At 45.4% G+C, this 565332-nt stretch overlaps 6 protein-coding genes across 10 annotated transcripts; 2 read left to right on the forward strand and 4 right to left on the reverse strand.

Annotated features, from left to right (window-relative positions):
* Positions 1-111248: 111248 nt before the first annotated feature.
* On the reverse strand, positions 111249-117627 carry CRYBB2 (crystallin beta B2). The gene is made up of 5 exons (XM_036741400.1): positions 117574-117627; positions 116287-116405; positions 112870-113002; positions 111855-111997; positions 111249-111417 (listed from the first exon to the last, which is right to left on the reverse strand). Exons 1-5 carry the CDS (start codon positions 117625-117627, stop codon positions 111249-111251), a joined length of 618 nt encoding a protein of 205 aa, XP_036597295.1.
* A 14518-nt stretch (positions 117628-132145) lies between these two features.
* On the reverse strand, positions 132146-137436 carry CRYBB3 (crystallin beta B3). Its single transcript, XM_036741401.1, has 5 exons — positions 137362-137436; positions 136446-136564; positions 135252-135384; positions 133175-133317; positions 132146-132311 (listed from the first exon to the last, which is right to left on the reverse strand). Exons 1-5 carry the CDS (start codon positions 137434-137436, stop codon positions 132146-132148), a joined length of 636 nt encoding a protein of 211 aa, XP_036597296.1.
* Positions 137437-145553: 8117 nt separating this feature from the next.
* On the reverse strand, positions 145554-369710 carry KIAA1671 (KIAA1671 ortholog). Of its 4 annotated transcripts, XM_036758501.1 has the most exons (13): positions 369677-369710; positions 306229-306343; positions 295602-297281; positions 292128-292221; positions 286486-289422; positions 281301-281432; positions 169460-169578; positions 159086-159338; positions 157834-158008; positions 155995-156119; positions 154849-154979; positions 152667-152749; positions 145554-151256 (listed from the first exon to the last, which is right to left on the reverse strand). In XM_036758501.1, the coding sequence occupies exons 3-12, from the start codon at positions 297224-297226 to the stop codon at positions 152671-152673; spliced, it is 5670 nt and encodes a 1889-aa protein (XP_036614396.1). In that variant the 5' UTR covers positions 297227-297281; positions 306229-306343; positions 369677-369710; the 3' UTR covers positions 145554-151256; positions 152667-152670. The 4 variants fall into 4 exon arrangements, with proteins under 4 accessions (XP_036614396.1, XP_036614404.1, XP_036614418.1 ...); XM_036758509.1 differs by lacking the exons at positions 306229-306343; positions 369677-369710 and adding an exon at positions 303849-303895; XM_036758523.1 differs by lacking the exons at positions 281301-281432; positions 286486-289422; positions 292128-292221; ... (1 more) ...; positions 306229-306343; positions 369677-369710 and adding an exon at positions 247289-247349.
* Positions 369711-384231: 14521 nt separating this feature from the next.
* Positions 384232-389276, forward strand: TMEM211 (transmembrane protein 211). Of its 2 annotated transcripts, none has more exons than XM_036740978.1 (4): positions 384232-384365; positions 385550-385886; positions 387899-388037; positions 388672-389276. In XM_036740978.1, the coding sequence occupies exons 2-4, from the start codon at positions 385677-385679 to the stop codon at positions 388929-388931; spliced, it is 609 nt and encodes a 202-aa protein (XP_036596873.1). In that variant the 5' UTR covers positions 384232-384365; positions 385550-385676; the 3' UTR covers positions 388932-389276. The 2 variants fall into 2 exon arrangements, with proteins under 2 accessions (XP_036596873.1, XP_036596874.1); XM_036740979.1 differs by lacking the exon at positions 384232-384365 and adding an exon at positions 384518-384794.
* Positions 389277-407356: 18080 nt separating this feature from the next.
* Positions 407357-462363, reverse strand: SGSM1 (small G protein signaling modulator 1). The gene is made up of 23 exons (XM_036741038.1): positions 462294-462363; positions 456114-456276; positions 454682-454834; positions 453556-453623; positions 452946-453091; positions 452681-452812; positions 449655-449779; positions 441892-441959; positions 440341-440501; positions 439967-440096; positions 434994-435132; positions 431672-431736; positions 428943-429088; positions 425768-425896; positions 424202-424384; positions 422790-422861; positions 421395-421982; positions 416679-416803; positions 413927-414009; positions 410912-411021; positions 409840-409936; positions 409042-409209; positions 407357-408325 (listed from the first exon to the last, which is right to left on the reverse strand). The coding sequence occupies exons 1-23, from the start codon at positions 462355-462357 to the stop codon at positions 408237-408239; spliced, it is 3204 nt and encodes a 1067-aa protein (XP_036596933.1). The 5' UTR covers positions 462358-462363; the 3' UTR covers positions 407357-408236.
* A 64614-nt stretch (positions 462364-526977) lies between these two features.
* Positions 526978-560178, forward strand: LOC118851246 (sodium-dependent serotonin transporter-like). Its single transcript, XM_036760747.1, has 13 exons — positions 526978-527191; positions 535864-535998; positions 536525-536744; positions 539560-539698; positions 540947-541081; positions 546518-546621; positions 547885-548012; positions 549337-549449; positions 551890-552021; positions 554604-554703; positions 555828-555928; positions 557810-557977; positions 560095-560178. The coding sequence occupies exons 1-13, from the start codon at positions 526978-526980 to the stop codon at positions 560176-560178; spliced, it is 1773 nt and encodes a 590-aa protein (XP_036616642.1).
* Positions 560179-565332: the final 5154 nt, after the last annotated feature.

The following is a 565332-nucleotide window of genomic DNA, read 5'->3' on the forward strand; positions in this document are numbered from 1 at the left end:
GCGTCTCCCGCCGCCGCCGCCGTCGCGCTGCGCTCGCCCCTCGAGCCCGCCCGGGGGCGCCCCTCCCTCCCTCCCTCTCTCCCTCCCTCCCCCGCCCGCCCGCTAACGGTCGCAGGGCTCGCGCCCCGCCCGCCCTGAGCCCCAGGCGCTGCTGCTGCGGATGCCGCTACCACTGCGGGTGATGCCGGTGCTGATGCAGCCGCCGCCCCCGGCCAATGCCAGGCCCGGCGGCGGTCCCCGACCCCTTCTGCTGCACGGACCCCACACACACACCCCGGGCTGGGAGGGGTCCCGGGGCTCCACACCGGGAGAACAGACTGACCCAAGCTCTAAAGCTAGAAGGGGGCCATCGAGACTGTGTGCCAAGGAGAGAGGGGCAAAGCCTGGCCCAAGGTCATGGAAGGAACCTCCCTCTTTCGGCAGATGTGTAAACTGAGGCCCAGAAGGGTTCAATGATTTGCCCCCGCGGGCATCTAGCTAATAAGGGTGCAAAATGAGCCTAAGATCTAATCAACACGCATTTATTAAGCACCTGTTTTGTGCCAGGCACTGTGCAAGGCCATAGAGATACAAGGAAAGGCCAAACAGTCCCTGCCCCCAAAGCTCTCCCAGTCTCGGGGGAAGACCAGTATGGACATACGTACAAAGCAAATGAAGGGAGATTCTAGCAGCTGGAGGGAAGATAGAGGAAAATCTTCTTGCAGGAGAGAATTGGACTGAGTCTTGAAGAAAGTCAGGGAAGTTGAGGCAGAAGTGAGGAGGGACAACATTCCAGGCATGGGGAAAAGCCCGTGCTAAATCTAGAGATACACTTAAGAGGGATCGGTTTTGTGGAGGGGAAAGACCAGAAATTGCAGACTTGAAGCTAATGGGGACTTTAAGAGATACTGGCCCTCCGAGACCAACATGTTCCTTGTACAAAAGGGGAGTCACAGGCCCAAAGGGAGAGCAAAAATTTAGCTCCGAAAGGGATCTTGGAAGCCGTCAAGTCCAAAAGCCCCTGATTTACCATAAGCTGCCAGCCAGAACCCCACACATCCTGCAGGATAAGGTCATCACCTGAATTATCATCATCTTGGAAAGTGATTCAGCTGTGATAACATCTCAGCACCCTCACTTTCTCTCCTATCTACTTGGAGGACTGGAGGGCAGAACCGTGAGCTCCTCCCAAGGCCTCCCTTTTATGGAGAGCCCAGACTTTCCAGCTATCTACATTTACCATCAGCTGCTCTGCTTGATTTCCACTCCATCCTGCCCCTGACAGGGTACCTTCCGGCAGACCCCTTGACTCTCTCTTGACTGACATAGAACTAGAAAATCCTAAAGACCATCAGACTAAAAGCCCCCTTGGCTGAGAAAGCTATCCCCTCATCCCAGACAAAGCACTTTGGATTTGGAGAGGGGTTACAGAAATTGCTTAGAGCTCTCCAAATAAATCTAAACAAATTGGGGCACGTCACTATTATTTGAATCAAACCTCTTTTAAATAAAGGCCGAGCATGACTTGCTTATATCAGGTGAGGTAGCTGCACAGTGAAGGTGTGTCCAGCCACTGAGATTTGTCCCAGTTTCAGTGACATTAATCTAGGTTTGTTTGGTTTTGTTGGTAGGAGTGTCCTTTGGTTGCTACCACTGGAGTTTTCTGATCCTAGTAAAGGTAAAATTGTAATTCCAGTAGAAAAAAAGGAGGAAAGGGTAAATTTCAGAGTATCTCAATGACCGCCTGAAAAAAGCCTGATGGTTATCTCAGAATCCAACTCTTCATTCTTTGTCTACAATTCTCAGTTCAGTCGGCTTATTTTTCAGCTCATATATGAACAAATTCTTTGACATCAACTGCAGGTACACTAACCAATTAAGATCTATGTTTGTCCAGTGCAAGCATGTAAGTCTCTATAAACTATAACCAATCTGGGTTTTAGAGGAACAAAATCATTCCTCCAGAATTTTTTATTTGCATAGAATCTCCAAGTATTTAGTGCGCAGTTATCTTTCTTCTAACAACTTAGCTATTTTAAAGAGAAGAGCAAATTCACCAGAAATCAAAAAGGCCTCAGGTTCGAATTTTAGAGGTTTCGTCTCATGACATAGCATTGTATATAGATGAAGCAGGATGAATCAGTAAGAGCCTAGGTCTGGCTTTGCTCTGTGCCTCGTCAATTTTGGCCTCTCCCCACTATCAGAATCACCATTGGCTGGTTTTATCGACTATTGCTTAAGCTCTAGAGGTGGTTTTGTGTGGATGGGGAGCAGAAAGGGGTGTGGAAAGTAGGAGTGCTAGATTTGGCTGGGTAGGAATACATTGGAATGAAAAACATGGGGAGAGAGAGGGGGAGGGAGGGAGGATGAGGAAAAAAGGAGAGAGAGGGGATGAGAGAAAGAGGAGAGAGGATGAAAGAACGAGGGGAAAGAGAATGAGAAAATAAGGGAGAAAGAGGAAAAGAATGAGAAAAAGAGAAAGGAGCAGGGGAGAGAATGAGAGAAGAGATAGGAAATGAGAGGGGGAAGGGAACAAGATACAGAGACAGAAAATGAGAGGAGAGATAGATGAGAAAATGAGAGGGAGGAAGGGAAACAGAGAAAGAGAGAATGAGAACAAAGACAGCAAACAGGAGAGAGTACAAGAGAAGAGGAGAAAGGGAAGAGAAAATGAGAGAGGGAGAAGGGATAAAAGGAGAGAATGGGAGATGGGAAGAAAAGGGAGAGATAAGGTGGGGAGAGGAGAAAGAGGAGAGAGAGACACAGAGAAAGGCCAATAACACATCTTCATTGCCCATCTACTTTTTTGCATAGGTATAAGAACAGATATGAGACAGATTATCAAGGCCTTGAAGACACAACTATTCCCAGCAAAGCAGTATTGAGACCTCATTTTATTTTAGCACTTTATGTATGAGGGAGTTAAGTGGTGCAATGGATAGAGTCCTGAGCCTGGAAGACCCAAGTTCAAATCTAGCCTCAGACACTATCTGTGTATTTTTGGACAAAATCCTTTAACCTGCTTGCCTCAGTTTCCTCAACTGTAAACTAGGGATAATAATATTACCTAACTCATGGGGTTGTTGTGAGGATCAAATGAGATGTTTCTAATGCACTTAGCCCAGTGCCTGGGATATACTAGTCACTATGCAAATATTATTACTATTACAAAGTACTTTCATATACATTCTATCATTTAACAAAGCAAGCGTTTGAGGCAAAGAACAACATTGCTATTCCCTTTAGGATAGGATAGCTAGTTAAGTGATAGACTCCTGTTTTCCGGATTCTTTTTATGATATCATGTTAATAATACATTTTTCTCACTACGTCTTATGATTTTTTCTCTCCTTACACTGTGAATCCACCAGACCAGATTATCTAATAAATGCATGTCTCTGCTTCCCACAAGCCTGAGAAGCAGCACCCCTCAGCTAAGAAGATTAATCATTTTCCTCCCTTTTCCCATTTCTTGGTTCAAATTTTTCTACTTTGTTTCTTTGCATTCTTGTGTTTCAGACAGTCAATAAGTATTTATTAAGCAAGTACTGTGTACCAGGCTGAGGATAGGAAGGCAATAGACCAGGGGTGGGGGAACCTTTGTGGCCCTCTAGGTCCTCAAGTGAAGCCCTTTGACTGAATCCAAATTTTTCAGTGAAGTTTGAATTCAAAGGGCTGCACTTGAGGACTTAAAGAGCCAGATATGGCCCCAAGGCCACAGGTTCTCCACCCCTGCAATAGACAATTCCTGACCCCCAAGAGCTCACAGTCTAATGGGTCAAGACATATATTGACCAAGCCAGCATTTCCCAAACTGGTATGATCATGGAATACTTGGATACTTGAAATACCAGTATATTTATGGACAGAATCTATAAATGCTGACCAAGAATAAAATTATGATAATTTTGAAATCATAAAAAGATGAAGTTAACTCTATTCCATGCCAAATTTTTGTGGTAATAATAGGTATTTTGACACATAAGTAATTTCTGATATAATATTGTAAAGAGTTAAAAATATCAGTCGCTTGTTTGTGGCATGGCACAGAGTTCATTGATTGTGAAATGCTGGACCATCACTCATTAGTCATTCTTCAAGATTAAAAACCTCTTCCCCAAAACAAGAGATTGTTATTATTAGAAACCAGGGCTGACAAAGAGATTGAAAGTTATAAATAACAGCAATTGCCCTTAGAAGAGAGGGAACAATTAGTCCAACATTTTGTCCTTCACCCTTTAAATGAAATCTCCCCACCCTGTAAATCAGATTACACCATTCATTACCCATGAGTACATGGACCAAAATCTCCCAGGAAGGGAAGGACTTAGGGGTTGTAATCTGCATGGTTGCAGGGAGCATGCATTTGATGAGATCACAGGTATATTGTAGTGGTCTGCTTGGAGTTCCTGTGCACTCTCCAACCCCCTCCTTTCTCTCTCCTGAGTCTCCATTACCAAACTGCATTTTGTGCTTCCCCTCTGATACACAGTTGAACAAAAGAACACAGTAACAGCTATGAAGTCATAGCAAACTGCTTGCTGCCCATGTACACACACCCTCACCCCACCCCTATGGAATCATCTCAAAGAAACAAATAGTAAATGGTTGGCATTTACCTAATTATACCTCCTTTAAAATAATTAACTTTGAGTGAATGTAAAAGACTTCAGAATTGTGCTGCTTATAATAATCCCTGAAGTTGTTGTGCTTAAAGTGTCATGAAAAGAACATCACAGGGGTGGGGGTGCAGCTAGATGGCACAGTGGATAGAGTGTTAGGCCTGGAATCAGGAAGACCTGAGTTCAAATCCTGCCTCAGATTTTACTAGCTGTGTAAGCCTGGGCAAGTCACTTAACCCTCTTTGCCTCAGTTTCCTCATCTGTAAAGTGATCTGGAGAAGGAAATGGCAAACCACTCTAGTATCTTTGCCAAGGAAACCCCACATGGGGTCATGAGTCAGATACAACTGAAATGACTAAACAACACAATGGTGTAGTAGATAGAATGCTGACCTGGATTCAAATCCCATTCTTGCAGCTATCAGCTTTGTGACTCTAGGCAAATCACTTAACCTCTCTGTATCCCATGCAGGTCTCTAAGGCTATAAATTGACAAACAGTTGCCAAAGCTCATTGGTGGAGGGATTTTTCTGACCAAGGAATTCCCTTCACAGATGAAATCATAGGTCTGGGTGAAAAGAGGGGGAAAAAAATCTATTCACCATTATCATCTGGATATTTCTAAAAGTATATGCTTTCAGGAGAGTTTTATACAAAGATCGATGCAAAATTACATTTGACAATAGCTGAAAGTTAAAAACTTGCTAAAGTACTTACCTTACTTAAGATTCTGGGCTGTGTTTGTTGCCTTCTCTTAATAGCCTAGAACAGCTCAAGAATAAAAGCCAGAAATGTCTTAGGAGCTTTGTTCAATCATTTTTTTAAAAAATCAATGTGAAGACTCTGAAGTAAATCCTTGGTGCTAAAATACCAGGAAACACAGCAGCCAGATATCTGTAAGTTAATATCATACCATTTGAATTAGTCCCTTAGAAAGGAAATTTGATTTTTCTCTTAATAGTGCCATAGCTAGGTCGTAGAAATATTTTAATTTCTTTACATTTTACTCTTCTATTTCTTGATATAATTTTCTTTCTGTGGAAAACTCTATATTTATATGTATTTTTCTTAGCAATGGATATCACCTTCAAAGGTGATCTGATTTTACCTTGGTTTTTAATTATACTGACTGTTATTTAAATCAGAGAAATAGTCTTTCTGTCCTTTTACCAGAGAAACTTTTAATTGCAATCATATTGGAGTCAGGAAGACCTGAGTTCAAATCCTGCTTCAGATACTTACTAGCTGTGTGACCCTGAACAAGTCACTTAACCCTCTTTGCCTCAGTTTCCTCATCTGTAAAATGATCTGGAGAAGGAAATGGCAAACCACTCTAGTATCTTTGCCAAGGAAATCCCAAATGGAGTTACAAAGAGTCAGACACAACTGAAATGACTAAAACAAAATGGTGTAGTGGATAGAATGCTGACCTGGGTAACTATGTTTTCAACTGTAATATGTATGTATAATGATTCCAAGTACTTTATAAATTTAAAATTTTTTAATTACTAAATTGCCTTTCTAAAAGTTGTGGACCAAGAGAATATGAACGAGAAGTTCTTAAAAGAAATCACAATTAATGACCATATGAAAGATTGCTTCAAATAACTATTAATAAGAAATTTGCAAAGCAAAATACCTCTGAGGTTCCACCTCAAGCTTAGCAAATGAACAAAGATGACAAAAGGTAGGAATAGTCAATGTTGGAGATGCTGCTGGAAAGACAGACAGGCCCACACCCTCGATGAAGCTTTGAATTGGTCCAGTCATTCTGGAAAGAATGTTGGAATTATGCTAGGAATGGGACCAAAATGTTCCTATACTTTTAATCCAGAAATCATGCTGTTAAGCATACATCCCACAAAGGTCAAAGATGGAAAGAAAGGTCCAGTACATATATGCCAAAACAGTATGTCAGGACCTTTTGTAGTAACAAAGAGAATTGCAAACAAAGAAGATGTACCCAACAGTTGGGGAAGGGCTAAAACGTGTTGTGGTACATGATTGGAGTGGAATATTGTTGCAATGCGAGGAAAACAGGATGAATAAAGAGAAGCATATAAAGACTCATATGAACTGATACAAAGTATACAGAACCAGAAACACAATATACACGATGATTCCAATGATGTAAATCAAAAGAACAACAGCATAAGGAACTGAATGCTATTTAGTAAATTTGACCAACCTTCTTCTAGAATACTCCACCAACCCCCACCCCCTTTTTGAGCATGAGTTTCCCTAACTCACACAGGCAGGAAGTACAGAGGCCATTCAGGGACCAGATCCCAATGTAGATCATCATGGAAACTTTGACCTGCTCCCTTTTTCTGACCTGGGCTGGTCCATCCCTCCTTTGACAGCCTGGTCACCCCCCACTCCTGTGGGTTCACCATATTCTGTAACATTGCATACGCTCTCAGACTCTAATGTTTAGGTACTGATTTTGCTGAATTGCTTTCTTCCCACCCCCACCCCCATCTTTTCTATTCTTTGTAACAAGGGAACAGAATAAGCATTTATAGAAGTACCTGCTATGTGTCAGGCGCTGTTCAAAGTGCTTTAAATATTATCTCATTTGATCTTCAAAGCAACCCCAGTACGAGAGGGCTATTATTTTCCCCATTTGACAGTTGAGGAACCTGAGGCAAACAGAGGTTAAGTGACTTACCCAGGGTCACACAGCCAGTAAGTATCTGAGGCTGGATTAGATCTCAGGTTTCCTGACTTCAGGCCCCACGCTCTCTCCATCATATCACCTAGTTGTCTGGGGATAGTTCTCTGAGTGAGGGTGGAATATATATTTGTAAATGAAGGTGGTGTTAGAAGATATAAATAACTTTTTTAAAAAGTTAAGGAGATGTTCATAAGTTGGGAAATGACTTAATAAATTATTGCATATGAATGTAATGGAATTCTATTCTACTGTAAGAAAAGAAACGAACAGCTAAGTGGCACAGTGGATAGAGCACTGGAACTGGAGTCAGGAAGATGCATCTTCCTGAGTTCAAATCTGGCCTCAGACACTCCCTAGCTATGTGACCCTGCGCAAGTCCCTTAATCCTGTTTGCCTCTGTTTCCTCATCTGTAAAATGAGCTGTAGAAGGAAATGGCAAACCATGACAGTATCTCCACCAAGAAAACCTCAATTGGGGTCATGAAGAGTCGAAAACAACTGAAAAACAACTGAATAACAAATAAAAAAAAAGATGCAAGGGACAGTTCCAGAAAAACCTGAGAAGTTTAGTATGAAGTGATGCAAGGTGAAGTGAGCCAAACCAGGAAAATAATTTATATTATGAATACAACGATGTCAAAATGAAGAATTTTGAAAGACTCAAAAACTCTTATCAACACAATTCCAGAGGACCAGCGATTAATATTAAATGCCTCCAGATAGAGAGGGTATAGTCTAAGCATGCAAAATGAGGCATACATTTTTGGCCCTGGACACTGGAGAAATTTGTGTTGTTTAAATATGTTTCTAGAGTTTTTATTGGGGGGTGGAGGTCTGGCAGAGGCGGTAAGGGAAAAAATTAAAAGTTATTAGTAGTTGTTAAAGCTATTTTAAAAAAATGTAAATAAAAATTGTCAACGAGTCTTGTAATTTGGTCACAATATAAGTCCACCTTCCTTCATTTAGTATATGGGTCCAGTCATGCATATAAAACAAATTTTTACCAATTGAACCCTTAAAAAGAAATTCAGTTAACTGTGTCAAGCACATATGTGACACTATGGTCAGTTGAATAATGCTAAAGATTGCTGCTCTTTAAAGTGGTGCAAATATTACAAAATATGGTAAAAAAAAAAAAAAAAAGATCTGTCAGAACAGGAGACCTGAGCCCTAGTCTGAGCTCTGCCTCTATTTGGGCCATTAGGTAACCTTGGAGAACTTACTGAATCCCTCTGGGCCTTAGTTGCCCCTTCTGTAAAATGAAGAAGATGCAAGTAACTCCTCACCTCTCTCCACTTGCCCCACTTAGCAAAATCTGCTCCCCAAAGGGATCTAGTATCAGTCATTTGTCTTACATAGGTTCCCAAAGTAGGCAGTACTGCCCCCTTGGGGGCACTGGAATGATCCAGGGGGCAGTAGTAACCTCCCGTGCGGGCAGTGAATAAAAATGGGGGGGGGGGGGGTAGAAGCATAAGGAAAGAAGAGAAGAAAGTTTTGAAAAACCATTTGTACATGTTTCATCTGTTGTGTAACAGAGTTAAAGTTGTAGTGGTGACATTATTTTCTAAATAAACACACAAAATGCAAGTTATAACCAATCAGTGGTCAAGTCCACTGACAGGTCTTAACAAGCAAGTGTTGGCAGGCAAGCCTATAGAGCATTGTCAGGAAGTCCAGCATGCATCAGCAGGAATATGTGCATGTAATGACTTATTTATAATATGGTTACATGACGCATTACATCATCAAAATTTCAATGCAGGAAAAAACCCACAAATTTACAATAAATTATTAAATTTAAGATGTGTCATTTTTAAAAATTATTTTATATTTTTTTGAAACGAAACAATTTTTTTTAAAAAAAAACCGTTAGAGGGTTAAAGAAAGTAGATTTCCAGGGGGACACTAAGTAATTTTTTTAAAGGAGACAGTAGACCAAATAAGTTTGTTTGGTTGTTTTGTCTTTTGTTTTTTAATGTGGCACTTTAAAACTTTTCTCTAATTGTGTTCTGAAAGGTTTTGCTCTTGTTAAAGGAGCTTCAGACATTAGGGAACAGATAAAAGTTTTGTTTGGTTTTGTTTTAAGAGAGTAGACTAGGAGGAAACTTCTCAAACCCAGACATCTCACCATCCAGACCTTATTCCACCTCCTCAAGAACATGGTTCTGTTTGGGGGACAAGGAAGGGATTTTTGTAAAGTTTTAGTTGGGCCTTGCTTATCTATTGACATAATACCAGATTAATCATATATACAGGGCTGCGGGTGCTCGTGCACGTGCACATGCGTGTGCACATACACACACACACACACACACACACCCTGCACTTCCTGTATTTCGCATCCTGGCAGGATAGCAGATGGGATTTGGCAGGAGGCCACAAGTGTCCGGGAATCCTGGCTACTGTCTGGTCTAGAATGCTCTTCTTCGGTTAATCTAGTCCCCAGGGCCAATTTTAAAGCATTTAAAACTTAATTATGCATTGGCTCCATTTTAGAGTGGCTGACACCCTTTTTCACATTATTGGAGTGGACACTTCAAATTTCATGAAGCTTCATAGGATCTGGAGGTCTCCACTGGGCCTCTACCTCACAGAGAATTTAACCACTGCACTGTACATTAAATAGCCAGAGTGCTTGGTGCTGAGAAAATGCCCCATCTCCCTGTTCATTCATCCAACATTCAACAAACATTTATTTAGCCACCCTCAGAGCACTATGGAAGGTGTTTAGGGAAATACAGAGAATAAATAAAACAGTCTCCCTTGCCTTAAGGGAGTTTACAGTTTAGCAGAGGGATAAGATACAAACACAGATAACTGTAACAGACAAAGAGAATAGCAGTGCATACTATGTATGAACTGCAATGTGGAGTGGGAATTCTATATAGGACAGACCTGGGGTCAGTTCTTCCCATACTTCTACCCATCATGGGACTTTGGCCATATTTCTTCACAACTCTAGCCTCAATTTCCTCAGCTACAAAATACAAATAATAATAACTGTAGTATCCACTGTGAGAGAAGGGGCATGTTAAGAATATCAAATGAAATCGTGTGTTTAAAAGCACATTTGAAACCTTACCAAAGTGTCATATGTAAGTGCTAGCCGTTATCTGTCTTACATCTATCATCCATCCATCCATCTTCCTATCGAGCCAGCTATTTATCCATCTTTCCATCTATCCATCCATTTATCCATCTATCCAACTATCTAGCTATCCAGCTATCTATCCATCCATCCATCCATCCCTCCATCTATCTATCTATCCATCTATCCATCCATCTGTCCAGCTATCTATCTTTCTAACTATCCATCATTCATCCATCTATCCAACTATCTAGCTATCCAGCTGTCTTTCTATCTATCCATCCATCTATCCATCTCTCCATCTAGCAAGCTACACAGCTGTCTATGCATCCATCATTAATCCATCTACTTATATATATATATATATATATATATATATATATGTATCTCTATGTCTCTATATTCATCCATCTATGCATATGTTCTGTCTGTCATACTATCTATCCATCTATCTATCTCATGCAGTGCCCAGAGATGGAGAGAAGGCACTCAGCAGGTCTTACCTCTTCTTCCCATGACCCACATCATCTTGGCCAAGTCACTTCCCCTCCCTGATCCAGTTTCTTCATCTCTAAGATGAAGCTTGAGCTTCATGGATCCTGGCATTCCTTCCAGCTCTAGACCTATGCTCCTATGAGCCTGATTGAGGAGTGGGCGTCCCTGGTAGTGAATTTGAGGTAGGCTGTAGACAGAGTCACCCCAGATATCTGAAAAAGAATCCCCAATAGAACATGCCCAATAAGTGGTCATCCAGCCTCTGTTTGAGTACCTCCAATGAGGGAGGATCCACTATCTCCCCCAGGCAGCCCTATACACATAGGGATACTTCAAGTCCTAAGGAAATTTTCCTTGACATCAAGATTAAAGTTGCCTCTTTGCAGCTTCCAACTAGGTGGTGCAGTGGATAGAGCACTAAGTCCGGAATTCAAATCTGACCAGTTACCAATTTGTATCCCTGGCCAGTTACCAGTTTGTATCCCTGGCCAGTTACCAGTTTGTATCCCTGGCCAAGACCCTGTTTGTATCCCTGGCCAAGACCCTGTTTGCCTCATCTTCCTCAATTATAAAAACAGGGTAGTAATAGCACCTCCCTCAAAGATTGTTGTGAGGATCAAATGAGAAAATATTTGTAGAAAAAAAAAGTACTTAGCACGGTGCCTGGCACACAGTAGGTACTATGTAAATGTTCACTCCCTTCTCCCTTCCACCCCATTGTTCATGATACTGCCCGCTGGGGCCAAGCAAAATGAGTCTAATCCTTCTATTTGACAGCCCATGAAAAACATCAAAAGAATTATTATGTGGCCCTGAGTCTTCTCTTCTCCAATCTAACCATCCCCCATTCCCTCTATCCTCAAATGACATAGATGCAAGTCCCTTTGCCATTCTAGTAGCCCTCTTTTGGATTCTCTCCAGCTTTCCGATGTCTTTGAAATGTGGTGCCCAGAATGAATGAATGAAAAAAGCATTGATTAAGCACTTACTATGTATAATGCATTGAACTAAGTACTGGGGATATGAACAGAAAAGTGGGGGCCCCTATTCTCAAAGAGCTCAACATTCTAATGGGGAGACAACATATAGGAAGCTTTGGAGGCAAGCCAGATGTCGAGGTCCCATGGTCCTTAACATGCAGCAGGAAAACAGATGTGATGCCTCTTCCTTCTTTAAACTCATTTCCACTGATAAAATCATGTCATTTTCCAGTGTGAGACCATATGATGGTGCCAATGACTTTGGTGGCAAAAATTTTATTTTCAGAGGTTTTAGTAACTGTGGCTTCAGCACCCACATGAATTGCCAGACTATATCTCCAAGGGGGTTGCTTCCCAGGATCATGGCTATGGGAACTGAGCTGGAAGCAAAACTGGTGATCTAAAGGTGCTGCCAACTCTCCCCCCACCCAGGCTGTCAAGGTTGCCCACAAGTCAATGACAGTTGATCAGCAGTTGGCGTTATGATAACAATGAAAGCAGTGATTACTCCACCTCCTTGATATCTGTGGAGCCCAGGAAGCAGGACCAGTGGTCTGGAGCACACTGCTATTCCCAAGGCTCTTGGGTTCAGGGTCTTGGGCTGTCTCCACTGGGATCTTAAGGAAGGTGGGGGTAGAGATAATGGTGATGGTTTGACTTGTCTGGTACATGCTGCCTCTTATCTCTCCCTCAGGCTGCCTTGCTGCTTCAGCTAGATTGATTTGCTTTACAGTTGGTTGGCAGCTGAAGTGTTTAGTCCCTTCTCCAAAGGAGCTGATTTCCCAGATGATGGCTTTGGGGACTGGGCTGGACATAGGACCAATGTAATGGGGGATTCTGCCTCTGCAGAAGCTCTTGAGATTACCTGCTCATTGGTGAAAGTAGATTTGGCAGTGGTGATGAGGAAAATCGATCCCTTCTCCATGGTGATTGTTCTCCTCTCAATGATGGCTGTGAGGACCAAGCCGGAAGCAGAGCTGGTGATATGGGAACACTGTTACTCGCAAAATTCTTGAGCTCAGAGCCTTGGTTCAGATCCATATGGATCTCAGAAGGTGGTGATATACTGTGAGCTCCTTTAGAGCAGGAATTATTTTGTGTGTTTCTTTGTATCCCTAGCACTTGGCACAGTGTTTGGAACATGGTAGGCATTTAATAAATGCTTGTTGACTTGGTGGTCAAGGTGATGATATGATTTTACTTTCCTGGCACATGCCACCTCCTATCTCTCCCTCAGGGGCCATTGCTTTCTCCATCAAATAGAAGCAAACATAATACTGCAGATGTGTCCTTACCAGGGCAGAGTACAAGAGGACAATTTCCTCCTTCTTCCTAGCCTTCCTTACATCAACCAAAGATCATATTCATTTTTTTGGCTGTCATATGGTGCTGTGGACTCATCTCGAGCTTTCAATGGATTCGTTAAAGCACCCAGCCCTGCTTAAACTGCTGCTTCCCCTCTGTCTCCCCTGTTTGTCCTGCTCATTAACCACCCCTCTGGTGGAGGTCCTTATCACCACATGCCTGAACTATAGCCTCAAAACCAGACTCCCTGCCTGCCTCCAATCTCTCCCCTTTCTGATCCATCTTCCATATAGCTGCCAAGGGGTTCTTCCTAAAGCACAGCTCTGAATATGTCAGTCCACTGCTCAGTTTCCTCTAGGATCAATTTCATACTCCTCTATTTGACTCCACCCTCTCTTTCCAGGAGGCTGCTTGCACAATATTACCCCTCACACACTCTAGGCTTCAGCCAACTTGGCATTCCTGCTGCTCCTTACATATAATACCATCTTTGCCCAGGCTGTCTCCCTTACTTAGAAAGTGCTTCTGCCTTACCTCCACCTTTTAGAATACGCTATTTCCTTCAAAACTCAGCTCAAATGCCACCTTCTAAATGGAAACCATCCTGATACTATCTGCTACTAGTGCCTTCCCTTTCCCACCCAAATTCCCTGTATTTATTTTTGCATATATTTATGTACATACAATTTCTCTCCCTTGCCTATATATCCTTTGAGAGCGAGGACTTTCGTTTTTTATCTTTGTATGCCCAGCACCTAGGACAGTACCAGGCACATAGTAGAAGGTGCTGAATGAATAAATGCTTGCTGATTAGCTGATATCATACTTACATTGATTTTTTTTAAACTAAGGGTAAGACTAAATTTATCCCCATTAGATTTAATATTATTAGGTTCAGCCCAGTGTTCTAGCCTGTCAAAATCTTTTTCTTTAATTTATTATGAACTAAAATACTGAAACTTAAATACACAATAAGAAAAGAAAAAGAAACATTATCAACTTAAATACAAAATAAGAAAAGGAGGGGGAAGCATTGCCGTGTGCATAGCAGAACATAAGAGAGGATTTAAAATATACAGCAATAAAGTTTCATTTCAAGAAAGCCTATATAATAAATACTATACATTGTGTACTTAGCTGTCCGTCTTTTCCTTCCTTCCTTGTAAGCTTTCTTTTGTTCTCTGCTGTGTACTTTTTACTTTGTTCTTTTTTCTCCTTCCTTCCCCCCCTCCCATAAGAAGGCTACAATTAAGTGTGGATATGTATGTATGTATAAATGCACACATACATATACACACATGCACACATATATACATACAACAAACATACACATACAAATGTACACTTACATACATATACTTAGATCTCTATAATCGTACTCATACATAATCATATATGTTCATATGCATCTATGTAAGACCATACTGTACTTGTCTGTCCTGTTTCTTTGAGGGTAGATAACATCTTTCTTCAAATGTCCAAGTCTTTCCATATTTTTCTAAGCCCACCAGCTCATCATGTCCCAAACCCCAGCAATATTCCAACCTTATACTGTCTGGTTATTTTAAGTAGTCTAAAACAATATTGATTAATATGACTGACATATAGTATAGTTTCCCATTTTTTTCTCTTTTGATTATTTTGGCTTTAACTTTCCCTAAGATAATGATTACTAGTCCAATTTTTTTTTCCCTAATAAATTCTACTCCTAATCTTTACTTGATGTCTGGGTATCTCCTATTTCCTATCCTTCTGACTCCTCTACTTTATTTCGATCCACTACCTTGCCCTCCTATTACTTAACCTACCCCCCATCAAAGATCCCTCCCTTATCCTCTCTCCCCACACTGGAATCCCTCCCTTATCCTCCCTCTCCCCTTAGCTTTTTATTTCTTTCTGAATATAGACTTTTATATCCTTCTAGATATAGATAGATAGATAGAAAGATAGATGATAGATAGATAGGCAGACAGACAGACAGATAGATAGATAGACAGATAGATATAGATATGTATATGTATTGTTCCCTCTTTAACCCATTCCCTATGAGAGTAGGGTTCTAGAACTACCAGCCCTCCTCCCCCACCTAATTTCTCTGTGTTAGATCTTCCTCTTGCATCTCATTTGTATAAGATAATTACTCTTTTCACCTTTTCATACACAGTTTATTTTTTTAGTATCACATCGTACACAATCCTACCCCAATCTTTCTTTCGAACTATCCAATTACTAATAACAATCTTAGACATATGATTTACATTCCCTTGTAGAAAAAAAAAAGTAAACAGGCTGTCTTTATTGAGTCCCTTGTCTTTGATGTTTACGTTATATTTTTCTTGGATCTTCTATGTCAAATTTTCTATTGATTTCAGGTCTTTTTGCAACAAAACCTTTTTCAATCTTCATTCTGCCATCCAACATGGTAATTATCCCTCTGATTTTTATGTCTTCTGCTGATATGAGACCCAAGAGGAAGGTCATTACACACAAGAGATTGATTCAATTGACAGGGGAAGGCCTTAAGAGTCCAAAAGTTGAACTGACCTTTGTCATTAAAAAGATTTTTTCCCTTCCTTTCTTTCAACATGGTTGAAAAAACCCCACAAGATTAAAACTTGTCTCTGGAATGTTTATATAATAGATACTGGCAGTGGGAATTTGGGATAAACAAAGAATAAACATTTCTAATCATCCTGAGATTTTATAAATAAGCAAGAATGAGCCGTGTTGTGTAGATATATTTCCACCAATCCCCATTTAAGAAAGAAATACATTTTCCCTTCGACTCGGATGTGCTATGATAAGTGTGCACTGTCAATATATGGCAAATACAAATATTAACAAATCATGATAATGACAAGGCAAAGACATTTCTGGGTCAGTGGCTACATTTCCCAATAAGGATGCTTCTAGCCTCTTACTGACAGATTACTCCATTAGCTCATTCAAAATCCAAATAGACAATGAGGAAATTATTAGGCAACCTTTTTAGCTGGAAACCATTGAGAAAGTTGATAGAACATTGAGCCAACCAGTTTAGGGGCCAAAAGCCTTTCTTCACATTCTCTGCATAGGTCAGCATGGTGTAGGACATAGAGTACTGGAGCTGAATTTAGGAAGACTTGGGTTTAAATGACACTCACTGTCTGACACCAGAAAAGTCAGCTAACTTTTCTAAGCCTCAATTTTTTCATCTATAAAATGGAGCTTATCATACCTGCCGTAGCGTCTTCCAAGGTTGTTATGAGGATTAAATGAGAAAAATATATGCCAAGCACTGGGAAAATTTTAAAGAACTCTATGAATGTCATTGTTGTGTTGTTGTTGTACATATTTAGAGATCATCAAATATTTAAGTATTGTAATTATTTCCTAAAGGCACCGGAAAATAATATGGTTAACGTCCAAAGGTTGGCTGTAAAAAAAGACTTCTCTTTCACTATTGTAATTTGCTCGTCTTAAATTCTTAGGTCTCTTAATTCTATTAATTTTCTCTTCTACAAACTACATTAGCTTATTTTATCAAGACTTCGATTGCATAGTGTATTGCAGAATACCAAATCTAGTACCATCCTTACACCTCTTTTTTATCATTTATCATTTTCACTATCCCAAGGGGATGCGAAACAAAGCTAGAGAAATGTTGCCTTACTTTGCATATAGAGGGAATAATCTGGTAAGTTTTGTTTGTTTGAAATCTTGGTCACTGGTCTAAATGTTTCTATATTTGTACCCTACCTCAGTGTTCTAAAATTTTATTTTAAAAAACATATATATGTGTGTGCATCATATATATCAGCATCAATGTAGTCTATGCCTCTGGGGCTACAAATAGGGCATATCCTAGAATTTGCCAGCAAGTCCAAGAAGCATCCCTCTGAGGCAACTGGAACCCAACCAACTAGATGGCAACCTACCTCAACTCATCTAAGTCAACTCATCTGAGATCACCGTGAGAGTTGAGTTAATGTGTTCCTCTCCAGGGTGTTTTGGAACCTGGCTATATCAGATCCTATATAGGATATCCTGAAGAATTACCCAAATTCTTTTGCTTCAATTCTCATTACCTTCAGCAACCTGCCACTGATCACTGTTGGGTTCCAGGTGGCTTGTTCCTAGACCACTGCTATTTCTGCCACCATTGTTCCTGTAGCCAATACCCAGGGGTGTGCTATAGCCAGCTTGAATGGATTGAGTTGATGGTGAAATTTTCAGTGTGAGTAGTTATACCTCAGAAATTGACAAAAGCTGCAAATTAAGATGATTACTGTTTTGTCGGTTGTCTAGATTTTAAGAAATTGATGGAAGAAAACATTAACAATGCAGATTAAGTTTAAAATGTGACCTGCATACATTTTTTTTCCAGAGATCCAGTTGTTAAATATTTAACAGCACACAACTGACAATACCCCACTGCTTGGTACCTGGAAAGGGTACGTATCCAAGATCTCACAAGATCTTTCCATATCTCACAAGGTCCTTTCGGAAAGGAGACACAAACAGGAGGTAGCCCACCCCAGATACAGCTTTGCCCAGGAGGCCATGAGTTCAGGGTTTGCAATCTGATTGGGCATAGGGGAGTGAACTCTCAATTCTCAGAGAGCTGACTTTATCTTTCAAGACCAGCAAGAAGAAAAGCCTGAGAGGGTGGGGACTCGCTATTTGGCATAGCCACAGAATTCTGGCTCAGCAGCCAATTAAGTGACCTCACACAATTTCTTTGTTATATAGGACAGCTCTCTGGGAGGAGGTAGAGGAAGGACACAGAAGGAAATTCAGATGATGTAGAAACAAATGGTATCATGAAAAAATTATTTTTTTAAAAAAATAGTTTTTTACAATTTTAAAAAGAGTTCTCATAACTTATAGGAAGTAGAGGACATCTATGCCAGCTCTGAGATTGGCAGGAAGGAAGGAATGGTTCCCCCCCCCATCACATCCCCAAAAGGGTACTATGATATATTTTCAATTTCTTAATATTTTTATTTAAAGTTTTGAGCTCTAAATTCTATCTATCCCTCCCTCCTTCCCTCCCTCCTCTCTCCTCTCCCTGAGATGGTAAACAGTTAGACATAGGTGATACATGGCAATTATGTAAAACAGGGATGCTCTGATATTAATGAAAACAATCTAATTTGATGTTATAAAACATAGCGTATTGTTGTGGATATATCTTAATTCTGCGTTGGATAGTAGAAGTTTGGCAGGACTAATATAGGAAAAATTGGAGTTAAAATTAGGCAAGGAAAACATCCTTACTTGGCAATTTTTAGTCACAGTGGGCATTTTTCTGATTAATTAGTATAAAGGAGGTTTTTAATTATAGTGAATAAGTAGGTCAGCTTGCATATTAGAAGCAGTACAAAAATACCCTTCAGAAACCGAAGGAGCTGGACTGGTCATGGAATGGGAGCAGAGACAACAAATGAATGGCCCAAGGTCTGTACTGGTCCCAGTGGAATTTTAAACACCCAGAGTAAGGCTTCCAGCATGTTGGGGAAATCTTAGAAGGAAAGTTTGTGGAAGGTCCTGGGCCAAAATGCCAGATGAGAAAGCATGGATGGGCTGCAATGTGTATGTCTGGAGGCAGTAGCCCCATTGGTGAGGGCCTTTGAAGCACTCACAGGAATAATTGGGTTAGTGAAAACAATGGACCCGATATAAATAAGGGCAAGATGTAGTTAGTGCAAAGTTTGCTGGATCTAAGGAGTCAGAGGACCCTGGATTTCGACCTCACCCCTGCTATTTACTGCCTGAGTCACCTTGGAGAGATAACTTCTCTGAGCCTCAGTTTCCTCATCTGTCTAAACTAGACAGTTTTAAGAGAGAACTTCACTTCCTTTAAGATGCAGCTCATTCAGACGCCTTCTGAATGAAGCCTTTCCTGCTTCCAGCCAATTCTAGCTGCTTCCTTCCCAAACTATCTTGCATTTAACCGCTTTGCAAAAAGGCAGCTAATAGATCAAGGGCTGGACCCAGGGCAAGTCAATGAGCCTCATCTGTAAAATGGGGATAATAAAGCACCTGCTTTGCAGAGTTGTGAAACTTAAATGAGATAATATTTGAAAAGTGTTTTGCAAACTTTAAAGTGCCATATATACATTCTGGCTATTATTTGGATTGATTGGCCTTGTGTTTGGGCTGTATTTATGTATGTACCTGTCTTCCTCACTAGAATGTTTGCTTCTTGAGAGTAGCAATTGTTTCGTTCTTCTAACTGTGTCCCCGGTGCCTAACTCAATGCCTGGTACATAGTAGGTATTTACATAGTAGGTACTAACACGGTAGGTACAATATTTGTTAATTGATCCTAAGTAATGGATAGCTGTACATTAGCTGTGGAAAACTCTGACATGATATAGAGCTGCCTGTTTAAATCCTGTCAGAAACGGTACCAAAATTTTAGATTAAATTAATTTATTCTTTAATACAATAGGTATGTGTCCTATTGATTGCATATTTGCTGTAGTCATTCTCATTGATTCGCTAATGTAATTAAGTAAACTTTGTTTATGCATAAATAATCATTTATTATTGTGCATAAACAGAGAAATAGTCTGTAAACTAGATGTCATATGAATTCTGATATCTCAACATCTCAACAAGATGGCCTGACGATTGTAAAGGAAGCCTCGATTTTACCAAAGAATGGGTCCCATCTCAGCTGGTAGTGATGCACTTTATTATTTCAGAGATCTAGGATTTCATTGTTTTAAGTACTTCCTCAACTGGCACAGACCAGAATCCCATTATGACTTGGAAGAGGGCAGGGGTGGGAGTCTACAAAAATTTCTAGAGCCATGAAATTCATTGTCTGTCGCCATCTTGGTGAGGTCTCTCCAAACATATCTAGGATGGTCCTGAGAAGGACAAAGTCTATTCCAAGCCTTCTTAGCTCTGTGGAACCTACCCTCCAGCTCATTGCTCTGCTGGTCAAGCCCTTAAGATTCCAGGGCAACAACCTCCATGCCGCCATGTTGAAGCACCAGAGGATGACTTCAGCTGAGGAAGGAAATGACATTAGGGTCCATTCATAGGAGATGCTGGCTCAAAACTCTGGATATACTGAGTCCTCAGAATGATCCCATTACAAATATATATAAAATGTTTTATAAAACCCTAGAGTGATTTACAAATGATATAATTTTAACAAATATTAAAATTGCTAATTATTATCAATGATGAAAATTATTAATTAATAGTTAATTATATAATATATTATATATAATAATTAATGATGGTGGTGGCATAATAATTATCATCAGAAAGAAGAGGTGAAATTCCTACTTGGGTTTTGTGAGCTAACTTTAGAATTAGCTCAAACATCTTAAAAACTCAAACAAAATGATGGTTGCATCACAATTTAATAGATATTTTTAAATTGCTAAGGGAAATCACAGATTAAATCAGTGTTCATTGATTGGATGATCACTACACATATTACTGTGGGCAAGAATCCCTTAAGAGAAATCGAGTAGGCCTCATAGTCATCAAAAGGGCGAGCAAATGACCAGATGATGTGTTCAAACGCAAGGCAAACCGTTCAATATCACAGTAATACAAATCTATGTTTTAATCACTGATGCTGAAGAGACCAAAGCTGATCAGTTCTATGAAGACCTACATTTTCTAGAAATAATACCCCCCCCAAAAAAGAAGTCAAATTCATAGTGTATTGGAATCCTAAAGTAGGAAATCAAAAGATAGTGGGAATAACAGGCAAGTTTGACCTTGGAATACAAAGTGAAGCAGAGCAGAGACTAATAGGCTTTGGTCAAGATAACTCACTGGTCATAACAAACACTCTTTTTCAAAAACCCAAAAGGTGACTCTACAGATGGACATCACCAGATAGTCAATACTGAAATCAGATTGATTATATACTTTGCAGCCAAAGGTGAAGAAGCTCTACCGATACAATCTGTTAAAAACAAGAGCTGGAGTTGACTGTAGCTCGGATCACGAGATGGCTAGATAGCGTCATGTAAACAACCAACGTGAGCTTGGACAGACTTCAAGGCAAATAGAGGGGCCTGGAGTGCCGTGTGGTCCACGGGGTCATGAAGAGTGGGACATGACTGAATAACAACAACACCCTGGATGTCTCTAAGGGAAATCCACAAATTAAATCAGTGTTCACTATATCCCTAAGGACTTCTGTCACTCAGTGCTCTCCCAGGCCATCACCACTCCTCCAACATGACTTTTCCTCCTTCCCAATGTTGACCCTATAACCAGTTCAATTCTACACCATCCTCTATGATCCAGTCCTGTGTCCCCTTATCACTGCTCATGGCCTTCTCTGGTTCACCACTACCATCTGCCTTCTCTGCTCTTCCTGGTTCTGGAGGAAGTTACAAAACCCTCCTGACTGATCCAACTGTGGAAATATACTATCTAATGGGCCATTACTAAGCAAGGCAATATTTTTTTTACTTTTCCCAAACTGACTATTGCGCTCTCTGCAAAGACAATTACAAACCTTTTCCTTTCTCAGCTGTCATACAACTTCAGCCGTCGCCACCGCCTCCTCCTTTACAGAGGAGCTCATATGTTACCAAGAAAATGGAGGCCGCCTACGATGAACCTCTCTTCCTCTTCAATTTTCACATGATCCTCATTCTTTGGTCTTTTGGTCCAGTGTCTGATAAAGACATTGCTATCTCCTTGCCAACACCAATCCCCATGCTCGTACCGTTGACTCCTGCCTCCGCGATCTTTCCTTCTCACTCTCCAATTTTTAGTTTCTCTGTATCTACTGTATCCTTTCCTGCTACCTACAAACGCCTGAGTCTAGTTTATCCTTAAAACCTTCCCTTGATCCCACTATGCCCACAAGCTATTTCTCCTCCCTTTCACAATGTTTTTTTTTTAATTTGTTTAACAAATGTTACCTCAGTGTGTCCTCATAATATGGCACTTAATAAATGTTTGTTGAATGACTAGCTGACAGACTTCTACTCACACAGCCACCACTCTCATTCAGACACCCATCATGCCTCACCTGTGTTTTCGAAGTGGCTTCCCAATCCCTGCCTCCAATTCCTCCCTTCTACACAGCTGCCAAATGAACATTATTCAGGCACAGATCTGACTATGTCACTCCTACTCAAGAACCTTTAATGGCTACCAGTTGGCTCTGTGAGAAAATATCTCCTTCCCAGTTTGGCATTGCTAGCCCTTCCCAGTCTGGCTCCAGCCTGCTTTTCCAGGCTTATAATAATCACTCTTCTTCAAATCCTCCACATTCCTGTCATGCTCTCCTTTGTGTTGTGTCTCACTTCTCCTCTTGGGATCTGTTTTTCACACCTACAAAATGAATAAGTTGGATTACATTAATCAATTTATGTGCCTCCTATGTGCCAGGCACTGTGCTAAGCACCTGGGGATACAAAAAGAGGCAAAAGACAGATCCTGCCCTCATGGAGCTTAAAGTCGAATTGGGGAGACAACAAGCAAATAAATATATACAAAGCAAGCTCTATACAGGATAAATAAGAAATAATTAACAGAAGAAAGGCACTGGAATTAAGAGGAATTGGGGAAGGCTTCCTGTAAGAGGTGGGATTTTTGTTGGGACTTAAAGGAAACCAAGGAGGTCTGTATGCAGGAGAAGGTTCCTCCCAGCAATCATTTCAATAATAATGTTAACATTGTGATTGGGAGGATTTTGTTATTAGAATATGGAAAGTCCCTCCAAGGATTCCCTTTGGGTATAGGGTATGTAATAAAGTGTATGTGCAATACTATCCAGATTACATCCCCATCTGTCTTTAATATAGTACTCAAACAGGGCCATGCCGGAAGTCCCCAAAGGCCTTCACTGCTGCCAATGAAGTGCAAGGGCATCAGGGGAGGTTAGAAAGTAGCCTGGAGATTGACATTAGTCTGCTCGGGTCAGTCCATCATGACCACTCCTATTCAGAGAAGCTGCCCTGGGTGGAGAGATGGAGTGGTTCAGTGGAAATTCAATTCGACTCACAATGTGAAAGCTCCGAAATGATTTCTCAGAAGATGATCCATTTGTTCTTCTCCCACCATCAGATTAGACATTTCTGGAAGGCACTTTGTAAATCCTAGAGCACTTCACAAGTACCAGCTGTTATCTCAGTCATAGTTATTACCACAGTTCTAATCAACTGACAAACATGAAGTACTTACTGTGTTCCAAACACTGGGTACAGTGCTCGTGGGGGGAGGAGGACCGGTGGAGAGAACCAAAATAAAATACCTGTCGCCAAGGTTACCAGCTGTACCCCTTGCCTGCATTGTTCTCTTCCCTACCTCTACCCTTTAGAATCACTGCGTCATTCAAGGGGCACCTTAAGTACCACCGCCTGTACAAGAACCATCCTCTTGTTGGTGCCCTCCCTGTCTCTACCCCTGAATGACCACTGTGCATTTATTGACTGTCTGTATATCTTTCTGTATGTCTCTATGTATGTTACTGTTATCCTGCATTTCCAAAGAGGACCAATGACATCACCCGTGATGTCTTGACTCATGGGTAAATTGGATTTAAGTGAGGCATAGTACACAAAGTCATCAGCCTCATTGTCTTCCAGAATCATCAAAGTCCAGTGGCAGGACAAAAGTCAAGACAACTGGCAATGGCCTGGGATGCAGTAGATGACCTTGGAGTCTTCCATGTCTAACCAAGCTCTAAGTATTCCACAATGCCTACTTCAGCCACCTTCCTGTCTGTTGGACCAAATTGCCCATTCCCCTGGGGGAAGTCTTCTCATGCTTGGGGTAGACACCTCTTTAACTCACTGACAGGTTGGAAGCCTGTCAGTTACCCTCAACCTGCTTTGGCCTGTCTCCTAACAGTTCACCAGGGTGCAGCCGCTGTGCATGCTGCGGCTCCTTGGAGCCACAGGTGAGAGTTGAGTGAATCAAGTGGACCCCAGAGGTGGATAAGCAGCCCTGAAAAGGGCTTGGCAAGCCCTCACACCAGAGGTACCAGTCCTCCTGAACAACCTATACACCCCATGTATATATGTATGTATACATGTATATTAATGTTAGCTTAGCTGGGAAACAAGACATCCATCCATCATTCTCAGATAGAACATTACATGGTAAATGCATTCATCTCCAGTTGCCCTGCCCTGTCTTGGCCCTAGACTCTGATGACTCTGGAGGAGACAGTGAGGCTGATGACTTTGCACAGCTCTGCCTCACTTAAATCCAATTCACTTACAAGTCAAGACATCACCTTCCTGATGCCATTGGTCCTCTTCAAGAAATGATGGATGAACAATACACGGTAAATGCATTAGTAAGTTGTAAAGCAAAAAGGTGCTACATTTGTCAGTCAGTCAAATAGACAGTAGACCTTTATTAAGAGCCCACTGTGTGCTGGGCACTATGCTAACAATCTAATACCAGAAGACAACACACAAAGGGAAGCTGAAAAGGGGACAGGGCCATGGGGCTTGACTGGAGGGCTGGAGGGTGGAGTACCAAACTCCTCGCAATGTCTTCTTTTATAAAGGAAAGAAACTAGAATTCTTACTCACTCCACTCTGCATCTGCTGCTCTGTTTAGTTTCCAGTCCAGGGAACAAGATCCCCTGTGCTGAGTACTCCCTGCTCTTCCCTCCTCCCTCCCTCCACCCCCAGCACCACCTTTACTGTTTCCTTTTGTGTGTTGTCTCTTCCAATTAGATTGTAAGTTCCTGGAGGGCAGGGACTGTCTTTCTTTTTATTAATTGTATCTGCAGTGCTTGCAGTGCCTGGCACTTAGTAGGTGCTTAATAAATGTTTATTGGATTGGGTGGGAAAGATATAATTGCCCCCCCCCCACACACACACACACATCAAAAGCATAGAAATAGAAGTCAGAGAAATCTCAGAGGAATACAGCCAGGTAAGAAATAAGGAGACATCTGAGCTGAGCTCCTTCCTTAAATGGAGGTTCATGGTCCACCCTCCAATCAGAGGGGCGGAGGGGAATGATGAAGCACAGTAGTACCAAGGCTGATGAATATGGGGTTTTCCCACTGATAAGCTTTCTGGGTCATGGTGGAGAAGTCAGCCATAGAAGTCCCAAAGTCACATCTGGGTGAGGACTAAGGACTATAAGGTGTCAAATGAGATTTCAAAAAGCATACACTTTTCGTAGACGTCAGTGTGGTGATAAGGCTTACGTGACATTGTGACAGCTCCAGAACTGGGTTGGACAGATTATCAAGGTTAACAAGGTAAGAGGCTAATAAGATCTGAATGAACATAGGAATAATGATGATGATGATGATGACCTCTAGCACTTATATGGTGCCTTAAGGCTTGTAAAGAGGTTTACAAATATCTCATTTGATTCTCATAATGATTCTAAGAGGCAGATGCTATTATTATCTCTACTTTGCATATTAGGAAACTGAGGCAGAGAGGTAAAGGGACTTGCTCAGGGTCACACAGATAGGAAGTGTCTGAGGCCAAATTGGAATACAGATCTTCCTGATTCCAAATCAAAAGCTTCTCCACTCTACCACCTGTTGATGTTCAGTCATTTTCAGTTCTGACTTTGCGTGATCCCATTTGGGATTTTCTTGACAAAGATACTGGAGTGAGTTTCCATTTTCTTCTCCAGTTCATTTTACAGATGAAGAAACTAGGGAAAATAGAGTTGAGTGACTTGCCCAGGATCACACAGCTAGTAAGTGTCTGAAGTCAGATTTGAACAAGGAAGATGAGTCTTCCTGACTTCTGGGCACCCACTCCATCCACTGTGCCTCCTAGCTGCCTCTAAATATGGTGGATTCAGGGAGGGGGTAATCAGAAGCAAACACTTTTGAAAAGGGACAGGGTTAAAAAATTTTTTAAAAAAAGTAAAAATAAATAAATAAATGAAAATTAAAAAAAAAGAAAAGGGACAGGGTCAAAGGAGAAAATTGAATAAAAGGGGATAGGATAGGATGGAGGGAAATATAGTTAGTCTTTCACAACATGACTATTATGGAAGTGTTTTGCATAACTACACAAGTATAACTTCTATTGAATTGCTTGCCTTCTCAATGACAGTGGGTGGGGAAGGAAGAAGGGAGAGAATTTGGAACTCAAAGGTTTAAAAATAAATGTTAAAAATTGTTTTTAAATGCAACTGAGAAATAGGACATACAGGCAATGGGGTATAGAAATCTATCTTGCCCTACAAGGAAGCAAGGGAGAAGGGGATGGGGGAGTGTGATAGAAGGGAGGGCAGACTGGGGAAAGGGGCAATCGGAATACATGCCATCTTGGGGTGGGGAGGAGGGGAAAGATGGGGAGAAAATTTGGAACTCAAAATCTTGTGGTAATGAATGTTGAAAACTAAAAATAAAAAATTTTTTAAAAATAAATATGGTGGATGCTTCACAATGTCATTTTTTTCAAAATCTGTTTCATTGCTAGTGTCAAACAATAAATGGATGTTAAGCAGGGGGGCAGGAGTAAATTTTGATGTACACTTTTCTCCAGTCCTCCTACTTCCTCTATAGCATGAAATTTGTGAGCTTCAGCACCTTTCAGTTCAGCAGGGAATGGGACTGTACATGCCAATTTCCAGAATTGGTTTTTGAGGGCAGAACTCATGGCCATATGTTCTCTCCGAGAATGTTCAGGAAAAAAAAGATTAGCTCTTTTCTCCATGTTTACAGGACCCCTGACAGGGCTGTGATCTCACCAGGATGGGTCCTTCCTTCATTAGTTCACTTCATGGCTCATTGTCCTTCCCACCCTGGGCAATTCTGGTCCCTGTCTTTCATTCTTCATTAAGAAGCCATTCAATGCTCCCCTACTTCTTGTAGTCAGCAACCCTGAGGAGAATCATCTGTTGTCACTAGAGGATGGGGCCAACCTCCTCCCTAGTCATTCATGTCTAGAATGATGGTTTTTCTACCAATTTGTGATCTATGTGGTGCAGTGAATAGTGTTTGCCTAGAGTTGGGGAGATGTGAGTTCAAATCCAGACTTAGGCTCTTATTAGCTGTGTGATCCTAAGAAAATCAATTCATCTCTCAGCCTCAGTTTCCTCATCTGTGAAATGGGGGTCACAATCACATAACACATGAAAAACTCTTTGCAAACCTTAGAGTGCTATATAAATGTGAGTTTTTATTATGCAAGAATACCATTGGGGATGTGTGAAACCTATTTGCATCCTTTCCATTTCCCTTCAGGCCACCTAAAATTGTAATTTTTCTGAGATCATGGTCCTCCCTGAAGACAAAAACATTCAATTCAATTCAATAAACGTTGGTAAGTGCCTAGGCTCAAGGCACAGTCCTCTGACCTCAAAGGGCTTATGTGCTAATATGTAAGAGGCAGCTGGTACCACAGTGGAAAGACCACTGGGCTCGGAATCAGGAAGCCCTGAGTTCAAATCTGGCTTCCAACACTTCCTAGCTGTGTAATCCTGGGCAAGTCACCTCTATTTGCCTCAGTTTCTTCATCTGTAAAAGAAGGATAATAATAGCACCCATTTCCCAAATGAGATAACAATTGTAAAGCACCTGGCACTTGGGAAGCACTATATTAGCAAGCACTAGTAGCTATTATTGTCATTACAGCGCTGGGCTTAGAATCAGGAAGACCTGAGTTCCAATCTGGCCTCAGATACCTCCTAGTTGTATGACCCTGGTCAAGTCATTTAATCTCTTTTAGCCCCAGGTTCCTTAACTGTCAAATGGGAATAATAACAGCCCTACCTCTAAGGGTCATTATGAGAATCAAAAGAGGTCACATTTTTAAAGCACTTAGCACAGTGCCTGGCACATAGTAGGCGCTTATATAAATGGTTATTCCATTCCTTTATCTAATAATAGGTCACATTTATATAAGACTGAAGATTAGCAAAGTACTTCATCTACTTTATCTGCTTGGACAAACACAACATTTGTAATGTTATGTGTTAAATTGCAACAACCCTGGGGAATACTATAATATAAAGTCATTTAAAGAGATAGAGAATGCTCAGAAGCAGAGAGATCAGGAGAGTCTGCTGGAGCAGATGGCAGCCACTCCATTATTTAAAGGAAGATTGGGATTCTGGGAGGTAGAGGTGAGGGAGGAATAGGCTCACCATGTGGGAGATAGCCTGTGTAAAGGGACAGAGGCAAGAGACAACAAGGGTACTCCCACAATATCTCTTGCATCCAGTCTCTTCACTCTCTCAGCCACCACCTCAGTTCAGGCTCCCTTGGACTTTCAAATTGCAACTGCAACTGCCTTCTGATTGGTCTTCCTGCCTCAAGTCTCCCCCCAATCCAGTCTAGCCTCTACACAGCTGCCAAAATGATTTTGCATAAGCTCAGATCTACTCAAGTCACTCCACTCCTCAGTAAACCTCAGTGGCTCACTATTGCTTCTAGGATAAAATGCAAACTCCTATATTTCATTTTTAAACTCCTTAACAGGCTGGCCCAAACCTTCACTCCTCCTCCTCCTATACTCTGCAATCCAGATCCGATGGTCTTCTTCCTGTTCCTCATACATGGCCCTCCATCTCCTGCCTCCATGGCTTTGCACTGGGTGTCCCCATGTCTGGAATGCCCTCTCTTCTTGACTTTACTTCATAGAACTCCTCCTTCCTAAATAAGAGCATCCATTTTTCTCCTTTCACCTTCCTTGGAGATGAAGCTCAGGCACTATCTTCTACGTGAAGTCTTTCCTGATTCCCCTGGGCCATCACCACCATCTTGGTGGGCTCTGGATGGACTGTGGAAGAGAGAGTGAGGCTAATGACTTTGCATAGCCCTCCCCCATTTAAATCCAATTCATGCACAAGTCAAGACATCATCCTCATGATGTCATTGGTCCTCTTTAAGAATGAAGGATCAACAACAACAACCATCCTTATTCCCTCAATTGCTAACACACTTCCTCTCCAACTATGTTGCATTTAACCAAGGATAGAAGGGGAAGGAAGGAGAAGGGAGAGAAAGAGAGAGTAGGGGAAGGGAAGAGAGAGCCTAGACCAAGCCACGGGAAACACACCAACAATTGATCAGTGGGAGAATGATTATCCTACAAAGCAGACTGACTGGTAGGAGAACCATGGAAGAACCTGGTCAAGGAAGCCAAAGGAAAAGAAAGTATCCAGAAAAAGCAGTTGGTTGTAGTATCCAAAGCTATAGCATGAGAATTCAGCCATCCAGCATCATTGGAAGAGTCCTGTTGTTAAGAAGGGGGACATCTATGACAATGAGGAGCTTGGGGTGACTGAAATGGCTGAGCAACTTCACAAAGGCAGAATAACCTTCCCTTCTCCTGCTCAGTTCTGGTCCCAGTTCAAAGGCCATTAATAGAACTCATCCAAGATAAAAGTCCTGATCAACTTAGCTCAAAAGGTTCTTGTAAATATTAAGGTCTAAAAAAGGGGGCATTCATTTTCTTCCTGTCTGCCAGATAAGCTGGGGATATTTGAGGAATAAATACGAGGAGGGGGGGATAGATTAGGATGCTCCAGCTTGCAGTTAAATGTACTGCTTCCTTATTTTTGTGTTCTGAACATCTATCTTTGAAGCGTACATTTAGTAATAATATCCAGCTTAAAGAGGTCCCCTTGGAAACCTTAGGAAAGGTTAATGTGTCATTGGAGGAGATAGGGGGCTTCTTAGCTGTACATAAGAAAAATCATTTTTATTCCTTCTGAAACTGAGGGAAATATTTTTATTCCCCACTTCATAGAAAGGAAATATAAGCAATGAAGCTGAGTTGGAACAAGAGCTTGCTTAGAATATCTTTGTTCCCCCAAGTGGATGCTCTCATTGAAACTCGGAGGCAAAACTCAGACAGATAATAAAGGTTGCAACAGAACTCATGCCCCTAAGCTCTCTGGCTTTGTGCTCAAATTAAATGCAGAATTTGTTCAGGTTCCTAACATTAATTCCATTTTCTTTTCTATTAAAAGATTGTGAGGTGTGTGTGTGTGTGTGTGTGTGTGTGTGTGTATACATAGAAATGACACTATGAAGCATATATTATGTATATATAGTTTATCTTTCTATCCTTCAGCTTTCTTGGCTATACAGTGAGAGCCTTAGACTAGATAACCTTTAAGGTCCCTTCTAGCTCCAGATCTATGAGCCCATCTTCTGTGCTAATTCTGAAATTATCAAGTATTGATTCTTCCCTTTCACCTCTCCCTACGTAGTGGGGAGAAGAAGAAGAAGAAGAGGAGGAGGAGGAGGAGGAGGAGGAGGAGGAGGAGGAGGAGGAGGAGGAGGAGGAGGAGGAGAAAGGAAGAAGAATTTAACCCAGAAACTCAAGAGAACAGCCTCAGCCTTTAGGGCAATCACTTCTACACCTTCCCTCTAGAAAATTGGACCACACTCCTAAAACCTCCCTGGACTTTAATAGGCCAGTTTTGACCTTATCGTGCTAAATTCCAGGCCCTGTCAGCACTCACCTGACATCATGCATGCTACTAGGCATGCATCTCTACCCCTTACCCCCATTTTTGAGCTTCAATTTATATATCGTCTTCACCCATTAGAAAGTAAGCTCTTTGAGGTAGGCACTATCTAGTAAGCTTTTATTTATATCCCTAGCACTTGAGGTACCTGGAACATAATAACTGCCTAATAAATGCTCTATCCATCCATCCATCCATCTATCCATTTATCTATCCATCCATCCATATCTATCTATCTGTCTGTCTATCTCATCTACCTATCCATCCATCCATCCATCTATCTGTCTGTCTGTCTGTCTCTCTCCACCTGGCTGGCCAGCTGTCCATCCATCCATCCATCCATCTATCTCTCTGTCTGTCTGTCTGTCCATCCATCCATCCATGTATCTATTTATCAATATCAATGTATGTATGTATGTACGTATCTATCTATCTCTTTATTATCTAACAAGGCCTGATGCGTGGATTCTCCAGAGTTTATAAGTTCTGTTGTCCAATCCAAATTAGAGCATGATGTCATCATGTTTATGGGAATCAATTAAACATCACGGTTTGGAGTTTACATGTGGTTCCTTTGTGGCAAAAGTGCTTGTCAAAAAAAATCTTCATTCCCTTGTGGGATCTTCTCAGGGCTTTAAAAATCAATATCACAGCCAACATCTGTGCTCTAGTCTGTGCCTTTTTCAGAAGTGCTCATACTCATTAAACATTACAAAAGAGAATGTGATAATTCTATGACAATGAACTGAAGGAGGTTTGAAAGGCCATCCGTACCCACCCAAACAGCTTTTTAAAAATGTACTCCAAAGGGAGAAAAGGGTAACAGAGAATAAAGGGAACCCCATTTCTTACCTTCTGGGAAAGCAGGACTAGTAATCCCAATTACTCTTGAGTTACATAATCACCGGAATTCAGAGCTAGAAGGAAATTCTGAGTTCGTTTCTTCTGGCCAGTGCTACCTGAGAAGGAATCTCTTGTATAACAAACTGAGATGGTCGTCCAGGAGTGTATTGAATAGTGTGCCGTACTCAGAATCAGGAAGACTGCTCATAAATCTGCCTCAGAAACTAGCTTCACACCTTGGGTAAGTCACCTAACCCCTCTCAGCCTCAGTTTCTTTGTCTGGAAAATGAGAATAATAATAGCACCTACTTTCTAGGTTTGTGGTGAGGATCAAATGACATAATCTATGTAACAGCTGCCTAACAGCTAACCATTATCACATGATCATAACTGGCAGCTCTACCGCACAGCCTACACTCTAGTTTTTCAAGTTACAAAGTTCATCCTTTCTAAGTATTATTCTGAATTGATATTCAGAAAACCACGAGGATAAACAGAAGTAAGACAAAACAGATTCTATATTTCACCCTCCTAATAGGTTTAATCCATTGAGACACAAAATGATTTCTAATTGTATAAACCTCTTCAGTCACTCCAGCAAATGTGGTGGTTCTGTATCTGTGGGCGGGAATTCACTCATGTATCAATATTCCTTCTAACCAGTATCAAAAATACAGTCAGGATGTGGTCTACACCTCTAATTACTTTCCAGGAAGGATTTGGAAGCTCCATGCCAACCTTCAGAGCACTAAAGAGGGATTTCTCATTACCTTCACCCTCGGAGAAATGGATTTGAAATGAACAACACTTGAATCGTACCTTTATACCCACCCTGATCTAGTACATTTCCATTACTGGCTGGAGAGGATTCAATCGCAGCTACATTTCTCCCTGACAACCCAGAGGTCAAAGCTTTGGTAAAAAGGAACTTGATAATGGTCAAAAATCTCTTTACTTGACAACAGTCTTCCCCTGCCTTGTAGAGATCAGATGTTAGCAACATCAAGGTGAAGTTCATTGGACATTTCTACACAGAGGGCAAACACTCTCTTAGAGGGGTTTGCCTCCCTTGTATTTAAAAGTATTTTTTCACTCCATCCTTTGATCTTTTTTTTTGAAAAAATAAATGTCTTCCCTGAACCATATCCCATTTTTTCTTAATTTGTCCTATTCTATTAGATACTACAAATAAGATGGAATAGATATTCAGGAATTCTAACATGAAAACAGGGAAGAGAAATGAGAATCTCAGTGCTGTAGAAATGATTAACAAGGAAAAGTGTTCCGGGCGCCTGTTTTTCATTTTGTTTCCATTTTATCTCTGTCCTTCCCCTTCATACTGAGTGTCAATACTAAAATCTGACATTTTCCATGACCTAGACAAGCATCAGCCATCAAATCCCGAGGTTTGCAGTGACTAAGCAAATTCAGAGTATTCATCTTTCATCAGGACAGAAAAGGGCAATGAAAACCCACACGAGAGGGGTGATTTAAGGTGCCCTAAAAAAGCTCAACCTGTCATTTGCCCAACACTGTTATTTTTTTTCAAACATTCACCAAATATTTTTTTGTTGTTTTTTTGTTTTTGATTTTGTATCTTTAGTTCTTTTTTAAAAAAATTTTTTTATTTTTATTTTTAGTTTACCACACACGGTTCTACAAAATTCTGAATTCCAGATTTTCTCCCCTCCCTCCCCCCTCCCTCCCTAAGACAGCATGGAATCTCATATAACTACCATGTATAACTTCGCATTGAATTAATTTATACACTAGTCAAGTTGTGGAGAATTATGACCAATGGAATGAATCATGAGAAAGAAGAGACAGAACCAAAAAAAAAAAACCCAAAAACAAAAACAAAAGAGAAGAAAAAAAGGCAAGCATGAAGTGCGCCTCAATCTGTATTCAAACTTCACAGTTCTTTCTCTGGATGTAGATAGCATTCTCCATCGTGAGTCCCATGGAGTTGTCCTTGCACCTTGTGTTGATGAGAAGAGCGAAGCCTGTCAGGGTTGGTCCTCATGGAATCCATGTATCTTTGGTTGTGTATAATGTTCTCCTGGCTCTGCTCCGCTCACTCAGCATTATGTCGTGTAGGTTTTTCCAGGTTGTTACGAAGTCTGTATCATCCCCATTTCTTATGGCACAATAGTATTCCATTACCTTCATATATCACAGCTTGTTCAGCCATTTCCCAATTCATGGGCATCCCTTTGATTTCCAATTCTTGGCTACCACAAAAAGAGCCGCTATAAATATTTTTGTACATATGGGTCCTTTTCCCACTTGTGTGATTTCTTTGGGATACAACCCTAGGAGTGGTATTGCTAGGTCAAAGGGTATAAACATTTTTATGGCCCTTTGGGCATAGTTCCAAATTACTCTCCAAAACGGCTGGATCATCTCACAACTCCACCAGCAATGTAACAATGTTCCAATTTTCCCACATCCTCTCCAGCATTTCCTCTGCCTCTGGGCATAGACCTTACACCATATACCAAAATAAAGTCAAAATGGGTTCATGATTTAGGAGTAAAGGCTGATACTATAAGTAATTTGGGAGAGCAAGGAATAGTTTACTTATCAGATTTATGGAAAAGAAAAGAATTCATGACCCAACAAGAGATAGAGAGCATTACAAAATGCAAAATGGATAATTTTGATTATGTTAAATTGAAATGTTTTTGTACAAAAAAAGCCAATGCAACTAAAATTAGGAGGGAAGCAGAAAATCGGGAGAAAATCTTTACAATTAGTATCTCTGATAAAGGCCTCATTTCTAAAATATACAGGGAACTGAGCCAAATATATAGGAATACAAGCCATTCCCCAATTGAGAAATGGTCAAAGGATATGAACAGGCAGTTTTCAGAGGAAGAAATTAAAGCTATCTATAGGCATATGAAAAAATGCTCTAAATCACTACTGATTAGAGAAATGCAAATCAAAACAACTCTTAGATACCACCTCTCCTGTCAGATTGGCTAAAATAACAAAACAGGAAAATGATAAATGCTGGAGAGGATGTAGGAAAATTGGAACACTGTTATTTTTTTAAATACAAAAAAAAAAAAGAACCACTCACTGAAACAGAAATTGCAGACAACGAAATGAAGAGAGTCTTTTCCAAGAGAAGTGCTCTGAGCCATTCCATGAGCCTCTGCAGGGAACAGTGAGCCTGACCCCTGCATAGAGGCATTGGGAGTGATTTCTCTGATTAAAGAGCCCTTTGCCTTTCAGCAAAGAATCACCTCTACTCAAAAAAAAAAAATTTAATCAGAGAAAGCACAGTCCATTAGAGCTGTATACTTACTTTCTAATTTTCTTTCACATTCATTCCGGTTGTTAAGAACTCAACTCACTGGAGTCAATAGCCTGCACTATTTAAGCTCCAAATATTAGTTTGGTCAAAACCAAGGCTTTCATTCATTCCACATCCATTCTTTCTTCTACTATATCTCTTCCTTTCCCATTAGCTTTGCTGCAGTATTTATCTTAAAAGGAACAGTCTGACTACCAGGATTCCCAGAAGGCTTGATCATTTAAAGATTGTTATATGAGACTAAAAATCCCTATACCTCCATTTTTCAAAGAGTTGTGATTTTGTTGATGTGGGGGTGCCTTCCACCAATGGAGGTCCCAACACCTTTATGTCACAGTAAACTTTTTGTGTTTTTGTGAGTCCCCCCTGCCAAAAAAAGTAATTACCTGGGGGCCAATCTTCTGGTTAGGAGCATCTTAGAATTTAGCTAGGCTGCCACAGAAATAGTCTGTTTTTAGAACAGTACTTAAAATTTTTCTGTCTTGGTAAGACCTACTAGAGTTATTAGAAAGTAAATAGACATTGAAAGAGCCTACCATATGCCAGGCACTGTGCTAAATGCTAGAGACAAAGAAGGGTAAAAGACAGTCCCTTGCTCTCAAGAAACTCAAAATCTAATGTGGGAAGACAATGTGCTAACAACTATGGATGAACAAGCTATTTACAAGATAAATCAGAAATAATCAATAGGAAAGGCGCTGAACTAAAGAGGGGAGGGGTTGGGAAAGGCTTCCTGTAGGTCAGATTTTAGCCGGCACTTGAAGGAAGCCAGGAAGTAGAGATGAGGAGAGAGTACATTCCAGACAGAGGGACAGCCACTGAAGATGCCTGAACTCAGGAGATGGATTGTCTTGTTCCAGGAACAGCAAGGAAGCAAGCATCACTGGATTAAAGTGTGCATGAGGGAATATAGGGCATAAGGTATAAGAAGACTGGAAGAGCAGGTGGACACAGGCTTTGAAAACCAGAGGATTTTATAATTCATCCTGGAGGAGATAGGGAACCACAGGAATTTATTGAGTAGAGCTGGTTAGAGCTGTGGTTTAGAAAAATCACTTTGATAGAGGGGCTTGTAGCAGGGACACCCATCAGCAGGTCACTGCAATAGACCAGGCATGAGGTAATAAGGGCCTACACCAGGGTCATGGTAGAGGCAGAGGAAAGAAGGGGACATATGCAAGGGAATGAATCACATCTATTGAGTATAGATGGCTTTTTTCAATGAGTTTAGCCAAGGAAAGATGGAAACATTTAGGATAATATGAAGCAGGGACAGAAGAGTCTAGTGAGGGTTTTTTTAGGATGGGGGAAATTAGAACATTTTTATAGGCAACAAAGAAGGAACTAGTACATAAGGAGACACTGAAGATTAGAAAAAGGAGATAATAATGAGGACAATCTTCTGGAGAAGACAGGGTGGCATTGAGGCTCCATGAAATGGAGCTGGCTTGGCAAGCAGAAAATGATGTCTTCATCAGTGACAGCAATGAAGGAGGTGACAGTGGGCAGATAATGTCAGGGGATGAGGAACGAGAAGGGGAAAAAGAGGGAGCCTGTGGCAACTGGACTCAATTGTTCCAATCAAGTATGAGGCTGATGTTCTCAGATGAAAGGGTTGGGGTACAAGCACTGATGGAGACTTGAGAAAAGAAGGAATAATTGCAGAGGTGAATCAAATAGAGAACTGTTTAGGGAAGAGTAGAATAATTTCTTTGCTGAATTTAGGGTCCAGCTGAGGTTATTACTCTATAAATCTGTAATGGATCCAGTCAGCATGATTGCATAATTTCTGGCTCTGTTTAAAAATATATTGAACTGGAACAGAGATGGTGGATGATAGGAGTCATCGAGGGTTGGATTTGCTAGAGGCCTGGACAAAGGAGCAAGGGATTCAAAAAGGGGTCAAGGCTGGGAATAAAAGAGAGTGAAGCCAGAGCTGGGGTGATAATCTGGGAAAAGACTCAGGGATGAGGGGTTTGGAGATCTCAGTGGGGATAGAGAAATATGGGATGAAAAAAGATTACGATCTGATGAAGGAAATTTGGAAATCTTGAATCTTGGAGATAAAACCCTTGTGGCTGATGGTAAGATCAAAGGTATGACCACCCCCCTGTGTGACTAAGGTCATATGGAAGAGTAGGTGACAGGAGTTGAGTAGATTGAGGAACTAGGAAGTTAGGAAGCATCAGGATGTATTTTGTAGACCCTTAGCATGAGGGCAGGTAGGTGGTGCAGTGTCAGGAAGACTCATCTTCCTGGGTTCAAATCCAGCCTCAGACACTTACTAGCTGTGTGAGCCTGGGCAAGTCACTTCACTCTGTTTGCCTCAGCTTCCTCATCTGTAAAATAATCTGGAAAAGGAAGTGACAAAACCACTCCAGTAACCTTGCCAAGAAAATCCCAAATGGGAGCATGAAGAGTCCTATACAACTGAAAACAATTGAACAAAAAGCATGAGGGTAGAAACTGGGTTGAAGAGGAAGACTGTGGGTCAAACATTGAACTCACTCAACCTTTGGAATAGGTCATAAGTTTGGAGAGAATGGAACTCAGAGAAGGAAAGCTTGTTAAGTGATGTGAATAGAGGAAGAATCTGGAAGGGGCAATGGAGAAAAGAAACCTCCTGGCTCCCCCTCTAAGACTCATAGTGAGTTGAAAGGAATAGTATGAGAGAAAAAGTACAATCAACACTGGGAAGACTGGCATGGGTACCATGTCATATGGGTGAGAGCCAGGTCTCAGTGAGTGCCAAATGGAAGGAAGAAGCAAGGAAGAGGTCTAAAGTGAGAAGAGGTTTGTTCATAATAAATGGGAGTTCCAGAGGACATGGTGGAAGGGCTGGGCAGACCAGGAGTGGGATATCGAAGAGGTCGGATTGAGGGAGATAGGGCTGAAGGAGTGAACAGCTAGGGGTGAGGGTTGGTTTTGGCTACTAGGAGTTCAGTATCACTGGGATGGGAAGACAATACTACACTTTGAGAAATGAGCCCAAGAGGAGCATTAGTAGGTGGGATGAAAGCAAGCGATTAGAAGATTCTAGGCCTTCCCTGGGCCTGGGCCCTCAGGTTCTTGGCAGAGTCCTGAAGTGTCTGGCCTAGCAAGAGGCACAAACCATGCTTGGATGTGCTCTTTCCCAGGGACCTTTAGGAGCCTAGCAAGCTTGTGACTCATGGAACCCTTCCAACTTACAAGAATCCCAATTGCAGGTGACCTGAAGGGCAGTGGAATATTGCATGGTGGGTGTCAATTGGATACAAAAGATGTTTGAGAAGTGACTAAACGATTCAGAGATACCATCAAGGATTGATACATGAAGAGGTGGAGCCAAGATGGCAGAGTGAAGGCAGAAACTCACCTGAGCTCTCCCCCAAACTCCTCCAAATACCTGTAAATAATGACTCTAAACAAATTCTAGAGTGGCAGAACCTGCAAAAAGATGGAGTGAAACAATTTTCTAGCCCAAGACAACTTGGAAGGTCAGCAAGAAAAATCTGTTGTATCAGGGTAATAGAGGAGTGCAGTCCAGCACAAGCCATGCCAGCACAGACTGAGCCCCAGCAGGCCAGGAGCAGGCCTTGTGGAGACTGAGTCAGTAGCAGCAGTGGCTGTTTCCAGACCTCTCAGCCCACAGATGGTAAGGGGATTGGACAACAGGTCAGAAGGAGGATTTGGGTCGCAGTCCTGGGTCTTAGTTCCAGTGCAAGGAGGATCACTAGCACAGCAGAGCTTGCAGCCACAGGGCAACACGGACCCTGATCACAGTTCCAGGACTGAAAAGAATGCTTGTGTTCACTCACGAACCAGTGCACAGTATAGGAGAGTAGTAAACACACTTCTCCCTAGATCGTACCACCTTGGAAGAGCCAAAAATTTGCAGATCCCCAGAGTTACCTCTGAAAACAGCTGCACAAAAAAACCCTGAAGCTTAGGACAGTGTCCCCTCTACCTGGGAAGCAGAGCCCCACTTTAGCATAGAGTTAAAAGTAAAAAAATAGACTGGAAAAGGAGCAAAGAACAGAAAAAAATTCTGACCATAGAAAGTTACTATGGTGACAAGGAAGATCAAGACACACACTCAGAAGAAGACAACAAAGTAAAAATTTCTGCATCCAAAGCCTCAAAGGAAAATATGAATTGGTCTCAGGCCATGAAAGAGCTCAAAAAGGATTTTAAAAATCAAGTAAGAAAGGTAGAGGAAAAATTGGGAAGAGAAATGACAGTGATGCAAGAAAATCATGAAAAAAGAGTCAACATCTTGGTGAAGGAGACACAAACAAATGCTGAAGAAAATAACAATTTAAAAACAGAATAGGCTAAATGGTAAAAAGAGGCACAAAAATCCAATGAACAGAAGAATACCTTGAAAAGTGAATTGGACAGATGGAAAAAAGGTTACAAAAATTCACTGAAGAGGGAAAACTCCTTAAAAAGTAGAATTGGCCAAACGGAAAAGGAGGTACAAAAGCTCACCGAAGAAAATAATTCCTTACAAATTAGAATTCGGCAAGTGGAAGCTAATGACTTTATAAGACATCAAGAAACAATTAAGCAAAATCAAAAGAATGAAACAATAGAAGAAAATGTGAAATATCTCACTGGAAAAACAACTGACCTGGAAAGTATCTCCAGGAGAGATAATTTAAGAATTATTGGACTACCTGAAATTGACGATCAAAAAAAGAGCCTAGACATCATCTTTCAAGAAATTATCAAGGAAAACTGTCCTAATACTCTAGAATCAGAGTGTAAAATGGAAATCGAAAGAATCCACTGATCACCTCCTGAAAGAGATGTCAAAATGAAAACTTTTGGGAATATTTATAGCCAAATTCTAGATCTCCCAGATCAAGGAAAAAATGCTGCAAGCAGCCAAAAAGAAACAGTCCAAATATCATGGAGCCAGAGTCAGGATAATACAAGATTTAGCAATTTCTATATTAAAGGCTCAGAGGACTTGGGATGTGGTATTCCAGAGGGTAAAAGAGCTAGGATTACAATGAAGAAACAACTACCCAGCAAAGCTGAGTATAATCCTTTGGACAAGGGGGGAATGGACATTCAATGAAGTAGAGGACTTCCAAGCATTCCTGATGAAAAGAATAGAAAATTTGACTTTCAAATACAAGATGCAAAATAAGTATAAAAAAGGCAAACAGGAAAGAGAAATCACAAAAAATCGATAAAGTTCAACTATTTATATTCCTATTTGGAAAAAATTATATTTATAACTCCTAAAAACTTTCTCATTATTAGGGCAGCTAGAAGGAGTACATAGACAGAAAGCAGAGGTGTGACTTGAATGTGGTGTTATGATTATATACATATATATATATATATATATATATATATATATATATATGTGTGTGTGTGTGTGTGTGTGTGTGTGTGTATATACATATATATAAAATTAAGGGATGAGAAAGAAGAATACACTGGGAGAAGAAGAAAGGGAGAGGTCGAATGGGATATCATCTGACATAAAAGAGGACTGAAAGAGATTTTCCAGTGGAGGGGGAAATGGAGGAAGCAGGGAGGAGAACACATGAACCTTACTCTCATTGGAATTGGCTCAAAGAGGGAATAATATACACACTCAGTTGGATGTAAAAATCTATCTTACACTATAGGAAAGTTGGAAGGGAAGTGGATAAGAGAAGGGGGTAAGGGGAGCTTATTGAAGGGAGGGCAGTTTGGGGGAGGTAAAGGTCAGAAGCAAAACACTTTTGAGAATGGACAGGGTAAAAGGAGAAGGAAAGTAGGACAAACAGGGAAAATAAGATGGAGGGAAATACATGGTTGGTAATCATTACTGTGGAAAAAAAATTATAGTGAGTTTCTCTGATAAAGACTTCGTTTCTCAACATACAGAAAACTGAGTCAAATTTGTAGAAATAAGAGCCATTCTCCAATTGATAAATTGTCAAATGATATGAACAGGCAATTTTCAGACAAAATAATCAAAGCTATCTATACCCATATGAAAAAAATGCTCTAAATCGCTATTGATGAGAGAAATGCAAATTAAAACAACCTCATACATGTCAGATTGGCTAATATTACAGAAAAGGAAAATGACAAATGTTGGATGGAATGTGGGAAAATCAAAACACTAATGTATTATTGGTGAAGCTATATAAGATTCAACCATTCTGAAGAGCAGGTTGGAACTATGCCCAAAGGGCTATAAAATCATGCATACCCTTTGACCAAGCACTACCACTATTAAGTCCCAAAGAGATAAAAAAACAAAAACAAAAAAGAAAAGGACCTACATGTACAGAAATATTTCTAGCATCTGTTTTAGTGGTGACAAAGAATTGGAAATTGGGAGGATGTCCATCCTTTGGGGAATGGCTGAACAAGTTGTTGTGTATGATTATGATGGAATATTATTGTGCTTTAAGAAATGCTAAACAGGTAGATTTCAGAGAAACCTGGAAACACTTAAATGAACTGATGCTGAGTAAAGTGAGCAGAACCAGTAGAACATCATACACAGTAACAGCAACATTGTGCGATGATCAACTTTAGTAGACTTAACTCTTCTCCACAACAATAATGATCTAAGACAATTCCAAAAGACACATGATGGAAAATGCTATCCATATCCAGTGAATGAACTATGGAGTCTGAATGCAGATGGAAACATACTATTTTCTCTTTTTTGTTTTTGTTTTTTCTTTCTTGTGTTTTTTTTCCTTTTGTTCTGATTCTTCTTTCACAACATGACTAATGTGGAAATATGTTTAATATGATTGTACATGCATATCCTATATCAGATTGCTTGCTGTGTTGGGGAGGAGTGAGGGGAAGAAGGAAGAAAAAAATTTGGAACTCAAAATCTTGCAAAAGTGAATGCTGAAAACTATCTTTACATGTAATTGGAAAAAATAAAATACTATTAAGTGGTGGGGGGAAGAAAGGATGAGCAGGATGCTCTCAGAAAAACACGGAAAGTTTTACAAGAACTGATGCAAAGAAAACGAGCAGAACCAGAACATTGTACATAGTAACAGCAATACAAATACCTTAGCTATTCTTAGCAATACAATGATCCAAGACAATTCTGTAGGACTTATGGTGGAAGGTGCTCTTCATCTCCAGAGAAAGAACTGGTGGAGCCTGAATGTAGATCAAAGATACTTCATCTATAATTCCTTTTTCTTGGATTTTTTTTGTCTGTGTTTTTTTTTTTCACAGAAGACTTATGTGGAAATGCATTTTGCATGACTATACATGTATAAACTATGTCAAATTGCTTGCATTCTCAACGAGAGACAGGGAGATAATTTGGAACTCAAAATTTGAAAAAAATGTTAAAATTGTTTTTCCATGTAATTGGGAAAAATTAAATAAATTAATTAAATAAAAAGTCTAGATGCACAACAAGGAAAGATGGTTAAGTATTAGTTCTGCACTAGCCACAACATTTAATTGGTTAGCCATTCCTCAAGAACACTCTAGTAGTCGTTCATAGGATTTTTGAATTCTTCAAAAAATACTTTTGGTTTGGATTGAATTGGACTTGTCTCCATTGATTAAATGAACTCCCCGTTAAAGAAGGTTCATAATGATCTAGATGGGTGCAGAGTCACTGTTTTCTCAGACAGTGAACCTGTGAACACAGAAATTCAGTTGGAATTTAGGCTTTCATGTACACCTGTGTGACTCTGGGGGAGTCACTTCTCTTCCGTGGGTCTCAGTTTCCTTATCTGTAAAATGAGTGGGTTGTACCAGGTGCCTTCTGAGGTCCCTTCCAACTCTTAGATCTATGACTCTAGGATTCCCTGTCTCTCCTCTGGATTATCCCCTGACTTTGCTTTGAAGTGGATCACCCACATAAACCTAATCTCGTTAAGTTCTTTAGTAGCTCAGCCCAGGCTTGCAGCCAAGTCCTCTGAAGCCCAGCAGGACAAGTGTCATGGCTAAAGGATTACTCGCTGGGATGCTGTGGAGAGAATTTTGTTTATTCATTTATTTTTTGGATATAGATTGGACTAGTTGGTCACTGGGGTCTCCTCCAACTGTAGGATTCTGAGGCAGGATGATCATAATGAGTTTGGGGTTTTTGTTTTTGTTTTATGAAGTGGTGGTAGGATGCTTGATTTACGAGAGTGGGACTGAATTGTTTTTTTCTAAATGTTGAAGGGTGGTTTTTTGTTTGTTTCTTTTTGATCCAGACTTGTGGATTTATCTATGAGGGGAATTTTTGATGTGGAAATTCCCTTCACCAATGAAGACCTGAAACTCTTCTGTAACTTAAGGTCTTAGTCACCTGGTACATTAAAAGGTTAAGTGATTTGCCCAAGGTCACATGCAGCAAGTGGTTTCATGTGTGTGGCTCACAGGGAAGTAAGAATAGACATCTTAATGTCTCCTCTCCCGCCTTTCCCTAAGGGAGATTTCAATTCTGGCCAGGAAGGGAAGCAGGAGGTTAGGGCAGGAGGCTCCTCTGCTCACCTCGAAGAGAGGGCTAGAAGTCTATCTATTTGTTCTCTTAAATGTTATTAGTCTAGGCTAAGGGATATGATCTTTCAGGTTTAAGCTAAACTTTTAATTGCTACTCCTTAATGGGGAAAGGAGGACCCCAAGGCTTCTCACTTCCTGCCACCAAATATGAATTCTACAATAAACACACAGAGCAAGTAGCAAAGAAACCCATTTATCCAAGTTGATAGCACAACAGGAATGAAAGTATGCAAATGAGAATATATACTAGACGATACACAAAGTAAATGAGCTATGAGAGAGAGAGAGAGAGAGAGAGAGAGAGACACAGAAAGACAGAGAGAAAGAGAGAGAAAGACAGAGACAGAGAGACAGAGAGAGACAGAGAAAGAAAGAGAGAGGGAGAGAGAGAGACAGAGACAGAGAAAGAGACAGAGAGAGAGAGAGAGAGAGACTCCTAGATGTCACCCAAACAGAAATTCCCTGAAGTCTCTAGTGTAGTAAGCTAGGGCTAGGGAGATGATTGAAGTTCTACATGTCAGCTTCTTCACAGAATCTATGGAAATGGCTCTGAAAAGAGGTTGGAATTCCATGTGTTTTCTTTCTTGACACTGGAAGATAGAATAACCCAAAGAGACTGAAAAGAACAGATCTCTCTCTCTCTCTCTCTCTCTCTCTCTCTCTCTCTCTCTCTCTCTCTCTCTCTCTCTCTTTCTCTCTCTCTCTCATTCTCTCTTTCTGTGTGTGTGTGTCTGTTTCTCCCTATGTGTCTCTGTCTCTATTTCTCTCTCTTCCTTCTCTTCCTCTCTTTTCCCCCCTGTACCTCTCCCTGTCCCTTCTCCATCTCCACCCACCCCAACCATCACCCCACTCTTATCAACGCCATCTTGTTCTTCACACAGATGCAGGGCATCGATCTCTACCAATGAGGAGAGAGTCTCATTCCAATGGGCTTTAGGGCTCAGGTTACACACACATCTAGTATGGATCCATCAGTCAGTTAGCCAGTCCACAAGCACCATATGCCAGGCACTATGACTAAGCAACAGAGAAGATAGGACATGAGCACGGGTCTCCCTAACCCTAAAGCTGGCCCTCTTAGCCACCCCAGCACACTTCCTCTCTCAACACTTATGTAAGTAAGGAGAAATCTCACAGAATATTTGGCAAAAGGCTGGCCTTGGGATCAGGAAGACTTGGGTTCAAATCCTGCCTCTTGAAAACTTTGACTATGTGACCCTAGCTAGGCAAGTCACTTAGAGAGCTAGTTGTAGAATCAGTAGATAGTCAACAAACATTTATGAAGTCCCTAATGTGTACCAGGTAGTGTGCTAATTAGAATTATATTAAAATAGGTCCTAATGTATACGGATAGAGAAAGTTACATTACCAGTGTTCCCTACACTGATGAGATAAAAAGTCTCACCAAAAAAAAAAAGTTAGCAATATTCGAAAGTACTTAAATTCATTTCCTTTCCCCTTAGATAGGTAGGCAACAGCCCTTTCTAAGCTAAGCACTGGGAATACAAACACAAGCAAAAAGGCCAGTGCCTGCCTTCAGGGTGCTTGTATTCTAATTGTGCAAGACAACCCATCAAAGAAAGCTGAAAAGGATGGGAGGAGACGGCATCTGCACAGAGAGCATGGTGGTGAGGTCTGGCAGCCAGAAGCATTGCCAAGAGGGGAGCGAAACATGATTGGACTGGACCCATCCCCAAACTGGAGGCCATTCACTAATGGCAGACATGGACTGGCATGGCAGAGGAATATTCTGGGGGGATGGGACTAGTGAGAAAACCTTCCTTGTGAAACAGCCAGTCAGTCCAAAAAAAAAAACCCATTTATTAAGTGACTACTATATACCAGGAACTGTGCTAAGCTCTAGGCATGGTCCAAGCCACAAACCATAGAAATAACCAAATATTAGGCAGGTTCAAGCCAGTGTTTGTGATGTAACCAATCCCAAGGGTGGGGTAGGAGTCAGAAAATATTCCTAGCAATGGTCCAAAGCTGGAAGATTGGTGCAGACTAAATCAGGGAAACCTATGAAAAGAAGGGGATCAGTGAGCATCGGTGAGTTCAGCATCTCAAGCTAGTTCTCTACCAGAGGCAACATTCTTTTGCAGCAAGATCAGGCTAGCCTTCCTCTGCTTTGTGAACCTAGATACTCCTAAACCTGATCATACATTTCAGACCTGAATTATGCATCATTTATACATGCTTCGCTCATCTCCCACCTGTGTACATTTTGTCTCCCTCTCCCACCCCCATCATTCATTTGCTTTTCCAAGACAACAGCCTGCTTCTTACTTATTATGTTCCTCCCACCTGCTGGGCACACGTGGGTAGATGTTCAGTAAATACTTGTTGCATCAAGGTGAGCTGAATTAAATCAGTATGCTAGGCATAAAGAGAATGAATTACTTAACAGATTTTTTTTCTCTAGTTGGTCATTATTTACCATGCAAAGCCTTTGAAATAATGAGATTTGAGAGTCTCTGGAAACAGAAATCTCCATGCAAAGCCAGAATCAAAACCCAAATCAGAGTCATGCAGCTATTATTAGGGACCGCTGATCCAATTCAGGTTTCTGGCAACGGAAATTAGTGGCGGCTCTTTCATCCATTTCATTCTGTCAAGAGACCCAGAAGAACGTAATTCCGATTGAATGAGGAAGGGCTACGGACACGATTCAGTGGAAAAAAAAAAAAAACATTTGTTAGGTTGACTGCTAGACACAAGGCCCTTTGCTCAGGCCTAAAGATAGAAAGAGGAAAAAAAAAACAAACCAACCATGAGGTTGCTGACCATGAGGAACTTATCATCTAAAAGGGGGTGGGAGGAGGGGGAGAGAGGGGAATGTTGTCTACACATTAGAGTGACACAAGGAAAGCCATAAGCAAGGTGATCTAAGCGAATTTAAGGAGGGAGAGGTCAGACCAGGAAGGATGGGACAAAAATGACCAGAAGGGAAAAGAAAACTGTTATAAATTAGGAGATGGATGCAGGAGGTCTCCTTCTTCAGGTAATCTCTTGGAGGTGGCAATGGTCTGGGCAAATGTACGGGGGACAGAACAAAATTGAGAAAAAGCTTGTGGTAGAGTTTGGCCAGCCTGTGTGAAGGGGAATGTCTAGAAGAAGGCTGGGGAAGGTAGGGTGGAGCCAGATTGCACAGGGTCAAAAAAGTCAAGCTTAGGAATTCATTTTATCGCCTTTAAGAACTAGCTAAGAATTGGAAATCAAGGGGTTGCCCATCAATTGGGGAATGTCTGAACAAGTTGTGGTATATGAAGGTAATGGAATACTATTGTGCCATAAGAAATGGGGATGATACAGACTTCATAACAACCTGGGAAAACCTACGTGACATAATGCTGAGTGAGCGGAGCAGAGCCAGGAGAACATTATACACAACCACAGATATATGGATCCTGTGAGGACTAACCCTGATAGACTTTGCTCTTCTCAGCAACACAAGGTGCAAAGACAACTCCAAAGGACTCACGATGGAGAATGCTATCTACATCCAGAGGAAGAACTATGAAGTATGAATGCAGGTTGAGACACACTTTATGCTCTCCTTTTTTTCCACTTTTTTTTCTCTCTTTTGTTTTTGGATTTTGGTTTTTTTTGGTTCTGTTTCTTCTCTCTCATGATTCATTCCATTGGTCATAATTCTTCTTCACAACTTGACTAGTGTGTAAATAAGTTCAATGTGAAGTTATACGTAGAAGATACATCGATTGGGGAGTGGAGCCAAGATGGCGGCTGGAAAGCAGGGACTAGCGTGAGCTCCATACCGAGTCCCTCCAAAAACCTATAAAAAATGGCTCTGAACCAATTCTAGAACTGCAGAACCCACAAAACAGCAGAGGGAAGCAGGGCTCCAGCCCAGGACAGCTTGGATGGTCTCTGGGTGACGTCTATCCCACACGGAGCTGGGAGCTGGGAGCTGGGAACGGAGTGGAGCAGAACCCAGCCTGAGTGGCGTGGACCAACCAGACCAGAAGACAGGCGGAGGGGGCCCTAGTGCCCTGAATCAGTGAACTGTGGCAGTTACCAGACTCCTCAACCCACAAACATCAAAGACTGTGGAGAAGGTTAGTGGGAAAAGCTGCGGGAGTGGAAGGAGTTCGAAGTTCGGCTTCCAGCCCCGGGGGCAGTGGAGGTGGGGCAGCTACAGCTGCTGCCACTTGTGGCCCCAAGCCCACCTGGTGGGAGGAATTAAGTGGCGAATCAGAGCAGGAGTGCACAGCCTGCTGAAGATCTAAGCCCAGTCCGGGTTGGGGGTTCTTGGGGAAGGAGGAGTGCTGGTGTGACAGAGCTGGCACCTCCCCTCCAAACGTGGAACATAGAACTCTGTAGTCTACAAGCAGTCATACCCCACTGAAAAACTCAAGGGTCAAGTTAGTTGGTTGGGAATATGGCCAGGCAGTGAAAACACACCCAAATTCAGTCTCAGACTTTGGATTCTTTCTTTGGGGACAAAGAAGACCAAAACATACAGCCTAAAGAAGACAACAAAGTCATAGAGCCTACAACAAAAGCCTCCAAGAAAAACATGAACTGGTCCCAGGCCATGGAAGAGCTCAAAAAGGATTTGGAAAAGCAAGTTAGAGAAGTAGAGGAAAAATTGGGAAGAGAAATGAGAAGGATGCGAGAAAACCATGAAAAACAAGTCAATGATTTGCTAAAGGAGACCAAAAAAAATACTGAAAAATACACTGAAGAAAACAACACCTTAAAAAATAGATTAACTCAAATGGCAAAAGAGCTCCAAAAATCCAATGAGGAGAAGAATGCCTTGAAAGGCAGAATTAGCCAAATGGAAAAGGAGGTCCAAAAGACCACTGAAGAAAATACTACTTTAAAAATTAGATTGGAGCAAGTGGAAGCTAGTGACTTTATGAGAAATCAGGATATTATAAAACAGAACCAAAGGAATGAAAAAATGGAAGACAATGTGAAATATCTCCTTGGAAAAACCACTGACCTGGAAAATAGATCCAGGAGGGATAATTTAAAAATTATTGGACTACCTGAAAGCCATGATCAAAAAAAGAGCCTAGATACCATCTTTCAAGAAATTATCAAGGAGAACTGCCTTGATATTCTAGAGCCACAGGGCAAAATAGAAATTGAAAGAATCCATCGATCGCCTCCTCAAATAGATCCCAAAAAGAAATCTCCTAGGAATATTGTCGCCAAATTCCAGAGCTCCCAGATCAAGGAGAAAATACTGCAAGCAGCCAGAAAGAAACAATTTGAGTATTGTGGAAACCCAATCAGAATAACCCAAGATCTGGCAGCTTCTACATTAAGAGATCGAAGGGCTTGGAATGCAATATTCCGGAGGCCAATGGAGCTAGGATTACAACCTAGAATCACCTACCCAGCAAAACTGAGTATCATGCTCCAAGGCAAAATATGGATTTTCAATAGAGGACTTTCAAGCTTTCTCAGTGAAAAGACCAGAACTGAATAGAAAATTTGACTTTCAAACACAAGAATCAAGAGAAGCATGAAAGGTAATCAAGAAACAGAAATTGCAAGGGACTTACTAAAGTTGAACTGTTTTGTTTACATTCCTACATGGAAAGATGACATGTATGATTCATGAGACCTCAGTATTAGGGTAGCTGAAGGGAATATGCATATACATATATATATGTTTATGTATATATATAATTGAATGTGTATGTATGTATATATTTATGTGTATGTATATATATGTGTGACACAGGGTGAGTTGAAGATGAAGGGAAGATATCTAAAAGAAATAAAATCAAATTAAGGGATGAGAGAGCAACATACTGAGAGAGGGAGATAGGGAGAGATAGAATGGGGTGGATTATCTCACATAAAAGTGGCAAGAAAAAGCAGTTCTGTAGGAAGAGAAGAGAAGGCAGGAGAGGGGGAATGAGTGAATCTTGGTCTCATCAGATTTGACCTGAAGAGGGAATACCATACATACTCAATTGGGTATCTTACCCCACAGGAAAAAAGGAGGAAAAAGATAAAAAAGGGGGGATGATAGAAGGGAAGGCAGATGGGGGTGGAGGTAATCAAAACAAACACTTTGGAAAGGGGACAGGGTCAAGGGAGAAAATTCAGTAAAGCGGGATGGGTTGGGAAGGAGCAAAATATAGTTAGTCTTTCACAACATGAGTATTGTGGAAGGGTTATACATAATGATACACATGTGGCCTATGTTGAATTGCTTGACTTCTTAGAGAGGGTGGGTGAGAAGGGAAGAGGGGAGAGAATTTGGAACTCAAAGTTTTAAAAACAGATGTTCAAAAACAAAAAAAAAAAGTTTTTGCATGCAACTAGAAAATAAGATATGCAGGCAATGGGGCGTAGAAATGTATCTTGCCCTACAAGAAAGGAAGGGAAAAGGGGATGAGAGGGGAGGGGGGTGATAGAGGGGAGGGCTGACTGGGGAACAGGGCAACCAGAATATACGCCATCTTGGAGTGGGGGGGAGGGTAGAAATGGGGAGAAAATTTGTAATTCAAACTCTTGTGAAAATCAATGCTGAAAACTAAATATGTTAAATAAATAAATTTAAATTAAAAGAAGATACATCGATTCCGTGGGGTTTTGGGGAGGGAAGGGGCGAGGGAAGGAAGAAAACCTGGAACTCAAAATTATGTAGAAATAGTGTTATAAACTAAAAATAAAAAAAATTAAAACAAAATGAAAGAAAAGAACTAGGGAGACACTGAAGGTTTCAGAGGAGGGAATGAAACAGTCAGTTCTTGATCCTGTAGAAGAGACAACGAGCTATACCTATCTGTGTGGTCCAGTGTGCTGGACCTGGAGTCAGAAATGATTGAGTTCAGATCCCACCTCAGAAATTTTACTAGCTGTGACCACTGTTTGCTTCAGTCTCCTTAATTGTAAATAGGCATAATAACAGCACCTAGGGCAGCTGGGTGGTGCAGTGGATAGAGCACCAGCCCTGAAGGTAGGAGGATCTGAGTTCAAATCTAGCCTCAAAAACTAGCTGTGTGATCCTGAGCAAGTCGCTTAACCCTTTTTGCCTCAGTTTCCTAATCTGTAAAATGTACTGGAGAAGGAAATGGCAAACCACTCCAAATCCCAAATGGGGTCACGGAGAGTCAGACACAATGCAAACAACTCAACAGAGATAACAAAAATAATAGCACCTGCCTTAGAGGGTTGTTATAAAGATCAAATGAGTTACTAGTGAGAAGCGAACATGACATCATGTGTAAAGCATGTTAGCCTGGCACATAGTAGGTGATTTCATAAATGTCTATTCCATCCATCCATCTCCTCTCAGCAGAGAGGTGGGGAGCTAAAGACCAGAATGCGGTATACACTATCAGTTACAGTCAAAACATGGGTTGTTTTTGTTAAACTGTTTTTTTTCTTGGTTACAAGGAAAGTCTCAGTGCTGGGGGTGTGAGATATCTAGAAATGATTGCAATGTTAAAAAGGCAAACAAGCATTTATTACATCCTTATTATATGCCAGGCACTATGTTAACCTCTAGAGGTAAAAGACAAAAGCAAAAAACCCTTGCTCTCAAGGAGCTTACAATCTAATGGTAGAAACCACGTCAATATACGGGCATGTATAAGACATGGTCAGTCCTGAGCATTGGGAAGCTTATGATAGCAGCTATCCGTGAAGAATGGATTGGTGAGGAGAAACAAGGAGGGTAGTGGTCAATTAGGAGGTAATTAATAATTATTCATTTTTAATCATTTAATGGTTCACAATTATTAATATTAATAAAATTAATGAAGAGGTGATAAAGGCCTGAGGGAGGGTCAGGCCGTATTGGAGAGAAGAGGGTGGATGTGCAACAAATGCGAGAGGTCAGCTGAGAGTTCAACAATGTTGTTTTAAGATTGCCAAAAGCCGCCCAGGGGGCAATCTGAGGATGGGACATGCATTAGTCTCATTGCAAAAATCTCTCCAATGCAAAAAGATGTTTGTATTTCACCAAAGAATATAAAACCAATAATAGTTGACATTTCTATAGAGTTTTATAGTTTGCAAAGATCTTTGCAAATATTATGTCGCTGGATCCTCACAACAACCTAGAAAGTAGGGGCGATTACTATCTGCGTTTTACAGATGAAGAAACTCAGGCAGACAGGTTAAGTGACTTGTCTTCAGTAACACAGCTAGTAAATGTCTAAGATCACATTTGAACTTGGGTCTTCCTGACTCCAACATTCTACCCACTGGGCCACCTAGCCGTCTTGCTAAAATAAAGAGCTAATTATTACCAGACCTAATCCAAGTGCGTAGGGAGATGTAGGAAGGGAGTTTTTGTTACTGAAGCACTAATGTGAGTTTTTGGCAAGGTTAATATACCAATAAGGGTATAGGCTGGACCCCAAGGACAGCGTGGTATAGTGCAGGAGTGGGGGAAGGAAATTGGGCAGGGCGTCAAGACACCTGAGTCCTGGTCCTGCTTCAACTCACTTTGTAAGCTTGGAAAAGAACCTTTACCTCTCTTGACCTAGTTTTTCATTAATAAAATAAGATGGTTGTAACCTATCAGGTTTCTAAAATACCTTGCCATGCTAATGATCTTGGATTCTATGATTCCAAGGTCTTTGCCAGTCCTGATGTCCTGTGTACTAGGCTTCAGGGTCCCTTCCAGCTCTTAGATTCTCTGAATCCATGACCATTTTCTAGTGATATGCCAGATTGTTGAGAAGGCAAATTCATCACAAAATTCCAGGAGTGTATGAAATTTGGATGACCTTCATCTCCCAAAGGCCATCATGTGACTGAGTATGAGCAGGAGAGAATGTTACTTTCCTTTACAATTCTCTTACAGTTTTCCAAGTCTTCAAGGATAGTTTCACTGCCCATTAGCAGCCCCATGCTAGTTTCCTGTGTATTTCTCAAGTTCATGATTTTCATATTAACTTGGCTTGAATTTTTACATTTTCCATTTCATTATTTTGGCTACCACACTTTATCTTTAATGCCAAACTATTTGTAGACTCTGTCAAATGTCCATTTAAGAGGCTTACTTTGGGGCTCTCAATGTCAGTAAACATTTGCAATCTACCATTACTGCTATGATGAATTCACTTGCTATGAACTAGAATCTGTAAATATTTCTAGGAATGCTTGAGTAGATGAAACAGACCCATGTATTGCCAATTTCCAACATCCTTGTCAAAATTGAATTTCTGTTGAAATCAATCATTCACTTATTCTTTCACAAAACATTGAATTTTCAAGCACCTAGGCACATGTGTGTGTGTGTGTGTGTGTGTGTGTGTGTGTGTGTGTGTGTGTGTGTGGTTCAACACTCTGGGAGAGGCATAGAACATTCTTCATCATTAAAAAGTATGCAGTATAATAAGTAATGGATAGAAAAAATATAATCCAAATTGAAAGATGGTCAAGAACAGATCAGGACAGACCAACCTTTGGATAGGGTTGTTAAATCTACAGATTAAGAGAATTCTGTAGATAGAGTTGAACAAAATTTTAGTGAAGTATTTGATCAAGGATCTCATTCCATGGATCTTGTAGGAAAATATGGGTAGAAATAAACTTGATAATAATACATGGAGATAGATTCAGAAATTATTGACTATCTGGACCCAAAGAGTAGTCATGAATAGTTTGATGTCAACTGGAAAGAGTTATTCATGGATTGTTCAAGGGTTCTGTGTTTTGCACAAGTGGATTAATAATTTTATCAGTGCCTTAGACAAAGGCCTAAATGGCATTCTCATCAAATATGTAGATGACAGGAAGTTGGAAGGAATGAGGAACATAATATATGAGAGAGTTGAGATCCAAAACCATTCTGAGAGGGTAGAACATTGAGCCAAATCTAGGATGAAAGTCGATAGGCATAAATATAAAATGGGTTCAAAAAATCAGCTATGATTTTTCACAATGCTGTAAACAGAGTATGGAATTTAAAGTCAAAGGACCTGAGTTTGAATCTCACTGCCGCGTGATAACTGTGTGACCTTGGGTAAGTCATTTAACACTCTTTCAGCCTCAGGTTCCTCGTCTGTAAAATAAGGGGAAGACTGGATTACCTTTAAGGTGTCTTCTAGCTCTAAATCTGTGTTTCTATGGTCCTCAGCACAAAAGGAGAGAGGTATAGCTAAACGGTGGTTCATCTGACAAAGAACTTGGGGTCTGAGAACACTTTAACCCCAGTATGATTCAATAGGCAAATACAGCCAGTAAAATGCCTCACTGTGAGGCAGATCATCCAGGACTAAGGAGGCGACAGACCTGCTTCTGGCTATACTACATTTGTAATATTGTGTTCATTTCTGGGTATCATGGCTTAAGAAATATATCAGTACCTGGAGAGGGGCAGCTAGGCGGCACCGTGGATAGAGCATTCACCCCAGAGTCAGGAGGACCTGAGTTCAAATCAAGCCTTGGAGCTTGATACTTACTAGCTGTGTGACCCCGGGTAAGTCATTTAACCCCGATTGCCTCACCCAAATAATAATAATAATAACTGGAGAGAATCAAAGGGAGGGCAACCTGGATAGTGAAGGCCTTTAAGTCAAGGCATATGATGATTGACTGAAGAAACTGGAAAAGGTTCACCAGGAGAAAAGAAGTCATAGAAATGGACTATCACAAGAAAGACTTATTCTATTTGATGCCAGAGGGTACAACCAGGAACAGCAGGCAGAAATTGCAAAGAGACCAATTTAGGTTCAATTTCAGGAAAAATGTCCTAATAATAATGACTGGCATTTATATAGTGCAAAGTGCTTTACAAATATCTCATTTGATCCTTATCACAACCCTGGGAGGTAGGTGCTATTATTATAATACTCATTTCACAATTGAAGAAACTGAGGCAAGCAGTGGTGAAAGGATTTGGCCAGGGCCACACAGCTAAGGTTAGATTTGAACTCAGGACTTCCTGACTCCAGGTCCAGAGCTCTATCTGTCTGTGCCACGTAGCTGCCTAGAGGTATATGAGAAGGGTCCACATACTCAGGAAGTAGGGACCATACATTCCTTGATCGAAGACTTCCAGTAAGATGCAACAAAGATGTCTTTCTCTCCTGTTCAAAAACTCCAAAAAGTATTTATAGATTTTGGTTCTTAGCAAGTGCACTCATCATAGCAGGAGCAGTAAATTATAGATGTTTACTGAAATTTAGAGTCTCAAAGTAAGTCTCTTAAATTGACATTTGACAGAGACTCTAAATAGTTCGGCTTTAAATGTAAAGTGTGGTGGCCAAAATAACGAAATGGAAAAATGTTTCATTTCAACCTCTTATTGGAAGTCTTCAATCAAGGACTGGAAGACCATTTGTCTGTATAAAGGGGATTCTTTATCTAGAATAAAGTGAATTGGATGGGCACCAAAGCCCCTCCCAGCTCTGGAATTTTGTAATTTTTTACAAAAAGTATTATGGGATCCAATGGTGGAAAAACCACTTCCAGTTGGAGTGTTTATGAAAGACTTTTAAGGAGAAGGTGGTGTTTGAGCCAGGCCTGAAGAAAGGATAGGAAGCGTATGGGAGTATAGAGATATTCTGGGTATAGAGAGTATGTTAGGAAGAGACCATAAGTTTAAAAAGAAAAAAAAAAAAAGACAGTGGAATCCATTCAGAAAATCGAAAGAAGGATGGGAGGTTGGGTGGGCACAAGTGACCTAGTTTGAGTGCGTAGTGTGGGAGAAGGAGTAATATTCAGGGAAGAAGAATGATTTCTTGAAAGCTAGAAGGAAAAGTACTCACCCCTCCCTTTAATTAACATTCCCGCCCTTCTCTCTGAGGTTTTTTCCATGAAGTATAAATAGCTTTCATTTGGATCCCAGAAGGGAACGCAGAGCAAATGAACGGTGTAATCCATTATTCAAATAGATTCACCTTGGTCTAATTAAAGTGAAAACTGAAACTAGAAAGGAGTCATTTAGCCCAGCCTGAGGTCTTTAAACTGCCTGTATTCAGGATTGACCTGAGATGAGACAAGTCCATCGATTGCAACAACTGCCCGTCAACAACTGATTGCAACCATGCCCATTTCACCCCATGCACGAACAGCTCCAAACATTACAGAAATGACTATTTCACAGGTCTGTACTTTAGAGTTCTATAGATACTTTCTACATACGACTCTTTCCTGGGGGGATTGTTTTTATAATAAGGTAGGCATTCTCTCTAGGTATTTATTGTTAACAATATTTTGCTACGTGGATTTTTTTTTCTAGCACAGATACAATTTCCTCTTGAATTCATTCTATTCAGATTAAATGAGGCTCAATTAAATACAACTGGGCAGCAGTCCACTTCACTTAGATGCTTTCCTAACTAGAACTGGCTGGTTTCCTCAGTTTCAGAGTCCAACCATCGGGCTCCATATTTCAAATGGAAATGGTTTCTGGCAGGTTGTTAACAAATATGAAAATATTCCCTTGAAGAGACTTTCAGCTTGAACAGGACGTGATCTCTGGGCTCCAAAGCAATTGATATTACTAAGAACATTGCTAAAGAAACAGAACTAAAGTGCCGATTTATGGACCACTTGCTTCCTTAAGGCTTCAAATGTTCTTTATCCTTAAATCAGCAGAGACTTTCTCTGAATGCAATATGAGGATAGGAAAAGAGGGGTGATGGCATGGGGAGGGGCGAGAAGGAGAGGAAAAGGATAACTCAGTGCTTAGAGTTCTGGGGGAGGAGGGAGCAAGATGCTCTGAGGAGAAAATAGGTTTGTCTTCCAAGGAACAATGAAGTAGAAGCACGGAAGCTATAAGGAGAAAGATCAACCAGGCAGGAAGAAGGAGAGACTAGTGGTAGTTGATGACTCCATACTCAGGGATACTGACCTAAAACCATCAAGAGAGAAGTCTACCATGCAAGACTTGACAGAGAACCGCCCAAGACTTGCCCAAATGCATAATCAATACCCTCTTCTGATGAGTCATGTGGGCACAAATAACACTGCAAGAAGCCAGTTAGGAAAGCAATTCATAGCTACATCAGTAGTATATTCATGTGTCTATCAACCCATAGGCTTCACATCATTGACTCTTGAAGGGGGAGGGGGCTCATCTTTACCAATTTACTGAGCCTACTGCTTTCACAAGTAGTAGTTGTTGTTGTCGTTCAGTCACATCCAACTCCTCTTGACCTCATTTGGGGTTTTCTTGGCAAAGACAGTGGAGTGGTTCGCCATTTCCTTCTCCAGCTCATTTTACAGATGAGGAACCTGAGGCAAACAGGGTTAAGTGACTTGCCTAGGGTCACAGAGCCAGTAAGTATCTGAGGGCAGATTTGAACTCATAAAGATAAGTCTTACAGACTTCCAGCCTGGCACTCTATCTACTGTGCCACCTAGCCACCCCACTAGTAGATAGATAAATAGATATAAATATATATGTGTATGTATACGTGCGTGTATACAGGTGTGTATACATATCCACACATATACATACATACATATATGTGTGTATATTGTGTGTATATATAATACTGTATATAAATATATACACATATACTACATATGGCGTATCATAGATTTGGTAGGTACATGTGGTAAATCATACATACACACACACATATATATATATATATGTGATTTACAAAGCACTTTAAATGTTATCTCACTTGAAACTTTCAACAAGCCTGTAAGATAGGAGCTTTATAATTGCCGTTTTACAGATGAGGTAAGTTGACCCACGGAAGTTAAACCAATTGCCCCAGGTCATACAGCAATAAGTATCTGAAGCAGGATTTGAACTCAGGTCTCCTCCACTTTAAGTGCCTCACTGTACTCACTGTGTCACCTAGAGGCCCAGGGAGTGGATCCAATCATGAAGCCAAACTCACCTTTCTGGAAGCCAAAACAGTCCAACAAGGCAAGTTTCGAGGACTCGTTTTTAAGGTTTTCTTTTTCTTTGGTACTTGAGAATTTACTTCTAAATCTCTGGAAAAAAAAATAATAAAGCTCCATCAATGTCGTGTTTATTAAATACAAGCAGTAAAGGTGATGTTTTGTCCCAGATGTGAGAAATTAAATGTTATCCCAAGACTGAGGTGATTTTAATAGAAATAGACACAGTGGACATTTACCTTCTTCAATATAAACAACATTAAAATGTCACGGGGCCGTGAATTTTCAGCACAACTTCATTACATCTTCAGGTCTAGATGTATTCACAGTTTACATTCTTGGATCTAGGCGAATACATTTAGACTTGCCTGAAAGGCCGTGGTGCAAAGACCTCGAGTAGTAAGTAAAATCGAACTAAGCAACCAGTTGCCATGACCCAGCAGACACTTCATTTGTCGTATGTGATTGGCCAAAGGTGCCTGACCCGTGTTCGTGCTTGACCCCGCTTGGCAGACCTCAATTACTAATCCATAGTTATGCATCGCCTACATACACACTATCTGTATCACCCAGGCATTTCAACAGTTATCTGGGTTGCCCTCTAACAAGGATACCGGATTTCTCACTACAGTGACCTGGAGGTGTCAACCAGGGCCAGACTCCAGGTGCACATTGCATACTTAATTTGATACCAAATAGGTTGTGCCAAAGAATTCGCATTGCATTGCTGAGGTCCCGGACCAGCACCCACCTTCCCTTTTCCCTCCACCTCCACCCACTTCCCTCAATTCTCACATGGTCCCACCCCTCTCACTCAGAGCCTCTGGGAAATAGATTTAATCTATTTAGATGCAAGTCTATTTCCAAAGCTAACAACCATAATAGCTAGGAGCAAGCCCAATCAAAAGGATTTGCATTTAGATTACTTTCCCCGAACCACTGGGTACGTTATAGTTAAGAGCTCGTAGAGTTTTTAAACTCTTCCATTTTGTTCAAATTAAGTTTGTCATAGCTCAGCTAGCACAAGGAAAAGGGAAACTGAGGGCTGGGGGGTGGGGGTAGGGGTGGGGGCTGGGAAGTAGCAAAAGGCTTAGACTGAGTGTTTTGGGAGACCTTGGGCTCTGTAGAATCCCTCCCTTCCTGACTCAGCTCTAATCCCACCTGTAGCATGAAGCTTTTTCTGATGCCTTCAGTTGGCTAAGGGTTGTTGTTGGTCATCCTTCATGCTTGAAGAGGCCCAATGACATCACAAGTGTGACGTTTTGACTTGTGCATGAATGACATTTTAGGGAGGCGGAGCTGCACAAAGTCATTAGTCTCACTGTCTTCTCCAGAGTCATCACAGTCCAGTGGCAAGACAAAAGTCAAACTCTCCTTCCCTAGACTATCTCGGATTTTGTTTGTAGATAGTCTATATACACTTACAGATGTCCTTTGTGGTCTCTCTCACAGTCTGTAAGCTCCTTGAGGACAGGATTGTCTCTTTTTTTCTAGTTTTTCTATTTCTATTTTTCTATTCTTTTTTTTCCTTTCCATCCCCAGCACATAGCACAGTACTTGGTATACAGTAGGTGCTTAATAAATGCTTGTGGATTGTTGTTGTTTGTCCTTCATTCTCAAAGAGGACCACAACATCAGGAAGGTGAAGTCTTGGCTTGCAAGTGAATTGGATTTCATTCTCCCCTCCAGTCATCACACAGCACCGCACTGGGTATGTAGTAGGTGCTTAACAAGTGCATGTCGATTCATTGATTGATATTCACTTTACAACTTCCACCCTCTCTTCTGTGGGGATTCAGCCCTCTGGGATCAAGCAGAAGAAATCTAATCTGTCTATACAACAGATCTTCAGATACTAGAAGATACTTTTCATATCTTTTGTTCTCCAAGCTAACTGTCCCTAATTTCTTCAACCAGTACATGGAATGAAATTGTGGCCCTTTGTTTCCCTGATCGCCCTCCTCCAGACACTTTCTAGTTTGTCAAAAACTATGGTGCCCCAAAGTGAATATTAATACTATAGGTGTGGCCTGACAAGGACAATATTACTAACTCCTTATTCCTAGATAGTCTATAGAAAGCTTTCTGGACTGGCGTCAGAGGACCTAGGATTGAATCCCAGCTCTGCCATTGACTGACTCTATGACCTTCAGAAAGTCATTTAAACATTCTGGGTCTCAACTGCCACCCCCCGGTGCCCCACCCCTTTTCAGTTTCCTTTTGTGCCTGTCTTCCCCCATCAGTCCATAAACTCCTTGAGGAAAGGGACTTTTTTGTATTTGTACCCCAGTGCTTAGCACAGTTCCAGGCACATCATAGGTATTTAATAAATGCTTATTGAGATAAAAAATTGAAAATTTATAAAAACATGGGGATTGTCTCCTCCATCTTCATATCTTAGATCCTTTAGGGAGTTGGTTGGTTGTTGTCCTTCATTCTCGAAGAGGATCAAAATTACCTCACTGAGATAGAGTTAAGTTTCGTGGCTGACTGGCTGATCAGACCAATACAAGCTCAGAACACTCTAGCACAGGTCAGGCACAAATAGTCCATGTGAACAATTGGAGTGGATATTCTAAATTTGCCCATCCTGTGTTTCCTTTGAGCTGTTTCAATTCTGCTTTGCTCACAGAGCACAACACCTTCTCTGATGTGGGAACGCCATGCTGAGCAGCCCTGTGCCAGTGTCTCCCATGTCACACAATCAACTCCAAAGTTCTTAAGAGAGACCTTGAGAGTGTCCTTGTATCGCTTCTTCTGACCACCATGTGAGCGCTTGCTCTGTGTGAGTTCTCCATAAAACAATCTTTTTGTCAAGAGTACATTTTGCATTCAAACAACATGGCCAGCCCATTGGAGTTGGGCTCTCTTGAAGCAGGGTTTGAATGTTTGGCAGTTTAGTTCAAGTAAGGACCTCAGTGTCTGGTACCTTATCCTGCCAGGTGATCGTCAGAATCTGCCTAAGACAATTCAAATGGAAGAGATTCCATTTCCTGGCAGGGTGCTGGTAGACTGTCCAGGTTTCACAGACATACAACAATGAGGTCGGCACAACGGCTCTGCAGACCTTCGGTTTGGTAGGCAGCCTAATACCTCTTCTCTCCCATATGGCATTCCTTCAGAGCCTCCCAAACACTGAGCTAGCTCTGGCAATGTGTGCTTTAACCTCATTATCAATGTGTACATCCCTGGAAAGTATATTTATTCACAACATTCAAAACTTCTCCATTTGCTCTGACTGATGGTTCCATGTATGGATGGTGTGGTGGTGGCTGATGGAGCATCTATGTTTTCTTGGTGCTAATTGTTAGGCCAAAATTAGTGCAAGCAGCAGAGAAGTGATCCATACTTTCTTGCATCTCACCTTCAGAGGCTGCACCGAGTGCACAATCATCTGCAAAAAGAAAATCATGCACCAACACTCCCTCCACTTTGGCCTTGGCTGGTAGCGTTTTCAAGTTGAAGAATTTACCATCAGTGCGGTAGCTGACCTTGATGCCACGTTAATCCTCACTGAAAGCATTTGACAACATGGCTGAAAACATCATGCATGAGAGCAAGCATACAGCCTTGTTCCACTCCATTGGTGAAGGCATGAGGGTACTGTCCATTATCTAGAATTTGGGCAAGCATACCATCATCAAATTGACATACAATGCTGGTGAACTTCTCTGGGCAACCAAATTTTGACATAATTTTCCATAGGCCCTCACAACTAATAGTATCAAAGGCCTTGCTCAGATCTACGAACGTTGTATACAGAACTCTGTCCTGCTCCTGGCATTTCCCCTGGAGTTGTCGGGCAGCAAACACCGTATCGACTGTTCCTTGGCCCTTTCTGAAGGCACACTGGCTCTCTAAATTCCCTTAAAATTCTCTAGAATTTTGCCAACAATCAAGGTCCATCTCACTTTCCTCTAGTTAATGGACTCTATTTTTCTTCCCTTTATGAAAATTGCTACAGCATCAGCCTTTTACCAACATAATAGTACTTCTCGCCTTTGTCATGATCTTCCTTTCTTCCAATCTCTCTCTCTCTCTCTCTCTCTCTCTCTCTCTCTCTCTCTCTCTCTCTCTCTCCCCCCCCCTCTTTTGGAGGCAATCAAGGTTAAGGGACTTGCCCAGGGCCACACAGCTAGTAAGTGCCAAGTGTCTGAGACTGGTTTTGAACTCAGGTCCTCCTGACTCCAGGGCCTGTGCTCTATTCACTGTGTCACTTAGCCAGCACCCTCATAATCCTTCAAAGACCACTATGGTGGCTCAGCAATCACATCTTCCATTTCTTTCATCATGCTATCACTAGAACAGTCAGGGACATCAGTGGATGTAAAAATATTATAATTTCTGCTTGAAATGAAAATTTCCATCCTACTCTCTCTTTGCCTTATAGTCAAGAGTGGAAATACACTGTGTCAATTGATTAGGCTTGGTTCTTTGAAGATTCTTAAATTCTGATCCTTCTAGTGCTAAGATATAGACCATCTTGGTCAGAAAACCTAAATACTAGCCAACATTCATGATTTAGACAGCTCTTTACATACTTTTGTAACCCACCCTTTAGAGTTCTGGCCAAAATCTTAAATGGGGAGATGGGAAGGAGGCACGAGGTGTTGTTGTCTGGTAAGTAACCTTCCCGGGGTTCCCTAAACTACTTAAGGTTTGGAGATCTGACCCCAGTGGAAACTACCCAGAATGCAGCTGACACTGACCTTAGAGCAGACGCTTGTGGGTGGGAGATGGGGAAGTGAGACAAGGGAACACAGAAGCCAGCAGTGGGAAGGAGGAAGTAGAGAGCAGATTGGGAGCTTATAAGCAACTGCTGGGTGCCTTGACCTAGGGCAGTGAAGACAGTGAAAACGTGAAATATGTCCATGGTGTACCCTTCACAGCTGATCCAGGCCAAAACAAGGACTAATGACCTTTGTTTCAATTCCCTTTTCCTTCTCTTCAGAGGGGACAAATGTTCTAAGTTGATATTTTACCCTGCCTTAGGAAGCATTTGTGTCTCTTTAAAAATTTTACTGTTTTTTAAGCCAGCAGATATTATAAAGTTGTTTTGATCAACAGAAATGTAAAGTTGTGTGTGTGTGCGTTCCATTTAATAATTGCAAACAGAAGGAAAAGAGAATTTCCTGTTTAGAGTTAAGAGACTATTTGATTATTGAAAGCTGATTTGGGGACTTGGAGCTAATTTAGACAATTAGGTAAAGGGAGAGACCAGTGTTATACAAGGTTAGCCTGAATTTAGGACACACGTATTTTAGAGATAAAATCTTGAGTGAGAAAGGAAGGAAAAAGAGAGAAAGAAAGAAAGAAAGAAAGAAAATGTTTTCACTTTCTTTTTTGCAGTCAGTGAACTGCTTTGAAAAACAAGCCTTCAGGTGATGGGAGGGGGAGAAATTTGCTTGGGAAGGAAAAAAAGCTACTAGTGAGACTGCCCACAGAAAGGGAGGGGAAATGCATCACAGCAGTCTGCTCAGTAAATTTCCTGGGATGGTGGGTGATGGAGAGCTCAGCCTGTCTAGCTCCCCAGCGCCACCTAGGCATTGAGCCTCTCAGGCACCCTGTGAACTAGGAGCTTTAATTATTATTCTATTTTCAGATGGAAAAATTAAGACTTGGAGGGGTTAATTGACTTGCACATGATTACACAGCTAGAAAGTGCCCAAGGCACAATCCATACCCAGATCTTCCTCCCTCCATGCCCAGTGCTCCATCATGCAGCCTCTCATCAAGACCTCCTTTCTCGTTACATATCTCTGGCATCTCTAGCATCAACTCCTTTCTCACCAGCTTTGTTCTGTCCTTTCTAGTCCAAAGAGCCTTGTCCTTGGCAGAGAAATGAAACAAAATAAGAGTTGACCCGTTCTTTCTATAATCAGTTATCATCACTGCAAAAGGCCCAAACTAAGGATTCTTTCTCTTCTTAGGTTCTCATCTTTCTCCTCAACATAACTAAATAGACTCTTCGTCTCAGCTTTCTTTGAAAGCTGCAGCTCATTCTGAGCTTTAACACTCAGGACCATTCCATATTTTTGTTTGTTATTTTTTTTCTTTTTTTGGGGGGGGGGGGAGGCAGGGCAATTGGGATTAAGTGACTTGCCCAAGGTCACACAGCTAGTAAGTGTGTCAAGTGTCTGAGACCAAATTTGAACTCAGGTCCTCCTGACTCCAGGGCCAGTGATCTACTCACTGTCCCACCTAGCTGCCCCTGTTATTTTAAAAAATGTTTCATTGTTATTTATCTTTACATCATTGTTACTTGCCAATGACTCACCCAGCACCATACAACCCTTCCTTGTAACAAAGTGTGTTGTATTTTGCTCAAGAAGTTACCTCCCACCTAAACTTGCACTCAAGAGTCCCCCAAAGGATGGAAACTACCTCAGATTCAAGGCGACTCCTGGAACCTGCACTCTTCAAATTATAAGTACAAGCCCCCACCGGGGCACTTACCTTTAGTAATCAGTCAGTAGACAGAATTAGCTCAAAAAAAAAAGACCTTTCCTAAGATGATGTAGTAAAAACTATAGCTATAAAATATTACACCCCCCACTCCATGAAGCTCAGGTGCACTCTCCCACAAGTATATACACTGTCAACGGGAAAAGTGGACACAGACTTGGAGAACACTAGTAGTGAAGAACACACAAGACAAATCATTTCTCCAGTACTGCGTGAAATTAGTGTCATTTCTCTTCTTGTTATGTTCTCAAAATGGAAGGGAAGAAGGAAATGAGCATTCATTAATCACCTATTGTGTGCCATGCATTGGGCTAAGCATTTTTACAAACATTATCTGATTTGCTTCCCCTTGCTACAGTGTCTCTGCTGGGTAAATAATTCTTCTAGTCTCCTAGGCCTGTTCCTTCCTGCAGCTCAACTCCCAACTGCCAGGGTTAATTCTCTTTTGGATCTGTAATTCATTGTATCCTCTGATACTCTACTTTCTGCCCTGACTCTTTTTCTTTCTCTCTCCCATTCCAGAATTGGATTCTCCTTAAGAATTTTTTATTGTGTGCAAGTCAAAATAAAGTGCTGCTACTGGATGAGTAACTCTGCTCCAATATTCCATGGTGGATAGGGGATAAGTGAGTCAAGACAGATTAAATCCCCTCCCTTTCTCACTGCCTTTAGATAGAAACACTCCATGAATCTCCTTGCTTTTTCAACTCTCTCTCAGAGATGCCTTCTGAGGGCCACCAGGGACATGGCCAATCTTCAGTTGACCAATGCCAAGCTTCTCTCCTAATTCCAATAGGGAGAACTTCTTCATAGTTCCTAAAGGGTTTCTACTTCATTTAATACATTAACACTTTGTCTCTTTGCCACCTTATGTGATTTTTTTTTCAGATAGGCTAGGAGAAAATCTCCCTTTACAAAAGTACAGTTAAGGAAAGCAAACCAGTACATTGACTATACCTGATGATACCTTAACTCATTCCTCACCTACATTCTACCAATCCTCTGACCAAGAGGGATGAGGCATGCTTCATCATCTACCCTTGGAAGTCACATTTGGTTACTGCCTTCAAATCAATTCAAATCAATTTCATTTACTAAGTATTCCATATGTCAGGCACTATAGTAGGTGCCATGGATTCAAATACAAAAGCAAAACAGCCTCTGTCCTCAAGGAGCTTACTTGCCATCGATGGAGATACACATGTATACAGAAAAGTAAGCTCGAAAAAAAAATTTAACCAGAATTGTGATTTCATTGATGTAGAAGGCTCCCAGTGGGCCTTTATGAATTCATTTCTTTATGTTGCACTGGGGATATAAGTACAAGCAAAGAAAACTATGCTTGCCCTCAAAAAACTTACTTTCTAATGGAGGAAGACAATACATGAGGGGAAGGTGGCAGGTAGGGGAAGGACAAGGTGGGAGTTGGCACCTATGGACAGAACAGTAGGAAGTTGGTTAGGAAGTCTGAATAAAATAAAGAATTCATGTTTAAATGATAAACAGACTTTTTCCTGTTACCCTAGAGGCAAGATGGGGCCAGTCGTGCTTTTTGAACAAAAGCGTTGGGTGACCTGGTTAGACCTGGACCTTAGGACCCTGTGGATTGATCAGAGCTCAGAAGACTTTCAGAGAAATGATCTAAGTGGTCAGTGATAAGGGTCTGGTAAGGGTTGAAGTGCTGGTTGTTGTGAAAGAGACTGGACAAGTAGAATGGATGAAAAGCAATCAGACATGGCAGAAAATGAAGGAGAGGAAGGAGAGAGGGGTGGTTTAAAGACAGAAGTTTCTCAGATACCAAGAAGTGAGTGGGATGTGAGGAAGTAGAAGAACCAACTAGAGACAATCCCCCACCACAGGGCTATTGGTTAAAGGCCAGAACAGGGGCGATGGCCTGGGGAAGCAGAGAGTGACTGCAAATCCAGGCACACTCTGGGAATCCACAGGCAGCATGGTACATCAGTGATTCTTGGAATTTATTCAACATCCTGCATGAAGATTTGCAGACGTGTCAAATACATTTTCTCATTTGATCCTGTCCTGTGAGGCAGTTACTACAGGTGTTATCATCCCCATTCTACAGGTAAGGAAATTGAGAAGCAGAGTTGGCCAGCTGTTGAGCGTTGAAGGTGAATTTTGGGCCTAGAGCTGCCTGGACTTTTCAGTCCAGGCTACTTAGGTTCAAATTACAGCTCTGTTATTAACTGGTTTATAGTTACTAACGCTGTCCATCCCCCATGCCTGGAATGTTCCCCTTCCTCACCTCTGTCTCCTGGCTTCATTCAAGTCTCAGCAAAAGCCTCACCTTCTGTAAGAAGCCTCCCCAATCATCCTTCATCTTGGTGCCCTCTCTCTGAGATTGCCCCTAATTGATCCTCTCTATATCTTCTTTGTGGGCAGCTAGGTGGCACAGTGGATAGAGCACCAGGCCTGGAGTCAGCAAGACTACTCTTCCTGAGTTCCAGCCTCAGACACTTACTACCTAGGTGACTCTGGGCAAGTCATTTCACCCTGTTTGCCTGAGTTTCCTCATCTGTAAAATGAGCTGGAGAAGGAAACGACAAATCATCCCTGTATCTTTGCTAAGAAAACCCCAAATGGGGTCACAAAGAATCAGACGTGACTGAAAATGACTAAACTACAAAAATATTTTGTTGTTTTTGACTAAATATTTGACAATATTGACAATATTTTGACTAAACAATATAACAATATTTTATTTGGACTTAGATGTTTGCATGTTGTCTCCCCCACTGGACTGTGAGTTCTTTGAGAACAAGGACTGTCTTTTCCCTTTATTGTACACCCGGTGCTTAGCATAGTGCCAGGTGCACAGAAGGTGTTTAATAAATGTTTCTTTACTGACTGCCTGACTAAGCTGTGTGATTTTAGGCAAGGCATTCCCCACTGTGGGCTTCAATTTCCTCCTCTATAAAATATGACTAATAGGCCATGCACTGCCTTCCTCATGGGTTATTGGGAGGAAAGTGTTTTGTAAGCCCTAAAGCAATGTAAAAATGTGAGCTGTGATCATTAAAGGAGAGTTTTGATCCAAGATAATCATCTAAGCCACAGTTCCTGATAAGTGCCAGCAGCCAGTGAAGATGATCACATACGTGCCCATAAATTATCTCCCAATAAGCAGCCCCCCTCTTCCAGAATGGATCTGTCAACTGGTATGGCCACCCCAGGACAAGTATAAATTATGACCTATCACTTTGCATGGGAGAACTGCTGAAGCGGTTCCAGCACCATGCATCCATCAGCCCGGTAGAGCTGCTCCTGGCTTGCTAGAGATCTTTAATCAAAAGAAGACAGGAGGAGATTAAACTATAACAATTTTAATCTACGGGTGATTTGCATTCCAGGGTTCTCCGAGTATTGGCCAAGTCATTACAGTGCTGCTAACTTCTATAAAGGACTGGTAAGGTCATCCTCTTCTCCCTCTTACTACTCTCCATAGGCATCCTGTCCATTTCCTTCCTTCCTATTTCCCATTATCTGCCCTTTCGTTTTCCTTTCACATTGTCATCGACCCAATCCAGTCCTTCCTTATCTCTCATCTGGATCCCTGGAAGAGTCTCCCGACTAGTTATCACTGCTTGCAGTCTCTCTGGCCTTCCAATCCATCCTTCACACCTCAGCCAAAATAATTGTCAGAATGCACACCGGCTCCCTGTGGCCATGAGAAAGCCCATGCCACTCCACATAGTCCATGTTCCATTCTCAGTGTCGCACCATCCCATTCGGCTACACTGCGTTCTCACGAGCCATCCTCCATATCTAGAATACGTTTCCTATATATCTCCAACTGGGGAATTCCATATAACCCTTCAAGTCCCACCTTCTCCACGAAGCCTCCTCTGATCCCCCAACCCAAACCCCATATCCTGGCTGAAAAAATGATCTACTTCTTCTCAATTTTCCCATGGCTTCTTGGTGGGATTTCTCCTCAATGCTTGCATCATTCTGCTTTGAATCATAATTGAATACATACATATCTTATTCTATAAGGAGGCAGTATAGTATAATATAATGGCATTATATACTATAATATAAAGGCAGTGTAGCACAATGGTTAGAGAGCTGTCTTCAAAACCAGCAAGCCCAAGGTTCAAGCCCTGACTCTGATATGTTCTGGCGTGTATAATGCTGGACAAGTCACTAAACCTCTCGATCCCTTAGGTGATTCTCTTAGACCTAACATTTCAGGGAAGGGTCCCTCCCCCCCCCCCACCAATAAAATCACAATTCTAATTCCTATAGCCTTCTACTATACATTTAAAAAAATCTTTGTAACTCCAGAACTTAGCAAAGTACCTTGAATATGGTGGGCACTGAAATGTTCATTGAATTGATGTTTGTTGAGATCGAGCCCTAAGAACTTTCTTTCCCAGGCTGGGATGCAATCAAGGTCTTTCGGTGTGTAGATTTGGGGAAAAGATATGTGGGAATGAGTCTGGTGGTTAGATTCAGTGCATGAGTGATAAGGCCCTGTTGAGGGAACTGGGCAATGGTAAGTCAACAAGCCAAAACACTTGGGGTACAACCAAAGTGATCCTTAGGTGCAAATTGATGTCTCTCAACACTTTCATCAACCAAAGGGATTAAAAAAAACTAGAGGAAAGGATTTCATCCAAGAACTCTATGAATGCAAAGATCATAGGTTGGTCTTGTGACAATACTGAAGGATGACCTAGGGGCAGCTCAGACTCTCCTCCCGGGCCCTCAGGATCTCACATGGTCAAGAGAAAGGGAGGAAGGTTCCCAGCATATCTGATGGACCTCCCGGTCCATCAGGACGTAGGCGTTTCCATGTTGTTGCATGACTTATCAGAGAGACAATGGACAAGCATCAAACAAGGTGGACGAGGACGGGCATGCTGTAACCTATCTGCCTGGGAGAAGTAACCACATTGATGTGAATAGAGATTCAACGAAGTCTTCTGAATATTGAGTGTGGGCTCGTAAGGAAGCACCTCAACACTATGTCTATAATTTTCAAAGCCCTTTCACACATCACATTTGATGAGAGCATTGGACCTGCAGCCAAGTCACCTCACTGCCACCTTCCTCAGTTTCCCCGCCTGTTAAATGGCAATACGAAGAAGAGCACCTATCTTTCAGGGTTATTTTGAGGATTGAAAGAGATAATATTTACAAAGAGGTTAACACATTGTAAGCACAAGTAATAAATACTTGTTTCCTTCCTTCTTTCTTCCCTCAGCCTCAGTTTCCTCATCTGTAAAATGGATATAAGAATAACACCTTCCCAGGTTGTTGTCAGCTTAAAAATGAGGTAATGGTTTTGTGTTCTGTAAACCTTAAAACACTATATAAATCCTGATTGTTACTGTTGTTGTCATGATCGTGATCATCCATGATATCTCGTTTCTGCCTCATAATGACTTTGTGGGTTGGGTAGAGCAATGGTTATCCCCATTACACACATGAGGAAACTGAGGCCTGGGGATTTGTCCATGATGATTTCATGGTTCTAATAGTAACAGCAGAACATGGACCAAACCCTCTGGATCCCAGCTCCCAAGTCCATTGTTCCCTCTCTTACCTTGTGCTACCTCCCCTTAGCCTCCCAACCCAAAAACGACACAAGGAAATATTCATCAGAATCTATTTCTAGGCACTTTGAAGAGGAAAGAGCACTGAGGAACAAACAAACACAAGGAGAAGAATTCTCAGCCCGATCTTGATCCAGTGGGTGTTCAAGCTATCTTGCACAGCCTTCGAGACTGGGATCCCTTCGCCAGCCTCTGTTGGGGTTTCAGTTCAATATAGGAAGGAAGGAGGAAGGAGACAGCTCCAAGAAGACTGTCATGTCCAGTTGTAAGAGTCTGTGTTTTTTTTTTCCTTCTGTCTTCCTTAAGTGGTATTGTGCAGTCTTGGCTGTCATTCACTCTGGGAGCTCATAGATTTCTGTGTTGAACAGGTGATCTCGTAGGCTCCACAGCTGGGTTCCATACTGCTTAGAAGACAGGACTTACGGAGTGTCCAAGATGGGATCTGAGTAGTGATAATGATGGAATCCTAACAAAGCTGCCCCCCAGCCCCGATATTCTAACTTCCTTATGGACATCACTAAACAGCAGGCCCACTACCCCTAGACAGCCACAGCCCACCCCCCTGCCCCTGACTCCATACTGTAACCTCTCCATATGCCCCACTGAGCAGCAGGCATCGCCTGACCACATCATCCATTTAGCCAGGGCCACAATACCCATAAATATCTATCTTGCCCAAACAGGACCACAACAGCCAGCCAATCAGAAAGCAGTACCAACAGGATGTAGATCAGGATGCCTGACCACCAAACCATAGAAGGGGCTTCCCCTAAGATGGTACCTGCACAGTAATAGCAAAAACTGTTCTTTAGGTGAACTTATGATGTAGAGAGGCTTATTATAATATCATTATCATACATATATGGCCCCCCAAATGGGTTTTTCTGTATGCATTATAGGTTATCACATGTGTACCAAGGCTGAGACCCTATTGCTTAATCCCTTAACAAACCCCTCCCATATTTTAATATTCATATATTCTGTAATGATATAATTGCATCTTTTGCTCTACCAAAATCCACCTTGCTTTCACTAAGCTGCCAGTTCCTTCTTGGAACTCAGCTGGCTTCCTGAGAGGTGTTATTCTCAATAAATGCCTTTTCTTGGGTTGGAGATGGTCTGAGTCTGTGGATTCTTTCAAGGCAACCCCACAACATACCATGAAACCACAACAATAATAAGTCCTACCAATTCAGCCCCCAAACTAGATATCTGAGTATCTTTTGTGACTGAACTCAAACTTCCATCACTGGGGAAGACTGACTAGTTATAGAGATCTGGGAGGAGCGTTAGAATATAGAATGTTCAGGGCCTTAGAACAGGGAATATCAAAGCTGAGAAGAGTCTTAGAAAACTAGGCATATTTACAGTCTGATTGGGGAAAATAAATAATATTAATAGGTGTAGTTTTTTTTTTAGTCAGTATGTAATCCATAGGGATGCTTATGTATGGTTTAATAGCCCTTATTTCTATTTGGGTTTAATGACACTGATCTAGTCCACGTGTGTCAAATATTTAGATCAAGACATTTTGCTCAAAATCTCAGGGTCACACAGACCATATTTGGCTCATAGGCAGTAGTGGACAGTAGTGGACACTCAGTCCAACCCTCTTATTGTACAGATCAGGAAACCGAGGTAAAAATAGTTTGTCAAGTCAATGAGCATTTAAGTGCCTACTGTGTGCTAGGGACTGTAGTAAGAGCTGGGAATACTAAAAATGATCCCTGTTCTCCAAGAGCTCCCTGGCAAATGGGTCCAAGTCCTGAGGTCACACAATAGGTTAAAGGCAGAGCCAAGAAGTTTGGGGATCTGGGAAGTTTAAGAAGTTGGACAAGAAGGGAAACTGGTTTTGTTCTTTCATTTTTAAGACGGTAAAGGAAGCTCTCTCCCCCTCCTCCTCTAGGTTAGACGCTAAAGGATTTTTAAATTTAACTTTTGCTCAGCCTGTTATGGTTAAGGGAAGGTGGACTCACCAATGGCAGCTGGGACAAAGCTTTGGCACAGAAAGGAGACAGTGCATGGGATGGTCTAGCAGAAAGTCGTGAAAGGCTTAGCACAGTGTTGATCATCCCTACTGACTGACTGAGCAAGGGACCCTCCTCCCATCTTATGACAGCAGACCACAAGAGGACATTGAGTCAATCGTGAATAAATTAATTATGATCTTAAGGACAGGCAGGATTTAACATCAACATCTCTGCTTGGTTTCCACTCCGCAAACAGCCTGACCCCTGTATGAGGCACCCCTTCCTACACCCTCTTTTTGTGTATGGTCTTCCCCTCATTCGATTGTAAGCTCTTTTAATTCAGGAACTGTCTTTATTTTCCATTTTTGTATCCCCAGAGGCTGGCACATGGTAAGCAGTTAATAAAATGTTTACTGACTTGAATTGAAGATTAAAGATGAAACCCAGTTGTCGTAGACAACTCAGACCCAACTTGGAACCCAGGTGCCCTGGTCAGCTCAAGGGTAAGGAGGATATGGGTAAAAGCTGCCACTGTTGTCCCAACTGACAAGACCCTGATGAAGCTTGTGCTCAACTTCGAACAGCTCCTCATCCTCAGCGACCCCCCTCATGACATGGGGAAGCCACCAGTCAGTACAGCCTAGTGGCCTTCCCTGGAGAAAGAGTGTGGCAAGAAGCTCACTTCCCCCTAGCAGGAGCTATCCAGTGATATGCTTGGGCTGGAAGAGGAATAGTGTTTAAGGTATAAATGGACTTTAGACTTGCTAAGGTTTATGAATCCTCCACCTCTTCTCTCTGCATCCATCCTTCCCCCTTCCTATGGAGCAGGTGGGAGAGCCGGCCAATTCAATAGCCTGGGAGTGAGTCTTTGATCTTCCTTCCAGCTGTGCCTTTCTGATTTGGGGGCACTTCTCCTCACCCTAATAGGATCAGCATTTGCTCTGGAAGTTTTAGGAAGACTAGTTTGAACAATGGTCTTCTGTGTCCCACTGTTAAACAACACAACAACAAAAATGGATTTTCTTTGCCTTGCCACCCAGACAAAAGTTGACTATTAATAGATATTTTCATGTTAGGCCTTGACACATTTGAATATAGAACACAGATCTGGGAGGGGCCTTAGAACAGGGGATGTCAAAGCTGGGAGGGGCTTTAGAACAGGGGATGTCAGAGCTGGGAGGGGCCTTAGAACAGGGGATGTCAGGGCTGGGAGGGGCTTTAGAACAGGGGATGTCAGAGCTGGGAGGGGCCTTAGAACAGGGGATGTCAGAGCTGGGAGGGGCTTTAGAACAGGGGATGTCAGAGCTGGGAGGGGCCTTAGAAAGGGAATGTCAGAGCTGGAAGGGGACTTAGAACAGGGGATGTCAGGGCTGGGAGGGGATGTCAGTGATGCTAAAGTAAGTGAAGACTGAGCTATTTTGGTGAGGAGCCCTCTCTCTTGTTCATTTCTTGGATATTAGCCTGGACAAGGACAATTTCCCATGGACTCCTAGATAAATTAATAGACAAATGTTCATGGACTCTCAGAATGTTAGAATTAGAAAGAACTTCAGAGCCTAAAGTGGCCTACAGGGGAATTTGGAGGTAACTTAGTCCCACTGATACATTTTAGAGATGGAGAAACATAGGTCCAGAGGAAGAAGCTCCTTGACCAAGGTTACATGCTATCCCTAGGATAGGCCTGGAACTCCCATTGCCCAAATGAATGCTTTCCCTACTGCCTTTTTAAATTGGCCTCTCCTATGGCCAGCACTTTCTGACTCTGACCTGCTCTGGTTGTTATCCTAATTACACTTTTAAATGACTATTTTTAAATTTTTACTTATAAATTGATTTCTCCCAATCAACCCATTCGTCTATACCAATACTTCCTATCTCCCAGGAGGCACCACTCAAGGAATAGAGAATTAGCTTTTAACATCAGGATTGAATTGAGCATATAACAGGGGCAGCCTGGATTCAAGGTGAGATTAGGAACAAAGAGGAAAAAATTCCCAACTTTGGGTCCATTTCAAAGCCTGATTGTGACGACTTTTGGATTTCCTAGTTTGAGAACTCTCTACACTAATGAAGAAATTTTAATTTACCCAGCTAGAAGGGGCCTTAGAGATCACTTAGCCCAATCTCCTTGTATCACAGGGGAGGAGACTGAGATCCAGAGGAACAAAGTGACTTTGTCTCTGTGCCCGTTTGTGTGAAAAAAATATTTGGAAATCATCTCCAGCCTCCGCTCTCCTTATGCATCTTAATCAATGTCTCTCAGTTTCAACAATCTGGCTAGCAGCTGTTTTGGGGGTGAAAGACCAACACAAGCCCAACAACAACAATGTTGCCAACATGCTGCAAAAGCCCAGGTTCTTTTGATCTGCTTTAGTAAGGAAAGCAACGTTAAGGAGTTAGCAAGCTTATTTGAATCCAGAATACAAATATCACTCACTTAGTTCAGGGGAAAAAACCAGCACCCTGAACTTCAGAGCAAAATACAAACAAATTACAAACATCAACAGACACACCTTGTCTGACTCAAATCCCAGTACATAGTTACCAGACCTTAACAAAGTCCCAACATCTGGGTTATGAGCTGGAGGGCTCTTAGCTACAGCTGTCCTGAGTTTCCGCATCACCTCGAGCCACCAGAGTGAGAGCCCTGGGCAAATAACTCTGTCTTCTCTTCCTATATGGTTTCAGACGGCATCAAACGTCATCTGAATGACCAGAACTTAGGCTCCTATGATTGGCTCTTGAGTTAGCACCTCTCCTTAGTACCCTGAGAGCTTCACACCCACATAGGTTTAGCATCTAATAGGGCTTTGGGCCTGGGGCTTAGCACCTAGTAAGACTCAATGAAATACACTGAGTTACTCAAAGGAAACAAAAGCCAAACTCTTCAAGGGCACTTGGTTGAACTGAGCACTAAGAGCCCATTTTGCTTACCAACACACTCTCCCTGCTTGTCATTCATCCTATACAGTTCTGCCAAAGTGATTTTCCTTAAATGCAACTCTGACCATGTAGCTTTCCTACTTCCAACTATTTCCAGCAGCTTCCTGCTCTCTCTGAGTCAAAGATGAACTCCTCTGCTTAGCTTTTGAAGCCCTAGACAACCTGGCCCCAACCTATCTTTTCAACCTCAGGGAATATTACTCCTCTCCTTTCACACCCTACGATCCTGACAAAATGGCCTTCTATCTGCTCTTTACACACTACACGCCAGCTCTGGATTTCTTGCCTTTGCATTTCCAGGATATCCCCAATGCCTGGGATGTCTTCCTTCCTCACCTCCACACCATAAAGTCCCTCTCTTCCCTTAGAATAAATCTCAGGCACAATCTTCTGCATGAGGTCTTTCCTGATTTCCCCAAATTCTTGCTCCCTCCCTCCCAAACTACCATGTAATTAACAACTTTGTGTGTGTATATGTATGTATATGTGCATATGTATAGGCATACATATGTATACACACATATTATTATGTATTTATACATAATTTCCCTTTTTATATTTCATCTATATTTATTTATTTAATATTTATTTATATTTTATATTTTTAAATAGTATTTTATTTTTTCTGATTACATGTAAAGATAATTTTTAACATTTATTTTTTTTTAATTTTAAGTTCTAAATTTTTCCTTCCTTTTCTTTCCCTCTCTAAAGTAGTATACGTAGTCATATTTACTAACTTCATGTTGTATATATTTTCAAATGGGGTTTGTGGTCTCTACCATTAGAATATACACCTATTAGGAGTAGGAATTTTTTGTCATTCTATGTCCTTGTGTCCTTAGCACTTAACATAGTAGATAGCACATAGTAGGTCCTCACTAAATACTTATTAATTGATGCCTCCTTTCTCTCCTCTGGACCTAGCAGTCCCTTAATAATCCTTGCTTCTGCACCAAGGAATTATTCAAATGTCTCCTGGAAGATGCCAGGTTTGGACCTGAATTTCCAGTGGGTAGCCTCACTTTCTCAGCAGTGGTGCTCTCCTGAAGACCCTTGGGCTTAGTCCTTGTCATGTGTTGCTCTGGGAAACTTCTGGAAGCTATAACTTCTTGAAATGTAAAGTGAAGCTGAGATGAGGTGGCTTAGCAAGGGCGCTGCTAAGTTTTTCCTCCATCCCCAGGTACCATTTTCACCTCATCCAAGCTCTCCTCTGCATCTTCAGCATCTTTGCTCAGTCTTCACGGCTTCACTCAATTCCTCTCTTGCCTTTACCCTCTTCATCCTGTAGTGGATCCCTCTGCCCTTCCTGCCCACCGTGTACTTGGCTTCAGGGGCTCCGAGCAGAAGACAGCATCCTGTTTGGAAGGTGAGTGATTGGTCTGAGCAGATGAAGCAACCAGGCTGAGCCCCTGAGACTAGACGGGATGTCACTTTCCTCTGTGGGCACAGCACCAAGTCGTAGACCAGAGAATCAAATGTCAACAAGACTTTAAATCATGCACTGAAGAATTTCAGAGTTAGAAGAGACCTTTAGAACATAGAATATTAGCATAAAAGGACTTTAGAAACTGTCTCAACCAGCTTCCTCATTTTACAGATGATGAAATCGGCCTCCCAAAAAGTGATTTGTCAAGGGCAGCTAGATGGCTCAGTGGATAGAGTTCTGGGCCTGGAGTCAAGGGAAACTTGAGTTCAAATCCCACCTCAGTCACCTATTATCTGTGTGACCCTGGGCTAATCATTTAATCTCTGTTTGCCTTAATCTGCTGGTGAAGGAAATTGCAAAATACACCAGCATTTTTACCGAGAAAATTCCTTAATAGTATGGTCCATGGAGTCATGAAGACTTGGACACAACTGAACCCCAACAACAGAATGTTGGCAAAGACAGTACTGTAAAAAAACTCTCCTACCCTTCATCTTCACTCTGATAGTCACTCAGTCAACAAACATGTATTAAGTACCTACTATGTTCCAGGGATTCTACTAAATGCTAGGAATACAAAGAAAGACAAAGGCTGTCCTTAATCTCAAGGAGTTCACAGCCTAATGAAGGAGACAACTTGCAAACAACCAAGTTCAATCAAGATATCTGCCTGCAGGATAAACTGGAGATAATTAACAGAGGGAAGGAGCTGGCATTAAGAGGAACTGGTGGGATTTTTCCTGGGACCTGAAGGAAGCTGAGAAAGCTGGGAGGTGGAGTTGGAGAGGGAGAGAATTTCAGGCTTCTGGGATGGCCAATGGCAAGGCCCTGAGTAGGGAGATGGAGGCTCTTGTGTCCAGAACAAGGAGGCCAGTGTCACTGAATCACAGAGGACATGGAGGAAAATGAGGTATGAGAAGACAGGAAAGGTGGGAAAGGGCCAGGTGATAAAGAGCTTTGAATGCCAAGTACCAGTTCCTAAGAGTTCAGGGATGTTGCCCCTTTTCCCTCAGGCCACCTAAGAAAAGGCTTTAGTTGTGCTTCCCAAACACCTTAAGCCTGGCACCCCGCTTACCCATCTGCCTCAAATTTCCCCCCTTGCAGACACAGAGTGTCCTAGTTGGGTGATGCCAGCAGTGGTAATGGAAGGGGATTATTTTAGCAGAGCCCCATTGGAAGTAAGGGTTCTCACATGTTTCCCCCCACTATTGCACTCTCTCCACTGGGCCCCATGTGGCAATCCCAAGGGGCACTTTATCATCATTAAATTATATCATTCTATGATATCAACTTCATCATCATTACTTAAATTTGAAAAATCTCTGCAGTCTCCAGTGTTTGAAGCTTAGATTTTCTCTACGTATTCCCTCTTTCATTCCCCGTTGAATCAAATTTTAATTGTAAGGAAAAAAAAAAAACAAATACCAAGATGGCATCTTTGAACCAGGGCCCTTTCTCTCTCTCTCCTGTTGCTAGTGTTCCATATTGCTTAGTCTTTCTCAATGCTAAATAATAAAGAGTTGTAGGGATGGGGTGTTGGTCTATGTAAAGAAAAGCAAAACCTCCAAAGAGCAGGAGGCAATGTTCCTTCTCTCCTCTGACCTGGCTAGACCCCCTCTCAAGTTTTGTGTTTAGTTCTTGTTGACACAATATAAAAGACATGTGGACAAGTTGAAGGTAGCCCAGACCAGGGCAAACAAAATAATGAAGGTTATTGAATCATGTCCAACTCTTTGTGACCCCATATGGAACTTGGCAAAGACACTGGAGTGGTTTGCCATTTCCTTCTCCAGCTCATTTTACAGATGAGGAAACTGAGGCCAACAGAGTAAAGTGACTTGCCCAGTGTCACACAGCTAGGAAGTATCTGAGGCCAGATTTGAACCCAGGTCTTCCTGACTCCAGGTCTAGTACTCTATCTACTGAGCTACCCAGCTGCTTAATAAATACTTATTCTCTTCTCCTACCTATTATGTGTCAAAGCCTGTTCCAAGTGCTGGGAATTACATTAGAGTCAGAATATTAGAGTTTCTTAAGGAGAACCTAGATGACCATATGTTGGGTGGGTAGGTTACAGTGGGGATTCCTTTTAGGTAGGGGTTGGACTAAATGCCTGCTGGGGCTCCTTCCAGCTCTCAAATCCTGTGATTCTGTGATCTGTTCCAATATAAAAAATATGTTCTTCCCCACCAACCTCCTCCATGTATTTCTTGGCTGCCAATAGCTATGACCGATTAGTAAGCAACACCATGTTTCTGTTCTTGCTAGCAAGCAAGACGTACAATTCAATGTTCTCCCAGCTGCCTCTATTTCTTGTCCTACCAGAGCTCAGCCAGCAGGAACTTCTCCCTAACAAGCTTCTGAAAGAGCCAGAGTTGTTTTACAGGAGGGGCTCATCAATCTGCACAGGGTCATTTGGCTTGAGGTGTCCAGAGTACGTGGGTCAAGTAAACAGAATGGGATTCTCCCGTCAAATCACAGAATGTCAGAGTTTGCATGGACCTAAGAACAGAGAATGTCATAATTGGGAGGCGCCTTAGAATAGGAACTATCAGGGCTGGGAGGGGCCTTAGAACCCAGAATGTCAGGGCTGGGAGGGGCCTTAGAGCCCAGAATGTCAGGGCTGGAAGAGGCCTTAGAGCCCAGAATGTCAGGGCTGAGAGGGGCCTTAGAGCCCAGAATGTCAGGGCTGGAAGAGGCCTTAGAGCCTAGAATATCAGGGCTGGGAGGGGCCTCAGAACCCAGAATGTCAGGGCTGGGCGGGGCCTTAGAACAGAGATTGTCAAGGCTGGGTGGGGCCTTAGAGGCCAGAAAGGCAGAGCTGAGAGAGATCTTAGAACAGAGAATGTCAGAGCTGGGAGGGGGCTCAGAGGCCATCTAGTCCAAGATTTCTTGACCTGTGATCTGTAAACTTTAAATATATATATGTATATATATATATATATACATATATATGTGTATGTATATATATATATATACATATATATGTGTATGTATATATATATACATATATATATGACTATTTCAATTTAATTGGTTTTTTTTAAATCCTACATAATGTATTTTGTGGATTTAAAAACTGTATTCCAAGAAGGGGTTCCTAGGTTTCGCCAGGCTGCCAAAGGGTCCATGATGTAGAAAAGATGAAGAGCTCCTAGTCCCCTCTAGAGCCAATATTTTACAGTTTTGCATGATGAGGCCAGAGAAAGAAATGAACATTCTCCAGTAAGCCAAGAGTCAAACCGTGGTCTCCTGAATCCTATTCCCCTGAGCTTTCCACTACAATTTACCATGTTGATTTCTCATTCTTCATCCTTCCCACAAAGAATTGGGACAGTTGCATTAAAAAAAAAATCCGTGGGAAAAATGTAGATGCCTCATGATGTCTGCAGCATCTGACATTCACAGGCAGGGTCTCGCTTCCTTCCAGAGGGTCTTTGGCAGCGGGCGCCTCTCGCTTCTCCTCTGAGCTGAGACACTGAGCATGGAAACTGCCAGTGGCAGAGCTGTGTTTTTCACTCAGGGCCATCTGCTGCCCGACTTCACTATAAATCTTGTTGTGTTTCTTTGCCATATGGCATAATTAATTACTTAAGGCACAAAGGACCCTGCCTTCCCCAGGGGCTGGAATCCAGCACCCAGCACATGAACTCATGAGTAATTTACCACAATTCTGCCCAGGCTTTCTACTGTAAACCAGCTCACGTGTAAGAAGGGTACCAGGCAAACACATTAGCTCTTTGGGGAGTGTCTGCTGGAGCCTCAGCAGAAAAGCAACAAGGGAATGTATTTCAGAAGCTAAAGCACGACCCTCCTCCCACCTCCCACCTCCACCCCCACCCCCACTCCCAACAAGAGGACTCAGTTTCATCACCCAACCATTTCACTGAAGATGATTTATAGTTCTATGTCACATGCCACTAGGTCAAAATCTGTCCTTTTAAACATTTTTTTTATTTTAAAAATTCCATTTGTTTTCAGTTGACAAAAACGTTCTCAGTCCTTTCTACCTCCCCCTCTCGCTTGCCCTTGATGGGAGAAGGTGGGGGGAGGGTAAGGAAAACAAAATCCTTACAAAAAATATTCATAGGCAAAACAAATTCCCAAATTCCCCAAATTTTCCCATAATGTATATTTCATTCTGTACCTGAGTCTATCTCCTCTCTGTCAGCCTGCTTCATCATCAGTCCTCGGGAAAATCTGGCTTCTTAAATTGGACAGAGGCATTCTGGATGCTGGACTGATGAAAACAAGGCCAAAACAGCTGGCATTGTGCACCTGAATGCCCTGTTGGTGTCAGAGGAATAGGTTGCGTGATTAGCTCAGCCCCTTGTGTATTCTAAGCAGCAACATAGCCGGGCTACTGGAATGGTCTGTAGTCATTTTTAGTGCGTCACTAGTTTTAATCTTTCTGGGCTTTCAGGAATCAATGAGCTGAAATCACATTCCTCCTGGTTTAACACTGATCTGCTTCAATGGATCTATATGGCCACTGAGTAAATTTCTCCATTTGGACTTAATACCTTCTGGAAGATGCCCTCAGGCGCCCACCTCATCTTGGGGATAGCTCATTATCCTGCAAGATCCAACCAGCCAAAACAAACAAACAAATACACAATTCAAAAAAGAAAGATTCTTGATCCTCACATCTCATCAGTACCTTTTTCCATTAGATCATAAGCTCCTTGAGAGAGCTTTTGACTTTTTTAGGATCCCTAGCACAGTGACTGGCACATAGTAGGGTACTTAATAAATATTGATTTAATGTTTGTCCTCCTCTAATGGGAAAGTGGAGCCATGAACTCCTGCACTCCCATTTAAGAAGGAAGCAGCAGGACAAATCATCTCAAATTTCTTTGATTTCTCCAACATGACCTTCTCCCAGGATACCTTCGCCCACTCCCCTTTTCAATTTCCTTTTGTGTGCTGTTTTCCACCATTAGATTGAAAAATCTGTGAAGGCAGGGGCTGCCTTTTTTTTTTTTCACATTTGAATCCCCAGCACTTAGTACAGTGTCTGGCACATAGTAGGTCTTTAATAAATGTTTGACTATTGACTAATTTCCCACTCCTCTGCCTAATCCCAGGCCTCCCACCATCTAACAGCACCTCACCTTGCCATCCTGATCACTTTCTGCTCTCCTTCACAAACTATGGTCCAGCCCCCTCACTCCCAGAAAATTGCCTGGCCTTTCTTGCTTCTGTCCCTTCATTCTCTGTCTCATGTGTCCAGAGTCCTCCTTCACATACTTCTCAGTACTTTTCTAACACAGTCCTGAAGATCAAAGATTTGAAGTTGGAAGAAAGGTCACTTAGTCCAACCCTCTTATGTCAGAAAGACATGAAAGAACTAGATAGCAGAGTGGTTAGAGAGCCCGCCCTAGAGTCAGCATAGACCCAAGTTCAAATCCAGCCTTAGACACTTCCTAGATGAGTGGCCCTGGGCAAGTCACTTCACCCTGTTTGCCTCAGTTTCCTCATTTGCAAAATGATCTGGAGAAGGAAATGGCAAACCACTCCAGTATCTTTGCCAAGAAAAACCTCCAACATAGCTCACAAAGAGCTGGCCACAACTGAAAAAACAGTTGAACAACAGAAAAGTAAGAACTACAAACATGAAGGTCAAGTGACTTGGCCAAGGTCACACAGGTAGAAAGTAGCAGATATAGGATTTGAACCCAGGTCCTCTGACTCCAAATCCAGGGCCCTTTCCACTGTATTGTGTTGCCTCCTACCTTATCGTGCAATGCTGTGTTTACTATCTAAGCATTCCAGCATCCAAGAGATGCTAGGAAGGGACCTGAGAGGTCACCTAGCCCAGAGGTTGTGGCCCGTGGGTAGCATGTGGCTCACAACACTCCCCAAAACCAGATTAAAATGTAGTTCCTGTCTGACTTTAATGTATTTATGTATTAATAAAAAAAGAAACATATAAAGGTGTGTAGTTTCCTAAGACAATATCAGGCCACAGGGATCCTTATGTATGATTTAACAGCCCCCATTTCCATTTGGGTTTGACATCATGGATCTACTTCAACCCCCTCATTTTACAAATGAAGAAACTCAGGCTCAGAAAGTTCCAGAGTTGGAAGGGGCTTCAGGGGCCCTTGAGTCCAACCAGACGACATCCCTAGCAAGTGGCTGTCCAGCCTCTTCTGGAAAGAAGAGCCTTTCCTCTTCCCAAAGAGGCCATTCCATACGAATCTGTGTCTTGGCCACTTCTTCTCATGGATCCTGGTTCTGCCTCTGGAGCCAAGTAGAACATCTGATCCCTTCTAGAATATCATGGCCCTTAAAATACTTAAAGGGATTTGGCCACCTTGTGGGACTCCCATGTTCTCCTTATATCACAACGAGCATCACTAGATGTCATAGTCCCATTTACTAGGCTGTAAGATTCATGAGGGATGGAACACTGTCTTGTAGAAGTCTCCCTTAGTGCCAAGCTTAACAACAACAACAGAGAAGGTGCTTAGTAAATATTAGTGGAATGACAGAATTGGGGATGCATTTCAGTAAATGGGAGGTATTGAAGGGCCGCTGTCCATCAGTGAGCCAGGGTCATAAAATGTCCGAGCTAGAGACAGCGTGAGCTGGAAGAGATTGCCCAATGCAATGGATTCATTTTACAAAGAGAGAAACAGAAAGTCCCTACAGGGAAAATGACTTGCACAGGATCATACATTCCTGTTCCAGGTTCCAGAATTGGGACTAGAACTTAGGTGTCATCACTATCAGCCTCATGTTCTTTCTAACCCTTCACTTCTGCTCACTCTTGGGACTGCTCCGCCTCCCTCCATTAGTGGCTTTGTTCCTAGCACTGCCCCCACCCCCATTTTCCAGCTCCCCTTCACATTTTGTCTTCTCCTATGTAAGAACCTTCTCCAGTACTTAGCATGATGCCTGGCACGTAGTAAGCATTTAATAAACTTGTCTACCTGCCTATCTACCTAGGGCAGCCAGGTGTATAGACTACGCAATGTATAGTGTGTCCAGCCTGGAGTGAGGAAGACTCATCTTCTTGACTTTAAATCTGGCCTCAAACACTTACTAACTGGGTGACCCTGGGCAAGTCACTTAACCCTAATGGCCTCAGTTTCCTCATCTGTAAAATGAGCTGGAGAAAGAAATGGCAAATGGCTCCAACATCTTTGCCAAGAAAATCCCAAAAGAGGGTTACAGAGAGTCAGATACAACTGAACAACAATCTCTCTCTCTCTCTCTCTCTCTCTCTCTCTTTCTCTCTCCATCCATCTATTTAACCTATCCATCCATATAGATATGTCTCTATGGAGACATACATCATATATATCAAAGAGACAATCTATTGTCTATATCTATCTATCTATCATCTGTCTGTCTATCTATGTCTGTCTTCCTATCTATGTCTGTCTGTCTATCATCTGTCTGTCTGTCTGCTTATCTATCTATCTATCCATCCATCCATCCATCCATCTATCCATCCATCTATCTATCTGGCTGTCTATCTATCTATCCTGTCTATCTATCCATCCATCATCTATCTATCTATCTATCTATCTATCTATCTATCTATTTATCTATCTAAATCATTTAATCTATCACACTATGCTGCCACAAAACTGTCCCTGGGCTCCAAAGGAAAAGGAGGGGGAGATTATGTTAGGCTCTGTGACCTGGGGGCTCTAGGCTATTGGAGTAGTCAAGTATCTTGGCAGTGATTCAAGGCAACGGCAGGTGGGGATGGGGAGAATTCTATCCCAATTTATGCTAAAAGCAAAACTGAACAGCTGAGGTTCACATACACACCATCAGCCTGTAAACATCCCAGAACTGGGCTGGGTTACCCAGCAACACCTCCCCCTTCTCCCTTTCCACACACTCCATCAAGACTGACCCTGCTGACCACTGTGACTGATTTCATATTAGGGGGCATGGTGTGTGGGAAGGGAGAAGGGTGTGGGGGGTGATTTGCAACTGCTCCCCTCCCCCGCAGCGGATGGCTCCACCAATTCATGCTTCATTTTTTTTCCATTAAAGCTTTGGAACTGGGTGGTCCCATTTACTTCTGCCACCTGAGTGGCTCAGGCTCTCCCCAGAGCACTCAGGGATGCTCTTGGCTTCGAAGGGCTCTTGCTTCTACAAAAATATTAGCGCAAATATTAGGTGGTGAAATCACCACAGGGCTCCTCTCTGAGGGTCTGGAGTTAATGGGCCATGCTCTGAATGTAAAAAGCAACAGCCTAATAGGGATTGGCTGGCTGCCCAGATACAGGAAGGTCAGTTGCTTATATTGGCATATTAGTATCTATTATTAAAAAAGTAAAATTAAATAAGCAGATACCCCACCCCTCTAAAAAGTACTTTGTGACAGATTGTTTTCCTGAAAATAAAAGGAAATAAATCATCTTTGGGGGCCACTGGTAACCTAATTGTTTTGATTGGCCTGGTCTTAGAAAGCTGGGCTTAAAATCAGGAGATGGATGCAAAGCAAACCTCAAGCACTTAGCTGTGTGGCCACAGGCAAATCTTTTCACCTTAGTCTGAATTTCCTGCAAGGGGGCTTGGTGGTGGGGAATAATTCTGAGTCTCACAGGGCTCTTGTAAGGAAAGCATTTTGCAAACATTTAAGTCCAATCTAAATGTGAGCTGTTATTATAAAGATGCTAGAGCTGGAACGGCCTTTGGGGACTGTTTAGTTTGGGGGGGGGCGGAGATGAGGGGGTGCGGTGTTAGCCTCTTTGGTATCAGGGACCTTCCTTTTGGTGATCAGTCTGGTGACAACTGTGAACCTCTTCTCAGAATCGTGTTTTTAAATAATCAAAGGACATGTCATTTCAGTTGAAAGTTAATTAAAATAAAGATGTATCTTCCCCCACATTCATAGATTCCCCCTCCCAAAAAAATCTATCTAACAGACTTCCACAGGTTCAGAACCTCTGAGCTAGTCTAACCCTCTCATATTACAGATGAGGAAACTGAGGCCCTTGAGGTTAAGTGACTTGGCCAAGGACATATAAAACTAGGGTTACTTGTCCAAGGTAGTGGGAGAGTTAGGATTAGAATCTGTACCCTCTTGTTTCTATACCTTCTAACGCTAGAATCGGAGAAGGCCAGATGTCTCTTCTTCCAAATCAATTAATCCCTTATAATTATGCAACGTTTTAGAGCTAACAAAGCACTTTCTGTAGTTTATGATGTTTGGTCCTTCCAGATTCCATAATGTGTGAGGGAGTCACAGCAAGGATCTGGAGGAGGGAACTGAGGCGGAAGGAGGCTAAGTGACTTGAAAAAGGCCACACAGCTAGGAAGTGGCCAAGCCTGGGTTAGAACCCACCCCTGCCCCTCTGTGAGAGCCAATGTTCTTTCCGCCATGCCATACAAAAGCAGCAGGGCTGTGACTCACCCCTTTTTATTCCCTTGCCATTCTATCAGGGTAGCCTGTGGTGACTGGCACAGTACTCAGCCCACACGTTCTGCTCATCAGTGGCCCTAGCCCCGGCAGCTGCTGCCACAGAGGAGGGGCAGGGTGGGGGGAGAGTAAACATTAACCCAGCGTGTCTCCCACCGGCATCCGTGACAGCAGCGCCACCAGCCCGGCTCGTAAACTCATCCTGCCCCGTCTGCCAGCGGGGAGTCAGCAGCTTGCGTGCTTTGCTTTGCCATGGCAATAGTCAGTACAGCCGATTAAATAATTTAAAAGGCTCTTGGGGACGTAAACAGAAAGAGGAATAAACAGGCAAGACGTGCACAGGCCGCCTACTGGGGGAGAGGAAGGGCTGCTGGCAGGTCCTTCTCTTTGGGGGCCCCTCTGCCCAAGAGCCAAGGCCGCCCCTTTCTCTTCTGTCTAAAGCAAAAGGACTAACTTTGCTTTTAGGCGGGAGAGGTAGCCACCCACACTGGGTAATTTTAGTAGGGCAGGGAAGTGTTCACCCTTGTCATAGCTACTCATCAGACAGATGCCTGATTCATTCCTTTGGCTTATGATTCTGATTGGCTAAAATGCAGATGTTCCCAGAAATTTTCCTGCGCTATTCTCATAAATACCTTAAACATCTAAACACTTTCCCACGAGTGACTTTATTAGACTCTTTCCAGGAAGAGAAGAGGAAGAAGAAGAAGAAGAAGAAGAAGAAGAAGAAGAAGAAGAAGAAGAAGAAGAAGGAGGAGGAGGAGGAGGAGGAGGAGGAGGAGGAGGAGGAGGAGGAGGAGGAGGAGGAGGAGGAGGAGGAGGAGGATGAGGAGGAGGAAGAGGAGGAGGAAGAGGAGGAGGAAGAGGAGGAGGAGGAGGAAGAGGAGGAGAAGAAGGAGGAGAAGAAGGAGAAGAAGAAGGAGAAGAAGGAGGAGGAGGAGGAGGAGGAGGAGGAGGAGGAGAAGAAGGAGAAGAAGAAGAAGAAGAAGAAGAAGAAGAAGAAGAAGAAGAAGAAGAAGAAGAAGAAGAAGAAGAAGAAGAAGAAGCAGCCTGGAACCCAGCGATTGGGAAAGGGGGTGAAAGAGATAAAGAGTCAGGGTGCCAGAGAGAAGATTCAACTTCTTTGACTGGTCACTAAGAAACCAGTGACGTGGTTTCTGTATCCGGGTCTGTCACTAACTCTGTGTGATTTTAGGCAAGTCGCTTCTCCTTTGGGGCCTGAGTTGCCTTCTCTGTGAAATGGAGATGGTGATCCTTTAAGATGTATGAAGGTAGGGAGCTGAGCTAAGTAGACAGCATGCTGAAAAGAAAATCATATTCTCAGTCACAAGACTTGAGTTTGAATCCTGACTCACCTGTGTGACTCTGGATGGGTCACCTCCCTTCTTCAGTCTCCATTTCTTCTAAATAAAGGGGAAGATCTCTAATGCCCTTTCCACTCCCAAATGCCATGAAATCTCATTAAAAACTTCTATAACTCCTTAGTATTGTGATAATTCAACTGATCTGTGATGGAAGCACCCCCTTCAATAGTAAGATTACTGTCTAAACACAACTCACCACCCTGTGCAAATCTTGTTCATGTCCTTCCACAATCCTTTGTGAAGGTCCATTCAACATACTGAGGACTCTTCTCTAGACCTCTTGACATCACGTGGGTATCAATGGAGAACTCAGGCTGTCAATCAGTTATCCTTTATTTTTGCTACGTAACCAGCCCACCTCTCTTTCTTTTCATTCTTCCCTTTAATAATTCCCTTTATCTTGCTTCTGCCCAATTCTTTGTTGGTAAAATGTTCCCAGCAGGTAGCCCTCCATGTGCCCTTTCGATGACCCACAGCATTCTTGGGAGATTTCTGTATTTCATGAATTGCAACCACATACCAACACTGAAAGAATATTAAAAAAGGCTTGCCTTTATTTCAAGGAGAAGCTTGAGGGTCATTAAACACACAATAAAATTTTCTAAATTTTTGGTCCAGTTCATTGTCCACCCACAGGATTAGACCAAGATACATTTAGTGATGGACAAGTTCTGTGGGCTGACCATCCAACGTTGACTTAGAAAATCACTTATTAACATTACCTATGTTCTAGTGTGTGAGAATTTAGGTGGTGCAGTGGATAGAGTGCCAGGCCTGAAGTCAAGAAGATGTGAGTTTAAACCTAGTCTCAGACCTTTATTAGCTGTGTGGCCCTGAGCAAGTCACTTCACCCTGTTTGCCTCCATTTCCTCATCTGTAAAATGAGCTAGAGAAGGAAATGGCAAACTGCTCCAGTATCTCTGCCAAGATAAGCCCAAATGGGGCCACAGGAGAGCTGGACACAACTGAAACAACAAACATGTTCTAGTGTATTTTTATTTATTTTGTTAAGTATTTCCCAATTACAATTTAATTGGTTCTGGCTTTGAAGTATTATGGGCCCATGGAGCTACATAGTTGGCCTCTCTGGTCTAGATAAACAAGAATTTTTCATCCACTTGTTTTTTGTGTGTGAATAGTTAAGGAGTTCAGAGTCAGACATGACTGAAAACAACAGCACAATGTTCCATGACGATGAAATTGACACAAACTAGTATCTGGAGAATTTCCCTTTGAATAGAGAATCCTTCCATTTGAATTCTGCATTGTACATCCTTCATGTCCAGTGAAAAATACCTTTGGTGGGCCCTATTTTATGCCTGGTTCACTTTGAATTATCAGAGGGTCATAAAATAAAGTTGTCTCTCTTGTTTCAAGGACTTTTCAAAGACCCTTCTACGATTCTGACGTGTACATGAAAGATAGAAGAGACCTTAAGCAGGAGTTCTTCATTGGGAGCCCATAAACAGTTTTTTAAAAAATATTTTGATAAGTATTTCACTATAACTGGTGTCCTTTGTAATCCTACTATACCTTGCTTTTGTTTGTCCTTCGTTCTCAAAGAAAATCATGATATCAGGGAGGTGATGCCATGACATGCGAGTGAATTGGATTTGAGTGAGGGAGGGCTGTGCAAAGTCATCAGTCCCACTTTCTCTTACAAAGTCATCTGAGTCCTGTGGCCAGATATAGATCAGGACGACTAGAGATGGCCCAGGATGCATTGGGACACCTTGGCCTTTTCAAGCTAAGGTCTTTAACAGCTCTCAGTTTGACTGAGTGAAGGCTTAACAAGAAATGAGGCAGAGAATAGCCTCTTTACCTAGTCAAAAAAAAAGGAATCCATCTGGGAGGAGAAGACCCTCAGGGTCTCTGGACTTTGGGTACATATTTAAAAGCATTTTTCTGAGAATCCATATATAGGCTTCACCAAACGGCCAAAGGGTCTGTGGCTTTTAAAAAAATTAAGAATCCCTACTTAAAGGCAACATTTTGCTCAACTGAATCGAATGCTTTATATATGTGTGTATGTGTGTGTGTGTGTGTGTGTGTGTGTGTGTGTGTGTATAGTCAACCAACAATAAACAACATGGGCTCTCTTCCCAATGCTCTTCCATGTATTGTGTGACTTGCTGTAGACCAGCCTTTACCATAGAATAATAGATTTGGAACCAGAAGGGAAGTAGGACATTGTCTAATCCACTCCCACACCCCATTTCACAAATGAGGAAAGTGAAGCCCAGAGAATCAGAGTGTTCTTTGCCCAGGGTCATGGAACCAAGATTCGCACCCAGATCCTCTAACTTCCAATTCAACTCCAGTTTTCATACTATGTACGTCACCCACGGCTCATGAGGTCTGACTAGATCAATCTCATAACAACTTCATAAAGGTACAAAAATAGGCATAGGGTCATTTGGGGGGGGGGGGGCTTTTGTGATAATAGTAAATTCTGTGATTTTTCTCCCAAGTATTTGTTATTCAGTTTAATTAAATATTTATTAAATGTCTATTATGCAGAAAGCATTGTACTAGACTCTGGGGAAACAGAAATAAAAAATTTAATAGCACTCAACCTTGGGAAATGTTCATTCTGCCCAGGGATATAACATGTCAACAACAAATAAATACAAAGGAATCTCAGGATATAGTAACTGAGGAGTGAGGAGCGAGGGAAGGAATCACGACGTAGACGGTGACACCTGAGAAAATACATGAAGTCAAGAGGCGGAGGTGACAAGGACATGCTGGTGCCTTTGCAAAGACAGAGAGTATACGCTAGTGTGGCATGAGCTAGGAGTCCAGTTTGGCTAGGATGTATGATCACAATGCCTGGCACATAGAAGACTCTTGTTGTTCAGTAATTTCAGTCGTGTTTGACTCTTCAGAACTCTAGGGTTTTCTTGGCAAAGATACTGGAGTATTTTACCATTTCCTTCTCTAGATCTTTTTACAGATGAGGAAACTGAGGCAAATAGGGTTCAGTAACTTACCAAGGGTCACACAGCTAGTAAGTGTCTGAGGCCAGATTTGAACTCACAAAGATCGATTCCTGACTCTGGATCAGGGGCTTTATCCATTTCGCCACCTAGCTGCCCAGAAGGTACTTAATAAATACTAACTGATTGACCGACTAATTCAAAGAAGTCAGGAAAGGTAAATGGGAGTCAGGTTGTGGAGGGCATTAAATTCCAGGCAATAAGGGAACCATTGGAGATTTTAAGGTAGAGGAATGGCATGACCATTCCTGGGTTTTAGGAATATTAATTGGTCCACCGTGTGTAGGAGGGATTGGAGGGGTCGATACCTGAACTGGGACAGCGGTTGTATATGTGGAAAGGAGGGGAATGAATGAAGAGATGCTGTAGTGGCAGGATCACCTTTTTCAGATGTCCTGAGAATTGTTTTCCTCAATGCCCTCAAAACTGGGTTGCTTCCAGCACGGACCACCACTCTGCATCTGCTGCTCTGGCTGGTTTCAAGTCTCTAGAGCTAGATGCCCTTCCCAGGTTCAACTCTAATCTCACCACCACGCTGCAAACTCAAGCACTGACTGATGCTGCCTCACTCAACTCCTCTTTCCTCTGATTGGAGGGCTGGAGGGTAGAGTATCAAACTCCTCCCAATGCCGTCCTTTACAGAGACAGAGACTGGACTTTTTGGCTCACTCCACTCTGCATCTGCTGCTTTCCTGAATTTCAACTCCATGGAACGAGACCCCTTGGTCTCTACACACACACACACACACACACACACACACACACACACACACACACATATTTTCCTGCCTTCTTTTGTGTTTGTGTGTTGTCCCCACCTCCACTAGATTATAAGCTTCTTGAGGTCAGGCACTACTTTTCTTTTCAATTGTACCCCCAGCACATAGCAAGTGCCTGTCATACAGTAGGTGCTTAATAAATGTTTATTGGATTAGATAAGATTTGAATACAAGGTACCCCAAAAGTCTTAGTGCAATTTTAAGCTTCGACAGCTTTAACTGGGAGTTTTGAAAGGAAGCGTTGAATTGATGTCTGTTCTCTTATCGCGTCCTTTATTTTTTAAGTCTCAAAAGCTTTGTTGAAGCTTTAATAGCTTAAAATTGCATTGAGATTTCTGGGACACTCTCTATTTTGATCCAGCCTAGCTACTCTTCCCATCTTTGTTTTCTTTGAATGACATTTCTATTTGCTCATGTGTCCCATCAAGAAATACCACATTAAAGTCCAAATGAAATTTGACATCATTTCCGTCATTGATAGAAAAAATAATTTGTTATTAACAATCATAATAATAAATTTGTTGTTTAAACCTTGCAGATCTTTTCCACTTTTCATCTATCTGTCTCCTCCTTCTAATTTCCTCCTTTATTTGCCCTTAGATGATCTGACTTACATGGATATCTCATCAAACTTTCTGTAAACTTGTTGTTCCCTCCACTGATTTTTGCTGTAAGAGGCTGTCTTATCTTCATTTTACAAATGAGGAAAGTAAAGCCCAGAGGGACAGAGGAGGCAATACTGCTCAAAATCCTCCATCATCCTTCTATCTAAGACTTTATAAACAAGTTTACATTTTAAACTAATATTGCCCTTGGTGCCCATTTCCCTCCCTTGAAGTGGTTTCTAGGTTCTCTTCATCTCCTTGTTATGGAATGAAATTTCATTAGGAGATGATGACCATCTGGGTTTGTGGGAAGGAGTTATCGAATTGATGTCTGTTCTTTTATCATTTCCCATTTTTTTATCTTCAACAGCCTTGTTTAAATAGATCAGGTTGGAGTTGCCACAATAGAGTAGCATATTTTCTCATTTTTTATGCCCTCTTCTAATTTAATATTGATTTTATTCTTTGTTCTAACAAAGTGATCTGACTGTATAGAGGCAAATGATTGAGAAGTCCCTCACCCATCCGTGACCAACCATTTCCTGTTCAAATATAATCAACTTTACTTCTTGTGAGGTCATTTGGTGCTTATCATGCCCAGTGCCTTCTGACTTTCTTCTGGAAGAATGGCATAATAAATTGGTTTGAGATTTCTATATACCCTCCAAGCTTTTGGCCTCCCTTGGGTCTTATTTTTAAGCCATGTGACATTCTATGAATCCACTTCCCAATGGTACCAAGATCTGGGCTTTTAAGAGACCATCAGTCTTCAGAGCAGAGGACATGCGCCAAGTTCTAAACCAAGGTGGAAAGAGTAGTGGGTCTGGAACCAAAGAACCTGAAGTTGACTTATAGTTCCTCTACTTCATGGGCTTATAAACTAGGTAATCAATGAACAAGCATTTAGTAAGTACCTACTATGTGGCAGGCACTGTGCTTGGTATTGGGGATACAATTCTCTTCTATAAGCTTCTATTTTTGCACTTGTGAAATGAAAGTGTTGAATCAAGTAATTTCTAAGGTTTGTTCCATCTCAAAATCCATGATCCTAAGATTTCCTAGGGCATGACCCTCACAAAGAGGGTGTGATTGGGATCATTTCCATTCCCATGGAGTTTGTGGCTATTGTAGCAGAGTAGGGGTCACTGGATAGGCATTGATACCAAGAAATCTAGGGGCTTTTAGAATGTCCAAGGTCAAAGAAGGCAAAAGATTGAAAATCTAGGAAGACGAAAATCAGGATCAAGATGACACCCAATCATCAGAGGCCACGAGTCCAGGTAATTGAGACAGAGATGTAGTTTCATCTACTTCAGAATCCCAATTGCCTGGGCCTCCAGAACACCCTCCTGCCTGACTCTCTCTTGTGACATCTGATTCCCAAACACCCTGCCTGCTGTGTGCAGCATGACTCTGACTCAGGGAATTTTAGAAGATTAAAGTAGGAAGGGGTACAGATCTAGAACAAAGAACATAACATGTCGGTGAGGGGAGGGGAAGGGCCTTAGAAGAGGGACTGTCAGAGCTAGGAGGGGCCTTAGAACAGAGAATGTCAGAGCTGAGAGGGAACTTAAGACAGGGGATGTCAGAGCTGGGAGGGGCCTTAGAATGGGGGATGTCAGAGATCAAAAAGATCTTAGAGATATCTGAGATATCCAAGATATCTCAGAGATATCCTCTTCTTATAGAGGAAGATGCTAAGATCCAAATAGCAGTCATGACTTACTCATCTGGAGGCTCCCAATCAGAGAGGCCTCCATGGCTTCCTCCACTTCCCAAACTTCCTGGTGCCTGTAGCAGAGGGATGGGCCTCCTGGATTTCCTTTCTCCTTTCCTTTCCCTAACAGACATACTCAGGATCAGCTCCTTGTCTAAGCTGATAGTATGGAGGTCCCCAAGCAGAGAAGAAACCCCTCCATTATCTGCTCCCAAAAGATCATTATCATCCTCTAACAAGTTCAAATCCCATCAGAGTGCCATGTGGTTGTTTCCAATATGGGCTTACAAAGAACAGATGTTTCTTAATTGCCATTTTGACTGCTCAGGAGATGTTTTGCTCCCATAATCTCACTGAATTATTAGATTTTTTGCTATCCATCCTGGCAGAAGGCAAACCATTGAGGAAGGGAGAGAGAAAGAAAAAGAGAAGAGAGAGAGAGAGAGAGAGAGAGAGAGAGAGAGAGAGAGGAGAAACAGAGGAAGAGAAAGTAACAGAGATAGAGAAAAGGGACAGAGAGACAGAGGAGAGATAAAGAGACAGACAAAGAGAATGAAAGTGACAGAGGCAGAGGAAAGAGAAACATAGAGAAAAGAGACAGGAGAAAGCATCCTGGAGGGAAGTGTTCTTTCTGGCTTTGAACCAGGAACCCTAGGTTCAAATCTAAACCCTTCCTCTTGCTACCTGCTACATTTCTTTCTTTCCAATTTTTAACATTTTTTTTAATGTTGAGTTCCATATTCTATCCCTTCCACCTTCCTGAGATGGTAAGTAATCATATATGGGTTATACATGTTTACTTATGCAAAACACTTCCATATTAGTTATTTTGTATGAGAAGACTTGAATAAAAGAGGAAGGAAGGAAGGAAAGAAGGAAGGAAGGAAGGAAGGAAGGAAGAAAGAAAGAAAGAAAGAAAGAAAGAAAGAAAGAAAGAAAGAAAGAAAGAAAGAAAGAGAGAGAAAGAAAGAAAAAGAAAGGAAGGAAGGAAGGAAGGAAGAAAGAAAGAAAGAAAGAAAGAAAGAAAGAAAGAAAGAAAAAGAAAGGAAGGAAGGAAGAAAGAAAGAAAGAAAGAAAGAAAGAAAGAAAGAAAGAAAGAAAGAAAGAAAGGAAGGAAGAAAAAGAAAAAGAAAGAAAGGAAGGAAGGAAGGAAGAAAAAAGGAAGATGAAAGGAAAGGAAGAAAGGAAGAAAGAAGGAAAGAAAAAGAGAAAAATGGCATACTTCAGTCTGTATTCAATCAATCTCAGTTCTTTCTCTGGAGGCTGACAGCATGCTTCATTATTAGTCCATTGGTATTCTCTTGGATCACTGTATTGCTGAGAATAGCTAAGTCAGTCACAGTTCTTCATCAAATAATATTGCATTACTGCCTACAGTGTTCTGGGTCTGTTCTCTTTACTGTGCATCAGTTCACGTAAAATTTTCCAGGTTTTTCTGAAATCATCCTGCTTGTCATTTCTTATAGCACAATAGTATTCCATTATAGTCATATACCACAACTTGTTCAGCCATTCCCCAATTTATGGGCATCTCCTCATTTTCCAAGTTTTTGCTACCACAAAATAAATAGGTCCTTTTCCCTTTTTTTGGATGTCTTTGGGCTATAGACCTAGCAGTGGTATTGCTGGGTCAAAGGGTATGCACAGCTTTATAGCCCTTTGGGCATAGTTCCAAATTGTTCCAGAATGGATCAGTTCACAACTCCACCAACAGTGCATTAGTGTCCCAGTTTTCCCACTTCCCCTCCAATATCCAACATTTTCCCTTTTTGTCACATTAGCCAACCTGATAGATGTGAGGTACCTCACACCTTTTAATCTGCATTTTTCTAATCAATAGTGATTTAGTTGCTACACTTCTAAAGACTCAGTTCTCCCATCTATAAAATGGAGATAAAACTTACATATTATATTAAATCCCAAATTCAGTTCTGTTTATCAAAATTCTTATAATAACTAATATTTATATGACAAGGCAAGAGTGGCAGGTGGATATCTCAAGTTCCCCATTTGTGATGTGAGGGAAAATAAAATATATAACATATGTAACATGCATAAAATGCTTTGCATACGGTAAAGCCCCATATAAATGCTAACTGTGATTATTATCAACAGGCAGACTAATAATACAAAATACAGTGTGACCTTTCACTCTCCAGTGAAAGTATCCTGGATTCAGCATCCAAAGACTTGGGTTCAAGTCCTGACTGGCTCCTTTCTAGCTGTGTGAGTATAATCAAGTCTCTTGTTTATCTTAGCTTGAGTGGCTTCCTTTGTCAAATGGTGCTAATAACCCCTTCCCAGGGCTGTCATAATGAATGAGAAAGCATTTTATAAGTGGCAAAGCACTACAGAAATGTGGGGTATCGTAAATAATACATGACTGTTATAATAATTATAAATGAATAATAAACATTATTAATAACAGCGTGATGGGTGCGTCTGAGCCCAATCACTCAGGGAAATGGGCTGCTTGCTGCTTAGAATCTGATAAGATGCCCGGCAAAGGCAGAGTCTGCCTCCGATAAACTGGCCCCTGGCCCAAAGGGCAGTGTGCCGACTCTAGGCAGACACCGCCCCATAAATCAGCCTCTGCTAATAGTCCTTCTCCTCCAGGTCTGGCAGCAAGAAATTCAGCAGGCCAAGTTTTCTGTTGTTTTTTTAATCCACTGTCTGGTCTGGGCCTTGGCCCTGCAGTCATAAAATGAGATATAATTTGAAAAACACTTCAGAGATAGGTATACAAAACACACACTGGCGTACATTGGAGGCCTGGCTCACAGTCATGCCGAGGTTGGGTTTTTTTTTCCCTTTTCTAGATTTGTCTTTTTAATAATAACCTGTTTTGATTGCACAGTTGCCAAGATACAGTAGCATTTGGTGACTGGTTCTGATACACAAGGCAGAAGATTGATTGTATCAGGTTCATTGTGTGCAAAGCCCACAGTAGAAGGGCTTGATTCCTGTTCCAGATTCCACAGACTATGGGCTGGCCAGGTCTGAGCAGAAAGAAAGGGATTCCTGGGAACCGGTAACTGAAGGTCACTAGTGTCAAACTACCAGAGTAGGGCTACTAGAATTTTTTTTATTTAATCTTTTTTTTTAACTTAACCAAAGTCTGCTTTTCTCTCTCCCACTTCTTCCCCCAACTGAGGTAAAAAAAGAAAAATAAAACTCTTAACAAATGTGCAAAACAAATGCCCACAGCGGCATGTCCAAAAATGCATCTCATTCTAAATCCATCACCCCTGTCAGAAGGCAGGCAGCCGGCAGTGTCATCATGAGGCCCCCGGAATCATGGCCGGCCACTTTGTTCAGAGTTCTTACATCTTTCACGGTTGTTTGTTGCTACAATGTTGTTATAGAAATGGTTCTTCTGGGTCTTCTCACTTCATTTTGCATCAGTTCATGCAAGTCTTCCCAGGTTTCTCTGAAACTGTCCCTTTGTTTGTTTCTGGGGCAGATAGAGCGCTGGGACCAGAGTCAGGAAGATCTGAGTTCAAGTCCGACCTCAGATACTTATTAGCTGTATGACCTTGAGTACTTAATTGAATTCTGTTTGCCTCAGTTTCCTCATCTGTACAATGTAGATTATAACAGCACTTGCCTCCCAGGGTTGTTGTAAGGATCAAATGAGGTAATATTCATAAAGGGCTTTACACAGTGCCTGGCACATAGTAGGCACTTTGCAAATGCTAGCTATCATTACTATTAGCTAACAGCTCAATAGTAGTACCCTGTTGCATTTATACACCACAGTTTGTTCAGCCAATTCCCTAATGGATGGGCACTCCCATAGTTTCCAGTTCAAAAACCCCTTTAATAATTTTTACTGTTAATTCAGTGATTTTTTTGAGTTGTGTCTGACTCTTTGTGACCCCATTTGGGGTTTTCTTGGCAGAGATACTGGAATGGTTTGCCATTTCCTTTTCTAGCTCATTTAACAGATGAGGAAACTGAGGCAAGCAGGGTGAAGTGACTCGCCTAGGGTCACACAGCTAGTACATGTCCAAGGCCAGATTTGATCTCAGGTCTTCCTAATTCTAGCTCATTTTACAGATAAGGAAACTGTGGCAAGCAGGGTGAAGTGACTTGCCTAGGGTCACACAACTAGTAAGTATCTGAGGCCAGGTTTAAACTCAGGAAGGTGAGTCTTCCTGATTCTAGGCTTGGTGCTCTAACCAGTGTGCCACCTAGCTGACCTCTTTAATAATACATTATAAAAAACTTTTTTTCCCCCAGGAATTGAAGCCAAACTCACTGGCCTATAGTTTGAAGAGGCTATTCTCTTCTCTTTTTGGAAAATTTGGACCATGTTTGCCCTTCTCCAGTCCCAAGGTACCTTTCCCAGTCTCCCATTCTCCAGAATCCTTCAGAGAAGGTTAAGAAGGGCTCGGCAAGTTCTGCTATCGATTCTTTTAGGCCTCATTGAGGGCAGGCAGGTGAGAGGGAGGCAACGTGTCATAGAAAGCTGGCCCTGGAGAGACTTGCTTCGCAGTCCTTCCTCTGACTCAGAGGGATAGAGGCTGGGAGACCCTATCCAGGTCACTTAACCTCTCTAAGACTGTAAGATGAAGAGTAGCTGTTGATCTGCCTGGGTAGAGGGAGGTCCCCACCAGGAGTTCCCCAACACCAGTGAAATCGCAGGGCTGGCCAAACATAGAAAATGGTTACAGTTCTCATTAGATATACAGTTGGTGGTGGGGTTGTTCCTACTCTATCTATCTTGTAAGTAGAAAGAATGTTGGCTTGGAGTCAGGAGATGGGTTCAAATTCCCACGTAGTGACCATGGGCAAGTGACTTAACTTCTGAGCCTCGGTTTCCACATCTTTCAAGTGGGTGTAACAGTCATTATCTGTCTCATTTGTGAAGCAAGGTCTTTGGAAACCTCAAAATGCTACCAAAATGGTAAGCATCATTGGTCTAAGGGCTCCCCTGCAGGCAGCTGCATCAGAAGGCAGTTCTCAAGGAAGGTAGAAACCAACAGTGGAGGACCAGTATCTGAATATTTGTTCCTACTTTCCCTAGACGATGCCTATCTTGTATTCCTTGGTACAGTGGGGCTGGGACTGGAAAAGCATGGCCACGGCCCAAACCTTGAGATTCCAACCCGTACTGAAACCCCACCCAAGCCTTTTTTAGAAGGTTCCATGGTAACCAGTGAACAGGAGACAATCAAAGGATTTAACGCTGGTAGTGACCTTCAAGATCATCTCCAGCATTGTGTGGAAGAGGAACCAGAACTCCAGAGTTCAATGACTTGGCCAAGGTCATTGGGTGGCAAAGTCCAGCTTCAAACCCCATCCGTTCTTCCCCTCTACACAAGGAACCCATACCACTGAAATCATTAGACTTTTTAAGACACAGATTGATGATGAAGACAGGAAGAGGGACAGACAGAAAGGCAGTCTGGGAAATTTCTCTGAGGTTCATTCTTTAATTCTCTGTTGCCTGGCTTTTATTAGACTTACCACCTGCACCAGAGAAGCCCCCTCCATGAGATCACAAGTAAACATTTTTTGGGTTTTCATTCCCAGGCCTATAGACTATTTCTTTTTGTGGCTAGTAAAGTTTAAATTCCTTGAAGGCAGTGATTTCTATTTTTTCTTCCTTATACCTGTTGCAAGATTTGATTACAGTAGGTGCTTAACCATTTGGAACTATGTCCCAAAAGCTATTAAACTGTATATACCCTTTCACTCACAAATACCACTACCAGGTCCATACCCCAACAAGATCAAAGAAAGAGGAAAATGACCTACATGCACAAAAATACATATAGCAGCTCTTTTTGTGGTGGCAAAGAATTGGGAATTGAGGAGATGCCCATCAGCTGGGGAATGGCTGAACAAGTTGTGGTATATGAATGTAATGGAATTCTATCATACTATAAGACGTGATGAACAGGCAGACTTCAGAAAAACCTGGGAAGACTTATATGAACTGATGCTGAGTGAAGTGAGCAGAACCAGGAGAACACTGTACACAGTAACAGCCACACTGTGTGATCACTGATTTTGATAGACTTAGTCCTTCTCAGCAATGCAAGGACTTAAAACAATTCCAAAGGACTCATGATAGAAAATACCATCCATATCCTGAGAAAGAACTATGGAGTCTGAGTGCAGATCGAGGCAGACTATTTTCTTTATTCTTGTTTTTGTTTTGTTTTGTTTTGTTTCTCATGGTTTCTCCCATTCATTATAATTCTTCTATACAACATGACTAATGTGAAAATATGTTTAATGGGAATGTATATGTAGAGCCTATATCAAATTGCACACTGTCTTGGGGAGAGGGAAGGGGAGGGAGGTGGAGAGAATTTAAAACTTATGGAAGTGAATGTTGAAAACTAAAAACAAATAAACTTAAAAAAAGAAATGATGAAGGGGATAGTTTCAGAAAAACCTGGAAAGACTTGCATGTGAAATTTTGAAGGATGGAAGAAGCCAGCTGACAGAGATCATAGTGGAATGCCCTCAGTCATCTCAATGAAGTGGATGCTAGTCAGTATGATAAGTAAAAGGATGGTGGTCAGAGGAGAGAAAAAGAAAACCCACAGTCACTAGCTGTGTGACCCTGGACAAGTAACTTAGGTTCTATGAGCCTCAATCTTCTCCTCTGTAAGATGGGCATAATAACACGCAACACTACCACCTCAGAGACTAGGGTTGGGAAAAGTGTTTTGTCCACCTTCAAACTACAGAAGCAGGAGATATTAATGAAGGAGTAACGATCCAAGCCACACAGGCCCTCTGAAGCAGGAGGGGTGGGGCTGAGGAGGAACTCTCCTTTCTAATAGGAGTTCCCCAAGGCCAGGAGGCCAGGCCTGTTGGTAGGCTGTGGATCCCAGAGTCCTCTAGCCAGATTCAACACCAGATAAGCTCCCTCCATGAGATTGGAAGTAAACATTTGGGCTTTGGGAGAAGACTGTTTTGATCACTCCAGGCGCTGACCCTGGCCTGGCAGGAGGCCCAGATTCTGAACCCAGGCTGTCACCCAGAAGCAGCAGCAGGACGTGATGTCCAGCCCTGATGGGAGGCCACAATAGGGAAGCCATGGAAAATGCTATTTCAGTCTCCCTATTTTTAAAGTCAGGGTCAGGGTTTCCTGCCCATCCTCCTCCTCCCCACCCTCGGAGTCTGAAGGTTTCAAAGAATTTGTTCTACTCTCCCCAGCATAATGTGACGGAAAGTACCCTAGCCTGGGGACGTGGAGAGATTTCCGTTCTAGACCTCCTCTGGCTAACTTGGCTAGATGATTCTGTCCATGGTGCCCAGAGCCACACACTGAGCCCCAAACCCCAAAAAATGTTTACTTGAGATCTCATGGAGGGGGCTTATCTGGTGCTGGCTCTGGCTGGAGGACTCTGGAATCCACAGGCACTCAATCACACTTTCTGATAGATCGATTGTGAGGAATGAGAAAGACGGGATAGAGTGATAGGGTCAGAACTGAGCAAAGTGACTCAATGGATAGAGTGAGGAAGCTGTTGTTCAGTCATGCCTGACTTTCTGTGACTCCATTTCGGGTTTTCTTGGCAAAGATACTGGAGTCAGTTTACTATTTCCTTCTCAAGCTCATTTTACAGATGAGGAAACTGAGGCAAGCAGGGTTAAGTGACTTGCCCAGGGTCACATAGCTAGTAAGTATCTAAGGCCAGATTTGAACTCAGGAAGATAAGTGAGTCTTCCTGACTCCAGGCACCACCTAGCTGCCCCCAGGGAACATTTATTAAGCACCTACTATGTACCAGTTAGTGGCCCAGGGCCAAGGCCTCTCTCTCCCTCCCCAGAGGCTTACAGCATATCTTCTTAGTGTCTTCTGAATACACACTCCTTTCTAGCCTATTAAAAGCCCTTTCTCTACCACTCAGTAAGTAAACAGGAAACAGTCACAGGATACCTGGGCACACTCTGGATAATTGGGGGCAGGGCCCCTCCATCCCATCACGAATTTCCAGAGGAGGGTTCTCCACAGATATCCACATGGGTTAGCACCAAGCAGAGCAGACTGTCATGGTGGAAGGAATGGGTCCCTAGGAGCCTATCAATTCTATTACAAAACCCCAAATAGTTAATGACTCTCTAATTACTAGTAATATTTGTGTCTTTTAGGGGGAAATATAATAAAGAGAAAGATTTAAAGACAATTATATACCTAGGGACAAGTTAAGTACCTTTCAGAGTAAACTTCAATTGTCTTCCCTCTCGGCTTAATCTAATTCTGGTGTTCTAAGAAAAAAAAAATGCGTTTGACTCACCAAGTCACTTAGGGTGAGAAGCCTTCCAGATTTCAGCTCTGGTTCTTGGCCCTTTATTGCTTCGGGCCTTCTAGACTCCTGGCATCAAGGCTTCTTCCTTTAACCCACCCATTCTAATTGCCCTGAAATAAGACCTTATCTAAGAGAAGTGACTTTCTCAGCTCTCCAAACACTGCTATTAGCTATTCCAGCTACCTAATGGAAAATGGCTTCAGGCTACATTCATTTCCTGCTTCCTTTTTTCCCCCTCTAATCTCCTCTTCCCTCCCCCCAGTCTTACCCATCCTTCCAGGACCAGTTCAGATCACACTTTCTCCCTCACTATTCCAGCCAAGTCTTCCTCCCCTGAAGCCCTCCAGCGTTGGCCTGACCCACAGCGTAGGCTCCTAGGCTGTTAAAATGGATTTTGTGTTTAATTATACACTCTTGTATTGTTCGGTATCGTAGTGTCCATGTTACTCATGGTTACTAAGCTTCTAGAGGGAAGACAATGGCTCCCAGAACGTCTGTCCCAAGATTCCATCCTGACCTGGGGACATGGAGGAAGGGAAGGGGCCGTGGTGGAGTAGCCGGAGCATGGGATTTTGAGTCATAAATCCTGAATTTAAATCCCCACATATGACAATTGTAATACAACCTGGAGCACCTGGAGCAAGTCCTTGAGTCAGTCCCCTGTGCCTGTTTCCTCATCAAGTTTCCATTCCTAAAGAGTGTGACCCTAGTATGAGCTCAGTATAGTTATGCAATTGGGTTAATTAGTAGAAATGAATGTGAATAAGCTTTTCACTTCTGAGCAAAGATTGGGCTCTAAAAATCTGAAGTAAGCCCAGGACGTAGTGGTACTCTCCTGTGATCCCTGAGGCTGGTGGTTCACTTGAACTTGGGAGGGTATAAGCATTGATTAAGTGCCTACTATGTGTCAGGCACTGGGGTTTGCTAAGGGCTTCATAAATATGATTTCATTTGATTCACACAACAATTCTGGGATATAGGTAGGTACTGCTATTATCCCTATTTTACAGTTAAGGAAACAGAGGCAGACAGAGGTTAAGTGACTTGCCCAGGGTCACACAGCTAGTCTCTGTAGCTAGATTTGAACTCAAGTCCTCCTGACTCTAGGCTCAGGGCTTTTTCCCACTGCTTCACCTAGCTGCTAGGGGTGGGAGTTCTGGGCTGTAATATCCATCAAGTTGGGACTTTTTGTTTTTACTGTTTTAGAATGATAAATTAAGTCTCTTTGATTGAATCTAACTAGGTGCTAACCCCAAGGCCCAAACCCCTAATTACTAGGTGCTGGGCCTATGTGGGTGTGAAGCCCTCAGGGTCCTAAGGGGAGTTGCTAAGACCAGAGCCAATAGTAGAAGCCTAAGTTCTGGTAGCTCATATGATGGTTGATGACGTCCAAGACTATATAAAAAGAGAGAACAGAGCTATTTGCTTGGGGCTCTTACTCACTGGAAGAGTGGCATGTGACTGGAAGAGACTCTGTGCAGCCGTTAAGAGCCCCCCAGCTTGTAAACCCGGATGTTGGGACTTTGTTAAACCCTGGTAACTACGCATTGAGATTTGAATCAGACGAGGTCTGTCTGTTGATGTTTGTAATCCGTTTGTATTTGCTCTGAAGTTCAGGGGGCTGGCTTTTTCCCCTGAACTAAGTGAATGATGTTTGTATGTTGGATTGAAATAAGATTGTTAACCCCTTAACGTCACTTTCCTTAGTAAAGCAGATCAAAGAACCTGTGCGGGCAGCGTTCTCATTGTTGGGCTTGTGTTGGTCTTTCACCCCCATAGCAGCTGCTACCCTGATTGTTGCAACATGGGCTAAAGCTGATTTGGGAGTAGGTGCTAATATTGGGGATGGGGGGCCGAGAGGGAGAGGAGGATACCAGGCTCCAAGCTCCCCAGCTGTGAGATTGGACCCATATGCGGCTTCTGTAATCCTACCTGGGTAGGATGAGACTCAGTCTTAAATATGTGAGTTTAATAATAATAATAATGATAGCTAACATTTACATAGCATATTTTACAAAGCGCTTTACAAATATTACCTCATATGAGTCTCATAACAACCTTGGGAGGTGGGTGCTACCATTATTCCCATTTCACAGATGTGAAAATTGAGGTTAAATGACTGCCCAAGGTCACACAGTTAGGTCGTATCTGAGGCAGGAGATCTCCCTAACTCCAAGGCAATCACCCTGACCACTATACCTGAGTCAATAGGGTCGCCTTCCTCCCTTGCCCATCTCCGCTGTTTAGACCAGGCCACTCTCTGCCTAGCCAGGGAAGAGCTCCTCCGCCTCCCTCCTCCTTCCTCCCTCTGCACTCCCTTTAGCCCCAGTGTTCCCACCCCATCCCAGAGGTGGCAAAGCCCAGCCCGGCACAAGTAGCCCTTTATACAGGAAACAGAGGCTTGCCAGGCAGCCAACCCTGAAGACGAATCTCTCTCCTGGGAACAGGATCCCGTGACAAACTCAGACTAGCAGCTGCCAGCCTCCAGCAGGGCCATGGAGGGGACAGCTCTGTAAGGGCTACAGGACAGACTCAACATTGTCAGCAGCTTATTAGTTACATGCTGACCTCCTTTCAGCCCCACATCTGTCTCTTTTAGGGCTAGGGGTGGGGGTGGTGCAGAAAACAAATTACCAATCAGCAATCGTCACGAGAATAGTAAATACAAACCTGGATGGAATCCTTCCCTCTACTCAGAGTGGAAGCCTTCCTCTTCACCTTGAGACCAAGCGGGGGCTTCAGGGTCTGAGACAAAGCTCACCGCACCTTGCCTGTGGTATGGTATGATAGAAGAAACACTGGGTTCTGGACAGCAAAATGATATTAAGGGGGAAAAAACATTGGATTTGGAATTGTAGATGGCAAATTCCTTCCATTGGGAAAGAAGCTGACTCCTCTTCTTCTTTGTATTTGGGGTTCTCAGTTCAATGCCCTGGTCACCTGGTCACCGTAGAAGGCAAGGGCACACGCAGGGCCATCGACCTAGCTTGTCCTACTCTCAGGTTGATTCTGGGTATATGGGACTCCCAGGACAAAAAATAAGGAGGAATTTCTTTTAAAAGTACATAATGCTTCCTTCCTTTCTCAGCTTCCTTCTTGGATAACTGCCCCCTCTCAATGACAGTATGCAAAGGAATCAATCTAATTAAAAACATAGGGCTACGCCACTGGCAATCTTTTTAAAATAGATTTTTTCATTGATATATTTTTTTTCAGTCATATCCAACTCTCTGGAGTTTTCTTGGCAGATACTGGAGTGGTTTGCCATTTCCTTTTCCAGCTCATTTTACAGATGAGGAAACTGAGGCAAATAGGGTGAAGTCACACAGCTAGTAAGCATCTGAGGCCAGATTTGAGCTCAGGAAGATGAGTCTTCCTCACTCCAGGCCTGGTACTCTATCCACTGTACCATCTAGCTGCTCTGTATTTTAGTTCTGTATCACCTATATATTTTTCCCCACATCCCTTCTCCTTCCCTCACCCAGAAAGCCATCCCTTACAATAAAGAATTTTTTTAAAGAAAAAGAGGAGGAAAAAGCAGCAATATTGATCAATACATTGAAAAAAATCTGACAATGTATGCAGTGGACCACCCTCCCCCCAAAAGGGGAGGAGAGATGCCTTTGCACATCTCTTCTTTGGGATCAATCTTGTTTTATATAATTTATACATCTCTAGCGTTGTTTCAGTCATTTTGAAGTTGCTGGGCTTTTAAAATTAGTATCTTGTAGTATTATATATATATATATATATATATATATAATATGTATATGTATATAATTTTCCCAATTCTGCTTACTTCCCTATGCATCAGTTCGTGGAAGTCTTCCCACACTTGTCCGTGTTCATCCAGTTTGTCATTTCTTACCGCATAGTCAAATTCCATTAGATTCCCACACCACAATTCTAACAAGCAATTTCTCATCTTACCCTGGCCTCGAGTTTGCTCACTATTAATCTGACTGTCTAAATGGCTTGCACCTGCTCTCCTATCTCTTTTCTGCAACCCCCACTGATTCACACAGCCCCCAGCTTTCACCAGGGGCTGTCTGTGTGAGCCAAGCCCAGTTCTGCCACCACCCTGTTATTAGCTCGGCTCCTCCCCTATGGATAACTGCCTCCCTGACCCTGGGAGCAAATCGTAGAAAGGAGGAGGCCAGGTCCCGGGGGGTGATGCTACCCATGGCCAGGCTTCAAGATGCACTAATGCATGGAACTAAATGGATGGGGCAAAAGGTGAAGGGAGGTGAATGGGGGGTGGGGGAGAAAGAGACAGACAGAGAGAGACAACAGAGAGAGGAGAGATGGAGAGATGTGAGGGAGAGAGAGAAAGAGACAGAAGGAGATGCAGAGAGAGAGAGACAGAAAGATGTGAGAGAGAGGGAGACAGAGAGACAGAGACAGAGAGTGGGGAGAGAGAGAAAGAGACAGAGGGAGATGCAGAGAGAGAGAGAGAGAGAGAGAGACAGATGTGAGAGAGAGGGAGACAGAGAGACAGAGACAGAGAGGGAGGAGAGAGGGAAAGAGAGAGGGGGGGAGAGAGAGAGAGAGAGAGAGAGAGAGAGAGAGAGAGAGAGAGAGAGAGAGAGAGAGAGAGAGAGAGAGAGGGAGGGAGTCAATCTGTCAATCTTCCCAAATGGCCGCTATTCCCCCTATCTCCAGCTTTGGTTTTGGTTATGGGCCAGGATGGGAGGTTATCCCCCCATCCCCATTCCAAGGGTACCGCTGATGGAAATTCGCTCCAGTCACTAGGACTTCGATCAATTCTTTCCTGGTTTCTTCTCCCAGACCTTCTGTTTTTGTACTCTAATGATAGTTAATACCCCTTATGATACCCCCAGCCACCCAAAGCCCTGCTTCCTCCACTTGATCAGCAAGCCCTATAATCTCTACACAGCTGCCCAGGATTCGATTCCCATCTTCCTTCTGAAGCAGACGGCTCCTGCTGCTGAAAATGTTGACCCACGTGTAAGCCCCTTGGGATCGAGGACTGTCCCACTTTTGTATTTATATCCCTAACACAGTGCCAGGCACTAGGCAGATGCTTAGTAAATGCCTGCCTGTTGATTGAAAAATAGACAGCCCGCTGAGGATCGTCCTGGGACCCTCTTGATTCCAGTGCCTTCTCTCTGTTAATTATTTCCTATTTATCTAGCACATAGCTTGCTTTGTTTGTCTCCCGCATTAGACTGTGGGCTTCTTGGGGGCAGGGACTGTCTTTTGTCTTTTTTTTTTTTTTTTGTATCTCCAACGCTTAGCATAGTACCTGGTACACAGTAGGCACTTAATAAATGTTTACTGATTGACTGAAAATAACTCATGAGGGAATTACTGAACCTGGTTTCTCCTACAGGTTGGACCTTCTGAAGTTCTTTCCAGCCCCTAAGAGGCCAAACTATGCGGTGTTGTTTGGGGGTTTACGTCCTGCTGATGATAAAATAAAGAAATGAGAGAGAGAGAAAGATAGAATGGTAGAACGTAGAGACGGAAGGGACCTTATAACACTGCACTCAATCAACAAGCATTTATTAGGAACTTACTGTGTACCATGCACTACATTAAGCCCTGGGAATAGAAACCACACGAAGATGAAAGACCATCCCTGCTCTCAGAGAACTTCCGTTCTAATTGGGAAGACCACACGGAAAGTTGAAAATGAGTGAGGTCCAGAGTAGAATAAATATATGACTGGCCTGGTCACTTTCCTTCCAGAGTCTGGGAGCAACCAACCAATCAGAGGAAGGGGCCACAGGGGCCGAGTGAACTTCCCAGGTGAGGGGTGGGGGGTACGCTGCCAAAATGGAGACAAAAGTCAGGAGCGCAGCCCAGAGAGGAATGAAAGATTACTCAAAGAACACTATTAAGACATGCCATCTTATCAGAGATCATGCAATGCCGGGACTTTGCAGATGGAGAAGCTGAGCAGCAGGCTGTTCACTGTGGCATTGTGTAACAGAAAGAAAACCAGACCGGGCCTGAGAGAATCCCAGTTTGAATCTGGACTCTACTGCTTGGTTATTAGCTGCATGGCCTTGGGCTGGTCATTTCCTCTCCTCTAGGCCTTAATTCCCTCATTTATAAAGTGAAGGGGCTGGACAAGATAACAATTAAGGTCACTGAGCTGCTTAGAGGCAACTGGTGTCCCAGTGGGTAAAGTACTGGGTCTGGAGTCAGGAAGATCTGACTTCAAGTCATGCCTAACTGTAGTACCCTAGACATGTCACGTAATCTCTGTTTGCCTCAGTTTCCTCAACTGTAAGATGGGGATAAAAATAGCACCAACCTCCCAGAGCTGCCGTGAGGATCAAATGAGATGATATTTGTGAGGTGTTTGGCACTACTAGGCTCTATATAAATGCTATTATCATCATTATTAGAGTTAGCCCTAACCCGAATATCATTATTATTATTAGGTTTTATTTATTTTTATATTTATTTATTATCCTAAATTCTAACATACGAAAATCTTAAATACTAAAGATACTAAAAAATGTTATATTCATTTATTATTATCCTAAATTCTAACATACAAAAATCCTAAGTACTAAAAATATTTTTAAAATTATATTTATTATTTATTATCCTAAATTCTAACAAACGAAAATCCTAAATACTAAAAAAAATTCATATTTATTTATTATTTATTGTCCTAAATTCTAACATACAAAAATCCTAAATACAAAAGATTCTAGGGTCAAATGTACTTCAGAAGTAATAATAGTGAAATGACTTGAGCAGAAACTGCTGTGAAGGAAGTAAACCCTATAGGAATGTTAGCTGTTGTTATTAATCCAGGCTTCTTTTCATGAGACCAAATTGGGACCAAACTACAGCGGGCCACGCTTAACTAAGAAATCTGAATTTTATTCAGTGGGCAATAAAGAGTCATTGAAGGTCTTTGAGCCGGAGAGTAGCAAGAACAAAACATTGCATTAGAAAAATTAACCTGGCTCCCAATTCAGGAAGGATCAGCACTCTATGATTGAACAAAGCTGCAGTCAGCCAGGGTGCGCCAACCAGCTCTCCAAAATTGTCCTCAGGACACACTTTAAAGTTTAATCTGCATCCCTAACATTCTCTCCATCACTTTCTCTGCAATTTTGGCAATCCACAAAACAATAAAGCAAGCTCTGATCCGCAGCATTTGCAGATTTCCTGGGTGTAAATGCCCCCACTGCTGATTTAACAGCTGGTTCCAACACCGGGCTGGAGCATCCGACCTAGTTTAGTCACACTGAAGACACAGACCACCTCTGAAGCTTCCTCGAGCCTCCACCCTCCAATGCCCAGGCTCCTAGGATCCTAATCTTATCTACCCTTGGGAAATTCCTGTCACCTCTGAGCTTCAGTTTGCTTGTGAAGATCCTTAGTCTATCTCCCAGAGCTATTGTGAGGCTCAAATGAGATTAAGGATGGGAAAGTGTTTGGAAAAAGATAAAGCATTTTGCTAATGCAGTGAAACGCTTTGGGGGAGCAATGCTTCGCCGCGCCCCCCCCCACCCCCCCCCCACCCCTGCCCTTCCCGCACCGCAAAGCACCATTTGGTGCTTGGCTGGTGTCAAAAAGCAGCTTCCTCCTTCACTGCCTCAGGCTCAGGCCCAGAGCCAGCTTTTCCCCATTGGATTCAAGGCTCGATGCCCCAGCCGGAGCTGCAGGAGAGGGGTGAGAGTGGGGGTGGGAATGACTTCTTAGTGTGCAGGGGCCCCAGCAGGAAGCTGGCCAGGACTGCAGAGATTCATCGGGGAGAGCCTTGCCAAGGTTTCCTGCCCCAGATTCCTGATGGGTCTCTGGGAAGACTGCAGAGAATGCTTTCCTTCCAGAGCCTGCAGATCAAAGCAGCTGCCCCTAGGTTTTCCTACCTGCCCCCCCCCCACCTGCCTGTCCTCCCAGCCCCTTGCTACCAGAACCACAGAAAGCTGCTCCCTGACCCCAGTGCCCAGCCTAGGAAGGCAGGACTTTAGTATGGATAGACTCTCACCTCTCCCTCTCCCCTGCACTAGCATCTCTCTCTCCTGGGTATTCTCCAGCTCTGCCTACTCCTTCTCGCTCCTCTCTGCTTCATCTCCTCTTTCCCACCAACTAATCTCTCCTTTTCTCTCCCTCCTTTCTTGTTTCTTCCCACTCTCTACTTGGCTCTCTCTCCCTCTGCCCTCTACCGCTTCTTTTCTCCACCAACTAAACTCATTCTCCTCTCTCTCTCTCTCTCTCTCTCTCTCTCTCTCTCTCTCTCTCTCTCTCTCTCTCTCTCTCCCCCCCCTCTCTCTCTCACTCTTCCCTTTTTCTCTCTTTATTTAGCTCTCTTTCCTTCTCCCCTCCATCTCTTTCTCATTTCTCCACCATCTAATCTCTCTCTCTCCCCATTTTCTCACTCATTTCTCTTCTTTCTCCCTCTCCCTCCCTCCCTTCAAGCATCCCTCAGATGACAAACAGTAATCTGGCAAGGGCCAGAGTCAGGAAGTCCCAGCTTGGGCACAGACGATGCTGTTTTCGGTCCTGTGAAAACCAGACAATGATGCCATGTGAAGCCGCATCTGCTCAGAGCATGAAATGATGTGAAATAAAGTCGAAGAATGAAAAGGCAGCATTCTGTGCCAAGGGGGTCTCTTGTATAAAAGAGCCACCCCACAGAGAGCCCAGCCCTGAGTCCTAGGAAGAGGCAGAGAGCAGAGGCATCGATCCTGGCCCAGTCACACAGCATCCCTCCCAAGGGACCTCCTGGATGGGCATTTGGCAATTGACAAAGGGCAGAGGGCCTCTCTCAGATATCTGCAGTCGAGGGACCGCAGCCCCAGCTTTCCTCCCTGGGGAGTGAGAGGCAGAGGAAAACTGAGTTTGTCCAATTTTCATGTTCAGAGCCCCCATCTCTCCTCCTAGGCCTTTCCCACCCACTTCTCTCCATAGTCCCTCCAGACCCCGGGCTTCTCCTGGCATGGAGGAAAGGAATGCAATGAAGTCACTAAGATCTTCCAGACTAAGGATCTTCCTCCCAAAAAAGGGCAGCGCCTAACCCGGAGGAACGAGGGGCATCAGGATGCTCAGAATCAGAAAGCCCAGTGTCCAGCAGCCGCTCTGCCCTAGCTCTGAGATATATGTGGCAAAACACTCGGCCCCTCCGACGATAACAACATCTCACAGCTCCCTAGCCCTTGAAGAATTTTATTTTTATTATTACTATTAGCACTTTATTGTTTGTTATTAAATACAGCCCTTTAAGATTTGAAAGCACTTCATAAATGTTACCTCAGTTTCTCCTCAGGACCACCCGAGGAAGGAGTTGCTATCATCACTGCTGTTTTACAGATGGGGAAACTGAGGCTTGAGGTTAAGTGATTGGCCCAGGATCTCAGATCCGTTAACTGTCCAAGGCTACAATTGAATTCAGGTCTTCCTGGCTAGAGGTCCAGGGCTCTATCCACCAGGCTACCTAGCTTTCCTTCCAATAACCCTACGAGAAAGTTCAAATATTATTAACCCCATTTTAGTGAAGAAACTGAAGCTAGGCCTAATTCCCAAGGTTGTGCAGGGTCAGGGCTGGTAGGCCTCCCTGCCCCACCCCCAACTTTTTTAATCATGCACTGAAAGGAGACCTTTCAGCCTTGACAACCTACTATCTCTCAGGTTTTCTTCTAGTTTTGATATTCTGTGCTCCATGTTCTAAGAGGCCCCTGAAGGCTGGCACTCTGCCTTCTGAGGCCTCTTCCAGTTCCGACGTTCCGTGTTCTATGAGGTCTAAAATTTTCTTCCATCTCTTACAACTTGTGACAGCCCAGCTTCAGCTTGACATCCTTGATCCGCCAATCAAGATTTCAGGATAAACAGAGCACAGTTTGTGACTCTCTCAAATCAGGGAATCCAAATAATCAAGAGGTAAAAGGTGAGAGGTCCATCAGGTGCTTTGACAGGGACTAAAGGCGTAGTACCTGAAGCTGTACTGACACACTGTGGTCAGCCTGGGGAACATAGCCGAAAAAGAGGCCTGCTGCTAAGTGAGACAGAGGACCAATGAGCCTGGACTGTTAGGCAAGGCCAGATAAAAAGCTTTCTCCAGATTGTCTAGGGAGCATGCTACTCGCAAAATAGCTATCCAGAGACCCTGGGACTTCAGCTAACATTGTTCCAGAAGGTCATCAACTTTGGCTGTTTTTTTTTTAATTTGTTATTTATTTATAACTTTAGAAAAATTTAGTTTCAAATTTTCTTCTTCCTTTTCAATCTCTCGCCCACTCACTGAGAAGTTTTTCAACTTTGAAAAGACATTAGTACTCAAAGCGCTAATGGTGGAGTAATATTTTTAGGTAAAGTGTTCTGCCTTGTGGCCCTTCAGATCATACAAAGGTAGGCAACATATTGTGAGGCCAGCCCAGGTCCTCAGCTCCCCAGGAAATCAATCCACCTTAGGTCAAGTAGACAGGGGAAGTATCATTTTCCCCATCTGATGGGTAACTGAAGTCAGAAAGGGTAAGTGTCTCTCTCTAGGCCAAATAGACAGTTTACCTCTCAATTGGCAAATCTGAGCCTAGAAGAATTCATTTCTCTCCTGACTTCCAGCCCAAGGCCCCGTCACATAGACTGGGCATCTCCCCAGATTCATCCAGAAGAGAGAACAAAGAACAAACAGACCAGAGCTTTGCCGTTCACACTTTATTAACTTGCTTGGACAGTAGGGTGGCCTGGACTGGGAGTGATGAGAGGAGCGTGGGTCCTCATCCCTGCATGATGGTGGTGCTGGGGGGGAAGGCGCTCTAGCTGGTTGGGTGGAAGGCACCCCGCTGATGCCACTGCATATCCCGTATGCGCCTTACTGACTGAACCTGGGGGTGGGGGGCCCCAAAATCGCTGCTGTCCTTGTATTCCCCCTTCTCAAATAGGTACTGGAAGCCTCGATAACCTGGATACTGGTAGCCCACCCACCTGCAAAAGGCAGAGAGACAGAGAAAGAGAGAATGATAGTGCAGGGTCAGCCTTGTTGGACTTGAGGGTGTGGCCTCGCCTGAGCTGCATAGGTGACCGGGATCCCAGAGAAACACTGAAGGAATGGCAGTGTAGGATACCTCTGAGCATTTCCACGGCCTCTTTATTTTCTCTATCACTGTGAAGAAGTCTTTCTCAATCCCCCTTAAGCCTAATGCTTCCCTCTGTGATTATTGATCTTGTCTATAGCTTATCTGTACAGATCCATCTGCATGTGGCTCCTGTTACATAGTAGGAGCTTTATAATGCTTTTCCATTTTAGAGATGGAAAGACTGATCCACAGAGGGGCAAAGGCGTTTGTCATATAGCCACTAAGTGGTAGAACACCAGTGTCTGCCACCCACCCCAGCGATGCCCACTCCTGGATAGTACTCACGTTCCACTCTGTACCCTCACAGATGATACTTTCTCCTGGTAGCCATGGGCATGGAAACTGGGCACATCGTCATCAATGATCTCAATCTTCTTCCCAGTGAAGTTAGGGTTTTCATAAAGGATGATCTTGTGCTCCTGGCTGTCCTGTGAAAGAAGACATAGAATTGAGATTCAGAGTGAGAAAGGGCCCTGAGATCATCTAGATTCTTAACCTGGGGTCTGCAGATCGGTTTCAGGGGATCTATGAATTTAGATAGGAAAAATATTTGTTCTGTTTTCTAATGGAAATTTAGCATTTATTTCAATTATGATTTTTTTTCAGTACTACTCTGAGAAAGAGTTCGCAGACTTCATCCACTTGGCAAGGGCTTCTACGACACAAAAACATTAAGAACCTGCTCTCTAGCCAAACTCTTTTCTTTCACAGCTGAAGAAACTGAGACTCAGAGCATCTCAGAGAGTGATTTGTTCAAGGTTCACCAAAAAAAGTGGAAGATCTGGGGAGAACAGGGCCCATAGGTCATGGTGTGCAGAACTGAAAAATTACATCGGGTAATGATATAAGCAGTAGGAGGTGTCTTCCTGATTCCTGGGATACAGCAAGGGGATGCTTATGGGGAGCTAGGACCTAAGAGCTTTCAGAGCCCTTGGGAATCAATCAGTAAACATTTATTAAATGCCTACTATGTGCCAGGCACTGTGTTAAGTGCTAGGGATACAAAGAGAGGCAAAAGGCAGTCCCTGCCCTCAAGGAGATTATGATCTAATTGGGGAGAGGGGAAAGAGGACACACAAATAACTAAATGCAAACAAGCTATATACAGTATAGGATAAATAAGAAATAATCAACAGAGAGAATTAAGGGCAAAGAAACACCAGGAACATGCAGGAAAGTGAAAACAAATTTCTTCTGCCCGGGGTCAGAAGAGGCAAAATGGCCCAGAAATCGGCCCCTAGTTGCTTCCTGGGCCTTGAAGGAAGAGGTTAGTGGGGCAGAAAGGGGATAAGAGACTCACCACTTTAATGGGCCTCAGTGAGCTGAGCGCATCAGTCCGGCGGCTGTTGGTCCAAGAATCCCATCGAGGGTACTCACCTTTCTCAAACACAAACTGTTCTCCTTTGCAGTTGGCCTGTTCGTACCCGACCCAGCTGCCACAGACAGACAGACAGACAGAGTTAACACAGCTAGAGAGTCCACACCAGTGCAGCCTCTTTCCTTAGAGGTCTTCAGGCCAGTCCCACATCAATACCACCATGCCCACCTCCAACTTTTTCCTAAGAAAATCCTCACCTAGGCCATGGCTTTTTGATGCTTCACAGAACCCTCCAATGAATGTCCAGAGAAGAGCCAAGCACCAGGCTATGGTTCTCCCTGCCTCACCTCTGCCGGGAAAGCCCCAGCCCAGACCAGTCCTGACTAGGTGCTAGGGATAGACTGATCTTGGGAATGCCGGGCCCCCACCCCTCTATTCCACCCTCTGTATTGCGTTTTCTTGTAGTCACTGAAGGAGCTAGGAGAGCCTGCCAGTGACAGATTCGCTTCCTAGGCCCTGGCTTTGGGATCTCTGCTCTTAACCAAGGTTAGCCTGAGATAACCCAAGGAGTCTGTTACTGCCAGTCTCATAGCAATCAATCAGTAAGCTTTCTCTAAGGGCCTACTTTTTGCTGTAAGACCCTCCTTTTTGCTGTAAGACTCTCTGCTCTGCTCTTCGAATTCCAGGACAGCTCTCTCTAATTTACCAAGGGAAATTCCATAGCTGAAGAGCTGAAAGCAGACTTAGTAACCCCAGCTTTGCCATCTGCATTATCTTTGCGGTCACTGAAACTCTTGGGGCCTCAGTTTCCTCATCTGTCAAATGAGGGGTTGGAGTAGATGACTCCCAAGACCCCTTTCTGCTGGCCATTAATGATGAAGTAATTGATGAAAGTGATACAGATTGAAGGTGAGGACTGGAGGACTGGAGGGGAGGATGTGAGGCATTACATCAATCTACTACTGCCAAAAAATCTACAAAGGAAGAGATGCCACAATCTCCCTTGATAAAATCACTAGACCCTTGTGAAAATGAGGGGTGTGAGCTACAGTGACAGGGTGGAATAGTAGAAAAAACTCTAGCTTTGGAGTCCGAGAAGCTAGGTTCGATTTGGTTCTACCATTTAATAATTTTAGCTAGCATCTATAAAATAGGACTTCTAAGTTCTTTTACGGTGGTCACATTTCATCCTATAACCACCCTGAAAGGGAAGCGGTATTGTTACACCTGTTTTACCGATGGATAAACTGAGGCAAATAGAAGTTCAAGCCCCTTGCCCAGGGTCTCACTGCTATAGTAAATGTCTGAGCTATGATTTGAGCCTAGATCTTCCTGACTCTATGCTCCAGGCTCTCTCCGCTGCACCACCTAAAGAAATGTGTGCTAACCATATCTTTTAAACTAGAGAGTCAGAGCAGGACCTAGTAACGCAGATCCAACAGCCCCTGACTATATCAGGAGGAAAGAGAAGCACTGTGTCCCTGCTAATCCAGGGAGTAAGTGGGCAGTGTTGTCTGGGGTTAGCCTCTAGGTGGTAGGAGAAGGGTGGTAACTCAAAAGTCACAAGCAAGACCCCTAGCCTACAACCTCCCAACTGCCTAGCTGATTGAGGCCCTGCCAGGATGCTCAAATCAAACACGTTCTGTCATCCCCAACCCGGGGGAAGAAAGCTCACTTCTGCAGAGAAGAAGGGAGGCCAAGCTAGGTGGGTCAGGGTTGGGACTGGGGGAGTACAGAGGGAGGGGGATGAAGCAGTGAGTTTCTGTCATTCAATACTGGCCACACTATAAATAGCAGCCCCACAGCAACACCTGCATCCAGGACCAGGGAAAGAGTGACCCTCCTGTCACTCTGGAGGGCCTAGCAGCTAAGAGGCCAAGCCAGGGCCTGTAGGGCCTGGTCATGAGTTATTAATGTTGGAAGGCTGGCCTCGCTCACAAGTACTCATCTATTTTTTTGCCCGTGTCCTGGGAAGGAAAAGGAAGGGGCCTCCTTTAGATCACCCTGGGCCAGGAATGGTACTGATCATCCTTTCTGACATTCCAGAGGAAGATTCCAGCTGTCTGCCACCCAGAGAGATGCTTCTCTTTTCTTCCAGAGGCTGCTTTATCTCAACCTGAAACCTCAGAACTAAGCAGCCTTGCCATGCTCCCAGGGGGCCCTAGACAAAGATTTTCTACCAGACAACCAGCCCAGGTCCTTTTGCTGAAGGTTTCTTTGGTCTGAGTTAAAATATAGCTTTTTGGAGGAATGAAGCCATTCCTTCGGATCTTTTCAATGCACACAAATTCGTAGAGTTTGGAAGGAACTTTAGAATCATATTTAAAGAACGTGAGAGCTGGAAGGAACCTGAGGACACAGGACATAGAGCTGCCGATGGCTCCCCGTTGCTTATGAAATAAAGTATGAACACGCACAGTGCCTGGCACATAGTAAGCACTTAAGACAGCCTCTACCATCTATCTGTCCATCTAACAATTAATCTATCATCTACCTCCTTATCATCTTTTTCTCTTATGTGTGCATGTGAGTGTGTGTCTGTATCTCTGTCTCTCATTTCTTTCTGTCTTTCTGTCTCTTTCTTTGTCTCTCTTTGTGTCTCTGTCTCTCTCCATCTGTGTCTCTGTCTCTGCATCTCTCCATCTCTGTATCTGTCTCTCCATCTCAGTGTCTCTTTCTCCTTCTCTCTCTGTCTGTCTCTCCCTGTCTCTCTCTCCATCTCTGTGTCTCTGTCTCTCTCTCTGTGTGTCTGTCTCTTTTATTTCTCTCTCTCCTTAGCCTGGCATTCAAGACTCTGCAACTTTGATCCCATGGACCTTTCTGACTTTCACCCACAACTTCCCTTGGCTAATTCTACTATCCTTTGTAGGCACTGTTCACATTCAGCTTTTCCCCCCTCTGCACCTTTGTAGGCAATGTTCCTCAGGGCCAGAATGCTGTCTCCTCTGAAACCTTCTTCGCCCAAGGGCCAGGTCAGGTGCCCCCTTCCCCAGGTAGGCCTCCTTATGGCCTCATTGCCTTCAGATCTCTTGGACCACTCCAGACCTCTCTTATGTTCTTATCCCACTATAATTTTTGTTATAAGTTTGTATGTAATTGTCTTCTTATCCCCACTTAGTAAAATGTAGGGTCCCCAAGGGCAGGGACTATTCCATCATTATATTCCCAGGGTAATGCACAGGGTAGATGCTTAGTAAGGGTTTGTTGACCTGGATCAAACAGACCCAGCTCAGTTGTCCAGGAGGCCTGGCCCTTGGGTCAAACTTCCAGGGACTCAGTCAGGGCCATGCCCTGCCCTTCACCCCTTCCCTGGCCCACACTTCCCTCCAGGCTTGTCCTGTCTCCATCCCAAGCCTCTTTCTAGCAATGCCACGACAAGCTGGACCAAAAGTCACTTACGGTCCTGACTGCACGAGGATGGAGGCCGCCTTCTCCATCCCAGTCTCCTTTAGGTTGGAACATGGCCCACTCAGCTCATGGGAGCGGCCCTGGAAGTTCTCCTGCTCAAAGATGACAATCTAGACACCAGAGAAAAGAGAAAGCCACTGTAGGGGGTGGACTTGAAGGTCTCCAAAGTTCCTTCCAGCTCTCATTCTATGATTCCATAATCTCCCTGGGACTCAGTTTCCTTATCTGTAAAATGAGGTCTAAGGTCCCTTCCAGCTCTCGACCTATGATCCTCTGAGGTGTTTCATGAATTGCTGCTGGAAAACAAACAAAGACTTCTGGGGAAGAGGTGGTCGGTCAAAGGCAGGTCTTCACTGGGAGACCACTGGCATCGGCCTTCTCCAAGAACCTCTTCCCTCTCACCCTCCTGAAGAAATGGCAGAGTGGAAGAGAGGAGGGGAAGAGGCCACCTGCCTCTCAGAGGATGACTCTGCAGGCTCAGCTGGGCCTCCCCAGTCACTGGATAAGATTAGCTCCTTGGACCAACTCAGCACTCCCTAACCTAATCACAGCTAAAGGGAGGACAATTGCCCTGCCCCTGACTGGGGCCAATGGGGAGTGGAGCTAGGGGGAGGGGAGTACGGTTTTGTCTAAGGAAGAGTCTAATGGATAGTTTGTTCCACAGAGGGAAGTCTGGAGGCCATCCACTCCCTCTCCCCAATTTGGGCAGGTACATGCATGTGAGCATATACACACACACAATACACACTAATAATATACATGCATTCACCCATGCATAGATACACACACACACACACACACACACACACACACACACACACACACACACCAGAGTCCAGCTTTCCACCTGGAAATCTGTCCCTGCTCCCCACTGCCTTCCAGAAGACATCCCTCAAGTGACAAATGGCAGAGAAGAAATGCTCAGCAAATAGCCTTCCCTCTCCCTCTCCTCCTTCCTTTGCCTGCTCTCTCTACTGAGGCAGGTAGTGGAAAGAGAGTTGGCCTGATCTCCAGCCCTGACCTTGGACAAGTTACTTCCCTTCTGGAGGCCCTAGTTTTCCTTCTCTGTAAAATGAAAGAGACTGGACTACATGAGCTCTAAGGTCCCGCCCAAGTCTGATATTTGGTGAGTCTACAAGTTATTAAGGCTTTAGTATGAATTAGCAGGTTAAGAACCCCTGATTGATTTCAATCTCCTCTTTTCACAGAGGGGGAAACCAAGGCTCAGATCACGAAAGTGAGTTTGCACTCAAGAAACATGCTTAAGGATGCACCAACCTTGGGGTTGAGGGGCTGCGGTTTAGAGGACTGAGTCTGGTAGTCTGACGCCATGGTGTCACTCAGGATGGAAGCTGAAGAGGGTAGAAAGAGCAAGAAGCAGTTAGGAAGCTCCCCCCCCCTCCCAAAAAAAAACCCAAACAAAATCTGGACAGACTTTTGCAGCCCGGATAAAGATTCTCTGTAGTAAGTCAGAATTCTAGAATCTCAGACTTTTAAACTTGCAAAAGGACTTTAGTAGCCATCTGGTGTAACCCTGAAAAAATGGATGCTTTTCGCCATCAATCACACAAGAGTCCCCTAGCCTTTGCTTGGAAACTTCCAGCGATCGGGGAAGTACAATCTCCCAAGGCAGCCCAGACCCCTTAGGGGCAATTCTTCCCAATGATCCAGCCTAAATTGTCTCTTTTCCATTTCAGCCCACGGCTCCCAGTTCTGCTCCCAAACTGAACGAGACTCATCCCTCTTTCCTGTGACAGACCTTTAAAACCTGGAAGACAAGGAGCGTGTCACCCCAGAAACTTCTTTTCTGCAGGTTAAACAACCCCAGGGCAGCTAGGTGGCACATAGTGGATAGAGTACTGGGCTTGGAAGCAGGAAGACTCGGCTTCATGATTTAGTTCAAATCCGGCCTCAGACACTTACTAGCTGTGTAACTCTAGGCTTCACTTCACTTTGTTTGCCTCAGCTTCCTGATCTGTAAAGTGAGCTGGAGAAGGAAATGGCAAACCACTCCAGTATCTTTGCCAAGAAAACTCCAAAATGGGGTCATGAAGGGTTGGATACGACTGAACAACAACCAACCCCAGTTCTTTTGACCATTACTGAGAAGCCACGAATGTAAGGCCCTCACCAGATAGGTGAGTGCCTTCTCCTCTGGGCACTCCCAACCTATCAGCAAACTTCTTGTAACACAGCCCCCAGAACTGAGCACAGGATTCCAGAGAGTCTGAGACTATGACTCACTTATTCTGCCTCTCTCAATGTTGTTTCTGATTTCATTCTCTTTATGCACCACTGAGTCATGCAGTAGCCCATATACTGAGCATTCAGAGCTGCTTGCAAACCATACTTTAATGCGTATCAGTATAGCCCAGTAGACTGGGGGTCAGGAAGCCCAAATCCCATCTCAGACACATCCCAAATGTGGCAAAAGTCTTCTATCCTACCTGTGTTTCGGTTTCCTCATCTGTAAAATGACGTCCTCTAAGGACATCTCCCATCTATCCCAGCCTAGATTTCCTCCTCATTACTCAACAAAACAATCTCTCCTAGACTGTGGGGTAGATGGTGGAGTCCCTGGAGAGGGCAGAATTGCACTTTGGGATCCTTCCTCCTTCTCCAGCCAGCATTCCTCACTTCCTTTCCCTCTCCAGGACCCTTCTCCCTCATGCAGCTTCCCTCCCACCTCCTTCTGTTCTGGGGAACTGCTCCTTTCTCTGGTCCCTCTATTTTCCTTCTCACTACCCCAGACACCTGTCCAGGTCCAGTCCTGCTGGGCCTTCCTCCCACTTAGCTGTGCAGTAATCTTCCCCATCCAAAGTGATAACTAATGGTCATTATGCCTCCTAGTACATTCTTGAAGGCCTTTGGGACTCTAATGGTGAAATTTCCTACTGTGGGGATATTGTGTTCTGGTGAATGGACAGCCAACCCCCTGGCCCTCAATATTCACCTCCCAGGGAGACTCTGCCTCTGCCTAGAGCCTAGTCTGCCCCCAAGAGCAAAGAATAGGAAGAGATTGAAATTCAAAAAGCATCCTCAGGAGCCAGCTTTATTGCCCTAATGGAGAGGTTCTTAAGCTGGAGTCCCCAGATTCTCAAAGAGAGGGGGTCACTGTAGGGGGTCTATGAACTTAGATGGGAAAACGTGGCATTTTTGTTTCATTAGCTTCTAACCTCCTTTGAAATCTTATGCATTTTGTTGTTTGCATCATTCTAAGAAGGGATCCCTAGGCTGGACCAAAGAGGTCATTAACAAAAGGTTAAGAACCCCTGCCCCAAGAAAGCTGTCTTTCTCTCAACTTGATCTTCGCATACCTCCCTACCTCATGCCCCCAAAGTTCCTCAGTCACTTCAAAGCAAAACTCTGCCTTTCAGAAACCACTTTCTATTGGCCATCGGGAGCAGCCATCAGAGAAGAAATTAAAACAATCCAAGTTGGTGAGCCCAAAGTCTTAGCTCCCTTCCTGTTATAGAGAGATCCTCTTCCTTCCCTGAGCAGATGACTGGCACAACAATAATAATATTAATAATAGAATTTTATAATGCCTTAAGGTCTACAAAGTGCTAAACAATGGGTTATCTCATCTGATCCTCACAACAAGCCTGAGAGGCAGATGCTATCGTTGGGTGCTATTATCTTGGTTGGTTGGTTGTTGTCACTCGTTCTTGAAGAGGATCGAAATGACATCACTATGCTAGAGTCAAGTTGCAACGTGTCCGACTGTGGTTGATCAGACCAGTACGAGCTTGGAATGCTCTACCACAGGTCAGGAACAAATAGTCCATGTGAATATTTACTATTGCCTTACAGATGAAGCCATTGAGGCTAACGGAGGTTAAATGACTTACTCAGGGTCAGAGAGCTAAGTGAGTATCTGAGACAGGATTTGTTCAGGTCTTCCTTACTCCAAGTCCAATGTTCTTGCCTGCTGTGCCACTTAGCTGCCTCTGTTCATGACCCTGACCTTCAGGATTTATTCCTAAGGCCTTTCTCTGTCCATTGACAATGGCCCCACTTATGAGTAATAGCCTACCTGTTACTTAGGGTCTTCAATCAGAATTGACTTAGAGGTCTGAGAACATTAACCAGCCCAGTTTCTGCAGCAAACACCTAGCTTTTTTATTTTTTTTAGCCTTACCCTGTCCCCTCCCCCCCAAAAATCTTGTAGGATTTTTAGAAATGGATGGGAATTTAGAGGGTATCTATTCTGATTATCTTATTTTGCAGAGGAGAAAACAAGATGAGAGAGGAGAAGGGGCATGCCCAAGGTCATGTAGCTAGTATCCAAGCTAGGATTTGAACCCAGCACTTCTGATCCCAAATCCAGTGCTCTTCCTCCTCTACCATACTGTTTTCTCATGTCCCCCAGAGTCCCTTCACCTCTGGCCTATTCTGAAATGGTGACCAATGATTTTCCATCCAGCAACCAGAACAAGAAAAAAGCAGAAGAGAGAAACTCTTACCAGCAATACCAGTACCCGCTCCTGCCCATGAAGGGCCTCCAGCTGGGAGGTGGCATTTATACTGCCCTGGGGGGCCTGGTGCCAAGATAGGTTACAAAAATCGTTCCAGCATGATGCGAATGGAGAATGCCGGATTAAACCCACCGTGAATACCCGGTTCAGCTGATGCTCACTGGCCATTGTGTCTCAGGGCGATTATTTCATTAGCTTTCACATTTGGCTGGGCTCGGATTGTCCAGGGTGTGGGCGAGAAGAGGAGAGCTTTGCCTGCATCAGCCCTCTGGGTGCCAACCTGCAGAGCCCCTCTTTTGGACAATGCAGGCATCCAGCCCATCTCAGCCTTTGTGGAGCCAGGGATTTGCCTACCATGACAGGCAGGAGGCACATCTCCAGCAGCCTCGTGGTAGAAAATAGATGTGGGATTGGTTTTGCAGAGCAAGTCAGTCAGAGTTGCCAAGTTCAATCCTAGCCTGCATTTGAACTCTCCCTGGGTCAGGCCCTCCAAGGGGTGAGGTCTCACAAAACCCAGGTCAAGAATAGAAATGGAGAATGTCAGAGCTAGAAAGTACATTAGGACAGAGATAAAAGACCCATAGAGATAGTCTGGTCCAACTCTCTGATTGGACAAAAGAAGACATTGAGACGAAGAGAAGGGAACCAACTAAAGGGAAGAGTCTGAATCCGAACCCAAAGCCAGATTTATTCATTGCCAGGCTAGGCACCAGGTATGCTCTCCACTATACCACACACTTCCCCCGTTTCCTTCTTTTTAGGAAAACCTAAAGATTTCAAGCTAAAAGGACCTGAGAGGTAATAGAATCTGACCCTCTCATCTTACAGATGAAGATACTGAGGTCCAGAGAGGCGAGGTGGTTTACCTTAAGTCACACAAATAGTACATAACAGAGGTGAGATTCATACCCAAATCCTTCTGACTCCAAAGTCAACAAATGCTCTTGTTACCTCACCACAGCCTTCTTTCTCAACACAGTGCCTGGCACATAGTAGGTGCTTAATAAATGCTTATTGTCTGGCTGACTGGTTAGAGCATTGTTTTCTCCTTTATAATGTAGAAAACAGAGCCCTGGGCTGGTATCTGGGGAGGCTGGGACTCTGCCCTTCACTCACTGTATGATGGTTGGCCAGTCACCTCCCTTCTCAGGGTATCAGTCCCCTTTATTTTCACATGAGGGCAGCAGATCGAATGATCACTAAGGCCCCCTCCAGGAATGGTGGGTAGAGTGCTGGGCCTGCAGTCACTCACTAGCTCTGTCACCCTGGGCAATTTACTTACCCTCTGCCTGACTCTGTTTCCTCATCTGTAAAATGGGGATTAAAAATATCACCTACCCCTAAGGTTATTGTGAGGGCCATGAGATAATAATAAGTATATGAAAGAAATAATAAATATTTAATAATAATAATTAATTGATTAATGGGATTATAATTGTAACCCTGTGCCTGTCACACAGAAGGTGCCTAGCAAATGTTTGTTCTCTCCCCTTTTCCAACTCCCTTCACTCAATCTATACAAATACATCCAGGGGATGTGTGGGCCTGAGAGGAAATCATACTGTAGGGACACAGTCACACATGTATGCGTACCTTTTAACCCTGATTTTGTGCATCCCCAAACCAGTCACTACAAACAAAATGCTTGGGGATTATGGCAATCACCAATGATTCACTCATCCCGTAAACACCATCAGTTCCCACAGAAAGGAAATGATGACACAGTATCCACATGATGTCTCCAGCACTTAGCAAACTATTCATAGCACCATAAAAGGTCAGCCCTGGAAGGAATCTTTAGCATGGAGGAGCATAGAATGTGAGAGCTGGAAGGGTCCTTAGAACACAGCAAAAGGGGACCAGAGAGGACCTTAGAACACAGAACAGAAGAGTAAAGGAGAATTTAGAACCTGTAACATAGGATGTTGTAGCTTAGAGAACAGAATACTAGAATGAGAAGTGACCTTACAACAAAGATTTTTAGAGCTGGAAGGGGCTTTCCAGCATAGATCATTGTGAGTTAGAGTTGAAAAGCATTTTACAATTGTGATATGAAGGCACACAGAAGGCCATGTAAGGTGCCTGGTCCTAGTAAGCAGTCAGGACCAAAATGGGTACCACCTACTAAGTGCCCACCCCACCTATCATGTGCATCACCCAACTCAAGGGCCCTCTGGGGTATCAGCCCAACCCTTCCCTACTTTTCTAGTCTTTTTACACCTAATTCACCACCATGTACTCTTCAATCCAGTGACACTGGCTTCTTGGCTGTTCCAAGAACAAGACTCTCCATCCTTAGACTCCAGGCATTTTCATTGGCTGTATTCAATGCCTGGAATTCTCTCACTCCTCAACTCCATCCCCAGGCTTCCTTGGCTTCCTTCAGGTCCCAGCAGGTAAAACCTTAACTTCTGCCAGAGCTTTTGCCAATCCCCCTTAATGCTGGAGACTTCCACCTAAAATTATTTCTAATGTATCCTATGGATATCTTGTTTGCATGTTGTCCCTCCTAATAAATTCAGAGCTCAATGAGGGCAGGGACTTTTTCCTTTTTCAGCTTTTGTTTCCACAGAATGGCAGAATTAGCAGAATGCCTGGCACATAGTAGGTGCTCAATAAATGCTGGTTGACTTGGCTTGTGCTCCTCTAAAACTCTTTTTTACCTCTTGATTCCACCTCTTGTGAGCAGTGTCTTCATTCTCATTAGTCTGTAGTTTCTGGGGATTATCCAATCAGATCATGAATCAGTCCCATCCAAATTGGTTTTTTCCTCACTAGTAAATTATAAGCTCCATGAAGGGAGGGATTATTTCATCCTCTGGGCAGCCAAAAAAGAATGAGCAATACTTTTCCTATTCCCCAGTGGTTTGTAGGAAGCTCATTTCCTTCCTTTCCCACAAGGTGGAAAAGGAAAAAAAGTGTTTGTGAGCAAAGTCAGCCCCTAGGCATTAATAACACATGATCAAACCCAAATCTGCAATCTCTGACTTGGGACTTGGCTCCTTCCTTTGTTTTTTCACTCTGATAGGTTTCCCTTAAAGCTAATATATAAGGAGACAGGTCAGAGAGAGGAAAGAGGAGGGAGGGAGGGAGAGAGAGAGAGGAGAGAGAGAGAGAGAGAGAGAGAGAATCTTTAACGAAACTATTAGAAATAATAATATTAATTCACTTACTATGGGGGCACCATGCATCCAAGGGGAACATCTCGAGGACTCCAGGAGCTGTGAGATAACCCTTTATTACATGTACTTTCTAAGCTTGAGCTCACTTTCCCCCGGAATCTATGTACTTGTGGGAGAGTATATCAGAGGCTTTTAAAGGGAAGCACTCTGGTGGGGGCTTATGAGTCGTAGTACTAGAAGGATAACTGCCACCCCTCCCCAACCCCTCGGACTTACCCTAGAGTCCCAAGGAGAAGAAGTCCCCACGCTCTGGGGACTGAACTCATCAGAGTGAGTGGGACTTGGGATAGTAGCTCAAGAGTATGTGATAGATGTGGGGGTCTTGTCGGGGACAAATATCAAGTCTTTTGCATTTGTGGGGACTTATTAGACTTAGAAAATCTTTCCATTGGTTGCCATAGTTTTGAGATACACAGGACAAAAACTGGCAGTTTTTTTCTTTTGTTTTTAAATTGTTTTTGGACAACCGTCAGTTTTTTTGTTATGTTCCCTTAAAAGCCAGAAGACAAAGACAGTGGATGAGTTGAGGAAAGCAGTTTGAAGACTCTATGAAGAGCCCAGCAGAAAATGCACAACCCACCTAAAACAAACATTTTGAGGATTCCAAGAACAATGACTTGTGGGAGCTAAGTTTCCCCTTTGCCACATGTGCTCGAATCTCAAGCCCGCTTTCCCCTGGAATGTTTAGGTACTGGCTGGAGAGTGTGCCTGAGATTTTCAGAGGAAATGTCTCATCCATTTATTCTTTATTATTTATTCATTCATTCATTTATTTATTTTTAGTTTTCAACGTTCACTTTTATAAGATTTTGAGTTCCAAATGTTCCCCCCCGCCAGATGGCATGCTATCTGATATAGGCTATACACCTACATCTGGTCTTACTACACCACTTTAGTAAATATCCCTTTCTAAAAGCTAATCAGGTCCAGCTGGCTAATTGATATCAACTAATAATCATGAGGGGAAGCACACAGGTGAGGGCTCATGAGCTACAGCACTAGAAAGATCCTTTCCCTGCCCATTCAACCCCTCAGGACTACCTCTAAATTCTAAGAGGCTGAATAGCAGCCAAACCCTGGGCACCCAATCTGCTAGTGTAGATAGGGTAGGGAATGTAACTCCACAGTGTGCACTATACCTTCTTTTTCCTGTCTCCTTTCAGAGATTTGCATACAAATTCCAAGACTTGCTAATACTTAAATTGTCTGTGTGCATCATGAGTTAGCAGCATTTGTCAGTGAATACATCAAGCACAAAGCTTCTCATCAGAATCTCCTGCAGTTTTAGGCCAGTATCATTTGTCCACAAGAATTTGTTTCTTGCCATCTCAAGTGTTCTCTTTTGGTCTGACTGTCCAGAGTTATCTTTTAGAGGGAAATGTCTTGGGTAGTCGTATCAACTGCTTCTTGGTACCATGTGTAGGGTCAGTCTGGTACAGGGCTCCACTGTATAGCCTTAACTTCTGCCATTCTCTCAATGGTAAGGTATCCTTTGGGGCATGAATCCTAGAAGGTAATTTGCCCAGTTTTATATCTCTATATCTATTTCTCTCAATGTATATAATCTATCTCTGTATCTATATCTATATACCCCACTTTTCAATTCCCTTTTATATGTTATCTTTTTTGTTAGAATGTAAGCCTCTTGAGGGTAGGGCTTGTTTTTCTTTTTCATTATATTGTATTCCCAGCACTTAGCATAGTGCCTGGCATATATGAAGTGCTTAATAAATGCTCATTGACTTGACTTCATCATTCAGCTATCACCATTGCCAGTCATCCAAGGACAACTGAGGCAAGGAGGATGAGTCCAATGCAGCAATGTTCATATCAACTGACGAAACACCCTGTGGTGGAAGTGCCAGACTCTCAGCTTCACTTTGATGTAATGGAGATGGTCTGCTGGATGCAGTTCGTCTTCATGCCTTAGGGGCATCACTACCCCTTAGGACTCACGTGGTCTACAGGACATGGCACCTACAACCACGTAAGTAGATCGTGCACAGTTGGTTGGTGTCACTACCCATCAGGGCAGCGCCAGACTTAAATACTGGTCAAACTAAAAAAGATGAATTATTGTTAGTCTAAACTTGAAACAAATATGCATTGGAACTTATCATTGGCAGTCAACCAAGCACTTCAACTTCTGCATGGGATAATAGTCTCACTCTACTGACAAGTGCAGTGGGTTTCTGGTGACCATCGCTCTCTTGGTAGGACAGCTCCCAAATCTTAGCTAAGTCCCAAGACTTAGCTCTTCGGCTGCAGCATGAGGAGCTTGCATTCATCTCCCTAAGCCAATGTGCCCAAGTGAGATGGCTGACTAATCCTTAAAAGCCTGAGGGCCTTCCGCATCCCATTGATCTCCAGGTAGTATCAAAGGGATCTGGCTGGATTGATCTTTCTTGCCTCTCTGCTTTTGGCTCTCCATCATTTACCCAGGTATGTGAGGTCATTGAGTACCTCAGTAACAATAGCATGATTCTTCAGGAAGTTTCCATGGCAGCTGCCAACTCTTTAAAAAGTCTTTAGTTTGCAAAGATTCTTTAGATGAGGCCAGCTGCTGGACACTTCTATCATTCTGATTCTTTGTTGAATATTAAATGTGTAACTGGCACCCTTTCATAGCTGACAGCTAGCATTTTTATGATGTTTTAAGGCTTGCAAAGAATGGTACAAATTTCTGTTGTCACTGAGTCATTTCAGTTGTGTCTGACTCTCCATGACCCCATTCAGGGTTTTCTTAGATCTAGATACTGGAGTCATTTGCCATTTCCTCCTGCAGTTCATTTTACAAATAAGGATCCAGTGACTTGCCCAGGGTCACACAGCTAATAAGTGTCTGAGGCCAGATTTGAACTCAGGAAGATGAACACATAACAGGCTCTTGATAAATGCTTGTTGATTCATTGATTTCTCTTCATGTAGCTTTATGTCCCAGTAGTTTTCTTGGCTTCTGTGCTGTATTGTTGATGCTAAGCGACTTGCTCAAGGTTGCACAGCTAGTAAGTGTCTGAGGCTGGATTTGAACTCAGGTCCTCCTGACTCCAGAGCTGGCACTTTATCCGTTGTGCCACCTAGATGCGCCATATTACGAATAGTGTCCCAAAGGTTTTAGTGCAGTTCTAAGTTATTAAAGCTTTAGGCTGCACTCATCAATCAGTCGATAAACATTCATTAAGTAGCTACTATGGGCCAGGCACTGTGCTAAGGCTTTTGGGACATCCACACAACAATCCTGTATGGTAGGTACTATTACTGTCCCCATTTTACAGATGGAGAAACTGAGGCAGACAGAAGTTAAGTGACTAGCCCAAGACTATACAACTAGTAAGGATTTGACTCCAAGCCCAGCACTCTGTCCACTGAGTCGCCTGGCTGATTTTATACTAAGACTATGTTGAGCTGGAAATTGACCAGGGGCAGTTTCAGACCAACATCTTCCTGCCCATCTGATACCCACCACTCTTTTCTCATGCTTAGCGGACATCTTCCCAAGGCCAATGAGATCATCCAGCTAAGCCTGCACTCCTAGATTCTTATTTCCAACCTCCTTCTCCATAGCCACTGAAAAGTGCCAAAAACTGGCAAAATTCTTCTGGGTAAGAGAAACCTGTGGTCTCCTCAGCCTCTGCCAATGCTAAACTCACTAGAACCATGGTCTCTACCTTCCTGCTGATGCTCATGACTTCCTCAGGGAATGTTAAAGTGAGTCAGAAGCATTGCCCTGCCAAAGGCTGATACAGTATCTTTTGCAAGCAGTTTTCATAAAATGACTGGAATATAGCTGTTACTTGGGTTCCGGTACCTAATACATCACGGCATCTTACGTCTTCAGTCCTCACTGTCCCTGCTATAGTCCCATGTGCTTAGATGGAAAGGAGTGGAGGTGGGAAGTACAATCTATGTTTTTCAGAGTTGGGAGTGACCCCTGTTGCTGAACCTGTCCTACTTTTTCAAATTATAACTAACATTTATGTAATAATATCTAAGGTTTTGCAGTTCTTTACTTATGAAGCAGATCTATGTCATTTTTCTCCTTTGCCTACCCTTTTCCTTAGAGGTGGTAGAGCTTGCCAGTCCCTTCCTCACACTCTACCACCTAGAAAGGGGCTATAGCCTGCTGGAACTAAGTGGTTCTGGTACCTAGCAGAGATCTCTGGACCCCAGTCTCCTAGGTCCATGTGGCCTCTTACACAAAACCCTTATCTCCAATTGCAGACAAGGAGATGAAGCCAAACATGCCTGAGAAGGATGCTCATTAAGAAAGGAGGCAGGAACTGAGTCTCCTTTACCTTGTCTTCCCTTTCCTCACTTAAGGAGATTTAGAGAATTAATATATTTTTCTCACTCAGGATCAGAGAAGCATAGACTGTCAGAGTTCTTTTTAACCCCCTACAATCCGGTTTCTAACCTCACCATTCAACTGCAGTTGCTCTCTCCAAGGTTACCGATGATCTCGTTGCCAAATCCAGTGACTTTTTCCGCGTCATCATGCTTCTTGACTTCCCTGCAGCCTCTGACACTGTCACCCTTTTCATCACCCTCCTCTCTTCTCTGTAGGTTTTCACAACATTGCTCTCTCCTGGTTCTCCTCCTGCCTATCTAATCACACCTTCTCGGTCTCCTTTTTGGGATCTTCAACCAGGTCATGCCTGCTAATGGTGAGTGCCCCCCAATAATCTCTCCTGGATGCTCTTCTCTTCTCCCTCTATACAATTTTACTTAGTGATCTCATTGGATCCAAATATCCTCTCTGTGCTAACAATTCTCAAATCTAACCTCTCTGTTGACTTTCCATCTTGCCTCTCCAACTGCCTATTAGACATCGCAAATTAGATGTTCCATGGACATCATAAACTCAAACTAACCTCATGATCTTTCCCCCCAAACCATCTCCTCTTCCTATTTCCTCCTTTCGGCTGAGAGCACCTCTATCGTCCCAGTCCCCCAGCCTCAAAATCTAGGCATTATCTTTGACTCTTCACTCTCTCTCCCCCCACCCCATATCTTAGCTGTTGCCAAGTCTTAGTGATTTTACCTTCATAACATCTCTCATATATGCCCCCCCTTCCTTCCTTGGCCCTGATACAGGTGTTTATCACCTCACACCTGCAAAGCCCAGTGATAGGTCTGCCTGCCACAATCTTCCCAATCCCATCTGTCTTCTTTCTACTCAGCTGCCAAAGCAATTTTCCTAAAGTGCAGGTCTGACTATGTCACACACACACACACACACACACACACACACACACACACACACACACCACTCAATGAATGGCTCATATGTAAAATCCTCTACTTTACATTCAAAGCCCTTCATAACCTGCCTTCCCCTACTTTTCTAGTCTTCTTATATCTTACCATCCCACTCCTCCCTCCCCACCCACACACAACTGCACACACTTCTATCCAGGCTTCCTCACTGTTCCATGAACAAGACACACCTGGGCATTGTCCCTGGCCATCCCCCTTGCCTGGAGTTGTCTCCCTCCTCATCTCTGCCTCCTGGCTTCCATCAAGTCCCAGCTAAAACTGCACCTCCTGACCAGGAGCCTTTCTCTGTCCCTCTTAATTCCAGAGCCTTCTCTTGGCGATCTCCAAATTATCCTGTATAGAGCTTGTCTGAACAATTGTTTGGTGGTTATCTCCTCCATGAGACTGGAAACTCCTTGAGGGCAGGTGCTGTCTTTTGCCATTCTTTGTATCCTGGGCTCTTAGCACAATGCCTGGCACACAGTAGGTGCTTAATAAATGTTTATTGACTGATTGACAGAAGGTACTTTAAAACATAGAACGTAGACTTGTAGAATGGGAAGGGACCTTAGAACACAGAATGTTAGACCTAGTTAGACCTAGAGAAAAAGTCTATGTGGATTTATTTCAGTGGGTGAGAGGAGAGAAGCTACAAGAGCCCAGACTGACCAGAAAAGGGACATGCCCCCATTCAGCTGCCAGGTGGGCTTGATCATGTGCCACAGGAGGGGATGGAGTCCTTGCTTCTCTATGCCTTGCGACTCTGATCCCCCAGAATATTTCAGTCAAAATCCCCCTTTTTGAAACCTGCCCATTTCCCCTCTTTCCTCCCCTCAGATCAGCAACAAAGGCCTGTGGAAGGGATTTTTCATTAAAGGAGGGAGTAAGGATAGCTGTTGCTGGGAATTTTTCTTCCCTCAGATGTAGGGATAACAAAGAGAAGGCAATAGCTAGTTGAGTTGCTAAGCAACTGTCTGTCAGGAGGACTCCAAAGTGAATGAGCCAAGGGAAAGGAGAAGCGGTGCCCTCTGCGCACACACACACATTTCCCCTTCCCCTCCCCAACAACCCCCTACCCCCTAACACATCCCCTCTCCCCTGCCCCCCAACACATCTCCCTCCCCCCACCCTCCAACACATCCCTTCTCTCCTGCCCTCCAACACATCACCCTCCTCCCACCCTCCAACACATCTCCCACCCCCTCAACACATCTCGCTTCCCCCACACCCCAATATATACCCCCCTTCCCCCCACACCCTGGTAGTATTGCTATTTCTGGAGCTGAGGATGGGGTAGAAGAGCTTCAAGTAGGGTCCATGACAATGATCTGGGCCCCAAGGGCCAAGTTCCAGCCCAAGTGCCCACTCTGACATGCCAGAAACGTCTTTTCCCGCTCCTTAGGGACAGCCTGGCCTCTCCTCCTGGTTCTCCCTGGCTCAGGTTGGAGAGAAGCTTGTCTAAGCTTGGGATCTGCTAAAATTCCCCTTCTGCTTTCCCCCTCAGGAGCGAGAGGGAGAGGAGGGTGCTGAAAACGTAAGAACCACTTCATGCAGTACCTCTTCATCTTGGGACAAAGACAGTTCAGAAGTCCGGGAGAACCTGAGAAAATGAGAGCTTCTGAGCTTGACCTCTACCCTGACCTTCTCTTGCTGGGCTTATGCTCTCAAAGGAAATTCGACTGGGCTCTTTAATGAGAGTGGTCTAGCCTGTGCATGTATCTGCTTGGACTTGGGCTGGGATGGGGGAAGGATGACTGGAGGATGGGAAGGAGAGTGAGAAGAAATTCCTCCCCATCCTTTACAAGGCCACTTAGATGGGCTGCTTCCATGAAGCCTTCACCGGTACCCACTTCTCCCGCGGTACCCCAGTGTCCTCATCCCAGCGTATTATAATTAACAGTGTACATATTTGAACTCCCTACCAAAATAGGACATTGTATCTCCTCTAATACCTAACACTCTTGGTCCTTCATAAATGCTGATAGATTGAATTTGCCTCAGCACAGTGTCTGGCACATAGTAGGCACTTGATTGATTGATTGAAGCAAGACTATGTAGGAAGGAGTCCCTCCCTCTACCCCCTGTGCCTTCCTGTGCCCCCTCCCCTACCTTAGTGGTTCAGCCACTGCTTATTACACTGTAGGGTAAAAATAACCCGACGTGCTTTCTCAGATGCGTACTTGAAAATATGCAGGTTGAAATGATGGAAAATGACTATATTCTTTTCAGTTTCTGTTCCCTACATCCTTAGCCTGCCCACACACAGAGACAGGTTGTTATCACCAGGGAGCGAGACAGGGAGGGATCAGGCAGCACAGGGCACCTCACAGGGCAAAGCTTGTAGACTGAGGAAGTCAATGGGACTGATTCAGAGTCTGGGGGCAAACTAGAATGTCCCCCACCCAGGGCCTCTCTGCCCGGGTCAGGAGGGCAGTGGACCACCAAGATGTGGGTATGAGACAGAGCTGCAAGTATTCTCCACCTGATAAATATAGCTAGTGAATACAGATAAATGGACTAAAATGGATGATTAATCCCTTTGCCAACCCAAATCAGAGTGGGATTCAAGGAGACTGAGGTTTGCATGGCAGACCACAGGCTTGGGGAAGACACCAGCGTCCACACCAACTGAGCTGTCCAAGGTCTGACCCAAAGGACCAGCAGATTCCCCTCCCTTCCCCCATACCTAGCAGCGGCTACCTCCTTCTCCTGGGAGAAGCACCAAAGCAATCCTCTTCATTTAATGAAGTCAACCAAGCCACAGAGGGTGATGGGACCTGGGAGCCCCAGTGATTTATTGAGGAGGTTCTGATGCAAGAGGGAGAGAACAGCCTGTCAGGCTGGGGGACCCCACTTTGAAAATCCCTAGAGCTTTCTCTTCTTGGTGGGCCAGCTGCCTGGGGAGGGTGGGGGACGGGCGGCCTTAGGTCTCCTTCAGCTACTGAGGAAGCAGCCACGTTTGTGCCACTTGCGGTCACGGATGCGCCGGACGGACTGGATTTGGGGTTGATTGGCATCCCATTCATTCCAATGGCGGTACTCTCCCCGCTCAAAGACATATTGGCGCCCCCGGTAGCCAGGAAATTCATAACCTACCCACCTGTTGGGGATAGAAGAGACAGAAATTGGCATTAGTCCTATGAGGAGAGGGCCAGGCTTGGACTAAAAGGCAAGTTGGGAAAGGAAAATGCTTGAAATTCCAGGTAAAATGGTGGCAAGTTGATGCCGGTATGCCTGGAGTCAGGAAAACCCGAGTTCAAATCCAGCCTCAGACACTTACTATTATGTGACCCTGGGCAATTCCCCTTTGTCTACCTCAGTTTTCCCAACTGTAAAATGCACCCTCCTCCTAAAGTTATTGTGAGGATCAAATGAGATAATATTTGTAAAGTACTTAGCACATAGTAGGTTGCTTATTAAATGCTTGCTTTCTTTCCCTGGAGTAGAGAGTGCTAGAATCAGGAATACTCGAGTTCAAATCCAGCGTCAGACATTGAGTAGCTGTGTGACCCTGGGCAAGTCACTTAACCTCTGCTTGCCTCAGTTTCCTCATTTATAACATAAGAGTCACAATAGCACCCTACCTACAGGGCTATCGTGAAGAGCAAATGAGATGGTATTTGTAAGACACTTTGCAAATTTTAAGGCATCGTTTAAAAGCCAGCTATTACTGTTATCATCTACCCTCCACTATATGCCCTCCATCAGCCTTTATAGACATGTGCGGCTCATAGCTAATGGCGCGTTACGGCTCACAAAGCATTCTGCTCTGTCACAGCTCCATGAGGTGGGCAGGGGCTAGTGTCATTAACTCCATCTAAGCGTGAAGAAGGATCAGAATCTGCAGGAGGTTACATCCAGCCAAGTAGGAGGAAGCCGAAAGCGTGGGAAGCTCTCTAGGGTCAAAGGCTGGGGATGGAGAAGAAAGGAGGGAGGAAGCGGAGGGCACGGCTCGGTACTTACGTTCCATTGATGACTCTGACACTGGCCACCCGATCCTGGAAGCCGTGAGCCCAGAGACTGGGAACGTCATCATCCACAATCTCCATCTTGCGGCCGCCGTACCCTGGATTCTCGAACAGGTGGATTTTGTGCTCTGGGCTGTCCTAGAAGGAGGCCTCAGAACAATCAATCAAGCCATCTCCGATCCCACCATCCTTCCACGCTCCCATAACCCACTACCACTGCCAAAATGGAACCGAAATAGACAGGGGGACAAGGAATCAGCTACAGCTCTCTGCTTAGAGACCGTTAAACCTAGAAGGTCCATTGTGCACACTGCTACCCAAGTAATCTTCTTAATGCATCTTTATGGCTGTGTCATTCCTGTCCTCAAAAACTTTCAGTGCCTACTGAAAAATGTATAATCTCCCCACTCGAGCTGCACTGACCTACTTCATAATCATCCTAATTACTGACATCTCTATAGTACCTACTCTATGTGCCAGACACTAGGCTAAGCATTTTACAACAGCTCTGCGAGGGAGGTGGTTTTCATTATCTCCATTTTACAGATAAGAAAATCAAGGCAAACAGAGGTTAAGTGACTTGCCCAGGGTCACACAGCTGGTAAGTGTCTGAGGCTAGTTTTGAACTCAGGTCTTTCTGACTCCAGGTCTGGCATGCTATCCACTTCACAAAGATATCTCCAGATATCTTTGCACTGGTTGCCCCCCATGTGTACAACATCCTCCCTCCCTTCTTTGCCCTCCTGGCTTCCCTGGTTTCCTTCAATACCCAACGTGAATCCTGCTGTCTTCAAGGCTACCACTCACTGCCTCTACCTTCCCTCCTAAGCCCACCCTCCACTCACACTGTATATAGCTTGTTGGCCCATAAATGCTTCCATATGGTCTGATTTACTAGAATGTGGGTCCACTATGGGATGGAGCTGTGGGCTTTGCCCTTCTTTGAGTCCCCAGTACCTGCACACAGTAGGTACTTAATAAGTACTTGCAGCTTAATTAAGTCCAGCCCTCCCCAATCCAGCTCCTCATCATCGAATTCTATTCCCCTTTATATAATCTGTGTCCTAGCCAAACTGGAATGTTCTCTACTCCCCCATGTTTGAAAGAGGCTCCCTCTCTTCCAGGCCAGCTTAGATATCACTTCCTCCAGTAAGCCCCCCTCCTTCCACCCCCCTTCTCATTTCCATCACCCCTTCTCAAATGCCTTGGAAGACTTCACCTTCTCACCATCTGTCTCATATCAGAGTTTTGTCACACCCCTTCCTAACAGGCCACAAGCTTCTGGGGTCATTTTTCCATCTTTGTAGCCCTAGACTGAGCACAAGGGGGAGCTTGATGAAACCCTGTCCTCAGAGATATGAGAAGATACCTTCACTCACTCTTTTCAAGAGGTGTGTGTAGACCATTACACACAGATTATACATATATATATATAAAATTTGTTGATTACTTTCTCATCTCACTTTTTTAATGATTATTTCTCTTACAAAGTATGGCTTTCTGGAAAGGAGAAGGAAAAGGGATACACAGAGAAATCTTAGGTGATGTTGAAACAAAAGATCATAGGGGCAGCCAGGTGGCACAGTGGATAGAGCCCTGGAGTCAGGAAGACTTGAGGTCAAATTCAGCCTCAGATGTTTACTAGCCGTGTGACCCTGGGGAAGTCACTTAACTCCAACTTCCTCAAAAAACAAACAAAAAGATCTTTTAAAATTTATTTTAAAGTAAACTAGGAGTTACGATATTGTCCATTCCTTCTTGAAAAAGCAAACAAAAATAAATGTTTGTCGAACTGAGCTGAATTGAGCCAATTGACAGATGGAGGAAGTCAGAAAATGCCCACCCAGGACTGACAATCTTCCTAAACCACGGGTAGGGTTTCTCCATCTCTTAAGCTGGGCCTCTAAGTATCCTGGAGAGGGACTCCATTGAACATGATTAAGTCCGTAACGACCTTGGCCTTGTCATAGTTCCATCCAGCCTGGCTCACGACCTTCCCTGTCCTTTCCAGAATTCCCCAAGTGGGGAGACCCAGCCCCCAGTCCCATTGGGAGGAGGAAGCCCATACTCACAATGTGCAGGGGCCGAAGGGAGAGGAGGCTGTCACTGTGATGACTGTTGGACCAGGCATCCCACCTGGGGTAATCCCCCTTTTCGAGGACAAACTGTTCTCCCCTGAAGGCGCAGCGTTCAAATGCCAACCATCTGGAATAAGAAAGCCAGCCCTGATCTCAGCTGGAAAAGGCCAAGAAGCTGGTTGGGCAGCATGAGGCCAGGGAGAGAGGGTGGAGACTGGGCGGGACCCTGTGAAAAGGCAACTGTTCAACCAGGGGACGGATGGAGAGATGTGACCTACGACTTTGGCCAAGCTCTCACAACGCAGGCTCCACTCACACCCAAAAACTTCAAAATACCACAGAAGTAAATGGTGCGAGCCAGAAGAGATCCCTAGACACCAATGAGTCTGATCCCTTATTTACAAATGGAGAAACTGAAGCTGAGGCAGGGTCAGAGGTTTTAGAACAAAATGGGTACTCAGATGACAGATTATTAGAAAGAATACAGAATGTTAGGATTGGGAGGGTCCTTAGAACAGAGAATAACAGGGCAGGGCTGGACTTAGAACACAAAATGTCAGAGCTGGGAGAACCCTTAGAATATAGAATGTCAGAGCTGGAAGGGACCTTAGAACAGAGAAAGTCAGAACAGGGCTGGATGTTAGAACACAGAATGTCAGAGCTGGGGAAGGGACCTTAGGCCACAGAATGTCAGAGCTGGGAGGGGCCTCAGAACAGGGAATATCAGAGCTGAGAGGGCCTTTAGAACAGGGAATGTCAGAGCAGGGCTGGACATTAGAACACAGAATGTCAGAGCTGGGGAAGGGATCTTAGGATAGAATGTCAGAGCTGGGAGGGCCTTTAAAACAGGGAATGTCGGAGCTGAGAAGGTCCCTGGAACACAGAGAATCAGAGCTACAAGGAAGCCCAGGAATCATCTATTACAATCTCCCCATTTTACAGGTAACAAAACTGAAGTCCAGATAGGTGTGAATGCTTGCTCGCCATCACACAGCTAGCAGTGACCAGAGTCAGAATTCCAAACTGACCCTCAGACTTCCAGTGCAGTGCTTGACCTCAGGTCAGCCGGTAGGTGGTTGGTACTGGGGCTTCCTTTGTCTGGCCACTCGGGCTCTTTGTACACTGCACCCCAGCAACACTCCCCCTAACCCTCCCACCCCCAGCCCTCTTTGTACACGCAGCACTTACGGGCCAGATTCCACCTGGATGGAGCCCACCTTCTCCAGCAGACTTTCAGTCAAGTTGGGGCACTCAGTGGAGAAGTCACACTTCTTTCCCTGAAAGTTTTCCAGCTCATAGACCGAGACCTGGAACAAGCAGTGTACCATGAGCACCCCCAAACAAGGCCCTTGTGACTCTGTGGCTTTCTCCAAGTTTGTGTTCTCCCCCACCCTGACTAGATCTTTGCTTCTCAGAAACACCAGATGAATCCTGTAGCACTCAGGCAGGCACCGGGAAGAGAAGGCTCACACTTCCCTCTGCTGGCCAAGCCAATCTGGCTCAGCTGGGCTCTCTAGGCTTTGTGCCACCAGTGGGCCCAACTGCCTGAGCTGCCCTGGGCAAGATATCTAAGGGAATAGTCCTCAGACATGGCCCCTCAATGGAACCTAGGATCTGCCCTCTTGTGCCAGACTGGCTTACTTGATTAAAATCATAGTCTTAGAGCTGGAAGGGCCCTTAGAACAGGGGATGTCAGAGTTGGGAGGGACCTTAGAACAGAGGATGTCAGAGCTGGGAGGGGCCTTAGAACAGGGAATGTCAGAGCTGGGAGGGGTCTTACAACAGGGGATGTCAGGGCTGGGAGGGGGCTTAGAACAGGGAATGTTAGAGCTGGGGGGGGGGGCCTCAGAACAGGGAATGTCAGAGCTGCAAGGGACCTTAGAACAGAGAATATAAAAATTAAGGCTCAGGTTGTAGCAGGGATAGACCCCAAGTTTTCACCCCATCTGGCTGCATGTCTGTGGCCTGAGTGGTTCTCTCCCCTCCCCACCCCCAGTGGCTGTAGGCATTGACCACAGCCTTTTGTCCTTTCTCCTCGCTCAGCAGAGGAAAGGACCAATCTAAGCCCGAGGATGCCCACCCTCCCATGAGCCCCACATTGTACCTTGAAAGGTCCCCCCAAGCCTCCATGGCTTTTCCCAGCAGCCGCCTGCTCTGGGACACTTTGTTGCTCCATCATCTAAACACAAAGATGTCTAGATGCCAAAAAAAAAAAAAAGGTTGCTAACTTAGAGTCCTAGCTAGGTCATTTTGAGGCAAGGGACGAACCTGACTGACTGGGAATTGGGGAAAGTCCCTCAAATTCACATTCTGTGAAAGATTTTCAGTTTTTCACTTAGAAGGGGAAAAGCCACTTCCCACCCAGTCATACCCAAAGGCAGCAATCCACACACATGGAATTTTAAATGCAGGTGCCACACAGAGATGCGGGCAGACACATGCCCAGATGCCGTGACCCACATGCACTCGGACATAGTCATGCACATGGTGGTGCATATGGCCACTCTCACAGACACAATTATGGGAAGTCTGAAGACTGGGTTACTCGTGATGGTGAAAGCCCAAGAGAAAACTGGACTTTGTGGTGAGAGTCAATCTCCCCATTCATCGGTCTCTGGGACTGGCCCAGCTCCCAGCTGGAATTCAGGGCCCCAGAATGAAATGTTTCACTTTCCCAGACTTTCCCAGTGGCAAAGTGGGGTCACAGATGGCTTCAGCCTTAAATAACCGCAGAAATTGGGTCACTGCTCCCCCCCTCCCCACCAAACCAGAAGAGGCTGCCACAGGCTCAAGGCAAATGAAGCCTCTCCAAAGAAGACAATCCCTGCCAAGATCTCAGGGTTGCAGACCATTGCTCTTCTCTTGGTAACCACCCTCCTCCCCCAATATAAACCGGGTTTCCAGGCTCTGGCCTTGGGAAAGGGACCAATGGCCTTCCCAGGTCCTCCCACCCAGCATTAGCCCCCAAAATGAATCTGAAAGCCTGAGGAGGAATTGATCCTCAGACCCTTAAATTAACACTCCCCCCAAGAGATATCGCACCACCCGTCCTCCCTCCCTAGCCTTAACCTAGCCTCTGTTACCTCTTAGAGGGAAAATGGAGCAGCAGGGATGGGGCTGGATCTCCCCCAGGCCTCTATTTATGGCAGCTTTATGACCAAGCCAGCACATTCTCCCCTGCTGCGCCAGCAGCTCTGTCCACCAAATTCCCTCCATCTGACTTCACTTGAATAGAAGGGGCCCAGGTGCCGGCATATGGGAGTCCTCCTCTCCACCATCTCTGGCCGGCCGATGCATAGCAGTGGGGATCACTCTCCCTTCCCAACCCCCGCTGTCTCACTCCATCAGCATTATTTCAGGAAGAGGGGCAGAGAGGGGCATTGGGGTGAAGGAAACCGTGAATGAGGGGTAATGGAGAATCCCCAACCATGGCAGAGAGGGAAACTCCACAAGCTCCCGAGGGCCAGAACAAAGCTGGGAGGGTGGAGGGGAGGGTGAGACCACATTCATAGGGTCATAGATGTAGAATTGGAAAGGGCCTAAGAGGTCACTTAGTGTAGCTCCTTCATTTTTTATTAATTAATTAATTAATTTTTAGATTTAGTTTGCAACATTCAGTTCCTCAAGTTTTTGAGTTTCAGATTTTCTCCCCCTCCCTTTCCTTCCCCCTCCCCACCCAAGATGGCAGGCAATCCAACATAGGTTCTACATACACCTTCACACTAAACATATTTTCATAATAATCAAGTTATAAAGAAAAACGATAACCAATGGAATGAACCACGGTAACTCCATTTTACAATTGGAGAAACTGAGGCACATATTAAGTGACTTGCCCAGGACCACACAGCAAATAAGTGTCTAAAGCAGGATTCAAACCCAGATCCTGCTGAATCCAGGTCCTGTGCTCTAGACACTACCCCATGCTGCCTCTATGGATCGTGGGGTCAAAGTTTGTTTGGAGCATGGAACTCATTTTCTCACAGAAACGCTATACACAGTGGGTAGGTCCAAGGCTAGAACACCAAAGCTAGATTTTCATTCTCATGTAGCTGAATTGGGGTGCCAGGACTGCCAGAGAACACATTCCAAGCTTGGGTGTCTCCCAGATGCTCTCTAAGTTGTGAACCATAGAACACCAAGATCCCAGGAGAACAATGGCCAGGGACCAATATGTGCATGGGAAGCAATGTAAATGACCTCCCCAGGCACACGTGGGACTAGAAAGGAAGCAAGAAAGGAAATAAGCATTTATGAAGCACCTACTGTGTACCAGGCACTGTGCTAAGCTCTTTACAAACAGGATCTCATTACAACAATCCTGGGAGGGAGGGGCTATTATCACCCCCATTTAAGGATGAGGAAATTGAAACTGAGAGGGATAAGGTGAAGGACCTTGCCCCAGAGTCACTCAGTATATGTCTGAGGCAGGATTCGACCTTAGGTCTCCCAGCTTCCAAGTCCAACGCTCTACGTACTGAGTCACCTCTGCTATCCAGAATATAGGAATGTTATCGATACTACAGAAAGTAACAGGGACAAAAAGGTGTCTCTGGTACATCTGAGAGAGATCATTCGGAGAGAGTAAACCAGGAAAAAGCTGATTCAAAAGGGAAGCTGGGGCTAGGTGGGAGCTAGAGAAAAGCTTAGGAGAAGATTTCACTAGATCAGCTCAACCTAACTTAGCTCCCAGAATGCTCCTGGTCCAGAGCACAGAACCGTCGATTTGGAATTGGGTCTTGGAGGCTGAGTCCAGTGCCTTCTTTTTGTAGATCAGAACACTGAGGCCCAGAGCTGTCAAGAGACTCGTCCAAGGTCTCACAGCCAGCCAGTATCAGAGGCAGATTTGAACCTTGGTCTTCCAGTGAGCTGTAGGACAGTGGATAGAACAAAGGCCCTGTTTTCAAGGACCTTAGAACTCAATTGTTGAAAGGGACAAATACACAACAATTAGAATACGAGGCCCAGGGATATGGGTGCAAAAAGGAACAGCCTGGGCAAGCAGGCAGGAGAAATTGTTTAAAGGGAGATGGTTGGGGCAGCGAGGTGGCGCAGCGAGCAGAGCACTGGCCCTGGAGTCAGGAGGACCTGAGTTTAAATCCGGCTTCAGACACTTGACACAGACAGAGACACTTACTAGCTGTGTGACCCTGGGCAAGTCACTTAACCCTAATTGCCCTCCCTTCCCCCCTCTAAAAGAAATAAAAGGAGATGGTTTCCAAGTGTGGGAAAGGCAGGAAAGCTCAGAAACAGCTTCATGGAGAACGGCCAGTGAGTCGGAGCTCTTCAGCAAGAAGGGACAGGAGGAGGTGATGGCGGTGTCTTCTCCATCCAAAAGAACTGGGTAAATCAAGTCACAGAGAGAGGAGGGGTCAAGATAAGGACAGGCCAGCCTAGCTCGGCCGGAATGTGAATGAGGGGTAAGTGTGAGGAGCCTTGAATGTCAAAATAATGATACTAACGGCTGACATTCCTATGGCTCTTTAAGGTTTGCAACATAATAATGATGATAGGGCAGCTAGATGGTTCAGTGGCTAGAGCTTGGGCCGAAGATCAGGAAGACCTGGGTTCAAACCCAGCCTCAGACACTTCCTAGCTGTGTGACCCTGGGGAAGTCACTTCACCCTGTGTGCCTCAGTTTCCTCATCTGTAAAAAGGGCTGCAGAAGGAAATGGCAAAACAGTTCAGCGTCTCTGCCAAGAAAACCCCAAGTGGGGTCACGGAGAGTCAGACACAGAAACGACAAAGTGCTTTACCAATGTCCCCTTTTATCCTCCCGAGGATCCTGGCAGGTAGATGGGAGGGAGATGATTACCTACATTTTACAGATGAGGAAACTGAGGGTGAGAAGGGTTAAGTGATTTGGCCAGGTTTCCCGTAGCGAGTAAGTCAAAGAAAGATTGTCTACCAAGAGCTGCATGACTCCCGTTTAAACCGTCTATCCGCTGCGCCATCTAGTGGCTAGAGCATCACTTATGCACACCGTCTCCTTTGCTGGGTTTGCACCCGCATTCAGAAGGTCATGGGGGAAGTCACTGGAAGCTGGGTCCAGGAGGACCCCAAAGAGCCCAGCTTCTCTAAAGATCAAGGCAGCTGGTACAAGAAAGTAGTGAAGCCAGAACTAGGATCTGGGAAGACTACTTGAGACTTCTCCAGGTAGCCAAGGAAAGCTCCACAGGAGCAGAAAAAAACAAGAAATAAAAAAACTTCAGGTTTCTGGCAGAGCCAGAAGGACCTGCGTACAGATGGTACTCACGTAGGTACATGGAGATATCTGGGGGACTCAGGGAAAGAACCAGAGACTGGGAGAGCTAAAGGGGGCTTTGAGAATTTAAGGGAGCTGAAATTTAGCAATCTGACGCTGTCTTATCTGATTCAATTTTTATCCATGTTTCCCCACAAATTTTCCATTTGTGATCCACCCTCCTCAACATTCTGGAAGCCTTCCTTTGCTTCCTTTGGTCTCTTGGACAAACTATTATAGGATCATAGTCTAAGAGTGGGGAGCATCTCCCATCCCAATGAATCACAGAAAGCCCAGACATTGGACAGATTGAAATTAATGCATTGAATGCATGTATGAAATTTAAACTAGATGTGAATAAGTCCTTAACCAACCTGAAAGAATCACAGTGGCTCTTATAAAGACAGATGATGCCACATAGGAAATATCTCGTGATTGGCAGGAGTATGGGTCGTGTCTTTTGGGTGACTTATCAGTCATTGCCTGGAAGAGGGCCAAATTTGGGAGCTAAGGATTCCAGGCTTCTGAGAGGAGATTGCTCTTAGGGGTAGGAGACAAAGTGCCTCTCTTTCTTCTCCCCCTTCCAATTGACTGTATTATTGGAAAGCTGGCTAATAGGAGACAATGCATCCTGCTAGGAGTAGAGAGAAGCATGATGAGAACCAAAAGCTCTCCCCAAAAGAGAAAACTGAGTCTGTAGAGATCAGATTGATCAGGTTACAGTCTTGGGACTTCAAAAGATTAGAAGGTCCTGTGGGTATTGGGAGCAGAGTTCCCAGAGCAGTATGATTTATGGCTGGAGTGCGTCTTGTTAATGGAACAATAAGGAAGCCAGTGTCAATGAAATGAAGTGTACATGGTGGGGGGATTATCAGGTGTAAGAAGACCAACTAGACACATGGAAGAAAGGTAGCTTTGGAATTCTACAACAGCAACAACCCTTAGCATCTAGAAGAAAGCTACTCCTAACGGAACCTTCCTTCATGAGCACTCCACAAAGGGAGAAAAGGACTTCCATTAGCTAGGAACTGTGAGTGACCCCTTGAGCAAATGAGTCTCCTATGAGGATGCTTCACTACTTTTTTTTTACTATAGATTTGGGCCCACTCTTCCGTGGGATCTTGTGTGTGCAAGGAGCAAGTATGACCCTCTTTTAGGAAGGGAGGAGGGGTTGTTTTTGTAACAACTGTCCTTGTTATACTTATTTAATAAATACCCTTTCTAGAAGCAAATTAAGTTTGGCTGAGAATCAATGCTAAGAACATTGGTGGGGGCTCATGAGCAACAGTACCAGAAAGTTCAACCACCTTGGGCTTAACCTAAGAAGACAAGCAGTCAGCCGTCCTCTGGGGTTCTACTCCAACAATTTGGGTTCATGTTAAAGGATTAGCCCTGGATGGAGTGCTAGAACTAGGATTATAGGTCCTAGCTGAAAGGGACCTCAGAGGCTATCTGATGAAACTCCCACCTCATCTTAAAGGTGAGGAAGCTCAAGCACCGAGGTGAAGTCACTTGCTCAGGGCATACAGCTAGTGTTGGAAGTGGGATGTCAATCAACTTCTAACTTCAGTCGGTCAGTCAATAAGCATTTATTAAGTGCCTGCTGTGTGCCAAGCACTACTGTGCTCTTTTTTTCAGGTCCTAATTGACCTTGTGATGATGGAACTGTTGGAGGAGGAGAATTGTATTTTTCTTGGCTTAAGATGAGAAATGCCATTTTAGAAAAAGCCTCCATTTCGATTTAAATGACCAGTCACATCTAATACCTATGTTGTTCCTTCCTTGGACAAGAACAACCAAAAGACAGTTTGCCTTGTACTAGACCCCTGAAGCAGGCCTAGCAGGTTAGGAAGTCTTTGTCAACCCTCCCTTGGAACACTACGATCTCAGTGACTGTCTGGTTATGAATCCGAAATGATGATGTCTTTTCTAAGTACCTGGTGGAAAATGGCTCATATTCAGAAGTCCACTTGCCTCATAGGATTCTTTTCTGCCAAGCTCTAGCTTGGAAGTATGGATGAAATAAAGCCTTTTACTGACTTGAACTCAATTTTAAGCAATAAGTTTTCTTCCCATGTTTTTTTGGGCAATGTCTTGCTCACTGTTCAAGGAGGAGGCAGAAAGGTGTGTCCAGAATGGGGTTCATCCTCTCCTTCAGGAGAGGAAACTTTCCTTCTGAAAGATAGCTGGGGGCAAGGGAGTGGGAAGAGGCACCAAGGTCAAGTCAATCTGGCTGACTTTTCACAGAAGAGGGAGATTAAAATTACTCAACAGTACTGATGCTTCTGAAATGCTGCTGTGAAGCCTGGACACGGAGACAGGAAGATTTGGGTTTGAGTTCTAGCATCACCACTTTCTAAATGGGTGACTTTGGGAAGAGTTGTTACCTCTCTTCATGCCCTTTTCTATAAAGAATAACCCTTATCCCACATTATAGGTGGCTATGAGACAAGTCCTCATAAAGCATTATAGAAACAATTACTCATATTTCTAGAAGACATGGGCTGGATTTGTAATTTTGTGGGCACAGGGAACTCCCAGACAGTGAGACAAATGATTATTAATAACCAATGATTTGGGGAGATCCAAAGTGTCCCCTTTTTCTAAAGTTTGCATTTCAAAGCTGAGTCTCTGAAGGACATTGCTAATAATGAAATTGAATTAATACTCTCCTCAATCTTGGTCAGACCCCACTCAACTTTACAAGGAATTTAATCTAAGTGGGGAAGCCTTACACAAGTTTGGGTGGACACAAATTCTTTGATTAGATTGCCCCAACCTGGACAATTCAGAAGTAGATGACAGGAACAAAGTTACATGAGGGGGCTCCCAGTCCCTCATTAGAATAGGTTCTCCTCTCATATTCTCTCACCTCTCATAATATTCTCTCTCTCTGTCTCTCTCTCTCTCCCTCCCCCTCTCCTCCCCTCTATTTTCTAATTCTAATTTTCTAATTCTAACCAATCAGAGTTGATTGCCACCCTCAGGAACACCCAGTCTTCCAAGGGCATCTAAACAGCTCACCGTCGGGAACCTTTGGTATTCAAGAATGTCACTGACCTTTTTATTAATAAAATGCCAGCATTATTAATAAAATTATTAGTTACCCGGAAATTATGTCTCTTGAACTTTTTAAATGTCACATGAGGAAATTCCCTCTCCTGATGCAGGCTGGTTCCTTCTAAAGTAAGAATTCTTAAATTGGGGTCCAGGAAATTCATTTTTTAAAACTGTATTTCAATCTAATTGGTTTTCTTTGTGTTCCCATGTATTTTATCTTAGGAGGTGAAAGCCATCATTCTAAGAAGGCATCCACAGGCTCCAACAAGCCTGCTGGAGAGGTCCGTGAGGTTAAGCTTTGCCTTCTACCTTTGAGTTGCCTAAAGCAGGAATATCAAACCCAAATATTAATGGGGGTCACTTAGAAAACCACATATTAACATTACCCACATTTTATTGTATTTTTGTTAAATTTACATTTTAGTGTTTGACACCTCTGGCCTAGATCACTTCTTCCCATATTTATATATACATACATACATACATACGTATACGTATGTGTGTGTATACACACACACACACCAGACCTGTGGTTTCATTGACTTGCCCAGGGTCACTCAGCCAGTATGGTTGGACTTTGAGGCTGGCTCTCTATCCACTCCTACTAAGCGCAGGAGCTGGGATTTCAAACTAGGTCTTTCTGATTCCAGGTCCAAAATTCTAGTTCATTTCAGTTGCGTCGGACTCTTCGTGACCCCATTTGGGGTTTTCTTGTCAAAGACACTGGAGTGGTTTGCCATTTCCTTCTCTGGCTCATTTTACAGATGAAGAAACTGAGGCAAACAGGGTTCAGTGACCTGCCCTGGGTCACACAGCTAGTAAGCACCCGAGGCCAGATTTGAACTCAGGTCCTTCTGACTCCAGGCTCAATGCTCTATCCACTGAACCACCCAGCTGCCCTCTTAGCTTGGGATTTAGGATGAGGATTGGCTGCTGCAGAAAACCCCTTTATCTTCCTTGGCGGCTGCTTAACAATAACATATACCAATTCATTAAATACAACTGGCTTCAAAGCTTTATTTTCTATGTTCATAGTTCAAATGCAACATTTTTTATACATGCAAAGACCCACAGGATGAGGCCCTCATTTCTTTAGCTCATCTCTTTATTGCAGTCCTGGATCACATTTTCAAAACAGCTTTCTTTTCTATGAATAGGAAATTCTTCTGTGGTAAAATATAAAAGGACTTCTTTACATCCAATACTTTGTAGGGCAAAGGAACTCCTGGAAAAAAAACTGCTAGCATCCCGAAGTAAAGATAGACTCTTTTCATTTGACATTAAAAATATAGGCCTTTGTGTACTGATGTGTTCTCTATAACCTGACTGGGGGTCCTTTCTAGAATATCTAAAGTGCCCGTGAGTTGGATTCGATTGGTTCAGAGTTCACAGAGCTAGCCTGCTTGCCCATAAGGCAACTATAAAAAGCAAGGGTGCTGGGACAATGGAATTGTTTTTCGAGCAGAACTCAATTTCCATCTGCTGTCACTGCCTAAATCTCTGAGGAATGATCACGGCAGAAATATTAGAAAATATAATATATATATATATATATATATTTTTAAAAACCTGACAAAGCATTCTGGGGAGTCATATTCATACAAGGATGGGTTACTGAGGAGAGTGGCATTACTTAGCAAAGAAATGTGATACAAAATATTTTCTCTAACACAATATATTAATTTTGGGTGCTCCATATTTACAGGGACTATAAGGCTATCTGGAATGAGATTATCAAAAAAGAACAGATGCTCTGTACAGTCACTCTAATATGCTGGGACACAGCTGGCAGGGAGAGCACAGGCTGCTGAAATCAGGGACCGCTGCTCTCTTCCTCCTTCCTCCTCACCCCCATCTCCCCCATAGGAAACTGGGTTAATTCCCATTTCCAAGAATTTGGAGTGTGCATTCCAGAAATGATCTCCCAAGTGCTTTGGGGAAGGGGAAAGAGAGGGGAGATGGGAGGAGCATCTCTTTGGAGCCCTGGCCTTTTTCTCCTTTTAAGAACTAACATTCTAGAAATCTCCTCTACTCCATTTCCTGAGTTTAGCACTGGAATATCCCCACCAGCCTTCATCTCCTGCTCCACAGGTCAACACCAGAGCTGTGCTCAGAAATCAACGTCTTGGGTCCAAACATGGACTTGTTCACAGTCTCTTCTTCTTGGATGGAATGACTCCTCCCTTAGTAATGGGCATACCCCAACAACCATTTGGCAGGTACTGGGTTTGCCTGCCCAGAGCACTGGTCCCGTTCAGACTTGGGCATCACCTTTCTTGGCACAGGACCACCCACCTCATTCATTGGGAGCCATTAACTGCCAGCCAGTTAAGGATAGATGCCCACCGCCTAGGGAAGATTGGGGGTTGGGCCCCTCCCCACCTTCATGCTGAGAACACCAGAAAGCTACACTTGGATCCCTCCTGGACCTCTCATTTCTAGCCATTCTCCAATGCTGTTCTCCTGACATTATGGTCCAGCCACACATACCATGGGGATTTTTAGCTGTGGAGTATAAAGAAAAAGGCACATTGAGATACTTTGGGGTGACTTCTCTTCTTTACCCCAACCTCCCCTCCCATTTAAGCTTGGTCAATTTTTAAAGGGATGATCCCCAAATAGTTAAGAGATAGATTTGGTATCTTGCTGCTGTTCCTCCAAATCACACATTGGAAAAAACCAAACAAAATTTTAAAGAGCCAGTGACCCAACCAATGGGCTTGCCTGCTCTTGGGCTGAGCCACTGGAAGCATTTGGGGTGGAGAGGGTCATTCTATTCATGTCTTTACTTTCACTAGGGACTCATTTCCCAAAATCCAAGAGGCAGAAGAGACGTGGCCTGAGGAGTCCTTGATGAAAACATTTAGGTCAGAATTTAGTCATGTTTTCCCTCCTCTCCCTGGGCCCCAATCGAGGAGTTTCTGGGGTTATCTATTGCACACTTAAGGATCTGCATATTTGTAATTATGCACCAGAGAGCCTCTGCTAAAAGATTAAAAACATCAATCGATAAGGCAGCCAGTAGCTGGTTTGGAGAGCTGGGGTTTCTTCCAGACAATTTCTTTCTAGGGCTTCTTGGAATCGCTTGCTCAACTGATTATGTTTAGGGACCTCAGAGTCCAATAGCTTGGCCTCTACACTCTCTCACTCACACACTCTCTCTCTCTCTCTAACGACATAGCAGAAAGATGACATTCATGGAGACCACATGAAGGATGAGTGGGATTGCTACAAAAAACCAGGTATCATGGTCTTTGGGGCTTGGAAATCATCCCAAGTTGATGGCTGTTTCACCAGGCAATTAACAACCTGGGCTCTTGGGCTCAAAATAAACTAAATTTCATGCCTGCAACATGAGGTTTCTGTTTTGGCAGAATTTCTCGGGAAACCATAGAGTCCCAATTGGGACCCATATTATTGCAGGGTTCGAGATTCCCATTGGGGTTTCCCAGGCCAGAGTCCCAAAGTTTAGATGGCAGACAACTGTAAAGGACAAAGATCTCTTGTCCATTGGGACCAACAGCTCCCACTAGTTGGCTGTTGCCAAAAGATGGAAGAAAGACTGGAACAGAAAGCTTGCAGGTGAAAGTGATTTCACATTCTCAATATGGCTTCTGGAAGAGTCACTGAATACCATGGAGGTATTAATCAAGAGGAAAACAGCTAAATTGCCTTTAAAATGACTGAAACCTTTTAAAGCATTCAAGCTTCCATTCTACACAAAAGCCAAACTTCCAAACAGGGCCCATGCCTGGAGATAAAACTAGCGGATATGCCTAGGAAGTCATGGAGACAGCTCCCAGTCTAGCCCTGATGCCCAAGGCCCATTTTGACAGAGAGGTAAGCCAAAGTTAGTTATGTCCTAGCTAAATCAGAATTGGACCAGTCGCTGGGCTGTTGAGGGCTTTCTAAGCACCCTCGCTGCTGCATCGGCAAAGGCCAAACATTAAAGCAGAGGGGTGTATCTCATAGCCATGAGCAATGGTCTCTTTTTAGCAGCATTAGGGAAATGGCTGAAAACCAGAAGTTTTCAAAACGAGGGACTTTCGAGGTAAAGTCCCAAAGGACAGTTCTTTTGCCATGAATTTGGATGGTGAATCCCAAGAAGGAATTGGAGCTTTTCTTCCTGGACGTGAAACTCACTCTGCAGGTCTGTGAGGTTTGGAATGAGCGACATTTCTTACTCCCAATTAAAATACTGTCCAGTGGATGTCATCACACTGACCAAACACCGAGAGCCACATCCCAATGTGGGTTCAGTGCAGCCAAGTGCCCCTTGATCTCATCTCAAACTGGAAATGTAAACACAGCAGCTAATGGAGAGAATTCTCTGAGGAGCTAATGTGGGAGCCATTTAATGAGACTGTTGACTGGAAAAGCCCTCCAGGGCTGACTATTTCTACATTGCTGCATGAGGAAAGATACAAATTAGGACTTAAAATGAACACATAGCTGGAGGGGGGATGTGTGTGTGGGGGGGGGAAGGACTCCTTACTAAACAGACACCTTTCTCTGAATGCACTTACTTCTGAAACATGGGAGTTACCTGTACACAGCTATTATAGGATCCTCAGAGCTGTGCTCTCCATGGAGAGGTCATCTCCAACATGAGGTCCCTTGGGGGACAGCCCCCATTAAATATACACTAACTGGCAACGGAGCAGTTGGTTGTTGGGCAAACACCAAAGTAAGTGTGAAAAGAACACTGGCCTCCATAAAGCAAATGCATAATGTAGGGTTCAGACACAACCGAATGTGGAAGAAAAGTCAACAGTATCTCTTAACGGGGTCCAGCAGACGGGTTAAATAGAATGATCTCATCCCACATCCTTGTCCTTGCCTGGAAATCTAGAGCATCAATATTCTTCAACTGGAAAGGAGGGAGAGGAAGGCGGGGGAAGGTTTCACCAGGAATCCATTGCTGGGAGTTCAATGACCATGAACTCAAGGGGATGGGAGAAATACAGACTTCCTGGCACCTTTTGTCTTCCTCCCATCACACAAGGCAGAGATGTGTATGTTCAAGTTATCCATACGGAGGTTGAGAGTCCACTCTCATTCCTGGGGTGGGGCCAAAGAATGTATTGTACTCCATTACATCTCAGAAGACTTCGGCCCCACGATGCTCTGTGGCTGTGCAAGCTGCTGGCATTTGCCTCTTCATGGTTTCTTTTAAATGGGGTTGGCACAAAGTTTGTGGCTGCTTATGGCCCACTAAATGGCTGTGTGTACAGGCAGTCCCCGTGGGTTAGCTGGGATATTGGGTGTCAGGTAGGAGGGGATGCCAGGGTCCGGGGGGCTATTAGGGAAAGCTTACATACCCAAAAGGCAGATGTTTGGGGGGAACCCAGTATCCCTAGAGATTGTAGAGGAGAGCAGTTCATGGACATTTTTGCTTTGGAAAAGGAGTGGACAAAGTGAAACCGCAACCTCTTAGACCAGTCTCTCCATCCCTCCCTCAGCTCTAGTCCTCGGACAGGGTGAGAATCTCAGGGAGTCCGTTCTTCTCTATATTTGGGTTTATTTTTTGAAAAGAGCACTTTTTTAGGGTAGAACAACAAAAAACTGGGCAGGATAGATAAGAAATGAAAAATGCAACTGCATATGGAACCTGGAGATGCTGACAATGGAAATGGCTCCAGAAAGAGAGAATACCAGCCAGCCAAGGTTCATCCCACTTGCTAACCTGGGGCCCATATGGCTGTGGTTCTGGGCAGCAGAACAGCCTAGAGAAGCCTAGAGACCCCAGGGAGATCGGTTAACCCACCAAAATCAGATCAGAAGGGAAGGAAGAAAAAGACACTGGTATTTACAAAGACAATGACCAAAATAACTGGGTGGGAGTAACCTGAGATGTTTGAAGACATGAGACCAACTCCATACATCACACATGCCTCCATCTACACGTCAGATAGGTATGAGAATCAACGGAATTATTGCTTGGTCCCCCTCCCCCTCCCTCTAAAGACCAGAAAATAGCATTCCAATGAAGCGGTTGGTCCAGCACCGCTGACGTGGACACATCCCGTGGCCAGGCTAGACCTCCATTCATCGGTGCATTTTACAATCAGGCCTACAAATCGCTGAGGGTAAGAAACCAGTGGAAGTATTGATCAAAAACCACTATATTACAGAATCAGCAGTGTACCCTGTGGGCCGCGGGCATGGCAGGAAGCCCATTGGGCTTTCATGCCCTGTGGAAACGATTTTTTTTTCCAGCAGGGATTACGGCACGGTGAGGAGAGAATGGGCACGATTACAATTCAGATAGGTCCAGAGACCAGTGAGACAGTGCCAGTCTGCTCACACCCCATCCCGGGCAGATGTGCAAGGGAGGCATTTGTCTCTGAGGCTGCTGGGGATATCTGAAGTGAGTGGACATGAGGGTTTTTGCTTAGAAAAAAAAAGACCAACCAAAAAACAAAAGAACAGAGAAAACGTGCTCCCCACCCCTGAAGGGCAATCAGGGGAGACTCTCAGGAGGACCAGCTCTGGCTTCAAGCTCCTCCCCGGTGATTCTCCTTCCCTTTAGGAACCAAGAGCTTCTTCCCTTCTGGGGTTGGGAACATTAAGCAGCTTTCGTGGCCCGTCAGGCACCTAACCGTGGCGGCAGGAAACAAAGAGCCCCAGGACTTCTGTCTTCGGGTTTGGACAATTAAGGCTTCTGTTAATGAGACTTCAGCATCCTCGTTTACCTAGAAGGGAAGGGACACAGTGAGCCAGGGGAACCTTAAAAACATGGCGTGCGCATGTGTGTGTACACGTACACGTGTGTGTGTGTGTACGTGTGTGTGTACGTACACGTGTGTGTGTGCGCGTGTGCGCGCGCGCGTGTGTGTGTGTGTGTCTACACAGCTGGGGCTAGCTGATGAATAACTACCAACATTTCAATAGTCTAAGCCAGCCAAATTAACGGAATCACATATATTACGGAAGTAATGGCATAAAAGATTATACGTATATAAAGGGCTTTGCCAATTACATATTATATTTTATATGTAATAATCTTATACTATATATTATTTATACAACATAGGATAATATATTCTATGGTAATAATATATCATAACACGATACAATGCTATATTATTTTATGATAATATATTTATATGATAATACTATAGACAACATAGACACGCTATATACTACACGCATGTATATATACTATATATAATACTATAGACAGTATTATAGATAGTAATACATACTATATGCTATAGTATATATTAAGTGACAGTATAGTACTAATTATATTTTTATATAAGGTAACATATTTACATTTTATATATAATACATTTATATAATATTATAGACAATACAGACTATACGTATACATGCTATATATACTACATATACATACATATACTAAGGTGTGTGTATATATTATATATGTGTATATATACTATAGATACTATGTACCGTAGCATATATTTAATGCCATAGACTATATAACAATATATTTTTATATATCATATATTTATTAATATAATTTAATTTATTTACATTTATATATGAAAATATATTAAAAACTACATACAACATACTATATAGGAAATTACTTATATATGATATATTGTAATATATTATATACTTTATTATATAGCATAGTAATATACAATCTATAGTATGTAATACATACTATCATATAACATAGTCTGGTATATAGTATACATAATATACGGCATATATAAGTGAGAATATAGATATTTCTCAGCGTTCCCTCTTCCAGGATAACCACTAATCCCACTTCTAGAATATCTAACATTTGCCAAAGCACTTTCCTCTAAACAACTCCATAAGGTGGGCAATACAAGTATTATTATCTCTATTTTACAAATAAGGAAACTGAGTCCCGGAGAAGAAACCAAGTGACTTGCCCACAGTCACTCGGCTAATAAATGCTGGAGCTGGGACTCCGAGCCAGCGCTCCCTAAAGGCCCAATCCAGCTCTCTTTTCTGCTGGAATCCATCTCGAAGCCTTCAGCCTTTTCTTCCCTGAGGCGTTTCTCCCAACCTTTCCTCAGACAAGTCTCTGAAGAATGGCTTTGCCATTCGAAGCCTCGGCCCCTGCACAGCATTTCCCTGCCCCCGGTGCCGCCATGTACCTTTTCAAGCTTGATTCTCGTACTGGCTCTGCCGCTTCTTGGATTTCAAATCTTTCAGCCACTGTGGAGACGCTTCTTCTGACCTAGGACCAGAGAGCCGTGGAGAGCCGTTGTTTCAGAGGCCCACCTCCCCATTTCACAGATAGGGGAACCAAGGCCTTGAGACGGACTTTCCCAAGGTAAACACCATCAAATATGTTTCACATTCATTTTGTTGGAAAACATATTGAGAATATTTTTAGTTAGAGCTTAGGAGGCTGGATAAGGGCCCGGACCCCACTGAGAAAGTCAATAGAATCAGAAAAACTACTTGGTTAGGGAAGGGAAGACCAGCCCAACGTAAGAGAGGTTACAGTATTAGTGGATTTGGAATTTAGGTCTAATTAGTCTAACCCTTTCTTTTAAACAAGCAAACCCAACAACAGCTAACAGCCAGCATTCATGTCCCACTTGAGGCTTGTAAAATTCTTTACAACTGTCACCATATTTGATCCAAACTACAGATAGGGAAACAGAGGCAGAGAGAGGTTAAGTGACTTGTCCAGGGTCACCACAGCTAGTAAATGTATGAGGCTGGATTTGAACTCAGGTTGTTCAGACTCCAAGCCTGGTACTCTATCCACTACTCCATCAAAAAATGTTTCCTACTATGTGCCTGACACTGTGCTGGATACTTGGGATAATGACAAAAATGGAACTTTCTGCCCTCAAGGAACTTACAGGAGAGCTCTGATGGGCATGTAGATAAGGAAATACAGAGTTACACCAAGTAATTTCAAGAGGGAGAGAGAAGTAATGTCAGGGAGGATCAGGAAGGGCCAAAGAGAGCTGTGTTTTGTTGTTTTTTGTTGGTTTGGCGAGGCAAAAGTGAAGAGGACCTGAGTTCAAATCTGGCCTCAGACACCTGATGCTGCTGAGCTGTGTGACCCTGGGCAAGTCACTTCATTTGCCTCAGTTTCCTCACCTGTAAAAGGAGATAATAGCCCCTACTTCATGGGATTGTTGTAACAATTGCGAAGTGTTTAGTACAGTGCCTGACGCACAGTAAGAGCTATATAAATGTCAGCCATTATCATTTTCACCATCATCAGAGAGATGCACAAGAGGGAGACTAGTCAGCAATCGATGGCAATAACTCAGGTCAGGGCTGTCCAGCCTTAGGTTTTTATTGAAACAACAGACAATATATTTTCATTTGCCATTTTAGTGAGAGCTCTGCAGTAGCCTGGCTTGGTTTACTAAAGCATTTAGGTAAATTTCTATGCTTGTGGGCGGGCTGCATTTTAGACAGTCCTGATCCAGGTGAAAAGGTAGGTGGAGAGAAGAGGGCACGTGATGGATGTCAGATGCCAGGACAAAGCTCCTGGCTGGGTCTCTGGATTGTTTTTTTCGGGATTAAGCTGGGGAGGTTGGGGGAGTAGGGGGACGAGGGGATATTTCTCACCATCCCTCTTCCCCACAGTAGGCAGACCCAGCTCATAGGCCTTTGGACATGGGCAGGACCATGTTGTTATCAGATGGCCAGCTCCCCACCAATGTTGTGTGGGGATCCTCCAGTATCAGGAAGAAAATGGGGGCCCGGCTCAGACTCTCACTAGCTGTGCAACCATAAGCTTCCCTGCTCTGAAACTCAGTGTCTGCATCTATGACATTTTCTATTTGTATGTATAATTATGTTTGGCCTACCTGCCTCCTAGGGCCGCTTCCAATGAACACACTGTAATATCCAAGCTGACTAAGCGATCCCCAAATTGCCCTTTGCTAAGTTCAATGACTAACCACAATCCCAGAAGATTAAACATGAAGGATGCTTCCCACCACCTAGAACCATCCTAGATGGAGGCAGGGTGCCGAATGAGACATAGATTTTAGGGGCATGGTCAATATGGGAATTAGTTTGCTTGACTATATAGATTTGTTAGAAAGTTCTGGGGTTTTTTTTTTGTTGGTTTCTTTTTTCACCTTTTAGGCAGACAGAAGTGAGAGGAAGAGAAAATTGAATTTTTTCACTGAAAAATGTAAAACTTCAATGAAATCAACCTCCCAAGCCACAGAAAACCTATCTGCCAAAATGGTACCTGTATGTCAGATGGACAGACTGGCCTAGATGTGAGGCCCATGAGGGCCGCTTGGGCTCCCCAGCCAGGATCCTGTGATTCGGTTAGGAAGGATGCTCACTCACCTCTCCTCCTTCTCCACACTGGAGGGCAACACACGACTGCCCAGGCCTCCAGGCTGGAAGGGGGATTTGGGAGACTTGGACAGCTGGCCTTCACCGGGGCTGTCTGACTCATTCCGCTTCCGAAGCTGAGCCTGGAGGAAGAAAACAAAGACACGAGTGATCTCTCTTTAACTAGGCCCAGACATTTAGAATTTCGATAGAGACACCAGCTTTAGTTGGGGAGAATTTTCTGAGCTTGGCAAACAGGGAATGAGACATATGGCAGGTGCCAATCTTAACTAGTTGTATGACCCTGGGTAAGCCACTGAAATTTCATATACCTCAGGTCCCTCATATTTGTAAAGTGTTTTGCGAGTCTTTAAGCACTATATAAATGCTAGCTATAATTCCTCCTCCTAATGATAATAATAATAAAAATAAACCTTCAAGCACTATGTAAATGCTAGCTACTACTACTACTGATAATGATAATAAACCTTCAAGTATTATGTAAATGCCAGCTACTATTACTGATAACAGTAAACAACCTTCGAGCACTGTATCATTAATAGTGATTAGAATACACAAAAGGCCTGGGACTTCCTCAGCATGAGGTACTCCTGGTGTGGGAACTTCTCCCCCCCAGCACAGATCACCAGCTATCTCTGATTCAGTAGTCAAAGTCTAGAGAGTTCCCTGAGTCCCACAGAGGACACAGGGTCACAAGATCCCTGGGAGAGACATTAGAGGTCTTTTGCATACTAGATCAAAATGTAATTGGGTTATATTTAACAAAATAAATAAAAATATAATGTAACATAATGTTAATGTGTGGTTTTCTAAGTCAATATGTGGTCCTCAGTCCTTTTTGAGTTTGACACCACTGAGTCCAACCCCTGCATTTCACAGATGGCTAGTGTTCACCCAGTTAAGTGTCTAGTGTCTGACATTAACTCAAGTCTTCCTGACTCTAAGCCCAGAACTCTCTCCACTAGACCATGGTGCCTCTTTTGATGGCAATGATGAAGACAGGAATGCCATCTGGATAGGACAATTCCCTTCCTCTCTTTCCAGAGCTGACCAAGGCCTTGGAGACACTGACTGGGGCTAGCGGCCAGCTGAGAGCGATAGATCTAACCCGCTTGTGAGAAAGCCAGGCGGCCCCACCTTGAGCACAGAAGGATCCACCCCTGGGAAGATGGGGAGCCGCTGGGGTTGGTTAACCGGAGTCCTCTCTGCCCTGGACGGCTTCTCCTCTTCATCCGACTCCTCCCTCTTGACCGACTTCTCTTCTGTCGGCAAAGACAGAGCAAAGAAGTCACTGCAAGTCACAGAATCGAGCAGCAGAATCTCTACGGAGGGTGAAGCTCTGTTAGACTCCGAGGAGGAGGCAGTAACTGAGCAGATACAATCCCTGACAGAGCGGAAAGGAGTCCGAAGCTTCCTTCCACCAGCTGGGTGACCCTGGACGAGACACTGCCCTCTCTGAAACTCAGCTTCTTCATCCACCCAAGAGAGAGAATCCCTGCCCTGCCTTACCCTGAGGTGTTCAAATAGTGATGGCCGCGATGACGATGATTTTAATAAAACTAACGTTTACGTGGCACTCACCACGTGTACCAGGCTCTGCGCTAAGGACTTATTCACAACGACCTTACAAAGGTGCCATGATCATCCCTGTTTTGCTGTTGTTTGAGCTGTTTCAGTCCTGTCCAACTCTCCGTGACCCCATGTGGGGTTTTCTTGGCAGAGATACTGGAGCGGTTTGACGTTTCCTTCACCAGCTCATTTACACATGAGGAAACTGAGGCAGACAGGGTGAAGTAACTGGCCCAGGGTCACAGAGCCAGTAAGTATCTGCAGTTGGATTTAAATGCAGGTCTTCTGGACTCCAGGCTCAATGCTCTATCTATTGCACCCCCTAGTTACTCCTACAACCCCATTTCACAGATGAGGAAACAGACAGACAACTGTGATTAAGTGGCCTGCACGGAGTCCTACAGCTAGGAAGAATCTAAAGCCACATTCAAACTCAGGTCTTCCCAACTCCAGGACCGCCACCAGCTGCCCCGTGAGAACAGAAATGAACATTCTTTAGAAAGGACAAGATGTGAGACATAGTCATAGGATGGATTCAGGGCAAAGAGGAAAGCGCCCCGGAGTCAAAGGCACTGGGTTCAAATCCCCTCTCAGCCGCTGGCTACCTGAGTAGCCACGGGCAAATCTCTTCCTCTGTCTGGGACTCAGTTTCCTCCTCTGTAAAATGGGGGGGGGCAGTCCCTTCCACCTCTAATCTATTATCCTGCTCACTCAGAGATCTGCAGATGGAAGGGTCCTCTAGTCTCATGTAGTCCAGACCCAATTTTACAGATGAGGAAACTGAGGCCTACGGGATCGAATGGTGTCACACAGGTGACTTTCTGCACAAAGCCCTTCCTAGTCCCCCTCAATGCTAGTACCTTCCCTCCAAGGTTACTCCAATCTATCCTGCCCATAGCTACTCTGTGCAGGGCCATGGAGTGTTGTCTCCTCCCTCATGAGAATGTAAGTTCCTTGAGGCCAGGGTCTGCATTCCTGGAATTAGGTCCGGTACACAGTAAGTATTTAATAAATGCTCGGTGACTGCTGATTGACTGGCCTAGGAAGTAATGGCAGAGATGGCATTTGAACCCAGGACCTCCGACTCCTAAGCCAGGGCCCCTATCACCTATACCATGACGCCTTCTGCCCCCATTATTGTGTATTATATTTGTCTAAGCTGGTGTCTTATCATTCTCTCTCAGCACAGGTCTCTGTATACAGTAGATGCATAATACATTCCAGCTGAATTTGAATTCAAATCATTCCCAAAGGTGCTTCTGAGGTTTGCCTCCCAGTGTTTCATTCCAGGTTAATACCCTCCAGCATCACCCACCAGACTTCCAGTCAGGGAGTTTGTTCTAGGGGTTGGCCCAAGTCCCCTCCCACCACCTCATAAAGGGTGGCCAGAAATCAAAGGGTGGGTACCTGTGGAATCCTTAAACATCCAAGCGCTGTCAGTCTCCTCCACCAATGAGAACGGGTTCTCAGCCTCGCTGACCCGGCTTCTCCTGAGGGAGTGGGAGATGGGGGCCCGGCGCCGATTCCTCTTACTGAGCTGGGCACGGGCCTTCAGGGCGCTGGAGTCCAAGATCGAGGTTTGCTTTGGGGAGAAACATGGACAGGGAAAACCGGGGAGCCCTGAGTTAGTCCATGCAGAGGGGTGAGCGGAGGGCAAGGCGTGTGAATGAAGTCCGGCCCAGCTAACAGCAGCCTTCCAAGCCAAGCACGCTTCAGAATCTCCAAGGCCTTCAGAGAGAATCCCCATAACACCAGAGGGTGGCCTTCTCCCCCTTGGACAGAGGATGGAGCAGCAGACAGAAAATCATGAATTCTAAACCTCACAACATCCCTGGGAAACAGGAGCTCTTACAGAGCCTTATTCTACTCATAAGGAAACTTGGCAGAGAAAGGGTAAGTTATTTCCTTAAGGTCACACAACTCATCAGTGTCTAAGGCAGAATTCAAACTCAGGTTAGCCTGATGCTAAGTCCAGGGCTCTATGAATTACCTATTCTAGTGCTCTGGTATTCGCAGCTGCAAAATAAGGGGTCTCAGTCAGATGATCTGTGTAGTTTGTTCCAGCTCTAACTATGTATGTTCTAGGCTCTAAAATTCTGAGATCTTAGGTATCCTCCCAGCCCTGACATTCCCTGATATAAGGCCCCTCCCAGCTCTGACATTCCCTGTTCTGAGGTCCCTCCCAGCACTGACATTCCCTGTTCTGAGGCCCCTCCCAGCTCTGACACCCTGAGGCTCCTCCCAGCTCTGACATTCCCTGATATAAGGCCCCTCCCAGCTCTGACATTCCCTGTTCTGAGGTCCCTCCCAGCACTGACATCCTCTGTTCTAAGGCCCCTCCCAGCCCTGACATTGCCTGTTCTAAGGCCCCTCCTAGTTCTGACATTCCCTGTTCTGAGGCCCCTCCCAGCTCTGACATTCCCTGTTCTCAGGCCCCTCCCAGCTCTGACATTCCCTGTTCTGAGGCCCCTCTCAGTTCTGACACTCTGTTCTAAGGTCTCCCCCACCCATGTTATAAGTGCTTATAATGTGCTTGGCATGGTGCTAACTTCCCTCCCATAACCTCTTTCAATGGTCATCCCAACCCTCCCTTCCTTTGGGGCCAGAGGGCACTTGGTCACGGGTCTTTGCTGACCTTCCAGGAGGACATGGCACTTACATTGATAAAGGAGAAGTCATCCACCTTCCCCTCAGGGCCGGCGTCTGAAGCAGGGGCTCCTTCCGTCCCATCGGTTGAATCCAAGTCTGTGCTGGAGCGGTCCAAGCTCGTGCTCCTCTGGTCCCTGGAGGAGTCACCGGCGTCCGCAGGGGACGCAGGCTCCGTCTGAGATGACAGGGAAGAAAGCCGGCTGCTGGGAGGCTGTTTTCGGGCTGAGGTGACGTTGTCGGGAGAGGGAGACTCGGGAGCAAAGCTGCAGGAAGACAGAGGTGTTGACTGGGGACAAATATTACGGTTTGGGGGTATTTTTTTTGTTTTTGCTTTTTCCAAGGCACTTAATATCTTTCCTTCTAGTTGATCTGAAAATCTCTGCCCTGGTTCCCTTAAAGAGTCCTAAGTATTAAATGGCCATTTTGACAGATGGTCCTTGAGTGTCTGCTCTTGTGACAGCCACACGTCCAGCCCGGAGAGCCCTTAAAAAAGCACGTTGTTTCTTGAGCATCTACCGGGCAAAGCATCATGGGAAACATAACAGTGCCTAAGACACAGCCCCTGCCCTTAGACAGTTTACAATTTCAGGTGAAGAATCAGGCCACTTCTCTCTGAGAATCAATCATTTTCTCATCTATAAAGTCAGAATAATAAAGGCACCTTCCATCCTACAATCCTAAGTATCAGGATTTGAACCTATGTCCTCTGATTCTACACTTAAGACTCCTTAGAACAAGGAACGTCAGAGCTGGGAGAGGCCTCAGAACAGGGAATGTCAGAATTGGGGGAGGGGTCCTTAGAACAGGGTGATGTCAGAGCTAGGAGGGGCCATAAAACAGAGATTGTTTCAGCAGGGAAGGGCCCAGAATGCCTTGGGACAGAAAGCACTGAATCACACAGCTGGCAGGGCCCTTGGAGACCATCTCTAAAGGACCGCAGGCCCCGAGATACTGTGACAAGAAGAGCGGCCTCTCCTTCCTTCCTGCCTGCCAGGTGTTCCCAGGAAGGGGAAGCCAGCTCTAGCCGGGGCCTCCCCTGAGAGAGGTGTCTGCCTTTATGAAGAAGGCATACCCACACCCGACAGCCCCATACAAAGGAGAAAGGCCTTATCAGATCAGCCGGAAGCCCAGGGAGTGGTGGCTTTATCTGACACTCCCTGACAGCTGGTGATTAGGTCTGTGGCTCATCCCATTTTCACACAGATTGGATCTGGGGAGGAGCGCTAGGGCTCTGAGGATCACCTGTCTGTCCCGTGCTGGTTTCTTCCTTATAAGCCCAGCATGGGGCTCACTGCCACAGGAGAACTGACCATAGGCAGCTTTCCTGGCTGCCCAGGACTTCAAGCACTGGATGCCTCCCTCAGGGCCTGGGCTTGAGTGCCAGCCCTGATTCCTACTGGCTAGAAACTTCACAATGCTTGGCACAAAGAGAGGGTACCACTGAGGTCAGGCATGGGCTCAGATCTGACTTTCGGTGTCAGAATTCACATTCCCTCCACAACCTATCCTCCTCGGAGTTGCCCCAGGAATCTTCCTAGCTCACCATCAGAGTTATTAATAATAACAATAATCTAGAGTTTATATAGCATCTACTGTGTGCCAGGCAGCATGCTAAGCACTGAGGACTAAAAAAAGAAGCAAGACAGTCCTTGGCTTACAATCTAATGGGAGAGACAACATACAAACAAATATACACAAAACAAGCTCCATACAGGATAAATAGGAAATGATTAACAAAGGGAAGACGCAAGAATTAAGAGGGGTTGGGGAAGGCTTCCTGCTGAAGGTGGGAGCTTAGCAGGGAATTAAAGAAAGCCAGGGAGGTTGGTAGTCAGAGCAGAAGAAGCAGAGCCTTCCAGGCTTGGGGTACAGTCAGAAAAAATGCCTGGAGATGACAGATAGCGGATCTTGTTCATGGCCAAGTCAGGAGGCCAGTGTCACTGGATCCAAGAATATGTGTGGGGGAGTGGGGTGTAAGAAGACTGGAATGGTAGGAGAGGTCTCAGTTATGAAGGGCTCTGAATGCCAGATGATTTTGTATTTCATCGTGGAGGAGATAAGGAGCCACTGGAGTTTATTGAGTAGGGGAGTGATATGATGAGACCCGAGCTTTAGGAAGATCACTTTAGTGGCTGAATGGAGGATGGACTGGAGAGGGGAGAGACTCTAGGCATGCAGAGACACCCCCCAGCACTTATTATAGTAATCTAGGCAGGAGGTGATGAGGGCTTACACCAGGGGGGCGGCAGTGTCATAGGAGAGAAGGGGACGTATTTGACAGGTGCTGCACAGGTGAAATCTAGGAGAGATGCGGCAGAGGTGAAACTGATGAGAGATGCTGCTGAGGTGAAACTGATGAGAGATGCTGCAGAGGTGAAACTGATGAGAGATGCTGCTGAGGTGAAACTGATGAGAGATGCTGCAGAGGTGAAACTGATGAGAGATAATGCAGAGGTGAAAGTGACAAGAGATGCTGCAGAGATGAGATTGACAGGCCTTGGTAACAGCTTGGATATGGGGTGAGAGAGAGTGAGGAATACTCCAGGCCAATGGCCAGGAGGCCATTCCCCAGGGCAAGGGTCCCAGAATTAAGTCAAATCAACAATGGCCACACAGTACGTGTGTCTTGGGATTTGAACTCAGGTCTTCCTGACTCCAAGTCCAGTCCAGGATGCTGCCTCTCAGGGTTTCCAGCTACGCTGGCTCCCTTCTCTGTCCCTGAAAAGGACCAAAAGTACAGGTGGCATACCCCCCACTCTAGGCACTGGGCACATTCCCACTATTCTATCCTGAAGAAGAAATAGAACGGGTGGGTAGGAGTTATACGGAGGCAGATTCTCACTCAATATTTAAAAACAAACCAAAACTTTCTAATAACCCAGGTCTCCCTAAAGTGAAAGGGGTTGTCTTATGGAGGGCATCTACAATGGGGAAGGACCTCAAGTTTATGGCATGGGAAAGCTGGTTAAAGAAGAAGACCATCTGAAAGACTCTGAAAGTCTCTCATGAAAGATGAATTCTCTTGGTCTCAGAAGACGGCCTTGGGAGCAATGGGAGCAGTGAGGCTTGTAGAGAAACATCTTCTAATAAAGAGAACTGGTCAAAAGGGGATGGGGCCTCTTTGGCAGGGATGCACTCCCCCTCCCTGGAAGTCTTTAAACAGAGTCTGGATGCCCACTTGTTTGGGATGCTATAGATTACTGTTCAAGTCTGGGTTCAATTACATGCCCCCTGGGGCCCGTACCAACCTGGCCACGTTCTGACTTGATCAGGTGTCCCTTCCAATGGCCTGCTGTCCCTCCGCCTGCTCCTTCCCCACCCTCCTCTTCTCTACCCCGGAAACCAAGGCGGGAAGGATCCCACACATCTCCACCTGCCAAGGACCACCCCACCAGGGGTGGAGAGGATGCAGAAGGCTTTGGCAGGGAGCTGCTACAAACACATTTCATTAGCTAACCCAGTGAATCTGGGCTAATGCCCACAAACAAGTAAGTGCCAGGAGCACATTCATTAGATGAATTGGTTCTAACTGGAAGATTTCATCACAGTGTAGGAGATAGAAAGCCGCCCCAGAGCCAGGAAGGCTAGGATTCAAGTCTGGCCTCTGATTTCTACTGGATGATGACCCTGGCAAACTCTCAGTGTCCCAGAGAGGGGGCCAACCTGCCTTGGTGGAGAGAGGTTCTTCACCCGGAGTTTCTCTACATAAGGGATAGGAACTAAACCTGGTACAAGTACTTTATAGGTGAGAAAACTCTCTTCATCAATGCTGGGCTGCACCTCCTCTGAGAAGTTAGTCTTAGAGAACTGCCTTGGGACACTAGGAGGCTGAATTGTCACAGAAATCATGGGCATCAGATGTGGGACAGGGACATGAGCCTTCCTGGCTCTAAGGTCATCACACTATCCACTTCCCAGGGAGTTGCTACTCATTAATTCAATAACATGTATAGGTCACTTATTAACAGTCTTCCTGAGAACTTTGGGGGAAACCCAGGGCAATGAGACAAGCCCCTAAGTAGGATCCCAAGTAAGTGGGCTACATAGGGCACGTGTGAGAGACGCCCAAGGGGGGCCGGACTTATTTAGCTTAGTTCCAGGGGGCAGTCATGGAAGACTGCAACTTAACATATGGGAGAACTTTCTAAAAACAGCAACTGCTCAGGAGTTCTTTCAGAAGGGAGTGAGGCTGAAGGCCCATTTGGTGGGGATGTCCAGAAGGATGCCCATTCAGGCTTGGCTTTGGACTCAGTGGGCTCTGGGGTCTTGGCCAAGGCTAAGATCCTGTGACCCTGTGTCTTTACAATGATGGGTGCTACCTAAGGAAGGAGCAGGGCTGAAGAGAAAGGGAGCTGGGCAGATGGACAGACTGAGTGTGAAGCTGGTTATTGGCAAAGTATTGAAATACAGTAACAGGGTAAGCAACTAGGTGGCACTGTGCACAAAGCGCTGGGCCTGGAGTTAGGAAGACCTGAGTTCAAATCCAGCCTCAACCTCTAACTAGCTATTTATCCCTGGGCAGGGTCACTTAGCCTCTGTTTGCCTCAGTTTCCCCAACCATAAAACGTGGATTGTAACAATACCTGCTTCCCTGGGAATATTGTCTCCAAAGAAGATAAGATGAGTAAAAGTGCTTTGCAAACCTTAAGGTTATTAGTATATGTTAAAGTTATGTTTATTAAAAATATTATTAAAAGTATACATTAAATAACATAGTTGTTAATTATATTATAAAATTACAACTTAATAATAACATTGTTATTATTCATACATCATTAGTAATAATAAAGGAAAGATCAGAATTTCTAGTTAGAAAGTAGTAGCAGCAGTAGTAATGGCTGTGTTTGCCTCAGTTCCTCATTTATAAAATGAGCTAGAGAATGGCAAACCACTCCAGGATCTCTGCCAAGAAAACCCCAAATGGGGTCCCAGAGAGTCAGACACATCTGAAAATGACAACCACAACAAACCTTAGGCAGCTCATATCATCTCTGGGGGCTTCGCATCTCCCCTCTCTGGAAAATGAGGATGATGACAAGGTCACTAAGATTACCTCTGCTTCTCAGAGTATGTCAGTATATGAATCTAAAGGTCCTCTCAGCTCTGACATGCCCCTCCCAGCTCTGACATTCCCTGTTCTAAGGCCCCTCCCAGCTCTGACATTCCCTGTTCTAAGGACCCTCCCAGCTCTCACATTCCCTGTTCCAAGGCCCCTCCCAGCTCTGACATTCCCTGTTCTAAGGCCCCTCCCAGCTCTGACATTCCCTGTTCCAAGGCCCCTCCCAGCTCTGACATTCCCTGTTCCAAGGCCCCTCCCAGCTCTGACATTCCCTGTTCTAGGCCCCTCCCAGCTCTGACAGTCCCTGTTCTAAGGCCCCTCCCAGCTCTGACATTCCCTGTTCCAAGGCCCCTCCCAGCTCTGACATTCCCTGTTCCAAGGCCCCTCCCAGCTCTGACATTCCCTGTTCTAAGGTCTCTGCTAGCCTTGACATTCTATGTTGTAAGGTTCTTCCTAGTTCTAGCATTCTCTATTCCAAAGGCTTTCCCATCATTGACACTGAATGTTCTAAAGGACCTCCCAGCTTTGATATTTTATGATTTTATGTTTGGAGAATCCTTTGGGCTAGGAATACCAGTTGGGCAGTTCACCAATGAGCCTTCCTTGAATAAAATGACTGTTCCCTCAATCTGGGTACAAAATGCAATTCAGGTAAAGCTGACTTCCTATAGAGAAACTAGAAAAATGCTTTAAAAATCCAGAATATTTGATTTCCCTGTAATTTCTGAACTGAACCCATTCAAGGAGGCCAAGGTCAGGCTGAGTGCTACTCTGTGGCCAGGAGGTGGCACCAGACCACAACAGTAACTACCAATACCGCTGTCAACTGGACTTCATGCTCTGCCTCCAGAGGACACCAGGGGGAGCTGTTTCCCAAGGAGACCAACCAGTCTACGCTCAACCACATTCTTAAACCACCTAACCCTGGATGGACCCTTCTCCCTTTAAGCACCCACAGAAACGACTACGGCACTTTCCTACTCCAGAAGCTACAGCAGCTTCCCCTTGCCTCTACGCTCAAATACACATTCCTCTGTTTGGCATTGAAAGCTGGCTTTGGCCTGTCTTTCCAGGCTCAGTCCACACACTCAAACTAGTCAGCTTACTGCTGCTTATACACAACATCCTATCTCCGGTCTCCAAGCCTTTGCTCCGGCCATCCCCTATGCCTGGAATGCATTCCCTCTTCCTCCACCTCATAAAATCCCTAGCTTCCTTTAAGGAGCAGTTCCAGGGCCACTTTCTACAAGAAGTCTATCCTAACCCTACCACGTTTGCCGATGCTCCCCCTGCCAAATCGTTGTGTATACCATTTGTATTTAATTTTCTATGTATATAGTTTCCCATCCCCCAATAGTATGCAAGACTTTCATCTGTGTCTTGGCATCCTCATTACCTGGTATTGTGTCTGGGCCATATCTGGTGCTTAATGATGAGTTGGAGCTAGCCCAGTAGGTAAGGATGACCGAGTCCTGTGGGGCCTTGGGGAGAAGTGCCTTAAACCGTGTAACATTAAGAGGCTGGGTCCCTTCAAGCGCTAAGTCTATGATCAACTCCTAGCAGAGGGCCTGGCACATTTCGTCGTTCAGCTGTTTTTCAGTCGTGTCCAACTCTCCATGACCCTATTTGGGGTTTTCTTAGAAAAGATAGTGGAGTGGTTTAACATTTCCTTCTCCAGCTCATTTAAAGATGAAGAAATTGAGGCAAACAGGCTTAAGTGACTCACTCAAAATCACAACTAGGAAGTATCTGAGGCAGGATTTGAACTCAGGTCATTGTGACTCCAGGCCCGGATGTCTGTATACCACCTAAGCTGGCCACTCCTAACTTTCTCATCTTTTTACACGTCACTCCTTTCCATGTACTTCTGGATTCAGTAACACTGACCTCCTTGCTGCTGCTCCTCAAACAAGATGCTTACCTCCCACTCCTAGTATTTGCACTGGCTAACTCCATGCCTGGAATTCTCTCTCTAATCCTCTCCCCCTCCTGCCTTCTCCTGGCTTCCTTCCAGTCTTAGCTAAAACCCCACCTTCTACAAGACCTCTTTCCCCCAGCCTTCCTTAATCTTGGTGCCTTTCCTCAAAGACCACCCTCATTTCTCCCATCTGTATCTTGTTTGTATGGAGCTGGGGTCATGTGTTCTTTCCCATTAGAATGTAAGCTTCCCAAGAGCAGGAACTTTCTCTGGCCTTTCTTTGTACCCACCCCTTAGCAGAGCCTGGCTCATGGACATCTAATCCAAACCCCCTCATCTCTCATCTTAAGAGAGGAAGAAACAGCCCTCTGAGAGGTCCAGACCTGCCCAAGGAAATACAACTAGTCAGTAACAGACAGGACCTCATGAGTGTTGGCCAAGGGCTCTGGCTGGGGTTCTCTTGTAGCGTTACAGGTTCTATACAAAATTCAATTACGAAATCTCCACAGAGAACAGTCATCCACGATCAACCTTTGTGCCCGAGATCTCTATTGCAGGGTCCATGCCCATGACAATTGGTAGGGGGGCACAAACAAGGGGCAAAAGGAACCCCTGGTTTGGTGAATGAAGTGTGGGCTGGACTGGAAATAAGCCAAGACCTGAAAATCGGATTTCTTCCAAGAAGTCTTGGATCAAAGCCACATGTGTAACCAAGAGACCTCCAACGCTCTCCTCTAGTGCCTCAACAAAATGTCACCTGCCCATGTTAGATGTAGAGTACGTAGCATAGGACCCTCAGTTTTGTTTTCTGCAGACCCACTTTTCACTCTCTGAAAGGGAAGGGGCCATATTGACAGTTACCAACTCATGTGCCCTCCCCATGGGAACTACCAGGGAGGTGGTCAGCTCAGCTACCAATCTGTGATCATCATTCAAGTTAATTTTGACAATAAATGGGTCAACAGGGATCAGCCAACAGGGGCCCCCAGGTATCCTCTCTGCTTATGTGCTCAATATTAATGGGGAACAGCTAGATGGCACAGTGGATAGAGCACCAGGCCTACAGTCAGGAAGACTTACCTCCCTGAGTTCAAATCTGGCCTCAGACATTTCCTGCTATGTGATCTTGGGCAAGCCACTTTACCCTGTTTGCCTCAGTTTCCTCATCTGTAAAATGAGCTGGAGAAGGAAATGGCAAACTACTCCAGTATCTTTGCCAAGAAAACCCCAAAATGGGTCATGGAGAGTTGGACACGATTGAAACAAGCAAACAACAACAAATTAATAGATCTCTTTGCCCTAATTCTCATTAGTCAACTGAGACCGTGCAGAGCACCCAACACATGAAAAACACGATACCAGGCATTCTGGGCACAGATCCAAAATAAGGAAGTTTACATTCTAACAATGGAGACAAGACGTACAAATATAATAGACACAAAAAATATAAGTGAATAATGAGGATGTGGGACCAAAGCATGGTGGAAATAAAATAATCCCTGGAAATGAGGCTCCTCCCAGCTCTGACATCCCCTGTTCCAAGGCCCCTCCCAGCCCTGACATCCCACGTTCTAAGGGTGTTTCTAGCTCTGATAACCTAGCCTGTGTTCTAAGTTCCCTTCTGGCTGCCCTATATTTCGTGATTCCAAACCCACCTCTCACCCTCTGTGCCCGTCTAATAGAGTACTCTTAACATAAGTGGTTGCTGTCCACCCTAAGCCTGGAAGGCAGGAACCGTATCCAGCCCAGGGTGCTGCCACATCTCACTGAGCACTTAGTGAATAAGTAATGATGCCTCCGGGTCTCAGCCGGAGATTTCACAGCTGGGCTGAGAGTTTCCTAAAAGACGAGATTTCTAAGCAGGCCCCAGGAAACCCCAAAGCCCAGACCTGTGGGCCACGAGCTGCCCTGCTTCTCATCACCCTGCTGCATTCAAGAACAGGCCTGGCCCCTGAGGGGGCTGCCTCCCATTCTAGCTAGCTATTTTAGGGAGCCGTTTCCCGTGTGGATAGACCGTGACTGCAGCATTTGCTGGTGGTGTTAAGTGTGATTGGCAATCATGACAGCTCACTGGAGACGAACACTCCTCAGATCTCATTCCAGTCTGTTGTTACTGGAAAAAAAAATAAATCTAGTCTCTAAGGAGCTAGAAGTTGCGGGTACAAAGAACAGTTATTTCCAGGCCGTTGGGTTTAGTGTATAAAGATGAGGAATCTATCTGTTTAGCTGGAGACCCTCCAATCAATGAGGAGCTTACACCTTTAGCACGGTGCCTGGCACACAGTAGGGGCTTAATAATTGCTTACTGATTAATTATTTCACATTGTTATCAATCATTTTTCTGTTGTGTCCAACTCTCCGTGACCCATTTTGGGGTTTTCTTGGCAGAGATCCTGGAGTGGTTTGCCATTTCCTTCTCCAGCTCATTTTACAGATGAGGAAACTGAGGCAAACAGGGTGAAGTGACTTGCCCAGGGTCACACAGTGTCTAGGGCCAGATCTGAACACAGGAATATCCAAGCCCAGCACTCTGTGAAGTATGGTGCCACCCAGCTGCCCCCATTAGTTCACATAAAACTATATTTCTGTACATGTTGTCTTTCCTTCCTGTTAGAATGCAAACCTCCTGAGGGCTGTCTTTGTATACCTAGAATCTTGTACAGAGGAGATTCTTAACAGATGTTTTTGATTCAATAATGTGTGACATTTATATATACTTAGATGTTTACATGCTGTGTCCTACAACACAATGAAAACTCCTTTAGGGGAGTGACTGATTCAGTTTTGTCTGTCTATTTTCAGAACCTGGAACTGTATCGAATACTTAGTAGGTACTTTTTGAAAAATTATTTTTTTTTTTTAGTTTTCAACATTCGATCTTCTAAGATTTTGAGCTCCAAGTTTTTTTTCTCCTCCCTCTCCAAGACAGCAAGCAATCTGATAGAGGCTACACACGTACAATCCTATGCAACTTGTTTTCTTAGTAGGCACTTTAAGGAGTATTTGTTGAATTGAAGACTGGAGATAGGAGATGGACCAGAAGGAGTTGGAAAGAGTCGGATTCGGAAAGAGAAGAGAACCAACATCTATGCAAGGGCCTACTATGTGCACAGCATCGTGCTAAGCTTTACAAATATTATCTCATTTGAATCTCATAACAACCCTGGGAAGTAGATGCTATTATAATCCCCATTTTAAAGATGAGGAGACGGAGACCAAGAAAGGTGAAGTGATTTGCTCAGAGTTGCACAGCTAGCAAGCTCCTGAAGTTGGATTTGAACTCAGGTCCTCCAAATTTGGAGAAGCTGGGGTTTGAAGCTTGACTCAGACCCAGACTATTACTCCCCAGCCAATGGGCAAGGGCTGAGCCTCACCTGTCCCCGACAGTGAATATTCCACCACCTTACCTCTCCCCACTCTGCCGAGGATCATTCCAAGTCCCATACTGGCTATCGCTCTCCTGAACCAGCGTGTCAGTGTCCTTGGCCTCCGGGGGCTGCCTTGCGAAACACTGTTTGAGCTGATCCTGCAGAGACAAAAGGGCACAACTGACATGAGGGTGAGAAGTGACCCCAGGCCCATTCCCTGTCATGACCCCAACGAGCTGGCACTATGTGGTGTGGCCAGGCCACCCAAGAACCTCCAGCCTATTGGCTCATCACGTTCAAGGCCAAAGTCAAGAAGATTATCCCCACTGTTTTCTCATTAGGGAGAGAGTAAAAGTGGCAGACAGTTATCTCTCCTTCTGAACTTCCAGTCCTTCAGATGTGTCACTCAGGGGTCAGAAGAAAGGATGGCCGCCAGTATGTTGGATGGCCCCATGTGGGAAGAGTCATACAGGATGGGCAGTGCATGGATGGATAGCTGGATGCATGGATGGATAGATGGATGGATAGCTGGATGTATGGATGGATAGATGGATGCATGCATGGATGGATGGATGCATGAGTGGATAGATGGATATATGAATGGATATGGGTACATGGATGGATGCATGGATAGATGCATGGATTGATGGAAGGATGCATGGATGGATGGATGAACAGATGGATGCATGGATGAACAGATGGATTCATGGATAGATGGATGGATGGATGTGTGGATGGATATATGGATGTATGGATGGATAGATGGATGCATGGATGGATAGATGGATGCATAGGTGGATGGATGGATGCATGGATGGATGGATAGATGGATGCATGGATGGAACATGGATAGATGCATGGACAGATGCATCATGGATGGGTTGTTGTGACCCATATCACTGAACAGAACTCTCAAACAAATGAGATCACAGATAATCACAGAGTATTTGAGTCACTCAATGTCTCACGACAGTTTCACCCTGTCACATAACACTAATTTGTTATCTTTCCACCTAATTATTCTAATAAGCTCCTTGACAGCACAGGCCATGTCCTATACTGATTTTCCCCCAGAGTGCCTTACTCAGTCTATGATGACAAAGTAGATGCTTGATAAGTATTATTTTGAGGGCAGAGATTGTTTTTGCTTTTGTATTTATATCCTCAGTGCTGAGCACAATGTTTAGCACACAGCAAGCACTTAATAAATATGATTTCATTCACTGATTCATTCATTCATTGATTCCTTCTTTCGTTCGCTCATTCATCATTTGTTTGTTAATTCATTCATTCATTCATTCATTCATTCATTCATTCTCCACCCGAAGTTCTCCATCTTCTCAAAAATTTAAAAATAAACAGGAGGCCTGGTCCCAGGTCAGCCCTTCCAGCAAACAGCCCTGAATCTATTTCTGTTTGGAGAAATTGTTGTCTATCCATGTGTTTGCGTTACCAGTGAGGTCAACATTTGTCCAGCTGATGCAGGGAATACACTGACTTCCACTCCAGCATTCCTTCATCTCCTCCTCTGGCTCAGCCCCCATCCCTACTGTCCATCGCTAATCACCCAGCCCAATGAGCCACTACTTTCCCCAATTACCTGTAATGCAGAAGCCGTGCCTGCTAGTAACACTACTGTACCATTAGGCTCTGTTTCAGGAACTATCTTACACACAGAAAATTAACATTATCTTCTCCCTTCACATGGCTCCCTTCTCTGCCCTCTCCATTCCAATCAAAGCCAACAGCTAGCTGTAGCTGACATACAGAATTCCATCTCCTCCCAACATGTTTCTGCCCAAGCTGTGCCCCTCACCTGGAAACCTCTTCCTTCTCCCAGCACTTCCCATCCAGCTAGTGAGCAACAGTGACACGGTCCTAGCCCCCAGTCTCTTCAATGCCAAGTCTCCCAATATCTAACAGGGTTGTGATTGAGAAGGTATTTGTGAACCTTCAAGGCCTACATAAAAGTCTGCTGTTGTTTTTACTGGTGGGAAAATAGCTTGAAAAGGTCAGAGCATGTCCCATATGCTATGGTTATGAAGCTAGCACACTCTCTGGGATCCCCAAAAACACTGACCAGAATTAAGGCTCTAAACCCTGCATAAGGGGAGGGCAGGGTTCTCTACCCACCTTGGCCCAAGGACAGGATTCCCCTGCTCTAGTTAGGTCCCAGGGGACTGGCTTCCTTCAGCACACTGTATGACTTCATTCACATAAGGAGCTAATGTTGGGGGGTGGGGGGAAGAGGGGGGAAAGGGCAGGTTGCCAAGTTGCTCTTACACTGTCTCTCTCTGTTTCTCTGTCTCTCTCTTTTCTCTCACTCTGTCTCTGTCTCTTCTCTTTCTCTCTGTCTCTCTATCTCTTGTGTCTCTCTGTCTCTGTCTCTCTCATTTACCAAGCCTGGTTTTTAGGAAGATGCCCCTCTGGTGCCCCTCCTCCCGTTACAGGGCTGGGTAGATGTAATTCAAAGCCCTCAGTAAGGCTTGGGGCCAGATGGGCTGCCCGGTGTCCCAGGCTGAGCAAAGCTGCCATGACTGTCGCCTTGTTCACTATTCCTGACTTGTTGGCTAGGCCAGGGTAAGGAAGATCCAGCTGATTCCTCACTGGTGGGGGTCTGGGGACAGCCTTGCAGGGAGGCAAAGTGGGACCAGGGATCTTGAGCCAGAAAGAACCTCAGAGACTATCTCTCCCATCTCTCTGAGTCCGACCCTCCCATTTTATAGATGAGAACACTGAGATTCGGGGCAGTTAAGTGACTAGTCTGAGGTTACACAACTAACTTGGCATTGTATAGATATGGTCGTGGTTCTAGAGCTAAAATCAACCTCTGAAGCCATCTATCTGGTCTAACCCTCTTATTTTGAAGAGGAGAGGGAAGGAAGACCAGCCCAGGGTCACACAGTCAGTGCCAGGAGTGACACGGTGCATCCCCTGCCCCTAAAGTCAATCCCCTTTCCTTGGAGAAGGCAACAGGAGAAGATAGGGCCCTGAAGGGAATTCCCAGGATCTGATTCAGAACTGGAAGGGACCTTAGAGGCCATCTAGCCCTGGTTTTACAGACAAGGAAACTGAGTCCCAGAGAAGCCATGCCCCTTAACTGAGGTCCTGCACAAGGCAGTGTCAGGGTTGGCTTTGGGTGCCAGAGCTGGCCTTGAGCTAGTTCCTAGATGGCTTCTCCCACACACAAGAAAATAAATCAAATGATGACAGTTATCACAAAACTGGAGAGAGCCTGAGCACTCCAGCCAGCGAAGAACTTCTACTCAAATGCACAGACCAAACAATATAAGCTCCATCGTTAGGCCCTCTTTCTTTATTGGTATCAGGGTAGCAAAGCAGATTTATTTATCCATAAAAATCTTTTGCTTCCCTCAAAGCACCACCTACTGATTTCCCCATTGGTTCAGTGTTCAGGCATACTTCAGTTTGTTTGACTCTCCGTGACCCCATTTGGGGTTTTCTTGGCAAAGGTACTGGAGGGGTTTGCCGTTTCCTTCTCCAGCTCATTTTACAGATGAGGAAACTGAGGCAAACAGGATGAAGTGACTTGCACAGGGTCACCCAGCTAGTAAGTGTCTGAGGCTGCATTTGAACTCATAAAGATGAGTCTTCCTTTTTTTTTTTTTGCAGCAGGGGGAGGGCAGGGTAATTGGGGTTAAGTGACTTGCCCAAGGTCACACAGCTAGTAAGTGTGTCAAGTGTCTGAGGCCGGATTTGAACTCAGGTCCTCCTGACTCCAGTCCCAGGCTCTGTGCACTATGGCACCCCCTAGTGGCCCCTTCCCCAAACCTAATTGCTCCATAGGACCAAGATGGCAGCTATACATCTATAGATCCTTAATATATTTTGTATTGATCTAGCTGCTTCCAGACTGTATTCTCCCAACCCCAACAGAAAGTAAGCTCCTTGCAGGGCAGCTGTTTTCACTTTTGTCTTTGTGTCCAAAGAGCCTAGCACAGAGTAGGAACTTCATAAATGTCTGTTGAATACACCAAAAGGAACATTACCATGACACAGAATAAATCTGTTGTCTAAGACACCAGACACTCAGCTTTGGACAACTTTGTCAGGCCATTCAATCCAAACCCTGCATTTTCCAGATTTTCTAAGGTTCCATTCACCTCTAACACACTATGATTCAATAACCCAATGAGGCAGAAGCTCAGATAGGTGATGAGGTCACACAGGAAGAGAAGTACCAGAATTTGAACCCAGACCCTCAGATGCCAACCTAAGGGCTCTTGCCACTCCACCAAGCTTCGAACCTCCAGACGACCCACTCTGGACATACTTCCCCTGGACATTATCCAAAGTTCAGCCACAAAGCATCCTGGGCAGAGTCGGTCAAATATATAAATGCCATATTGTGTTGCTACCCCAAGCCCAGCAGGGCCTCTCTTTGCCATGGGCCTGAGTCATCCATTGAGAAGTGTGCTCAGCTAAAAGGGGACAGATCCAGTACAGACACGTTGGCTCCCCTGGGGATTCATTACCCCAAATGACAGAAATAAACATTCACAGTTTTTCATGAGAGGCGGGGGTTGGGTTGCATGTTATTTGTCTTCCCGAAGCGAGCTCTCCAGGAGAGAGAGAGAAAGAGCTCTGCAGGGTTCCGTGCTAAGAGCAGCCTGGGTCCCTTCTTATTCCTGGCTGGTAAATGAGCTCTAAGTATAGTCTCTATGGTGAGTGTTGGGACACACAGGAGATCAACAGGCCTCTCAGGGGGCACCAACCCAAGGGCCTGGGTGCCAGCCTTATGGAGGGCTGAGCTCAGAGAGGGAGCCCCAGGGAGATAGCTGGCCCCTAGACCCTCCTCCAGTAACCTCAAGGCCTGCCTGCTTCTCACAAGGTCCATCACAAAAGGGGATGGAGACGGGAGGTACAGATTACAGCAGCAGGCCTTGGACCAATACAAATTTCAGGCACCTCCTTAGGAGAGGTGACTGCCCAAGACCCTCTCTTTACCCATCAAGGCCAACCTGACTGAGAGGGTCATTGAGTCATAGTATGTCTGAGGTGAAAAGAACTCTAGAAATCATTTACTCCAACCCTCTCATTTTCCAGATGGATCATGTTAACCCGATTTTACCTGAAAACAAATGTTTAGGAGGGAAAAGAGTCTCATACTGAGACCTAGCCATGCGCCCCTTTAGGGCAGCCCTGCTCCCCAGGCCGGAGAATCCACGCATGAGGCTTGGAGACAACAGGAGAAGCTATTTTTACAGAGTATACTTCCAAATTTATAGCAAAGCATTTTGTTCTATTCTGGTGGTGGTGTTTTATAGTGGTATGACTGTTTTGGGAGATGATTTCTCTTTCATGACTTTGATAACGAAGTACTTCTTTTTAATAAGTCATTTCTCTGGCCTCAGTTTCCCCCTCCACAAAATGAAGGGGTCGTTCTAGATTTATATATAAGGTCCTTCCTGGCTCCCACATTCCATGCTCCAAGGTCTCTCTCAATTTTGACTTTCCTTGTTCTAAGGGCCCTCCCAGCTCTGACATCCCCTATTCCAAGGCCCCTCCCAGCTCTGACATTCTCTATTCTAAGGCTCTCTCAGCTCTAACATCCCCTATTCCAAGGCCCCTCCTAGCTCTGACATCCCCTGTTCTAAGGTCCCTCCCAGCTCTGACCTTCTTTGTTCTAAGGCCCCTCCCAGCTCTGACATTCTGTTTGAAGGTCCCTCCTAGCTCTGCCATGCTACAATCTAAGACTTCCCTGCACCAAGATCTGACATTTTATGTCCCAGAGGCTCTTAGGATTCTAACATCTTGTGTTCTGATGTTCCTTCCTTCTTTGATCCATAAGCAACAACCTAGAACTTCAGGCAACAACCTAGAATTCCAGAAGAACTTCTAAAAACAACCTCCATGTCACTCTTAACTCCCAGCACCAGACACAGTACAGATGGGGGAGGTGTTCAGAAGGGGCTTAACTTCTCATATTGAGCTCCCTCTCAAACCTCAGTAGAATCATGTAATTCATGAAGCCTTTAAAAAAAACCATGATGCTTCTTGGCCAACAATATCCTTCTACTTCCCAGAGGTGCTCGTGGAAACGCTGCTTTCAGCTACAGCCAAAAGAGCCAAGTACTATTCTTTTGCAGAAACAGAACACGCCCAAACATCCCTCATACAGTTTATTTCTGGGGGCCCTCCTGGTGTTTAGCAACAGAGAAAAACGGAGGCTCACAAACTCTCCAGGTTCTTTTGGGTCTAAATAAGGTGAGTGGGAATCAACAGAACCAGAACAAGGCCACCCACATCTCTCCAGCCCTCCCTCTGTTCTCTGGGTTGGACTCAGCTCAGGCAATATCTTGACTAAAACCTCTGCCACAGATTCAATGAGTTTAGGAAATCTCAGAGCTGGGAGGGGCCTTACAACATAGAATGTCAGAGATGGGAAAAGGCCTTAGAACAGGGGGTGTCAGAACTGGGAGGGGTCTTAAAACAGGGAATGTCAGACCTGGGAGGGGCCTTAGAAGAGGGAATGCCAAGGATGGGAGGGATCTTAGAAGAGGGGATGTCACAGTTGGGAGGGACTTAGAACACAGAATGTCAGGGCTGGGAGGGGCCTTAGAACAGGGAATGTCAGAGCTGAGAGGGGCCTTAGAACAAGGGATGTGAGAGCTGGGAGGGGCCTTAAAACAGGGAATGTCAGGGCTGGGAGGGGCATTAGAACAAGGGATGTCAGAGCTGGGAGGGACCTTAGAACAGGGAATGTCAGAACTGGGAGGGGCCTTAGAACAGAGGACGTCAGAGCTAGGAGCGCCTTAGAACAGGGGCTGTCAGGGCTGAGAGGGGCCTTAGGACAGGGAATGTCAGGGCTGGGAGAGGCCTTAGAACAGGGAATGTCAGAGCTGGGAGGGACCTTAGAACAGGGAATGTCAGAACTGGGAGGGGCCTTAGAACAGAGGACGTCAGAGCTAGGAGCGCCTTAGAACAGGGGCTGTCAGGGCTGAGAGGGGCCTTAGGACAGGGAATGTCAGGGCTGGGAGAGGCCTTAGAACAGGGAATGTCAGAGCTGGGAGGGGTCTTAGAACAGGGAATGTCAGAGCTGGGAGGGGATATCAGAGCTAGGAGGGACCTTAGAACAGGGAATGTCAGGGATGGGAGGGACCTTAGAACATAGAATGTCAGACCTGGGAGGGGTCTTAGAACAGGGAATGTCAGACCTGGGAGGGGTCTTAGAATGGGGATGTCACCTGGGAGGGGCCTTAGAATAGGGAATGTCAGAGCTGGGAGGGGATGTCAGAGCTAGGAGGGACCTTAGAACAGGGAATGTCAGGGACGGGAGGGACCTGAGAACATAGAATGTCAGAGTTCGGAGGGGCCTCAGAACAGGGAATGTCAGACCCGGGAGGGGTCTTAGAACGGGATGTCAGCTGGGAGGGGCCTCAGAACAGGGAATGTCAGAGTTGGGAGGGGATGTCAGAGCTAGGAGGGACCTTAGAACAGGGAATGTCAGACTCGGGAGGGGTCTTAGAATGGGGATGTCAGCTGGGAGGGGCCTTGGAACCAGGAATATCAGAGGAATCTTGGAACACAGAAGGGGTTGGAAAGGCCCTCTGAGATAAAGTACTTCCAAGCCAGTCATTTTCTAGCTAAGCAAGCTGACTCCATAAAAGGATAAGATGTGGGCTGCTCAAAGTGACCAGTGAGGGCCCAGGCTCCTGATTCTTCATGCAGCCTGCCATGTGTCATTGATTTCAATTTGGAAAAATGATGTGATGCCCCCCCCCCCGCCTCCCTCCAAGAGAAATGAACATTTGATCCAGGACCACTTTGGGTCATGTCTGTCCCTATGTCCCCCACCCCCTCCCACCTTATTTTTAGAAGTCCAAATACCACCTTCAAGGGGGTCAGATTTCCTTTCCCCCACCAGTCACATACTAAGAATACCGAAATCAGCAGGTCCTAAAAAAGCCCCTTTCTGGGAGTTGTCCTGCCAGAACGGACCACGCCCTGGCTGCTTTCTAGCTGCCCCTCTCCCCCTTGCTCCCCCCCCCCAATATATTGAGGTCAAGTGTTTTCCATACCACCCATGGACAGTGGCTCTACTTTCCTAACTGATGGCCAAGGAAGAGATTTCAAAAGTAAAATTCCATTAATCAATAGTTACTGAGTGTCTATGGGACTGACAAGCCCTCATGCCCGCTAATGGGCTGGGCTGGGGGTGGGGCACAAGACACAGATCTCGGCCCAAAACAATGTAGAATCCTAGGATCACAGGTTCACCAAATCTAAAGATAGAAGAGATGGTAGAGCTATCTCATCAACCCACTTGTTCCACAAATGGGGAAACCGAGACACGTGCCAATGAAAGGACTTTACAGACACACAGAACTTTGGCAATGGATAGCTCCTGGCACAGAGACAAGATGAACCATCCCTCATCCTGACATCAGGAGTCCTCTTGACAGCCTTTCCCCTTCCCTCCACTTGTCTAAGTATTACCCAACACCAAGACCACCTCCTCTGAGAAGCCTGCCTGGATTTTCAGAGCTGGAGGAAACCTTAGGGGTCATCTAGTTAACAGATCATAGGACAGCAGACTGAGAGCTAGGAAGGACTTCAGAGGCCATTGCCCAGCCTCCATATTATACAGGTGAGGACACTGAGCCCCTAAGAAATTAAGTGACCGGTCCAAGGTCACAGAGATAGTAAGAGGCGGAGAGGAAATTCCAAATCAGATTTCAGATTACGGATCTAGAGATGAAAAGGGCCTCAGTGGCCATTTGGGCCAGTATTTTCATTGTATAGACAGGGAAACTGAGGCCCAGAGTCCAAGTGACTTTCCCAAGGTCACATGCAGTCACAAGCCAGCATTTGAACACAGGTTCAAGCTAGTCCTCTTTCTAGCTTGGCCTTTGGAGCTCCTACAAGCTTCTCCCACACTCTCCCCCCCCCCCCCCCGCCCAAACAAATGAAACTGGCCCCAAACCCAGAATTTTTTCTCTCTAGTATGCAGTAGCACCAGCCTGTACCAGGGTTGATGTGAAGTTGGCACATATGAATTACTGTAACTTGATACCTCCATGTGTGAAAAGTCAGGAAGAGATGGGTTTGAATCCTGCCTCCGAGGCTTCCTAGCTGTGTGACCTTGGGCAAGTCACTTCACCTTTGCCTCAGTTTCCCCATCTGTAAAATGGGATTAGTCATAGCCCCTACCTCCCAAGGTTGTTGTGAAGATCAAATGAGATGATAGCGTAAAGCAGTTAGCACAGTGCCCGGCACGTGGCGGGTAGTAAGTGTGTGTGCGCGCGCGCGCGCGCGCGTGTGTGTGTGTGAAATGTTAGATGATGATTAATACTACTACATCTACTACTACTATTACTGCTACTACTACGTCTACTACCACCACTGCTCCCACCATCACCACTACCACCACCACTACTAATACTACCACCACCACTACTACTATATCTACCACCACTACTACTGCTGCTGCTGCTGCTGCTGCTACATCTACTACTACTAGCAGTGTGACCCTGGACAAGTGACTTAGCCTCAGTTTCCTCATCTGTAAAATGAGGCTAATAATAGCCCATTACATCTCAGGGTTATCATGAGGGTCAAATGAGATAATAATTACTCCAAGGCAAAATATGGACTTTCAATAAAATAGAGGATTTTCAAGCTTTCTCAGTGAAAAGACCAGAGCTGAATAGAAAATTTGACTTTCAAACACAAGAATCAAGAGATGCATGAAAAGGTAAACAAGGAAGAGAAATCATAAGGGACTTACTAAAGTAGAACCATTTTGTTTACATTCCTTCATGGAAAGATGATGTGTGTAATTCATGAGACATTTACACACATACATATATACATACATATATATATATACACATATATATGTAAATATATAGACAGAGGGCACAGGGTGAGTTGAACATGAAGGGATGATATCTAAAAAAATAAAATCAAGGGATGAGAGAGGAATATATTGAGAGAGGGAGCAAGGGAGAGATAGAGAATGGGGTAAATTATCTCACATAAAAGGGGCAAGAAAATGCAGTTCTATAGGAAGGGAAGAGGGGGCAGGTGAGGGGGAATGAGTGAATCTTGCTCTCACTGGATATGACTTGAGCAGGGAATAACATACACACTCAATTGGGTATCTTACCCTACAGGAAAGAAGAGGGAAGGGGATAAAAGTGGGGGGGGGATGATAGAAGGGAGGGCAAAAAGGGGGAGGAGGTAATCAAAAGCAAACACTTTTGAAAAGGGACAGGGTCAAAGGAGAAAACTGAATAAAGGGGGACAGGATAGGATGGAGGGAAACATAGTCTTTCACAACATGATTATTGTGGAAGTGTTTTGCATAACGATACATGTGTGGCCTATGTTGAAATGCTTGCCTTCTTAGGGAGGATGGGTGGGGAGGGAAGAGGGGAGAGAATTTGGAACTCAAAGTTTTAAAAGCAGATGCTCAAAAAAAAGTTGGTTTTGCATGCAGCTGGGAAGCAAGATATACAGGGAATTGGGCACAGAAATCTATCCTGCCCTACAAGAAAGTAAGGGGAAAGGGGTTGGGGGGGAGTAGGGTGACAGAAGGGAGGGCTGACTGGGGAATGGGGCAATCAGAATATATGCCATCATGGAACGGGGAGGAGGGTAGAAATGCAGAGAAAATTTGTAACTCAAAATCTTGTGGAAATTAATGTTGAAAACTATTAAATAAATAATAAAATTGAAAAATAAACTAAATGAGATAATAATTATAAAATGCTTAGCCCAGTACCCAGCACAGAGTAGGCACTTAATAAATGTTAGCACCTACTCAGTGCTGGGCATTATGCTATGTGCTGGGGCTACAAAGAGAAAACCGAGATGGACCCTGCCCTTCATGGAGTGGATGTTGTCCCCTTCCAAATGGTTAACTGAACAAAAATGTCGGATGATCCATGAGGTTCAGTGCAACATGATTAACTGAACAAAGATGTTAAGTGGGAGTCGTGGCACAGGGCTGAGGGTATCAGGGAAGGCTGCAGGGCAGGCTTCAAGGGTGAGGAGGAAAGGGCTTCCCATAAGCAAATCTACAGAAGGGACCATGAGTCTGGATGATGAATCTGGACGTCCTCCTGTGCCCTCAGGCCACTATTCACCACAATGCACCGGGTTTCCTAGGCTCCCCTCTACCAATCCCACAGGCTCAGTCTTCCTCTCTAATCAGAGAGGTTTCTATAATTTCTCAGACACACGTTCACCACAGTCACCGTTCGCTGACCTCTCCCTCAATCAGTCAGGCGGATGCTAATGAATTCTCAGCCTCCCCATCAATTTTTGCGGTTCCAACAGCCCACCACATCTTCCTCCCTGGTGTCCTGACACATTATGTCCTATAAAGGGATGCTGAGCTGCCAAGTCTCCCACTCTCCAGGTGCTGACAGACCACACAGACTTCCTGGGCAGCCCAAGTCCAGCTTGGCGGGAGTGGGGGATGCTGCCTTGGAGAACTCAGAGGCAGAAAGAAGGGTCTGGGAGAGAGAACCCAGTAGGCTGGGAAAGTCATGTTTCCAGGCTCTGCTCTTCTGTTTACCAAATGAACAACCTGCGGCAAGCCACTTCACCTGTCTGCCTCAGTTTCCTGACCACCACAGTGGTCTCTTCCAGCTTGGTCCCATGGCAATATGATTGACTCTTTGCTAAGTGAGATCATCAAAAAAGAATTTTTTAAGCAACTAATGCCTTCAGTAGCCCTCTCCCACCTCCCCCATGTCCAATCATGGGCCAAATCTCACCATTTCTACCTTCACAACCTCTTTCCATCTGACCCCTTCTGTTGGCTCCCACTACTTAAGCTGGGTTCGGGCCCTCCTCACCTCTCACCTAGATTAGGGCAGCAGCCTCCTACTACCTCAAGCCTGTCATCACCCCCATCCACCCAACACACTTCTGTCAAAGTAATTTTCCTTCAACAAGTCTGACCACATGACTCCTGGCTTCCTCTTGCCTCAAGGATCAGATACAAGCTCCTCTGCCCAACCCAACCTGGCCCTAACTTCATTTTTTCCATTATGCATCCCTCCTCTCCCACACTCTTCAAGTCGAGCCCAAGGGGCTGGATTCTATCTCCCACCTCCTTGCCCTGACCTGGAATGATCCCACTCCTTACCTCTGCCTTCAAGATGGCGCATCTTCTGCATGAGGTCTTTCCCTGATGCTCCCCCCACCCCCAACAGCCAGTGTCCTCCCTCCTCTCCCCAACTATCTGATATTTAACTCCTGTGCACATATTTGTGGTTGTTAACTTTATATTTAGGCTGAATATATATATATATATATATATATATATATATATATATATTTACACAGACTTTTTTGGGTCTCTTTCATTATAAATGTACATTCCTTACAAGTAGGGATTACATCATTCTTTGTGCTTGTATCACCACGGCCCAGCACACTCCAGGCAAATATGATGGTTCATTGACTGACTGTTAGCCAATGGAAGTACCAAGACAGAAAGGAAGCAGACCTCCCCCTCCACTGGGGTCATGAGCTCACAGGCTTGGCTACTAACTCACTACGAGACCTTGGATGAGTTTGGTTAGAAATGGGAACGAGTGTTATCACTGCCCTCTCAGCCTCAGCCTTCTCTATAAAAATGAGGGGCTTGGATGAGCAGATCCCCAAAGTCTTCAGTGTTCTAGGACTGTCACAGCACATCGTGCGATAAATGAGTTCCATCTTCCAAAGTCCAGGAGGGCTCACTGCCCTCTCTAGGCTTTCTGCTAGTGAATACCTTAAGCCCAAGGGCACAGAGCTCACTCTCACCCTCCTGCCTGCTCTCCCCCAACCTCCTACAATGCCCACACACACTCCTCCCGTCCTACTTGGGAAGATTTCCAGGCCATATGAACTGGCGATTCCTTCCCTGGGCTCAGAAAGGAACGCTCTGCTATCTCCTCTGGTCTCTAGCCCAGAAAGAATCCCCCTCCAACCCATCAGAAGGCTAACCCTCTTTCGTGATGCCATGATGGTCTCCAAGGGACCTCCCGGCAATAAAAATGATGATGCCAAGCCAAGAAAACCTGCTTGGAGAGGATCTGTTTGTCCTCGGGGCAGAGTTAGAGCTGGGAGGGACCTTAAAGTCCAATCCTTTCTTTTATAGAGGAAGAAACTGAAGTCCAGAGAGCTCACCAGGGGCCTCAGAATTCATCAGTACCAATTCTAGCCTCCCCATTTTACAGATGAAGAAACTGAGAGGCCCAGAGAACACATGACTTGATCAGTGTCACACAGCAGTAAGTCACAGAGACAAATGTGAATCTGTTACCCTAGACGCAAGTCTTCTCATACCACGTTGTCTTGAATGGACTTCAGAGGCCAAGGGTTCCTAACTCTGAAGCACGCGAACTTTTAAAATATATGTATTTTGATGACTGCATTTCAACATAATTGGTTTCCTCAGTAATCCTATGTATTTTAGTCAGTCTCTCAACTAACATTAATTAAGCACTTACTGTGTGCCAAGCACTGTGAATGAGTCTCTCTACTCCTCCCCACAGCTGCCAACGTGATATTTCTAACTGTCAAGATAAACCTCCTAATAGAGAAACAAGCTGTCTGGAGAGGGCAGGAACCTTCCAACAAAGGATAGATGATACCGCTGGGCAGGTCATTTGTAAGAGGGATTCCTATTTAACAATCATTTTTGGACTAGATGGTCTCTGAGCCCCCTTGAGCTCTGAGATTCTATGACGCTGTCAGAAACTTGTTGCTCAGTCATTTCTGACTCTCTGTGACCCCATTTGGGGTTTTCTTGGCAGAGATACTGAAGTGGTTTGCCATTTCCTTCTCCAGTTCATTTGACAGATGAGGAAACTGAGGCAAACAGGGTGAAGTGACTCGCCCAGGGTCACACAGCTAGGAAGTGCCTGAGGCCACATTTGAACTCAGGTCTTCTGATGCACCATAGTGCCACCTAAGTACCCATCAGAAACTAGGTTTGGTTCATTTTTAAGCAAAGTTAAGTGGTTGCCTTCTATGATAACAGTAACAGTGGATGTCATACCTCCCCAGCAGACCATCAGCTACTTGAAGGCAGGACTGTCTAAATTTTGTTCTTGTGTCCCTAATACCTATCACAGTAGCTGGTATACAGTAGGCACTTAATAAATGCTTCTGGAAAATCATGGCACGTATGAGTTATAAGGTGATTGATACCAACACTGTGAGGTCTGCACTACAGTCATTATTCCTCCCATCTTACAGAAGGAGAAACTGAGGTTAATGAGAGAGGCTGTGCCCCTTTGAAATAGCTCTCCTCTTTGCCAGTCTCAGGCCTTAAGAGTTGATTATTAGAGATTCATCCTTTTTCATTATAATATTTTATTTTTTCCCCAATTAGACATTCAAACAATTTTTAACGTGTTTTTTGGTTGTTTTCTTTAATACAGACACATTCTTTTAGAAGTACTGGTCTTGTTAAAATGCAAATACACAATCTCTGTGTTAGATGGCCTCCCAGAAGCCATTTCAGCCAAGTCGGACCTAACTAGGATCCCCTCTGCAACATCCCGGACAAACTGACATCCAACTTCCACAGGAAACCTTCTAACTCCCCAGGCCACTTTTGGACAGTTCTAATTATTAAAGTACTCCTTGCATCAGGCCCAAATCTGCCTCTTGGTACATCTACCCCAGCCTCTGTCCCAGTGTCCACCCCTCTAGGCCAAGAGGAAGATGCCTGACTCCCCCTCCCAATGACAGGCCTTCATTCCTGCCCCCCGTGCTGCCCCAGACTAAGCATTCCCCTCTTCCCCTTTGCTCCATCAGACATATGATCCACATACAGCCTAGGTTTAAGGCCCTCCACTGTCTAGGCTGTCCTCCCCTGGACACTCTCCATCTCGTCAATGTCCCTCCCAAAATGCCACATGCACAGCTGGACCCAGTACACCAACTGTCATCTGACTGGGGGAGAATCTGGCAGGTTATGGCTTTCTTTAATGAAGCCCAAGTTCTAATTAATGCTTTGAGGCCTAACACGTCATACTGACTGTGCCCTGGAAGTGATAATATACTAAGGCATAAGAGTCACTTTAATTCAGTAAACACAGACAGGAGTCCTGTGATTTGGTACAGTTGGGCCTTTCTAGATCTCCATGGGAATTAGGAATGGTAACTTAGGTTAGTATCCTCATTTTTCCAGAGAGGGAAACTGAAGAAGACACAGGTTAAGTGACTCACCCAGAGTCACACAGCCAGTGTGAGGCAGGATTTGAATTCAGGTCTCCAAGTTCAGTGCTTTATCCACTGTCTTTCTTAATCAGTAACTTTGGGCCCAGAGGAATGAAGCTGCTTCGATTCCAAAGATGGCAGGGACCTCGAAGGCCATCAAGTCCAACCTATACCTAAGTGAGAATCCCCCTTGCAATATCCCCTTCAACAGAACATTCAGAAATGGAAGCCGTCCAACATTAGAAGGGGCCCCCATTTTATTTTTGAACTCGGACACCATCAAGTCCATAGATCCTAAAGAACACTACTGGCTCTGGAGTCTGAGAATCTCAGATGGAATCCTGACTTTATCATCCTATCTGCCCATGTGACTTTGAATAATTCATTCAACTGAGCCTCAGTCTCCTCATCTGTAAAAGGGGAGGGGGGGAGAAGATGAGACTTGCAGGATGGATAGATGCACTAGAAATTTAGATCTGAAGATCTTTCCCACCCATTAACAGGCCCATGTGACCTGCTTACATCACAGGAAGCCTAAGTCACCTGTGGTGGGAGGAGCTTCCTGACAAAGGAAACTGTGTCACAGGAAATGCTGAGAGAGTAGTTAGAGCTGAGGGAAAGAGAGCAGACATGTAGTAGCTGTGCTGTGAGTTTGCTTGTTAGTGGCCAGGCCCCAGTAGGGGGCAGAAGGTTGTGGGATGGAGCAGTTCTCTGCTGTGATGGGCTGGGCGTATTGGTTTCAGGATTTGGTCCTCTGGTGTCTGAATAAATGGTTTACTTCTACCTTCCATGTGGAGAGTCTCGTACATGTTGCGATACAGAACCACACAGGCATTTTGACAATTATCATCTATATTGTGATTATTGCCTTGCTGATACAACAGAGTGCACTGAAAGCTGGTTTTGGAAGAATCCTCAGACTGGTTAGAATCCCAGGTGCTGGCTCCTATTTCTCCCTGTCTCTACCTTCTCTGTCCATGATCATTTTCATGTTATCTCCTCCATTAGAGACCGTCTTTGGCTTTTCTCTGTATTCCCAGAACTCAGGACAATGCCTGGCACACAGTAGGTGCTTAATAAATGCCTACTGGCTGACTGCCTTATTATCTGTATAACCCTGGGGAAATCATTTCCACTCTCTGCACCTCAGTTCCTCAACTTGTAAAATGGAAGAAATAATGAAATAAGGGAATGAGACTATGAGGTCTCTAAGGTTCCTTCTGCTTCAATCCCTCCCCACCTTCTCTACTGACGTCTTTTTCTCCCTCCTTGGGAGACCTACCTTCCAACTGCCCAGAGTGCCTGTCCTGCAGCCCTTTCTTGCTCTCAGGTGGCTGACCACTAACCACTGACAAGGTGATCACGTCTGATAAATAATTATTTAAAATAGGGTTTTAGCTGCCAAGGGCTTAAGGTAAGAGCCTCCTCCTCTCCTGGTGCCCTCCTTGGGGCTGTAGCTGACAGGCTGAGGTGGGGGGCCCCTGGAACACATTCCACGATGCAGAGTTAAGAGTGCTATGAGCATTCAAAGAAGGGAATTATAAGGAAGGGAGAGGCTCAGAGTAGTATAGGCTTCCCTCCAGAAGACACCTACAGTTCATCTGGTCCAACCCCTTTACTTTACAGATGAGGAAGTTAAATGATTTGCCCAAGTTCACAGAGCAAGCAGCACAGGCAGGATTTGAATCCACACCCCCTGACCCCACTTCCCAAGCTGTTCCTCCAACAGAAATGATTCCCTTAAGGGGTGAGAATTGGGTGAAGAGAGCCACAGGAGTTACTGACAAATAGGGCCATTAAGAGCAAGGCTGAAATCCCAGTGAACTTCACATTCCTGGTACAGCTCACAATTCCTCTCATCAATAACATCACTTTGGGAGCTGAAGGAATTTAGGGGAGTTAACTGTGTGAATCATCAATGATAAGGGCCAGCTTCCCGAAAGGAGAGGCTTTCCGCTTCCCTAAAGAGCCAGCTGGCAAAGGAAGCCTGATACCGAAGGCTGGAGGATGCTCCCCTAGACCAACCCCTTTCTTTACAGATGAGCAAACTACCCAGAAAGGCAGTGACTCGTCTAAAGTCATACAGGCAGCCAAAGGCAGGATTTGTGCTCAGGGCCTCTCACTGGAAAACTAAGGCTCTTTCCTGCACCTGATGCAAAGGACAAACCTTTGTCGAGAGGCTACCAGCATGCCCCACCCCCCAAAGCTATTAAATCATACCTACCCTTTGACCCAGCAATACTCTTACCAGGTCTGTGTCCCAAAGAGATGAGAATAAAAAAGAAAAGAACCTAAATATACAAAAATATTTATAGCAGCTGTCTTTGTGGTGGCTAAGAATTGGAAATAGAAGGGATGCCCATCAACTGGGGAATGGCTGAATAAGTTGCGGCATATGATTGTGATGGCAGATTATTGTGCTATAAGAAAGAACAATCAGGATGCTTTCAGAAAAACCTGGGAAGACTTACATGAACTGATACAGAATGAAAGGAGTAGAACCAGAACCAAAGCAACTAATATAGTAAAACTATATATAGATATAGATATGTATGTATGTATAATATATATTATATATATATATATATGCATAGTAACAGTAATGTTGTAAAGATAATCAACTGGGAAAATCTCATCAACACAATGACCCACTCCAAAGGACTCATAATGAAACATGCTTATCCACCTCCAGACAGAGGAATGATGGACTTTTTTTTCTTTCCCTCTTTTCCTTCCTTCCTTCTTTCCTTCCATTATTCCTTCTTCCTTTCTTTCTTTCCTTCCTTCTTCCGTTCTTCCTTCTTCCTTTCTTTCTTTCCTTCTTCCTTCCTTCTTTTTCTTTCCTTCTTTCTTTTCCTTTCTCTTTCCTGTTTTAGATCATGGCTAATACAGAAATTTGTTTTGCACAACTATATATATTTGCAATGAATTTTATTTTTCTAACCTCCAAAATGAGTGGGAGAGAGAGAGGCAAAGGGAAAGAATATGCAACTGAAAAAAAAAATTAAACTGAATTATTTAAAAAGGAGAGCAACTACAAACAACACCGAAGGAATAGCTCTGCCCCTAGAATTTTCATGAGACCATAGGACAGGGAACTGGACTGGAGTCAGAATGAGGGCCTGGGGTGAGGAAGGGGGGAAGCCGAGGGGCTTCCATGAGGCCAAGGAGACGCAGGGTAGAAGTTTTAAAAAGGCAAAACCTTAGAGACTGTCTAGTTCAAACTCATCAATTTATAGGTGAAGAAACTGAGGCAGAGAGGTTAAGCAACCTGTTGATAGCCAAACCAGTGAATGAGCCAGTGCCAAAGCTGGGCCTCAAACGTCAGGCTCCTGAATCTTATCTTTGTGCTCTCCTCACCACAGCCTACAAAATCACTCCAGAACAGAGTTATCAAATATGCCGGCAATATCCCCTGGTATGGTTGGAACAAGAGCAAAAAGGAATCAGAAAATGTTTAACAAAATAAATCAAAGTGCGACAGGACAGAGATAATGTGAATGTGTGGTTTTCTAAGTTACCATGACCTGTAGGGATACTTATGTTCTATGTAGTGGCTCCTGCTTCTAATTCAGCTTGACCCAATGGTCTAAAGGCCTGGGGTGGGTACCTGGTTACCCCAGATCCACAGGGTTGTAGCTGAGACCTTGTCTTCCTCCACTGCTATAAGAACCTGTTAGAAAAGGGCAAAGGGTCAAAGCCCCGACGGGCCTCAGCTGTGGCTATCCTTGCCTGTGTTCTACTAGAGGTCTCAGGAGAAAACAGCAAGAGGGCCTTAGAACAGGGGATGTCAGGGCTGGAGGGGCCTTAGAACAGGGGATGTCAGAGCTGGGAGGGACCTTAAAACAGGGGATGTCAGGGCTGGAGGGGCCTTAGAACAGGGGATGTCAGGGCTGGAGGGGCCTTAGAACAGGGGATGTCAGGGCTGGAGGGGCCTTAGAACAGGGGCTGTCAGGGCTGGAGGGGCCTTAGAACAGGGGATGTCAGGGCTGGAGGGGCCTTAGAACAGAGGACGTCAGAGCTAGGAGCGCCTTAGAACAGGGGCTGTCAGGGCTGGAGGGGCCTTAGAACAGGGGATGGCAGGACTGGAGGGGCCTTAGAACAGGGGATGTCAGGGCTGGAGGGGCCTTAGAACAGGGGATGTCAGGGCCGGAGGGGCCTTAGAACAGAGGACGTCAGAGCTAGGAGCGCCTTAGAACAGGGGCTGTCAGTGCTGGAGGGGCCTTAGAACAGGGGATGTCAGGGCTGGAGGGGCCTTAGAACAGGGGATGTCAGGGCTGGAGGGGCCTTAGAACAGGGGCTGTCAGGGCTGGAGGGGCCTTAGAACAGGGGATGTCAGGGCTGGAGGGGCCTAAGAACAGGGAATGTTAGAACTAGAAGGGGTCCTGGAACAGGAAATGTCACAGCTGCCTGGGAGCAACTTTAGGACAACACTCACAGAACTACAGAATTATGGATGGGATACCATCCCGTCCAAACTTCACCCCACTGCAGAAAGCCCCCTCCTGCCTCCCTCACACACATTGGAGTGTGTGACCTTTACTGAGCTCCCCCACCCCTGCCCTTGTGTTCTAACTCCCTCCCACTGAGCCATCAGGCCATCCCACTGTCACTTGGCCAAACAGGGGCTGGAGCTGGAGAAACTACTGTTCAGGGTTTGAAAAATACAACCCTTGAGAATCTATTTTCCCTCCTCAATTCCTCAACCATTCTCCCTTATTATTTCACAAGGAAAAAAATCTCCCTTCGTCAGCCCACTGCCATATGGCATATGGATCCCAATATGGAACAGAGCGGTGGGCTGCTGAAAGGAAAGAGGCCTCGTGGCGGCTTGCCTGGGCTGGAAGACCCTCTCGAATTCAGCTCCTTGGAGGCAGAGAAAGCTGCCAGCCCGGCTCTGCATATGGAGAGCACAGGATTAGGGTTCGGGTCCAGGGAAGGGACAAGAAGCCTGGCCTTTCAGTGAGCAGACAAGGGTTCTGCTTTTGGCTAGAACGCCCACTAGGAGTGTGACAGCGGCCAAGTCCTTACCCTGATCTGGGCCTCAGCTTCTACTCTGTTAAGTGAGGATGACCACACTCTTGCATTCATTCTTTCATGACACATTTGAAAAGTCCAGCACTGTAGAACTTGTGTACGTTTAGGAACAGCGGGATTAGGAAGTTTAGTTAAGACTGTTCCTGTCCTCGGGCAGCTTACAGTCGAAGGAGAGGCTAAAGCTGCTGGCAAATGCTTCAGAGGTAGAGAACCAAACGACAGAGGAGGTCGCCGGAAAAGGCTGTCACTAGCAGGGATCAGCTGGGAAGCTCCAGAGAAGGTTAGGCTCCTAAGCGTCATGACAAGGTCCAAAGGCTGGTGACTGCCTCCAGGCTAAAAAACTAAAACCACCTTGGCCTAGGAAGATTCTGGGGGGCATCCCTGGTTAGTAACAGGACAGAAAGGACACCTCTCCACTCAGGAGCATGGCAGCAGGGGCCCCACTGGAAGAAAAAGGGGACCACGAGCAGCAGGTGAGATTTCACCCACATCCCAGAGGCTGCCTGGGGAGGCCCATGCCCTGGTGCCATGCTCAGCAAAGGGAAGGGTACCTGCCCTCCCACCCACTGCATCCCATTCTGCCTGGACAGTCATACCTAGGGGCAAGCCATCCCCCCAAAATCAGGCCATGATCTACTCCTTTGCAACTTCTTGTTGCTTCAATTTCTAAGAGCCTATTTGGCATGGGTTCATAGAACCTAAGAGCTAGGTGAAGCCTTAGAACCCAGAACCCAGAATGTCAAAGCTAGAAGAGGTCAGAGAATAGTATCAGATCTGGGAAAGGGCCTTAGAACAGAGAATGTCAGAACTAGGAGGGGCCTTACAACACAGAATGTCAAACCTGGGAAAGGGTCTTAGAACAAGGAATATCAGAGCTGGGACAGGCCTTAGAACACGGGATATCAGGGCTGGGAGGGGTCTTAGAACAGAAAAAAATCAAAACTGGTAGAGATCTTAGAACAGGCAATGTTAGAGCTGGGAGAGGCCTTAGAACAGGTAATGTCAAGGCTGGAAGGGGCCCTAGAACAGGGAATATCAGGGGTGGGAGGGGTCTTAGAACAGGGAAAGTCAGAACTGGGAGGGATCTTAGAACAAGGAATGTTAGAGTTGGAAGGGGCCTTAGAACAGGAAATATCAGAACTTGGCACATAAAAAGTCAGAGTCAGCAGGGAACTTAGTGCAATCCCCATATTTTAAAGACAAGGTAACAGGACTTTCACTTGCTGGAGGTCAGACAGCAAAGCAGTTCCAGAGCCCAGCTTAGAACAGGAGTCTAGTGGCTCCACATTCATAAAACTCTGGCCCGGCACTGGATGTTTTGGCCATCAACGTTCTTCTCATCCTGGGCCTGTCACCAAGAGGGGTCTTGGGCTCCGTCCACAGCAGGCCCTGATAGAAATGAACAGCACTAATAAAGCTGGGTAGGGGCGTCAGCAGCTCCCAGGGCCAGGAGGAAGAGCTGCCACCTCCTCCTGGAGAGCTGTTACTGAGGCTGGGAAAGCCACCGAGGCAGTATTTTTAATTCTCTAACTCACTATTTATAGCTTGTTGACAACGTACTGATCACTGCCTGACTTAATTAGCTGATGAGGCTGCAGGCGCCTGCCCTGGACCGTGAGAGAGCTGCAGGTAAGAAATGGCTGGTCACAGCACCTGCTACCAGACAGACCTACAGGACTGAAAGAGACCCAATCCCCTTATTATACAGATGAGGAACTAAGGCAAACAGGATTAAGTGACTTGCCCAGGGTCACACAGCTAGTAAGTGTCTGAGGCCAGAGTTGAACTCAAGAAGATGAGTCTTTCCTAATTCCAGGCCCAGCACTCTATCCACCGTGTTACCTAGCTGCCCATCTAGCACACAGTAGGTACTTAAATACTTCCTGAGTGACGGACATCACTGCCCTCATACTCCTCAGCCAAGCTGGTCTGGCTGGAGGTCCTCAAGCAGAGGCCAGCCCATGCCTCAGCTGCGGGCTGGAAGAGATGGCCTCCCGAGGTCTCCTTGGGTCCTGCGATTCTGCCTTATGTCCCACATGAACGTAAGTCATTATTATTTCAGCTCCATTTATCAATGCAACAAGGGCACTTTACTTGGAAACAAAATGTTTCTGTAGGCATGCTTTCAGCCGTTGGGTCATTCTTTCTTTCCGTGCTAAAAAAAATATATATATATATATATATATATATATATATATATATATATCCCTAAGTCCCATTGTAATTTCATTTCAGCTCAGTGGCGATTGGTCTGACAGCAGAAAAAAGATTCACTGGACCTCTTTCTGCTGCTGGCTAAGGATCTAAGAGCCCATGTACATGCCACTGGGTATTTCTGCCCTGCCTTGGATGAGATAGGTCTGGTTCACCAGCCTCAAGTAATGGATGGAGACAGGCATTCTTGGGTCAAAGGCCGGGGTGTAGTTCAGACGAGGGCTTAGACAAGAGGGCACTCGTAGATCCCAAGTGAACAAGAAGACAGCTAATGGTTTGGTGAATGGAGGAGGTCATCACAGCAAGGTCAGTGACCCAGGAAGGCTAGAGGTTTGGCGATGAACTGGGGTAGGGGGGTAGGGGGAAGAGATCAAGATTAGTTTGGGGGAGATATCAAAGAAACCGAAAAATCTCATGTGCTCTTGGGCTACATTAAGGGAGGAGATGATGACCAGGACTAGACAGAAGCTAATTCCTTTATTCTCTGTTCCGGTCAGAACATATCCAGAATCTATGTTCAGTTCCAGGGCCCAGCTCAGGAAGGCCGTTGGAAAGGAACACAGCATCAATGGGATGCTGATCAAGAAGGGAAGGGGCTTTGAGCTCCTGCCATATAGAAGACTCAGGGTGGGATGAGAGAAGCCTTCATGTATCTGAAGGTCTCTGATGTGGAGGAGGGATTAGCTTCATTCAGCTTGGCCCCTTCAGAAGGCACAACCAAGAACAAAGTGCTGCCCACCCAGTTCTGACTATCTCCATCACCATGAAAACCTGAGTCGATGCTAACGGTGACTGGTGAAGATTTATTTAATGACTCACCTCAAAAGACCTGATTGGAGGCAGGAAAGTTTCTAAGCCAGACTCACCACCCAATTCGCTAACAGGCCATTTGTGGCTTCTGTGGCAAGCAGTGGGAGGTTTACGATTCATATTTTTATCCAGCCCACCGCATTATTCTCATGTGATCACTACCGTCTTATCTAGGCTTGTATTTCTGTCTGTGGGGAACCAGAGATGCTTCCTCAAATACAGCATGGGCAACGCTGTTAATTTCAGACATCACATGTAAGTGAATATCAGCGAAATCCCATGGGAGGGAGAGATACCAACCAGTCTGAATATCAAATCATCCTGACCCACCGTTGCTAGGCAACCGCAGCAGGTCGGTGGTACTGTGCCTGTCTCCCTCCCCTTCTCCCAATGGGATGTTTTATCATGGTGCTCCTGGGGACCAATAATGCTGCTGAGACATATGATCAAAGCAGGCATCAGGGAGTGGACCAGGTGACCCCCCAAGGCTCATTCCTTTCACTTCTAAAGGATTGTAGTCCAAAAGCTGGAAGAGATCTCAGAGACCGGCTAGTCTAATCCCTTTATTTTACAAATGAGGAAACTGAGGCCCAGGGTAGGGGAAGTCATTTGACCAAGGTCCTATCTCAATTGCTTCCTCTCCTGCTTCCCTGTACTCTCCATCATGGTTAAGAACTTTCTTCCCCCATCAAGCCTAAATCTGCAAGTTCTCTCATTTGTCCTTGGCTCTGCCCTCGAGGCCAAGAAGGTAACAGAGCCAAGATTCAAACCCAGGTCCTCTGACTCCTTTCCACTGCCTAGAAACTACCAACCTGACCCCTGAACTGAGGAAGAGAAAGTAACTCCCTCCCCTCCCCCACTCCACACCCCCATCCAGAAGACATCCAATCTGACCATGCTATCAATATGACAGGTCATTTAAGACCTACAGACCACCCTGGGCCTCAGTTTTCTTATCTGTAAAATAGAGTGGGGGACTGGGGCCATTGTAAAGTCCCTTCAAGGTCTGGATCTACATTCTTAGGCTCCAAGGACTGCCTTCTGGAGCCGCTGGAGGATAAAACCTGGGTCTCCTGGCTCCCAGTCCAGCAGCCTGTCCATCAGGCCCCATCTGCCTCCATCCTCCCCAGCTACTGTAAGAGTTCTAGACCCAGGGAAGGTCAAGGAGCCAGATGACAGGAAGAAGGCCAGTAGGTCATCTGAAGAAGGGAAGGTAGATTCCTAAATTTTCTTCAAAATACTCAGGAAATCATGGCTAATGTCATCCCAGACTGATGTAGGAGTGGATTGTATTGATGATTTAACCGATAGCCTCTGTTTACCACCAGGATTCCAACAGGTCTTGGGCTTGTAGGCCTAGAGCTCTACCAGGATATCTTTCCCTGGGCCTTGAATCACCCTAAACCTTCTCCCCACTCCCTTCCCCATTTCTGCTTTGTGAACGCAAACCTCCCCCCTTTATTTTCTCTGGCTCCAGCAAGCCCCCACCTCCTAATTAAGGAAGTCCCTCAGCCTACCTGGGCACCTCAAGAAGGGAGCAGAGGTATCCCACCTGGGAAATCTCCAACACTGCTCAGCATGCTTCAAACAGGCATCAAAACTTGTGATTTTCTCTCTGCTGTCATAACTCTGGCTCAGAGCCACCAGTTTTGTTGGGTGTCAAAGGTCCTGGTTTTTAAAGCATGGGGCTAATATGGAAAATCTGTGCCCCCTCTGGCCACCAGCACGGGTGGGAGAGAGAAGATGTATCTGTATGTGGGGTGGGGGAAGAAGGTGGGAGGAGGAGCCAAGCATTTTTAATAATACACCAACAACATGATTACTTTTTCTAAAGGGGTCCCACTGGGCAGGTACATCATAGACCGGGTCCTAGGAAGCACATAGCCAACGGGACCTTAGTTCAAGAGCTGGAAGGGACCTGTGAAGTCATATTGTCCAGCCCTCTTGTTTTACAAATGAGGAAACTGAGGGGCCACATATAAGATCATAGGTCTAGAACTGGAGGAAAACTCAGAGGGTACCAAGCCCAAAGCCCTCATTTTACAGAGGAAGAAACTGAAGCCCAGGAAGTAAAGTGACTCACCCAAGATCACACAGGCAGCAAATGCCCAAAGTTCGAGTCTAACATAGGGCATCAGGGCTTATTCTGGCACCACCAAACTGGAATTGGCAATCATTTGGAAAGGCCTATGGTTGGAGTTTCTGCCTGGGCCTGTGCCCTATGCCTGGAACGCTCCCTCTCCTTCCTCATCTATACTCTCCATCATAGTCAAGAACTTTTCTTCCTTATCAAGCCTAAATCTGCAGGTTCGCCCACTTGTCCTTGGCTCTGCCCCACGAGGCCAAGCACAGCAAAGCTAATCCCTCTTCCACAGGTGGTTTTTCCATTGTTGCTCAGTCATGTCCAACTCTTCATGTCCCCATTTGGGGTTTCGGCAAAGATACTGGAGTAGTTTGCCATTTCCTTCTCCAGCTCATTTTACAAGTGAGGAAACTGAGGCAAACAGGGTGAAGTGACTTGGCCAGGGTCATACGTGCTAATAAGTGTCTGAGACCAGATTTGAACTTAGCAAGATGAGTCTTCCTGCCTCCAGCCGGCACTCTATCCACCAAGCCAGATTGTTGTGTTTGTCCTTCGTTTTCGAGGAGGACCATGACATCAGAGAAATGATGACATGACTTGCAGTTGACTTCAATTTGAGTGAGGGAGGGCTGTGCAAGGTCACCAACCTCACTTTCTCCTCCAGAGCCATCTGGAGAGGACCCAGGATGCAATGGGAGATTCTGGCTCTTTTAGGCTCAGGCCTTTTCATGTACTCACTTAAGAGTGAGGTAACACCCATTCAGTGAATAGGCCTCTTCAAGAAGTGAGTCAAGGGATGGCCCCTTTAATTAGAAAAAAAGACTTTAAAAAAAGTCAAACTGGGAGGGGAAGACCCTCAGGGTTGCTGTTCCAAAGAGAAACAGTTACCATTGACATTCACTCCAAGGCAGGAGGGCCCAAAATACAGCCATTAAGTGGACATTAGGGGAAGGAAGGAGGGAAGGAAGGAGGGAAGGATGGAAGGAAGGATGGAAGGAAGGAAGGAAGGAAGGAGGGACTGAAGGAAGGAGGGAAGGAAGGAAGGAAGGAAGGACCGAGCCGGTTATCTGCCCCAGGGCAGCCTGTCAAATACTAGAAAAGTTCTCTTCTTCTCTCTAGGGTAAAGATTCCCAGTTCACATGGACATTTGGAGGTTCAGAGACCCTTAGGGGTCACCTCATCCAACTCCCTCATTTTACAGATGGGGAAGCTGACACTCGGAGGGGTCATAAGATCACAGATCTAAGGCTGGGAGGGACCTCAGAAACCATCTGATTCAAAGGACTCATTTTACAGATGAGGAAACTGAGACCCCAAGAAGTGAAGTCACTTGCTCAAAGCTCATGAGAGTGAGACAGAAGTGAAATTTGAACCTGGGTCCTCTGGTGTCCAATCCATTGATTTGTTCAACAGTACTTCACCTTTGACTGATCAGTCACTCATTCCTCAATCATTTGACAGCCTACTATGTGCTAGGCATGGGATAGGTGCTTGAGGACATGGTCCTGCCCTCAAGGAGTTTACACTCTGTTGGACTGTCTTAGGAGAAGGTCCCTTTTTTCTCCTCTAAAAGGAGATTAGACTCAACCATCTTTGCTGACTCCACCTCCCCTTTCCAGCACTAACATTCCATGTCATTTATTCATACAAATGAACAGGAGTGTGTTGAGGGCACCAGGAAGGACAAATTGTTTCAAACCCCCCACGGGCCTAAACAATGAACTTTATACAAGAAACAGCAGCTCACAAATAACATGCAGCATGCTTAGACATCATTCTCATATATTCATTAAAGTAGGCCCCCTAAGGTGGCAGCAAGGCTGTGTTGGCTTCATCTGCCTTACTGCAGGCACCTTAAGGCACCCAAATAGAATTCTTGCCAAGGGGAGGCTGTGATTCCAAGAATCCGAGAATCTCGGTGTTGGGGCCCTTGGCAGCCACCTCACTTAACCCAAGAATCTCAACCACATCGAGGGGTCGGCTAACATCGCTCAGGGGCCACAGCAGCCCCTTCTCCTTTGGGCCAGGTATCATTGCTCAGAAGTCTTTCCTGATCGCAAGCTTCGATCTGCTTTCCTGTAATACCCAGCTCCTGGTTCTGCTCTCTTGGGCCAACATTTGGAGCTTTCTCTAACTCAGATGGGCCTCCTTCCACAATTAGTAGAAATAAGTGGAGCCTCCTCAGACTGGATGTTTTCCCCTCCCCCATCTATAAGGTGGGAGTGATAACACTCTAGCTACTTTAAAAGCTTTTGGTGCAGAAACTACTTTGTAAACCTTAAGGTTGTCTAACTATCAGTCAGTATTATGGAGGGGAGAAGATTCATGAAAACACCATCAAAAAGTACAGATAATTCACTCCAGCAGGGCTGGGTCAAGGCTATGAGTAAGCAGGTCCACTAACATGGGAGAACACTGCTGGGGGTCTTCCCAGGAGAACCATAAGAGCCTAGATCTAGAGCTGGAAGGGTGATCAGTCCAACCCCCACATTGGCCAGAGATCACCCAGAAAGCACTCATCAGCGAGGAGAGTCAAACCCAGGGCCTCTGAAACTCCAAACCTAGCTGTCTTTCCCTGTCCTCTGCCTTACTCCACCAGCCACTTAAGAAGACACAGGCCCAGCTGTACAAACCCTGGAGACAGGGCAGAGAAAGGCGACCCTGAAACCACAGAGACAGGATTTGTTGTTGGGAACTGACAGCCTCCCCTCCCCCTTTCTCTGTATCCTCTTCCCCACCCCTGCAAAGCCCACCATGAGGACTCCGCCAGCCGCCATGATAGACCCTGGCCCTCACTGCTGAAATTGGCTTTCTCTCATCAGACCTTGGCAAAGAAGAGTCCAGAGTTCTGATTATGGACAGGACACTGTCATTCCCCAAGCAGGAAATTCTAAATGCAAAGATTGATTTTCATCTTCTTTAAACCCCCATGGGGCGGGGTGGGGGGGGCGGCTTCCACATTTCACATCTGTATATGTTCACAGGACATGATTCCAATGAACTTCATGGGAGTCCTGGGTGGAGGAGATCACGTGGCCCAACCTTCTTCCAAGGCACAGATTTCCTCCGGGATCCTTAGTCTCTCCCCCTTCCAGGCGAAAGTGTCCTATCTATCAAAGGAGAACATTGACTAGGCTGGCTGTTCTCAATCTTGGGTTTTTTGTTAAACATTTCAATGACTGTTGCAATATAGATGGGTGCTTTGGCAATCCTTGTACAAACATGATTCTGAGGAGGGGCCCACAGGCATCGCCAGACTGCTGGCCTGAGGGGTCCATGTCACACAGAAAAGGGTAAGAACCTCTGGACTAAATACACATGATCTTTGGAATCCCTCCCAGCCCTGACATTCCCTGTTCTAAGGCCCATCCCAGCCCTGACATGCCCAGTCCTTCTGTTCCCTTTCTGATTCTCCCCTGACAAAGCCTCTGCTCTCTGCCCTCCTTTCTCATTCTCTCTAGCAGGCAGCCAGCAGGGAGCTGAGCTGACAAGGGGCAGAGAGAGAGAGAGACCAACCTGGATGCTAAGATCACCTTCCCCAAAAGCTTCGGGTAGATGGTGTAAAAGGCCACGTGCACCCAATGAAGAGACACTCATGTGTCACACTCTGGGGTGGGGTTTTAACACTTAAAGCAGGAAGAGATTTTCAAAGGGAGGGAACTGAAGACAACTCCCCCTCCCATAGTGTGAGCCCAGAACGATCCAGACACTGAAATCCATTTCAAAAACAACCCCCAAGAGGCTACATCTCGCCCAAACACATTAAAGTCAGAGGTGGCAAGAAATATCAAGCAGTTACTGACACACCAGTCATGCTGAATAAATTTCACTGAGGCTGAGGAATCTTAGATGGCGCAGTGGATAGGGATCAACAGGCCTGGAGTCGGGAAGAACTGAATTTCAAATCCAGCCTCAGACACTTGCTAGCTGTGTGAACCTGGCTAAGTCACTTAACCTGTCTGCCTCAGTTTCCTCATCTGTAAAAGGGAGACCGACAGCACCCACCTCCCACGGCTGTTGGAAGGATCAAATGAAATGACTGTAAAGCACTTAGCATGGTGCCATAGCACATAGTAGGTGCTATCTGAAAGTTTATTATTCTTAATCTTGGGCAAGTCACTTAACCTCACTAGGACTCTTTGGCCTCATCTGTAAAATGGGCACGGGTGAGGGAGGTGCTAAAGAAGGTAAAGTTCCTCCTGGTATTAAGATCTAGGACTCTGGGAGTTGAAGAGCACCCCTGTTTTGGTCTGTCCCTTCACAAGTTCAACGAGGGCATTTAAAGGTCTATTGATAAAGTAGAGAAAACTTTTCCAGGCCTCAGCCTGCGTCAGAGCTAATTCATTTCAGTTTCTAAGGCCCTGAGGGGCTATTCTGTTCCTGCATATTGATAGAAGGTAGCAAACAAAACAAATCCTGCAACTTAAAAAGAGACTAGAAAAACTCCCTCTCCTCCCCCCACCCTTGAAAAGGAATTAATTTCCCCTATGAAGTCATCTGAGAAACAGAATCAGATTTCAACTAGTTGGGTTTTTCTGGTCTGCATAACCAGGGCAAACCTGGCTACCAACCAGGGAGGGGCCGGAGGGTCACTGTCCTTCTGGGAGTTCTCTCTGAGCTGGGCTCCTGACTGCCCTTGTGGTAAACAGAAGGAAGGTACCAGGACTCCTGGCAAGTGCCTTAGAACATGGACTGTCAGGGCTGGGAGGGGCTTTAGAACAGGGAATGTCAGGGCTGGCAGAGTCTTTAGAGAATATCATTTCAGAGCCATTCACAAATGAAGAAAACGAGACTCAGTGACCTGTCCACGAGTACATTTCTAGCCCATGGTCTACCTGAGACCAGAACCAAGGTCTCATGATTTCCATTACACATGGTTTTTCTGACTCATCCCTCCTTCCTCCAAGTCCTTCCCAGGTCAGCTCAGCTCAATTAGCGGGCAAGCATTTATTAAGTACCTACTGTGTGCCAGGTACCATGCTAAACCCTGGGGATACAAAGAAAGACAAAAACAGCCCTTGCCCTCAGGGAACTTACAGTTCAACAGGGGAGACAACATGCAAACCACTATGGGACCTTTGTCCTGGAGACAGGATCAATGTGAGCTAACCAACAGAGGGAGGCCACGAGTGCATTAAAAGATTTCCTATAGAAAGTAGGACTTCAGCTGGGGCTGGAAGGAAGCCAGGAAAGCCAAGAGGGAGAACTGAGGACAGCTGTGATCATTTCTGTTCCAAGGTCCCTCCCAGCCCTGACATTCCATGCAATGTGTCTGTGAAAATCCCATCCCAGATGTAACTCTACCAGCCCAAGCTGTGGCATCATCTCCCTGGGGACCCAAGGGGAGAAAGTAAGGCTGTTTGTACTTAGGAAAACAAAATGATTCCAAGAACAGCTGAATTCCCTTGAACTGGGTAGCCGGTCGATGATGGAGCAAATCGGGAACACGAGAGCTCTGTGGAAGCAATTGATTATTTATCCGCAATCAAAGGCACCTCCTTCTGCCCTGGGCCTCAACAAACAAGCCAACAAAATCAGGGGACACGTGAAACCAGGATCTTCACGGGGCCTGTCTGAAAATGTCGAGTTATTCAATCTCTTCGTTCAGTCAGTGACATCAGTGCTGATCAATGGTCCCAATGCCCTGTGGTGCGGGCACGCTGCAGGGCTGGCTTAGCCAGGCTTGATTTCATTTCACATCCTAGACCGTGTGAATGAGCAGGTTTGTGCTATCGGCCAGCCATGACCGATAAAATCTGTGACTGCAAAGAAAACGAAACATTGTGGCCCATTTAAAATAGGACCTGACTAGGGTCAGGCCACCACCTTCCCTGGGCCACTCCCTGAGCAAGGCTGGGCTGGGTGCACTCCTGTCACCTGAACAGGGCTGACTGGTTGGTGGGTAGCTGCCTTGAGGCTAGAAGCATGCCTGGCTTAGACTAACAGAACCTAGAAAGTCAGAGTTGGGAGGAGCCTTAGAACACAGAACGACAGAGCTGAGAGGGTCCTTAGAACAGGGAATGTGAGAGGTGGGAAGGGCCCTAGAACAGGGAATGTCAGAGCTGGGAGGGACTCTAGAACACAGAATAGAAAAGCAGGGAGGGTTATGAGAACATGGAATGTTATCTGGAAAGGACTCTAAAACATGGAATGGCAAAGCAGGGAGGGTAATTAGAATATAGAATGGAACAGGGAATGTCAGAGCTGGAAGGGCCCTTAGAACATGAAGTGTCAGAGCTGGGAGGAACCTTAGAACAGTGAATGTCAGAGCTGGGAGGGACTTCAGAACATGGAATGTCAGGGCTCAGAGGAAGCTTAGAACACAGACTGTCAGAGATAAAAGGAAACACAGAATTCATCTATTCCAACCACTTCCCCTTATAAAGGAGAAGGAAATTGAGACCAAGGGGAAAGAACTCACTTTCCTACGAGCAGATAGTCTGTCAGCAATTAGCCTTAGCTGGGTGTGGCCCCCATATTTTCACCTCCTTCCCTGTTAGGGTGCAGGATCAGCTGGGGGGCCCTAACCCAGGTCTTGCTTTGCCTTCCTCCTGAGCCTGTGTTGGACTATAGACTATTGGACTGTGTGTATGTCTATGGTGCTAACTGGTTGCATGGGCCCCAAACACTGTTGATGGGAAGGCGGAAGAATCAAAGAAGAAAGCAATACTTTACCACTAAAATAAATGGCGATAAATGACTACAAATCAACTGGAAAATATGCTAGGCAAGCCAGGAGGGAAGGTATCATAAAAAGGACAGATCCAGATAGAGGAACAAGGACAGGGAAGGATGAAAAACCAGAGTTAAAGGAACAAGAGATGAGATTTTTACAGGACTTCAAAACAGCTTTCTTGAACACATTATTTCATTACATTAAATAATCTGCTTATTTAAGGCTGGTAGTGCCCACCCACAGATTATCTCAACTCTGCCAATTATGAAATGGAGGCTCAGAGAATCCTAGAATTTAAGGCTCCAAGGAAACTTAGAGATCTGCTAGTCTAATGCCTTCATTCTACAGATGGAGAAACTGAGGCCCAGAGACAGGAAAGGGACTGGTAAGTGGTCAAGCTAGCATTTGAATCCAGATCTGTTGCTGATGCCAAGCCCAGGATTCCACCCACTCTGCAGCCTTGGTGAGACCGAGAAGCGGGGCAGCCCAGACACCTTCGGGCTTGCCCCACAAGAATTCCAGGAGAGTCTCTCTGTAAAGATGCAAACTTGCCAAGTTTGGGAGTGGGGGGAGGATGTATTTTGATGCATTCTTTTTCTCAGACAAATCTTTGGGAGCTGAGATTTCCTGTTTCCCTTTGAAAAGAAAGGGGTTCAGGCCTGACAGCTTTCCTTAAAAGAAAGGCCAAGAGCAGTCCTTGCCCTCAAGGAGCTAACATTTTAATGGAGGAGACAAACATGAAAAATGATCAGGGGTCCTTGAGGATATAACATGTTTGGGAGCAAGCCTAAGGGTCATCAACCGTAGCATGAGAACTCAAGGCTCCCATTTGGAGCCTAGAGCTAAGGACAGGGAAGAGGCTGGCCTGCTCCACCCAGGTAGGGCCCCCAGCAGCACTGGCCTGTTCATACTTGCGGCAGGTATCAAAGCACCTTGCTCAGGCCTGAGGTCTTGTTTCCCTGCCAGCCCGCTGGGGCCTCTGCATTCCACGCAGCTCAGTGAAACGGGGTCCAGAATCCAGTGGGCAGCCAGATCTTGCCAAGATCTCTGAGGAGGGTGGGGCCCCCGCAGCTGTCTCAACACCGCACCCTCCTCCTGCCCTCCAAGCAGAAGACAATTAGAAAGGAGGAAAGAATATGGTCTCAGCTATTCATTGAAGAATTACGAAGGTGAAATTACAGGTGTGCAAAAGTATGGGGACATTGCTAGGAAAAAACCCCAAGGGAGTAGGGCGGATGAGAGAAGGGACCGTGGGGTACTTTAATTATTGTTGCCTCTGGGGGAAACCAAATATTTAGATTCATTGCACAGCTCAGCAAGAATTTTAACTCTGTGTGGACAGTTCCCAGTCAGTCTAACATGGAAAAGAAGGGAGAGCCTTCAGAACAGAACAGGGCCATTGTCATCCGACTGATGAGCATACCAAAGCCCAGAGAGGGGGGTGACTTGCCCAAGGTCACACAGCCAGCCTGGAATCCAGGCTTTTCTGACTTTTGCACCTACTACAGGGTCCTGCTTCCCCTAAGAAGGTAAAGCCTCATTTCTTGGTCAAAGGACCCAGATTTGCATCTTGCCACTGCAGAATCAATTTATGTACGGGCAGTCTTTGAAACTTCTTAGAGACAATAGTAAGTGAGTCCCCGGCCCTTAGCACAGAGAAAGTGCTTAGAAATGTTTGCTAATCCCAATTTTTTAATTCCTACACCAACGGTTCCTTTGCTACACTAAGCTTGCCTCTCATAAGGAGGCAAAATATTATTTCATGATTTATTCAGCAAACATAATGTGTTCTATGTTCAGCCAGCCCTGAGGGAGATGGGACAACACGCAAGACATACCAGATGCCCTCATGGGGCTAACCATCACAAAGGTGACCAGAGAAGGATGCTGTGCCATGCCATAATAATGAGACTGCAGGTACAAAAGTGGAGCAAATGGGTCTTCTGGGAGCTCAGAGGACAGGGAGATCACTACCAGTTGGGAGAGCCAGGGCAGGAATCAGGGCAGGAAGGCTTTCTGGAGAGGATGCCCCAGAGCAGGCTGGGCCTTGTCTGCAGAAGGGACACGCTGCTCCTCTGCAGTGGAACAGGAGGGGGCCTGTACCGTGCCCTGTGTTCTCAGCAGTCCATCTGCGTTCTGTTCTCTGACATTTGGAAATCTGAATCCCAGAGCAATGTTCCCTGGGAGCTGATGTGAGGGCTGTCACCGTTTAGTAGACAAGGCAGAGAAAGCTCAGAGAGACAGAATGGAGAGAAGGCTGGGCCAGGAGTCAGGAGACCCGGACTCTGCCTCTAATGGATGATGGAGGAGAGGTCACCTCCCTCTCTGGGGTCTCAGTTTTCTTATCTGTAAAGTGAAGGTTTAGGGCCAGATGATCTATAGGCCCCTCTCAGCTCATACATTCCCTGTTCTCAGGCTCCTCCCAGCCCTGACATTCCCTGTTCTGAGGCCCCTCCCTGCTCTGACATCCCCTGCTCTAAGGCTCCCAGCCCTAATATTCCCTGTTCTAAGGCCCCTTCCAGCCCTGACCTTCCCTGTTCTAAGGCCCCTCCCAGCTCTAACATTCCCTGTTCTAGGGTCCCTCCAGCTCTGACAATTCCTGTTCTAAGACTCTTCCCAACCCCGATATTCCCTGTTCTAAGGCCCCTTCCAGCCCTGACATTCCCTGTTCTAAGGCCCCTCCCACCCCTGACATCTCCTGCTCTAAGGCTCCCAAGCCCTGACATCCCCTGTTCTAAGGCCCCTCCCAGCCCTGACATTCCCTGTTCTAAGACCCTTCCCAGCTCTGACATTCCCTGTTCTAGGCTCCCTCTCAGCTCTGACATTCTCTGTTCTAGGATAATCTAGGAATTCCCATCATGCTTCTTTGCCTGGGCTTAGAAGGAGCTGCATCATATTGGATCTATATCAGATCTACCACCCACAACGTGTCATTAAGTTATTCTCAACCTAGAAAGAGCACGCAGCCAAAGGATTCTCAGGCTATCCCTCGGGGCAGATAAAAAAGCATTTACTCTAACTGAGTCACTGGATCTCGCTAGAGCTGCTCCTCAGTGCTTGGGGCTCTTGGGCATTCGTGGGTTAATCCCCAGGCTCCATGACATGGTTCTAACGAACTGACGCTACCAGGTCCAACATTTTCTAAGAAGGGTCCCTTTCTTAGAATCATAGGTTGAGAAGTGGGAAAGGTCTCTCAGATACAGACCCCTCCCCCATTTTATAGATGAGGAAAACAAGATGAGGCCAAGTGTCCTACCCAGAGTAACACAGCTGAGATCATAGGGGCTAGAACTGGAAGAGATATTAGAGGTCAGATAATCCAAATCCCCCACTTTACAGATGAGGAAACTGAGGCCTAGGGAGCTGAAAATACTTGCCCAGGAACACAGAGCCAGTATGTATCTGAGGCAGGATTCAAATTCAGGTCCTCTTGACTCCAGGTCCAGCGTTCTAACCATTGCACCACCTCTGGAGAGCCCACCCACCCAGTCCAGCTTTACCCAGCCTTCACCTCCACAAAGAAGGGTTCTCCCAAGAGAAAGAGAGTCCTGCGGAATGCTCAAGGTGTGCACACATACTCACACTCACACACACAGCGCACAGTCAGGGTCTCTCACACACACAAACACGTTTCCCACCAAAGATTTCAATCTTCTCTAAAAGGCACAAGGCAACATTTAGCATGGGGTACACACTCCATGATCCCAGCAAACCATCCGTTTGTCATTTCCTAGAAACAGAAAACCACCTTCAACCTCTATGCCACTCCCAACCCCAGGCCTGGAATTCACTCTCTCCCCCCATTCCTGCCTCCTGGGATCCCTGGCTTCCTTCAAGGCTCAAATAATTACTACAAACAACAACAAATAACCAGCATTTATGTAGCATTTTAAGGTTTGCGTTACTTCACAAACATCTCATTTGATACTCCTAAAAGGCCCAGGAGGCAGGTGCCATCATCCCCATTTTAAAGACGAGAAAGCTGAGGCAGACAAAGGTTAAATGACCTTCACAGGTCAAAAAGCCAGTAAGTTTCTGAATCAGGATTCAAACTCGGGTCTTCCTAACGCTTCCTCCCACCGCAGGTCTTTCATGATTTCTACCCCTAGCTCCAGTTTTCAGGGCCTTTTCTAGCTGAAATCACTATAAATGATTTCTATATTGGTTTATGTATGTGAGCTATTCTTCCCCTCAGTAGAATGTACCCAGAATTTGGGAGGGCAGAGATGGTTTTATTTTTGTCTTTGTATGGCTAGCACCTGGCAGAGAGGAGGAGTTTTATAATGCTTGATGAATGAATGAATGGAGTGAGTGAATGAATGGAGTGAATGAATGAATGAAAATCCTCTCTGCCACACAACCAACAACTGGGCATGTAGTGTCCACTTGGGTACCTCAAGTATAGGCACTCCATTAACCCTGATCTTAGCTAAGTGGCTCAGTGCATAGAGCCCCAGGCCTGGAGTCAGGAAGACTCATCTTTGCAAGTTCAAATCCAGCCTTAGTTATACTTACCAGCTGTGTGACCCTGGGCAAGTCACTTCACCCTGTGTGCCTCAGTTTCCTCATCTGTAGAATGAGCTGGAGAAGGAAAGAGCAAACCACTCCAGTATCTTTGCCAAGAAAACCCCAAGTGGGGTCCTGAAGGGTCAGACAGGGCTGACTCCACTCCACTAACGCAGAGGCCCGTCCCACTTTGAGAGAGACTTCACAGTTTGGGAGTTTTTCCCTATCTCCCTCTTCATACCATGGTTCCTGCCCTCAGGGACCAAGCAGAACGAGTGTGAACAGGCTTCCTGGAGAAGTGAGCCTTACACATTTAGAGGTGGAAGGGCCCTGAAAGACTCTCTAGTCCCACTTTACCAAGAGGGAAGCTGAGGCCCAGGCAGAAGGAACATTGAACCCCCAGTCACACGGGGGACACAGTGCCAAGCTGGGATCCCACCCCAGGACCCTCCCACTTCCTGTTCGGGCATCTGTTCGCTGCCTTTGACTTGGGCCTTGAAAGGTGAAGATGATGATACTTTCAGCCCCTTCCTCCTGGGCTCTGGGCTCTCCAGACTTTTTCTACCATGCCCCGCTATAGGACCTTCTCTCTGCCCTGTGTTTTTCACTTTCCCCTCATCTGAACTTAAGCTCCTTGAGGGCAGGGTCTCTTTTTCTTTCTGCTTCAATATGTATTTCCAGCCTCAGCACCAGTGCCCAGCATATAATAAGCATTTAATAAATCTTTATTGCCTTAAGACACTGACTCCATATTGGGACTGAAATCCCCATTTGGAAGGGGAGGAAACCCAAGGCTGTGAGGGAAGAAGTGACCCATCTAAGGTCACTCAGCTGGGAAGTGGGCAGAGCCAGAAGCAGACCCCGGGTGTCCCGGATCACAGCCTGAGACTTATCCATCTTTGCCACAGATGCCTGCTGGGAGTCCTGACCTTGAATCCCAGGTCTGCCTCTTCCTAGTGCCCTTGGGCAAGTCACTCCTCTTCACTGGACCTTGGGAGGCTGGACTTGATGTGTCCTTACTGTCCCTCCACAGCTATGACTACCCCCCCCAACAGGTTTGTCCTGACTGTGACATGCCTATTCCCCATCCAGAGTCTATATGGTGAGTGGGGCTCCTGCCTCCCAACCCCACCTGAAGGGGAGTCACAGCCACTTGGACAAGGGATGAGTCAAAGCCAGTTATGGTCATAAAGAAGAAGTCGATGCCATGTCGGTTCCAACATCCTCCTTTCCACAGGGGAATGATCAAGTACGTCTGGGCCAAATCTTAGAAATCCTTCTTTGGTCTTTCAAACACCTCTGAAAAATCTCTGATTTTATTAGCCTGGGTATGCCCTCCAATTCAATTCAGTGCAACAAGCATTCATTAAGCACCTACTGAGTACCAGGCACTGTTCTTGGGGCCGGGGACATAAAGACAAAGAAAAACCAGTCTCTGCCCTCGAGGAGTTTACATTCTACAGGAGGAGCCTCAAGTACAAAGATCCGGAAGTAATCACACCCACACAAAATAGTTAGAAAGTCACTGGGGGTAGGAGGGCAGGACTAGCAAGTGCAGAGATCAGGAAAGGCCTCACAGTCAGCAGCACCTGAACTGAGGTTTGATGACAGCTGAGGGTTCTATGAAGCAAATGTGAGGAAAGAGAGGCTCCTGGACAGACATGGTGGCCAATCTGGGCAAAGGCTCGGAGGTGGGAAACTCCACTAATGCTGATCTCAACTGTAAATGGTCTCCATGACTTGCTGTGGTTAAAAACTTCATTGCCCCGTGGCCAACCACTGGGGATCAGCCTCTCTAAAACTGGCGGAGTTAGTCCCAGACTGAGACGTACAATCCATAAATGCACAGTGGATGCTTAAAAGGCTAGAAAAGCTTTTTCTAACTTGGTAATCCTTGAAGCCCCAGCTCTGCCAGCATTGCCTTCAAACACCATCATGACATGAAAGAATATAAACACCCTGAAGGAAGGAGCTATTTTGTTCTCTCTGTATCCCTAGAGCTTAGCACAATGCTTGGAACACAGTAGGTGCTCGATAAATGCTTATTGGTTGATGACAGAATGTTGAGAGGAGTTGTTTCTCATTTTTTGTCTTTATACTCTCTATGTCTGCAGACAGTAGGAGCTTAATAAATGCTGTGGATTGGTAGATGATGAGGCATTGGAGGAAAACTTTACTAGGAGTTGACCTAATGCTTGCTCCAGGTACAGCAGTTCGACCAAAGGCCTCTAACTCGCCAGAAAGTTGTGGATTTCAAACCAAGAACATGAATTCTTGGACTACAGTATTCTGCCTCAATGTGTCCCCAGACCCAACAGTGTGTACAGGAAACAGAACCGTCAAACCTCTGACCTGGACCGGATCCCAGAGGCCCACTAATCCAACCTGGAGCCGGACCAGGTTCCCCCCTACAGCGTACCTGGCAAGTGGCCATGAGCCTCTGATTGAACACCTCCAGGGAAGGAGAGCTCACTACCTTCCAACACAGCTCGCTCCACTCTCATTGCTAAGAGGGTTCTCCCGACACCAAGCCTAGTTCTGACAACCTTTGACCTAGCCCAAATACACCTCCCCAACTTGAATTTACTATCTTTGGGCAGCCCCAGGGAGATAGATGTTCATGCCGCCTCTACTTGCACACTCCCGGCGATGGGGATCTCGCTCCTTCTGAGACACAGCCCGTGCCATTTTTAGACACCTCCAACCGTTAGGAAGCTGAGATTTCAGTTCAGTCTGAGCCGAAATCTTCCTCCCCTGCAATTTCCACTCAATGGAGTGGGTGGAAGTTAGAGGAGCGAGCCTTCCTGTCTGTCAGAGGCTGGTGAGTTTTCAAAGACATCAGCCTTCGGGCCTGGAATGAGGATGGTCTCCAGGCTTCTCAGCAGGAGGACCCCATACGCACACCCCCAGCTGCCGGGGCCTCCTCCCCACCCCCACTGACTTTTAAAGATATGTGGCATGTGTGTTTTATATAATTACGTATGTCCCCGTTGTCCCCTTCCCCAGTAAAATGTAAGCTCCCTGGGGGCAGGGCCTCCTTCATCCGTGTCCTTGTCTCTGGCACCAGGCGGGTGCTTAGTAATCGCTAGCGGGTCAAAGGCAGGAACTATTTCATGTCTGCCTGTGTTTCCCCAGTGCTTGGTATACCATAAGAGCTTAATAAATGCTTGTTGATTGATTAAGCTTTGTTTCTCATTTCTGGCATCTGCTCCGTAGGAGCTTAGTGAATGCTTGTTGATTGATAAACCTTTCCTTCTCATTTCTGGCACCTCCTCCAAATATATTATTGGCTTAATTCTTTTCACAGGTTAATGGGTGGGATCTAAGGGGAAGGGGGCTAAGTCATTCATCTGTTTCTTTTTTTTTCTTTTCACTTTTTTAAGCAATTGGGGTTAAGTGACTTACCCAGGGTCACACAGTTAGTAAGTATCTGGGGTTAGATTTGAACTCAGGTCTTCCTGACTCCAAGGCTAGTGTTCTTTCCCCTGCACCACCTAGATGCCCCCCCCCCTTTTTTAAAGCAAGCACGAGAGTCAGACCTGAATTCCAGCCTGTGGCTACGGCTAAGTTGTCTGACCTCTCTGAACCCCAATACAGCTCCGGCCCTGCTTGTCTCATGGGGCTGTTTTATGGAAAGTCTCCTGGAAGCCGTAAACCACCATAATAAGTTTAATAATAATAATGTGCTTTTAGAAGACCCTTCGGTTCACGACGTGCTTCCTCACAACTTCTTGGGGAGCAGGGTAACGTGCGTTATTACCAGATCTCCACGTGGCCTGTAAATTCACTGGTGTAAGGAATCCCCATGAGAAGAGGCCCCCCTGCACAGGTGCAGCTGCCTGGACCATGGTGAGAGGAGGTGACCCGCCCAAGGCCATACGCTAATGAACATCAGAGATAGGGCCCTGCTCTCCTATTAGCCTGCCACTCATCCCTCTTAGTCATGCACTCACAGACTTTGGTAAAGCTACAGGAGCTTGGACAATGCCTTTGGCTTTGGATGCAACATTCTGGAAAGACACAGAGAACAGGGCGGAAGCCCCTGGCTCTGGAGCCCAAAGCCCACTTCTGCCCCTTGGGACGGTCCTCTAAGGTCGCTAGGCTTCAAGTGTCCTCCTCGGTAAAATATAGGGACTAGACAAGATGACCTTCCAAGGGGACTGGACAGGATGGCCACCCAAGGGGGCTGGACAAAATGGCCACCCAAAATGAAGAGACAGGATGACCACCCAACAGGGCCAGACAGGATGGCTGCTCAAGGGGGCCGGACAGGATGGCCGCCAACGGGGGCCAGACAGGAAGGCCACCGAAGGGGGTTGGACAGGATGACCGCCCAAGAGGAATGGACAGGATGACCATCAAAAGGGGCCAGACAGGATGGCCGCCCAAGGGGGCCGGAGAGGATGGCCACCCAAGGTCCTTTCTAGTTAGGCCTAGGATCCTATGGCAATCATATTGATGAGAGAACCAGAGATAATCATACATGAGGAAAGGCCAGAGAAGCTGGGAATGTCTGTGATAGAGAAGAAAAGACTCAAGGGAGACATGAGAACAACCTTGAAGAATCTGAAGGGTGGTCACATGGAAGAGGGACTGGACACGTTCTGCTGGTCCATTTGTTTACATGTCAAATGCCCCTTTAGAGTGTAGCTCCTTGAGGGCAGGTGCTGTCTTTTGCCTCCTTTTGTATCCCAGCACTTAGCACAGTGCCTGGCGCATAGTAGGTACTGAATAAATGTTTATCTTATAATTATTATTAAATCTAAGAAAAAGGCCTTTGAAGAGTGGAGTTTGGTCCCAAGGCAGTGACAGACACCTTAGGTTCATACTGAATTGACTGAAGTCACAAAGAGGCTGACTTAGCTTAAATATGAGAGAAAACTTCCTAACTGCCAGGACTATCCAGAAGTGGGATGCACTGCCCTGGGAGAGACTAAGCACTCATCCTTGAATGCAATGGAAGATGCCAGGCAGAGGCCAGATGACCCCTTTTCCAGTATATTAGAGAGGAGACCCTTGGGTAGGAATGGGTTAGACTAGGTTCCTCTTCCATCCCCTCCAACCAGGATCGTTGTATCGAGCCCCACCACTGTGCCTGGTACATACATACACAGGAGGGGCTCACTTAGTGTCAGTGGACCTGAAATCTGTAAGCTTGAGAAGTGTAAGGACTAGACTGGAGTCACACAATGGATAAGCATTAATCGACCAAGCCACAGATATTTCAAAGGACTCTGCTCTGTGCTAGGCCCGCGCTGAGGACAAAAAGATTAAAATGAAAACTGTCCCCGCCCCCAGAAACTAAAAGTCTAGTGGAGGTACTGACAAGTACAGATGTTGATAGACAGAAGGTCATTTGGGAGAAATACTCATGGCTGGGGGTGGAACCAGGAAAGGCTTGGGGACCCCCAACCCAGTTGTCTGAAGTTACAGACAGAGCTTTTGCTTTGAGACACACAGCTTCTCTCACTTGCATAAGCAGATGGGATGAATATCCGCTTAGCCCACTGACGAATACAGAAGGACCCAGGCCTTCCTAAGGTGTGCTCTGCAAACATGTCTCGCCCAGCCCAGTCAGGGGCCTCTTCCTGCCTTTGTCTTCCTCCAGACAATGTTTGTTTGAGTTTCTACACACTTGTTGGTTGGACATCAAGGTAGACAGGCCATTAGGTAATGATTTCCTGGCTGAATACAGAAAGCCCAGGATGGGGGGCAAGGGGAGGTGGGGAGCTCCTCCCTACACCTGGGGCACCTTCTTCTCCAGCATTCTATGTCAACACAAGCCGGCATCAGATTACTAAAGAGAGAAGGGCTAATTTAGATAAGGGGAGGCTTTATCTAAGGTATCACAGAGAAGCTTGAGGTTATAAAAACTTGCTAGTCTCAATAATGAAATCCATTGAAATGAAATCCAATGCTGGTCCAATCCTCAACTGCTTGGTAAATCATCTGCAGCCATGGAGAATTCTAGAAACTTTAGAACCCCAGAATTCTAAAATTCAGAAATCCCCAAATTCTAGAGTTCAGGCATCCCTACGATATCAGAATTCTCTGACAAAGGACTCCAGACAGAATCTCAGAACCCCATACTGCTAGAATCCCAGAATCCTAGAGTTCAGGAATGTCAGCATCCTAGAATTCCACAATCCCAGAATCTTAGAGCCTCAGAATTTCAAAATCCCAGAATTCTGGGATCCTAGAATCCCAGAATTCTAAAACTTAGGAATCCCCAAATTCTAGAGTTCGGGCATCCCTAGAATCTCAGAACCCTCTGACTAAGGATTCCTAAAATCCAGAAATCCCACGCTAGGAAAAGGACTTCAAATCAGAAATAAACAGAATTGGAAATAGACCTTAGGATGTGAACTATCCAAGATAAAAGAGGACTCTGGAGATCACCTAATATAGCCTCACCATATTTTGTTGCTTTTTTAAAAAACGAAGGCCCTCCAGTACAAAGCATTGTAAAAGAGGCTGAGGGAGATACAACGTTTGAATAAGGCCCAGTCCCTGCGCTGAGGAAGATCCTAAGGAAATCTATGACACCTGCCAAAATCCCTGGCTTGGGGACAGAGACAGCTAGGTAGTGCTGCACTGTACAGAGTGCTGGGCCTAGAGTTAGGACGACTCATCTTCCTGAGTTCAAATCTTGCTTCGGTCACTTACTAGCTGTGTGACCCTGGGCAAGTCACTTTACCTTGTCTGTCTCAGTTTCCTCATCTGTAAAGTGAGCTGGAGAAGGAAGTGGCAAAACCACTCCAGTATCTCTGCCAAGAAAACCCCAAATGTGGTCATGAAGAGTCTCTCACAACAACAACAAAAAATCCCTATGATACACAACACACAAGAAATCCAGAGTGGGAAAATCAATACTGGCATGAGGGAGGGAATCAGAGAAAGGCCCTAGAGATGGTGTCATCTGAATGGGCCTTCAAGTCTGGGTCGGAAATCAATGGGTAGAGAAGAGGTCGAAGGTCACTCTAGACCCAGGCCATCACAAAACCAAAGACGCAGGAAGGGTACACCTTCTTCATTTTAAAGGAGAATATGGAGGATGGGCCCAGGGAGGGGAAATCATTTTCCCAAGGACACACAAAGAAAAGCTCAGGCTCTAACATGGACCCCCTGATTTACAGTTCAGAGCCCATTCTATTACACAAGGCTGGCTCCCAATGAAACAAATATTTACATTATACAATTCACCAAGATGGGCGTATGTTTATTTGCCAGTCCACTGGGACAGCTGCCATTTTAAAAGGCTCTATGACATCCATGAGCCTAAGGGAGGGGTGTAGAGTGATGGGCAGAGGAAAGGGCTTAGGGCCAGGGTTCAAATCCTGACTGCTACTTACTTAGCCTGGGGGACAAGGGATTTTTATCTTCTCTGAACTTCAGTCTCCTTCTCCATAAGTCAGACTAGGTGGTATGCCCTCTCTGCTTTCATTTCATCCTCTGAAAATTTGGAGGGGTTGGACCAGAAGACCTTTGAGGCCCCTTCCTGCCCCAGACCTACGGTCTCATAAAGACAAGTCTTGTAGCAGCAACAGAAACAAGTTCAAATCATTCCCCAGCCACATGCTGGGTGACCTTGGGCAAGTCAGTTAGGTAACCTCTCTGAACCTCAGAGTCTTCATCTGGCCAGGGCAATCCCACTGTTCTCCCTCAGAGACAATCACACTGGCATGCCTCGACTATTACCTTTAGACCCATTTCTCCACCTGGGCTCCCATCCTCCAAACCTAAGACTGCACATGGGCCTGGTTGCCCTAGAAAGTCTCCTGAAAGCCAACTAAGAATTTCCTCATTGTGGCCCAAGCCTGCGAGTCAGCAGAACCTGGGTTCTGGACCTTAAGTCTGCCAGTATTGGCCCCACTTCTCTGGGGCTTCATCCTCCCCAGCTTAAAATGAAGGAGAAATAAGGGTCCTTTTTCTAACTCTGACATCCCCTGTTCTCAGGCCCCTCCCAGCTCTGACAGTCCCTGTTCTAACGCCCCTTAACGTTGCTTACAGCTGTGAAATTCTATAATCTTAGATGGAAAAGCAGTCAATAACACAACCAGTATTGAGTTCCTACTGCATACCAGATACTACTGCTAGAGATATAAAGTTTAAAAAGTGAGCCTGTCACTGCCCTCGTAATAGCTCTAACACAAAGTTATCACTAAGTAAGGTTGCAGGCAGGGGAAGGAATTCTTATCCCCATTTTACAGAGGAGGAAAGTGAAGTTCAGAGAACTCAGGTGACTTAGCCAAGGTCACACAGCTTATAAGCAGAAGAGCCTGGGCAGGAATCCAGGTGCCCCTGAGGCTCCCCTGCTCAGAGGTAAGACAGGTCCTAACTCCTGGCAGATGAAAAGGTAACAGGCATCAAAGAAAAGGAAGGAGGTACAGAGACCCCCTGATTTGGAGGAAACAGATGGTCTCAGATTCTAGCTCTATTACTATCTTTGTGACCTTGGCCAAGTCACTTCCCCTTCTCTGGCCCTCAGTTTCTTCTTCATCTGTAAAATAAAACAGTTTGACTTCAAGGTCCCATAAGGCTCTCTTGGCTGTAAACCCTACAATCCTACAGGAGAATTAGTCTATTGGAGTCCTCTGAATTCCAGAAGAGAAGCTGAGGTTCCAAGTGGCAAATTATCCTACAAAGATGCTGACTGTTGAGTCCAGTAATGCTGAGAGCCAGCTGAGAAGACAGCAGACCTGGCTAGTGGCTAGGGACTTCCTGACACACATCTCTCTCCCCTTTCTGTCTCTTTCCCTCTGTCTCTTCTCTCTTCTCTTTTGTTTCCCACTCTCTTTTCCCCCTTCCCATTTCTCTGCTTGAATTTATCTATGTCCACAATCGATCAGCTAGCACTTATTAAGTGCCTACTATGTACCATGTATTAGGAATACAAGAAGACAGAAAAGGACACCCCTACCCTCAAGGGAAAGGAATAAGTATTTATATATAACACCTACTACGCACCAGACACTACGCTAAGTACTTTCTAATATCTCATTTGATTCTTACAACAACCCTGAAAAGTAAGTGCAATCATCATTTCCACTTTACAGTTGAGGAAACTGAGGCAAATGGGGTTAAGTGACTTATCCAGGGTCACATGTATCTGAGACCAGAATTTGAACTCGGGTCTTCCTGAGCCCAGGCAGTACTCTATACACTATACCACCAACAGCCTCTAACCAGACTCAAGGAGCTTACATCCAATCAAAGACAAAGAATGAAACAATCCCTACCCACAAGCTTATATGCCAAAGGAGAAAAAACATCCTCTCCCCCCCACCACCACCCCATTCCCAACCCACCCCTGTAGAATATAAACTCCTTGAGGGCAGGTCTGTGATTTCATTTTTGCTTCTGTATCACCAGTGCCCAGGACATAAGCACTTAATCAATGCCTACTGAATGGAACTGGATCGAACTCGACCTATCTTTCTTTCCTAAAACCAAAGAATGGTTCCAAGACACAGGCATCCCCTGCTTCACCCAGGGTACAGCATAAGGCAGGAGCCCAGGGATCCCGTATGTGAGTGTGGGACAGGAGAGCACACTAGTTATGGAATGCTCTTGGCCATATGTCCTAAGACAAAGCACTTCACTTTCTAGGCTTCAATCTCCTCATCTCTAATATGAAAGGGCCAGACCACAGGACTTCTCAGGTCCCTGACCAATTGAAATCTATGGTCCTATAGACCATATGACACCTAGGTAACAGACCCTCCACTCAGGCAGGGTTTAAACCAGAGTTGGTTAACCTGGGGTCCATGAACTTGAGCTTTTAAAAATAATATTTTGATAACTTTTTCAATGTAATTGGTTTCCTTTTTAATCCCATATATTTCATTTTATGCATTTAAAAACATTATTCTGAGAAGGGGTCTCTTAGCTTCACTGAACCAGCTACCAAAGGGGTCCATGATTCAGAAAGAGGAAGAAGCCGAGTTTTAAATCCTGGGTCAATTTCCTCAAGACCTGATTTATTTCCACTAGGAAGTGAAATTGACGGTGCATCCCAACACACTGGCCATTTAGCCTATTCAGACGACCCCAAGGGAAAAGAAAGCCACTGTGTTTTAACTCATCTAACTTTCTGAAAAGAAGCCACTGCCTTACTCTTCCGATCTATAGGTTTCAGCTTTCCCTGGGAGTTGTCTCTGGGAAGGAAGGAAAAGCTTACGAGGTCAGGGGGCTCTGAGCTGGCCTGCCTCTTCCTCAGCGAAGAGAACCTTTGTTGGCTGCGGACAGAGAACCTTCGGAAGGACTCCCGACTTCGAGATGCGAAGTGTCGGAAGGAAGCCGTCCGCTTGAAGGGGGTCCGGCTGGGGCCATCACCGCTAGTCCGCTCATGAGCCACAGCTGTGGTCACCAAGTTCAGTGCCTCCTGGAAGGAGCGCCTCACGGTCCCCATCCACTGGGTCATATGGCTCTGGGCCACTGTCAGTTTGTCTCCGAGGTAATCCATGGGGACAGAGGGGAAGTGGAGGACAAAAAATTATAAACCAGAGTGAAGCCAGTGCCCCACCTTTTTGCTTCACTTGGGTGACGCTCACTAGCCCCCTCCTTCTTCGTTGCTTTGGTCTTTTCCCAAGGAAACTAACACATCCGAGGGTCTTCAGGAAAGTCTCCTCAAAATAAATCCATGAGCTATACAGAAGGCAAGTGGCAAAGAGGGTCCCTGGAGGGATCGGGCTGCATTGCCCCCAGGTTACAGAGTTAATATGTTCTCTTCTCGTCGCCCGTTCGATTCCCACAGACCCAATAGCCTGACAGAAAAACAGAGATCAGATGTGTGGCTGACCATCTGGACAGGCAGGGGAGCCAGGCTCAAGCTGCAGGTTTCATTCCTGAACATGACAGTCGCCCGAGAGCTGAGATTCGCCGGTGCCTGTTCACTTTCGTCCGATCCCACAGGTAAAAGGAATGGCTGCGCCTATGTGTGCTGCCCCCGTGAGTCTGTTAGCAGCTGGACCGAGCTCATGTTCCAGGGGCCAGGGGAGGGGAGCAGCACGTTCCGTGTTTATCCAAAGTTCCAGAGGCAGTCCCTCACAGTCCTTTCACCGGAATGTCTCCACGAATGATCAGCCCAAGCTGGCTTCTTCCCAAGGGAGACCACCCTGGTGCCTGTCGTCCGGGAGACTGGATCTCACCGGGTCTTTCCCTGGCTCCAAAAGCAGTTCATTTCCGGAGGCAGAGAGGTCCCTGGGGGACTTGGGCAGCACGGAGCCGGACGGGGAGGGGACAGCTCCTCGTGGCCCAACGGTGTCCTGGATGACATCAGACTCTGGGCTTGGAGAGGGGCTTCATGGCTGAGGAATGCAGAGGGGATGGGAGGCGGGCAGCTCCCTTCTCTGCCTGGGAGTTTCAAGACACTCGTCAATGTGGCTCTTCCCAGCACCCTCTTCTCTCACCCACCCTGACAATCCCTGGTAGACAGGCAGCCAGAGATTTATTCCCAGACATGCATGCATAGCTAAGAGGGAAATACATACAGCAAGCTCTCTGGCAGTCCCGACGTGCAAATCTTTGGCATTTTCCCTGAATATCTGGCAGCTGGGGAGAGGTTTAGAGTTGCTACCTCTAAAGCTTTAAAATGGGTTCCCTCATTCCTTTCCTGCCTGCCCTCCCTCCCTCCCTTCTTTCCTCCTCCTACTCAGGAGAAAACAATGAACTAGGTGAAGCAGCCGCAGCAGCAGCAAAGGTCTGCCCGAGGAAGGAAGGATCTGTGGCTGGGCTTTATTACTGCACAGGCAGAGGTTGCTATGGCAACCCCGGGAACAGCATCTGCCGGCTGCCTGGGCAGGCAGGAGTTTAACTGAGCGATTGCAATGATTCATAGTTTGCACAGATCACGTGGGCCCAGCCCCGGTGCATTTTAACCCTTTCTCTGGGGGGGACGGCACGTGCGGCGGACAGCTGGGAAAGTGGTAAGCTTCTACAAATAGACTACCTGAGTTACGGGAGAGGAGGGGTGAGATGTGGGACCAGAAAGGAAGGCCCTTAGAACATAGAACGTCAGAGCTGGGAGGGGCCTTAGAACAGGGAAGGTCAGAGTTGGGAGGAGCCTTGGAACAGGGGATGGCAGGGCTGGGAGAGAGGCCTTAGAACAGGGGATGTCAGAGCTGGAAGGGGCCCCAGCACAGTGGTCTTCCCACCATCCCATGATGCCACTCCAAGAACCACTCTCATCACCGCTGTCTTTGTTACTGTTCCTGTTATCACTGATATTTTCACATGTGCCCTTTAAGGTTTGTGAATCACTTTACACAATTATCTTATCTGTGCCTCATTACAATCTTGTGACACCAGCAGAGTAAGCAGTGGTTAATTATTAGCCCCATTTTATGGATAAAGAAACTGAGATTCAGAGAAGTCATGAAGCAGAACTAGGGCAGTGGATGAGGTTTGGGGAACAACAAACAGTCCTTGAACACAGACTACAGTGAAGTGGGGGGGGGATAGGGAGGGAACCAGCATTTATTAAGCACCTACTATGTGCCAGGCATTATGCTAAGCCCTTTACAAATCCAGGACACCAAGTGGAGCAGGGGCCAAGTCACACCCCGGAGGAGCAAGAGAACTCGATGATTGCTAGAAGGACCTGAAGAGATCATCTCTTCTCATCCAATCCATTCATCTCGGAGTGGAGGTGGACGCCCAGGTGGGTGAGGGACCATCAAGACATAGAGAAAACTGGTGGAAGGCAATGGGGAGGAAGAAGAAAACATGGTGGGGTTGGGGGCAAGAGAGCTAAGATCAGACTGGCCCAAGAGATAGAATGTGGAGTAGCGCTAGGATTGATGTCATCAAGGCGACCTACTATGTGCTAGGCATGGGAGAGAGGAAGTCAAAGCATTGAATCACTTTACCCTCAAGGTGTTTACATTCTAAAACAGACAGAAGACCTTCCTAACCAACAGGGCTTTGTGCAAAATTGGACCAGGAGGGCAGGAAGGGGGAAGGTCTCTCCTCGAGAGAGGCCTTCAGTAAAGGCTGGGTGACCACTGGGCAGGGAGGTCGTAAGGGAAGGAACTCTCCATCTTTATCTCAGTAACCCCAGTGCACAGAGGGTGGGGAGGGGGAAGGCCCCTCCTCTCTGAGAGGCCTTCAGTAAAGGCTGGGTGACCACTGGGCAGGGAGGTCATAAGGGAAGGAACTCTCCATCTTTATCTCTGTAACCCCAATGCACAGCACAGTGCTTTGTATATCACAGGCGTTGAACTGGATGGCAGCGAGCACCCCTGGGACCTCAGAATCCACCCAATCCAACTGCCCAGGGCCACGAAGGCAGTGAGTGCCAGAGGCAGGATAAGTTGGACTAGGTGCAATTTAACCTATTGTGTCATTCTGGAATGATCATAATAGCCAGAATTTATATGCACTTATGTGCCAGGCACTGTGGGCTAAGCGCTCTAAAATTATTCTCGTTTGATCCTGCCAATAACCCCGGGAGGCATGTGCTATTATTATCCCTGTTTTACAGATCAGGAAACTGAGGCAAGCAGTGGGTAAGTGACTGGCCCAGGGTCACACAGCTGGTTAGTGTCTGAGGCTGGATTTTAATTATTATAACAACAGCTAACTTTTATACAGCATCTATTTTATGCCTGGCACGGCGTGCTAAATGGTTTATAATTATGAGCTGATCAGATCCTCCTAGGAACCCTGGGAGATAGGTGCAATTAGAATCCTCATTTTTAAGATGAAGAAACTGAGGAAACAGGGATTAAGTGACTCACTCAGGGTCACACAGCTAGGAAGTGTCTGAGACCAGATTTTGAATGCAGATCTTCCTGCTTGCAGGTCCAATGTTCTAGCCACTGCACCACCCAGCCACCCCAACTTAATGCCTGGAGGAGGAACAAGACTTGGCCATGGTCACACAATTCAATTCTGGCAGAGCTAGGGCAGGAACACTGACTCCCAGGCTGATGCTCCTCCTCCTCCTCCTCCCCCTTCCCCCATTAACAGGGTAACTGGGAGGAGAGCTGCACTCCAAAACAATAACCTCCTCTTGCCTTATCTTGTGGAGCCTGTTCACAAGCCCAGGCTAGGCCTGGGGGCCTACCTCTACACGCCCCAAATCCTCATTATTATTACTACGGCCCATTCCCTGTAAACTGACTGAAGCGGGCCTTAATTAACCTCAGAAACAACGGTATCTGGAAATGAAATCTTGGGAGAACTGGCCAAAATCCCGTCTACCTTCCTTATCACCGGGTCAGCACTCCAGCAGAGGAAGACTACTGGACCCCAGGGGAAGATGGGGGGATGGCGGGCAAGGATGCCCACTCCCATCATTAAAGGTCGCCCTGAAAGTCGGATCACTGAACAAGGCCTGGAGCGCCAGCTCCCACTGAAATGGATCTGCTGAGCACGTGGCTCCCTGGGCCAGAGGCTTTTCCAAATATTTGCAATGGCCCCCCCCACACACACACACACTCTCTCTCTCTCTCTCTCTCTCTCTCTCTCTCTCTCACACACACACACACACACACACATACACTCACCCCCATAGGGGAGAGCAGGTCTAGGGCCTACAGGGAAGGGCCTCCACTTTCCTCCACCCAGGAAACAGGGTGTGTTTGCTCCAGGGCTGTACCTTCTATCACTGTTGGGAAACACCAGGCTGGATTTCCACAGTCTATTTTTCTGGGATGTGGCTGCTTTTGGCAACTTAATCAGTGAAGCCACATTCTCTAAACAAACCATACAATGTAGAATGGCGGGGCTGGAAAAACCCTTAGAACACAGAACATCAGAGCAGGGAGGGGTTTTTGAACCAGGGCTATGGGAGTGGGAAGGTTTGCAAAGTGCATAATAAACATGAAGTGATCCTCACAACAGCCCTGGGAGGCAGGCGCCATTATAATTCCCATTTTACAGATGAGGAAACTGAGGCAAACAGGGTGAAGTGACTTGCCCAAGGTCACACAGCTAGGAAGTGTCTGAGATGGAATTTGAACTCAGGTCTTCCTGACCCCAAGTCCAGTGTTCTTTCCACTATGACACCCACCTGCCTATAGCCGTTATTATTATTAATATTAATTACTGAGGTTATTTTAATAATATAGTAATGAGTTATGGTGATTAATAAGTAATATTGTTTCTTGTCTGCAATGTGTTCTATATATGTTACTTCATCTGATCCTCAAAATAACTCTGGGAGGTAAGTGCTATTAAGAAATCCCCTTTATAAACGAGAAAACCAAGGCTCAGAGAAATGAATTGAGTTGGCCAGGGTCACACACAGCTAGCAAACGTCTGAAATGGCGCTGGAATCCCCCCTCTGTTGATTCTCAGGTCCAGGGCACCGCCCAGGAAGCTCCACTCCCTCCCAGGGAAGTAAGAGCTAGAAATTGCCTTCAGACTTTCCAGGGTTGGGAACGTGCCACAGCCTCAAGGCCGCATGTGGCCCTCTAGGTCCTCAAGTGCAGCCCTTTGACCAAATCCAAACTTCCCAGAACAAATCCCCTTAATAAAAGGGTTTGTTCTGTAAAAATTGGACTCAGTCAAAAGGCCGCACTCAAGGACCTACAAGGCCACATGTGACCTCAAGGTTGCAGGTTCCCCACACTTGGTCTAGACAAACCACCTTCATTTTAAAAAGGTAGAAACCAAGGAAATGGGATGATTGCCTCCAGTCTCACATGTAGCAAGGACCAGAGAAGGGATTCAAATTCGAGGCCTCGGACCCCAGAGTCATGGTTCTTCTGGGAGCAGAAAGCGCTGACAATACTGGGAGAATCTCAAGCTGAGAATGTTCTCAGTGGAGTCTCTAAAATCCAGACCCAGGAGATGGAAAAACCAGAAGTCACACAGTGGGGTGTCTTCACGACGGAACATAAACCACAGAGAGCCAAGAAAAGCCTTCTACCCATTTCTTTAGGGTTCTTATGACGCCTGGGGGAGCTGGATGGTCCCAGGGAGCGGTTGAGCAGGGAGTCTGCCAAAGGCAGTTTGAGAGGAGCTGGGTTTGTGAATCCATCGGAAGGGGTTAGGTCTTTGCTATTCCCACACCTTTTCTATTTTAATTTTTTTTTTGCTTGATCTAGCGGAAAGAGTACTGCTCTTGGGAACCAAGAGAACTGGCTTCATTCAATTAAACATTAATCTTTAGGCTTCTGCTCTGTACAGAGCCTAGACTGGGCGACCGAGATGATGGAGGCTAGACACAGTGCCCTGGGTCTTGACCAAACTGCCCTTGACGAGAAAACTTTAAAGCATTCTATACATGCTGGTTAGTGCGGCCTGGGTTTAAGTGCATGTGCTAAATGTGCAACCTTAAGAAATGAATTCACTTAAATTTCTGAGCACTCCAAGAAACTTTCTCAGACACTGAGTATCCAAGGAGGTGTCAACTTGCTTTAGTAGAGGGAGATTCTGCACGTGGGAGTTCAAGTCCCTAAGCCCTATCCATTTGGCAGCCGAAGCCCTTCTCAGTCTAGCTCTGGTGATCGTCTCAGACTCATTTCACATTTCAGATAATTCTTCAGTCTGGCCAAACTCATCTTGTTACTGTTCCTCACAGACCAGTTGCCCACTATGCCTGGAATACACACTCCTTCCTGTCCTCCACTTCAAATGAGATTGTAACTGTAAAGGCAAGCATACAGTAGATGCTTACTAAATGCTGGTTGACTGTTAACTTGTAGTCCGTTCTGACACTGCTCACCATCCTTTCCCTTCAACGGGCCATCACCTCTAAAAATTCAAACAGTGGATTCTAGGACACAGGACTGGCAAGGATCTTATGGACTGTTTTTCCAAGTCCCTTGCTCTAGAGAGGGGAGACTGAGAGTCAGGGACAATGAGCAGAGGTAGGATTCAAACTCTGGTTCTCTGATTCTGAATCCACCTCACCACATCACATAAGGGCAGGTGACGACATCTACATATCAAGGGCTTCTTCTATTTCCTCTCCATGCATTTCTACTCCCTCCTCCGCCCCCATTAGCCTTGAACTTGCAGGAAAGCTATTGAAAAGCATCATTGTAAAAATAAATAAATAAAAATATAATGTACTCATTCCCTGGCTTAGCTCCCATAAAGGTTTATAAGCATGCGATCAAGGATTCTGGGAAGGCCAATGGTGCATGCCCTCCCCAGCAAGGCTTCCCAAAACACGGCGGGTCCCACGGCCTTCAAACATTTAACAAACATTAACTAGGCACAAAGTGCTCCAAGACGGGCCCATGATCGCTGAGGCTGTGCCACCCGCCTGTGCCAGGCTTCAATGCCTGAGAACCATCTCTGGCACATCTGAGAGCCAACACCATTGCGGGCAGAAGAGACGGCTTGTCCAGCTCCCAGAGGGGGTGGATTTGCTGGGTGGTCTGGGGCCTGTGAACCCAGTTCTTCCTCAGTAAAGTTAGAGCTTTGGATTAAAAGTCCTCAAAGGTCCCCCCAAGCACTTATTAAGCACCTACTAATAGGAAGCTCTAACACCCTATTTTCTAAGGCCCCTCCCAGGTCTGTTATTCCCTGTTCTAAGAACCCTCCCAGATCTGATATTCTGTGTTTTAAGTTCCTTTCTAGCTCTGACTGTTCTAAGGCCCTCCCACCTCTGACATCCCCTGTTCTAAGGCCCCTCCTAGCTCTGACATACCCTGTTCTCAGGTCCCTCCCAGCCCTGACATCCTCTGTTCTAAGGCCCCTCCCAGCCCTGACATCCTCTGTTCTAAGGCCCCTCTCAGCTCTGACATTCTCTGTTCTAAGGCTCCTCCCAGCTCTGACATTCCCTGTTCTAAGGTTCCTTCCATGACTATGCCCTGTCAGTCAGTTAGCATTTATTAAACACCTAATATATGCCAGGCACTATGCTAAGCCCTGGGGATACAAAGAAAGGCAAAAGCTAGTCCTTGCCTTCAAGGATTTTACAATCTAATGAAGGAGACAACATGCAAGCACATATATCCAAAGCATGCTCTCTCTGTACAGGATAAATCATAAATAATTAACAGAGGAAGGCACTGGAGTTCAGGGGTCAGGGAAAGCTTCCCGCAGAAGGGGACTTTTGCTAAGACATAATGAAGCCAAGGCTGCCAGGAGGGACAGAGGAGGAGGGAGAGCTTCGGCTGGCCAGAGACAATGCTCAATCAGGACATGCAGGGTATTGGGGAATGGCCAGGAGCCGTGGGACTGGAGTGAAGCATCCATTGGAGCCAGGAGCAAGAAGGCATGGGGGGAGGGGGCTGGCTTAGAAAGGGCTCCGAATGTCAGAGGATTTCGATTTTGTATTTGATCCTGGGGTGCTAGGAAGCCACTGAATTTAACAGAATGAGGGTTCTCCCTTTACAAACTGAATCTAACAGCTGAATGGAAGACAGATGGGACTGAAGGCAAGCTGACCCTCCTCTACCCCACAGCAGGCTAGAACCACAGCCCAGGTATGAGGCCCCTGCACAAGCTGATGGCGGGGGCACGTCTTGCAGAGGTGTTATAAAGGCAAAATTAGGGGGCCCTGACAAATGATTGGATCTAGGGGGCAAGAGTGAGGATGATGCCTGGGGGTCTGGGAAAATGATGGTGCCCTTGACAATAAGAGGGAAGGCAGGAAGCGGGAGGCAGAGACAAAGATATGTTCACTTTGAACATGTTGAGTTTAGAGTCTCTAACAGGGGTGGGGAACCTGTGGCCTCAAGTGGGGCCTTTCAGTCAAAGGGCCTCAAGGCCACAGGTTCCCCACCCCCGGAATCTAGGATATCTAGTTCAAGGTGTCTGAAAGGCACTTGGAAATGTGAGACTGGCAGTGGAGAGAGAGGTAAGGGCTGGGTAGGCCTGGAGACCACCAGCCTAAAGATGCCTCTGTGGCCCCTGGGGGAAGGACTCTGGGGGGAGCTGGTGCTCACCAAGCATCCTTCCAGATGGCCCTTCTTGACTCCATCAGAGCCTGGGGCTCCTGCCAAGTTTCCCCAGCCGCTTCCAGTCTGGTTTTTGTTCCTTAGAGACACTGGATGAAGAGTCCCCAAGGCTGTGCTCCTCATGGCCACTAGCCATGGCTGGGGGACCGGAGCCCAGAGTTCCAGCCCGCCTTTGGTTCTTCAAGCTGGCGATGCTTCCCAAACTGATGCTTGGAACTATTTATGAAAGGGGAGGGGGTGATGCCTGGGACACTCTCCTGGCATCTGTCACACTCCAGTCAATCTGGATTGAGCTGCTGCGGATGTCTGCTTATCTAAAGACTCACATTCCATTCCCTTTTAAGAGGTCTCAAGCCCAGGATGGAGGCAGGCAGGGAGGGTTGGGAAGGTGGGGGGAACCATTACACAGTCAATTACAAATGAGTAAAGGAAGGCAGGTTGCAAAGGTCCTCCCTTCCTGGCAGCCCAGACTTGGGACCTAGGAGAGATCAGCCAAGAGCTTACTGGGACCTGAGCTGAAGCATTTCTCCTCTGTGGCCATCAAGGGCTCCCTCTGTAAAACTGGGAGCCTGGACCATAGAGTCTAAGGCCCCTCCCAGTTCTGCCATTCCTTCTTCTAAGGCCCCTCTCAGCTCTGACATCCCCTGTTCTAAGGCCCCTCCCAGCTCTGCCATTCCCTGTTCTAAGGCCCTTCCCAGCTCTGACATCCCCTGTTCTAAGGCCCCTCCCAGTTCTGCCATTCCCTGTTCTAAGGCCCTTCCCAGCTCTGCCATTCCGTGTTCTAAGGCCCCTTTCGGCTTTGCCATCCCCTGTTCTAAGCCCTCTCCCAGCTTTGAGATCCCCTGTTCTAAGGCCCCTCCCAGCTCTGCCATTCCCTGTTCTAAGATCCCTTCCAGCTCTGACCTTCCCTGTTCTAAGGCCCCTCCCAGCCCTGACATTCCCTGTTCTAAGGCCCTCCCAGTTCTAGCATTTCCTGTTCTATACTCTAATGTTCCTTCCAATCCTGACCTTCTAGGTTCCAAGGCCCCACTCAGCTCTGATATTCAGTGTTCTCCATTCTAAGGGCCCTTTTAGCTTCTGTAGCTCATAATTCCATGAGTCTTCGTTGGAAGCTCCTTCCCTTTCTCCCATGCACTTCCTCCAAATCACTTTTGTCTCTGTCTCTTGTGGAATACCTTCCTTGGCTCTGCTGGGGGTGGTCCCAAAGGAAGGATGTGTGCTTAGATACCACCTGTTTCCTGCTGGGGCCCCTGAATCTCAATCCTCCCTTCTCCGATGTCCTGACCAGAGTGCTGGACTGGAAGGAGAAAGCCCCTTGGTGGGAATCCAGCCCCTCCACTTTCTACCCATTCGAGGCCGGGCAAGCCACCTCTCTTAGGGCCTTAGTTTTCTCATCTGTAAAAACGGAAGGGTTCTGAGTGTAATACAAGGAAAATTAGGAACCCCTGAGTAACCCCTAGCTACTGACAAGCCCCCCCAGAAAGAATGGACTCAGATATCTTTGGCATTTAGCAAACCCTCTGGGACTCCATGACTCCACCAAGGAATCTCAATAGATAGGACCATCCCACTGAGAGATAACTTGACAGACCCTTCCTGGGAGATATCCCTGGGACTCCGTGACTCCACCAAGGAATGTAAATGAGATTATCCCACTAGTACGATAACCTGACTGAATCTTTTGATCAGCCAGGACCTTTGTTCCTCTTCCCCCTCCCACTCTGTACCCCCATATCCTATATAAGCCAAGCCATCACCCCAACACATTTGCCATTGATTTGTGGTGCCGTACCCCGATGGCCGCCGGCTAATAAATTCTCCACTTAAAACCTATACTCTGTGGTGTGTCTCGCTCGCTTCTGGTACAACATGAGGTGGGTTCTAAGGTGGGTGCTGAGGTGTGTGTGCATGTTTGTGAGCATGTGTGTGCCTAAGGGTTCCTATACACAAGCTCTAACACTCTAGGATTCTCAGGGCAGTTCAGAGGGGCCCAAGGGACAATGACTGACTGTCCCTGGGAGCCCCCTGGTAATATGTTATATCAAGGTAAAACTAACCTTGCCATCAACATTCAACCATACCCACCTGGACTCTCCTTTTAGCAAAGGGCATGCATCTTTCTTGCCCAGATGATGCCCTTTGGGGGTTGGGGGGTTATGATTTAAGGAAAGGGGGGGTATTAAGCAAATTGTTTATTTTTTCAAGATCAAGACTCCCTGCCCCCCTGAATTATTTTCTCATCCTACTGCAAAAATGCCCAACAATATCCTGCGCCTGGCCTGCTTCTCCTCCCACAATTCATTATATTCTGGAACAAGCCCCAAGCCAGCTCCAGGAGAGGAGGACATGGTGGGGGTGGGGGAGAGAGCCACAGGCTCCCTAAAAACCAGCCCCTCCCCCAATCTGGCCAGTGGCAATCATCAAAAAACAAACCAAGTTCCCCCTTGGAGGAGGGGGAAGGGAAGGTGGCGGGGTGTTCTCCATCAGAGAGGGCTTCCTGACAACGAGTTATTTTCGGGATATTATAATAATCCCCTGGGTATTTTTTTCTTCCAAACAGGACTTAATGAGGTTCATTAGGACTGCAGCATTTTTTGAAGCTATAGGGGAAGGCATGAATGCCAATGAGTGAAACAGGGCCTCCCCAAAGCAGTGAGGGGGCTGGGAAAGAAACAGACTTTAATTACAAACACAAAGAAGGTCTAGAACAAAGTACCCCATGGAATCAGAGATCTCCCAGCTGGAAAGGTCTTCTGGAGGCCATCAGGTCCAAGCCACACCTGAATGAAGAATCCTTTGTAGACCATCCAGATGAGTAGTCTTCCAACCTTTCCTTGAAGACCTCCAGTGACAGGGAACTCACTACCTCCTGAAGCAACCGACCCCATTCCACTTTGGGACAGCTCTCATTGTTCTAAACTTTCCCTGACATCTGGCTCCTACCCAATTGCTCTGCCCTCTAGGGACAAGTAATTAGTCACATCAATGAGCAATTATTAAGCACCTATTGTGTGCCGGGCACTGTATTCCATTCTGGGTATATGAAGAAAAGAAAAAAAAAAAAACCCAGTCCCTGCTCTCAAGAGTTCCTAGTTCAATGTGGGCAACACCATGCAAACATCTACGTACAAATAAGATGCAGACAGGGCAAATGAGAAGTCATCGGCTGACAGAATAGTAGTAAGAGCTAATGTGTACAGTGTTTACTGCGTGTCAGACACTGTGCTAGGCACAGCCCTGGGAAGTAGGAGTTATTATTATTCCCACTTTACAGATGTGGAAACTGAAGCAAAAAGTGGTTAACACAGGGTCACACAGCTCATAAGTGTCTGAGGCTGGATGTGAACTCAGGTCTTCCTGACTCCAGGCCCTGGGCTCTCTACCTACTGCACCAGCTAGCTGCCCCAAGGCACCAGCATTATCAAGAGTGATGCATCTAGTCCCTTTTCCATAGGACATTCCTCCACATACTTGAAGATAACAATCATCCCTTTGCTCCCTCTTGCCCAGTCCCCAGACATCCTTTGCCCATCTTACAACGTGCTCATACATCCTAGATTCTAGTCCGCTCACTATACTGGTCTCCTTCCAGTGGGTCAATGTCTTTCTTAAAACGCGGAGCCCGGAAGGGAAGTCCAGGTGTGGTTTGACCAGAGCGGTGAGCAGTGGGACAGTGACTATCCTTGTGCAGGAAACTGTACCTCCCAATAGTGCCTTGGCCAGCGTTTGTTTTTGATGGCGGCCGCGACACACCGTTGATTCATGGTGCCCTTGTATCGTGAACACTCGCCTCATCACACCTCCTCCATCCCTATCCCTGTGTCTCTGAGTTTAGGAACTTGGGGAGTTTTTAGGTTTATTCAAAGATTCTGAGATTTATCCCTACTAGATCTCAACACCTGCTCTGTCCCCATGTTGCGTTAAATGGAGAAAATTTCACGCAAATAATTTACTTAAAGGGCCAACAGAGATCAAATAGGCAGCACTTGGTTTGTGGTACCACCTCCGGTTGTCAAGGCAACAGAAATCTTAGTGTGAGATGCTGCTTTGAACTTCCCTCTTACTCAGAACTCATTAAGGGCAACAGAGATTTCCTTCTTTATGACTGGCTTCAGGGAAAAGCCTCCTAAACCAAGCTAGGAGAGATTCCTCCTGTCATAGTCTCCAAGCACGATATGAAATCTAAAGATTACAAAAGTCATGTGGATTCATCCCTCCATCCCCAAAACCACCTTCTCCCTGTGTGACTCTAGAGAGTCACCTCCAATCCTGGAACAATATATCTCATCAGAGGCTCATAGATTTAGAGCTGGGACAGTCAGTCAGTCAGTCAGTCAACAAGCATTTAGTAAGCCCCTACTATGTGCCAGGAACTGAAAATACAAAGAAGGGCAAAACCATTCCTACCCTCCGGGAGCTCCCAGTCTAACAGGGGAGACCACTAGGCACAAACAAGCTACAGTCAGGATGAACTGGAGATCATCAACAGAGAGAAAGCCCCAGCAATGATAGGATGAGGAAAGGCGGTGGGATCTTAGCTGAGACTTGAAGGTAGCCAAGGAAAACCTTCGAGATCAGTGAGTTCAACCCTCTCAAGAAGGAAAGCAATCAGTATCAAATCACAAGAGGAAGAACACAGGAGCAGAGATTCAGAGATGAAATGACCCTCAAAGACACCTTCATTTTACCAAACTGAGACCTGGGGAGGTATAATATAATAACATGCTGCCTCATGAGAGAGGAAGAAAGCTGGACCAGACAGCCTCTGAGGCTGAAATTCTGTCATCCCAGAAAGCCACTGTGGATGAACCTGCCCCAAACACCAAGGAACGGAAGGGGCCATTGCTTTTCTCAAAGATGTCTTAGAATATGGCAGCTAGGTGGAGCCATAGTGCCTAGAGTACCGGGCACGTAGTCAGGAAGATCTGAGTTCAAATCTGACCTCAGACACTTCCTAGCTGTGTGACCCTGGGCAAGTCACTTCACCCTGTTTGCCTCAGTTTCCACATCTGTAAAAGGAGCTGGAGAAGAAATGGCAAACCTCTCTAGTGTCTCTGCCAAGAAAACCCCAAAATGGGGTCATGAAGAGTTATGGTTGCAGAAGCAACCTAAAATGCACAAAGTACTATGCAAACTTCAAGGCATCATATAAATGTCACTTACTACTATTTGGGTTTTTTTTTATTTTTTTGGAGGGGGGAAGGCAGGGCAATTGGGGCTAAGTGACTTGCCCAAGGTCACACAGCTAGTAAGTGTGTCAAGTGCCTGAGGCCTGATTTGAACTCAGGTCCTCCTGACTCCAGGGCTCAGGCTCTACCCACTGTGTCACCTAGCTGCCCCATTACTATGTGTTATTATTACCACCACCTGAAAAGACCTTAGCCTGAAAAGGTCAGGGTCTCCCAATGCCTCCTGGGCCATCTCTAGTTGTCCTGGTGAATACCGGGCCACTGGACCCAGATGGTTCTGGAGGAGAAAGTGAGGCTGGTGACCCTGCACAGCCCTGCCTCATTCAAATCAAAGTCAACTGCAAGTCATGTCACCATCTCCTTGATGTCATGGTCCTTTTTGAGAACAAAGGACAAACACAACAACAACCACCTGATTGATTCACAGAGCTGTCATAAATAAAATGAGATCAGAGGTATAAAAATGCTTTGGAAAGAGCCAAGCATCTCATTATTACTGTCACTCCAAGGCTCCCCAGGCAAGCCTCCTAGGGCCCAAGCACGGACATCCCACACTGCAAAGTCTGACCCCAACTGAGATCACCTGGTTTCACCCCATTCCTGGCTTTCGAGCTAGTTTTACTCCGCTTGGCTCTGAGGGAAGGAAACAGGAGCAGTGGATGGAATTGTGAAGAGGCATATTTAGGCTTAATGTCAGGAAAAAACCTTCCTAGCAATTGCCACTCTCCCAAAGAAGAGGGGATTGCTTGGTGAGGTAGTAAGCTGCCCATCACTGGAGGTCTTCAAGCAAAGGTCTGATGACTACTGGCTGGGGAAGGTGGAAAGGGGCACGTTTGGGCCAGATGTCACTCAGGCTCCTCCCAGCTCGGACATGCTATGGCTCTCCAGTGTTCTTTGTGCTAAGTGAGACCTCAACAACAATCACATCCCCTGGGAGACGTACTTGAGTCCGTGATCAATCAGAGAGGAAAATACTCTGAAGGGCCAGAGGCCCAGCCATCGGGGCTTCCTGTCCACCTGCACCAGCCAGGGTGAGCAACACGAAAAGTATGCAGCTGAGAGCCGGAGCCGGAGGGGAGCCGGTACAACAATACTGTTCCCCCACCCTCATCAGGAGCCAGCCAAGCTGGGCCTAATGTGAAGACAGTGGGGGAGGCCCTCCCTTCCCATGCTGCCCGCATTGTGACGCCCCCATCCAGCCCGGCCACACACGGGGAGAGCAGACGGTTTCAGAACCTATCATTCGGTCACCCTAATTTAGAGAATGAGGAAATTTACAGAATGAGAAAGAGCCATTCATCTGGGGTATCTGCAAACGAACAGGCCTCACTCACCACGAATGGAGGGGAACGGAGCCGGCTTGGGAAGAGACCGCTCGGCCCACGAGGAAGACGCAAGCTGCTGGAAATAAACACCAAAGGAAGGCAGGCTGGGGGAGCTGAGGAGAACATGAATCAGACTGTTTAGGGAGAATTTTCAAGAATTCACAATATTAAAAATATAGAGGAGAAGGGGGTGGGGGCGGGGTGAAGGATGCCCAAGCCCTACTGTGGCATGCTCAGCACAAACCTAGCCTGGCATTCACTAAGTACCTATTATGCGCTGGGCACCACGCTAAGCTCTGGGGATACAAAGAAAGGCAAAAGGCAGTCCCTGCCCTCAAGGAGCTCCCAGGCTAATAAGGGAGACAACATATACCTATGGGATCTAGTCAGAGTAGACAGAATAATGATGATGATAATTTGGGGAGACAATCTCTGACTTCAGCTGCATAGGGAATTCCCAAGGAGGAAATAACAACGTGACCTCCACCTCCCTCAAATTTAGGGTATTAGAGGACAGTCTAGGGACCCAGAGAGGTCAAGGGACTTGTCCAGGGTGACACACAGCAAGCCAGTAGCAGCCTTAAGACCAGTCTCTTTCTGACTTTAAGGGTGACTCTCTATTCATATCATAATAAAGACAACAACAAAACCAACATAAAATAATAATAATAGCAAAACTACCAACTCAAATTTAGAGGGCAGCCAGCTATTCACTGAGCAACTTACTCAACTGAGTGCATGAGGAAGCCCTCAAATCCGATAAGGTGCCAGGAGGTGCCAACCAGCATTGGTGGATGGAATTTCCTCACCCGGAAGAGCTCCCCACATCAATGAAACCAAGGGTTCCCTAACCTCTAACTTTAATATCTGCAGAGCATTTTCCTCCCTTGGAGTTAAGTGTTCCAAGTATGATCATCCTTGTCTTATAAAAGAGGACACTAAAGTACTAGCCCAAGGAAGCACAGCTAACGCCTGAGCTGAGATTCGAATCCTGACTCCACGCCCAGCGTTCTATCTCTCATGTTTCAAGAGGGAAGAGGACTCTGCCCTTGGAGGAAGGGGACTGAACTGGTGATTTTGGTCAAGTCTTATTCCCCCCTTAAATGACTCTGTTTCCCCTTCTGTAAAATGGGCTTTCCACCACCCATGCTACCTGCCTCACAGGGCTGTTGTTAGAATTAAATGGTAAAAATCACTGAGGCTGGTGGATTACTTGAGCTCAGGAGTTCTGGGCTGCAGTGGGGCTAAAGCTCATGCGCTGGACCGCTCCGCTCACAATGGCACCAGTGGGACTCCCCCAAGACTGTGGGGAGGGAGGCACCAACTTAACTAAAGACAGTGTAAGTAGCCCAGGTCAGAGATGGAAAAGGTCAAAACCTCCACAATATCGGTAGTGGGATGAGTCCCCTGGGTGGCCTTATGCTTCCTGAGTGGGTGAAATAAGGAGACCCGGTCTCAAAGGACAAAGATATAGAGATAGATCGGTAGATAGATAGATCCACGGATAGATGGATGGAGGGATAAAGAGATAGGTAGATGGATGGATGGATGGATGGATGGATGGATGGATGGATGGAAGGACGGACAGACAGATAAACAGATAGACAGACAGACAGATGGATGGATGGATAGATAGACAGATGGATAGATAAGTGCATAGATAGAGATAGAAAGAGAGAAAGAATCCTTTGTAACCCCTGGCTGAGATGCCTGAGCAGAAGGCGTCTCCTATGGCCTGGGGATCAACCCTCAGTATATGTTACTACCCAACTGTCCTCTCTCACACACAGCTCTCCATCGCCTTTGCATTGGCCATCTCCCATGCCTGGAATGCACTCCCTCTTCATCTCTAACCCACGGAATCCTTCTTCCTTCCAGACTCATCTCAAGCACAAACTTCTACATGAAGACTCTGCTGATCTTTCCAACTGCTACTTCCCTTGATCTCCAACTATTTTCTATTTATTTGCAGTTACTACTCTTTATGCTGATTCTGTAGATAGATGGATGGATAGATGGGAGGACTGGTAGACAAACAAATGGCAGACTGATGTATGACAGATAAGTGACAGAGATAAATAATCAATGGATAGATGATGGCGATGAGTAGATGGATGAATAGATGGACAGATGATAGATAAATAGATGGATGAAGAGATGGCAGCCTTATATATGACAGATGACAAAGACAGAGATAAATGGATTGACAGACGAACAGATGGATGATGGGTAGATGATGGAAGGAGGGAGGGAGGGATGGAGAGATGAATAGATGGATAGGTATATGACAGATTAATGTATATAGATGATAGAGATAGATAACAGGTAGAGATGATAGATCAGTTAATATATGGATGGATGGATGAAAGGCTGACGTGATAGATGAGAGAGATAGATAACAGATGGATGAATCAATGAATGGATAGATGAGATAGACAGATGCTAGATCAATAAATACATGGGTGGTAAATGAGAGGTTGATAATAAATGGATATAGATGGATGGTTAGATGGATAGATAGATAACAGATTGATATATGAAAGATTATGTTGTTTAGTCATTTTCAGTCATATCTGATTTGGCAAAGATACTAGAGTGGTTTGCCATTTCTTTCTCCGTTTCATTTTACAGATGAGGAAACAGAGGCAAATAGGGTTAAGTGACTTGCCCAGGGTCACATAGCTAGTAAGTGTCTGAGGCTGAATTTGAACTCGGGTCTTCCTGACTCCAGACCCAGTGCTGTATCCACTGAGCCACCTAGATGCCCTGTGAATGATTATAGAGATAGATAACAGATGGAGACATAGACCAAACATTTATTAAGCCTTCATTGTATGCCAGACACTGTTCTGAGCACCTGTTTTCTCCTCTGCTAGAACGTAACCTCTCTGAGAGCAGGGATTGCCTCATTCTTTGTCTCTGTACCTCAAACAACAGCCACAGTGCCTACAGTGGGAACTTAATAAATGCTTGTTGACTGACTGACATCCACAAGAACAGCACAGTGTGCATGGGTCTTGATCTCTACCAGTGACTAAAGCGGCCATGGGAAAAAAGACCAGAGTATCCCCAGATCTCACACAAGAGGTGCGCACTCAGCTTGGGTGACCTGAACTGGCCAGGGGCTTCTGAGGAGCCCCAGTTTGGGCCCCCTGGGGAGCCAGCCAAGGGAGCCAGACACCATCTGCTGCTCTGAGAACACAAGCACATCCTGATCTTTCCAGTTCCTTCCCAACCCATCCATGCAAAAGCAGCAGGAGCTCGGTAGTCTCTGAGACCCAAACAATGGCAAAACTGTGTTCCATCCCCCTTTAAAGAAGGGGGAGGGAGAGGGGAAGAGCATGGCGGACTCCACCACTTGGTGGCTATGTCTTAAGAGAGATTCCTTTCAGGCACGGGCTGGACTCAATACCTGCTAACAGTCATCTCTCAAATCCTGTGATTCTCTAGTAACTGTTTATTGGAGATTAGTAAACATATCACCAAATCTCAGCAGTTGGGAGAAACCTTAGGGTCCAACCTGAACACAAATCCAGCCTCTGCGTGAATATCTCCAGTGACGAGGAGCTCACTACTTCTCCAGGTAGCCCACTCCACGGAGGGACAGCTCTCATTAGCAGCAGGGTCTCCCTGACATCAAGTCTCAATCTACCTTTCTGAAACTTCCCCAATGCTCCTGGTTCTGCCCTCTGAAGCCAAGTAGAACACAGCTAATCTCTCTTCTCTGGAACAGCCCTTTATTTTTATCAATAAGTCCAAATTTCTCATAAATTGCATTTTTTTAAGAGGCAATGGGGTTAAGTGACTTGCTTAGGGTCACACTGCTAGTAAGTGTCTAAGACAGGATTTGAACTCTGGTCCTCCTGACACCAGGGTCGGTACTCTATCCACTGAGCCACCTTGCTGCCCCCATAGTATTCTTTCCAATCATGGCCCAGCCTGCTTTCTAGAGACACGATAAGAAGACATGAGTCATAGTACAGACCCATCCATGGGTCAGCGACAAGACCCAATGGGCCAATCCCTCCATTCAAGGCCAGCCTTGCCTGAAAGAACAAGATGATGTCATCAGACATGAGAAAAAAAAGATTACAAAGACCCACTTTCCCCCTGCCTGGGCAGGCCTCAGACCTGCTCCTCTCCCTATCAGCTCCCAGCTCTCTCCCCACAGGGAGCCTGGGAACAATGACGGGAAGCTGGCTGGATGCCCGCTGCTTTAACGGCAGAGGCCACGGCTTCTCGTCCAGAGAAAACAGGGACAGGAGCAAAACAAGTTTGGTCAGTTTGCAGGAGCCTTCAAGCCTGCGGGGCCTGGACGATCCAGGTTCAAATCCTGTCTCTAACTGATAACAGTAATAAATACAGTTACTATTGGTACTATGATGATAACCACAATACAATGATATTGATACGACAATGAAAGTACTCTGGAGTCTGTGAAATGCTTTACAAACAATCCTGGGAAATAAAGCTCGATTATTAACTCCATCTGACAGATGGGGAAACCAAGGCAGACAAAGGTACAGTGACTTGCCCAGGGTCACACAGCTAGAAAGTATCTGAGGAGGGATTTGAAGTCGGGTCTTCCTGACTCCAGGCCCCACACTCTATCGACAGCACCGGCTAGCTTGCCTAAACAAGAGGGCTGAGTTAGCTTTAAATCCACCCCGGGCATGGCACTTAACGTTCTCCGGTTCCAAATGCCAGGGTGGGCTTAGATGGTCTCTTAAGATCGTACTGACCTCTCCTGGGGCACTCAGGGAGAAAAGGAGCAGAGTTTGGACAATGCCTTTCCCCACTGACGTCAAGCACATAAAAAATTCATGATGACAACAGCAGCAGAAGTTTTTAAAAATACACAGCAGAAAATCACCCAGGCGGGGTCATGGAAGCAGATGAGACGGTTTCAGAATTTTTTGGGGAAAGTTAACAGGATTGTAAGATCAGAGAATCCTGTGCTGGCAGAGACCAGAGGGGACACTCTATCTAGCTCCCTCCTTCAGTTTCAGGAAAAGGAAACTGAGTCTCAGAGACTTGCTTAAGAATAAGTGGGGGATCAGGAATTCTTTTTTTTGAGGGGGGAAGGCGGGGCAATTGGGGTTAAGTGACTTGCCCAACATCACACAGCTAGTACGCGTGTCAAGTGTCTGAGGCTGGATTTGAACTCAGGTCCTCTTGACCCCAGGGCTGGTGCTCTACTTGCTGTGCCACCCAGCTGCCCCTGGATGAAGGGTTCTTGATGGGATAGTGGAAAGAGGGCTGGACGAGAGTCAGGAAGACTTGGGTTCAAATCCTAATTGGGTTCCTTACCAGCTGTGTGATACTGCACAAGTCTCTTACCTTGTCTGAACATCAGTCTTCCCATCTATAAAATAGGAAAAATAACCTCTGTAGCATATCCCCCCCCACCCCCGCCCCAGGCCTGTCATGAGGATCAAATGAAATAATGTAGAGAGCTTTTTACAAACCTAAATGCGCTTATAAACATTAGCTAGTCTGGACCTGAGATTTTATTGGGGTTGGGGACTTCCTGGTGTGGAAATTCCCTCCACCAATAGGAATCAATAGCTCATCTGTAACTTAGATGGGGGCTAGATGGTTCAGTGGATAAAGCACCAGGCCTGAAGTCAGGAAGACTCATCTTCGTGAGTTCAAATCCAGCCTCAGACACTTCCTAGCTGTGTGACCTTGGGCAAGTCACTTCGCCCTGTTTGCCTCGGTTTCCTCATCTGTAAAATGGGCTGGAGAAGGAAATGACAAACCACTCCAGGATCTCTGCCGAGGAAACCCCAAGTGGGGTCACACAGGGTTGGATACAACCCAACAACAACAACTTAGAGAGTATCCTGGAGCACTCAGAGGTTAAGTGACTTGCCCAGGGTCACACCACTTGTACTGGCCAAAGCAGGATTTGAACCCAGGTCACCCTGACTCCACGGCTAACTTCTATCTACTTCAGCCTCTCAAATGTTGGCTACTGTGATTAACACGCCTTTAAAAAAACAAATTGTAAATAGTTTAGAACATATGACTTAGTGCAGTGAGCTAATTAAAAACTATTAGAATTTTTTAATGATTACTAAGGTTCTAATAAAATTTAAGAACAAGGTAAGAGTAATAAAGAGTTTCTAATGAACAAGTCAGGGCTAGGGACTGGCCTTGTGATTTCACTGGCTTAGGGAACTCTTAGGTGAGGAAATTCCCTCCACTAATGCAGGTTGGCACCCTCTCTGTAACTTCCAGTCTTAGAGAATCACCTAGAACACTGAGGAGGTGACTTCTCCCAGATCATACAGCCTACCTATGTATCAAGGGCAAAACTTGAATCCAGGTCTTTGGGCTTCAAGTTCGGCTAGCTATCCACTACAGCAGGATTTCTTTTAATTAATAATTTAAACCTAGTGCCCCCTCTACAAAAAACCTTCCCTCTACCAAATTAGAATTCTCAGATAATCAGTAATAATAATCATTAGAGACATGATCGAAAGAAATTCTAGATTCGGAAATCAGTAGCTCTGGGTTCTAACCCCAGCTCTGCCTCTGAACACGTTAAGACACTGGGAAAGTCCCTCCAAACCTCTGTGACTCAATTTCTCCATCAGGAAAAGAGGGATGAGAACATTTGCCTGCCCTTCATTAACGAAGTGCTATGAGAAAGGCGCTTTGTAAAAACAGAGGGTGCTATGGAAACCTGAGCTATTATTATCAGCAGCAACTCACCCCTCCTGATAATCCAATTTCTAGAGAACAATTCTGTCAAATCCACAAACAACATCCGCTTACGCCACCATAACATGCTGAGCGGATCCAATTCCAACTGATTCATTCAATCAGCAAGCACCTACTATGTGCCAGGGACTGTATACACAGTAACACAGAGGACATAGTCCCTGCTTCAAAGACCATATATTCTAGGAGGGGGAGGAATATTATTTGTGTCTATTTCTTAGAATAATGATAACAACCAGGCACTGTGCTAGGCACTTTGCAATTATCACCTCATTTCATGTCATATAGAAATATATAACTGAGGGGCAGCCAGGTGGCACAGTGGGTAGAGCCTGAGCCCTGAAGTCAGAAGGACCTGAGTTCAAATCTGGCCTCAGACACTTATTACCTGTGTAACCCTGGGCAAGTCATTTAATTCCAATTGCAAGGAAGAAAAGAAAAGAAAACGAAAGGAAAGGGAAGGGAAGGGAAGGGAAGGAAGGAAGGGAGCAATGGATGACAGTCCATGTGTCTACTGCTATCTTCTCAATGTCAAGAAAATGCAAGGAAGGCGCCCAGAACTTTAGACAGATCCCCTGCAGCACATTTACAGGAAGACAAGGAGAAAGATCACAGAGAGCAGGCAGGCACTGATGGGTAGCAATCTGCACCACTGAAGGGAACGTCCACATGACAGAGAGCACAGAGTCACTCAAGTTTTAGAGTGTATTACATCCAAGGGTTGCGTCAACAGTTGACTTGGTCTGAGAGGGTCAAATGCTGAAGGAAAGGTCCAGAGCTGGTGTCCGAAAAGAGCCTTCTCCCTCTTTTACTTTGTGCTGGGAGGTCACCTGTGGAAACAGGGCTTAACCTGCCTCTAATCTGCCCTCCCTCTATTTACTCTGGTCCACAGCCAGGAGCAGATTTGCTATTAAAACCAAGCAGTGTGTTTACTCAAGCACCAATGCCTTGTTCAAGTCTCCACTGGATACCCTGCACTATGTTTTATTTCAATGCGAAAAACATTCATTCATTCAACAAGCATCCAGGAGGCGCTCACTATGTGACCAACACGGTGTTACGTGTGGGGGACAGAAAAACAAAAGTCCATCCCTGCCTTCATTATATGGGGCTTGGGGCGAAACAACGCATACACAGAAAAATATCCAATAGAAACAAAGTATCTTTTGACTGGGGAGTCAAGAGTCCTGAGTTCAAGTCCCAATTTGTGGCCACTAACTAGCCGCGGGGGGTTGAGCTGGTCATTTGATTTGGTTTTGGTTTTCTGTAAAAAGGGAAGAGCAGGAAGAGGAGTGAATCAAAATTGCCCAATTCATCACCAAAATCTGACGACTCCTGGCCCCAGCGAACCAGGCTTCCCTTTCCAGAGAAGTGATCCAAGGATCTCCCAAAACGTTCCCCAATCGCCATGGCCAGTGACAATGGAAGCTGTAATCAGATCTCAGGATCTCAGGGAGGCTGGGAACACTGGAGATGCATTGGGATAGGAGCGCCCTCTGGTGTTAATTAAAGGAAGCAGTAACTGATAAGATAGAGAATTATATTCAAAAAATTAAAAACTACTTTTACCTATAATTGGGAGGGAAATAAAATACTAAATAAATTTTTAAAAATAGGAAAAAATCAGAGTTGGGAAGATTCCCAGGAACATAGAACCAAAGAGTTGGGAGGAGCCCTAGAATATGGGACATCATAGCTGGAAGGAACCTTAAAAGAGAGAATGTCAGAGCTGAGAGGGTCTCTAATTGTTTTTTTGTTCAGTCTAGTCTAACTTTTCATGACGCCATTTGGAGTCTTCTTGGCAAAGATACTGGAGTGGCTTGCCATTTCCTCCTTCAGGTCATTTTACAGATTAGGGACACTGAGGCAAACAGGGTTAAGTGACTTATCCTAGGTCACCCAGCTAGTAAGAAGTGTCTGAGGCCATGTTGGAACTCAGGAAGACAAGTCTTCCTGACTCCAGGGCCAGCACTCTGTGCACTATGGCGCCCCCTAGCTGCCCTAATTGTCTTAGAGACAATTTAATCCAACTTTATTTTACAGACAAAGCCAACTGAGAGGACCCAAGGAGGGGAAAACCATCAAAGCAGTAAGGCACACTGTTAAAAACACCTAATCTCAAGTCCAAAGATCTGGGTTCAAATCGTTGTAACTGTCACTTACTGCCTACAAGGACCTGAGTAAATCACTTGCCTTCTGTGGGACTCAGTTTCTTCCCGGTAAAATTAAGACAGGCCTCCATGATCCCTAAGGCCTCTGGTCATCTCAAAACCCTGGCCCCCAGAATTTAGAAGCCGAGCTAAGATTTGGAGCCAAGTGTTCTACCCCACCCCCAGCTCTCTCCTGAGACCACCCCCCCCCTTCTTTTTCAAGTATCCAGGTAAGGAGCTTATCATTATCTCTATTTTACAAACAATGATTTCATCATGGTGAGAACAGGTCATCACTTTGCAAGGCTCTTTCCTGAATAAGTCTAGAGGGGTGATGCTTCTGCCAGACTCACAGAATCCCAGAATTAAAAAAATCTCAGAATTGGAAGGGACCGTGGTAGCCAAGCCTCACCAACCCCACCCAAAAAAGAAAAAAGCTCAAAGAATCTCTAGAATCCTCATCAAATGGTCATCCAGTCTTGGCTGGAAGACCACCAAGAAGGGGGAACTCGCTACTTCTCAAGGCAACCCAGTCCACATCTGGACACCTGGTCTGACATCTGGAATTTCGAGTTTGGTTCTTCAGACCCCATTCAGGGAAGAATGCTGATGCTATAAATCATGAAGGGCATCATCAGAGGAAAGAACTGGGGATGAACCTAGAGAAGAGTCAAGAGGGACATGACCCTTACCATCCCACTCCTTCAAGGGTGGGCACATGGACCAGGGACAAGACATTTTTTCTTCTTGACTCCAGAGGGCAGAACCAAGAAGAATCGGTCGATGTTGCCAAGGCAGATAGCAGATGGCTGATGGAGAACTGTCCAGCAGCAGGACGGGCAGCATCTGGGGGGGATTCCCCCACTCAGGTACAAGCCACAGGGCCCCTTGGTCAGGAATCTTGGGTGGGAATGATTTTTAAACAGGCATGGCTTGGAGGAGATGGGCCTGGAGGTCCTTTCTGCTCCTCCATTCTGTGTCTCTGTGACCCCGGTGGGTAGGGAGTGTAAGACACTGGTGTTACACACAAGCCTGGCTAGCTGGGGAGCCTTCACTCCCACACGCTTATCTTCCTAGGGAACACTGGTTTTGTGTCAAAGTAAAAACAGTGAGTTCCTTCCTCCTCCTTGGGGCTGGATTTTAGCATCCATCTGAGAAGACCAGAATTTGAGAAAGCTGATTTAGTGGCCTGGCCAACACCTTCCTGCCACCCCCAGGCATTTACGAGCACAACTGAGATACTGACCAAGGACAGTGCCTACACAGACCTACAGGAGGGTCCTAGAAACCAGCCAGGTCAGCTCTTCCCTTCCTTTACAGAAGGGGAAACTGAGGCCCAGAGAAGGGAAGAGATCTGCTGAAGGTCCCACAGCATAAGAGGCAGAGCTGAGACTAGGAGCCAGGCTTTCTGACTGCCAAGGTCTACGCTTTCTACTGTCGAATATATACATTTTTTAAAATCACACTGTGAGTATTCAGGCCTCACAAATGACCAAGTGACATTAAGAAAAACTAGCTCTTTAATATAAGGATGCAAACTTTCTCACTGTAAGGGCTCTAAGCCCAAAGCCTGAACCTACAGAAAGAACTATGAGAGTTGTTAGAACAGGGAGTGTCAGAGCTGGAGGGGCCTGAGAACAGGGATGTCAGGGCTGGGAGGGGGCTTAGAACAGGGGATGTCAGAGCTAGGAGGGGCCTGAGAACAGAGGATATCAGGGATAGGAGGGGCCTGAGAACAAGGGATGTCAAAGATGAGACACGCCTTGTTAAGGCTAAGAAGGTCCTCAGAACATACAATGTTAGAGCAAGTGGAAACCTTAGAACAATAGAATGGGAAGAGATTTTAGAGATCATTTATTCCGCTCCCTGTTTTACAGAAGGGGAAAGTGAGGACCATTTAGGGCCTCCAATCCAGGTTTCCTGACCCCTCCCCACTCAGTCTAGGCCAACATTCACCCACTCCCAAATTACTTAATAGTTACTGTAGTAGCAAAGGAATGAAATTCCTCAATTCCATTTGAACCCTGGACCCTCTCACCCATCACCCCCACACACATTCTCACCCTTTTCAAACCTAGGCCAACACATCACCACGGCCTTGATGAATTAACCTGAAAACCAGTAAAAGACTTTGCAACAATGAGTCCCACTGACTATCTTGGTTACAAACTGGCCTTCAGTAACTGAAGCCCAGGACTGGCACCTTCCTCTCCCAGATACTGTTACTAATGATCTGAAAGAGAAACATTATCTCCACAAACAGCCTTCCCTCGCAGAAGCAAGCTGATGCCAGTCTCATGACCTGAGAGAGCATGAGGGTCTCCAGGATTTTGACCAGAAAGGCTCAGAAACGGAAGTCATTTGTTGAGAAAGACACATCTCCTTCCTTCACCCACCAGCCCTGATTTAGCTCAGACTCAGGCTGGAACCCAGGGGCCTGAGGGCCTTGCTGTTCCAGCCCCCAGGCCCCTGTTCGGGCCAGAGCGAAGTCAAAGACTCAGCTCTGACTTCCTTCTCTCATCTCTCGCTTCCTGATTATTCTACCACTATACGTCATGTCTCTTGCGGCCTCCACCCTAGTTCAGTCCTTACTATCTCTCACCTGGATTGCTGCAATGGCCTCCTAATGGGCTTCCCTGCCTCAAGCCTCCCTCTCAGTCCAATCAATTCTACCCAAGTAGCCTCCCCAAGGCTCAGGTCCGACCTGGGCAGTCCCTTCTCAAAATCCTTCCGTGAGCTCCCCAGGGCCTCTAAGAGAAAACAAAAATTCCTTGGCTTGGTGTTCAAGCCCTACCCCGGCTCATTTCAGTCCCCACCACACACATTCTAATTTCCAGTCAAGCTGGAACATCATCCTGCCGTCTCCCACCTCCAGGCACTTACACAAGACCATATCTCATGACTAGGATGCCATCCCTTATTACCACTTGTTAAAATCCTTCCCTTTCAAGGCCAAGATCATGTGCCACCTCCTCCACGAAGCCTTCATAGCTCCCTGGCCTCACACCAGCTCTCCCCAGGCTGAGTGCATCCTGTCCTGCCTCAAATATTCCTCAAACATTTGGCCTTTCCCCAGCCCTAATGACCACCTACCACCTACTCATGTGTGTGTGTCCCCACAGATCTGTATAGATACAAATATAGAGAGTGAGAAAATCCTGGGTACAAACCAGCTCAATGAGGACCACAAGTAAGGGACTCAACTTTTCAACGTCCTACGCAGCTCCCTAGGGCTTATAGCCATGGAGGTGGTAGATAGACAGATAGATGGACAGAAGGATGGACGGACAGACAAATGGACAGAAGGACAGACAGATAGATAGTCAGATGGACGGATGGATGGATATGATAGATAGATAAATAGATATGGCATATAGATATATATACGCCATGTATACATACAAATATGTGTGCTGCACGTGTGTATATATACATACACATGTGTGTCTATGCACCTGTATACACACATACATACATACATGGCCTATTCTTCCAATAGAGTGTCAATTCCTTTGGGGGGGGGGGCAGAGTAGGGAAGGAACGAATCACTTCTGATGTAGGTAGTCCTAGTAAAGTCTCTTTTTGTTTTTGGATGGGGAGAGGCATCAGACCAATGACTTTATGAGGGGTGCTGACTTCCCAGTATGAAACCTGCCTCCTTCAGGGCATATCACACCCCTGGCTTCCTCTATGGCTGTACGTCCTGGGGAGCAGGCCAGGGCCCTGAGAAGGTAAGTCCCTCACCTGCGGTCATGTAGGAGCCAGCTTGTGGCCAAGGTAGGGCTTGAACCCAGTCCTTCCTGACCCCCCAACCAACCTAGCTACTGCCCCACACTGTCTCTTATTTCACTTTCATGCTCCACCTTGTATCATTCAACCTAATTCACTTCTAGAACCATTTATTCTGGCCAAGGCACACAGCAGGTGCTTAATAAGTGGTTGCAGAATTGAATTAAGCTGAACAACCTGAGCTCTGTCACTGCCTTCAGCATGACTGTGTGACCTTGGATAAATCACTTAACCACTATGATCTAGTACCTTGTAAGAAATGGCTACTAGACGGCCACTGGATGGGCCAGCCCAGATGGTCTCCAAGGACCCTTCCAGCTCTCCATCTGTGACCCTATGAGAGGAGGAAGGAAGGAGAAGGGAGGGGAAAGAAATAGGCATTTATTAAGTGACTACTGTGTACCAGACACTGCACTGAGTACTTTATAAATGTTATCTCATTGATCCTACGAAAGTTCAATGACAGGTTAAAAAAAAGTGAAGCCTGAGAATTCTGAGTGGGTAGAGATTACTTCCAGTTTGGAGGTGGAAAAAGGGAATCTGGAAGGCTTCCCGGACTAGGAATAGGCTGGAAGATAGGTGGGGGCGGGGGGATGAGAGGGGGCACAGCCCACGCTCCTCAGCCAGGGCCCCATCCCAGCCCTGCTGCTGACACCTTCTGTGTGTGTGTGCCACTAGGCAGACCACCCAATGTTGGATGATCCCATCAAGGAAGGAGCTGGACAGGAGAATCCCAAAGGCCCTGACCTTTGATTCAGACAGCTCTTCTTGCCCAGGTTCATCCCCTGGGATCCCAGTCCCTGGAACTTGACCCTTCACCTGCTCAACCCAACCATAACTATCTACTCCTCTGCAACATGGGCTGATGTCCCTACGCTCCCCAGGATGGCATTATGGAGATTCAGAAGACCTGGGTGACAGCCTTGACTCTGCCAATTAAGATCAATGGGAAAATCCATGGATTTGAAGTCAAAGATCCTGTGTTCAAATCTTGCCTACATCATGTAACCTTGGGCGAACCACTTAACTTTTCTAACTCTCAGCTTCCACATCTCTAACATGGAACCAGACAGCTAGGTGGCACAGCAGACAGCCAGGTGGCACAGCGGACAGCTAGGTGTCACAGCGGACAGCCAGGTGGTATAGTGGACATCCAGGTGGCACAGCGGACAGCCAGGTGGCACAGAGGACAGCTAGGTGGCATAGTGGACAGCTAGGTGGCACAATAGATTAGAACGCTGGGTCTGAAGTCAAGAAAACTCATCTTCGGAATTCAAATCTGGCTGCAGACACTTACCAGCTGTGTGACTCGGCCCAAGTCACTCCACCATTTGCCTCAGTTTCCTAATCCGTAAAATGAGCTAGAGAAGGAAATGGCAAAGTACTCCAGTATCTTTGCTGAGAAATCCCCAAATAGGGTCACAAAGAGTCAGACATGACTGAAAAACAACTGAACACTGGAAAAAAATGGAAACCACAGACTTTCAGAGCAGGAAGGGACCTCAGAAACCATCTAGTCTAACTCGTACCTAGACAGGAATCCGCTCTATGGCCTCCCAGACAAGTGGCATCCAGCTCTTGCCTGAAAATTGCCAGCAAAGGGAGGAGAAGACCAGAAACCCCTGAGGCTGCTCATTCCACACCAAAATAGTTCCAAATGTCAGGAGGCTTTTCTTTAAGGTAAGCCAGGAAATCCTCAAGAGGCTCTCAAAGCAACATTAATTTTAAGTCACTTATTTGGAAAAAAATACAACAACCCATGCCATGCCAGAATTGTTGGGAGGCCAGGATGAGGGAGAGAAGGGGAGAGAGGGAAGTGTCCTTGAATGAAATAATGGAGGGTGGGAGATTATTAGCACTAACTTCAAAAAGTATGTGAATCCATCCACAGCCATCCCTAAAGAAAGACTCCAAAAGGAAAGTCAGCCCCATTAAACCATCCTGGATTCTGACTCCCCAGCTCTGCCTTCCTACCACAGGGTGCTGATAACTCAAGATTAATAACGGTAATTATAACTCCTACTTCTACAGCTCACTGAGGTTTATAAAGTGCTTTACAAATATGTTAGCTCATTTGATATTCTCCAGGACCTTAGGAAATACAGATAAGAAAACTAACTCAGGAACAGAAAGGTGAGTGACATGGTTAATAATCGCCAGTGGTAGGATCTAAACTCAGCTCTTCCTGCCTCTGCGACTCACACCCTCAGCCCCTCCAAAGTGGAACCTGCCAGTGGCTTCCAAACATTTGGGGGCGGGGTGGGGGGAAGTTCACTTGGTAAATGGTTGGCCGTCATTTCCAAGAACCTCTTGGTCCAGAGCACCAGAGGAAACCCACTACCATCAATGACTTCATGCAGTTCCAGGGCAAGAGAATATTATAATAATCCAGAGGACTCCCAGGCCCTGCAAGCTGGATGGGTCACTACAGATCAGATCCACCCCCTCCCACCCCCACCCCAATCTACAGAGGAGGAAAGTGAAGTTTGGAGAAGAAATGCCTTGTCCATGGCCATCAGGACCAGAACCCAGGTCTCTTACTGATCAGTCTCTCCTGAAAGAGACCTTTGAGGGTATGTAGTTGAACCCCCTCATTTTACAGAAGGGTAAACTGAGACCCCGGAGACATTAATGAGGACCTAGGTTCAATGCTGACTCTTTCTCGGAGAAGTCACTGACCTTCTTTCTACCATCCCACATCAAGGGATCAGTGTGGTTATGTTCTGTATGTCACCACTCTGGCACTGTACAGATCTTGAAAAGGTCAATAAAATCAAGGGACCCCCGCCCCCCGCTCCGAGCCCGGGGAGGCCTTATGGAACATAAGGGCTTTGAAAGAGGGCTAAGGGGAGTCCCTTCTCCCACAGAACATAAACTCCCTGAATTCTTTCATTCTGTTCCCAGAACCTAGCACACCAATGAACCTACCAACAAGTATTTATTAAGTACCTACTATGTGCAGACGCTAGGGAAGTTAAGTAGCGAAGATGAAGACAAAGGATGGAACTATCTCTATTCTCAAGAAGCCTGTTAGAAGATCTGAAGAAATGTTTGTCGATGAATTGACTGACAGATCCAACAGGAGTCACAAGAGTTAGGTCGGGGTGGGGGAGGGAGGTGCTCTATGATCCGAGGAAGGGACGACCCGTACCCACAAGCCCAGATCCATCGAGGGCAGCCTGTGGTTTCTACAGTCTCCTCTCAACACTGAAGCCGACAGAGGCCGTCCCAGGACCAGAGCAGTAGTTTTGTGGCTCACCACCCCCCAGGGCCCAGGAAGAAGTTCTGGGGGCCCCACTCACCCAAAGGTAGCGAAGGATCTTGAGAAGCCCGGGACAGTAGTAGTACTCCATGGCTGGCAGAGCCCAGAGCTAGGGCAGGATCATCTCCAGAGAGAAGCCGGGGGCCGGCTTTCCTTCCTCTCTCACACACGTCAACTTACAGGCAGAGTCAAGTTAAAGGGAACATGAATAATTGAGTGGGTGAGCGGGGCACGCTGGAAGGTACAGTCCCAGCCCTGCCCCTTTAACAGGGCTCAGTAGAGGGCTAGGGGCTGGAGGAGGAGACTGCCGTCCTGGAGCCCTGCCTTCCCAGGAGGAGCAACAACTGTGCCAGAGAAGATGGAACCCAGGAGGGGCCTGGGATTTCTGATGCCTAGACTGGGGGGGAGGGGGTCTCTGACACCGTCAAGCATAGTGATCCAGGGCTGGTGCCCCGGGATGAGCTCTGATCCTGGAAGGGAGAAGAGTGGGGGATGGGGGGGGAAGAGTTTGCTTAGACCCTGCATGGAGATGCCAAGGAGCACACTTGGGGGAGGGCGACGGGCAGCCCATTTACCTCTTCTCCCAACTGTCATCCCCTACCCCAACCCCACTCATCTGAACCACTGTCCAGGAGGTGGGCAAGACACAGAACGCCCCTCAGGACTCTCAGCTCCCATTTACTCAGTACAGCTTGGGGCGACTTGGAGCAGATGGGGATTTGGGGCGACTGACTCACAGGAAAGTATCATACATACCCAGCCTCCCCTTTAAAGACATTTAGCTCTAATACTACAATGGCCACAGAGACAGCTCAGTACACTGGAAGGCTTTCTGAGTTTAGCACCCCGAAGTCTGGGTTGTAACCTAGATCACTGTATAACACTGACCAAATGCTTCTATGCTCTGGGCCTCAGTTTCCCTAATCTGTAAAATGAGAGATTGTGGCTTAGACATAGAGGCAGTGTGACTTCTGTAGATAAGAGTGGGTTCGAGCCCCACCTAAGACAGTTACTGGCTAAGTGACCCTGGGTAAGTCACTTAACTTCCCTGGAGATCAGTTACTTCATGTTTAGAATGACTGAATGACCCTCAAAGAGTGTTCTTATCCTATGATACTGGCCATCTCTAAGCTCTACTCCAGCCCTGACTGTCTATGTCTTATAATTCTAAGGAGAGGTATCACAACTGAAAAGCCTGGGGATCAAGGCTGGGGGACCATGGACAGATATATCACTCAACCTCCACTTCTTCATCTGCCCTATGAGGATCATGGGGTCACAGACAGTGCTGGAAGGGACTTCAGAGAGCTTCGAGGCCAAGATGGTGAACGGACTTGACAAAGGTCACTCTGGTCGTAAACAACAGGGGCGGGACTTGAAACTAGGCCCTCGAACCCCAGAACTTGTCAAGCAGTAGCTCAGAGGCCTGGTGTGATGGTACAAACATTTGTAAACTGCTTTCATTGGCTATGAAAATCTACTGTTCTCTGTCCTGAGGTCCCGCCCAGCTCTGACATTCTGTTTTATGGCCCCTTCTAGCCCAAATACTCCACATTCCAATGTTTATCCAGATCTGACATTCTCTGCTCTAGAGTGGAGACCTTTGGGTCCTCCTCCCCGCCTCCAACTCCTCACTTCCTATTGGCGATCTGCCAAGTCTTGTTAACCCTACCTAACAAGCTCTCAAGCATCCGTCCCTTCTCTCAAGGCTGCCCTCCCCCCATTCATCAACTCTTGCCTTGTGTCTGCCTCCTAAAAGGTCTTTCTGTGCTCACTGGCTCCCCTTTACCTCCATCCATACACCTCGCAAACGGATATCCCTAAAACACAGATCTGGACGTGTTATTCCTCCCTATTACTTTCAGGATAAAACAAAAACTCTTCCCTCTGTGTGGCATTGAAAGCTTTTCCTATCCTGGTCCCAACCTACCTTGCCAGCCTGACTTCACATCACTCCCCTTCCTCAAACGCTACATCACAACCAAACAGGGTTACCAGGAGCTCCCTGGAAATGACTTCCCACCTCTTGCCTCAGTGACTTTGCACAGGCTGTGCCTCCTGCCAGGAAGGCACTCCATCTTCACCTCCACCTCTGATAATTCCCGTCTCCCATCAAAGCTCAGCTCAGGTACCCTCTCCCTCTCCATAAGACCTGTCCTGACGCTGCCCAGAGGCTGTGGGGGTTCTCTCTGCCTCTCCTGAAATTCCTTTGACGTTGCTTTGCATATACATTCTGCTTGTCGCCTGCTCAAGAGTTGTATCCTCTAGTATTATGTGCGCTCCCTGAAGTCAGGCACATTCTCATGTCAGGCTACCACAGTGGTAGAGACACAGAAAAACAACGTATCAAGTGGGACAACAACAGGAATGAAAAAGATAACTAAAAGGAAGCTAAATTTTGAGTTATGGGCAAACAGAGAACAGGCAGGGAAGTGGGGGTCTACTATGGCAGAATGGTGCATACATACTATCACATGAGATTACTCTGGTGTTTTTGCTGAATTGCTTTTGATTTTTTTGGGTACATGGGAATTCAAGAGGGCAGGGGGGAGGACCTTTTTTCCCAGAGATACCTGTGATGTAAAAGACCAAAAGCAGCAAGAAAATGTATTTTTTTAAAGAAATAATTCAACAAATTCCTTATATCTGCTTAGCAGAACATAGTGGGAAAAGCATTGAACTAAGAGTCGGGGTAGCTAGGTGGTACCATAGTGCAGAGAGCATGGCCCCTGGACTTTGAAAGACCTGAGTTCAAATCCAGCCTTAGACACTTCCTAGCTGTGTGACCCAGGGCAAGTCACTTAGCCTAGTGGCCTCAGTTCCTCATCTATAAAAAGAGCTGGAGAAGGAAGCAGCAAACCACCGCAGTGTCTTTGCCAAGAAAATCCCAAATAAAGTCACAAAGAGTCACACATGACTGAAAAGACTAAACAACAAAAAGAGGCAGGGGCGTGGGTTCAAATCTTAGCCTTGCCACTAATTTGCTATGTGACCATCAACAACTCACTGCCCCCACTCAGTCTCAATTTCCCCATCCGTAAAATGAAAGGGCGGCAGACAGAAGAGTTCGTGTCCTCTCGGGTTACATTAAAAGAGACATATTATTGTCTAGGACTGGGCAGGTAATGAGCCCGCTCTACTCCGCCCCGCCCACACCCCAGCTGAGTGTCCAGCTCTAGGGGCGGCACTATAGGAAGGACACTGATAACCTGGCAGGAGAGAGGGGAGGGGAGCAGCCCCCCAGGAAGCTCTTATTAGCTCCACACCAGAGATGAGCAGACAAGAGCACACACAGAGAAAGAAGCATCTCAGCTGAAGTCACACCTAGGTCAGCAACTCAGCCTGGAGCACATCCGAAGCATCCCCCACTTTAGCCCCAAACCACAAGAGCCGCAAGAAACCTTAGTAAATCAGCAGAAAACAGGAAACCTCTTTTTAACAGCTCTGAATTATGGACCAGAAGTCAGGGGTATTGAATGATCATGTATGAAACAGACCCTTGTTTAAGAGGTCCCTGGTAGACCTGCACGTGTGTGAGAGGGATCTGGCCTTCAAGTCCTTCCCTATCCCCATCTGTACACACACACATGCATGCACACACACACACACATATTCACTCAGTTCCTTCCCTATCCCTATCTATACACACATACACACTCAATTCCTTTCCTATCCCATCTATACACACACACACACACACACACACACACATTCACTCAGTTCCTTCCCTATCCCCATCTATATACACACACACACACGTGCACGCAAACACACTCAATTCCTTCCCTATCTCTCACACACCCTCAATTCCTTTCCTATCCCCATCTACACACACACACACACACACACACACCCTCTGCTTTACCCTGTACATATCTTAGAAGAACATAACTGTTTGTAAGTTGTCTCCCCATTAGACTGTGAGCCCTCTGGGGACAAGCACTGTGTTCCCCTTTCTTTCTGTCCCCTGTACTCAGCACAGTCTATAAATGTACATGTTTATTCACACTCAGCTCCCTGGTGGAGGCTTTGACACAGACAGACAGACAACTGCACTGTGGTTTTGAGTAAACACTTTGCCTTACCAGGTGATATCATGGCTAGGCTTTCTTGCCCCACAGGAGGGGCACGCATGCAGCCAGACAGGACCTCACTGCCTCAAGCACCCCAGTGTTACTGACCCCATCACTCGCATTTTATAAATAAGCGAACGCTCCAAGGGAGTCATTATTAGGCTCCCCCATCCCATGGCTGACTTCGCAGTCACCTCTCTCCTCCAGATGCACTACAAGACCCCAACATTTTTTCTCACTAGGAAATGAGGAAAAATGGATTTCTCTCCATTAGATTAGTATGTCTTCCTAGTTACCCATCGCCATCTTGGCCTGGTTTCCATTGGCACTTTTCCTATCTTACAAGTACAAAAATCCTTCCTCGTCCTCCCTTCCCAATTACATTGTATTTATTTCTCATAGAGAGGCAGCAGCAGCCAATAACGAACAGATAACTGGCCTTGACCTGGGTTCAAATTCTGCCCCTGGTGACCCAGGGAAAGTCACACTACCACACAGGATTCTGGGCAATTCTCTATGACTCTAAGCTGCAGAGCAGAGAGCAATTTGCATTAGTGGAGGGAGATTCCTTACAAGGAGTTCCTTAGACTAATGAAATCACAGGCCTAGTCCCTATCCCCATATTTATTGCACATATTTATTATACTTTGTAGACACACCTAGGATATATTTTGCATTTTTATGTGTATACATGGGATCAGAGAGACCTGGAAGAGAGAGCTGGAATGGATCATGGAGCCATCAAGTTCAACTCCTTTTTACAGATGAGGAAACTGAGGCACAGAGAAGTTGGGTCACATCTAGCTATCTTAGGCGGGATTTGAACTCAGGTCTCTCTGACTCCATTGCCCTTTCACTTGATAGAACATAAGCTCCTTATGGGATGAGACTGTCTGACCCAAGGGGCGAGACAGAGTCAGACACAGGGGCTGAAATATGAAAAGCAAGCAAGATACGTGGAAACCTGGCTCCATCATCTGACTTAGCCAGGGTCAATAAGCATTTATTAAACACCTACTGTGTGTGAGACACTGCCCTAGAGCTCCTTCCACTACAGCTGAAGGCCCCTTCAGTCCTCCTGGCCCCAACACTCCCAGGAAACTCCTGGGGGGCCCCTCTTTACCCCCCACCCCCTCAATCTGGTTACCAGCTCTTTGAAGAGGAGCAGGACCACCCCCAATGGCCCTGCCAGGAACCTGCTGGAGCTGCTCCCACGAGCAAGTGCACCGCCCACCCCAGGGATCTGAATAATTCATCGGAGTGGCACTGAAAACTTCAGAGAGAATCCTGCCTCCTGGTGCAGCCAACAGCCGGTGAAGGGAAGGAGGATCATCAGGGAGGCAGCCAGTAGGGAACCGAAGAGAGCAGAGACACAAAGCATCTGGACATCTACTACGGTTATGATTATTGTGGCTACTGTGACATTATCATCATTATCAAAGACATCACCCCAGGAAAGAACTGGCCAGCTAGGGGAGATCACCTTCCCTCTGGGCCTCGGTTTACTGTAAGATGACATTGGACTACATGAGCTCTAGTCTGATATTCTATGTACTCTGACACCTACAAACTCTTCCGGCCCCGACATGTCCTGTTCTGAGCCCCCTCCCAGCTCTGACATTCCCTATTCGAGGCCCCTGCCAGCTCTTACATCCCCTGTTCTCAGGCCCCTCCCAGCTCTGACATTCCCTGTTCTGAGGCCCCTGGCAGTTCTAACATTTGTGTTCTAAGGCTCCTTCTAGTTCTGACAGCCCCTGTTCTAAGGGCCTTCCTACCTCTTATATCCCCTATTCTGAGGCCTCTCCCAACTCTGACAATCCCTGTTCTGAGGCCCCTCCCAGCTCTGACATCCCCCATTCTGAGGCCCCTCCCAGCCCTGACATCCCCTGCTCTGAGTCCCCTCCCAGCCCTGACATCCCCTGTTCTCAGGCCCCTCGAAGCTATGATAGTCTGGTGCCTCTGGGTCCTGGAGCTCAGAATTTCCAAATTAGGCACCAAGAGGTCTTCAGATGCAGTGAAGCTTCCTCTCTCTCTCTGTTCTGCTGTCAGCTCCAGGCCAGCTTGGATATTTTCATGGGAGCAGAAGCAGCACGAATTCCTCTGGTAATTCCCCAGGAGGCCACCAGAGAGACTCTTCTGCTAATCAGAACAGCCTGTCCATGATTAAGTTACTCTTCCAGGCTCCAATTAAACACTATATATAGACAGACAGGCCACCTCCACTTTCTGGCAGTAAACACAAGCCTCCCAGAAATCAGGCTGGTTTGGGTTTGAGATTCCATCTCCTGGCCACGCTGGGGGAGCCCCTACTCAGAATGCACAGGGAGCCTCTTTTTCTGGAGGCTTGAAGTCAGACAGCTGTTAGGATCTCCAGGGAGTCATTGAGCACGGATAACAGGCACCCTGGAGAGGCCAGGGTTAGCAGTTCAGACACCTGCCTTTAAGGTCTATAAAACTTTCTATGGTAGTGACTTCCCTTGATTCTCCTAACAACCCTCTGGAGGAGTTTATGCCTACTGACATCCGCATTTTGTGAAAGAAGAAAATGACCCCCAGAGAAGGCAAGAGACTTCCCCAGAGTCACACAGCAACCAAGTGCCAGAAGGAGAATGAGACCTCAAGCTTCTCCCAGCTCCAACTCCAGCCCTTGACCACCCTGTGCAGTAAGAGTACCAGGATGATTGCTATCATCTCACACAAGAGAGAAATGAAGCTCGGAGCTGGCAAATGACTTAGTCAGGGTCCTGCAGTTACCTCTTAAGAGAGCACAAGGTCATTATAAAATATTTTATGTTTTAAATCTTGGGCCATTCAGTCATTTAGACAAATCCAATTCGATTGGACATGCATTTATTAAGTGCCTACTGTGTGCCAGGCACTGTGGTAGGGGCTAGAAATAGCTACCAAGATAAGAATATGCCCTGTAAGAGAGTCCTTAGATCTAGGGGAGACTCAGGAAAGGGCTCATGTGAAAGGGGCCATCTGAATTGGGCTTGGAATGAGGCTGGGTTTCTTGTACTAGGACCACAGATTTAAAGCCACAAGAGGGCACCTAGTCCAACCCAAAATGTTACAGACAAGCAAAGTGAAGGTCAGACAAGGGAAGTAAGGAACAGAGGACTGGATTCGAACGCAGATCCTCTGACTTCCAACCTAGCACCCTTTCCACTGTATCAGCTGCAATGGTGAGTTCCAGAGTGTTCTAGACACAGAGAACCATAACTATTTATTAAGGGCATGTAATGGCAAGCAGGGTGGGACTTTTTGCTGTTTTTTGTTTTGGAGTGCCTCTCAGCACTAAGGCAATCAAGTGCCTTTGAGTCTTTGTTTCAATCAAGAGTCTTTGAATCAGGAAACTTTGATAACCTGCTTAAGACACGGGAAGGCCTAGGTCACATGGGTTTGAGTCACATGGTTGTGATGCCCTCTGACCCTGAAGAAGTGCATATATACTCCGAGGTTAGTATTTTGCTGGGGGCTCACTCATTGGAAAAGTGTCATGTGGAGACTGAGTAGCCGTTAAGGAACCCCCCCCAGCTTTGGAAACCCAGATGTTGGTGCTTCTCCCTCTGGTAACTATGTATGTATTCCTATGGTCAGACAGAAGCCTGTCTGTTGATGTGTGTTATTTGCTCTGTTTCTGTAATTTCTGTTTGTGTTTTCTCTGAAGTTCAGGGTGCTGATTTTTTCCCCTGAACTAAGTGAATGATATGTGTATGTTTAATTAAAATGAGATCGTAAACCCCTTAAAGTTGCTTTCCTTAGAAAAGCAGATCGAAGAACCTGTGCTGGCAGCCCTCCCGTGTGCTGGTGTTATTGGCCTTACCCAGCCACAATAACTGCAGGTAACACTGTTGTTACAGGGCAGGATCATGGCTTGGTGCTAGCGAGCTATAACAATAAATGAGGCAGAGAAGGGTGTCCGAAAAGGCCCTGGAGTTAAAAACTATGACTTCTCTCAGTCAATTATCTCCTATTTATCCTGAATACAGTTTATGTTTACTTTTATTTGTCGTCTCCTCCATTAGACAGTGAGCCCCCTGAGGGCAGGGACTATCTTTTGCTTCTTTTATCCTCATCATCTGGCATGTAGTAGGTGCTTAATAAATGTTTGTTGATTGATCAATTGGTTGGGCTTAAAGGTCCAGCTCCCCATGAGGGCCGCTAGGTGGCGCCATAGTGTAGAAAATACCAGGCCTGGAATCAGAAAGACTCATCTTCCTGAGTTCAAATCTGGCCTCAGACACTTCTAGCTGTACGACCCTGGGTGAGTCACTTCACCCTGTTTGCCTCAGTTTCCTTATCTGTAAAATGAGCTGGAGAAGGAAATGGCAAACCATTCCAGTATCTCTGCCAAGAAAACCCCAAATGGGGTCACAGAGAGTTGGACATGACCGAAATGAATGAACAACAAACTTTTTTAATTCTAATTTTTTTTTAAAAAGTCAAAAAAGGAACTAAAAAGAAAAGAATGAAAGTGGAACATATCTACTAAGTGAAATTATGGTCAAAGACTTTGCTTTTCAAAAGTGTGCTGTATCACCCAGCCTCTGGACTAATATCCTCCACTATGTAAATAAATAGTTTGAAACCAGTTAACTCAGTCTTGATGTAGAAAAATTGGTCACCTCCATCCTGCCCTCTGCTGGCAGCCTCTAAGCACTACAGCAGAATATCTTACATTCAGAAGTACATGGTGGAGAGAACACTGCACTTGGGGGTCAGAGGCCTCCAGCTCAAAGCCAGCTATGACCCTAACTCTTTCCAAATGAGTGACCACAGGTGAGTGGCAGAATCTCCGTGTACCTTAGTTTCCCAGCCTGTGAAACAGTGATGCCATTATGGAGTCTGAGACTAAAAGGCGACGTTAAAGCCAAATTCAACTCTGGTTCGTCAACTTGTCGACGCCTTTGACCTTGATCTTCTGTCCATGTCAGCTACCCAAAGGGATGGTCATATTCCCCATCACCCACATAAGTGACTTGCCAATACAAATACATACAAAATGGAAGAGTCAAGACTTGAACCCAGGGTCTCTGACTTTAAGTTTGATGCTTTCCTTCTCATCTGATCATAATTTCCTGTCCTGTCTCCCTCTGTCTTAATTCCTCTTAATCCTTCTCACCACCACCACCAACTCCTTCCATTCCTTCCCCACCCTCAATTAATGACAGAAGACCCAGACATCTCTAGTGAATCATTTCATCAAAAGTAAGGTGTGAATAAATTCTTAATCCTTGGGAAAGTATCACAGGGACTCTGGGTCTCTCGTGAAAGCAGGCTACTTCCTGCATGAAGTATCCTGTGACTGACTGAAGGAAATGGGTCGCTCCCTGTGAAGCCATGAACACAATGATAATAGCTCTCATTTATATAGCACTTAAATGTGTGTTAGGCACTGTGCTAAGGGTTAATTTATTGTAAATCAATTGTTTGTAAATTAATTGCACAATGAATTTTATTGTACAAATTAAATTTACAATTATTACCTAATTTGATCTCATTATCTCATTTAATTCTCATGACAGCCCCAGGAGCTAGTAATAACAGTAATTGCTAACATTTATGCAGCACTTCCTGTGTAACAAGCACCGTGCTGGGTTTTTTGGTGGTTTATTTATTTTTCATTTTTGTGGACATAAAGCAAAATGCCTTGGACAGTACCAACTTACTCCTTTATGAGAGTAAATGTAGAAGAATACGACTGGGCCAATCAGGAAAGTCTTCTCATAGGAGGTGGTAATTGAGCTGAACCTTGAAGGGAGCTAGGAATGTTAAGAGGTCTAAGTGAGGAGGGAAGGCATTAAAGGCGTGGAGGACAGAAGGCGGAACGCTGTGTCTGGAAAAGTAGGGCTGGCCCACAGAATACATGAAGGGAAGTGATGACCAATAATATAGGAAAGGGAAGGCAGGCTGTAGATAGAATTTGAGAGGCTTCAAATGGCAGAGAAGAGATGAGGCAAAGGGGAACTTCCTAAGGGAGTGACACGATCAGGCCTGTGCTATAGATTTGGCAGGTGCGTGGAACAAGGATTGGACAGGACCAAGAGACAGGGAGGTCAATTAGGAGTACAGTAGTGGAAGGGGGAAAGACAATAACATTTGCAGTTAAGATGAGAAGAAGCAGGCCAACAGCTGAAAGAATGCTGGATGTGGAGTCAAGGAACCCAGGTTCAAATCCCAGCTGTGGTGTTCCTTACTTGTGAGACCATGAGAAAATCATTTAAGCGTTCTGAGCTTCGATGTCTATCGTAAAATGAAGAGGTTGGACTAGATGCCCCTCCCCTCCCCCAACTCTAAATCTATGATCCAGTAAAGATTTGGATTCACATCCTTGCTCTGTCACTTGGGCAAGAAGTCATTTCCTGCCCTCCTACCCCTTGGTGCCTTCATCTACAAAATGAAGATTATATGCAGTGCCTACAACACAGAGTTAGAGCAAGAAATACAATTTGTAAAGTAAGTCACTCTAGTATAAATGGAAGCTATTAGCATTATCATGTTACCGAGCCCCTACATAGGGGCAGCTGGGGGCACCATAGTGCACAGAACGCCAGGCCTGGAGTTAAGAAGACTCATCTCCCCGAGTTCAAATCCAGCCTCAGACACTTACTAGCTGGGTGACCCTAGGCAAGTCACTTCACCCTGTTTGCCTCAGTTTCCTCATCTGTGAAATGAGACAGAGAAGGAAATGGCAAATCCACTCTAGTATCTTTGCCAAGAAAACCCCAAATGGGGTCAAGAAGAGTCAGACACAACTGAAGCATCTACCATGTACACTATGCTAGGGACTGAATAGACAAAAACATAAAGAAAAAGTCCCTGAGGAGCTCCTGGTGCAGGAAGGAAGGTGACCAACGACCAGTGGCCTCCTGACCTAAATTCACCTTCTTCAACAGGAAATTTTCCCTCAATCCCAGACTCTTTCCTCTCCAGTCCCAGTTCCCTCATTAGCACCCTTTCCCTCTCACTAATTGGATAATAGGTGATAATGAGGTAATGAGCTTTCCTACACCCACAGGGGCCTTTACCGAATTCTATTCAACAAGCTTGGTGTAGGGTGTGTGTGTGTGCGCTCGCAAGTGTGAGTGTATGACTGTGTGTATGTGGTGTATGTATGTGTGTGTGAGAGAAAGAGAGAGCCATAGGCCAGAGGGTCTCAAACCTTCTTCCATGGAAGCCTCCCCCAACCCCTTCCTAAATGATGTTTTTAAATGCATCAAACAAAATACAGAGAATGACAAAGGAAAACAACTCTATTGAAACCAATCTGCACACAGAAGCCGGCCTGCATCACATGGGATCTGGCAGGTGGAACGACGAACCTAATCCATATTTCGAAGAGACAGCAATGTGATGGGAAATGCCAGCGATTTCTCTTGGTGACAGTCACAGGGGACCTGTTCCTACTCCTATGGGTTTCTTGTCTCCATTCACAATCGAAGGAAATGTTCAGTTTCAGTTAGTGGTAAAAGACGTTTTTTCAAACTCCATCCAAGTTCACAGACACACACACATGGGCGCGCACACACACACTCATACAATGCTTACACACACACACACACACACACACACACACACACACACACACACACACATTCACCCAAAGGTCAAGAACTCCTGTCAAAGGACCATAAGCCTAGAGCTCTCAGACCTCACCCCGTCCAGGGGTCCCATTTGACAGAGGAGAAGACTGAGTACCAGGGAGTAGATGACTTGTCCAAGATCACAAAGGTCATGTCAGAGGCTGGATTTGAATCCACGGCCTCTGACTTCAGAGCCACTGCTCCAGCTTATACAGCTCTGAGGGGCACAGATGTTTGAGCAGACACAGCCCCTGCCCTCACAGGATGTGGAAGCTAGGGTGGGCTCTCACACAGGAGCACAGACACCTAGAAGAGACAAGGAACGATCACAAGGCCAGATGAGGCCGAGGGCAATCAGGGAGGGCTTCCGGGAACAGCAAGTGGCCAAAGGTCTGAGGCCAAGAGCAAGCTTTCCCCCTTTTGGGGGCTGCGTAGGGTATAAGCAGACAGGCCCCCCCATTATTCTGTCATTTCAGTCATGTCCGACTCTCCATGACCCCATTTGGGGTTTTCTTGACAAAGATGCTGGACTGGTTTGCCATTTCCTTGTCCAGCTCAATTTACAGATGAGGAAACTGAGGCACACAGGGTTAAGTGACTTGCCCAGGATCACACAGGTAATAAGTTTCTAAGGCCAGATTTGAACTCAGGAAGATGAGCCTTCCTGACTCCAAGCCTGGCGCTCTGTGCACTATGGCGCCCCCTATCGGCCTTCCTAGCATCCTACAAATCAAATCCCTGTCCAAGTGGATGATGGCCTGTGGGCCTGCTCCAAACAGGCTTCACTCCTCATCTGGGGCCTTCTGGGCCATGAGAAAACCCCTGGGAGGAAACCGTCTGGGAGGCAGCGGCTGGGGAGGGGGGCAGGGAGGCCCTACTTACTGCCATTGCCCTAAATGCTCAGTGGGAGGGGGAGGCCGCTGCTCTCCCATATTCCTGCCCATGCCCCTCTTCCATCTGAGTTCAGCCCCCAGAACGCATGAGCTGGAAGGGGTCTTCAGGCCTAACGACAGTAACAACCGTTAACAATTAGATAGCACCTACTATGTGCCAAACACCATGCTAGGTGCTTTAAAAATAGCTCATTTCATCAACACAACCCCTGAAAGCAGAGGCTCCCATGGTGCCCATTTTATAGACGAGGAAACTGAGGCAGACAGGGGCTTAGCACAGCCTGGCACACAGCATAGGTGCTTAATAAATGTTTGCTGACTGACTGATTGACTTGCCCCGGGTTACACAGCTAGTAAATGTCTGGGGTCATATTTGAACTTGGGCCTTCCTCACTCTATCCACTTTGCCACCTAGCTCCCCCTAGAACTAAAAACACTAAAACTGAAAGGTGCCTTAGAACACCTAAGGTGGGACCTGGAAGGGACTTTAGGACATAGAACACAAAAAACATTAGAGCTGGCAGTGTTAATGCCAGCTGGAAGGGGCCTCAGAACAGGGGATGTCAGGGCTGGGAGGGCCCTTAGAACAGGGGATGTCAGAGCTGGGAGGGGTCTCAGAACAGGGGATGTCAGGGCTGGGAGGGCCCTTAGAACAGGGGATGTCAGGGCTGGGAGGGGCCTTAGAACAGGGGATGTCAGGGCTGGGAGGGCCCTTAGAACAGGGGATGTCAGGGCTGGGAGGGGCCTCAGAGCAGGGGATGTCAGGGCTGGGAGGGGCCTCAGAGCAGGGGATGTCAGGGCTGGGAGGGGCCTCCCATCATCCAACCCAATTATTTTGCTCCCTATTGCTGTGTCTCTTAGTCACACTTCGCTCCCCTAAAAGCCATGAGACTTTATAAGTTATACCAGAGCACAGTCAGTCTCTTATCTTAACTTTGCCTCTGCCCCAGCACCTAGCATAGAGTTCTGTATACAGCAGGTGCTTAATAAATGTGGGTTTTGTGGTATTGTTTATTTTAGAAAAGGGCTCTTATTTTATTTTTTTTCAACTTCGTGTTCCTTTTTCCTCAGGAAGGCTGGTTCAGATCTTGCTTTAACACATACCAGCCAAGTGTCTCTGGGCAAGTTACCTGAGTGTCCCCAGGCAATTCTCTAAGTAGGTGCCCATTGGCATTAGAAGTTTCTTCTACCAATAAAATCATAAGTGCAGCCCCATCCCATGCATTGTACGTCTATTATCCTTTGGATTTACCCATCTGTTTGACTGATGGATTATGCTCTGAGGCCCCTCCCAGCTTTGATAGTGGGTTCTGCAGCTCCAATATTCTCTGTTCTAAGGCCCAACACCCAAGCTCTAAACCTCAGCACACAGGACCAGTGAAACCATGTTCTCCTGACTTCAAACTTTTGTCCGGTTCTCAGCTCACCTCACTTTTCTCAGAAAAGATGACATTATTCTCTGCCTCCTCTTTAGGCAGACAACCAGGAAGAGTGGACTTGATGTGTATCAACTGGTTTTTAATAAATGCTTATTCACTTGAGATATAACTGGTGTTTAATAAATGCTTGTTGATTCATACTAAATGGCATTTAATAAACGTCTTGGCTTGACATATACTAAGTGTAAAATGTCTGCGGCTGACTTTGAACTTAGGTCCTCCTGACTCCAGGGCTAGCGCTCTATCTACTGAGTCAATATCCAATGAGACTAAGCCATGCTGCCTCTTAGATGGAGTCCCAAGCCCTCTTCCAAATGAGAGCTGGCCAGTTCATGGTCAAGACTTTTGGTTTTCTGTACCAAGAGTTCTAGAGGAGAGGACTGGATGAGATGCACAGCTGGAACTGGCCAGTTGGGTCCCCATTCAGGCATCTCGGAGTAGTCACAGGTCATGGTTTGTGTGGTTTGTCTTTCATTCTTGAAGAGGACCGTGACATCAGGGAGATGATGACATGACTTGCAATTGACTTTGATTTAAGTGAGGCAGTGCTATGCAAGATCACCAGCCTCACTTTCTCCTCCAGAGCCATCTGGGTCCAGTGACCAGATATTTACCAGGATGACTGGAGATGACCCAGGATGCAGTGAGAGACCCTGGCCCTTTTTATGGTAAGGTCTTTTTAGGTTCTCACTTTGAGTGAGGCAACACCCATTCAGTGAATAGGCCTCTTTAAGAAGTGAGTCAAGGGATGGCCCCTTTAATAAAAAGAAAACCAAACTGGGAGGGGAAATCTTTGAGCCTACAATCAAATGACTTGTGCTTTTGTCAGTTTAGCAAATATCCAGTGTAGAAAATTTCATCTATAGGTAAATATCAGTAAAGCTCTTCAGTAATTTATAATCTCAGAAAATTGTTTGGGGTCTTGCCCAAGGTCAACCAACCAACCAACCAACACTTATTAATTGATTAGTTGTACAATTAATACATGGATATTGATTAATTTGTACACTTGTGGTTATCACTGCAGAATGTAGGCATGAGGTTTTGCCTGGACAGCTCAAACCATGGCACCTGTACCCCTTGCCCTTAGGGTTATCCTCAAGGCCACCAGGAAAAAACATTTTATACACAAATTCTCCCATGGCCTCGGAGGCCATCCAGTCAACCCCATACATAGCTGATCAAGTCTGTCATCCAAGATAGCCCCAACAAGTGACCCTCCAGCCTGGCCTTGAAGCCTTCACCAAGAGGGATTCCACCTCCAACAGGAGAGTCCCAGCTCTACGTATGGTCTGCTCCCATCATTAAAGAGCTTTCCCCAACCTCAAGGCTAAATTGGGTCCCATCTATAGTCCTAGGCTTGGATAGGACAGATGCTTGAAGCTGAGCTGGAGCAGAAGGTTGTTCTCACCTCTGACATCCCAGAGACAACATCTTTCCCCTCTTCCCCCAGGCCTACCCACCTGCTGGCTAGTGCAGGGCTCTACATTGAGCAAAACCAGGTCAAGGGGAAATTTAATGGCTTCCAAAGTTGGAAAACCCTCAGCATCCTGTAGAATCTATCAGGGAGAAGAGCCTCCATCACCCTCCAAAAGAAAGCAGGAGAGACAGAGCCCTCCCCCAGGAAGGGGCCTTTCCTTCTCATCTTTGAAATGGGATCATTCTGAACACCACCCTTCCCTAGGCCGGGCTGAGGAGTAAGTTTTATAACCAGAAACCGCTGCCTGAAAGTGAACTGAATCTTGTGTGACTCCAAAGAAGAGAATGGAGAGGGCACCCCTGCCCTGAGCCACTCCTTCATGGAGATAGGGCCATGGGTATTGAACACTGCATGTTTTCTGACTTTTTCAGTGTATTGATCAGCCTTGCTGATTGTGTCACCTTTTTCTTTTTGTCTTTAAAAAACAACTATTTGTTACATAGGAGGAGAGACATCTGGGAAAACCAGGATGTGAAAAAAAATCAATAAAAACATATTTTTAAATGAACGTGATATAATGATAGTGACTAAAGAAGACACTCCCCCTACCCCCAGGAAGTGAATACACCTCTTTGTCTTTCTTTGCCAAGGTGGGGGATTTGGGATGGGGCAGAGTGCACACACTGCCTCAGACCCCGGAATCTGCTGTTCGGGTTTTGCTGAAACTGCCCCCCCTTTCGTTTTTACTTTTTGTTACAAGGAACGGCTTACGGAGTTGGGGGAGGAAGAGGGTAAATTCAGAAAGGAAGGTGATATGAAAACAAAAGATAGGATTTTTAGGTGGATTACTAATTTTGTATACCACGTCCTCTGGCCGGACAGTAGCTTCAATCCCTTAGAACTCTTCCTCAGTTCTAAAGGCCAGCTATGTCTTCACATATATATATATATATACACATGTGTGTGTGTGTGTGTGTGTGTGTGTGTGTGTGTTATTGTTCAGTTTTATCTGGCTCTTCATAACCTCAAATAAAATGTAATATGCTATGCTATTGCACTGGTAACTAAGTTGGGACTTTTTTTACTGTTTTAGAATGATAAATTAATTAAGTGTCTTTGATTGAGCCTGACTAGGTGCAAAGCCCCGGGCCCAAACCCCTATCTACTAGGTGCTGGGCCTATGTGGGCATGAAGCCCTCAGGGTCCTAAGGGGAGTTGCTAAAACCAGAGCCAATAGTAGGTGCCTAAGTTCTGGTCACTCACATGATGGTCTGGTGACGGCTAAAGAGTATGTAAAAAGAGAGAACAGAGCTATTTGCGACAGGCTCTCACTCCTGGAACAGTGCTGGCGCATGACTCTGGGCCAGCCACCCTAAGAGCCTCCCGGCTCACCCAGATGTTGATGGTTTCTTGGTAACTATGAATTGTATTTGGTCTGTTTATAATGTATGTTTGTAATTTGTTTGTATTTGCTCTGAAGCTCAGGGTGCTGGCTTTTTCCTCTGAGCTGAGTCAATGATATTTGTATGTTGGATTAAAGTAAGATTGTTAACCCCTTAACGTTGCTTTCCTTAGCAAAGCAGATCAAAAGAAGCTGTGCTGGCAGCATTCTTGTTGTTGGGCTCGTGTTGGTCTTTCACCCCCACAGCAGCTCCTAGCCAGATTGGTGTAATAGCTATATGTAATTACATAATATAATATATCATACATGTTATATTTATATCTTATACACTATATACTTTTACCGTTGCTATTGGTTTATACGTGTATTTATGAATATATATATAACATATTAGATATAATCATCTATTAGATATTATAAAAATATTTTATATGTATACATATATGTGTATATATATATATATATATATATATATATATATATATATGTATATCTAAAAACAATAACCACAGCGATGAGCAACATGAAAGCCTGCCCACGAGGGAAGCAGGCCTACACAGGCTCCCCCAAGACCCCTGAAGACAGGAGAGCACAGGGACCGCTCAGCTGCCTGGCACGCTTTCAGTAAGATGTGCCACAGTCCCTTGGGACATTTCTGAGATGCTGACAACTGCAGGTGAAAGACTTCATTCCATGGCACAGGGCTCTAGGCAGACTGTGGGGCTGGATCTGGAGGCAGAGAGTGATGGGTTCCCATAACACCAGCCACACAGATTAACCTTGTCCCACTCCCCCTCTATGGGCAAGACCCCTCTCTGGGTCTCAGTTTCTTCATCTGTAAAATGAGTGGGTTGGACCAGATGATCTCTGAGGTCCCCTTCCAGCTCTGTCCCTTACTATCTGTGTGACATTGGGCAAGTCAGCCCTGGTTTCCTCATTTGCAAAATGAAGGAGTTGGGTTAGAAATCAGTCAGTCAGTAGGCACTTGTTAAGCACCTACTATGGACCAGGCACTGTGCTAAGTGTTGGGGATACAAGGCAAAAGACCATCTCTGCTGTGGAGGAGCCCATATGATGGGGGAGACAGCCTGCCCCCACACAATCTGGACCCAGCCGAAATTGGACATAACCAGTGGAGGGAAGGCACCGGTGCCATCCAGCTGTCCTGAGAAGGCCCAACATCCCAATGAACATGCTGGTTGAGGGCTGACCTATGGAGAGGGTCTCCTGCAGCACTGACTGCTGAGATCTTGTCCCTATCTGCCCATCAGCCACAAACTCCTCACTTCACGGGATGGGGCAGGAGAGAGGGGGAAGAGAGTTTTAGTTCTGACACGGTCCAAGGTGAACCAAGGCAAATGTTTGCTTCCCTTGTACCCTCTCCCATCCTCCACCCCCAACACCTGGATTATCCACAGAATGCCAGGGCAGGCAGATACCTTAGAATGTGGAATCGCAACTTTAGAGCTTAGAATACAAAATGCTGGAACTAGGAAGGACTTGGAAAACTGAGGGTTGGAACTGAATGTTAAAACTGGGAGGGAGCTTGGAAGGGCCCTTAGAACACTAAATGACAGAGCTAGGAAAGATCTAGAACAAAGAATACGGGGTTCTAAGAGCCAAAAGTGACCTTGAAGATCACTGTGCCCAACCCAATTTTCTTGCCCAGAAAGGGGGAATGTCTTGTCCTGCCGGTTTGGGCAAACTACAGCCAGGCCCTGGACGCCCACACGGGCCCGGGTTCTTTCTATTATGCCAAAAAGGAAACCAGTCTTTACTTTAGAAATCTCATCATCTCCAAGCCCATTCCTAGGGGTTTTTGTTTGCTGAAGCCAGGCAGAAACAGCAGGTCTTGAGTTGCCATTACTTGTTCCAAGTCAACTAAGGAACCCAACCAGACTCTTCGATGAAGCAGCTCAGGACAGTCTTTGGGTTCTGTGACTTCCAGGGAGGAAAAAGGAATGTCCTGATTGTCCTCACTAAAAAAAAAAGAAATAACCACGGGGGAAAAAAGGACAAAAAAGAGTATTTGTGGGCATGTGGTCTCAAGGGTCACCCCGACAAACTTGGATAGGAGCTGGGGATGCACACCATGGGGACGGGAAGGACTGGACAAACCTGAAATGTTACGGATCTGGGCCCAAGGCCAAGCTTCGGGATTCTTGGGGCTCCAAAGCTGGGCATGGCTTAAGCCGATTGATCTCTTCTGAATCCAAGCCAGGCCCACCCATGATCAAGTCCACCCTCCCCAGACCCTCCTCTCAGTCTAGTTCCCAGGCCTGGTTACAAAAGGGGGGGCAGTAGGTGGTAAATTGAGTCACCTGCTGACTCTGGGCCAAGATATGCCCATCGGTCTCTCCCAGTTGGGTCCCAGAGAAAGAAGGTAGGGTCTCTTTTAATGCCAAAGCAGTCCAGATAGAGCTGACCTTTGCAAGATGAAGCGGTGGGGGACAGGATTCTTCATACCAAACCTGTTCCCTCTCTCCCAGCCCTCTCCTAGGTCTAATTTCATTCATACTCCTATTACTCAGAGAAATAAAGGGCTAGGAAGTAGATGTGTGATTTCACTGGGTTGGGGAAGGGATACCTTCTCTATACCTTATACCAGGGGTGGAGACCCTGCAGTCATACCTGGCCTTCTAGATCCTTAAGTCCTTTTATTTAAATCCCCTTATTTAAATTTAAAGTTTATTTAAATTTTAATCCTTTGATTTAATTTATTTAATCCTTTTATTAAAAAGATTTGCTCTATAAAATTTGGATTCAGTCAAAAGGCCACACTTAAGGATCTAGAAGGGCACATGTGGCCTTAAGGCTGCAGGGTCTCTATCCCTGCTTATATATAAGGCTTATATTATAAAGCTTATACTCTTAGCCAAAGGCCTAGAGCAACTGAGAAGTGAAACCCAGGGTCACATAGCCAGGACATGCCAGAGACAGGATTCGAACCCAGCTCTTCCTAAGTTCTCTATCTCCTATATCATGGTCCCTCTCAAGATAGACATACTTTTTCAAAAAATGGGCTGTAAGAACAGTTATTAACACATAAGCTTGAACTAGCCCATGGTGGAAATTCAGACAACCAGCAATGGATCAAGCAGGAGGACTTCTCTTGGCTGGGATTTCCCAGCACTTACCAAATGACAGCACAAGGAGCAATCCCCAAGGGGCCATGGGGCTCTGGCCAAATTAGATCATGGGATACTTTCCAACAATCCCACTCCGCACCCCCATGTGAGCTGCCATATTGGCAGAGCACTGGGCCTAAGTCAGGAAGGCCTGAGACATTTCCTGGCTGTGCGGCCCTTGGCAATCTCTTTACTTCACTGCGCCTCAGTTTCTTCAAATGGAAAATGAGGACAGACAGTACTTACCTCCCAGGGTAGTTGTGAGGATTAAATGAGATGATATTTGTAAAGCAATTAGCAAGAGTGGCTGGCACGGAGAAGGTGTTTAATAAATGCTTGTTTCCTTCCTTTCCTGCCCACATCTCCCCCCACCCCGACCCCATCTCCAAATGAAAGTTAATTGAAAGCCACAATATACAAGCCTTATATATAAGCCACAATCTGGCTCCTGCTTATTTGAAGGCAGATGACCTGAACTCAAACCCCGTCTCTGTCACTACTTGTGACACTACTTGGACAGGTCATCGCCACCTCCTCGCTCTCTTCATCTGTAAAATGAGAGAAGTAGAAGCCTCTGGGGTCCCTTCCCATTGTAGATCTCTAATTCTATGACCCAACTTTTCCAGGCTATTCCATGTTACATCCCTTCACGTTCTCTCCCTTTCAGCCAAGCTGGCCTTCGGGTCTTCCCCAGACTAGCACTCTACTTTGTAATTTCCCCCCCTTGCCTTTACCTTGTGTCCCCAACACTTGGCACAGTGAAGGCCTGGCACATAGAAGGGGCTTAATAAATAATGCTTGTTGACTGACTGACTGACCGAAAGCTCTGCCTCCCCATTTCTACTGTTTGCAGCCCCTAGGTTCCCCGCTCAAGCCTTAGCTGAGGTTCCACCTCTTTTCAAGATGCCATTACGGATCCCCCGATGACTGTGTACTTTTTCTGTGCATATCCTACATTTGTTTATGTGGGCATATGTTGTTTCCCCCAACGGAATGTAAGTTCCTTGAGAGCACAGATTGTTTCACTTTGACCTTGGTACACCAAGTACCCGGCCAGGGCCTGGCATAGGGTAGGTGCTTCATAAATATTGGTAAAGGCCCATGATTCCAGAGGGTCCTCACTGAGAGTACATTTGAGCTTTATTTTTTTTTGGATGCAGCCAATTTGTTTTCTTTGACTATACGATTATGATACAGGATTTGGTTTACTTGCTTTCTCAATGGAGAGGAAGGAGAAGTGGGAAGGAGTGGGTCTTCATTCAGAAAAAAAAAATTTAATTAGAAAAATACTGATTAAATGGAAGAGAAAGACAGAAAAATAAATAAATAACTAGGATCCTAGGCCTCCAAGGGCTTTCAGACCACATGTATCAAAAGGCATACAAAAGAGTGATTCAAGTTTCAGTGTGATGGACAAAGAAAAGATCCAGACAAAGGATATCTAAGAAAATACAAAGCTGGGAGGCCTCAAGGAAGAAACCTAAAAGTCTATTGATCTAGCACTCACTTTATGGGCGGAGAAGGTGGTAATGTAATATGCTGCTGCTGTTGTTCAGTCCTGTCTGACTCTCCATGACCCCATTTGGGGTTTTCCTGGCAGAGATACTGGAGTGCTTTGCCATTTCCTTCTCCAGTTCATTTTACAGCTGAGGAAACTGAGGCAAACAGGGTAAGTGACTTGCCCAGGGTCACACACAGTTAGTAAGTATCTGAGACCAGATTTGAACTCAGGAAGATAAGTCGTCCTGACTCCAGGCCCGGCGCTCTATTCACAATGCCACAGTAGCTAGGGGGTGTAACAGACTACACCAGGGATCTGAGTGTCTAGAAGACCTGAGTGTGAATTTCGTTTTAGATACTGTGTAACTCTGGTGAAGTAACCACCTCTGTGCTTCAGGTTCCTTCTCTGTTAAATGAAAGGGTTGGACTTGGGGTCCTCTAAGGTCCTTTCTTGCTCTGGCTCTATGGCCCTCTGTTCCTGCTTTATTCAATCTAGAGGCAATAGGGAGGACGCAAAAGCTGCCTGCTGGATCAGGTAACCACAGATGGCGAGCCAGCCAGGGCCACTGAGGCCATCTTGTCCAGTCCCCTCATTCTGCAGACTAGGAAATAGAGGCAAATTACCTAAGACTGCACAGGTGGTAAGTTGAATCCAGCTCTTTGACCACAAATATATTGGTTTTCTCCACTGTATACATATAAAAATATATAAAGGAAGCAAGTCATTCATTAAGTACCTACTGCATGCAAGGCACTTACTATGTGCTAAGTGCTTGGAATACAAAGACAAAAGTAAAATAATTCTCGTCCTCAAGAAGCTTATATTCCACTGTCTATGACTCCATACTGGAGAAGAAAGCTGGCCATCCAGCACCAAACACTGAACTGCTGTCTAGGCCTCAGTTTACTCAATTGTAAAATGAAGGAGTTGGGCTCAAGGGTCTCTAAGAACTTTCCCGCTCTTGATCAACAAATGGAAGTCACTTAACCCTTTGGGCCTCAGTTTCCTCATCTGTAAATGGCTTCTGAGAGCTGGCCTTTCCAGCTCTAGTTAAAAATTAAAGTCACTTCCCTCTCTGGGTCTCAGTTTCCTGACATGGCACTGGACTAAACAAATGGCTGCTAAATTTCCTTTCCGGTTCTCAAGCTCCTGCTTCCAGCACCTGAGTCCCATTTTTGTGCAGAAAGACCCTGGAAATGTTCAAAGCCTCCACCAGAGGGCGCCCTTGAGCCAAGATGAGCCACCATCCCCAGGCTCTCACCAGGGAGTCCAAGATGGGAAGGGATGATGGCTGAGTGTATCCCGAGAAGGTTTCTCTTTCCTCCTGCCTCGCCCTATCTGTCCTTCGGGTAACTGGAGGCTTGGATCTCCTCCATGCCTCCTCAGCTCAAAGTGTCAAGTGGAGCCCCCAAAGGAGATCATATAGCGCCAATTCCCCAGATGGCCAAGAGCCCTAGCACCTCCAGAGAACATGCCTCATTGTAGTCCGACGATTTCTGTTTCTCCTCAGACACCCCAGGGTGGGAGGGAGGCGTGTGCCATCTGCAGGCGCTGAAACCGGAGACTCCTCGATAGGATTTCCTCATTGTCCCCAGTGAATGCTCCCTGCGATTTCCGGAGCCAGAGATGACAAAAGGGCCCTCCTCCCAGCCCCCAAACAGCAGAGGAAGAGAGTCCTCATTTCAAGCACCTTCCCTCCCACAAGCTCCAGATGGAAGGCCTGGGGAGACCGAAAGTCAATATTAAAATTAAGAAAACCCCGTCAATAGAAACAGCATTAAATTCGAACCCCATTTGCCATCCTCATCTTTCTCCAAAAAGGACAGGCTCAGAGGATCATAATTGTAGCCCTGGAAGGAACCTCAGAAGCCATCTGGTCCAACCTCTGCATTTCGCAGATGAGAGGAAGTAACCATCCTAGGTCACTGGGGAACAACATGGCACAGCCGGAATTTCAACCTCAGTTTTTGTCATCTGCTTGGACTGGACGCCTCAGAGGTCCCGACCAGCTCTGGACCAACGATCTGACAACCCTGCTTTTCCAGCCTTATTATGTCACATTATATATTATTATCACATTATGTCCCTATGTGAACTCTGCCTGCCAAGGGTAGGGTTCTCAACCTTTACTAAGTGTCAAGTCAAAGTCCTGACCCCTTTTTCTCATCAAATTGGGTGTGGAGAGAGGCGACCCTGGACCATCACTCTGGGTGTGCAGGGCAGGTGCCCCTCCCTGGACCTTCCCTTGAGTAGGTGAGCAGGGTTGGCCATCAACTCAATTTCCAGGGGGCAGAATAGCTCTTGCTAGCCATGGAGGGGAAGGGGTTGGGAGGTAGGGAGACGAAGGGGGTGGAAAGTGGGGCGGGATGATTAAAACATGCCCCCGAATCCTCCCAGGCCATATTTAGTAGACAGATTAAAGGTTGCCAATCCCTATTCCAAAGAAATCTTCAATCATGCTTCTTTCCCTTAAATTCATAGGTTTGAGCCAGAAGAGATTTTAGAGATTATCTAGAGTCTAGACCAGCAGCTCTTAACCTTGGCTTCAAAGACACCGCCCCCCCCTCCCCCACCAAGGGAAGTCTGTGGATAGATTTCAGACGGTCTGTGAACTTGCATGGGAAAAATTCACCATTATTTTCACTAACCTTTGGTTTCCTTTGAAATACTATGTATTTATTTTATGCATTTAAAAATATTATTCTGTTTCACCAGACATGAAAGGGGTCCATCCATGACACAAAAAAGGTATAGCCAGGGGTGAGGACCCTGCTGTAGACCAATCCTCCAAATTTTACAGATGAAGAAACTGAAGCCTGGAGAGAAGAGGGGACCAAGGGCTCCTATGGAGTAAATGGCAAAGCTGAGATTCAAACCCAGGTCCTCAGACATCTAATTCATCATTCGTTTCCAGTTTAAAAAATAAAAGGTGGGGAAAGTTAGGTAAAGAATAAGTATAGAGGAAAAAAAATCCTTTTGTAAATCCCAGCTCATCCATAAGGATGGTGATAGGATCCCAAAGCTTCCAGTGAATACAGCTTAATAAAGAAAAGCCCAATGGGTAACACATTGGTTAGTATGGATGAGATCGGCCTGATGCAGGGTCCTTTCCTGTCTGCAGGTGAATGGTGGAAAGTAACTTACAAAGTGAAACTGACTACGCGGATGGAGCATTCTTGTAGCCACCCCACCCCCACCCCAGCATGTGCCACTTACTCACTCACTGTCTCTCTCCTGGGATCTGGCCATCCAAGACCTGCTTGGGGATTTAGGAGAAATCCCCAACGTCAAAGGAAGCATAGCTCACCCGCCCAAATGGAAGTGACTAAAACCCAAATGCCAATGGGCTGACAGAAAGCTAAGGGGATTTTAGGCTTCATTAAGAAAAGCCCGGCTTATAGAACAAAGCAAATGAGGGTGCTGCTGTGTAATATGCTCAGCCCTGGTTAGACCACACCTGAAGCGCTGGTGGGTTCAGTTCTAAGCAGGTGGAATGGCTGGAGATTCGATCCTGGAATCAGGAAGCACTGGGTTCAAGTCTTGCCTCTTAAACATAGTGGCTTTGTGACCCTGGCAAGAATGGATGCCTGGAACCAACTAGAAGTGGAACTGGGGAGCTGACTGTCAGACTTTCAGTATTTATATCTTGAAAGCCCTGGGTTCAAAGCCTGCCTCTAAAATATATGGGTTTTGTGACCCTGGCAAGCAGGGATGTGCTAGGGCCAGTTCAAACTGGCTCTGGAGAGCTGGTTGTTAAAATTTCGGCATTTATACCTTGGAAGCCCTGGTATCCTGCCCCTCTAAACCATATTGGCTTTGTGACCCTGGTGAGCAAGAGTAGATGTCTGGAGCCAACTAGAAGTGGATCTGGGGGCAGATAGATGGTGCAGTGAGTAGAGCACTGGCCCTGGAATCAGGAGGACCTGAGTTCAAATCCAGCCTCAGATACCTGACATGCTTACTAGCTGTGTGACCTTGGGTAAGTCACTTAACCCCAATTGCCTTGCCTCCCCCCCCCCCACATAAAATAGCTGATCTGGGGAGCCGGTTGTTAAATTTTCAGCATGAAAAGCCCTGGGTTCAAATCCTGCCTCTAAAATATATTGGCTTTGTGACCCTGGCAAGCAGAAATGTGCTGGAGCCAGCTTGCACTGCTTCTGGGGAGCCAATTGTTAAATTTTCAATGTGAGTGCTTATACTTCAGAAGCCCTAGGTTCAAGCCCTGACTTTAACACACTGACTTTGTGACTCTGGCAAGCAGGGAGGTGCTAGAGCCAGTTCAAACTGGCTCTGGGGAGCTGATTTTTAAATATTTAGCGTGAGAATTTATGCCTCAGAAACCTGCAAAAGTTACAAATCAAGGTTTGATTTATGATTGCCTAGACTGAAGAAAAGGGTGAAAAAATCTGTGATGCATAGTAAATCTAAAAGTGTGTAACACCCCTCCACCCCCACCCCCACCCCCCCCCCCCGGCAACAGCTGGTTGTTAAACACATCTCTACTAGCAAAGGCACTTACTTCTCAGTGCTCTAGGCAATCCTAAGGCTATAAATTACAGAGAATCCGAATTGGTGGAGGGAGTGTCCTCACCTGGAAGTTTCCCATACCACTGAAACCCCAAAGTCCAGTCTCAATTCCTATCCTTATCTGTGCCCCACATTTGGAAATTTGCATTTGCTGATGCTAACACCCTAAATGACAGAGTCAGGATTCCTAAAGGCTTTGCTGGGTTAGAACACTGGGCTGAACTGAATATGCAATTTAATGGCAATAAGTATAAAAATCTTCCACTTGGGTTCAAAAAATATGATTTTAAAAGTATAAGCTGGGGGAGAGATAGCTCAAGGGTAGAGGTTTGTCTGAAAACGATCTGGGGGTCTAAGTGGATTTTCAGTTTCTCCTAAGTCCACAGTACGATATGGTAGCCAAGCAGGCAGCAGGCTCACACACAATGGCACTCTGCCCTGGTCAGACCACACGTCAGGGATTGTGTTCTGTGCTAGGTACTGCCACAGTTTGGTATGGCTGCTGACAAACTGGAGGGTCTTCAGAGGCAGGGGAGAGAAAGGCCTCCAGAAGATCACAGGAGGACAACAACTACACCCCTCTTAGCCTCAGTTTCTTCATCTGCAAAATGCAAATAATAGCCCCCGCCTCTCAGGGTTGCTGTGAGGGTCTTGCAAGCCTTACTGGCTTTTATTACTACTAATAACAACCATGGGTCTCTTTGAGAGGTAGTGAGCTCTCCATCACCACTCTTATTCAAGTAGGGGTTGGACTGGGTTGTTGCAGAGGTCCCTGCCGGCTTGGAGCTTCCGAGACCCCTCCATCCCATTCCCAGAATCCCCCAAAGTCACAAGATGGAAGGAATCTTGGAGACCCTCCAATCCAAGCCAAACCTGCCCTGCCCACCAAGGAACACACACACACACATAAAGGCTTGTACTAGGCCACAAAACGAACTGGAGCCACTGCCTTTTATGAGCCCAAGACAAATGGAGACCGAGGAGCAGACTTCTTTGTGGAGGAAGAGGGAAGGGGGTGTACTCTGGGACGCCGGCCTCCTGGCTGCTCCCCAAACAAGGCTCTCCGTCTCTAGGCCTCGGGCATTTTCTCTGGCTTGTCCCCCCTGCCTGGGAAGGAAGGAGGGAGGCTTTCTCCTCACCCTGGCAGCTAAGAACCCATAGCTAGCTGCTGGTTTGCAAAGCTCATTGTGGCTGGGAGACCCATCACCCTGATCTGCACATCTGGGGTGCATAATCTGCACTCTAGGAGGACGCTCGTCATAACTGGCAGTCTCTGAGGCTTTAGGCTATCAGGAAAGGCCCCCGCTGGCCGGGCAGCGTTGGGTTAGCCAGACTCTGAGGGCCCTTCCCACGCTGAGATTCTGGGATTCTGAGAAGGGATCTCACTGGCAGCCCAAAGGACACCGAGCAGGCAGTGAGCCTCCACAAAGCCAGGTGGGGAAAAGCAATGGATGGGAAGCTCACCTCCTCTGCAGAGGTGGGGGGCTATGGGTGTGCAGTACTGCACACACACACTCTATCCCCCAATTCGGGATGTATCGGTTGGTTTTAATGAATTTCTTTTTTCTTTACTTTTCACTGGCTGATTGACTGTTACTCCCTGGGGAGGGATGCATTCAGAAATGAGGGTGGCATAAACATAAAAGTTCACAATAAACAGGAAAAGAAAGAATGCTGGGCCTGGAGTCAAAAGACCTGGGTTCTAATCCTACAACTTCCACTTATATAATAAGATTTCTGTCCTCCGCGGCTCATTCGCCGGGTGTTTAACCTAAACTTAACCTCTCCCGGGCCTCAGTTTCCCTTCTTTGCAAAAATCACGGATCACAGGATCATAGACTTAGGGTTGGGAGGAATCTTACTTGAGCACAATATTGAGTATGACTCTTCCATTTTACAGATGAGAAAACTGAGGCCCACAGAGGCCCAGCCTCTCACAGCCAGTGTTGGAGTCAGGACTAGAACCCGGTCCCCCAGACTCCAAGCCCTGTGTCCTTTCTGCTACTCCCAGAGACCTCTAAATAGCTCCGTGAGCTGCCCTAGGGCTTATCATTTCTAAAACACTCAACCTCGCTGAACTCAGCTCTAAAAATCAGGACGTTGCATCAACCTCCCGGAAAGAACACTGAACTTGAGTCAAGGGGCTTGGGTTCAAATTCTGCTTCAGACACATACTGGTTGTGTGACCCTGGCCAAGTCACTTATCCACTAATGGAGGTGATAAGGATAATAGTTTCTCGGTGGCATGTTTCCCAGAGCTTTGCAACACCCTTCCCATGTTAGTAAGCAGAAAGTGTGATGGATGCAGAGACAGAGGACTTGAGTTCGAATCCAGGCTCAGCCACAAAGTATGTGACCCTGGGTAAGTCTTTCAACATGTCTGGCTCAAGTTTCCTTATCGGTAAAATGATGGCGTTGAACCAAGTGGCATCCAAGGTTCCTCCTGGCTCTCATGACCATGGGGGGAGTTCCAGGGACCATCTAGTCCATTCCTCCCATTCGACAGACGAGGAAATTGAGGCCTGCAGAGGTGAAGTGAGTATAGGGAATAAGTCTAAGAGGTGGGATTTGAACCCACGTCCTTTGACAACACAGGAAGCATTCTTTATGCTGTACACAAGTGAGGACCCCTAGGCACAGTGACTTCAAGGTCGAGGTACGTAGCAGAGCTGGGATTCGAACCCAGATCTTCTTCCTTCAAATGCAAGGCCCTCGGCTCTCAGACTGCCTTATCCTCCTGGTAACACGCCAAGCAGGGCTCAGGAAATGTTGCCCAGACTGAATTAATGGATTTTCTGTAAGCCTTTGTCCCAGTGGCCTCAGCCCAGTGCCAGAGGGCTTGGTAGGAGGGATTGCCTAATGGCAGGGGAGAAGAAGGGAGAGGGTAGGGACAAGAACAGAGGAAAGCAGCCCTGGGAAATGTGGGTGTGGTCAATGCAAATCCGGAATGCTCATTAGCATTCTGGGAGATTCTCCACCTTGTCAAGCAACATTTGTAAGGGTAAGAAGGAGCGGGTGCCAAACCCTGGCTCTGAACAAAGACCAAGTTCTCATCTCTCAAATGTCAGAGAGATGCCAGGCCAGCCCAGGGAAGAGGCTGAGGGAGGCCATGACCACCATCCTCCAACTGGCTTGGGAAGAAGGGTTAGCTCTGGTCTGCTTGGCCTCTGAGGGCAGGATGGGGAGCCTGGGGATGGGACCGAGAAACAATGGAATGTCATGTAGTAGAAAGAATACATGGGAGAGAAAGAGCCAAACATGGGGTTGGGAAGACCTGAGTTCAAATCCCGCCTCAGACGCTTACTAGCTGTGTGACAGTGGGCGAGTCACTTAACCTCTGCCTGCCTCAGTTTCTTCATCTTTAAAATGAAGGGGTTGGATCCAAAGGCCTCAAAGGTCCCCCCCTGCTCTAAATCCCACGATCCTACCTGTGTGACCTTGGAGTCCCTCAGAGGGACTCAGTTTCCCCATCTGTGGTCCCTTCTAACTCTAAAACGGTGTTCCTACAAGGACAGGGAGGTATTATAGGAAGAACACTGGGGTCCCTTCTTACAACAAGATGCCCACCTCTCTGGGCCTCAGATCGCTTGCACCAGCTTTAATGTCTGAGGACTGGTTTGCCTGTACTCTCATCTGATCCTGACAGCCCTGTGAGGTAGGTACCACTGGGAGTATTATCCCTGCTTCACAGATGAGGAAGGTAACTGAGGCTTATATGGATTGCCTGTGCTCACAAAGGCTAGGAAATGTTAAAGGGAGGTTCTGAAGCTCAGAGAAACCCCAGAGAAATCACTTCTCTCCACACCAAGATGAAACACTGAGGGAGAACCCAAAGGAGAATGGTCTAACAATCCATACAAGGAAAACAACGTGGATGAAGAATAACCACGGCCCAGACTAAAGCCTACGATGGACTGGCAGCTCAGCTATACTGGTAAACTCATCTTGGAATTCCAAAGGTTGGTCAGTGCGAGGAATCCCACTGAGGAATTTCTCCCCTTGACTGACCAGAGCCTAACAACAAGAGCTCCCTCAGTGGCTTGGCCAAGGTGGCCTCAATAAGGATTTCCACAAATACAGCAAAAGGCACTATTTGAAAGGAGTGATCACACCCTCCAGAAACATCATAAGAAAAAATGAGCTCTGCAGGGGCCTGGGGGATTAGGAGGAGCACTTCAAACCAGACCAAGCCAAAGTTAACAGTGAGACAGGTAGTGAGGAGCCCAGGGCAGTAAAGCTTTTTTAAAGGCACCAGTTGTTGTTCAGTCATTTCAGTCACGTTTGACTCTTTGTGACCCCATTTGGGGTTTTCTTGGCAGGGACACTGGAGTGGTTTGCTATTCCCTTCTCTAGCTCGTTTTACAGATGAGAAAACCGAGGCAAACAGGGTAAAGTGACTTGCCCAGGGTCACACAGCTAGTAAGTGTCTGAGGCTGGATTTGAACTCAGGCCCAGTGCTCCATCCACTGCCCCACCTAGTATGAGTAATCAAAGGCACTTTTGCACGAATTACTCCCCTTTCCACACTCCACAATCCAGCTAAAGTGACAGACAATATCCCATCTCCCAGCTCCACGCAAGTGGCTTAAGGTTTGCCAAGCACTTTACAAATATTAGCTCATTTGGTCCTCACAACAACCCTGGAACGTAGGGGCTTTTATTACCCCCATCTTAGAGAGGAGGAAATCAAGAAAGGCAAGTCCAGTGACTTGCCCAGGGTCATACAGCTAGTAAGAATCAGAGCAAAGATTTGGATGCAGTCTTTCTAAGTCCAGCACCTAACAAGGGGCCGGCATATAGGAGGTATACCTGCTTGCCGATGCTACCTGGCTGGCTTCCTTATCAAGGTGAAGTAACAAGCCTTTATTAAGCACCTACTATGTGCACTGCCATTGGTTTTCAAGTCCCTGTTAAATGCCTTTGGGATGCCAAGGAGAGTCAGCTCGCTGCCTTCACTATCAGAAACCTCCATCAGAGTTAACGAGCCAGGAGGACAGTCATGGGGCTGGCTCATCCGCCTGCCTCTCTACAGATGGGCAATGGCACAGACGAGGAGGAGGAGGAGGAGGCGAGCAGGCTGGATGGCCTTTCCCGAGAGCCCCAGCTGGGTCCCTCAGGAGCCGGGCCGAGCCACGAGCCGGGCAGAGAAAGACGAAGAGGCCGGGCAGGAGAGCAGACAAAGCGGGAGAGGAAGTCACTCTTCAGTTAAATGAGGCCAGAGAGGCTCGAGGAAAGAGCAGAGGAACTCCGATAAGCCTGGACTATAAAAAAAGGAGAAGGTTTTCAATGGCTCTTGTTCTCCATCTAACCTTTGTCTGCCCGGGAAAAGTTCAGCTCAGATCAGATAAGGAGAGGCCGCAGCGCCACCTGAGAGGGAGAGAGAGCGCCAGGGGAGAAAGGAAGCATTGGAGCATGGGGCGGATTCCCCCCATCGGGCCCGGGGCCTGCCCATGTCAGGGAACCTGAGCTAGGAGTGGTGGTGGGCATTCTTGAGGAGTGGTCACTCAGCCTCCTCAGCTTGAAGACCTCCAAATGCCAGCTCCAAGGGGCAGCTCACTCCATGGTTTCAACAGCCCTCAATGTTAGAAAATGCCTCCTCCTGTTGATCTCAGCCCTGCTTCCTTTCCATCTCTCCTTCTGCCTTCTGTGGCTAAGCAGAAGGTCTACACCAGGGTGCACAATGAGACTTTTAAACCTCTGAATACAGCTAATAAGTTCCTTCTAATCCAGGATGCCCGACTCTTCCTACTAATTCAATCCAATCCAATAAGCACTGATTAAACACCTGCTGTATGCCAGGCACTGTGCTAGGTACATACAAAGAGAAAAATGAGGCTGTCCCTGCCCTCCAGAAGCTCACAATCTACTGGACTGTGCCACGATCGCAGCATGTATGTGGTGTTTCTCCCAAAAGAATGGAAGCTCCTTGAGGGCAGGAATGGTTTCATTTTGATCTTGGGTTTTCCCAGCAACTGGCACATAGTAGGAGCTTAATAAATGCTTATTGATGGGCCAATCCCAGTCCTTTTGGGGTCCATCTTGACAGTTTCCTTTTGGAATCCAACACTCTAGATGGGGTCTGACCAGAGTAAGGGATAGGCAAGATAGTTCACAGTGACGGTCTTGAGATGCCACCCAGAAACACTCATTTTTTATCCAAGAACAGGAGTCATGAATCCTTTCGTATGCATGTCATGACCACCTTTAGCAGTCTGATGAAGCCTATGGCCTTCTTTTCAGAAGAATATCTTAAAATGCATAAAATAAAATACTCAGGATCACAAAGGAAATTGGGGTCCATGGCCCCTAGATGAAGAACCCCTTTCCTGGGGGTTCCTGAGAAAGGGAGAGAGTGCCAGGGTCTGACCTATGAGAATGTTTCACACATCCTCTCCCTGGGACTCAGTTTCCTCTGCCATAAAATGGGTTGGATGAGACAATCTCTACCTCCCCCTGCAACTCCAAATCCAGTGATTCTGGTTGTTCTGTTCACCAGACTTCTGCTATTAAGGGCTAAGCTCAAACAGGCTTTCTGGGCTGTATTTTCATGACTCTGGGCCCCACGAGACAGCCTAGACACACATCAGGAGCTCGGCTGGGACTTGTGTTAGCTTCATAAAGCTCTGCCTGGGAAACCAAAGAATCCGAAAGAGATTTCTGGAGAAAGAAGCTCTACCAAGGAGCATCCATCCTCGTAGGCTTCCAGCACAGACCCAAGCTCCCCACACAGGAAGGAATAAAAAGAAAGTTGAGGGTCAAGTCCGGCCAAATTCCATCCTCTTTAGACACACATAGTCAATTAACCAATAAACAAGCAAGTATTAAGCCCCTTCTGTGTACCACGTACTATGCTGGAAGACGAGGATACAAACAGTAAACAGTTGCTGTCCTCAGGGAGCTTACATTCCATAAAGTATACCAACACATACTCATATAAGCAAATAGAAATCAATCAAGCATTTATTAAGTGCCTAGTGTTTGCCAAACACTATGCCAGGAAACAAGGATACAAACACTAAATGGTCACTGTCCTCAGGGAACTTACATTCCATAAAGTATACCAACACATACTCACATAAGCAAACAAAAATTAATCAAGCATTTATTAAGCTCCTACTATATGCCAGATGCTAGGCTAAGTGTGGGAGATACAAAGACAAAACATTAATGTGTCCTCAGGGACCGACTTCTCCTAGCTTCCCTTCTACCATCCGTGGCTCCGCACTGGGGCAGAAGCCTCAGCGGAAGATGCAGGTTGGCTGTACGGACAATCTACAACTCTATCTCCTACTTGCTTAGTGCGACTCAGTCAGAAGGCGCCAACCTGACCCACACGACTACTGACAGTAACTACTTTTCCAAACGGGAAAATAAAACCACCCAGAGGTGCCTGAAACACACTCAACATAGGGAAACCAGCTACGGAGTGACGGCCTTCACGAAGATCAATGCAAACATTGATTAAATAAAACACCAGAAAATGCAAGAGAACAATATAGACCAAGACAAAATGATTCGTTATGATGAGGGAGGACCTACATGCCAAAGAATGTTCAACAGCCCTGATAATATCAGTAAGGAAACCCTCATTCAACAGATGCATAAATGACCTTTGGAAAATATAATATCCATTTGTGTTTTTTTAAAAAGCATATAATGTAGATAAATCTAGCCACCAGAAAGGACGCAAAATTAAATACAAAGCTGTTCAATGACCCACAAAAGTTTCATTCAATCTTGTATTTTCATATTTCCTCAACTTAATTTGACACATCATTCCCAAGTTTAAAAAAAAAACTGAGCCATGTAAAAGGGAGACTTATTTCTGCAACAGGACATCAAGACATACTACATGAAGTCCACAGCATGCCTCCACTCCTTTTACTTCACATCAGTGAAAAAACAAAAGAAAAACAGAACACAACTATGCCCAAATGGGACCAAAAGATCACCCCAAGTACAGAGCGAAGTACAATTTGCAACCATATTCACTGTAATTAAATGTTCCTGCACCAGCATTCCTACCACCCAGTTGAGGAAATGTAGGGGCAGAACAGCTGGTTCTAGGCAAAAGGAAACTTACCATAAAAGGCTCAATTTTCTTGTCTTTGCTGAAGCTGTGACTTCTCCTGGGGACAGGTGTAGGAGTGAAACCTCTCAGGGGGGATTTATTGGTAGCAGGCCGGACTCTCTCTTTTTCAGTGTCCTGTGGCACCTGAGTAACAAAAGAGAGAACACAGCTTGATATAATAAAAAGCATGACGGACTTAAGAGCCGACAGACTTGGGTTCAAATCCTAGTTTTGATACTTGCTCGCTCTGTGACTTTGGGTAGGTCACTGTACCTGCCAGAACCTCAGGTTCTTCTTCTGCCAATAGAGGGCAATAATCCTTGAAATACCTAGCCTCACAGGGTCTTTGTGAGAAAAATACTTTGTAAACCTCCCAGTGCAATAATTAATTAATTAATCAACAAACAGTGACCAAACACCTACTACGTGCCAGGTGCCGCGCTGAGCTAAGAAGTGAGAGCTATTACTATGTAACAGGAATTTTTTTTAGGTTTTTTTTGGGGGGGGGTGTTGCATTCATTAGGCTAACTTGTACAGGCTACAGGATTCCTACTTAAAAAGCCGATGGCTATGGGTCAATTCAGTTCAACTGATCAAACACAAAACACCAATGGCCTTTACAGCAGACCAGACGCAGCTGTTGCCTAAGGATTCCATTGTTGTGTGAATCTTAATTCCCTAATTAGAGGGTAGGCTCCTTGAGGGCAGAGGTCATATCCGTTATCTCCTGTGACCACCACACCACCCAGAACAGGGCTGGGCACTGCAGACACAAAGGAAGAGGTACTGATTATGGAGACAGGCAGCAGAGTGTGACATAAGGAGGATCTGAGTGCAAATCCTGCTTTGGTTACTGGTCAGTCCACAAACATTTATTATGCATGAGTCAGGTATTACGCTAAACTCTGGGAATATAAATAAGTCATCAAGCATTTATTAAGTACCCACTATAAGCCAGGCATCATGCTAAGTTCTAGGGATACAAATAAGTCAACAAGAATTTATTAAGCACCCACTATGAGGCAGGCATTATGCTAAACTCTGAGAATATAAATGAGTCAATAAGCATTTATTAAGCACCTACTATGAGCCTGGCATTGTGCTAAGCTCTAAGGACACAAATAAGTCAACAAGCATTTATTAAGCACCCACTATGAGCCAGGCATTGTGCTAAGCTCTGAGAATATAAATGAGTCAATAAGCACTTATTAAGCACCTACTATGAGCCTGGCATTGTGCTAAGCTCTAAGGACAAAAATAAGTCAACAAGCATTTATTAAGCACATACTATGAGCCAGGCTTATGCTAAGCTCAGGGGATACAAAGAAAGCAGCCCCTGCCCTGAAGAAGCTCATAATTTAATGGGGAAGACAACATGCAAACAAATATGGATGGATGAGATGGAAATCAAATACACTGGGGATAATAGAGGGAAGGCACTGGACTAAAGGGGAGTTGGGAAAGGCTTCCTGTAGAAGGTGGGATTTTAGCAGGGACTTGAAAGAAGCCAGGAGACAGAGGTGAGGACAGAGACAGTCCCAGGCTGGGGGGTAGGGGGTGGGGGTAGAGTCACCTTGCTCTCCCTAAGCCCCTCCTCCTTCCTCCTGTTATAAAATGAGAGCATTGGATGCTAAGGTCTCAAACTGGGATTCTATCTATCTTTCACAGGAAAAGAAGTGACCCTACTTTTAACCATCAGCTAAGGGGCTTCATGAGAGGCAGTGTGGTGTAGTGGGTAGACATCTACTCTCAAACATCTGCAAAACCTGGTTCTGAGTCCCACCTCTGACCCAGACAAGCCGTGTGACCTAAGATGAGTCACTGAAACTAGCTGGCATTGGGAGATGAAGTTCCAAAGCAGCGATGCCTGATTCTTTTAGAATCACAATTATCCCCCAATTAAAAATGTGACGGGGCTTTTCAGAGCTCAGGGTCCCACTATTTTCTACCCACTCTCCAATATATACTCAGGCACATGTGAACAGGTGGGGCAGCCAGGTGGCACTATGGACAGAGCAACCTGGAGTCAGGGAGACCCAAGTTCAAGTCCAACCTCAGACACTTACTAGTTGTATGACACTGGACAAGTCACTTCACCCTGTTTGCCTCAGTTTCCTCATCTGTAAAATGAGCTGGAGAAGGAAATAGCAAACCACTCCAGTATCTTTGCCAAGAAAACCCTAAAGGGGGGTCATGAAGAGTGGGGCATGGCTGAAAAAAACAGCTGAACAAGCAACGTGAACAGGTATTTGGAAGCAGTCATAAAAAGGTTTAGAGCTGTTTGAGAGCATGGAGTCCAAGCCCCTCATTTTACAGATGCGGAAACTGAGGCACAGGTGTTCTGGAATGAATGGACTATCTGGGCTTTCCAGTTCTCAAGAAATGACAAGGATGAGGAAGGTAAAAAGGAGGGAGCAGAAGCAAGGGACAGAGAAAGACCCACTAACTATGAGAACACAAACAGAGAATGAACCCAAAGAAAGGCAAGCTTCAAGTCACTGCGGTGATGACCCATCTGCATCCTGCAGAAACGGGAAGGAAAGGCAGCTTTCTAACCCCAGCCCTCATCCTTCCCTCCTTCTAATGTACACACGCGCACACACACACACACACACACACACACACACACACACACACACACCCATGGTCTATTAGCTTTTCTTAACTGTTTTTCTTTGTTACAAAGGACAGTTCATTGGGCTAGAAGCGGGGAGGGTGTATCTCTGCAAACAACCAGGATGCTTAAAAAAAAAAAAAGGACTGATAAAAATCTGTTTTTAAAATGCCAAATAAAAATGTTATTTTATTTAAATTTTTAAAATTATTTCAAATAAATATTGTATTTTAATAAAACTATTATTTTAAACCAAATATTTAATTTTTAAATAAAATTAGTTTAAATACAATTTTTATCTCATGTTTAAAATTTTTATTTTCTTAATTAAAATTTATTTTTTAAATTTAAATTTTATTTAATTTTTAAAAAAATATTTTATTCTTAAATTTAAAATTTTGATATTTTTAAATAGAAATTATTTTGTTTTAATAAAAATTATTTTAAAATGAAAATTGTTTTTAATAAAATTAATTTTAAATAAAAATTACTTTTAATACTTATTTTAAAATGAAAACTATTTTGTTTCTTAATAAAATTATTTTTAAATAAAAATTATTTTGTTTTTAATAAAATTATTTTTAAATTAAAACTTATTTTATTTTTAAATAAAAATTGTTTTTAATAAAATTTTTAGATAAAAATTACTGTTTTGATGAAATTATTTTAAATAAAAACTTTATTTTAAATACAAATTTATTTTATTTTTAAAACAATTTTTAAATCAAAAAATTATGCTATTTTAAATAAATTTTCATTTTCTTTTAAAAGTATTTTTTTATTTTTTTTTAAATAAAAAATGTTGATAAAAATTAATTGGCATTTTTGTTTATAAAGAGCAGCAGTAGTTGATTAAATCAGGTGTCACCAAAGCTCCCCAGCCTTCTGTCAAATGACTCTAGACCTGATCCTTGGGCCCAGGAGCAGAGAACATGCCCTGTGTGAGAAGGGTCAGCTCAGGCCAGTCTAAGGGCTTCTCAGATACACAGAAGGGAACAGCCTTCCTGCTGAAAACCCAAGTTTGGGGCCCAGGAGACAGGAGCAGAAACTCCAGCACCCATGAATGGGGCCCAGAACCAGAGGACAGAGCAGCTCTCTGGGCCTGCGGCCAGGGCACCCTCTGCTACAACGCTGCCTTTTCCTGGGCCCTTCTCAGCAGCCATACTGCCGCTCGAGTCTGGGGAAGGATTAAATGTCACATTTCCATCAGCATTTTCCCAGAAGCCCTCTCCCCACTGCTCCCAGAATAGCAATCCTGTAGGCAGAGAGAACAGGCAAAAGCAGTAGCTGGATGAAAAACAAAGCAGAAATCATGGAGGCGTGGGGGTGCAGGCCAGAAAGCCTTTTGCTGTGGTCAGCTGTGTTCTCCAGCCAGGCTGGTCTACACTAGAAGGAAGCATCGGAGATGGAGTTTGAACCCAAGTTCTTCCCACTGTCCCACACAGCCTCACTTAGGGTGTAGTTCCCCAGAACTATATAAACTGCTTGAGGACAGAGACAAGTGTTTGACGCATTTTTTTCCAACCAATGCTTGCATCAGGGTAGGGAAGCTCCCTTCATCAACGCACACTGGCAATCTTTCTGTCATTTAGTCTTAGTAAATTGTCTGAGACACCAAGAGGTCACTAAGTATGTTGAGTAGGACTTGAATCTGGGTCTTCCTGATTTCAAAACCAGACCTCTTGTTTGTTATACTACACCTCCCTAACACACAGTAGGTGCTTAATAAGAGTCTTGTTGAATGATAATGTGCCACCTAAACGAGGTTAAACTAGGGTGGCACAGTAAATAGGCCTCTGAGCTAGACCCTGAGTCACTTCATTTCTTCTGCCTCAGTTTGCCCATCTGTAAATGTGGTGGCCACAATAGCACCTACTTCTCAGGATTGTTGTGGAAATCAAATGAGATATTATTTACAAAGAGGTGCCTAGCACACAGCAAATGTTTATTCAATGTTTGTCTTTCTCCACGAATGGGGTCCAAATCCAAACCTTTCACAGATGAAGAAGCTGAGACCCAGGGAAACATCTGTGCCCATAGTAAGATAAGCAGTAAAAATGAGAGCTAAGTTCTCTGACTGGAAACCCAGTACTTTCTTACATGATACCCCAATAGAGGTGAGTGAGAAGGAAGAGCTGAGCATGGCCCCATGTTCATGAGACGGAGTGACTGGAAGGATGGAGAGAAACCAAGAAATTGAGAGGAGGAAAGATAGTAAACCCAACTGGGCCCATGTATGATGGCATCACTCATGAGTCACAGAATCAGGGAGGAGAAGTATCTCTTAGGTCACAGAGCACAGAATGTCGGGGCCCCTAGAAACCCCTCCCCCAACCAACTTTATCCTTTTAAAGCTCAGAAATCAGCGCAGAGCCAGGAGAAGAACCAGGCAGCGGCTGACTGCAAACTGGGGGCTCTTTCCACTTAGCTTTGACCTTACAATTTGGCTCTTTTGATTTCTCGTAAGTATATGTTTGTACTTTTTTTCTTTTTCTTTTTCTTTTTTTTTTTTTTTTGGTCTCCTAACCTGAGGCTGGGAACATGAGATGTGTTGAATAGAAATGAATTTCAGTAAATAAATACCTTATGATCCTCACTGGATTTTGCTTCCCAGTGTGGGAATTCCTTGTAGACCACCGGGCTCTCGAGATTTTCCCCTGGGAGACTCTTCTGGGCTTTCAACAGATCTCTCCTTCGTTCTCGGGCCTCCTGCATGAGCGACAGATTCTCTCGAACTGCAGCAGGGGCTGTCTTTTCTGAATAAGTACGCTTGATGTTTCCAAAGTCTGAATCATAGTCCCCTCTCCTGACTTTAGTTCTCCCATGGAGTGAGGCCACCTTCTCCCTTTTCCCCACAGAGTTTCGGGGAGCCCAGACTTCATCCTCAAATAAGATGGCATCATGAGCAACAGGGGAAGTCTTGGGAGGCAAGCTTACTTCTATGTTTTTAATATCAAGTAAAGTGGTGTTTGCCTCAGCCCTGTAACTCCTGCATTTGGTGTTTTGTGGCTTGTTAGCAGACGCCACATCCTTTTTCTCATCCTCAGCCTGTATTTTCTTCCAGGAGTCAGAAGGTGACTGTTCAGAAAGATCAGACTGGGGCATGCCCCAGAGCAGAGGGGTGAATCTGGTGCTGGGAGCTTTCTGTCTACTCAGTTCATGAGTGGAGGACTCAGTCTTTTCCTTGCTTATTTCAGGTCCAGAAGGCGTCATGGAGCCAGATTCCTCCGGCCTGTGGTGTTGCTGCCCAGGGAGATTCACTGACTTCCTGAAACCCATATGATCCTGGGGCTCCTTCTGGCCCCTCCAGTCATACCTCTGGTGATCTGCAGAAATCCTGGTGCCTGACCTCTCCCACTGAAACCCACCATGGCTAGCAGGTACTCTTTCCTCCTTCCAGTCCCTGGGCTCACTGCCTTCTTTGTATTCAGCCATGAGGGCATCTATGTCAAGGATACTCGACCTGTAACCGTCTTCAGCTTTGGCCCTGAGTGACTCATGGGCATCACCCTGCTTCCTTCTTGTTGGGAGGTCACTGTTCTTTGATGAATATATACAATGCTCAGAAGTTCTGGAAGACCTCTTGCCTCCATCCTCTTTGGGGTCACTGGGGGTGCTGACATTTCCTGACCTTTGGTTAACTGACAAAGCATCCACATCGATCACTCTGCCATCAGCATATCTCGTCCTTCTCTCCCCAGGCAGAACTGGCTGGTCACTGGGCTTTGGGCTCTTAGAAAAACTGAGGTTTTCCTGTTCCCTCTCTTTGGCCTGCCAATTTTTCCTATCAAAATTTTCTGATGGGTCTCTGGGGTATGAAGGAGCTAACCTGGAGTTTGGGGATGATTCAGACAAAAAGCTGAGTTTTCTAGAATTATGGACACTGACTGGCTCATCTCTGTCAAGTGAAGAGGCCTTCCTATTTTCATAAACAGAACTGTCCACATTATAGTCTCTTTTATCCCCAGGGATCTGATATGTCACAGCAAAATAGGTCTCCCTGGGCTCCCGAGGCGACTCTAGCTTTGGGGCTGCATCCTGTGGCACACTCCGACTTGACTCCTTCGAATCTGGCCCGTCTTGGGTGTGCCGACTCTTTTTGAAGTAGGTGTCACTGGGGGATAGAGAGTCAGCTCGTCTCCCAAGCCTCTTGGCCGGCTCTGGGGCAAATGAGACAAATTCGTCAAACTTCACATCATGAGGCAACGTCCTCCGTCGCCATCTTTCTGCCACTTTCAGATCTACACTACCCGACTTCCTGACTTTGGCTTCCGGCTCTGGGGTTGGGGACTGGCTCCATTCACTTGCTTCACCTGTTATTAAAGGTTCTTTTCTCATGGACCTTGAACCTAAGTGTTTTCCTGATCTGAGGTCAAAGGATTCTTCTTTAGCTGTGGCCCTGGGATGAGAGCTATCTAAATAATCATGAAACTGGCTCCTGCCTTCCACTGGACTTTGAGAGCCAAGCCTGTTCATTTCCACTGAACTGACCCCCGGATGTACATTATAAGGACTTATATGTGCTGCTCTGACCACCACGGTCTCAGAGACATGGGTTGGACTTTCCCTTTCCTTGGCAATCTGCCGGGGGAACCTAGAAGCTTTTTCATCACCTGTGATCCCAGGGGCCTTGTCCTGGTTTACCAAATAGGGCTTCTCAACTATTTTGTTGGGCAGCAGGGAGCTCCCACCCAACACATTCTTGGGTTCCTGGAATTCAGACTTAGAGGTAGCTGTTTCCAGGCTCTCTCGGGCTTCCCCAACTGAACTAGAGGCTTGGGAGGGTGCCATTTTCATGTCCAGCCTACCCTGCTGCTTCATGCTCAGACCCTCACTCCGAGAGCCCTGCTTCTGAGAAGACCACTGCTTGTTAGTTCTAAGGGTCAAGGCCTGTTCCTCGGGGGCTGTCACCACAGCCTCACTGAGGATCCTTTCCCCAGTCATATGTACGATGTCATATCTTGGCTCACTTCTTTGGTGAGCGCGACTATTTCCCATTTGCTTCACAGAGGAGACATTCCATCTTTCGCCCCCGGGATGTTTTTCCAATAGGGCGGCATTAATTGGACTTTTTTCTTCATCCGGCAGGATGCTACTCCAGGGTTTCTCTGCCCACTTTGAATTCTCAGTTCTGACATTCACCTTGTCCCCCAACCCCTTCCCTAACCAAGATGTTTTCTCTGCCTCTAGGCTAGGTGCCTCGCTGCCTTTTCTGGCTGTCTCATTGGAGGATGTCAGGAAGGAACGGTCAGCCATGCGGTACCTCATCACGTTGGATTGAAACACAGTTGCCCAGACAGTCTGAAAGTCTCCATCATCTTCAGCCATGGTGGCTTCAGGCCGATGGGGCGCCACGGTGGAATCCTCTTTTGGGAAGAGGGAGCTATCTGTCTCGTTGCTGGAGCTCAATTTCCGTTCACCCTGTCCGGTTTTCTCACAGGGCTTCACAGGCTTCCACTGGTTTCTCCCAGCAGATGCTCCATTCAAATCCGTTCTGAGCAAAATGTGCCCTTCTCTGTTCTGGGTTGGGGGAGGGAACAAGAAGAGAGAAAACTTAATATTGGAGAACTCGAAAACTAAAACAGGCTCATGAGGCTAATTTAAGCAGCTTACTAGGGGCAGGTGGATGAAATCTCCTTGTTTTTAAAAGGGAGAGGCTTTCTTAAATAGAACACACTTTGGGGTACATTCAGATCTTCTCTCTAGTCATGTACTCTAGTCCACTAACTATTCAAAGTGACAGAGCAGAAAATTTACAAAATGACCCAACTCATTTCGAAAAGGTAAAAAGATGACATATAATGGTCAAAATCTGTTCATCTTTTTCCGTGGGGTTGCTTTTTTTTTTACAAGTGGGGGTTCAGTCTTCAATAAAGACCCATTATGACACTGAAACCTCTAAAGAAGAAGTTGGTCACAAGGTGGTCATGCCAACAGTTTCTTTTCGAAAAGGGCTTTAAAGACAACATTAGGCCTGGTGGGATGTCCAAAGATACTCTGTGGAGTCCAGCAGGAAAGCCCAGAAATAAGGGAAGGATTGCATGTCACAGAGGCAAGCTGATGATCTCGAAAGCCCTATCCCCAGGCGCTTTTTCAACAAGCAGAAAACAACCCCTTACTCTGAGTCAGACCCTGGGCATACGCAAGACAAGAAAACGAAGCAGGCCCTGCCCTCAGGAAGATTCCGTTCTATGGGGATTCTACTACTGGTAGATATCAACTGTAGGGTCCTCCATGCTCACCCCACCCCCAAAGATGGCAACTCTTCATGAGGGGCTGGGGTCAATGCCCTGGCACCCAGGCTTCTGGGGATGGGACGCTCGTCTTTTCTAACAAGGCTGGTCATCAGGCCACATGTCACTGAGAGAAAGGTAGGGCTTCCTGGAGCAGGGAGAATCTTAGGCTCCTGAATTATGTCTGTTTTTCTCTTTTAGGGGAGGAGGAGGGCCCCATTAGATCATTACTGTGGGGCTGACCTCAAATAGAAATGGGGCCACTAATCCCCATGCTTTGTATTGATTTCATTTCGAAATGGAATGCTAGCTATGAATTACTGTCTTTTTTTTGTGAAATATTTCCCAATTAACATTTTAATCTGTTTCTGGCCACACTCCCTGTCAAACCAGATCACGAGCTGGTGTTGTTCAGTCTTTTTTCAGTCATGTCCAACTTCATGACCCCATTTGGGGTTTTCTTGGCAGAGAGACTGGAGTGGTTTGCCATTTCCTTCTCCGGCTCATTTGACAGATGAGGAAACTGAGGCAAGCAGGGTGAAATGACTTGCCCAGGGTCACACAGCAGAGACCACATTTGAACTAAAGGAGATGAGTCTTCCTAACTGTAGGCCCACTGTTCTAACCACTGTACCACCTAGCTGCCCCAGGCTGCAAGTACCTGTTTAACAATTTATAATCTCAGTTGTCTGGGCATTAAAAGGTTAAGTGATTGGATAACAGGCAAGGTAGTATGTTAGAATGGAGAGTTGGCCTTACAGTACAGAATATCTGCGTTCAAGTCCTGTCCTTCGCCCCTGTCTCTGACTGTGAGACCTGGGAAAAGCTGCACAATCCCAGTGTTAAATATTTTTACATAATTTTTTTTTAAAGGAGAAGGGGAATTCCTAGTGTGAAAACTCTTCTTCAGTGTAAAAAAGTTCCCTAGAGATGCCAAGGGCTTTCTTAATCATCGAGCATTTATTAAATATCTACTATGTACATTGAAGCAGCTAAGTGGAGCCATAGTGGATAGAGAGCCAGGCCTGGAGTCAAGAAGCCTCATATTCCTGGGTTCAAATCTGGCGTCAGGCACTTACTAGCTGTATGACCCTGGGCAACTCACTTAACCCAGTTTGCCTCAGTTTCCTCATCTGCAAAATGAGCTGGAGAAGGAAATGGTAAACCACTCTGGGATCTTTGCCAAGAAAACCCCAAATAGGGTCATGAAGAGTAAAACTGTGCAATAACAAAGAAGTGTATACATTTAGTGTATGCATACATACACACATATATATTACATGCATACACACACATACACACACTAAGGATAGAAAGGCAAAAACAAAAGTCCCCACCTTTGAGGGGCTCACATTCTAATGTGTGAGACAACCTCAAACATGCCCATGACTTTATGTCCAGCATCACACAATCAGGCTGCGTCAGAGGAGGGGGACAGGAACCCCAGCCTTCCTCCCTCCAAGCCTGGGCCTCTATCTGAGCTGCTATATAGCCGGTCTATGTACATTGCAGAATCCCAGAATGGCAAAGGGGTAGCTGCGGACCAGTGGTGAGAGATGCTGACCCTTGAGTAAGGAAGGCCTAGTTGGATTCAGGTCCCTCCTTTGACACATAATGCTTCTGTGACTCAGGACAAGTCATTAGACCACTCAGTGCCATTCCCGAGAGAGAGACAGAGAGAGGTGTCAGAGATGTCGAAGACCTTAAAATTAATTACTCATGGAATCTAATACCTTAGAAAATAACAGCTGGAAAAAGGGCCTTAGGACACAGAACTGGCGGGTACCTTAGGCCAATGTAACTACCTCGTTTTACAGATGTTGAAGACCAGGGAGGGGGAAGAAAGGCCCCCAAGATCACACAAGAGTGGAGCATCAGGGCCCAGCCAGGGCTCCTGATTCCCAGCAAATGAATCAAAAGGTCATTAAGGCATGGTGATATTTGAAGGGGCACAGGACAACTCCAGGGAAGCTAGAAAGCAGGGCCCCTTACCTTTTCCTGGAGAAGGCTTTCTTGAGGAAGCTCACCACTCGGTGCCAGGACCTTCTCAAGTCTTGACTCACTCTCCAAAGCTGGCCTTGTGAACCTAGCATAGAAACTGGGGTTAATCTCGGAGGCTGCGAGCGAAGGTGCCATATGCCCACGTAGGAGAATTCAGGGCATTTAGCAGAATAGAAACACGACACAAAAACAGCCGGCTAAACTCTACCTCTCTCAGCTGCTGCTGGCATGAACCTGACAAAGAGAGCCTGGGATGTCACAATGTCAATCCTGCTTTACTCCAGTCAGAGTCTGGCTGGAAAAAGCCTCTGCACCAGGAGCCAGGAGGCCCAGCTTCCAGTCTGTCACTAGTTCACTGAGCGAGCATCTGCCTGTAATGCCTCAATTTCCTCACCCGTAAAATGGGCATCGTCATGCCAGTCCTCCCTAGCTTTTAGGGAAGGCTTAAGGCTACACGTGGATATTATCTCCGTCAAGGTGTTTTGGAAGGAAATGAAAACGCCACAAAGGCTATAATTACCTTTGCCAACAATAACCACTAATCACTCGGCGTGTGACCTAAGGAACAGCTCTGCCCCTCTCAGGGCCTTGGTTCGCTCCTCTCTAAAATGAGGGGGTTGGACCCCTTCTGGCTCTAAAGGTCAGCGAGGTCACCGGCTGATAGAACCACAAACAGACGTCTAGGGGTGATCACACTCATCCTGAGCGGCTCGCTTCAACTCCTCAACTGGGCAGTGGAGTCTAAAACAATGGTGACGACAAAGAATATAGTAGAACATAATGTAATGTCACGTCGGGTTATCCAACGGTGTAATGTAATGTAATATGGTGGAGTATAATACAGCATAACATAACATAATATGTGATAGGATACATGTAATATAACATAATATAGATAATATGACATCTGATTATGATATGGTATGGTATGGTTGAGAATGGTATAATATAGAATATAATTAATATAACATGATGTAATATGATATAATTAGTATAATATAATTAATACAATATAAAACCTAACACAATATATATAGCTGTTGTTTGAAATCATGTCCAACTCTTCTTGAACCCGTCTGGGGTCTTTTTGGCAGAGATGCTGGAGGGTTTGCCACTTCCTTCTCCAGCTCATTTTACAGATGAGGAAACTGAGGCCAGCAGGGTGAAGTGACTCGCCCAGGGTCACACAGCTAGGAAGTGTCTGAAGCCAGATTTGAACTCAGGAAAAGGAGTCTGCCTGACTCCAGGCCCATCACTCAATCGACTGTGCTCCCTAGCTGCCCTAATAATAAGAATAGTTAGCACTTTATACATAGCACTTTAATGTATAACATATAGCGCTTTAAGGTTTGCAAAGTGATTTACAATTATTATCTCATTTGCTCTTCACAACTACCTTGAGAGGCTAGAAACTATAATTATCTCCGTTTTACAGATGAGGAAACTGAGGCAAGCAGAGATTTTTTTTTTAAGTGACTTGCCCAGAGTCACATAGCCAGTGAGTGTCTGAAGCTGAATATGAACTTAAATCTTCCTGACTGCAGGCTCAGCACTCTAACCACTGCACCACCTGATGCCTCTTTTATAATAGAAAGGGGCACGGATGGGGGCTCAAGAACACCCGGTCTCTAGTCCTGGTTCTGCTGCTAACTACCTAGCCATGTGATCTGAGGGTGCCTGAATGCCTCCCTGCCAATTATCTTGTATCTATGTATTTATTTTGTGTATATTCAAATGTAAACATGTTGCCTCTCCTGAGAGAATGTGAGCTGGAAGCAGGGACTGTTTCATCTTTGTTTCTGCTCAGCTCAGTGCCTGGCACATAGTAGGTATTAAATAAGTGATTGCCTGATTGAATAAATGCCTGCTGAAGGGAAGGTTGCATGTACTTCCTTTGCAGCAGAGTTTAACTCGTTGAGGACAGAGCAGGGGCTATTTCTAGGTTTTCTGTCTTCCTATCCCAACAGCCTAACACAGCGCCTGGCACACAGTGGGTCCTAAGTAAATATTTGTTGATTGACTGACTTCAATTCTATTTCATCTCCTCATTATATTTATTTGCGTACATGTTCTGCTCCCCTCTCCCTAGCCATCCATGGATAGCACGTGGGTCTCATGAGTGAGAGAGGTCAAAGGTATTTAATTTATTTGTTTATTATTTATTTTTATGAGAGGCAGCACAGGCTTCTGACTCACATTGGCCTTTGTGTGACCCTGGGTATGTCCTTTGACCCCTCAATGCTCTGGGCGTTTCCCTATCACTTTTGGAAAAGACACCAATCAACATTGGTAGGGGCTTCCTCACCCAAGCCTTCCTCATGCCAATGAAGTCACAGGCCTGGTTCCCATCCTTGGTTATTTATTTATTTCTGCACATGAAACCATTATTCTCTCATACATACAACTTTTTTAAAAAGGTATACACAAAATTCAGCACTGCAGCACCCCATCTTGCTTGCCTGTGTCCCCTACTGAATCTCCTCCAGGTAGGTACAGTATTAGGTATAAATAGAAAATTATAAATTAATTATATATTATTAATATTATATTTATATTATATATTATACAGGGTGTTCCTAAAGTCTAGACACATAGGCAAAATGCATATTTTCAAGAAATGAAATGACTGAAATCTTCAACAACATTTTATTTAATTGGTATATTAACAAATAACATCTTTAACATGACTTCCATCATTTGTGATGCAAAGGTTGATGCGCTTTGCAAGATTCACGTAAACTCGATGCAGTAACTCAGTAACTCCGCATTGCCGTCAATTTCAGCACATTCACTCTTGGAAAATGAACATGAAATCATACGATGGTATATGAAGTTGAAGATGTTATCTGTTAATATTCCAACTAAAGAAAATGTTGTTGAAAATTTCTATCATTTCATTTCTTGAAAATATGCATTTCTGCCTATGTGTCCAGACTTTAGGAACATCCTGTATATCATATGTATATATTATTATATTATACTATATTTATATATAATTACATATGTATATACTTGTATAAAATATTAAAGTATTACAGTGCCCACCTTACAGATGAGAAAACTGAGGCACAGGCAATCATGGGCTCAAAGCTCTAGAGCTAGAAGGAAACTCACATACGAAACTGGAAACTCTGAATTGGAAGGGACTCTATCTCATTTATGTCTATATCTTCAAATGGGACTTTACATATAGTAGATACTCAAGAGAAAAGGATGGTAGATAGTAAGGCAGGAGTTTCGGAGTCATCTCATACTGGCAGGGATGTCAGAGAACACTGAGTTCGCCCCCCCACCCCTTCATTTTATAGAAAAGGAATCAGAGGCCAAGAGAGGTCAAGTGATTTGCCCAGGGTTACACAGTAAGTTTCTGAGGCATGATGTGAACTCGGGTCTTCCTGACCCCAAGCCCAGCACTTTATCCACTAAGCCTGTGAGACTCCTGGAAGAAAGGCAGTCTCTACTTACACTTTGGTCAAGTCAGCAGACAGGGGCCTAGCCTGGAAGGACCGCCTCCTGCTCTCACGGAGCACCTCGGGGCTCTCCACCGTCCACTCTTTGATTCGGTCCTGGACCTTCACACCGCCTCTCTCCTTCTCGGCAGCCGGAGCGGGAGCCTCAGTGCTCGACCGAGGCGAGAAGCTTTCTGAGCCAAAGAGAGTGACTCGCTTTTTGACGCTCCCCCTTGATACCCACTCTCCCCCTCCAGGGCTGTCTCCTTCGGTCAGCCTCCCATTCCCCTCAGCTGCTCGGTTTTTTCCCTCTGCAAGTCCCGGACTTTTTTCTGATCTAAGCAAAGAAACTGGTCCCTCGACCTCCTTGTGATCTGGGTCCCTCTCCTGTTTGGCCTTCTCTTCCAGGGGGCTCCACCCTTTTCTGACCGAGGACTCGGCCAGGTCTGTAGATGTTTCAGAGGAACAGGCCTCCATCGACCTAAAGATAATTTTCTGACTCTGTTCCCTAACTTTGTTTTTCAAGTCTGGGACATTCAAACCCTGTTCCTTCAATCTCAACGTAGGCTTCAAGGGTGTAGCCTTGTCCAATGGCTCTGTCCTCTCTTCTCCATTCCCTCTGTCACTGGAACCCACACTCAGCCCTTTCTCCTTGCTCATCTCCACAGGACTGCCAACCTTCTTAGAGAGGATGTCCTTATTTTCAAACCTGGCCGTGAGATCCACAGACAAGGGCCGAGGTTTCCGGACCCATGATTTCTCTGGGGGAGGAGGTGGCACTTTCCCCCCGGGGGTTTCTAAAGGGCTGGGCTTTGGATTTTGGAGAGACTCGATGAATATAGCTGAGACAGGCCTCCGCTTGGCCCTTGGCCAGGCCTCTGAGGATGGGTGGCCTCCTTCATTCTTGATGCCAGGGGATGCCAGGGGCTCCTTTTCCTCCCCTTTCTCCCAAGATTTCAACACAGCCGGCCTTTCGTCAGAAGACAAAGACGCCTGCCTCTGGAGAGTCCCTGCAGGTTTCCGAGGTGGTACTGCAGGTTTGGCCATAGTCTCGGTCTTGGAACTGGGCAACTGTCCTTGGAGCTGGGTCACACTGTCTACCTTTTGCTCCTTACCCGTCCACTTTCCAGAGCTGGGATCTGCCTTGGACTTGGCAGGGCCAGCCGTTTCAAAAAGAATGATGGTGTTTTGGCTGTGCATGGTTTGGGGCAGGGGTTTATTACAGGGCTTTATTACATTTGGGCTCAGGCCTCCCCCCTCATCCATCATTGGTTCAACCAAGGAAGGCATGTTTTCATCCAAAGCCTTAGCAGCAGATGAGTCCTCAAACTTGCTATATGTGAGCGGCCTGGTAGTGAGAGTGCCAGGCTTGACGGATGTGATGGGAGATTTCACATTTGCAAACATATCCAAAGGGTTCTCCTTAGAAAATGGTCTGGGGGAAAGCCGAGGCATAGGGAGTGCTCTCGATGGAGTCCCAAGATTCCTCGACCCTGCCAACACCATCACTGGAGAAGAGGCTGGGGCCTTGCTGACAGGGTGATAGTAGGTCGTCTGCAGTTTGTCATCCTTGGCGATCTCATTTAAATTGGGAACAGACGTTAGGGACGCTAGTGGGCTGACCTCTACCCTCGTGGCCATGGTCACCCTTAGAGAGCCATCTGTGCTAAGACATCCCAAAACAAAGCGGCGACCACTGCGGAAACAAGAGAAATTAACGTTAAGAGTTAGCAGGGGGCAGGACTCAAGTTCACAGCAATGCCCCCCCACCCCCTCCACCACCACCTCTAGGCTTGGAATCAGGAGACCCGGATTCAAATCTCTCCCGGCGTACTTACTGGCTGTCACAGCCTGGGCAGGTCAACTCTCCCCTCCTAGAGATAATCACGCACGACTTAGACTTCTGTAACACCTTCAAGGTTTACAAACACTTGCTGTCATTCAGTCGTTTCAGTCGTGTCTGACTCTTCACGACCTCATTTGGGGTTTTCTTAACAGAGATACTGGAGGGGTTTGCCATTTCCTTCTCCAGCTCATTTTACAGATGAGGAAACTGAGGCAAACGGGGTGAAGTGACTTTCCCAAGGTCACACAGCTAGTAAGTATCCGAGGCTGGATTTGAATTCTGGTCTTCCTGACTCCAGGCCCAGCGCTCAATCCACTGAGCCACATCACTGCCCTTATGTGAGGGTTTTAGCGAATTTAAGAAACACAAGACAGTGCCTGGAACACATTTGACACCTCGTCTACAGAGGTTCCAAGAACGAATAAGAGAATAAGGGAATAACATGCTCTGGTCAGACCATGGCCGGAGGGCTGTCTTCCATTCTGGGTGACCATGTGGGCAAAGTGGAGAAGGTTAGAGGGTCATAGAGAGGAGGGGAGGCAGCACAGCGGTTAGAGACTTGGAATCACGAAGACCCGGGTTTCAATCCTCCCTCAGGCACTTAGTAGCTGTGTGACCCTGACCAAGTCATTTCCCTAGGTCTGCCTCAGTTTCCTCTTCTGTAAAACAGGGATAACAGCACCTACTTCCCAGGGCTAGTAGTAGTAGCAGCAGTAGCAGTCGTTTCCGTTGCTGTTGTTGTTGACAGAGCCAGGATGGACCCCAGAGGCCCCCGAGTCCAAACCTCTCCCCTGAGTCCCACAGAAGGGGTGACTTGCCCCAAGGTCACACAGGTAAGGAAGGAGTAGGAACAAGATTCAAATGTAAATGCTCTGATTCTAAATAGAACATTCCACCCCCTAAGGCAGGGAGGGCATGAGGGGCAAGGCAAGCCTTGGTCTCCAAAGTCAGAATTAGATGGGGGGTGGGAGGGAACGTTGGGCTCGATGACCTCCTGGGTCCCTTCCAACTCTGCTGGGAAGAAGGCACCTGAGGCCACATGTGGCCCCTCTAGGTCCTCGGGTGTGGCCTTTTGACTGAGTCCAAGTTTTATAGAAAAAACCCTTTTATGGAGGGGATTTGTTTTGGGAAGTTTGGATTCAGTCAAAGGGCCGCACTTGAGGACCTAGAGGGCTACATGTGGCCTTGAGGTTCGCCAGCCCCAGTCTAAACAAATGGCAGCTATTCATCCATTTGGCATTCTTTACCAGCCGGGAAAAGCTCTGCTTGAGTGCTCAGGGAAAATCCTCCCCTTGTGGCATCGCCCCAGTCACCAGGCATGACTATTAGCCTCTATGGTGCCAAGACAAGCATTTATTAAGTGCCAGCTAGGTGACACCAGCATGCTCTGAGCTGAGGCTACAAAGACAAAAAAGAGAAGGCTGTCCCTGCCTTCTAGAAGCTGACATTCTATCTCGGGAAACACGGTACTGGCTGTGTGGTCCTGAGTAAGTCACTTGGCTGTTTCTCCGTGCCTCAGTTTCCCCATCTGCAGAAGGAGGGAACTGGACTTTGTGGCTTCTAAAATTCTTTCCTGTTCTTAGTCCATGATCCTACGATCTTAAGTACATATTTGAGCATATGTATGTGGTAGATAGACAGATATAGATATGTATATATATGCAGAGACATATACGTATATTTGTGTATACATATACATAGATACATACGCTCAAATGTCATATATATATATATATATATATCCCTACAATTGTCTAGTACTATTTCATAGACACATTACATATGATAATATATAGTATACTGTATATGTGATAGATAATATATATTATATATAATAGTAATCTGCTATAATAGATCATAATACATCATTATCTAAGAGTAATATGTTGTAACATAATAGAGTTATCCCTCTCACATCATGGGGGTTTAGGGCACGGCACCCCTGTAATCTAGAATATCTGCATAAAATCTTTTGGCCCTCCCCTTGCACGAGAGAAGAAGTCTGAATTTTTTTTCTTTTTCCTTTGTGGTATGGAGTGTTTACAGTACCTCAAAAGACAAAATATGTTGGTATTACACAATGCTATACATACAGTTTATGCATTTCTGAGTTCCTAAACTTTTTCTGTGTCATCTGCTGGCCTTTGCGTGTCACCTACGGCTTCCACAAAACTCACCCAAAATTCCTATTTAATTTCTTATGCCCACCTGCGATATAGCAAAACCATGATGGGGAAAGGCGCAATGTGGCAGGGATAACTGTATATTGTGTCTATATTGTATGTATGATAATAATATATTGCATATATAATTGTATATTATATCTATAATAGATGTAACATAATAAAGTATTATTGTAGATACTAAGCCTAATATATTATTTATAATGTATATTGTATATTACATTCATATGTTTTCTGCTATATATTCTTATTATCTATCATTTTGTAGCTAATATAGATAAAATGTGTGTGTACATACACATATCTATGTATGTACATAAATGTGAGTGTGTGTGTGTGTGTGTGTGTGTGTGTATACGTATATGTGTGTGGTATATACATAATAACCAACACCAGATAATTTCAGGGATCCTAGCAGCTGGGGGAATCAGGAAGCTTTCCTGGAGAAGGAATGCCTGGCATGTACTTCCCTCTCACCTCCTGGCCTCAGAGAGTCCCTCTCTTCCTGTAAGATGCAGCTCAGACACTATCTTCACATGAAGTCTCTTCTGATGCCCCCCATGTTAATGCCCTCCCTACTTCCCAAACCCCCTGGAATTTAATGACTTAGTAAATATAAGTATTTGTTCACTTTCTGCATAAATATGCATATTATATAATAACATAAATAAAATATAAAATAAATAATCTAAATAAAAGTGCAGAAATATGCAGCATATATACTTGTGCATGTACCTATCCTGGGAAACACTACACTAGCTGTGTGACCCTGAATACGTCACTTGGCCTGTCTATGCTTCAGTTTCCTTATCGGTAAAAGGAGGAAAGGAGGGAATTGTATTGCATGAGTCAGTTCCATGTCGTCTCTTTCATTACGCTGTAAGTTCCTTAAGAGTTGGGAAGGTTTCATTCTCTGTTCTTATATCTATTATCTATTATATACATATATAATATATATAATGATCTTACATCTATTAGGGCAGGCGCCTAATAAAATACCTGTTAATTGGCTTATTGATTGAGTCGAGCCTTGAAAGAAGCTAGAGATTGGCAGAGGTGGAGGCAGGTGAGACGGGAAGCAGTCCAGGCATAAGGCAAAATACCATATTACGTTTGTAAAGGGAGGTCACTGCACCCATCTTTTTCAGTCACTGGTGTGTACACGTCCTCCTTCCCCTCCCCACTCTCTCCAGAGGACTATAACTTCTTTGAGGGCAGGCACTATGCCTCATCTCTCTTTGTATCTCCGCTCAGAATCTAGCAGGTGTGGAGGAGGGCTCTGAAGCTTGGTAGACACCCACCTGTCTTCCAATCACTGTGTTCTCACCTTTTCTTTCTGAAAACCTGAGCTCAAATCTGGTCTGGACACTTACTGGCTGAATGACCCTGGGCAAGTAAGTCTCTTAACTTCTGTTTGCATCAGTTTTCTCAACTGTAAAATGGGGACAATAATCTCACCTTACCTCCCAGGGTTATTGTGGAGATCAAATGAGACAAATTTGTAAAGTGCTTTTATAGTACAGTGCCCAGCACACAGTAGGAGCTTAATAAATACTTGTTTCCTTACTTCTTCTAGCAGGTAGGTTGTAGAAATTCCTCATATCTTCACTATTTGTGGGGAAAAAGCTCTCATTGGTTCAATTGAGTTCAATCAATAAGTATTAATTAGGTACCTACTATGTGGCAGGCCCTGGAGATACAAACACTAACTAAATGTTGTGTAATCTGAATGACCAAGATTGGTCTCAGAGAAGAGCTGGAAAAATGCACTTTCCCTCCCCCACCTCATTCTTTACAGAGGTGGGGGACCACAGAGGTGAAATGTTGCATATACTGTGGTTCCCAGCTCTGATGAGTTTGATCCTTGTACTGAACTTCCTTCTTCCTCCCTTTCCCAGTTGCTTCCCTTACTCCTTCCCTCCTTTCTCCTTTCCTTCCCTCCCCCTTTCTTTCTCCTCTCCCTCTTTCCTTCCTTCTACTTAGCTACAACATATAGCTTAATGGGGAGGGGAGGGAGATATTGGGAAATGTTATCAATAGCTTTTTAAATAGAAAAGAAAGAAATTCTAATTGGCATCTCTGCCATTATGAGGCTTTCTCTCATTCATGATCTCAGCTGGTGCCCACAGTAAGCCCACGAGCACAGAAGCCTAGGATCTCAGAGTTCGAAGGAACTTCAGAAGCCATCTGGTCCAACCATTCCTGAAGAATCCCTTCTACAATGTCACACACATTGACTCACACACTCACTCTCACATGCATTCACACACACAGCACTACTTAGCACAGTGCCGGGCGGGCGCACAGTAGCCATTTAATTATGTTCATTGTAGTGTATGTACACACACATACTCTCCTACACACACACACACACATAGACACACACACACAGACACACTCACACCCCACACATATCCACACACTCATACCCATACATACACACGTTCACACACACCACACATTTGCACACATTCACATTCACACACTCACATTCACACACATATATACTCTCAAATATATACACACATATATACACATTCACACTCATACACACATTCACACATACATATATACATACTCTCCCTCTTTCACACACACACACACACACACACACACACACACACACACTCATCCAGTCTCTGCTTGAAGGCCTCCAGGGGGGAAGAGTCCATTCTACTTTGGAGCAGGTCTGTCTGTCAAGGAATTGGTTTAGGGTCTCCCCACCCTGACCTCAAGCCTAAATGTGCCTCCTTTGCCACTTGAACCCACTGTTCCTGGTTCTGCCCCAGGGGCTGGGCAGGACAAGATGAAGCCCTCCTCCACACACTTGACCATGGCCGGCATGTTCCCCCTGAATCTCCTATCATGTACATGAAGCTGGCAGGAAAGGGTTTTTCATCTCCTCTTGACTAGAGAGAGGAAGTGACTTTCCCCATCTCACTTTGACTCATTTCCGAGCTGTACTTCTATGAAGCTGGGCTTCCCAGCTAGGCTGCCTCTGTATCCATCCATAGGGATGTACATAAATTCTTAAGTGTAGACTAAAAAAAAGATCATTCCAGAATTACACAACGTGGGAGGTGTGGCTAGACAGGTGTTTTACTGAAAAAGATCTGGCAATCCTAGTGTCTCACATACTCAAAGTCCCTCGTGTGAAATGGCATTTCAAAACACTAATGAAATCTTGGCCTGCCTTAAGAGAGGCATTATGCCTGGGCCTACATACTTCCTAGCTATGTGAGTCTAGGCATATAATTTTAACTCTGTTTGCCTCAGTTTCTTCACCTGCGAAATACGATGCTACATAAAATATGATGATAACAATCGCACCTATGTTGTTGTAAGGATCCAGTGAGATCATACAGACTGTTACAATAAGATCAGTGCTAGCAGGCACTAAATAAATGCTTGTTTCCTTCTCCCTGTCCCCTAGGACACGGATAATCCCATCATGCTCTGCACCCTGGGCAAACTACACCTAGACTACGGTGTTCCGATGCCAAATTTTAGGAAGGCCAACGGTAAGCTGCAGAGCACTGAGGAGCAACCATGTGTGAGGGGAACTGGGTGCCGTGTCCTTGGAAGATCAATGGAAGGAAACAGGAATATTCAAACAGGAAAAGACATGAGGAGGCCATGGCCATTGTCTCCACATATCTGAAGGCCTGTCATGTAGAATCGCACGAGATAGCACGTGTAAATGCTAATTATTATTCTCCATGAGAGACGATTCAATTCAACCAAGAAGCGTTTATTAGGCACTTAATATGCACCAGAGACTGCTGGACCTTGGTGTTGCAAGCACAGAACCATGGAAACCTCTAGCATCTAATCTAGAGCTGGAAGTTGGCTACAAGTTACAAAACAGCGAATATTGCCTTGAGGCAAGGCCAAGACCCCTGACATAGGCAGAATGAGATGCCTTCAGAAGTAATGGGTTCCCCCCCCCCCCAGCTCCGGGAGTTTAGCACAAGGACTGAGTGACTGTTTCTTGGGGGTCAGTAGAGTCACCACATTTGGGTTGGTTGTCCTTCATTCTCATTCTTGGTGGTACTAGATTGGGGATTCTTGCTTAGGCCCAGGTTGGACTCAGTGGCCTGTGAGGTCACCCTGAGATTCTGCCAAGCCCCGCAAGACCCTTCCCTCCTGGCTTTTGTACAGAAGGCCCTACACCATCACACCCCTCAGACCCTGACTCATACAATGGCCTTCTGGAAAGCAACACAGAACAGACCTTGTCAGGAAGAGGAAAATGGACAAACAGCATATGGAGCAGCACACACAGACTGCGTCCCACCAAGCATCAGAGGGCACATCGAGACGCGTTCAGGGATGGGAACAGGGGGAGGATCTTCAGTAAGGTTCTCCAATTCAAGGCGGCCTTTGGGCTGCATGACAGATGGCAGCTGCCCAACACAGCAGCTCATTCATTTTCAGGCTGACCTTTCTGTGTCTCAATGCCAAGTGTCCCGAGCTAGAAAAATGGGAGGATTCAAAAGTAGGGTGGGGAAGTGTTCTGGGCTCAGGGCCAGAAGATCTAGATTCTCGTTCCAGCTCTACCACTCAATGATGGACAAGGGTACTTCACTCCCTGAATCTCAGTGAACTCGTCTGTAAAAGTGGAAATTAATAAGGCAGTGGAATGTAATATCTCTCAGCTCACCCAAGTATAAATCCTGTCTCTGACACTTATTACCTGTGTGGACTATGGACAAGTCACTGAATTTCTCTGAGCTTCATCTGTAAAATGAGGAAAACCAGCAGCTCCTACCTTACAGGGTTATCATGAGGCCCAAATGAGGGAATTACATAAAGCGCTCTGTAAATTCCAGAGAATTCTAGAAATGCCACTTCCTGTTCTCATCAACCTTCACTATCTTCAGTCCCTACCCCTTCCAGCATCAAAGAGGAGACCCCAAGAGCGTTAAGAGCTATAAAGCATCCTTCATAAAAAGCAATATGACAAGGAAGAGGGGATGCTGGACTTGGGGTCAGCAAGACCGGAGTTCAAATCCTACCTCAGCCACCTATGAGCTGTGTAACCCTGAGCAAATCACTTACTGATTTACCGAACCTCTGCGAGCCTCAAGTTCCATGTCTGGAAAATGAGGTCATAATAGTACTGAACCTCACCAAGTTATTATGAGATGATTTATGTAACGAGCTTTGTAAAAGGTAAAGTACTCTGTCAACATTTGCTATTTTCATTGTCACTGTCATCCGCGTTACATCCACAACAATATTATTATAATTAATCATAATAACAATAATTCTAAGTAGAGGAATACGGGTGTGAAGCACATGCAGACCCAGTTAATGTGGTGTCTAGTTTTGCTGAATTGTTTTTATTTCTCCTCCTTATTCTTTGTTACGGGGCATGGTTCTCAAGGTATATAGAAAGTAAGGAGACATAAAAACAAAAGATAGCAATAAAATTAATTTTTATAATTATTATTCAAGTGTTTCCCAGTTTATATGACTCTACATTTTTTTACATGCACATAGATTGTACATGTTGTCTCTCCTTAAAGGTTGCAAGCTCCTTGAGGGGAGGACTATGTCATTCGTCTTTGTTGCACACCGCAGGGCCTGGCACACAGAAAGTCCTTAAAAAATGTTGATTGATTAATACCAAGGACTAATACATAGTAAGTGCTTAATAAATGCTGATTGATTAATACCAAGGATTATAGTAAGTGCTTAATAAATGCTGACTGATTAATACCAAGGACTAATACATAGTAAGTGCTTAATAAATGCTGACTGGTTACTACCAAGGATGAATACGCAGTAAGTGCTTAATAAATGCTGATTAATACCAAGGACTATAGTAAGTACTTAATAAATGCTGATTGATTAATACCAAGGACTAATACACAGTAAGTGCTTAATTAATGCTGGTTGATTAATACCAAGGACTAATACACAGTGTTTAATAAATGCTGCTTGAGATACATAATAAGTGCTTAATAAATGCTGGTTGATTAATACCAAGGACTAATACACAGTAAGTGCTTAATAAATGCTGGTTGATTAATACCAAAGACCATAGTAAGTGCTTAATAAATGATGATTGAGTAACACCAAGGACTAATACACAGTGCTTAATAAATGCTGATTAATACCAAGAACTAATACATAGTACTTAATAAATGCTGATTGATACTGAGGGTTATAGTAAGTGCTTAATAAATGCTGATTAATACCAAGGACTAATACACAATAAGTGCTTAAATACTTTACCTACCCTCATTGGTGGGGAGGGGAAGGGAATAAGCATTAATATGGTGCCTACTGTGTGCCAGGCACTGTGCTAAGCACTTTACAATTTCTCATTTGATCTTCACAACAACCCTGGGAGATAGGGGCTACTATGATCTCCATTATAAAGATGAGGAAACTGAAGCAAACAGAGGTAAAGTGACTGGCCCAGGACCACCCAGCATTCAGCATCAGAGGGCACATTTGAACTCACGACTCTATGACTCAAGGCCCAGCACTGTATCCACTCCGCCACCAGCTGCCTCTGGCATTATCATCAAAGGAGAAGGCACCTATTGGGCAGAAATAGTGACTGAAGTCTCGACATTCTGTCCCCTGCCCAGTCTCCTTACCAGTAGAGGCAGGGCCTGGGTAACCCTTCTCATTGTGAACATGGGCATCTCCTCACTCCCGCTGCAGATGGGAGACAGGAAAGGGGCTGTGTCATCCGTCTACGTTACAGCAGGCCTGGGGACAAAGAAGAAAAATTCAAAATTCTGGAACTTCTTCATGACCTACAGCCAGACAGACCCTCAAAAACTTGAGGGTTCTGTCTTCATTCACCCCACTAACTGAGGCCAAGATCCCTCAAGAATTTGCCCACAAGACTTTTTGGCAGAAGAGCCCTGGCCTTGGGATTCCAAAGACTCAAGGAAGCACCTAGCCCTCACACTACCATTCACTGGTTCCTTGACCTCAGTAACTCAATCCCCTCCCAGAGGCTGGTTCTTTAGGTAGAAAATGAAAAGAAGGTAGGGGACGGCTGATCAAAACCTGGTCTAGAACTGCAGCAGAATACAGGCCTAACAGTCCCGAGAAATGAAAGCGATGAGGAGCTCAGAGAATCACAGGAAGATTTCTATGAACGGATACCAGGTGTTGTGTCAAGCTCAGACAGACAGAGTAGCCACTAAACAATACATCTGGGTCTCTGCAAGCACATATTGGCTTAGAAAACCACAAAGTAACATTATCTATGTTCTATTACATATTTATATATTCTATTTAAATATTACATATTTATATATTCTATTACATATTTATTTTGTTAAATATTTCCTAATGAGGGCAGTGTGTCTGACATATACTCTATACAGAGTATAGAGTGCTGAACCTGGAGTGGGGAAGACTGCTATTTATCTCTACTTACTTCAGTTTCCTCTTCTGCAAAATGAGGATAATACCAGCACCTACCTCCCAGGGTGGCTGTGAGGTTGGAATGAGATATCTGAAAAGGTCTTAAGAGGATCTATAAAATGCTAGCTATTATCCTGGGCACATCACTGGACTTTCTGGGTCTCGGTTTCCTCGTCTGCAAAATGAAGGGGTTGGACTAGACAGCCTCTGAGATTATCCCAGTCCATTCACTGCTACTCTGACTCTAGTCCAGAACCACACCTGCTCACACGCAGGTCATTCAGTTGGTCAACAAGCACTTGTTAATTAGTAGTGCGTTATTAATAATGAGTCAGGAACGGAGCGATACCCAGGTCCTTGGCCCCAAGATGCTCACACTCTCCTGGGGGATGTGTTTTCTCCCCTGGCCAATCCACCTCACCTATCACCACCACACTAATCTTCAACACACCAAAACCCTGCTCAGAAAAAACCTTCATATATAGTCAATGACCCCCTGTTTGGCACCCAAGACCCTCTACGTTAAGATCACTGGACCCATCTAATTTTATTTTCTATTTTTAGGACACGTAAGGTCGTCTTACTCTTATAAGGGCCTAGTCCACACCCTCATCACTCATGAGAATGCCTCATGGAACAACAGGCAAAAGTACTGCAGTGGGACTTAGTTATCCTGGGTTCAAATTCTAGCTCTGCCATTTACTAGAGCCAGCGAGGTACACTGTGGATAGAGCATCGAACCTGGCATCAGCAAGATCTGAGTTCAGATCCAACCTCAGACACTTACTGGTTGTATGTGTGACCCTGGGCAACTCACCTAACCTATGCCTGCCTCAGTTTCTTCATCTGTAAAACGGGGGTAATAATCATCATAATAGCCTCTACCTCCCAGAGTTATCCTGAGGATAAAATGAAATATCACTGTAAAATGCTTTTAAAAGGTAATGTAAATGCTAACATTTATTACCTAAGTATCCTTGGGCATGGTACTTAACCTTTTGAGGCCTATATCTTTGTCCACCTGGAAAAACGAGGGGGATGGAGACGGTTTCTAAGATCCTTTGCAGTTCTAAGGCTCTGACCTCTCTGGGTCCCTCACGTCCCTGTGTTCTCTCCTCTCCCAACCAGCCTCCAAACAATGCCACAGAGATATTCCTAAAACTCCAGCCTGACCATGCCAGTCTCTCCGCCAGAAACGGTTCCCAATTGCCTCGGGGATAAACTACACACTCCTCCTCTGTGTGGCACTTAAAGCCTTCATGATCTGGCCCCAGCTTCCCTCTGCACATTTATTACATGCTGCCCTCCTTCATTAACTCTCCAGGCCAGCCACACTGACCTATTTACTGCTCCTCATAAGTAACATGCCATCGATCACCTTATCACCCTGCTGCCTACACTTGGGCCACCTCGTCTGGTCTCCATCATCTCGCCTCCAGTCCAACCGCAAGGCCTCAGCTCTGCTAAGTGAGAATGTCAGGCCTTTTAATTCCTGGAACTAGGTTTCCATCTCATTTCCTAGCCTTCTGCACACCATCCCACCTGCTCCACTTAGAACATGGAATGTCAGAGCTGGGAGGGGCCTTAGAACAGAGAATGTTAGGGCTGGGAGGGATCTTAAAAGTCAGCTACTTCAACCTGCTGGTTTGACAGATGGGGAAACTGAGGCCCAGAGAAGGGGCAATTTGCCCAGAGTCATGAGTCGAAAAAGTTAGAGAATCATGGTTGGAGTCCGATGCCCAGTTACCAGAGCACGATCTGGAAGGTCCTGGAATTCTGAAGACCAGAGATGCCCTGTGAGCATCCCCAACCACCCCCATCAGCTAAAGGAAATACCAATACTCCCACAGAACAAAAGGAAAACATCTATTCAAATATGGAAGAGTTTGGCAGTTCTGATACTTCATTAATTCAATCAGCTGCTGACCATCTCTCAGAATTAATGATGCTCTCTCCCATTCAACTCAATGAGCCCAGCAGTGACCTAGGCAAACACCACCCAGGACGCCTGTCTCCACTGAATGGTGTGCTTTGTAACAACACCATCTGTCTGAAACAGTGGCCAAGTCCCATCCTGTTTTGGTTCCTCCTGGAGCCAGGGGTTCAGGCCTCTTAGCGAATGACCTAAGTTCCCGAGCTCCATTTCCCAAATCGGTAAATCCTTCTGATACACAATCAGCTGGGAGAAAAATATCAGGGCCAGAAGATTTCTGTTTGCACATGGCTTTGCTTCCTCTTTCCAAGCTGGCAGGGTTTAGAAGAATTAATTTGTTTACTGCCCTCTTGGGATACAAAGAGCACCAACCAATGAATGACTATTCTACCTCCTAATAACGAGAGTCCTGAGGGCACTAGGAGCATTGCCCGAGGATGCCGGAACTAAGGGGGCCCTGGCAGTACCTGTGATACTCCAACAGGGAGCACTGACCAGGCCTAGCAGTTAACCAAGTTAGCAAGACCAAGTTCTGATGTCCTATGCTCAGAAGGTCCTTCCCAACTCAGACATTCTCTGTTCTAAGATCCCTCCCAGCTCAGACATTCCTTGTTCTAAGATCCTTCCCAGCCCTGACATTCTCTGTTCTAAGATCCCTCCCAGTTCTGACATCCTATGTTCCAAGGTCCCTCCCAACTCTGACATTCCATATTCTGAGGCCCTTCCCAGCTCAGACATTCTCTGTTCTAAGATCCCTCCCAGCTCTGATATTCTCTGTTCTAAGATCCTTCCCAGCCCAGCTCAGACATTCCCTGTTCTAAGATCCTTCTCAGCTCTAACATTCTATGTTCCAAGGTCCCTCCAAGTTCTGATGTCCTATGCTCTAAGGTCCTTCCCAGCTCAGACATTCTCTGTTCCGAGATCCCTCCCAGCTCTGATATTCTATATTCTAAGATCCCTCCCCAGCTCAGACATTCCCTGTTCTAAGATCTTTCCCAGCTCTAACATTCTATGTTCCAAGGTCCCTCCAAGTTCTGAAGTTCTCTGCTCTAAGGTCCTTCCCAGCTCCAAAATTCTATGGTTCTACAATTCTGAATGAATGAAAGTCTATTTAAAGATTGTCCCATGTCTACAGTAAAAAAACAAGACCCAAGCATCGCCATCTGGAAATTATCCTATTACTGAAAAGTTCCAACTTCTACTTTTTCCCACTTTGTTTAATAGCATGTATTAGAGGCCATAAGATTAATGGCTGGAGATCTGTCTTTGAATCAGGAAGAGCTGGAATCAAGTCCTGCCACTGACACCTCCAGGCTGTGGGACCCTGGGCAAGTCATTAAAATCCTCCATTTGCTCGAGGCCTTTTGCCAGATCATTTGCTTTGAGACCATATGTTACCCAGAAGGTGCTGACTCACTTTGGTAAAAGCAGTTTGTTCACCTGGAAGGTCACTATACCAGTGAAACCACAGGTCCAGTCCGATCTTCTAAAAACAGCCTTCCCACCAACCTGAAGGAGACCTTTTGGAGGGGTTGTTGGCCACAGGCTCCTTGATGAGAATGCCAGGAGTAATGGAAAGACAGGAAGTGCTGCCTGAATATCGGGCCGCAAACGACTGAAGGCTGAGCCCTTCCAAAGTCCGCCAGGCCTTGGCTGGGGCAGACGGCTTTTTATGATTATCATATTTAAAAAGAAACAGAATGATTAACCACTAATTGCCACATATCTAAAATCTGTAATGGCGGGGGTGGGGGGGATCAATTGTTGGTGAAAACGAACTTTGCATGAGTCTCCTTAAAACCATAAAACTATCAATTCATACAGGATTCAAAGGCACCTATGGACCCATTTGTTTGTTCTGTCTCTGGAACGCAGAGACAAGATGTCCAGAAACTGCCCGCTATCACAGAATCCATCAGTCAAACCAACAAGCATTTATTATGCACTGACATTGGGGTAGAGACACATCAGTAAGGGCTGGGGGTGCAAAGAAAGGGAAAACCAGTACTAGAATGTTAAAGCTGGGAGGGGCCTTAGAACAGGGGATGTCAGAGCTGGGAGGGGCCTTAGAAAAAAGAAGGTACCAATAAGGTAGCAATATTTGGGACCTGATTTTGACTATTCATACCATAAAAAAACAAGAGATAAAAAAGATAAGGCTTTTTTTTTCAAAGATTATTGTTCAGGGAGGAGCTCTTAATGAAGTAAGAGACAAGTAGTATTTCCCCATGTATAAGACACACCCTTTTTCGAAAAATTTGGGGTCTAGAAACTGGGTGCGTCTTATACAGTGATTGTAGATTTTTTTTACTTGGATTTCCTGCTTTTTTGTGCTTGTTTTTGCACTCATTGTTGTAGATTTTTTTACCTGCATTTCCCACTTTTTCCACACTTGTTTTTGGGCTCACTGTTGTCGATTTTTTTACTTGCATTTCCCTCTTTTTCACACTTGTCTTTGTGCTCGTTGTTTTGCATTTGTTACCAGTATATTAGGTTATGTTTTGACACGTTCCGTCCAGAAATGGCTCAGACAATATTTTCGTACAATGCTGAATTCAAGTTAAAAGTGATCCAGTTTGCAAAAGTGAATGGAAATCATGCTTCTGAGTGTAAGTTTGGTCCTCCTCCAACTGAGAAAACAATCCGAGACTGGCTACGGGAAGAAGAAACCCTACTGAAAACACCACAGCAGAAGAGGGCCATGAGAGGCAAGTCAGTAAAATGGCCTCACTTTAGAGACGGAAATAAAGATACGGATTGAAGAGCAAAGGGCAATTGGAATTCCTGCGTCCACAAAGATGGTTCAGCATGAGGCGAGAAGACTTGCTAATGAAAAAGAAGTTACTGATTTCAAAGGAGGACACAACTGGTGCTTCAGGTTCATGAAACAGAACGGACTAAGCGTGCGTACACACACCGGACTTGCCCAAAAGATTCCTGAAAGCTATGAGCAGAAGGTCCTTCAATTTCATTGTATTATTGTATGAATTTTATGATGAATAAAACTTGAGTTCAATAACTTTATGCAATATTTTTTTTCAAATTTCGGGCCCCAAAATTAAGGTGTGTCTTATACATGGGGAAATATGGTAATCACCAAGGAGCAAATAGGTAATTTCGATTACATAAAATGGAAAAATTTGCATGAACAAAATCAATGCTGCTAGGACAAGATGGAAATAGAGAGACTGGGAAAGGGCATCTTTGCATCAAGCATCTCTGATGATGGGCAAATATCTGGGATAAGTAGAGAATTAACCCAAATATATACAACACAGCCATTTATTTCTCCATGGATACGTAGTCAAAGTACATGAACAAATATTTCTCCAAAAAATTTGCAAACCAATAGAGGAGCTGTGGAAAGACAGGCGCACATCGCTCCATGACTGGTAGAGGCATGAACTGGTCCACGCACTCTGGAAAACAATTTGGAATTATGCTTAAAAAAAGGGGGTGGGGGTCCAAAAATCAATTTCCCTTTAGTCCAGAGATCCTACTGCTAGACATACACAACACAAAGGTCAAAAATAGAGGCCCCATATCAGCCTAACTATAACAAAGCAGAGAACCAGAAACAAAAGTGGAGAACAACCAATAAGGGAATGGCTGGACAAACCGTGGGACATGAATATGATGGAACGTCACAGCACCGTCAGAAATGATGAATATCATGGTCACAGCTGTGCCAGGCGCTACAATTATTATGTCACTGGATCCTCACAACAACCTCGGGAGATAGGTGCTATGCTTATTCCCATTTTTCAGATGAGGAAACCAAGGCAAACAGTAAAGTGACTTGTCCAGGGTTATACAGCTCTAGTGTCTGAGGCCACACTTGAACTTGGGTCTTCTGGACTCCAGTCCTAGCATTCTATCCACTGAACCATCAGCTGCACCTGCCTGAAGAATTCTGAGAAGTATCAGAAGAAGTAAGCAGGGTCATAAAAACAATACACAATAACTACAATATAAATGGAAAGACTGAAAACCCAAATTGCATGATGTTGTAACGACAATGACCAGAACTTTTTTTTTATTTTTTTCTTCCAAGGGATAGCTGACTAGCAAGGAATATATCTGTAAATGGAGACATCAGAACAAAAGATACCAATAAAGTCATTTTTAAAAGATAAAACAGAATGTTAGAGCTGGAAGAAATGTTTGAACACAGAATGACAAAGCAAGCTGGATGAAATTTTAGAGATCATCTTCATTTTGCAGAAAGGGATACGGAGGCAGAAGCCCTTCCAGGGACACTGACTAGTCCAAGGTCACACAACAAATTAGTAAAGTTGTGGCTCAAGGCCTTCTCACCATCTATCCCATGCTGCCTCTAGTGATATCTGCAGGGCTAGTTTCAAACACTATGCCGGCATTCCCATGGACTTGTACTTGGTTTCTGAGAAGGGACTTCTCATCCAAACTCCAAGAAAGATGGCCCCAAACCCTCCCCAGGATGGCAACTTGTAGGAAGCCCTGGGAAGTGCTGAAAACCTGACCCCTCCCCCCAGTCTTGGGGACACACCTCTTGGCTCCTTCCTGGGACACACCCTAAAGACCAGACACACCTGAGGTTTCTCCATCCCTCTCCACCTGCCCTGGAATAACTGAAATATACCAGCCTCCCGCCATCACCAAGTTGGCTTGCTCCCAAAATGAAACAAATCTACTCCTTGCCCTCCCCCAGTTAGGCCAGATTACACACACATAAAAGCTCAGGCCAACCCAGGAACAATCAGCCACTTTTACAAACCCTTATAAATCTGTCACTACCCACATCCTCGAGCGCTTATTCTGCTCAATCGCTACAGGAAGCCAAACCCAGCAAAAATAGAAAGCTGGATTCTCAACATAGATGGCATTGACATGGGGCCGTAAGCTCTGCCAAGATCTCGAAGGGCCCTCATCCCAACCCTATGAGTAAAGTATAACTACTGTGTTCTCCCTATTTCACACACACATATATTCACATACACACATATGATGCAAACAGGGTAAATTAGACGTAATACACAAATATATACACATGATATAGATAGGGTAAATTAGATGTAATACACATATATACACGCATATGATATAGACAAGGTAAATTAGATGTAAACACATGTGATATAGACAAGGTAAACTAGATGTAATACACATATATACACACATGACATAGACAGAGTAAATTAGATGTAATACACATATATACACGCATATGATATAAACAGGGTAAATTAGATGTAAACACGTATGATATAGACAAGGTAAATTAGGTGTAATACACATATATACACACATATGATATAAACAGGGTAAATTAGATGTAATACATATATACACACATATGATACAGACAAGGTAAATTAGATGTAATACAATTGTGATATAGAGAAGGTAAATTAGATGTATTTCACATACACCATTTTTGAACGTTTTCTTCCCTATAAAAATGTGAGTACACTGTGAGCAGGGCCTGCTTTTTGTCTTTCTTTGTATCTCCAGTGCTCAGCACAGTGTTTGGAATATAGTAGGTGCTTTATAAATGCTCATTGACTAATATTTTATTTTATGCATTTAAAAATATTATTCTGAGGAATCCACAGAATTCATCAGACTGCCAAAGGGGTCCAGGAGACAAGGTTAAGAAACCTTGACCTAGTCCAAATGCCTCATTTTACACATGAGGAAACGGATAGAGTATAAATGACTTGCCCAGGGTCACACAGGTGTCAAAGGCAGGATTCCAATCTGGATCTTCCCAACTCCAAGCTCTGTGTTCTATCTATTATTCCATACTGCCTCATATTGATTTGCTGCCTCTCTTCCCACCAGAGTGAAATGTCTTTCACAGGCCTAAAATGTTGAAAAAAGACTAAACACTCCCCTTGGGTGATAGCTGAGCTCAGAATTGGAAAAGCATCAATTATGGTGTTGTTTGTCCTTCATTTTCAAAGAAAACCACTGACATCACAGAGTGATGTCTTGACTTGCATCTAAACTGAACTCAAGTGAGACAGAGTTACACATGAAGGGATCAGCCTCACTCTCTTCCAGAGTCATCGAAGTCCTGTGGCAGGACAAAAGTCAAGACGACTGACCCAGGATGCGATGGATGACCTTGGCGTCTTCCATACTTGACCAAGCTCTAAGCCCTCCCCCAGAGCCTATTTCAGAGCCTTCATGGCCATTGGAACAAATTGTTTTCATCTGCCCATTCCACCAGGGGAAGTCTTCGCATGCTTGGGGTAGACATCCCCTAACCCACTGACAGATTTGAGGCCTGTCAGTTACCCTCAACCTGGTTTAGCCCATCTGCTTAGATGGTTTACCAAGGTGTGGCCACTACGCATTCTGCAACTTCTTGGAGCCACAGATGAGAGTCGGATGAATCAGGTGGACACCAACAATGGATGAGGTGCTAATCACTTGTGGGTTAGTCATTCATCTTAAGAAAATACTGCAACCTTATGCTAAATGCCCCTATTCAGAGAACTCAAAGAACCATTGGTTCAAAAAGAACTATGCTCTCAAGGACCCTCTCCTACATCACAGGTCATTGAACAGCTCAACAGCATTGAGAGGGTGTGTGGTCCAGCACTGATGGTCTGAGAATAAAGAGGCCAGGACTGTCGGTCCAGCTATTACTTACTAGCCATACAACTTCAGGCAATCTGGCCTCAGCTGCCTCCCCTGTACAACAGAGGAGGGGGCTGGAATTGACCCAGTCACTAATGGGGCCTACCCTCTGACCTAGGGATAGTACTACTAAGCCTATACCCAAAAAAGATCCAAAAAATTAAAAGAGAAAAAAGAGGAGGAGGAGGAAAAAGACTCACATGCGAACGAAATCTTTCTAGCAGCTCTGTCTGTGGTGGCAAAGAATCGGAAGCGGAGAGTGTGCCCATCAACTGGGGAACGGTGGAACAAGTTATGGTATATGAATGTGATAGAATACTGTTGTGCTCTAAGAAATGACTATCTCAGGGAAGACCTGTATGAACGGATGCAGAAAGAAGTGAGCAGAACCAGGAGAACATTGTACACAGCAACAGTAACAACATTGTAAAAACAACTTTGACAGACCCAAAGACTCTGTTCAATTAAATGACCAACAACAATTCCAAAGGATCAGCGAGCAGTGATGGGCTCAGGGGGCAGGACAGACACATTTTTGGACGTGGCCAATGTGGGAATTTGTTTGGTTTGTCTTTGCACATTTGCTACAAGGGTTTTGTTCTTCTTTGCTTTGTTTTTGCAAAGTTTGGGGAAGGTAAGAGAGAATATCGGGTTTTTGTTCATTGAAAAAAGTTTTAGTTATTTTTGAAAGATTAAAAGACAAAAAAACAAACTAAGGTCTCATCTAGCACTGTAAATCTTTGTTCCGTGTTTGCACACCACCTAGTCGTACGTGATCTGCTCAAGAGCAGGTACTGCCTAACAGCTTGGTCTCTGTCTCCCAAAACCACCTGAGGTGATTTCCTAGATATAGCCCACTCCCAGGTAAGGAAACACCCTCCACCAAGGCAGGCCATCACGCTCTCAGTGCCTTCAAGTCTTAGAGAGCTGCCTGGAGCACTGAGACATTCAGTGACCAACCCAGGGCCAGGATAGCCAGGAGGTGGCCGGGAAGGGACTTAGAGGCTGGCTGTTTATTCACCAATGCTTTGTGCCCTTCACAAAGTAGATGGTAAATAAACGCTTACTGCACAGAATTAAGGATGCTCCCCACCTGACATTCTGTGTTCTGAGGCCCCTCCCAGACCTGACATCTTCTCTTCTAATTTCCCTTCTAAATGACATTTGGTGTTGTAAGATCTCTTTAATATTCTATACACTTGAAGTGTCTTTGAGTTCTGGCATTCAATGCTCTAAGGTCCCTCCCAGCTCTAACATTCTATGGTCACAGGATCTCCAGGACCACCTATCTAGTCCAATACCTTGATTTTTACGAATGAGAAAACTAAGGCCTAGGAAGGTAAGTGACAAGGCCAAGGCTACACAGGTGATAAACATGAAAGGTGGAATTGGAACCCAGAGCCGCTGACTTCAGAACCAGCCTTTTTCCCCACGGTGTACTACAAACCTTATTCAAAGGTTCAGACCAGCTGAGGGCCCTGAGTCCTGACTTGGAGAGATCTGTGGGACCAAAATGGAAGCATCCATTCTCTTTCAATGAGCTGGGCCATACTAGAAAACCACTTGGCCTTCTGGCCAGTTACATCAGAGAAGGGGGACCTCAAGCTTCAGAGAGATAGCAGCCCTCTCATCCCTGTGCACAAAGAGGAAGAGATGCCCTGGAGATAAGACCCAGGGAAGGGCTTTGGCAAGTTTATACAAATATAAAGAGAGTGTGTGCATGGTTATGCAGACACATACAAACAAACATTGATTAAGCACCTACTATGTGCCAGACACTGTGCTAAAGTCCAGCAGTGGTGCAGGGGTGGAGGAAAGATAGAAAGAAAGGCAAAAACACAATCCCTGTTTTCAAGGAGCTCATAGTCTAATAGGAGAGACAACATGCAAATAACTACGTACAAACAAGATGTATACCATGTAGACGGAAGGTACCAATCAATCCACCAGCATATATTAAGCACCTACTGTGTGCTGGGCCCTCTGCTAGGCCCTGGGTATACAAACACAAATGGAAGCAGTCCCTGCCCTCATGAATGCCCTTATATGCTATTGAGAGACAGTGTGGTGTAATGGACATAGCCATAGATTTGGAAAAGTAGAAGACCTGGGTTCAAATCCTACTTCTGACTGTCCCTAGCTATGTGCCCCTTTGACAAATGATTTCACTTCTCAGTACCTCAGGCTACCCTCTAAGACTCCTCTACCAAATTATAGCCCTGATTTCCACCCCACCATAGGTGGGCAACCTTCAAACACCAGAGAAATTAGATTCTTAACACACAGAACAACCCCCGCTCCCTCACATCCTCACACTGATGGAGCCCGGGCAGACTGGCAGAGAAGGAGAACAGGATTTGGATTCAGAGGAGCTGGGTTCAAATCCTGCACCTCCCAATTACTGCCTGTATAACCCTGAATAGGCAGCTCTGGCACAACAGGATAGGGCACCCAGAAGACCTGAGTTCAAATCCACCCTCACATACTTACTTCCTAGCTGCGTGACCCTGGGCAAGTCACTTCACCCTGTGTGCCTCAGCTTCCTCATCTGTCAAATGAGCTGGAGAAGGAAATGGCAGACCACTCCAGGGTCTCTGCCGAGGAAACCCCAAAGGGGGCCACAGAGAGTCGGACCCTGAACAACAAATAACCTCGGCTGAGTCATCTTGAGCCAAACAGCCTTCAGCAAGGAGACGCCCGGGTTCGAGTGTGTGTAACCGCAGTTGAGCCGTTCCTTCGCCTGTCAGACAGAGGTGACATCTGTAAGCGCCCGTCTCACGTGAGGACGCGTCCGAGGCTCTGCAGATGTCAAAGCTTCCTACAAACGCCAGCGACCGTTTCCCCATAATGAAGCCAAAATGTCCATCTTACAGAGGAGGAAACTGAGGACAAGAGGGAAGATAAGTGGCTTGTTCCCAGGGCAAGGGTCCGAGTCAGGGTCACTTCCACCTGGCATCCTTCGTGTCTCGGATCAGATCCCACTTTCCAGAAGCAGTGACCCCAGCGGCTGGTGTCTTATCTCCTAAATTTACCTGAGAGGACCTGGATTCAAATTTAGACACTGTACAGCCTTGAGACCTGTTTAACCTCCCTGTGCTTCAGTTTCCTCGGTGGTTGGATTTGACAGCCTCTAAGACCCCTTTCAGCTCAAAATCCATGACCCTTGTGCCTACTTTAAATATATCTTGTCTGTATCTACAGTATTTACCTGTCATCTACCGTCTTAGAATGGAAGCTCCAGGAGGGCAGGATATCTCCGGGGTCCAGTCCATTAAATGTTTGTTGAATGACTGACCAATGACTCCAAGCCAAGTTCCCACTTCTGCAGGCTGTGCACCTCTGAATAATAAGTGCCAGAGGGAGGGGTCAGGGGGACAATCCGACGACTTCATGCCCGAAAACAGAGACCGTCCATGGTCAGAGGTCTGCCCTGGCACCTTCCTTCCACCTCCCACATTCCACACCTGGACAACAGCTTGCAGAGCACCGAGGATCACGAGAAGGCTCCTCGGGCAGCATCCGCCCTAGACACTCCCTTCTCAGACTGAGCTCACTGGTGGTGGGGAGATTAATGGTGAGGGCGAGGCCCAGGACTGGCTTATGTTTCAGGCCCAGAGCACGCATGTGGATCCTGAATCACGTGCTGCCTGCACATTGGCTGCCCAGCTGTGAGCGCCCAGCATCATGGGATAATGAGAGAATCAACCACTGGGATCTGGCTGAGGCTGTGGAGCTCACCTGGGCCAACTCTGCATTCCACCAGAGGGGAAACTGAGGCCTACAAGAGCCATCAGATCGGAGGCCATCCAGTCTACCCCCTTTTCTACAGATAGGGAAACTGAGGACCACGGTGGAAAGGGACTCACCCCAGGTCACAGAGGTAGTAAGTGGCAGCCCCAGAATTCAAACCTAGATCCTCTGGCTGCTGGCTTCCCAGTGAACCTGGATGTCTCCACAGGGAAAAAGAATTCATATTTAATAGAGACTGGCCTGTGATTGCATCTGTACAGGAGTGAGGAAACACCCCCTGCCATGCCTCAGTTACCTTCTCTGCTAAACGAGAGGGCAGGACTACATGGCCCCACTCAGGGCAGCTGGGGGAGGTCACAGTGCACAGAGCACCGGGCTTCGAATCAGAAGACTCATGTTCCTGAGTTTAAATCTAGGCTCGGGGGCAGCTAGGTGGCGCAGTGCGTAGCGCACCAGCCCTGGAGTCAGGAGGACCTGAGTTCAAATGCGGCCTCAGACACTTGACACCTGTACTAACTGTGTGACCTTGAGTAAGTCACTTAACCCCAATTGCCCTGCCCAAAAAAAAAAAAATCTAGACTCAGACAGTAGCTGCGTGACCCTGAGCCAGTCACTTCATCCTGTGTGCCTCAGTTTCCTCATCTGTAAAATGAGCTGGAGAAGGAAATGGCAAACCACTCCAGTATCTTTGCCAAGAAAATCCCAAAATGGGGCCATGAAGAGTTGGACACAACATAACAACCACCACCACAGTAACAATCCATCCAGCTGAGACATCTTCTGTTTTTAGTCTGTTATAAGAACCTTCCTACTGTGACAGTGCATCTTCTAAAGTCCTCCCAGCCCTGCCATCCCCTGTTCTAAGGCCCCTCCCAGCCCTGCCATCCCCTGTTCTAAGGTCCCTCCCAGCCCTGCCATCCCCTGTTCTAAGGCCCCTCCCAGCCCTGCCATCCCCTGTTCTAAGGCCCCTCCCAGCCCTGCCATCCCCTGTTCTAAGGCCCCTCCCAGCCCTGACATCCCCTGTTCTAAGGCCCCTCCCAGTCCTGACATCCTCTAAGGCCCTTCCCAGCCCTGCCATCCCCTGTTCTAAGCCCCTTCCCAGCTCTGACATCCCCTGTTCTAAGGCCCTTCCCAGCTCTGACATCCCCTGTTCTAAGGCCCCTCCCAGACCTGACATTCTCTGTTCTAAGGCCCCTCCCAGTTCTGCCATCCCTTGTTCTAAGGCCCTTCCCAGCCCTGCCATCCCCTGTTCTGAGGCCCCTCCCAGCCCTGCCATCCCCTGTTCTAAGGCCCCTCCCAGCCCTGACACCCCCTGTTCTAAGGCCCCTCCTAGCTCTGACATCCCCTGTTCTGTAAAGTTCCTTCCAGCTCCGGCATCCTCTATGCCATGTTTTATGATGTCCTCCAGCTTTGTGCAGGCTAGCGGTGAAGGACAAGACTCTATGAATGGCTCGAGGACCCTCCATCCCATTCAGAGCCGGGGGCCACACATGCCTGAGGTGGCCAGCTGGAGGAAAGGAGTCCTCCTGGGCAGCTTGCGGTGATGGCCACTCCCCTGTCCCCCCCACTGAATAACCCCATGTTCACCCTGTAGTTGGACGCAGCCTCTGGAACCGGATACAGTCACTGTTCACAGTCTCCAGCCAAGGACAATAGCTGGGCTGTGGGTTTTTGTCTTGGCAGTTTGGGGGAGGGGGGGAGTGTGAGGGGGAGGGGAGGGCCAGTGACCTTAAGGGGAAGTTTTTCTTTCTGAGTCATGATTTCTGCAGCTAAAAATCAAAGCTAGGAATCCTCTCTATAGGCCATCTTTAGCACAGGAGTGGTGACCAATTGCTGCTCCTCAGATCCCATGATTGTTCCCCAAAGTGCGCTCCCACGTGGAATCTCATTGGATGCCCACCCTGCCCCCTGCCCCAGCCAGACATGGGATCCATCCCTCCAAGACTCAGCTCAAATCCTACCTTGTTCAGGAGGTCTTTACTGAATTATCCCCTCCCCCAGAGGCTTCCCTCTGAGACTGCCCTGTCTTTATCTTGTGTAGACCTGGTTACTTATCTGTCATCTGACCCAGCAGACTGAGAGCCCTTGCAATGAACAGACTGTGTTTTTGCCTTTCCTTTAATCTCTAGCATTCAGCATGGTACCCGACACATAGTAGGCACTTTATTAATAATGCTTGTTGACTGCTAGAGCTGGAAGGATCTTAAGACAGAGGCCACTGAGTGCAACCCCTTCATTTTAGAGATGAGGAAACTGAGGCCCAGAGAGGTTAAGGGAATTAACCTGCCGGGCATCCCCAATCTGGGGTCAGAGGGGAGACACGAATTCCAGCCCTCTAACCATCCTACCACATGGACAACAACCACCACCCTCCTTTTCTCCTTAGCACCTTCTCTCCCACAGGCTTTTCACATCCGAGTCTTTATTATAATTATTATAATTATTTGGCAGCTCCTCAGAGGTAGCCACTTGGGCTCATTCATGTTTGTCTCCACATGGTCAAGCCCAGAACACTGGAGAGGGAGAGAAGGAGGGAGAGACAGAGACAAAGACAGACAGAGACAGAGATAGAGACAGAGAGTGACAGAGAGAGCGATGCATACACACACGTATATAATGTATACATACATATGTGTGAGGGGGAGGGAAACTCCAGCTTCCTTGAGGCCTAGCCCAGGGCCCATCCTGTCTAGATCTCCCTCCCCCCACCATGTTCTTTTGGATTTACTTGATATAATGACGATGGTGACAAAAATAATAACAGATAGTATTTACGCAGCACTTTAAGGTTTGTGAGGAACTTTTATGTATACTATCTCATCTTCACAACTATCCATTTTACAGATGAGGAAACTGAGGCAAGCAGGCAGAGGTCAAATGACTTGCCCTGAGTCACACAGCTAGTAAGTCTCAGAGGCTAGATTTGAACTCGGGTCTTCCTAACTCCAGGCCCAGTGTGCTATCTGTTGTGCTATATACATGCACAAGTGTACGTATGTGTTCACATGCCTGCGTACATGCACATACATGGTCTATTACAGGGTGTTTCATGCGTGGGTAGAGGGGCTCATGCATGGCATGATTATCAGAATGCATATGTATATATGAATGTTTTTTGTTGAGTCTTTTTTTAGTTATGTCCACCTTTCCATGATCCTATTTGGGATTTTCTTGGCAGAGATACTGAACTGATTTGCCATTTCCTTCTCCAGTTCATTTTTACAGATGAGGAAACTGAGGAAAATAGGGTGAAGTGACTTGTCCAGGGTCACACAGCTGGTAAGTGTCTGAGGCCAGATTTGAACTAAAGAAGATGATGCATATGTGTATATGTATAAAGGAAACCATATAGATGTGTGTGTGTGTGTGTGGTTTCCTTTTGACATACCTCTGTCTGTACAGATGTGAATATAATTCAATTAGATATAAGCTCCTTGAGGGCAGGGAATTTTTTGCTTTTTCTCTGTAGAGCTTAAGTCAATTCTTACCACATAAAAAGTGTTTAATGAATCCTTATGTATGGTCGGGTTTTGTATTTGTCCATCTGTGCACCAATTGCTTCCTCCCCCACCATACAAATCCTGTGCTGTCTGACTGGCCTTGCCCCATGCCTCCTTCCCTCCCCCTCTGGGCTGCCCTGGCTTCTTTCAAGTCCTATCTCTACTCCACCCCTCTGTAGGAGACCTTTCCCAATCGCCAGCTCTTAACACCTTCCCGCAGATAGACAGTGAGCAGATGGAAGTAATCTCAGCAAAGGCTGGAAGTCAGTGGAAGCAGGCTTTCCCCTGTATCACATACCTCTCCAATCAGCCTTAATAGGTAAACAAAGGATTCGAGAATCAGAGCTCCAGAGCTAAAAGGAACCTGAGAAACTATCTCCTCTGACCACCCCAGTTTGGAGATGAGGGAAGTGAGACCCAGTGAGGCCAGGTGACTTCACTTATTACTCCACAGTGGACGGTGTCAGAAGTGGGATGCGAACCCAGGGCCTTGGACTCTAAAGTGAATTCCCTTTCCACTTCCCACCCTGGGAAATAATCATTATTTTTATTGTTAATAATAATGATGATGATGATGGACATTTTAAGAAGACACTCCCACTTCACTCCTCTGCAGAGCTGAGAATACCAGATGTGGTAAACTGCCTAGAGTTCTAGAAATTTTCAACGTATTTATCAGTTCTGCTGGGTTTTTTTTCTTCTTCCTCTTTTTTTTCCTTTAAATATATTATTTGTTATTATAGGGGCAGCTGGTGGCTCAGTGGATAGAGCACCGGGCCTGGAGTCAGGAAGACCCGAGTTCAAATCCAGCCTCAGACACTTACTAGCTGGGCATGTCCTTAACCTTTGTGAGGATCAACTGAGATAATAGTCGTAAAGCGTTTAGTGCAGTGCCTGGCATATAGTAAGCATTATATAAATGTCAGTTGTTATCATTATTAATATAGGCAGCTGGGTACCACAGTAAATAAGGAGCTGAGTCTGGAGTCAAGAAGACCTGAGTTCAAATCTGGCTTCAGACATTTACGAGCTGAGAGACTCTGGGTAAGTCACTTAACTTGTCTGCCTCAGTTTCCCCATCTGTAAAACAGGGACAATGACAGCAGGTATTTGTCTAGGTTGTTTTGAGGATCAAATGAGATAATAATTGTAACGTACTTAGCACAGTACATGGCACATAGTAAGCATTATATGCATGTTAGTTATTATTATTATGTGGGATGGTTTTCTGGAAGGGGAAGGAAGAGACTGGGAGAAATTCCAGTCATATAAAAAGCAAAAGATATCAATAAAATTGTATTTTTAAAAATGATAATACTGAGCATTTACACGGCAGTACATGCTTTAAATACATTTATGCAGCCATCATTAGCACAAAAGCTTGGACTCAGTTCTACAACCCTAACTTATTCAAGCATTTCAACCGTGTAACATATAAAACACTTTCATCTCAGAGCTCAAGAGCCAGTGAAGGGAGACTTAAAATAAAATACAATAAATGTGATACAATGAGAACACCAGTTTTTGATGCTCATACGGAACTCAAGTTCTCTACTGAAATCATGACACCCACCCAATAATGTCAGGGACACTTGTCATAAGATACGGCATCCTTCATTTTCACAGAGAGAGACAATCTGGAGGAAGCCTCGCTTTAAATCCATTACCAACTTTCCCATATAGAACTGAGTAGTAACACTCTGAAGTCAAAGACAAACATTTATCCCTTGAGGGTATCGAGTAACCAAATTCCACTGTAAAATGCCTAAAACAGTTCATTAGCATGTATTAGGCACCTACTATGTGCCAGGCACTGTGCCAAGTACTGAAGCTACAAAGAAACGCAAAAGACAGACCCTGCTCTCCAGAAGCTCACAATAATAAAAACTTCTCATACAGTCATCACATGGAAATTCTCTCTAGTGATATCAAGATGTCATTTGGACTGGACAGACAGAAAAGGAAAACCAGCAGCTTAGCGCTGGATCCTGGAGGTCAAGAGCCAGTGGATGAAGGGGATACTGAAAAATCCTTGGTCTTCCCCAGACATAAAGCAAATTATGGAAAAGGCTGTGACTGTATGTCAAGAAACTTACTGGCATCCTAAAGTCAAAGTCGAACAGGAAGGATACATTTAGAGCAATTAGCCTCCGCCCTAGTGCCAATCTTAACGGGAATACTCTTGCGTAACAGATTTAGAAAGCATTCAACCAAAGACCCACGAAACAAAGGGCCCATCTCCCTAAGGCAGCTATAGAAAGAGTAATACTTCCTCCTCCAAAAGGAGAAATAAGATGGATATCTCCCCGGATCACATGATAAACAGGTTAAAAATTGACAGAAATGCTTCAGGCATACTTCACAGGGCAGAGGGACAATATTTACAGTCACTGATTTGCTGGAGGTATTTTACCTGAAAGGAATTTATTTACCTCTGATCAGAGTGAATAAAACGAATGAGATCTAAGAACTATACAAAATGACCTACCCCGGGCAAGACCCACGGGGACTCAACCAGCAATACAGTGACAAACAAGCATTCAGTCAATCAGCCACCAAAAATTAAGCACCTTCTACGTGCCAAGTGCTAGGAACACAAGCATGAAGGAAGGAAAAAGAATTTATTAAGCACTTACTGTGTGCCAGGCACTGGGCTAAGCACTTTACAAATAGTCTCACATCTGATTCACAAAACAGTCCTGGGAAGTAGGTGCTGCTAATATTCCCATTTTACAAGTGAGGAAACTGAGGTAGACAGAGGTTAAGTGACCTGCCCAGGGTCACATAGCTATTAAGTGTCTGGGGGTAGATTTGAATTCGGGTCTTCGTGACTCTAGGCCTAGGGCTCTGTGCACTGAGTCACCTCGCTGCCTCCAAGCAATAAATTCATCCTTACAGTGAACTTTCATTCTATTAGACAAATAGCTGGGTCACATGGATTTATTTATAGAAATGAAGAAGTTTGTAATATTGATTCAAAACATTAATAATGCTCTGCATCCAGAACAAGATTTTAAGCAGATGCCACTTTACCAAATACTCAAAGACTAAATTACATGGAATAAGAAGCTTTCAAAATATAGCACTTAAAATATGTACACGTGTATAAGCTATTGGATGGCAGTGAGGAAGGTACTCCATATTTTCTGTTCCTTCCTGCCTTCTGGATGGGGGCAGACCTAAATCTCACCCAGGCCTTACTTGTCTCCATCCTGCCTCATTTCTCCTGTCTCACATCAGGCGCTAGAGAATTAATCAGTCACCTTGTTACAAATTAGCTTATCTTTAGCCCAGGGTCAGTCCTAACTGGCCCTTAGCTACACATGGTCCATTTCTCTGCTATGGAGTTTATGTCAGACAAAAAGATATTAACAAAATCATCATAGCTCAGAGCCCCCAGTTAGGAAAATTTCTAACATTTAGACAGAAGTTAGTCTCTCCAATTTAAATTTTGTGTACTTTCATATACTTTCCATTTGGGGATATAAAATATCTGGCTTCTTTATTTTTGAGGCAAAACTAGGATACAGTAAATGCTTAAATAAAAGAAGTAAGTAGAGTGTATTAGTAAATAAGTAAAAAGTATTAGTAAGTAATCAGGCATGGAGAAGGGAAAGTAGGGAAAGGGAAGACGTGAATACAACCAGTACTTCACTACAACTTCTCTTAAATTCCTATCATATAACAAAAAGAAATGGATTAAGTTTTTTTTCCACTTTACTTATGAAAACAAGGGGCCAAAATGTAAAAGACTCTTATTTCATTAATATTGTATTTCAAAAATATTTTTTCCTTAATGTTCTATTCTACCATTTGGAGGGATTTGGGAGAGAGGAAGCACCTGAACTGAAACTTAAAAGGAAGTTACAGATCCCAAGAGACGGAGATGAAAACAGCCAAGACTCTAGCTGAACTGGAGTCAGTCAACAAGCATTTATTAAGCACCTACTATATTCCAGGCATTGTACTAAGCACTGGGGATACCAAAAAAAAAAAAAAAAAGGCAAAAAAGACAGTCCCTGTTCTCAAGGAGCATGTCATAGTCTAATGGGGAAGATATGAATATGAAATAAGGATGAAAGGACTCCACAAATACTTGTCAATGAATGACAGACTTCTGCTCCTATTCTATTTCAATTCCACTTCTCTGAGAAGAACCAGGAGAACGTGGTACACAGTCACAGCAACATTGTGCAGTGATCAACTTTGATAGACTTAGCTCCTCTCAGCAATACAATGATCTAAGACAATTCCAAAAGACCCATGGTGGAAAATGCTTGTCCAGAAAAAGTAACTATGGAGTCCTAATGTAGATTGAAGCATATTATTCTCTTTTTTTCTTTTTCATGGTTTTTCTCTTTTGTTCTGATCCTTCTTTTACAACATGACTAATGTGGAATATGATTGTACATATCAGATTGCATGCTGTCTTGGGGAGAGAGGAAGGGAAGGAGGGGGAAATTTTTAGAACTCAAAATCTTATAAAAGTTAATGTTGAAGACTAAAAATTACTTAATTAATTAGCTAATTAATTAATTAAAAATAGATTCTACTTCTCTTTCACAGTCTTCTCCAGGAAGGCCACTCAACCTTGGCAAGCTCTGACCCCAACTCCAATGTTCTTTCTACTACAGCATGCTCATTCATGCTAAGGCTGGATGGGCTGAGAATCAATTCTTTCCTGAGGAGGGAAAGATACTCTCAAAAGATCCAGAAGCCCCTAGATCTGAAGTGGATGGGGCACTGAGTTTGGAGACCTGAGTTCAAATCCAGCCTCAGACACTAACTAGGTGGGTAAGTTACTTGCCCTCTGTCTGCCTCAATTTCTTCAACTGTAAAATGAAGATAAAAATAACAGCCCCTACCTCCTAAGCCTGTTGTGAGGATGTTACAACAGAATATGTGTAAAGTGCCTAGCACAGTGCCTGGCTCAAAGTAGATGCTTAATAAATGCTCACTTCTCTCCTTGCTTCCAGTATGGATAAAAGCACTGGGTTGGTAGTAGGTAGGCCAGGGTTCAAATCCTGCCCCTAACTGGGGCAGATAGTCAAGAGATCTGACATCTAGGCATTCTAGGAAACTGAACATATCTACCAACTCACAGGTGTCTCTCCCCCGGGTTGAGATCTCCTCTTGTTGCTGTTCAGTTGTTCAGTCGTGTCCACCTCTCCATGACCCAGTACACTACACTGTCCGTGGGGTTTTCTTGGCGAGGATACTAGAGTGGTGTGCCATTTTCTTCTCCAGTAGGTTAAGGCAATCGGAGGTTAAGTGACTTGCTCAGGGTCACACAGCTAGTGTCTGAGGCCACATTCAAACTCAGGTCTTCCTTTCTCGACGCCAAGAGCTCCATCCACTGAGCCACCTAGCTGCCCCTGTTCTCAGCTTAGATGAAGGAAATTCCCAGATGGCATTCCCCAAGCTGAAATCATGGAATCACAGTGCTAGAGCTGGACAGGGATCTCAATGTCCATCAACAAGCATTTATTAAGTGCTTACTGTGTGCCCAGAACTGTGCTAAAGGCTGGGAATACAAACACAAGCCAAAACAAAACCAAAAGACAGTTGCTGCCCTCAAGGAGCTTATATTCTTTTTTTAATATTTTTTTAATTTTTTTTGAGGGGGGAAGGCAGGGCAATTGGGGTTAAGTGACTTGCCCAAGGTCACACAGCTAGTAAGTGTGTCAAGTGTCTGAAGCCTGATTTGAACTCAGGTCCTCCTGACCCCAGGCCCGTGCTCTGCTCACTGTTCTGCCTAGCTGCCCCAAGGCACTTATATTCTAATGGGAGAAGACAACACATAAAAATGTATTTGAGTCCAAACTCGGCATTTTACAGAGGATTGATCTGAGGCTCAGTGAGGTTCAGTGTCTTAGGTTGATAAACTCAAGCTGGGGGGGGGGGGGGGCTTCAGAATCTAGCTAGTCTGACCCCCCTCATTTTACCACTAAGGAAGCTGAGGATCACAGAGGAAAAGAGAGACGTGCCAATCCCAGATCAGAGTTCTCTGACTACCTTCCCCGTTTCTCCTCTTCTCACCCTGAACCCCACAGCTTTGCAGAGCTATAGATTTCATCTTGGATCCTTTTCCCTGTTCAAAAATGCGAAACAAGACTGGACCCTCTCCAGGGGTCACACTCTGGGTGGGGCTGCTCTCTCGTGACACTCAACCCAACAAACGCCTCACATCTTGGCTAAGGTCCTGTTGAATATTTTCTCAGGGGGAGGATGAGAAGGGTCCAAGGAACTCGTGTAAAGAATGAGGAATGCTTTCCAAATAGTTCCTCCCTGACCCAGGCACCAGACCCTCCTCCCCTGGTTCCAGCTATCCTCCCACCAATACACAGAGAAATCACTCTCTGGGGCCCAGCCTCCACCCAAGCACACCCTGACTTGGAACGTGGACCCAGCTAAGCTAGGCCAAGCCCTGCTGGATGGCCACATTTCCCAAGTACTGTTTAAGAAGAAGAGTGGAGCAGCAGAGAAAGACCCAGGTTCAAATTGTGCCTCATATATTTAACGGCTGTGGGACCCTAGCTGAGTCACTTAAACTCTCTGTGCATCAGTAAAATGAGGAAGCTGACCTCCACGGCCATAAGGTTCCTTCCAGCTCTCATTCTATGGGCCCATGATCATGGTTACAGATGAGGCCAAGAGGTGCAAGTATCTCTCTGCCTGGAGACCGAGATTCTAGTCCATGTTTGGCCACAACTCAAGCGAGTTGCTTCAGATAAGGGAACTCAGGCACAGAGAATTCAAGCAACTTTCCCATGATCACACAGGATGTAAGGCTAGATTTGAAACCAAGGCTTCAGATTCCCAAGTCCAACACCAATGATATTCACCACTTTGTTGAGTCGTTTTCAGTTGTGTCCAACTCTTCCTGACCCCATTTGGGGTTTTCTCGGCAGAGACACAGGAGCAGTTTGCCATTTCCTTCTCCAGCTCATTTTAGAGATGAGGAAACAGAGACAAACAGGGTTAAGTGACTTGCCCAGGGTCATACGGCTAGTAAGTATTTGAACTCAGGTCCTCCTGACTCCAGGGCTGGTGCTTTATCCACTGCGCCCCCTCCCAAAATCCTACTGGGCCAAGCTGGAGAGAACGTAGCATTTACAAGCTGGAAAAGAGCTTCAAGACCATCTTATTTAAAATTTTCCTGTACTTGCTCCCTCAATCAGGAAACATTTTAATATGCCAGGCACTGTCCATACTCCTGGAAATATAAAGACAAAATGGAAGTTTCTGATATTCTGTAAGGTGAAACAACACAAAAGGAAGAGTAAAAATAAGTATGGATAAAGTAAATGTAATGACATTTGGCGGGGGGGCACTGCCATGCGGGTGAGAGAGAGAATGGGCAAAGGCTCCAGATGGGGAAACTGAGAACTCGAGCAGCAGAGGTACCTCCCCAAGGGCCTCTCAGGCAGCACTGAGTACTTCTCAGCATCTCGGCGATTTGGGCTAAGGTGCTAACTAAAAATCGTCCGGACCGTACATTCCCACTTATCCAAGTGGAGGGAGGGGGAAGTGGATGCCAAGGGCTTTAGGGCTTGGGTTTTACCCTTGGGTAGCCTGCCTCTTCCAGCTTTCCATTCCACGGTGGATTCCACTTAAGTCATTTCAACAGCCAGGCCAGTTCTCCATCCCAGGCTGAAATCTCTCACAAACGGAGGGAATGCATGGAAAACATCCTGTTTCCAATTGGACTCTAAACCCCCGTGATGTGGGGTGAGACAGCTGGCTAGGCCAGAAGCATTCTGCCCAAGGGAATCTGGCCAACTGTCCTCCTCCACTCCCTTGCCTGCTTCTCCAAGACCTGGAGTCTCTACTCTTGGCCCCTGGAGAATCAGTCAGAATCAAATCAGATCAGTCAAGCAGAATCAATCAGAGCCACAAACTACTGAATCGTCCCTGGGGGAAATTCGGCTGTAGGGGTTTTAGTAAGGAAGGGCAAGTGGCCCAGAGGACATGTTAACAGGTTACAATCAGAGGGACAGAAAACAGCCAGCCCCACCGTGGATGCCATGAGGACCACAGCCATCTCTCATCCCCCCAGAGGGTGGGGGAGAAGGCTGAGCCCTGGAGGAAGGCACTACGATCATGAGATTCTGAGTGGTCACACCCTGAACAAACTCCTCAGGGCCTCAGAGGAAGCCACAGAGATCACAATCAACACCAAAGGAAGCATGGAAATTGCCTCTCTCCAGATAATGACACCCTGGATCAAAGTCTCATTTGCCCACCTCAGTTACAGCTCTGGGATTCACTGATCAACAGAAAGAACATGGTGTGAGAGTACCGGATTTTGAGTCGGATGACTTAGGGTCACCTTCTAGACATCTTAGTCAATCGACAAACACAGAAATGCTTAGAAGTGACTACAATTATACTTAGAATGTCCTACCTCCCCAAGAAAGGCAAATAATATGGTGCCTGCCCTCAAGGAGTTCATATTCTAATTGGGAAGCTAACATACAAACAATTAGGTCTGTACAAGCCAAAGTCACTGGATCATAGAGTATGTAGTAGGGAGGAAAGTACAGGAAGACTGAAAAGATGAGAAGGGTCCAGGTTATGGAGTACTTTAAATGCCAAAAAGAGCATCATAGGGAGCCACTGAGGTTTACTGAGTGAAGGGAGTGGGATGAGATGGTCAGGCTCTTATTTTAAGAAAATCTCTTTAATGGAAGGTTATTGCCGAAGTCCCGATAAGGGGTGATTCGGGTCTTCACCAAGGGGACAGTTGTAAAAGGAGAAAGAGAAGGAGAAGTCCATAGGAGATGTTATAAAGATTAAAAACAACCAAGACTCAATCAACAACAGATTGGATGTGTGGACTGAGTGAAAATGAGAAGTCACGGGTAATGGTCAGGTTGCCCTTGTGGGTAACAGCCCTCGACTGTAATAAAGAGGTAAGTTAGAAAGAGGGCAAGGTCTAGGTGGGAAAGATAAGAGTTCTATCACAGACACTCTGAGTTTGAAACTCAACGTCCAATTCAAGATGTCCAAAAGACAGTCGGAGCTCAGGAGAAAGACTAGGGGTAGATATATAGGAACCACTATCATTTGCCTAGAGATAACTGAACCCGCAGGAGCTAAAGAGATCACCACAGAAGGCAGGAAGACAGAGGGAGAAGAGAAGAGGGCCCAGGACAGTGGGACACCGGGGGATCCCCACAGTTAGCAGGAACATACAGCAAAGGAGCAGTCAGAAAGGCAGGAGAACTAGGAGAGAGCAGCTTCAGGAAAATCGATCTGGGAGAGAATATAAGGAACAGGGTGACCAACAGGGTCGACGGCTTCCGAGAAGTCAAGAAGGCTGAGGACTGGGAAAAGGCCATTGAGATCATTGGTCACCTGGGAGCATCCCTAGTACTTAGTGCATGGGGAACTAGCAGGCGCCACAGTGCACAGAGAGTCAGGTCTGGAGTCAGGAAGACTCATGAAAATCTGGCCCCAGATACTTCCCAGCTGTGTGACTCTGGGCAAGTCACTTCACCCTGTTTGCCTCAGTTTCCTCATCTGTAAAATGAGCTGGAGAAGGGAATGGCAAACTACTCCAGTATCTCTGCCAAGAAAACCCCAAAAGGGGTCAGGAAGGTTTGGACACAACTCAAAATACACCTAAACAGCAACTTAGTGCAAGGCCTGACACACAGTATGCACTTTATAAAAGCTTCCTGATTGGTTATTATTATTATTATTATTATTATTACATTAGAATGTAAGGTCCTTGAGGTGAGGGACTGTTTCACTTTTGTCTTTTATTCCCAGTCCCTAGTGAAAGACCTGACACACAGTAGGTGCTTAATAAATGCTGTTCATCGTCAAGTCCTCCCAAAGGCTTCAGTTACCAAGCAAATGATTGTCCATGTGGACTTCATCTAATAACCAGCCTCACTAAGTGTGGAGAGGCTCATCATCAGAAGGGTGGTGGGTAGTCCAGCCCAACCTAAAGAGAGAACGCTTTGGCGGCAGCAACTCAGGACCATCATCACCTACTAAGACACAGGAGGAGGAGGGGAGGAGGCTGCAATCTGCTTCCCTGGAGAGGGTGCTCACACCAGGGAACTCCTCCTGGAACCTTCCTGTAGGAAGAATATTCTCAGAGAATTCTCTAGAAGGGAATAAGAGAACTCTGCCTCCTCATGTAATCCAGGGGTTCTTAACCCTGGGACCGTGAACCTATTTAATGTCATGTTACATTTCATACATTCTTATATGTTTTAATAACTGTATTTTAATATATAATTGGTTTCCTTTATAATTCTCTGGATTTTATTTGATGCATTTAAAAACCATATTTTGAGAGGATCTCTGGGCTTCAGCAGACTGGGCAAAAGGGGTCCCTGGCACAATCTACACTAAGGATCTCTGATGTGACCACAGAAGCCTATACAATTCATATTCTTGCTACTAATAATTAATATAATGTTATTATAATTAATATAATATTAATGTAATAGCTGACATTTACATATTGCTTTAAAGTTTATGCATATATATTAGCTTATTTGAGTCTCCCAACAGCCCTGTGAGGTAAGTGCTATTATTTTCCCCAACTTACAGGTGGGGAAACTGAGCTCCGGCAGTTTAAGTGGCTTGTCCAGGGACAGGGAGCTGGTAAATGTCAGTACCAGGGTACCCACCCAGGTCTCCTGCCGACAAGGCCTGCACTCTCTTTCCACAAGAAACGTCTCCCAGAAGGCACAAGACGGGGATGGTTTTTAGTCTCCTTCAAGACCCCAATACAACATGAATCAAACGTCTCAGATGTGGCTCAACAGTGGGGATCAATCGTGGTTAAAGTGGTCTGCGCAGAAACACATGTGCTGTGAGGGCAGCCCAGGGCTGAAGGAGCAAGCGGTCACGTGGGTGGCCTAGCAGAGCCACCCTCCCAGCAGGATGCTCAGGCTTTTGTCCGGCTGCCATCACTTCTGAGAAGAAAGGCTCACACCCAACATCTCCTACGAAGCACCCAGCTGGGGAACATCTGGTCTATGGCCCCACCAGAGGCCATGGAGCATTCCCGAGAAATAAAGTCAGAATGAGCCCAGAAGCAAAGGACTAGGACCAAATTCAACATGGTGGAAGGGAAAGAGCCCTGGGCCACCAGCCAGGATCCCTGCTCCCACCCCAGATCAGAAATTCTGTTCTAAAGTCCCTCCTGGCTCTGACATTCCCTGTTCTAAGGCCCCTCCCAGCTCTGACATCCCCTGTTCTAAGGCCCCTCCCAGCTCTGACATTCCTTGTTCTAAGCCCCCTCCCAGCTCTGACATTCCTTGTTCTAAGCCCCTTCCCAGCTCTGACATTCCCTGTTCTAAGGCCCCTCTGAGTTCTGACATTCCTTGTTCTAAGGCCCCTCCGAGCTCTGACATTCCTTGTTCTAAGCCCCCTCCCAGCTCTGACATTCCTTGTTCTAAGCCCCTTCCCAGCTCTGACATTCCCTGTTCTAAGGCCCCTCTCAGCTCTGACATTCCTTGTTCTAAGCCCCCTCCCAGCTCTGACATCCCCTGTTCTAAGGCCCCTCTGAGCTCTGACATTCCTTGTTCTAAGCCCCCTCCCAGTTCTGACATCCCCTGTTCTAAGGCCCCTCTGAGCTCTGACATTCCTTGTTCTAAGCCCCCTCCCAGCTCTGACATTCCCTGTTCTGAGGCCCCTCCCAGCCCTGACATCCCCTGTTCTAAGGCCCCTCTGAGCTCTGACATTCCTTGTTCTGAGCCCCCTCCCAGCTCCGACATTCCCTGTTCTAAGGCTCCTCCCAGCTCTGACATTCTCTGTCATTCCACATTAATAAAAAACAATGGTCAATCCCACAGCCTATACAGACAGCAGAAAGCCCTGGCCATCATTCAAGAATCTGAAGATGGTCCCAGCTCTTTTGCTCACTCACTCATTTTTTAGCTTTGACCAATCCTGCCCCCTCTCAGGGCCTCAGTGAGCTTTCTACAAAATGGGAGAGTCCAACCAATCCCACTAGCACTGAGTGCTGGGCATAAAGGCAAAATTAAACCAGTCTCTGACTTCAAGAAGTTTAAATTCTCCTGAGGGAAAAGAGAAGATAAGCCATTTAACTGCAAATGGAGCAGGGGTGGGGTGGGGGGAACAAGAATAAATAACAGGAGAAGCATGAAAAGGACTTGTGCAAGAGGTGATAGTAAGTCTAAGAGACAGAAAAGTTAGGAGGAATGGCACTCCAGGAGGGCAACCTGTGCAAAGACTCAGAGGTGGGAGATGTTACGTTATACAAGGTGGAGCAGCAAGTTGACTGGAACAGGAGGGAAGAGAATGTAAAATCAGTCCAGAAAGATGGTTGTGATTAGTTTTAACCGCCAAACAGAGGAGTTTGTAATCGTGACACAAGGCTCGGGCAATGACACCCTCAGACCTGTGCTTTAGGCAAGGAGGCCAAATGGAGGCAGGGAAGCCAATTAGGAGTCTATTTCAGCAAGGCCCAGGCAAGAGGTGAGGAGGCCCTGCACTAGGGTGGTGACTTTGTGAATGAGAGAAAGGAGCAGATGGCAGAGATAACCAGCCCTGGGCAGACACCTCCACAGGGACAGTGCCAGCGAAAGTGACCCATCTCTGTCAACTGTCAAGAGCCCTGTCAGCCCTAATTCACTTTAATTCAATTAAGTACACACAGGTCCACTTCATCTCTCTTGGGGGATTAGCCTGCATAAGATAAGAGTGCCAGTCAATCACGAAACATTTATTAAGTGCCTACTATGTGCAGGCACCGTGATAAGTGCTGGGGATGAGAAGAAAGGACACCAAGAGTCCCTGTCCTCAGGGAACTCAGTCTAACGAGGGAGAGAATATGTAAACAATATGGACAAACGAGGCAGGAAGGTGGTGCCAAGCTTGGAGCCAGGAAGACCTCATTTCAAATCTAGCCTCAAACACTTCCTAGCTGTGAGACTCCAGGCAACCCTGTTTGCCTCAGTTTTCTCATCTGTAAAATGAGCGGGAGAAGGAAATGGCAAACCATTCCAGTACCTCAACCAGGAAAACCCCAAATGGGGTCACGAAGTCAGACACAACAGAAACCACTCGACAACAACTATGGACAAACTACAGCCAGGATCAATTAGAGAAAATCTCAGGGGGTGGCATTATAAGGAAGGAGGGGAAGGGCACATTCATTTACAAAGCTCCTACTATGCACCAGGCATTGGGCTAAGCCCTTTATAAATACAATATCATTTGATCTGGGCCTGGGAAAGACTTCTTGAAGAAAATGGGAATTTAGCCAAGACCAAAGTAAGCCAGGAGGTGGAAGTAAGGTGGGAGATCATTCCTGGCATGGGGACAGCCAGGGAAGATGCCCAGGGTCAGGAGACCACCACAGAACCAGAGAAATTCAGTCAGAGGAAAAAAAAAAAAAGAAATTCAGTCAGAGTTTCACTAGGGAAATTTGTAAAGCGAAGGAAACCCCAAGGTGGGTTTAACTTAAAACATTTTTTAAATAATACAAATAATAAAAATGATAAAATAAATAAGAAATCAATTGATATATTTTTTTTTAATCTGAAGGGCACCACGGTAGAAAGACAGGCAGTGTGCAAAACTGCCAGATCTGGAGTCTGAGGCTCTGGGTTCAAATTGGCTCATACCACTTACTTGCTGTAAGACCTTAGGGACACCGCTTAACTTCCTGGGCCTTTAAACCTCATCCTGTTAAGTGAAGAGAGGGGATAAGCCCATCTTTCCAGGCCTCGAGTTGCTCTAAATTCAGACTCCTATTCAAAATCAAATTATCTACATCAGAACAGACATGAATGAAATGAGGGGTAGGGAATATCACTAGGTAGTTGGCCCTGCAAGGCTAGATAGACTTCCTGAGAAAGAGACCCCTCCGTCGTCGTTAAGGAAATGAGGTCTCTGGAAACACCTTCAGCTCCCCCAGTCCAGCTGGGCCTTTATCCTCAGGGCCCAGATCGAGAGCTTTCTGGACTTCCTGAGGCCAGTCCCCTTCCGAGGGCAGCAGATGTCAGGAGAAGCCAGGTTCCGGGCCGCAGGCAGCCCTGGGGTGTCACCAGAGTCCACCCCAGACTCCCTAGGCCCTGGCTGCTCCCCAAAGATAAGCCCAGTCAGGAAGCCAGGAAGGCTGACCTTTTTTCAGAAGAATTATCTGGTTTTCTGCAGTAGGAAATCAAACTATTCCCCTGAGGGGTTTCCTGTCCCTGCTCTAGTGACCCTCCCCAGGAAATGGTGCCCATGGAGATGCTGAGAGGCAGCCTGAGCCAGTTCTGACAGCACCAAGATAACGGCCAAGGACTCTGGGCCTGAGTCTTGCCTTTACCATTTAGACATATCCCTGCCCCCTCTTTGGGCCTCAGTTTCCCCATCTGTCAAATTTAATCCAATTCAACTGCCTTTTGGGGATAAAAAGACACAAAAGGGCACTGTCCCCATCTTGGGACATCTGGCTCCTCTTGCCTCCGGGACAAAATGAGAAGTGTTCTGTTGGCCGTGTCAGGTTCTTCCCAAACTGGCTGGAGTCTGCTTTTCTGCATTCCAGGCAGGCGGTCCCCAAAGCCTGGAATGTCCTTGTTCCTCTTCTCTACCTCTGTGAAAACCACTGTGATACCAAGACCTCCTACAAGGCGACCAATCCGGATGCCCCCAGGAGTTAGCGACCTCTGCTCAGAAACTCCATCAACTTTGCACAGAGCTGGTACTGACCTTATCATCTGCCTGTTCCTTCCCTCACCAGCCCCACCTCTATAGAAAGCAGGGAATGGTTCATTTTTGTCTTTGCATTTCTCCCCATGGGGCGGGTCGGTGGCTGGGTATATAGAGCTCTGCACCTGGAGTCAGGAAGACCTGAATTCAAATCCAGCCTCAGACACTTACTACTGTGTGACTCCAGGTTTAACCCTGTTTGCCTCAGTTTCCTCATCTGTAAAATGAGCTAGAAAAAATAAATAAATAAGATGAGCTAGAGAAGGAAATGGCAAATCACTCCACCATCTTTGCCAGAGTCAGAAGCGACTGACCACAAAAATTTCCATTACCTAGAGCAGGGATGGGGAACCTTGGCCTCCAGGCCAGATGTGGCCCCCTAGGTCCTCAAGTGCACTTGAGAGCCCTTCCCAGCACTGACATTCCCTGTTCTAAGGCCCCTCCCAGCCCTGACAGCCCCTGTTCTAAGGCCCCTCCCAGCCCTGACATCCCCTGTCCTAAGGCCCCTCCCAGCCCTGACATCCCCGGTTCTAAGGCCCCCCCCAGCTCTGACATCCCCTGTTCTAAGGCCCCTCCCAGCCCTGACAGCCCCTGTTCTAAGGCCCCTCCCAGCCCTGACATTCCCTGTTCTAAGGCCCTTCCCAGCTCTGACATTCTATGATAGGAAACAACAACTATCGGAAGCAGGGAAGCCCAAAGTATTTCAGCCCAAACCAGAATGGCCCCAGCTTGGAGGTTCTTAACCTTTTTGTGTCCTGGACCCCTTGGGCCTTGGGCCAAGCCAGGCAATCCCTTCTCAGGAAAAATGTTTTAATTTCACAAAGCAAAAAGCACAGGATCACAAAGGACACCAAAGTTTGAGGAAAGTAAAGGTTAAATGTGTTCCCATCCATATAACCAGACATCCCTGTCCAAGAACACAGAACCAACCCCTACAGCCATCCCGGTCCCCTGGGAGAAGAGCAGGGAAGGCAGCAGTGGCCCACGGGGCAACAGAAAGCCTTTTCCAGATTTCTCCCCTACAGAATCCTCACCACCACCACCACCACCACCCCCAGCCCGGCCCAAGGCCAATCCTGGGTCATCGTCCACAGGCCGCACAAAACAGGAGGAGTGTATGGGAAGCTAAAAAGCCTCTTTTGAGCTCGAGCCATGGAAAAGGAGAACAGGCCCAGGTCTCCAAAGCATCCAGACAAAGAGCAAACCCTGGGAACAAGAGACAGAGAAGCCAGTGGAGGCCTCGTGGCTGCCCACCCCAGGAATCGCATCCCTCTCTGACAGGCAGATGCAAGACAGGTTCTCTCCACCTGATTGGGCAGGTCTATTTTTAAAAATCTTGAGTATGAGCAACCTGATAGAAGAGGATAATGTGAACACCAACACTGAGCACGAGTGAGCCTGGTGTAGGGGGATGTCAACACCAGCACCAAGGACTGACATTTTTACAGTACTTTAAGCTTAACAAAGTGCCATTACTACATGACTTCATTTGGCCCTCACAACAGTGCTGGGAGGTAGGTGTTATATTTTACTCAATTTATAAATGAATTGAGGCTTGAGGGATTCAGTGACTTGCCCAGGGTCACATACCTAGTAAGTTCTAGAAGCGGGATTTGAACTCAGTTCTACATGATGCCAAGCTTACCACTGGGTCCATTCTAACACATGGGTGCACCAAAGGACTCTAGGCTGGTTTCAGGACCCCGGATTCCAGTCCTGCTCTTCCATTATCTCCTCCTCTCCCAGCTTCAGTTTTTCCCTTCTAACAAGGAAATTAGTTAGCCTAGGTGCTCCTGAAAAGTCTCTCAGCTGTAATGTAAAATGATTTTATGACAAACAGGATGTTTTTATACCTGATGCTTAATCTTCAAAAAATTATTAACAAACCACTTTTTTTTCTTTGTACTGCTAAGAAAAATCAGAATATGGAAGCAAGTCAGTAGACTCTGAAAGAACCATTTCTAAGATCTCTCAGTTTAAACTATGTCCACATTTCTGATTTAGTAACAGATATTCTTTGAGGCCTGGGCTTCTAGGTAATTTCCACAGGCCTCCAAAACCACATCATTATTTACAGATGCCCAACCACCCTTTCTCCTTAATCCTTCAGATGCTCTGCTCTGAATGGAGGAGACCCTGCAGCCCATTAAGGGGAAAACTGTTCAGCTCCAAAAGAGCCTAAACTGACCAGCTAATGGCCCCTTGACCCACACTCAAACATAGCTCTGTAATCTCTCTTTCTCCAAAGAAAGTCCTTCTCCTCATTTAAACATGTTCCCCATGTGGACAAAAACTTTGAGGCATGGATATGGATCGTCCCTCTATAACCAAGACATTGCATCAGGAACCTAGAGTGCTAGATCATCGAGGTTAAATGATGATATCACACGTCTATATAGTTCTTTGGTTTATCAAGCATTCTCCTCACAAGGGCCTTGCAAGGAAGGTCAGGAGAAATAGGATTATCCCCATTGTACAGATGAGAAAAAAGAGGCCTCAGGCAAGGTGAAATCAGTCAGCTAAAACTAGCATTTATTAATTAAGCAATTACTATGTTCCATGCTAAGCCTTAGGCCACAAATATAAGTAAAAATAGCCTCTGCTTTTGGGAGCCCACGTTCTGATGGGCAAGACAACATATAAACAACTGTTCAGATTATATATACATATATATACACATATCACTTTATATATCTACAAATACATTTATATATTTCAAATATATAAACAAATATTTATAATATATTTGTAAATATATTATAAATATATAAAATATGTTTTCAACAAATTTATAAATAAATAAAATACATTCATATATTTATAAATATAAACTATTTTACAAATATATTTTATATGATTAAATATCTATAAATATATTTATAAATATGTAAATACATTATACAAATATGTTTATAAATATATTTACATTTTATATATCTATAAATATATTCACAAATATATGTTATAAATGGCAGGCAATTTAGGAGCAGGGGAGGGGCAGCACAAGGAAAAGCCTCCTTCAGAAGGTGAGTCAAGCTAAGTAGAGAAGGAAGCCCAGGCTTCCAGGAGGCAGAGTTGAGGAGGGAGACTGTTCCGAGTCTGTTTCCTTCTCTGTAAATTACAGGAGTGGTAGGTGCCATAGTGTCTAAGGGACATTTCAGCTCTGCCCTTCTCTCTTCTAAGGGTCCCCACCTTGGATACTTTCCTGAAGAAACAGGCTCAAGAAGCATATGACTTCCTCAAGGTCACGCAGGTCCTAAGAGCCCATGTTTACAAGGTCATCTGTCCAACCCTCATCAATAGAGAGTTGGGGGGGCACCTCCAAGGCCATCCACCCCTAACCCCTAGGACACAAGGGTCAGAGAGGGAAGGGGACCAGTCCAAGGTCACGGGATCACAGACCCGGAGCTAGAAGGCCACCTCCAACATCCTCCTTACATGTGAAAGCAGTCCAGACAAATGACATGACCCTGTCCATGGTCACACAAGCTAAACCATGACCTTGGGTCTCAAGCTTGAAGGGACCTTGAATGTCATCTAATCCAAGCTCATCATTTTACAGAAAAAGAAACTGAGAGTCAGAGAGGTAAGATGATTTTCCCAAAGTTACACAGGCAAGTCCAACCCTTTTATTTTACAGGTGAGGAAACTGAGGCCCAGAGGAGCAAAGTGATTTACCCAAGGGCTCCTGGGTGGTAGCTGTACACTCTATACCCATCATTCTTTCCTGCTCCAGTCTCAAGACTCTGCTGTGCTCTTTTCCTGCCGTTTGAGAGGCAGCCAGAGAGCCAACCTCTGAATTCTGGACAGCCCAGAACATAGGCCTGAGGGTCCTCCCTGCAGCTTCTCTGGAGCCAGCTCTTCTGGAAGCAGCTGTTCCCAGACAGGTTGCTGCCCTCCGGGCCTGGTGCCCACTCATTTTGTTGACCCCATCAGATAAAGACCTCTTTACTTCATCTGGGGCTCTGGGGCCACTCACTGTCCACCTGGGGATAGCTCGGACAAAGCCTGCCTTACAAAGCCTACCTGGGATTCCAATAACACGGGAAGCCACCAGCACAAAATTATAAGGCATATTCCTACAGAGCCAGAGCCAGCCACAAATCTATATTCAATCCTCGCCCAGCCTCCAAGTGCGAAAAGCTTCCTACCCAGCAACCAATCTGGAGCCAGAGGGCGAGGGTCCCACTCTGAAACCTGATATGACCTGGACTGTCTTAGCCAAGTCTTTCTCCATCTCGACACCTCAGTTTCTTCCTCTATAAAATGGAAAGATTGGACCAGGCACATGGCCCTAGCCTTGGAAAACAGGAGATTTGGGCTTCAATCCCATTTCTGCCGTGAGACACTGGAAAGGTCACGGGCTTTGGGTTCTGAAGCTGAGTTTAAAGCCAACCTTGGTCACTGCCTACCTTTGTGATCTGTCGAATGAGGGACCACTAAGGACCGGTTGGAAACCTGACATCCTGTGACCTCCCTGATCTATCATCTGGGCCAAGCTGCCAACTTTCTCTGTGTGTGTGCTCTGTCTCTGTCTCTCTGTGTCTCTCTCCCCTCCCATCTCTCTGTCTCTCTGTCTTCGTCTCTCTGTCTCCCTTTTCTCCCTCCCCTTCTCTCTCTCTCTCTTTCTGCCCCACCCCCACCTACTTCCTCATTTATAAGATCTGGAGATTAAAGGATGCCCTTCAGCTCGAAATAGGTAATCAGAAAACTTCAGGAGTCACTGAGGACTTCAGTGTGGTACAAACAGCCCTGAACCAGCTGCAGATCAACCCACTTGGAGCTGGAGATGCAAAGACAGAAAGGAAAACATTCCTGCCTCCAAGGTGCTTACAGTCTACACAGATGCAGCATTTATCCTTGTGTAGTGTTAATATGGAACTGTCTTGATTGTACTTAGTACGCCTGACACATAGTAAGTAAACACTTAACCAATGCTTTTTCATTCATTCATTCACTCACTCATTCATTCATTCATTCATCATGCCTTAGACTTACTAGCTAGGTGACCCTGGGCAAGTCACTTAACCTCCTTCTGCCTCAAAATCCACACCTGTAAAATAGGGATGATAATATCCGCCACCCAGGGTTGTGGTGAGGATAAAATCAGGTGTTTGTAAAGGGTTTTGTAAACTTTAAAGTGCTGCAAAAATGCTAGATAATATTATTTCACCAAAAGTTTATTATTGAAAACAACAACTCATACGGTGAAATTAAGAGACCCACAAGCCTGAGTCAGAGGAATACTATACTGACTACAATAAGGCAAACGGAAATAACTCAAAGGAAGCCAAACTCTGAGCAATTAAAAGGGGAAAAAAACCATAATGCTCTTGTAGCACCAATAAGGAAATAAGTAGGCATTCCTTCTCTCCTCTCAGCAGAGAGGTGGGGGACTAAGGGGGCAGAGTGTTGCACATAGTGTCTGTCTTGGTTATAGAACTGGGTGACCTTCCTTGTTCTGAGGAACAGCTCAATTATGACAGGGTGGGGTAAAAGCCAGAAGTCACTACGATTTAAAACAAAGGATATTGAGCGGGAGGACTTCAGAAAAACCTAAAAAGACTTGCATGAACCGATGCTGAGTGAAGTGAGCAGAACCAGGAGAACATTATACAAAGTAACAGCAACATGGTTCGATGATCAACTTTGATAGACTTAGCTCTTCTCAGCAATACGATGATCTAAGACAATTCCAAAAGCCTCATGATGGAAAATGCCATCCACCTCCAGAAAAAGAACTGATGAGGTCTGAATGCAGATAGAAGTATTCTATTTTCTCCTTTTTGGTTATTGGTTTTGTTTTCTCTTTCTCACGGTTCTTCCGTTTTATTCTGATTCTTCTTTCACAGCATGACTAATTTTAATACAATCATACATGTCAGGGAGAGTAGAGGGGAGGGGGGAAATTTAGAACTCAAAATCTTACAGAAGTGAATATTGAAAACTAAAAATAAATAACTTCTTAAAAATAAAACAAAAGATATCAGCAAGACGTTTTGTTTTCGCTTTTAAAGAGGGAAACCTGAGATGAAAAAGTCTCAAAGCCAGCAGATTCTATTGAAGTACAATTCTAAGTTCACTGAAAATGCATCATCTTTTTACCCCATTCCCACCCCCCAAAACATAAAAATAAAACCACCTAGACAGATAGGAGCTACTATTAATTATTATGCCTATTTTACTGGTGAGTTAATTTGAGTCACATAAAACTTAAATGGTTTGCCCAGGGTCACAAAGTCAGGAAGATGTTTAAGGACAGATCTGAACTCAGGGCTCCTAACTCCAGGTCCAAAACTCCATCCACTGGGCCTCCTGGCTTTGGCACTTCTTAGTTATAGGACCCTGGGCCAGTTACTTTGTCTCTCTCTGCCTCGGTTTCTCCATCTGTAAAATGGGCATACTGGTATGCTTACAAAACCTCCACCTGCCAGGATCATCATAAGCAAAAGAAAGTACTTTGTGAACCTTAGGGCACTGGCAAGATGAGAATCGTCCTCACCCTCAGCTACCTGACCAGGGCACCGTCTGTCCCCTTGTTGTCTCCTTGGGAAACGGCCTTAGTCACTACTGCCTCGTCCCAGCTCTCAGGGACACAGGCAGGCACAGTGAGATCAAGCCCAGAAAGTGCCCCTGAGCCCCAAGGAGATAACTGAAATGCAAATCATCCTCCAACATCCCACAATCCCCTTTATCACATCCCACAGCCAAGCCAACAGCCCAGGGAACGTGGTGCCCACGGGGGAAGGGAGCCCAGAGTGTGGGGGCAACGGACTCCACAGGGGACTGTGGGATCAGTCTGGCAGATACTGGGAAACCTGCTCCCCCAGACTGCAAGAAGAGGGGGCTCCCCAAACTCTCCTCTGCCCTTTACCAGCTGGAGGACCTCATCAGGGCCGCTTCCAGGTCCTGGCTGTTTCATTCCCTGTAAACTAAAGAAGCTGCACTGGGGGACCTCTAAGGTCCTTCCCAGCTCCCACATCCCCTGTTCTGAGGCCCCTCCCAGCTCTGACAACCCCTATTCTAAGGCCCCTCTAGCTTTGACATTCGATGCTCTCCCAGCCCTCCCAACCCTGACATTCCCTGTTCTAAGGCCCTTCCCAGCTCTGACATTACCTGTTCTAAGGCCCCTTCCAGCTCTGACATCCTCCGTCCCAAGACCCCTCTAGCTTTGACATTCGATGCTCTACGTTCTCTCCAAGGTCTAACCTCCTCCCATTCTATGAAGACTAGGCTCTCGGATGTGCAGTGCATCCCTCACCTTTCCCATTAAGGTTTCAGACTGTTCCTGCACACAACTACTTTCCGTAAAATCCAGCAGGTTATGCTCCCTGCCCTGGAAGATCCCAGGGACTAGATTAGACATGTCAGTGAGAGCCCTCCTCAGCTGGGTGGGAGTGGGGGTGGGGACAGCCACGTGATCCCCAGGAGCATCTGGGTGGAGGCAGGGTGCCAGCAGCAAGGGGCATCCAACAGCCTCTGAAGCAGCAGGTGCAGCAGGGGTAGAAACCCGTTTCACCACCTTCTCTGGGCGTGGGGCAGGAAGGGCCAGGTTTGGAAGAAAAAAAAAAGCTTCACCTTGTAAGCCACCAGAAGGGCCTCCCCCAGGCCCCACCTCCTGCCCCATGCCTGATTCATTTTGACTCATTTCTCAGAATCCTGGCATCTTAACCACACCCCCACCCCAGGAGCCATTCTCAGTGCCACTTTGCACAGGTGGGGGCCTGTGGGAAAGGAACACCGCATACTTTGTGGATATGTTCATTGTCCTGATTTCTTTTCTCATCCCCTTTTAAAAATTCATTATTTTAAAGAACGGCTCTTTGGGAGGTGGGGAGAGGGGAGAACATAGTAGGAAATATGGGTGACCTAAACACAGAAGTCATATCATTCTCAAGCTGTGAAATGGGCAAGGGACGCATGACTCCAGTGGCCAGCGGAATGGCCCGCCCCTCCCCCGCCCAGGAACACCAAGGCACAGGTGAGAATTCAGGGCAGGCTGGCTCACGGGAGATCTTTAACAAGTAGTCAGAGAAAGGCTGCCTCTGGAGCCAGAGGACCCGGGTTCAAATCCTGCCTCTGAGTCTATGTGACAGGACCTTTGTGACATCTAGCAAATCACGGTTTCCCTCTCCAGATAACGAAAGGGTCGGCCTTTTCTGTTGTTCAATCATTCAGTCACGTCCAACTCTTCATGACCCCCTTTGGGGTTTTCTCGGCAAAGACACCAGAGTGATTTGCCATTTCCTTCTCTAGTTCATTTTACAGATGAGGAAAACTGAGGCAAACAGGATGAAGCGATTTGCCCAGGGTCACGTGGCTAGTGAGTGTCTGAGGCTCAATGGGCTGGGCAGCTTTGAATGCCCCTCTCGATCCTAAGTGGTCTCTGTTCTTCCTGCCTCGGTTTCTCCTTTTGTAAAATAAGGGTTTGGGGCTATAGGGCTCTAAAAATCCATGACTTTTCCCACTGGATGCCACTCATGGGTGCTCCAGAAACCCAGCGGGAACAGCCAGAGGGAGGAAATGGGCTCCCTGAAATCCAATCTTCTCAAGGGCCAAGTCCCTCCCCTCAGTGCTGAGGACAGCTCTCTTACATTGAGCAGTCTGGCTGGGAACCTTTAAAGGCACCCAAAAACCAAGGAGATGGGAACCATCCCTTCCACCGACTCACCTGCCTGGAGCAGGACCACACTGGTCCGGGGCCAGCTCACCAACCTGGGGACCCTGGGCTGCTCACACCCAGAGGATTGAGGGCTGGGTGGCTGGATTGCTTTGGTTTTTTATAATAACCAAGTAGAGAATCAAATAACACACACACACACACACACACACACACACACACACAATGCCGTAGGGATACTGTATGACCACAGACAAGGCATCATAACCCCTGAGGGCCTCCGTTTCTACAAACAACCATAAATATACTTTTAAAAGAGCATTTATTAATTAAGTTCACATTATCTTACATAAGCATAATTATGAAAGTAAATTGATTACACACCAATTATTTGCCAGGCACCAGGTTAGGTCCTGGCAACAGAAAGACAAAACTGGCCTACTAATAAGAATGATAATGAATCCATCCCTGACCCCAAGGAGTTTCCATTCCAATACACTTCAAGACATACCCAAACATGAATACACCCAGATATATTATATGATATACGAGATAGACCCAAATACAGAAAGGATAAGGAGGGGGCAAGGGTTCTCACCCTGGGGGCCACAGGCCCTCAAGAAATCTGTGGGTAGAGGTGGACCAGGGAAAAATTACATCTTTTTTTAATAGAATTGTTTTCCTTTATAGTGTATATGCTATACATTTATAAACTTACATATTATAAATTATTTATGTATAAATTGTAAATTTCTATACTGTATATTTATAAATTCTTCTGCATTAATTTTTTACCTAATTCCTTTATTTTTATTCTATATTTTATATTTTTGAATAACATTTCATTTCCTCCCAATTACATTTAAAACAATTTTTAACATTCTTTTTTTTTTAAGTTTTGAGTTCCAAATTCTATCCCACCCTCCCTTCCCATATTTAATTTTACACACTTATAAACATAATATTAAGAGGGGGTCCATAGTGTTCTCCAGGCGGCCAGGGAGGTCTAGGACACACAAACGGCTCAGAACTCCAGCAGCAGGAGATAATGAGCCTTCAAAGAGGCTGAGGATTCTAAGGGAGAGAGGGGAGGAACGAAGAGTGTTCTGAGCATGAGGACCTAGACAGGAGATGGAATATCAGGTGAGAGGAACAGCAAGGAGCCTTGTCTGGCCACTGGACCAAAGAACTGGCAAAGGGGAGTAACTGATATAGAATAAAATAGGGCTGGGAAGGTAGATTGGGGCCAGATTTGAAGAACTTCTAAAACCAAGTGGAGATAGTTGGTTTTGATCCCAGAAGGCACAGGCATATTCTAGGGAACCTGCGGCCTCAAGGCCGCATATGGCCTTCTAGGTCCTCGAGTGCAGCCCTTCCACGCTTGAGGACCTAGAGGGCCACATGTGGCCTCGAGGCCGCAGGTTCCCCACCCCTGTCCTAGACCTAAAGTATAGTGGGTCACAGGAAGTGCAACAGAGTTTTAGAAGGCACCAAACACCAAAAAGCTAAGAAGGATTAGGTCTCGTCTCGTGTGGAACCTCCTAACAACCTTGACAGGCAGTCACCAGAGGCATCACATACCCATTTCACAAAGGAGGAAACTCAACATGGTCAAGTGGTCACCCAGCCAGCATCCCGGCAAAATCGAGCGAGGAAGAAATCACTTAACAACCAGGAGGTTCAGAGCAAATGGTACCTGAGTACAAAGGTATGGAGGTGGGAGATGAGAGCATCAAGGTCCAGGAAGTGTTTGCAGGCCAGTGAGTGGAACAGAGAAAACACACAGGGGAACGGTATGAAAGAAACCCAGAAAGGCTAGTAGAGAGGTAAGCCTGGACTCAAGAAGACCTGAGTTCAAATTCAGCCTCAGACATTTACTAGCTATGTGACCCTGGGCAAGTCACTTCGCCTCCATCTGCCTCAGTTTCTTCAATTATAAATGGAGATCATAACAGCACCTACGTCCCAGGACTGCTGCAAAAAGCAAATGAGGTATTTGTAAGTTACTTAGCACAGTGTCCGGCACACAGTAGGCACTTAATCATTGCTTGTACTTTCCTTTCTTGGAAAGGTAAGTGGGAGCCAGACTGCACAGGGCCTTAAATGCCAAGCTTAGTCAGTCGACTAGCATTTATTAAGCACCTACTATGTGCCAGGCACCGTGCCGAACGCTAGCCGCACAAAGACAGACCGTGTCCCCAAGGACGCACAAACCACTATGTACAAACAAGATAATCAGAAGCATCTGTGGTTCACCCCAGAAGCAATAAGGCAGGTTTTTCAATATTGGAGCAACACAGCCAGGCTGGTCCCTTAAGAATATCATTTCTCTATGTTTTGCATGACTTCACAAATGTATAATGAGTGTCACATTTCTTGCCTCCTCAATGCTGGAGGCGGAGCTGGAAAGAGAGAATTTGGAACTCAAAATTTAAAAATAAATGAAGAAAGAAAGAGAGAAAGAAAAAAAAGGAAGGGAGAGAGGAAGGAAGGAAGGAAAGGAAGGAAGGAAGGAAGGAAAGAAAGAGAGAAAAAAAGAAAGAAAATTATTTTTCCTGTCCACAACACTCTTACCCCATCTCTCACTGATCCTCAGGGCAGCTTGGCAGGGCAGGGGTTACTACCCCCATTTTACAGATAGGGAAACTGAGGCCTGGAGAGGGGCCATGACTAGCCCAGGGCTGCACAGCTTGTAAGTGACAGGGCCATGCCTCAGACCCAGATCTCCTGATTCTTCTAGGTTCCACCCCTCTGTGTCATCGCCCGCTTACAGACTTCAGGGAAAAGGACAAGAAACAACTTGAACCTGACTCCAAAAGAACCACACGGCAGCCACCCAAACCACCCCTGCCTGACACTGGTCTCTTCCCTCTTTCTTGCACAAGAGCCTCTTAGTGAAGCTCAGCCTGCTGGGAACCAGGTCTAGAAATACCTCCGTAGGGCCCTTCTCCTGGGCCGCCCGTGCCGGTTCTGTCTTTGACATCCCAGCTCCCCAACAGCCGTGAGAGTCCCAGGTCGGGAGCCCCAGATTCCTCATCTCTGGCTGCCCCACATGCCTCACACGGTGCACAGCATGCTGCCAAGAAGCCAAGGGTTCGAATGCTGCCTCAGATGCTCGCACCCTGACCCGGAACAAGGACGTTCATCCTTCAGCGGCTCGGCTCATTCCTCTGGAGCCTGAGCAGCGGCTACGGCTACTACGGCTGTGATTTCTTATCTGTGGACGCGCTTCCCATCGGGAAAACATAAGCCCACGGAGGGCAGGGACATGTTTATTTTTGCCATCGTGTTCCCAGGACCGGGACCATCCTTGGCACACAGGGGTCACTTAACAAGCACTTGGTGTATACACACACACACACGTGTATATATTTTAAATGTATATATGCCACATACTTGCACACACCTACATATTATACACAGACTATTACGTATAGCTAGACGTGTATAGTATATATCCTGTACATGTTACATATGGTTATACATGACACACAAGAGACACAATCAGACACAAAAGCCTGGCTGTATATAAATAGTCTGACTACACACGTACGTCTATATTCTTAAGTAATCATTTGTTTTAATACACACACACACACACACACACACACACACACATATATACGTACGTGTGTATATACGTGGGGACGGACATAAGAATTTAAGTGGTTCATGTGTGCCAAGCACATACAGGAACCATATAACATAGGAACATATATCCATATGCATGTGTTTATGTAGTCTGGTTTATATAGAGACAGACTACACACACACGTATCTGATTGTATATGATAGTCTGAGATGTACGTATATGTACATGCATGTATTTGTATGCCTATGTTTACTATATACACACAAGTATTTAAGTGGCTTCTACGTGGCAAGTCTATATAGGAATTGTATAATAAAGAAACATAGACATACATAAAAATCTCACTGCGTGTATCTATATACATGTTACAGATATGCATGCATGTGTATACACACAACAGTCTGACACGACCCGTCACCAGTGCTTTGGTCCAGTGGCCACTATATATAACACGTATGTGGCGTGTGTGTGTACGTGTTATATACAGTCAGACTTTTAAAATATTTTGGTTGGTTTAGATGGTGCAGCCCCAGACGGAGAGCTGGGTCTGGAGTAAGGAAGACCTGAGTTCAAATCATGCCTCAGACACTTCCTAGCAGTGTGACCATGGGCAAATCACTTAACCTTAGTTTTCCCATCTCTAAAAAAAAAAAACCCACCTACTTCCAAGGGTTGTTGTGAGGACCAAATGAGAAAATTTACAGAGAATGCTTTACAAACTTCAAAGCGCTATATAAAAGCTAACAAATTTTTGTTGTCGGTGTTACAAGAGATTTCTCTCTCTGGGAGGGAAAGGGTGAGGGAATACATTTGGGAAACACAAGCGATGAAAGGCAGAAGAGAGCAATAAAAATTTATCTTAAAAAATACACACTTATTGAGTTGATTTGAATGGCAGTTATCTCCTGAGGATGCTATTAGATCCAAATGAGACGTCAGCCCTAAAAAGTGCTTCACAAACTTTAAAAAGTGGCATGAAAACATCCACTGTCATCGTGATTATTTACCATTCCTATGTCCGTAGCATTTTAAAGTTTACAAAGCGCTCCCTTTACAATGACCTGGTAAAGCAGAAGTATAAAACAGTATTAAGCCCACTTTATAGATGAAAAAAATGAGGCTGGTGTCAAAGCCAGCACTCAAACTGGTTCCAAGTCCCTTGCTTTTCCCACTGAATCCCCCACCAGGGCCAGCTACACAAATGCATGTTCTACCTACCACCTTTCTTCCCCCACCCCCCAGACCCTCAGAAAGGTTTCCCTTGACATACAGCGGGCGAGACTGAAATCTTTCCCATCCAGTTCTAAAGCAAATGGTTCTGTGATGTTTAAAATAAAATTCATTTCCCAGGCCCTACAAATCAGACAACGTCCTGAAGAGCACAGATCCCTACGGGATTGGGTTTGGAGCTGGCTGGATGCCAGAGTCAACCACACTGCAAACCGCCCCCCCCCCCCCCCCCCGCCAGTTAGAAAACAAACAGTGGGCCCAGAACCTCTCTAGGCCCACATGAGTGAGTCATGCTTGGGATGCAGAGTAAATAAACATTCCAGGTCATACCCCATATTCCCCTAGTTTACAGAAAGGAAGGAGGAAGAGAGAAACAAAAGAAACCGATGAGATGGAAAGACAGAGAAGGAGACAGATGAGAAACAACACCACAGCCTAGCAGAGACAATGCTGGAATTGAAGGCTGGAAGACCTAAGCTCAAATCCCACCTGTGACACTTGTTAAGTCATTCAAAGCCTCTTCCGAACCCAAGTCTCACCTTAAAATGGGCATAAGGACACCTCTAGGCAAAGTCAAGGAAGGCAGAAGACATATTGGGTAGACACCAACCCCTGGGACAGATTTACTGCAGGAGGGTCAGGGTCAAGAGTCACCTGGGAAGGGGAGGCTGGGCTGAGTTGCCAGGACTACCAACAGAGATAAGATTGGAAATCCTTCGGAATTCTGGAGAAAAAGCAGACCTTGCAGGCTCAAAATGAGATCGGGGTGTGAAGTGCTTTCAAATCTTTTTCGAAGCTCTTTCTACTACAATTAAAGGCCAGATCTGAAAACGCAATCTCACCCGGTGACCTGTCCAGAGCGCCATGGACTTCAGGTGATTAAATTAGATGCACAAATCGAGATCCCTGACCTCAAGGCATACACTGAGTGTTTAATACATGGTAATGGGGAGGGAGTCTCAAACAATGTTATCATTGGGTAACTATTCCATTTAATAATAACAAACTCTTATGGGCACAAAGAACTCCATACTTATAGCTAAGGTGGTACAGTAGATAGAGCCCTGGTGTCAAGGACAGCCGAGTTCAAATCCAGCCTCACACACATAGCCTAGCCGTGTGACCCTGGTCAAGTAACTTAATCCTGTTTGCCTCAGTTTCCTCAACTGTAAAATGGAGATCATCATAGCACCTATCTCCCAGGGTTGTTGTGAGGATCAAATGAGATGTTTGTAACCACTTAGCACACAGTAGGCACTTAATAAATGTTTGTTCCTTCTCTCCCTCTACAAAATACAGTCATACGAAAGTCTCATTTCTATGGCATTTAATTGTTCACAAAATGTTTTCAGACTCATTATCTCATTGGATCCTTCCAGGAGCCTCATCAGTCCCTTCCGGCAGGTAAAGAAGTATTTAACAGAGAAGGAAAGTCTGAAGGACACTCAGATCATAAGCAGGACAAGGCAGCTCCAGCTCACGCCTTCCTCCCCACCCAGGTCACTGCCACAGCCTCCTGAGTGGTCTCTCTCCTCTCGGATACACTGTCCACACAGACGCCAAAGGAATATTTTTAAAGCACGGGTCTGGCTGGGTCCAAGCTTGAGGCCCTCCCTACTGCCTCTCACATAAAACCCAAAGTCTTCTGCTTGGCATTTTCAGCCCCTCAAGACCTGGCTCCAGCCTTCTCTTCCTTTCCTCCCTCTCACTCATTTTACATTCCAGACAAACTGCCTACATGTATTCTCCATACAGCCTCCTAACTCCATGCCTCTGCACAGTGGCCCCAAGCCTGCAAGATACTCTCTTCCTCAGCTTTACCTGGGAGGTAAAGTCCTGGTACTTCCTTCCAGGCTCATCCTAAGCTCCGTGGCCATCAGCCACAAGACATCTAGTCCTCATCCCCAAGCACCTTGGGCTTAAATATCTTTTCACCAGGAGAATATAAGCTCCTTAAAGGCAGGGGCTATCTTCCTTCTGTATTGGTAGCATCTAGCACACTGCTTGGCACAGAGTGGGCATTCAATAAACAGTGGTTGGATTGGATTAAACAGGGAACTGACTTCAATCTGGCCAAATTATCCCCAACTTCACAACCTCTCCTGGCCTCTCCTCACCTCCAGAAAGATGCAGGCAGGTGCATGCCTGGGTCTGACACAAGTGTAGACTTCTCAACACTCCAGCAACAGGGTCTACGGGATCAGATCCATGCCGAACGTCACCCTCCCCCTGCTCGCCTACCTACCAGCAGGGATACTGGAGTGTATCAGAGTGGTTTTTCCGGTAACAGGGACTGGCCTGCACTGGCCTGAGTCATTCTCACTCTCTCACCTAATCCCCGCCTCGTGGCCAAAGGCGAGGCATTGGTGGGCCAACTGGCCTGGGTTAGGGGTGTAGTCCTTGGCTGTGAATCAGAGTAAACCTAAGCCACCCTCTAGGAAACAACCTGCGATCTTGGCCTCATTAGCAGCATGACTGTAATTTACTGAGAAGGATGTAGAATGCCAAAGCTGGGAGAGGCTCTGGGGAACCTTAGTTTATGAGAAATGTCAGACAACCATTCTGGAGAGCAATTTGGAACTCTGCCCAAAAGCTATAAAACCATGCATACCCTTTGACCAAGCAATACCACTGTTAGGTCTGTATCCCAAAGAGATCAAAAAAAAAAAGGACCTATACATACACAAATACTGATAGCAGCTCTTTTTATGGTAGCAAAGAATTGGAAGTCGAGGGGATGCCCATCCATTGAGGAATGCCTGAATAAGCTGTGGTATATGATTGAGATGGAATACCGTTGTGCTCTAAGAAATGACAAGCAGGTGCTTTCAGAAAAACTTGGAAAGACTTACATGAACTGATGCAAAGTGAAATGAGCAGAACCAGAACATTGTATACAGTGACAGCAATCTTGTGTGACAATCAATTGTAATTGACTTAGCTATTCTCAGCAATACAATGGTCCAAGACAGTTTGGAAGGACTTGTGATGGAAAATGCTGTCCACCCCCGAGAAAGAATTGATGGAGTCTGAATGCAGATCGAAGCAGATTTTTTCTTTATTTTTCTTGGGGTTTTTTGGTCTGTTTTTCTTTCACAACATGACTTATGTGGAAATGTGTTTTGTATGACTACACATGTATAACCTATGTTAAATTGCTTACCTTTTAACAAGGGAGAGAGAATTTGGAATTCAATTTTTTAAAAAAATGCTAAAATTCTTTTTATATGTAATTGGAAAAAATATTAAATTAAATTTTTAAAAATTTAATTTTTAAAATTGTTTAAAATTTTTAAAAATGCCAGAGCTCAGGGCGTTGGGAAAGAAAGAAGAGAGGGAATGAAGGTGGGAAGGAATGAAAAAAGGAAGGGAGGGAGACAGGGAAGGAAAGAAAGAAGGGAGGGAGGGAAGCAGGATTTATTAGCATATGCCAAGCAGAGAATGTGAGAATGTCAGAACTGGAAGAGACCAAAGAACACAAAATGTCAAAGCTTGGAGAGATTTCAGGATACAATGTCAGAGCTGGGAAAGGCATTAGAACACTGAATGATGAATGAATGAAGATTGCAAGCTTTCTCTCCCCAAAGGAGCCCAGGTGAGCTACTCTCCATTGGGAACTCCATCTCCCCATGGCCGGGGCAGAGAGCCCAACTTCAATTTGTCTTAAAGAAGAGATCTGAAGACAGTTTTCAGAATGCTGGACCCAGTCACAAAAGTTGCTAGTTCCTAGCTCTCGGCCCTCTGATGGGGTGAAAAGTGAAATTTTTGCCTTGTAAGGGTGTTTAAAAAAATGAAGAGCTCTTGTTCTAACTCTAAAAGAGAGGGGAAAGAGGAGAGAGAAAGGAAGAGGAAAGAAAGGAAGAGAAGGAAGAAGAGGAGGAGGAGGAGTACCAGTTAGAGGTAGCCTAAAGCACAGAGTACTATCTATGTGATCTGGGGAAAGTCACTCATGACCTTCCAGAGGTAAAGAATGAAGCAGTGTGGTTCAGTGGATAGAGCTCTGGGTCTGAGAGTCAGGAAGATCTGAGTTCAAATTCTGTCGGCGGCACTCCTTAGCTGTGTGACTGTGTGCAAGTCACCTGCTTCGGTTTCCTCAGTTGTACAACGAGAATGATAATAACACCTACCTCCCAGGGTCGATGTGAGGATCAAGTAAGATAATCTCTGTTAGAAGTGTTCAGCACAGTACCAGGCACGCAGTAGGTGCCATATCAATAAATGCAGCTGTCATCGCCATCAAAATCGTAAATCATCAGCAGTGACTGACGCTTCTCTGTTTAAAGCAGACAGAGCACCTGACTTAAATCATCTCAGGTGAGTCCCACCACAACCCGGTGAGTAGGGTGCAACAGGCTTTATCATCCTCATTTCACAGAAAAGGAAACTGAGGCTTGGAGAGGCAAAGGGACTTGTCCAGGGTCATACCAGTAATATGTGGAAGGAGCAAGATTTGAACCCAAGTCTTTGAGACTCCAGGCTCATGGATCTATCCACTGAAGCACAAGGCTTCCCTCTTTCCCTCTGGAAGGTCTTGAGTGACTCCCCCCAGATAATACAGGAGGTATTGTCAAATTGCTTGGGCCTTAGTGTGTTTACTCCTCTGTAAATAAGGTGGGGCTGGACTGCAAGGGGAAGAGAGGTCTATATCTTTTTGCTGTCATGGACCCTTGGGCAGCCTGAGAAAGCTGCAGGAGCCCTTCTAAGGATCAGGGGATACATGGGACTACAGAGGAGACCAATTATTGTTGAATTACAGTCATCAAAATATTTTTTAAAGAACAAGTTCGCAGACCCCAGGTTATGAAACGCAAGATATTGGGATTTCTCAGACCTCTCCCAGCTTTGACCTAGGTTCTAAGGCCCCTCTCAGCTCTGACATCCCCTGTTCTGAGGCCTCTCCCAGCTCTGACATCCCCTGTTCTGAGGCCCCTCCCAGCCCTGACATCCCCTGTTCTGAGGCCCCTCCCAACCCTGACATCCCCTGTTCTAAGGCCCCTCCCAGCCCTGACATTCCCTGTTCTCAGGCCCCTCCCAGCCCTGACATCCCCTGTTCTAAGGTCTCTCTCAACTGTGGTGTTCTATAATCCCATAGCTTTCTTAGTCACCGAGTTCTTTAAATATCCATAGATTTCTGATAGCTCAGGGATCTCCAACCTGCCTCCTGTGGTTGTGGAGTGCGGAGTCCCCTTATTTCTATCCCTCCTCAGAGAACAGCAAAGATGAGAGAGACACAGACAAACAGAGACACAGAGACAAGGACAAAGAGAAATACTGAGACGGAGACAGGAGACAAGGAGAGCCAGAGACAAAGAGACAGAGTGTGGCAGGACCCAAGTGCCTCACCTTCCACCTGTACTTCCAGCCTCGGACACCCCAGACCTGGGCTCGGAGGCAGCCGCCTAGTCTAGCCTTGCTCTGGTTCCCCTCCCCTCCCCCATGCTTCTTAGGCCCATCAGCTACTGAAGCCAATGACACCCAACTCTAGGAGAGGAGGGAACAGTGGCCCTTCCGATCCTGGCCTAGCTTCCAGGGTTCCCTGTCCTCAGGTCCAGCTCCCAACCAGTCTGAGGGGCTTAAACAAAAACCCACCACTCAGTCTTAAGCAGAAAAAACCTCAGGGGATTTAAAGCTGGGAAGGACTTCTGAGGTCATCTAATCTAACCCCCTCCCTTTGTAGAAGATGAAACTGAGGCTCAGAGTAGGTCAATGACTTGGCCAAGGTTACACACACAGAGTGACCATTAAAGGCAGGAAGCAAGCTGAGGCCCCCTAACTCCCACTTCAGGGCTCTGTCCCCTGTCCTGGGAAGCCTCTCCTCCTTTTACACCCACTATTCAGAGGTAGGTCGGGTGTCCTTGTTAGAAAGCTGGCTGCAAGAGTCCAGGAGACTTACATTCAGGCTGTGTAACCCTGGGCAAGTCCACCACCTTTAAGTGGCTCCCCCACCACAACTGTCCAAGGCACAGAGTTGGCAGAGGAGGAGCCGACCTCCAATGACTGAGTAAATTTCCAAGCTGGGAGCAATGAAATCATAAATTCAGACCAAAAAGAAAAGGGAGGGGAGGCACTTCACAATTCAATCCAGCAGGCATTTACTAATCGACTACTATGTGTTCATCAACCTGTCTTAAGCACCTACTATGTGTATCTCACTAAACCAAAGGCACTGCCCCCAAGGAGCTTACACCCCACTAGGGAGACAATCCCTTCTCCCGCATTAAGAAAACAGACACTGAACAAGAACAGAAATCCAACAGAATCAGACCCATATCAAGTACCTGCTGTGCTCATCACCTGGGAATCCAGGATGGAAGACAGCACAGGGCCTGCCCTCAAGGAGCTGAGCATCTACTGAGGGGACAGGAATCCCTATAAACACATACTACACCAGGAAAAACCTCATGTGGGCCATGGAATTCAGAAGGGACAAGTGAGGCAGTCTGGTATTTCCTGAGCAGACAAGGTCATTCCCTCTAATGAAAGCCTACCTCAAGGGCCACCTCTGCCATGAAGCCAACTCCGATTCACCCCCTAACCCCACTGGAAGTGACCTCCTTCCTCCTGCTCTAAAATACAAGTAATGAATGCCCCGTGCCTCAGTTTCCTTCTCGGTAAAATGTGGGGGCTGGGCCAGATAACCACCGGGAGGCCCTTCCATATTTAAATCTATAATCTTACTTCATTCACACCTCTCTTAGGATACTAATGATATTCTAATTACCTTATAATTACTTGCTGACATAATGATTTTCCATGCTAGTAAGACTCTCTCTGAGAGCACAAAGGAGGTATTATGCATTTCTGTATTGCCTAGAAAAGCTGGGCCAAAGGCAAATAGACACAAGGGCCACTAAATTGCAGCACCTAAGGATCCCTGTGGGCTGAATATTGACTTAGAAAACCACACGTGTTTATAGGTTTCTTTCTTTATTAATATATCAACACATTAAAATCAGATGGGAACTAAATTTTAACTAGTTCAGGCCACACTCGGCAGTGCCAGAGGCCACATTCAGCCCAAGGCGCGTGTTAGACGCCTCGGGCCTGAAACACTTGGGCCTGGGCCATGCTCACTGCAAGGGCTCCATGAAGGTCTGCTGACTGAAGGCTATAATTCAGTTATTAGGAAATCTTGGGGACCACAGAAGTACATGGAACAACAGAGCTTTGTAAGGATGATTTCCACCTTTGTAAGGTGAAAACAGAGACAGAAGAGAAGATTGATACGAACTGATGCAAACTGAAGAGAACCAGGAAAACAACACACACAATGGTTTCGACGTAACTAGGAAGAATAGGAGAGCCAGAAAGGACTGCTGCTCTCTAATCCACTCATTTTAGAGACGAGGAAAAGAAGACCCAGGGAGGGGATAATTACAGTCATAGCTAGCAACTAACAAAGCCAGGATTTGAATCCAGGACCTCTGACTCTATAGCACTGTGTCATGACTCAGAATCAAGGGATATCAGAGGCATTAGAGACCAATTTGTTCTGATCCTTTATTGTATGGAAGGGGAAAGAAGGGGAGAGAGAGAGGGAGAGAGACAGAGGCAGAGACAGACATAGAAAGAGGGGAAGGTGGGGTGGAGAGAGGAAGGAGAGACTGAGAGAGAGAGGGAGAGAGACAGAGGCACAGACAGACATTCAAAGAAAGAGGAAAGAGACCAAGACATGGGGGGGGGGGGGAGGGCAGGGGGCGGGGGGAGGAGAGGAAGAGAGAGAGAGAGAGAGAGAGAGAGAGAGAGAGAGAGAGAGAGAGAGAGAGAGGAAGAGGGAGAGGGAGTAAGAGGGAGAGAGAGAGAGCTTGAACACTGATTTGTAAATGCTTACTACATGCCAGGCACCCAGCTACAGTAAGCCTTGGGGATGTAAATGCTACAATCGATACAGCCCTTGCCCTCAAGGCGGTTACATTCTTTTTTTATCATTAACTCAGAACTTAACAAACAGCCAGCCAAATGGGCATTTCCATATTCACAGGGTAACAGAAGAGAATGATACTCAGAATTATGGGTCACAGAATTACATCATTTCTGTAAAAACAGTAACTTCAGCTTGCTTTTCTTTAACCTTGATAATAAGTTCAATAGCTGTTTCTCAAAGCTGCCCTACTCATCTGCGATGCTTTCTCACCTTCTATTCTCTTCTGTCCATTTTTTAAAATGCTTCCAATGACCCTCTTTATTTTTTTCTACCCTATGTCTAGCCTCCCTCTCCATCACTCTCCTCCCACTTACCGGGAAAAAGAAGAAGAAAAACCAAAGCCTTGTCACAAAAAGGCAGTCAAGCAAAACAAATGTCCCTGTTGGCCATGAAGGAACTTACTTCCTAAGGGAGAAGGGGGGAAGGGGCAGGGAAATGCATAAAGGGGAGCTAGGAACTGGGGGGAGGGGAGGTGGCACCGGGTAGGGATGGCCAGGCTTGGTTCCAGGCAAGACTGGGTGAACTAAGAGGGCCAGACGACCCCAAAGCATAATCTGAGCTTCCATTTGGGGGAGATACGAAGATAGGTAGAGTGCAGGCCTCAGGGTGTGGAGCTAGCCAGAAGCCAAGGGAAATGACATGGGCAAGGGCACGGAGGTAGTGGGTAGCACAGCTGAGATTTCCACCTCTCTATCTATGGGGCTCCCTCATTCGAAATCAAGGGCTCGTTCCCTAAGTCACATCAGTGTTAATGAAGATGTGCTTCAGTGTTAGGCTTAGATTTCACTAAGAGAGGTAGAAATTAATCTAGGAAGCCCAGGGCAGGGTTCCAAGGGTTGCTTCCCACCCCACCTGCACTTGGGTGGGATGCTGCTGGCCTCCTTTCCCCTCCAGGAGAGATGAGTGTTGCAGGGGACCTCAGGGAGTCTAGTTCAACTTGCACATGAAAGGAATCCCCACCAAGATAGGACCAACAAGAGGTTTGGTTCCATTCCTGCTTGCAGACCTCCCAGAAGTGGCAATCTACCACCTACAGAGATAGCAGTGCTCTGGCCATTCCCTCCAATGACACAAAGGCCAGCCATGGCCACAACCCAGCCCCCACCTACAACATCCCAGCTCCTGGCATACCAGGTGGAGTGCCCTCCCCACCTCAGCCAGGCCCCACGCCAAGCCAGGGATGACAAGGCCAGAAATGTCCCTCCACCGGCTCCAGGCCAGGGCCAACTTCATGAAAAGGAACTCTGTTCCCAGAGAATCTGCTAATAGGGGTATTGCTGTCCGGAGTTTGGCAAACTCAGACAAGCTACCTTTTAACTCTGTGGGGCTCACCCTGTGACCACCTCCCTGCCTGTCAGTCTCCATGGCCACCTTCTCCATGAGGCCTTCCTGGACCCCAGTGACCTCGAACGCCCACCAAGTCCCAGAGCACTTTACGATGATGATGATGGTGATGATGATGATCACTGCCACAGTATCTCCCAATTCTAAAGTCCTTTCAGGTTTACAAAGCGCTGTCCAGCAACCCTGAGAGTCAGGGAGCACAAGGATTATCATCTCCATTTTACAGATAAGGAAACTGAGACCCTGTGAAGCAAAACCAGGTCTGTAAGGCATACAAGGTCACAGGAAGAAACAAGAAAAGCCAAGATTCTGAGCCAGGAGCCCTGCCTCTAAAGCCCAGCGTTCTTCCCAGCCTGCACAACGGAATAATAGCAGTAATTTTTTTATAATAGAATAATTTAAATTACATATTTAATATTTACATATAATAGATACATAATTAAATAATTTATATTAAATATTTAAGATAATATAAAGATAATTTTTCTGCATCTTACAGTCTTAGGGAGTTGCCTAGACCACAGAGATGGGAAGTGACTAGCCCAGGGTCACATGTACTTATTGAGAGTTCTAAGGTTGCTAAAACACTTTAACTTCTGTCACTCATCGGTCACAAATTCCAAACTTCGGAGGGCCAAAGATTTATAGTTGGTACAGAGGTCCTCTGGCCCAGCCTTATTTTATAAGGAAGAAAAATGCCCTTTTTCTGCAGACATAGAATTGTACCCAGCCCCTCAGAAGTGACCAAGCCCAACCCACCGTACCATTTATCTGTGGGCACTTTGAAAGTGGAGATTTCTTTGACAGTCAATGGCGGGTCTCCAGCCAAGAAGTCAGTTGAGGGTGGGGGACCCTGTCAGGATGCCTCCTAAGCCAAGGAGTTAAGCAAGAGGCAGTGTCGGGCAGTGAGTACAAGTTTGATTGGGAATCAGGGATGCCTTGATGTTCAAATCCCATCTTAGAGTAGCTGTGGGACCTTGGGCAAGTCACTGAAGCAACGTCTGCCTCAGTTTCCTCATCTGTAAAAGAGAGATCATGATAGCACCAACCTCTCTCAGTTGATTTGAGAATTTAAAAAATGTGATTTGCAAACCTTAAAAGGACTAAATAAATGCTAGCTACTCTTAAGTGTCTGCTGGTATTATAATTCCTAAACATTATTAAAAGAGTTCTTGGCTGACGGGTATAGGGAGTTCTCAGAATAGGGACACTGATGTGCTCACAGACATCATGGCCAGGAACATCACCCCTGGAGCTCCGGCCCAGCTTAGGAGAGTCTGCCATGATGGCTCAGGTTGACCCCTGGCTACCCAAAGCTTGGCAGCCAGACCTCCTCAGAGGACTGGGTAATAAACACTGATATCCGGCTTCCTCTCTCTCAGGCACCTCATCGCTCTACAAATAAACAGTGAGTTCCTTTCCCCCACCGCCCCCCCCAAAAAATCTGTCACCAAAGGAAAAAGAAAACAATACACATCACACCATCCTCTGGGGAGCCTAGCCTTGGGCCCCACCTGGAAAACAATCACATCCTGGCCTGGCCATCCTCCCGTGGAAGCCCAGACTTTCTTGGCCTTAAAGGCCTCTTGGGGAAATGAGACCCTCACCTTCCGGACACTGGAAAGAACCCAAGCTCCGGAGTCCAAGGACCTGGGCTGAAATCCCACCTTTGAAGCTTACTATTTGTGTGACCTTTCTTGGGCCTCAGTTTCCTCACCCGTATAATGATGATATTGCACCAGATTGCTTCTACGGAGTCCCTAGGCCTAAAGTTGAGACTCTGCGTCTTTCTCATGGTTTTTCCCATGCTCAGTGTCAGGGGCAGGATTTGAAGGCACATCTTGCCAATGGCTAGTCCTGCTCTCTATCAAGCCTGTGCATCCAAGTTTCAGAGACAGGAAGGAGCCTGAGGGCATCCCCCCCAACCCTTCCTCCACGTTTTACAGATAGGGAAACTGAGGAACAGACAAGGAAGTGATTTCTCTATGGTCACAAGGCAAGGTGATGGTGACCAAGCCAGGATTAAGAACCCAGTCTCCTGACCTAGTGAAGCCCTCTTTCCTCCTCCCTGAACCGACTCCTTGGCTGGAGACCCACCACTGACTATCAAAGAAGTCTCGACTTTCAAAATGCCCACAGATAAATCATAAATGTTTCCCTTTGGATAATGTCCCCAACCTCCGGGCAGGCTAAGGCCTGCTCTCAGAGCTGCAAGTGAGCCTTTTATTTCTTCTAAATAGTTACCCAGCTTCCCTCTTTTTATAAAAAAAGAGATGGGAAGCCAGCAACTGCCGAACAAAGACAGCCACCTAGAGCCCGGGAAAGAGCACCAGGCCTGGAGTCCAGAGGCCTTGTAGCCTGGGAGGCCCTGCCTCCCTCCAAAGCTCAGTGACCTCATCTCCAAAAGGAGGGGCTTCCTGTGTGCACCCCTTTGAGAGTCTAGGGAAGTCTAGGCATGCCTGCTGAGAACCATGTTTGCAAATGGAGAAAATAAAATACACAGAATTACAAAGGAGACCCATTATATTGAAATGTAGTTATCAAAACATTTTTAAAAAGGAGTTCACAAATGCCAGGTTAAGAAATCCTGAAGGAGATGATCTCTAAGGCCCCTCCCAGCTCTGACATTCCCTGTTCTAAGGCCCCTCCCAGATCTGACATTCCCTGTTCTAAGGCCCCTCCCAGCTCTGACATTCCCCATTCTAAGCTCTCCCAGCTCTGGCATTCCCTGTTCTAAGCTCTCCCAGCTCTGACATTCTCTGTTCTAAGGCCAACCCCAGACATGTCATTCTAGCATTCTAAGATGGGCTTGTTAATCTTTTTTAGTGAGATTTTTGCACTATGGTCTGACAACTGCTGACAGACACACCTTGGGCTCCCCTCCCACCCCACCCCCCACCACTCTTTATGGGCACAATTCATTTTCCTCATCTGTAAGAGGGGATATCAATAGTTCCACTGCATCCCTTACAAAGCACCAGTGAACCAAGGCCTTTGGAAGCTCTCCATCTGCCTCCTCAATAGAAGCCAAGTGTCCTGAAGGGTCAGAGCTGGGAAGGGCCTTCCTTCCTCACACTCTGGGTACAAAACATTTGGTATCGACTTAGGAATAAAAAGGTCATCCTCCTGGGCCAAGCCTCTTCCTCTCTCAAGGCTAAAGTCTCCTCAACTGCAAGATCAGGGCTTTGACCTTTAGGTGGGACCCTCCCTCACTCTGTTTTGACATTCTAAGATCTTTTAAGAGCAAACTTCCACATTTGTACATAGACAGGAAAGCATTTTGCCAAACTTGGGCTTGCTCTCACAAGTAAGCATTTCCTTAAATTATCAAATCACATTTCACTTAAATCCAAAAGGCAGCTTTTCTCAGCAAGAACACTGGGGGGTTGGGAGAATGGAAAACCTACCCCACAAAGCTTTTGTTCTCATTTCAAAGTCCATAAACTCCCTTGAGAGAAAGAACTGTATCATTTTTGTCTTTGTATCTCTGTCACCTAACACAGTGCCTGGCACACAGTAGGTGCTTAATAAATGCTTGTTAATTGAGCTCATTTTTCTCTTTGGTAGAACAGGAAAAAGAGCACTGATTCTGGAGTCATATGACTTGGGTTCATATCCCATCTCTGATGCTTACCATTTGAATGAGCCTAGACAAGTAGGACCCATCTTCCTTATTTGTAGAGTCATAAGGTTAGACCAAATGTTCAAGATCCTTAGGAGCTCTATATCTATGGTTCTTCTGATAAGGGCTTAGGAAAGGGGATGCCTTTGCTTCCAGTTAATAGTGTCTGCCGGCTGACTATTAAAGGTAAATACACCAGTGGGGGCTCCTGAGATACACTGAACCCACAGAATTCCTTTACAAAGTAGCAACCACTGCCTCAGAGAACCCAACCAGAAAACCTTCCAGTAGATGAGCTAGGAAGCCTCTCAGAGGGGGCACTACTCAATGTCTACTTCCATCTCCTGCTGTATAACCCCAGATAAGTCACTTAACCTCTCACCTGCAGAGCAGGTATTGGCCTACATTGGTAGAAGGAATTTCCTCACTGGGAGTTCCCTATACTTTAAAAAAAATCTGGATTTAAAAAAAAATCTCACCTGCCTCCAGGTTCACTTTGGAAAGACAATCCATGGCTGAAATGATTAATGCCAACTGAGGTGAGTGACATCATGGCCCACGCAAACACCCCATTCCATTACACTGTACAAAGTGTCTTGGACCTTGGAACTAGATTTTTTGGTTCTTCTTTTTGGAATGGGCAGAAGTGGTTGAATAGGACGGTTAACCTACTTTTTTAATTGGTGATGATCTGACTCAACCAGTTACACCTTGGAGACTCTCCTAACTACTCACTTTGCACACCGGGAAAATTAGCCACAATTACCACTTGGACCCCAAAACCAAGTCAATGATGCCTGAGCCTCACTGGTCTCCCACAGTGATTCTTGTCAAAAAACACCGTCAGACACAGGAGGCTGGCACCTTGCCCAAGAAAGCCATGATAGTAGCACATTTCAGAGCCCATCTGAGGGACAAAAGGGCTCCACTTTTGCTTATTCCTTGTAAGACCTTGGGCACACCTACCTAGGCCTCAGCTTCCTCATCTGCAATTTGAAGGCTGGCCTAAAGGGCCTTGGGATGCCTTCCAGTTCTGATCTATGGTTGGGTAATCCCATTTCACAGATGAGAAAGCTAAGGCTCAAATGAGTGACTGGCTCAAAGTCCTACATCTAGGGAAATGTCAGACATGGCTAAGCAAGTGTTAGAAGCAAGATTCAAATCCTTATCTCTGTGTTTCTACGTCTAGCGCTCTCTCTACTCCACCACGCTAGAGAAAGCTGTGGAAACCGTAAGCTTGGCAGGATTCATTTCCTGAAATCATATCAGCTTTCAAATGTCTCTTTAGTGATAGAAAAAAAAAAGATTCAGCATGAACCATATGCAAAGAGGGCTGGGGCTAAGCATAAGCACAGCCAACTTTGGAAGACAAATTTAACTCGTAAGATCAAAGATGTCCAGTGAATACGCGAATGAGCAGGTTCTAAGATACAAACGCTCCCATGTGACTTTCCAGCCATGTCGCCAATCTCATTCATTATCTCCCTGTAGGTCCACTGGGCTTTGCACAAGCTAATAGAGACCTGTGATCACCCAAAAGGTCATGGTCAAGGTCACCCAGGCGGGTCAACGTCAGCTAAAGGCTGGATTGACCCACCATTTACGTACACATACACGTACACATACACACACACACACACACACACACACACACACACACACACACGCACCCCATACCTAGAATGCTTTCCAACCCCCTTCTTCCTATCAAGCCTGCTGGGATTTATGCCAACTCTTAAAATGTTCTCAATCTATTATCACTCAACTGTCCATTAAATTAGCAGGCCTCAGTTTCTTCATGTGTAAATGTGAGTGGGTTAGATGGGACAACCTCTAAAATACCTTCCAGCTCTGACATCCTTTCTTCTAAGTTCCTTCCCTTCTTGGACAGTGTATTCTAAGCTTCCTCCTAGGTCAGATAGAGTCTGTGTTCTAGACTCCCTCCCAGCTCTGACATTCTCTCTTCTAAGTTCCTTCCCTTCTTGGACAATGTGTTGTAAGCTCCCTCCTAGGTCTGAGAACCTGTGTTCTAGGCTCCCATCCAACTCTGACATTCTCTCTTCTAAGGTCCTTCCCTGTTTGGACAGGGCATTCTAAGCTCCCTGATAAAGTCTGTGTTCTAGGATCCCTCCCAGCTCTGACATTCTCTACAGGCTTTTCTGGCTTTGACAATCTCTATGAGTCTCTGACATTCTGTTTTGTAAGAATTCTTCTCATTTGTATGTCATTCCACAATCTGTGTCTTTCAGATTGCAAACATGAATCAGAGAAATTTAGAACTGAATGGGACGTCAGAGACCAGCTGCTTCTCTATTTGAGGAAAGGCCTCTTTAGTATCTTTTATTTCATCTTCAAAAGCACCTGCTTTGGGCATGAGGGGTGACAGAGCTAAGTGAGAGCCAGTCCTTACCCTCATGGAGCTTACGATCTAACAGAGGAGAACCCCCCCCACCATGAAAACAGGGAAATAGAATAGCAATTATCCAGTCCATTTTTGCTGTTGTTAAGTCATTTCATTCATGTCTGACCTGCCGTGACCCCATTTGGGGTTTTCTTGGCAAAGATACTAGAGTAGCTTGCCATTGCCTTCTTCAGCTCATTTTACAGATGAGAAAACTGAGGCAGAGTTAAGTGACTTGACCAGGGTCACAGTGCCTGAATCCATGAAAAGGAGTCTTCCTGATTCCAAGCCCAATGCTCTATCCACTGTGCCACCTAGCTGCCCAATTTTACAAATGAATAAAATGAGGGCCCCCAAGTTCAGATCAGACAAGGGAAAGATAATTCCCACAGCACACGGTAAGGGCCCAATCAATGCTTCTGCTCACTCAGTTTCTCCTGTGGGGCAATCTATCACTTGCAGAATCTAAATCTTAGTTGTTACTGCTTGTCTGACCTTAATAAATCACTCCCCAACCCAGCCCAGGCCTCATTCTCACCCTCTATGAAGTGAGGGAATCAGATCAGGGGCCTCCTAGGTCCCTCTCCACTCTAACCCCAGGATCCTAACACAGTTTCTGACTAGGGATTCCTGACCCTCACTGCTGCATCACTCTGCCTGTCCTAACTGAAATCCCCCTCCCTGGAACACTGTTTGATTCTCCCCAAAGGCCTCAACTTAAGTCAACACCCACCTCAACTCCCTGGATTTTTGTGAGCAAAGGGATTTGTAAAAATAAATTCAACTTAAGAGGCTTGAACCTCGCCCCTGACACTTACTAGCCAGATGACCTTGGGGAACTCCAATCACTTCAGTGTGCTTCATGGGAAAGGAGACATGGATGCCATGGTGGATGGACTGCTGGACATGGAGGCAGGAAGACCTGGGTTTGAAACCCCCCTCTCATGCTTACTTAGCTGTAGGACCTTGGACAAGTCACCTGATATTTCTAAGCCTCAGTTTCTTCATCTAATAAAGTGACCCTTCTAGCTCTAGATCTGTGACCTTAAGCTGCCTGGCAATGAATGCCCACATCAGAACCAGAAGGGATAGGAAATCAGTGCAAGTGTTGACTGTGAGGGAAAAAAAAATTTTTTTAATTATACACAATGAGAACACCCATGTAAACAGTGAACAATAAAATTGTGTAATTATAATGACCAATCTTGCCTGAGATAAAGAAACACACCTTCAATCCACATGGCTCAGTGGAAAGATGAATGATCTTACCGGTCACAGAACTGAGTTCAAATCCTACACTGTCACGTAGTATCTGTGAGGGTGTTTTTGAGCTCTCTGGGCCTCAGTAAAATGAAGGGCGTCAGCTAACTGATCCTTTAGAGCTATGGAGAGGTTGGCAATGCTGTAAGACTGAGTCAATATATATTGGGTAGTTTCCCTTAGCAGACTTTTCTTTGTCACAGGGAAAGACATGGGTGGAGGAAGTATATGATGGTGATTTGTGAAGAAAACTTTTCTTAAAAAAGAAATAAAATGTTAATTTGCCACAAGCTGTCCACTCTGAAGTCTTTCGCTCAATGCAGATACTAGCAAATCTGCTTCCAAGCCCTATTTATTTAGAGAAATCCCAATGATGACTACTTGCTTTCCAGCTAAAAATGAGCCTCTAAGCCCAGGTCCATTCTAAAATGTCCTAGTCAGGAGGGTGGTCCAAATGACCTCCAAGACTCCTCCCAGCTCACTCTGTGTGTCTTTGAACCTATGTGATCCCTTCCATAAGGATGCCTGGCATGCCCCAGCGAGGCCTTTGGGGGAGGCCCCCAATGTCTCCCTCGTCACCAACACCTTAACAGAACCAATTTGTAACTCAGAGATATTTTCAAAGTCTAGCTACATCGAAAGAGAGTGAATGCCCGGGGTAAAAAGTTACTGATTAAACCAAACCTACTGAGCTAGGCTGGCCAAGACAAGGCCCAGCCCCCATGGAAACCAATTTCTCCAAGCTGCTAGATGAAAAGGGCCTTACCTCAGCTATAACAGACTAGACAGAGTTGGGGAGGCAGAAGGAAGGATGAGGAACGGGGGAAAACATTTGGCACCAGGTCCAAAAGCCACATCCCCCTCCAAAAGATAATGGATAACCTCTGGGAAAGCTAAGTATCAGCCTGGCATTAAACACAGACATCAGAACCAGCTTTAGGGCAAATTATGGATGTCAGACGCTCAATTATCTCCTGAGAGATAATGAGGTTTAAGTGAACATCCCTGGCTACCCGGAAAGGGGCTAGAGACCCGCAGCTAGCTGTCTGTTTAAAAGGTCAGATGCTGAGTGTGGGGCAATAGGCCATTTCCCCGAAGCTGGGGGTCACCCATCCTTCTCCCCTCGGGGCCTCCTGCCTCCCTCTGGTCCAGGCCCTAGACCGTACTGCCTGGGCCCAACTAAGCTTGGGGGCGGGGAAGGCAGGATGACAGAGAAGGGGAAATCCTATGCAGCTCCGGGGAGAGTAGGGGTTAGGTTGGAGCTGGCCGCCTGAGCCCTTAATCCCATCAAAGCCACTTTGTTTTTCTCCCAGCCAAGCCTCCGAGCAGATGTGGGGGAGCAATGAAGCGGGAGAGCCACTCAGCCCACCCCAGAACCCTCAGGGACGTCCACGGAGGACCCCACGCCCCCCACCACCTAGCCGTCGGCTTCCTTTCCGCGGCCCTTTGTGTGAGAAGGTGGAAATCCACGAGGGGCTTGGGCGCGCCAGGGAACACGAGCCCCCCAAGAGGTTGGCGAGGGGGCCTTCAAGATCCCCGGGGAGAGGGATGGACCGGAGCCTGGCCCGCGGAGTACTCCCCAGGAGCGGCTAGGCGGCCACCGCGGGTCTCTGGGCCTTTCCCACGCCCCGCATTCCGTGGGTCCGTAAGGGATCCACGGAGGTTAAGGAAAGTGGGAGTCCCCTTCACTGCTCAGGCGACCCACTATCTTCAAGCCCACAAGCCTTCCGAACACCTTAATCTCTCCCTGGGATCCCAGCTCTGATCTCCTATCCCCCACCCCCACCCGCACCCCTAGTCTGGGGGAATCCACTGTGAGCGAAGCCCAAATCCCAGCGGCGGTCCAATCCCTCACCCCGCCTTCCCGGCGATCCACTCGCTCCCAGCCCAGGATCCACTACGGAACCTTGGACGGAGGACAGGGGAGGGACACAGAGGGGGATACACTCCCTCCCAGTCGCAGCTCGCCCGCGGGCCCTCGAGATCCCGGCCGAGGGCCCCCTCCCCCAGGCTCCCAAGTCCGGGAGGAGAGCTCTTGGAATCTACTCCTTTCCCCATGGCCGGTGCACCGGACCTCGATCCTTCCCCGCCGCCCCCACACTGGACCCTCCCCGGACGCTCGGGGAACTTTTCTCCCGGGGCAGAAAGTTTCCGACCGCCAGGCACTCACTCAGCCGCCCGGATCCGTGGGCTCCGCAGCCGCCGCAGCCGCCGCCCGCCCGTCGCTCGCCCCTCGCCCCGGGCACCGCCATCGCCAGCCCTCCACCTGCAGCCCTTTTGCCACGGGCCGAACGAGCGGGCAGCGGGGCTCCCTCCCACTCTCACGCCCCGCCCTTCCCCGCCGGCCCCGCGGTGCAACCTACCCTGGGGGGCCGGGGCTCTGGGACACCTGCCGCCACCTGCGCCGAGCCGCGCTGCGCTGCCCAGCCCCGGCGGCCGGCGCGCAGCCTACCCTGCTGGGGCCAAGAGGGTGGGGGGGGCGCCAGCGGGGGGCGGGGCCGGCGCGAGGGGCGGGGCCGGGGGCTGCCGGGGGAGGGGGCGGGGAAGCGCCTCCGTGGTCATGGCAACCTGGAGTCCGGCGGCGCCTGCGCCGGCTGGGGCCCGAGGCGGAGCTGCGCGCGTGGGGAGCGAGAGGGAGGCGGGCGGGCTGGACGCCTGCCCCACAGCTGGGCGGGGACCGGGCGGCCGGAGGATGGGCGGGCCGGGCTGAACTTGGAAATACTGCAGGAGGAGGCGTACAGAAAGTGGTCAGCAGCCGCGGCAGGACCCCCGCCCTCCCCCGGGCCCGATGCCCGGTCCGAGACTCTGAGGCTGGGGACCGGTCCCAGATGTAAAGGTCGGCAGACCCGCCGCCGCGCTGCTGCCCAGCCCAGAGCCAGGCCAGCCTGCGCTCTGTCCTTAGAGCGCCCGCAGTGTGACCTTAGAACGTCTGCGCCCTGAGCTTAGAACGTCGCCCCATTGCCCGCAAACACCTAATCTCCCCCCCCCACTCCTCGCCCCCACGCACCCTGCTGGTGGTGTAAGACTGTCAGGAGCGCCCCCCCGCCGCCCCACGCCGGCAACCCTTTCATCCACAAATGAGGTGTCAGTGCCCTGCGGTGGGGAGAAGGGGTAACAGCACCTCTCAGACCGCTGGAGCCGAGCTGGACGGGATCTTCCGCATTGCTTAAGGTCAATTGACTCTTGGACACTTCCTAAGCAGCCGGGACGATCTGCGCAACTCCTTATCTGCGCCTCCTCCCGCTTTCCAGAGGATTGGACTGAGGGGGTGGCCTCTTCCCCAGGGGTTTGTTGAGCTCCAGTCAGTGTGACCCCACCCCTAGGACCCCAAGCCAGGACACTTAGCGCAAGGATTTTAGGCTAGTTAGTTAAAAGCAATTGCTCACAGGGAGCTTATTCCTACAAAGATCCTGTGGTCACCATAGAGTAAGTGCATTTTTTAAGTGGAGGTTTATGATTTTATCAGCGTAGGTGGCCTCGTAGCTTCTTCCAGGCCTTAGCTCGAGTCCCAGTTTCTGCAAGAAGTCTTTCCCAGTTGCACTTAATATTAGTGCCTTCCCTCTGCGAAGACCCGTATTTATGTGATGTTTGTACATGCTCGTTTTATGTTGTCACCCTGTTCGACTAGGGACCCCTAGAGGGCAGGGACTCTTTTGCCCTTCTTTGAATCCCTATAGATTTCTTTCTCCAGTGCTAAGCCTTAAACCCAATTCACTCTGGAGCTCATAGATTGAACAATAGGTACCCGCCCTCCTAGCACAGAGTGAATGTAAATACCAAACAGTAACTGTTTCTCTTTTGGCTAGGAACCCTGAGGGTCTTCCCCTCCCAGTTTGATGGGGGGGGGGGGGAGTTTTGATTAAAGGGGCCATCCCTTAATTAACTTATGAAAAAGTCCTGTACAAAGTGAGAACCTGAAAAGACCTTAGTCTGAAAGGGCCAGGGTCTCCCATTGCGTCCTGGGCCATCTCCAGTCATCCTGATGAATATCATCTGGTCACTAGATCCAGATGGCTCTGGGGGAGAAAGTGAGGCTGGTGACCTTGCACAGCCCTCACTCAAATCCAAGACAACTGCAAGTTATGTCATTTCCCTGATGTCATGGTCCTCTTCAAGAACGAAGGACAAACACAACAGCAGCAATAGCCTAGCACAGTGCCTGGCACATAGCAGACATTTAATAAATGTTTAGTAGTGACTGACTCCCATGGTAGATCATCAACTTCTCTGTAATTAATCTTAAAATTAGTTGTGTCTGGGGGGTGGAAGGGGGGGTTGTCACAGATCCTGGGAATCAGAGCTTCTTGGGATTTGAACTCTGGGATTCTCCTTCTAAGACTGGGGTGCTGCCTTACTGCTATTGCCAAGCTGCCTCTGTCTCTCATATACATTAATACCAATGCTCTGAAGGCACAATCAACTATGCTCATTACAATCATATCCCAATGATACCTAAAGCTACAGCGGGCACACCTGTCTAATGGTTTATTTGAGAAGACAGGCACCATTCAATCAGGATACTTAGCAGTGACTGAAACTTTGAAAAGGTATCACAGACCCCATCCCTCTAAGTGGGATTAGCAATAGTCTGGATCAATACACCATAATCAATTAATAAGCATTTATTAAGCATTTTCTATGTGCAAAAACGCCATGCTGAGTTCTGGGAAGACAAATCCGAAAGTGAGACAGTTGTGCCCTCAAGATGCTTGCAGTCTACGTTTAGGCTACGACATGCTCTAAGATAAGTGAATGCAGGTATGGGCATGGGGGGATACTAGGAAACAGAAGAATCAGGAAATGTCTCCAGAAGGAGACGGCACTTGAGCTAAGTTTGGAAGGGAACTGAGGTTTCAGAGATAGATAAAAAGAGCATTTGAGGTATGAGAGAGGTAAGGAGTTTGAGCAAAGATGTGGCAGCAGGAGAGGAAATGTAATGTACAGGTAAGTAGGTCTATTTGACTGGAGCAGAGAGGACAGGGGTGGGGGAAGGGGGGGCGGTACTCTGCAAGAGACATACACAGGTTTGGGAAATTGCAAAGTTATTTTAATGTCTCCAAACTTTATGCTGAAATAAAAGCCCATTTTCCAAATATCCTCATCCTTCTGGTGATGTTGTGTGTCTTTAAACCATGGAACACTGTGGTCTTTGAAAAACAAACTAATGATCACTCAGAGGGCAATGCAGAATGTGTGGGCAGCTAGACAGTCTGGTAATTGAGGTCCAAGACTGGATTGAAATGAGAGAATCACAGGCCAGCCAAGAGTTAACAAAATGAGCTTTCCTTAGCCATAGCAGGGAATGGAAGATTTGTCAAGGAAACACTATTGATTCACTTGGGGATAGCTTCCCCTACCTCTGTGTTGTCTACGCTGGTTGGCTGCTGAAAAGCCTGTTTTGCTGGCTTTTTTTTTTTAACTAGTAGGAGGCTTCTTAAGTGCTTCAAGCCTTACTTAGCTCCCTCCACCAATTAAGTCTAGACGATAGCTTCAGGACCTTGTAAGGAATAACCAAGTTAGCCTACATAGCAGATGCTGCTCCTACCATAAGGTGCTTGGTAGGTGTGCAAAGACTGGAACTCATTAGAGATCATTGTAGCCTGGAAGGATTGGCCTATGAGGGCCAGCCCTTGGAGCATGTGCAGATACGTTCTGCCTGCTTCCAATCCAATCACATGGAAACTTTGGAAAGCCATGAGTGGCTGAGGTGCTAACACTGCCAAGCTGAAAAGTCTTCTATTTATCTGCAGAATCAGAACAGATGACTCAGTAGTTGCTGAGGTAGAATTGAATATACAAACAAAAGGTGTCACTTGACCCATCACTGGGTTGGTTGGGTTTTTTTTTTTCTCGGTGGTTTCCTGTTAGGAAGGCTGCTTTGAGCTTTTGGGTGGGGAAGAGCAGCTGGATACATTCCACTCCCTGGCCACCACTGTCCACCAGTCCATTTATTTCTTTTATGTTTGTTCTTTTCTGATACAAGACCAATGAGTACCCCAAGGTGGATGTATCCAAAGAGCAATATGGTGAGACCTGGGGATTCAAAGGTCTCATCAGAGAACCCACCAGCAACCAGAGTCAGAAGTGCCGTCCACCAGAGCTGGTAGCTAAAGGCCCAAAAGTTAGGAAGGGGCTGAGCAGCAGCTTTGAGAGAGCTTTACCCAAGAAGTGACCTTGTAGGCATTTCAAGGTGGTGCAGTGGATAGAGCACAGGACTTGGAGTCAGGAAGACCTGAGTTCAGATTCTGCCTCAAACACTAGCTGTATGACGCTGGGCAAGTCACTCAATCTCAGTTTGCCTCAGTTTCCTCTTCTATAAAATGAAGGCAAAATGACAGCACCTACTTCCCAGGGTTGTTGTGAGGATCAAATGAGATACATATGTAAAGCACTTTGTAAACCTTAAAGATCCTTCAGTGCTAGCTATCATTATTATTACTATTATTATTTGTTATTATTATTACTGTTATTTATTAATTACTATATTATTTATTATCATTTATTACTATTATTTGTTATTACTGTTATTTATTAATTACTGTTTATTATTACTATTATTTATTTTTATTATTTATTTATTACTATTTATTATTATTATTATTATTATTATTATTAGCTCAGCAGCAGCTGAACTCAGGGAGGAATCAGCACAATGGCTGGGCAGTAGCTGGTTTCTACTCCTTCCCGAGGACCTGAGCAGAAAAGGGAGAGAGGGAACCACCAGCAGCATAGCAGCCTGGCCTTGCAGTGGATGACCAGCTAAATCTGAGATTCAGAGATCCTGCTCATGACTGGAGGCAGCAGCAGATGCAGAAAGAAATGTCATCCAAGTGCAGGAACAGCTTGGAGGATGAGACCTATCACGATGTAAGAAAGTGCCAGCTGTGGTCTCAAAAGAGGCATTGATCCTCTAGGCTGAGATGGGCTTATCATTCAGTAAAAAGCTATACCTAAGGGGGGAAAAAGAAAAACACAAAGGAAAAAAAGGACTTCCAGGTCCAGGAGTCAATAGGTACCCTTTTCCACAGGTGTTTTCTATATGCATTTCTCTCTACCTTTTGCTTTAAGGTTGAGACTACTCGCTTTAGAGACCTTACTGTATAAGCAGGGAGTGTGCCCCTAGTTTAAGGTATATTTGGGGGGGCGGAATATTTTGTACCAAATTTTCTTACTATACCTTGTGAGTAAATCCTTTTTTAAAAAAATTAATGGATTCAACTAGCTGATTGATGATGGAGAGCACATTGATGGGGGCTCATGAGATACAATGTTAGAAACCACAATTCCTCAGGAGTACTCCTAGAATCTTGAGGGAAAGCAGAGTCATTTGTGCCTCTGGGAACATATCTTGAATGGGAACAGGAATTAAGGGAGCAGCCTTAAAATTTTACACAAGGAATTATGGAGAAGACAGTAAAGGTTATCATCTAAAAAAATTAATGAGCAGAAAATATGGGCTGGTTATGTGGCATAACCAAGGTACAGTCCACATCTTCCATTAAATACCCTTTCAATGTTAAGAGCAATTGAGAGGGAAAAACTTCAGCACTTTAGGTGGACCTCTAATGACAAAAATATATAGGAAAAAATTACATAGGATGAGCAGGCATGTAACATGATCGGCTATGATCTACATCATGGAGGTCACAGATCAATTTGAATGTGTATTAGGCCTGTGCTTACAAAAGAAAGGAAGGAAGGAAAGAAAGAAGGAAAAAAGAAGAAATCCTTGCTTGGAAGGAGTTGATATTCTCCTGGGGAAAATACCGTATACATGCAGATAAATATATATGAGATAGGGAGTGGTGGCCAGGCTAGGAGTAACAGTGGATAGAGAGTCAGGAAGACCTGAATTAAAATCCAGCCTCAGATCCTTACTAGTTGTGTGATGCTGGCTAAGTCACTTCACCCTGTTTGCCTCAGTTTCCTCATCTGTAAAATGAGCTGGAGAAGGAAATGGTGAACCACTCCAGTATCTCTGCCAAATGGGGTCACGACTGAACAACAAAAGTGGTGGGAAGGAGAGACAGAAAGAGTAGTTCCAAGTGGGAGATCTGGGAAGGCTTCATGTAGGAGGTGAGCCTGAGCTGACCCTTGATGGGAAGAAGAGTTCCAAAAGGCAGAGGTGTGTAGGGATGCATTCCAGGCATGGGAGGACAGCCTGTGTGAATACTCAGAGACCAGAGATGCCCAGGTGAATTAGCTAGTGGTTCAGTTTGGCTCAGACATAAAAATGTGTGAAATAGCATTGATAAGTAAACCTGAAAAAGTAGGTTGGTTGGCCTTGTCTAGATGGATGCAGAGTGAGGAGAACAGAACCAGGAGAACACTTTATAGAAAATAGCAACAGTAGGGAGAGGAGTGGGCAGAGGGCCCACATGTTTCAAAGGTATCACTATGTGGCTCCAAGGAAGGCAACATAGGCATCTCTAGCCTCTTCTCCCACCCTTCTCTAAGGGAGACTTTGGTTCGTGCCTGGAGGGGAAATAGGAAGTCGGGGCAGAAGGCTACTATGCCTTCAGCAGAAGGAGGGAGTACCAGGCTAGACTTATATCTCTCTACTCCCTTAAATATTGTTTATCTAGGGAATATTCTAATTTCTGATCACTTTGTCGTTTCTGGGAGGAAGGAAGACTCCAAGCTCTTTATCCAAGGCATGACCCCTTTCCAACCACATACCAATTCCACCCTCATAATATTTATCCAAATCATAGCAAAACCGAGATCAGAGAAGGTATACATAGGAGAATCTATACCAAACAATTCAGGTTGAAGGAGTTCTTTTGATGAGATAACTCAGCTCAACAGAGAAATTGTCCTTGATCTCACCCAAGGAGAAATTCTCCAAAGACTAGAGTAGTGCTCTGGGAACAGGGACATGATGCAGACAGCTGGCTTCTCTCATGTCTTCCCATAGTCTTCCTCTTCCATCTTCTTCCTGGAAGCTGAAAACCAGAAGCCCTGAAAGTGACTTGAAGAATTTTGAAGGCGGACCAACCCAGAAGAGTCCAAAATGGGGACTCTCACTTGAACAGTCTCCAAAGGAGACCAGTGAAGATTGGATTTAACTGGCTTCTCACCAACTCAACCCTCCTCATGCAGGTCTAGGCATTCATCTCCACCAACAAGGAGAGAGTCCAAGACCAATGGGCTTTGGCACGAGGGTACACAACAATGTAAAGGCAAGCTGCTCAGAATGTCTTAAGGATTCTGATCAATGCCAGGAGCAAGCATGATTCCAAAGGGCTGATGAAGAGCTAGTTTACCTATCCTAACAGATAGGGTGGTGGACTTGGAACCAAATGAGACATACACATTTTTGGACTCGACCACTGTGGGAATTTGTTGAGCATGACTATGTATATTTGTTATAAGGGTTTTGTTCTTTTGGGCGGTGGGAAGGGGAGGATGTGGATAAATGGAAGGGAGAGAAAATAAGTTGTTAATTTTTTTTAAATATTAACTTTTAAAAAAGAAAAGTCAAGCTGCAGCCATATTACAGAGGGGATTTAAATGCCAACCTAAGCAGTTTATATTTCACCCTGGGGGCAGTAATGAGCCATTGAAGGTTGTTAAGCAGGGAAAGTGACATAGTCCATTCTGTGCTTAGAAAGCAGAAAACTTCTTTTAGCCCCTGGTGACAGAGTTCTTCCAGCTAACACAATGCTGTAACCCTGCTGTTCCAATGCACTTTTCCTCAGCAGGTCCTTGAGGGGGGCCCCTTGGGCAGGGAGGCTTGTTGATTTAAAGTGGCCAAGCCAGGACACACAGGAGTCTGGCATTGGCTTATCAGGGAGTGAGTTCAGTTCTCCCGGTCCAAATGTGACCTTCAAAGGGAAGGAGAAATTCAAGCCAGGAAGGTCACGGGGCTTGGTTTCTGAAAGCAGCAACTGGACCCTGGGGGCCTGCAAGTCCAGTAGGGGTAAGAAATCCTTGGCTAGTTTGGAAATAAAGGGGGGAGGCCCAGAGTGCTGGTCCTCAGGGTAGAGGAGAAGAGACTGGAAGAGACTCCTTCCCAAGGATTATTCACAGGAGAGTCAGGCTTGGAGACACACAATGAGGAATAGGGGTGGGGGGAAAGCGGGAAACAACACATTAGACCAGAATTGGGAACACCCAGATTCTGGTCCCAGGAGTTTGGAGTTTAGAGAATAAGTAAGGGTGGGGTTGAAAGCACAATGGGTTTAGATCCTAAAAGGGATCTGGTTTCCAAATAATCTGCTTTTGCCATCTACCACTTATGTGATTCTGGGCAATTCAGGGAATGTCTCCAGATCTTAATTTTCCCATCTGCAATAGAATAGGACAGCTGCCATCCTATAGCCCTTGGAGCTTTGCGAAGCACTTTGGGTAGAAAGAAGGGTTATTTGGGTATCCCTGATTAATTAAATCCCCTAATGTGCTATCAGATTTGGAGCAACCCATTTGTAGCTTGAAAGCCCAGGAGTCCTTGAGAGGTTCATATGAAAGGGTCAGGAAACTCAGTTGGGGAGTGATGGAGACCAACTCCTTGGGTGGCCAAGGTGCCATTTCTCAACCCATTCAATTTCCTGGGAGGGTTTAGATCTAAAAATAAGGAGGCTGATCCTAAAAAGGCAGAGGGGGGCACAGCTAGGTGGCACAGTGAGTAGAGCACTGGCCCTGGAGTCAGGAGGACCTGAGTTCAAATGTGACCTCAGACACTTGACACACTTACTAGCTGTGTGATCTTGGGTAAGTGACTTAACCCCAGTTGTCCTGCCTTCCCCCACCCTCAAAAAAAGGCAGAGGAAAAGAGAGCCAGTCATGGAGGAAGAACCAAGCTTTTGAGGACACTCCTGACTCTTGGGAGGTTACTTGCGTCTTTGGCAGAGCATATTACCTGTACAAACTGTACAATGTACCTGTCAGCCGATGAATAGTTTATCATTAGCAATCAGCAATGTTGTCTCAGGAGCACATGGCCAATGGAGACATTTGCTTGTCTTGGGGGACACACAGCCTGAGAAGAAAACCCAAGGACGTGGCTTTCCAAAACCCTACTTTCTGTCAAGTGAGTAGGTCAGAGGGGAGCTTGAGTCTTGGTGCTTAGGAGATGCTAGCCCCCAGACCCAAGCCTACAAAAGAACAGAATCAGAAAGGTTCTCCCTTGTCTTAGAGGAAGAGTTCTGGCTCTTTCTGAAAAGGCCTGGCAGTATCCTAGCCAAAGATTGCAGCTGAGCCAGGAGACGGTGACAGAGAGCATGACCAAGCAGCATATCTATGCCCAGCCTGGCCCAGCAGAGATAGTCACATTCCAAGTGCCTAGTTCTTCACTGGCCAAAGAATGCACAAAAGAGAATAAGGTATAATTACATTGGAAAGGTGAGTTAGAACCAGGCTTTAAAAGACAGCAGAGTTGGTACTTGATTCAAAAGGTAGGAAGTCACTGGAGTTTATTCAGCAATTGAATATCTATGCTTTGGAAAGATATCTCACCAGCTCAGCCCCCCTTCTCATGCAGGGCTAGGCATACATCTCCACCCCTTATTGGAGAGTCTCGGACCAATGTGCTTTGGATGAAGGGTACACAACAACATAAAGACAAGCTGCTCAGAATGTCTTAAGGACTCTGAGATCAATGCCAGGACCAAGCATGATTCCAAAGGACTGACTAAGAACTATCTTGCCTATCCTAGCAGATAGGGTGGTGGACTCAGAGAAGAATGAGACATACACATTTTTGGTGGTACAGTGGATAGAGCACCAGCCCTGGAGTCAGAAGGACCTGAGGACCTGAATTCAAATCCACCCTCAGACACCAAGCTATGTGACCCTGGGCAAGTCACTTAACCCCAATTGCCTCAAACAAACAAAGAAAGCTCTGGAAGCAAGGTGGAGAACAGATTGGAAAGGGGAGACTCTTAAGTTAGCAAGAACAATTAGGTTCCAGGCAAGAGGTGATGAGGACCTGAGGCAAGGAGGCAGCTGGATAAGAGTAAAAAAAGGGGGGCATATATGACAGAGTTATTCCAAAGTGAGATGGAATGTCTTGGGAACCAGTGGATTCTTCCTCCCTGATGGTTTCCAAGCAAAGGACTTTATGACCAAGGATATGTATTTACAAAGGAGTTGGGAGAGTTAGGTGTGCTTCCTGAGCCCTTGGTAAAGAGTGAAACTCATTGGTCCTTTGTCTATACTCCATATCTAGTACAGTGCCTACCACACAGTAGGACCCTAATATATGCTCACTGAGTGAGCATGTGAATTGCCTTCAGTAGGGACAGAACCCAACTGTTGCCTCATTAGCACCAAGCTCAAAGAAGATAACCCGCCAACCAATGAACAAGGATTTATTAAGCCAGCATTGAGAATACCAATGCAAAATGAAACCCATCCTTTCCCTTAAGGAGCTTATATTCTATTTGGCTGGCCAGAGAAAATGCTGCCACATAACCAGGCTATCCTCTTTCTTCTCCCCACCATATTCATCCATTTCTGTTTTCTACCCTCATAGTCCAAATCCCGCAAGGACCAGTGAGAAAAGCCAAGGCAAGCTGCCATTTCCCGAATCGAATTGTGATGTTCTTGATGGTCTAGATACACCAAGTTTGTATTCACTGATGATAAAACGGCAACCTCACCAGATATCTGGCCTTTAATAGCATTGGCATAGGGTGTTAAGATATTCAAACAAAGCACTTTACAAAAAATTATCTTGTTTGATCCTTACAATAACCCTGGGAGATTGGAACTCATTATTAGCCCCACTTTATAGATGAGGTGGTTGAGTCTTTTTATGTTTGACTCACCACCACCCTATTGGGGGTTTTCTTGGCAGAGATACTGGAGTGATTTTCCATTTCCTTCTGCAGCTTGTTTCACAGATGAGGAAACTGAGACAAACAGGGTGAAGTGACTTGCCCAGGGTCACAGCTGTTATATGTCTGAGGCTAGATTTGAACTCAGGAAGATGAGTCTTCTTAACTCCAGGCCCAGTGCTCTGTGCACTATGGCATTGCCTAGCTTCCCTAAGCATTCTCCTGTTTATTTAAGGTGCCTCCTTTGTAGGAGTGAGAGCTCCCTGGGGAACATGGACAAGATTCAGCACATCCTGTCCAAAGCACGGATACGCGCCCAATGCCAGCTTCCTGCAGGACTGTATGAGCTCTAGGAGAAGCTCTCACCCATTAAGAGAATGGCAAGAGAGACAGACCATGCAGATGGGCGGAATGACGCTTGTTTTAGTTGCGACGTCATGCTTCCTACTGAAGCATCTGCTAACTACCAAATGGTAAGATACCAGTAACTAGGGAGCTGCTGCATCCTGGTGAGTCAGGCTGGTGTGTTGAGAACAGCTGGCACTCCTCTTGCTCCTTAAGATTGGTGAAGTACTTAACATATCATATCATTTAATCATCAAGATGACCCAGTGGGGCAGGTACTATGGCATTATTATCCCCATTTTAGGAATGAGTAAATTAAGGCAGCGAAGGGCAGAGAACAGACTTGAACACGGTTACCCAGCTACTGAGTGTCAAAGGCTGGGTTGGAACCCAAGTCTTCCAGATTTCAAGACTAATGCTTCATCAGCTATAATGTGCCACCTCAGTGAAGACCAGGGTTGGAAGGGACCTTGGACGTGATTATGTGCCCTTCATTTTATGGAAGAGGAAATAGAGGAGATTCCTTTAACATGCAGGCTAGATGGCTGCTTAGGTCCACTTCCTGCTCTCAGTTTCTGTGATTTATTCTGAATATGGTTTATATTTACTTATATATGTTCATGTGTCCTATAGAAAGTAAGCTCTTCAAGAGCCAGAACTACTTCATTTTGTCTTTGCATTCCCAGAACAATGGCTGGCACATAGTAGGCGTATCATAAACTTATAAATTGACTTAACAACCACTGATAGTTCTATATTGATTTAAGGTGATAATAATAAACAATAGTGTAACCTTTGGTTCCAAGGGGCAGTTGCATGGGACTCTGTCCTCACTGATAGGGAGTGATTACTCAATGCTCCTTGCCTGTGTGAGGGGTGGGTGGAGTCGGTGAGAGTGTGAGAGAAAGGAGTTTAAGTCTCTTTGAATTCTAGTCTCCAGCTTTGAGAGAGAAGATCCTTGATGCCAGCCTCTCTTTAGTATTCTGAAGGGAGAGAAAGTCTCTGGGAAGAAGCCAGAATGAGAAGAGCTGGCACTCTCTATCACGTCCCTATCCCCAGCTTGCTACACTTCAGGAAATATTCCCCTTCGTGAGATCTAGGTCCTCCTCCTCCTCCTCCTCCTTCTCCTCCTTCTTCTTCTCCTCTCCTCCTCCTCCTTCTTCGTCTTCTTCATCTTCTTTGTCTTCTTCTTCTTCTTCTTCTTCTTCTTCTTCTTCTTCTTCTTCTTCTTCTTCTTCTCCTCTCTCTCTCTCTCTCTTCTTCTCTCTCTTCTTCTCTCTCTCTCTCTCTCTCCCCCCCCCCGTAATGGAAGGGATCCTTCAGTTTGTAATGTCAGCTTATATATCTGAATATGGATATTTTTCTATGTTTTCTGGTTTGCTATCAACCTGCACAGATGAGTTTCTTTGTTATTTGGTGTGTGTGTTTCCATTGTGGAATTGCTATTTGGTGGGACAGAATTCAAGCCTTGAATGGAAATCTTGAGCCCCTTCTTCCCCATTAAAGGACAGTTGGTGGGAGATTAGCTTGACCCTGAAAATTACATCTCCTAGACTAATAATTTTTAAGGGAGAAGACAGACAGAATTCTAGCAGATACTTCCTCTTTCTGAGGAGAGCAGAATGGTGGCTGTGCCTGGTCCCAGCCTCCAGCTTCCCCTTCTCTAGCAGGAATCCAAATCTCCCTTAGGGAAGAGAGGGAGATGGAGGAGACGCCGGAGATGTCTATTCTTGCCTCCCTGCGAGTCACACACCAGCCACCCCTTACTACACCAGCGAGGCGCTGTATATATTGTATCTCATTTGACCCCCACACCCCTGTGAGATGTTATGATCTTTCCTGTTTTACAGATGAGGAAATTGAGATTTAGAGGTTAAGTGACTTGCCCAGGGTCACGCAGATCCTGGGTGTCTGTGGTGGGATTTGACTTTAGGTCCTTCTGAGTCCAGGACCAGCAATCTATGCACTGTACCATGTAGCTACCACATGAAGACTTCACAAGACCTTTCCTCATAACCTTGTGAGATACATGATACAAGGATTATCATCACCACCACCATCGCCCCCATTTTACAGATGGCAGCCCGAAGGCTCAGAAGGCTGAGACGTGGCCAACATCTGAAGCCAGATCTTTTAACTCTAAAGATAGAGCTCCTTCCACCATGCTTCACCGCCTCCTTCATTCTCAAGGGTTTTATTAGACGTGGTTGTTTCTGCTGATCTGAGATTCTGAGGTCATTTAAATAACTGTGAGCATCCAGAGAACCCTGGATCTTGGAGATGGAAGAGACTTCAGAGGCCAAATAAGACAAGACCATGCCACGAAGAACACTCCAATGGGCAGTCACCTGGCCAGACCTCAGATGAGCGGGAGAGCCAATGGCCATTCATGTTGGGATCGCTCCAACTGGTAGGAAGGTCTTCCTAATGTTAAGCCCAACTCTGCTTCTGTCGCAGCTGCCACCCGTTTGGCCTGGGGTGCCAGACACAACTAGCCCAATCCCTCTCGCCCGTGACAGTCCTTTTCTAGGCTCAATATCCAAAATTTCTCTAGACTGGGCTAGACTGGGTGCAGGGTTCTGCAGCATCACCATAGGCTCCCCCAGCTCTACCTTCACATGTGTGGCTTGGTCATAGTCTCTACCTCCTCTATGTTTGGTAGAAGGAGAAAGGTTAGACTAGATCAGTGGTGGTAAACTCATTGAAAATGAGAGCCACTAAACTGTATCTGAATCCATGTTGTTGTTCAGCTGTTTCTGACTCTTTCTGACCCCGTTTGGGGTTTTCTTGGCAGAGATACTGGAGGGGTTTGCCATTTCCTTCTCCAGCTCATTTTACAGATGAGGAAACTGAGGCAAACAGGGTAAAGTGACTTGCCCAGGATCACAGAGCTAGTGAGTGTCTGAACTCAGGAAGATGAGTCTTCTTGACTCCAGGCCCAGCTCTCCATGCACTGTGGCGCCACCTAGCTGCCTTCAAGGCAACATATTGACTTGGAAACACACACACACACACACACACACACACACACACACACACACACCCCATCTCTGTCTCTGTCTCTTTCTATCTTCATCTATGGCTATACACACACACACACACATATATATACAAACATACATTTATACCTATATATACACACACACACACACACACACACACACCGCACGGTGTGTATGTATATATAACTATATACACACATATACATACATATATACACATATACATTTATTGTTTATATGTGTATATGTTTGTATATATACATATGATTTTTATTATATGATGCATCTAATATACATATTTTATTACTGCATTGTTATTAAAATCAAATAGGAACTCTGCTTCAATCTGGTTTGGGCCATACTTGGTGGTATTATGGGCCGGGCACTTAATTCTTCCAGACCAGATGACCTTGAAGGAGCCTTTTCAGCTCTAAATCTATGACCCCATGAAAGATATGAGGCCATTGGGTTGGTTGAACGCCTTCATTTGTGTTGGCCCTTTAAGAATCGCCTCACGTGTGACCAGGTCTGCCTCCACCCTCATGTGATGAGGGTGATAAGATTAGAGGGGCCTTTGGTTGGGTAGAAATTCTGCTCTTTAGAACAGGAAGGACAGAACATGCCTTCCCGAAGACAGGGCCGCAGGGACTAGGATGAGTGGCCAGCTTTCTCCTTGGAGGATAATACCTGGAAATAGAACAGAGAAATCGATGCCAACATGACATGCTCTAAGGTAACCCCTATTCAACTCTTCACTTTCTTAGACTGCGGCCTGCGGAGCTAATTACAGAATTTAGATCTGGAAGGTCCCTTAGAAGTTATCTACTCCAACCTCATATTTTACAGTTGGGGAAACTGAGTCCCGGAGAAGGGAATTGACTTGGCCAAGATCAAACAGCTGGTAAATGGCAGAGGTGATATTTTGCTCCTTCCATCTAGCTGTTCTTTTTCTGGGACTGTAGCTAAGGAGAAAATGAGAAGCTATGTGGGTCTGAAATAATGATAATAACTAGCAATCATATAGAATTTGACACTTTACATCTATATCTTTTGATCGTCACCATAACCCTACAAAGTAGGTGTGCTGTTATCAATCTGGTTTTACAGATGAGGAAACTGAGGCCAAAAGCTGTTCGGTGACTTGCCCAGGGTCACACATCTAGTAAGTATCTGGGGTCAGATCCTCCTAACTCTGGGCCCTATGCTGTATCCACTGTGCCACCTGGCATAGATCCCCTAAGATCCCCCCCATGGAGGGTCCATGGACCTCAGGTAAGAACCCTCAGATTAGATGGTTTCTAAGGTGTATTCCAGCTATAAATCTCCATGACCTAGTTTAACCACAACATTTTTCAAAGGAGGAAAGAAGACATTCATAAGTAATACGGAGGTGGACCTGTGTGTATGTGAGCTTACAGAAATTCAGATTAGTTTCATTCTAAGGACCCTGAAATGTACCTAGCACATAGTAGGTGCTTAATAAATGCCTGTTGATTAAGTTGATTAAGTGTGTCTGTGATCTTCCCTCCAGCACTACCTCATCATCACGTCTTATGGCTCTGTCTCTGGGTTCTCCAGGCCCGCACCTGCAGAGCAAAAATTTAGCAGGTCCTTCTAAGCTGGAAAGATGTAGAGAGTGGGCTGGGTGAGGATTGTCCAATGAGGACCAGCCTGGCTAAGTTTAGAAGCAGCTCATCACCAGACAACATTGGGGAGGAAGCATGGACGGAGAAGGGCAGAACTGAGTGGGACCTTGGAACGGGGATGTGAGGGCTGAGAGGGGCCTTAGAACAGGGGTTGGCAGAGCTGGGAGGGGCCTCAGAACAGGGATGTCAGAGCTGTTGGCACCTTGGAAGACAAAGCTAAAAGCCACTTAGGTCTTTAGACATAATTTCCCTGAGACTTCTTGTTTTACAGGTGACCTCGAGGTCCAGAGAGGGGCCACGACAGTCTCCAAAATAAAAGGCCTAATTTATCAGGGAGAAGCCCCCTGTATGTCCCATGTGCACAGCAGGTGTTGAGGCCCTGATGCCTGGAACTCTCCATGAGGAACGGTGGGGACAGTGTGGGCTCAGCCCTGGCTTTCTCCTTGGTCTTCATCTCTGCCTGTGGTCTAGTCTCCCCTGCCTGGTTCCAAAGTGATCTTTTTTCTTTTGGACTCTTTGCCTCATGCTCCTGGCCTGAGGGTAATGACTGGAACCAGACCTGCATGGCTTATAGGACCCTGGAGGACATGCCTGACCTGGCCTGGAAGGTAGTGATTGTTTGAGGCAAAGCCTGGTGGCTGTCCTCCAGAAGGGAAGGAGGGTGGAAGCAAATGAGGGAAGGAAAGAAGAATAGAAGAAGGAAGGAAGAAAAGAAAGAGGGAGGGAAGGAAGGAAAGAAGGAAGGAAGGAAGGAAAGGGAGGGAGGGAGGGAAGGAAGAATAGGGAGGGAAGGAAGGAGGGAAGAAAGGGAGGAAAGGAAGAGAGGAAGGAAGGAAATGGAGGGGGAAAAGAAGAAAGGAAGGAAAGAGAGGGAGGAAAAGAAGGAAGGAAGGGAGGGAGGGAAGGAAGAATAGGGAGGGAAGGAAGAAAGGAAGGAAGGAAGAATAGAAGGAAAGAAGGAAGAAAAGAAAGAGGGAGAGATGGAGGGAGGGAGGGAAGGAAGGAAAGAAAGGGAGGGAGGAAAAGAAGGAAGGGAGGAAAGGGAGGGAGGGAAGGAAGGAAGGAAGAATAGGGAGGGAAGGAAAGAGGGAAGGAAGGAAAGGGAGGGAAGAAAAGAAGGAAGGGAGGAAGAAAGAGAGGGAGAGAAAGGAGGGAGGGAAGGAAGGGAGGAATGGAGGGAAAGAGAGAGGAAAGGAGAAGAGAGGGAAGCGGGAAGGAAGGAAGGAGGTAGGGAGAAGAAAGGAGGAGGGAAGGAAGAAGGAAGGAAGGAAACAAGCATTTAATAATCACCTGCTATGTGCCAAGCACTGTGTTAAACACTTTACAAATACATCATTGATCCTCCCAATATCCCTGGGAAGTGGGGGTTATTATGATTCCTAGTGTACAGGTGAGGACACTGAAACAGAGGGAGGCTAAGTGACTTGCCCAGGGTCACCTAGTAGCCCAGACTAGTGAGTACCAGAAGTCACATTTGAACTCAGGACTTCCTGCCTCCAGGCCTAGCACTCCATGCATTCCTTGCTACTTCGCTGTCTCTAGAGGCACAGCCCAGCCCAGTCAATCAGGAAATCGACAGACTTTTGTTAAGGACTGACTATGTGCCGGGCAGGCTGCTGGGCAATAGGAATTCAAAGGCAAAAAAAGACAAAAAGTTTATGGTGATAAGAAGTGGGGCCTTTTCCCCAAGGGATTCCCCAGCAATCTGACATTTCCACCAGCATCGGTCCTCAGTAACACATGGGCAGTGTAAGAGGGGGCCTTCTAGATGCTACAACCCAAAAGATCATCCACACTTCCCTATCACTTCCCAGAAGGACTGGCTCACAGCCACCCTGAGAGGTAGGCCTTCAAAAGCATCTCCCCTGGGAGGATACTCTCCTGGAGGGCAGGCTTTGCATCCTGTCACCTGGCACACAAGAGGTGCTTAATAAATGCCTCCCGATAGATTGATTGACCCCCATTTTGCAGATGGGGAATCTGGGAGGTGAATTACAAAGCCAGAGGAGATCTGAGATCTTTCGGGGTCCTAGGATTTTGGACTGGAAGAGGTCTAGGCCCACTGCTGAAACCCAGAGAGCATGTGATTTGCCTAAGGTCACACAGCAAGTGACCAAGCTGAGAGATGAACCCAGGCCTCCAGACTCCCATTCCAGTGATCTTTTCAAAAACAATACCAATACTGCCTGTCTATTCCTATCACAACTAGGGGGCAGCTAGGTGGTGCAGTGAGCAGAGCACCAGCCCTGGAGGCAGGAGGACCTGAGTTCAAATCCAGCCTCAGACACTTGACACATTTATTAGCTGTGTGACCTTGGGCCAGTCACCTAACCCCAATTGCCCTGCCTTCCTCCCTCCAAAAAGTCAAAACATATTACAACTGGCTCAGGAGGAAGGGACACTGGACAGTAGGTTTCTTTTCCTCCCTGCTAGAGTGTTTCAGCTTGAAAAGACCTTCATTTCACACCAAAAGCAAATGAGTCCCACACAGCAGATGACCTGACCCGGTCTCTTTTTCCAGGGCATTGTACAAAGGGAAGTTATGATTATTAGTGGCTGAACTGGAAACAGAGGCTTTTGTGGTTTCTGGGGTCTCCATCCTCCTCTTTCTCTTCTTCAGGCCTCAGCTGCGCTGCTTCTTGGAGGCTGGGTCCTGCTGGCCTTGTGGGCCCTGCTCCTCCTCTCCTGGACTGTCCTCCCTGAGGACTTCTGCCCCGTGAAAGGGCGCATCCCTATCCGGTACATACAAGCAGCATCTGGTGAGTCCCTTGACCACTCAGGACTGTATTTCTGGCTGAGCAAACTCCTGACTCTAGGCTGACAAAGTCAGATGAAAAGACTGACCTTCCCAAAATCTAGCAGAAAGAGTTCTGGATTTGGACATCAGATGACCCGTGTTCAAATTCCAGCTTCCCTATTACTCTCTGAGTGACTTTGGGAGAGTCATTTCACACCCTTCCCCCCTTTCCCACTGCCTCACTTTCCCCATCTGTCAAATGAGAATGTTGGACTTGGTGGCTTCTGGGGTTCTCTCCAGTCATAGATGTGTGACTATATGCTCCCATTTTTACATGGAGAAGTCACATCTCTCTGTGACTCAGTTTCCCCATCCGTAAAATAATAATATTGGACCAGAAGATTTCTCAAATCTACCTTTCATAGGCCATCAGAGACTAGCAGAATCATGGAGCCGGCCCTGTTAGTATCTAAGCTCCCTGAAGGAAAGAGCCTGTCTTGTTTTTATATTTGTATCACTCAATATTCATGCAGTCCAATGTGCTAAACCCTGGGCACACAAAAAGGCAAGAGACAGCCCCTGCCCTCAAGGAGCTACAAGCTAATGGTGTTTAGCAATCCAGTAAAGACGGCCTTCTTCCTCTTCTCTCCCTCCAGTCACCACCACTCTTCTGGGCCTGTTGCTTTTCCCGTTCAACCTGGCCTCCCAGGTGGCTCGGGACTCCTGCGGCCCTTCCTCTGTGTACAGCGGCGGCCGATGCCACCTGGGCTGGGGCTACATCATCGCCATCTTGGCTCTGGTCCTCAACAGCCTCTTGCACTTCGTCGGGAGATTCCAAGGAAATAAGACCCAGGAGCAGAAGATTCTTTTCTCCAGCAGCACTGAAAGAATTGTCTTCATTTCAGTCAATAGATAACAATGTCCAACTTCTTTGCAAATTACTGCTTCCTGCTGCCACCTAGTGGCTTCAGTACCTCCCTGCAAGACGCCGCCAGTTGGAAGAGACCTCTGCCCAGGGATGAGGGTAGGGATGAATGGAGTTTAAGGGGCTGCTGACCTGCCTCCAATTCACTATGTGATCTTGGGCAAGTCACCTGCCCTCCAGGCCACACAATAGGCTTGGACAAGTCTGAGGCTCTTAACCTGCGGTCCATGGACTACGAAGTCCTCAGATAGAATTTAGGGGGTCCTTTACTTTGGATGAGAAAAACTCCATTGTTATTTTCACTAACCTCTAATTCAAATTTATTATTTCCTTCCTTTTTCCTACCTAATAGTATTTTATTTTTCCAATTACATATAAAGATAGTTTTCAATATTCACTTCTATAAGATTTTGAGGTCCAAATTTTTTCTCCCTCCCCTCCCCACTCCCCAAGATGGCTATACATGTCCAATCATATTAAACATATTTCATTTCCTTCATATAAAAATAATCCTCCTAAGAGGGCCAAAGGCTTCCCCAGACTACCCAAGGCATCCACGATTCAAATGAAGATAAAAGCCCCTGTCTGGGATAGTTTCTAGTATTCTTTCTATCTCTCAAGGCAGGGATGTCAAGGCATCCTAGAAAGGAATGCATATGAAAAACACAACAATATGTACAGATAAAATCATGCAAAGTGTCAGATGTGTGCCATATAAACGCAGACCACAATGCTACAAAAAATTTCAAAGTACAGAGCAAAGGGGAAGGAAGCTGCTCCTGAAGAACTGCACTGCCACACCAGGAGGGCAGGATGCCAATGGAGCACAACCCACCACTGTAACCAGCTGCATGAGCAGGCCTGACACAAAGATATGCCCTCCCGTCCAAAGCCCCCACACCACTCAGGGTTCAAACTTCTACAGAATTTCAGGCAAAGTGCTGAGTTGGCATTATTAGCAGACCGCCAGATCAACGCAGTTGGGATAGTCTAGACCCCGAAATGAGGGTATTCTCTGAATTGACTAATAAGGAATGAGGAATAAGGGGCAGGGACCCAGGAACCTTCACTCCAACTGTGCCACAGCAAGCAAGTGACTGGGGAGGGGGCCAATGCCTGGTCTTTGGTTCAATTAAGCCTTATCCTGCAACAATCCTGAGGCATAACAGCCAAATCACTTTTTACTGTCTCCCCCAAATCAGGAAGGCAACAACCTTATTTTTATTATTATTATTTTGAGAATTTGAGTATTTTTTAAAATAACTTGAAGAATGCACATGAACAATGACTTCAAGAGTCTAATTTTAGGTAAATGATTTCCCAAGGGACAATATGGAATAATTTTCCTAGAATTGTTATTCTCATCATGTCTGACTCTTTGTGGCCCCATTTGGGGTTTTCTTGGCAAAGATACTGAAGTGGGTTGTCATTTCCTTCTGCGGCTCATTTTACAGATGGGGAAACTGAGGCCAACAGGGTTAAGTGACTTGCCCAGGGTCACACAGCTATTAAGTGTCTGAGGCCAGAGTTAAACTCAGGTCCTCCTGACTCCAGGGCCGGTGCCTTATCTACTGCACCACCTAGCTGCCTTTCCTAGGCTGGTTTAAGAAAAGAAATAAAAACGACAATGTTTTAGAGTTACTTTAAGGAATGATGCCTAAAATTAGAAGGCTGGACCATGCATGACTTTTTTAGATTCATTCATGATCCCAAGGAAAATATAAAATGTGCAACTGATTCAATCACATCTTTTTAAAATTTTTTTGTATTTTTTCCAATTCCATGTGAAAACCATTTTTAATAAGGCAACAACATTCTTTAAGTCCCTAGACAGATTCACAAGGGGACACAGAACTGAAAATTAATGCTGTTCTTATTTAGCTTATAACAATTGTAGATTTAAAGCCTGAAATCATCAGTTCTAACCCCCTCGTTGTACTGATGATGAAACCAAAGCCTGGAGAGGTGAGGTAATTCGCCTAAAGACTTCTGGGTAACTGGGCCAGTGTTGAGATTCAACACTTCAGATCTAAAGCCCTTTGTCCTGTGCCTCCCAGACCTTTTTCCAAATCTAAATGTAAATAGTTCAGATTTAAGAACATAATAATAGAATGATCAGAGAAGGCCAGTCAGCCAAGGGAAAGGCTCAACTTGGCCATGTTTAGCCTGAAAAGAAGACTCAGGAAAAATGTGAGAGCTGGATTCAGGTATTTGAGAAAGAAGGATTAGTCTTTTTCTGCCCCATCCCAGAGGGGAGGCACAGCTAGGAGCCTGGGTGAAGTTAAAAAAAAAAGTCAATTTCAACTTGATGTCCAGAAGAACTTCCTAATGATAAGGGAGCTGTCCAAAGCAGAATGGGCTGCACAGAGTGGTAATGAGCTCCCCATGGCTGGAAGTTTTCAGGCAAAGCTGGATGACCACTTACTCTTCAGGGGGCGGTTTAGAGAGGATGCTTACTCAGGTAAGGGTTAGGCTAAATAGTCTCTGAGGTCCCTTCCAAACTTGACATCCTGGGATGACTCACCTTTATATAGTCAATAAAAGTTTGCAAACTTTATACATTTCCTTATTTTATTGAGTTTGGAGTCCATTACCTACTCTTCCTGCTCTAAACCAATGACCCTGTGCTCCTCTGGGTGTAGTAAGCAGTATGAAAATCATTATCTCCACTTTGCAGATGAAACTGAGGCTGGGGACAGAGGGTAACTTGCCTGTGGTTTGTGTAAGTGCCAGAGGCTTAATTTGAACCCAGGACTACCTGTCTCCAAATTCAGTTCTTTCATATGCTCATAGAGCTAGACTAGAGATTCTTACCCCTTTCTTGTGACATGAACCCCTTTGGCAGTAGGGTGAAGCCTGTGGAACCTTCTCAGAATCATATTTTTAAATGCACAAAATAAAATATGTGGGACTCCAAAAGAAACCAATTTTATTGAAATCACTTTATCAAAATTTTTTTTAAAAAATTGTACAAACCACATGTATAACCTGCATCAGATTGCTTGCTGTTTTGGGGAGGGGGAAGGGGAGGTGGGGAGGGGGAAGGGGAGGGAGGGAGGGAGAAAAAAATTTCGAACTCAAAATTTTATAAAAGTGAATTGTTGAAAACTCTCCTTTTATGTAATTGGAAAAAATAAAATACTGTTAATTGGGGAGGGAGAGGAGACATTTACACATTCTGTTAGGGGATCTAAAGTTAGAGATCTGCCGGTCTAACTCTCTCATTTTACATAGGAAGAAACAGAATCCTGGGGACATTGGGTGGCTTTATTGTTCTTGTTCAATCATTTCCAACTTTTTATGAGGGGTTTTCTTGGCAAAGATAAAGAAGTGGTTTGCCATTTCCTTCTCCAGCTCACTTTAGACTTTCTTGAGGAAACTGAGACAAAAGTTAAGTGACTTGCCCAAGGTCACACAGCCAGTAAGTGTCTGAGGCTAGACTTGAACTCAGGTCTTCCTGACTCCAAGCCTGGTACTCTATTCACTGTGCAAACTGGCTGCCCCAATAGATTGAGTTACTCAAGGTCAAACTAGGAATTAGTCACAAAGCCAGTACTCAAACTCAGTACCAATGAGTCCAAGCTCAGTGCTCGTCTACCTTATGAACTAAGCTGCTTTCCATGTCTGGTCCCCATACGTGAGAAAGAATAATCTCTGCAGTTGGGATGAGGCAATGTGTTACTATAAAAGAGCATTATCTCTTGAGTCAGAGGACCTGGGTTCAACTCCTACCTCTCCCACTTCCTACCTGTGGGATGACGAGCAGGTAACATTACCCTGCTCTGGTTCCTCATCAGGAAAATAAAGGGGTCAGACAAGGTGACCTCAAAGGTTCCTTCTGGCTCTAAATCTATGATCTAAATTAATAATCCTATGATCCTTTTAAAGGAACCCCCCCTTGATTTTTTTCTTAAGGTTTTATTTTTTAAAAAGCAACCTTAACATTAACCATCAATATAGTCATCTCAACTTGCTTAGAAACTATTTACATTTAAAGCAATTTCAATACATAAAATGTCAGAACAATTCATTTGTTCAATGTCCTCATTAGAATTCATGGTTCATCCACTCATTTTCATTAGCTTTTCCTCTTATGTGACTGCAATTAATGTATATTACATTTTTTTTCTGGTCCTGCTTTGCATTATTTTGTATGGGTCTTTCCGAATTCCTTTTTTCCCTCATATTTGTCTGTCCTAATTACATAATAATATCCCATTGTGTTAAGATTGCCCAGTTTATTTAACCTTTTCCTCTTCATTGTTGGATATTTAGGTTGCTCTCCTTCCAGCCCCCCATTTCCTCCCCACCCCTGCACACACACTTTTTTTTAGTACTTACACATAATTCAGCTATTAAAAATCTTCAAACAAACAGACCTCATTTTTCTTGCTTTTGATAAAGCTCTTCAGGGTACATTCCAAGCAGCAGAATTTCAGATCTAAGAATATGGTTATTTCTATAATTTTTCCTCCCTATTTATCAGACTGTTCACCAAAAACATTTGACAAGTCTACAATTCCACCAACAATGAATGTATGTGTCCATTCCTCTATAACTCCATCAAGATCGAAGTTTTTTACTTTTAATTATTTTTGCCCAAGAGATTCTACAAGCTTACAATTCTACCCTCAATGAATGAGTGTGCTTGCCTGTTCCCAAATAGCCTCACCAACACCAAATTTTGGTTCTTTGAACAGTTGCCAGGTGATAGATTTGAGGGCCCACCATTTGTTTTCAACCTTAAATATCACCTTTTTCTCTGATTCCTCTTCATAGTGGCTCATGTGGACTACAAAGGTAGTGAGCCAGCAAATTTCACAGTTCAGAAAAACTATTGTTGGTTGTCCCTTTTTTAAAATGAAGGTTACTTTATTTTTTGCCACTTAATGGCATGTGATTTATTCCAATTACATATAAAGATAGTTTTCGACATTCTCATTTATAAGATTTTGAGTTCCAAATTTTTTTCTCCCTCCCTCCTCTCCCCACTCCCCAAGACAGCAAGCAATCTGACATACGTCCTTTGTTTTCAAAGAGGACCAGTGACATCACAGGTGATATCTTGACTTGTGCATGAATTGGATTTAAGCGAGGCAGGGCTACACAAAGTCATCAGCCTCGCTCTCTCCTCCAGAGCCATTGAAATCCAGTGGCAGGACAGAAGTCAAGATGACTGGGGATGGCTTGGGATGAACCTTGGCATCTTCCATGTCTGACCAAGCTCTAAGCGCTCCACAGGCACCTCCTTCAGAAAAACTACCCAACAAATTAACTGCCTTTTGAAAATCTCTAGTTGTCAATAAATCAATAAAACGAAAGCATAACCAAGGTGATTTTAAAAATCTTTAATCAGTTTGGAAGAAGTTAAATACTTTGAGCCATTGAATGAAACGAGATTATGCTACACAGGAAATGACCTGGGATTGGTTGACTGGAATAGAGACTCCATTGAGAAGGAGCTTCCGGGGGTGGGGTACTCAGTAGGGCAGCTGAGTAGGAGTGTTGGGAGGCATGGGGCACTACCGTACTCACACCCTCCTCTGATGCCTCATTGCAGTATGCTACTTGGCAACTTCTCAGTGATTTGAACGAATGTTAATATCTTTTTTTAATATTGCCTACATTTTCCTAAAGTATTCCCTCTCCCGGAGAGCCAATTCTTAACAAATAGTTAAATGAAAGAAGCAATTTTGCAAAACTAACCGATGTATCAATTGCATCTTGAATATCTAAAATTGGATATCCCAGAAGTATTGCAAACTCAACATATCCAACCTGTTTTCCCCTCCAAACCCTCCCAGTTCTTCCCAATTTTCCTATTACTGTGAAAGAAATCACGATTTCTTACAAACTTGGTGTCATCAGCGACTCCTCATTCACACTCAGCCCACGTAGTCAATCTGTTGTCAAGTCTGGGAGTTTCTGTTTCCAGAACATTTCTCCTGTCTGTCCCTCCCTCTTATCTTCCACAGCCAACACTGTGGTGCAGGCTCTCATCTCATCGTGGCCAGATTTCCTTCCCTTGTGGCTTCTCTCCCCTCCTCGAGTTTCTCTCTACTCAAATCCAGCCTCCACACAGCTGCCAAAGGGCGGTTCCTAAAGCAAAGGTCTGACTATCTTCCCGTCTTGTTCATTAATCTCCATTGTCTCCCGAACACCAGGATCAAATAGAAAATCATGTTTGGTTTTAAAACTCTTCACAATATGGCCTCTTCCTACCTTTCCAGCCTTCTTACCTTTACTCCCCTCCATGCCTGGTGCTGCAGTGATGCTGGTCCTTGAACCACTGTTCCTTGAACCAGACACTCCTTCTCCTAATTGCTGCCTTTTTACACACATGGAATGCTTTCCCTTTTCCTCCCTGCCTCCTACCTTCCTTGGACTCCTCAAAGTCTCAGTTCAAATCCCAGCTTCAATAAAAAGTCTTTCCCAGTCTCTTTCCTCCCCTACCCGATAAGCCACTGGACCTCGAATCAGGAAGGCCTGACTTCAAATTTAACACTTACTAGCTGGGTGACCTTGGGCAAGTCACTTAACCTTGTTTGCCTCAGTTTTTCCGATTGTACAAAGGGGATTAATAATAGCACCTTTCTCTCTCTGTCATTGAGGATCAAATAAGATAATATTTGGTGTCTAGCCACAGTGCCTGGCACATAGTAGGTGCTTTATAAATTCCTTTCCCTTCCCCCCACCCCAGTGTCTTCTGATGTTCTTTTATTTTTACTATAGATATCTGATAAGTACACAATTATTCTCATATTGTCTCCCCCAGTAGAATACAAACTTTTTAAGGGTGGAGACTGTGGTTCTGCTTTTATTAGTATCTCCAGGGTTTATTTAGCACATTGCCCGGCACAAAGAAGGAAAGAAAGGCCCCATATACACTGCGGTATTTATAGCAGCCCTTTTTGTGAATTACAAACAAAGTAGATGCCCCTTGATTGGAAAATGTCGATATAACTTGTGGCTCATGAATATAATGGAATATTCTTTTACTCTAAGACATTGAATCAATTAACAAGCATTTATTAAGCACTCACCATCTGCTTTAGTCATGATCAGGTGAGAACACTCCCCTCGCCTTTGAATTACAGAATCAATCAAATGTGTTAGCTGGGCGTGAACACTTCCTGGATACTATAATTAACATAATATAATCAACCAACCAAGAGTATAAACTAAGTGGGGAAAAGTCCCTGCTCAATCTGGAAGGAGTGAAATGCTCTAAACCAATGGATGAAATGAAGCGATGCCATATAGGAAACATATTGGGATTGTTTTAAAGGTTTGCTCTTCAGTCATTCCAGACTCTCTGTGACCCCATTTGGGTTTTTCCTGGTAAAGATAGTGGAGTGGTTTGCCATTTCCTTCTCCAGTTCATTTTATGGATGAAGAAACTAAGGCAAAAAGAGTTAAGTGACTTACCCAGGGTTACACAGCTAGTAAGTGTCTGAGGCCAGATTTGAACTCACAAAGATGAGTCTTCCTGACTTCAGGTTCAGCATTCTCTCCCCTGCACCACCCAGCAGCCCCTTAAAGAATTAAATCTAAGTATGTAAGAGAAGAAGATTCCAGCAGTTTTTCCAACAACTGATATCGGAGTCAAGCTTCGGGGGCTTGAGGAAATTTACACTTGGTTGGGAGGGCAGGGAGAGTTTCACACTTCCCTCCAGACCCCTCACCATCGCCATGTCCTCAAAGAGACTGGACCAATTAGAAACAAATCTTCTAAGAAGCAGAGTGAGAACAAGCCAGATATAGAGAGAAGTAGGCAGCTTCAGGATTCTACAAGGGCCCAGGCTGTGGGTTCAGCAGGGAGTTACCCAGACCTCAGGGAAACTTCATAACGACTTCACAAAAGGAGAAAGAACATCCAACCAGGAGCTGTGAATTATCCATTGGGCACATATGCTTTTTAAGCTTGAGATCACTCTCCCCTGGAGTCAGGCGATACCTATAGGAGAATGTGTCCCAGACTCTTTGCAGAATGTTATACTTTGGTCCTCGCTATATCTTCTCAGTAAATATACTTTTATAAAAGCTAATGGATATGAACTGGTCAGCTGATATTAGGATGTTAACTAATTAATTGATATAGAGGCACACTGGATAGAGGCTCATCCTCTGGAAACTAGAACTGCTCATCCAAGTTGTGAGTCATAATTCAAAGTTGCTTCCCCAGAATGGTTGATTTTCATTAGTTCTGCCAACAGTGCATTAGTATGCCCGCCATCCCACTGGCAATCATTTTTCAAAATGCCTCCCAACAGCCTGGATGCAGGAAATAAGTGTTCAGATGATTAAATTCTTATTGTTGTAACTCCTTCCCTGGAGGGCAAACTTTGAGACCAGGCTCATCTGCCCAGAATGATTTACCGTTCCAACTCCAATTTTGTTTTCATAGACAGAATCACCACCACAGAATTGTGGGATCTTTAAGTTCAAAAAGACCTCAGAGACCATCTTGTCCTACCCAAACCTGGACATGCATCCTCTTTATAACATCCCCAACAAGCAGTTATCCAGGCTCTCCTTGAAGGGTTCCACAGATAGCCCAACCCACTTGGGAACTGGGATCCTCAGATAGCCCATCTCACTTGGGAACAGGGCTCCACAGATAGCCCACCCCACTTGGGAACTGGGCTCCTCAGATAGTCCATCTCACTTGGGAACAGGGCTCTGCAGATAGCCCATCACACTTGGGAACAAATTTTATCAATATTGAGAAGATTTTCCTCTAGCCAGCTCAAATTTTCCTTTGAGATTATGTTTCATCTCTTGCCTAAGGGCCTAAAGTGCATCCCCTTATATGTTCTTGGCATCCAGACCTAGATTTGGCCAAAGGCTAAGACCAGGTGAGGAAATCAGAGGACCTGGGTTCAAATCTCCACAATTTATTTATCTATGACCTTGGACAAGTTGCTTCTGAAAGTCAGTGGGGTCGGATTAGGGTTCTTCCCTTTCTAAAGTCCACTGGCCTATGAAAAAAGGCAGAATATATTGGTCTAAACTCCTAGGTTCAAAGGATTCTCAAGCCTTGAACCTAAGTTGTATCCTCATAGTTGGGTTGGTAACACAGACTCTATGGAAGGATTCATGGAGAAAGGGAGATGTTGGCCTCAACTGCCTAGCTGGTCAGTCCTAAGCAGTCATGGCTGCTCCACAAGGCTTCCTTGGCCCTCCAGGACACAGTATGGTGCAGGAGAAAGAGCACTGGTTCTTGAGTCAGAGGGTGTGGGTTCAAATTCTGCCTCTGAGGGTTATTACCCAGTGAACGTGGGTAAGTACTCCTACCACCTGAGGCCCCAGTTTCCTTTTGCAGTGGCCTGGATGGCCCCTGGGCCTTTCTGCCCCAAAGCTGGGATCCTCAGCTCTTGCATCTGAACCAGGAGACAACAGCCAGCTCTGTGAGATCTCTGCACTTCAACAGTTAGGATCTTCTGTTAGAGGCAAGGCACCCATCCTGTCCTGGGCATGAGGGGAGCAGAGGGGGTGGGGGCTGCTCTGGCTCACTGGGCCTCTGGACAAAAGGATCACATGCAGAGAGGACCAGGAACCTTCCGCATCACAGATTGGTCCTCCACTCTTGGCCTGGCAAGTTCCCAGGCTTGGATGATGTGAGCAGTCCCAGGTTGGCTGCAGAAGGGGACACTGGCTTTCACAATATAGCAGGTGGGGGGCTATTCAGATATGGGAAATGTTAAAAGAAGCATCCTTGGAATACACAATGTCAGAGCTGGGAGGGGCCTTAGAACAAGGAAGGTCAGAGCTGAGAGGGGCCTCACAACAGGGGATTTCAGAGCTGGGAGGGGCCTCAGAATAGGGGATGTCAGAGCTGGGAGGGGCCTCAGAACAGTGGATGTCAGAGCTGGGAGGAGCCTTAGAACAGGGAATATCAGAGCTGGGAGGGGCCTGAGAACAGGGGATGTCAGAATTGGGAGGAGCCTTAAAACAGGGAATGTCAGAGCTGAAAGGGGCCTTAGAAAAGGTCCTTCATTCCTCTCCAGGCTCCACTCCTGAATCTTTCTTCACCATCCCCAGAAGCTTTCTCACACTTAGAGATCCTTTCTCCTCAAATCCCCTTCCTCTGGTTGGTTTGCCTGGCATCTCTGTTTTAAGAAAGAGCCCCCAGACTAGCCAGGTTCACTCTCGCACTTTTCTCCCAACTCTGATCCTGCCTCTCTGGAATCTTCCTTCATCTTGCCCGGCTCAAGCACCTTCCCTTACCCCCACCCCTTTTCACCTTCCTTTGACTCTATTAGAATGTAAGCTCCCTGAGGGAAGAACCTCATTATTTTTGCTTGTATCCGGATTCCCAGTGCTTAGAACAAAGCCTGGCACATACCAGTGCTCTTATATGTGTATGTATAACAGGGCACAGACGGCTTCACCCAGCAGACTGTCTGGTAGGGTATGTGTGTGTGTATGTATTTATGCATGTATGTAGATGTATATATGTACATATATACATGTATATAAATATATATACATGTATATATATATACACAGAAGGTGACTAATTAGTGCTTACTGACTGATTTCACTCCTCTCTACACAAATAGAACATTAAACATGAGGCCAAGACAACTTGAGTTCAAATAACCCCTCAGACACTTTCTAGCTGTGTGACTCTAGGCAAGTCACTTTGCTTCTCTGAGTCTCAGTTTCCCTATCTGTAAGAAAGGGATAATAATACCATTTACTACATCGGGTTGTTGTGAGGAACAAGTAAGATAATATCTGTAGAACGTTTAAGAACGTGGATGGGGCTGGGCTTGTGATTTTACTGACGAAGGGCACTCCTGGGTGAGGAAACTTCACCAATTCAGGCCCACCCCTTCCCTCGGTCTATAGGGCTGCCTAGAATGACTTACTTGCCCAGGGTCACACAGCCAGTATGTGTTGGAAGCACGACATGACTTGAACCCCGGTCTTCCTGACTCTGAGGCTAGCTGTACTACACCAGGCTGCTTGAAAGAGATGGCAAACCATAGATGTTTCCTCCTCCTCCTCCTCCTCCTTCTCCTTCATCATTATCCTCTTCATTCCCTGCAAATATTCCCTCATCCAAGAACAGAACAGAGACCAACCAGCAATGATTTTATTGTTCTGAAAACACACACACCATAGGGACCAGAGTTTGCAACTGTTTTTTTGTTGGTTTTTTTTTTTTGGAACAACAATAAAGAACAATTTACAATTAAATAAAAAGGCAGGGCCAAAGCCCATATAAAATATATTAAACCACCACGTGGAGATCACATGTGCTCATAAATTGGTGACACGGATACATGATACCATAAAAGCCACAACATCAACCGATCTCATACAGAAAAGGATTCCCCCCAGACCAGGACAGCATCCAAGCTAGAGACACAGCAGCCCAGCATCACCCCGGAGACTGAATCCAGATGCCAAGTCACATATGCATTATTTATTTTCAAAAAGACCCAGGCTTCCATGACATGGAGCCTGTTCTCATCCCTCTCTGGGGCTATTCAACCAGAGACGTTTTGGGTTTGCAGGAGGGGGAGGGGTTCGGTGCCTTTCCTACCAAGTGAACCAACACCCTGTTAGAAGATGATCTGGTCTTGGAGGCGGGGGTAAGGTAGGAAGGGCCCTTCTAACTTATTCCCGAACAGGGGGATGGCTACAGAACATTTTCCAAGCTCCTTGTAACAGGCTGAGAACACACCCATTTATTGAAATAGAGTCCCAAAGAAGGGAGGTCTCAGGGTCAATTTCAGCAATTCCGGTCACCTCTCTTTGCTGGTGTTAATGAGTAGCAGGTATATATTCCTGATTGAAAGTCGGCACTTCAAAGATAATTGAATTGTGCTATTGTGTACGTACCTTCAGACTATTACTTGTCTCCTCATCCCGAGGAGGCTGCAGCCTGGGGTCCTCTAAGGTAAACAGTTCAGAGTCCTGCCTACCCACCCCACACTAACCTGCTTTCTCCTTCTGCACTGGAAGGGCCCATCCCATTTCCAGGAGAATCCATGAATGAGAGGCCTGCCCTTCCATTCTAATAAGCCTCCAAGCGACTGCCTGCTTTGAGTGAGTGAAGCTTGGGGATTTTGTGAGTCTGTATGGGATAGTCCCCATTCTGAGTCTCTACTGGCAGAAGGAGCATCATCTGGGTCAGAGGACCAGTGTTCGAATCTTGTTTCTGCTACTCACTAGCCACAGGACTCAAAGTCCCCTTTTTGGGCCTCAAGCTTTCCTCTCCTGTAAATTAAGACATTGGCCAAGATGACCTTTAACCTTTGTGGCACTAAATCTAAGGATGATGCGGTTTGATTTCTGCTCCTGGGTCCCTGTCACTTCTTCAAAGTCTCAAGACAAACTATAAAATGGACAATCAAGGGAGAAAAGGTGGGCTAATGCTGAAATGCCATTGAAGTCTGGGTGACAGTAAAGACAAGGCAAACACCCCAAAGAAGAAAAAGGACTGGAATTTTGAGGGGGGTGGGGGGAAATGAGTGGGAAACATTCTGGTCCCCCCCTGGGATGGTTACAGGAGGAGCTAATTCTCCTAAATTCTATTGCATTTATTTGCTCTTGGTATGGTTTAAGCTTATTAGAGCTTAATAGAACTTAAGCCGCATTGAATTGTGGGATTCTCTGTATTTGGCATTTACTTACCTGCATACATCTAAAATGAAAGCTTTTTGAGGACAGTAACATTTCATTTCTGTTTGTGTATGTGCAGCACCTAGAATATTTTCTTTTTTTTGAGGGAAGGGAGGGGGGAGGTTGAACCTGGGATTTCATTGGTATAGGGAACTCTCAATGAGGATATTCCCTGTACAGTCTCAGAAAGTTGCCTAGGTCAACAAAAACTTAGGTGACTTGGCCAAGGTCACACAGCTAGAGTGGGTCAGGGCAGGCCCTGAATCCAAGTCTTTCTGATTCCAAGGCCTTTCACTTGGAAGGCAGTAGGTGCTTAATAAATAGGGCTGGAGGAGGGGGAAAAGAAGAGGGGCAAGGAACCAGAATGGGCAAGTTCCTTCCTATTATCTTGGGCTCAGCTCCCCTGCCCTAGGGGAAGCACCAGGGAGAAAATTATAAAAATTAGGGACCTTAGAGATCATCTAGACCAAGCTTATTCTACAAAGGAGGAAATGAGGCACAGAAAATTTAAGTGACTTCCTGAAGGTCTCATGCTGCAGGCACTAACAGTTAGAACCCAGAGTTCTCTGGCACCGGATTTGATTATTCTTTCTACTATGTTGCCTGCTCACCACATCAGTCTCCAAGGAGAGGGAGAAGAAGAAAGGGAGAAGGGAAGGGGAAAGAGATGTGAAATACTTTGCACCCACTCAGAAATGTGGGGAGGTGGGGATTAAGTAGAGTGGTTAATGGTGGAAACAACATGGCCTTCCTCTTTCTTCCCAACCCAGCCAGGCATAGCTCTGACCCTTCTGGGGTCATCTTCATAACCAAATAAAGAAACAACCCATGCTCTTACATTTGGTTGGCTGGCAGAGGAAAAGGCCCAGGAAAGAGAAGGGAAGTCATGCTAGGGCATCACTCAAACACCTTTGTGCCGCCATCTTGGTCTTAAGTGGAATAAATCCAATCCAAATGAAATCTTTCACACAAACATTATTTTCAGTCTTAACACTACAAGAGGCAAAGATGCCTGAAAAACACACACACACACACACACACACACACACACACACACACACACACACACAGAGTTTGGGGACAAAGACCACATACTTCCAAAACTCAAATGTCAGGAATGCTTAAAGAAGGTGTGACCGGTCCTTCATCCACGACTACAGAAAGTTCAAATGAATGCAGTTGTGTAAGAAGTCTTTACAAAAAGCATGAATATCAACTTAGATTTTTTTTGTTGTTTGTAAAAATATAACATCGAGAACGAGGAGAGACATAGTGCATTAGATTAGGCATTTGTGCGAGTTCAACAGGTACGTGGGCGCCCTGCTCCCCACGAGGGCAAGCCCAGACGTGGGTCTGCAAGCATCGAAGGGCAGTTCTGGTGTATGACAAGAGGCTGTATACACCGAACTAAGGCTGAGGGGGGCATGAAGCTGGCAGAACAATGGGACCATTGGGATACCGAGACCATAATAGGATGGGGCCATTGTAATATAATAATGCAAATGCTGGAAGAATGATGTTGGGGAAAAGATGTTGGATCGTGGAACAATGAGGCTGGCAGACCAAGGAATAATATGAGAACTCAGATGTTAAACAGGATCAGGACAATGGGACTAATGGAATATGGAACCATAAGGCTGGTGGAGGGGCCACAGGGCATGGGTACCTCAGGAACATCTGCCATCCCACAGATTTCCTTTAGGAACCATCAAAAGGACCAAACAAAAAAAGTGTCATTAAGACCAAAAACGCAGTTGTTGTGGTTGTTGAGTTGTTTCAGTCGTGTTTGACTCTTTGTGACCCCATTTGGAATTTTCTTGGCAAACTCCTTGCCGTTTCCTTCTCCAGCTCATTTTACAGACGAGGAAACTGAGGCGAACAAGGTTAAGTGACTTGCCCAGGGTCACCCAGCTAGTAAGTGTCTGAGGCCACATTTGAACTCAGGTCTTCCTGATTCCAGGCTCGGTGCTCTATCCACTGCACCTCCTAACTGCCCCACACCAAAACTACAGAACCCTTAATACCACTCTCTGCTGCTTTATGACTTTCTAGTATTTTGGACCTATAACCAATTCTCTTGGATGGAGTGAGTGGGACATACTTCCCACCATCTAAAAGCTCGATACCCAAGTAGTATGCCACTTGGATGTAAACAGAGACATGATAGTATCTGTATTTTTAAAAAATATATGGTTTCCAATGGAAACTCACTATATAAGGTCCACCCTGATCCCACTGTCGGTTTTGTGCCTGCCTCAGGCACTTAGTGGGGCCAGGGCACGTCTGCCTCTTATCAGATACTTAACCACCAGTAACAGGCAGGAATTACAAATGGAGGGGATTCAGCTGTCAACCTTAGTTTTGGGGAAAGATGATTCTTTACTCTTAAATGATCAACATACACACCAAGAAATATGGGAGGCTAGAGGGATGCCCCCGCCCCAGGAAAACTCCTTTGGCTACTCTCTCTGGGTCGCCATGAAAGACCTTTCTTCTTGTTCCACAAAAAGGGTCTATTAGTCAAGCGATTCTTTCCCATAAGCAGAAGTTCTCTAAAGTCAGCTCTGGGTGGTTTCACAGGCTGATATTCTGGAATTTGAACATGTGTATATAATCTGACAGCATCTGGATTTGTGGTTCTAGCCCAACTTAATAACTCACTTTGGCTGCCTAATAAAACCGGGCATTGCCCCACTGGTGGCTCATTTAAGATGGCACCATTTCCCCAATCCATTCAGGGAGTTTTTGGTGAGGTATGTGGTCTGTGGGGGAATAGTAGGGCTGGTAAAAATGCGAGACTTTGGAGAACCATTGACTTAAAAGTCTGTCAGTCTCTATACACTGTTCACATGCGACAAGTCAGAGAGGGAGATGGAAATATTCCCTCTGATGTGAAAACCACTCTGATCTCCAACATGGCACTTCACCATTTCTTTCTCCTGTGGGCAGGATCGGCTGCTACCCTTGGTCAAAGCTGCCTCAGTGTCTAGCACAGTTGGCTGGTGTTCAGGGGCAGCTCATTTTTGGAAGCCTCTTGGAGACAGGTGTTTTCTAGAGAAAACTGCCTTTGCTCTCGGGAATCTTAAAACCCGAGTTGAGCCAAAGAAAGGACTAGAGAGACGACACACAGGACACTTCATACATTTTAAACCAGTCTCAAAAATAAGGACTTGAAAATTGACCAACTCACATAAATCATCCACCCCAAGAGAGAGTGGATACTAGTGGTAAAAAAAAATACATAACACCAGCATTCTATTTCACTTGCCTGAGAGAGCAGGCAAGTAACTAGCTCCAAGGCTGTTTTAAACATTCCAAAATTGAAAATGCCCATCCTCACCCCCCTCCATGAGGTAGGTTAGGCAATAAATACGTCAAAGTTACCTAATATATCTCTATTTGTAATATACCTTTACATTTCTATATATATATATTTATGTACACGTTGAAACTTCAGATCAGGGCTGTGTTCAGCTTCATAGCCTAGTTCAGTCCTCAACTTAGATAAGTGAGCATCGATCCACACAGAAGAAGAGGGGAGTCAAGGGTCCTTTCTCTGCCCTTAATCTTTTGTGAGAGTAACAGAAGAGTTGGCATGGGAAGATCACACCATTGGAAGGGAGGGAAATCATGAGCCACATGGTTTTCAGAAGCAGAAAGTTTCTTCCCAAAATAAATAAATAAATTAAAGTGATAACAATAGCCTGACCCCCTTCATAGACTTCTCTACATTTGTCCATAGGTAAATATCAATACACCAAGGATCTGGGATTTTCTCAGTGGAGGGTTCCTATACCCAAGCAGACTGAAGCCTATCTCTAACTTAGCAGAGAAGTTTGAAAGAGGTCAAGTGACTTGTCCAGGGTCACACATCTAAGAGGAGGCAGAATTGGAACTCAGGTCTTCCTGACTCCAAGTCCAGTAAATATATGCCTTCTGTCCTACAGAAGGTAAGCACCTCCAGTGGACTATAAATGCCTCCAAGGCAGGGACTGTGTTTTGTTTTGTTTTGTCTTGTCCTTGTATCCCTACTACCTAGCCCAGCGATCGGCACACAGTAGGGGCTTAATACATGCTCATCGATTTGCACTGAATTGTACCACCCTGCCTCTCATGCGTGTGTATACGTGAAAAGAGACACAAGTCTCTGGTAAACACTTACAAGATACATATATAACACTGAAAAGCTTCATTTGCCAAATAACTCACAGATTGCTTGAATTTGGTTATGCATGGACATATGAGATTTACAAGAAATAGGGTAAGTCCCAGGTATTCCAAATGGCCATGAGATGCTTCCCGGAAAACTATCAGAACAGGATTTCTCAGATACTTTGTCCAAAGCATGATGACTTGGGAATATTTGGATTTTTAAAAATTTCTCTAAGGGGCCTTCTTATGTGTGTGTTTGATTGTTTTTTTGTCCCTGAACCTGGAAAGCGATGGCAGACCAGGCTGGTGACCCCAAACAGAACAGAAGATGCCACTTTCTACCTTGAGATCAGTGTTAAGTACTCACACTTCAGATTATTAAGATCAATTCTCAAAGTCATATGCAGATGGTTCCTCAGAGTAGGGAAGCCCAAGCCTCCTCATGGCTCGACAAGCAGACTCTTCTTAGGATTAAGTCAAGAGAAAAGACCCTGATCAGACAGAGAGGAGAGATAGGACGAGGAAGGGCAGATAGCAAGAGAGCCTTCTCTTCCTGGAGGGAACAGACGATGGAAATCATCAAAGGGATGATTGCAAACACTGCTACTAGATGCCATTCGGTGGAGAATGGAAGCTTCCCCAGGGCAGGGGCACTCTGTTTCTTGTACACACAGCAGGTGCTTAAGAAATGTTTGTTGAATTGAACCTGGGGCCAGAAAACCTGGCTTGAAATCCCAGCTCTGACACTCGGGGGGCTGGGTGACCTTGAGTTAGTCACTTTGCTTCCTCATCTGTAAATTGGAAAGAAGAGAATGTAGGCGATTGTCTCACAGAGTTACGAGGAGAGAACTTTCTAACTCTGGAAACGGGAGTTACGGCTCCCACAGACAAAGGTTTCTCCTCCCAACTCTAATACAAGGATTGGGATATACATGCTGAAAAGCCCGTTGAATATAGAATCATAGCTTTAGAGCTAGAAAAGACCTCAGAGACCATCCAGTTCAACTCTATCATTTTAGAGATGAGGAGAAAAGTGAAGTCCATGTGCCTAAGATAACACAGGTAATGTGTCTGAGGCAGGATTCAAACCCAGGTTCTTCCTGACACTAAGCCCTGTGTTCCACACCCTGCTGCAGGTCACGTTTTCTATAGTTTTTGTTTTGTTTCCCTGGAACTGATTCAATGCTATTTATGTATTTGGCAGGAGAGATTTTAGGCAGGTGGATAGGTAGGGGACAGTGGACCACAAAGGGACTAGATATTTTCTGGGAAGAGGGGAAGTGGGAAGGAACTTCACTCTCCCACCTGGGGCTGCCTTTCTCCAATTTGTGGCCTTGGATCAGAATGAGGGCATTGAGGAGACCAAGCTCACAGAAGGGAAGGTGGGGGAGAGAAAACCCATTTAGAGTGAGTCTGTGGCTGGAGGCCATCCCAGCTGGACAACAGAAGAGGAAGGAGCCTTGGGTGCAGATTTATCCTAACATAGACCGACTTCTCAGCAGGACTTTTCTAGGGAAGATACTCCACCTGAGCCCCACTCTGGCCTCATCAAGGCTCCTCCCAGACAGACCTCTCAGGCTCCCTGCTGAGTCATCCAACAGTAATAATCCTCATCTTCCTTCTACCTGAGTTTAAAAAAAAAAGGCGGGAGGGGAACACTTAGGAAGGACTCTCCAATCTTGTTCCTCCTTCTGGAGTTCACCACGAGGAAGCCCTAGCTAGCCCCCATGAGAGCTCTCAGGAAGAAACCCTTGTCTGCAGGGATCCAGACCTTTGGCTGGCACTGAGGTGTAGAAAGCTTCCCCTTTGAGGAAAAAATAGTGTGTCCTCCTGGGGGAAGGGAATGAGGGAGCAGCATCAAACAGAGAGAGACCCAAACATCAGAAAGGAAGCTGGGCTACCCTGTATATTTGTGGTTTTTTCCCTTGTCTGGGCTGGACTGAGGCTGGGGGCAGCAGATCTTGGCAGTGGGTAGAAGAAGGTGAGAGAGACTTAGATTCCTTCATTATGGCCATCTGTGGTCCTCCACCCTGCCCAGTGCAAGGGGCAAAGGAGCCAAGGCAGCCTCTCCACTACAGGTGAGTTCAGGACCCTCTCCCAAGACTGCTTCCTGGAAGGCTCCATTGCTTCTGCTCTTCAGAAGACAGGGAGACTGCTTGGACCAGGGGAGGTGGATCTCAAGGGAAGGGAGGAATAGCAATGAAGCAAAGGAGAAACATTTCCCTTCTTCTCCAGTCAGCCCCTTCCTCCCCCTAAAAGAGACTGATTCCAACTTGGAGATCTTTGGTTAAACACATAAGCATAAAGTTGTAGTGAAGGAACAAACCCCTCTCCTGCCTGCTGTGGATCCAAACAGGACACCCTTCCAGATGCTGCCAGCACAGCCTGTGTCCTGGGCCAGGTCCCAAAGTCTTTCTTGAGGGCGTGGGCCCAGCCAGATGAAAGAAGATGGAACCAAGGCCTCAGGCAGGAACTTCCAGGGGACACTGTACCACTGCCTGCCCACTACTTGTTCTCGATCAGAGTCTGCACCTTGTAGACGAGGTCTCGGGCTAGCTTCAAGATCTGTTTGGTGTTGTGTCTCTCCGCCATCTCTGAGAAGAGACAGGGCAGAAAACAGAAGTGAGCAAAATGTCCCGGAGAGCCCCCAGACCTTGTGGAGCCACCTGCTCCAATCGAGGGGGTCAGAGCAAGCAGGAGGGTGGGAAGAGAACCGAGGCTGCCGAGAAGGCGGTACTTCATTTTACTGAAATCATCCTGGAATTATGGGACGTTCTATCAGAGGGAAACTTAGAACAGGGAATGTCAGAGCTGGGAGGGGCCTTAGAACAGGGGATGTCAGAGCTGGGGGGGGCCTTAGAACAGGGGATGTCAGGGCTGGGAGGGGCCTTAGAACAGGGGATGTCAGGGCTGGGAGGGGCCTTAGAACAGGAGCTGTCAGGGCTGGGAGGGGCCTTAGAACAGGGGATGTCAGGGCTGGGAGGGGCCTTAGAACAGGGAATGTCAGGGCTGGGAGGGGCCTTAGAACAGGGAATGTCAGCTAGGGAAGGGCCTTAAAGAGAGGCCCACTCTTAAAAGAGATTCAGTGGAAGGAAGTAATCTTGTCACTCCATTTTTGGAAACAGAATTTAATGTCAACAGAATTCACTCTGACAAGCCTTCCTCCTTCTTCTACCACTGAGTCAGCCCTAAGCAAGAACTGGCTTAATCAAAGGTACTTTTTTCCTTCTAGACACCCATAGCTTCCCCTCCATCTCCTCCCCGTCCCCCCCACCCCAGCAGCCCTAGCAGGACCCGGTCATTGTGGTACCGTTAAAGAACTTGATGATGTCTGTGAAATCCATATTGTTTTCCAGGATGATGTCTCGGTATACCTCCACCAAGGCCAGGGCGATGAACAGGACATAGTGGGAGGAAGAGACGTGCTTGGCAGCCCAAATGGTTTCCCATACAGAGAAGACATCATCATAGACTAGTTCTATGGAAACACCAAACCACAGCTTCAGGGAGGGTCAGAGACAGCAGGCCCTCTATTCAGAGCTGCCCTGCTTCCCCTCACACTCAAACACCTTTAAAAAACCCATTAAAAAAGCCATTCAATGGATGGGTACCCAACAGCACTGATGGCCTGTGGCCCAGCATCAAAAACATCCAGTCCTGGGATATCCAGATCCCCCAACATCAAGTCCCTCCTACTCTAGCTTCCCTATCTCTAAAAAGGAAAATAATACCTTCTTTACTGGGTTCTTGTGAGGCTCAAATGGTATTATTATATAAAATGTCTTGGAAAACCTTAAAGTATTATAGAAATGTCTGATATTCTTCACGACTCATGCTTTGGTCACTTCTAGGGGTACCATTGTGTAGGAGAAAGAGAACTGCAAATTGGAGTCAGAGGTCCTGGGTTCAAGTCCCAATTCTGCTACTACAAGCTGTGTGACCTTGGGTCAATCACCTAAGTCCATTAAGCCTTAGTTTCCTCTTCTGCAAAATGAAGAGGTTGGACTATGTGGCCTCCAAAGGTCTCTTACTCTCAAGTTGCCTCCCTCCCATTGGATGGCTCTGCCTCCAGCACTACATGGTAGGCACCCCCTCCCGAGGCTCATACCTCTCTTAAAATCCAGGAGGAACCAGCGATAACAGAAGTAGAAATGCGTGTAATCGCCATTCTGGTGCATGAGCTCAAAAAGTTCCGAGTCCAATATCTGCCCAAGGGAAGAGTCACGTCAGCACCGCACCTGAAGGGAGGGTCTCCCACTGACCCCAGGACCCTATTATTAGGTAGCTTCCCCCGCCCAAGAATTGGATTATTAAGAAGAAGAAAAAATTGTGTGGGCACAAAAAACCCTACAACATACATTATTCAGAATAGTCTGGAGTCAGGAAGATTTGAGTTCAAATCCAGCCTCAGACACTAGCTGTGTGACCCCAGGCAAGTCATTTTACCCTGTCTGCCTCAGTTTCCTCATCTGAAAAACGAGCCGGAGAAGGAAACGGCAAACCACTCCAGGATCTCTGCCAAGAAGACCCCAAATGGGGTCATGGACAGGACTCAACAAGAAGAATGGAACAAAGCTAATTCCTCTTCCACACGACAGCCCTTGAAACAGATGTAGACAACTCACATCTTTGCCTTGAGTCTTCTCTTCTCCAGAAATAAATGTTAACAAATGGTATTGTTCTATCGGTAAATTGCTTCCTCTCTCTAAGACTTGTTTTCCACGTCAGTAAAATGGCCATAATGATTTCTGGACTGCCAGCCTCAAAGAGTATATTATGGGGGAAAGGGGCCTCGAACACCTTAAAGTGCTGTAGAAACATGAGATTTTATTATTTTAACAATGTGGTTGAGAGACAGCGTGGAGGGGCAGATAAGGGGCTGGCCCCAGAAGGAGGAATTCAGTTTAAGAGGCATTTATTAGGCACCTGTGCTAAGGGCTAGGGTCCCAAAAGCCAAAAAGAAGGCAATGGCCTGGTACTGTAAAAAAGAAGACTGGTTCTGGAGTCAGAAGACCCGAGTTCAAATGCCACTTCTGTCAATTACTAACTGGCGGTCAGTTAGTCAGTCAACAAGTGTTTGGTGAAGTGAAAGGGGCTGGCCCTGGCTGGCGAGCATCCTGGGTGCCCTCCTGTGGCTCTGCTTTGTCTTCTCCACAGCTTCTAGCATTTCTATGCCTTACCTGGATGAGGGACCTCATGTTAGCAAAGTGGGTGTCCATGGCACCCCCATGGGGGAAGTTTTGGTTCATCCTTTTCATGAGTTCGGTGAAGCAGCTGAAAGCCAGGGCCTCTGGACATGCAATGGAGAAAAGAAGAGGTCAGACAGCATCCTGGGACTCCTGAAGACCCTGGGGGGTTATGAGCTGGGAGAGATCTCAGGGGATCAGCTCATCCAGTACAGCAGCTAGGGGGCGCTACAGTGCACAGAGCGCTGAGCCTCCTGACAGTCAGGAAGACCTGAGTTCAAATCCAATCATTTACTAACTGTGTGACCCTGGGTGGGCCACTTCGCTTGTCTGCCTCAGTTTCCTCAACTACAAAAATGGGGATAATAAAAGCCCCTACCTCTCAGGGCTGTTGTCAGGATCAAATGAGATATTTGTAAAGGGCTTGGCACAGTGCCTGGCACACGGTAGGTGCTTAATCAATGCTTATCCCATCCATCCATCCAGTATAGTGGAGCCCGAGGCTGGCCTTCACATCCCAGCTCTATCACTTGTTAGCTCTGTGACCTCGGACAAGTGATTTTCCTTCTCTGGGCCTCAGTTTCCTCTTCCATCAAATGATTGGCTCAGGCTTTATGATCTCGAAGGTCTAAAGCTCAGATCCTCTGAAGCCCCGAATTTTACAGAGCAAGAAACTGAGGCCAGGGAAGGGGAAGGGACTTGCCCAAGGTCACAAAGCTGGGATGCAGAGAATTGTCTGAAACCCGGGCCCTTTGACACCAAATCCCTACCAGCTCTCCCTCTAAGGATGGAGTTTCTTGTCCTGCAACCCCCAGAGCAGATAAAGTTAAAATCGAAGAATCTCCGAATGGAACCTCAGAGGCTGAGTCCTTGTAACCAGAATGGCCTTTGTTTTCTTTGAATGACTCAGCTTACCTCATTGAGCCTCTGGACACTGTGGCTTGCTCTTCCGGGGCAGGAAGCCCAAAGAGCATTCCAGGAAGCAGACAACTTCCTGTGTGATGAGTCATGGGGCTGGCTGAGGGGAGGTGTTAGCTCCAGAACCTGGTCTACGCTAGGGGGAGGGGCCAAGTCAAGAACCAATTGGCCCTGGTCATTCAGGCGGCGCTTGATGATGTCAAAAACCCTATAAGAGGGGAGAGGACAGCTTGAAGCTCTCTCTTTCCTCTTCCAGTTGGTGTGGGAAGCAGCGGCAAGCAAGCGTGACTGTGGGCCAGCCCTTGCTCTCGGGCTGAGCCCAGATGTTGGTAACTATGAATTGTGTTGGGTCTGTCTGTTGATATTTGTAACTTGTTTGTATTTTGGTTTTGAGGTTCGGGGTGCTGGTTTGTTTTTCCCCCGAACTAAATGAATGTTTTGAACCTCAGGGTGCTGGTTTTTTCCCCTGAAGTAAGTCAATGAATCTGTATTTGGTCTGTCTCTTGATGCTTGTCTGTATGCTCCCCTGAACTAACTGAATGCTAACTGAATGCTGGCGTTTTCCCCTGAGCTAAATGAATGTTGTTTGTATGCTAGGTGAATGCTGGATTAAAGTAAGATGGTCAACCCCTTCACCATGCTTTCCTTGTTTAAGCAGATAAAAAGAACCTGTGCTTTCCTGGCATCCCGGCAGCCTCCTGGGTCCCGGCAGCAGGGGAGGGATCTTCCCCCCCCATTGAAGCTGCTAGCTGGGTTGTTAAAACAGTCCTCCAAAAGAGACATAAACAAGAATCCCTTCTATGACTTCATAAGCTCATAAGCAGTCCTCCACCTCTTCTTGGAAACCTCCAATGACGAGGAACTCACTATCTTCTGGGGCAGCCCATTCCCCTTGGGAATAACTCTCATTGTTAGGAAGTTTTCCATTATATCAAGTCTAAACTGGTCCCTCTGTAACTTTCATTAGTTGCCTCTTGTTCTGCCCTCTGGAACCAGGCAGCACAAGGCGAATCCCTTCAGAGATAACTGAAGATGGCTCTCATGTTACCCTCCACTTCTCTTCTCCAGGCTATTAGTTTTTCAACTAACCTCACAGGACAAGATCTAAAGCCTCTTGGCTCTCATTATACAATTTCCAGTTTACTAATGTCCCTCCTAAACTATAGTGCCCAGAAATGAACACAACACTGCAGAGAACATCTGACCAGAGCAGAAGATGATAGGATGGTCATCTCCCTGGTCATGGATGCCTGGCCTCTCTCAGTGCAGCCTAAAATTGGATTAGCTTTTTTCCCTACTATCTCATTCTATTGTCTCACCTTGAGCATGTAGACTACTAATACCCCCAGATCTTTTTCAAACTAACCATATGTTAGCCATGCCTCCCATATCTTATAATTATGAAGGTGATTTTTGGAACCTAAGTATAAGACTTAACATTTATACCTATGAAATTTCACCTTCATATATTTGACCCAATGTTCTAACCTGTCAACATCTTTTTTGATGCTGATTCTCATGTGGCACATTAGTGATCCCCCCTCTACCTGCAAATCTGATCACCCATCAAGCCAGTTTTATCCAGGATATTAATTAAAAAGTGCTAACTGCCCAGGGCTAAACAAATGAATAATGATAACAAAAGCCCAGATGCCTGGGGCACTCCACTAGACACCTTTTCCTCCCAAGTCACCTTCAAGACATTTAATGATGACTCTTTGGATCCAGCCATTCATCTAACTTGAAATCCAACTACCTGTCCAATTTCTGGTTCACATCTTTCCATCATATCCATAATAATAGTATGAAAGTCTTTGCCAAATTTCTTGCTAACTCCAAGGTAAGTTTTATCCACTATTATAGTAGACTAGTCTAGTAATCTAGTCCAAAACCAAAAGTAAGCAGACAGGAAATGCGGTTAATATGGTATGACCTGTTTAGGATGAAGCCTGGCAGGCTTCACATGGCTCCTCGCAGAGCCGCTCACTGGCCACAGGTTGGGATGGGGGGAGGTGACAGTGAAATTGTCAGACTCATCTCACCACCCAGATGGAAGAGCAGAGGAAGTTCTAGAATCAGGTGGTCACTCACCATCGTCCAGGATGACCAACAACGGGGCCAGGAGGTCACACATGCCCTGCACGTAACCAATCTCGATGTGCTGCCAGATGTAACTGAGAAGAAAACACAGGAAGTCACAATGCCAGGAAGAGAAAGAAGCTGACATTTTATCAGAGGGTTCGGGGAGGTTTAGCTAAGTTCAGGAATTACGAATCCCTAATGGTCACAGGATGCAGATGTAGAAGGTACCTTGGAGAAGGGACCTTGCCTAGTCCAGGGGATCACAACATAGGGGTGGGTACCCCCAGGGGGACAAGAAGCTTGGCAAGAGAATACAGGGGACATTTATTTCACTGTATTCTGGTGACCAGTTAACAACTTCAGAATTCTAAAAATGTTAGGTACTAAATAAAGTTTTATGAAAAATTATTTAATATTATTTCAGTTAAATTAATTAAATTTTTAGTTCATTTATTTTAAATTTTTAAAATTTTAAATTAAGTAACATAATAAAATAAATATAAAGAATAATAATAATAATTTACATATAAATATAATATGTAAATTACATATATTATAGATATAATTATATATAAATTATATATATATTTTATCATATGTAATATATTTATATAACATAACATGTATATAAATAACAAACAATAAAAATTTTAAATCAATCAATAAATTATTTATGAAAAATTAATGTTTTATTTTATTTACTTCTTAGTGTTCCTTGCCCTTTTTCCTTCTTTTTTTAACCTTTGCTATACGCTCAGCCCAGCGCTTGGCACGTGATAGGCATTAATAAATGCCAGCCTACTGACTACAAGTGATGGCTCACTGGGAAGGGATGAATTTGATGTAGAAAGGATAAATCATTAACAATCAAACCAGTGAAAGATATTGTTTTGGAAGGTGTTTAGATGCAGGATCAGAGAGGGGAGAGCCTGGATAGTCATAAGATGATAGCACAGGGGCTCAGAGCTGGAAGGGTCTTGGGATGCCATCAAGTCACACTTCCTCCTTTGTTTTTTAAATTTCACAGTTGCCTTCTCTTTCCATGACACACTCATTGCCCCTTAACTCCCTCCCCAAACCCCTGGAAGAAAGAAAAACACTTGAGCAACAGATCCATAGGCAACTGTGCTGGGATAGTGTATACCACATTCTGTACCCGTGGCCCCCACCTCTCTTCTGAGAGGTGGAAGACAAGCTTCTTTATCCATTCCCCAGGACTGAGATGGTTCATGACAATCCATCAGAGGGTGACCTCTTGGTGACGTCATTTATTTTATTGGAGGCGAATATATTCCAACTCCCGTTTTACAGGTGAAGAAAATGAAGTCCAAGAACTTACCGAAGTTGCCTGGGCAGTAACTGGCAGAGCTGGGATTTGAACTGAGCCCCTCTGACTTCAAATCCAAAATTCTTTCCATTGCAATATGACGCCTGAGCCACAGGCAACTTAAGATAACAACCAATGGTTTAGGATTTGCAAAACGCTTTATAAATATTATATTATTTTATCCTTATAATATGGAGGTTATTATTATTAACCCTATTTACAGATGAGGAAACTGAGGCAGAAAGTAGATGCCCATAATCACACAGCTAGTATCTGAGGCTGATCCCAGGCCTGGTGCTCTATCCACTGCGCCACCTAGTGGTCCAGGTGGTGGTAAAACTAATAACATATCGCTGCTTCACAGATGGGGAAAATGAGGTTATGAAATTAGATTTCTTGCTTACGGTCAGACGGGCGGCTAGGTGGCACAGTGGATAGAGTGCCGGGCCTGACGTCAGGAAGACCTGAGTTCAAATCCAGCCTCAGATACTTACTGGCTGGGTGAACCTGGGCAAGTCACTTCACCCTGTTTGCCTCAGTTTCCTCATCTGTAAAATGGACTGGAGAAGGAAATGGCAAACTGCTCCAGGATCTCTGCCAAGAAAACCCCAAATGGGCTCATGAAAGTCAGAGAGGGCTGAAAACAACTGAACAACAAGAAAATGGTCAGATAGCAAGTATGCGCCTAAGTGAGATGGGAAACCCCCTCCTGGTTCTGACCCTCCAAGGGCTGCACAACAGCCTTTGGAAAGGTCTAAAAGTCAGGCTAACTTTTCTCTGGGCAACATCTCTGCTGTCATCTGTGCCTGGAACACTCTCCTTCATCCTCTCCCACTACTGACCTCCCCTTCTTCCCTTAAGACCTAGCTAAAATCCCATCTTCTACAGGAAGCCTTCCCCGCCCCCTCAGTTCCAGGGCTTTGCCTCTATTAATGATTTCCTATCCAGGGGCCATCTCCAGTCATCCTGAGCTACATCTGGCCACTGGACTCACCCGGCTCCAGAAGAGAGAGTGAAGCCGGTGACCCTGCACAGCCTTCTCTCACTCAAACCCTATTCACTCGCACGTCATGGCATCACCTTCCTGATGGCCTGGTCCTCTTCGAGAATGAAGGACAAACAATTCCCCATTTCTATCCCATGTGTAGCTTGCTTTGTATATATTTGTTTGCATGTTGTCTCCCCTATTAGACTGTAAGCTCCCTGAGGGCAGGGACTGCCTTTTGTCTCTTTTTATGTCCCCAGAGCTTAGCACACTCCTGGCACATAGTAGGCACTTAATAAAGGTGTATTGAAATGAATTGGAAAAAAAGAGAGGGATTCCACCTGGCTAGCCCCAGAGCTACCCACCGAAATCAGAGAGCTCCCCAGGGAGCCGGCATTTCTTACCTGGGCCTCCGACCCCTTCCCACAAGCCGGGAGGCAGAGGCTTACCTGCACATGATGTTGCGAAGCTTCTCCAGGTTGGCAGGGGTGAAGTACCAGTAATTCCGGTCACACCTCTGGACGTCCTTCTCGATGCGGTGCAGGTTCACGGTGTACATATCCAGCAGCTCTGGCTAAAGGAAGCAGAGGGGGAAGGGAGGAAGAAAGGGGAGGGTCAATACTAGGTCATCAGCAGCCTCTCACAGTGGCCTCAGGAAAAGAGCACCTGGGTCTGAGGACCTGGGTTTGAGTTCTAACTCTGATGTCGACTATCTGTGTGAGTATAGACATGGTCATCTGACAACCTCAGTTCTCTCTGTCAAATGGGGACCTGGTAGTCCTGCCTTAAACCATTACTTGGCTGTGTGACCCTGGGCAAGTCACTGGACCTTTTTGTGTCTCAGTTTCTTCTGTACAATGGGGACAAAAGTAGCACCTACCTCCCAGGGCTGATGTGACAATCATACGAGCTAACACATGGAAAGTGCTTTGCAAACCTCAAAGCCTTATATAAATGCTAGCTATTATTAATAAATGCCTATTGACTGACTATTAGTCGCTATGCTTGGCACTACAGATATAAAGTCAAGAACAAAGGAGTCTCTGCTCATCTCTCAACCTCATCGTTTGGCACAGTGAGGCACAAGGGTCCAAGAGGACAAGCTGGAATATGCTCCCAGGACCCTGACTCCAAACCCAAAGCTCTTTCCACTCCCAGAGGTTGCTTCCCAGGCTTATTATACTACCTGCTCAAAGGGCTGTCCCCTCACCTTGGCATTCCATCTCCCATCTGCGTGTCTTCACATAGGTTTGTCCCCCAGGCCTGCTCCACACCCTCACCTCTTAGAATCCTTGGCTTCCTTGGGGCTCACCTCATACCCTGGAAGACCAAGCTGGACTCCAAAACAATCTCTCCAGCTGGGGGCATTTTCACGCCTGGAACATTTTCCTTCCTCAACCCTGACTACTGCCCTCCTTGGCTTCCTTTAAGCCCAATTAAAATCCCACCTTCTACAAGAAGCCTTCCCCAACCTCTCGTGAATCCCATGCCTTCGCTTTGTTAATTATTTCCTATTTATCCTGTATAGAGCTTGCTTTATACATATTTGCTTGCATGTTGTCTCCTTCCATTAGATTGTAAACTCCTTGAGGGCTGGGACTAGCTTTTGCCCCTTTTTGTATCCCTGGTGCTTAGCACAGTGCCTGGCACATATTAGGTGTTTAATAAATGTTTACTGTTAATTGAATAAGATGAAATTCAGTAGGGGATCAATGGACTTGGGCTCAAACAATCAATTTCACATGTACAAGAGAGGAGGTAAAGTTAGAAAAGCCTGTCTGAAGAAGCTTTGGAGGTTTGAGTAGATGTCAAACTTAATATGAGTCAACAGTGTGCCACAGCAGCCAAAAAGGCAAATGTGATCTTGGGTAGCATGAGAAAGGGCACAGATTCCAGGAACAGGGAAGTCCTAACATCCTTTGTCCTGGTCAGCCCACAAGGATCATGGCTCTAGAACTAGAAGGGACTGTGGTAGCCATCCAGCCCATTTTCTGCATGAACCTTTCCTGATGCCCTCCCTTCCAAACTCTTGTATTTAGCTATATTTGTATACTTGTGTTTATTAACAGTATATGCTTATATATGTCCTGGTAACCTCCCCCATTAATAAGAATGAGAGCTCACTGCAGTTAGGGATGGTTTCATTCTTGGCCCTTGTACTCTGCCAGCACCTAGCACAGTGCCTGGCGCAAAACATAATAAATAAGTAATTAATACTTGTTAGTTGACACAGATGGAAAAAATGGAGGTCCAGAGAAGTTAATTAACTTGCTCAGAGTCACACAGCTGGTAAGCATTTGAGGAAGGATGAGAATGCAGGTCCTCCTAACTCCACAGCTGGAGAACTGAGTTCATTTCTAAGTAACATGGTTTAGGAAGGACATTGATAAGCTGGATGGTGCCCTGAGGAGGGTAAGTAGAATGAGGAAGGGTCTTTAGTTCATGTCACATAAGGACTGATTAAAGAAATTGGGTATGGTTAGCCTGGAGAAGGGAGACTAAGGAGGGACATGAATCAATCAACATTTATTAAGCACCTACTATGTGCCAGACACTGTGTTGAGGGCTGGGGATACAAAAAGGGGCAAATGGCAGTCCTTGCTCTCGAGGAGCTTAGTCTAATGGACATGACAGTGGCCATCAAATACTTCGAACATTTGAATTGCTGTGGTGAAGGGATGAAATTTGTTCTGCGGCTTGGAATGTAAGCTTCTTGAAGGCAGGAAATGCCTTTTGCCTTTCTTTGCTTCGCCAGGGCTTAGCACAGTGCCTGGCACACAGTAGGTTCTTAATAAATGTTTAATGACTGACTGATTGCTTCAGTCCCATACAGGGCAATGGGTGAATGTTGTCAAAGCTAGAATTTTGTCTGGAGGTCAGGAAAAACTCCCTAACAATTATAGCGATGCAAACATGGGCAGGGATTCTTGGGAGGTCACCTCCATGGTGACATCTGACAAAGTTCTCTATATAGATATGAGAACTTCATCCGAGAAACTGTCTATAAAATCTCCCCCCAATCTTGAGCTTTCCTTCTGATCCTGGCAACATTGGTTTAATTTGTACAAGACCTTTTTAATTTAATGTAATCAGAATTATCCATTTTCTGACTCCTAATGGTCTGTCTCTTGTTTATTCCCAAATCCCTTTCCTCTCCATAATTCTGATATGTAACGTGTTCCATATTCTTCTAGTTTCCTTATGATATCTAGGTCATGTATCTATTTTGACCTTAACTTGGTAAATGGCGTAAATATGGTACCAACAAAATTATAGGCTTAAGATTTCATTTCTTCGCTTTTTGATATTAATAGTTTAGTTTTCCTCTTCCATTTAAAATAATGAAAGTGGTTTATATTTTATCTCTTGATTTTTTCCTCCAGTATGGGATCATACCTATCAAAGGGCTGTCTTCAGAGGCTGTCTGTCCCAATACCCTCAGTTTTACAGATATGGAAACTGAGGTCCAGAGGGCATAAGTGACTTTACTGGATCATATCTTTAGAGTTCTAAGAGACCTCAGAGGCTCTCTGTCCTAACCCCCTCAGTTTTACAGATGAGAAAACTGAGGCCCATAAAGGTGAAGGCTCTTGCCTAAGGTCATACTGGTAATAAATGGATTTGAACCCAGGTCTTCTGACTCCAATGTAGCCAGGATCAGAAGGAAAGCACAAGATTGTGGGGAGAATATAGTCATTCTCCAACTGGTAAATGGCCAAAGGATATGAACAGGCAGTTGTTCAATGAAGAAATAAAAAATACATAGACAAAAAATGTTCTAAATCATTATTGAGTAGAGAAATTGCAGATTAAAACAACTTTGAGATATTTTTTACATCTATTAGACTGGCTAGAATAATAGAAGGGGAAAATGACAAATGTTGGAGGGAATGTAGAAAAATTGGGACATTAATATATTATTGGTGGAACTGTGAACCAACCCATCTATTTTGGAAAGCAAGCTGGAATTATGCCCAAAGAGTTATAAAATTGTGTATACCCTTTGGCCCAGCAACACCAATATTAGGTGTGCTTCCCAAGGTGATCAGGGGAAAAGACCTATATATTTGAAAATATTTATAGCAACTCTTTGCAGTGGCAAAGAACTGGAAGTTGAGGGAATGCCCATCAATCGGGGAATGGCTGAGCAACTTGTGGTATAGCATTGTGATGGAATACTACTGAGCTGTAAGAAGCGATGAGCTGGGAAGACTTATCTATTAATACATCTTTTAAGCTTTCAGTTTTGCCAATCTCTTCTTTGATTTTCAGAATTTCTATTTTGGTTTTCTGCGGGCTTTTTATTCCTTTCTTTAACTGCTCTTTACTGAACAAACATAAGTTTTCTTGCATTGTAGTCAATAAAGGCGGCATTTAATTTTGCTTTTCTGTATTTGTGAAGTCCTTATACCCTAAGAGATGACCTGTTTTTGTAAAAGTGCCATGCACAGCTGAGAAATAACATATTCTGTTCTCATTAAATATTTGCCAACATACTTAATATTTAAATTCCTTCCTTCCTTCCTTTCCCTCCCCCTGCCCTCTTCCCCCTTCCCTTCCCTCTGTCCACATAGGCTATCACATCCTTACCTACAGGTGCTCTGCCAAAAGGAAATGTACATTTAATTTCTGAAACATTTTTTAACCCCAAATCATTCTGGCTTTCCATGGTTGGCCAATGGTAGGTCCCAGGCCAAGTCATTGTTGGGCATTGATTGGCTGAGAATGAGTGTACATAGCAACTGTTTCTGTTTTGGCCAGAAACCCTGAGGGTCTTCCCCTTCCAGACTGATTGTATTTTTTTTTTGATTGGGTAAAGAGGCCATTTTCTGCATCATTTCTTATTAAGCCTTAATCACTGAATGGGCCTTGCTTTGGTCAAACTGAGACCTGAGACCTTAATTTGAAAAGACCAGGGTCTCCCACTGCATCTGGGGTCATCTCCAGTCATCCTGATCTATATCTGGCCACTGGACCCAGATGGCTCTGGAGGAGGAAGTGAGGCTGGTCACTCTGCACAGCCCTCCCTCACTTAAATCCAATTCACTTGCATGTTGTGGCATCACCTCCCTGATGTGTTGGTCCTCTTTGAGAAGGAAAGACAAACAACTACAATCCCATACTGACTATCAGTGGAATAACCACAGCTCCTGTTTTCTACTTACAGAATATGTCACGCCACTGGAAGACACTGGGGAGGCCTCAGTGTTTGTAGAGTCCACCACAGTCAGTGATTCCAGCTGGGGGTAGAGACTTTCCATTTCCGGCTCCTCAGACAGGGTGTCCTCACTCTCCACCAGGCTCTGCTTCTCCGCCTCACTGCCCACCCAGCTTTCCATCACTGAAGAGTCCTTCTCTGGTAGGGCCACGTCCAGGCTCCCAGGCACAGACATGAACTCATCCAGGCTTTCGTTGGTGAGAAAGTCCCCTTCAAGGCTGTCTTGGATAACCAGCTCTTCTCTCGGGGCCTTGTCCCCGGGCTGAGTGGCAGTGTCCAGCTCATGACCATCCTGGGCACTGGGTCCATCAGGCCTTGCCAATGGTGGGGTGTTTTTGAGTGGTTCCATGACACTGTCTTCTGTGCTGAGACTGTGCTCAGACTGGCCTGAGGAGAAGTTGTGGGAAGAGGGATGGCCAGAGTCGGGGGAGCAGGTTCCATTGACCACTGTCCCATTGGGGACCTTGGGCTGCTTCAAGTCATCCTGCCTGCTGTCTACCTCCACCTGTTCTATTTCATCCACAGACTCAAACACCTGAGGAAAAAGAAACAGACGTATTGTTTAGGCCCAGGACAGACAAAGATGGCAGGTCAGTTTGTGAACCTTAGAAACTAAGTGTGGCCCAGTGGAAAGTGCTTTGGACTATGAATCACAACCCAGTGGAAAGTGCGTTGGACTGTGAGTCGGAACCCAGTGGAAAGTGCGTTGGACTGTGAGTCGGAACCCAGTGGAAAGTGCGTTAGACTGTGAGTCAGAACCCAGTGGAAAGTGCGTTGGACTGTGAGTTGGAACCCAGTGGAAAGTGCGTTGGACTGTGAGTCGGAACCCAGTGGAAAGTGCGTTGGACTGTGAGTTGGAACCCAGTGGAAAGTGCATTGGACAGAAAACCTGGGTCTTACTATGTGACCTTAGACAACTCATATCTCTGAGTCTAGGTTTTCTGACCTAGATCTATAACCCCCAAATCCTATATGCTGGATTTGAGTTCAAATCTTGATTCTTAAGCACTTAATAAATAAATGCTTATTGGGGAGAAGGAAGAAAAAAAGGAGGGGGAAATTTCCATGACAATTTTACTGTATATTTAAAAGGAATGGCAAGTTATACATAACAGATCTGCAGTTTCATGTGCAATCATTTTTTATCACACTGTTATGGAAATGCTTGGTTTTTTTTCCATAAATAAATATTTATTGATTGATAAATTGCTACCTGGGTGACCTTGAACTAGGGACTCCCTTCTTTGGGTCTCAATTCCTTCCTCTCTAATGAGCAGTGGGGTGGGATTATGTAATCTGCAAGGTCCCTCCGAGCCCCTCCCATCCTGTGATCATTGCCTACCTGGGTGCTGTTACTGGAGTCACTCGGCAGACGGATGTGATTTTGTCTGCCTGAACTGCAGCTCTGAGAAGACTAAAAGGAAGGAAAAAATATGGGGAGGAGGTTAAGCGGGATTCTCATTATCTTCTGCAGACCTGTATGCTTCATCTGGGTGGGACACCCTCCCCCCAGAAGATCAGGCAAATTCCCAAGACACTGACAGGGCCATTGGGTAGAAAGAACTTGAGTCTGAAGGGTTGGGATTTTAAGGGATTGGTGGTGCTTGGCAGGATGTCACTAGAGGGCACCAGAGGTAACTCAGCCCAAAGATCAATGTAAAGTCCTCCACATGGGTCCAAAATATCAATCTCTGGAACAAAGAAACCCAGAAGTTTTAGAGTATTTCAAACTCAATATGAAGAAAGACCTAAGGCTACATTAATAGAAGCTCAAACCACTTCCCCCAATGGCAGACACCCAGAACAGAAGGGTGGATAATCCTGCTGTCCCGGTCAGACCACATGCTCTGTACAGTTCTGGCCATCACATTCAGTAAACATTCTTTCCTAAGGTAGTTTCCATTATATAGCAGTGATTTATCCATTTCTTGTATACACAAAATTTTTGAACATACTAATCAGTAGTTCTCACAATTGAAAAATAAAAGCACAAAAAAGTTTACACTCTTGTATAGGTAAATAAAAGATCATCTTGAATTAAACTGCATATCCTTAAGGACATAGTATAGTTTCAGTTCCATTACCTATGACATAATTATTAGCTTCTTACATACAAATATTGACATATTTGGCTTGTGCTTCAAAGCCTTTGTGTCTCTAAAGCCCATGTCAGTGCAGCTCATAACTGGAAGTCACTGTGGAGCTCTTTACTGCTGCCGGGGGTGACCTGGTCATGCAATGCCATCTCCTGGGAGACCATCACAGCATAGGATGGTCACGGCTAAGCTGAGAGCATTCGAAGGAGGGTGCCTGGGATGGTGATGGGAATGTAGAACAAGAATCCCTCGAAGGAACTAAGGGCATTTAGTCTGGGGAGGCCCAAAGGAGCACATGAGAGCTAACTCTCAGTATTTGAAGGCTATCCCATTGTCCTAGGAGCAAAGGGAGGGAAGGTGCAAATAGGCAAATATTGGCTCAATGTAAAGAAATTCCTGACCACAAGAGCTGTCCCAAAGGAGAATGGGCTTTCAACGAGCTTTAAATAATGGTGGAATGACCACTCACTGGGTATGCAGTCTGGGCAAGTCTTGCTCAGGCGTGGGTTAGACCAGATGGCCTCTGAGGTCCCATGAGACAATGAGAGTCTGTGATGGGTGACTGCTGGCATCTGCCCCTCCACTCCCACCTGACCTCTCTCAGGCTGGTCCCCTTTCCCAGGGTGGGGGGCACAGGTCTCATTCCAAGAGCAGTCACCTCATTGCTGATGGTGGAATCCCGATGCATCATCCTCTGAAGGTGGCTGTCCAGGCTTGCGCCCGAGGAGCACTTGGCAAGGGCAGCCGCGTGGGACTCTTTCTCCCTCTGACGGACGATGGCCTCACAGCCCAACCACTCTGCCATGGTCTGCTCGTAGCAGGCGTGAACCTGATCATCCACCTGTCGCCAAGACAGACACAGCCAGGCCCAGGGAGCCTGAGTCTATGTGGCCCCCTGCAAGGGATAGCCTTAGCCTGGACAGGGACTCTCCTGACTGTTCCCAGCTTCCACTCTGGCTCCCCATGTCCAAGTTGGTACAACAGTTGCTTTTTAAAACATCTAATAATTTCCCATCTATTTTTTTCCCAAATTCTTGTCAGCATTTGGGGTGGGAGTGGAGAGTGAGGGTACAACCTTTAGTTTTTTGGTTTTTAAACTGTCAGCAAGTCATAGGACTATAGCATTAGGACTGGAAAAGATGCCAGAGGTGAACTAGTCCAAACCCCTCATTTTAAAGACGAAGATACTGAGGCCCAGAAAAGTTAAGTGACTTGCCTAAGGTCACATACACAGAGCCAGGATTCAAACCTAGGGCCTCCATCTCCAATCCAGTTTCTTTTCCCCAGAGTATACTGCTGGCCCCAACCTCACTCCTTCCCAGGAGGACTTTGACAGGAGATGCGCTAGAGAAATGAAGACTATAATGGATTTGAAGCTTGAGGACCTGGGTTTGATTCTCAGCTCTGCTGTTCTATAATCATCTCCCACTGCCATGTCTTTGCAGTGGCTGTACCCCATGCCAGGAGCACTCTCCTCCTGATTCCTAGCATCTCTGGTTTCCTTCAAGAATTGGCTCAAATCCCCTATCAATCTATCCATCGTATATAATCACCAAGTCCTATCACTTTTGTTCCTCCATTTCAAGGACTTACTTTGGGCTGCTAGCCCACCTTAAATCTAGGGAACTGATGAATATAGAGAGATGTAGGTGGTTATGGTGGATAGAGAACTGGAGACAGGAAACCTGGAGGAGACAGCAAGATGATGCAGTGGGTAGAGTACTAAATTCAGGGTCAGGAAATCTGGGATGCAAACCCCATCTCAGACACCTGCTAGCTGTATGACCTTGGTCAAGTCACTTAACTTTTCTATGCCTTGATTTTCCCATCTTTAAAATAAGGGGATTGGACTTGAAGGCCTCTAAGGTCTCTTCAATCCATGATCCTATGACCTAACAAGATGTTCAATCACAGAAAAACCACTTAAAGCTTCAGTCTGCCCAGCAGTAAAAATGAGATAACATTTGTACCACCTACCTGACAGGGTTATTGAGAGGAAAGCAGTTTGCAAACCTTAAATTGTGACAGAAATGGGAGTTGTTGCTATCACTGTTTAGGCCCAAACTCTGTGTCTCTTTTTCCACACACCCTCCAGTGACAAGTCCTCAATCCCGCCAAAGAGGCGGCTTTCTCTGCCTGGGATGGGACACTGAGGGCCCAGCAGACCCTATTAATGTGCAAAAGAGAAATCCCAAACCAGCTCATTAGGTCAAGCCAGACCCACCTCCTTCCTCTCAGCCTCTGTCATCCCGAATTGGTAATGGCCCAGCAGGAAGGGCCACACGTCCTTGCGGATTTCGTGCTGAATCCCCCCAAAGTAGATCAGACGCAGGAGCTCCTTCTCTTCATAACTCTGTAGGAGGAGAGGGAGTCATTGGGAGAACATCCCCCAGCCTATGGAAGAAGGCGCATGGCCCAAGGCTCAGCCACTGGAGCACGCCACTGAAGAATACGGATCAGCTCTGAGCATCGGTGACTTTTCACATCAATACCAGGAGACCCAAGGGTGGCCCAGCTGCCAGCCCAGAACTAAAAGCATTGCAGTGACGTGGATGCCTCAAGGAGCTTTTAAAAAAATTAATCTGCTTCCTTCACCCCCTCAAATAAAAATATAAAAACTCAAGCCTTGTAATGAATAGCCAAGCAAAATGAATCCACACAATTGCCTCAGTCAAAAATATCAGCCTCAGTTGGTACCCTGGGCTCATTATCTCTCTGGTGGGAAATAGAGAGCAAGCTTCATCATCCGTCCTTAGGAATAATGGTTCATCATTTCTATGATTAGAGTTTTTAAGTCAAATAATATTCTTTCAAACTCTTCAAACTGTGACCAAAAAGTCACTAATTGTATGTGTAAGCCTTTTGACCCATTGATATGACTCTGACATCACAAAGAGATCAAAAAATGAAAAGGATGATATGTAGGAGAATATTTATAGCAGCTTTTTGTGTGGTGCAAAAACTAGAAAGTAAGGGGGTGCCCTTCATCGGGGAATGGCTGAACAAGTAATGGGACGGTTCTTGTCCTTTGTTCTTGAAGAGAACCAAAATGGCATCACTATGTTGGAGTCAAGGTACAGTGTGTCTCACTGGCTGATGAGACCAATACAAGCTTGGAAGGCACTACTGCAGGTCAGGCACAAAGAGTCCACATGACTATTGGATTGGATATCAGAACTGATGAAATGGACAGCTCCAGAGAAACCTGGGAAGACTTTTACGAACTGATACAGACTGAAATGAGCAGAACCAAGAGAACTTCTCTAGCAACAACAACATTGTAAAGACAAATTAAAAGACTTAATGGTTCTGATGAACACAATGACCAACCATGATTCAAGAGGCCCTATCAGAAGCATGTGACCTGCCTCCTGATAGAGAGGTGATGGATTCAGGCTGCAGAATGAGACACGCATGTTTCAGACATGGCCAGTGTAGGAATATTTGCTTGATTATACATATCTGATACAAGGGGTTTGTTTTTCTTTTTTTGAATTAGGGGTGAGGTGAGAGGAATAAAAAAAATAAACTAGAGAAATTATTATTTCTTTCATATATTAATTACTAATTATTAAATTAGGACCAAGGTTTTTCCACCAGTGTGGGAAATCTCAGGCAAAGACTTAACCAACCAGAATGCCCAAGATCTAATCAAAGACCCCAAAGAAATTCTAAGTTTAGGCAAACGGGTAGATCCCTGCTCATTGTGTTTACTCAAAAGGTCTGGGAAAATGTGGATACTCCCTTCTGTGAGACCGGTGACATGGAAATTGATAAGGCTCTGGAACTAAGACTTGAATGATCCAAGTCACATACCTCAAGACCTTTATTGGAACAAGCCCACCTCTCATGATAATATTCATTCTCTCATTAACTGTTAACCAGTTACAGCTGATTGTCACCCTGACGAACACCTGCTTTTCCAAGGGCATATAAACTGTGAGGCCACTGCCATGAGGGGTCTTTGACATTCAAGAGTGTCACTGACCCTTTTATTAATAAATGCAATTAATAAATTATAACTAATTAATAATATATTATTTCTTAATTATTGATAATAAACTATAATTAATAAAATGACAGCATTATTAATAAAATTATTAGTTACCCAGAAACTATGTCTCTCAAACTTTTTAAATATCACATGAAAAATAAATGCTTGTTAATTGAAAAATAAAAGAAATTTTAAAATATTGAAATACAGAGCTTATTCTTTCCAGTCAAGCAATCTGTCTACCATCCATCTAAGGTCCTACCCTGAGGAACGTTCCCTTCCCGTCCGCTCCCCCAAATCTATAGTCTAGTTCTATAAATCAGATAAAGGAGGGCATAGATAGAGTCTCCATCTTAGACCAACTGTCACTAGCAGTATGATCTTGGGCAAGTCATTCATCCTCTCTGTGACTTAGTTTCTTCCTCTGCAAAAAGCAGAAGTAGTACTCACTGGCCTCTAAGGTCCCTGCCTGTTCTAACTCCATGACTCTATGGCTCAAAGGCCTTAAACATGGACTTGCTCTGGGTGAGCCCAAGCAGAGAAGCAGAGACATCACTCTGGGGCCTCTGGCCTTTAACTGCCCCCTGCGGAGTTCTTCAGCCTGGGCTCAGCAACCTTTGTAGCTCTAGGTTACAGTGTAGCCAGGTGTGTTGGTAACCAAAAATGGGCTCCTTAGCACTTAGTCAACAAGTGCCCTTGACTAGTTTAGCTTTTTCCCCTGAACTGAATGCTGTTTGTATGTTGGATTGGAGTAAGCTTGTCGGCCCCTTCACCTTGCTTCCCTTGCTTAAGCTGATCGAAAGAACCTGTGCTTTCCCGGTCAACCCCTTCACCTTGCTTAAGCAGATCGAAAGAACCTCTGCTTTCCCCGGCGTACCTTACACCCCCGAAGAAGCCAGATGGTTAAAAACAGCTTCAGTTAGAGCCAGAGGCTGCTACAGCTACAGCCACAGCCGAAGCTGAAGCAGGAGCTGCCAGTAGCAGAGCTGACCTACGGGAGGAAGCTGAACAAGGACTTGAGGCCAGTGGGTAATCTTTTTGCCATAGAGGGGGAAGCATGATTTTGCTTTACACCATCATGCTTCTCTGTAGCCTCCTGGTTACTCTTGTGAGGCGTACTTATTGGGCCTGGAAGCTTTTGATCGATATATCAAAATGGGGATGCTGGTTCATGGGTTGGTTACTGTGGAGCCTAAATATATGCTTTGATTCTTCTGCCTCCTACTTTGAGAGTTTCTTATATCCGGTGGTTCCGAACCTTTCAGACATATATATGATCCTCTTTGAAATTATAAACTCTGCCCTCCTAATACACCAGGTCATGGTCCTGGGGTCCAACAGCTGGCCTGAGATATAGCCAAGTCAGAAAAAAGAACAGAAGAACCTGACAGGTGTCCGGCCGTACCGTGCTGTCCTTCAGGTACTGCTCCCAGATGTCCATGGTCAGGCCAGGGCCAGCATCACAGGGCAGGTCAGGGGACACGATCAGGTGGTTGACCAAGGCCGACAGGTGGGTCCTCACAGTGGACAAATGCCTACAATAGGCAAGCCCTGGGTGGGGGGGGGGGTAGAAAATGGAGCAGAGGCTGAAAAAACTAGTCATCTGGTCAGCGACACAGGGAGGACTGTTCCCATCTTAGGTTTGTGAATGTACATGGCTGGCATTTGCCTTGAATGCAGAGGCCTGGCTCTATGTTATTAATGAACTTTCTGTGCTCCGCACTGATAGACTTGTATGTGTGTGTGTATGTGTGTGCATGTACATGTGTGTGTGTGTTCATGTGGGGGGAGGGCAAGAGTACAAGCTGAGTAGGGGCCCAGTGACAGAAGACTAGCCTGTCATTGGAGGACCTGACATTCCTAGTGGCCTTTGGGGTCACAGGGGTTGCTGAGCCCTGGTGTATATTTGTGTACGTCAAGTGGGTAAGTATGTATATGAGACTTGTCTAAGGTCATGTGGGGAACAAGCCCTAGAAAGGAGATTTGAACCAGATCCTCTGGCCTAGAGGCAGGGATCTTTCCAGTGTGCTACAGCTCCCCCACATAGCAAGTGTTCCTCCTGTCTAGCTAAGTTCTGAGTGGATCTTCCCCTCCTCATACTGATCCCAGGATGAAGAATTATTTGGCCAACACAGCACCTGAAAAACACCTCCTCATTCTGGGATGAGCTGGGTGAGTGTGTGCAAGTGTGTATGAGTGTGTGTGTGTGTGTGCATGTGTGTCTGTGTGTATGAGTATGTGTGCACATGTGTGCATATGTGTGCCTTTTGTGTATGTGTGTGCACATACGTGTGTATACGAGTGTGTGTATGTGCGCACATGCGTGTATGAGTGTGTGTGTATAAGTATATGTGTGCCTGTTTGTGTTTGTGTGCATACCTGTGTATACGAGTGTATGTGTGCATGTGCATGTGTGTGTGTGCCAGGCTGACACAATGCCAGATCTCTGCTGCATGGAGGCCTTCTGGGGCCATTGGTCTCTGCCTACATCTGCCAGAAGGAAGGAGGGCCCTTGACTAACCACCCTGGGAACTGAAGTTGGGAGCAATCCCCTTGCAACCACGTCATCCCACGGCTTACTAAGAACCACATCCTCAAGTCCCTTTCTCATCTTCCCCAGACCACAACTTGCTGGAATTTTTCACACTTCCAGACACGGGCAAAGATGTCTGAGCATTCTCATATGAATAAAAGCCTTCTGACTTTGGGCAAGACCCTTAACCCAGACCTCAGTTTCCTCATATGAAAGTGGGAAGGAGGCTGGACTAGACAATCTCTAAGAGCCCTTCCCAGCTCCAGACCTTTGTGATTTTGTGATCCTTCACCTCTCGGGGCCTCAGTTTCTTACTCTGAAAAATGGGGGAAAGGGTTTGACTAGAGAGAGCACGCTGGACCTGGAGTCAGGAAGACCTGAGTTCAAATCCTGCTTCAGACACTTACTGTGTCTATGTGACTCTGGGCAAGTCACTTAAACCTGTTTGCCTCCGTTTCTTTCACTGCAAAGTGGGGATAATAATAGCACCTACCTCCCAGGGTTGTTGCAAGGATCTAATGAGATAATAATTGTTAAATGCTTAGCACTGTGCCTGGCACATGGTCAGTGCTATAAAGATGTTAGCCACCACCACCACCACCATCATTATCACAGAGTGAAACAAAAGACCCCAAACTCCCAAACTTTCAAGTCATTAGAATTCCAGATAAATGATGATGATGATAGTTGCATATGTAAACCATTGGATGAATCCATCAGAACACAGGTCTTAGCCAGGTAGGGTCATGATGGCTGAACTCACATTGGAAGCCAGGCCTCCTGACTCCCAACTCATGGCTTTCTTTGCTTCCTGTCAGTTCTCATGTATTGAAATGTGTTTTCTTATATTATTTCTTACATTATTATGTTCAGGTTTTTTGCAAAGCCCTTTCCTGAAGCCTCTGAAGCCTGGGAGGACCTTGTACTGGCCCAGCCTTCAAAACCTCCAAGCGATGGTAGAGGGCCATGAGCATCACCGTCCCCTAGTCTATGACTAGGCTGTCAACACCTCCAGGTGGAGGATTGCATCTCCTGGGATCCTAGATTGGGAGCTGGAAGGAACCTCACGGGCTATCTGGGCTAACTCCCCCATTTCACAGATAAATAAACTGAGGATCAAAGAGGAAAAAAATAACCAAGATTCACAGAATAATAGTCCTAGAGCCAGGAGGGACCTCACGGGCCATCAGGACCACAGGCCTGGCTTTATAGATCAAATGATACAATACAAAAAGTGCTTTGCAAACCTTGAAGTGCGACGTAAATGTTACGGCTACTGTTGCTATCATAGCCGGCATTGTTACTGTTGTGGTTATCATAGCTGGAAAGGATCTCGCAGGCCACCTTATCCTGTCCCCTCATTCTATAGATGAGGATACAAAGAGGCCCATAGAGGTTAAGTAACTTGTCCAGGGTCATGTAGCTAACAAGTGTCAGAGACAGGATTTGAACTCAGAAGTCTAGCCACTACACTATGTTGCCTTGCATGTACCACATTCCACGGTATCATTACCAGGTGTTGGCGCCAAGTGGGCATTGAATCTGCCAAGACCACCTGCCCCTCCCCTGGACCCCACACTGGGTCTGAGAAGGGGACATACAACCATAGAAGGCTCTGGAGAGGATCTGGTGCTTCATATTGTCACAGAGGAGTTTCAGAGGAGCCCTGGAGGAGAAGGAAAGACAAAGGGGGTGAGATTAGAACAGGCATAATACAGCCAGAGGGTCGGTCATCTGGGGTGTGACTGCAGAGCACCCCCTCCTCCACCCTCCCAAGAGGCTCAAGGAGGCTCAGGGAGGAGGCAACAGATTCAATCACGGAGACCAGGCCAGGGAAAAAGCCAGGATTTCCCAAAGGATTAAGTGGTTCTGGACTTTCGTGGCTTGGGAAGGAATGCGACGGGCACATTGGCCTCGAGACTCTACTGTAACTTGGCCCCAGGATGGACAATAGACCCAAGACCCCTCATGGGTGGTCTTTAAGCATACGCAACACTAAAACGATGAAATTATATGACATGTAATGAAATGTTAATGTAATTAACATTACGTAATATAATACATTGATACATAATATGGCTATACTGTATCTAATATGTTATAATGTACAATATAACCTATAATTATTAAATTATGAAATTATTTCAGATTTGTCTGAGAAGTTGTAGTTCAGAGGTCTGCACTGGGTTAGTAACCAAGGTCCCTTCCATTTCTGAGAGTGTGGGATTCTGGGAATCCCTAGGAATTCCCCAACACTAGCAGTTCTACCTACTAGACTGACATCCTAGTGGTCCACCCTGGCTACTTAGGGAACCTCTCCAAGACAGGCCTTTGTGTCCCAGCATCCTAGCAGCCATCTGGTGAAGATGCCGGTCTGGAGCTCCCAGACTCGTCTCTACCTCCCGACTGAGTCAGAGACAGAAGGAACTGGGTGGGCTCTTCTACTCTGCCCACGTGTCTCTATCAGGGTAGACAGGGACATGGCATTAGCTGATGGCTAGGCTGGGCTCCCAGTATCACAGGGTCTCAGAGCTAGAGGTGACTTCAGAGATGTCCAAAAAGAATCTCTAAAACATCCTTAACATGTGGGTATCCAGCCTCTGCTCAAAGGCCTCCAGGGAGGAGGAACCCTCAATTCTAGGAATTTTTTCCTCTATAACAAGCTTAAATTTGCTTCCTTGATACTTCCATGAAGGAATAAATGATTAATTCTTTTCCTTTCCTTCCTTCCTTCTCTTTCCTTTCTTCCCTCCCTCCCTTCCCTTTCTCTTCCCTTCCTTTCCTCCATTCCCTTTTTCCTTTCTTCCTTCCTTCCCATCCTTTCTTCCTTCCCTTCCTTATCTTTATTCCCTCCCTTCCTTGTTCCCTTTCTTCCTTCCCTCCTTCCCTTTTTCGTTTCTTCCTTCCCTCCCTTTCTTCTTTCTTTCCTTTCTTCCTTCCCTTCCTTTTCTTCTTTCTTTCCCTCCTTTCCTTCTTTCATTCCTTCCTCTTTTCCTTTCTTCTTTCTCTCCTTCCCTTCCTTTTTTTTCCTTCCTCCCTCTCTCCCTTCCTTACCTTCATTTCCCTCACTGTGCCCAGAAAGAAAGGAAAAAGGCAGACTAAACAAAACTATTCACTCTTCAAAAGCAGTCTTTCAAGTACTTTAGAGAGAGCCATCATGTCTGACTTGAGCCTTCTCTTCTTCAGACTAATCACTTCCAAGGCCTTCAGCTGACCTTTATATGGACTGGACTCAAGCCCTTCCCCAACCTGATTGCCCTCCCAGGATGCTCTCCAGCTTCACCATGTCCTACCTAACCTGAGGAGCCCAGAGCTGAATGAAACACTCCGCCTTTGGTCTGACCAGGGCAGGGCATAGTAGGGCTCGTATGTCCCCATTCCTGTAAGATATGCCTCTCAGTACAGCTGTCTTTCCACAGCTCAGCTCCACACACTCTCTCTGGCTGTCCTCCCCCGGCCTGGAATGCTCTCTATCCTCAGTTCCACCCACTGACTTCCCAGGCTTCCTTTAAGTCTCAACTCAAATCCCCCCTTCTCCAGGAAGCCTTCCCCAGGAAGCCTTCCCCAACCCCTCTTAACTCCAGCACCTCCCCTCCATTAATGATTTCCTATCTACCTTGTATATAGCTTGCTTTATGTATATTTGATTCATGTTGTCTTTCCCATTAGATTGTAAGCTCCTTGATGGCAGGCGCTGTCTTTTGACTCTTTTTGTACCTCCAGCACTTAGCATAGTGCCAGGCACACAGTAGGTGCTTAATAATTGTTTCTTGATTGAATGATATTTTACCAGTGAGTCATATTGAATGTGAAGTCTCTAAAGCCACCAGGGATCTTTCAGACAAACTACTAGCCAACCATGCCATCTCTATCCTATACCGGTGAGGTCCATTTCTTGAAGTCAGGTGTAAGACCTTGCATTTATGCCTTGAGAATTCCTCTACAAAACGTAACTGAGCATTTTCCATGGGATGTGAACTTGGTAATGTGTTGAGCCTCCTAGAAACTGGGACTTAAACCTTCTGAGTGGAGTGTGTCCCGTTCTGGACACAGGGACCCTCCTCGACACATCTGGAAAGACAACGGCAGAGCCCATCTGCTGAGAAGGAAAGATGACATCTCCCAGCCCTGGCACATCCTAAGATATTTTAATAATAGCATTCAACATCTATTAAGCACCTACTGTGTATGAAGACCTGTGCTCCTCACCAGGGGCTGTACACAATTTATCATCAGCAATAACACTGATAATAGTAACTGGCATTATCTAGTGTGTGAAGGTCTGAAAGCACTTTACAACTATTCTCTCATTCAGTGCTCACAACCACCCTGGAAGGTGGGTGACATTATCACCCCCACTTCATAGATTTGGGAACTTAGGTGGACAGAGGTTAAGTGACTTCCCCAGCATCATGTAGTTAGGAAGTATCTCTAAGCATATTCCTTGCCCTCATGGAACTTATGGTTGAAAAGGGTATGAGAAGATATAGTGGCTAGAGGTCTGGACTTGGAGCCCAGAGTTCAAATCCTGCCTCAGACCTTTCTGAGCTATATGACTCTGGGCCAATGACTTAACCTCTCTCAGCCTCAGTTTCCTCAGCTGTAAAATGAGGAGAATATCACCTACCTTCCAGGGCTGTTGTGAACATCCAATGAGACAGCATATGTAAAACACATTGGAAACATGAAAGCATTATATTAAATATTAAGTATAAATATACATTAAAGCTAGCTGTCATCATTGTTGCTGGTGTCATCGCTATCGTTAGGGGCAGAGAGGCTGCCTTCTGTAACTCACCATGCCTGAACTAGCTAGAAGTACTGAGAAGGCACCAGTCCATCCTGGCTCATTGCAATCTATCTCTCCCACCCTCAGCTCCCAGCCCCCACCCTCCACCCGCTCCACCTTATGACGCCCTGTACCTCTCATGGTTACATCCATTGGACGCTCCGCTCTCTGTGGAGCCTCTCTGGGAGCAGGACGAGCAGGACGACTTTCGAGGGCTGGGCTGCCACATGGAAGGCAGGCTGCTCACAGAGGCATCAATCAAGTCTGGGGGAACTGAGGAAAGGAAGAGAGGCGGGAATCCCCCATTAAGGCAGGAGCAGAGCCCTTGATCCAAAGCCAGCAGCTCCCCAGTAGCAGAGGTAAGGAAGAACCAGAATCATGAGTTGAAGCATCAGGGCACCCATAAATGAGATTCAGCCCAGGACCCTGGAGCACATGTGATCCGATGAAAGATACCCAAGAGATCCAGAGGAGGGGAAGTACTCCCTGGCAGGCCAGCTGAAAGTATAGCCCCGAAGGGGTCAGCGGACGATGGCGACCACAGAGAAAGTTGGGAAAAGGGTGAGAGACAAAAACCAGAGAACCAGGAGACCAAGACCAAGCCAATAGGAAAAGAGAAGGAGGAAAAGGAACAGAGCCTCAAGCAAGAGCGTCATGTTGTCATTTGTCCATCCAAGTGGTCATGCTACCTATGATGGCAGGGAAGGAGGTGTCCAACCCTGAGACCAGTCAAGAGATTTTTGTGTTCTCCTCTGGGTTCCAGAGCTTATGAAGGACATTGAGAAGGAGAATCCTAGAGCATCCAGAGGAAAGCAACCAGAAGGCAAAGAAAGGCCTTGAGTCTTCATCACTGGCGATTGTTAGGGGGAACTATGGATGTTAGGCCTAGATAAGAGAAGATCTGGGGGTAGGAGGGAGTGAGCTCGTACACTATGGTGTTCTTTAAGTATCTGAAAAGCCATCTTCTAGAAGAGGGAATGGATGGATTCTGTTTGGTCCCACTGGGTGGATCTTCATGGTGTATTTGTCATTTCCTCCATTAGAATGTAAACTCACTGAGAGTAGGGATTGTTTTATTCTTTGGACTTGTACCTTTGGTACCTGGCACACAGTAGGCACTTAATAGATGCCTGCTGAATGATTGGTTACAGTTGTAGCGAGCTGCCAAAATTATCTTCCTAAAGCAAAGGCCTGACATTGTCACCTCCTGCCCTGCAATACTTAATAAAATCATCTTCAAATCAAAACCCTCTGGTGTTAAGAGCCCTTCACAAACTGGCCCCTCCCTACCTTTCCAGTCTCTTATGCTTTACACCACTCACCACAGTATTGTACTCTTCAACCCAGTGACACTGGTCTCTTTGCTGTTCCTTGCATTTTCTTTTTTTCTTCCACTTTTCTAGAGGCAATTAGGAGTAAGTGACTTGCCCAGAGTCACACAGCTAGTAAGTAGCTGAGGCCAGATTTGAACTCAGGTCCTCCCGACTCTACTCTATCTACTGTATCACTTAGATGCCTGGCTCCAGGCATTTTCCCTGGCTTTCCCCCATGCCTGGAATGCTCTCTCTCCTCATCTCTGCCTCCAGGCTTCCTTCAAGTCCTACCTTCAGTGAGAAGCCTGTTCTGACCTCCTTTGACGCCAGTATCTTCCCTCTGTTCATGACCTCTCATTTATCCTATCTATAGCTTGTTTGTATATTGTCATCTGCATGTTCTCTTCCCATTTAGACTGAGCTCCTTGAGAATAGGGACTGTCTTTTAGCTTTTTTCTTATTCTCTGTCCTAGGCACAGTGCCTAGAACATAGTAGGTGCTTAACAAATGACAATGGACTGACTAGAGTGGGCAGAGTGTAACGGACAGCCTCCAGAGGTGGTGAGTTCCTCCTCACTGAATGTTGTCAAGCAGTCTCTGGAAGATCACTCCTGGATTGTGCTGGAGGGGATTTTTGTTCAGGTGGATTCCACGGCCAATGAGCTCTTTCCAACTCATAGACTGTGTGACACTGAGTTCTTCAGAGACTAGAGCGGGAGAGAGAAGGGGGAAATGGTCTTTCCAACTCCCTGTGGTGCCCCGTTGGCACAGAAGGGTAAAGGGGACACAAGCATTTTGTAACCATTTACTACACTATGATCTCGTTTGAATGGATACTCCTGGCATGGACGCCACAATCTCTGATCATGGAGGTGAGGTCTTCTATAAGGAGCCAGATGAAAAAGATAAAAGGACACCCGACCCAAAGATTCCAAAAGCAAAGTCGATCCTCACTCAGGATTCTACCCCATTGTCTGTGGGGTCAGATAACCCCAGATCATTGGAATTTACTCTGAACCATACAAAGTCTAAACGATCAGAGATCAGAGGATGTTAGAGCTGGAAGGGCCACGAATGGTCATCCAATTCAACTCCTTCATTTTACAGACAAGAAAACAGGCACAAAGAAAGGAAGGGACTTGACTAAATTTAGTGAGTGAGTGGTAAAGTAGGGACTAGAACCCTGGAGCTTCTGATTCGCGGTTAGGTGTACCCTCCACTCTACTATGCAAGTGTCCTTGGGTAAGTCAGTTGACTTTCTGGGCCTTGATTTCTTCCTCTATAAAAATTATATACAAAGCAAATTCTATACAGGGTAAATAGGAAATAATTAATAGAAGGAAGGCACAGAATTAAGAGGGGTGGGGGAAGGCTTCCTGTAGGAGGTGGGATTTTAGTTGAGACTTAAAGGAAACCTGGGTCTAAATCTATGACCCTATGACCCTGATATGGAGTCAGCTGGCCACATGACATCACTCCATCCCATAAATCCACCTTGCTCAGGTATGAAATTCAAATGACAACATGGCTGAGGCTGACAAGCACCAAGATGGTAGCCGAGGGGAAACCAGAACATTACTCGGGGGGAACGAGTCTGTATCCGGCAGGGTAGGAATAGCAGCCCCTCCAGCGTGAGTGGCCAACTGCCCCACGGCCATCACAACCATGGTCCGGCCCACCGGGAACACCATCCACACTGATCTTGAAGAGGCAGGGGGAGGCAGAGGTGAGTACTCTGTGGGAATTTGAGTCACAGTTTTAAAAGGAAAAAGAGACAAATGGGTAAGGTGAAGGCTCTGGGAAAGGAAGGGCAACAAGATAGCCCCGAGTCTAGATTCTACTAAATTGTAACTCTTCTCTAACTTGATTAGCTGGGAAAGCTGGACAGGACAGCCTCCGAAGCCCCTTCCTTCTGGCTCTAATTAATGACCCTCTGTCTGTCTAGAATATTACGGTGGATAATGGGTTCATGAGATCAGAAATTTAGTCCCTTGGAGATAATCTAGGTCAACCCCTTCATTTTGTAGATGAGGGAACTGAGGCCCAGAGAGGGATGTGACTTGTCCAAAGTCACGCTGGTGGTAGAGTCTGGATTCAAACCCAGCTCATCTGAGTCCAAATCCAGGGCTTCTTCGACTATACACCACATCACTCACCCATTATTATATGTCTGACACCACTCTGAGGGGCAGGGCAGGGGGTACCGTGACAAGCTTGGTCAGGGTGATGCCATCCCCTCTGGTCCATCAACAATGGCGGTCCATTAAATGGATTATGATAGGAACCTAGGTCTAGAGCCAGAAGGAACCTCCGAGGTCATCTGGTCCAACCCCCTCATTTTAACTGGGCTCAGGAAGTGATCTGACCAAGGTCAAGGCAGCATCTGAACCCAGGTCCTTCTTCTCCCTCCAAATTCAGCATTATTTTCCCCTACCCCACACTTCCAGCCTAGTCCCAGCTACTTACCATGAGGAACTAGAAATATTATTCACAATGTTCTGTTTTCTAAACTCAAGATGAGTAGGTATAGAATTTAAATTAACAGAGAGCTTCGATTGAACCTGGGGGCCGCAGGCAAGTAGGTAAAACTGTTTTTTCTCTATAGACAACCATGTTGTTATTCAGTTGTTTCAGTCATGTCCCATTCTTCGTGCCCCCATTTGGGGTTTTCTTGGCAGAGATACTGTAGTGTTTGCCATTTCCTCCTCCAGCTCATTTTGCAGATGAGGAAACTGAGGCAAACAGGGTGAAGTGACTTGTCCAGGGTCACACAGCTAGTATATGTCTGAGGCCAGATTTGAACTCAGGAAGATGTCTTCCTGATTCCAAGTCTAGCACTCTACACATTGTGCCACCTAGCTGCCCCTGGGCAGCCTCACACATATGGAAAAAGTGATCCTTCATCAACTTGATCCTTTTAGACCCTCTGCCTGGCTCAATAGTAGCAGAGGAGATGGCCACTGCCCAGGGAGCAGGAAACTGAGGCTTCAGTGACCCTTCCAGATGTTAGACACATGGACCAATCCATCCATTGGGCTCATCCCAGAACACTTGAGCTCTGAGCTTTGTAGGACATGGAAGAAATTTTTGCTTCCCTCATGTACTCTTGGAGAGCAGTGGCGTCTGGGTCTCAGTCACACCACGGTGAGGCAACTGAAGGGACCTTTAGTTACAGGAGATATAACTCAGAGATTTCCATGCCACTGAGGGACCGTAAAAACGTCCTTGGCTCATGAGATTTCTTAAGCGTTGGCACTTAAGAAATAATAACATTCTACAGAAATCTGAGCCATTAGCATGAACATAGACTACGGCTACAGTAATGAAATATTTAAAAATGGCATCCATCACAGACAGAGAATTTTCATCTCAGCAGTATATTACAATTTACATGGATGACGGCCATATTTCATAACGAGAAGTCACATTTATCTTGGAATCATGTGACCTGGGTTTGCATCTCAATGACCTGTGTGATCTTGTGAGGCACTTCATCTCTCTGGCACTCAGTTTCTCACTCTGCAAATGAAGTTAGACTAGGTGGCTTCAAGGGTCCCTTGCAGTTCTAAATGTGACCTTTGATCCCGTGGTCTTACGGGTACTAGAACCAGAGAGGCTTATTGATTTTCCAAGGTCACCAAACTGGTGGCTGAGCCAGGGCCAAAAGGCAGGGTTTCTAGCTCAGTTCTCCTTCCCCCAGAGCACTGTGTGCCTTTGAAGACCACCACCTTGAGTGGGTGCCCCGATGCCATCCTGTCAGTAGCAGGAGCCCAGGGGGACACAAATGGACTTACCAAACTCTGACTGCATGCCGGGGTAGATGATCCTGAAGACATAATCTGTAGCTTCATCGTCTTCCTTGTCGGATGTAGATTCTGAGGAACCCTGAGGGCTTCGCTTTCGGAGCTTTGGAAACACTTTGCCCTAAAAGAAGAGGTTCCCAACCCAATAACTGAACCCTTAACTCCTTACTCCTTGCCCACACCACTCTAGGGCATGACCATGGGCCAGACTGACACACCCCAAGGGCCCCAACACACACAGGGCCTTCCCTGGGAAGGAGGGGGCAGCATCAAAGGCCCTGGGCTCCCAATCTCTTCTCCTCTCTCCCTCCTCTGCTCCAGTAATTGGGGCCAAAGGGCCTCCCCAGATGCTAGGAGCATCTTACCTTTCCTCGTTGGGACCACAGCGGTGGGTCCAGCTGGCCATGGGGCAGCAGCCCATTCTCCAGGCACGAGAGAAACTGTAGCAGATGACCCCCCTTGGGAAACCGGAACGGGGGCCTCTGAATCCCATCCTGGCTCACTAACACCACCGTCCCACCACTGTCTACTATTGACGACACAAAGCCAGACAAGACACGGGGCAGAAATCACCCACTGGGCTGTTTACAAGAAGGCTTTCCCCCACCCCCCCCAACCCCAATCCCCTTTAAGAACAGATGCCTCTTTGGCCAATCCATCCAAAGAGGCTTCTCCAGATCAAATCCCAAGCTTGGCTTGCTCCGCCATGGATTTATTCTTGTCTATTTACATTTCTAGCCTGTTCAACCTCTTGTATTTAGTTTATGTTTATTTTTAATACATCCCTATGTTGTCTACCTCAATAGAACATCAACTTCTTAAGGCCAGGAACTGTATCATCCCTGTCTTAGTAACCTCAGAATCCAGCACAGGGCCTGGTGCCCAGTAGGTGCTTAATAATTGCTTGTGGTTTGTTGATCACCTAACTCTTGGTTGTGAGTTTCAATGGCTCCTTTCACCTGAGATCATGGACTCAGGGAAGGCCTAGCTTGGCAGTCCCAGAGAACACCTGGCGGACCAAGACCAAGGCTTGAAGCGATGGCTCCAGAATCATTTGATTTGGAAGAGGGTGTGTCACATGGAAGAGGGCTAGAGAGTCACAGGATCACAGATCTGGAGCTGGGCGGGGGGCGACCTCAGAGGCCATGGGGGCCAAGCCTTTCATTTTACAGATAGGGAAACTGAAGCCCGGGAATTTAGGATCTCCCCAGGATCACAAACAGGAAAGATAACACAATTGCATCCAGTAAGCGTTTAATAAATGCTGACTAAGTGAATACACTCAAGTGAGAATAGGCATTCAGCACTCAGAGCTGTGTGACTCTGAAGAGATGGGACTGTTTTGATTGAGCCCAAGTTCAAATACTTTCTCAGACACTGACTAGCTCTGTCACCCTGGACAAGTCCCATCAGCACTCACCTTTGGTTTTCTCCTCTGTAAAATGGGGATAATCATACTACCTCTCTCTGGGTTATGAGGATCCACTGGGATTTTATATGTGTGTGTATGTGTGTGTGTGTGTGTGTGTGCATAAATATATAACGCACTTTGTAAATTTTAAAGCCCAATATAAGCACTAGCTATATTTTTATTTTTGCTATCATTATCACTATTATTATTAGGATGTCTCATGGCAGTGTAGCGCGGTGGATACGGATGACTTGGGTTAAAATTTTAGCTTTGCCATTTACTCCCTGGGTGATCTTGAACAAGTCATTTAAATTCCTTGGGCCCCAATTTCTTCCTCTACAAAATAAGGGGGTCCTGAAACATCTTGGAGCTCAGATCTAGGCTCTTTTCATCCCAGGAAAGGGCCTGGCCACAATACTAGGCAGCCTGGGGGCCCTGGACAAACACAGCCCCGGAAGATCCGACCCCCAGCCCCACAGCGCCACCTCCTCCAGGCAGTCCTTACCCTGCTGATGGCAGTGCAGATAGACAATCTCCTCCAGGCGGATGGTCATGGCATAGTCCCAGTACACGCTGAAAGAGAAGGAGGGCCTGCGTCAGAGGAGTCAGCCCATTATGGATTTTCCCAAGGTCCCTCCCTCCCCACAAACAGGAAGGAACTTGAAGAGCCCATCCTTGGAGAGATGCATCTGTCCTCAGGCCATCATCCACCATCCTTGTCTCTCTCCCACTAGAACCTTGGGCCCTGCCCCCAGGGATCTCAGACCTCTCATAGGGAGGCTTATTTACCAGGAATCAGGGCTCCGGGCCACATCCTGGCTACCTCCTCACCATGCTGTTCTATGCGCACTAATATCTGCTCCCCCTCGCAGCATCCCTGTGTGTGTGTGTGTGTGTGTGTGTGTGTGTGTGTGTGTGTGTGTGTATGTTGTTGTTCAGTTGTTTCAGTCATGTCTGACTCTTCATGACCCTTGAACTGCATCTCATTGGAGGACAGGGTAGAGGTGAGGAGTGAGTGCACTCCAGGCAGGGGGATGGGAGATGGGAGATGGAGTACATTCTAGGCAGGAGAGATAGGGGATGGAGTGCTCTGAGTCAGGAACAGAGAGAAGACTTGACCTCAAGTAGTTGAGGGCAATCAGATTTGTTCTATTTGGACCCAGAGGTTAGAACTAGGAACAAGGAGGCAGGTTTCGACTTGATGCAGGGAAAACTTCTAACCATCGGAGCTGTCCCAAAGCAGGGTTGGCTGCCTTGGGAGAAGTTGGTCTCCACTTCCTGACAGTCTCCAAGCAGAGGCTAACTGAGAACTGGTCAGGAATGCTTTAGAGGTGACTCTCCATCATGGTCTGCATGGTCCAGACGTCTGCTAAAGTCCTTTCTGACCTGAGATGCTGCAGTTCAATGATTTTAGTGGAACCTGAGGAATTCCTGGACCCCAGTTTGGCTTTTAAAATGAGATGATTAATGGAGATGGTTTCTCTTCTGGGAGAATATTGACTGACTTGGTAGCTTCCCTTTCTGCTGTACATCACAGTTTTATAAAGTATTTCCAGGCTGTCAGCTAGCATTTATTAAGTTCCTAGTATGTTCCAGGCACGATGCTAAGCGCTTTGGGGTAGGTGGTGAAGGCATTAATAGTTGTGGTAGTCGTCATCATTATCATCATCATCGATGAAATTTATCAGGTGCTTTAAGATTTCCAAAGCCCTACACATACATTATATTTCAGCCTCACAGCAATTTTTTGAGTTATTACAGCTATTATCAACCTCATTTCACAAATGAGGAAACTGAGGCAAATGGAAGTTTCTTGCCCAGAGTGACCCAGCTCATAAGTGTCAGAGGTGAACTTTAAACTTTGGTCTCTTTAGTTCAAGTCCAGTATTCTGTCAACTATACCACATTGGTATTTTATACATAAAGAGACTGAAGCTATGAGAAGGAAGTGACTTGTCCATGGTCATATGACAAGTAAATGGCAGGGTCAGGATTCTTTTTGGGTTGAGGAAGGCATCCCTCCAGAGATATAGATATATCTATCTATATCTATATCTGTCAGTCTATCTATCCATCTATCTATCCATCCATCTATCTATCCATCTATCCATCCATTCATCCATCTATCCATCCATCTATCTAGCCATCTGTCTATCTATCCATCCTTCCATCTCCCTATCTATTTGTCTGTCTGTCTGTCTATCCATCCGTCCATCTGTCTATCACATCCATCCATCCATCCATCTTTCTATCTATCTATCTATCCAGCTATCTATCCATCCATCCATCAATTTATCCATCTATCTATCTATCCATCCATCCATCCATCCATCCATCCATCCATCCATCCCTCTATCTATCTATCCACATCTATCTATCTACCTGCCTATCTATTTACAGATTGAAAAAGCATGATAGAGGGCATAGAGCCTTGACCTCAGAGAGTTAAGAAGATATAGATTCAAATTCGGCCTCTTAAATTGGGTAAATAGCCTTATGACTGAACCTTTGTTTCCTTATCTGTAAAATGGGGAATCATAGGATTATACAGTTAGACCTAGTCTAACCCACTCATTTTATAAATGAGGAAAATGAGACCTAGAAAAGTACAATGACCTCCCTGAGGTCACACAGCTGATAAGACTATAGTCCCTCAATCTCAGAACTGCTGTGAGGCTCAAATAACACATGAAAATCTCTTTGAAAGTTGAAAGCTTTATATAAATTTCATTGATTAAATTTGGTTAATTGATTACTATTATCTCAATCTTCTTAAATCATGATTTCTATTATTGTGCAGCAAGCTGGAGCTATGGATAGAGCTCTGGGGCTTGAGTCACAAAGAACTGAGTTCAAATTCAGCCTTGGCATTTACTAGCTGGGTGACTCTGGGCAAGGCAGTTCACCATTGTCTGCCTCAGTTTCTTCATCTGTAAAATGGAGATCATAATAGCACCTCCTTCCCAGGGTTGTTGCAAGAATTAAGAATATTGGTACAGTGCTTTGCAAACCTTACAGCTTTATATAAATTATAGTTGTTGTCACCATCATCATCATTCCTATTGATGGTGGTGGAAGAATAAAAAGAATACTATCTTGCAAATCAGAGGACCTGAGTTCAAATTCTGCCTCCACTACTAGGTGCCTATGTAACTTTGGACAAGTTATATAACCTCTCTGGGTTCGTGTCCCTTATCTGCAAAATAAAGAGATTTGACCCAGATTTCCTCGGAACTACCTTCCAACTGTACATCTATGATACCACAATCTTAGGATTATTATAACCCCAGTTTTGCCTCTCAGTATAAGAGACTACTGGCTGGGGAGCACAGCGGATAGAGCACCAGCCCCAGAGTCAAGGGAGACCTGAGTTCAAATCTGGCTCTAAATCTCTGATCTTGTGGCTACTCTCTGATTCTGGGTCACTGCACCTGAGTCACTGGCCTCAGTTTTTTTACACAGTCAGTAAACATTTACTATGCACTAAACACTGGGGAAAGTCTCTGAGATGGCTGGATCAGATTGCCTCTGAGGTTCCTTCAAGCTCTAAAGATATGGGTTGGGCCAGAGGTCCACTAAAGTCTGTTCTGACTAAGTTCTGTGATTCCGGTGTAGCCCAAGGAATTCCTGGACCCTGGCCCGCCTTTTAAGATAGCATGATTGATGAGGATGGCTTCTCCTCCAAGGGAATGCTGACTGGCTTCCTGATCTTGGCCAGTCACCCTCCTTTGGCCACTGTCTAGCTTACCTTCTCAAAACAGGGCTCCCAGAAATCTATTCAGGGGGGCTGCCTTCCACCGAGCTCTTCATGCCCTATGGTTTCTGGGAGAGATAGAATAGGGGAAGGAGGCATAGGGAAGACTCTTCCAGGGAAACAGAACATCTCCATGGTAGGGAAGGGGCAAGTAACCTCTGGTGGAGGCTGCCCAGAAAGCATCTTGGGGACTTGCCCAGCCGACTTGGTCTTGCTAGCTCCAGAGGTACTTGTCCCCAGATCACCAGCAGAGGGAGATAGCAGACAACAATGGAAATAAACTATCTTATGTCAGACTTGATTTAGGGACAGAGAAGATGGCTTTAAACCCAGTTGCTGCCACTTACTAGCTGTGTGACATTGAGAAAATCACTTAACCTCTCTGGACCTCAGTTTCTTCATCTATGACACAAGAGTGTTTGACTCGATGATCTCTAAAGTCTCCTCCTGCTTTAAATCTATCCCCCTAAGGAGGAACAATGATTAGAAACTGCCAAGAGACAGATTTAGGCTGGAGGCAAAGAAAAACTGCCTAATAATTTGGGCTGCCTTAACGTGGACAGGGCTGCCTCAGAAAGTGGTGAGTTCTCCCTCATGGAGATCTATAAGCAAAGGCAAGAGGACCACTTGTCAGGCCTCTTTTAGAGAGGAGCCCTATAAGGTTGTGATTTCGGCTGGATGGCCATTGAGATGCCTTCAAGCTCTGAGATTCTGTGAGTCAGTAACTTGGGGGAATTCCTTGCCTGTAGAGGGCCCCCATTAGGAAATGACCTCTCTGGGTAAGGGAAATGCTCTGGGTAAGTCTTGCTGAAGGACATTTTCCAGGCCATTTCCAGGATCAAGGCTGGGAAACAGAAAGTGATAAAAAGGGTTCTGTCCTGAAGCCAGAGCTGGTGGTAACTGGAGGCCAGGGATACTTACTTGCCAGTGGGACCTCATCCTCATCTTCTCCTATCAAGACAGTGAGGAACATGACACATAAAACTGGAAAATGGAGCTGTTTGGGAGGGATTAAATGGGGGAGGGGGCACCCAAATGGCAGTGTAGTATGGTGAAGAGCTCTGAAGTCAGAGGACCTGGGTTCAAATCCCCTCTGACACTAGCTGTGTGACCCTGAGCAAGTCACCTCTCTAGCCCTGTTTCTTCACTTATAAAATGATAAGGCTGGACTCTATTCTCTGAAGTCTTTTTCAGCCCTAGATCGTGGAGCCTAGGAACTTCTCTGACCAAGGACAGTAGAGCAGGTACTGCCCAGTCTAGCACCTAGGACAGCGCCAGACACATGGAAGACACTCCATATGACCGACCACCTCTCAAGGAGAGATAGAATAGAGGAAGGGAGAGCAGGGAACAGCGGAGGGTGTGTGCTCAATTGAATTAGAGCTTCCCCACCAGGCCACCTGAGTGTGGGCCAAAGAAGAGAGTTAAACAAGAGAGCAAGGAAAACAGAAAGCTAAAATTTAAAACTAGGCTGGATCCCAGACCAAACTTGCCCCTTCTGCATCCCCATCAGTCCAAGTGGAAGATCTCGTATGTGTCTTGTGGATGATCTGGGGGAAGATCATAGAATTAGAACCGTAGAGGGCCACAGAGGCCACTGAGGTCAACTGCTTCATTTTATAAATAATAAACTGCATAATAGAGTGGTTAAGTGACTTGCCCAGGGTCACACAGCTATTAAGTGGCTCAGATGGGCTTTGAACTGAGAGCTTCCTGAATCCAAGTCTAGCATTCTATCCACCGCACCAGAAGAGATAGGGGACAAATGGACGAATGGACCCATCCCAGCCTCCTTCTCGTCCCCATTCTTGGATGCCCCAAAAGAATGACAATCAAAGGAACACAATTACAGTGAGTCTGTCCCCCCCTCCCCCAAGCTGATGCCTACTGGGGCAGCTAGAGGGCGCAGCAGAGAGGAAGCTGAACCTGGAGGCAGGGAGATACGAGTTCAAATCTGGCCTCAGACACTTCCTCGATATGTGATCCTGGGCAAACCACCTAACCTCTGTCTGCCTCAGTCTCCTCGTCTGTAAAATGGGGATAATTACACCTGCCAAGGTTGTCGTGAGGATAAAATAATATTTGTAAAGTACTTTGAAAACCTTAATGTGCTACGTCAAGACCAGCTATCAGCATTATAACATATGATCCCCACGAAACAGGATGCAGCAGAAGCCACGGACCTGTCATTTAACGTCTGAGCCTCGGCTTCCTCATCTGTAAAATGGGGACAATCAGACCTATCAACGAATCAACAAGCATCCATTCCAGGGTCTCTGTGCCAAGGGATTAGAACACAAAGAAACACTTTAATGGCGGAGACAATCGTACTGACCTCCCAGGGCTGGTGTAAAGATCAAAGGGGATAATGTACGTAGACTGCGCTGCAGTTTTTAAATGCAGGGCAGCACAGAATCAGGAGGACAAGGGTTCAAATCCTCCCTCTGACACATACCGTCTCTGTGACTCTGGGCAAGTTTCAGGGAATACAACAGCAACAACATGGAGCATTATGCCAAGCATTTTATAACTGTGATGTCGCTTGATCCTCACAACAACCCTGGGAGATAGGTACTGCTATTAAATCCATTTTACAGATGAGAAAACTCTGGCAGACACATCAAGTGACTTGCCCAGGGTCACGAATCTACACTGGAAGAGGACGAAGTCCTAGGTGCAGACCATTCCTTCCTCCAATATTTTTAAAGAACACTGGGCCTGTGAGTCAGGAAATCTGAGTCCTGTTCCTGGCCCTGCAATAGCAGGCTGGGACACCAGGCAACTCACTTCTCCAGACCTCAGTTTTCTTCATCTACAAAAGGGTCTCTGATGCTTCAAAGTTTCTCAGATTTTCTCTTCCTGCTAGGGCCTGCCAAGTTATAAAAGGAATACTGCTTAGTGCTCTAGGTCCCCTACTTTGAAAGGCAGTATGGTGTGGTGGATAGGGCAGTGAACTTGGTGGACAGGACAAGAAGCCCTGGGTTCGAATTCTGCCTCAGATACTTAACTAACTGCATGACCCCTCAGCAAATCATTAACTCCTCAGAGTCTCATTTTCCTCTCCTGTAAAATGAGGAGTTTTGACTCAATGAACTCTAACTTCCAGCTCCAGATCTATGAGTTTATGAGGGGTCAGGGAATATCACTCAATAGGAAGAACCCAGTAGACCCTCCTGAGGAGTGGAGAAGGAAGGAGGGGGAGAGGGAGGAAAGCAAACAGCCCCCAAACATCACCAGTCATAGCTGTCACCCTTCTCACCACCACCCCCAATGCCCTGTACCCATGAGAACTCTAGAGATTCTAAGTGCTTTCCCCATCCTGGGGCTCACATTTTCCCTGAATATCTTCTACCCAAGTGGGGACTCTTAGTGACCAAAAAGATGGCTGTGGGGGATAAGAACAGCCATTAGAACAACAGCAGGCCCCACTGTGCCCCCATGAGGGGTCAGAGAAGAAATAAGAAACCACAGAACAATAGAATCAGAGCTGAAGAGGGCCTTCTAACTCAGATCTGTTGGAATGTAAGCTTGTTTCATTCTGGGTCATTTGTATCCCCCTAAAAATCGGCATGGGGCCTGGCATACAGCAGGCACTAAATAAATGCATGTTCACTGCTTGATAGAACATTTAAGCCATTGAAGGGGCTTTCAGAGCGGACAATGTCAGAATTGGAAGGGGCCTTAAAGACATCTCATTTTACACAGGAAAAAAATAATAACAAAATTAATATTAATAATAATTTATAGGATTTTAAGGTTTGAAAAAATGCTTTTCTTACAATCATCCTTCCCATTTTACAGATGATAAAACTGATACTTTTTGACTTGACTTTAGCCAGAGAAAGGAAAGTTCCTCATTTGCATAAAACAATGGAATTGGACCAGGTGAGGTCCTTTCCAAGGGGACCTATAAGTCAGTGGCAGAGCAGGGACAAAAAGTCCAACCTTCCTTGTGTCTAGGCCCCGGCAACCCAACCCAGCAGAAATCTTGGCCACGACAGACTTGTAGGGATCACAGGCCCTAATGGTGAAGATCTAGGCCAGCTCACTGGAGGTGGGTGGTGGGTAGGCTCACGTGAGTCCAGGTCTCAGACGTGGGTTTCTTGAGGGCAAGGATCAATTTACCATCTCAGTATAATGAGGCCCTTGTTATACTGTCTCTGAGGACAGGCTCGATTTCCTCATCAGTTACCTTTTTCAGAGCCAAAGACCCAGATTCAGAGGAAATTTCCAGGTGCTGGATAGACTAACATAGGCTCATATATTTAGATTGCATTTTATAGAAGAAGAAACCGAGTCTGAGAGTGCCTAGGGTCATACAGCTAGCAAGTGGCTAAGATAGGATTAGAATTCAGATCTTCCTGATTCCAGCCCTGAGTTCTACCCGCTGAGCCACCTAGCTGCTTTAGAAGCTAGGTCTACCCCCTCTACCATCACCAAGGCCAAGGTTCCCCTCCCCCTCCCCCCATCAGTCCTCAGGGAGACCAAGAGAACGGCCACAGTGGATCAGTCACCTCTTCTCATAGTCCAGATCTCCCATAGAGCCATTCATCAGCTGGTTAGGGGTCCACTTTAGGGTCATGACATCAGCAGTTTGGTGCAGAGACAGGTACCCAGGAACAGCTTCCATGTCATCCCTCTAGGAGAGGTGGGAAGAAAGGGGGACAACTGAGCATTGAATATACTGGCATAAAATGCTGATTATAATGATGATGATGATGGTGGTGGTGATAGCACTTATCAAAGAGTTTTCAAACACCTTTATATATACTACTTCGTTTAATCCTAACAACAACCCCTGTAAGGTAGATGCTATCATTATCCATTTTTCAGATGTGGAAATCGAGGCTGAGAAAGGTTAAGTAATTGCCCAAGGGTCACACAGATGGTGTCTGAGGCAGGATTCCAATTCAGGTACTCCTGATTCTATCCACCATACTGCCATGTTGCCTGGGTCAATGCTAATTAATCAATCGACATACATTTTTAAAGTAACTTATATGTGAGGAGCTGTCTGAGGTGCTAGAGATACAAAGACAAAGAATGAACTAGATCTTGCCCTCAAGGAGCTTACATTCTATTAGCAGAAACATGTAATACACTAAAATTGTTTATTTCTTTTTGTTTTACTCTGTGATTTCATTAATGTTGGGAACTCCCAGTGAGAAAATTCTCTACCAATGCAGGGCAGCACCTCCTAGTGTTAGAGAGACGCCTGGGAGAGAAAGAGGTTAAGAGATTTGCCCAGGGTCAAAGAGGAGACTTGAACCCAGATAGTCCATGCTTAGAGGCTAGTTCTCTAACCACTATGTCAAATACAAAATATAAACCAAGAAAATACAAACTAATTGGGGGGTTAGGGAAGGCTCCAGAAAGATTTCATGTAGGATACAATGATCCAAGACAATTTCAAAGGACTCATGATAAAAAACGCTCTCCGTCTCCAGAGAGGGAACTGATGGGCTCTGGGTACAGATTGAAGCAGATCGTTTTTAATTTTCTTTATTATTAGTGGGGTTTTGTTGTGTTTTATTTCGTAACATGGCAAATATGGAAATATGCTTTGCATGACTTCACATGTATAATCGATCTCCTATCTCTTGCATTCTTAAAAGATGAGAGAAAGGTGGGTATAAGGGAGAGAATATGGAACTCAATTTTTAAATTAATGCTAAAAATAAATAAAGATTTTAAAAGGCTTCATGTAGAAGTGAGTTGAGATCTGAAGGGAACCAGAGGATCTAAGAGGCAGAGGGGAGAAAGGAGTGGGTTATCATTAGGCAGCGTGAGGTGGTACAAAGAGATCCAGCCATGTAGCTAGAAAGATATGGGTTTGATTCTGACACATACTGGCTGGGTGGCCCTGAATAAGTCATGTCTCAGTGCCCCGGTGGCTCTCTATGACTATTTGCCATAAATAAGTCACTAATCCAAATCAGTAGAATGAATTTCCACTCAGAATTTTCTATGGTTATGAAAATTCAGGTTCTGATGAATAGTAATAGCTATTTATATAGTGAATCGCCCAGGGGCAGACAGTTTCCTTGCTTTAGGAAGCCTCCAGCCCCCATAAGATCCCATTAACATCATGTTACATGCTGTCTGCTCCAATCCCCTCCTTTTGCAAATGAAGAAACTGAGGCCAAGAAAAGTTAAGTGACTTGTCCAAAGTTACACAGCTAAGCTCACAAGAGCATAGATTTAGAGCTGACAAGAACCTTACCATTTACTCCAATCCCCTAGTTTTATAGAGAAAGAAACCGAAACCCAGGGGGTGAGTGACTGGTCTGAGATCGTACAGATAAGAAATGATACTAGAGGCAGGATTGGTTTCCATATTCAGTGCCCCTTCCCCTTCACCAACATGGTCTCTCTCATCCCCTGCCTGGCTGTACCAGCAGGAATCAAAACTGAGGGTCCTGACCATAACCCTCCCCGTCACTGCCAATTTCAGTGAGAAAGACCTAGAAGCAGTCTTCAGGGTTTCCATGGTTACGGTAGCTCTGGACAACAAAGGCCAGACAATGAGATGAGAATCTGGTTCGTCTGGAGGCACGCTCCAAGACCCCACTGCTCCTTAAGGGCTAGACACAATCACCCAATCTCCTTCGGCAGCACCCTGCCAAGCCCAGTTAAGGAGCTGAGCCTCAGGGAACCTTTTAGTGGATACGTATGAGGAGGACATGAGACAATGGCTCGAGTGTCTGTGGCCCAGCTGGGAAGAGGCAAAGACAGGAGGGAGATAGTCGGTGCTGACAATGGAGAATAATGGAATGGACGCTGGATTTGGGGTCAGATGGCCCAAGATAACAGAATGCCAGGGTTGGATGGGACTCAGAACGATCTGGTTCAATAGTCTGTAGTCAGCCAGTCACGTAACAAGCAATGACCATGGGGTTGCAAAGAAAGGAAAAAAAAAGAAAAATGGTTCCTTCCCTCAGAGAGCTCCCATCCTAATTGGTGAGACAATGTGTCTAAATACACATAAGATACAGAATAGAAGAGAGATAATCTTATAGGGGAGAGATAATCTTATAGCTAGGTGGCGTCATAGAGCACAGAGTGCCGGGCCTGGAGGCAGGAAGATGCAGTCATCCTCGATTTCAAACATGGCGTCAGACACTTGCTAGTTGTGTGACCCTGGACAAGTCACTTAACCCTCTCTGCTTCAGTTTCCTCATCTGTAAAATGAACTGGAAAAGTAAATGGCAAACCACTTTAGTATCTTTACCAAGAAAATCCCAAAGGGGTCATGGAGAGTCTGGACAAGAACAAACAAAAAAAATTGGGAAACAGTTAATGAAATAAAGTTTTTAAAGTTTTAAAAATTTTTAAAATACAATGTAAGTTACTATGTCCCAAAGATTCTTGTTTCATGGAACCCCAAATGGTATCCAGATTACAGGGCCTACATAGCAACAACAGCAAGCAACCAGAGGCCAGACCTACAGGAGATCAAAGCCAGCTGGCTTTCCTCTTTAACTGGGGAAGACCAGACAAATGAGGCCCTGCCATGTCCAGAGCTCAGCTGGGCACTCACCGGCTGGACCAGGACATTGTTCTTGCCATAGAGGAGAGTGGCCCGGGAGTTCTGGTGCAAGGATTCCACATAGTCCCGGGCGGAGAGGGAGGGCCGGTCGTCCATGCTGCCACTTGAATGGCGCTTCTGGATCTGGGAGTGTGGGGGCAGAGAGGGATGGGATGCAAGGGGTCTCAGGTGATATCCTGAGCCCCAAGCCCCATCTCCCTCCACCTTGCCTTTCCTCCTCCCATTCTCCCTGGCCCGATCCCCAAGTCCCACTCACACAAAGTGCTGGGCGCTTAGTGGGAGAGTCCTGGCGGAGGTGGGAGCTGTGGATCCGGTGCCGTTGGACCAGCTCGTCAGCTGAGGGGTCTGTCCAGAAATGATCTGCTGTCTTCATCTTGGTGTACTCCAGTGCACAGGGACCCACTGGGAGCAGAGTGAAACATCAGAGCCCAAACTGCCAGGCCAGGGCCCAGCTCTCCCATCCCTTCTGCTGGGTATAGAATCCTGAGATCTGATAGAGCAGACACTCCCTGAGGACAGGTATCATTTCAGTTTTGTCTCTGTATATCCAGCATTTAGCACGGAGTGCCTGGCATATAGCTAATGCTTAATAAGTATTTGTTCAATTTAGTAAGCATTGATCATGTGCCTAGTAGGAGGAGCCAGAGACACAAATAAATGATCCCTGTCCCCAAAAAGCTTACCTTCTACTGGAGAATACAGCATTTGTCAGGTATATAAACACAAAATAAAAAACTTACAAATAAATGGGGTGGAGAATGAGGAGGGAGACATTCAAGAAAAGCTTTAAGTTGGCAGAGGTTCCTGAGTTGGGCTTTGAAGGAAGCTGGAGATCCTAAGGAGGTAGAGGGAGAGGGAGGACTTACCTAGCAAAGAAGCCAGGATGGGTCCGTCAACGGGGTCCATCAAGAGAGCTTCCTTCTCGTAGTACTTACTAGCAGGAAGGTAAAGGAGGCATGAGTTTGAACGGCTCACAGCAGAAAGAACAAATCCACTCAACCCAAAGCAATGCATTGTCATAGCAGCGCACTTCTCAAGGTGCTTTATAGTTTGCAAAAAAAAAAAGAAATTCTTATGTATAGTGTCTCATAATTTTGCAAACAGCAAAACAAAATAGTCTTTGCCCTCAAGCAGTTTACAAACTCTGAGATACAGGCTTACTCTGTACCTGTCCTCTGCATGTGGAAGCTGTAAGTATAAATGTAGTAACAGGAATGTCAATATGCAATACATTGAATTGACCTCCTACTCTTTTGAGGGGATAAGCTAAAATTTAAGAAGAATATCACATGGGAAGGAATCTTTGACATGGCATTCAAGGCTTTCTTGCAATCTGGCTGCAAGGTCCCCTTTCAAGCATATTTCATACCATGCATTCTCCGTTCCAGTCAAACATCATCTCCCACCTCAGTGCCTTTGCAGGGACTGTCCCTCATGCCTAGCACATGCTCCTTTCTCACCTCTACCTTTCATAATCCTTAGGATGGAAGGATCACACTTTCAGAGCTGAAAATGACCTTGGGGACCATCGGTCCAAGCCCCTCATTTTACAGAGATAGAACTGACTTGCCTAAAGTCATAGATACCAAAGACAAAGGGTAGACTTTTGAACCAAAGCCTCCGATTCCAAAGTCAGTGATCTCCTCACTGACCATGCAATGCTACCTCATCTAGGAAGCCTTCTGTGATTCCCTGCCCTGAATTTCCCTAAAACACCTGATCAGGATCTCTCCTTGATCCCCATCACTCCTTACCACTCTGTATTCTCTTCTGTGTACCCACTGTCCCCTCCAATAGAATGTAAGCTTTTTGAGGGCAGGGTCTTTGTGCTCCCAGTGCCTAGCTCTGTAACTGGTATACTGTAGGTGACTCATAGACTTTGATTACGAACGTTTGTTGCATACAATGTGGGCCTCGTTTGAAGAACAGCCATCATAGGAAGTAGACCTTTCCTCCCTCCCTTCCCTCCCCCAGCCCATCTCCCAAGCTCACCTGCTGTTCTCTACCAGGTAATGCACAATTTTATCCAAGACCTTTTCGAACAGGGCCGTGCGGATCCACAGGTGCTTCAGGGCCTGGGGGGACAGGTTGGGCAGCTTGGGAAGCTTCCGAACGTTCTCCTGGAGACCCTGCAGCTGGTTCCGCCTTTAATGACAGGAGCAGAGAGATGTGAAGGCTGATCTGGGAAGTTTTCCCATACCAGGGCCTCAGCCTGCCATGAGACAGCCCTCCCAACACCCCCAGGCTCCCCAACAGCCAACTCAAGGCCATCCTGGCATCGTAATTTTAGAGGTGGAAGGGACCTTAGAAAGCCACCAAGCCCAACTCTTCCATGTACAGATGTAGGTTAAGTGATTGGCCTGGGGTCATACGTCTAATAAGTGTCTGTGGTAGGATCTGAACCTAGGTCTTCTCAATTCAAAGTCCATCACCCTATCCTCTGTGCCATAAGCCATTTTTTTTTGCAATGTAGAGAGTGCTGAGTCTGGAGTCAGGAAGACCTGAGTTCAAATCTGGCCTTAGACACTGTGTGACCCTGGGAAAGTCATTTAACCCTTGTCTGCTTCAACTACAAGATGTAGGTAATAATAGTACCTACCCTGCAGGGCTGTAAAGGCACAGTTATTGGCACACAGCAGGTACTACATAAATGCTTATTCCCTTCACTTTCCCATGTTGCCTCTCAAGAAGGTGGACCGGGCATAAAAGGGTTTGGGGGACTTGGGAAGAACACCCAGATACAAAAAAGGCATGGTGAAGACTGAAATCCCTTCCCAGAGGAGAAGGAGAACCCTCCCTAAATGAAAACTGAGAGAGCAACAAGCTTTGAATGCAAGTACCCCTGGGAAAGAGAAAACAGGAACTCTTTCAGACTAAGGTGTAAATGACTTGTCAGATTCTAAGAAGAGAGAAGTGGGGGAAGGTCATTATGTTAGATTGTGAACTCTATAAACAGGGACCTTGTCTTTTAATTTTTTATTTTACTTTTAACCAATAAGTATTTGTTTTCTCTTTCCCCTTCCCCTGCCACCAAGCAGTGGGGGGGTGGGGTGGGGGTGGGGAGGAGGCAGGATGAAAAGACAAAACCAAGCCTGAAATAAATGAATACAGTCAAACAAACAAATTCTTACATTGACCGTGTCAAGGATCCTGCCTTATACGACTTCTCTAACTTCTACTGCATGGAACCAGGGGATGATTAATTAATGTTGTCTGTCATTAATAATGTCTGTTGAATGAAAAGGCCATCTATACTGCTGCCCTTCCCTCGCCCTAGTAAGGTGAGGAGCATCAGAGAGGGAGATAAGTCAGCTTCCTGGGGCAGGATTTCTTCCATCGAAGCTGCCCCATGTTCATTTCCACTTGACTTTGATGTGGGGAAACGGTAGGATGGGAGAGCAGCACCAAGCCCGCCCTCACTCACGCATTCTCGATCAACTGCTCCAGGTCTTGGACCTTCCGGGACAGCTCCTCTGCTGGGGCAAAGCTCTTCCCCACCTTCATGAACAGCGCTGCGATCTTATTGCTCCGAAGGAAGCCAGCGGCCCGGCGTCTCAGGCCATGCAGCACACAGGCCTCCACAGCGGCTGTGGGGAAGACAGTCACGGGGACAGAGGTTCGCACCTGGAAGGGACCTTAGAAGCCCGTTAGCCCAACGCCTTCATTTTACAGAGAGGGGAACTGAGGCTTAGAATGGTTAAGGGCCTTTAGTCCATGTCATACAAGCATATGACCATCTGGCGAAGAGCTGGGCATGTTTAACCTGGAAAAGAGATTTGGGCCACATGGGGGCTCTCTTCAGGTATCGAAGGCTGTCACATGGAGGAAGGACTGGGCTTGTTTTGTTTGGACCCAGGAAGCAGAACCAGGCACAGTGAGTGGAAGGAAGTTTCAAAGGGTCTACTTAAGATGGAAGTCAGAAAAAATTTCCTCCCGACAACGACTATCCCAAAAGGGGCTGGGTTGCCTGGAGATGTTGCAGGCTTGCCCTCACTGGCTGAAGCCACAGACCACTTGTCCAGAATGTTATGAGTTTGACTAGGTGGCTTCTGAGGTCCCTTCTAGCTCTCAAATTCTGTGAGTCAATAAAAGTGACCCTGAGAAAGTAGGTTCCTCATTTGGAGACTCAGTTTCCTCATCTGTAATATGGCTCAGAGGATCAGAGATCCAGGACTGAAAGAGGGATGGTCAGTGGGTGACAGGACATTAACACAAGGCCAGTCCTTCAGAGGCCATCCAGTCCAGCCCACAGGAGAGAGTCTGACTTGGGCACAGCTCATCCAGCCTTAGCTTAAACACTTCTACTGAGGACGAAGCTCCCACCTCTGAAGGGGGCTCATTCCATGTTAGGAATTCAAGGCTATGCATTCCCATTCGTGAATTCTGCCTAATTTTGCATTAAGGAGCCTTGGGTAAGTCATTTAACCCTAATTGCCTTGCCTTCCCCCCTCCAAAAGAAGTAGGAGGAGGAGGAGGAGAAGGAAGAGGAGGAAGAGGAGGAAGAGGAGGATCTGAGCCATTCAGGCAGCTTCTGGGTGGGAAGGTGGTCACTCAGGAAACCCTCTTCCCATTCTCTCCTGTTGCACCAGATCCAGGTCTAGGACATGCCACCTCATACAATATTTACTCACAGTCACGTTCATTCTGATGAGGAAGAGAGCTCGTGGCTGTCTAGGGAAAAGCCCTGGTCTGGGAGTCAGGAAACCTGTGTTTGAATACCAGCCCTGCCACTTAGCTGCAGAGTGACCCTGGGGACGTCATTCCCCCTGCTCTGGGCTTCTGTTTCCTCATCCATAAATGAGGAGATGTGGACTAGATGTCTCTAGATCTGGGATCCCAAAATGCTCTTATATGCTCTGAAATTCAATCACCCCTGATCCTGGACAGTGGCCACAGCCCATCACTACAGCAGCCACAACCCAACATCCACCCATTGTTTGTTATTCAATGCTGCTGTCTGGGGCTGCTACTCTGCCTGGCACACTCTCCAGGTCTTCTGCAGACAGGTGGATGGACAGGTTAACCTTCCCTGCCAGGCTGGCTGGTTCCACCCTGAGGCTGGGGATTATGAGAGAGTGAATTATTAACACACAGGCCACACTGTTTTCTGAGGCCTTAGCAAGGAGTCAACAGGGGCAGTGCCAGCTTCCTCCTTGAAGCCCACTGTGTGCCCATGGTCCCATGTACAGCGAAGCAAGCCAGGGCTCCTTCCAGCATATCCACAAAACCTCCCTTTGCAGAGGATGGGCCGAGGCATCAGCTCATGCGACCTTCACAATCAACCCAGCCAGGGGAGGCGGGGCAGGGATTATCACCTCCATTTAACAGATGGAGAAACTGAGGTCTAAGAGGTCAAGTCCAAAGTCATGTAACAAATTAATAAAGGAGACAGGGAAACAGGATGGAAGAATGGAATAACAAAGCTCTGTGGGACGAGAGAGGGAATCTGGAGGTGGGTCAGTGTGGGACCAGATGGCCTGAGATCATCACTCTGCTCCTTGCTGCCTAAAGGACGACGACTCACTTCTCCAGGCCTCTGCTCATCTGGAAAAGAAGAAGGCTGGACAACATGGCCTTTGGGGTGCCTTTCAGGTCTGGGATTTTGTTGTTTGTTACTTGTGTGACCTTGGGTAGATCACTTAACTCCTCAAGGCCTCAGCAGACTTCATCCCTAAAATGACAGCTTCAGATGAGGATGCTTCTGAAGGCTCCTCTAGTTCTAGCCAGATGAGCCTACACCAGCCCCCTCTCCAACCCACCGACATGCTCTGGGCCCTGATAGTCTCTGTTCTAAGGTTCTTCCCTTATGTTCTAAGGCCCCTCTCAGCTCTGACATTCCCTGTTCTAAGATTTCTCCCAGCCTTGACATTCTCTGTTCTAAGGTTCCCTCTCCCCTCCCAGCTCTGACATTCCCTGTTCTAAGATTTCTCCCAGCCCTGACATTCTCTGTTCTAAGGTTCCCTCTCCCCTCCCAGCCCTGATATTCCCTGTTCTAAGGCCCCTCCCAGCTCTGACATTCCTTGTTCTAAGGTTTCTCCCAGCTCTGACATTCTGTGTCATTTCCAGCTCTAAGTCACCAAATATGTTTTAAGTACCTACTGTGTAAAGACCCTATACTCAGTGATGACAATAAAAAGACAAAAATAAAAGCAGTCCCTGCCCTCAAGGAGCTTCTATCCACTGGGGAGAAACACTATGTCCTTAGATAAGCAGACATGAAATCCATTCAAAGTCAAGCCCAGGTGATTTCTCAGAGCGGGTGAGGGGATAAGGAAAGGCATCATCTAAGTTGAAGGAATCCAGGAATTCAAAGAGGTAGAAAAGAGGAGAGAAAATATTCCAGACACAGGTGAAAGCCTGCATGAAGGCCGGGAGACAGAGCTAACAGAGCTATTCAATCCAAGGTCCCAAGAGGCCTGGGGCCTCACTCCTAGCATCCCTTCCTTCTCTTCCTAGTAACTGAGCAAATCCTTCCTTCTTCCCACTGCCAACACCCTGCACCCCTGCCCCATAAAACCAAAATGGCACAAAGCCCAGGCTAAGCCCATCTGCTTGGCTCTTCCCATTAATAAACTAAGTCTGGTGCCCCTGGACTCTTGGCTGGTCACTGATGGGTAATTCGAGGGCAGAGAACTCTTGTTTTATTCCTCTAACCAAACATTACAAGCCACTGCTTGACACTGGCCTGCAAAAAGCTGCCAGTGACAGAGGAGGGCCTGGGGATTAACGGTTCAGGCCCTAGCAACAGCAGCCTGTGACTCCCTTCTGCCTGTCTACTTTTCTGGGGGTGAGACTGCATATCTGATAGAGAAGTGGCCGTGTTCTTACAGAATCAGACACTGTGGCTTTCGGATCATCCGTAGCCAGTAAGGCTGTTTGCATAGATATTATATATGTAATTACATATGTACATATGTTCTATATTAGAGTACATATGTGTGCATATATACGTATCTCTATATATGAGGAAGAAGAGAAGCAAAAGAAAGAGATGGGGAGATAGAGAAAGAGAGGAGAAAGATGGTGGGGAGAGAGAGATGGAAAAGAAAGAGAAAAGAGAGAGCTAGGAGAGAGAAGAGAGAGGAGAGATGGCAATAGAGAGATGGAAAGAAAGAGGAGAGAAATGGAAAAGAAAGAGGAGAGAGAAAGAGAGAGGAGAAAGAGAAGAGAGGAGAGAGAGAGGAGGTAGAGAGAGAAGAAAGAGAAAGAGAGAGGACAGAAAAGAGAGAGGGGGAGAGGGGAGAAAAGGAGAGGAAGAGGTAGGGAGAGAAATGGAAAAGAGATACAGGAGAGAGAAGAGAGGGGAGAGAGAGAGCAGAGAGAGAGAAGAAAAAGAGGAGGGGGGAAGGATAGGGGAGAGAGAGAGAGAGACAGAGACAGAGAGAGAGAGACAGAGACAGAGAAAGACAGAGAGAGACAGGGAGAGACAGAGAGACAGAACACTCCACAGCTCTCTCCTCCCTCTCAACCCAAGGCTAACACCACCCCATCAGAGCTCTGCTGATTTGAAACTTGGTACCAGTTTCAGCCCAACAGCTCTATTCCTCTAGAAAGGAAGAGCAGAAAGGCATTCTCGACACCTCCTCTGGTCTCCCTGCCCTCTTCCCAAGCCCTGCCCCCCCACCCTGGGGTCTCTCAGAGCCCCTGCAGGAGGCCCCCAGACTCCTCTCTTGTACTAATAATGCAAATAACATGGCCACCTTGATGTATGTTCTAACACAAATTCTTAATTCACTGGTGGTATTTAATAAGGACAGGGTGGGACCACTGGTGTCTCATCCTAAACAGTGCCTGGCTGCTCATTCATCAGGGAGCCTGTCCTGGGTGAGGTTTGGGGGATGAGGGTGAGCAAGCCCGTCCTGTCCCGATGTTCTAAAGGACAAAGGGGGCTTCAAAACACCTCTGGCTCTTAAGTGACAGCAAATCGCATTGGTCTGATAAAATCAGACACTCTCAGGATTGGAAGTGACTTCAGTGACCTCCTGGTCCACACTGCTACTACTACTACTACTACTGCTGCTGCTGCTGCCACCTAGCATTTCTATAGCACTTTTCAAATATTATTTCATTTAATCCTCACATCCACCCCAGGAGGTTGATGCTGCTATCATCCCCATTTTACAGACGAGGAAACTGAGATGAACTGACTTGCCCAGGGTCACACAGGCAGCAAGCGTCTGTGGCCACATTTGAACTCGGGTCTTCTTGATTTCGGGTCCAATGCTCTAATCACCGTTCCACCAGCTGCCTCTTGTCCAGCATTTCCATCAAAAGACCAACACTTTTTTCAGATGAGTTTCCTTACCATTCCTCTCCTATCCTGTACCTGTTAAAATTTTTTAATAATTTTTTCCAAGTGTATACAAAAACGATTTTAACATTTGTTTTTTAAAATGTCTCTACTCTCTCCCTTCCTTCACCCCTTTCTGAGGTGATAAGCAATTTGATATAGGCTCTACATGTGCAATCATGCAAAACATATTTCCATATTAGTCATGTTGTGAAAGAAAACACAGATCAAAAAATATTTTTAAAGTGAAAAATACTTTGCTTTGACTGTTATCTCTTCTTGTTGTGTTTTGTTTCTTCTTTCTCATGGTTCCTCCCATTGGTTCTAATTCTTCTATACAATATGACTAATGTGCAAATATGTTTAATAAGAATGTATATATAGAGCCTATATCAGATTATGTGCCGTCTTGGGGAGGGAGGGGAAAGGGAGGGGGAGAAAATTTAAAACTTATGGAAGTGAATGTTGAAAACTAAAAATAAATAAACTTATAAAAAAAAGAAAAAGTAAAAAAATAGTCTGCTTTGATCTATATTCAGACTCCATCAGTCCTTTCTCTAGAAGTGGATAGCATTTTCCATCTTGAGTCCTTTGGAATTGTCTTGGCTCATTTGTATTACGCAGAATAGCTAAGTCATGCATGGTGGATCCTCATACCATATTGTTGTTACTCTCTGTACCTGTCAAATTGATTTTTTGAACCCAAGTGTTAAGACTTTACATTGATTCCTATCCTATTTCATCTTCTTCAACCTAAGCCAAAGTTCTGGCCTGTCGAGATCTTTCTGAACCTTGACCATTATTCATTACGTTAACCAGCCCTCTTTGCTTTGCGTCACCTGCGAATCGGCATGTGCCATCTTGGCTACACTCGGTGGCAAGTGCCATCTTGGCTACACTTGATGGCATGTGCCATCTTGGCTACACTTGGTGGCAAGCGCCATCTTGGCTACACTTGGTGGCATGTGCCATCTTGGCTACACTTGGTGACATGTGCCATCTCTGCTTTTATCTAAAGTACTGTGAAAAACATGGGGGAGTTTATTTTTCTCACAAGATCCCAGCAATTGATTGCTTTCATTGTATTATACAAAGATGGAAACCAAGTTGGAGACATGCACCCACAGTGCAAGAGCTAAGATTCAGACACATCGTCCAACTCCAATTTCAATGACGTTTCCACTGTATCACACCATTGCTCAAAGTTGTCATCTCAAGGCCTTCAGTGAACAGAGATAAAGCATTTTCCAGGGGCCAACATGAACCCCAGACAGGGAGCCCATTTATCTCCTAAAGGGCAACCACTAGACTCACCACAGAATGAGATGATATGGCTGCTGTCTTCATGGACAAACTTCCGAGTCACAGCCTCTTCCATGATCTGTTTTACCTGTGGGACAAAGGAAGTAGAAGGGAAAACAAGAATTTATTAAATGCCTACTGTATTCCAGGAATTGTGTTAAGTGCTTTACAAATATCTCATTTGACCCTCAGAATAGCCCTGAGAGGGAGGAGCTACTATGATCCCATTTTATAGTTGAGGAAACTGAGGCAGACAGAGTGACTTGTCCAGGATCACATAAATGTAGAAGACCTGGGTTCAAATTATACCTCAGACTCTTACTTGGTGTATGACTCTGGGCACTCCCTTCTCCTCTCTGGGCCTCAGTTTCCTCATCCATAAAATGGGGAGATTGGAGCTAACTGCCCTCTGAGGTCCCTTACCCCCCTAGAACTAAGACCCCATTATGTGTTGGTGGGCAAGTCCCTTTACTTCTCTGGGACTCAGTTTCCTTATCTGTAAAATGAGGGGATTGGCCTCATTGACCTCTATGTCTCCTTTTAACTCTAAGATCCTATGCCCTGGGTCACGCAGGAGTGCCAGGTGGGATTTCAGTCCTGGCCTCCTGGCTCCAAGGACTGTCTGCACCATACCACTGTTTTCCAAGACCCCTTCGCCATGGGGTTCTGAGGAGAGACCAGAGTCTTAGGGACCTAGACTAATGGTGGGACCATGATCAACCCTCTGAAAGGCTGGAAGATGGTATTCATTCCATTGTCTCTACGATAAGGATTTGGGGGCTGAGCTTCAACACAACACAACACAACACAACACAACATTCTGTTCCTTCCCCAAGGAGGTAATTTGACTTGTCCAAGATTACATCGGTTAAATTTCCAACTTTTCCTCTTCTTCATGGGCTTCTGACCCTTGAGGTGGTTATAACCCAACTACAATCTGGGCACCTGTACCAGTAGCTACCCAAGAAAAACTCCCCTCTTCCACCTGCTGTACCTGCCTCTGGATCATCTCAGGGCTGCAGAAGTCAGGTCTTTCCCTCCACCACCCACCCCCATCCTCCTTTGTGTGGGAAGGATCTGTGGGCTCAGAGCTCTGGTGAGTAAGAGCCTACCCACCTCCTTTTCATTTTTGGTGGGATAAAGTGAGTCACAGAAAATGTGGAGACATGGATGGGCTGTGAAATGTTATCACAGCTCTCATGAAGCTATGTTTCCATAGGAGCCTGGGGGACAGAACACTGGGTCTTAGCTTGGATCTCAAATCCCAAGACGTCACATCAAAAATATTCTCCCAAGCTTCAGTCCTCCAGGAATGACCAGTGAGCCTGGACACACACACACACACACACACACACACACACACACACACTCATCATATTATACACAAAGTTACAGAACTGATAAGAGACCTCCTAAAGAATTCAGAAAATGTTTTCCACATCCCTTACCCCCAATAATAATAACAGTAATAACCACCATATTTCTATCGCTCTTTAAAGCTAACCAACCATTTTTTCATAGTAACCCTTTGAGAAGTAGGTAATAAAAATATTATTAACTCCACTTCGTTTTCCAGCTAAGAAAATGAAGTTCAGGGAGGTCATTTGGTATGAACTAAAATTCATCCAGTCAATGATTTCCTCATTCATTCCACAAGCATTTACTGAGCTTCTGTGATGTGTCAGGCACCGTGCTAGGCAATGCAGATACAAAGACAAAAACAAAACAGATCCTGCCCCCAGGAAGCTTACGTTCTATCGAGGTGGGGGTGGGAGGAAACACATATCCTGAAATTAAATTCAAAATAGAGAAAAAGTAATTTCCAGTGGGGGAAGCCTTAGCAACTGGGGTAGCACAATATGCTTCATGCAGTATATGACATGTAAGCTGAGCTTTGAAGGAAACTAAGGAATCTAAGGGGCATAGGTAGAGGAGAAGGGCATTCCAGGTAGAGAGGATTGTTAGTGCAAAGGCTTGGAGGTGGGAGATGGCACATGGCAGATGGCATGGCAAGTAGGTCAATTTGGCTGGGACTTCTATTATGTGTAAAGGAAATAACAGGAAATAAGCCTGTAGGGGTCAGCTGGAGCAATATTATAAAGGCTTCAAAATAATAATAATGATAGCAGTTATATAGTACCTACCATGTGCCAGGCATTGGGCTAAGCACTTTACAAACATCTCATTTGATCCTCAACAAGCCTGTGAGGTAGGCACCATTATCATCTTCACTTTACAGTTGAGGAAACTGAGGCAAACAGGTTAAGTGACCTGCCCAAGATCACACAGCTAGTAAGTGTCTGAGGTCGAATTTGAACTCAGGTCTTCCTGACTCCAGGTCCAGCGCTCCATTCACTGTCCTACCTAGCTGCCTCAAAGCCAAACGAGAGATATGCATTTTATTCTAGTGGCAAGAAGGAGGTATTAGAGTTTATTGAGCGGGGGAATGACCTAGGCCTACCTGGGCTCTAGGAATATCATTTTGTTGGCCACGTGGAGGAGAAACTGGAGGAGAGAGAACGGATGCAGATAGACCAAGTAAAGAGGCGAGAGGTGATCAGGTCTGACCAAGGGGTGAGGGTGGCTGTCCGACCAAGAGGAGGGGATGGATGTGAGAGAGTATGGAAGCTAGCCAACTGTTTCTGCACAGCGGGCAAAGGCAAAGGAAGACGTTGACTCCCAGCTTGTGAATGACTGGAAGAACGGAGGCGCCCTGGTCAGGTGAAGGGAAGTTTAGAAGAGCGGGGTGCGAAGGGAAGATGGTGAGCTGTGCTTCGGACATGCTGAGTTTGGGACACCTACGGGACCTCCACTTGGAGCTGCCAACGGCCAACTGGTGTCGCAAGAGTAGAAATCAGGGAGAGTCTGGGGCTGGATATTCAGATCCGGGAGTCATCTGTGGAGAGTCTATACTGGATCCATGGGACCTGACAAGGTCACTCCTCCTCCTCCTCCTCCTACTACTACCACTACTACCACTAGTACTACTACCACTACTACTACTACTACTACTGCCACCGCTGCTGCTGCTGCTTCTACTACTACTGCTTCTTCCCCCACTACTACCGGCTAACATTTACACACTGTTTACTATGTGCCAGATGTTTTGCTAATCAAGAACTTTTTAATTATTATCTCACTTGATCTTCACAACACCCCATGGAACAGGTGCTATTATTATCCTCCTTTTACAGATTAGCAAACTGAGGCAAACAGGGATGACATGACTTGCCCAGGGTCACACAGGTAAGTGTCTGAGGCTTGATTTGAACTCAGGTCTTCCCAACTCCAAGTCCAGCGAAAAGGATGTAGAGAGAACAGGTCCCAACACAGAGCCTACAGAGCACCCGTGCATAGGGCATGGGACGTGGATGATGATGGCAGCTAGGTGCCACAGTGGATAGCCCCCTGAGTCTGGAGACAGAAAGACCTGAGTTCAAATCCGGCCTCAGACTCTTATGAGCTGTGTCACCCTGTATTGAAAGTGTCAGACCTGGCACTTGAAGCCAAGTCTTCTGATTTTAAGACTAGGGCTCTTGACAGTACACTATACAGCAGGTGAGAGAGGGATAGAGACAGAGACATATACAGAGAGACAAAGAGAAAGAGACAGGGGAGACAGAGAGAGAGAGGAGGGAGGGAGAGGGAGAGGGGAGGGAGGGAGAGAGGGGGAGGGGAGAGAGAGAGAGAGAGAGAGAGAGAGAGAGAGGGAAGGAGACAGAGAGAGGGAGGGAGAGAGGGAAAGAGAGAGAGAGAGAGAGGGGGAGGGAGAGAGAGAGGGGGGGAAGAGAAAGAGAGAGAGAGAGGGAGGGGGAGAGAGAGAGAGAGAGAGAGAGAGAGAGAGAGAGAGAGAGAGAGAGAGAGAGAGAGAGAGAGAGAGAGAAAGAGAGGGAGAGAGGGAGAGGGAGAGAGGGAGGGAGAGAGAGGGAGAGAGAGGGGGAGAGAGAGAGAGAGAGAAAGAGAGAGAGAGGGAGAGGGAGAGGGAGAGAGGGAGAGGGAGGGAAGGAGAGAGAGAGAGGGAGAGAGGGAGAGAGAAATCGAGGAAGGAGGGAAGGGGAGGATGGAAAGGGAGGTGACCATGAGGATACAGTATTTAGGGTTACAGTGGCAGGGATGGAAAGACACAAAAGCATGTGATTTTCAGCCGATGGTATTTTGTGTATCACTGAGACTCTGGGTCCCCCCATGGGGCTGCCCCCATTTCTAGTTGCACAGCTGTCCCGAGAGCACACAGGCCCCTTTCCAGACTAGAGCCAGGGAACCCCAGGGCCCCTTCCCTCTTCTCAATACCGTTGTTCAGTCATTTCAGTCATGACCAACTCTCCATGACCCCATTTGGAATTTTCTCGGCAAACATACTAGGGTGATTTGACATTTCCTTCTTTGGCTTATTTTATGGAGGAGTAAACTGAGGCAAACAGGGCTTAGTGATGTGCCCAGGGTCACATAGCTAGCGAGTGTCTGGGGTCACATTTGAACTCAAGAAGAGGAGTTCCTGACCTCAGGCCTGGAGCTCTGTGCACGATGGCGCCCCCTAGCTGCCCCTGTTCTCAAAGAGGCACCATCTATATTAGACAAGGTGACCAAGGCCACTGTCCACAGGATAAGAATATCAAACGTGATCTCATTCAACCGTCACAACAACCCTGGGGGCAGGCGCTATTAATGTCTCCATTTTACAGATGAGGAAACTGAGGCAGACAGAGACGAAGTAATCTTCTCTGCGCTTCAGTTTCCACAGCTGGGTTGAACTAGACCACTTCTCAGGTTCCTTCCAGCTGCAGATCTAGGCTCCTAAGATAATCAGACCAATGAGCATTTCTGTAGCCTCTACTATGGACAAGGTGCCCTGCCTGAGCCTCTCTGCAAAATCACCCAGGCCATCAGTCAGTATTTTTGATGAGCTCCTTTCAAGGAGGAGGAGCCAGGAGTCCCAGAAGGGCCACCAGCTTCCCTGATAAGAGCAGGTGCCTACCTCTGGACACCTGGAAACGTGCACAGGTGGGAACGGCCCCAGGGAAGCCAGCTGCCTCTAGCCTGGGCACCCAGCCAGCCCAGGCTCCCCTCCAGGCCAAGCTCCCAGAGGCCGAGGGCCTCACCGGCCTCGCCTCTTCCTAGGCGCTCTCTCTCCTCCTTCCCCAGAGTGTGTGAGCCGGTGTTTACATGTAATCCAACTAACCAGGAATCTAGCAGGAAGTGGTTTTTCAGCTGGCTCTGGATGCTGCTTCCTGAATAAAGCTGAAGAGTGTAAGAGGAGGAAAAGGGGAGGAGGATAGGCAGCTCTGGGAGGAGAGAAACAGAGGGATTTATGTCAGAGGGCAGGCCACTGGGGAGAGGATGGGGATGGGCTGGGGCTCTACAGAAGGGTCTAGAGGGGCAAGACTTTAGAACAAAGAATGCCAAGCTCAGGGCTGGAGGGGGGTGGGATTTAGAATAATCAGGGCTGGGAGGGGCCTTAGAACAGTGAATGTGAGAGCTGGGAAGGCCCTTAGAACAGAGGGTGTCAGGACTGGGAGGGGCCTCAGAACAGGGGATGTCAGAAAACTGAGAGGGGCCTTAGAATAGGGAAGGTCAGAGATAGGAGGGCCCTTAGAACAGGAATACTAGATATCAGAACTGCGAAGGAAATTGGAACATAGTATTGGAGCTGGGAGACCCTAAGAGCTTTTTAACACCAACTTTGGAGCCAAACAGCTGATAAATTCCCCACCCCATTCACTGTCCAGCCTCCAATGAAAGGTTCTCTTCCCTTCTGCCTAAAGCTCAGTGCTGGGCAGTGTTAGGCGGCACAGGTCATGCCGATTCCACAATACTGTTAAGTAGGCTTGGAGGCCGACACCAAATCAGCTTCACCACAGGCTAGACTCAGCCTACAAACAAGCTGCTCACTATTTCCCATCTCCCTCCTGCCCTGACCCAATCTACCCCCCACAAGCCCTTGGCCCCCTCCCCACCCAGGGAGGCAGCCATCTGCCCTCCCCCCTCAGGAGAGGATCTGAAGTAGGTTACTCCACAGGCCGTCTGGCCACCTCCTCCACATTGCAAAATGGACTCCATCTGTTGTTCCCACAAAGGAAAATGGTGACCTTCAAGAAGATGCATCCTAGCATTTCTCCAAAGGAGAGCTTAATGAGAAGTCAGGAGCCCTGGGCTGAGTCCCAACTCTGCCCCTCAGAGACACACAGAGTGAATCTGAATTCATCCCCATGACTCGGTTTCCTCATCTACAGAAGGAAGGGTTTGAGCTAAATGGTCTTGAAAGTCCCACCCAGCTTTGGTATTCCGTCTTCTAAGCTCCCTCCCAGCTCTGACATTTCACATTCTAAGCTCCCACCCAGCTCTGACATTTCATGTTCTAAGCTCCCTCCCAGCTCTGACATTTCACGTTCTAAGCTCCCACCCAGCTCTGACATTTCACGTTCTAAGCTCCCACCCAGCTCTGACATTTCACGTTCTAAGCTCCCTCCCAGCTCTGACATTTCACGTTCTAAGCTCCCACCCAGCTCTGACATTTCACGTTCTAAGCTCCCACTCAGCTCTGACATTTCATGTTCTAAGCTCCCACCCAGCTCTGACATTTCATGTTCTAAGCTCCCTCCCAGCTCTGACATTTCACGTTCTAAGCTACCCTCCCCGCTCTGACATTTTCACGTTCTATAAGCTCCCACCCACTCTGCTTTCATGTTTTCTAAGCTCCCAACCCATCTCTGACATTTCATGTTCTAAGCTCCCTCCAGCTCTGACATTTCATTTCCTAAGTTCCTCCCAATTCTGTATTTCTCTGTTCTGAGCTCCACTCCACCACTTCCCCTATCAGTCTTTTGCTCAAGAATTCTAGATTTGGGGTCAATGGCAAGTACAATTATGAATTTCTGAACCACATTCTGCTCATTGCTCATAGCCACGGCTTGCTGTATAACACTTTGAATGGATTATTCTGAACCTCCACACCCTCGTCACCCCTAAACCATCTTTAATGACAAACTTCCCCATCCCCTCGTCTCCCAAACAGTGAAGAGACTACCGAAACTGTCTGATGGAATTTTAAGTTTATTTGTGTGTTATTAACATGGATGCATTCCTTATAATAAATAACCTGGCCAGGTTACATGGGTTTTACTAATCTATTGTATAGATGAGGGAACTGGGGCACAGAGAGGTCAAACAACTTGTGTAAGGTCACCCAGTACATTAGGATTATTACCAAAAAATGGCCCCATGTCCCTTGCCTGGCTGGCCTGCTGCTCACATGGTCCCTCTGCCAGGCCAGCAAAGTGCCAAGGCCCCATCAGCTCAAGAATACCTGCTTCTGAAAAGTGTTTCTCCAACTTGAACCCAGACAGGAAAGGATGACTCACAAGCCTCCTTTGGGGAGCTCTGCCAGTGCAAGTCTGTCTCCATGGCAAAATTCCACCCCCCACGCAGCTTCAGTCCAGCCTATTGTTTTGAACGTAATTCAATGGGAGTCACTGAAGGGTTGGATGGCAGAGACAGAAGGGAGTCAGGGGAGAAGGGAGGGAAAGAGGAAGGAGGAAGGGAGAGATGAAACAGGCTTCTGGGCAGAAATCAAGCCTGGAATAGAACCTCACCATACAGTGAGGTTTCTATGAAGCCCAGGAGTAGGATGAGGAGAACCCTAATCCAGCTGTTTTCCAGGTCAATTATGGGAGAGCAGAGTTATCTTCTTTTAAAAGGCACTTGTAAGAACAAACAGGACTATCTCTGTATCCCAGCTGATATTCTCTGTTCTAAGTCCCTCTGAGCTCTGGCACTCTCTGTTCTAAGCCCCTCTGAGCCCTGGCACTCTCTGTTCTAAGGTCCCTTCCAGGAGGGAACACTCAGAGGAGGTAAATTTCAAGTGTCCTGTGTGTCTGAGAGGGACAGCACGAGGGCACTGAGACAATAGATCTTGCCTCCCTCCCAGTAGTTTATGAAAGACCAGGAAAAGGGAGGATAGTACAGATAAAAAACATGACCTGCTTCACCATTTGCCTAGCCTGTTCCACAGAAGAATTCTGGGCCTGATTCCCAAGAAGTCTCCACATCAGCTGAGGGCAGCAATGGCCAGAGAGACCAGGAAATTTCCTAGGCAGGATGGAGAGGGAAGGAGGAACTGGCTGCTGTAGGAGCTGTCCGATCAGCACTCTCCCGGTCCCTGGCCCATTCTGAGGAGCCCTGGCATCAGCCCAGAAGGATGTCTAAGGTCAGAAGTCCCAGCTGGTTCACAGAGGGACATTCCCCCTTAGTGGATAGTTCCAAACAAAGGTCGAATGATCCCTTGTGATGCATGTTGTAGAGGGGATTTTTCTTTAGTTACAGTTTAGACTATGTAAGCTCCTGAGGTTGCTTCCAACCCTGACATTCTTTGATTCTGGGCCAGGAGAGACCTGAGTTAGAATCCCACCTCTGACACTTATTAGCTGACACAACCCTCTCTGAGCCTCAGTTTCTTCATCTATAAAATTGGGACAAGAACACCCACTGCACTAACATATCACTGGGCCATTCTGAGCCTCAAATGGCATAATGTACATTGTGTATTCTAAAAACCTAAAGAACTACATAAATGTCATCGAGGAAGAGGAGGTGATGGGAGGCAGCAGTCAGGAGAGTACACTAGCACTAGAGTAAGATGACTTGAGTTCAACTCTCAGTACTTCTACCAGCCACTTTTGTGATCCTGGGCAAAGCATGTGCCTCCATGGGCCTCAGTTTCCTTTCCTATAAGAAGAAAGGTCTGACTCAATGTCCTCCAAGGTCTCTCCCAGCTCTAGCTCTATGGTTCCTGATGATGATGGAAAGAAGAGTCTCTGCAGCCAAACCATTCCAGGAAACAAGCTCCCAAAGCATACATTTTTATCCAGCCCATGACCTGTAGCTAAGGTTGACCCGAAGAAGCAAAAAATGGCTAAGCATCACACACTTAATGACAGGATTTCTCCTACTCCCTGATGTCTCAGAGACTCAGAGTTGTCCCCATGCTCAAGGCCCCAACCAGATCAAAGTTATCTTGTATTGCTAAGGAACAGCCTGAGAAGATTCCTGCTCCCATATCTCTGGTTTATGGGTCCATGAAAGTAAGAGCATCATAAAGTGATAAATGGAGGGAGCCCCAGGAAGGGAAGAAGGTCCAGATGGTGAGAAGGATGATAAACTACATGAGCAGAAACAAGATGATAATGAGAATCAAGGGGACAGAGAGGGAATGAGCTGGACTGGACCAGTTGGCCAACGTTGGAGAACAGAGGGAGTTGACATTAAATAGGTAAGACAGGACCAGTTCAGAGTTGGCAGGGACACCAACGGCCATCTAATCTTATTCCTGAACAGGAAACATCCTCATTGGGTCAGAGATTTAAAGCTTGAAGGGACGTTAGAATCTATTGGCTTCAACTTCCTCATTTCACAGATGAGGAAACTAAGGCACAAAGAGGTCATATGGCTTGCCCAAGATCATGCAACTAGAGAGTGTCTAAGGCAGTATTCCAACTCGGGCAAATGATCATTCATGATTGACTTGCAGACCTCCCACCAAGCCAAATTAACCTCCTACAGAGACAGTACATTCTGCTTTTAGATAGCTTTGGATTGTTAAAAAGTTTTTCCTAACAGCAAGTCTAAACCTGCCTCTTCCCTCCACAGATCCCAGTTCTGCCCTCAAGAACCAAGAAGAACAAGGCTAATCCCTCTTGAATGTGACAGCCCACTAAATTCTGAAGATGGCTACCATGTCCTCTTGGCGTCTTCTCTTGTCCAGGTTAGACATCCTGAATTCCCAGGTAGCCAACTGGCCAAATTTAACAGAATAGGGATGTGTATGCGTGTGTGTGTGTGTGTGTGTGTGTGTGTGTGTGTGTGTGTGTGTGTATGTTTGAGCTAGGAGGGCCTCAGAGGCCATCTAGTTCATGTTAAAGATGTGGAAACTAAGGTCTAGGGGGGTTAAGTCACTTATCTAAGGTCATCTTGGAAGTATCAGTGGTAAGATTTAAACCCAGGGACCCTCGCTCCAGAGTCAGTTGGTTTTTCCCGCCATGGTACCACATTGGAGTTGCTCCACAAATAAAACCCAGGTATTTATCATGGCTGATAGGGTTCAGCTATTGCCTCCATGTGCCATTCATCTTCTCCCTCCATGCATTTGCACAAGCTGTACTCCATGCCTGAAATATAAGACCTCTTCATCTTTGCTCTACAAATTCTTTATCTTCCTGCAAAGCTCATCTCATTAGGCAACATGGTGTGGCAGATATAGGTCTGAACTTGGAGCGGGGAGTCTGGGGTCCTAATCCCACCATTTCCACTTGGTAGCTGTGTAATCCTGGGGAAGTTATTCTGCTTCTCAGAGCCTTCTGAGTTTCCTTGTCTGCCAAATAGTGGAAACAATCCTTGTTCCACTTCACTGGATCCTTGCAAGGAAGGCACTAGGCAAATCTTGCAAGCCTATGGAAATCTGACTCTTCCTATTACCTTTCCACACATCTGCTCCCGCCCCGCCCATTATCAGTATCCCATAGTCCTAGGACACTCTGTCCAATCTCTCCTTGGCCGCTTTCATTCCTTAATTATACTTACTGGTGAACATGTTGTATCTTCCCAGTACAGTACAAGTCCTCTGAGGTTCCTTCTAACTCTAGCTCTTTGATTCTGTAATTCTAAGAACCAGACCAAAAATGAGTTATGCACTGGGTTGGGCACTGGTTCTAGAATCAAAGAATCTTGGTTCAAATCCTGACTCTGATACTTTCTGTCTCTGTGACCTTGGACAAGTCACTTAACCTCATTGGGTCTCTTGTGTAAAATGAGAAGGTTGAACTAAATTGTCTCTGGGGTCTCTTCCAGGTCAAAGTCTATGGTCCTATGACTTTGGGCAAGTCACTTCCATCCTCAGTTTCCCTCCCTTTCCTTTCCCTGCAGCTAGGTGGTGCAGTGAGTAAAGCACCATCCCTGGAGTCAGGAGGACCTGAGTTCAAATCCCGCCTCAGACACTTGACACACTTACTACCTGTGTGACCTTGGGCAAGTCACTTAAACCCAATTGCCTTGCCTTCCCCTCTCCAAAAACAAAATGAGAGGTTGGACTATAAAGCCTTTGAGATCCTTCCCAAATCTAGATCTGTGGTTCTATCACACTGAGCAAGTAATTTTGTTTTCTGGGCCTCATAAACTGAAAGGGGTGGGTTAGATGGCTGGCGTTCTGATCCTAAGTGTCAGGCAGGGTTGAAACCCAGCCCCTCAATCCATGGTTTTAGAACTGCCTTGAGCCCTGGTCTCCTTTTGTCCACTCCACTTTGTCGCCTTTCCATTCCTTTCCCCCAGGCTGTGGTTGTCCTTAGAACTAGGGAGGTCAGAACAGCTTTGGGACTAATGACTCTCCCAGGGACACAGCCACCTCCCCCACTGCTCTGGCAGTGGCTTTCTGAGAGCCAGCTCTGTTAAGGACCTCATCTCTCCAGTTCAGGAGACAGGTTGCTGCCTGGAATACTAACGTGTCTGTTCTTGCAAGACTCCAGGGCCATCAGCTGAGGTGGGGGTGGGGTGTGGGGGTGCCTCCGGTCCCTCCTGGTCTCCAACTGTAATCTTCTCCCAGGCAAGCTCTCCAGAGAAGGTTCTCTCTACCTGCCTCAAACCGCTCCCCCTTCCTTCCCTCTCTAGTCTCCCTCCCCATAGGGATAAATGAATCATCTCCTTCTAAGCCAACAAAGCATCCAGCTGACAGTGGTGGAGTGGATGGGGGGATGGGCTGGATGGAGGACAAAAAAATAAGAGACAAAGACAGAAACAGCCAGAGAGCAGAGAGATAGAGTCAAAGACTAAGAGCAGAGAGACAGTGAGCAGAGAAAGACAAAGGCAGAGCCAGCTAATTGACTCTCACCAAACCTTGCCCCCATCTCCATTATTGTTAGCATGACCTTTGAAGGAGGCCAAAACCTTAAGATCAGTGCCACTGCTGGTCAGAGGGGATAAAGGCTACTGTAGAGAGGAAAGAAAAAAGATCTTCATCCAAAGCAAGGCATGAGGTGCAGCGGAACCAGACCAGCCTGCAGTGCCTGCCTCGGGTCTCTCCCCACTCCAGTCCATCTTCTATTCAGTCACCAAAGCTCAGGTCTGGTCTTGTCACACTCTCGTGCTCAGTAAACTCCAGTGGCTCTCTCTTGCTTTCAGGAACAAATACATAGCCATTTGCCATTCAAAGTCCTTCATAATCTAGTCCTCTCCTGCCTTTCCAGTCTTCTTACATGTTACTCCCCGACAGATTCCTCAGTCCAGTGCCACTGGTCTCCTGGCTGTTCTATAAACAAGACTCCATCTCTTGGCTCTGGCATTTTCTCTGACTGTCCTCCATGCTTAGAACTCCCTCCCTTGTTTCCATCTACTGGCTTCTCTGGCTCTGTCTCTGTCTCTCTGATCTGTCTCTGCTCTGCCTCAGTCTCTCTACTCTGGCTCTGGCTCTCTGGCTCCCTGGCTCTCTCTGCTCTGGCTCTCTGTTCTGTCTCTGCTCTGTCTCTGTCTCAGTCTCTCTATTCTGGCTCTGGCTCTCTGTTCTGTCTCGGTCTCTGTCTATCTCTCTGCTCTGTCTCAGTCTCTACTCTGGCTCTCTGTTCTGTCTCTGTCTCTGTCTCTATCTCTCTGCTTTGCTCTGTCTCTCTGTTTCTGTCTCTGTCTCTCTGGGGGTTTTAAGTTGTGTTAAATGTAAAGTAGGAATAATAACCCCCCTGGAACTCGCCTCGCCAGGTCCCTATGACAGTCAAATGTGGTGACTTAAAATAAAACCCTGGCTGTCAACCTTAGAGTGTTATTTAAATGTCAGCCAGTATTATTACTATCATCACTATTACTCAGTGGATATTTAATGAACTGAACTGACTCAGTCTACCTCATGCCCAACAGTGTTTATTGCATCCTCCCCATGTGGGGGAGTGGGGTAGGTGGAAGGTGGAGAGCAAACCAGGCCACTCTCTTCCCTCCCGGTCTTTGGAGCATAGCTCTCCTAAAGTTAATGAAAGGCTGGCCACCCCCATGTCAGGAGAGGAAATTAAAACAGGATGATTAATACAGGGAACAGGTGAGTCTGAGGCAGCAAAGAGGCCTCCTCAAAACGCTGGGATGTGGGTGGATTAGTAAGGATATGAGATTACCTCTGCGCAAGCTGCTCAAACAGGTCTTGATAGGGAGTCAGGGGATTTGGGTTCAAATCCTGTCCCTGCCACTTACTAGCTTTGTGACCCTTAGTAAGTAACTTTCCCTCTCTGAGCCTCACTATCCCCCACTGTAAAATGAAGGGACAGGACCAAATTATCTTTAAGGTCCCTCAGTTATACGAGCCTGTGAGGTTGTTGCTGCAGGAGATTCCTTGAAAAATGAAAGAAACAGATTCTTGGGACAGGCACATGTAGGGAGAAACAACCAGCAGAAATGTCATAAAACAATCTCAACACTCCTTCATCATTTAGGGGCCTTTCATGGTAGAAAGATTTTAAGTCAGAAAGACACATTCAAGGAGATAAGGGCAGGGGAGGTGACAGAAGAGAGGGCAGAATGGGGGAGGGGATAGTCAGAAGCAAAATACTTTTGAGGAGGGACAGAGTGAAAGGAGAGAGAGAATAAAATAAACGGGGATGGGGGATAGGATGGAGGGAAATACAGTTAGCAATAGGAACTGAGAAAAGAATTTTGAAGCAAGTTTCTCTAATAAATGCCTCATTTCTCAAACATATAGAGGACGGAGTCAAATTTATAAAAGTAAGAGTCATTACCCCAATGATAAATGATCAAAAGATATGAACAGTTTTCAGATGAAATGATTAAAGCCATCTATAGCCATATTGAAAAAATGCTCTAACTCAGTACTGATTGGAGAAATGGGAATTAAAAACAATTCTGAGGTACTGCCTCATACCTATTATATTGGCCAATAGGATAGAAAAAAAAATGACAAACATTGGAGGGGACGTGGGAAAAATAAGACATTAATGCACTGTTGCAGTTGTGAACTGATTTAACCATTCTGTAGAACAATTTGGAACTGTGCCTGAAGGGTTATAAAACCATGTATACCCTTTGACCCAGCAATGCCACTACTAGGTCTGTATCCCAAAAGAAATGAAAAACAAAAGGAAGAGGACCTATACATACAAAAATATTTATAGCAGCAATTTTCTGGTGGCAAAGAATTGGAAATTGAGGGGATGCCCATCAACTGGGGAATGGCTGAACAAACTGTGGTATGTGATCATGATGGAATACTACTGTGCTATAAGAAGTGACAGGCAGGATGCTCTCAGAAAAACCTGGAAGACTTATATGAACTGATGCAAAGTGAAATGTACTGTGTACAAAGTAACAGCAACATTGTATGATGAGTGGCTGTGACTGACTTAGCTCTTCTCAGCAATACAATGATCCAAGACAATTCTGAAGGACTTAGGATGAAAAATGCTGTCCATCCCCAGCAGAAGAACTGATGGTATCTGAATACAGATTGAAGCAGACTTTTTCACTTTATTTTTCTTGAAGGTTTTTTTAGGGGGTTTCACAACATGACTAATATGGAAATATGTTTTGCATGACTACACATGTATAACCTATATCCAATTGCTTACCTTCTCAATGAGGGGGAGGGAGAGAATTTGAAAATTTTAGAAACAAATGTTTAAAATGTTTTTACATGTAACTGGGGGAAAATAAGATACTAAATAACTTTTTTAAAAAGGAAAAAAAAGACACATTCGTATTCTGCTCCAGACACTTCCTCAGGAAAAATTACTTAACCTTTTTTTCCACATCTGCAAAACTGGGATAATAATGAGGCAGCTGGTGGCACAGTGGATAGAGTGCCAGGCCTGGAGTCAGGAAGGTTTGAGTTTAAAGCCAGACTCAGATACCTACTAGCTACATGACTCTAGGCCAGTCACTTGACCTCTCTTTGCCTCATTTAACCTGTCTGCCTCAGTTTCCTCATCTGTAATGAGGCTAATAACAGCATCTATCTCCCAGGGTTTTTGTAAAGATCAAGTAAGATAATAATTGTAAAAAGGCTCAGCACACTGCCTGGCACATAGTAGGCATTATATAAATGTTAGTTATTGTTATTATTATGAACCTCCCAAAGTTGATAATAAGATAATATATGGGAAGCGTGTTGCAAACCTTAAAGCATTATGTCAATGGGAGCCAAAGAACACCTCTCTTTTCTGTTCCCTTCTCACACAGCCACCACCCTAGTTCCTCATCCCCTCTTGCCTGGACGATGGTAACAGTCTCCCTTTTTATATTTTAATGGCTATATCGGATCTTTATATCATTACATTTTTTAATATTTCCTTCCCTTCTCTCCTATCCAAAAAGCCCCCCCTCATATGAGAAAATAAATCAAGTCAGCAAAACCAATCACCATATTAACTGTGTCCGAGAGTAGATGTGGTATTCCATACCCATAAACCCCCACTCTGCAAAGGGTGCATTTGACCAACTCTTCCAGGGCCAAGCTTGGTCCTGTAATAACTTGGTGAGATAATGGTTTCTCAACTCCCACTTTGTCCCATTTCCAAATCACCCTTCAACACAGCTCCTAATATAGCCTTCCTCAAGGCCAAGTTTCCCATGTCAATGTCTTCCCCCAGGGAGCCCAGAGTGGGCCCAGAGGATGGCATTGAAGAACCTAGTTCCCACCAGCCTTGCCAGCTTTATTTCACATAAATGCTCTCATGCACTTAATTCCCAGATAAATTGCCTAACTAGTCAGTCCCTGAACTCAACATGTCATCTCCAGACTCCAAGCCTTAACTTCACTCCTGAAATACTTTCTTGCTTCAACTCTGCCTTCAGAATACTACTCTTACTTCAGGTTTCAGCTCAGAGTTTCTCTGCGAAGATTTCATCAATCCCCTGGTCAGTTCCTTGGCTTTCTTTCTGGTATCGCCAGTGACTAGCACACATTCTCTGTGCTGCAGTGGATACAGCACTGGGTTAGGAGTCATTGAATCTGAGTTCAAATTCTTATTCTGCTATTTAATATCATGAAACTTGGGTTAAGTCACATAATCACCTTGAACCTCAGTTTCCTCATCTGTAAAATGCAGTGGTTGGACTAGATGGCCTCTTGTTCCTTCCAACTCTATATCTATGATCCAATGGATGTTTGTTAGTCAATAAACATTTATTAAGTACCTATTCTGTCAACAAACATTTATTAAACACCTACTGTGCCAGGAATTGTGCTAATCCCTGGAGGCACAAAGAAAGGCAAAAAGCTAGTCCCTGCCCTCAAGAAGCTCCAATCATATAAGGGAGACAATACGCAAACAACCATGTACCAAAAAGAGAATGAAATGGAGATAACAGACGGAGGGGAGACACCAGCATTAAGGAGGGATCAGTAAAGCCTTCTCATAAAAGATGGGATTTTAGCTGAGACTTGTTTGGTGTCTTGGATTAGCTATCCACTTCCCTTCTCAGTCTTTAGACTTTAGAGATGCTGGGTGAGAATAGTTAAGTTTGCTGATCTCAAGCCACCGTAGATACATTCTGAGGGATTTAGGAGATTTAGCTGGGTGGTGCAGCAGATAGAACTTTGGACTTGGAGTCAAGAAGACTTGAGTTAAATCTGACCTCAGACACTTATCAGTTGCGTGACCCTGAGCAAGTCACTCAAGCTGTCTGCCTCAGTTTCCTAACCTGTAAAATGGAGATGATAATACCACCTACCTCCCAGGAGTATTGTGAGACTCAAATGAGATGGAAAGTCTTTGGCAAGCCTTAAAGTGCTCTAGAAATGCTAGCTCTAGCTATCTGTATTATTTTTCGGTTCAGTCAAGTCTTACTTTCAACAATATTTACTGAAGACCTTAAGGTCTCTGCAATCCTTTTCTCAAAACAACCCTATTAGGTAGGCAGTGCAAACATTCCCATTTTCTGATGAAGAAACTAAGGTTCTAACCGGCTAACTTAGCCATGAAGCCGTGGTTAGGTCACACAGCCAAAAAGTTCCTTAGGTGGGATTCAAATCCGGGTCTCTTGACTCTTTATCTGACATCCTATCTACTATGTCATGTTACTCAGTGTTAGTGCCTTTTCCCTATTGATTATCTCCAATCCAGCCCGTCCACCTTGCCTCCCCCGTTAGAGAATGACCTCCCTGAGGGCAAGAACTGTCTTCTACCTTTCCTTGTATCCCCAGCCCTTAACACAGTGTAGCCTGGCCTTCTTGTTGTTTGGTCATTTTTTTGCACTCCTGTCCGAATCTTCGTGACCCCATTTGGGGTTTTCTTGGCAGAAACACTGGAGTGGTTTGCCATTTCCTTCTCCAGCTCATTTTACAGATGAGGAAACTGAGGCAAACAGAGTTAAATGACTTGCTCAGTAGTAAGTAGTAGTAAGTAGCCTGGTACTTAGTAGGCACTTAATACTTTTGACTTATTGGTTCACTGGTTCTATCTTTTACTTACTGGGAAACTAAGCCACTTCAAGGCACATAGTAGGTGCTTAATAAATTGACTATTCCTTCCCTCAGCAGGAGCTGAAGGGAAGTCCTTTGGAATTAAACCACATTACTTTTCCTACCTGCGGGAAGGTGTACACTAGAAAAACTTCAGGCTTGGAAAGAAAACCCAGCTCTGCGTAGGCCAGTGTTTTGTATGTGTTAGAAGATGATTCTATCCTTTCTCAATAGGAAATAGATGTCAGGGAAGAAATGGAAATGATCCCTAGGGCAGGATGAGGAAGCTGGACACAGGTCCAATTTTTCCAGATCTCCCAGATTATTGGGAGGGGAAGACATGTACACAGATAAACTGAATGTATATGCAAGGTAAACACAAAGTAACATTAACAGTTGGTGGGAAAACGGGGCAGGGGGAAGGAGATCAGAAAAGACTCGGTCAAATGTGAGTGTTCACCCTTTGCTGATGCTTGAAGGGATCTAGAGAAACCAAAGAGTAGAGATAGTTAGGAACAGCATTCCAGGCATGCCTTCCTCCCTTGTCAACACGTAGCCAAGTTTATCAGTGACAGATTGTGGGGTGTGGCAGGCTGAGTGTTTCAGATGGGCACAAGGTTCCTGGTTATTCACCTCGCCTGGGGAAAAGATAAGTAAATGAGAGGGCTGTACACAAGAGTCCCCCTCTAACTCAACTTGGTAAGCTTTTCTTTTCCACCCTCCACTGACTACCTTAGTGGTCCCGACTTCAAGCTGAATTACAATAGAATTTAAGAGGCGTCAAGCATGGCCTCTTTCCAAAAACCATCTCCTCTACCCCAATCTGTCACAGGGCCCAAAATTCTGCCATGATGGACTCAGCCTTCTGGGATTTGAAGACTTTGGCCTTCTAGGCTCTCCTAGTGAAATGCAAATACTCTGCAAGGTTTACCGCTTAGTTGAGATGAAAACTTGGCATAGCAGGAGGGTCCTAAATCCACTTATTTGGAGAAAAAAATTGCAGATTCAAATCTCAGCTCTGCTCCTTACTACTTATGTGACCTTGAACAAGCTACTTTCCCTCCTTGGGTCTCTGGGGGCCCTTCCAGCTCTAGAACCATGGTCCCTCAGCTTCCTCTTCTGTAAAATTAAGGGGTCAGATTAGATGAATTCTGAGGTTCCTTCCAGCTCTAAATCTCTGGTCTTAAGTTTCTTTTTCTGTAAAATAAGGGGGTTGGACCAGACGGCTTGTGAGTTCCCTTCCAGCTTTAGACCTCTGACCCTATAATCTGTAAAATGAGGGTGTCGATTAGATCTAAGGTTCTTCACCTTCTTTGTGTCATGGACCCCTTTGGTAGTCTGATAAAGCCTTCTCAGAATGATGTTGTTGAATGCATAAAATAAAATACACAGGATTGCAGAGGAAACCAAATATACTGAAATATGGCTACCCATGGCTAACATAGTTTTGCATGACTTCATATGTATAAGTATAATGGGAATCATATTTCTTGCCTCCTTAATGAGCAGGGGAGGGGTAGAAGAAGAGAAAGAACTTGAAACTGAAAATTAGAAGAAAAAGAAAAATTTTTATTAAAAATTTTTTTAAAATATGTTCACAGATCTCCGGTTAAGAACCTTTGTGTGCTCTCTGAGTTTCTCCTTCCTTCTAGCTCCAAATTCCTGGGTTTCTATGACACCCAGCTGAGAGAACACAAGCCTTGGCCTCTGAGGTTGAGGAAGGGAAGAGGATGAAGTGTCCTGAAAAGAAGGGGAGCACGAGGAAGGGCTAAAGAAAGCCTCTTTGCCAAGGGCAAGCAATGGCAGTGAGCTTCTTCTCTGGAACTCCCTCCCAGCTGGCTTTCCAAGCAGAGACCTGTCATGTCACCAAGCAGGGGAGGCATTCACAGAGCAGATGGCTATGTCCAGCCTCCACATTACTCAACACTGATGTATAAATAGCCTCCTTGACAGTCACCCACCCTGGAACCCAGACAAAGATGGTTCTCTAGCCACCCAGCGCCAACCACACCATCCTTCCTGGGTACCTTGCCCCAGAAGTCCCAGAGGTGTAACTCCCTCCTCCGATTCCTTTAAAGTCCCACCCTGTCTCACTCAAGCCAACACATTCACTCACTCTCTCTGTCTCTCTCTGTCTCTGTCTGTCTCTGTCTGTCTCTGTCTCTCTCTCTCTCACACACACACACACACACACACACACACACTCACCATTCACACAAAGTGAGAAACATCCTCAGAAGCAACCTCAAGAAGCATCTTCTGGAGAAGATGACTAGTCTGAGAGGTGAAGTGACTCACAGAACCTGGATGTGGAAGCCTGGTCCACCTGGTCCAGCCAAGAATCCCCTCCTCTACAAAACACTTGACAAGTGGCCAGCCCATCTCCACTGGCAGACATCCAATAACGAGGAATGCCTGGCACACATCCACAGTGGGAAGGAACCTTAGAGGTTGAGCACACTCCCCCCCCCCTTTAACAGATGAGGAAAGTGAAAAATCATCAACGTTAAATGACTTACCCAAGGTCACATAGGTAGTAAATGGTAGAGCTGGGATTCAAATCCATGTCCTGTGACTAAATCTAGCAAATTGTTCCAATGTGCTTGGAGGCTTTTCTCCCAATACAAGTCCAGATTCACAACTTTATAGATTCTGCCCTAAGCTCCAGGCTCTGGCCCCAAGTCCAAAGAGGACAATTATAATCCCTCTTCCACAGGATAGCCCCTCAAATATAAGAAAACAGCTTTCCTGTTCCTCTCCAGTTTGTAGGCTTAAGAAAGATGCCAGAGGCACAGAGAGAGTAAGTGAATTGGCCAGAGTCACACAGCCAGTATGGAAGGGAGAGAGGGAGGGAAGGGAAGGGGAAGGGGAAAGGGAACGGGAAGGGGAAGGGGAAGGAGAAGGAAGGAAGGAAGGAAGGAAGGAAGGAAGGAAGGAAGGAAGGAAATGAAAGAAAGAATCTATTAAGAGCCATCTACATGCCAGGCATTGGGCTAAGCACTTTAAAATTAGTCAATCCTCACAATAAGCCTGAAAGTTAGATGCTATTATTATCCCTGTTTTACAGGTGAGGAAACTGAGGTAAACATCAGCAAAGTGGTCATCCAGCCTGAGGCACGATTTGAACTCAGGTCTTCCTGGCTCTTTATGTATAAAGCTACACCACCTCTCCTCCCCCATTTTAGAGTTGAAGAAACTAAGTGTCAGAGAGGGGCAGTGTCACCTTGGTCAAATCTTAATAGGCAGTTAGGTGATACGATGGACAGAGCACTGGGTCTAGAGTCAGGAAGACCTGGGTTCGAATGCAGTCTCAGATACATACCAGTTGAGTCTGAGTAGTTATGTGACTTGACCAGGGTCACACAGCTATTAAGTGTCTAGGGCAAGATTCCAACTAGGGTCTTCCTGAATAACAACGGTGAGGACAAAGACAGCAATGCTTAGAAGTACAATGATGATTATAATAATAGCTAGGGTTTACAAAGCACCTACTACGTGCAAGGTAAGTGCTTTGCAAATAACAGCTCATTTGCTCTACACAAGCTCCTGAGAGGCAGATGCTGTCATTATCCCCACAGAACTGCCGGACACTAGCCCAGCTGTGCAACATTTAACACCTCCAGTACCTTCACTGGGATTCAGATTCCTCAGGTGTAAATGAAGGGGCTGGACCCAATGGCCCCTAAGGACCTCCTGGCTGCTCCCCTTTCAGCCTCATGCGCTCCCTCTGCTGCTTCTCACCAACGCTGTGTCTAGAAAGCTTATTTGTTGGTTCCCCATTGGACTGGGAGCTCCGAGGGCAGCGACTTGTGATTTTGTTGGGGTATTTTTTGGGGGGGCGCTATGGTATCATCTTAGCTCCCCCCAGTGCCTAGCACATAGTAGTCAGTAAATCCTTCTTGCCTTGGCTTCCAGGCTAAATCTATGCCCCTGTGACTTGGGTTCAAATTCTGGTGGGCCACTTACTGCCTCTGTGACCTTGGTCAAAGGCACTTTTCACAAATAATCTGCCCAAAGTCACATGGGGTGCAAGTGTCAAAGGCAGAACTATTACCCAAGTCCTCTGCAGAGCCAGGGCTCCCTCCATATTGGCCTCTGATCTGGGTTTGGACCCCCCTGCTATTGACTGACTCCCTGTGTGACTCGATCAAGTGGGCCTCAGTGTCCTCATGTGTATAATGGGGTGGTTAGAGTCACCAGCCTCTGAGGTCACTTCTAGCTCCAGAGCTTAAGTGACCAGACAGCTTTCTGAATTCACATCCATGCCGCGACCCTAACAGCATCAGTCCCCATCAGTGGCTCCTGAGGCCACACAGCTTCTCCACTCACAGGGGAATTCCTGGGACACACCCTCCGACTTCACCCTGCCTCACAGATGCCTCCATTCAGCAACCACTTGTATTGGCTGGGAACCAGGCCCTTCTTCCCCAAAGCCACCTCCTTCCCCTGCAAATACTTAAACAGCAGAAAGGATGGATTCTTGTCAGGGCTAGGGCAGCCTGGGGAAGCCTGTGGGTGGAGAAACCTGGAGTCACTTCAGAGAAAGAGGCTCAGGACCCAATGCTGCCCCAGCTCTGCCACGTGCTCCAAGCAGGTGGGGCAGCCAACCTCTATAGGACTCAGTTTACTCACCTGCACATGATGAGGATGTTAATTAACATTCTGATTGTCCATTAAGGTTTGCAAAGTGTTTTACATATTCACAATCCTCATGACAACCCTTTGAGTGAGATACTGTTCCTATAATGATCATCATCCCCATTTTAAAGGCAATCAATCAATCAACATTTATTAAGTGCCTACTATGTGCCAGGCACTGTGCTAAGCACCAGGGGTACAAAAAAGGGAAGACAGTTCCTGGCCTCAGGAGGCTTACAATTTAATGGGGAGGACAATGAATATATACAAAGCAAGCTCTATACAGGATGAATAGAAAATAATGAAGAATGTGGCGGGAATTGGAAAGGCTTCTTGTCAAAGATGGGATCTGAGTTAGGACTGAAAGGAAGCCAGGGAGGTCAGCAGTCAGACTGGAGGAGGGAGAGTGCTCCAGGCATGGGGGAAAGTCATCGAAAACATCCACAGTGAAGAGAAGGAGGGTCTAGTTTGTGGAACCCCCAGGAGGCCAATGTCATGGGACGGAAGAATAGAGAAGAAGAAAGTGGGACTGAAAGGGCCTTGTCCACACACCTAGAAAGTGTCTGAGGCAGGGTTTGAAACTATATCCCAAGTTCCCTCATAGCAACATTCTTGTATTCCCAACCCTGACATCCCCTGTTCTAAGGCCACTCCCAGCTCTGACATTCCCTGTTCTAAGAGCCCTCTCAGCTCTGACATCCCCTGTTCTAAGGCCCCTCCCAGACCTGACATCCTCTGTTCTAAGGTCCCTCCTGGCCCTGATATGCCATAGTCGAAGGCCTCTTCCATCCTTAATATTCTCTACTCTAAGGCCCCTCCCAGCTCTGATATCCCCTGTTCTAGGGCCCCTCCCAGCTCTGACATCCCCTGTTCTAAGGTCCCTCCCAACCCTGACATCCCCTGTTCTCAGGCCCCTCTCAGCTCTGACATCCCCTGTTCTAAGGCCCCTCCCAGCCCTGACATCCTCTGTTCTAAGGCCCCTCCCAGCCCTGACATGCCATAGTCTAAGGCCTCTTCCATCCTTAATATTCTCTCTTCTAAGGGCCCTTTCAGGAGTCCAGTGGGGAGCACAGGGAGGATCTCTGAAATAAGGGAACCTCCTCAATATCCCTCAAAATCATACAAAATTTCCTCCCCCTAAAGACAGGACTGCTCCTGTAGCTCTTACTTTGGGTAACCTCTAGTTTAGCCCTGAACTTCTTGAAAAGCAGCAGGATATAGGAGAAAGGACAGACAACCTGGAGTCAGAGAACTTTTATTCTCCTCTGTTCCTCACTGGGAAACCCTGGGCAAGTCGTCTAATCCCACAGAGCCTCAGTTTCCCCCTCTGTAAAATGAGAGCTGGACTAAGATGACCTCCAGGGGCCCCTTCCATTTCTGATCTGACCAGGCAAGTCAAAGCAAAATAAATAACCTCCTCTAAAAGAGGTTACTATGTGCTCCTGAGAGAAAGGTTTTATTCACTGGCCTGTAGATTTATGATGTCTCTAAGTAACTGATCAATGAGCCTCCATCTAAATCCCGAAGCAGAAAAGACCTGTGTGCTTGCTTTAAAAAAGAATTCCCCCTTTCCCACTTCCATTTACAAAACTCCATTATAGTAACTAGCTCAATTAAACTTAGGGATCATATAATGGCCCCAAAGAGAAATACATGGTTCTCTTCTCTGTTGCTTTAAGGAATTTATTTTAAATGAAGGGTTATCCATTTCATCACTATTGCTCTGTACCCCAAGGTAGGAAAATTTCTAACATTTAGGCAGCAGTTGGTTTCTCTGCCTTAATTACATTTGCAATCATCTCTTTGTGATTGAGGCAAAATTCAGGTTTCTGAAAATATTTGGGTAACGATACTACAGATTATATTAAGAGTGTCTGAGATGGACACTAGGAGGTAAAGTTGGGTAAAAAGCATACTTTTTCTCAGGATTTCTCTCAGTCCTGGAATAGGTAGGTAAAATGGTGGCCAAAATTCCAGTAGGGTCAATGGCCCTCCTCAGTATATCCCTTCTCTGCCACAGTTCTCTCTTTTGGTTCTTTTTGGCTCAGCTCTACCTGCGCCACTCCTTCCCTTCAAAGAAATCAATCAATTGATTGATATTTATTAAATGTCTACTATGTTCCAGGCACTGTGTTAAATGCTAGGGATACAAAAAGAAGCAAAAGATGGTCCTTTCTCTCAAAGAACTTAGGATCCAATGAGGGCAGAGACAACATGGAAACAAATACATTCAAAGCAAGCTACATACAAGACAAATAGGAAATAATTAAAAGAGGGAAGGCACTGGAATTATGAGGGTGTAAGGAAGGTTTCCTGTAGAAGGTAGGATTTTAGTTGAGACTTAAAGGATGGTAGCTTCCTGAATCTCTCTCTTATTCTGAATCGGATTCTTTTATAAATATATAGTTCCTCAAACAATGGCTTTGATTGATTCAAGGAGGTGTACAGGCCCTGTTCATTCAGATTGGTTAAACCAATGAAGAATGGCTCTTATGTAACAAAGGTAATTGCCTCTTAAGTGGTGTTGGATCAATTAATGGAATCCCACTCTTGCATTCTCCCCCCATCCCTGTTTAAATATAAGCCTCAGTAAATTTACTAGAGTGTTTGGCAAAGACCATCATCCCAAATCCTTAGACATTATATGCCTTTACAAATCCACACAATGTTTTGCCGGAGTCTTGCAACAACCCTGAAAAGTCAGAAGGGCAAGGAGCATCACCTTCATATTACACAGAAGCCAAGTGAGGTTCAAAACAGATCAACTGTGGAAGAAGAGGTATCTCACTACAAGATGATTCTCAGCTTTGCAAAGGGACAGCATTCTCCAAATTGATTCAGAGCAGTCAGGGTGGTTTTGGGGGGTTATAGACAAAAAGAATCCATGTGGAAAATTATAGAGGGCATTTTTAACACAGACAAACAACAACACATTTCCATAGAATTCAGAGATTTTTTTAAAACTCTCTGCTTTTAAAAATTATCTTATATTTACTTATCAGATGAAGTAATATATGTAAAGAATGCTTTGAAAAAATCAAAGTGATACATAAACATATGATTATTATTAATTTCATTTTTCATATTTTTCAATGGAGATCAGATAGAAATAACCCTACAACAAATCACTACATTTATTCTTTCATATTTAATATTCTGTGAACTTTTGCAAGCATGCACAAAATTTCTGTAAATGAATATTATTATTTTCTGTATGTAGGAATATATACTGGATGTGCAGGCCCACAAATGCATATCTGGAGTTATGAACTGGTGGTCCAGACAGGCTGGAAAGCAATTGCAATTATACCCCAAAGTCACACAATTGTGCATACTCTTTGACCCAGTGATACCTCTACTACTCCTATACATCAAAGAAAGATTTAAAAAAAGGACACATGTGCATCAACACTTAGAGCCACTCTTTTTGTGATGGCAACAACTCAAAGGTAAAAGAGTGGCCATCAACTGGGGAAGTGGCTAAGGATGGTATTTGAATGGAATGAAGTATGATTGTGCCATAAGAAAGGAAGAAAGGGTGCCATCTGGGGGGAGGGGAAGGAGAAAATTTGGAACTCAAAAACTTGTAGAACTGAGTGTTGTAAACTAAAAATAAAAAAGAAATTAAAAAAAAAGAAATGATGAAAAGGATAATTTCAAAGAATCCAGGAAGACTTTCATGAACTGATGCAGGGTGAAGTGAGCAGAACCAGAACAATTTATACAATAACAACAACATTGTAAGACTTAACTTTGCTCAATGCAATGACCCACCATGATCCCAAAGGACTCGTGGTGAAGCCTTCTCCCTAACTCTTGATGAAACAGTAAGGAACAAAGTCGAGACACAGAACAAGACAAATTTTTGGACATTGCCAACGTGGGAACTCATTTTTTATGATTAAGCATATTTCTCTTTCTCTATCTCTGTCTCTCTTTCTAAAAGGGGCAGGGGATGGAAGGGAGAGAAAACAGGGTTTTGTTCACTGGAAAAAAAAATTTAAAACAAATGGCAGACACTGAGTCAGAGGGCCTGGGTTTGAATCCTGCTTGCTACCTGTGGGATCTCAGCCCCTCTGGACCTGTTTCCTTCTCTGTAAAATTGAGAGCATTGGATTTGCTGAACTCTGAGGCTCCTTTAAGCTCTGACTCTGATTCTGTTATCTGTAATATATGCCCCCAGAAGTATATAAACTCCCTGAGGACAGGGAATGTCTATGTTTTGTTGGAAGACAGGGTTTGCTTTTGTGTCCCCTGGGTTTAGCATAGTGCCTTTCACACAATAAATGTCCACTGAACTGAAGAGAATACAAATTACTTTCCTCACAACAAGCCTGTGAAGGAGGTAGAAACCATGAAATCGGCCCAATGAGTACATGGGAATACATTCCTTGCTAAATTTGTGGAAGTGTGGTCTAGCAGCTGAGAGTCAAAAATACATAACGGCAGCTGCCACGGACACTACACTTTCCATTTATTATCTCCCTGGAATCTCACGACAACCCCAAGAGGCCAAGAGTACGTGCGTTCTTGTCTCCATTTCACAGATGAGCATACTGAGACCAGGACAGCGAAGCCAGAACTCAAAGCCTAAGATCCAATTGTCTTTCTATTATAGTACAATGCCTCTGGAGCCGAGACCTAGGATCTGAGCCCCACATTCACCCTTGGGACCTTCAGCCAGCCACAGCAGGACTCAGATTCTAAAACTGGAATCCTTATACCCCCAAGCTACACAGACTCTGTCAGGCTAAACAGGGATAGCAAACGAGAAGCAGAGACAGTTTGGAAGCCAGAAGCTCTCATGGAAATAGCTGGTGGCACTTCTTTCTTATTTAAGCTATGGGTGAGGCACGAAGGGGAGCATCATTGGTGGGCGGGGTGCACAGGGAGAGGAGCCAGAGCAAGGCTCTGGGAAGGAGATCTGGGAAGCATTCTAGTAAACAGACATAAACACACTGGGAGGGGGAGATGAGCTAATAAAGTCCAGAAGAGAAGGAACCCAGAACCAAATCAACTCCAGCCCAGTTCCTCAGGATAAGAGGCAGGGGTGCAATGAAGAATGCTGTGAATTTGGAGTCAGAGGATTCAGTTCCTGCCACCTGGGAGACCTTGGGCCAAATGAAGTGGCTGGGTTAGCTCACCTACGATTTCTCCTTTGACGCTCGTGGTGGGTGATCACAGTCATATATTTCGAGCTAGAAGGGGCCTCAGAGGTCATTTAATCTTGAAACCCTTCATTTCTCATGAGTTAGCCATGGTTGCACAAGATTATATAGCTAAAGATGTTAGGGACCTCAGAGGCCAGACTAGTCTGACTCTCTCATTTTCCAGATAAGGAAACTGTAGCCCAGGGTGGTCCTGAGATCATGGACGTGACTAGCCCAGGGTCAGCTGGTGAGGAGCAAAGCCAAGATGCAAAGCTGCGTCCTCTGACTCAATTCCGCTAAATCGTGAGTTGCAATGGCTCTCTCTGGTCCCTTCTAGACTTAACTCTAGACCTGTCCCCTCCAGTTCTGGACAGTTTGCTAAAAAAAAAACGGACATCATCATGCCAATGCCCCTGACTTCCAGCAACAGCTCCTCCCCTGCTCAGCCTGCCTGCCACAGCTTAACTGTAGAAATCCCAAAACATTTCTCTGCTTCCTCAGCCAACCTCGGGGCTCCTGCCAGTTCTGACCTTCCCCACACCAGCTCAGTTCTCCTCAGGGGAACAATCTCTTCATCACTTCCCCTTCTGCTAGAGGCAATCCTGGGCCTTGGATTGTTTAAAGAGGATCATTCACTGTGAGTAATGCCCGTGCCTACCTAATAGATAAGTTTCTAGGGCCCCATCTCCTGCAGGGAGTACAATCTGCACCTATTTCCATAAAGACCTCCTTTGGCCTGGTTGTCTTCAGTTCTTTGCCACTCCTGGAAATGCAATCAGAGTGTTTCCAGTTTGATTTAAGGTTCTCCTGAAGGAGCTTTCATTCTCCTTGAGCACCAGACAACTTGGGGGTCAAGGTCAAGCCTCTGCCTGGGACCACAGCTGAACAGCATATTAACCTCCCTGACCTTCTGCTTCTTCATCTGTAAAACAGGAAACAGACCGGCCCCACCTACCTCCCAGAGTCCTTGGGGGACGCTTTTTTTTTTTAAACTGATTTGTGATATCATGGATATGGGATGCTCCTAAATAGAGGACACTCTCTCCCAATGCAAGTCCATACCTTCTCTGCAACTTCTAACCATATTTAAGGGGTTGTCTATGGCACTGAAAAGTTCGGTCATTTCCCCAGGGTCATGCAGCCAAGATGTATGAGAACAGACTTGATCCTGGGTCTTTCTGCCTCCAAGGTCAGATTTCTATCGATAATGCTATGTTTTGTCTCTTCAGAATTCCATGGCAGAGTCCCTGTTTACATAGAGCTCCATGATGAGCCCCCTTTCTCACCCAGAGTAACTACCATCATCAGAAAGGCATCACCCACTGCCATGCAAGGAAGATTATTCTCCCAATGATTCAGAGGCCCGTACTGGGCTTAGCCCTGAGGCTGGACCTTTTGTGGAATCCATAAGGAGAAAAAGCACCACATATGGGCTCCTACCTACTCACTCCTCATGTTATTAGTCACACGCCAGAAATCATCTCCAAGCACCTGCTCTGAAGAGAGCTATCTCTGGTGACCAGGATCCTGATCAAGAAAGAAGAAGAAAGGTGCCAATACACATACAGAAGGTTCTGTGGCGGAACCCTACTGCACATAGGGGGCGTCCCATGGCGGGCACACTTCTTGCACACGGTTCTACAGCCAAACCACTTTGTCACCCTAAGTTTTATGGCCAAAGAGCTACTCACAGAGAGTTTCAAGGAAGAATCCTCACATGAACAAGAGTTCCATAGTGGCATCCCAAACCCATGACAGAAGCATCCTCCTTCCACACATACACATAGAACTACCACTCACCCACAGAATTTGTGCCCAACCTGTGGTGGAGCCTTCCGAGCTCATATTGGTCTGGTCAGCCATAGTTGGACACACTGTACCTTGAACCCGACATAGTAATGACATTTTGGTCCTCTTTGAGAACGAAGGACAACCATGGAAGAACCCCTCCTCCCACATGAGTATGGATGCAAGGTCCCTTTTCACAGAGTTCCTGAGGTGAAATCTCCCCTTACATTTAATTTGATGACTGAGCTTCCACACCCATAAGGAGGTGGCAGAACTTTCACTCATCCCAAAGCTCCATGGTGGAACCCCATTCCCACAATTTCATAGTGGAATCTGTTCTCACACTGAATTCCTCAACCCAGAGTTCCCAGGTAGAACCTTCACACAGTGGCAGAGTTCCATGGTGGATAATCCAACCACTGAGATATTCATGATATGTTTGGGACATGCCACCACCCCTGCCTCCCAAAAAGTCACCAAGAATAAAAGGCTCAACGTTTGAACCTTCTCAGGCTTAATACAATTCTCAATTCATCAAACACAACCTTAAAGATATGGTAGTCACACTCAACTCAGATTACAAGCAAACGCCTCCAACCACACCATTTACTGCTCAAAGCCAGCCAAAGATGTATCCGGTTAATCGTTCACTAACAAACTATAAATAGACACAATGCATTATGTTCCAGAAGACTAAAGTGAGCTTTATACCGCTTGCCATAAGGGGCCCTGGGGTTTCCTGGGGCCATTATTAAGATGCTTGTAATAAACTTTATCATGTCCCACGTGCTTCATACATAATAAATCCCAGAACCTCAAACTCTGAGGGCTCTCAGAGGCCAGCCAATCCAACCCACACCTGAGAAAGAATGCCCTTTATGAGATGCAATAAGATCATCAAGCCCTTTCGTCGAGGCTTCACATGGTAAAGTCACTACCTCTCAAAGCAGTCCCTTCTACTTAAAGCCATTTAGACCCAGAATGGTGAAGTCCCTCCTAGGACTTCCAATCTTTTCTTGCGAGATGCACAAATTTGGGTTATGTTACTATTGTTCTCATGTCCTGTCTCTCCAAGATGGACCAGCTTATGCCCTGGAGATACCACTTTCACCTAAGAACCCCATATGTAGGATCCTTAATCTAGGGCTGGAAGGGTGCTCAGTGGTCATCTAGTCCAACCTTTCTCATTTTACATATGAGGAAACTGAGTCCCAGAGAGGGGACGTGATATGCCCAAAGTCACACAGGTAATGAATGGCAGAGAGGAGATTCTAATTCAGATCTAGGACATAGCTATGTTTCCCCAAATGAGGGGAAAGATTCAGGGAGAAAGGGGAAGGAGAGGGAAAGGGAGGACATTGTTGCCATACCAAGGGGAGCCTTGAATGCCAGGCAAAAGGACTTTATTTGGTAAACAACAGGGAGCCACTGATGAGAGATTCTGGTCTAACTCTCTCACATAAGATTAGGGGGTTAGACCGAGGTCTCTTCCAGCCCTTGATCTAGGATCCTATAGATGGGGTTCTTAGAAGTGCTATCTCCAGGGAAACATAACCCAAATTTGTGCATCTTGCAGGGAGAAGATTAGAAGCAAATGGAGGGGAGGGATAAGGAAAGAGGGAAAGGGGAATAGAGGAAGGGAAGACAGGAGCCTGGCTTTTATGAGCTACTTACTAATAAAAAGAATAAAAACAGCTCAAATTTATATAATGCTTGAAGGTTTGCAAAGCACCTTATAGTCCTCTTAATTAATTAGATAAGCCATTAGGTCACTCAATGTACAGAGCACTGGACTTGAATTAAGAAGACCCGAGTTCAAATCTGGCCTGAGACATTTACTAGCTGCGTAACCCTGGACGAGTCACTTCATCTTTGCTTGCCTCATCTGCAAAATGGAGATAATAATATTACCTGCCTCACAGGGTTGTTGTGAGGATAAAATGAAATATCTGTAAAAAGCTTTGCAAACCTTAAAATGCTATGTCATCATCATCATCATCAACATCACCATCATCACCACTGTCATCATCATCACCATCATCGTCATCGTCGTCATTACCATCATCATCATCACCATCAACATCATCACCATCACCATCGTCATCATCACCATCACTATCATCGTCATCATCATCATCGTCATCATCATCATCACCATCATCACCATCACCATCATCATCACCATCATCACTATCACCATCGTCACCATCATCACCATCACCATCGTCATCACCATCACCATCATCATCACCATCATCACTATCACCATCGTCACCATCATCACCATCACCATCGTCATCACCATCACCATCATCATCATCATCACCATCATCACCATCACCATCGTCATCATCATCGCCATCACCGTCATCGTCATCATCGTCATTACCATCATCATCATCACCATCACCATCATCATCACCATCACCATCATCACCATCATCATCACCATCACCATCATCATCACCATCATCACCATCACCATCACCATCATCATCATCACCATCATCACCATCATCATCGTCATCATCGATCTATACAACAACCCTATGAGCTAGGGACTACAATCATTATTATGATTCCCATCTTACTGATGGGAAAACAGAAGCCCAGAGAAGGGAATCCACTTGCTCATGGCCATACAGGTAGGAAGAATCAGCTCCAAGATTCCCGCCGAGAAATACAGAGTCATTCCTGGGACAGTTCCCATCTATCTCCGGTAGACTGTATGCTCCTTGAGGGCAAAGGCTGCTGTTTTTCCCCTGCCTCCCAAGTGGCTTTGCTCTCCTGGCACATAGCAGGTTACTGTTAAATACTTGTTCAAAAATTTGTGAAATTCTTCCAGTGGAACCTGATGCCTTCTGGTTAGTTCAAGGGAGCACCCAGGGGCCCATAAGCAATAGAAAGAGTGAGAAAACACACCCTGGGGAAGGCGAAGGAGACAGGCAGAGGAAGAAGAAGCTCGACCCGATAGCGGCCTTTCCTAGGGAAGAAATGATAAAAGAACCCCAAGCCTTCCCAAGACATTCAACTTCTTATCTTCTTCCAAAGAACCTTGCAGGCATTAATTCTGGATTCTCCAGCCCAGGACTGGAGACTGTTTGATCAGCTGCTGACTGATAAGAAGAGACAGTTTAGGGATGGAGCTGGGAGCTAGGGATGCTTATTGGGGGATGCAGCTTCCCCTCCCAGATTCATAAAGAGGTCCTGTCCCTCCTTCCTCTGGGGATCACTGTCAAGTCTTAAAGTCTCAGGTGGTAGAGTATGGCCATCCATTCATTAATTAAAAATTATTTATTAAATTTTATTAAATACCTACTGTGTACAACGCATTGGCAACAAACATTAACTAAGGATCTATGTCAAATCAATTACTATGTTCCAGGCAGTGTGCTAAGGGCTAAGGATACAAATAGAAGTAAAAAAGAAAGACAGATCCTGCCCTCGGGGAGTTTACCTTCTAATGAGGGAAGACACCGCATAAAATGACACCCATGGCAGAGGGGAAATACCCTGGGGATGGTGAAGTAGAGAAAGAAGTCAGTGTGTACAGGAGCTGTCCTGGGGATGGGAGTCACCTCCCAGCCCCTCCACGGTGTTTGCATGTTAGCAGGGTCAGAAGAAAAAAAGGAACGACCAGAGACCACCCAGGATTTCATGGTGGGAGGCGCTGCACTGGAAAAAGCACTAGATTGTGAACCAGAGGGCAAGGAAGGAGGGAAGGAGAGAAAGAAGGAGGAAGGAAGAGAGACAAGGAAGGAGGGAAGGAAAAAGGATGAGAAAGAGGGAAGGAGGGAGGGAGAGAGGAAAGAAGGTAGGAAGGAGAGACAGAAAGAGGGAGAGATGGTAGGAGGCAGGAAGGAGGAGAGGAAAGCAAAAAGGAAGGAAGGAAGTCCTCTTCCTTCCTTCTCTCCCTCCGCCCCTCCTTCCCTTCCTTCCTTCCATTCCTTTCCCTCCCTTCTTCTCTCCTCCCTTCCTCCCTTCCTTCCTTCCTTCTCTTTCCTTCCCTGCCCAGGAAGCAGAGTTGTCTAGTTTAGCTGGAGAATAGAGTGGGTGGAGAGACATAATTACAAAATAAAGCCGGAGAGAGCATTTGGTGCCAGACTGTGGGGAGCCTTGAATGCCAGGCAAAAGAACTGAAACTTTACTTGGGAGCCCCTGGGAATAAAGAGCCAATGATGATCTTTGAGCACCGGAATGACATAACCCAATTTATGCATTAAACAAAAAGATTTTTCTGGCAGCCGTATCAAGGAAGTAAGAGAATAGAAGCAGAAATCATTTTAAGAGGCCTAGCCTATTAACCAACCCCAGACTTACTGACTTCAGTATGTCACCTCCCTAGCTCAAGAATCCACAATGCCTCCCTATTGCCTTCTCAAATGAGGCGCAGAACCTTAGAAGTTGTGGAGTGCCAGAGACCGGAAAGCAACTTGTCAGTGCCCAAATTCCTCTGTGAAATGCTCTGGGCTCAACACAATCTAGTCATGCCCACCCTTATCAAACCCACTTCCCTAGGTCTTGGCTCTGTGCCACTACAGCAGAGTCTTGTCCTACTCAAACATTCTTTTAGCTAAGAGTCCCAGGAAATCTGCCCTTTCCCAGCCCACTAAACTCTTAAGACAAAGTCAGAGCACTCTTCCTCTTTTCCCAGAATTCCCTGCAGAGACTGATAACTAGGGAAGCTGCAGGACTCCTCTCTGCTTTGAGCCAAAGGAAAAGAAACAAGGGGAAAGAACAGTGGATTTGGGGCAGAAGTCCAATCTTTCTCATTTCCTATCAATCCTCTCCATGCTTATTCACTCCAAACTGGTCCCCCAGCTGTTTGCCATGGACAACGTCATCTCCCACCTCCAAGCTTTTGCACAGGCAGTTCCTCGTGCCCCTCTCTCCTCTGCCTCTTACAGTCCCCAGTTTCCTTCACTTCCTACACAAGGACTTTCTTGACGACCATCCCCCACCCAAGTTGTTAGCCCTACCTAGTAAATGTAAGCTACTTGAGAAAAGCGGCTGATTGATTGTTTACTTTGTATCTCCAGCGCATAGCAGGCATTTAAATGTCTATCCAACTGAAATGAGTGGGGAAAGCCTAGGTTTGAATCCCAGGCTCGCTGCTTGCTCCCTTGGTGTCCTGGGGCAAATCTCCTCTCTGAGGCTCAGGTTCCTCCCCTGTGACAAGAGCTGGATGCCCAAGATAACCTCCGAGACCCTTCTAGCTCTAAACCTATGATTCTATCCCAGATAGATCCCCAGACCCTTAAAACAAGGGGGTAGGACTAGATGGTCTCTGAGGTCCCTTTGAGCACCAGCTTCATGGTTCTATAAGCCCTCTCTGGGCCTGAGTTTCCCCTTCTGAACAATCAGGGGGGAGCAGTGGAACTAGACGTTCTCTATTGTTCTGGATCATTCTAAAGCCTGAGACACAGCAAGTGTGTGAAGCGCCAGAGAAACAAAATGTCTCTTTAAATCAGGGTGGCCCAGAGACCCTGGGAAGTAACCCATCCCATCTCAGTGCCCCGGGAAGAGTCTAGTTTCACCCTTGTTTTCCTTGACGAGAGCCGGCTCCTCCAAAAAGCTCCATTCTCTGGCAAGCTTCAATAAATCTAAAATGGATGCCCTAAGGCTAGAGAGACTATAAGGTTTTCAGAGTTCTTCAAATCTCTTATCAGTAATGGCCAGATGTAGTCAGTACGTATTAATTACCACTGACTCTTAGGGACCTTTCATCTCCACTGACACCACCTCCATTTCACAGATGAGCAAAGTGAGGACAAGGAAGGGAGAAGTGATTGACCCAAAATAATACACTGGATTACTGACAGTGTGGAACTGGAACTGGTTGGGGGGAAGGAAGGAAGGGGACAATAATATATACAGACATACACATATTATTTATTGTATGTATATGATGGTGTTCAGTCATTTCAGTCATGTCCGACTCTTTGTGACCCCATTTGGGGTTTTCTTGGCAAAGATACTGGAGTGGTTTGCCATTTCCTTCTCCATTGTACAGATAAGGAAACTGAGGCAAACAAGGTGAAGTGCCCAGGGTCATAGAGCTACTAAGTATCTTAGAACAGATTTGAACTCAGGTCTTGCTGACTCCAAGTTTAGTGCTCTCCCTACTGTGCCATCTAGCTGCCTCCAAATCTTACCATGAGCTTCCCAGCCTAAATAAATCCATCTGATGGGGAGCTTAAGCCAGGGTTGCCAAAGAGATGCTGCAATTTTGTTCTGTGTTTTTTAAATCTGGGAGATATCAGTTTAAAGATGGCAGCCCGCACCATCTCAAGCACCCAGACTCTCTCGCTGACATCTGATCAGGAGACATCAAGGGCCGCCGCAGGCCATCACCAAGATCGATAGCTACTGATCCACATCCGGAGAACTATGGGGTCTGAATGCAGATCGAAGCTTGCTATTTTCACTTTTTTTTCTTTCTTGTGGTTTTTTCCCCTTTTGTTATGATTCTTTTCTCACAACACGACTAATGTGCAAATATATTTAACATGATAGCACATGTATAACCTATATCAGACTGCTTGCTGTCTTGGGGAGCGGGTAGGGAAGGGAAGGGGGGAGAAAAATTTGGAATTCAAAATCTTATAAAAATGAATGTGGGAGACCACCTTCATACATAATTGGAAAAAATACAATACTATTAAGTGAAAAAAGGAAGCTACTGCAAGGCACATTTCTGGAGCCCCAAACCATGAAAAGGCAAGACACTCATCCTTTTGCATAATTCATGAGGAGGGCTGCTTCTGTCTGCGGGCAGGAGACACAGTCGCAAACAAACTGATTGGAGTAAAAGACAGAGAAATTGGAAAACCTGAAATATTTCACCAGATTCTTCCGGCCTTCGAGTAGTCACAGAATATTTATTGAGCACCAGCTGTGGGCGAGTTTTTCATAGGGATCCCTGGAAAGGACCTTAGAACATCTCTAACTCAAGCCCTTCATTTTCTATATGGAGAAACTGAGGCCCAGTGAGTTGAAGTGATTTCCCTAAGGTACCCCAGGCAGTGACAGGAGGAATTTGGACCAAGGACCTTCCACTGGACTTTGAAGCTTCAAGAGCCAGGCAGGGATGCCTACAACCCACTCAAACTATCTCTCCCAACCCATCTCTATCCAGCCTCATCCCTACCTTCATGTCCTTCTTTGCCATGTGGTAGGATAGAAAGTCTACTAGACTGAGATTCAAAAGACCTGGGTTCCCATTATAGCTGTGCTATTTACTATCTGTGTGAACTTAACCAAATTCCTTCTCCACTCTGGCCTCGGTTCCCTCATATGTAAAATGAGAAGGCTTGATAGCATGGCTGGCTCTAGATTCATGATTTGCAAAATTACAGAGTGAGTGTAGATGAGCTCGAAGATCTCTTTGAGCTCTAATTTGGCAGTCCTCTTGTTCTCCTACCTCTATCTCCCTTCTTATTCCCTTATCCCTTCCTAAGATCTAGGAAGGAATCCCAGCTCTGCCACCATCTTTATGTGACCATGGACCAGACACTTAATATCTCTGGGTCTCAGTTTCCTCCTCTGTTAAAAACTTGGGGTTGAATTAGATAGGACCCTTCCAGCTCTCTAAATCTATGATCTTATGCTTTAAATTAGCGGTTCTCAACCTTTTATTGTGTTGTGGACCTCTTCAGTAATCCTGATAAAGCCTATGGATCCCTTAGCAGAAGAATGTTTTCAAATGCACAAAATAAAATATATAAGATTAAAAATGGAACCGAAGATTGATGAAAATAAAGGTGTAATTTTTTTCTGTCCAAGCTTCCAGACCCCCAGAAATCCAAGTTAAGAACAGTTAGCATTTAAATAGCACTTTTAAGATTTAGAAAGCATTTTACATATGGTACCTCATTTGATCGCTTGATTCAGAAAGCATTTTACATATGGTACCTCACTTGATTATCCCCATTTTAGAGATAAGGAAACTAAGGCAAGCAGAAATTAGGTGATTTGCCCAGGGTCACCAGCTAGGAAGTGTCTAGGATGGATATGAACTCAGGTCTTCCTATTTATAGCATTAGAACTCCATGCACTATGCTACCTCAAATACCTGAACCTTTCTTGACCTCCCATTGTCCCTTTCAAAACTGGTATGTCCTGTTTCTCATTCCTTCAAGGCCCGAATCTCTGCCTGGTGACAGTTTCCTTCTTAAGAAATGGACTTGGTGAATTTAGGTTCCTCCTCCTGGCTGTAAATCTGTGGTTCTGTGATTTGTGAGGAATCTGACAGGCTAGAATATATTCAAGAGCTTCTGCCATACTGAAGCAGGCCTCAAAGGTGAGGTTGGGTGGGAGATTCTCAGTGAAAACCACCAAGTCAACCAGAGATGAAGGGCAGCTGGTCAGGCTCCTTCTGTCCACTGAGAGCCACTGGGGAGAGCAATCCACCAGGCTCTATCAGTCCCATTCAGGGAGCCTGATGCCTTAGGGAAAGTATCAATCCCCTCTGACAGACCAAGGCAAGCTGGGAAAGTTGTTGCTCTGTTAATCTCCCAAAGAATAAAGTGATACCAAGGCTCCAGGCTCCCTACTAACCTTCTCAAGGGTCAATTTCCTCAAAGGCAAGTGCCTCATTCATCACCCACCCACAGTCTACTACCACAGAATCAGAGAATATCATCCCTGGAAGAACCTTGGAGAGCACCCAGCCTCTAATTTTGATCCAACTTAATGACAAGCATCCATTAAATGCCTGTTCTAGAGCACCAGGGCTGAAGCCAGGAAGTCTCATCTTCCCAAGTTCAAATCTGGCCTTGTATACTTAACTAGCTGTGTGACCCTGGGCAAGTCACTTTACCTTGTTTGCCTCAGTTTCCTCACCTGTAAAATGAGCTGGAGAGGGAAATGACGAACCACTTTGGTATCTTTGCCAAGAGAGTCCCAGATGTTGTCACAAAGGGTTGGACATGACTAAAAAAATGACTGAACAGAAGCAAGTGTACAAGGCACCGTGCCATATGCCAGGAATCCAAAGACAAAAAGGAACCAGTCCCTGGCCTCAAGAAGCTTATATTAGACATCTTGCAGACGAGGAAACTGAAGTCCAGAGGGGGGAAAATCCAGCCCAAGACCCCAGGGGCAGTAAAGAGTAAAGTAAGGATTCTATTTCAAGTGCTCCCAACTCCACATCCTGCCCTCCTGCCACTGGATAGATGTGCCCTTGGCCTAGTGCAGGGCTCCTTTGTGTGCCATGGACCCCTTTGGCAGACTGCTGAAGCCTACGGATCTGTTCTCAGAATAAAGTGATGGTGCCAACATTCATAATCGAAAGAAACATTAAATTTCACTTGGAAGTTTGTGATAAAGATGTCTTTTTTTCCCATCCACATTCACAGACTCAGGTTAAGAACTCCTGTCCTGGCGGAGTCTTTAGTGGTGTTCTGCCTTTAGAACCTATAGCAGGTTCTAAGTGTAAGGGATGAGGGTAGGAACAACACATGTCCAGGTCCTTTTGGTCTCTGTGATGTTAGAGGCTTTTGTAGCGACAAACACCAGGTTTTCCATGACCTACTTAGCTCGGCCAGACTTTGCCCTCCCCCTCCCCGCCCCCACCACCACACAGACTCACAGACTCACAGACACATCCACACACACACACACACACACACACACACACACACACACACACATCTGTTCTCCCTCCCCTTTCAAAGGCTCTGCCCAGTAATTGTGGACTAAAACAACCCAACACTCCCCGGTAGCCAGCTGCTGCTCTCACTACTTGGCAGTGCCAGCTCTGATTCAGAGCTGCAGTTTCCTCTTCCCCTGGGATGCTGCACTTTCCCACCTGCTCCCGGCCCCCCCAGCACAGGCCATCCCCATCTCAGCCTCTAGGAGGCCCTGCCCCTCCCCCACCCCCCAGCTCCAAAGCCAACAGAAGCACCAGAGGGACCTGATGCTTCCTTTATCAGATCGGCAGCATGTGACCCGGGGCTTAAGGAGAGTTGCCACAGCAACAAAAAATAGTCCTTCACTGAGCATCACCCAAACAAAATTAAACAAGGAGGCCATGCAGAGGGGAGGGGGATTGTGGGAATAAAACTGGCCTGAATGGCATCCTGCCCTACATGCCTGAGTGCTACCAAGCCTGTGTCTGTACACAAACGGGTTTGTGTGACTCTGGCAAAGTCACTTCCACTGCTTGGGCCTGTTTCCTCATAACTAAGATTAGGGGATTGGATCCAATGATCTCTGAGTTCCTTCCCAGCTCTGACATCCCCTGTTCTAAGGTCCCTCCCAGCCCTAACATTCCCTGTTCTAAGGTCCCTCCCAGCTCTGACATCCCCTGTTCTAAGGCCCCTCCCAGCCCTAACATTCCCTGTTCTAAGGTCCCTCCCAGCTCTGACATCCCCTATTCTAAGGCCCCTTCCAGCCCTGACATCCCCTGTTCTAAGGGCCCTCCCAGCCCTGACATCCCCTGTTCTAAGGGCCCTCCCAGCCCTGACATCCCCTGTTCTAAGGGCCCTCCCAGCCCTGACATCCCCTGTACTAAGGCCCCTCCCAGCCCTGACATTCCCTGTTCTAAGGGCCCTCCCAGCTCTGACATCCCCTGTACTAAGGCCCCTCCCAGCCCTGACATTCCCTGTTCTAAGGGCCCTCCCAGCTCTGACATCCCTTGTTCCAAGGCCCCTCCCAGCCCTGACATTCCCTGTACTAAGGCCCCCTCCCAGCCCTGACATCCCCTGTTCTAAGGGCCCTCACCAGTCATCATAAAGTGGTGGTGTTTATTCTATGATAATCCACTACTTCTCACAGCTGTCTTCCCCCTACCCCAACCCCCAATATTTTGTCTTCTGACTCCAGTGCTAGAGTGGCAGAATTCAATGATAAGAACTATATACCTTTTGGAGGTTCTCCCTATAGCTCTTCTTTTAAAATGCAAATCCTGGGGCAGTGAGGTGGTGCAGTAAGTAAAGCACTGGCCCTGGAGTCAGGAGGACCTGAGTTCAAATCCGGCCTCAGATACTTGACATACTCACTAGCTGTGTGACCTTGGGCAAGTCACCTAACCCCAATTGCCCTCCCCCTCAAAAAAAAAACCTGCAAATCTTCTCGAGAAGTAATTGAACTAATTAACTAACAGATAATTCAACTAATTGAATTAACTCAAGGAGTAACTGAACTACTTCACAATCCTGTAACAATGACTTACCAGAAACTGTGGAAAGGACACAGAACCTGAGTCAGAAGACAAGGGGTCAAGTCCTGGCTCCACCTTTTACTAGCGACAGGACCTTGAACATGTCCTCTCATCTCTCAGCCCTCAATCTTTCCATCTATGAAATGGTGTGATGATATTGTACCCTTCAACCTCTCTCATAGGGCTGTTGTAAGGCTCAAATGAGATAATATGTAAAGGACTTTATAAATTATAAATTTATAAATTATATTTTTTATTTATAAACTTATTTATAAATTATAAATTTATTTAACATTTATTTTATATAAATTTATATATAATAAATATATATTTATATATAAATTTATACATAAATATTACAATTTATTTAATTAATATTTATTTATTAAAATGAATTTATTTATTTATAAATTACAATTATAAAATTATGAAGAATAATCATAATGACCAAAGCCTAGCCCAGAAGAAGAGAGATGAGAATGCACTTTCCTCCCTTCTTTGCAGAGGCAGAGGGCCATGAGTGCAGAATACTGCATTCGCTATCAGCCCTGCCCGATGCATTGGTTAGTTTTGCTGAACTTCCCCTCCCCCACTCTCCTACCTACCTTTATGTCCCAAGCCATGAATCTCTGGATGGGGGAGAGGCATGGCTCACAGTGAAGGGGATGTAAAAACAAAAGTTTTTAAACTATAAGGGACTAAACAAATGAGGGGAGTTATTGTTATCGATGAGAAGGAACTGAGGCCACTCAGTACTGGTTACCTTCCATGTACTCTTGTACACATCTTCTACGTGCCATACACACAAACAGCTAGGGACTGAAGTGGACCCGGAGTTAGGAAGACCCAAGTTCAAATCCTGCCTCACGCCCTTAACTGTGTGGTCTTGGGCAAGGCATTTTAACTTCTGTTTGCCTCAGTTTCCTCATCTGTAAAACGGGGATGATGATGACGAAAGTCAGATCTAGAGGAAGTGAGTCTGAAAGGAGTCTGCTTCCCACTTTGCCCGGGGTTCGCCCCATCTAAACAAATCGGGGCCTGGTTTCTACTTTCCTCTCCATTGTCTGACTTCTGCGGGCAAAAGCCTGGCAAGGCTGGCTGCTTCATCTCCACAATCCACCCATCATAGATCCGAGGATGGCCCCCAGAGAAAATCTAGGCCAGAGCAGCGGCCTTCCTTGGCATCTTCCAAAGAGCAGGGGGGTAAAAATCAGAACTCAAACCGAGATCAAAGAACCTTAGAGAGAAGAGGATTCTGACATTGTTCCACTTTGGACCAGGACTCATCCTGAGAAGCAGCATGGAACAATGCAGAGTCGGGAAGATCTGGGTTCAGATCCTGCCTCAGACACTTACTAGCTGGGTGACCCCTGAACACTTAAGTCATTTCACCTCTCATTTGCCTCAGTTTTCCATTCTGTAAAAATGAGGGGAGGGGGCTGAGTTACATGATCCCTTAGGGCTCTTTCAGCTCTAAGAATATGATCCTAATTCCATGTAGTCTAGGGTGTAGTCTAGGGGTTCTTAACCTTTTTGCTGTCACAGACACCCCCACCCCTGGTGAAACGTACAGACCCTTCTCAGAATCACGTTCTAAAATAACTGAAGGAAATGCCAACTTCCAGTTGAAAGCTAATAAAAATGAAGATGTAATGTTTTTCCCATCTGAATTCAAGAATTCCCTGAAATTAAGAGGCCTGTGGACCCCAGATTAAGGACCCTTGGCCTAGGACTTGACACAATGGAAATAGCAAACTTTTTTTTTTTTGTTGGGATGCCGGGTGATGTTTCAACTTGTGCATAAACTGGATTCTAGTGAAGTAGATGACTCTGAAGTCAGAGGCCCTAGGTTCAAATCCTGTCTCCAACCTCTACCACCTGTATGACCTTGGGCAATTCACTTTGTCTCTCTGTGCCTCAGTTTCCCCTTCTGAAAAATAAGATGGTGCAGTGGATGGAGCACCAGGTTTGGAATCAGGAAGACTCATCTTCCTGAGTTCAGATCTGGCCTCAGAGAGTTACTAACTGTGTAACCCTGGGCAAGTCACTTCACCCCGTTTGCCTCGGTTTCCTCATCTGTAAGATGAGCTGAGAAGATGGCAAATCAAATGGCCAAGAAAACCACAAATGGGGTCACAAAGAGTCAGACGTGACTGAACAACTACAAAAATAAGGAGGCTGGACCAGCTGGTTCCCGAGACCCCATGCAGCTTTAAAATGATGGTCCTACCGGGCTCTTCCTTTCTAGATCCTTGCTTTTGGGCAGAGGCCTCTAGCACTGAATACAAGACTCAGTATCCCTGGGGTTGCAAAGCCTCCCAGCTACCGAAAGCTAGCAGACGCTAACAACTGTAAGCAGCTACACTTGCAGCCTCCGTTTCCTGGCTCCAGACACAGGTTGTGACTCGGGGCTCTGGACTCTGCCCCTGTCCCTCACAGGAAGCTTCCTTTAGCACCGAGAGAGACAAAGCCAAGAGCGCACATCTGAGGCGTCAGAGCTGGAAAGAGCAGCCAGGCTGAGCAGCCAGTCACTGCCTTAATTATACCCCCCAGTGTCAAATGCTGGTGGATTTGGAAAAGGTTAATTCTTAGTCATAGGATTTCACAGCTCGAAGGTACCTTCTAGAACATCCAGCTCGATTTCCTCAATTTAAAAATGGGGGGACTGAGAGTTGGCGGGGGAGGGGAGCGCCTTGCCTAAGGTGTCACAGGAAGTAGGCGGCAGAACTCAGGTCCTCAGCACAGGACCTAGAGTCTGGAAGACCTGAGTTCAAATCCAACCCCAGACACCTACTAGCTGTGTGACCTTGGGCAAGTCACTTCACCTGCCTGCCTCAGTTTCTTCATGTGTAAAAAGGAAATAAATAACAGCACCTAACCATCCACAGTTGTTGTGAGGATCAAACGAGATAATTTGGCACATAGTAGGGCCGTATATAAATCTTGGCTCTCATTATTGCTATTTTTATACTCTTGCCATTGTGGTAGATAAAACACTAGACTTGTAGCCAGCAAAACATGAGTTCAAATCCTACCTAAAAAATTTAATAGCAACATCACCTCTGCCTCAGTTTCTCATCTGGAAAATGGGATTATGCCAGCACCTCCCTGCCAGGGCTGCTGTCAGGATAAAATGAGATATTTGCAGAGTATTCTGTGAATCTTAAAGCCCTGTCTAAATGCTGGCTCTCATTCTCACCCCATCGCTTTAGCCTGGCTGGAATAACCTACAAAGGCAACATTTGGGCCTTTCTAACTTGTATTCTGCACTAGGCTAAGCTTTTCTTTCAAGAACAAAAGATCACAGGCTTAGAGGGGCAAGGGACGTTAAGACGTGATCTAGTCCAATCCCTGCTTTAAAAATAAGGAAACCTGGGGCAGCTAGGTGGTGCAGTGAGTACAGCACCGGTCCTGGAGTCAGGAGGACCTGAGGTCAAATGCGGCCTCAGACACATGACACACTTACTAGCTGTGTGACCTTAGGCAAGTCACTTAACCCCAATTGCCCTGCCTTCCCCCTGCAAAAAAATAAAATAAAATAAGGAAACTGAGGTCCGGAGAAGCTGTGACCTGCCTGGGGGCACACAGGCGGCTGGGGGCAGAACCCAAGCACTCTGATTCTAAATCTCATCCTCCTTAGAGGTCACTGAGTTTCATTCTCCTTCACTGACAGATGAGGAAACTGAGTCCCAGGGAGGGTGAGTGACCTACCCAAAGTCACAGCGACAACACAATGAGATCCAGCGGTTGCCTCTGACCTCTAGAATCAAATGCAAACTCCCATTTGTCATTTTGTTTTTGGAGGCAATTGAGATTAAGTGACTTGCCCAGGGTCACACAGCTAGTCCGTGTCAAAAGCTAGATTTGAACTCAGGTCCTCCTGACTCCAGGGCCATTGTTCTGGTTCCAACCTACCTCTCCAGCCTCATCCTACATTATCCCCCTTCAAGCAATCTTTGGTCCAACTGGACTTCTTGCTGTTCCTCACACACTACGCTCCATCTACATCTCCCATCACCACACCTGTGCTTCATGCCTGGCACGCACTACCTTCTTACCTCTGCCTAGGAGAATTCCAGTTTCCTTCAAAGCTCAGCTCAAATGCCACCTTCTTCAAGAAAGCCTTTCCTGGTCTCCCCAGATTCTAATGCCTTCTCCCCAAATTATCTTATTTGTGTGTGTATGTATGTTACATGTATTATATATACCATATTACATATCCTATATAATGCATATTATAATAATAGATTATATAATCTATGTATTACATATATGATACATATTATATATACATGTTAGCTCCCTGATGTAAGAATGCAAGCTCTCTTAAGAGCAGAGATGATTTCATTTCTGTCACTGTATCTCGAATGCCAAGGTTCGAATACAGAAAGGTGGAAGGGACCTGCCCACTTCCCACTTTATCCCAGACTCTCCACCCGGCACCCTGCGCTCCAAGAGCTGAGTTTTCCCGTTGGCTCACCTGGAATCAAGACTCATTCCCAGGTAGTCTCCACATCATCCCACCGAACACACTCCCTCCCCTCCCATAGCTCTCTTTTAAATGTCTTCCCCCATTGGACTGGGAGCTCTCAGAGGGCAGGGACTATCTTGCTTGCTTGTATTTGCATCTCCAGCCTTTAGCACAGTGCCCGGAACACAAGCAAGCACTTAAGAAATGCTTTTTCTTTCATTCATTCATTCATTCATTCATTCATTCATTCATTCTCTCATTCACCCATTCATTCATTCATTCATTCATCTAGTCCAATCCTCTGGTTTTCTAGATGAAGTAAAAGTGCCAGAGGAGGACAGTGCCTGCTACATAGTAGGCACTTGAGAAATGCCTGTTGATTTATTATATTATGTGATTTATTACTGTTATTAGGATGTAAGCTCCTCAAAGACAGACTTTGGTTTTTGTCTCTATATCCTCAATCCTCAGCATAATGCCTGCTCCACAGAAGGTAGTGGGAAGTAGGGGCTGGATCTGGGATGGATATAAGGCACTCATCTACATGTACGCATGTGTATGTATACATACGTGTGTACGTGCATGTGTATGTGTGTATATACACATACCTCCTATCCAGTAAGGATGAGGACATGCCTCCCAATGGAAAGACCTTCTCTGCAATACAGTCTAAGACAAGTGATGAGAGTAGTAAAAAGTTAAGTGATTTATCTAGGGTCACCATGACCACATCATGCTGTTGGTTACTGCTGCTATTATCATCCACATAGAGTATAAGATCCTTGAGGACAGGGATTGTTCCACTTTTGTCTTTGGATGCCCAGCACCTGGACCAGTGCCTGACACGGAGTGGGCACTTAGCAAATGCTGGTCGATTTGTGGATTGATAGTGGCAAAGCCAGGATTCAAACCCAGAGCCCTTAACTTCAAATCATTCTCTCTTCACCAGACCAGTCCAATCTCGAGCTGTAAGAGACCTCAGGGGTGCTCTAGTCCATCCCCTTCAATCTGACAAATGAGGAAGCTAAGACTCTGAATGAAGGGACTTGTCCAACATTTTAGGGGTGGCAAGGGTTCAAACCCAGGGGTTCTGACACCAGATGCAGTATTCTTTCTCTGAGTAACCAACAGATCTAACAGCTAGTTCCCTCATTACCAATATTATAAGGCTCCCTGTTTCAGACACATTCGCTCTGCTCTAGCTTCCCCCGCCCCCAGCAGGGGAGGGGAGCAGTGAAGGGAGAAGAAAAGAAATGCAGCAACAGGTCCTGTTCTCCAGATCCCAATGTCTACGCCAGTCTGGCAGCACTGGCCTCCACTGCCATGCCATGGGGCTGAGGGGAGGTACCAACGTCTCCAGCTTTCTCATCACCCCTGGCCTGCTACTCCTCTCCCCCTCCCAACTCCCCCTAGGACCACACCTAGTACCTGAACCGAGAACCCATGAAGAGGCAGCCTATGCAGAAGGGACCTCAGACTGAGCCAAGCTCCTCATTAGCATTCACCACGCAAAGAAACGCTCCCCCCACCAAAATCAGAATATGGATAGGTTTCATCCAGTGGTGGGGGGAGTTGGTGTGGACCAAAGCCCATGTTCACATTCTCCTGGAGGGGTGGGGGGGGGGGGAAGGGGCGGGCAATCCAACCTCCTCAGCCCAGGGGAGGATGAACTGCCCATCTCCCCCAGGTTACATAGTCGGGGAATGTGAGGACACAGTCCACCTCCTTACCCATCTTGGGGGGAAATTAGACAAACAGCTGCTTTGCTGTTCAGAGGTTCTCCTCCAGTCCAGGAAGGGGAAAAGCTGGGAAACCATCCTCTTCACCCAACAGTCCCCACAGCTGGAGTAGAAGGGCCTCAGAGGTGGAACCAAGGGTTTGGGGAGGGCTGGGGAAAACCTGTGATCTGGACCTAGCCCTCTCTAAAATGTCCAGCTGCAGAAGGCCAGCAACCACCACCTAAAGGGTCCGTGAGCCAAGCCAACTGAAGCCCCAGCGCACACACCCCTCCACTCCCCGTCTGATGACAGCAGCCCTACCCACACACAGTAGGGGACCGCACCCCCCATGCCCAAGCAGGTGCTCGTCCAGATATGCAGCCCCAGCTCAGACCCCTTGCCCCTCTAAACGGAGAAGCGGATGCTCCCTCCCAGCACCCCAAGGTACTGTTACCTGGAGCACCGGCCCCTCCTCTTTTCCCCTACCTCCCACCTCCAAATAAACAAACCGGCATCCAGATGTGCCTCGGCAGCTGAAACAGCACTCTTAGGCCCTCATCTTCTCCCCCTACCCCAAATCAATCACCATCCAGCTGCGGCCCCCTCCCGTCGCCACACATCTGGCAGCAACCTCCCTCCGCCCCTCGCCAGGGATCCCTCGGTAGCTACCTCCTTCTTGACCGTGCGCAGCAGCCTCTGACGGGTCTCAGCCTCTGTGGGGCGAAAGGAGGGAGGGGGCTCGGTTAGGGGAGAGATTTCGGGGGCCTGGGGCGCGGGGGGGTGGGAGGCTGCCCTCCCCCGATCGCGTCCTTCTCTGCTTCCTGCCTTTCGTACCTGCTGGAGCCGTCGCCATGGCGTCTCTGTCTCTGTCTCTGTCTCCGTCTCTGTCTCCGTCTCTCCTCCCGGGAACAGCGTCTCCAGCTCCCGCTGTCTTCTCTGCTGCAGCAGCTCCGGCAGCAGTGGCGGCGGCGCGGGCGGAGCCTGGAGCGCGGAGGGAGGGCGCAAAATGACCGCTGGTCGGCGTCCGCACGACGTCAGGCCCTGGGCAGAAGCTGGGGCCCCGGTACCCGCCCCTTTCTTAAAGGGGCTCCCGGTCCTGGAAAAGGGGGCTGGCTAGAGAGCTGACACAGGGTGCTAGGATTCAGTGGTCCTTTGAGAGCGTCTAGTGTGACAATAATAGGATCTCAGATTTAGAGGTGGGAGGGACCTTAGAAACCATGGAGACCAACCCATTTTACAGATATAGAAACTGAGGCCAAGAAGCATCCTAGGGTCATAGATCTAGAGCTGTAATGGATCTTAGAGCCCATCCCATACAACCACTTCATTTAAGGGTGAAAAACTGTCGCCCAAGAAACTGACGTGACGCGCCCTGGGTCACACTCGTGTGCAATTTGAACCCAGATCTTCCTCCTCCGGAATTTATTAACTGTGTGACCTTGGACACACCTTTCTTGACCCCATGGGGTACGCAGTAGAAGAAGCCGCACCCCCCACCAGGAAGAACTGAATTCAAATCCAACCTCAGAGGCTTACTAGCTGTGTGATCCTGAACAAGTCACTTTACCCCTCTTTGCCACCTACCTCCCAGGGTTGTTGTGATGCCCCTGTGGGCTAATATTTATAAGGGGCTTTGCAAATCTTAAATCTCTATGTACGAGATATCATCATTTTGCTACAAATTGAATGAGTTGGGTGCAATGTCTCCTAGTTCTAAATCTATGATCTGGTTCAACTCCTTCATTTTACAGATGGGGATACTGAGGCCGGGAGAGAGGTACTGATTTGTCTAAAGTAGCACAGCAGACAGGGGCAGCAGGAGATTTGGTCGTCAGGTTGTCTGCCTTCATCCCCAAAGCTCTGTCCGCATTTCCATATGATTCAAAGGCTCACTGTTGATTTAGCCCCTGAGAAGGGCCTAGCAATCAGCCTGGATCAAGGGTCCTTAACCTTGTATGTCCGATTCCTTTGGCAGCCTGAGGAAGCATAGAGACCTCTTCTCAGAATCTAAATGCATTAAATAAAATTCATCGAATTAGGTAGGAAACCAAATATATTGAAATAAAGATGTATTTTTCCTCATCCATTTTCATAGAAATCTATCCATAAACTTCGTGGGAGTCCACGGTCCCCAGGTTAAGAACTCCTGCCCTAGAGGAGGAGAAAGGTTGGAAACAAAGGAGATTTTCTCATTTTAGAACAATAACAAACATTTATCAAGTGTCTACTGTCTACCAGGCACTGGCAATACAAATAGATATAGAAACCCAGGCCCTGCCTTCAAGGAGCTGATATTCAATTCGGGAAAGACAACATCTAAAAGGAAGTTGGGAAGAGGGAAAACAGTTTTGGAATTTGGGGTCTGGTGACAGAAACAGCTCCAGTCTCTGGCTTCTTGAGGCAAAGTGCCAATAAATAGTAGGTGATTAATAAATGCTGACTGAGGTGATGATACAGTGGAGGAGTCCTTATGAGACAAATGCTTTGTGAACTTTAAGCACTGTAGAAATGGAAACCTGTTTCCTCCCAATTTTATAGTTGAAAAAAATCGAAAAATTAGGAAAGAGGAAACATGGAGAGCCCAGGAAGTCACCTGGGAAAGTGGGTAATTTAGCTCAAGAGGAAGAAACACTGGACTAGAGAAGAGGAGACTGGGGTCTGTTCTGTGCCTATAGACAAGTTCATTCACCCCTTATCCATCTCTCAGTCATCTTTTTGTATTGGTCTTTTACTATGGTTTTTACATCAGTGGTTCCTTGACCTGCTTATGTCTAACTCTCCCTACCCCAATTCTGACCTTTCTTTGTACCTAAGAAAAAGTGAAGCGAAACATTCATGTCTGGCAGTGTATGCAGCATTCTGCTCCCATGAGCCCCCACTGCTCTACCAAGAGGAGGAGTATAGGGTTGGCCTTTGTTCTTCTGAACCAAGATATTCACTGCATTTCACCAAGTTCAGCTGCCTTCTGGTGCGATTCTTTCTCTTTTTGTGACATGGAAATGAGGCTACAATTCTTGCCTGTGCCAGAGAACTATTCTGAGAACAAAAGTCACCAACTAGCTAGCAAACATAGGATTTAGACTTGACCAGTTCACACTTCTAACTCTAAAACCTATGACCAATTTACTAGAGAGAGGCATGCTCTAGTCAAGGCTCTAGCTAGGAAGAGTGGTATGTTTTAAACTATTTCCAAATAACGCTGAAGTAATAAAACAATTTTTTTCTTTTTTTCTTAACACATTCTTTTCTTGTTTCTTTGTTTGTCTGGATCCAGCAGAGTTCAATGGAAAGACCTGGAGCAAGAAGATCTGGGCTCAAGCTTAGGATCCAGGACCTGCTAGCTTGGTGACTCCCCTCCCCTCCTCAAGCAAATGGCTTCAATATCCTGACCCTCTGTCTCCCCCGTGCCACTGAGGTGGTGTCTTGTTGCAAATATGGGAGAAGGGATTCTTATTCAGGTTGGAGTCAGCCTTGATGGCCACTGACGGTTCTTCCAACCCAACCCTGAGGTTCAGTCACTTTGAATTGTAGTTGTGAGGAATTGAGGTCAGCCTCCTGAGCTGTCCGCTCCAAAGATTGACAACTCCATAGAATAACATTATTCATACCCAGAACCATCTCTGACACCAGGGTGAAACAAATGAGAGTCATTGTATTAGAATAGTGGATGTTGGGTGAGGAAGGTCTGGGTTCAAGCCTTGCCTTTGACCCTTATTCACCGTGTGATGCTACGCAAGTCTGAGCCTCAGCGTGTTCATCTGCAAAATGAGGGGGTTGGCTTGATGACTGCCAAGGCCCCTTACGGCTTTAGAGCTCTGATTCTAGGGGTACTAGGCTTGGAGTCAAAAAGGTGCGGGTTCAAATTCTGACTCTGACACTTACTAGCTGATTGACATGAGGCAAGTCACTCTAAGGTGATCTCTAAGGTCCTGTCTGACTATAAAGCCAATGATTCTAAGACCAGAGCCAGGACCAGGCAAAGTAGCACATTCAATTTAAAATCAAAGGCCAAGATTTGAATCCACATCCAATCATTTATTCTTTTGTGTGACCTGGAACAACTCACTTAACCTCTCTAAGCCTCAGTTTCCTCATCTGTAAAGTGGAGGTGGGAGAGTGTGGACTAGATGGCCCCTAAAGTCCCTACTTCCTACAATCCTATAAATATAAAGTATCCTTATGGATGCTGAAGCTACTGATTTTCCAAGTTCCTTGCTTGCAACTAGGGATAGATCGCTTTGGTAACTGTCTAATTACCAGCATCCAAGGAAGCATAAAACAGGGAGGCTCTCCACCACCGTTATGGCAGTGGTGAAGCACGGAGCTCCAGTGGAAAGAAAGATTCCTCTAAAGGAGAAGGCTCTCCAGATGCTCCTATTTGGAGATGACACTATGGTAACTTCATCAAGCCCAAGGATACCACAGGGCTTCTTCAGTGAGATCCATAGCTATTCAACAGAGATTGGCCCAACCAGTCCATGCCCAATGTATGCTAAGAGATAGATGAACTGGTGTTATTTCTCCTAATCGTGGGAGTTCAAAGAAAGGAGGAATCACCTTGACCTGTGGGGAGCATCTTAAACTCAACATGTCTAAAACACAACTCATTATCTGCCTCTTCCCAACTCCTCTCTTCTTTCAAATTTCCCTGTATCATCTTTCCAGTCATAATCTAAGCATTATTTTTGATTCCTTATGCTCACCACCACCACCACCAATCTAATCAGTTACTAAATCTCTTCATTTTTACTCCATAGTAGCTCTTGAATTTGGCTCCTTCTCTTCTCTCTCTCCCCACCCCCTTCTGTCTCTCTCTCTCTCTCTCTCTCTCTCTCTCTCTCTCTCTCTCTCTCTCTCTCTCTCTCTCCCTCCCCCTCTCTCTCCACATTAGTTCAGATCCTCATCACTTCTTGCCTGGACTCTTACAACAACCTCCTAATTGTTTTCTGTGCCTCAACTCTCTCTCCCTTTCAACCCATCCCCCTCACAGCTGCCCAAGTGTTTTTCCTTAAGCACAGATTTGACCATGTCACTCCTGTACTCAATTAATTTCAGTGGCTTCTTATTATCTCTGGCATATCATACAAACTCTCTTTTGAGCTTTTAAAACCCATCATAACCTCACCTGAAACTACCTTTCCAGCTTCCTGCACTTTGCCATTCAGATGACCTGGCTTTTTCTCTGCTCCTCCACGACAACACCCATCCCCCATCCCCAGGCCTTTACATTAGCTGTCCCCCATGCCCAGAATCCTTCCTTCCTCACCTCCTCCTCATAGAATCCCTCTCTTCCTTAAAGACCAATTTAATCACCAAGTATTTATTAAACATTTGGAGACACTATTTTTGTTGTTATTCAGTTGTGTCCGACTCTCCCTGACCCCATTTGGGGTTTTCTTGGCAGAGATACTGGAGTAGTTTGTCATTTCCTTCTCCAGATTGTTTTACAGATGAGGAAACTGAGGCAAACAGGATGAAGTGATTTGCCCAAGGTCACACAGCTACTGAGTATCTGAGGCCAGAACTGAACTCAGGTCTTCCTGACTCCAGACCCAGGGCTCTATGCACTATGGCACCACCTAGCCGCCAGCTGCCTGTTCACCTGAGTGCTCATAGGAAACATGCTGAAGCCAAAGGTATTTCCCACTGTCATTGAGGAGAACCAGTGAGGAGTACAAGTGAAAAAGGCTCCCTATAGAGAGAGAAGTCCTTCAGGTGCCACCTCTTAAAATCTCTAACTTGCTTCAAGGTAAGCTCAGGGAGTCACTTCCTGTTTCCTAATCTCCTTTCCTTCTTTTCCTCATTCTCTGAATCTTGTTAGTTCTGCCTCCTCCTCCTTCTCCCTCTCCTCTTCCTCCATCCTTCCTCCTCCTCCTCCTCTTTCCCTCCTCCTCTTAGCATCATAGATTACCTATCTGCCCCCATGTTATATCTGTCTTCCCCGTAGCTCCTTGAGGATAGAGGTTTCTTATTTCATTTTTGTCTCTGTATCCTGAGAACTGAGCATAGTGGCAGCACATAGAAAGCACCTAGTTAGCTTATTATATATACATATGTGTGTGTGTACATGTATTGCAAGCAAGCATGTGTGTATATATATTCATAACGGTATATGTTGACATTGTATAATCGCCTCCCTAAGAAAACGCTGTAGGAGGTTGTCATCTGCATGGAACCATTGATCGGGTCTTTCTGTGGGTCAGCAACTCAAGTTTGGTAGAATAGAGCAACTTGAACTTGGAGTCACAGGACCTGAGTTCAAATCTATCCTCTGCCACTAAGTCCCTTTGGGACCTTGGATGAGTTGCCCAACCTCTTTAAGTTTGAGTTTCATTATCCGTAAAGGGAAAGAGGGTTCTACGTAGTGACCTCTAAGGTCACTCACCTGCCCTCAGGAGAAACAAATCTGCCTAATTGAAATTGCAGTACACACTAGTGGACAGAAGACCATAAAGAGTGCAAGATTTTCACCATCTTTCTAAGGTGGCAAAAGTCACAGGATCATAGATTTAGAGCTCGAAGAGAGCATGCACATGATCTAGTCCAAGCCAAAAAATTTATATAGAAAAATACTGAGGTTCAGAGCAAAGAAGTGATGACATAGAATCATAATGTCAGAGCTGGGAGGGAGCTTAGAACAGCGGATGTCAGGGCTGGGAGGGGCCTTAGAACAGGGAATGTCAGAGCTGGGAGGGGCCTTAGAACAGGGAATATCAGAGCTGGGAGGGCTCTAGAACAGGGGATGTCAGGGCTTGGAGGAGCCTCAGAACAGGGGATGTCAGAGCTGGGAGGGGGCCTTAGAACAGGGAAGGTCAGAGCTGGGAGGGCTCTAGAACAGGGGATGTCAGAGCTTGGAGGGGCCTCAGAACAGGGGATGTCAGAACTGGGAGGGGCCTTAGAACAGGGAAGGTCAGACCTGGGAGGGACTTACATCATATAGCACAGAACAGTGGGACTGGAAAGGGCTTTAGAGATCATCTGGTACCAGCCCCTCATTTTATTCACAAGAACAGTGAAAAAACTTACCCAAGGCCACACAGTTCATGAGTATCAGAACCAAGGATGGTGCCAGTGATGATCCAGTGGTCTTTCCTCGTACTCTACTGCTCCTCCACTAAGGGCACCCACAGGTGAAGAGACCCCCCGTAGTTGTAAGCATCCTCACATGCCTCCTCACAAAGAGAAGCAGCCCGTTTCCTTTCCCCGATGTCTGCTGACAAGCTCCCCTTGGGAGCCACTCCAAAGCCCCCTCTGCCTTCCCTATCTACTTCAGCCAGATTTTCCCTGCCCCAAGAGAGCCTTTATGAAAGTAGGTTTTATCCCCACTGCCAGCCTCCCAGAGACAGTGTTTGCCTGCTAAACGTCAACATAAGTTGGAAAAAGAAATTCTGTTACTCTTGGCAAAGCTTGGGACTTCTCTGCCTTATCGCTGCTCCAGAGGCTGTGGAGACTGTCTTGTCACTGTCTTCCTTCCTGCTTGTGATTCTAGTGGAGAGAGGGGCTGCCTGCAAGAAAACTGAGCTGGCTATCCTCCTTGCCCTGCTCATCAGTGGGATTAGGTTCTAGCTCCTTGGATTGCTAGAAGTCCGTTTCACAGCAGAATAACAGAATTCCAGAGTGGGAAGAGACCTCAGCAGCACTCAGTCCAACCCCAGCCTGAATGGGTGTCTCCTCTGCAAGGTCCTGGAGCCTTTGCTTGAAAACCTCCAGTGATGGAGAACTCACTACCTCCTAAGGCAATTCATTCCACTTTGGGACAGCTCTCATGATTAGAAAGTGTTTTCCCCAAGATCCAGCCTGAATTGGCCCCTTGGGCCAAGCAGAAAGGTGTGGTGTCCTCAAAAGAAAGGGAGATTTGGAGTTGAGAGGGTCTGACTCTAAATCCCCAATCTGATGCATGTATGACCTTAGACAAGTCTTGGACCAGTATCTGGGCTTCAGTTCCCTCATCTCTAAAATGAAGGTGTTGTACTAGAAGGTCTCTGGAGACCCTTCCAGCAATTGAGGCAGGCCTCTCACCCCTCAGGCCAACCCTAAATATGTGGTCCTATGATACACCTTATCTCACTTCCATAATTCAACCCTTCAGATCCTTGAAGATAGCAATCACACTGTCCTCCCTAATCCTGGCTCATTCCAAGAACCCGAGCCAAATTTGTCTAATAGTTAACAGTACAAACTGGTTCCCTGGTCATCTCTGGGAGGAAAAGGAAGGCTGCATAGCTTCCCCTAGCTCCAGTAGGTTGCTTCTGGCTGACATTCTCAACATACACAGTATTTTCCTGATGACTGATCCCCATGATACAGGAGGTATGAATGGTATGAATGATCCAGAGGAGACAGAGCACTGGACTGACCTCAGGAAGACCTGAATTCAAATCCAGCCCCTGACACTTCTTAGCTGTGTGACCCTGGCCACTCATTTAACCTCTGCTTGCCTTGGTTTCCTCATCTGTAAAATGGAGATTATAGTAGTACCTGCCTCCCAGGTGTATTGTGAGGATCACATGAGATGCTATGTGAATAGCTATCATCATCCCCATTTTACAGAGAACACTAACGTTCATGGAAGCCGTGACTTCCTCAAGGTCGCAAGGATGTTAAGTGGCAGAACTGGTGCCGAGGTTCTCTGTCTCCAAGTTCAGAGCTCTTCCTACTATGGGACATAGGGCATCAGCATTGTACATGGACAGGCAGTGTAGCATAGCGGACAGAGTCAAACCTGGAATCAGAAAGACCTGGGTTCAAGTATTTCCTCTGACACTTATTAGATGCATGATAATAAACACCTCTGAATCTCAGTCTTTGTCTGCAAAATGGAGGTATTCATTTGTGACCTCCAATATCACAGAATCAGAGTTTGACAGCTGTCTAGTTCATCTTAGCCCTGAAAGGACTTCCCACCGTATCATGCCTGATGAGTGGTCTATGGACCCCGCTTGCAGACCTCCAAGGCCCATTTGGGACACTTTGGGATGGCTCTTATTGCTAGGAAGCCTTTCCTGACATCAACGTAGGGGGTGTTGTGGTTAGCATGCGGAACTTGGAGTCAGGAAGCCCTGAGTGTGAATCCTACATCTGACAGTAGCTGTGATGCTGGGTAAGTCATCCTACTTCAGACTCAGATTCCTGTCCGTAAGAAGGGGAGAATAGTAGCACCAGTAGATGTCTACAGGGGTGTAAGGATGAGGCATAAGCTGTTTTGCAAACCTTAAAACCACTACAAAATGTTCATTATTATTCTGCCAGAGCCAAACAGAAGTGCACCTACCTCACAGGATTGTTTCCAGGATTAAATCAGATATTACATATAAACCACTTTGTAAATTGTAAAGCTCTATACAAATGTCACCAGTTATTATTACAGTCACAGATGTTTATAGTGGTTAGAGCTAAAAGGTGCTTTAAATGCCCATCTAGTCCGATGTTCTTATTCTACGGAAGAAGAAACTAAGGCCGAGAGAGGCTGAGTGACTTGTCCAAGGTCACGTAGCAAGTAAGTAGCAGAGCTGGGATTTGAACTCAGGGCAGCTGAGCCTGGAGTCAGGAAGGCTTCTCTTCCTGAGTTCAAGTTTGGTCTTAGACACTTAATAGTTGTTTGACCCTGGGCAAGTCACTTCACCCTGTTTGCCTTAGTTTCCTTACCTGTAAAGTGAGCTCAAGAAAGAAATGACAAACCACTCCAGGGTCTCTGCCCAGAAAACTCCAAATAAGGTCATGAAGAGTCAGACATGACTGAAAAACGACTCAATAACAACCTCTGCCTCCAAATTCAGTGTTCATTTTTTCACATTTGGGAGAAGTCTAGCCAAACCGAGTGGATGTGGATTGATCACAGCACCCACCACAGCCGCTGCCATTTCTGCAGCTCATTAAGGTTTGCAAAGCCCTTTCCTCCCAACACCTCTCTGAGGCAGGTGCTACAGGTATGATTATCTTTATTGTATGGCTGAGGAACCTTAGGCTCGGAGAGTCTGAATGTCTTCCGTAGAGTCACACAGCCCCCTAAGCACCAGAGCTGGAAGTCAGACCTGGATCTCTCGACTTTAAGTACAAGTTCTCCCCATTGGATCATGCCCAGCTGTGCTGGTCAGCACAAGGAACAAGGAGGGGGCGGGGAGGACAAGGTTACACCGGTGAATAATGGAATAATTGAAAGATTGCTATGGCAATGAGTTCCAGACATCAGTCAGTTCCTGTGGCCGTTCCATGGCCTTTCATTTCATTTCCACATTCGGACAGCCATTAGCCATTAGCAGGCTCAGGCTCCCTGATTTCCTTTCCCTCTCTCCCTCCCAATCTGAAAATGAAATGAACTTCTGGGGCCATTTAAAAGCTCCTTTAAAAAGTATTGATACATCTTGTTTTGACATGAAAGACACCTCCCAAGAAACACCCAAATTAACTCTCACACAAATAGCATTACTTTGCTCCATGGCCATTGTTCTTGCCAGCCACCTTGGTGACTGGACCAGTGGGACTTAAGCCTCTCAACTCTGGAACATCCACCCTGGGGCTCCTGCTCTTCTGATTGGTGAGTGCCTCATGTGGCCACTATGTCTAGGCTGCCTCTAGCCTCTTTCACTTTCCCCTCTACTCATCTTCTGACCAGCCTTCTTGCATCCCTTCTGTCCCCCATTCCCCTAACCTTCCCCTTCTGAAACCATAATCAAATCAATCTTGCTACTGGAACGCGTATCTATCTATTCCTCTACTAACCCAAGCTCTCCTCATTGGCAACCATCATCCTATTGCCTCCCTCTTTTAGAATGTAAGGTCCTAAAAGACAGGGATTGTCTCTCATTTTGTATTTGAGGCAGCTAGGTAGCCGAGAGGGAAGAGTATTAGAAGTCAGGAAGACCTGAGTTCAAATTCTGCCTCAGACACCAACTAGCTGTGAGATCTTTGACCTCTGTCTGCCTCAATTTTTTCAACCATAAGTTGAGACTAGTAATAGTACCTATTTCCCAAGGTCATTGGAAGAATTAAATGAGATATTTGTAAAGCACTTAGCATGATGGCTGACACATTATTAATAAATATTGGTTTCCTTCCTTCCTATTTGCATCCCTAGTACTTAGCACAATGCTAGGCAAATAATAAGTGCTTAATAAATGCTTTTTCCCATTCTTTTCCCTCAAAACAATTGGTTTCTCAACTGTTAGTTGAAAGAGGGTGTATATCCTTTAACTTTTCAATTCAATGAACATTTATTAAGCATCTAATATGTGCCAGGCAATGTCCTAAGTGCTTGGGATACAAAAAGAGGCAAAAGATAGTCCCTGCCCTCAATGAGCTTATAATCTAATGGAGGAGAGAAGATGCAAATGAATATATACAAAGCAAACTATATCCAGAATAAAAAGGAAATAATTAACAGAGGAAAGACACTATCAATCAATAAATAAACATTTATTAAGTGCCTACTGTATACCAGACACTGTGCTAAACATTGGGGATACAAAAAGAGACAAAAGACAGTTCTTGCCCTCAAGGAGCTTACAATCTAATGGGGGAGGGGAAACAACATGCAAACAAATACATACAAAACAAGCTACATAACAGGATAAAAAGGAAAGGAAAGACACTGTAGTTAGAGAGTTAGCTTTGACAATATAGGACTGATATTGACCATTGTAATTGACCGGTTTTGCAGACTTTCTATATTGATATTTGTAGTCATTGTGTCTGCTGTTTTCTTCTTCTCTCTTCATCAATGCGCGTCCAAGTCTTCCCATGTTTCTCTGAATTTACGTTCCTCCTTCCTCACTGTGCAGCCAGATTCCATTATATAGACTTCAGTGTGTTAAGCTGCTCCCTAGTTATTTGCCACATGCTTAGTTTCCCAGACTTTTTATCTCCAATGATGCTGTGAAGAGCACAGTACAGTAGAGAAAGCCTGGTTTGGGAATCGGCATTCCAAAGAACAAGTCCTACCTTTGTCACTTCCAACCTTTGCGACTTTGGAAAATCAATCAACAGCCTCACTCGTTACCTGTGCCAGGCACCGGGCTAACTAAATATTTGGGATGCAAAGTCAAAAATGAAACAATTCCTTCCCTGAAGCAGCTTATATTCTAGGGTTACTTCCTTGGGGCCAGTGAAAACCAGTTGATCAGGTTTGATCCAAGTCCTCAGGACAGCTCATGATGTGTATATGGCAAGGCTTCACAGCCTGGAGATGAGGAGCTGGCCCCATCCACTTGCTCGCAGTACAATTAAATTTTATCCCCTGGCTTCCTGACCCTCAACCTTCATTTCATTGGTCTATACCACCCCACTGCCTGACCCCTCCGGTGACTTAGAAGTCTCCTATTAGTATTATGTCAGCTTTTTGTCTGAAGACACTACAAAAGCGTGAACACTGAGTAGGACTGAGCCTTTGACCAGAGTGTACATCCCACAGCATGTTCCAGACATCATCCACGTGCTACCAATAGGGACTGTGGGCAATGGGGACCACACAACTGTACTATTCCCCATGGACATCTGTTCTCTCCATCACTCTGTGAGTAATACTAAAGCTTGGATGACCCCATTCTCAAGCTGTTCTTTACTCAAACCTTTCCCTTCCCTTTGGCCTCATATTTCCTTTTTCTAGATCTCAGTTGCCTCCTCTTAAAAAGGCATATAGTAAGTGCTTGATAAATGCTTGTTGCCTGATTGTAAAATCAAGGGGTTAGACTAAATGGCCTCTAAGGTACCTTCTGTATCTAATTCTGTGATTCTTTGGATGTCATTGTACCTCTGAGTCTTTCCTTGATGTCAATTACTTCAATAAATGAGAACAAACAACACTAAGATTTTCATTTACTTTTCTTGCTTCTTTTCATACTGTATTCCAAAACAGCTATGCCCAATCATACCTTTACCAGCAGTGGGATAGCATGCCTGACTTTCCATGGCCCTTCTAAAAATATATTTTCTCGTCTTTAACATCCTTTGTCTCTTATTCCGCAGTCCTGGATGGGGAAGGTTGCAGAACCATGGCCAGCTCCAGAGAGGCGTACTAACAAAATTGCAGAACAATATTGAGAAAGTCCTCGAATAACCTAGGTCTCTTTAAATCATTCTGCTAACTGGCATCAGGCCTACTTGAAGTAAAAGGATTTGAATCATTTGTCAGGTTATAGGTGAAAATTGTCACCCCCTACTCATAAAATTCCATTAGTTCCCTATCAACTCTGGGATCCAATAAAAGTCCTGTTTGGCGTTTAAAGACCTTTCTCACCTGATTCCAATCTACCTCTCCAGCATTAATATGCCTTGTTCCCATTGCCCACTCTCCAATCCAACCAGACTGACCTTTCTACTCTTCCTCAAACATAAGATTTCATCTCCCATCTCCCTGACTTTGCATAGGCTGTACCCTATGCCTGAAGTGCACTCCCTCCTCATCTCTGCCTCTAGCCCTATTTTCCTAGAATACAATCCCTCTTTTCCTTTAGCACTCAGCTCAAACTCTTATCTCCTACCAAAGGCATTTCAAGATTTATCCTATCTATTAAGGATACCCCCTTATAATCTGTATTAATTTTTCATATATTGTAGGAATAAAGGAAACAAACATTTATTAAGTACCCAATATGTGCCAAGCACTTTACAAATAATATCTCGCTTGATCCTCCCAACAACCCTGTGAGGTAGGTGCTATTATTATCCCTGTTTTATAATTAAGGAAACTGAGGGAGGCAGAGGTTAAGTGGCTTGCCCAGAGTCACAGGGCTACAAATTAACTAAGGTTGGATTTGAACTCAGATCTTCCTGACTCCAAACTCAGCACTCTCTCCACTGTGCCACCTAGCTGCCTAGGTATATATTTTGTATATTTTTGTTCAGTTGTTCCTGTCATGTCCAACTCTTTGTGATCTCTTTTGAAGTTTTCTTGGCAAAATTACTGAAGTGGTTTGCCATTTCCTTCTCTAGCTCATTTTACAGATGAAGAAACTAAGGCAAACAAGGTTGTGACTTGCCTAGGGTCACATAGTAAGTGACTGAGGCCAGACTTGAACTCAGGTCTTCCTGACTCCAGACCTGGCACTCTGTCCACTGAGCCACCTAGCTGCCCTATGCATATATTAATAAATAAATGTGCATATACTAATAAATAATAAATATGTATATATGTATATGTATACGTACATATACACACATAAACACACCCATATACGTAGATATACACAAATACATACATACACATATATACATGCATCTTCCAGATAGAATTAAAGCTCTTTAAAAGCAGAGACTGCTTCATTTATGTCTTATTTACACAGTACTTGGCACAATGTCTGGCACACAGTAGGTGCTTGATAAATGTTTTTTTAATTGACTAAATGAGTAATAGAAAACAAATAAATCCATTTCAGCAGTCTCCATTTATCTATTGACAGAAATCTCTCACTGGGTAAATAAATCTTAGCAAAGGCATCAATCTACAGTTGGAGGTCTAGGCCTAGCAACAAATGATGATTTTGCACGGATGTTCACAGCGTGGGGACAGAGACGACTGAAAATGGCTAGTGCTGTGTCACCATGGAAACCCTAATCAGATCCCTCTCTAGCTAAGTTTCCCCATTCTGACCTTTTCAGTAGCTCTTCTTAATTACAGATGAGAATGGGAAAAGGCGAACCTGGCTCAGGAGCTGAACACGGACCTGTGGCTCCCACAGCTTCTCTGCAGGAATAAGCAAAGATAAAGACATCATTGCTTCTGTCTCGGTCCTTAACAACTTTGTGTGAAACACCAGCATTGATCATCCATGCTTCTGACTCCTCTCAAGTCATTCAACCAACTGATAGCTCACCAAATAAGCATTTATTAAGTATCTGCTGTATACCAGGCACTATGTTAGGCACTGGGAATGCAAAGACAAAAACACACCCAGTCTCTGCCCAAATAAGGAGCAAGGAGCTTTAGACCCGAGGAGACAACAGGTACACACATAAGGAGATAAGAAATGTATATCAAATCAAAATTGAGTCATTTGAAGGAAAACACTAACAGCTAGGGAGATCAAGGAGGACTTCATGTAGAAGGTGGTACTTGATCTGAGCTTTGAAGAAAATTAGGGATTTTAAAAGATGAAGATGAGGAAGAAGTGCATTCATGATGTGGGGGAATAGCTTGTGTACCTAGTGAAATACATACCCACTTCCCCTTCTTTAAGAAAATCATTATTAATATTCTTTTTTATAAATCACTGTTATTTTCCAATGGCTTTTTCCCTAAAATATTAATATTAGAATATATTAATATATAGAGTAATAGAATATATCCTCCCATATAACAAACCAGTACATTTAAGCCAACAAATCAACATACTGGCTATGCCTGCAAATGTGCACCCCATTCTTCACCTATAGGCCACTACTTCTCTGTCAAGAGGCTGGAAGCGTCCTTGATAGTCAGTCTACTTCTTCCATGAGCTCACAGAATCAAAGAACCTCACGGGAGCAGGGAACTTCAGGAACAATCTAGTATAATTTGGACTTGAATAAGAAACCTTTTTACAATATCCCAAACAAGGGCTCATTTCATCTTTGCCTGAAGGCCTTCAGTGAGGAGGAACCCAGGATCTCTCCAAGCCAATTGTTTCATTTTTCTAATAGCTGTCATCCTAATAGCTGTTCCTCTAGGTATCTTTCAACAAGTAATTCTCCCTCTCTCTGTGTTTCAGTTTCCTTATCTCTGAGGTACCACCTCTAGTTTTCTGATCTATGTCTTGCCACTGGACCCACACTTCTCTGGAGAAGAAAATGAGGCTGGTGACTTTGCATAGCCCTGCCTCACTTAAATCCAATTCACTTGGAAGTCAAGATATCTTCCTGATGTCATGGTCCTCTTCGAGAATGAAGGACAAATAATAGCAACCTTATCTCTAAAAATAAAGGGTTGATTTGATGACCTTTAAGGTTCTTTCTAATTCTAAATCTTATGATCCTAGGATTAGCTTTCTTATTTTAAAAGAGGAAAGAGTCATGAATCTAGGGCCAGGAACTTCAGAGATTAATTCCTCTTTTTTGAAGATGACAAAACTATGATACAATGACCACTAGGTATCTGAGACATTATTCGAACCCAGGTTCAACTGATTCCAAACCAAGTGTAATATTATATTAATAATAGCAACTATCTCCCAGAGTTGTTGCAAGGATCAAATGAGATAATATGCATATGGCAGTTTGTAAACCATAAAGTGTTAGATAAATGCTAGTTACCAGAAAATCCAGGTAGCACAGTGGATAAAGTATTGGACTTAGAATCAGGAAGACTCATCTTCCCAAGTTCAAATCTGGCCTCAGATACTTTCTAGCTATGTGATCCTGGGCAAGTCACTTAACCCTGTTTGCCTCAGTTTCCCCAACTTTAAAATGAGCTGGAGAAGGAAATGGCAAACTGCCCCAGTGTCTTTGCCAAGAAAACCCCAGATGGGGTTAGGAAGATTTGGAAATGACTGAACAACAACTGAACAAAAGAAGTAATAGTAGCAGTCGTAGTAGTAATAGTAGTAGTAGTAGTGGTAGTAGTAGTGGTGGTGATAGTAGTAGTAGTAGTGGTGGTGATAGTAGTAGTAGTAGTGGTGGTGATAGTAGTAGTAGTAGTGGTAGTAGTAGTAGTGGTGGTGGTGGTGGTGGTAGTAGTAGTAGTAGTGGTGGTGGTGGTGATAGTAGTAGTGGTGGTGGTAGTAGTAGTAGTAGTAGTAGTAGTAGTAGTAGTAGCAGTGGTAGTAGTAGTGGTAGTGGTAGTTGTTGTTGTCGTTATAATATCTTGCTGCCTTTCAAGGTTGTTGTCTTTGGCTGCCGCCATCTTGCAAGAAAGGTCACTGAAGTTCAGGGAAATGAAGTGACAGCCCTGATGCCACACAACTCTCAAAGACTCAAGAGCTAAAGGCTCATTTTCATGAGTATGGACTTAGGAACACAGCCCTCCTCTTATCTCTCAATCCTTCCCTTTTCATATCACTCAGAGGTCATCTCCTTCATGACCCCTGCTGGAAGCAGACTATGCTTGATTCCCAGATTAAAAAGTTATGGCTTCTAAAACTCCCTACCAAAGATGAGTACGGTTTGCTATTCTCCCCACTCAGGGCAGAGTCAATCTTAGTACAGAGACAATCCTGTGTCCTTGGTTTGAATGAAATCTTCTGTATCTTCTAAGTCTAAAACTGGAAAGGACCTAAAACTGGAAAGGCCACTGAATCCAATCCCCTTATATTACAGAAGGGAAAAAAAGGAAATCCTTGGAGGTTAAATGACTTGCCAAAGTCACACAGGAGGTAAGCATCAGAAACCATATTTGAACACAGGTCCTCTGGCTCCAGAGCCAGGGCTATTTATTTTTTATATGTTTTTACTTATTTCATTAAACACTTCTCAATTACATGTAAAAAATTAACACTCATTTTTTAAAATTTTGAGTTCCAAATTCTCTCCCTCCTTCCTGCTCCTCCCCCCTCCTGGAGAAGACTAGCAATTTGATATCAATTATACATGTGAAGTCATTCAAAACTTATTTCCATATTAGCCATGTTGCAGAAGAAAACACAGGCAAAAAGGGAGAAAAATAAAGTTTTAGAAGTATGCTTCAATCTGCATTCAAGGTTCATCATTTTGGAATTGTCTCACATTGTGGTCTTGATCAGAGTAGCTAAGTCTTTCACGGTTGATCATCTTTACAAAATTTCTGTTAGCCAGTGCTAATTCCAAAGTACTACCCTGCCTCCACGATCTCCTGCTGTCCCAGCCTTCCCCTCAAATACAAGCACCACTTAAAGATCCTAAAACCTCTCATCTCCCCTAAGAATCAACTTCACAGAACTCTGTGCCTCTAAAAATCATGTATCCAGAGTTAGACAGAGGCCATGCAGCCAAACACCATCATTTTACAGAGGATGGAACTGAGGCCCAAGGAGGATCTCCAGTCCACTCTGGACAATACTTAGTTAAGCAGAAATAAGGAAGTTTTCTGTGGTGATGGGATCCTACCATTCTGCCTTTATCTCTCAGCAAGAACAGAAAAGAGGGCATTAGAGTAATGGCTCCATCAATGTGCTTCAATCTCTCTCCTCCCCTCCTCTTCTCCCTCCCCCACTTCCCCCTGCCTTCCAACAAGCACTGCTTCCCCTCTCCCAGGGACTCATCTCTCATTACTCAAAGGAAGAGGTGGAGGAGAGTCCACTCCATGAATCCCTCTCCCTCCTGAAGTCTCTGCAGGAACCAAGGAAAAAAACCTTTTCCCCAATCTTTAACTTCTTTAGATTGGCTCCTGCAGAGTCAGAGCACTTGTGAGTCTCCTGGATGGTGGTGGTCTGCTTTTAAATCTAAGTTAGCATGGAAGAAGCAGACTCCCCATCTGGTGTGGACAGACTTCCCCAGAGAGATGTCCTGATGGGAAGCAGCAGCTTCTGTCCCAGATTGGAGCCCCCCACAGGCTCTAGGGACAAATGGAACAAGAAAATGGATTTTCTCCTGTCGGTCATTGGATTTGCTGTTGACTTGGGCAATGTCTGGAGATTCCCTTATATCTGTTACCAGAATGGGGGCGGTAAGAAGAAAGGCTTTCTTTTTCCTTCTTTATTTCTTCTAAAGGAAATTGTTTATATTAGTTTTGTAAATGTTGAAGCCATTTTCCCCATCACCACCCCTACCTTTACCTTTTCACAGTTTAAAAACTTAACTTTTCTTCCTAGGACAGTCATAAGAAATCATTCAGTACCTCCTAGGGTTTTCTTTGGCTTCCAGTTTAGAAACTCACCACTTTCCCTTCCCTTTAAACAGACAAAAAGTGATGAATGGTATTGTGGCAACTATAGTAGACTGGGGTGGGGGTCAACAAATCTGAATTCAGATCCTGGCTCTTCTACCTATTAGCTATGTGACCTTGGGAAAATCCCTTTGGATCTAGCTATGTGACTTTGGGTAAGTCACTTAATACCTCTAGGCCACTGTTTCCTCTTCTGTAAAATGAGAAGATTGGATTAGATCATGCCTGAGCTCCTTCCCAGGTGTAAAAACTATAAGATCATCTGTGAATTTTTCAAGGCACAATAGAGTAAAAACCAAAGCAAGGGTGAAGGAAGCAAGCATTTGTTAAGTGCATACTATGTGCCAGGCACTATACTAAATGCTTTACAAATATTATTTCACATGATAATATCAGTGATAATATATCATCTCATCTGAATTGATCTCAAAACAAGTTAAAGATGTTTTTGTTTGTTACAAAAATTTGAACATCAAGATACAAATTAATTCCCTTGTGATTGTCAACTTCTCCCCTAAATTAAATATTTGGTGAATGCTTGTCAGGGAGTGATTTTAAGAAAGCATGGGTCTTCACTTGAAATATGTCCTTTTTAGCCTTACAAAGAAAGAGAAGAGGCTCTTCTTTGGGAGCTGTCCATGGTACCAAAATTTCGCACATCTCTGACTGGACACTACAAAATAAGTTTAGAAAGAAGCTAGATAGCTGAGAGAAAAAGAGACTGGGGCGGGGGGCAGGAGGGGGGAGGGGGGGCGGGAGAGGAAGGGAGGAGGGAGAGAAAGAGTGAAAAAGAGAGGTTTCCAACAACCTGTCAACTGAATGCTGAAATGCTGAGACTTGAGAAATGCTGAGTTTCTTTTCCTTGTAGTCACGAACTAGTAGAGTCATAGCTTCAGAGCTCAAGGGGACTTTAGAAGTTGCAGGATTATATGATACTAGTTCAGTGTCTCATAAGATATTTGGATAAGATGTTAAGAGCTGGAAAGGATGTTAGAGGCCACGAAGTTCTAACATCTAGTAGACTATCTCTAAAAATTAGGGTCTTAGAGGTTGTCGGGTTCAGCATCCGTTTTTGAAAAGGAGGAACCTGAGGAACCGAAAAGACTGACTTTCCCAAGATCATAGGAGGATCCTAAGATTTAGAGCTGGAAAGATGTATTGGAAATTCACTTGACAGAGAAGGAAACAGGTCTAAAGAAAGAGAAGTGATTGCACTGTTACACAAGTAAGATCAATAGATTTTGAACTGGAAGGACCCTGAGAGATCATCTGTTCCAACTCTCATATATAATAGGTGTTTAATAAATGTTTATTGGCTGGCTGGCTGGCTGGCTGATTCCCTTATTTTAGAAGAAAAAGCCAATCTTTTCATAGAGGTGTGATGACTTGCCCAAAGTCACAAAGATATAGCTGGAATTCAAACTCCCACACCAGGAGTCTCTTCCCTGTCCCACACTTCCTTGCCAATTCTTCCTTACTGAACTACAGGTGACAGTAATCTGTCGGTACCATTTGCTATAACTGCAGGGAGGCTGCATCCAGTTCTCATGCTTCTTCCTTTTTGGTGCTGTCATTTGGGTCAGTGCCGGATTCCCCTGGGGTGGAGGGGAGCTTCTGTCCTTTACCATGACTTGTAGATCAAATTTATAAACCCTTAGGTTATTCTATTACTTAATGGAAAGGAGGATAGACACAACATAAGCATATATAACTTTTGCTCTACATTAACATAAAATAACAAAGAATTATGTTTCTCTGGGGTTCTGTTTTGTCTCAGACAGCACAGTCACTTGAACAAGGAAGTCAGTCCCTTTCTGGTCACATATCTGTTTTTGAGAATTCTTTTTTTCCCCTGGCTTCTGGCCATAATAAAATCACCACAAGATAATTCACTGTGAACATTGAAGCATTGTTATAGTCTCTCTCCCCCATGGACTTTCCGCCCTTACTCCTATGAAAGGCTTCTTCATGCAGTGTGGCAGAGCAGAAAGAACACTGAATTTGTAGTCAGAGGACCTGTGTTCAAATCCTAGCTCAGACCAATTACTGCTCCCTCACCCCCACCCCATGACTTTATATATAACTTCTCTTGGCTCCTAATCTGTAAAATGAAGAAGCTGAACTATATGATCTCCAAAGTCCTTTACTTAGCTAGGCCTAGGAAAATTCCATTTTTCAAATAGAGTAGACAAATTAAATGTTCTGTGAAAAGAGAAGCCCATACCATCCTTTGCTGTCAGTTGGCTGCTATTTTTATTTCTTAAGAAAATATGAAAATGTCAGCATCTCCTCCTTAAACTCCATAGAGTCAGAAGATTTGCCATCCTTCAATAACAAATGCATCTCAGAAGGAAGAGTATCTTCCTTTTGAAGAAAATTATAGACAATGATCATCAACAGAAACAAATAATTGCATGTACCACAAAATAAGAACCAAATCTTATATAGAAGCCTTAGCCTTTAACAAGGTAGAACCAAATGAATTAAGGACAAAGAAATGAGCCAAAAAGAATGTTTTTGTTCTTTTCCTTTTCCAGGTCCTTTGCCTTTCACCTGTCTACCTGTTTGCTCTCCCTCCTTCCTTCCTTCCTCTCTTTCTTTCCTTTTTCTTTCTCCATTACTTTATTTCTCCCTTCCTATTTTCCTTTCTTCCTTACTTGCTTCCTTCCTTCCCTCCTTCCTTCTCTCTCTCTCTCCTTCCTTTCCTTTTCCCTTCTTTCCTTCCTTCCTTTCTCTCCTTCCTTCTTTTCTCTCCTTTTTCCTCTTTTTCCTTTACTTTGTTTATTTCTCCATCTCTTTTTTCTTTCCTTCTCTTCCTTTTTTGCTTCCTTCCCCACTTTCTTCTCCTTCTTTCCTTTCCTTCTTCCTTCTTTCCTTCCTTTCACTTTCTCCCTTACCTTTCTTTATTTCTTCCTCTTTTTTATTCCTTTCCTTCCCTCTTTATTTGATTCCTTCCTTCCTTTCTCTCTCTCCTTCCTTCTTCTCTCTCTTTTTTCCTCTCTCCTTTACTTTCTTTATTTCTTCCTCTCTCTTTTTCTTTCTTTTTTCCCTCCCTCTTTCTTGCTTGCTTCCTCACTTCCTTCCCTCCTCCTTTCCTTTCTCTTCTTCCTTTCTTCCTTCTTCTCTCTCCTTCTTTTCCTTCCTTCTTTCATTTCTTTCTACAGACCTAGTCAATGTACCTACAGCCCTGATTATGCTCATCTCACATCATTCATGGCTTTTCTTGTTTCCTTCTAAGGAACATGTCTTCATAGTTAACTGTATTAATATCACATCTCATTTTTCCAACCTATTTATTTGTAATAGCAAATTGAGTCTAAGAAGCCCAGATGAATGAATCTGGTTTTTGGTTGCCATGTGAGAGAATCACAGAGTCTACTGTTCCTTATTTTTGTGAGTTTTTGTGACGAGAGAGAACTTTTGTGTTTTGTGACTAGAGAGAAAGAGTTCTGAGAAAGAGAACAAGGGAAACCTTATTTAGCTGTAAAAAGTAATACTTGACTCAGTATGTGGATGGGGGTGTGACCTTAAGCTTTCCTTTATCCCCTTCCACTGACATTGACTTTACTCTCTGATGATGCTAAGTCTTCTGATCTAACCACCAAGAGGTTACAATCTAGTGTGGTGTAGTGGAAAGACTGCTAGATGTAGTCTCAGAAGACGTGGGTTACTTAGATGGGCAGTGTCCTAGACAAGTTAGTATGCTACACCTGGAGTCAGGAAGATCTGAGTTAAAATCCCTTTCCTTAGTACTTACCTTCTGAGTGACCATGGGCAGGTCATTCACCTCTTCGAACTTCAGTGTTCTCATCTGTAAAATGGGAGTAGTAATACCTGTAAATTTTCTTTTTTTACTGTTGAATTGACTTTATTTATGGAGGAGCAAATGCAGTAACAATGACTCACAAGTTGAATCACAGATGAACTTAAAATTTTTCTTTTAACTTTAGACACTCTCAGTTTCTATGTGACTCTTGTCCTGAGAATAACCGGGGCAACCTACATTTCAAAATATCCAGGTTAAAGTCTGAGAAGGTGTAAATGTTGGTAGTTATGATGTTGAAGGTAGAATTACTCAAACGCCTCAACACTTTCAGTCCTTTGCAGTGGCTGTTGTGTTTTAAACTTCTCGTTTTTCCTCTTCATTGCTCCTGATTTTGTAGAGAGAAATTCTGTTGAAGCAAATTCTTAAAGCCCCTATCCTTTGGTTTGGTTTTCAATACTTCCTTCTCAGTCCAGTCACAGGATAGAGAAAAAGGCCATGGCAGTAGAATTGGGAGGACTCCAAAGGAGGACAATATGTCCAGATGACTTCGACTGGGTGCCCCCCAATGTTCCTGAAGAACATCTTTGCCCCCCAAAAAACTATTGAGACTGACACTGTGGTTTTTGTTCAGTCATGTCCTATCTTAGTGACTCCATTGGGGGCTTTCTTGGTAAAGCTACTAGAGTAATTTGCCATTTCCTTCTCTGTAGCAACAATTTGGCTAGCAGCTGTCGTGGTGTGTAAGACCCAACAAAACCAGCAACAAGAGGTGCCAGTACAAATTCTTGTGATCTACTTTACTAAGGAAAGCAATGTTAAGGGGTTAACAATTTTAATTTAATTAAACATATGAATGTCATCCACTTAGTTCAGGAGGAAAAGATCAGCCCTCTGAACTTCAAGGCAAATACAAACAGAAATTACAAACATCAACAGACAGACCTTGTCTGATCAAATCATAATACGTAGTTGCCAGAGAAGAACCGATGGGTCTGGGTTAGCAAAGCCAGGGGGCAGTTATGGCTTGCCCAGAGTCTCAATACTCTTTTCCTGAGTGTGCCCACATACCTGAAAATGTTCATCTTCCAGGGTTGTTGTTGGACACTAAACATTATTTTTTAGCAATTTTGTCTTATTTCTTTTCCTCCTCCATCGAAATCTAGTCTCAGGTTAAAAAAACAGATACCAATCACTTATCTACACTGATGTGGATGAGATTAAGTGGAGGCAGAACACTGGAGCCTAATATGCTGCGTAACCTTGGGCAATGGAGCTCCCTCTCAGCCTCAGGTTCCTCACCTGAAAAAGGTTCCCTCTGGCTCTAAATTCATGATCATAGACAGTGACAAGGAGCAGAGGAATCAGCACTGAATTTAAAATTAGGAGCCCTGGATCTGAATCTATTCGCTCTCTTATTTTTGCGCTGTGCGGTCTTGGGCAAATCACTTCTCTCTAACACCTAGTTTTCTTCTATTTGGAATGAGGAGGTTGGATAGATGACTCTACTGCCCCTTCCACTATAAACTCTATGATCCCTGTGTTCCTTCATTAAGGGCTATTATTGTTCCTAAAACCTTGTTTCTCACAGTGGAGTGAAAGGCTCCATTCCTTAAAAGAATTCTAAGTTTTGATAAGCAAGAGGATACAACTTAGCTTGTAAGGAATACTATGGAGGAGATTCTTGTTTGGGTATAGGTTGATCTACAAAGACAAATCAGACCATGTCATTGTCTTGCTCTAGAAATGTCAATGGCTCCCTACTGCCTCTAACATAAAATATAAACTGGTATTTATACCCCTTCTTAGCTCGAGTCCACCTTTTCAGGCTTACTGTTTATGGCTCCCTTTCATGAACCTGTTATTTTGGTCAAACTACCTTAGTTGCTGTTCCCTAAATTTGGCATTCCATCTCCCATATCATTTTTGCATGGACCATTCCTCATGTTTAGTCCATACATACACGTTCTGCCTCTTAGAATCACTAACTTCCTTCAAAGTTTAATTCACACACCACTTCTTACAGGATACCTTTACTGACTCCCCCTAATTTTTACTGCTCTCTCCCTGATCAAACTGTCATGTATATACTCATCTGTGTATATATTGTTTCCTTTCCCTATTCCCCAAGGAGGACATAAGCTCTTTGGAGACAGGAGCTATTTTTTGTTTTGTGTCCCCAGCACCTAGCCAAATACCTCACACACAGTAGGAGCTTAATAAGTGTGGACTGGGCCATTCAGTCAATAAACATCTATTAAGCCCTTACTATATGCCAAGCTCTATGCTAAATGCTTAAGATATAAAGAAAGGGAAAGGATAGTCCTGCTCTCAAGGAACTTGCAGTCTAATGGAGGGAAGTCAACTTACAAAAGGAAGCTGAAAAGCAGGAGAGAGAGAAGGTACCCAGGGCAGGGGCATGATGGAGGAACCCAGAGGAGGGCTGCCAGGGGCACCCTTTAATCAGAGGAAGGGAGGGATGGGACCCAGGGACAGAGGGTCCTGAGAAGATGTGAGTTCCAGGGCTTATGTGATCCAACAAGATGAAGAGTTTCCAGACGCATAATAGAAAACTCCAGAGGAGTTCAGATGGCTGGTTGGCACCAAATAGGCCTTCTAACCCTGAAATACAGTCATTTTGTGACCAAGACAATGAGAGGGCTGAAGATTATATAATACTAAAGTCAAATGGACTGGTCATATTTATCCTGGAGAAGAAAAAGCTAAGAGGGACGTAAGAGCTGTCTTCAAGTATTTGAAGGTTTGTCCAGTGAAAGGATTCAGTTTACTCTATTTGGCCTCATAGGACAGAAAAAGAAGTAATTAGGAGGCAGCTGCAAAAAAAGTTAATTTAGTCTGGATGTTGGCAAAACCTTTGTGACTGGGAAAGTCAACCAATCAATAAACATGTTTAAGTGCCTGCTATGTGCCAGGCACCACGCAAAATACTGAAAATACAAAAAGAGGCAAAAACCAATCCCTGCCCTCAAGGAGCTCACACTCTAAGGTGGGATGAGATACCTTAGGAGGTAATTAGTTCCCTTCCTTGGAGTCTTTAAGCAAAGGCTGGATGATAACTCATTTGTTTGTTTGTTTGGATGACAACTTGCTGATGGTGTTATGGAAGGCATATCTCACCTAGAGAGACCTTGACATTCTCTACAGATCTTTACTTCCATCTTCTATGAGTTCTCACGGCCCCTAAAACCACATTCTGGAGCTAGCTACCTACTCCAAGCCTAGACCTCCTGACTAGCCTTCTTCCCACCATACTACTGAGAGAACAATCACAAAGAAAGTAGCAAGTTATACCAATTACAAGGAACAATGACCACCCTGGTACAAAGATTAGTTAACCGTGAACAGCATACTGGATTGGGAGTCAGGATTCAAATCTCATCTCAGACACTCTTTATGTGACCCTTGGCAAGTCTATTTTTGTCTCTGAGTCTCAGTTTCCCCATCTGTAAAATTAGGGTGATGATAGCATCCACCTCACAGAGTTGTTTAGAAGATCCCATCAGATTTGGAGTGGGAAAGGATCTCATAGGTCATCTAATCTAACCCTCCTCAGGAAACTGACTGCACCTGGCCCAACCCCCTTGTTTTACAAGGAAGGACACTAAGAAATAATGAGAGTAAAGGGTCAGATGAGATGATATTGCTAATGCACTTTGCAAAGCTTAACAGACTGCATAAATGTGAGTTATTACCCAATTGTTATCCATAATGCAGATTAAGTAATTAATTATTTAGATAATTTGGAGGAAATTCATTCTGTAATAAAGTGCCAGCCAAGGAAGGATAAAGGAGGCATCACGTTGCCAGGGAGGAGTGCTGGATTTAGGGTCAGGACAATGATGAAATCACAGCTCACCACTTTTTGCATAAACATGCATATATTACCATATTTATACATATCTGCATATACACAGTGCTTTGCAAAACTTAATGCCCAATAAAATGTGGACTATTTGGACAACTGGCTTTGAAGTCGGGAAATCCTGGTTCTAAATTCCACCTCGGATCCATACTTCTGCTGACTCTGGGCTAGTGCCTTGACCTCTTGGTGCCCCCAGGCAATCCTCTAGCTTTCAGAGGAGGTGCCAGTAAACACTAGTCAAGGGAGTTTCCTCATTGGGAATTCATTAAGCTGATGAAATCACAGGTTGATATCAATTATTATTTAAGAAGATGCAACACCCCCTGGCATTGCAGATAGAAACTACTGCTGCCATGTTGAATTTCTTCTGGGTTTGTAAGAAATGACCAGGCTGTGTGACCTCTGATGTTTATCACCTAAATGACCTTGAGCAAGTGACTTCCCCAGGCCTCAGTTTTCTTATCTGTAAAAGAGGGGAAGTGGATGAGTTGGCCTCCGAGGTTCCTTTCAGCTCTAGTTCCTTGACCCTAGGAACTTCAGGCTGCCTCTCCCCATGCCTGCTTAATTACTGAGATACTTTTGTCTACATTCAGGGGACAACGACTAAAGCATTTGACCATTCACTGGAAGGTTCTGATTGATACTGCTTAATCATCAAAGACCTGAGTCAAGAATCTTTATGCCAGAGCTGATCTAGTCAAGGAAGTCAGGCCTGACTAAAAGGAAAGAGAATGGGTTGGTGGGGTGTGGGGCTAGAAAGCTACAACTCTGAACACCCAACGCTTGTCCTTACCCCATATCTAACAGGTGCCTTCCTCATCCCCTATGCACTGATGGCTGTGTTTGGGGGGATTCCCCTCTTCTACATGGAGTTGGCCCTGGGGCAATACCATCATATGGGAGTCATCCCCATCTGGAAGCACATCTGTCCTATCTTCAAAGGTGAGAAGGAGAGGGAAGAAAGAGGAAGAGAAGGGGCAGCTAGGTGGTGCAGTGAGTAGAGCACCGGCCCTAGAGTCAGGAGTACCTGAGTTCAAATCTGACCTCAGACACTTGACACATTTACTAGCTGTGTGACCTTGGGCAAGTCACTTAACCCCAATTGCCCTGCCTTCCCCTCCCCGAAAAAAAAGGAAAAGAAAAGGGACTGAAAAGGAAGGGCACCCAAAGAAAACTTTACCTAATGCCCAGTTTTACTGAAGGGCTGATCTAGGGTGGTGTAGCACCTAACGCAAAAGAAAAATCTGGGTTTTATTCCTGCTTCAAGCATCTACTAGCTGTGTGACCTTGAACAAGTCATGATCCCTCTCTGGGCCTCATCTTCCTTAGCTGTAATATGAGTCCCTTCTTAATTTTGTGGTTGTATCCCCATTCCCTAGCACAGTGCCCAGGTGCTAGAAGGCAGACCCCCTGCTCAGTGCTTGCTTAGTTGTACTAACCTGTCTGAGGAATCTCTTCCCTGGGGCAGGGATTGGGTATGCTGTCTGCATCATCGACCTCTATGTAGCCTTTTATTACAACACCATCATCGCCTGGGCCCTCTACTACTTCTACTCCTCGATGGACAGCTCACTGCCCTGGACCCACTGCCACAATCCCTGGAACACCCCAAACTGTACCAACTACTTTGATGACAGTAACGTCACCTGGAGCGACTTCTCTCACTCACCTGCAGAGGAGTTTTACATGTGAGTGTGTCTGGGAGGGAATGTAAGTTGGGCTCCAGAGCAGGCAATGGGCTGTGGAGGAGTTGAGGGAAAAACCAGGTTGGAGAGGGAAAACCCAAGATGCCTGAAAGGTCTTCCCCTCAAAACTCCCTAGTGGGGTTGGGGGCTACCGTTCAGTAGGGAAGACCTCTTTGGAGGTCTTCAAGCAGAGATTGGAAGGTCACTTGGGTGTATTATAGTGGGCATTTCTTTTGTGTATGAGTTGGATTAGATGGCATCTGGGGTCCCTACTAACTCTCCAAAGTTACAGACAGCTATGTTTAGGTCAGATGTCAAGAAGAACTTCCAGGGGCAGCTAGGTGGCGCAATGAGTAGAGCAATACCATCATATGGGAGTCATCCCCATCTGGAAGCACATCTGTCCTACTTCAAAGGTGAGAAGGAGAGGGAAGAAAGAGGAAGAGAAGGGGCAGCTAGGTGGTGCAGTGAGTAGAGCACCGGCCCTAGAGTCAGGAGTACCTGAGTTCAAATCCGACCTCAGACACGACACACTTACTAGCTGTGTGACCTTGGGCAATTCACTTAACCCCAATTGCCCTGCCTTCCCCCCTCCACAAAGAAAGGAGAAGAACTTCCAGGCAATTAAAGCTATTCTAGAGTGGAATAAGTTGGCTTCACTGAAGGTAGTGAGTACCCTTTCACTAGAGATTTTCAACTATCTAATGAGCTATGAAATAAAAAAAAAGGAATTACATGTCTTCTACTTGGCCTCAGACAGGAGAACTAGGAGACATGGGGAAAAGTGATAAAGAAGCAGATTTAGGCCTGATGTCAGTAAAAACCTTCTCACAACCAGATCTGTCCACAAGTTGCATGGACTGCTGCGGGAAGGGGTGGGTGCCCTTCTCTTGAAGCCTTCAAGAGACAGGATAACCTCTTGTTATCAATGTTGTAGGTATTCTTTTTATCCTGATTTTTTTCTCTTCATTTTAAAAATCTTTTGGTGTATTTTCTTTTGACACAATAAATACTCAACCAATAAGCCCCCAAAGAAATCCCTTTACAGAGTACTCCAATGTTGCAATGGGCCTGTGAGTTTAACACTGTGGGTATCCCCCTATGATGCAAATCACAACCCATCCACACCTGCTTATCCCAAATGATTCCCGTTATGTTCTCCCATAAATTGGCTGCTCCATTCTCAAAAAGGCAGATATTTTCTCATTAACAGAAAGGAGGGAAGGATCCTTTAACCAAATGGACTGAATGCTGAGTACCAAAATTGACCGTAGATCTGTTGCATCTCAGTGTTCTTTATTCAGCATCATTTGATGAATCTTCCCATGTTTCCCTGAGTTATTCACATTCCTTTACCTTCACAGACCATAACTGGTCAGCCATTCCTGAGTTGTTGGGCACGTATCTTGTTCCCAGCTTTTTGTTATCACGAGTAACATGGATGTTAGCATTTTTCTACCTATGGAGTTTTTTGTGCTGTCAATAACCCTGCAGTATATGAAATTAAGATTCTAAACTGGAAGGGACCTCAGAGGTTATCTACTCCAACACTCACTTTATAAATGAGGAAACAGAAACTCAAAGAGAATAAATTACCTGCACAAGGTCACACAAGGAATAAAGTGGTCGAGCTGGGATTCCAACCCAGATCCCTTGACTCCAAATCCTGTGATCTTGTCACTGTACCACACTATACCATATTATGGAAGCTCTAGGACAGAGAGAATGAAGAATATAATCATTTTTCTTGCATAAATCTATATTCTGAAAATTGAATTGGGCTGCCTAAGGAATCAATGGCCTGCCCCTCCCTGGCAGTCTTAAAGCAAAGGCTGGATAACCATTTGTCAGCAGTGATGTACAGGGGACCTGTGTTTGGGGTCAGGTTGGACTAGAAGCCTTTGAAGTCCTGTGGTTCTCTGAAATTCTGTGACTCTGTGATTTGATTTCTAGTCCTGGCTTTCACTAACTTGGCAACCTTGGGTAACCTCTGTGGGCCTGTTTTCTCATCTACAAAATGAGGGAATCGGACAGCATGGCACAGTGGAAAGACTCCTAGACTTCGAATCAGGAAGAACTGGTTTCAGATCCCACCTCTGAAAATTATTGACTGTGTGACCTTGGACAAATCACTTCACCACCCTGGGCTTCAGTTTCTTCACCTGTAAAATGAGAAGGTTGAACTAGATGACCTGTGGGGTCCCTTCCAGCTCCAGATCTACGATCTTCTCTAAGCCTCAGTTTCCTCATTTGTAAAATAAAGTTGGACTAAATAGTCCCAGAGTCCTTCCAAATCTACCTAATCTACGATACTAGAATCTTGTGGCCTCTCAATGTCTGGTTCTTCATCTGAGAAATGGGAAGACTATATACCCGCTTGAGCTATCTCAGAAGACTGCTGTGAGGATCAGGGGACATTGAGTTAAATGAAAAAGTATAAAGCACTTTTTAAAAATCCCAAACCCTTCAAATCTTAGTGTGTGTGTGTGTGTGTGTGTGTGTGTGTGTGTGTGTGTGTGTTTGTGTGTGTGGTGGTCAAGGCTAACTCCAGTGCCCTAGGGTGATGTCAGACCTTCTAGGTATCTTGTCTTATGCAGGAGATTCAAGGTGTAACTGACCCTATACAGCCAGGATGGGGGCAGGACACTGAGGATCTGTCCTTGGTTCTGATTCCAACACTGCCCCTCCCTATGACATTCCCCAGGGACTCTCCTTATTCATCTCTTTAATTTCATGCTTAACGTGCTTTCGCTGTCTTGGGGATGGGTGGCACTCCAAGTCCTGGGGTTCTTGAGCACCCAGTGTGATTCCCCGACAGGCGGAGGGTCCTAGAGATTGAGAAGTCAGGTGGCCTGCAGGACCCAGGAGGCATCCGGTGGCAGCTTCTGCTGTGCCTCTTCCTCATCTTCACAACTGTCTACTTCAGCCTGTGGAAAGGAGTGAAGACTTCTGGGAAGGTAGCTGAGCCCCCCCGCCACATTCTGATCAGGCTTCTCCCCAAAGCTGCTTTCTAACCCCTCCCTGCCAAAAAAAAATCCCCGGATATAGGAGGATGAAAAATAAGAACAGGACAAGAATAAAGGGTATCTATAGAGCACTTAAAAACCACATTATTCCAGTGGGTCCTGTAAGGTAGTACATGAAGGGCTATTATTGGGATAGTTATAGATTTAGAGGCTGTGTGATGTGGCAAGTAGAGAACTACCATCAGATTCAGGATGACCAGATCTCTGACACACCCTAGTTGTGTGACCCTAGAAAAGTCACTTAACTGCTAGACAGCACGGCATAGCAGAGAGGGTCCTGGACCTGAATTAGGACTCAGAAGACCTGGGTTCGGGAAGCTAGATGGTTAAGTGGATGGAGCACTGGATCTGAATTCAAGAAGTTGTTTAGTCGTTGCAGTCATGTCTGACTCTTCGTGACCCCATCTGGGGTTTTCTCGGCAGAGATACTGGTGCACTTTGCCATATCCTTCTCCAGATTATTTTACAGATGACGAAACTGTGTGCACAGCTAGTAAGTGTCTGAGGCCAGATTTGAACTTAAGACTTTCTGACTTCAGAGATCTACTGCACCACTTGGTTGCCCAGTCTTGGACACTTACTAGCTGAGTGACCCTAGGCAAGTCACTTAACCTCTGTCTGCCTCAGTTTCCTCAACTGTAAAATGACAATGATAATAATCTATCTCCCAGTGTTGTTATAAGGATCAAACGAGACATTTGTTCAATACTTAGCACACTGCCTAGCCCGTAGTAGGTGCCATGTAAATAGTTTTTTTTTAATATCACTTCTGAAACTTACTAACTTTGTTACCTTAGACAAGTCCCCTAACCTCGCTGAACCCCAGTTTCCTCACCTGTAAAATAAAGGAGTTGAACCAGATAGGTCTCTGAGGTCCCTTCCAACTGATTCTGACATTCTTTGGGTGGGAATATACACTCTCTTGGAATATTTACATTTCAATCCTTAACAGTGGATTGAAAGGATTTATCCCCTAGAAGGAATTTTAGGCTTTGAGGTGGGGAGAAGTATCTTTTGGGGCAGTCTCTGACAACACCTTCTCTGCCTTTGTATACGGTTGGCCCTGGGCCCACTAGGAGGGCAAAGCTCCCTTCATATGACATGCTCTGCTCCCAGTTCTACTGCCACTATGTCTGTTGGTCCACTCCCAGCTTCCTACCTTTATCCTTCTCTTCCTAGGTGGTGTGGATCACTGCCATCTTCCCCTACCTGGTGCTCTTCATCCTCCTGATCCGAGGAGCCACCTTACCTGGAGCCTGGAAAGGCATCATCTTCTACCTCCAGCCCAACTGGGAGAAACTGCTGAGCATATCAGTAAGCCAACAAGTCTCTTTCTGGATTCTCCAAACTTGTTTGGGGTCCACAGCCCCATGCTGGGATTTAGGGCATTGGGAGGAATAGTACCAAGTTCTGAGGCTGCCCCTGTCATGGTATGCCCCTATGACAGAATAAAACACCCAGACTCCAATGGCACAGTGCAGCTCTGCATCAGGAGACTGTGGGATGCTGATGTGCTTGGGAAGAATATGCCACCCCCTCTTCACCCCACCCCATCCACTGCCACCCACCACTTCTGCAATCACTGATGGTGTGTGTGTGTGTGTGTGTGTGTGTGTGTGTGTGTGTGTGTGTGTGTTCCCCGAGCCACTGGACTTCACTGCCTAGTCATTCATCCCTGTAACTCCCCTCAGAAGGCTAATAAACAGTTGTAGTGATCAGCATTCAAGTGTCCCCCTCTCCTGGTGAAATCTGAATCAGGGAGGCTAGTTAAGCCAGCTCAGATGGCTTCAGGAAGTTCCTCTTAGGACATGAATTCACTAAACTCCCCCTACCCTTTGACCAGCAATACACTACTAGTCCTACGCCACCAAGGAAGCCAAAGACTGGACCTTTGAGGTCCCATGTAGACCAAAATATTTACAGTAGCATTTTATGTATTAGCAAATAACTGGAAGGAAAGTGAGTAGGGAGACATTTTGTCTGATCCCCTTCCCCATTGCCCACTATCCCAAAATGACTTCATATTTCACAGAATCACTGGATTAAAGAGTAGAAAGGGCCTTCAGCAACCGCATAGTCCAACTCCTAAATGAAAGGAATCCCTTCCCAAACAAACCCATAACACGGTTGTCCAGCTTGTGCTTTAGGCCCTCCCAGGAGGGATAAGCCCTTCACCTCCCCCAGGCAGTCTACTGTACTTTGAGAGAGCTCTCCCTGGACATCTAGCCAAAGTCTGTCTCCAGGCTCTGCCCTCTAGGGCCAAACAGAACAAACCTAGCCTGTTCTTCACAAGACAGTCCTTGAAGACAGTTATTTGTTTTGTATCCATCCTGTAAATATTTGTCAGTGAACCTGTTGTGTCCTCTGGGTAGAATGTCAACTGCCTGAGGGCAGGGACTGTTTTATTTTTGCCTTTATATCCCAGTCCTCAAGCTTACATTGTACTAGCCTGCAGAGGTGGGGAACCTGTGGCCTTGAGGCCACCTGTGGCCCTCTAGATCCTCAAGTGGGGCTCTGTAGGCCCTAGAGGGCCACAGGTGGCCTCAAGACCATAGGTTCCCCACCTCTGTAACTAGGGGGTGTAGCATTTGACTCAATTTGGCAAGTATTTCTTTTATTAAGTTGGGGGAACCAAGACCCAAGTGAAATGTCCCTGCCCTCAAGCAGAGGATAAGGAATGATGAGTATATAGAGAAGTAAATACAAGGTGACCAAGGGAGGGAACCAAGACTCCATGAAGAAGAGGAGCATTCAAGCTGAGCCATGAAGGAAGACAAAGTTTCATGGCATGCAGTCCAGATATGGGGGTGGGGAGAGAGGGGTACAGCTTACACACCTGTAGGAAACAGTAGAAGGCAGGAGGCTATGGGAGAAGGCAAGGCAAGAGATTTGCTTCCTGGAAGCAAAGAAAAGGACTCTTTGACCTCCAGAGATCATGGCCAGCTGAGTGATCCTCCATGCTCTCCTGACAGTCTCGGAAGGCTCCCCTGGGATCTCTCCATCCTCTGATATTTGCTTTCCTAAGTCTGCTACTCTGCCAGCTGTCACTTGCTCTAATAGGTAGCTTTGACTTACAGGGTTTTTTTCCAGAGAAGATCAGAGAGCCCCAAGTAATGAGCTCATTATTCTCTCAGAAAAAAAGAATGGACTTACAATCCTAGCCCTTAGAAATGCAAATGGAAAACTGAGTTACACATCTCATTTACCAGGCTTGGCTTTATGTATGCCAGGGGTCCTGCCCCTTTTCTGTGAAGCCCATTGACAATGGACTTCCTGTCTGTAATTACAGTGGGACTACATTAGAGAATTTTCATTATAAGTAATCAGCCAGATATAAGTTCTAATTAAAATCTTCAATAGCAGACCTCACAAATAATGCCCTTTACCATATGTGCACCCCTCCTCAAGTCTTTCAACAACCTGAGGGTCTCTTTGTATCCAGACCCTAGTACTCTCAGCTCTGATCTGCCTGCCCTCTTTATACCTACCAGAAGTGCCTGGATGGAATATGTGAGCCGCTTTTTAGAGGAGGGGGCAAGGGAAGTGGGGACCAAAAGGAAGAAGATTAAAAAGAAGCAAAGTAGGTGAAATTGAAGAAAAACATTAGGCCTGCTAAGAAAATCTATAAACGTGGAATGGTATACACAAAATATGGAAAACATCAAAGGAAGGCTTCTAGGACATTGATTGAGTAGGTGGAACCTCTATGGGAGGTTTGTGGGAGGATTAGATGAGAATCTTCAGAGGAAAAGGCATGGATGGGCAGTGGATAGATTATCCACAGCTTCGAGGTCATGGAGCATATTGAAGAATGCCAAGTATGGCCATCCCTACTGGGATGTAGGGTCCTAGGATAAACCTTAGAGCTGGAAGATCATGGCAGGGGGAGTCAGGAGACCTGAATTCAAAACTTGGTTCCGTCATTAACCATTAGGTAACATTTCCTCTCTCTGGGCCTTGGCTTCCTTCTCTATAAAATGAGGGAGTGTGTCTAGAGAACATAACCAGCACAATGAATGGACTCAAGACCATATCATAGGAAGTTTGATGGAAGGAACTGGAAATGATTGACCTGGAGAAGAGAGAAGGAGAGAAAGAACATTTACTAAACACCTACCATGAGTCATGCACTGTGCCAAGCCCTTTACAAATATTATTTCGTTTGACCCTCACAAAAATCCTGGGAAGTAAGTGCTGTTACAACCCCATTTGATAGTAGAAGAAACCAGGGTAAACGGAAGTTAAGTGAATTGCTCAGAGTCACGGGTCACTCAGTGTCCAAAACAGAGATTTGAATTCAGATCTTCCTAATTGCAGTCTCACTGACTAGCCACTGAGCCACCTAGAAAGAGACACGAAAGATGTCAAGTAGCTAGAAATCTTTAATGGGAAAGAGAGACTAGGTTTGTTCTGTTTGGCCCAGAAGGAGCAAGGGTAGCAGTTATGGGAAATTTCTGTCTGCCATGACATATATATACACACATATGTCTGTATGTGTGTGTGTATGTATCATCAACCTGAAAGTTTGGTTAAATAAGGCAAACAGGTGGTCTATAAATTCATATTATTTATTCCCTTAAAGCTAACTAATACATGTCTACATGGAGCCAGAACTTAAATTCTGACTGACAGATAAAAGAATGACAAGCCTTATATACATCTTAGAGCAATCCCAACTCAGGATGTCTGTGTCCCTCAGATTTATGATCTCTGTATGTGTTTAACCATAGCAGGAGAAAGGAAATTTCTTAATTGAATAGGTTGTAAATACAATAAGATAAGAGAGTTGACAAAGTGTCAATTGAAAATACAACCTAGGAGATCTGTGTTTACCATTAACATGACATAACATAGGCTATGTCCATAAAATATTAAGATAAGAAAAGTCCCATTATTCAAGATAGTGTCTTGGGTTAAGGAACCTCATCCTTAATGGCCACAAATAGAGGAAAATGCTTTTAGTCAGCTTCATCTGGCCTTGTAGTTGTTGACACAGGAAAAGGCATTCTTTGGGTTTACTCAGAGAACAAAGAAGGGCATGTCAGTCAGGCCAAGGTGCTTCTTCTGGTTGATTAATTCAGGCTTTGGCCCTTATTTGGGTCCAAATGATCTTAATTGATTATGTGTATATATATATATATATATATATATATATGTATATACATATACATATAATCAATGTCCTAATTATTAAAGCTTCTCATGTGATAACATATGTATATCGAGTGCATAAAGAACTTTGAAAATTTAAAGCATGCAATATAATGTATATTATATTACATTATATATATATGCTATATATATATATACATACACACACACACAAACACACACACACACACACACACACACACACACACACACACACACATATATATATATATATATACTCACTAGAGTTCTTCAGGTGGAGGCTAGATGACTATTTCTCTTGGAGATCCTTGGTACTAGATGGGATTGATTCAGTTCAATTCAGTTCAAAAAGCATTTTATTGCTTATTTGAATAACCAACAAGTATTTTATTGAGTACCTACAACATTCCTGGCACTGAAGATACAAAAACAAAGAAATGAAACAATCCCAGTGAGTAACAACTTCTAGTCCAATAGGAGCTCCTGGCCTAGGCGCACAATAAACATTTGTTAAGGATTACAAAGACAAAAGCCCAATAGCCCCTCCCCTCAAGAAGCTTACATTCTCCAGGTGAATTCTGAGGTCCTCTCCCACTCTGAAATCTTTTGTGAAGCCCTTCATTGAGCAGAACAGGGGTCATCATCCATTTGGAGAATATGGCTATCCCCCCAAAAATGCCAACCACAAAAAAGAGGTGGTAGCAATGGGGTACAATGGAAAGGAACACAAGAATAATAATAGAGATACCTGATTCCAGGTTTTGGTTCATCCCCTAATGTCCAGGCGGTCTAGGCCAGATGGCAGCTTTGTTAAAATAAAAAGAGCCCAGGATCAGGAGTCACAAGATGTGGGTTTGAATCCTGGCTTTGCCACTTACTACCTGTGTATCCTTGGGCAGAGGCCTTTCAAGACCTGAACAAATAGGACATATTTACCTTATTACTTGATGATAATGTCTCATTTTGAGGGATCTTTTAGCTGCCTTCACGTGTTTGAAAGGCAGTCCTATGGAAGAAGAATTGTACTTGTTATGCTTGCTTGGCTCCAAAGGACAGACCCAGGCCCAGAGAGGCAGACTTAAGCTGCAGAGAGGCTCATTTAAGCTTGACATCAGGAGAAACTTCCTAACAGAAAAGTCCTAAGGTGAAACGAGCTGCTTCTAGAAAGCATTAAACATGGATTTTGTGCAAAAGACTGTCCTGGGCAGAGGTAATATGAAAATTAAAATGAAACCGTCCCTACTTTCAAAGAATTTACATTCCACTGGGAGACACAACATTCAAACCAAATCACCTTAACAAGCAATTATTAAAAATACTTGCTATATGCCAGACAACATGCTAGGGACTGGAGCTACAAAGACATTTTTTAAAGGCCCCTGGCCCCAATGAGCTTACTTCCTTTTGGATGAAATGATGGACTTATTCAAATGAACCTGTCCTCAACTGAGCACAGATACAAGAATCCGTACACAACTAACTGCAAAACCTCAGTGACTGGCCAGGGGAATGAGTTGGCAGTTCTGAGTCTTCTCTGGAGGGAGGGAGCTCTCCAAATGCTGATTGTCCTTCCCATCCTGTACCCCAACCCCCATGATATTCCACTTGTCTTACCAGGTCTGGGTCGATGCCGCAGCTCAGATCTTTTTTTCTCTGGGTCCTGGATTCGGAGTCCTGCTTGCTCTGTCCAGTTACAACCAGATTAACAACAACTGCTTCAGGTGAGGGCGCAAAGCAAAGCCAACATGACTGAATTTGTACAAGGTTAGGAGAGAGAGGAAGCCAGGGACTGAAAGTGATGCTGAAGTCAAAAAGCTCTTCGGGTGCTGGGTTTGGAGTCAGGAAAACCCAAGTTCAAATTCCATCCCACATTCATACCATCTGTGTGACTGTGGGTAAGTCACTTCCATCTCTCATTCATTCATTTATTCATTTCAAGAAGTCAGGCACTGTTCTAGGTGATAAGGATGTAAAAACAAAAAATGAAAATGCCCTTGCCCTCAAGGAGATTACATTCTATTGGGAGGAGGCAACATTTACACAGATAAGTAAATACAAAATAAATTACATATATGTGTATATATTATATATGTGTCTATACATATACATATACACATACACACACACAGATAGATAGATAGATAGATACTTCCTCAGCTGTAAAATGAGGATAATAATAGCCAGGTTATGATGGGATTACAATGTCTAACAGAGAATTTTACATGTTATCCTGTAGGTAATCACTGGAGTTTATTGAGCAGCAAGATGAGGTGATCTCACAGGCACTTTAGGAAAATGATTTTGGTATCTTGGTGTAGGATGGTTTGAAGCAGGGAGAGACTTGAGGCATGAAGACCAACCAGCAAGCTATTGTGAGAGTCAAGGTGTGAGCTGACCACCAGGGTGGCAGCTGTATGAGTGGAAAGAATGGAAGAAACCAATGGGTAAACCAATTAGGTTATTGCAACAGTCCAGGCAGAAGGCAATAAGGGCTTAACTAAGGTGGTTGTGACCATGTGAATAAAGAGGAGAGGACACACATATGCAAGAGATGTTATGGAGGCAGAAAGGGCAAGACTTGGCAACTGATTAAGTGGAGATGGACAGGAAACAACTGAGGTTGAGAATTCTGGTGACTAGGAGGATGATGGTGCCCTTGACAGAAACAGGCAAGTTTGAATGAAAGGCATGTTTAGAGAGGAAGATAACAAGTTCTGTTTTGGACTCAGTCTGAGATGCCCATCTGGTAGCCCAGTGGAGATGCCCTACTGGCAGTTGCTGATCTGGAGAGATCTGCAGAGAATTCATCTGCAGAGAGATGACCATTGAACCTTTGAGAGCTGATGAGATGACCAAAAGAGAGCACAACACTCCTGTTCCCATTTCTATCCTCCATTGTGACCTAAAAACCTGCAGCATTTGAAGGCTGCCATGCTGGCCTCCTCCCCAACCCCCAAGCCACACTCAGGCTTTCTGACTTGCAGGGATGCGCTTGTTACCAGCATGGTGAACTGTCTTTCCAGCTTCCTCTCTGGGTTTGTCATCTTCACCGTCTTGGGCTACATGGCTGAGATGAGGGACATCGAGGTAGAAGAGGTGGCAAAGGACAAAGGTCTGTATGTTTTTTATCTGAATCCACCTTCCTTCAGCCCAGAGTCCACGAACTTCACTGGCTGGATAAAGAAACCAACAAACCATTTCAGTTTTTCTGCTTTTATTACAAAAAGATTTTGGACTTGGGAGTTATGAGGCTTAGGTTCAAATCCTGGCCCTGATGCTTTCAAGCTACATGGCCTTGGACATGTTGCTTAATCCCTCTACCCCCGATTTTCCTCATCACTAAATCGAAATGATACTTGTGGCCACCTCCTTCACAAAGTCGTTTCAAGAAAAGTGCTTTGTAAACCTTAAATACCTATAAATCAGGATTATTTTTCACTGCTGCCCCACTCTCAGCTGGACTTGGCAAAGCAAGTTGCCTACATGGTGTGGTATGAGGGGCACTGAAAGTCTCCCTGCTCTTGAAATACATCTCTCAGATCTCTACCATGAGACACTCCTTCAGACCTCAGATATTGTGTAAATGTTTCTTGTTAAAGGTAACAGGTCAACCCATTAAAATGTTATTACGGATTAGTTCACTAGATTAGGGTTTGGGAGTGTGTTTTTTGTGAGCATGACTTTTTAAGAGGATTCCTCCTATAGAAACTCCCTCCAGCAAAGTGAATCAGTAATTTATAGTCTTGGAGAGTTGTCTGGGACACTAAGAAATTAAGTGACTCACCCAGAGTCACACAGCTAATGCTGTCAGAGTCAAACCATAAACTCAAGTGTTGAACCTCTATCCAATTGATCAAGCCTGGTATAGTGTTAAAGACACTGGCTATGGAGTCAAGGGGACCCACCTCAAACACTTACTAGCTATATGAACCTAGACAGGTCACTTAACCCTTCTGTGACTCAGTTTCCTTAGCTGTAGAATGAGAGAGTCAGACCAGATGGCTTCTGACTTACCTGCTAAGTCTGGGTCTATGAGCCGAAGATCCTCTCTGTGTCTCAATTCTTTCTATCCAAAAAACAGCAATAATAATACCTGTTCACTCTATCTCAGAAGGTTTGAGGAAGGATCAGGTGACATTCATGCTTGAGAATGTTCTGGGAAAAAACTACAAATTGCTAAAAAAAAATTAACAATCATGGGAATCCCAGTTTCTTGGTGGGCAGAAGGAAAACAGAGACAAATTGACTCATATCCAGATCTGATTCTCCCCTGAGTTATGTGTGCCAGAAGTGGCCCCCTGGAGTTTCATCCTGAAGCTTTTCTCATCACCCACTGAAGGACAGTTCTGTCCTCTAGAAATAGTTCCAGAAGCCACTAGACTCTACTTCCAAAAATAAGAAAGGGAAAAAATTATGATTCTTATACTCTTTGCCAGGTCCCAGCCTCCTCTTCATCACTTACCCTGAAGCCATCGCCAACATGGTGGGATCCACGTTCTTCTCCATTGTGTTCTTCCTCATGATGATCACCTTGGGATTAGACAGCACTGTGAGTAATTTTGCCTGGCTTTCGGATGGGAGAGTAGAACCTTGAAAGGGCTTCTCATGCATTCCTCTGCCTTCAAGAAACACAGGTAAACTAGGTGATATAGTGGCTAGAATGCCAGGCTGGGAGTCCAGAAGACCTGAATTCAAATTCGACCTCCAACATTAAATAGCTGAGTGACCCTGGGCAAGTTACTTAACCCTGTTTGCCTCAATTTCCTCATCTGTAAAATGAGCTGGAGAAGGAAATGGCAAACTCCTCCAGCATCTTGGCCAAGAAGACCCCAAATGGGGTCACGGGGAATCAGACACAACTGAATTGACCGAACAACAGCAATGATTATTATACTTATCCTGACCTCACACTAGCATTGTGGGTTCCAGTTGGGCCCTTGTGCTGTCCATCTGTCATCTTTTGATCTCCCCACATAACTGACCTTTTCCAATTATTTTCTGGATGATATAGTTTAAGTCACATCTTGCACATATGAGTCATCATTGGCATTGGTCCTATTCACCCCCTCCATGTGACAGAAGACCCTTTGGGTCACCAGATCTCTCTCTCTCTCTCTCTCAATCTCTCTCTCTCTCTCTCTCTCTCTCTCTCTCTCTCTCTCTCTCTGTATATATGTATATGTGTGTATGTATGTATGTATGTATATGCACATACATTACCTACTTAATTAAATCTTCCAAGTATAAATATTTGATAGAGATCATTCAATCAGTTTGTTGAGAGTTAAATACTTATGTGGCTCCATTCTATATGGGACCAGAATTTAGTCAGTTAGAGAAGTAGCCTCTTCTCATTTTGGGGAGTCCTTGGGGAGTATAGGGAGCTCTTGGTGTGGAAAATACTTCCGTTTGGTGTAGTTCAGTAGCTCATGAATCAAAAAGCATCTAAAATGAAGTCAACAAGCATTTATTAAGTACCTACTATGTGCCAGGCACTATGCTAAGTGCTGGGTATACAAAGAAAAGGCAAGACAGTCCCTGCCCACATGGAGCTTTTGGTCTAATACAGAGACAACATGAAAACAACTATATAGAAATGAGCCATAAATTGAACATCATTAAGAGAGGGAAAAAGGCAGATCAGGAAAGGTTTCTTGTAGAATGTGAGATTTTAGCTGGGGCTTAGAGGAAGTCAGGAGACTGAGAAGGGAGAGCATTTCAGGCATGGGAGAGGGCCATGAAAATACCCAGAGCTGGGAGATTGAACATCTTACGTGAGGAACAGCAAGGAAGCCTGTGATGGGCCAGCACTATTCTCAGTTACCAGGAATACAAAGACATAAATGAAGAAGCCCCTGCCCTCAAGGAGTTTATGTTCTATAGGACCTGTCACCTGTAGAGACTTGCCTAGAGTACTAAAGAAGTAATGTGACTTGCCCAGGGTCATACAGCCAGCCTGGACTCGAGCCTAGATCTTCTGGACCCCAAGGTCTATCTACTACCACCTCCCATTGCCTCTACAAGCCTATATACTGACATTGAAGGGTATGTGAAGAGGTTTGTTTCACAGTTAGTACAAGATACAGGATCAATTTCTGATCATTGCTTGGCAGCCCAAGCTTCAAACCAGTGAAAGTTCAAATTTCCCAACAAATATGGGCTCAGAGATTTAGAGTCAGAAGGATTTTATTTACAGAAGAGGAAACTGAGGCCTGGACAAGTTAAGACTTGGTCAGGGAAACCCAGCCAGTATGGCTCAAAGGCAGGACCTGACCTTGGGTCTTTCTGACTTTTCAGTCAACTCTCTTTCCACCATGTCATGCTGTCTCACATCACCCAGGACAATCCCTTCATTTTACAGATCACATTGGTCCAGATACACCCCAGGACACATACTTCAGCCCAGAGCAGGAATGCCAAAGGAAACAATTGTCAAGAGCAGTGACCACAGCAGTAGAATTGAGGTCAGAGGGTCAGCGTTCGAGTCTTGCTTCATTTTATGGTCTCATGGGTCCAGAGCCAGAAGAGCTCACAGAAGTCATCTGGTCCACTTTTCTCATTTTACATGGGAGGAAATTGAGTATCAGAGAAGTGAAAGAATCTTATCCACACAATGAAGAAGTGACAAAAGACTTTAACCCTGACCCTCTGACTCCAAATCCACTACTGTGTTCACTGCTCTTGACAATTGTCTCCTTTGGTGTTCCTGCTCTGGGCTGAAGTATGTGTCCTGGGGTGTATCTATACAAACCAAGGTGGAAACATGACAAGAACTTCTTCTTCAGGCATTTAAAATTCTGAGAACTAGACCTTCACAAATGTGATTTTTTATTTCTTGGGGAAAAGGAAGAAGGGGACAAATGAGGACATCTAGAATTGCCCCTCAGGAGAAGAATAGAAGAATCACCTTAGGCGTGAGGGGTAGGAATTCAAGCCTTGGTTGATATTTGGTCCCACATCAACTTGCTCTGCTGTGGCTCTCTCTGCAGTTTGGGGGCCTGGAGGCTGTCATCACAGCTCTCATAGATGAATATCCACAGACCCTCACCCAAAGGAGGGAGCTCTTGGTCCTGGGCCTGGTGGCTGTCTGCTTTCTGGGCTCACTTGCCACGCTGACTCAAGTGAGTATGGCAGGAGTTGGGTGAGTGATGCACCTGGGTACTGTGGCAGGGAAAAAACAGGGCTCGCACCAGCTTGAGGATGCTCAGGCTACACCAGGGCTTCTGTTTCTCCCCTAGCATAGGATGAGCCCCATACTCTCATGGGGAAGCAGGATAGTCTAATGCATAAAGAGCTGAGTGCTGGACTTGGAATCAGTAAAACCTGGGTTCAAATCCTGCCTCTCACACTTACGAGCTGGATGGTTCTGCACAAGTCACTTAATCTCTCTGGGACTCAGTTTCTCCATCTATAATATATGGCTAATATGGCCTATAGGACTTTCCTCAGAGAGCTTTTTTGAGGTTCAAATGAGACAATGGACAAAATGTTTTGCAAATATCAAAGCATTCTATAAAGTCCAGGGAGATATGACCTATGAGAAACAGCACACTTCAATGGAAGACTCATTCCTTGACATCCCATTTAAATGAGACATTCTCCTTTCTCCTGTTGCCAATCTAGTCTATGGCCTCAAGGCGCAGAGACAAAGACTCACATGCAAATGATCTAATGGGGATTTACTCCTAGTGTGTGAACCCATCTAGCCGGCAAAGGATATTGAGGGGCTTGACTCCTCACTACTACCCAGGTTTCAATTCGAGTTCTGATTTCACAAAGTTAAGCAAAACATACAAGTGGCCCAAGCGATAAGCTCTACCCTGAAATCTGCAGCTTTGTCCTATGACTTGGAGGCAGTTAGAGATTGAGTGGTTTTATATTTAGGTTAAAAAATGGAGCCAATGGTTTAGGGTTTTTTTTTACAAAAGAAAAAAAGAAGAAAGAGAAAGAAAGAAAGGGAGGGAGGGAGGAAGAAGGGAAGGAAGGAAGGAAGAAGAGGAAGAAAAAAGGAGGAGGAGAAAGGGACAATGATAATGATGATAAAGGAAGAGATGAAGAAGGAGAAGACTAGCTAGCATTTCTATCAGTTTAAGGATTGCATAATGCTTTCAAATACTACCTCATTTGATCCTTACAACAGTCCTGGGAAGTAGGTGCTTTTTTGCCCCCATTTTACAGATAAGCAGACAGGTTAAGGGACTTGCTCAGAGTCACACAGTTAGTAAATGTCTGAGACTGGATTTAAAGTCAGGTCTTCCTGACTCCAGACTTGGTGCTCTATCCACTGGGTCACAATACCAGTAATGAGTAAGACATATAAAGATAAACAGTGGTTCATAGAATTTCTTTGTCACTAGGAGCTACGCTCAGACCTATAACCAGGCTAAGGTAGCTTGGGCTTTGTCCCAGGGCACTGAAATCTAGATGGACATTAACAGCATCTTCATTCCTACAGTCACATTGAAACAATTAAGCTCAGCACCTAGTTAGTAAGAATAACAGAAAATAAAAAAGAAAGCTCCCACCAACAGTTACCTCCCCCTGGTGCCATGCCCCAGGGGAACTCCTCCCCATTTGGACCTACCCTATTCTCATTCTCTCCCAGAACCTCCCCAGTAGTGGCTTTGTGTCATTTCCACTGTCCACTCCCTCCTCCCACACATGCACCCCCTGCAAATGAACCAAGAAAGTGTTCCTACTGCTTGCCCTGAGCATAAAAATTGCTAGTTACTGCTCTGGCTGTGCTTTGCAGAATCCTTGTTATTTAAGCTGTTACTCTCTATAGAAGGAGCCCAGTCTAACCACTGCTCATCCATCCATCCCTGCAGAAGCACTAGTGAAAACTGAAGCAGCTGGAACAAGGTAAATTGAGCAGAAGTTGATGGCAGAGATGATGATGATGAGAACATCTCCAATGAGCTTCCTTCCAAGTCATTCTCCACCCTTTAGAAAGATTCCACTCATCTTCATCACATACCGCCAAGTGATCTGGGACCAAAGGAGAATAAACTCAGGACTGGGAAGGTCCTGAGAGGTCATGTGGTCCAACCCTCTGATTTTACAGCAAAGGAAACTAAGAGACAGAGAGGCTAGCTGTCTTGTCTAAAATCTCACAGCTTGGAAGTGGTCAAGCTGGGATTCAAACTCATATTCTTTGACTCAAAATCCAGCATTCTTTCCACTGTATCAGAGAGTACCTCCTCATTTTAAATGTGGTGAAACTGGGGGTCAGAGAATGAAAAACTTTAAAGAGTCTCATGGTCACCCAGTAAGCCAGTGGAGGCGTCTTCTGGGTGCCTGTTTAGGGCTCTTTTTTGTAACTTGACTACCTTCTTTACCTTTTGTAGGAGTTCCTTCAAAGTAGGATACTGCAGACAGCCCTGAAGCTGGACTTCTTTTTTTTAGGGTCCAGTGAGAAATTTTATTTATTTTATTTTTTATTAGTTAATTTATTTATTTTTAGTTTTCAACATTTACTTCCGTAAGTTTTAAATTTTCTCCCCCTCCTTCCTCCCCTCTCTCCCCAAGACAATCTTCAATCTGAAATGGGCTCTACATGTACATTCTTATTAAACATATTTTCACATTAGTCATGTTGTGTAGAAAAATTATAACAAATGGGAGAAACCACAAGAAAGAAAAACAAAACAAAACAAAAAAAAAGAAAATAGTCTGTGAAGCTGGACTTCTTTGGTTGTTCTAGGGAGGTGCATATGTGATCAAGCTCCTGGAAGAATTTGGTGCTAACTGCTCCATCCTGGCTGTGGTGTTCTTGGAGGCAATTGCTGTTTCTTGGTTTTATGGTAAAAAAAAAAAATACAGAAAACAGACTCCTTTGGGGATTGGGGCAGGGAAGAAAGACTTTCTCCCTATGTCTGTTGTGCCTTTGCATAACAAATTAACTCTACCAGCAGTCAGAACCATGGCACAGATACCTGTTAATCAGTCAACACTACACTCCTTACTGTTATACATCAGATTATTTTTGTTTAAGAAAATCTTAACTTGTCACTTGGAGTACCCCCAATACCAACCATTTCCATTCTTTCCAGATTCAGTGTTGTTTAGGCCACTCACTTCCAGGTCTTGGTTAAACAAGAATTTAATTAGACTGTAGTAATAACAGCAGTCAATAGACATGAACTTTCCAAAAATTTCCTAGTTCCAACCCCATGGCAAACCCCACTCCTAGGATGGAGTCTGTTTCCATCCTCTCCTTCAATTTCCTAAGCTGTAAGAGACAACAAGACAACCAGGAAGTTCACCTATTTCATAAAACTCCCATCTTCATACAATGTGAGAACAAGGCCATATAACAGCCATACTAGCTGACTTGCAATAGCCGTAATGTCTTAAAATTTTCTTCTGCTCTCACTGTTCAGGTTAGTGTCAAACTGTTTCTCCACCAATCTATGCCTCATCGTGTTAGTCTGTTTAGTTCCTCTGCTTCCATGGCCCATGCAGATGTCTTCACCCTTCTGAAGTCAGAAAGCTTCCAAGCCTGCTATTGCAAGCTAAGGAGCCAAGACTTTTCCCACTGCTGCCACATCTCTGTATCTCTAAGACTGTCCATCACCTTTAACCTCTGAATGAATAAATAGATGAGCAAAAAAAGCATTATCAAGCACTTACCAATCACTTTGCTAAGTTCTGGGGATACAAATAGAAAAAGCAAGAAAGTCCTTGCTATCCAAGGGTTCACTATATGAGAAAAGAGAGAGAATTTCTCTAATAAAGGAGCCACGTGAAGCAGCATGAACAAGGATTTTGGTGAGGGAAGTTTGGAGGGACAGGGATGGGTGTTCCAGCTACTTACTCGGGGCTTGGCAAATAGTTAAGGGGAAGCCTTCCTTTCTCCAGTGTGTTCCACTGCTGAGACTGAAGTCAATGAGGAAGGGAGCTGATATATATTGTTTTCCCTGCTCAGGAATCCAGCAATTCTGTCATGATGTGAAGGTCATGCTTGGCTTCAGCCCAGGCCTGTTCTGGAGGATATGCTGGGTAGCCATCAGCCCTGCCTTCTTAGCGGTGAGTATATCCCTCATTTAACATCCAGAGATGTTTCAGTGCCATCCCTCCCAAAGGCACAAGGCACAATATTTATCATCACATTTCTTTTTATTATACTCCTAGGAAGGGAAAGCATAAAACTTATCACCATTTTACAGAAGCAGAGTTATAGGGAGACTAAGACATTTCCCCCAGGACCTATTATAATTCCTGACTCATCAAATACAAAGTTGGAAAAGACATTAAAGTTCACTTTGCCCGAGTCCCTTATTTTAGAGTGGAAAACTAAGGCCCAGACTTGACTAACAACCTAAGTCACAAAGCCAGGTAATGATGATGCAGGGATTAGAACCCAGGTCCTTTGACACCAAAGCCAGAGATCTTCCCATTACACTGCTTTTCTATTTTTAAATTTTATAATTAGCTTTTTATTGTATGCCCAGTTTTGATGCGTACCACTTTTCTCATCAGATCAAAAATCTAGGACTGGAAAGGTCCTCAAATCTAATTACCATGTTTTACAGATGAGTAAACTGAGACATAGAGAGGGGTTAAATTCATTTTGTTTTAGTTAAGTCATTTCAATTGTAGCCAACTCCCCATAACCCTACTGGGGTTTTCTTGTCAAAAAGCACTGGAGTGGTATGTATTTTCTTTTCCAGTTCATTTTACAAATAAGGAAATTGAGGCAAACAGGGTTAAGTGCCCAGGATCCCAAAGATAGTAAGTGTCTGAGTCCAGATTTGAACTCAGGTCCAGTACTTTATCCACTACACCACCTAGCTGCCCGGTTCAATTCACAGGATCATGTGTCTAGACCTGGCAGAGATCTCAGAGTGATGTCATATAATCCAATTTCCTCATTTTATTGTCATAAGCATTAGGGTGAAAGGGAGTGAAGGGTCAAGGATGACCTCCAGGTCATGAGCCTGGGTGACTGGGAGGATGGTGGTACTATAGAAAGTCAGAGGAAAGTCAGGAAGAGACGAAGACCTGGGAGATGTTAGACATGTTGAGTTTAAGATGTCTATGAGACATCCAGCTGGAGATGTCCAATGGGCAGTTGGAGACAGGAGACTAGAGATTAGGGCTGGATAAGTAGACCTGAGAATCATCAGCATAGAGACGGTCATTGAATTTATGGGAGCTGATGAGATCACCAAAGAAAGAGTTCAGAGACAGAAAAGGGCCCAAGGGGGACCCCGCTGGTTGGCAGAAATTATTGAGATGATCATCCAGCAAAAGAGACTAGCTACTATCATCATCATCATCATCATCATCATCATCATCATCATCATCATCTCATCATCATCAATACAGTGGGGGGGTAAATCTATGTGACTCACTTAACCTCTGCAGGCCTCAGTTTCCTTGGGTGTAAATTGGCAGAACTGGAGTCCTCCTTAATAAGCTGATCCTTCGACTGGAAGATGATCATCTACCCCAGAGCTAATGTGGTTTCAGAAAGGGTATCATAATAGCATCTACCTCCCAGAATTGTTGTAAGGATAAAATCAGATAATATTTGTAAAGCATTTTTCAAACCTTAAGGTGTATTATAAATGCTAGCTATGATGATCATTATCATTATTCCAAACATAGGACATAGCCTATGCAAAAGCATGCTGGTGAGAGATAAGATATCACACGCAGGAAAGAGTGAGTGGGTCAGTTTGGTTGGAATAGAGAATGCACAGAATACAGTAACATGAAATAATCCTGAAGAAGGAGGTGGGATCCAGATTTCAGAGGGTTTATTTATCTTTGTTTCTCCCCACTCACTACCCTCCAGTATAGTTCTCTGCCCATAGTGGTGACAGTAAATGTTTGTCAAATGAAAAAATGAATGGATGGTTCTGACTTCCTTTTCTCTCCTCCTCCACACCGCCCCCCCACTAGTTTATAATCATCAGCTCCCTCCTGGACCAGTCTCCTCTTGTGCTGTTTAACTACCACTATCCAGACTGGAGCATCTCCATTGGACATCTGATTGGCGCTTCATCGTGTGTCTGTATCCCCATCTACATGGTCTACAAACTTATCTGGACACCTGGGTCTCTCAAGCAGGTCAGGGAGACTGGATATGCCCCATTTCCCCTCCTGGCCTGGGAAAAACTAAGGGTGGTTTCCATGCCTTTGGTCCTGCAGGCATCACCACCACCAAGGGTGGTGAAGGAGACTGGGGAAAACTAAAAACAACAGATGGTGAGTTCAAGGTGTCTGGTCACTCATCAAGATTCACTTCTCTCAACCGAGTCACTCAAAGATAGAGCCAGGACAAATGCCATGAGCTTGCTGGGAAAATTAGTTGACTCACCCCTAGCTTCCAGGGCTGAGGTGATAATCCCACTGTCCTCTGCCCTGGTCAGTCCTCATCTGGAAGGCTGGGTTCAGTTCTGGGCACCACAGTTTAGGAAGAATGTTGATAAGCTGAAGTATGTCCAGGGGAGGGTGACTAGGGTGATGAAGGTCCTGGAGTCTGTGTTCTATGAGGATGGGTTGAAGGAACCAGACATGTTCAGTCTGGAGAAAAGAAGACTTTTGTGGGGATGAAGTGGGAAGTGAGAACTGTCTTCAAGCATGGGAAAGTTGGGAAGTGGGATTAGACTAAGTCTATTTACCCCCGAAGGGTAAAACCAGGCAGAAGTGGTGAGGAGGCAGATTTAGGCATCTCATAAGGACAAATTTCCTAACAATGAGATTTATCCCAATGTGGAATGGGATCATCATAGAAGAGAGTGGATTCCCCATCACTGCACATGATCCAATGAACACAAGGTGATCACTCTTCCAGATAGTAGTAGAAGGGACCCATATTCTGATTGTGTTGAACTAGATGGCCTCAGAAATCACCTCCAAGTTCAAAAGTTGGTAATTCCATTCTTTGTACTCTTGCTAATAAGTGTTAGAAGCAGGATTGGAATCCAGCTCCTGACTGTCTCGGAGTCCAACACCCTTCCCATATTTACAATGCTGTCTGTGGAGGGAGGGTGAGTGAAGTTGTGTTTTTGTTTTTTTTTTTAAGAGGGGTCATAGTGTTACTCTAAATTGAGTAACCGTCAACAAAAACAAATACTCCAACACACAAACAAGAATTTAAAATGATTTACACAAACCCATACGTTTCTAATATTTACAGCTGCTTTTTTAAAATGTGTGCATTCACTTTCACACAATAATGACGTGACAAAATCACAGGTCTGAGCCCAAAACAAACAGAGAACAGAAACATCGTGGGTTTGTCGGAAAGCAAGCTCATCGATTTAGGGCCGGGAGGGACCTCAGAAGCCATCTAGTCCAACCCTGCTCACTTTACAGAAGGGGAAACAGAGGCACAGAGAGGGGAAATGAGTCTCTTCACATGGTGAGTGGAAGAGGAGGCAGAATTTGAATTCACATCCTCCGACTCTCGAGGCAGAATTCTTTCCCTCACACTAAACTCTGTTCTGTGTATGTTTCTGGATTTCACGGCTCTTGTTGCTGTGTCCAGTTTTGAGCTGGGACGACTTGGATTAGAATTCTGGCTCTCACACTTCCAAGTCGTATGACCTTGGGCAAGTCACCTAACTCGGAGCTTCCGTTTCTTCATCTTTGGATAGAACAATAACAACAGTTAACATTTAGACGGCCCTTTATAAAATCACCTCTTCTGATCCTCGGAGCGACCCTGTGAGGCAGGAGCTGTTATTATTCTCATTTTAAAGACAAGGAAATTGAGGCTCTGAAAAGTCCAGTGACTTGCCCAGGGTCACACAGCTACTAAGTGTCTGAGGCAGGTCACCAGCTCAGGTCATCCTGACTCCAAGACCAACCTTCTATCTATTGGGCCACCCCACAGCACTGTTTCAAGTCTCCACCAAGAGACTTGTTTGTACAGAGCTTTGCAAACTGTAAAGTTCACTGTGAATGTGCACAATTTTTATGATTTCCATGGCTGCCATTGGTGTGCGCTTTCCTCTTCTGATTCGGGGGCTGCTGCAGTTCCATACTGTTATTTGCAAGGCTATTGTAAAAGGTCTTGTGATGGGATTTGGGAATTGAGATAACACTGGGTTAGAGGAGAAAGGGTAGAGAATATGGCCAACTGCCTATTTCTTATAAAGCTAAAATGTGACGAGGTCCTAAGCGAGCACTGGTTGTCTATCCTAATGATGTCTCCTTTCCATCTTTGTGTTTTCTCCCAGCGCCTGGAAGTTTGTCTGAGACCGGAGAAGAAGCCAAGTCAAGGGCAGCCACCTGATTCCATCCACCTGCATCCTGGACCTTAGCTCCCTCTGATCCCCTCCCCCAGGCACCTGAAAACTGCCAGCTGTCTTGGATCAGGACACCCATTCAAAGAAATGACATGGAGACGGATCAAGCTCCCCCTAGATCCCCCTGACATACATGGGCATGCCTCTTCTAATTCTCCCCAGTCATCCCTCTCCAACTCCCATCATGCCCCCTGCCCATCTTGGAGCAAGGGTACTCCTCTCCCTCCGATTTGGATGTTTTGTTCCATCATTCAGCTGTGTCTGACTCTACCTGACCCCATGTACTTTGTCCATTGGGTCTTCTGGGCAAAGATACTGGAGTGGTTTGCATTTCCTTCTCTGGTGTGTCTCCATTTTACATATGAGGAACTGAAGCAAACAGGGGTTAAGTGACTTGCCCAAGGTCACACAGCTAGTAAGTGTCTGAGGCTAGATCTGAACTCATGAAGGTGAGTCTTCCTTACTCCAGGCTCAGAGCTCAGTGCACTATGTCACCACCTAGTGTCCATTGCTATTTTATATGAAAACCATAACCGTTTCCTCAACTAACTCCAGTACATTTCCTCTGTAGTATTCACTTCTCAGGGTTTTCACCCCTTCCAAACTTGATTAATTAGGTCGTTCCCACTTCTCTAATGCTCTTGTTTGATTGATTCAATGGAGGTGTCTAGGAGCTGTCCAGTTCACACCTGCTTCACACTTCTGGTCGATTAATTTGATGAATAAGTCCCAGCCCTCTGTAATTACTGGGGTGAGGTATAGGTCTCTTCTAAATGCATTTAAGTGAAACCTTAGAAGTCTAGATTTAGAACTGGAAGGAAACTCAGAGATCTTCTAGCTTGGCCCCTTCATTTTACAGAAGAGGAAACCGAATAAGTATTTGAATCTCAAAACACAAATCCAACATTCTTTCCATTCTTAGAATCATAGGCTCAAGGGTGGGAGAGACTTTAGAGGACATTCAATCCAACCCCATCATTTTACAGGTAAGGAAATGGAGGCCCAGTGAAATAAAGTGGCTTATCTGGTCATACTGGTAGTAAGTTGCAGAAGAGCAGCTAGGTGGTGCCATAATGCATAGAGAGCTGGGCCTGGAGTCAGGAAGACCTGAGTTCAAATCTGCCCCGAGACACTCACTAGCTGTGTGACCCTGGATAAGTCACTTCACCCTGTTTGCCTCAGTTTCCTCATCTGTAAAATGAGCTGGAGAAGGAAATGGCAAACCACTCTGTTATCTTTTGTCAAGAAAACCCCAAATGGGGACACCAAGAGTTGGATAGGATTTGAAAATGACAGAATAACAACAACCTTTGATTCCAAATTCAGTACTCATTCCACTAGATCATGCTGCTTGTCTGTGGAAGCTCACACTGGCTATGAGAACACAACTCACGGGAGCAGGCAGGGCTATGAATTTGACAGTATGCCTCAGGAAAACATGACCTTAAATATAATTGCAGTAGGTGTATTTAAATTTGCTGAACACATTCTGAGAGGCAGTAAGGGATAGTAGGGAGTGGGCCCATCTTGGAGTGCAAAGACCTGGGTTCAAGTCCTGTCTTTGGCCCATAATGGCTGTATGACCTTGGGAAAGTCACTACCCCTTAGTAACTCACTAAGCCACCCTCTGGCTGACAACTGACATTTTTAGAAGACTCTTCTATATTGGGCATTCCCTACATGAATGGCATCACAGATATGGACCAAACAAAACGAAATTCACCAGAATTCCAAAATTTCAAGGTTGTTGTTGTTTCAATAGAAATGGTTGCACGAAATGGTACATATCTGGAATCCCAAATACTAGGAAGCTGAGGCCGCTGGATTGTTTGAGCTTGGGAAGGTCTGGGCTGTGATGAGCTAAGCTGATCAGGTGTCTCTACCAGGTTCAACACCAATACAGTGATCCATCCCCTGAGAGCAGAGGGCCAGTAGGCTGCCTAAAGAGGATGAACCAGCCCGGGACAGAAAAAAGCAGGTTAAAACTCTCAAGCTCACGAGTAGCTGTTCCACATCTAGCCTGGTCAATATAGGTCAACCTAGCCTCAAAAAAATTAATCTAAATACATAGACTCCCGAATGAATGTTTTCCAGGGACATGATTCTTTTCTGAAAAAGTAAAACACAAACTTGGCTGGTGATGAAATGCATAGACACCTCAATACCTGGGTGTTTTGGAGTAGTTACAAAATGTATAGTTGTCCATCACTAAAGGATATTAAAGGTGGGAGCACATTTGCTGTTCCCTCTGCATCAAGATGGAAATATAAGTTCCTTCAAGGCTCAGCCCATTCTTCATCTTCCATAGCAAACCTTTCCTGATCCCCTGAGCCCCTAGCAACATCTCCCTCGTCCTCTATAATAAGGTAGGTTGTTATCTGTGTACATGTTGTATCTCCTCAATAGACTGTAAGTTCCCAGGGGGCAAGATGGTTTCATTTTTTACCTTTATCTCCCCATTATCCAGCACATTGCCTTCCACGTAGTTTGCTCTTAATAAATGTTGATTGGATTGGATAGGATTCATTTATCATGTCCTATGCATTTCATTATCGTCACCATGCTAATGACTCCCGGGTGGGTATGGCCATCCCCAGTCTTCCCTGAGCTTCGGTCCCACATCACCAGTGGTTTATTGGACATTTCAGATAAGATGTCCTGAAGCCAAACATATCCCAAACCCTTCCCCTCTTCTGAATTTCCCCTCCTTCTGTTGAGGACACTACCATTCTTCAAGGTTCTCAGATTTGTAATCTAGCTCTTTTCATCACTTATATAAGCAATCAGTTGCCAGAGCTGGTCATTTTCACCTTCACATATTTTGCTTCCATCCTTTTCCCTATTCATATCACCACCATCTTAGTTCAGGCCTTCAATACCTCTCTTTACCACTGAAATATCCTCCTAACTGGGCCCCTCGCCTCAAGTCCATCCCTTCTCTAATCCATCACATGCACAGCTAACAAAATGATCTTCCAAAAGTCTGGGTCTGAATAGGTCACTTCCTTACTCAATAAACTCCAGCAGCCTTGCCTCAACATACCAATCCAAAACTGGTCTCCTTACAACTCCTCAAACGTAATGCTCCATCTCCCGTCTCCACACGTTTGGACAAGTTGTGCTAGTACAGCTGACTCCTCACTCCTTCCTCTTCAGATCCCTCCTTTCCTTCAGACTCTCCCCAAGTGTCCCCTTCCACATGAAGGCTTTTCTGATCCCTCTCTGTGTGCTAATCCCTCCTCCTCACCAATACAACTTCTCCCTGGCCCTTTCTTTAACCCCTGGTTATTTATCTAGTTCATAGTTCCATTTTGGAGGATAACCCTTAATAAACACCTTTATGCTTTTGGAGATGTCCTGAGCCAGGAGTGGGGAACCTGCAGCCTTGAGGCCACATGTGGCCCTCTAGTTCCTCAAGTGTGGCCCTTTGATTAAATCCAAGTTTTACAGAATTTATCCTTTTATTAAGAGGATTTGCTTGGACTCAGTCAAAAGGCCACACCCAAGGACTTAGAAGGTCACACGTGGTCTCAAGGCCACAGGTTCTCCATCCCTTCAAATTCATCCAAGACACCACCACCCACACGTCTATCCCTGTCAGGTACACTCTCCAGACATTTGGTGCTCAGTGAGACTGTGGACAGCAGCCCATCTCAGGAAAAGAGGAATAATAATTCCTGAAGGCAACTGGCCTCCAGAAGGATGGGAGGATATGGCTGTAAATAGGAGATTCTATAGCAAACGGAAAGTGAATGATTGTGGCAGGTGTGGTTAGGCAAAAGAAATGGACCACAACCATCAGGGACATAGGAAAATTTCTACCATGGGGCAATACTTCTGTCCTGTGTTTTCTGCAAGAATAATACTTCTAATAGTCAGGCATAAGAGGGAAAAAAGTCGGAAGAAGGCAAGATTTATAAGGCCATGACAGTAATTATTTAGAAGAGGGAACTCAAAATAGGAGCTTTAGAAGCAATAAATCGATTAGAAACATAGAGACAAAAAAAGGAATAAGCAAGTATAAGGAGCATGAATCAAAGAATAAACCTTTAGAAGAGACAGAAAGATATTCAAAAAGAAAACAAAGGCCAGGAAAATTTTATAAATTAGAAACAGAAAAAGTGGGAGGAGAGGAGAGGAAGGGAAAATTTATTTAGTTACTTAACTGAGAGAGGGGAAAAAGAGGAAGAATTACATAACTGGATAAAAGGAATAAATAAAAGGGAATTAATAAGTTAAGTCAACTCCAAAGCTCGGGAACGGGATTAAAAAAACAAGAGGAAGGGACTTGAGAATTAGGGGAAGAGAATTTGTGGGAATAGGTTTGCCTTAAAGTAGATTAGGCAAAAATAACCGATGAGACAAAGTACTGTCTTTAAAGGGGAAGAGCAGGGGAAAAAACCCAACATTAGAGACAAACTGAGGAAAACACAAAGCTTTCATAACCTTAATTGTGACTGGATTAAAACAATCTAATATAGTGAAAGAATGATAGATTAGATAAGAAATCGAAACTCCACCATTTAGTGCTTACAAGTAAGGAAACAAGCCCACTATTAAGTGACTACTACATATTGGTGATGTGCTATGTGCTTTACAAATATCATCTCATTTGATCCCCATAACAATCTTGGGATATAGGTGCTATTATTGTCCCCATTTTATATTTGAAGAAACCAAGGCAGACAGTGGATAAGTCATTTGCCCACGACCACGCAGCTAGGAAGTATCTGAGGTTTGATTTGAACTTTTCTGATTGCAGTCCCAGTCATTCTATTCACTGAGCCACCTCTAGGAAACACCGAAGAAATATAAGACATATACCACACACACACACACACACACACACACACACACACACACACACACACACATGCACAGAACAAAACTAAGGGGATAAAAATAATTTCCTCTGCATCAGGTGAATCTAGAAAAGCAGTAATTGTAATTATGTTATCAAATAAAGCAAGAATGAAAATTTGCACCATAAGCAGAAATAAACAAGGAAATTATGCTTAAAGAACCATAGATGAAACCAATATCAATGTTAAATGCATAGGATCCAAATAGATTTATAAATTTAAAAGTAACCAAAATATGAGAATAAAAAGATATCAATAAGAGAAACTTCAATTCCCTCTCATTTTTGACAAATTTAATAGAAAGACA

The sequence above is a fragment of the Trichosurus vulpecula genome, chromosome 1, assembly GCF_011100635.1.
Source record: "Trichosurus vulpecula isolate mTriVul1 chromosome 1, mTriVul1.pri, whole genome shotgun sequence".
NCBI classification, from domain to species: Eukaryota; Metazoa; Chordata; class Mammalia; order Diprotodontia; family Phalangeridae; genus Trichosurus; species Trichosurus vulpecula.

Bases quoted from the DNA above. Each gene is read 5' to 3' on its own strand.
- CRYBB2 (XM_036741400.1), bottom strand. From the start codon at position 117,627: ATGGCGTCAGACTACCAGACTCAGTCCTCTAAACCGCAGCCCCTCAAC. The intron at 116,406-117,573 runs GTTGGTGCATCC...TCTGGTGTCTAG, and splicing joins CGCAGCCCCTCAACCCCAAG to ATTGTCATCTTTGAGCAGGA. The intron at 113,003-116,286 runs GTAAGTGACTTT...TGTCTGTGGCAG, and splicing joins ATCCTCGTGCAGTCAGGACC to CTGGGTCGGGTACGAACAGG.
- CRYBB3 (XM_036741401.1), bottom strand. From the start codon at position 137,436: ATGATGGAGCAACAAAGTGTCCCAGAGCAGGCGGCTGCTGGGAAAAGC. The intron at 133,318-135,251 runs GTGAGTATGGGC...GCCTCCTTCTAG, and splicing joins CCCTTCGGCCCCTGCACATT to GACAGCCCAGAGCACAAAAT. The intron at 132,312-133,174 runs GTAAGTACCGAG...TATCCCCAACAG, and splicing joins GTCAGAGTCATCAATGGAAC to GTGGGTAGGTTATGAATTTC.
- KIAA1671 (XM_036758501.1), bottom strand. From the start codon at position 297,226: ATGGCCACGAGGGTAGAGGTCAGCCCACTAGCGTCCCTAACGTCTGTT. The intron at 169,579-281,300 runs GTAAGTTTCCTT...TTGTCTCTGCAG, and splicing joins AGAAAATTGAGCCTTTTATG to GATCAGCTCAAACAGTGTTT. The intron at 152,750-154,848 runs GTGAGTGAGCAT...CTCTGGTCCTAG, and splicing joins AGTGTGGAGAAGGAGGAGAG to GTCAGAAGAAGCGTCTCCAC.
- TMEM211 (XM_036740978.1), top strand. From the start codon at position 385,677: ATGAGGAACGGTGGGGACAGTGTGGGCTCAGCCCTGGCTTTCTCCTTG. The intron at 385,887-387,898 runs GTAGTGATTGTT...TCTCTTCTTCAG, and splicing joins TGCCTGACCTGGCCTGGAAG to GCCTCAGCTGCGCTGCTTCT. The intron at 388,038-388,671 runs GTGAGTCCCTTG...CTCTCCCTCCAG, and splicing joins GTACATACAAGCAGCATCTG to TCACCACCACTCTTCTGGGC.
- SGSM1 (XM_036741038.1), bottom strand. From the start codon at position 462,357: ATGGAAGAGGCTGTGACTCGGAAGTTTGTCCATGAAGACAGCAGCCAT. The intron at 453,624-454,681 runs GTGAGCTTGGGA...CCTTCCTGCTAG, and splicing joins TACCTGGTAGAGAACAGCAG to TAAGTACTACGAGAAGGAAG. The intron at 431,737-434,993 runs GTACAGGGCGTC...CTTCTCCTCCAG, and splicing joins AATGGATGTAACCATGAGAG to GGCTCCTCTGAAACTCCTCT.
- LOC118851246 (XM_036760747.1), top strand. From the start codon at position 526,978: ATGGAAGAAGCAGACTCCCCATCTGGTGTGGACAGACTTCCCCAGAGA. The intron at 539,699-540,946 runs GTAGCTGAGCCC...TTCTCTTCCTAG, and splicing joins GAGTGAAGACTTCTGGGAAG to GTGGTGTGGATCACTGCCAT. The intron at 548,013-549,336 runs GTCTGTATGTTT...ACTCTTTGCCAG, and splicing joins AGAGGTGGCAAAGGACAAAG to GTCCCAGCCTCCTCTTCATC.